Raw genomic sequence first — 576,716 nt, 5'->3', positions numbered from 1 at the left:
CTTTAAAATTTTGTTAGTTCGTTTTTTCTAATATTTCTTTGCGATTTTCTTTTCCTTAGACGAATAATCTTCATTTGCACCACTGCAGCGATTAAACGTTTTAAGTTCGCTGATAATTCATTTTGTACAGCTACATTGTTGGTGCTTTCTGGCATTTTTTTGTTTGTTTCAGTTCGTTTTATTTTTTTTTAATTCGCGCGAGTGCGGTGGAGTAGATCTACCTTTGTGATTTCGTTAATAAATTTTTATGTTCTTGTTTTTGTTTTCCTTTAACTAATCTAAATTTACACTATTATGGCGAATAACTGTCAACTTCCCACATTAGGCATGTTGTACTACATACACAAGGCATTACCATTTTTTCTTTTATTGTGGCTTAGGTACTCAGCAGAGAATGCGTCGCATTAAAACATAAGTTACGTCCAATGTAATCTACGCAACCTTATTCTAATGTTCCACCTAACGGCCCATACGTGACGTCAAGGCAAAAATAACACGAATTATAATTTTTACTGCTTTACGTAAGAAGCACCATTGGCTGAAATCGCGATGAAGTCCATGCCTACTGTTTTGAGAGTTCATAGTAAAGTTGTTATGCTCACTTCAAAGACAGAAATAAGAAACCAAGAATGTGGGCTCGTTTAATCAATGCAATGGCATTTCAAAAATATGGCAGTCCAGCCAATCATAGAGCAGCGCGCTGTGTTATTTACGGAAAGCTGCAGGTGTAGCATAGCCAGTGCCGCATTTGCTTGTATTTTGAGGCCTAAATATTTCTTATTTAGGCCCCGATCTTGAATATTATTTTGCGTCTATCAATGCATGACGCGAAGAACACACTTAGTGCTTGGGGTCGAATTTAATCTGTTTCAACTATTCGGTGATTTTGGGAATCTTATGTATACAGTTAGTTGAAGCAATCCAATTTTACTTATATGTTGACTAAAATGCCTCTTAACGTCAACACAAGCGTTTTCGAACATCGAACAGACGTTCCTCCAATTCGTAGTTTCGATTTCTGCGGCGAGTGAAGTCGAAAAATGTTCAGAATCGTAATCCTGCTGAGCCCAGCGGCGTTGCTGCGGTCGCGTAGTCGCTTGAGTCTTTGTTTGCCAGTGCCGACGAGACTCGATCCGGGATTGGCGAAGGAGACGGAAGTAGGCTACCGGTTGCGTATATACACTTAGTGGCAGACGAGAACGAGAAAGCGAAAGCCTATTTTCGTTCTAAACCCGTTTTTTTAGGTGCCCAATTTCCACTGACAAGATTCACCGACCCGTTGTGAATGTGGCACAGCTGAAATTTCTGCAACACGTGGTAGGACTCATCGCCTAATCGTTAGCCTATCTCGCAGCCGCTGTAATGAATGCGTGGAGCGCCGAGGCAGGCGATACACTAGCTTAGAAAACACTGGCCACTCTCCTGGCTAGCAATCAATCTCGAAAACAACTCTAATTCCAATAGCAGTCACAAGCAAGGTGGAGCACCCGCAAGGAAGCGACAGTGAGAGATGACAGTGGGAGGACTCCGTTTCCCAATTTCACCGTCGTATAAGGTGACATTGTTCATGGACGTCACGAAACCGGAGACTTTGTCACTTACAAGCGCTTTCATTATTACGAAGGCTCGTTATTTCGTTATTATGTCTCGTTGTTCAGTCGACCTTCGCGGAAACTGGCCATCCCCACTTATTCTTCTCAACGCATAAAAGAAAATTGGATATATTGGGGTATCGAACCCGGGTCTTCAGGGTTGGAGCCGAGTGCGTTATCACAGGGTTACGTCAGCACTTTGCCTGTGGCCGAGCAGGTGTTTGAATATAGAGCATGCGCCGCGCCGCTGGTTTACAATACTGCGATGGATGACTAAATGAATTATGGTGTATAAAAGTCAATTAAGGAAGACAAGTGTATTGAGAAGAATGAACGTGCATTTAGAAATAGAAGTGTATGAAGGAATGAAAGTGGATGTCTAAGTTAATTAAGGTGAATCAAGGTTCATGAGTGATTTAAAATGAAGGACTAAGTGATTAAAATAGATGACTCGGCAAATTTAGGTGCTGGAGGCAATGGCAATTGATATCTCGGTGATTTAAGGTGAACGACAAGCGAAATAAGGTAGATGACTTAGCCAATTAGGCCAACAAATTAAGGTGAATATTTAAATAGCTACTTCACAGGGCTAATTAGGTGGAAAAATGGGGATGACAAAGCGAATTCGCGTAGACGTAAAATAAGGGTTGCCGGAAAAAATACACGCCGGAAGAGTTAGAAAGGCATGTCGAATGTGGACGTGAAAATAGCTCCGACAGAGGGAGTGATGTGTACAAGTCCACCAGCGTGTCCAAACAGGAGCTCGCCACTGCGTACCTCTGAGAAGCCACGTCGCTTTTGCCTCAAATTTTGAACAATCACTGGAGCGAATTTTGCGAATGCGATGGCCAGTACATCTTGCAAGTGTTATGGAGTTACGACAGATCTTCAAGTATGCCTTCAAAGTCAACTCGGCTCATTAGAATTTCAAGCTGAGCTATATGCGTGTTATTTCTTCTTTGCGTGGCGCCTTCGAGAAAACTAATTTGTCCTCCGTCCAGCATTCGAAGAATTCGGGTCCATCTACTTCGGCTTAGCGTGGACTGCACTGATTTGAAAATATCGGATGTCGCCAGTGAAGGGCAACGATGCCCGCCGAGTGATCGAATTTGCGACACCCACTGCATGCGTTCGGAGGTTGCAAGGAGCTGCACTTTTTTGACTAAGCGGTGCAGCGCTTGGGGTAGCACGCTTCATGCTTTTCTCCGAGAAGCTGGGTCTGTTTCGCAACTGCTTCGAAGGATTACGTGTGACGAAAACGCGACTGGGTTCTGCAGAGTCGCCGCGTTTTGAAGGCGACCGCTGTGCATGTCCGTATGCGCAGCGCGCTCATGCAGCCGCCAAGGTCGCAAACTAAGGGCGACTTGAAAATAAATGTTGGTGGGAAAGTTGGTTTGGTCTTAGGCTAGACTGGACGTAACTTACACGACACACCGGAGAAAATACGGAGGACAGTTGTAAGTTAATGGAATATAGAGAGCATCTTAAGGGGGCCTCGAAGGAGAAAACGGGAACATACATTCAATTCATTAATCTATATTACCTCGATAAGCCTTACAGTCTGAACTTGTTGACTAAAGGCTCTTTTAGAAAATTCATTCTTCTATCTCTTTGTAACGCGTCTCTAATTGAGTGATTTTTTTTTACTGAACGTGGAATGTATTCGCTAAAAACTCGTCTTCGACCGATCAAAGAACCTCAGATGTGTCACCGTTTCCTCATGTGTGGATATGTTTTAGCGCCTGCATCTAAACTTTCCTCCTCAAAGACGCCAACTGTGTGTCACAACTTGAAACAAATTGCGCTGAATAGTAAAAGTTGTTTTTTGGGGGCACGCAAAAGAAATCGGGAACACAAACAAAAGTCGACTCCGGGAAACTTTCGCCTCTTCCGCTTGCGCCACAGCGCGTGACTCAGGGCGGCGCATGCCGGGGAAAGCTTAGAGATAGAGGAGTTCGAGCGGCGCTTTTGGCAAGATACCCCGTCTACGGGGTAACGCGAGAGCCCGCGGTCAGCCCGCCTGGTCATGAAAAGGGGAATGGCCCTATCATCTGAATTTCTCTCGCAGCTGTACGTAACGTCGAACGAGCCACTGAACAAGGCGGTTGAAACGCGGCCACTGCGTCACTTGGCCGTTTGTGCCGTTTTCACGCAGGCTGATGCTCCGGTGACACCTCGGTTGCGGCTCCAATCTGTGAGCGATCTCCTTCCGTAGTCGAGAGGCAGCGTCAGCAGCTGTAGCAGTGTCCATGGCAGCGGCCGCACTGCGCAAGTTCTTTCGCACCGAGCGCCACCGGCTCAGCGCTGGCGCCAACCATGAGTCGAAGAAGAAAAAGGAAAGCGAGGGCGGAGGCAACCGGCTGCTCAGCCTTTGCACCGGAAAGGCTTCGTCCGGTAAGAGGCTTCCTGGCCGTCGTAGTGCTCAGGGTCTTCAAGCGAGCGCCGGGTTGCGATAGCTTGTGTTCGAGGCACGGTCAACTGAGCGCCCGCTACGCATCGCTGCAGCTGGCGCTCAGCTGAGTAAGCCTACCGTGGTTCGCTTCTTCACCAATGCGCCCAGATTCACTGCGATCGACGGAGAAAATTAGATTCGGCTAATGACGGGTCCAGCGTTCCACAGCGCGGAGTAGAAAGTGGGAAGCTGAGGCGCTGGTCGTGGAAGAATTTTATTTCCTTGTGTGTGTGGAAGAGCTTATATACAATTGTACAATTGTTTTCAATTTCATAATTTATATAACTTACTAATCCCTATGCGAGATTGAAGTATTCATAAATATGGCCGCAACATGCGTAAAGAGTAACACAGAACAGGCCTGCACACTCACTGTTGTCGTGGTGACGGCTGCACATAAAGCAGCGAGCTCAAATCCTAGTCGCAGATGTCAAGTGCATGTAATAGCTTCCAGGTGCTCGAAACCTCTGAGCACGTTAAGAAACCTCATGTTGCTTGATTTTCAGTGTCATCATCGTTGGAAAGATAATTCTCACGATTCGGGGAGCGAATGAGGCATACACAGGTGCCAATTATAGTTATGTTGCAGACGCTTGGTGCTCGTATATGTCCTAAGATTCTTCGCGAGTATGCTTTGCCACAGTGCACGTGAGGGATCAATCGCCGCTTCCAAGGGGTGCCTGGCATCGTCTATATCTTGACTGACGATGCCAGACATACGGTTCGACGAAATGTAGAGGGTTAACCAGCGCGCCCGCACGCACACACTCGGAGAGAGAGGAGTGGGGGGAGGACGATAATCCATGCAGGCGCCGTCGACAAACAAGTGCGAGATGTCGCAGGGGCACGACAGCAAAAGAGAAAGGCAGCGGGCTGAAGCAGAGAAAGACGAATCGAGCGGGCGGCTGGTGTATGCTTTCCGGAGATTGGAATCAAGCGTTGAGACGGCAGCCGTGGAAGTTTCTGGAGGGCGTCTTTGCACATGCTTTAATATGATGCACCTCCGCCCCCGTCCCTTGGTGATGAGAACGGTCAAAAAATGACACTCGGCCCTGCTCACATGATTGGGCAACGAAACATTTAAAATACCATTAAAATGGTATTACGAAATGGACAAATGCATTCTGGATTTGCAATTCGACAATAGTACTCTATTTACGAGCGTATCGACCCGGGAACAGCACAACTAGAGCAAGAAACAAAACACAATTGTTTCTAATTGGCGATATCAAGTCCTGCTGAATTAGCGGACTGACTCTTGGAAGGACTACAGTTTTGTCCATGCAAACAAATTTTTCCGTGCACAGCGGTTTTTGCGAAGCGGCTTAGGAGCGGTGGCTGCATGTTTTATTCCGTCTGCGACTGATCTCGGTTATGCAGTGGTTTGAGCAGTCCGACGTCGTGTAATTTGTTTTGTCACAACGATGACGGCGCGTTGTGACGTATCACCAAGCTCCTCCCTTTCAAGGAGCAAACGGAGAGGCCCAGCACATGATTTGCATATTAGGATGTGGCGCGCAGCCATATCACGAAATGAGAGCATGGCTCTTTGCTTCGTGTAATGCCCCAACCCAGATCGAATTTTGAGATCCGATTTTTCTCATTTGCTCCCTTAGACGCAGCGGTTGGTCGTTAAAGGTGCAGTACTAAGGCAAAACAAACCTGTGGTAGTTTTTAGAGCAGTTGCCTAAGTTGCTTTTGTTTCTAGCTGCTCGTTAACGTTGTTTTTAATTTGAAGTCATAAGTTATACGCGCTGGTTCGCCTTCCGCAAAAAAAAAAAGTGGGGGGGGGGGGGGGGAGGGGGATTGCGGTAAACTGAAGTGTGGTGCAGCTATCCGCATCTTGAGAAGGAAGCTGGGTGCGTATGAACAGCGGTGTGAGCAAACCGAACGATCGCTGACCGTGAGTGCACGCGGCCACGCCATAGAAGCGCGTGCCTATTTTCCGCGCCGCTACCACGACGAAAGGAGAGCCGGGAAGAATGAGTACACGGAGCCCCCCATTTCCACACGAGCCGTGATCGATCACCTAGGGATGATGACAGCGAAGTTCCGTAGCGGCATATGCCCGCAGACATAACAGGCGATACGCGCACTCGTTCTGCATGCACAGCTTGACACGCCGCCAGGACCAATCGCGCTTGCTGGTACAACGAGGATGCGTGATACCCGGCGACACCTCAGAGGCACATTAAATGTCAATTAGTTTTTTAATATCAATGTTACAACCTTCGTAGATTTTCCCGTGTTTTGTTCCACAGCGCAAAAGAGTTTTTGTATTCTTAAAAAGTGACCGAAACACGGAAGGTTTCTCAATTTATCCCTTTTTTTTTTGTTGCCTGTTTTGCGAAGTTTTTCGCCAATCGTAAGGAAGGCAACATCAGCACCCGTCAAAGCTTCTATATTCAATGATTAGATGCGTTGCACGCAGGTTTTCAACGTTAAGGCTATGCGGCTTGCTTCTTACCGAGCTCTGCTTTCATTTGTGACATTACGAGGTGTGGCCGAAAGTAGTCTGAATTTCGAAGGTGCCACCCTAGGGAACGAGTGGCTAACAATGAGGGACGACATTCGGCCTCGTTTCGTCCCTCTTCGTAACGTCCTTGTTCCCTAGGCGTGCGCCTGAGCTCTCAGCTTAAACCACCTGCGAACGGATCTGTACACGCGTTCATTGTGAAACTTGCCCATTTCGCCTCATCCTATAAAAGCGACTGTTACATATAGTGGGCGTTCGGAACATGTCCCAATTTTACAATAAAAAAGGCGATTGCTGGCCCCCTCGTGCGCGCACAACGAGCACTCTTCATGAAAGGTGCACAGGTTGTGAAAGCGCGGTCTTGCAGAGCGCGCTCAGGGCAAGGCGGCCCGGAAGCAGCCGGTCGAAGGGGCCTATCGTCCGGGGAGTCCTCCGGGCGGCGGTGACGCTCCGGAGGCTCGTCCAGCCTCACTTCCGCCGCGCAGTCCCCGGAACCGGGTGGCCCCCTGCTCCCAGCAGGCGGCCGTGCGTGCCCGGCGCCTGATGCGCGAACTGCACGAGATCCAGCGGCAGCAGGCGCGCTCCCAGCCGCCCCCCTTCACGGTGGATCTGGTGGAGGAAAACCTGTACGAGTGGCACGTGCGCCTGTACCAGGTAGGTGTACGCTCGCGCGCGACGGGCGCTGCCGCTCGCGCTCCTCCACCTCCTACGCATCTCTCTCGCGCTCGCAGGTGGACCCGGAGAGCCCCCTGTGGCGCGACATGCAAGAGTCGGGCGTGGCGTGCGTGCAGCTGAGCCTTTCGTTCCCGGAAAACTTCCCCTTCGCTCCCCCATTCGTGCGCGTGCTGTCGCCGCACATCGAGCGTGGCTTCGTCATGGAAGGCGGAGCCATCTGCATGGAACTGCTCACGCCGCGCGGATGGGCCTCTGCCTACACCGTCGAGGCCATACTCGTCCAGGCACGCCCGCTGTTGTGCATGCTCTCCGCAATGGCACCCAGAAAAAGTATCCGATTGAGCTTGTCGTTTCAGGTGGCTCACTGAACCTGAAAGAAGTGCATGAGTACCCAGTTTTCGGATCAGTGATATATATCACAGTCAGGTATTTCGAATTCTAATCGCGCTATTTCGATGCGCATTCACTGGACCAACTCTGTGTTTCCATCTCAGCCGTGGTCCGTAGCTTCAGGTGAGGTATAAGCATCCCTACTTTAAATGGCGGGGAAAATCCCCCCCTCCTTTACAAATAGTTACTGCACGGAGCGGAATTTGGCGAACTTCTGTTTCCTCTTCGCACCTCGACGTGCGTCTAACGTATTCTACGTTTGCTTGAAACAAAGCGCATGCTGCGTTAAAATGCTACGAGGTGCTTTTTAGAGAAAAATAAACGGAACACTGCAAGCTACAGGCGGTATACGAGCGCTCGTATGGCCGGCCGCGGAGTCTCGTCGAATCACCGCCATTGTGCATCTTCAGAACTAGGCTTCTGCCCCGCAGGGTACCAAATCATGTCAACTTTTTTTTGGCCCAAATTGACCTTTGTTTGTTCTACCGACCACTGAACGGCTTGGCGGGCCATTTTTCTGCTTATAAAAAGACAGGAGGGGGGAGAACATCTGCGAATAGTGGGGACGTAATCATTTGCAAGTTTTTAAGTTGCGCATAGTTTAAGTATCTTGCGAAATCTGACAAACTAAGCGAAAAGGTTTTGGAGGTCATATTCAAAGAGCCGTATCAGTTAAAACTTGTTGGACTATAGTTGCAACTCCATAGAATCAAAGCACCATGGTGCTTTCATTCCATCTCTATTTTTTGTTAGGAAGGTACTTGCGAACGTGTGAATAACAGTGCTAGCAACCATAGGAAGCATTTTTAAAGTGCTTCAGTAGAAGTACCTCTGGCTTTATGTCTGATGTGCCTCGCGGGTGCTAAAAAGATCCTTGGGCCACGGGCAGGACTTCGGTTACTTCGCGGAATGCTAGAAGGAAATGAGTGGTGCATTGTGATTAATTTTGCAACGTCAACGCAGAATATCGCATAATTCTACAGAACCGTCGCCTACCTAATTCCGATCTCGGTTGATTCTATTTTGTGGGTTTTGCTTGACATTGATTGTGGAAGGAGGCAGCCTGAGAGAACTGAAGCTGGACATGCATGGTGCCCAGGTGTCCGCCTCACTGTCCAAGGGCCAGGCTCGCATTGCCACCAAGCCCGGCAAGCAGTTCAACAGGAAGCTGGCCGAGTCGTCGTTCCGCAGCCTGGTCAAGACGCACGACAAGTACGGCTGGGTGACGCCTCCGCTGGCGGACGGCTAGAGGGCGCCGCCTCCTGCAGCAGCAGCCCCACCTGCAGCGCCCGCCGCAGGTGAGACGACACCGCCGTGCGCCAGCCAGGCGAAGGCCGCGTGCTTCGTTTACGCGGAGCGCAAAGCGGGGGATACATGAGCGGAGAAGGACGCGATCCGCACGCGTCTTCGCACTCTGGAGACCGGCCCGCGGCGGCCAGGAGCACGCATGCAGGCTACAGGAACGGTTTTGGTGAGGGGGAAAACGCGCCCGGAAACGCGTCGCTCGGATGGACACATGTGCGGAGAGCGACGCGTTCCCGCGAGGAGTTTCTCCTCTCCCAAACCGGTCCTGTAGCTTTCATGAGTGTTCCTGGCCGCCGCGGACCGGTTTCCAGAGTGCGGAGACGCGTGCGGATCGCGTCTCGACTGGCGCCACGCGACAAACGGTCGCCGACTGTAACTTCAGCGTGTACCTGCTAGGGTACCTTATGCTACCTGCCACACCAAGACTACCAACAAAAGCGATACGCGCGCCGGTTCTGCCGCTTGCACGCCACATATGGGAGGCTTGGCATCGGAACATAGCTATCCGCCTTCACGCTTGGAACACGAAAGTCATGAATTAGTATCCCATCTTGACCACGTTTCAAGTCTTGATTCAACATAGAAAATCCAGGGTCCGTCTCTGGTTCCAGCGGAAAACAAACTGAACCTAGTGTCATTCGTCAGGAGCAGACGCTTGCCCATCGCTATATTTACCTTAAAGGGGCCATGCAGACAAAAAAAAGTTTGGTTCATTCAATAGATTGCCTCGTTAGAATCATAATACTTCGCTCAAATGAGCTACATAATGAGGAAGAAAGGGAATGCCCGTGCGACCCACTAGCTCATTTCCTGCCACAAAACCTATGCCATATCCCAGCTGTGCGATTGGCTGAGGCCGGCAAAAGCAAACGCAAATAGGCAGGGCTTATAAGCTTTCCGAAGGAGCTATTTGCGCTTAAATGAAATTCATGTTCTTTTTACAGCAGTAAGAATGGTGGGGTAAACAAAAGTTACGAAAATACACGTAAACATAGAAGTACCGATGCGCACTGAGGTCGATAAAATATGTGGTGTTCACGACATCCACGAGAACAGCGGGGCTATGTGGTAACATATACAGTTAGAGGCTCCGAACAAAAGCATGCCCCCAGGGGCCTTTAGCGTGCGCCATAGGCTCATGTATGTACACAGCGCTGTTCCATTTGCCTCTGTTAGGATGCCAATCAGTTCAACGTCTTGCCCAAGCAGCGTGTATAGCGGTGTTGAGTTGCAGTGGAGTAATCTTGTTACTCACGCACGCAAAGATTTCGCTGGGAACCAAGCATATACCACGTTCAGCATTCAGACATGTACTTCCATCAAATTCTTCCCGTTGCTGAGCATTTGGCTTTTTTCGCTTGTCGCTGACGTAGCATTTCGATGGAACGTACCTTATCAGACAACCCGCGGTAAGCACACAGCGCAAGTACCGTTCCTATTACTTGTATTCACTGGCGAGGCGCGCATGCAGGCAACCGTGTGAGTGCGCCGTCACTGGTTATGTCGGGCTCCGCGGGATGGCGGTACTTGTCCGTGCTAAGCACATGACTGCGTTGCGCGTTACAAACTCTACCTCACCGAACTCAAAGTACTGTCTCAAGTCCACTGTGAGTGCGATTAATAACATCTCTGTTGACACCACCGTTGAGAATCGGGTTTAAACGGACCAGACAACGTACGCCGGAGTTTTTTCTTCTTCGGCGTGCGGGCGTAGTGGACCAAGCGGCGCCATGTTAAGTATTCTAGCCACCTTAGCCATGTCTGTGGCGCATCGGCCATGCCTGTGGCCATTTCCAGTGTTGCCAAGCCAAGAAATTGACAGCTAAACTCAGTAGGGCTCAACCGTATCCTGCCTAAAAATAAAACGTCTCTCTCTCTCTCTCTCTCTCTCTCTCTCTCTCTCTCTCTCTCTCTCTCTCTCTCTCTCTCTCTCTCTCTCTCTCTCTCTCTCTCTCTCTCTCTCTCTCTCTCGGGTGTAGATAGTTCAATGAACGATGTGTGTCCTGAAACGTCGCCAACAGCGTACAACAGTGTAAAACAGTGAACGTGTCTGAAATCGATAGCTTTGAAGCGCACATAATGCATTTATGAGAGCGTCAATAACGTCATTTAGGTTCGTTGCGTACGACTGGGGCGTGCTTCAAGGTTTACTACGCTGTCCTGCACCGCTGGAAAGAACTGCGGGCGGGTATTCAATCTCTGCACCGCATAGCAAACGGCATGTATTTGGGCCCGAGAGTCTTGTAGCTGTAGCATTTTTCATGGGCTCCCAAGGAGCGCCCGAATAACGTAGACCAGTGACGTAGACATATAAAACACTGTGCACAGTGGTGTCTTGAACACATTGGGGCGCGCGCGCGTGCGTGTGTGTGTGTGTGTGTGTGTGTGTGTGTGTGTGTGTGTGTGTGTGTGTGTGTGCACGTGTGTGTGCACGTGTGTGTGTGTGCGTGCGTGCGTGCGTGTATTGGGGGTGGGGGGTAATCTGATTCTTGTTAACGCATGGTTTTTTCTTCCCCTTTTTCAGGTGGATGACGATGGGTGCTAGTCAGACAATGCCAACAAGGGTTCCTTGGCTGTCTTTTTTTTTTACCTTTTTGTCTTTTTTTCCTTTTTGTCTCCTTTTTTTCCCTTTCTCCATTTTTTTCTTCCTTTTCTTTGCATCTGTGTGACTGTTCGACAGACCAGCTGTAACGCGACCTCGCTTTCCTGTGAATGAAGGAAAACAAGCCTTGTTTGTCTCCAACCATTATTGCATTTCTTTTGCGCCCGGAGCGCCTACTGTCTGTCCATTGTGTATCCACTTTACTTTGTATTCACCAATGCAACAAGACACTTCCTCTCGCGGACGCGTTATCAACGCGATGGTGTGGAGTGATAGCCTCTTTCGCCACCGAAGTCGGACGTGACAGTCGCACGAGTGGGTGTCCTTCCTTGGGGTGTGCTGGCTTATAGGACAAGGTTCCGGAGTTCCCCCCACCTTCACTTCCACGCTTCTTGCACTCGTAACTATGGCCGTTGTGGAATACCCAATTCGAGGCGGCCAAGATCCAAAATTCAGATCGAATTGTGCACGCCAGGCTACACCTGGGGGCGGAATTCTGCGTTGTGCCCGTCTCGAAAATGTCCATTTCGCGTCCGTGTGAAGACGTGACGTGTAGTTGCACTTGTGGGGTCTTAAACCTGCCCCATTGCTCAGAAACCAATGCCTCGTTTTGCTTGTCTGACGTCACATGCGTGCCGCCTGCTTTTACCAATCAGAGGTCGCTTGAAGTGGGCACTCTGAAATGGGCATACAAAACTGAGAAATCCGCCCCTGGTTGTGAGGAGCGCCGTAGTAGAGGGTTGCGTGTTAAATTGAGCCCCTTGGGTTCTCTAACGTGCGCCGGAAGCTCGTGCAACAGGATACAAAAGTGAACCGATTGGAATGAAATGAAGGGAGGAGTTTCTCCGGAATGTCGTTTCGGGTTTTGCTTGCTGCCGCGAGAACGAGAGTAGCCTAGCGGATCTTTGGTTGCGCTCAATATTTATACTGTCTCAGCTCTTTGCGAAAAAACTTCGCAGCTCGTCGCGGCGGCCATCCATTTCCACAAGGAGGTTAACGTCGCCGCGCAATACTCCACGTGATAATGAGTAGCCAAGCAGTATTTTTTGTCAGCCGTTCTTAACGCCACCATAGATTTGAGATCCACCTTCCTTGAGACAGCGGATGATTATGTCATCGTTTAAAATTGTCGTTTAGAACACGTATATCGCGAAGAAAACGAAGTGCGAAGTCGCTGTTTTTCAGTGCTGCTTGGATTAGGGCCTCGTGGAGTCCTGACGAAGCGAGCCTTAAACGAGTGGCGGTATAACTGTCGAAGCGGTAATCGTTGAATAATCTAGTGAGCTGCATTTATATTCGTGTCCCGTTCTCTTGACGCCCGAGTATAGACTGGAGCCACCATTCCAGTTCATCCGCAGCTGCATCCTCTCTGCGTGTTTTCCCAAGAGAATACGTGGTAGGCTACGTTTCGAGATACTTTGGGTAGAGCAGGTCGTAATGTGGGAACCTGTTAGTGGACGCCCACTCAATGACAGCGCCAAAACTGCCTCTTAAAACAAGGAATTTGCTGTCCAAAGCAGCGCCACAACTACGTGATGGTGGCTTGAACGGCATGAGTGTGTGCAAGTTTTCTTCTGCATTTGGTGGCCACATCATGAAAGTGCTCGTGCACCAAGAGGGACTACCAGTGAATGTCGGCGTACCTTCCGTTTCAGTGCGTCAGGAGCCCGATTAACAAAGCATTTTTTGTTAGGTGCCACGACGTGAGGCAGTGCTTGGTGAAGACTGATATGCGAGTAGCTAACTTGCTCGCGACCTGGCCGCCACTGGCACTGGCGGCAGCGTCCAGCGGCGCTGCAGGGCATGTACAAAGAGCGAGGCAGCTTGCGCGTCCGGCTGACAGGCGCAGACAAATCAGATCTTCCCAAAATATTAGGGCCAAGCGCAATTTTCGCGGTGTGTGCAAGTAGCTGAACAGCGGTCTCTCTTGCCGCTGCGTGGGTACGACGAAGCTCGGGCCTTCAGACCGACAGTGCCCCTCCCTGACCCCGTGCACGGCACCCTCGTCACTCGCTCGTCTACTGCGCGTGCTGCATGCTCCGCACAGCGACGCACCGTCCTCTGTGCGCTGCTCAAAGGAACTCTCCGCGTAGGCTTGTCGTTCTACTGTGCCATGTACATAAGGGAATGAGTGACTTTACTGTGTCTTACGAATGCTTGAATAAAGGTGGTTTGTTGAATGGCCTCCCTCCTTGCGCTCACCACCGGCCTTGCATGTTCGCCGGGCGGTGACGCGTGCATGTCACACGGACGAAATGCATATCGTGGTAAACGATGTCGCCTTGCCCCGTTACCTTTTCGCCAGCTCGCGTGCAGTTTACTTTGGCGTGGGCGGTGACGCGTGTCACACGGACGAAATACATATCGTGGTAAACGATGTCGCCTTGCCCCGTTACCTTTTCGCCAGCTCGCGTGCAGTTTACTTTGGCGTGCGCGATGGTAGTCAAGCCGACGATTGCTCGCGCCAACATCATCACAGACGTGCTCGCAGTGCAGATAGCGCATTTTCTTGTGGCACCCCTATTGACATTGCATCTGGGCTCCCAAAATCAACTTGCCCGTAGTGAGGACAGAAAAAAAAAACTCACGAAATACAAAACCCTAGGTCTTCGATGCATCCAAAAATCCCGCTAGAATCAACACGTCAGGGCAAAAGTATACGAGGTGTATACAGGTGATTCAGCCAGTCTTCTAACAGTTGCGATTAACAATTTTGTAGCATCTCATATGCATTCCGGTCCTCCGCACACTATAGACGGTGCAGTTGTTCGAGCTCCACAAGGGATCGCGTGTCGGCAACACACGATGCTGATTGATTGATTGTAGGGTTTAACGCACCGACGCAACGCAGGCGATGAGGTGCGCCGTAGTGGAGAGCTCGGGGTTAATTTTGACCACCTGGGGATCTTTAGCGTGCGCCGAAATCTCGAACACACGGGCGTTTTTGCTTTTCACCTCCATCAGAAAAGCGGCTTCCCGGCCGGGAATCGAACCCGCGTCCTCGTGCTCAGCATCACAACGCCTTAGCCACTGAGCCACTGCGGCAGGTGACAACACACGAAGCAACTGATTCAATCCGAGGCTTGGGGCTTCCTTGTTGAGTAAAGAGGCACTTATCATGCTCCTAAGCAGCCCAACATGACGCAATAACAAGGCGTCAGTTATTATCATGGCGGCCGTACTTCGTGCAAAAAAAAGGTTGTAATTACTCACCAGAAATGCGCACATACGCTAGTTGACTACAAATAGGCCCATCGAGATTGTCCGCGGTTTTGGGTGCCGGCGAAGTGCAGAATTTGGTCGCCTAAATGCTGATGTGCCCTTCGCAACTCCTTTTATGCGCCTAAGCAGACTCTCATTCCTGCGCCGTGTGGCTCCCAAGTTGTTGCAGAAATCAGGCAGAAGGAAACCACGAGGGACCCATTCCGGAAGCCGATGTTGGTCAGTATTCGACGTCGGTGACGATGTTGCCGCGTTGCATGTGTAGCCAGCCCGGACAGACTTTCCATTCGGCGATCGCGAAGGTTTGAATTTCCTACTGCTAAAGCCCTACTAATGTGAAATTTCGGGATATTATCCACCATCCTGTCAAGGTACGTAGGCTATATCACTTATGTTCCCCTGCTACCCTGTGGGGCGAAAGAGCATGTTGCCCTGTGGGGCGAAATAGATGATAAAACGTGCACCCTTCCTTTTTTCCATCGCTGCGTCTGTCGCAGTCCCGCAAGGACGTGGATTAGTAGATGCGTCGAATACGTAGGCGTTTCTCCATGGCGATGCACAGTATTGTGTCTCAATAAAAGCGAAACACAGCGAAAACTCGTCAATTCGAACTTGAATTATTGGAATTCATGAATATTCGAACTGCACGGTTTCGTCCGGCCAAGCTCCATAGAAGTCATCATCATTATTAGCCTATCTACGCCCACTGCGGGGCAAAGGCCTCTCTCATAGACCTCCAATTCTCCCGGTCCTGCGCCAACTACGACCAATTTATCCCCGCAAACTTCTTGATCTCATCTACCCATCTAACTTTCTGCCGCCCCCTGCCACGCTTCCACTCTGTTAACCTTAACGACCAACGTTATCTTGCCTTCGCATTACCTACTCTCCCCACACCCATTTCTTCTTCTTAAATGTCCTTAACACGCGTTTCTTCCCTGACCCACTCCGCTCTCTTCTTGTCGCTTAATGACTCACCGCGGTGGCTTAGTGGCTAAGGAGTTGTGCTGGAGCACGAGGGCGCGGGTTCGATTCCCAGCCGCGGCGGCCGCTTTTCTGATGGAGGCGAAAAGCAAAAACGCCCGCGTGTACGAGATTTCAGCGTATGGTTATCAGCGGCAAATACAGCGTAGAGCATATTTAAAATCAATTTTAAAGTGTGCAAAACGCAACCGAGCATCCAGTGGAGGACCTCGCGCAATCTACATTCCCTGCATGTGAAGTAAATAAACAACACCCAAACACATGACGAATTTGTGTTGGCCGCTTCCGCAGTGCCGGCGTTTCTCGCCGGCTCGCCGCTTCGATCGGAGGTCGGAACTTTTGCTCTCGAGCAACGAACGATCCGATCATTGGCGGCGGAGGCGCCAGGATTTCGTTGGCTCATCGGGCAGCTGGCCGCGACTTGAGTTTTACAGCGATTCCAGGCACTCTGTTTTTATTGCTTCTTATTACACTGGACGCGAAAATGCGCCGGGGACACGAAAAGCGCACTGAGCGAGCCGCACGGTCGCTGCGCAGGCGGCGCGCCCACGGCCGCGATTGGCGCAGGCCGGCGCAGGTAGCTCGAGCGATTGCTTGTTACCGCTGCACGAAGTGGGACTCAAGTTCCAAACAAGGCAGCACATACGAGAAAGGAGTAAATGGTGCGATGACGAACTGCATTCAAAATCGTCATCTGCACCGCTTACGAGAGCGGCAATCGAATGTCAACCGCAGTGTCAAGCCTAAAACATCTGTAGGCAGACCTGTAGGCAGACCGGCCGGCGTTCTCCAGCCGCGGCAGCAATTTACACTCGCGGCGCCTGCATCACGTCCACGGTCGCTTTTTAATTAGGCGACTGACGAGAGTACGTAGGGGCATTAGCAGAAACTGCCGCCGAGGCGGAATCGACAGTGCTACGGCAGCTCTGCTCTGTGATATCCATCGGACAGTTACGTGGTCAACTTTGTTTATACCAAATCCACCCTTTCGCGGCAACCGCTGAAACCGAAATTGCGACTGGCCGCATAAAAACGTCTTTAATTAAACAACCGCCGCGCGCTGAAGCAAATGAGGTTTCTGCACGTAATATATAAGTCATTAGCTACATATCGCAACAAAAAAAATTGATTTGATTGATTGTCGGGTTTAACGCGCCGACGCAACGCAGGCGATGAGGGCGCCGTAGTGGAGGGCTCCGGATTAATTTTGACCACCTGGGGATCTTTAACGTGCGCCGAAATCTCGTACACACGGGCGTTTTTGCTTTTCGCCTCCATCAGAAAAGCGGCCGCCGCGGCCGGGAATCGAACCCGCGACCTCGTGCTCAGTAGCGCAACGCCTTAGCCACTGAACCACCGCGGCGGGTAAAAAAAAATAACAAGATGCAAAATTTTTGCGTCAGTGCCCCTTTAATGACCAACGGTTATCTTGCCTTCGCATTACATGCCCTCCCAACCATTCCTTCTTAATTTCTACTAATATGTCCTTAACACGCGTTTGTACCCTGACCCACTCCGCTGTCTTCTTGTCCCTTAATATTACACCTATCCTATTTCGTTCCATTGCTCACTGAGTCGTCCTCAATTTAAGTTCAACCTTTTTAGTGAGCCTCCAAGTTTCTGCCTCGTAGGTGAGTACCTGTAAGATGCAGCTGTCATACACTTTCTACTTCAGGGACAATGGTAGGCTGCCATTCGAGAATGCCTACCGAATGCACTTCCCCCCGTTCTTATCCTTCTATTATCTCTGCCTCATGGTTGGGATCCGGGGTCACCACCTGGCCTAAGTAGATATATTCGCTTACCACTTCCACTGCCTCGCAAACTATCTCGAACCCCTGTGCTCTCCCGAGGTAATTAAGCAATACTTTACTTTTCTGCATATTAATTTTCATGCCCACGATTCTACTCTGCTTATCCTGTGCGGTCATCATGCTTTGCAATTCGTCCCACGAGTTAATTAGCAAGGCAACGTCATCAGCAAATCTGAGGTTACTGAGGAGGTCGCCCACCTGTTCCCAATCCAATGTTCTGAATACATCTTGTAAACATGCTGTGAATAACATTGGATAGATTGTGTCTCCTTGTCTGACGCCCTTCCTTACAGGTATTTTACTGCTGTCCTTATGGAGCACGATGGTCGCTGTGGACCCATTGTAGATATCCTCTAGTAGTCTCACGTAATGCTCGTCTACACCCTGATTCCGCAATGCCTAAATGACTGCTGAGGTTTCGATTGAATCAAAAGCTTTCTCATAATGCAGCTATATATAGGGGTTGAGTATACTCCGCGCATTTCTCTATCACCTGATTGATCGTGTGAATATGATCTATTGTTGAATAGCCTTTACGAAACCCTGCTTGTTCATTAGGTTGACTGAAATCTAAGGTGGCAGAAATTCTGTGAGCGATTACCTTAGTAAGCACCTCCGGCCTGTAATTTTTCAAGTCCTTGATGTCACCCTCCTTATGGATTAGGATGATCGCGTTCTCCCAAGATTCCGGTACACTCACGGTCATTAGGCATTGCGTTACAGGTTTGCCAGTTTTTCTAGTACAATTTGCGCACCATCCTTCAAGAGGGTTGTTGTTATCTGATCCTCACCAGGTGTTCTGCCCCCTTGCATTTCTTTCAAAGCCTTGTTTACTTCTTATGCCGTTACTGGTTGGATGTCTACTTCCTCTGAACTACTTCCTCGTTCGGTATTATCGTGGATGTCGCAGCTACTGTACAGTTCTCTATAGAACTCCTCAGCTACTATAACTATTTTATCCCTATTTGGGATAACATTGCCTTGCTTGTCTTTAGGTGCATACATCTGGTTTTTCCCCATGCCTAGACGCCTCTTCACTGCTTTCAGGCTGCGTCCGTTTTTTACAGCATACTCAATCCTCTCCATATTATACTTCCTTATGTCAGCTATCTTACGCTTAATAGAGAGTTTTAGCATAGCGTTACCGTGTTTACGTTACCGCTTACCGTGTTTGCGGGAGTGGACTGCGCAGCGCGAGAGTTACCGCGAACGACCGGCACAGGCCTCACCGTCGCCAGTGGCTCCGGTAACACGGTAAACGGTAACGCAAACACGGTAACGATATGCTAAAACTGCCTACTGATTAACTTCGAAAGCTCCGCTAGTTCTATTATGTCAGGTGGGGTGGAGATTGTCATGCTTTGCCGTTTCCTTATTAATTTTTTTGTCTAGCCGGCATACCCGGCTGGCATACCCGGCTGGCGACCGTGTCTCTAGAGTATGCCACCGACTAGACGTTGGACGAACTGCACTGCGCAGGCGCGGCATCTACTGAAAATGCCTGTCCTTTCTTTCGTCTCGCCGTTGTATCATTGTCCCCCTTTCACACTTCAGTTGCCCCTGCACTATATTCCAGATACAGGACGCGCCTCGAATCTTGCTGTCTCATTCGTAGCTTTCGGCTTGAAGCGATGACGCATTTCCGCGGATGCTTGATGAGCACGGTTGAAAGCGGACGGCTAGCAGGCACGGGTAAATAATAAAAAATGAGCCTGACAACGCTGTCATGTTAAAAAGAAATAACGGTTTCCAGTTCACGACAGAACGGTTCGGCAATGTCATTGTTGATAGCGGGTGGCCAGTGTCATTTGGGGCTTCACGCACGATAAACTTCACACTCTCCAGCGCGCTTTCCCATTCAGACGAATCAAAGGCTCTCTCCGTGGTCACATGTCGAAACGACTGCGCACCAATATTGCAATGGTATGTTGCTGCTGGTCCAGCTAGCAGGGTGCAAGGCTGCAGGCAAAAGAAATGTCGCACTCTCGGTCGCCTGCGGGAGGTTTAAGCACCGATTTTGCCCTTCCCTCGCTGGGACTATAGAGGGGCAATAGGGCGGCGAGATTGCTGCCCTGCGCGCAGGCCAAGGTTCAAACCCCAAATGTGCCTACTTGTGGTACATCAAAAGTGTTGAAATATTGTCCTGTTGGTTAGAAAGAAAATAACAGTGCGACGGATAGGACACAGGAAGAAAGAGACGCACACTTGGGCTATACAAACCATATGTTTTATTGGTTCGGGGCATCGGCTTCACACAAGCGAAGTGAACCCCATGCAACAAGAAAGAGGGAAAAAGAAGGCGAAGGTGGGTCGGAGAACTAAGTTTCTTGAATGTACAACAGAAGGGGATAGCACAAGAGATGTGCCAATGCAAAATTTTGCACGTCAATTAGACATTCGAGAGATTGTATTCTTTCGAATTGAGAGGTGTGCCCAGCGTTCGGCACTAGTCGTTCTATAGTTCACTGATTTCCACTAGAGTCTTCGTACTATGTCTCTTGTACAGAAAGATCTGCTTGTCACAGGTGGATGGAACGCTCTGTTATGTTTGCGTGCGCATGTGTGTGAGCTTTACGCGCAAGTTTGTTGTAGGTTGGTTTATTATAGGAATGCAGGCAGCATTCCATCTTGGTTGTCATGGTACACGCCCGATGACGCAGTGGTCGGCGCTATTTCTCTGCGGCGTCTCCTTACACGCTTGGCTAGGGACGCTAAAGGGACCATGAAAACAACGCCCTACCTTGTCTTATTTGAAAGAACTAGCCTTTGATAACTCGCTCAACTCCATTACGGCCTCAAAGACGTGTTTTCACAAGAAAAGCGAAAAACTTATCAATTTTCTGCTATACAATATCAGCAGTGACGTAACAAGGAAAGAATGTAAACAGAATTGGCAGTATGTTAACTCCTTGTTAGCATGCAAGCGGTACAATAAAATGGAACGAGAGGTATATACCAATAAATCCCACGGTCCCCTGGCGGTGGCTGTATGTAGTCTTTAGGACGACGTAATGGCTGTGTGAAACAGTTGCGGGTACGTTTTCCTTAATATCTGCCCTAAGTTTTTAAATTTGACTTTAATACTGCACCACGCTTACGGGAAAAAAGCAGTATTTTGAATGAACAAAAATTATGTTTGAGTTTTATGATGAATTTAAACTACAAAACTTTTTTTCGCACTCCGCTAATAATTCAGCTCCGAACCGCGGTTTAGCTGGCGAACCGGTTTGTGAACCGGTTCAGGGCATGATTTAGTTGAACCAGAACTGTTCCGGAACGAAATAAATTTGCCCGAACCCGAACCGTAACCGAACCGCTATTTTTCCCGGTTCGACACACTAGTATATATATAAACACTTTATATTACTATAAATCGTCCCTACTTCATCTGTTTTCTTTAATATCTGGCCTAATTGCTTACTGTTGTTTTTAAAATTGCACAACTTTTACCCGGAAAATACATTATTTTTTAATGCAACAAAACTGTATTTAGTTTTTATGGCTGCTTTAAACTACAAGCATTTTTTTCGCACTTGATTTAACTCACCGAACACACACACACACACACACACACACACACACACACACACACACACACACACACACACACACACACACACACACACACGCGCGCGCGCGCGCGCGCGCACGCATGCACACCCGCACACACACATATGTGTGTGTGTGCGTGTGATGATGATGACGATGTTAGGAATCAAGGCCAAAGAGCGCCAGCGTTATGATGAGGAATATTTGAGGGGGAATATGAAGCAGGGGATATGTAACAGTTTTATATATATAAAATTTCTGTAAACAAAGAACACATTATGAAAATTAATGCAGAGTGCCAAGAAAAACAAATGTCACAATGACATGAATCTTCTACGGGTGCCCCACGCCACCATCTTGCGATAGCAAGGCCAGACCTTTAAGGGCTCAAGCGTGAGATGGGGACGGCTCACGGGTGATACGACACATATAACTCTACATCTGACAGGTACTTAAAAACACGGTTAACAGAAGAAAATGGCTCGTTCGATAAAAATGGTATTGAATGTTGAGGTATCATGCGTGTGTACAATTCTGGGAAGTGGCGCTTTCTTTCTGGTTGAAGTAGTTTGCATTCTACTAACACATGAATGACAGGCGACAACCCTCCACACCTTGAGCGACGTGGCTGTTCCGTACCTCTCAACAGGTATGCATGTGTAGCATAGGTGTGGCAGTCTACAGAGAGTAACCTCCATGATCCTGCTCAGTTTCTCAGAGATCGATTTACCTAATTTGAGTTTTATCATGTGCAATTTGTTTGCTGTCTGCCCATTCCAGTCTGCCGATTCCTGCCTGCTTGCTCATTTCCAGCTATGCCGCAGTGGCCTGGGACCCAACAGATTGTGATTGCAAGTATTTGCTTGTGCGCTGAGCACAGAAGTTTCAGCAGTTTATTAAAGACTGGATTTTTTTGTAACTTTCCTGATGCTAAAGCCTGCACTACAATTTGAGAACCTGTGAATATCACTGACTTTTGGACTTTGCTCTGAATTATATGTTCTACAGCCATGACAAGGCCGTGTGTTTTAGCAGTTAATATAGATATTAGGCAGAGTTTTTGACAAAGAAATGTTTTGACCATGTACAGCACATGATACCGCACTTGTAGACTTTGCGGAATCTGTGCAGAACTCAGACGTTCTGTTCTTGTTCTGTAAAAGCAAGAAATGCTGCATAATTATTTCCCTTGGAACTGCTCTTTTGTCTATCTCCATAAAAGACAAATCAACAGAGATAGGGCAGAGGTCCCACGGAGGAACAAAGTCAGCAAAACTGGTTTTCTGAGCGTCAGTGAAGGATATCCCGAGGACTGTGGCCAGTGCCCTCACATAGAGAAGAAACGACTCAGCCATGGCAGAGCGCTTATCAAAGAGATTGACAGCCTGGTTGCCTAAAGCGCTGTTATTGGGATGTCCAATCAAGGAGGGGACTTTAAGAGCACCAGTCAGCCCAGTGTACTTCTGCTCTGTCTCAAGAGACATTGATTGGCTTCCACATACAGGTTTAAAAAACGGCTTGTGCGGAAAGCGCCAGCAGCCAGACGTATAGCCCAGGTGGTGGACAGAGTCTAATACCTTTAGTGCTATTCTTGCGGCGGACTGATAAACAAGACACCCGTAGTCGATGCGTGAACTCACAAGACTATTAAATAAGGCCAATAGGCACTTCGTGTCAGTCCCCCATGACTGTGTGAGAGGACTTTCAGGATCCTTACTGCATCCAAACATTTCACTTTAAGGCGTCTGAGGTGTGGGATGAACTAAAGTTTGTCATCAAGCACATGTTCATTCTTTACTGCTATGGGGGTTTCATTGGGCTTAATAACTGGAGCTTGACGAATACCACGCTGCCTAGAGAATACCAGACACGTGCGTTTGTCTGGGATGAAACAAAAGCCATTCTCATCTTCACATTTCGTAAGTCTGTTTGCAGCTAGTTGAATTTGCCTCTCACATCGTAAGTCTGTTTGCAGCTAGTTGAATTTGCCTCTCACAGTTAGACATTATGCATGATTTAATGGCAATGTGTACATATACAGTTAAACCTGGATATAACGAAGTTGACAAAAAATCGCAATTTTTCATTACATCCAGGTTTTCGTTACAAGCAGGTTTCGAGTTAAGGCTCGCATGAATGAAGCAGAAGCGAAACCAAAATGCTAGACATCAATGATGGTGAACTCACCCTTAAGGATTTATTTCACATGAAAAACTGCGTGATTTTGCGCCTGCTGCTTTCCCACAAACTTAGTCACTACACGGCACTCAAAGAAGCAAGGTCACTTAACCCCGTATTCACAAACGTAACTAAAGTATCAATTTTGCTGTTTGACACTTTTTGGTGCCTTAACCCGGTTGAAGGACCATTGCCCAAGAATGTGCTGCAAAACAGCTAGAGCAAAGCAGCAAGTTCTGAGGTCGTCGACGTTGTTTTGTAGCTTAACCTGGCCGCAATTGTGGTCCGTGTCGATGGAATCCAGATGCCAACCGTAGATGAGGTGGCCGTCACCGAGGCATCTGTGTAAATATGCTTGTGGTTAGGATAGCAATTCCAAATGCACTCTAGAGTAAAGTGCTTTAGGACTGGAATTGGTAACTTGGATTTACTGCTGATGCCCGGTATTGTGGTGACTATTCGCCAGGGGGAGTACATCCAGGGCGGGAGATGAAGTGGCGCAGGGTACTTCTGACACAAGGGAGGTAGAGTGTCTTGTACCTCTAAGGCCGAACTAGAACTCAAAGGGTGACCAGGAGCCCTTGTCGCCAGCCGCGGATGTGTGCGAAGCTACTCCTTTTTGACCAGTACACTGGGTGGGAAACGGTGGTATACCAAGCGGTGGCATACCAATATGCGGTGGCACCGCCATACCGCAACCACTTGGTATGTCATCGCAATACTGCTAACAAGGCCATATTTGGCGCTTTGTAGCTACAAAACAACACAAATAGTGCAACATGTTTTTGATGTAGCTGATAGAGAGCAACCATTTGTGGAAGTTTGAAAAAAATCTAAGGTGGCCTTTTTTTTTTAATTGGCTTTCAAAATGTACCAAAGAACCAAAGTGCTGGGACTTTTTTCATAGTGAAGCGTCTTGACCACATAAACTAAAATTGGCACAAAGATTGAACAAGGATAGAAGAATATATTAAAAAATTGCAACTATCTAGCTTGTTTAGATTCCGAGCAAAAAAGCCCATTTGGGCAATTTTCAAAATTTTTCCCAATATGGGAATTTTTATTACAAGGGATTCGCTCTGAAAGCCAAATTCAAATACGTTAAATCATTTAAATCATTTAAGAGTATGCAAAGTCTTTACATAAAAATAACTAGGGCGATCGCTGCAGTAGTTTTTGTTTTACAGCAGTAAAAGTTTCCAATTTTCCGCGAGCCGCTCAATGCGCCAGTTACCCGAGCCGGCTTTGGGAATTTTTTTGAGAAAGGGAAAAAATTTTTTCCACAAAAAAAAAAAAAAACGTCACACATGTTTTCCCCTGTGCACAAGGAGCTACAGATAAAATTTCTGTCAAAATTAAAAATGTCGACTGGACACGCCTGTCTGATCTCTCGTGAAAACACCCATATATTTCAGTCCGCAAGGTAAAATCGCGCGCAATATTCAACATTGCAAATCAAGGGCAATTGAGCCTTTATTCCTTTTCGTAGAATATTTATGGCTTAATTTTCATCAATTTATTTATTTTCAGATAATTAATGGCAACAACATTACTACTTAATTGTTTTATAGAAAAATTGAGGAACTCCCTAGGTGGAATTGTCAGATAGCGTGGAAGCATTCTGGCCAGGGGCCCATCTCTGTACAAATATAACTGCGTACGTTTGCCTTAGAGGACGTAAGACCTAGGGTCTTTTATTGAATACCGCATATGGCCCATGTATACTGAGCGAGAGGATCGTGTAAAGCGTTATACGGACAGAACTCCGGGGGGGAGTCACCAAAAATGCTTACGCGTGAAAAACTTCTTAGAGGTAATGTTGTCGAAATAACTGATAAACAGCACGAAATACAACTTCTCGAACTCGTAACATCTGTGCAGAAACTTTAGGCGATCATCATCGTCATCACCATCAGCAGAAGCCTATTTCCGGTCTACTGCAGAACGAAGGCACCTACCGTAGACTTCAAGCCGCTCCTATCCCGTGCTGTCTGAATCCATTCTTTGCAGCCAAGTTACCTGATATCACGCCTCCATCAACTTATCTGTCTTCCCCCTTCTCGGTATCCACTCTGTTACCACGATTGTCCATCAGTTGTAAGTTCTCCGCGTTACATGTCCAGCCTAACCCTATTTCTTTATCTTAATTTGAGCTAGAATATCTTCCATTCGCGAATGCTCCCTAATACAAGTCGCGCGTTTCTTATGTTTAAGCGTTACTGCCATCGTCGTTCTCTCCATGGCTCGTCGGGTTTACAAAAGTTTTCTTTTGATCGCTTAGTAAGTGCCCAAGTTGCTGCCCCAAAAGTCACCACCGAGAGTACGCATTGGTAGTATAGTTTCCTTTTTAGTGACATAGGTAAGCGTACTGGTCAGAACTCCAGGGTGCTTACCGAATGCTCCCCAACCTGTAATTGTAAACCGAAAGTTCCTTCGCCTAAATTTAATTCTCGTGGTTTGGATCGTCATGTTGAGAGCTAGTCCAAGAGAGTTATATTCATCCACATCTTCTAGCACGAGTATTTCTTAGGCTGAAGAGGACGCTTTTTGTCTATTTAACATTGCTTCCGGTTTCGTCATATTTATGTTTAACCGTATGACTGAGATTTCTGAGTACAGTTGCCAGAACATTCTCTGCCGGTTTTTTTCCAGATTCTCTATAACAAGATGATGCCATCCGCAAATCTCAGGTCGGCCTCAATGTCTCCCTTTACTCGTATCCTGGACTTCTCCCAATTACGTTTCCTACTTAACACCTCGACACATACTCTAAATAACTTCTTTGAGTTGGTGTAGTTTTGTCTGAGGCTTTCCCCGATAGGGAACCTAACAAATTTTTTATGAATGATGCAATCGCGCCCTCGTACGTTTGTTGTATATATCCTCCGAGAGTCCTATCTATGTGCGTCTTCTCTACTCACTGAAATCTCAATGCTTCCATCACTTCACCGAAATACAACGCCATTTTATGATCTATACATTCCTTATTATATTCCGTGGATTTCTCCTCACAATTTGGATAGTATGAATGTGATCTATAGTGCTTTGCTCAGATAATTTCCCAGGTAAAACAAACAATAAACAATAGCCGCCCCAAACAAAGGGTTAAAGTAAACGGAGCGAATCAGGTTGATACAGGCCTTCGTAATCAGACGCCTCAGCAATATTCCCTTCCCTGTAACCTAATTCGCACGCAAACGGAACTATCCAAAATCAACTGCATATTACTCAAGGTCTACAAAACAGCCCTACAAGCCCCCAAAGCACTTCCACTGCCAGACTAGAGCAGCTAGAAATCTATAGTACGGCCGAAGATTTAATAGAAGCCCATTTCACTGGCCAATTAAGTAGACTCTCAGCCACAACCACGGGCAGAGAACTACTAAAGAAAGTAACCCTAAGCGCTCCCATATTCACCGAAGATAAACTTATAAGACCCACGAGATGCTCAAGGCGCGACCTCTCCCAAGAAACATGGACTCTACGTCGAACCAGTGAGCGAAGGGAGCAACGGGCGAGGGCGCTGGCCGAGATGTACCCCATCCACCCAGGAACGATGTAGGTAGACGCAGCCAGCTACAGAAGGAACGATGCTTACGTAATAGCCATGAACATCAAGCCCGATACCCTTCCAGTCAATTCGCTGACGATGCGCACTTACCGACCTGCAGTGCATGGCGGAAGAGGAGGAAATCGCCCTAGCCCTCTCACACAGGCCGACCCCCACAATCATAATCTCGGACTCGAAAACGGCCGTTCGAATTTTCGCCCCACGCACTCAAAGCTCACCCGACGCCCCGGTAAAATTGATGTACACTCCAGCCCACACGGGCTTGGGAGGAAACGAGGCAGCAAATAGGGCAGCTTGAGAGCTCGCCGTCCGAGCTGGACCAAGCCCAGACCCTTCCATGGAGCCCTATCAGCTCGAGACAGCCTCCTGACGTACGGCGAACTACCGCCTCTCCCGCCGCCAGCTACCCGGCGCTATACAATGCCGGGGAGAGGCGTCTATATATGCAATTCTATATATGCACATATAGAATTAATTTAATCTACCACACAGTTTACCCCTCCCCTATAACTTCCCCGCGTGCGGAGACGTAGAATACCTGGAACACGTCATGTGGAAACGCCCCAGAGACCCGCTTCCCCAGACATAGTGTCGGAACGAAACGAAAACCGGAAACGAAAAACGAAAAAAAACGATATTTTTGGCTGGAACGAAAACGAAAACGAAACAATATTAATTATTTCGTTCAGGAGCGAAACCGAAAAAATTCGTTTCGGTTTTCGGTTTGAGTGGCAATTTCAGGTATTTCAGGAATCATTTCAATTTCCATTCAGCGAGACGAAAAATTGCGTTGATTCTCTGGCATAAAATCGTATTTCGTCTTTCTGGCACCCACTCTCCTTCGGAAGGCTTGCTGCTAGCTCCCATACTCTCTCCGTTTGTTCCAATAGGCGCAGTGCTGAGCTCCATGCGGAATTGCCACGTTCATCTAGTTTATTAAAATACCTACATTAGCCCTACATTGTTTAGGGGGTGTGATACATGTATAATAAACACTGATAGTCTAAAAGTAGACATTAAAACAATGAGGAAAAATTACAACCTTTGGTGTGTACACCACTACCAGCGCGAACAGCCTTTTGGTGTGTACACCACTGCCGCCGCGAACAGCAGATTAAAGCCGCACTCAATGCAAACAGCTGCACTTGCAGCGAGAGTGCAGCGGAAAACATTTCATAAGCAGCGGAAGCAACAGTTTCGAGCAGGGCAGTATTATCTCTAATAGTTTTTCGAAAAATACGCTTTCAATGCGGATATGCGCCATTAATATTAACCTATTTTCGTGCTGTTATGCATTCGTCTGGATATATATCGGGGGGGGTTGCTGAAGGTACTCATGTTAATCTATTGCTACATATTCTCTTACAATCTCTTTGAAGATTAAAAACAGGAGTTTTACAGTGTTCCATGAGACAGACCATTTTAAACTTTTAACAATAACATCACAACTATATGAGTTCCTCTGAAATTATATTTTTCAATAACATATTAGGCATGACTTCCCCTTTTTTAACGAAATTTCATAATTCTCAATCTTTTCAACAATTTCACAAATCTAAATTTTTTTCGCGCACACACGAACCGTTATGAACCGTTACGAACCATTATTTTTTTCGTTCCGGAGCTGAAACGGAACGGAACTTTTATTTATGGAACGAAACAGAAACCGAAACGAAAAACATTTCGTTCCGACACCCTGTCCCCAGATACCAGACGGCGAGCTCAGACCTGACGACCCAACAGATCATCACGGAGAGAGCAGCCAAGGACACCGGCCTGCCAACGCTACCGGCCACCACGCCACCCTAAGGACCAATTAGTTGGGTTAATAAAGTTTATTTCTCTCTGTCCCTAAATAAAGCCTGTTCCCTCGCTTGTTGGACATCCATGGTGTCACTTATGCTGTCAGTGTCAACTATTACCTCGATAGACAGGGACTGTAATTTTCAAGCTCTATGACGCCACCCTTCTTGAATAAGAATTACGTTATCATTTTCCCAGGCTAATCGCCAGGTTAGTCACGTTACGTCTGAGAGCATTTCAAATTGTAATTACGAATAGCGTCAGTTGAGCATCCCCATGGAGCAATGTGATGATGCACTAGTTTTCTTTGAGGCCTATATTGGCACTTATGTTTATGTGTCTACGCCACTGTATGGGCCCCAGTTAAAATACGAAAGGTGGATCGGTCGCCGATGCTCGATGATCGATGCGATGATTCGATGAAACGACGATTGCTTGCTCGTTGGCCGACGGCACATAGCCGACGACGGTCTACTCGAAGCAAACTCAAAATGTACAATATGTACACTTTATTTACATTACGTATTTACAACTTCCAAGGCTCATGATCGCATACAAGAGGTCAGGCAAGGCCCGCATCGAACGGGGCTCGCCACTCCTCTCCTCTCCTGTTTTCTGTCCCACCGATCCCTCAAAACATCAAACTCCTCGGTTTTACAACTGAAACCCCGCCCACAAAGAGGACGTCACAACTTGGGAGTGAGGATGGCTCATTGATTACACCACACTAGGCCACTGATTGGCCACCAAGCTAGGGGGGTAGATACAAAACACAATACAAAACACAAATACAAAACACAAATATAACAGAAATGAAAACCAACCAACTAAAAGCAGACCCAACTCCGGGAATCGGCTCTCGGGCGGCACGTCTTGGGGTATTGTCATACCGTGCACCCCTATGTTTGTGCTCCCCGCCGCCAGAATTGAAGCGCCTAACAAAGCCTGGTCGCCTACCTATTGACGCATCCCAGCCGCCGAGTCGCCAGGCTCAGATGTGTGACGAACGGCAACTTCGCCCAGTAACTTTGAGCAGTGCAACTGTCATAGACTGAACGTCAGGTGACCAAGGTTTGACCCCTTGACCGACCCTCAGCTCCCGTCCGGTTCGGGGATTCTCGGGGCGGTAAGCGCGGTCGTTGAAATATCAACGGTCCCCCTCCGCCGGCTTCTCAGACGAACGCAAGGAAATCATTCTTCGATTCTTCGAAAGCTTACACCGCTTTCAGCTATTATGGAGTGACCGACGCGCTCGTATGCGTTGTATGCGCCAAACTGTATTTTCAGTCCTTGTCACCGGACTGCTAACTGCGGGAGATACATAATATGCCTCCCTGGATACCTTTCTTTTTCTTTAATTAATGCATATTTCGCGAAAGGAGTGACTACCACAGGTCCTCTCGATCTTCCTCTTTCGTCGAGTACGCAAAACCTCGTGATCGCCGGAGACTAACTCACATCACGTCAGTTGGGGGTTTTAAAACAGACACCTGTGGCTAGCGATTGTTAGACTGGACGTCCACCATAATCTTCTTTGCATGTTACAACACGGGTAGTGCGACAATTGTCCGGAGCCGAATGCGATGAGTCTTGGATTTACCATTTGCAAAGGGCGTACCAGACTCTTCGTGGAACACAGTAGATTGCCCTACAAATAGTGACCACATACCGGTAGTTGTCCATATACCTGTCGCCCCAAGTGCACCGTAACGTGTATTGCGGACGTTGGTAAATTATGAAGTTATGAAAAAGAAATTGCGTTCGGCTAGCATATCTCTCCCGAATGAGCTGAGGAAAACAGAGCTATGAAGGTGACAGCCGCATTGAAAAGCTCACTAAAGAAGTCAGAATTCATTGTAGGTTCAGCCAAGAGAGATTATGTAAGCCCTTGGTGGGATCAGGACTGTTCTAGAGATCATCGGCGTAGGAAGGCGGCGTGGAGGAAGTTTATTCATAATCAGAGTACCGATAATTAGTCACATTTTAAATAATATTCCGCTATTTTCCGCCGAACTTTCTCTACGGGGAAGCAACTGCATCATTCGCATTGTTTCTCGGTGCTTTCAGAAACAAACAAACAAACAAACAAAAAAACCAGGCGTAACCGCATAAACTCTTGCGTAACCGCAAGAGTTTCGATAATCGCAGTAACGATGTTTCAGTCGTGGAACCGTCTGATGAAATCACGAAAAAGTCGCCCAGGACTTACAAATCAGGTTCTCATCAACTTTATCACCCATGGTCGTAGAAAGTGTACCAGTTTTAGACTTCTCACTGCCACGGTGGGAGAAACGGGGGATGTTGTTATGCGGCTACCGGTAGCCTCCCCGAGGCCATATGTGGTTTCTACTCCTGCGATAAAACTTTTGTTTGAGGGACCTCCTGACGATCTGTTGAATATCGTAAATACTTCATCGGGGAAATCATGGATTCTTGCAGATTAGAAAATCGCAAAAATTGTCCCCCTTCTAAAGAACCCCAGCCTAGGTGTTATTCCGGACAATATTCATCCAATTGCACTAACTAGAACCCTAGGAAAATTGATGGAGAGAATTTTATATGGCCGTTTAGTCCAGTTTTTGTCCAGTAAAGATAATCTAAGCCCGCATCAAATTGTCTTCACTCCGGGTTGCTCCACTTGGTCCGCGTATACAGTTTGCGCGCAGAAATAAACAGGTATGCGCACTCGTCACAGTGGATGTTGCTAAAGCGTATGACAGCGTGGAATATAGCGTACTAATATACCCGAGTAATCCTTTCACGGATTAAACAACTTTTAATCGGGCGCAAGTTCTTTTGCTCGAGAAATAGTTTTTGAATCATCGACTCTATATCAGACAAGGGGCGTCCCCAAGGCTCGGTTCTTTGTCCCATCATATTTAATGTACTAATGAGTTCAATTCCGATAAATCAGGAAGTTTGCACTTGTATGTTTACGCGGACGACATAGCTTTTTTCTCTGCTGCTCAGGACATTCATGTCCTTTATCAAATGCTACAGGCCTATTTATTTTCCATCTAAAAGTGGTTAACACACATAAAGTTGAAAATGAATGTCAATAAGTGCGCTGTCATTGTGTTTCCAGTATCCGCTCCGGTTACCCTCTGCCTGACGTATCGGGAGGCGACTATCCCTCAGGTGACATCTTTGAAGTACTTGAGTGCAATCTATGATAATGCAATGGATTGGCGCCCCCGTATAAACCATATCGCTACTAAAGGGGAATGGGTACTTGGACTGTTGCGGAGACTCAGCAATATGAGTTTTGGAATGAGAAGGGACACATTACATTTTATTTACAGGGGGTACATGCGTCCCATTTTAGTTTGGCTGCGCCCTCTTTTCTGATTCACCAGCTTACAAACTCAGCAAGCTTATTATGTTGGAGCATCAGGCACTGAGATTGTGCCTCGGCCTCCCAAGGTGCGTGGCCAATAACACCTTGTATTTGGAGGCCCGCATACCTACGGGGCAGATACTTGGAGGCTCACTAAGAGGGTTCAACTTAAATTGAGGATGACTCAGCGAGCAATGGAACGAAAGATGATAGGTGTAACATTAAGGGACAAGAAGAGAGCGGAGTGGGTCAGGGAACAAACGCGTGTTGAGGACATATTAGTAGAAATTAACAATAAGAAGAAATGGACGGGGGCAGGGCATGCAATGCGAAGGCAAGATAACCGTTGGTCATTAAGGGTAACAGAGTGGATCCCTAGAGAAGGCAAGCGTGGCAGGGGGCGCCAGAAAGTTAGATGGGCAGATGAGATCAATAAGTTTGCGGGGATAAATTGGTCGCAGTTAGCACAGGGCCGGGATAATTGGAGATTAATGGGAGAGGCCTTTGTCCTGAAGTGGGCGTAGTTAGGATGGTGATGATGATTCTGTGCCTGGAGTCTCGGTTTCGGCTGTTAACAGTACCGACGGTTATGAGGGTTTTTGAATCTCCACAGAGCAGATTTTTTTCATTGATGGTTGCTCAGCCGGCACTCTTTTTCAATTCTTGGTGGCCTCGGCACATTCGCCCTCAGTGTACGTGTTTACGCCCAGACGTACATTGCTCTCTCCATTGAGTATCAACATTCCCACAATGCTGACAATGCCCTGTGAGGTCCCTCCTGCGCCGCTAACTTTCTATAACACTTTCCCCAGTAGCGCTAAAATGCTTACGTCGCGATTTTTAACAGGACTATACTGAACGACCACATAGCAAGCTTGAATGATTATGTAATAGTGGCAATAGATGCGTCCCAACGTTATGAGTGGGAATTTTTAGTCCACATCTTAACTGTCAGTCTCGCTGCGTTTACCTGATTTCACACCGATATTTCAAGCCAAATTCCTCCGCAGAACTTAAGTGTAGCTATAATTACTGACGCCCTATCGGTTTGTTCTGCTCTGTAATCATCCGAAAATTTCGCTTTTATTCGTGCATTCATCTTCCCCCTACCTTCACATTTGCGGGAAATCTGCTTCGTATGGGTTCCTGGTCACAAAAGGTTACTGCCTAATGAACAGGCTGACTCGGCGCCATCGTCGGGATGGCCCTCCGGTTGACCTATGCTTTATTCCCTTTATTGTAACAGGAGCAAGGTTTCCTACTTACCAACGCCTAGCAAGAGTGCAGGAAGAGATCGTCACTAATTTTGAAGATTAATTATGTCCATTTAAAACATAATTGGAATTCCCGTTTTTGTGAATATCGTCAATGCGAGGTCACATTACTAGCTTAAGATGTCGAGTCCCCCAACTCAACTTTTTTTGCACCGGGCTGGTCTCGCCTCCTCCTCCACCCGATGTGCTGTCTGCAGTGAACAGGAGACTTTAGAGCACTTCCTTTTGCATTGCCGCGGTTTTTCAATGATGAGGCAACGTCATCTTGCAACGTACGAATTTTGGTACCCTATTTCCATGCCCGTACTACTATCTTTTGGGGCCACATCACTGGGACATTGTCACCAAGGAGTGGTTGCAGCCATTCATGCATATGTTTCCGAGACCTAGGTGCCTGTCCTGTTAGCTTTGATTCTTGCATGTACTTTTTCCGGCCCAAAAAGCTACTTTTTCTATTCCAAAATTTATTTTCAATTTTCAACAAATTATATTTTGTAATAATGCTCTCTTTCTGCATATAAATCGCTAGGTTTATAATTTTTCGGTGCTTTAAGCGGGCGCATTAGCCCTCCTCACGCCCGATTCGTGGCCAATCCCCTACGTGGGTATGTGCGAAGTCACCAGGAACAACAACTTTCAGCTAGCGACACGCACTGCACTGGGCGCCGTTGGACCGAGCAAAAATAGTCGATTGAGGAAACTTCACATAGATACTAAATTGAATACTAAAAAATGGTACAACTGTGAGCCGCCAGAAACAGCAAGCACGCACAACGCCACCCTGTCAGTTGCTCGCTTGCGATAGAGCGAGAGCGCGCAGCACACAAGCACTGAGAGAGGAAGAGGGAGAAAAAAAGGAAATAGAGTGGGGTTATTAATGAACTCCTCAGGGCATTTCATCTGCATTCGACTCAGTCCGGAGGTGGGAAACTTCAAACGGGAATAAAACAGGATTAGAGTGCCTCGATGCACGCGCCCCCGCTTAGAGTGGTGTCAGCTTTTGAAAGGGCAGGTGCCGCCTCGGCGGCCTTGGCGGCAGCGTGGCCGCCATTTTGACTCCTCCGGCCGGGCTCCGGCGCTTGGTGTGCATGTTGTTGCTCACTCGATGCTCGTTCTCCATGCCCTTGTGCTGCGGGCCGCAGGGCAAAAATTATTCTAGGAATGGCTAAAAACTCTAGCACTTGCCCCGGGGATCGAAAAGAAGGCTGGACACCGAAAATCAAGCGCGACAAGCGGCATTCCACCAAAGCCTCATCCATTTGTATTGTAAGTAAACATTTATTATTATTTTTTTTTGAGCGCTAAGCTCTTTCATCAGCCACAAATATTTAGTGCACCATTATTTTTTATCTGGGTGAGTGGGCAAACGCCGGGCAAGCCAAGCGTCGTGGAGCGTACGGGGAATTTGGGGAACGACCGCGCGGTGAGAAAATGTCCCAAATAGGAGGCCGGAGTATTTATTGAATAAAAAAGCACCCGTGTGGGCAATATTTGGCGCAGCTTAAAGGGCCCCGAGTATTCTGATACATTCAAAAGTACTACCGAGGGTTTCAGAGTAGTGTCGTTGCGTGGGAAAGTTTCACCCTGGGTTCGGAACTTATATTTATTCGTGCACGCTTTCCACAACTTCGTCGAAAATTGCATGCCTCTTCCGAAATGAGAACGTTTGGACACAAAACTTATGCTGTTAGTGCGAAAAATGTTCAGCGTTACGATGTCGGGCCGGTTACCGCCGTCTTTGTTCTTGCGAAGCAGTGCTTTTTAAATGACAAGTAAAAACAAGCCCAGGCCTATTGCGCAGTGTTGTGTCATTCTTACTGGATAATTAAATTCTGCCCTAGTAGGAAATCACGACTTTGCTACAAACTTTTCATAGAAATAAATCTGTAACGCCTGCTATAAAGTATCGCCCCAGCGACCTTATCTTTCGTCATGTGATTGTTTTTTATTCGCCAACATTTTCAGTGCAAAGGTTTAACGTATTACCCTAACAGCAGGCAAGGAACGCCCTTTATAAATCTCGCCCCACAAACCTGTTTTTTCGTCAGCTGATTGTTTTTATTCGCATAAATTTTCAGTTCAAAGGTTTAAAGCATTACCACAGCAGGCAAGGTCCATTGCCGCGCTCATTGAAACGGCTCACTGGAAAACGCCCGTGAAATCAGATGATTAAAATTTTCCCGTGGAGATAACCTCTCCAATGAATACATATTTCTCTCTGTATCGCACAGTTCTTGCCGGGGATCATACAGAGCGCATAAATGAGGTTTTGGTTCAATGACAAGGACGTACATTCATGGTTATTTTGCCAGTCTGCTGAAATCCAATTGAAATTTTCTTTGCAGGCTTGCTTTGAACCAAACTACTATGAATGAAACTGCGGGATGGCTGAAAAAGGCTGAAACCGAATGCAGTCATGAAGATAACAGCGAGTCAGCGACAGTCCTCAGCAAGTTCTCCATGTAAGGTTTTATTTGTAAAATTTCTTCTGTAGGCGCAGCATTTGCGTACACGAATAAATCACATGTTCACTGGAATTCCCGGGTTTTGTTTCGTAAAAGTAGAGCGACAGTATGGAGATGTGATGTGTTCAGGCATGCCCGTAAAGTATCTTCTGTAAATGGTCAGGTGGGGGATGGGTATCAATATCAGATAATAATAAGGGAAAAACAGGTGTTTATATTCCACAAAAAATTTAAATATGTGAATAATTTCCGCAAGAATACTAATAAAGTAGTTCACATTTCATCTTACCAGCATATTTACACAGAACTGCCACTCGGCACCTTATTCCTTGGGATGGGGGGGGGGGGGGGGGGGGGGCGGTGAGATTGGGCGCTTCTTTTGCGTGCAAGGCAATTATGCCAGTTTTAGAAAATTATAAATTGTTTGTAAACATTGTTTTTAAACCCTAGCAAGCTCCACAATACTGAAATTTTTACGTTGAGGTACATGTACGGATGCTGGCAGCATGTATATAAGTGCTTTAAACGATGGGTAGCGTGTTTGGAACAACGTTTTTACAAAGAAAATAGGTAAAGGTTTAGACTTATCGAACGTCTGTCGTTTCCCGCCTAAGGAAGATGATTCGTTTTTAATATATCGAAGTCTTCGTCAACCACTGAAGCTTAACACAGGCACAGGCCATTAGCTTACAAGGCATACTTCGTTCCTTTGATAAGCATTGAGGCAACAACAGCACTAAGTGCTGGCTAAGCTTCGCAAAATAGAAAAGCTTGCGAACGTGCGCTTGTTCATGAACGTATCGTGTACCGCAAATGGTCGCGCGCTTCGCATGCTACCCAGCTGACGTGGGAGACGTAATGGCGGATGCCGTAGCAGACGACGCGGCTGTCCTCACCCATAGAGTTTCATGCTAATATCCTCACCCTCAGCGGAGCGCGCGAGCATCAAGGCACCCTAAACAGGATTGGGTAGAAGCGCCGCCTTGCGAAAGCTGGACGAACCGTGTAAATCGTTTCACAGCTGGGGTGGAGGGGGCGCGCGCTCCGTTGTCCACCGGACATTGCTAGCATATTGCTAGGGTGCTAAAGCCACTGGAATCACCAAAGACAGGAGACGCGAGCAATATTGGCAAGTGGAAAAGGACAGGCTGTTGCGCTATTTTTGCCATGCGCGACAGGCAGTCATGATTTTTCTTCCTCCATGCAGGCAGTGCTACATAGGTGGCGTTGACAGCAGCCTCTTCCAAAAAATGCGATTTAAAAACGGTGCTGTGTAAAACTGTAATTTAAAAATATTTACTTTATAATAAATATTTTAAAGCTCAAAAACGTTTTTATTTTATAAAAAGTTAATTAAATATTTATTGTTTTTGTTTTAATTTTATAAAACGAGATTTGGGTAGCGAAGACGGTGAGACGGTGCCTCCGCTCCACCCGTGCTAGGCCTACTGGCAGCGGTTATTTATTTTGTGCCAAGGTGCCAGTGTAGCCCAATAATTTAACAGCACCTCCAGACATGTCTCTAAATCCCCAGTACGACACAATTGGCAAAACTTTCATACAGCAGTACTACGCTATGTTCGACGACCCTGCTTTGCGACCAAATTTGGGGACGCTGTACAATGTAAGCTATCTTTGCTTCAGTTGTGCTGCATGTTAGGCTTTTTTTAGTAAGAGATCTAAGCTATTTTACGAGTCCTAAACATAATTTACCTACCATGTGCTGTAGCAAAAGACTGTGGATCTCTTTTAAAAAAGTACATGCCAACTGTGTTCATATTGAGCGAAATTTCGTACTTGTGGGTGGAGGCGAGCGTGACCCGTTGACAAATGCTACAACTAAAACAAGACGCTAGCGGGTTAGTGAGCTGCAGTGACATTATGATTTACGTTTTCCTTTTTAGGAAGAAAAGTCCCTGATGACATTTGAAGGACAGCAAATTTTCGGGCGGACGAAAATTCTAGAAAAAATACAGGTAAGCAATGCCGGTCGCTCACGATGTGCAGCTAGCTGACTCGGTTTGTTGCTTCGTGTAAATCCCTGCTCGGCAATATATTGTGGCTTTAATACGTGTGCCGCACTCTGGTCTCTCTAAGAGTAAAATTATGTTACATTCTTGCTTGCGCAACAACCACGTGTTTTGGAATTGTACACCCAGAGTGACCGGCTTTCATTTTCTTCCCAAGGGCCTCGGCTTTCAAAAAATATGCCACTCCGTAACCATCAGCGATTGTCAGCCGATGTTCGACGGTGGAATTCTAATATCCGTCTTAGGCCAGCTCAAGGTAAGACCTATTTGAGTGTTGGCTCGTTTTGCCATAGACTCAGTGACCCTCATTATCAGCGTACGAAAGTGCTTGGTGTGGGCGTACCAAGTATGGGTGTCGGCAGCATTTGTGCGAGAAATGCACTTGAGCGCATGAAGTGCAGGTTTCAGCATTTGTGCATGGCCCTTTTTTGGGCCCGTACATTGGCGAAGCTGCGTCTTTTTTGACAGCAGCAGGCGCTTACTGCACGCGGCAGGTTGCTGCAGACTGCGTTTGCTCTCTTCCAGACTGACGACGATCCGGCACACACGTTCAACCAGGTGTTTGTGTTGAAGCCCATCGCAGACAGCTTCTACGTGGAGCACGACGTCTTCCGGCTAGCCCTGCACCACACGGCATGAGGAGCAGGAGGAATAAAAGAGTGGCAGCACGGGGTGTCCATGAGAGGGCTCTGCTGCATGTAACGTGGTTCTCGGTAGCTGCTGCAGAGACATCCCGCCTCTGTTTGCTTTTTAAGAAGTTGTATGCGTGGTTTGTAATAAATGTACATTTTGCTCCTTTTTCACAAGTATCCCAAAGATGCAGGTCACTGCCAGCAGTGTACAGTTGAGGAGCTTGATGTACTCATCATTGCTGTGCTTTGGGTGTCTTGCTGGTGATGACGCAGCTGGCCCTGCCGCCTCCCCAGACACGCTCTGTCGCAGCATGGTCTTTGTAGAGGCAACACACACGTAGCAGTACAAGCCTGTATGTTGCTTCTAGAGAGACTCGGTGATCAGAGGCGAAAGATGTGGTTGCTTGCGTGACCTCCGCCTGTTCACGTGGTCGACTTTAGCGGATAAATCATTGTGTACAGCTCCATAAAATGCATTGTAGTTGGTACTGCCAGGACATATAAAGGTGCGCGAACAGCTTACTGGTAAATGCGTGGCTAATATTTGGTATTGTTTGTTTTTGCGAAGTTAAATCCTAGCCACAGTGAACCCTGTGAGCTAGCGCTGCAATTCAGTTCGCTTGGCTTATTAGGAGTGCTGCTAGGTAAAGTACTAGAAAAAAACTATTGCTTACATATCGGCGAGCGCTGCAACATGGTATAATGCACAAAAGGGCAAATGCTAGACATGGATGTTGAGCATTTGTCCTGTGCACTCTGTCTCCTGTCGTCCAAGTAGATTAGCCAACTTGCTGCTGGCTTTCTAGAAAGCATTGTGAACCCTCTGCTCTAGCACCATATTTTAATGTTTCATACATTATGCTTGTTAATCGGCTCCCCTAAAATCTTGCACAGTACTGCCAGCGTGCAGTGCACTCCAATCCACATCATTGCATAGCAACAAATGTGCAGCTAAAATGAGACCGACTAGCATGGTTTTGATTGAAGGAGCCATGAAAACAAAGCAAAAGTTTGGTTCATTAGAAAAAACTAGCTTTGTCCTAATAACAATGACGGCAATTTTCCCCGAACTTCAAACAAATAATCGAGATAAAGTATGTGAAGCAGTGGAAACTCCCTAGCCACCTTCCGGTCGTTCTATAACGTTGCAGAATCTTGTTTGTGCGAGTGGCAGCCGCCGATCTATGCCACCACCCAGAAACATGACTGGGTGATTGCATAGGGGCCTCTAGATGCGTTTGATTGTATCACTTGAATGCTAAAGTGCAGTTAAAACACTGACATGTTTTTATTACTGACCCGTATTACATCACTTCCATATTTCGTCGCTGTAGTGTGAAATTTGAAACTTTTTAATTTTTTTTTTTTGTTAAGAAAGCATGTTTCATAGCTGGAATGTAGCTGAGTGTTACCAAAGGCTAGTTCTTCTTAATTGAAGGGAGTTGTATTTTGTCTTCATTACTAATACTACTAAATGATTCGGGTGAAAAGGAAAGGAAGTGCACTGGGGATATTATTGAGCCTATCTGTGGGCTCACCTGCATACAACCCAGTGGGGGGGGGGGGGTGCCCCTTTAAAAAAGCGTGTTCCTGACTGGCTGATGCCCATAAAACCTTCCTTATCACTCTGTACGGGTGACTGCGATGCATTTATGATGAAGCGAACCCAAACAATGGGCTGCTTATTAATGCGTTTCAATTTTTTTGAAATTTTCGTAGGTTTCTAGTCATTTTTTTTTTACCTGGCAGGCTGTTGAGTTGTCTGTTATTTAAAATGGCTGTGCAGATGAAGGTTCAGCCTGTGCAGATCACTAGCTAGGGTGATTCTTATATTTTAGAGGTGTTTAGTTGGATACCAGGAAATGTAAAACAAAGCAGGCGATTTTTAGTGGATGGGCAGTAATGTTGATTGTGGCAGTTGCTGAAGTAGTTCCAATCAACTTTGCTTTTGCACTATTTACTGTTGCAGATAAGCACCAAAACAAGAAAAATGGACCTAAACATGCAAAACCATATCAAATAGTGGCACGTGAAGTGCAAGGACTGTGCCACTACTATTTGACCTCAAGGAAACAATCTTTTTTTGTGTTCATGTTTATATCCTCCTTAACATCTCATCTGTGTGCTACTTTGTCTTTACCATAACTAAATTTTTTTTTTTTACACTACTACAGTCTTTACAAGATCCTGCAGATTCAGGGTAGCTTTTTGGTAACTTAGTGAACAGTCTTGGAACATGCCTTGTAGCTAGTATAAGCACCAACACTCAAATGTAATGTTTTCATTGTCACGTTTCATTGTGAATTACTTTGACTGTGACAGTGTTGGCTGTGTATTGCGTAAAAAAAAAAAAAAGGACAGACAAAAATTGTAATGCGAAGTACAATAGAAAGGTGAAGCAGAGGGCAGCGAAGTTTTCTCTCGCGCTTCGTTTTCTTAGGCCCAATTATTTGCTTTTTTCCCCCACTCTAAGACCTCAAAAACTTGTGTTAGCGGCGTCACCTTCAAAGCGGTGCAAAGCTTTATTTGGAGCCTTTCGACATTGCTAGTAAGTGGCAGTCATACATCGTGCAATAGAGTTCCAGACTTACCTGAAAACGTTGGCTTATAATGTAGCGCCTCGGCTAAGCTTAGCCTCCCCCCCCCATTTTTCGTGAATGAGCACTTTTTCAGCAAGTGTACAGATTGCTTCTGGATTTCGCAAGTGCCATATTTAACTTTTCCGATGGTTATTCACTCGCTAGCTCACCTTCCGATTTAACAAAATAATTCGCGAGTCCCGGTGACTCCATTAAATCGAGGTTCAACTTCTATGTGTGCAGCTCATGCCAAAAGGCCTGTTGGTGCCTCTTGGCATAGATTTGTTGCACATGTTCGACCACTGGTTAACATCGTTATACAGCATTTGAAATGCCAAAGCAAAATAAATAGTTGGGAGTCATTTGCTCTATGCGAGGCATGGTGTTACACTTTATATACTGAAACATACGGCTGAGAAATCCACTCGGCTCCATGTGCCACTAGTATTCTGGGCAAGATGCAGACCTTTGTTGCTGGTAAGGCAAAGTGATGGAATTTTCCAGCATAGTGGGGCGCTGCCTTGATAGCATGGAAACCGCTGCTGAGTGCACTAGTGAAGCTGCAGCTGGGAACCACCGATCAAGAGGGTTGAGACAGTGAACCTGTTACACTGATGAGACAGCAATTATAGTGTACAGGCAGAGCTGAGGAGGAAGTTCACCTGCCCTAGTGTTCAAGGGTATGCATCGCCCTGTGACGTCCCTATTCTCAGCTTTTTATTCCACAAAAAGAGAAAGTTGCACGTTTTGATCAATTTCTGGCCAGTCTCTTGTGAGCTGCAGGCAACGTCGAAAAGCAATCGCACAGGTTAGCTGTCCTCTTTTCTGCTTGTATTGCCATTTCGGTGGGTTGTGCTGTTCAACACTTGTGCAATATTGCCGCCTAGCATTGCCTAGTAATTATCCGTTCCAAGCTCTGCTCTTCATGCAAACACGCTAGAAACAGCAATTGTGTGACCAAATGGTTAGAACTCCCGTCTGCAACACACGGGACACTGGTCCGATTTCCACCACTGCTTCGGGGAATTGAAATGACAGGCTTTTCCTGCACATGCAAGGAAAGCTTCTGCAGCCAAAAGTAATGAGAAAGTTAAATTACAAACCCTTCAGTACGACATGCAAGAAAGACTCTTACTAATGCCCTTTTTATTCAGTTTAAAAAATGAAGGAAGCTTGCGTTAATGCGCAAGACTGAAGGGTAGCGAAGCTGTACGCAACTTTCACGACCGTCCTGACAGTTAAAGTCCAGGATTGCAGGTGATCTGCTTCTTCTTCACTACCGCAACGACCTTTCCTCCATCACTGTTGCTATAAGTGTGAGCTTCGTTGATTTTTTGGAAATGATAATCATTGGACATCACCTTGGAGGGGCATCCGCTATGACATGTCTTTCTCATCAGAAGCAAGTGTTGCCACCATTACGGCTAACGCTGGAGTCTTTCTCGTTCCGAGCAAGTGTTGCCACAATTACGGCGAATGCTGGATTTTTTTTTTTTTTTTTTTGCCAATCTTAGCCAATCTGAGGAGGTGTGCTTGGCATTCTATGCTCGGCATTTTCTTGGTATTTCTAACTGCCGATACGAAACAGCTTTGCTGTTAAAAAAAGTGCCGCCTTTTGCCTGGCTGGCTTTTTAGCCACCTTTACTCTTGAACTTAATGATTATTCAGCTTTTTGATGAGGCTTTGTCTAGCGTTGTCTACACAGAATGACAAGTGCTAAATTTCCATCCAGATGGAACGAATCCAAATGAGAGCTTAGCGTTCTGTCCAGATGGAATTGACCTGAAGTGTGTAGAGTTCCATCCAGACGAAAGGAAAACCAGCTGATTACACGCCATCTGCAGTCCTGGAATTTGGTGTAGAGGTTACGCTTCTGCTTATGGTCGTTAAAGTCGTGGGTTCAACTCTCCACCCCCTCCCTTTTTTTTGTGGCCGTGGCTAGCACGTGTAATAGCTGCACTTCACATTTGCCTAACAATTCACTCTGCGAGAGCGGTTGCTCTTGATTTTTACTCAACCAGCCACACTGCTACTGCTCACTAAAGCCAAGGCCGATGTAGCCATCACCAGTTTCGTCTGATCTTTACTAATTAATAGTGATTAATAATCAACAGTGATTCTGGCTTGAGTGGAAACGGTTTGGCCAATTAGGTAAATATTAAGAAAGACTGCTCTCGCTGCTTGTTGTGAAGCGGCTGTGATTGTGGTAGCAGCTTAAGAGTTCCGTTTGACAAAGTGAGAGTTAGTCCACTCATCTGCAATTATTAAGTGATGAATAAGTGACTGGCTAGTCAATGAGCAGAAGCAGTTTGGCCGGTTGGGTAAAAAATCAAGAAAGACTGCTCTCACTGCGAGTGACATTTTCTCTCGATGAAACTTATGTGGCAGGTGCTGTTCCGTCTGGACGGAACGCTAGATGCAGCCTTTTGATATCTCGTTAAACCTAGTCAAACAGCTTTAAAAATACCACTGGTCTGCCATCCAATACTCCTTAAGCTAGACAAAATGTCTTTTTGGAAGAAAGATCAAGAAGTCTTGTAATTGGTTTCATCATCAAACAGAACTCCATTGAGGCTATTTAAAACGGAGAAATTTCAACATATTATTGTTGACAAAAAAGTAGACTTCTCTGTTATCTGCGATATGCAATAAGAAAACTTCATTGCAGTAAACAATTACATGTCTGATTTACTGACACAAGACTGTCAGTACAGTGTTCAGCTGGAGAGGCTTTTACTTCTTTTGTTTCTTCTTTTCAGCTTCTTCTTCCTTCTCCTTTTCAATTTCTTCAACATACTTTTCAATCTCCTTGGCCTCCAGCATCTAGAATGAAACAACCAAGATATAATGAATTGTACAGAACCATAACGCCAGATTTTACAAGGACGGGCTGCATAGTAAAAAGCGAAAAGCAAGTAACCACTGCAAAAAAAGAAAGAAGGGCACACACTCTATTCAATCTAACAACCTATGCGAACAGAAGGAAAACGGGAACTGCCGATACGGTGCACCATTAACCCTTTGCAATCAGGAAATTTCACCGACTTTCCGGCTGTTCTGGTTTTGCCAGTTTCTGGCGCTGCGAAGAAAAATGCAAACTGTGCAAGAAAAACTCACAGAATATTTATTTTTTCTCTCGCATTCTGCTTGCAACTCCTTTACCGATACTTGAGCTGCGTGTGAAACAGCTCGAAGCATTTTCCTGGGTGCAGGCCAGGGTTGTTACTGCATGTTTTTCAGAAAAACACCGCTTCCCCCTGCCTCCTTTTGTTTTTCTATCACTAGAAACAGCATAGTCCTTGCTGCTTTTGCCTGGGAGCTTGTAGATGAAATGGCTTGTCCCATCTAGCCGTTCTTTGCACTACATACGTGCAGATGGGCTCGGCTTTTTGGCTCGAGTCCTCGGATCACCCACCAGCTATCGGATGAGGTGGTAGCGGCACTGCAGGTTTTGCTGCTCTTTCTTGATTCTGCAGCTCGCCATGATTCTGCAGTTGTGTGCGCCTCCAAATAAAACTAACGGCAATGGAAACCTCAATATTCCTTAAAAAAAGCTTTCGCCACCATTTCATTGTCTTTCAACAAAATGCGTAGCTCAAAGAGCAATGATCTGCATGGCGCTGTCTCCGCCGCCGTCGTTGTTGTCTTCTCATTCTTCTGTCAAATCATTGTCATCACCAACTAATGGAGGCACACTATTCTCTTCTTCACTGAAGTCATCATTGCTTTCCCTAAGTGCACCAGTGTAGAACGCACGCAATAAGAAAGCGGCCATGCTTCTCAGCAAACCGCGCGCACGTCAAAAAGCTCTGAAATCCAGAAGGCCTATGCTGAACATTCTGCTGCACCCTAGTGCAAAAAGAAAACTTCAACAAAGTTCACTTATCCCTCAAGAGACAGCGTATCATGTATACAAATAATGCGGGCACATCGCAGTGAGAAGGACCGCGAAATTTAACCTTGAACACCCAAGTCGGGCATACCTCAACAGCAAACTGCTACGGCTGTGTTGTGTTTCCGGGCAGGGCCCAACAATGGACTACTGCAAAGGGTTAATGAATGCTGGTGATGCGCACAGTGCAAATTGAAATCAATCTGCTTCAGTTTCAGCAGCCACTCAAAGTCAATTAAGCTTTGCAGGTTTATGTTAGTGTTGCTCTCCCCAGGATCTTTCACGCCTGTTGCCGTCGACAACAACAACAACAAAAAAAGCACACTCCTCCGTGAAGAGGTCGGGAGGAATGACGGCAAGGTGCACGATGATTAATTCATTGATTGTGGGGTTTAACGTGCCGACGCAACGCAGGCGATGAGGCGCGTCGCAGTGGAGGGCCCCGGATTAATTTCGACCGCCTGAGGATCCGTAACGTGCGCCGAAATCTCGTACACACGGGCGTTCTTGCTTCTCGCCTGGCACAAGATGACCGCGACTCCGCTAATGTGAAAGTGCACGCCTCCTCAATCCAACCCCGTGTTAGTGAAGCGCACGTGGCACGAAAGGGGAGGGGCAGTCGTTCTTCATCTTGAGGAGAAGGGGAATGGCGGTAAAAAGCGGGATAGTCGCTATGATTTGCTAATTGAATTGCTGCCACTCTGCGAACAAATAATGCCACAGAAGCACTTTGTGTATTTCGAGAAACGGGAAACCTTGTTTATTAACATATTTTTAATCAACAAGAATAAACTTCGCAAGCTTCATTTTAAATTTTTATTTGTTAACCTGTATTTTGTGCTAAAACTAAATCTGCAGCAAGTTTGCAAGACTACAAAGCATATTTGCTTCACTTCTCTCTTAGTACTGGATAACATGTTTAAAGGGGCCATGCAAATAAAATGCAAGTTTTTTTATTCAAAAAATTTCATGTTTTATAGTGCCCCCAGAGCTTGTCCGGCAGCAAACGATGCAGTATTTACCAAGAAATTAATCACTTTAGGTTAAAATTTTCATTGTCCCGCCAAATAGCGTTTCCATGACGTCTGTTATGAAGTCATGAGGGCGGGTATGCAAACAAACTTCCAGTGCATCATTAGGCTCTGCAGCCTTGCTTACCGTCAGTTTTGCCAGATGGCGCTACCATAGTCAGCCATGGACCGGTGTCCGCCATTGCTATATTTTTGACCGTATTTGCTTGTGGCTTATTTTTGTTACGGTAAAAAGTAATCGTTTCGTGAAACATGGGGTATGTTCGACAAACAGGGACACGTAAGACAACGTAGCTTACTTATGCCAATCAGCCAGTGTTGTGTAAGACAACTAACTCCAAAGCGGCGAACTGCTGTGCAGCTAAAACAGGCATAGTGTGTCCACTACCAAAAGCAGTGCGCATCGGTACTTCTATTTTTACGTGTATTTTCGTAACTTTCATTGTTTACCCCACCATTCTTACTGCTGTAAAATGAATATGCATTACATTTAAGTGCAACAGTTCCTTCGGCAAGCTTATAAGCCCTGCCTAATTTGCGTTTGCTTTTGCCGGCCTCAGCCAGTCGCACAGCTGGGCATATGACATCGTAGATTCTGTTGCGGGAAATGAGCTAGTGGGTCACATAGCCATTCCCTTTTTTCCTAATCACATACCTTATTTGAGCTAAATGTGCGTTATAAGTGGTGTCAGTAGGATTCTGTTGTTGCAATCTTTCAAATGAACCAAACTTGTGTTTTGTCTGCATGGCCCCTTTAATGGTTACCGTAGAAAAAGGGGAAAACCTAAAAAAACAATACTGCATTTTTTTCCCTCAATACTTAGAACTGGCGATGACACAAAAAGTTATTACTAGGCAATAGTGCAATGCCATAAGCCCCAGTACTAACTTTTTCTTCTTGCATACCTTTCTACACCAACAATGAGAAAGTATTGCGTGCAGATTTCTGCTTGGTTCTTGCGTTTGGGCATAGGTTATTGACACGTATTTTCTCATGGAGACAACTCGGTCAATAGTTGACACTGCCCCAGCAAAGGAGTTGGGCCACTGTTGGCAGCTACCAGAAAGAGAGGCACTTTTTTTTTATTCTGCTTCGTGTATAGATAGGATGTATAAATATGGACTTCAAAACATTAGGCCTCATTATCCAGGTGAGCACTACTTTTCAATAAAGTTCAACTTGCTTCCAAGCAATGTAATCTGGTAGTAGATATGAGACAGTAAACAATGTGCTAAACATATAGAATAAGCTACAAAATGACAGTTCAGTTATGAATTATAGATAAAAAGACAACGGGAGTTGCCTATGACAATGCAGCATAGCAAATAGACGTGTAATGATCCCAATGTAAAGATGGTAGTGAGTTGCGACAACGTAACATAGAAGATCAGTTATTACTTTATGATTTCAATGGGAGGGAGGCTAGTGAGGTTGTGCAACAGTGCATTTTCTGCTGCAGACATTCTCAAGCTTTCCTTGAATGTTTACGCCCAGCTTCCACATCACACTCATGTAGCCTGCCATTTCAACCTCTGTTCAGCCTTCAAACTCTTAACTTTTTCAAGACATGTTCTGCTCTCCTCGCTCCAATTAGGATTCCCAGGGCACAGGCAATCTCCAGTATGCTTCTGCTTAACAAGTTACGGATTGTGCACAGGAGGCAAACAACAATCTGACCGTGGTATGAGCTAGCCAGCACGCGCACAAAGGCCAGCCGCGTGCATCCCGTGGCTCATAAGGGTGCCTCGATGCCAGCGCCGCCGTACAAGGTGGAAACAGCCTTTGAACAGTCCCATGCCGCCGCTATTACGTCAAAGTGCTCACCACGTTATTCCTTTAATTTCCCACAAGGCCCAGCAACGCGAAACAGATAAGATGATTCAAGCTTCATCAGTAAACCGCGTAGCAGTGGTAATTTTAACACGGTTTTGATACAATGACTTTCTGCGGCGGTGAGCGAGTGGCCCAAAATGGCGGCACCAGCGTATAAGTGTCTCCACCCTGCACAACGGACGCGTGAATCGAAGCACCCTGTGGCTCACCTTAATCAGAGCTCGTGCATCACAACAGCTGGCCCCTCTCGCCACCTACCTAATTGGTGACAGTGTTGCCACAGCACAGCAACATCCCCATGACATGGAACAGCACAAAAAGCATCATCTGGCATCGAAAAACCTCCATCAATTACTAAATACTTAGACAAATGTATAGAGCAAAAAAAATTTCTTCATCTGCCTCCGTATTTTTGACAAATCGGTTCCCTTCCCAAGGAGCGTTAAATGTGAGTGGGCTGGGCGAACCATTGTACTTCTGAAAATGTTCCAGCGAAACTTTCTCCACACCCACATTTGAGCGGTATGAAACAATGCGAGACACGACGACTTCACTGCTTCTCTGCAGCAAAGAGCACAACAGCCCAACCGTCCCCAAAAAGAGAGGTAGCCACACGATACCTTGAGTGGCTTGCCGCGCTCCATGACTGCCACTTCCAGGTTGTGGCCCTGGATGACCTCAAGGAGAGCACGTATTGCCAGCTTCACCGCACCTTCGTCAGACTGCATCTTCTCCGCATTGTAGTTCTTCTCGAGGTACTCGCGCACACTCTTGGCGCTCCGGCCGGTTGCATTTGCCTGCCATTAAAGGATTACAAAAAGGGGGCACAAAACCACATTTTGGCCACAGCAATTTGTAGAATACATACGCACAAAAGGTAAGCACAACAAAACCCTGCAAGATCAAAGAGACACAAACAGGAAATACTTTTGAGTCAAGTAAAACTGAAATTAAAAGGGGAAACAAACTCTGTGGTGATGCATTTTTGATGTTGCTCTGAAAAGGCTTCTCAATGGGAGAAATAAGTCGCTCCGGAGTTTCTTCTCCTAGCCCAGGCACCCACAGAGACAGATGCCGCACAGACCCAGCCTATCAAGGAGAGCTGCTCCTACAGACCACATGAGTCAAGGCTGCCTACCACTGCTGCAACGTGAGACTTTTCTGTAGAGGCACTGCAACCTTACGCTGGCAGATCCACATGCTGTGGAGAAATGGCAAATCTGCTTTTCTTTTGCAGAGACCTCCAAAAGTCCACTATTTTAGCTTATTACCGTCACTAAAGAGGAGCCTTGGGCTTTCTTTGTGAACACACTTTTTGAAATTGTTTCCTAAACTGTAGAAACATTCCCTATGTACTCAGCTCAGGGATTGTACTCCCAGCGCAGAGGTACATTATTGTGAGCAGAGAGAACAGTTTGGCAGCCATTGCCTTTGCTCACAAAAGTGACACTAGTCTATAATACATGGAAAAAAAGAGACAGCTAACGAGTTTAATAAGTTAAGTACTGAATTTCATTTCAAAATTTATCCGTACTTTTAGTCACCACATGCCTCTAAACTGCTTTTCAACATATTTCTTAGTTGATAGTAAAGCATAATACAGAAAAATTGGTCAACAAATGTAAGAAAACATGAATTTAATCTCTTTTAGGTTAAAAACACATTTTTAACAACCCACTGCTAATAGAACAATACTTCCCTCACTCGCTTGCAACATTAAAAAAGGCATGAAGACAAAATACAAGTTTGCTTTATTCGAAAGATTAGGTGCTTCATAGTGCCCCCCAACGTTTGACCAGCAGCAAACGATGCTTCATTCACTAATTACACAATTTAAGCCAAGATTTCCATTCTCCCACTATATTGTGTGTTTTGTGACGTCTGCGATGACGTATACAGGGCAGGTATTTGAAATGAATGTTGAGTACGCTGACTAGGGCTGCAGCAGACGACAAAACGTTTCCCGTTGCTTTGTTTACCGCCAGTCCTCTAGATGGCGCCACAATACCGGCATGCTCAGGCCCGCTGTCAAACAGGGTCACGTAAGAAAATGTCGCTTATGCCAATTGGCAAGTGTCGTGTGAGACAACCCCAAAGCGCCGGACTTCTGTGCAGCTGACGAGCACAGTGCACGCAGTACGCACTCGTGCTTCTATGCCATGACATGTTGCACTGAAGTAATACCCGAGTGCAGCATGTCTTTTGGTAGTGGAGCACAAGTTGAGACATTTAGATTCTGGAGAACCTACCACAGCAATACCCTGCTACATATCTGCCAAAACATGCCTCGATACCTTGAAGTACACAACAAATATGAATAGGCGACAAAGTAGTCAGCATAGCAAAATGAAGGCAAGTCTTTCCTCGGACCTAAATATACAGCAAAACCTCATTCGTATGCGGACACTGCAGGGAAAATACTTCCACCATGAAAGCATACTATCTAACACACTTTTAAACAAAGTCATTCAGGTGGGGTACAACAGAGCCTTCATGATGCAAAGCGGAGGTGATGAAACAAACTAGTACATCAGCAGAATTTTCCTGCACACCATTCTTATCCAGCGCACCAACCATGCCATTTCCAAAACATCAATAAATTTTTTATTTGGAGGGGCTCGCGCACTGAAGCTACACCTGAGCTATGAGGCGCGCCGTAGTGGAGGGCTCCGGATTAATTTCGACCACCTGGGGACCTTTAACGGGTGTGGAAATCTCAACACTCGGGCATTTTTTGCCTTTCGCCTCCATCTGGAAAGTGGCCGCCACAGCCGGAAATCGAACCCGCATCCTCAGGCTCGGTAGCACAAGCCTCAGCCACCAGGCCATTGAAGTGGCTATCACTCCCAAGACAAAATTAGCGCAATGACAAAAAAGCAGAGGGAATCGGCGTGTGTTATCACGTACAGTCTGCCTTGGTAGGGCACCACAGGCAAAAGCCACAGCACAGCAGTCCATACACCACCCACCTTCCACTCGTGGTAAACCCCGGATGGGTCAGTCTGAAAAAGTCTGGGGGTGCCATCGAAGTCAAACCCAGCTATAAGTGCAGAGATGCCGAAAGGCCGCCGGCCATTGCTTTGTGTGTACCTCTGAAAAAAATATCAACACCATCCCTTTAAATAAAAATCTATGAACAGCACACATGCACAGAAGCACTGAATTTTTTTTTCTGCACCACTAAGCATGATCACTGAAAGTTATTTGCCCACACATTCATCTGTTATTAACTTGCATATTCTTTTTCAAAAGAAAAAAATACGTTTGCTGAGAAATTTTTTCAGTACACAGAATGCACAAATAAACCGCCTGATCGACCAAGCTGGCAAGTAAGGAAGCCAGCATTTCTAGCACAGAGCTTTTGTTCCCTCTTGGACAACCCGACGTGGGTACATGGCATATGTTGCTAAAGAACTTTGTCTTTTTTTTTTCCAAACTAGATGACCACCTATTCAGCAAAGGCCGACATTTCTCAGCTTCTGGCTACACTTCAGGCAAATTATAAAAACCATGATGAATTTTTCTTACGCATTTTGAACTTCCCAATGATGCAAAACTTTAGTACAAAACCCAGAAATATTATTTTCCTACTGCAAAGGAGTTGTGGCCAAGTGGTTACAGTTTCTGCTTTGAAATACAAGGGGCCTGGGTTCAATACTACAAGCCCATTTCATTTTTTAAAGCTGCACTCAAAATGGCAACACACAAATTTGAAGACATGTTGGGTACCGCCTCTTATGCCTAAAACCAACAAGCAAAAACATCGCAACCAAACCAGACAGCAGTGACATTGCTCAATGATTTGCCACTGTCATCAAAAGTCAAGCCAGTGGCAATGAAATTGACTAGATTTAAATAACACCAGAAATCGCTCCCAGAAACAACACCTTTTTTACATACTGTACGAGTTAGAAAATGCCCTACAAGGCCCACTAAAAGACCCTCTTTACCACTTTCAAGCAATACACAACAAAAAAGTAACCTCTCCATATGAACCTTGTAAGCTAAAGCTATTGCACTCCTTCACCCTTCATTAACGCAATGGAACGTAAACTGGCATAACATAACCTCACGAACAGAAAAAGATCATTTAAAATACCGACAAACTTACCCAAGCTATGAAAATTGTAATTAAAGCTTAAATGTAAAAAATGGAGGAGGCAAGAGCCAAAGCCGAACTACCACCCTCAGTAGCAGGGTGCTAAGACGAAACCTCTAAACCACAACGCAGACGCTGCAGTTTTTCTCAGCCCTGACCTGGAACAGTATTTATTACGGCTGAGACGTCTAAAATTGTCCTGACATACAAGTAAATTTTAGCAGTAACCTTCGCACGAAAATTTCATACAGGGGCGCAAATCCTATTCCACAGTAACGATAAGGGCCATTCAGCTTTTTTGTTTGTTTGTTTACACAGCCATGGGTAGCCAGTTTTGGGGAAGGATGCAAGGTTTGAGCAAAACACTGAAGCCACAATTGATAAACTATAGGGCATCAGTGAATTAAAACACAGCATAAAACCAACACAATCACAATGCCGTGTGTCATCTACTTTTTGTGTACATGTCATACTTGCCCCGTGTTTCAGGAGCCACTACCAAATAGACCGAATAGCCTACTTCTAGGTTCTTCTAATAGTAGGAGACACATAGAAGAAATTGTGCTCCAATGTGCCATTTAACGACTGCATTTTCTTTTCCTGCAGCTGCAGCATCTGCTGCATTTGTTTGGTTCCTTGCTGGACACCACTGCTTTTGATAACAGGACAGTGCCTCAGCTTGACCAGTACTGATCCCCTTTATACCGCAGTCTAAGTAGGCTAGGAACCATACGTAAGCTTGATGATAGAGTGTTCAGAAATCAAGAGCACCATGGGCCTTTTCGGAAGCACGTAGAGCAAATGGAGTGGCCAGCAAGCTACTTGGGAGATGATTCAATTCCAGTGCTGGCATTTCTGCCTCCTATGCAATACATGCCCGCCGCCAGTTACATGCCAGTGCTTTCCTAGTTTTGACATTTTCATGCCAGAGCACCAAGAAACACAAAATGACTTCCAACCTCATGAGTAGGCCACACAGTGTTTACTTTCGTACACAGTGATAATATCCTTTTTACATAGAAGCCTTACATGACACCACCTCTGCAGAGTAAGCAACCATGGTTAGATTTTCAACACGTCAGAACTTCAGTTTGCAAATCACGACACTTGATTCTCTTAAGGGGAGCATGACGGAACCCATGAAGCAATAAATGGAATGTACATCAGTTTGTTTTAGCTGGCAAATGAAACATTGTCTTCATTTGGAAGGAAATTTAACTGAACACAACATGCCAAGTCATGTTATTTTGCGCAATTATGTGCATCATACGAAAAACAATGAGTTCAACTACCTGCAACCTGAGATTAAAACATATACACGGCACACAAAACATCAAAAGCTGGAACAGTTTGCATACCTGTTTTAGCTGAGCAATGTAGCGGGTTATGTATTCCAGTGTGACGGGGTCCTCTACAGTGAGCTTGTGGCTTTGGCATTCCACTCTAGCTCGGTCAATCAGTATTCTTGCGTCAGCAGTGAGCCCTTCACAGAAACGAAACAACAAACGAAGCAAAAACGATGTTTCAATCGACTGGATATTTCACAAGTTGAAATTTACCACACAAGGTCGTTTACCTGCAAATGCCATGACAACATGGTCATCAAGGAGGCAAATCTTCCTTACTGTCCTTTCCTCCTGCAACTTGGCGACGGATTTCTTTTCCACGGCAAGGACAACGATATTCGCACCTTTGATGCCAACCTGGATAATTTCAGGGGAAGAGAAGGAAAAGTACAACTGACCTACCTGGTGCGTACGCGGTGATAGCAGATACTGCTCAGCTCTGCATCTACGCAGTGCATAGAATTTTCGCAAGCTAACAATTTAACCTCGCTCAAATCAGTTTCCCGGCATTTTTTTCCTCCTTCACATCGTTTACAACAGACTCGAATTTGTGTGCATTCTTAAAGTAGACACAGCTGGGGTCTACTTAGTTGCGCTAATATATTTTTCTTCCTCGTGCTAACGATTTCGATTTTGGAAAATCAGCCCCCTTGGATCATTTCGCAGCACTATTTACTGTGAAGCATTAAAAGATCGAACCAAGCCGCTACACAAGGCCCCCAGAACGCTTACCGCTGTAGAGCCTTTCTTTACGGCTTCCTGAGCGTATTCAACTTGAAAGAGGTGCCCATCAGGGGAGAAAACGGTGATTGCCCGGTCATATCGTGCAGTGCCCATGATTTAAACTGTTGTAGCAACTAATGCCGTCAGTTCCCGAGTAAGCAATGACAACACAATTTTTAGCACGCCGAATACAGCACGACGGCTGGCCGCTGGCTTGACAACCGGCCTGAGAGAGAATGCACAACTGGCGGCGCTAGCTACCTACTATTAAATAATGCCCTTTTTAGCTAAATAACTTCAACAGAACCTTTGACTGTCCTAAATAAAATTGTGTGTGGATAAATTTATAGTTTTAGTTTAAAAAGTGAGAGTCCTTTCGTTCTTTCTTTTTACTATTGAACTAATGATTGTACCAGATTTTGACCGGTAAAACTAGGAAAAACCATTATCTATATCAAACCACGGAGAGAAACTTTGCGACTCAAACCAATGGACTTTTCCTACGGAGGACAGAAAAAGAAAAGTGCTGCATCATTGCTCGATGCCGATAACAGCGTGCCAGAATACATCGCACTACTCGCCTGCAGCAACTAGCAAAAACTTACTGCGAATCGAATCAAATATTTCCGAATACGAATATCTTTGCTTTAGTGTGCACAGAGCTTATCAGCGACGAAAAAAGAGCGGGATCTGCACCATGCGGCTTCCTGGTCCTCCAGGTTTTCTCCTGTCCAGTAATTGATACCTCTTGCCCTCAACAATTCATTTTTGCTGATGCGTCTGTAGCTTTGAGTTCGGTCAAACGAAGCAGCATCTTTTCTGCAGTCCATATTTTACTCATCAAGGAAAACGCCCTTTCCTCTGGCGCGTTTGTGTCTGGCAAGCACATGGCGTACTCGACGATAGTCTTGATATCGTTGCAAGGCACGTCATTCGTTATGCTGAAGAAGCACGTCCTCCCACCGTTCCTCGGACGCAGAAGTTTGGTGTGCTGAATGGCAATTGTTGGTACACTGTAACTTTAAGTAAACAGCTCAGACCAAGCAGACCAAGCTAGTTGTCTGCGCTGTTTTCTTGAAGTTCCTCAAACGGTTTCTTTTGGCTCTTCCATTCCTCCAGCTTTTCATTCGTGACACAGGGCTTGATACCCGTCTCCCAGCCGAAAAAAAAAAAAAAAAAGAAAGAAAAACCAACTGGAGGTCCATTTGGACCTGCTGAAAAGCACAATTGGTTCAGTTGAAACCAAATGGTATTCCAATTGGTCCTATTGTCTTTTCGGCAGGCCCAATTAGGGCTCCAATTGTTTGTTTGTTTTTTTTTTTGGCTGGGCTTCCATACTTTCGGCCAAAGGCGGGACAAAACAGCGCCCCACAAGCAGGCTGCCGGGGCAGCAGGACCACAGCCACAAAACCGGCCGGGGCATGCCCCACCTAAATCGGGACACCTGTTAACTTAGGCAGTCAGAGCTCGACTAGTGCTCAATGCACAAAAAAATTAAAGGTAAGAGATTACAAAGGAGATTACAACAATATGGCAAAGCAGAGGAGCAAAAATTTGCCTACCTGCCGCGAAGAAATGCAGGTTCCTCACCCCGCTGTATGTGATTCCAGGCAGCATATTTGGCTCCTCCAGTCATTAAAAAAAGGCAGGCTAGTGGCTGGTATGACCTTACTGCAAATCAACAACACCCCTTGATTCCCTACTCATGCTACTACATTGACAGGAAACTACTTTTCGGGTTATAAATTTCACACTAGTGTTCTACTTCAGTTTACATTCACCAGACTTAGCAGTTGTCTCACGAAAGGCCTACAAGAGCTATAGGCTTTTTTATGCCTGTGCTACATGGCGACTTTCAATCTCGCCCACAAGTGCGCCCGATGTATTTACAAAGGGGCATTCGATAGAAAACTGGTTCAACGGCCTTTGGAAGGCCTTTGAAACAGCCGTGTAGCAGATGTATAAGAAACCTTCAGTGTCATGCAAAAAAACCAACCTGGAGGTTCCCTCTGTGTGGTGAAGCTTAAAAGCTCGCATGTCATGTGGCAGACCAATTATATATTCATAAATATAAAAATTCAAAAACGTCGAAGGGTAAGAATGAACTGCGAATTGAATCAAATAGCATACCCTATTCAAAAAGTGCTTGAGCCTTCAAATATTCGCACACCTCTATTTTTAACTAAACACTAGCTTTTTAACAGGCGGTACACTATCTTCTGTGTCTGAATGTAGAAGTGTGCTCAAAAGATTGATGCATGTGAACCAGTGGGGGGCTGTGATCGCCCACCCCCAAGAATCTCCAAAAGTAGCCCTGCTAAGCCTACAGTATGGGCTGTCCACCCCTCATTGTAAAAGGTATCCACCCCACCAAACCATCACACCCAAGGGGCCACTCTCGATCCATCTCTGAGAGGTGAACGCAAGCTATAGTCCCTTTTTATGGCCAACCCATAGACCAACCAGAGGCAAAAGTCTGAGATTATTAGCACAACTGACAATACCAACGTGGCTGTCAGCTGTTCCGCTCAATAGGCGAGGTATTTTCTACATTTTTTCCTACATGGCAGCACTGCACGGGCCCAGTTGCCTCATTTAGGACTGGCTCAGAAGTTTGTTTGGTGCTCTCTCGGCTCCACGAAGGAAAGGTAACACACTTTACACCTGATCACTTGAAAAATTCAATCACACACAAAAAGAAGGGAAGTGGGGAAGGAAATGCCAGCTTCAAAAATTCCTTAAAAAAAAAAAAGAAACCAGCACCGTTTGTTGTTAACCAAAAGCTGAAGGAGCTATGAAAGATGTAATTATCAGTTAAAACAAAAAGCTATACAGCCTTTGTCATAACTACTCCTTCAACATTTACAAGATGAAGTTCTCACATGCCGAAGCTATACATAGCAAATGGATTGAGCCCAAACTGCTTAGTATGTTGTTATTGCTATAATCAGCTAAAATTGGGATGAGGTCAAGCAGAGTCAAGACAACACACTGCGTTGACACTAGTAACTGTAGCATTATTTTCACGAACTGTGAATATTAAAGGCAGCACGGCGACAAAATAAGTTTAGTGCTTTTGAAAGATTGGCATGTAAGACTAACAGTTATGCCAATTTCAATGCAAACATAAAACAATTAAGCTAGGTAATAAGGAAAACAGATGAAAGTGTAGACTCTCTAGTCACTTATTTGCTGCTCATGCATCACAGGTTAACTAGTTTGCAATTGGCTGTGGCTGACAAAAGCTCTTGTGAAAGAACACGACTCTACGATTGTGGTGGTGCCCCTGGTGTCATTTGATCACACCATTTTAGTGCTAGCATGGAGTTACCATACTAATGACTCCATTTTCGGTACTTCACCAATGATGTAACTTAATGTCGGGCAACAATAATTTGAAACTGTCAATTCTTATCAACTAGTTTGTTTAAACCAACATCCTGCAGGGCTAGAATCAAATTCGGCAAGTTATCAGAGATTAGTTCTTTGAAATAAAACAAGAATGCACATTGTCTTGATGCACAAGGGCTGGCCATGCCTCCACTTGAACCAGTCACAAGTCAAGCAGGCTTTAGAACACTACGACAAGGCTAGAGGTGCACCATAACAAGGGCCTATAGGTGAACTTGGACTACTTGGGTTCTTTGAGTTGAGCAGAGAATTTGCAGACATGGGCTCTTTGTTTTTCCCTTTACAAGGAATATAGTAGTACTGCATGTGTAGTTGCACAGCGAAGCTCGCACGAGGGAAAGCAATGCTTTGCAATTGTATCCAGAGGCTAAATAAACGCTGAAGTACCTCTCAGCATGTCCATCAGATGTCAATGCTCTTTTAAAACATCCATTGTGTTGAACTACAAGAGGCAGCCTTGCAAAAAGAGGCTTAAGTGAATTCAGGCACAAGTTGAATTGTAAACTTGCATAGGTTCTGTGGTTGTAAACGGAATACAAGATAACAAAATCAGATGCGTCGTTTGCCCCCAACTCCGTACGCCTAAAGTACGAGTTTAAGAAAATGTAGTGATGTTGTTAGTGTTAATATACCTTGACTTTTCAAAAGCATTCAATCGTGTCCCCCATCGGCGTCTTATAAATAAACTTTTCTCTCTCAGCATTGACCCATTAATTATAGCTTGGATTAAAAATTTCCTCACCGATAGGGTCCAATTGACTGTTGTGGCGAATCACCAATCAACTCACATGAAGGTAATATCCGGTGTTCCGCAAGGGTCAGTACTTGGGCTCCTTTTATTTCTGATCTTTATTAATGACATTCCAGACAGAATTTCATCAACCATTCGCCTGTACGCAGACTACACACTTTACCGCTGCATTTCAAGTAGCACTGACCAAAATATACTTCAAAATGACTTATCTAACATACAAAAATGGTGTTCATGCTGGCTGATGCAATTAAATATAAACAAATGTAAAGTCATGCAAGTTTCGCACAAGCGCAGTAACTTTTCTTTCCAGTATTCGGTAAACAACAATTTCCTAACCCAGGCTGATTCGTATCGATACCTCCGAGTAGTGATATCAAGCAATCTAACATGGTGTGATCACATACAGCAACTAACCGCCGCCTCAGCTAAATCACTTGGCTATATCAAAAGATCTCTAACCTTCCGTCCCCCCCAAATCCGAAAACTGGCTTATGAAACTTTTACACGTAGTAAATTTGAATACGTGTCGGCTATTTGGAGCCCATACCAAAATTACTTGATAGATTCACTTGAATCAATTCAGAATCGTGCCGCTACATTTATTTCCTCACAGTACAACCCGCACTCAAGTATTACCAGCATTAAACTATCTCTTAACCTCCCCACCCTCGAAATCCACCGAAAAGTTTCTTGACTTTGCCTCTTACACAAAATATATTATAATTTCCCTTCACAACACAGCACAGTCCTCCTCCCTCCTGCCCATTCATCGCATCGCCTGTTTAACTCGTTAAGTTTGCAGTGCCTACATGGGTCAACTAACGCTTTTAACAAATCCTTTTTACCTGCAGCCATAGAAGATTGGAATAACCTACCTAAAACCATAGTCAACGAACGCGACCCCTCAGTGTTCAAGCAGTTAATCACAAATCATTTCAGTTGTTAATCTTTATTTTTATTGTTACAGTTCCTATATGTATATATGTACATATATTTGCTGTGTTGCTGCCATTTCATTATGAATCTGCCTCACTTCTATGCCTGTACCATTGACCATCACCTACTGTGGAATCTTTGTACTTGCTCCCCCCTTATGTAATACCCCGCAAGGGACCCTTAAGGCTACAATAAATGATGATGATGATGATGATAAGCCTCCTGCTAACAGGGACAGGAGGAACTACAAAGAACCGCCCATGGCTTTGATGGGAACCAAACCAGTAAACTTAGGCACAGAAAGAGGTGCTTTGTGACCTTGATGTATACAAAAGAAAGTAGATATCCAAAATCACTCATTAAAAGTGTTTATTATACTGCTTCAAACAGTTAACAAGCATCACATCATAATATTTGGCAAGTATGTACAATTTCCACAAAAGGCAAGCTACTTTTGCATAAAATTAATGCTATCACTTTACTAGTTTGGGGTTAATAAAGAAAAATACGTCATTGGAAACAAGTGATAAATATGAGGAACAGAGATGGAGCCACAGATGACCATCCATGGAGAAAAGTTAGGAGGAGTGCCAGGCATGCAGTAACACTGGTAATGAGTGTTTATTGAATTATACAATGAGGGGGAGGGGGGGTTACGAACCATATACTATATGCACAACATATACAAGACAAGTGGTCTGCTTGCTTTCTTGATTTCTGGTATTTTTGTCCACATCCATAAACAAACTTAGGAACCCCCGCCCCCTTCATAAATAAAGTAATTAATAAAACACAATATTAGTTATAGTTAGCTCCAAATTTTATTTTTGTAGCTCAAGAACATGTTATCATTTACATGGCCTGCATATTATGTACAGTCGAGTTCACTTATAACGATAAACAAACTTAGGAACCCCTGCCCCCCCATTAATAAAGTAATTAATAAAACACAATATTAGTTATAGTTAACTTCAAATTTTATTTTTGTAGCTCAAGAACATGTTATCGTTTACATGGCCTGCATATTATGTACAGTCGAGTCCACTTACGACGATACCGTTTATAACAATATATCGGATATAACTACGGTTCTCCGTTTTCGGAGTTTATTTTTGAGCAAATTCGGAGGGCGTTTTTCGGAGTTTATTTATTTTTGCGAATTCGGAGTTTTTCGGAGCGCCCTTTCAGAGTACACAGAATTCGGAGTTTTTCGGATTATTAGGGTCGCAGAGTATTGATCTTTAAGAACTGCCATGTACAATAATAAAAGAAATCAAACAGCAGTCATTTTTATTGCAGAGTCAATATTTGCAGCATTCGTGGTGACATTCATTTACAACTTGTTGTAGTATATGCAGGCATATTTTCCAATGTTAGTGTCTGTCACCGCAGCACAGTCATCAGCGTACAACTTGATTTTAACAGGAACTTCATTCACAATATCATTAATATAAATGAGACACAAAGCTCTGCTACGTCTTTTTTATTTAGCAACCCGCATATAACAATCATCGGTTATAACGACGGGATTTTCTTGGCACTTGGATATTGTTAAAAGTGGACTAGACTGTATTAATATACAATAATAAATTCAAACCTTGCCATCTGTGACCAAAGATACTAAACTTTCATTATATTGCAAGTGTGAGTAAAGAAACGCAAAAGAAAGGGGAGTGGGAGGCTTGGCAAGATGCTTCAAGATTGATACAGAATAACCTAGAGACAGGTGCACAAAACCATGAGGAATATTTGGTTTCATATAAATGCTGACTGGGCCTTGAATGTGCTTCTTACGAGCTGTTGCCAAGCCTGCGGGAGAAAATTGGGAGAAACACATGATGTTATATTACAGGTAGAACAATCCATGAAATACCACTGCAAGGATGGCACTATGATGATTGGTGGTTGGGAGGCTGGGAACCTGGAACAACCAACTGATTGATTATGGGGTTTAATGCACTGAAGCTACACATGGGCTATGAGGCGCGCCATAGTGGACGGCTCCGGACTAACTTTGACACCTTGGGGATCTTTAATTTGCGCTGAAATCTCGACACCCAGGCATTTTTGCTTTTCGCTGCCATCAGAAAAGCAGCCGCTGCGGCCGGGATAGAACCAGTCTCTACAGCACAACGCCACAGCCACTGGGCCATTGCAGCAGGTACCTGCAACAACCAGTCACGAAGGAGGCCATTTGGTACCCCTTGCCTCTATGTGTTCCTAAGGCTCGGCCCTCTTTCCTTTCCTTAATGTTTCATCACCCATTAAATAATTCATTCTTTGCCACTCGTTGCCCTTGTTGGCCTTGCGCCATTAAACACCAACCATCGTCATCATTATCATTTCCTTGACATTTACTGGGAGGGGGGCATCTGGGAGATTCGGCCAGCAAGCCCAGCAACCCTCTGAGACACTGGGCCGTATTCCGATTCCGTCCTCCACTTCAGCCTTCGGTCGAGGAGATCCTTGAAATCGATTTCTCCATGCATAAGCATTGCGAAGTCCTCCCTTCAGCAGAGTGGAGGGAGCAAATGGAGTGGAGGAGGGACTCAGAATACGGCCCAGTGTTTGCCAGCCTGACTGCCCACCTCAGGCAAACAAGGTGCTGCTTCGCTGATCAAATGCTCATCGGTGCATCACCCAAATTTTATGGCAACCCTCCTTCCCCACAGGTAGAGGTGGCCAGAAGTCTGGAGACAGCTGCAAGAAGTAACTATTAAGGCCAGGCCGGCGATTTGTTAAGTTCATTCTTGATCAGAAAGTAGTCAAATGGTACGTATATAATGTACATAAAATCGCTTTGTCTCCTGCTATCTTGTGTCCGAGACTCAAGATGGCGTTCTTCGGATTGCACACCATATCTCAAACCCACAGTCCCATCTGCACCTTTAAAGAGGTACCAACACCAACTTTTGGGGTTAATATTATTATACAGTTCACTTCCTTTGCACATCACAATACCACGGTTGAAGTATGAATGGCCTGTGAAGCATGGAATACTTTAATTTGATCTTATTCATAGCGCCCACGGGATAGAAATGGCACACAACAAATGGACACCAATGTGACGTCTCTCGCATAAAGCAAAACAAGGTGACATAGCCAAGTGCCTTCGACATATGGCAGGATATCTCCATGCCACTTGACTCACGACAATATGGTGCTGGCAGTGATCACTAGCTGATGCAGGTAGCCAGGCACAGCTGCAGGTGTCATCAATGCTACAAATCAGCTGTGGTGTGCTTTGTTTTTGTGAGGCCAATTCTCACATTTGCAGGCAGCGCGAGTGACCATTGCAGAGTGAAACAAAGCGAGTATTGCGAGCTGCTGTGAAGCGTTCATGCCCCGATAAGATTCGCAAGCAGCGGCACGCAGTCACTTTCAAAGTCAATAGCGCACCCGGCAGACCCTCCTGCACAGTGTGCGCAAGCCTGCAGCTTGGGAAAAACCCACTGCTCCTCGGACCCGGTGTGAGTTGTTCTGTGCATTTCTACTTGACTGGCATTGAAAGTCTCCCATTCCACCTGCAAAACTTTTAAGATTCAATTCGCGCCTATAGAAACAGCTTGGTTGAACGCATCGAAACCAGTGCTTTTCAGACAGAGCTCGAGAGCTGTTACTCTCCCAGTTTGAGTTTTCATGTTGTTGCACCCCAGTGTGCTCTAACGCTGTTATGTACTTTGTCTCACCACAGATCGAACAGTTTTGTTTGGCCTCGCCCACTTTGTCATCCTCTGCCACCTCTGGCACCATGGCTGCAAATTTTTGCAGCAGTGACTGAAATGCACAAGAATATAGGTATTGTTGGGCAAGTTGGGACTCAGTCGTGGAACACATTACAGCGTGAAGGTACATGAAGACTGAGGACAAGGGACAGGTGCTCAACACGGGACACAGCAGCACTTGCGCAGTGTTCGCTCTTAAGGTACGTCCTCACTTGCGGCAGTATCTCACGCCGCGCCGCGTGCTCAGAAACGCCGCCGCTTTTTGAAGGCCTCACTACTGGGAGCGCGCACGTGCAAAAGCGGCAGCAGCGGCTGAGCAAACCGGTCCTGGCCCTCTCCGACGGGGAAGCAGAAAGGAACGGGTCTGAGGCGCGCGCTTGCCGGCTCTTGGCGCCGGCCGTGTCCCCGGGGAGAGCACTGACCTCGCAGCTCACGCGACCCAGGCGCTGATTGGCTGGTTGAGTTTGGCGCAAAGCGCCCTGCCGCAAAAATGGGTTCAAGGGCCATCCTTGCGCGGCAGAGGAATCTTGCCGCGAAAGGGCATTTTGTGGTGCGCATTTTTGCACGTGCAGCAGCGCAGCATTTGCACGTGCAGTGTTGCGCACGTGCTGCGCTGCAAGTGAGGACGTACCTTTAGTCTTCTCTCAAGTGTTTTCACTGCAGTGCTTTTGTGCACACCTGTGCTGTTTGTGGAGGAAGTGGACAGGATAGCTTTTGCATTATACTAGCGTCGCTTGTTGATAACAAAGTGCGATGCTCAGAAAAAGATGTGGCTGCAATAAAAACAACAATGGACTGAGTGCCATTCAAATGCACTGATACTAGCAGCATTGGTTTGATAAAATCTATGCTCGCAGAAGAAGGCCACGGTCATTTGGTATCATACTCAGGCGGCCTGTGCAAATTAGTGAGTGGCACTTGGGAGTCTCAGTACGTACCAAACCTCGGCGTTTATTTTAATAAACGCGGCATAACTAATGCATGAACAGTGCACCGCCGTATTGAAGTACAGTAGACAGTCACACGTAATATTATTTTACAAGGTGAACCGATCTATAATGACTTGCTCTTGCTACTGTTTTATTTTCCAGTACCTGTGAGGCAACATCTACGTGACAGAAAGTGGTACAAGAAACTTGCAACCTACTAGACTGCTGGTGTGATACCAAAAAGTGGCACCAAGAACTGGTACACAAGTGTAAGGCTGAGAATGTGTAACTATTACATGCCATGACAATACAGTTTTAAATTTCTACTTTGCCTCCTGCGTTCCTGTGCAGGGCACAAAAGCCCTCACAACTGAGTTCTTGTATTCAGAAATGCTGATTTTATGATATGGTGTTTTGATATCTAGCTATAAATGACCTATGGTAGTCACAAGTCCTCCCCTCAAAATTTGGGTCAGAATGGTGTACATTAAAAATCCTATTCGGTAATGTGTGCTGCTACAGCTGGTAGCAGAAATTCAGCAAAAAAAAAAAAGTGATTTCTGGCTGGAAAGCGGTGCAGAATCCAGCAGGAAAAAAATCCCTTCTGGCTGGGAAGTGGTGCACATTCCAGCAAGAAAAAAGTCATTTCTGGCTGGGAAGTGGTGCAGGATCCAGCAAGAAAATTCTTGAGTTTTCAAAAATCCACTTTCCAGGTGATCATGACCATCCACAGACTAGCCCGAAGCTATTTTTTCTTGTGTCAGGTATCCACTGGCAGTGCCATCAGCATCGGGGTCTTCTAGACGAGGGCATTTTGCTTTTTTCGCTTCTGCCACTAATGCTGGCTCCCCTTAAATCTTCAGTTGTGTGCAAAGATCACGTGGGGCGTGAAGTAGCAGCTTTGCGCCCCTTGGAACGAGACTGCAACATAGAGGTTGGGTAGGACAGAAATTGAGTCGGCATGACTGTTGGAAGCAGCAACTTGTGCTTCACATCCTGCATTGCCTGCAGTCTGCAGCAAAGTGAAGCGAATGCATGACAGTCCTGGAGCTTGGCTGCCACTAGCTGCCCTTGTCACTCGCTTGTAGAGATAATGTTCCACTGCCAGGCATTTTAGAGGCTTTCTTTGGATGGCAGCTCATGGTAGCACAGTTCCGGGTTTAGTGATGCATTCGACCCCCCCCCCCCCGAAAAATCGAGGTTTCATATGTGCTGACCAGACGACGGCAGGGCAAGTGTCACAGAGTAAAAAGGATACCACCTTCACACTACGCGGTACAAGCATGTGCAAGGTGCTTTCTTCGCCAATAAGCGGCGGCACCACCTCTCATCATGGACGGTGATTCAACTTCTCTCACGCGGGTTCTTTTGTTTGCGACCTTTTTCTTTCAGTTGTGCGAGGGGGACTTGGGCTTGTTCATCTTTTTGTTTGGCAGCTTGTTTCTCGTTTATTCTACTTTCGAGATGTTCATCCGTTCTTGAAAGCTGCACTGCAAGCACGTCTTGCACGTTTTCTCCCTGATATTGTGGTGTCTTCGCTGTCTGTGGAAGCAGTCCGAAGTCCGCTGGGTTTCCTCATAAAAGTGGTTGGCACGTTTTGATTCTTAAAGGCACGGTTTAGCCTTTAGTACATATTTAATGCTTCACGCGAGTCTATTTCCAATGCCCTGGTTTCTGAATTTTTCCCATACCTTTATATCATGTTCCGTACCTCCAGTGTCCATACCAGGATGTCCTCAATAGAATGCATAAAATGTGTGTTCCGCCAGGCGTTAAAACATTTTTCTTTAAATTACACACGGGCACGCTCCCTGTTAAAACTTGGATGAAAGACCAGGGTCAGTTCATAGCTTGGTCAACAGACTGTCGGCTCTGTTCTCGACCAGAGACAATTGATCACTGTTTTGTAGATTGCCGAGATGCTGTCTTTTTCTGGGACATTTTGCCGTGAACGCTCAGAAAAGGCATGGATATTACGTTTTTCTCAGTCCGATTTTTACCATTCAGCTATCCTGGTGAGCCACCCTAATACATGTTTGTGTTGATTGGTTTGTACAGTCTGTGGCAATGTCGCTTATGTAATAGGCATGCTGAGCCACCAAGATCAACAAAGTCATTTCCAAGAAACAGTGGCATTTGTACATAGTGCGTATAATTCGCATGGCCAACCAACCACCTGACTGGTTTCCTCTTTTGAACGCTCATGCGTGCTTTTCCTAACTTTAGCGTATTCTTGTTTGCTTCTACTTTCGAGATGTTCATCCGTTCTTGAAAGCTGCACTGCAAGCACGTCTTGCACGTTTTCTCCCTGATATTGTGGTGTCTTCGGTGTCTGTGGAAGCAGTCCGAAGTCCGCTGGGTTTCCTCATAAAAGTGGTTGGCACGTTTTGATTCTTAAAGGCACGGTTTAGCCTTTAGTACATATTTAATGCTTCACGCGAGTCTATTTCCAATGCCCTGGTTTCTGAATTTTTCCCATACCTTTATATCATGTTCCGTACCTCCAGTGTCCATACCAGGATGTCCTCAAAAGAATGCATAAAATGTGTGTTCCGCCAGGCGTTAAAACATTTTTCTTTAAATTACACACGGGCACGCTCCCTGTTAAAACTTGGATGAAAGACCAGGGTCAGTTCATAGCTTGGTCAACAGACTGTCGGCTCTGTTCTCGACCAGAGACAATTGATCACTGTTTTGTAGATTGCCGAGATGCTGTCTTTTTCTGGGACATTTTGCCGTGAACGCTCAGAAAAGGCATGGATATTACGTTTTTCTCAGTCCGATTTTTACCATTCAGCTATCCTGGTGAGCCACCCTAATACATGTTTGTGTTGATTGGTTTGTACAGTCTGTGGCAATGTCGCTTATGTAATAGGCATGCTGAGCCACCAAGATCAACAAAGTCATTTCCAAGAAACAGTGGCATTTGTACATAGTGCGTATAATTCGCATGGCCAACCAACCACCTGACTGGTTTCCTCTTTTGAACGCTCATGCGTGCTTTTCCTAACTTTAGCGTATTCTTGTTTGCTTGACTATGTATTCCTCATACTGTCACGTCAGAGCGTATCCTCCCATGTAATAATAATAATAATAATAAAAAAAAAGAGACGAATCAGCAGGCCGCACCAAAAGAAGGGAGATCGAGCAGTCAGGCTCACATGCGGACTGTTGCAGCGATGTGGGTCCAAACCCCGTCGAGTGCAGGGGATTTTTTTTTTTAAATCAAAGAATTGAAATCTTTTTAGAACGAATGCACATGCACTATTTTCAATATGCTACACCCAAAAGAAACGGAATGGACAAAATTCACATAATTCACCCCATGAAACGATGCTAAATTCTCAAAATGTAAACTGGGGCACGAATTTTCCACAACAGTTGTGCTTCAATGTTTCCAATCATTTTCTAGAAGTTGGCCGGAAATAAGAGAACAGTGGGAATTGACATCAGACCGGTACCCACCTGCGCTGACCAGTCCAATGTCCCGCCTTAGGTCACTTCAACAGTGCTCTGCTTCATGCACAGAAACCACAGTCCATGCCCAACGCAATACAAAGCCACAACAATTCCTCCTAAGCAAGAGAAAGAGAGAAACCCATAATAGACCATGAGAATAATAAATCTGCGACTTGATTGCAGATTACAGTTGTGAAACCTAAATGCTACGTTATTTACACTGGACAATCGCTAAGCACCTGTCCCTCACCCCTGCTATCAATGGCAGTACTTGGCACACTTTTACAGAGTTACAGATCATAGCTAACTGCAGCTTCACTATAAGATTAAGACTAAAAATACAAAGGGTTTTTTTTTAAAAAAAATTTTATGGTGACATGGCTTATCGCTATGGGGAGGCTTCCATGAAGACGTATCCATGGTATTTTTGTGCAGGCCTTCACACAAAAATCGTCTTTCTCAAATTCACTCCACATTATAAGGAGGAGGCCTCTTCCCAGTGAAGCAAGATTGACAAATATTACAGGCTGTTCATTCTAGCCAAACTGGCTTTCACTGCATCGGGGATGCTGATGAAACTACGAAGGACGCAAAAACAACAGGACTGTTAAATCTTATAATCTTGACTGCACTCCAAATATTCATGTAGTACCAATGTAGAGAACACAACTTTTACTTCAGAAAAAAATACACGGCTATAAAAAATATTTGTGCACAACAAGCTGTACTAGTTGCAATAGTTGTTAAAGTTAAGGACAACACAAATACCCTATGCTTTAGCAAGACGATAGGTTTGTACAGAAGGGCAACATTGCAAAAAAATATGTAGGCAGCCCATCATGACAAAAGTCGTCTGGTGTGACGAGGTAGATTTTAATTCAAATTTCTAAGCAATCACTACATGAGGCAGGACATTAGACAGAACCAGGCTCTGTTGGTGGAAAACATTGGGAGGTCAGGCAAGGCTGTTTGCATTTTGAGAGAGAAAAAACTGTCCCCTCGCACTTATCCTGAGTGTCCATGCTCCTAAGCTGCCTCAATCCTGTTTTAATCATTCTTCACTATTTTCCAGGTTCTTGTTATGTGTTCCCTCACAACCAAACACAAGAAAGAAGCATCACAAAGACTGGTTATATTTGGCAACCACCCTTGGCAATGAAATCACCAATTTTTCTGCCTTCTGCCTTCGATTCCTCTGCCTGCCCCACAGTCATCTTATGTTGAATTCCAATGGCAAATCGCTCGCCCGCGCTTGCCACAATAGGTCGTTTCATCTCCTATATATGTTCTTGCTCCATGCCCTTACCACACAGCCCCAGTTCCACCGCATCTACAAGCACTTTACTCTAGCTGCAGTTAAAGCAAACAGAGTGCAACTAGTTTTTTTTTTTTTTTAATTGGCACACACCCAGGCTTCCTCTGCTACTTTTCCTTGCTAAGGTCACCCACCCCCTTTCCTTCCCATTGCTCATCCCTCTCCCTCTTCAGGTGCACAGCCGCTGCCACAACTGGGGAACAGTAATGGCCGAACTCCGTTGTTCCCTTTAGTTTATACTTTCGCTTTCCTAAAATATCAATAGCTGCACTGGCATTGCAAATCTCCAATCGTGAATGAAAACGTACAATAGGAAGAAATATACATTAGACAAGATAAGCTCTGTGGTTTCTGTGTGTGGCAATGGTCTTTTGTCCCAAAGGCACCCAGAGGAATGTCTGTCGGACATTTATCACAGTTCCTACTGTCTGTTCGTTTCAAAGGCAGCAAGAAAACCCAAACACGACGTTCCTGTGGCATCTTGGTGGCAGCGGGGGGACTGCCACTGCAAAGCAACTTACAGAAATGAAAGGAATAGCTGTCTGGCATTTTCGCTCACTTTGTGCTTTCTAATGTATCCAGTGTGCATGCGCAGCTGAAAACTGACATGACAAAACAATGCTAGATATGCTACCGGGGCCCATCATGTCAGCACTCAACTGGCTGTTTCAAACCTCAGTCGTCGGCTTAATGCATACTGCCTCAAGATGCAATCCTGATTTTTTTCATGCATTGCTTTGGCACATCCTCTCAAGGGAGTCCCCAAACGGCCTGAAATCCCCCCGTCAATCAAAGTCAATGCTATATGAGAAGCGCAGTCTCCTAAGACTTTGAAGCCACGGTGCTTGTCATTAAGGGTTGAAAAAGCCCACCAATCATCGAAGCAGTTGAGCACAATCTTCACAAACCAATCAAGAAGTGTAAAAAATTACTGTGGCTGTTTTAATTATTCTCAAAATTAACCATCTAGAGAGGCTGCATTTTGAATTTATGGGCAAGGCAAAATCTTCTCACAGTGCTTGAGGTCAGTTGAGGCCAGTATAATTCCTACGGAAGATGATTGTCTGGGACAGGCTAGGCTTGAGTCAAATTGTTACGGCCATGCAGAGTATTCTAAAAAGCAAGCTCAAATTAGCCATTCAGTTCATTCACTAAAACTATACCTGGACTACGAGGCTCACCTCAGCAGTGTTTATTTTTGCAACCTGGGGCTCTTGTGCAGCAAACATATGCAAATGTTTGCAGCACAAGACACCCAGGAACACAGACCCATAGCTTGGTTTCAAACCGGCAACATGATGTGTACCAGCACACACGTTTTAGCCTCCACATCACCATTGCAAGCAAATTTGGAATGCAAAAATGCAAAGCATAAGGAGGCACACAGGGCTGACTCTTTTTTTGAGTACTACACAATACCAAAGGTAGATAAAGCTGCCAAATGCGATGCGAATCTCTTTGTCCAGACAGGCTGCCCCTGGAACTTGAACCTGGCAATGTTTAACGCCCAAACTCTGCCAGGTGGGAGCAGCTTTGCTGTCCTGTTGGAGGAGCTTCTCAGTATGAACTGGCACACCAGAGGGCTTAGTGAGAACAGCATAACTGGTGCGGGTTTCTGGTTGTTGAATAGACAGTGGGAGGAGCATGTGTGTCGGCTGCTAAAAAAAAAGAAAGCATGACGTATCGCCGAGTGGAGCCAATGGCTGCACGTATCTCAATTGATTGATTGTGGGGTTTAACGCACCGACACAACGCAGGCGATGAGGCGCGCCGTAGTGGAGGGCTCCGGATTAATTTTGACCACCTGGGGATCTTAATCGTGCGCAGAAATCTCGCACACACGGGCGTTTTTGCTTTTCGCCTCCATCAGAAAAGCGGCCGCCGCGGCCGCACGTATCTCAAAATGAGAAGGGCCTTGTCCTGTTTCTCTAGGTGGTCTTGCACCTGGTCGGTGACTTCACAGCTTCCACAGTGCTTTGGAGGCGCGAGGAGAGAATGAAAGCTCCAGGCCTTATTGCTGGCCCTCTTTAAGGAACGGTAACTCGGCTAATACTTAACGCATTTAAGCCATTTTTGCGGGAGGACGTTCCTTGGATAGGACTCCAGTGATTGCGCACGTAAAATCGCAACCTTTGGAGCCCTGTTTAGGGCCCCTTTAGGGATTAAAGATCAATCAGCCTACACTCGGGTTCACCCGGCAGTACGGTGATGCCTACAAGTTCTTTACCAAAGAGATAGCTAACAGCAAAAACAACGCGCTGAATTTCCAATGACCCAGAGAAGAGGCTGGCGTTAGGAAAAGTTGCTCAACAATTTATCCCATTCAAGGCATCAACCAGCTAATCCACAAAGTATAATAAGCATCTGTACATGGACGTTACAGATGATAAAACTGCCACAGCAAAGGAAGCATTGCATGCTCCCCCCCCCCCCCCCCCCCTTCCTTTTCCACACCACTGCTGCATATGACAATGATTAGAAGAATGGCATAGACAACTGAGTACTTGATTATCTTCAACAGCAGCGCAATTATTTTTATGCTAGGGTCACTTACGCTTGTTCAGGATCAGTGAACACAGCTAACAAACTGAATTACGCAAACAAGACATTCCTACACGTGTATTTTTTCAGAGAGAAGACCTCTCTACTTACCGAGGTACACAAACTGGTAGCCAGAATTGTGCTTCAGAAAAATCGTTGATCCCTGCCAAGCGAGAGAAAAAGAGTGAAGGAAAGGTAACAAATGGGAGGGCGAGACACGCATGTATGCACAAAGAAATTTGTGAAATGCTCCCTGAACTCTGGCACACAACAGGACCGCAGCAGCAGCCTAAAACTGCAAATAATGTTTATTGCAGTTAGGCCACTGCAGATGCATCGGAATTTAAAATGGTATGCAATAAAGAATTCAAGGCGCAAAAATTAAAAGAAAACACTGTTCTCGTAACTTTTTCATTTTGAAAATTCAAACAACCTATCATCTGAAAATAATATCTTGATCAGACAACTAAAACCCTAGTAACTAGGCGTCCCTGAACACCAACTTTTTCCCTTTGAAGTGAATAAGAAGCAAACCATCCAGAATGCAGAATAAGAATGCAACCAGCAGCAGTCATATACACTGCCATGAGAGCTAAATTGGCCATTTAATTTCTTTGGAACGCTTGCAACAGTCGGATGTCAAGGGCAATGCAAAGGCATTCTTGAAATCCCGGCTGGGGTGTTATAACTGCTTTGCATCTGACGCACCGAGCTGAAGCCCCCAGCAGGATTATAGCACTGTAGCACTAAACTGGATTCCAATAAGCTATCACGAGCAACGCCACTGCTGTGCCAACAATGAGACATGACCCCATGCACGTGAACCAAGCACAAGCGCAGGATAGAACTTTTTAGCTAGGAGCTGCCTTTTTGTTGCAATGTACCAACCACGTATCAAGTTTATTATTATGCACTGTTTTTCAAAGGATCATGCTGCTGACACAAAAAAAGAGCTACATGACTCGCACACTGAAACTATAGTTCTTGCACTCTGCGCATACAGATCTTCTGTACGTGCGGATTTGGACTACAAAGTAGTAGTAACTAATAAAATGTTCAAATGTGCCTACTACAAATAACTTATTTTGGCTGAGCTATTTTGCATAGACTGCTATTTTTCCCCCCCAAATTGCTACCACTATTTGTAGAACTGAAAACTATGAATGCACAAAATATAAAGCATGTTTTGTCGATGAGTGCAAATATTGTGAGAAGGCCAACTCAGTTGAAATCCCTGTTTGGTAGACTGCACAGGGCCATTTGAAATTCACCTCCGTCAATTCATGCCTGTCAATTTTACTAGTATTGTAAGTTGTGTACGCGTACACGGCTACTCTTGATTTGTTGAGGCCAACTGCCTTTTATCACACCTAGCAAAACTTCGTTTCTCGTCATAAAGCAGTCTTAAAGTGAGGCCTACATACCATGAAAGCCAGAACCAAAATGAGCACGAGAAGGGCTAGGGTAAACATAAAAGTAGCCTTTTTTTTCATGCTGAGAGTCGATGACCTGAAAAGTAAAAATAGAGCTATACTACCGTGCTTCCAGAAGCGGGCCCAGAGTTAAACATTTACATGAGCCATCTGACCACAGTTAGCACTTTCAAGCTTTTTTTTATGATCACAAGGTTTGCAACACAGCCAAGGCACAAGATCTGCGAAAAGATACGATCAGCCCTATAAGTGTTGGTGAGAACATAAAAAAAGCAAAAGAAAAAGAAACAAGCAAAAATAAATGTAGCACACAGCTAATTTGTAGCTGACATCTGTTCTTTTTATGCCTCCCTGTGCCCCCCCCCCCCCCCCCCGTTCTTTTTTTATTTCTTTTGCAGTATTTCAGTTTTTTTCCCTGGCCCCCTACACATTTATACACTGCATGGTTTCCTTCTTTTTTTTTTTTCCAATCTTTTTTCTGCATTAGTTGCACGTTTTTTTCTGTACATCTCTCTCTCTCTTTTTTTTAGATTCTTTTGCTTAGCCGGCATTGACTAAACATCTGTACCCTTAAGATCTTTTCCCCTGTATTGGTGTACTATGCCGAAAGTTCTTATGCATTTTTGTACGAATTTCATTTAAACAGTACATTCACTTGTGCTACTGCCATGCATATTGAAGACTTTCTTCGCATTTATTTACCAAGGCTTCTCGTCACAGCCTTTTGACTTGGGACCATTGTGTGTAAAACACAACCTCCTGTACTTCCTTTTTTGTGTGCGTTGGAAACAGCGACCGCTGAGCATGGGCAAGTAATTCGTTATCTATAATGCTAGTTACGATCAGGTCAGAAATTCGGTCACAAGCACCTTTTATACTTTCCGAGTTGTGAATACATTTTTACTAATGAATTCATCCTATAGTTATGATACTCACGAGTGGTGCATTTCCTTAAATTTTCACACAACTATGTGCACAAAGGTTCATTATTTTAATAAAGCTGCTCGTTAACTTTTACAGCTTCAGTAACCATGATAAAAATGCTGCAGAAACCACTATGGCGGTTGTATATGATATTGGAAGCATAATGCATGAAGACTTATGCTGTCACCTACAAGAAAAGGCTAGATTTTGTAATGATACCAGATAGCCACATCAAAACTCTTGACACAGCCCCCTATGAATATAACACAAATTTGAAGTAGACACTTCATTCATTCACGCTGTTGATGTTGTAGTCCCCCTGATTGATTGCTAGTACTGGGATTACTGGCATGTGCAAAGTGAAGTATGAGACATTTTTAGAAGAATGTACTTTGATTACCCTAGTAAAGTTGCAGTCGATTATAATGCCATGTGCTGTGGACATTGCATCCATGTTCAGTTCGCCTTTGAAAAAGCATTGACTTATTGCAGATGATGCTTGCACATATTAACATACTTTACTCTCCAATGACTCGCATTTATACAGACGGATCGGCAACACCAGAGTGCACTGCCTCAGGAATTTTTATTCCATCGGCTGTCATATCCATTGTCATATCGGCTTGGGCAACCGACTTAGCCCACCCAGCAGAGCTATATGGGATGAGAGAAGCCATTCGATACATTCTACGCCAGCTGCCAACACACTGGATTCACACTCTGTGATTCAAGGGTAGCTCTTCAAAGCCTACAACGTGCTAGCTGTTTCAGCTTTCACGAACATGTCCAGTGCAAAGTGAAGTATTTTACATCATCTCGCATACGTCACTGGTCATTGTGCAACTCTCCAGTGGCTTCCAGGCCACAGTGGCATCAAGGGAAATGAGAAAGCAGAAGAGGCTGCCTGCAGGGGCCTACAAATGAGAAACAGAAAGAAGACTTCCTTCACAAAACATGATGCCTCAACAATGACTAAGGCACTAGGTCTGACAGAACGGAACTGTTTATGGTCTGTGCCAGAGTACCATCACGGTTTTTTACATGGCATAGACCCATAAATTAGAATGAGGCTGCCAGAACGTCTACCCTGCTGATTGGACATGTTGTTCCACAGGCTTTGTCTCAACGCAGCATTAACAAACTCCTACCTACATCCGATAAGCCCATATTGCGATAATTATGGCTCACCTGAAACTGTAGAATATATACTACTGGAGTGCTCTGCTTATGCCGAATCAAGGTGCTGTTTGCAGCATAAAATTGGTTGCCTCCACCCTGGACCATTAACACTGAGACTGGTAATCAGCCCATGGACCTCTCCATCCGCTCAGCGCAAAGCCCTGTTCGCACTATTAAAGTTTCTCGAGGACATTGGTGTACCTACAACATTGTAGTCGTCCTTCATTGCAAGAAACTTTTAACTCAATGCCCTGAGGCAGGTCTGTATTTTATTTTTATTTTATTGTTATAATTTTTTCTCTACTACAGTCGAACCCGCATATAACAAACTCTGACAGAGTAAATCATACTCTATAGCAAACACTCAATGTTTTTCTGCCGTTATGCATGTAAAATATACGTTCTATAACGAACTAAACATTGGATATATCGAACTCTGAGCCTGCGCGATCAATCACCAAACGTCTGCCAACACGCTTCTGTCCTGGTTACGCCTAGCCTTCAGGCCGCTGCCTTGCCCGACTGCGCTTCTGACAAACCCTGTAGCGGGAGAAATCCGCGTCTATTGCCAGCTGACGAGAACGTTGCTGTGACAGTGAGCCCATTGGTTTCTGAAATTGTTACTGACGTGATGGCGCCTGGTGCCGCTACCGGAAGACGATCACCCTCGCCCAACGTTACGAGAAGCCCTTTCTGCTACCGATGTGCTGCGGCGATACTGCTCCAAAATACAGGAAAGTGGACTGGAGCTCATCTTAATGATGTCACGTGTCGAGAATGTGATTCCCGTCAACCTTGCTAAACGCAGTGTTCAGGCAAACATCACTGCTTACTGCAAATAGGTGTACATTTCTCTGCAATAAATTTCTTCTGGAGTAACTTATTATTTATGGTGAGAGGCATGGTCTTCTTTCATTATCGCGTTTTCCATCAACTGTTTACATTTTTTATAACAAATTTGATACCGAAGTTTGTTATAAGCACGTTCACTTATATCAAATTACTTCGCACAGCGAACAAATCGCGTTGAATTACGCTGTTCATTGTAACCGGGTTTGACTGTACCACTACTTTTCATTACATCCACTGCCTTTTTTTCCCTCTTCTCCTTTCCAATCAGAGTAGCATGTTGGCGAACTCATGTCGGCAAACCTCTCTGCGTTTTCCCTTTTACTAAAGAGTTGTTGCATATCGGAGACACCCAGCGGCTGTGTGATGTTGTTTCCTCTCATGGAGCTCAAGTTCTCTGCCCCCTTTGAAGAAGGTGCAAATGTGAAGGAGTGCATACTGCTGCTCCTCCATGTGCGCATGTCGTGTTTTGTCCTGAGGCTTCACAGATTGCAATACAGGTAGCTAAAGAATGCTTCACATTAAAACTTCAAACCGCACACACAGATTTTTTGGCATTCATAGATTTTTTGTTTGACAGAAATGGTGTAGATGTTGGTCTAACGTTAGGATGGCTACTAAGGCTAAAGAGTAAATGAACAGCTTTACTGCATGAAAAATACTGTTATAGGCTGAGAGGTATAAAAATCTGAAGAAGTGAACCCCTAATGATAGTTTTGTAACTATGGAATAAATTCATAAGTAGAATGCATACACAGCATATGAGGTATACAAAGGATGCCTGTAAATTGGTTTCTGTTTTGGCTATGTCACAACCAGTTTATGTGCACCACGTTTATAAAATTTGAAGCACAAATAAAAAAAATTTTTTTACCATGAACCTTACGATGAGAGGGAGAGATAGAGGGAAAAAAAAAAAAAAAAAAAACATTGCAGAAACTCCCAAGTGGGAATGCCACGCACCAGGGCCTTTTAAAGTCGGCTTCACCACTACACGTAATCGAACCGCTGGGAGGACATTTTTCTGAGGCAACATAGGCGGCATGATATCAAACTAGGGAGGCCCTGGGCCTTTCGTTGGGCAATATGAGCAGCTTTAAATGAAAACATGGAGTGCCTAGGGCCTTTTATTAACGACATTTCTGTATGTGGTGAAAGTGTGGCATGCATATCAAGCATTACAACAGATGGACAGACCGGCTTCCCAGTTGAGTCCACATAGAAATGTTGAGCATTTCAAAATAGCGACTACAAATTTAGCCTAGTACCTTTTGCCACAGTGTCGGCACCGAAAGTGGGACGAAGGGACCGTATCCAGCTGCAAGTGAAAATAAACATACATTCAAACTTATGCTCACAATCACAGCAGTAACGATGCGTCCACTCAGCTACTCTGCAATGATCACAAATTTAAACGATTTGGACCCTATATCAAAACTACGTTTTCCTGTTCCTCCTGTTCTGCACTTGCAGCAAAGCAAAAGTTTTCAAACCGAGAGACAAGTTCACAGTGAAGATTGTGCCGTAGTGCAAAAATGCGCTCTAAAGCAGAAAAGGCTTTTTTCAAGAACCTTATATCAAACTCACACAACACTAAAGCACAAAACAAGCAAAATTTGTGCTGTTTCTTTACTTTTTGCAGTGCCTTTTACAACACCATGTAGTAAACATTCAGCATACAAATGTAGATAACATATATGACCTGAAAGTCTCGCTTTTGCAGATAGCACACTAAGCAGCTCTTCATAAGTGGGTCACTTCTGATAGATGCAACAAATTTCACTGGTTCCTCCAAGTCCCGTTTAACAAGATTTCCTTGGCTGGGATTACGTAACGGGTTACGAAATAGCAACACTTGTGTAAAGAAAGCAAGGGATGACCCCAAATGCACACGCGACTCACCACAGACACGCTGTTACAATGGCAACAAATGAATCTGTAGCAACGACCCCCGTGTGGCTCTGTCATCTCTCCGCTACGCCTGCTTGGCTGCTGTATCTGCACCCTTGCCACAGCTTGTTCTTGAACCTTCAGCTCTGCACCACTGAGACCAAAACAAAAGAACAAGAGCTTAAGCCACGCCTTTGTAACCCATAAGCCATACAACCAAAAGGTTCAAGACAACACGCTATGCCTTGCCTGCTTATACAGCTCTATCTACGACCCGTTATTGAAACATGAAACCGTCGAATGTCCCAACAATGTCCCCACAACATGTCCCAACACTGTCTCCACATCAACCAAGTAAGGCCTCCTTGAGGTGCCAACTGCTATTACCTGTTGTTTTTTTATACATCCCTCAAGTACTACTAAGAAAGCATCCAAGAGAAACTCTTGGCAATCCAGCAGTTAGCCCCAGAGTGTTGTATTAATACGTGAGCTTTGGTGCTGCATTCTTTGTTCGTAAATTCTACCACCGTAAATTCTACCCATCGTCTTTCCCAACAGGCAAGAACGAACATTTCTGACTGGTGCATTCTTTTCCTGTCTGATTGTTTACATTAAGAAGCAGACATGTAGACGTGGATTGGATGTTTTATCCTCACTAAAATTTTGGGCAGTTCTTTAAACATTACTGCATAGCAAGGGGTAGCGTTTGTACAGGTTAAGCACTCTCCCCCCCACACACACCAGAAATTTTAGAAAACACCCCACGGAAGATTATAAACAGCTAGTAAATGCCATTAGTAGGCGATGCCTAATATTTGCTTGATTCACAAGACAGTGTCCAGTGTTACCAATGCTAGTCCAAAACAATAAAGCAAAGCTCTCACTTTTCCCTCACTACTGCTTTCTGTGCTTTTCTTCATTCCTGGTGCAAATCAGTGCTTAAAGCAGGGGTAAAAAACACCACAGTAAGAATTGGTTAAAGGGACCCTGCAACACTCTTCGTGCAGTGCAAGTAAACCTGCGCGACGTTTAGATTAGACTTCCAGGAACACCCGAGCCAAATATTACACGGGCACGTGAAGCGGTAAGCGCGCAAATCGCCGTGAAAGACGCGGAAAAACCAACCGCACTCTTTTCAATTCTCCTCATTATGCACCCCTGGCATGGCCTCTGCAACGTCAATCGGGCCATGGCTGTCCTGGCTGTCCTATTGGCTGTCGCTGGTCAACTTCGCGGCTAAATTCTGGCATTTCCTGTGACGATCAGCCGTCGCCGGCGCTGTGTATGAACCTCTTCTATGCCTGAACCTGTCCACATGCTTTTGCTGTTTCTTTTGTTTTGAGTGCGCACGGAGTTTGAGTGACGAACTAAATATTCCAATTTCAACGAGCCCACTCGACAACAAACGTTTATTGCTCCAAAAACGCCCTACCAGCCTGAGTGCTTGCTTGCGAGCAGGCCACCATGCCTGCTTTTTTGTGGCACCAGACCGGAAATAGCTCCGTCCACGTTGCGGGGAAAAGGACGAAACTCCCCGGCCTGTGACATATCAAGGGCCGCCGAACAGAACGCCGCGCGCCGCCCCCCTCTCCGGGAGAGAGTGCGCAGCTTTCGTCGCGTTGTCCGCGGTTGAGTTGAGAGGGAACATTTATGCGCGATTTTTCATCGTGCGTAGTTTCGGTGATAGTGAACGGATTTTCATAATTCTTGCGGGAGGAGATTGCTGGGGCAATAAACTTTACCCCAAAATACATTCCGAGTAGTCGATGGTAAGTGTTGCAGGGTCCCTTTAAAAGAAAAAAAAAAAGGGGGGCAGAAGTGGCAGTTTTCCACTATATTTGCCTTACCAAGTTCTTAGTATTTTGTAATAACTATGAAAGTGCATGTTTTGTGATGTATGGGGGGGATTAAAAGAAATACGAACAACGGAGCGCACAGCCTCCGGCGCATGCCGCACCGTCTGGCTGCACTGTCAGTAAACTGCGCGCATGCGTAGTTCTTTCAGAGCATTCGAGAGTGTGGCCTACTGTTAGGGGAAATGCTTGATAAAGAAGCGACACTGGTAATTTATTTTGAGGCATATTTTTATGTTCCCTCGCCACAGAGAATCCTGTTATCTACTACATTCGAGAGCCAAGCACGCAGCAAGCTGATTGCAGCTAGCATGATGCCCTTCAACGACCATTCTGCTCAGCGGCGACGTAGCATGAAAAGGCGCCTCAAAATAAACGGTGGGTGTCACTTCTTGATCAAGCATTTCCCATAAATGTAGGCCACAACCTTAAACGCTCTCGAAGAAGTGCGCATGCGTGCAGTTTGCTGACTTTTCAGCCAAATGGTGTAGCATGCATCGGAGGCGGTGTGCTCCATTGTTCGCATTTCTTTTAATCCTTACTGTACAAATTTCTATAAGCACTTGCTTATAACTGCACACACTATAAAATAGGATGATCAAACATTTTGGTGCAAAATTTATGAGCCAGAAATATTTACTTGAATGTCATAAAAAGATTTCAAGTGATAAGCAAATATGCTATGAGTTTGATGTGTGTGTAAACAAAAAAATAATAAAAAAGATGTCCAAAATCTAATTAGATCTAATTATTTACGGCATGGCCATTACACAACATAAGACTTTTATGATGTCACAATCCGTCTCAAAGACATTTAAAACTGAACTGTTTATGCATTGCATGCCGACAAGTTGAAGCCGCATGCAAAAATTAAACGTAGCATTATTAAAGAACAAAACAGCTTTAGCAGAGCAGAGCTCAAGAAGCCACATTGCTATTTTTGCCAGCACTCCTACGGCATGATGCAATTCACTTGCCACTGTATTGTGTTACTTGGGACATGCATACCGTATTTTCGCGCGTATAACCCGCACCAAAATGCGAAAATTTCAGTGGCAAAGTAAAGTAGGGGTGCGGATAATACGCGGAGTTTTTCCTTTAGTGCAGCTTCATGGCAATTCGCGTTGTGCCGTGAAGATGATCTTGTGTACAACAGTGAGGAGCACGGCTCAACTGATAGCTCTAGCGAGAGCAGTGACACTGAGTGAATTGTGACTTTCGTCTTGCAGTCAGTGTATTCTACTCGCTAAATTTATGCTTTTTCTGTCTACATAGTATGTGAATGTGTTGCTTGAGCAGTAGCTTTGGTGCAGCCTTTTCTGTATCAAATGTGCGGGCAATACACGAGTATTTTTTTTTATTTTCCGGCGGGCTGAAAGTGTGGGTGCGGATTATATGCAGGGGCATGTTATACATGTGAAAATACGGTATGTGCCGCATGTGCAATTAGATCAGAATTCGTGCTGCAAGAGCACTCCTTTGTTAGCTGCACATGCAATTGGGGACGCATTTCCCAAATGTTTCATAATGAATAAGCAGCATACATTTCGCAAAGGCAGTTTTAACATCCTCCGTGGAGTTGGCTGTGCTGGCTGCGGGTCGCGATGTAGCAGCTAGTACTGCCATCAGGGGCACCAACAGCAGATATTATTACGTGGTCATCAGGTTGCTTTCTCGTGTCATGTGCCTTCAAACCACACGGGGAGTTCCCGTGGGGGCCACAACTATGCAGTGAGCTAGCAGACGACATAACACGACATCCTGCAGGTAACATAACACACAGGTGGCACCACAGTGTGTCCTCACGGCCAACAGATGTATAGAATGCCCATGTCGAGCTACGCCACAAGGCCCATGCATAAGGCAGCGTATAGTCATGGCAAGATGCAGCACAGTCATGGTAGGCTGCACCGACTTTGCGTCCTTCGCAGCAGTACAGCTACGTGATGCTGGAAGCATTACACAGGGCTTCAGTAAGAAAAGTGTGCCATCTCCTGCTTTTAACAGAGTACTGACACGAAATTTTCGTGTTATGTTTTTTTTCCCACTGTTATGGGTTATATGGGTTTCCACTGTTATCAGCTGAGTAGGGAAAAAAAAAAAAAAAAAAAGAGGCCTTTAGCACAGTCAGTTTCCGGTGCACAAAAGCTGTCAGAGGATGCCAACAACCCAGAAACTGCTGAAGCTCCAGTGCCCGCTCCAGGCCAGATGATGGACGCTATTTACTTGCTCAGGTGCTTTGTTGGGGCTCACGAAAGAAGCGAGCAAGCGTTGAACGCGCTTGCATGCCACAAAAAGTTTGTCCACTCAATGCTAACTAAGCGCATGAAGGCGAAAATCAGAGGCTTTTTTTGCCAGGAAATAAATGCGTCCCCCCAGCACCCTTAGAGTTTTATTGTTATTATTTTGACCGTGGATTTTGAGTGCAGTGCTAAATTACCGGCAGGCGAGCGCCGCGGCCGCAGCAGTTACGATGTCATGGCAGCTGCCGGGATGCACCACTCTCTAGACATCGAATTCATGGAATCAACTGCTTGTAAATTTGCAGTCCCGATTTTACGAAGTTCTCGATTTAACGAAATATTTCATGGTTCCCGGTGGCTTCGTTACATTGGGTATTAACTGTAAGTAGCACCCACAAAATACTGCCGAACTGCCCTTTTCGTCAAATTTGCAAAATTCCACCTTCGGCTTTATACAAAAAGAACTGTGATCGGTGTGCAATGCATAATAAATGTTCTATTTATGATGTGGCTCCTCACATTAGAGAGCAGCTCAAAGATGTGCATGGATTTAACATGACTCTTTGGCAAGCATTCAGACTGTGTGCCTGACATTCCATGAAAGCATTGCAAGGCAGCGCACATGTACAGTCCATAAGAGTCGGCAGAGCGGCATGTGCACTGCGAATTGGCAGCGAGGACTCACCAACCAGGTCTGTCACATGCCACAGTGGTAGCAGTCTTGACGCACTGCAAAAGCTTGTTGCAAGTACACCGCACATATCTTTTCCCTCTTGGAGGGTTACCGAGGGCCTGAAACATACACAAGATTTTCAGGCTTTCATCGCATTGCTTCAGCCTGACAGTACAAAGACAGCATCCAAAGCTATCTACAACTATAGATATACAGGATTCATGCAAAAATATTTAGTCCAGAATATAATAACAACCTCAAGATTTTAAGAGAGCCAGCAATAATCCAAGGATGGTTCGAATCGTCAAGTCTACTAATGTGGCCTATTATTAGTTGCAACTTCCTTTTGTGCAGGGAAGTATAAATTTCCTTTTTACGGCTTTACAAGAAGTGCCATGTTTTGGTTCAGCCCACATTAACACTCTTTGCATCCACTCCAAGTACGTTTAAAGCTAGATTTCCAGTCTGATCTGGTTGATTATGAGATTTAACTCGCCGGCGCTTCACAGGTGATGAAGCATGCCGTAGTGGAGGACTCCAGATTAATTTTGGCCACCTGGGGATCTTTAACGTGTGCTGAAATCTCAAACAAACCGGCGTTTTCGCTTTTTGCCACCATCAGAAAAGCGGCCGCCTGCGTCCTTGGGCTCAGCAGCACAAAGGCTTAGCCACTGAGCCGCCACGGCAGGCACTTCCGGTCTGGCATTAGCTTTAAACGAATCAGCAGCAGACTAAAAATCGAGCACAAAAAAAATTCAGGGACACCTGCACTCATGCGCAAGACTTGAATGGTGGGAATTGCCGGACACATAGTCGTTTCAGTATCATTGTTTATTTGTGCAGTTGTGGTGCTAGCAATCGTCGTCATATGCATCGAAGAGACCGTCGTCTTCTTCAGGGCGAATGGTGGATGCAAAGTCATCCTCAGCACTGTAGACTTCCACCAGCTCTTCGTCATCAAGTCGAGGCGGCGGTGGCGGGATCTGTAAGTCATCTAGGAAAGGAGTGGCACACTCGTAGCCACGTCCATAATGGCCTGTAGAGAATACGGCAGCCGCGGTGACATCTTCCAAGCAGGGTCTTTTGGACGCTTCCGCGCGCAAGGGCTCTTCAACGGTACCAGCGCATGCGCACGGCGACACAAAGACGAACGAACGAGGGGCATACGCCATGACGTGTCTTTCTCGTTCCAAGCAAGTGTTGCCACGATTACAGGTTTTCTTTTTCGCACAGCACGCATTGATGAGCGCTCGGCATTTTCTCATTACTTAGAGTTTTCGCCAGTTCTTTTCATTTTTTATTAAAAAAAAAAAAAAAAAACACTGCGCGTGCTCGGGACGCTCCGCGGTTGCAATAAGGCGTGCATTCACGAGCGCTCGGAATTTTCTTGGTATTTTTTCCTGCAACACCGAACTTGCGGTCCCAAAATGGGGCCCGAAAAATCAGAAAAAATAAAAAATTGCCATGGTATGTAATTCAGCTTTGATTTCAAATTGAGGGGACCACATCTACAAGTGAATGCTGGTGAACTTGAAACACAACAACAAAACCTTTGTCTTATGTGCCACAATTTTATTCTGCGAACACTGTCCTGTATGGGGTAACCAGCTTAATGCGAAGTTGAGCTGGCTGTAATTAGGTGAATCAGCTTTTGCGTAATTTTTGAGGAACACAAGAGGTGGCTAGATGCAAAGAATTCTGAAGGATCTTGAAAGACCTTCCCTAAAAATCAATGCCTTTTCACACCAAATGCTGATACGCTTCTCTTATAGCATTCACCAGGGTTCATATTATTGGAAAATATAAATATTACAATATATATTACAGTTTTACCATATATTACAATATATTGCAAATATATTACAAATATTACAATATATATTACGGAAAATATATTACAGTTTTATGACCAACACTGTTTTGTCTGTTGTTTGATTGAAAATGGCTAATTATCTTTATCTTGGGAACTAATTGACCAACTGAAAAAATAATGGCATATTTGAAATCAGTGGGACAAAAGCAGCAAGACTGACAAGTTTCACAAAGTTTACTCGAAAATTAAAAAGGAGATGTTTTAAGACTAGTGTCCCCCCTTAAGAAACATGAATCCCAGTGAACGTGCAGTAACGCTGTATCGTAAGAAGAGTGACAAGAGCGTCACCAAAGTTCAAAGATGCAAAAGATATCACCCACTGGCATTAACCGACAATGTTTCAACAGCCTGGGCGGACATTAAAGAGGTTTCCTACTGATGATGTGTTCTTCCATGATGAAAAGTCTAGATATTTTAAGTGTATGAGGTCACTAGAATATACAGGGTACAGAATATATACCTGAAGAGTGGCTTTGTTCGGTAACCAAAGCTTCAAGTCCTCTATAATAAGGTTGGCCTATGATTTGAACTCGGCGCTTTTAACCAGGGTAATAAATTATGTCACTACCATCCGTGCCCATGTTGATATAGCCGTCACCACAGGCATGATAATGGATTGCCCAGTGGTTAACATCCTCTTGAAGGATGCTGCAGCCCAGTCACTCTCCACTTCAACAACAGAGCTTCCATCTTTCCAAACTCCCAATGCTTGCATTTCGAAGGAGGAAAAATCCAGCTGTCTTAAAATATTTGCCATTTTGTTTGTTTCTGGACTCAATGTGGCAGCTGTTGACTTTGCAATTTATTACAATGGCCAATGTTACTTGCACCGTTAACTCTGCTCTACTGCACACTGTGGATGGCCCAGTTTTTGGACAGCAACTAATATGAAACACAAACACTGTTTCTAAGGCAGCAGAAGACATGTCGAAGGCAAGAATTACACCCGACAAGTGCCGACAAAAACACGTCAACCATGCTGTCTGCTACAGTCAGCCACCAAAATGAAGACAGCCTTCGAAGCTTAGCGACACGGCCAGCATCACTGCATGGACTCACAGAACAAGTGTAGTACCAAACAAGTGACACCCAATGGATAAAAGTGCATGCCTTGTTAATTAAATGAAGTTAAATAAATTAAATTAACTGTTAAACCACCACGATAAGTGGGTAAAACAGCGTTAACTTATCAAGACAATGTTAGTTATCTTGACCTTACTATTGTATTTTGTAATTAAACCATAAGCTGAACAGCTTGCACAGCAGTCAATTCTTAATTAAGACACGCTGATACTAACAAGTGCAGCAAACAGCTTGGCTCTCCTGGGCCATTTAGTATGGGGTCCTTTGGTGCCTGTGAGGTCCTGGATTCCTCACCTTTCCCCATGTTAATTTTTTTCTGAAGTATTTACAACTGTTTAAGTTCACAGAACATTTTATTTTCGAGCAGTGTAGTGACTGACCTTGCCAGTAGAGACAAAGCACCCCAGAATTTGAAGAGTGGAACTTTGAACTCCAAGTTAGGTGTTTAAAGTGCACAGGAAATGCCCGGTCCATGAGGCACACTGTGCAGGAGTGCTACACATTAATTTAGAACAACTATGAGCTTGCCGGGGACTCCTTTTGGCTAACAAAAGTGAACGGGGACCCCACGGTGAAATATGTTGATGCATGTCCCAATATGAAAAAATTTTCATTGGCAGCTAAATTCACCTATACAATGACTACCACTTTGCCTGGATTTTATGTCAATCAGTGTCATGTCAAACAATCTGCTCTTGCTGGTAAAGTAGCTCAAACTCCTGTTATATGCCTGCCTTTTCTGTCTGACTTCTGTCTGTCTTCTGTCTGAAACACACAGCTGGCGTGTTGGGCAAAAAGCAGACTTTAAAATGCCTGCTAAGTGAACAACTTAATGTACGTGCCATGCAGTGAAAGCGTGCCAAGCAGTGATGCTTTTTTTTTTTTTTGCCGATGGAGAGGTTTTGCAGAGACACATTTATGGGGACATAGTTTTGGGGAGAGCTTTGAGGAGCTCGCGAAATGTCCTCGCACATTTAGACCACTATGAGTTCTTTACCCTTTGTTAAATTTTGCGCACACAACCAGAACAACTGAAATGATCTTTAATGTTAGCCCCATCATTATAGTACTACCACATTTAAACTGCGAGGCTGCATAGACGGTAAATTCTTTTGCCACTAAATAGTGCAGCAAGTGGATTTTTTTTACAGGAAATAACAATGTGCGAGACTGCTTCTGGTCTCTTAAATTAACATTAAATTAACATGTGTGAAAACACACATTTAAGGAACTAACAACTGAAATTTGTCGAGAGTATGAGTTATCTTTAGCCCAAGTGCAAGGGCATCCATTAAAACACCAACACTGAAGTGCTTTAGCTGGCAACATCCCAAAACTCTTTAAAATGTATTTTTTAGCTCCATCAATGTTATGCAGGCTTCTCGGCAGTCAACGTGAATGCTGGCAACCATATGACACTGATTCAAAATGCAACTTGCTCTAATTTGTACACGAAGATTGAAGAACGACTGAATTTAAAACATCATTGAAACTAAAAGAGTACCAACTGGCATACTTGGGATATTTTCATGTGACCTTTTACTCCTGATCCCATACCCATAACATGTCTTCATTTTCAGTCCATAAGGGGCTGTAATAGCCCATGAAGGGAGCAGCTTTTATCGACTAGAAAATAACCAGGTTAAATGCTGTCACTGATATTGATGTTAAAGTGAAGGCACCACAGAAAGCGATCTTCCTGTGAAGTTTCAATTACAACGAGCCTGTTTGAAAAAATTTCGAAGCACCAGAAAGAGGCGTTTGAAATTTGCAGAGTGGTGCTTGTACTTCAGAGCTACTACAGCGACACTTAAAATGCTTATGAAGTAAAAACATTTGAAAATGTGCAGACTACCGGTGGACGTCATTTAAGCCTGTGAAACTTCTGTCCCTCTGACATTTCTACACAAGGGGAATCCCCTAACTGCCTGAGAAATCCAGAATTTGCTGACCAAAGATTCCATAAGACCTCTTCTGACGCAAACCTAGCTTAGTTCCTTAAACGGACCACAAAGACAACGCACAACTTCGCTCAAATCAAAAGGCTGCTCTGTTGGAATAACGGTTATCTTAATTTTAATTAGAACCTCATTAATATAAGTACATAATGAGGAAAACAAAAGAAAGGGTGGTGACTTACATACTACTTCCCCGCACTCAAGATGTGACACCAAGTCTAATTTGCTTGACTGAGACTGATATCAATCATATCGAACAAACATTGAACTAGCCTTGTGGGCTTGCAACTGGGGCACATGGCGTTTCAAATAAAAAAGATTATTATGTGGTGGTAAGGCAATTAACAAGGTGCTGCAGTACAATAACATAGAGAAAATCAGCACGAATCAAAGGCAAACACTGTGGGTGGCTTTATGGGCAAAGTAGACACTGCACCATCCTTTGAGTGGCGCTCACAACAGTGCAACAGCTTTTTAGGCCAACTTTGCAGTGCCAAGTTTGCTGACAAGTTTGCTTCACTGATTTCAGCTTACTTCCGAAATAGTAACAGGAATGTTTAGGAATAGTGTCCCTGAAAAATTAGGCTCGTTGTTCCCCCTATCAAATGTCACGGGGGGCTCAAAATTTGAGTCCTGCAATGCCCTTACACGTACTACTACAGAAAATGTACCAGAAGCTCTTTGAACTGCTCTGTATAAACGATAATACAGTACGTATGTTGATTTGATACAAACGGGTTCGAATGTAGACAACACCTAGCTTTCCTTTTGCACATCATTTTTAAAACAGAGCTTGAAAAACTGCCGAGATAAGATTTTTGTAAACTGGACTTCTTGCTACTTCTTGATCAGTCATCAGTGCTGGTGCAAGCCACGACAACGGGCAGCAATGTTCATTTTCACATAATTTTCTAGCATACTTTATAAATGTAGGTCTGGAGAGTGAAATTTTGGTGTCTACAGACTGGTAATCTACATAATAATGTATTCCTGCATTTACTTGAGCCATTACTACAGGAGAGAAAAGGAAGGCACAACAGTAGAGAATGCCTGAGAGAACAATGTGGAAACAACATTCCAGTCCTGATTCATGTGCCCACTTACTGTAAGTTCACTGCAGCGGGGGCACGTTACTACATAGTCATTGGTCTTCTTGGATATGTCAATGTTGTAGCTGCAAACGTCACAAGCCTTCTCTCTCGGCGGAAAACAATTTGCGGCTTCATAAGACGGGGGTGGTGAGCCATTGCCGGGTGGAGCTGAAACAAAGAGGACGTGCTGCATTACTCAACAGGTTATTGCCCCTGTACAGCTAACACGCTTCTTTTTGTAAGCAAGCTTCATCAACATCTCCTGTGACAAGCTAGAAACTTGTAGCACAATACATGAGTATATGTCTCAAAGTTTGGCGTGCAATATCCTCTACTTTTACCCCAAATTTTTCGTGTTGCTGCTGAAAGTCCACCAAGCAAGCATAGTAACTACTATAGAGAAGTTTATGAATTCAAATTCCATGTTCAACATGCAAAACAGACAACCGGTCTATAAGCTGAGCTGTAACAGGGCTCTGTACTAATTTTTGAAGCCTCACTGCATCACTAACAAGCCCCAGTCACTGCTTTGCTCTCAGTGATATGGACCCTGTGCACGGGCATTTGTGCATTTCCCGTGCCTGAGAAACATAGCTGGTACGACAAGAAATTAAACCCACAATCTCACATATGCCGGCAAAATGCTTTAGCCACTACGCCACCACACCAGGTGCAGCTTGGGCGCTGCCCCGCATCAATCCTAAACAGAGATTTCCAACTGCAAGCAGCAGAGTGAGCAAGAGTTGCTAATAGTGACGATGACTGTAAATGAATGTCTCATAGCAGCTTCTACTTGTCCTCACTAGCAAGGTTCAATCTCCCATTAACAATACAGTAGTGTTCTGTCCATTCCACTGGGGTAGTGTCGTGCTCTTGCACAAAAAATTGAGGAGGAACTGCAACTAGCTACCCAAGCTTATAGTTAAGTTAGAACATACATTGTAAAACATTTTGTGCAGTATTTGAAATTCTTTACTATTGGAATAACCAGTACTAAGCAAGTACTCATGTATGGAAGCAGTCCCAATGTTTATGAATAACTGCTCGCAGTTCCAAAAGTGACAGATGCATATTTCACCCCCATTTCACCCCCAACGGTATCAACTGTATTCATCCCATGACAATTATTTTATTTTACTGCAAAGCTTTCCGTACCTCACTGATGGTGCCCGGCACACAGTAAAACGCGCTACAGGAAAGCCAACTTTACACAAGCACCTCCAGAGAAAAAAATGCTTCCTGTGGCCCGAATCAAACCCGGGTGTCTTGCGTTAAGAAGCCAACGCCTATCCGATTGCACCATTCCGACACGGTCAAAGCAGTTTAGATTTTTAAGCAAAGCTTTCTTTTCCTAATTGATGGCGACCCCGCAGAAAAGCCACCTTTCTGTGACGGTGATGATGATCGTGGGTGAAGTGAAAGATGGTTGAAACGCAAAGCTTCCTCTGGTCAAAATCCAATGTCTTCAAAGTGCAAAGTCAGAGTTCAAAATGCAAATCGTTGCACCCAAAACACACTGCAGGAAAGCCAACTTGCACCATGGGTTTTCACAAAGGCACAGCAAGTGCAGGTGCACAGTCAACACTTTTATACCTGGCCAATCCCCCCGAGTGGGTATGTGCCAACACTTCAGGGATATCGTCAAACCAAGTCCAAACCAAGATGACAACAAATGAATCTCTCACAATATTGGACTTTGATTCGACTTGGTTCGTACCCTCCACCTTCTCTGTTCCCAGATCAGTGGGAGAGAGGAGGCTGACGAGCTCGCGGCTTGAGGACCAGGAAAACCTTGTCAACCGGGCTCGAGCAGCGGCGCTAACCCGTGGCCATATGAAATGAGAAAATGCCCCCAACTTTTCATTTTTTTATATCCGCTACACAGGAGTGAGACAGCCCAAACAAATTTTGGAGCAGTTTTTGGAGCAGCAAAATTTCAAGTCTGGAGCAGAATAACCTTGGTTTGGAGCAGTTCACGACATTGAATGCATTGTATTAGGATTTAAAAAATCAACTTTGTAGCAAAGTTGGTGGAGAAGTAGCCTTTCGAATAAGTTCCAAATACCCGTAACACTGAAACAACCTTTATAGAAAGTGTTTTTAACAGAGTATCACAAACTGCACTACCTTCTTGCAAACTCCTTAAACTGTATTGAGGCTGTATGCATAGACAGCGTAAAATACTATAAAAAATTTCAAATTTAAACATGCTGAAATGGTAAGGTGTTCTTTTACCATTGAATTCTGGAACTATTATTTTTGTAATCCCCTGACTGCACTGCACGAACGAGTGTAGAGCCACAGCAAAAGTTGCACAAAGCGAGGTGGCGGTCGTTGCCCCATTTAAATTGCCGAGGTGCACGTTCACCCGGATCGTAATCTCAGTAATGTTGCTATGTTTAGTCACCTCCCTTTTGGCATTAAATTTCACTTCACATACACCAATTATTACTCGCGTAACCAAACCTATCAGTAGCGCATGCCTGAACACATCGTGGCACTGCAGCGCGCACTGCAACTCTTGCCGTATTGATTGTTCAATTCCCAGGGCTCGCGAGCTCACTGTCGAACACAGCAATAACTGAATGTCTTATAACATCACAATGAGCCCAAAGGTTCACTTCGTGAACCCCGATTGCAGACACACGCGCCGCGTTTCACACTCAAGTACGAGCCATGGCAAAGTCACTGGCACCACGTTGTTTTCAATGGACTCAGTCTTTCAAGGCGTGCTACTTCCCACAATCTGGCACACGTTCTCAACATTATCCCTTTGTTAGAGTCACTGTTCAGTACCACAACAGATCAATGACTAAATGGGAATCCAACTGACCGCGTAACCTAAACCAGGGAAAAGATTGGCGAAGCGCATAGAGCGCTTGAACTACGCAGCAGCCGCTTCCCCCAGTGCCAATGCTTTTTGTTGCATAGCAACACCAACATAGAGGCCATTTCAGCAAACGCAGCCGGAGAGTCAACCATGCTTTAAAACTATCATTTGCTTCATTTCACAGTATTTATTATTCCGTTGTTGTGTGTTTGCAAGTGAGCAACGATAAGAGCAGTAACCGGAGGGAAAAAAGCGAGGGTTCAGTTGACAGTGTTAAGATGATTCCCCCGTCCTCGCAAAAACACCACCAGATCCATTCGATTCAGACGCGATTCCCCGCAGCACCTGCAACAGTGCACAGTGTGTTACACCAAAGCGCTCGATTCGCCGCAGCAGGAATGGTGCCCTGCACCGCGTCCCGCCATTGCTCAAGGTGTAGCCACCTTGCAGAGAACTGCTGCACCAGCTATGGAGGTGCTGTTGGGGCGTTGCGGGTCGGCCGACAGCTACCAACAGTTGCGACGACAGCTTGAAAATGTACATCGAAATTGAAGACACGCGGCCCGAACTTCACATTGTCACTGATGCGTTCGGCACGACCTAGATCGTTGTCAACTTCAAGTTGTACAGGACGACAGGCAAGGATGATTAGCAAACCACTATGCCTACACCTCCCTCGACTGTTAACACGCAGGGACACTGCCGACGGTGCAGCCGTGTTGTGTGGTACCGCAAAACCACACCTGTGCTCTTCACTGGCGCCACAGAAATTTCTCTGCACTGGTGCCACACACTGCTTCTGAATCAAACAGAGCTACCACTTAGGCTGCCATGAAAACCATGTATTCAACACGGGCTTTCTCCTGACCGGAACTGATGTGAGTATCGAAATCCTTGCCTTTCAAGCTGTTTTGAAGCAGTTCGATGCAATTTTTACAATTTTCATGCTTTTGGAGCAGCCAGGAGCAGGCAAACTGCGCAATATGTGCAGCTGTCTCACAACTGGCTAGAAGCATTTTTTGCTCCTCCTCATCCCTACTGTGTGCATCCTCAAAACCCTAGTTTCACTATGCTGAATGAGTGCAGCGGTGTCTACTAAATCAAACATTATTTTGTTGTCCATAACTACAAAGTGCACTGGTTTACCGAATTGCACAGCTCAATTACTTGGCTGACGATGTGAATATAGTCTACCGTCAAGCCACTACCAAAATACAGCCTGTTCTCGAAATTGAAAAATTCTAGATCGTCATTTACTATTTTACAATTGATTGATTTGATTGATTGCAGGGTTTAACGCGCCAACGCATCGCAGGCGATGAGGCACGCCGTAGTGGAGGGCTCCGGATTAATTTTGACCACCTGGGGATCCCTAACGTGCGCCGAAATCTCGTACAAACGGGCGCTTTTGCTTTTCGCCTCCATCAGAAAAGCGGCCGTTGTGGCAGGGAATCAAACCCGCGACCTCGTGCTCAGCAGCGCAACGCCTTAGTCACTGAGCCACCCACGGGTACTATTTTAAAATTATTATGGCAAACTTGTAAGGACAGGGAGCTTGTATTCATCCAGAAAGCAAAGTACTAAGGTGATATAAACATGAATGCGTTTTCAAGACAGTCTTCCATGTGGAAAAATGGGCAAACCAGTTATGCATTTGAAAATTAAAAAAAAGCGCAGTAATGGCAAAAGCTAAACCCAAGCCTTAAGCGCTAACCACATGGAGGGATTTTGCAAGTGATTTGGGGAGCAACGCAACTAGCGACGAACTACTTCTCGCTGCGGACCAAATCACTCATCAAATCGCTCGGTTCTGGGTCCCCAGAAAAAGTCGCTCACCTCCCAGAAGTGGCCTGAGCGACTAGCCAATAGGAGAGCCTTAAGGGGCGCAACTTCCAGCTTAGGGAGAGAACGAGGGGAAGGGGCGAGCGGCAGCACAGTGCATCCTAGAAAAGTACGACCCTCTGCTCACTGAAATACGTTTATTTCCAGTTTTTGTGACAAATGCACACAAAAAAACCTTGCGGCCGTGTGTACTTCGATAATAGTATATGGCGCTGTGCAGCAATCTTAGGGCCGCTCGTCACGTCACTCGCACGATTGCTTTCATGTGGCTGCCTCAGCGAGCGATTGGGACAAGCGATTGCGGTTCCCTGTCGCATCGCGTCGGGAACAAAAATCGCTCCGTGCGTTTAGTGCTTTAAAGGAGTACTGACACGAAATTTTTATGTTACGTTTTTTTCGCTGCTATGCGTGCCTACCAGCCCACTAATCATAGAATGACAGATTAGACGGTCGAGCGCAGCGTAAACATTCATTTACGGCGTCGTTTATTCGTGCCAGTTTCGGTTTCGACAAAAAAACGCCGAGCGGCCGCCATGACAGCACGTATCACATGGCGTCACCATTCTTGCCGTATCGCTGCCTCTCTGGAAGCGCGCGCGAGCGAGCGCACGCGTGCGCCCAGACCGGCCGAGGTCTTCGCCGTCCCCACAGGCCCGGGCAGCATGACGTCAGTCCCAAAACCATGACGTGTACACACGCCCGAGCAGCGCGCGCCAACCACAGCCAGCGCGTCGGCTTCGTCACGGGAGCCCCGACGTCGCCAGTTTGGGGCACGTAGCAGATGATGTCACGTCGGCCCGCTCTGGGCTTTCTTGTGCGGGCGAAGATTAAAATGGATTTTAAATATGTTTCGCTGAACGGTTGCTGTTGAAACTTGCTGGGAGATATCTCCTGATAAAAAGGAAGCGTTTTACATAGTTATCTCAGCTTTGAAATTTCGTGTCAGTACTCCTTTAAACAATCATTGCAGGTCACATGCGCTTGGTGTAACAGAAATTCCATTTTGTCAATACAAAAAATTGTATCTGGGTCAAACCCCAGGCTTTTTTACATTACATATGGCTCGATCACAAAAAAAAATAAAATAAATGAAAGCAGAAAAAAAGTAATCTCCGATGATTGCCATGTGTTGACCAGCCGATCACCTAAAATATGGAGAAGGTATTTTTTGTGCACGAACAACATATGTGATCTTTGCCAGATGCGATACCATTAAATCCCGGCACTTACTGTACAAAATGTGAGCACAAATAAACTAGAGACTCGGCCAAAATGTACCCTCTTTTTTTTTAACAAAACGGTGTACCCGTAACGCTCGTCACTGTACATCTGCCCAATGTTTTTACCAATATCACGGGAGCGTCGGCCGTTCGGTCGATCAGCACCGTATGATGGAGTGATATGGCAAACTCGGCGAGAGTAGCTGCATGCGCACTAAGCAAAGGCCGCTGCTGCTGTCGTCTGCTAGGCTTTTCCAAGAGCAGATGGCAACCCCCGATTTTTGTTATTTGCTCATCACACCGCCTGCTACACTGGAAATTTTTCTTCAAGACCAGCCACGTGGCGCCAACTCAAAACACAGTAATCAGCGTTGCCGAACAAACCTTGCACTGAACGAACATTGCGCTTGTCAATGCTGACTACTCTGTTTTCAATTGGCGCAACGTGCCTGGTCTTAAAGAAAAATTTCGAGTATAGCAGGCAGTGGGTTAAGCAAATAAAAATCGGGGCGGCGGAACAGCCTAGCAGATGACGACAGCAGCGGCCTTTGCTTATGCGCATGCGGCTACTCTCGCCCAGTTTGCTGTATCACTCCATCACGCGGCGCTGATCGACCGAACGGTCGACGCTCCCGTGATATTCGTAAAAAATTGGGCGGGTGCACAGCGCACCACTGTACAGAAATCTGTTCCATCTTTTTTGCTTTTTGCAAGTCTCACCAGTGGCGGTTTACTGCCATAGATTTTGATTGCAGTTGTGACACCTAGAAATGCTGTACTTTGAAGGAGTGGTTAACTACAGTGAACCAAAATAAAATGTTAATCAAATGGGATATAACTTACGACACTGAGCACACGAGCTAGCGCCGTTCCACAGTACTAACAACGTCCGCGAAATCGCCTGCAGTGCTCGTTCGTCCAAGTTCATTCAGTATTTTACGATGTAGTTTAAAAGATAAAAGCGCCGTTTACTGCGAAAAAGAAAATAACCGCGAAAAATTGCGGCAACGGCGACAGCTTGAACTGACGCGGCTGTTTCCGGGCTCGAGTTGCCGACACGGCTTTGCTAAACATGCTGTAGGACCAGTTGGTGCGTGGCAGACTAGAAAGAGCACTAACATCAGCCACAAGAATGAATGTCCTTCCTGTGTGTCTGATTTTAGCGCCTTTGCCTTTAAAAATGTTACCCCTGTCGCCGTAAAACAAAACAAAACAAAACAAAAAGAATGCGGCACAAGAATGGAAAGCTCAGCAAGTCTGTTGGTAGCCGCTCTATTTCAGCGGAAAAGAGCGCGCGCGGACGGAACATAGCCTGTTGGCTTTTCACTTGGTCCGTACGCCTTCTTTTCATTGCGACATGCGACGAGGAGCCGATTCCAAACTAATGAAGCAAGCACTCCCGTTAATGACGGAAGCACTTTCGCGCGAACAGGCCAGCACTACTGCAATAAATTTTGGTTTTTTTTCACGGGGACCACACAGCATTCGTCACACCAGGCGTGATCAGAGCTCACGTGAAAACGGACACTCACTGAAATCGTAACAAAAACAAACAAACTAGTAACATGGGCGAAGGCAGGACACTTTTTCGTTTCGCTGCTTTTCGCGCCGATACGTACCACTCGGGTAGACTGAAGAGTAATTCCCACTAGAACTATGTCCCAGGAGCGGAGCTGCTTCAACGCCTGCCATTTTCAAGTTGCAAATGCGCGACTTGGTACCGTTGGTACGACGCCCGCACGCTTCGTAAGAAAAAGTTATTTTTGAAGGAAGACTTCACGCTCCCGACCATCCACCTTGAACGTTGGTATAAAATGCGTAGTAGACACAGAAACGCTTGTCTCGCGCACAATGTTCGCGTTCAGTTCTATAATTTTGTCTTCGTTGCAGGAAGTAAGTGAATCGACCTCGCAGGTGCGCAGAGTAGAAACAGTAGAAATACACGCTGATGCGACCATGTGCGACTGGGTGCGGCCGGTGCGGCAACCGCCGGCAAAAAACACCAATCGACGCGACGGCAAAATAAACAGCGAGCACTGCTGAAATTTACCTTGACGTAAGCTCTATGACGTAAGCTAGGCTGATGGTGATGCCACTCTTTCTTAGATTACGTGTTGTTGGTTTTGATTTTTAAAATTTTACTGTCATTTCTCGCTAGCTTGACATATTTTATTTCTATTTATTTGTGGTCCTGACTTCCCATTGCATTAACCAAATCGGCAGTTAACGGTTCTGTGTTAACTTCCGATTTCGCTAATTGCAGATTTTATTTCTTCCATGGGGTTGGGACAATTTGTGATTTTACCCGGATTTACTGGCTGAAAAAAAAATAATAAAGGGAATGACCTATACTCCATAGTTTCCTATCCATTCGCTTCTAAGTCACTTTATGCCTTCTTCGCCGCTCGCAAGTGTGGTTGTGTGTTTTCGTCAATCGGGCTTCTCAGGCTGGAGGCACTGGAGGCCTATCCTCCCACTTCCACTACCGCTTGCAACGAACCAACACCAAGGTGGCTTTTAAAGCCACCAACTCGAGAGGCTTAACTAAGGACGCTCTCTCTTTCGCCTCTTGGCGCTGACTTAAACCAACACTTTTATCATGGCTCCACACCATGCATTTACTTTTCCTGCCCATGCACACTCTACCATATGGTGTAGGAATTACACCATACTACCAACACTACGTACCCAATCTATCTCCTGCCTCTCCAGACCCTGCCCCCGGCTACTTAAAGCGTGGTAGTATTTTCTTGGTAGCCCACAGGTAAATTGATTAGGTACCTCTCCCTCACAAGCAATTGACTCAAGCTCCAGCGAAGTGTGATAGTCATGTTAAGTTCGAACGTGAACAAATGAGCGATTTGACTTACTCATAAACAGCTCTAAAAGCGTCCATGGGCCACATGGTACACAGAACATAGCCAACGCAAGTTCAGACGCGACGTCATCCTGAACTTTGCCTGTTTATAGCAGTTCAGAGCTCCTGGGCAGTCCAAAACTAAGTTCTATAAAAGAATATGCTCTGGAGCACTTTTGAGCAGTCCAAAATGACAATAAAGAGGCACGCAATTTCAGCGTGCATTGATCATGTACAGCTGCAGTATAAACTGATTAGCACAGGCAACTACCACAGTGATAAAATCACAAGACACAGCACTGCTGCTCATGAGTCGTGAGCATTTGAGATGTGCTCAAGGGCACTGGACGAGGTAGGCCGCTCGATGAACACATTATGAAACTTCGTTTTTCACATCGATGCACATTTCTACTCACGCCAATTCTTTTGGGGCTAAATAAAAGCACTGTTATAATCAATGAAATTTTGGGGGGCATACCTTGCAATGGTAATGAGCAAAAAGTGGTTTTTATTAGGGAAATGATACAAAAGACGCAACACCATGAAAGGCCGGCAGATGAAAGAAAAAAGTTAGGACTACACAGACGGAAGTAATGTCGAAAATTGGCCACATATCCGTGGCAAAATTAGCCATTCTATGGAATTTTATGCTTTTTGACAGCCGATCTTTTTGCGCCAACTTGCCCTGTTCAACCACTGTCGCAATATTTTCTTCCGCTACAAGACCACATTTTTTGTTGAACTCATGCGGCTGGAAAAAAGATATTACCCTCCATGTTTTTCACTTAGGAGAAGGTAATGTACAGCTGGCTACAGCTTATTACAGGTAGCACTTTTTCTTTGCTATGAATGTTGCCACACTTATTTAGCTGTCAGTCATGTCCACGCCATGTGGGTATTGCCTTGTATCTGTTGCAGGCGAGCAGAGATCAGAAAAAAATTCGTTCTGGCTACTTTGGAAGTGTGGGGGATTTAAAATAACCAGGCACCTCTGCTTCTCTAGCAGGAAATGTAACCACTTGGCCACGCGTCTTTTTGGTATGTGATATTGGCAGATTTTGTATTCCAAGTTTTGTGGCCCGTTCACGACAGGGGAAGAGGAACCAAAATTCATCATGGCTTCTAGATTTTGCCACAACTAGGAAATGGGAACACCTAAAATGCATGCCCCTGCTTCATATGCCCACACACACGAACATCATCAGGCACTGAAAAAGGCGAGGCAAATTCCTTACTAGCACGTCTCAAGGGTCAAGCTGCTTTAAGTCAACACATTCATGAATGCACACAACGCACATGCCCACACTTGGTGTTTTTTACTAGATCTAAAGTGACAACTTTTGAATGTAGTATACGAAACACTGTCCTTGGAGAGCCGTCATAATCACCACATCTGCACGGCAAGAGCTGATCATAAGTCTCGCACCACATTTAAACAGCAGAAAGATCTGGCTGTGCTCCGCACGAATGACTATTTCTCTAATAAGAAAAGAAGAGCAGCCGAGCAGTGAGGATGGCACTATGCATGGCCACAAGCGTGTTCACTTCAAGGGGAGGCAGAGGCGACACTTTGCCGCACACTACCATGTGCCAGTCATAACTGTCTAATGCCCCATTGACAAGGCTGCAAATCTCATTCTCACTATTCTCACCATCTATCTCCATTATGCATGAGCAAACCTTCCCTTTGTGACACGATGTCAAACCGGCATCAATTGTCACCGCGACATCATTTCCACGCAGTATATACAGACGTCTTTCCAGTGCTCCACGTGTCCATTTTCGATATCAGCTTCCCTTCAGTATCTTGAACCACATACACCATTGGAAATTTGGAGTAAGGAGTGCCATATTGTGGTTGGTCCCCCTTGCAACTTTGCATAATTAATACAATCTCTAAAAATCTATTAAAAAATTACATGCAAACATTTTTACTGATGTGGTGGGGTCTGTGCAAGCAGCACAATTTTGGTTGTGTGATGAAATTATGCTGCCAAACTAGAGGCCTCCTCGATTTACCAGTCCTGGACAGTCCGTGGTGAGTCCTAGGATTGCGTTCGGACCAGGAGTGCATAGGAGTGCGGACCAGGAATGCATAGGAAAATAGTGCGCCGGATCCCGTCTTGGACAGTCCGCGGACGATCTGGGACTGATAATCGAGGAGGCCCTGAATATTCTCTTCACCACTCTATCCTCCTGTCCACCTTTACCGAGGGTTCACACACGCACACACACACACACACGAACAGTTTTTTTGGAACAGACACTACTGCTGCTAGCGCAGTGAAGGTGAATCTTTTATGCTACCTAAAAATTCTTGCCTGCCATGCTGTACCATTATCCCCTTGTATGTTGAGGTTTGTACCTGCAGTGGGCCCTCGCTATTTGCAATGTCAAATTATGGGGTTCAACGCTCCGAAGCTACACTTGGTCTATGACCGCGGATCAAATGACAACCTGGGGATCTTTACCATGCGCCAGAATTGACAGTGACATTTTGCTTTTCGCCTGTTATTTACAATGCCAATTTACTTGTTCAAAGGCATACGTGAATGCATTACATTTTGTCGTCTTATCCCCTCCAGAACAAGGCATGCATGCCCAACCGCGTAAAGCAGGCACTACAAAACCGGCTTGTAGCCGTAACGAGGCAGCTGGTGCATTGTTATGCTTGAATGCAGCAGTATGACACAGCACTGGGCGCCTCCTGTAGCCACATTTGCGTAGTGAGTAGATGGCGTGCCTCAAACAGTCATGATAATCATAGTACAGGGCCTTAAGGGACTACTCACCCTATCTGAAATAGAGCCATTGGAGCCATGCACCAAACTTGCAACATCATTTGAAAACAGCACTTAATGCACTCGACTTTTCAGCGTAAAACATAATTAAACATTGCACCATGTTTTTGTTATTTTTATTTCGTTATACATAACACTCGGGCTGAGAAAGGATTCGCAACGTGCAAACGAAGAACCAGACCAAACTTCCATGGGCACCAATAAAGAAGAGTCAAAGCGCTACAGAGTGAAGGATCCTCAGGCAACACACAGTTTTATACTTTGTAAAGAGTCATATGAATATAAAAGGCAGACATACAAAATTGCATAAGTCTCGCAACATTGTGAAAGACATGTCCTCCCACCAAAACAGAAAGCGTCTGCCCAAGAAGCACCAAGGAATATGCACATAACCAATAAGAACACAGTGAGTAAGAGCAGCACGGTGGGCAGTCTTGTACAAGCTGGCTGCCGTGTCGCACAATTCCAATGCAGTTCTCACGACTCATCCAACAGCCTTAAAAACAAACGTAAACTGATGCGACCTCAAGAAAGGCGCTAAGTAGCTACACTGGTACACAGTAATAATGAATTGATGCACTAGATCCATCAAGCGTAGCTGAACAGGCTCAGAACAAGCTCAAACCTACATTACGCAATTAAAGGAAAAAGAAAAGTGAATCAATTTTAGCAGCACACATTAGAAAGTTTAAACAGCAAGGAAAAGAAAAGCTTTAAACAGTGACCGGTAATTTATGGCAAAGTACAAAACGTAAAAAGCACAGTGCATGCATTGGATCATACAGCACGAAGCAAGCATTTCATTTGCTCCCTGCTTTACACAAGTGAAAGCAGACATACACAAAACTACTCATTACGTACGGTAGTAACAAAGTACCTTTACCATTTTTAGGGTTAAAAAAAAAAGTGCCCCATGAATGCGTTCTGTTCTGGAAAAAAAAAAAAAAAAAAGAAAAAAAAAAAAAAAAAGAACAGCAAGTTTTCATCACAATTGAAAGCAGCAATGAAAAATGAAAAAGGCATTGCTTTGTTCGAAACAGGCCCACCTCCAGGGAAATCACAAGAGCTATCACAACACGATCGGGAATGTAATGCGCAGAGGAGGAGGGCTAACACGACAGAAGTGGACACGTATATCAACGCCGACTACCATAAGTGAAACGTCAGCAGCCTGCGTAAGGAACTGCTCTATTAATCAGTCATATTCCACAACCAAAAGCAGCCAAAAATTCTTAAACAAGCAAACAACAGTAGAAATAATTGTCAGTACGACTGCAATAACATTTTTTTAGACGCAATAACAAAGCAAAAGTCTGCAAAATTGCCTTTGCTTAAAAAAAATGGAACACGTCGTGGGCAGCAAGGGCAGAGAATGGCCTACGGCAGATTGCAGCGTCAGACAGCCAAAAAATACAGGAAAAATGTAAGTTTAAACTGCTGTAAATAAGCTGGTAGCTGCAAGGGAATCAAGAGTAGGCCTTCGATAGCCCAATATAACTGTTGCAACATTTAAACTTGCGCAAAACACAAATGCACCAAGAGAAAAAAGTGAAGCCATAAGTGCCACCAATGCGAAGCTGTGCAAGTAAAAATGGCAGCTGAGTAGTACCAGGAAGACGAACAACACAGAGTTTGTTTCTGCTGCTCATCAATGCTGACTACAAAAAAGGATAGTGCGCACTGCTAGTACTGATTCCCACGATTTAAGTAGTCAAAATCGGACAGACAAAAAATGAAGTGTAAAAGGGAAAAAAGGCAGCATGCATAGCACATGCACACAGTAATGCCTCAAACAAAACCCAGAGAAAAGGAAAGAGCTGCTGGCCACTTGTGCAAAAGACGCCGCAAGTGCACAACAGATATCCTTCACATTAATTCCCCATAGAAAAAGTGTAGAAAAGATGTGAGGTAAGCTGTTTAACACACAGTAACAGCTGCAGAGTGGAAATACAAAACAGGAGCACGAGGATGCTAGCAAAAATGGAGAGACTACTGGCACATAATAAGCATGCACACAGACACACACACACGTACGCACATTCAAAAGGCTGAATGCAAGCATAAGTGGATTCCCAGGCCCTACCATTTAATATTGCCTACATCCAGGGGTCTTCCGAGTGCCCCTATGGGCCTGCACTCTGCCGGCATGAGCTCGGGGAAGTTGTGACCCGGGCAGAGAAGTGGCCTATGTACACACAACTATAGTCAAGCTACACTTAAATAATAAGAAAAACCCCAAGAATTCTCGAGCAAATAAACCAGAATTTAGAAATTTTCACCTAAACAAAGCTAGAATAGAATGAAAGGGCAGGCTGTCCTATCACTGAGTCCTTCAGTAAATGCCCTATTGCACTTTTTCGTATTCACAGTAAAAGCCCGCTGAGAGTCCGCTCACAGCAAAAGCTTATTTACAAATCTGTTTCCTGCACTCACAGATCACGAACATGCATCCAGGGTAAAAGAAAAGCAGCATCTGGCAAAGCTCAGGGGCACCTGCTACAGAAACGTCGCAAGCAGGAGAAAAAAAGAATGCTGGCTCGCAAATGCCCAACAAACCCTGCCACCATGAACAGACACTGAGAGACGACAAAGTTTGTTCTCACAGAGATCATGGCAATTGCGCTAGACAAAGCCTCCTCCTGCTCTTCTCCCATCGTAATACCAATGGAGCACAATTGAGCCCTCTACGCCGGCTGCAAGGTCCCACAAGGGGAAAGCGATCACAGCTACTCCTTTGCGCAGCCATTCCTGTATTCCTAGCGTGCCCTTGAGAAAAGAACGGGGGAAGTGGCCAACAGCAATGCGACAGCATTTTTGCCGAACCAAAACATGATCCGACACCACTTGTACGTTGGGGGGGAAAAGCACAGCGCAGACTAACACATCTTGCACAGTACTAAAAGCAAGCACGTTTTGTTCAGCACTTTCAGGTCAGTTTCATGCTGCTCTGAAACGTGGGTGGGCTGTAGATCAAGTAGTTTACAATTTTGGCAGTATGGTAACAATGTTTGTGCAAAAAATACAGCCCAGTTTTTGACACAATGGTATACACAATAGGAAAAAGACAGCTCCATTGAGCTTCCCAAAGATGTTGTGCTTAACAGTAATTCAGAAGTAAACAGCTGACATAGGAGAGCTGCAATGTCAATGGTATGAGTAGGGTTTCTAAACATTCCTATAAAACTAGTAAGCCTTCTGAACCATGAATACACACCACTAATACAAACTTGCAACCACCTACAAGACGGGCGAGGAGAAAAAAAATCACTGGTATTCCACATCCATGACTTTGTGTCGTCTTGAGCGGAGGCACTGGCCCCAGGACCCATTACTCACATACAAACACACACAAAGGGAAAAAAAAAAAAAAAAAAAAACAATGTATGCCCTCTTCCGTAAGTTTCTACAATAGTAGCTCTACACAGCACCTGTCATTGGTGCTGGTCAAGAGAAGTTCCAGTTATGTACAACTTTTCACAAGACACTGCTATGAGAAGGAGTAAATTTAATTAAAGTGGTTTGTTTCACTCCCACTGGCTGCTCTGCAATTCTTCCCTTCATACTGGCAAAGATACGAGCACTGTCAGAAAGGGTGCCTAATAAGCACAGTAAAAAGCAATAAAACTTTTGTAACAATGGTGTCACCTGCAATAGATTACTGGTTCGATAGTAACCATCACTGCAACATGTTAAAAGGGATTCACTACTGATCAGCTCCACAGAACGCAGCAAACATTGCAGGCACTGCCCTTCAACACAGCAAGACACATCAGGCCAATCAGACAAACACCACACAGAACCGAGAGAGGAAAAGACAACTGACACGAGCTGGAAATCATCAGACATCGACGATGTCGTCAGCTGGCGGAGCCGAGGGCGCACTCTCCAACTCGCCATCAGTTTTATCCTTGGCGAGGGCTGAGGATCGCAGGGAGGCGCCCCCAAAGAAGGCTGCTCTGCTGGCAGCGGACGCTGACGACGGTGCGGACGAGGGCCCATCCGAGGAATCCTTGCTGTATATTGCCACTCGTTTCCACGGCGTCCCTTCGGAAGCTGTGAAAACAAAACGTTGAGTCTACAATGTAGCGAGACATTCTTCTCAAAGGCAGGCTCAGTTGGAAGAACACAGAAAATGCCTTTTCCAATGCTGATCAAATGAGGTAAGTGGCTCCAAGACACCTTTTTAGCACCCCATCCCCCTCCCTGCACACTACAAGGGGACACTAAAAATAAAAGGGGGCAATAAAAAGGCACACTGTTTGGAGAGAGAGAGAGAGAATGATCTTTAAGTCGTGAAGTTTCCGTGATGTGGCATTTATATTCAGGTGCAGCCCCTTTGAACAAATTTAGAAACTTAAGAAACAACGTAGTATCTTGCACACAGAAAGTTTGAAACTATCACTAGTTGTACAAAAAATACAGCGCACAACACTAAAACTTTTCTATAATACGCCACCAACCAAAGGTAGCTTCCCATGAGGTTTTGCATAGACCACCACTGACAAGCCCGTCTGACAAACTTACATTTATTGCTGTTGTCCAATGAGTCTGCCTCATCCGGTGTCCGGGCTCTCGTCCTCAAACCTTCATCACCTGAGAATTCCCCTAAAAAGCAATGTGAAATCATTATTCAGAACTCATTCACTGTTTTTTTTTTTTTTTTTTTTTTTTAGATCTTAAAGACTTTTCAGACGGCCAGGATTGGCCAGAGGCGTATTTTACCTGGGGCGACCCATCCTCAAAATGCGACCACAGCCCTCCAGGGGCTCGCTGTAGTACTGCAGCCATTCTGACCAGCTACAAGTGCAAGATTGACACCACAAGCTTGGCCCACCAGTACTGCTGTAACGTGCGCACACTGTGTCTGTCTCTCGTGTATGAAAGTGCCAAGAAACATGGGGCAGCTAGGAACGGTACCAGGACTCTCTTCAGTCAGAAATTGCCCCAATGACGTGACGATTACTGCCGCTGCAGCTCTCCCACCGTACTCCGACTCTTCCCACACAATGTTACGCAAATTTAATAAGCAATACTGAGCCCTTGCGGAGCATTAGGGCAGTTGTAATTGACCTGCAATGAAAGCTCCTTCTATCATTCACACAAGCATTTTTTGCCTCAAAGACTTCCAGTGTGTTAAATTTTGAATAAAACATTACCAAATCCTCCTTTTTTGCTTTCAAATTTACAGTAATTTGAAAGCACTTTTGAGTGATAAAGTACAAGATAAAGAAAATCGAATAAGGAAGAGGTCATTGCTGGGAGAGAGGAGAGGGAAAAAGAGCTGAAACAGGCACAAGCAGCTTTTCGAATTTAAAGCTTTGTTTATTTTCAAACCTAGCCAGCCAAGTGCTGGCAGTGGTAGTATTATTTATAACCAAAAACCAACAGAAGTTAGCTTCAATGCAGAATAGTTTTTCAATTGAAATTTTGGGTGTTTTATGCACTGAAACTATGCCTGAACTATGAGGCACACCAAGTAATGTAGGACTGCGCATTATATTAAAACACGCGAAGATCTTTAACGTGCGCCGAAATCTTGACACGTGGATTTTTGCTTCTTGTCCCCATCAGAAAACGACTGCTGGAGCCAGGATCAAATCCATGTTCTTGCAATCAGCAGCCCAACACGTTGGGCACCCAGCACTGCAGTGGCTCTGTGATTAATTCACTGATTATGAGATTTAATGTGCCAACACTACACAGGCGATGAGGTGCGCCATAGTGGAGGGCTCCGGGTTAATTTTGACTGCCTGGGGATACAGTGCCCTTGATTGGATTATACTAGGTTTATGAAAGGCATGCAGTGATCAATACAGCAGAAAGAAACAAAGAAATTGTCATTTCTGATTGCTCTCAAGAATAGTCAAGCATTTGGCAGACTGGCAGGTGCAATATCTGTAGCGCAGAGAGTGGTGGGCACTAAAGCAGATAGCTGCTAGCTGAACAGAATCTGCCAAAGCACTAGTCCTTTAGGGAGCCCACCAGAGAAGTGCCACGTTGTGAATGACAGCTGAATGAATGAGTCCCTATTGTCTCCTGCGCGATGTGAGTGGCATTGAACATCACCTGACTGTTGCCTCACATTTTGCGGCACTGCTTGGGAGCAGTTTCGGTGCAATACTGCCTTCTGGAGCAGGATGACACAGTACAAGTGGATTGGCGCAGCGTGGTTGCAAATGGCGCAGCACTTCCACCCTTGCCGTTAATTACGCAAAGGTGTTTTGTATTACAAAGAGCAGATTAAGCACAACATTATTGCAGCCACAACTCACTGCAACACTGCACAGGTAATATTCAAGCTTGATTGGACAGATCATATAGGCTCATCATGAACTCACAAGGCACTACGGTGGCCTCACCAACACAGCCTGGAGACATTTCAAAAATTTTTTAGGGACGAGCTGCTTGCCAACAAGAAAGAATCATCAAGATACCCGCCGTGGTGGCTCAATGGCTAAGGTGTTCTGCTGCTGAGCACGCAGACGTGGGTTCCGGCCACGGCGGCCGCTTTTCTGATAGAGGCGAAAAGCAAAAACGCCCGTGTGTTCAAGATTTCGGCACACGCTAAAGATCCCCAGGTGGCCAAAATTAATTTGGAGCCCTTCGCTATGGCGCACCTCATCGCCTATGAAGCGTTGGCACGTTAAACCCCACAATCAATCAAATCAATCAAGGCGAGTCGTGTGCATGGGGCTCTTGTTCTCTTTATACAGGTCCCTCATTGGCCTGCAACAGATAGTGCCCTGATGACCTACCCGAGAGGCGGGACTCCATGGTGCCAACCATTGACTTGGGTCGCGGCTTTGGTGCCACCGGCGGTGGCGGGCGGCCGCCCTTCAGGGCCGTGACGGTCTTGGGTGAGCTACCCGGGGTGCTCAGCTGAGGAGACGAGGGCGTGTTCTCCGCGGGGCTGGTGCAGCTTTTCTCGCGAGGGTAGTAGTCGGTGGGTGACCGCAGGGACTCTGCCAGCCCCGTCGGCTTGAGGCGCACCGAAGGGAAGGGGCCCGCATCCTTGGGGGACTCCACGGGGCCCTTGTCCTCGGACAGCTGCATGGGTGACGGTCAACAAAAGTTTTATCCTCCTCGCTGTCCTACGCAAGACCCATTAATTAAAGTTCACAAAAGAACAAGAATTGGACAGGTGTGATTGAGACCTAACTGGGCATAAATGAACTACTGATAACTGCAAACCAGCCGGACGTGTGTGTGTGTGTCTAAAGTAAGCGCCCCTGTTAGTAGTCAGCGCGATCAGCTGATTTGTGGATGTTTAAAACTCGGACAAAAAGCAGGATTACACTAAGACTCCACAGAGTGCATTTCTAAAACAGTGCATCGTCTGTGGATATATTATCACGCAGCCAAAGACGGCGCAGTTGGAGCGAACTTGTGCTCCCCTAACAACTCAATAAGAATACACAGGCGGCGAAGCAGCAGTCAACAAAGTGACGTGTTCAGTCGAGTGTCGGCGAATCGAATGCCGCGGTATCTGCCCTGCCAGTATTTATCTTTCGGCGTGATTGTTTCTCGAACCATCGAATTACATCAAGAACTGCACTGGAAATCAAAGAAGATTATTCGAGCCTAGCAACGACAGCGCAAAGCACTCTCCCTATCAACCAAGATAACCCATGCGGCATAAAAAGGAAGGACAAAACGCGCGCTTCGCTTAGGACACAGAAAACAGCCGCGCGCGGCCGCATTGCGAAACAAAACACAATGCAGGGTTCATGGCAATATTACGTAATGTACAGTCAAACTCAAGCAGCCAGTTCTCCCCTTACGAGACGTCTTCTCACATAAACTTCTCTCTTCATCCACTTGGCTTCATTCCCATTAAAAATAGGATACTGTAACATACTCGTTTTTTATAATCGTGATGCATTTAGTGATGCTGGAGGGACGGTACAAAGCTCTGCTCTGAAACTACAATATCTTGTCAGAACTTTTTTGGAGTAATTTTTCGAAATTTGTCAGTGATTCGAGAAATCAGCGAAAATTAAAAGTGCTTGCAAAAACCAAGTCGTCTACAGTACCTCTAAAAACTACAAAAATATATTTTAGTGCACACAGAGCTGTTACATCCCCCCCTTCCTAAAGAAAAAAATTGGATCAAGCTGTTGCAACCATCCTGAAACTTCGTACCAAAAGAGCACTAGGGCTAGCAAACATGTAATTTTGCAAAATAGCAGTGTAAGCTACAAATTTCTTTTTTAATCTTTTTTTAAGCTTTGTACCATGGAGTGGCGTGATTCACAACACAGCCTGGTGGGGACTTACACTTCCTTTCGATGAAGCTCCTCCAGAGGTCCGCTTCCCCTGCACTGCTTTCATTTCGGCTAATATCACTGATCCAGGCCCGACACCGAATTTTTCCATTCCAGACATCCTGGAAGTCTCTGTCACTTTCACCTCAGTAACCACCTCTGCAGGGAAGAAGGCAGCACTGGTGTGATAATCAGGGCAAGAACCCCCATACAGTACCAAAATAAAGGTCATTCATGCTATCAAAGTGACTGGGAAGTCTACTGAGTAGTGCAGCATAGCTAATGTAACTAAACAAAATTTTGTCTTACTTTCTGACGCAACTTGTGCACTAAGGTTAAGGTTATTTATGTAGAGAAAAATAAAATGGTCTATGCTAGGTTATAAAAAAACATGCAGTGCGAACAGACACAGATGAAGAAGAGGAGTAACAGCAAGACACTGACTACGGCAAGGAAAAAAAAAAGTATGCAACACTTGATCTTTGGGCTGGTGGCAGCCCATTATGAATTATGAACAACCAAAAGTACGGCACCATGACCTTGTTGGTGTTGTACAGCCTTATTTTTTCTTTTTTCATAATAAGACACCAACATTGGCTGGTGAAACCCAGTCAGCAAGACTAGTGCATGCGCAAGAGGATAAAGAACTAACCTCCATTTTCCCTCTCGTGGACATCGACATCGTGCCTCGATTTGACAGACGACGAGTAGGCAGACATGGAGGTTGACATGACATTGCTAGCAGTGTCCTTTGATTCCTGCTTTGATTTCTGCACAACCACCGACTCCGACGAAGAGGAGGACGCTCGGCTGAACAAGCTGCTGATGCCCTTCATGAAGCTCCGCTTCTCGGTTTCTTTGGTGTCAGAGGGCGACTTTTCCAGGGGTTTTGATTCAGTTATCAGGATGGAGCTGCTCGCAGACGTGCTGCTGTCACTCTTCAAGCTGAGCAAATAGAAATGTACAAATGTACAAGACAAGGGAGGACAGAAAGTTGCCCAGCTTAATTTCAATGCCTAGGAAGTTTACAAAGAGGCAACAAAACGCATCAACTTGATTCTTGTCTGCATTACAGAACAGCATAGCCCTCTCTAGGCCTAAGATTCTAGAGATGTGACCATCCAACAGAAAGAACCTCAAGCCCTCAAGTCGCAAGCACTGTTTCCTTGGTTCCTCACCCAGCGTCTTCCGAATCGGGTGACAGCGTGGGTGTCGAGGTGGACGGGTGGCGTTTGAAGAAGCAGTCCAGCCCCTCAGCGAGCGGCGGCTCCCGGCTCTCGGAGGCCTGCAGGCATGGCCGAGTGGGTGCGTGCGTTTTGGGCCGCTTGGGCCGGGCCTTGCCCAAATGCTCCAGCTTCTCGGATGTGGGAGACAAGTTTGGCAGGCTGTCCGCTGCACGGCCACAAACATTATGGCAACACACAACAGCACGTCTTAGATAGCTTGCAGACAGCAGAACTACAGCAGAACTACACTTATAACGACACCACAGAGGACAATACACCAGCTATAATGAGAAGTCAATTTAGAACTACCAATTGATGCATTGGAATTAAGGAAACATAAACCACTTGTAGCGAGAGTGAATATCAGATACAATGGTCATATTTATTTTGGATGGTGTGTGTAATTAGCAGACTGGGCATGAAATGGCATGCATAGACAAGGCGAGGTATCGTTGCAGTGCAGTGCCACGAGTTTGGCATGAATCACGTCAAACACTGTGTCGCTTCTAACGCTGAGAATCGATTACTACTCGCAGTTCAACTGTCCTGATGCATGTTGCCATTCTTGCTTTGAAGTGCTAGCAGGGTTCAGCGGTACCATGTATAGACCAGATTTTTCGACCTTCTCACGGGGCCACCATTTACCGCCAATCACAGCGCCAGTACGTGGGCATTTCCTGAGAATCTGTGGGAACCTCAGAGACAGCCGCTACTTCCACTGAAGGTGCGATGACGGCTTGATATTCAGGTAACCAGTCTTCGTTCAAATTCGGCAAACATCGGTTCTGTTCACCGTAACCACTATGTACGTACAGTGACTTCAACAATGCAATAGGAGATACACAAAGTGGGCAAGAACTTTACTGTATCCCAGAATTGTCCACAACCACCATACCATGTCACCAGTGGCAGTGTGCAGTCCTGCATACTCCACGCACTGCTCTCGCTGTCATCCCTGTTTCATGATGCCAACTAGCCCCCTCCCCCAAAAAGACCCGCAGCATGTTTGACAAATATAGTAAAAGTGAAATTAATGCAACAGAATGGCCATGTGGGCAAGAAATGCAGGTAAGTAGTGTAAGTAGTGAAAACCCATAAACACCAGCATTCGTGGTGTCACATCTTCCACTTTTTTTCTTCTTCATTCGCCCAATAATTGGGAATAACAAGGGTCCCATTTCCAATGGTGATTTTACACACGCTACACCAGGCCCACCTGTTAAGTGCACCGTACGAGTGGAAGGCCACAGATTAATCTAGACCACCTCAGAGTCTTTAACATGCCCAGACATGTTGTACACAACGCTTTTTTTATTGCCTCCTTAAAAAAACCCAGTACACACTAACAATTGTGTCACAACCTAACAATTGTGGCAGCTAGTGGCAAACCACTACTGGTACTGATGCTACACACGACAAGTGCTGGATGCACAGCAAGTCCAGTAGAGCTGCATTCATTGCTTCAGGCCGTGCTGCTGGCAGCCCCACAGGACGTTTTTTTTTTTTGCAGCTTGTCATTTTTGTTACTTACAATTTTCCTGTTTTTTTTTTTCTCACAGCACTCTTCATGTCTGCAGTTCAATTCAATGTTTCCGCTTGCCATAGGAGGAAGATGCAAACTTCTTAAGCCAATAGCTTCTTTTCAAGCCTCAAACACTCAGTATTAAACCAACCAAGACACCGTGTAATGGCGGGAACATTTGATTGATTGCAGGGTTTAATGCGCCGATGCAACGCAGGCGATGAGGCGTGCCGTAGTGGAGGGCTCCGGATTAGTTGTGACCACCTGGGGATCTTAACGTGCGCCAAAATCTCGTACACACAGGCTTTTTTGCTTTTCGCCTCCATCAGAAAAGCGGCCGCCGCGGCCGGGAATCGAACCTGCGACCTCGTGCTCAGCAGCACAATGCCTTAGAATGGCGGGAACAAAGCGTACAGTACACGTAATTGCACGGCAACCTCATTGGCATAATGTGGTATTTGATGGTGCACAAATCTGGGGTACAATAACGCTTTTGCTCACTTTGTGCACCATTTCTAGTGGCCCAGTACAATGCTAACCAAAACGCACTAGAGAATTTCAAACAAGACCGGGCACCCTCATAGCACGCCATCACCCCAACTTCCGTGACAGTGGCACCTGCCTCCGGTGTTTCCGCATTTACACAACCGAAGCAGGATAATTACTTAATGGTTAACCATGGTTCCTCAGATCTGAGAATAGTTCCCGTGTTATCAATGGGAAGGCACATGTTTTCAAACTGAGGACTGTAAGCCACTTAGTAAGAGAAAAAGGAAGCGTCATTCAAGGCTTGAAACTGTTGCCTATTTATTTGATCCCAACCTTGTTGTTTTGAGGTCTGCAAGTTCTGGTTCATTCTCGTACAACATTCAGGAATACCTGACTTGCCTTTGAAAGAAAACTGTGCTCCCCCAGCAGACTTATGACCCATTATAAAGATTGAACACAGCAGTGGGCCACAACTTCTGATCTGGTACTATTTTGTGGTTGAAAAGGCTGTAAAAATGTCTACAGCCCTGTTTTTATCACCCTGGTGCCACAAAGTATTGGGGTTTTTCCATACTACACCCATGGTGGTCTCACAGAGCAGCTCCCCTCCTGGACAAGACAAGCAGTGCAAACTAGCACTTCCCGGTATGCGCCTGTGCAAAGCACTATCTGCACACAGTCAGTCAATGGCCCCGTCTACGTTGGCACAAATCTTGACACTCATTTTAATTAGAAAATTACAAATTTCATGTGCATTTATTTCTTTTACCCCCGTGCGATGGTTGTGTTTTTTTAAAAGTAGGCCCACATCATGGAGCACATATTCAAATAGATACGAATTCAAATCAGTTTCATTATTACCGAGTTCACTACAAGTGGCTATATTGTATATTAACCGCTTGATTATTAACCCCAGCTTGCCGCTACTTTTCCATGAGAACAAAAACAAACATTTCAAAATTTTCGAATCCTAGACAATTTTTGTGTGCAGTACATTTTTTAGTGCCAGGGGTGAGACAGCTGAATCAGATTTGGGAGCAGTTTTTGGAGCGGCAAAATCTTGATTTTGGAGCAGAAGAACCTTGATTTGGAGCAGAAGAACGACTTTTATTATGTCACCTTAGGAGCCTAAAACAAATCCAAATTTTTGGCAACTCAGGGGGGAAAACTGCACTTTTTAATCGGTTTTGAACATACATAACACTGAAACAGCTTTCAATAAAGTTTTTTCTGCCAGAGTATCACAAGGTATGAACTGCACTACCTTTTTACAAACAACTTTTAAATTCTTAGCCTCTATGCATTGATACAGCCAAGGTGTGTTGAAAATATCGAATTGAAAAACTAAGCAATCTTAAGGCACTTTTATTATCATGCGAATGCCGAAATTATTATTTTTGAAATCCCAGACTCAGCTTTACGCGCAAGTGTAGACTCGCCAAGTCAAAAGTTGCGCAAAACGAGGTGACAGTCGTCGCACCCAACCAGCCTTCCCATTTCAATACCCAAGGTGCACGTTCACTACTATCGTAATTTGAGTAACGTTGATATGTTTAGCCACTTCCCTTTTGGCATTAAATTTCACTTCAGATAGAAGAACCATTATTACTAGCGTGCAATAATAGCCCGTCCCGCTATCGGACACTGCTAGAACATTTTCCTGTGATGTAGCCTGTGCCGCCACTTATCCATTCTTGCTGCTAGCAAGCTTACTGTCAAAGGCAGCAATAACTCGGCGTTTTATAACACCGCAATGCGTCCGAAATTTCACTTCAAGAGCGCATCGCGCCTCACACTCAAGGCTGAAACACGGCGAATTCCTGGGCACCACGTTGTTTTTGATGAACTCCCGTTTTTCTAGTCGCGCAACCCGCCGCAACACATCAAACAACTAAATGTGAACCCAGCCACCCCCAGAACCAAGACCACAATAGAAGTCAGCAAAGAGCACTCTGTCTGAAGTCTGAACCACGAGCATCTGCTTCGCCCGGGGGTCATGTTTTCCAATCTTCGCCACACCAAGATGGCGGGGCCCAGTAATGTCTTTCCGGAGATACGGCGCTCCTAAAATTGCCGTTTTTTCATCACCTTGCACAAGTAGTTTGCCGCCTCAGTACACATAAGTATTTTTTCTACAGGACTTAGCAATGGTTTTCGATGGGAAAACTTTAAGAACTCACAGAATATAACATGTGCAACCCCACATTGCGACTTACAAAAAAAACTATCTCGGGGACAATTTTATGCGGTTTTTTTATTGAATGATCAATCAATTAAACCTTTACAAACAGCACCACCTTAGAGATGCTGGAAAAGTATGCCCCCAGTAAGCATTTTTCCCCACTGAAACTGACGGGAGCGCTGAAAACCTTGGCTCTCGGACCGTTTTGGAGCAGTTCGGCACAATTTTTGAGCTTTTCAAGCTTTTGGAGCAGCCTGGCGCAGGAAATCAAATTTGTATCGAAACTGCGCAATATGCGCAGCTGTCTCACCCCTGCAGTGCATGCATAGTAACTGCAAAAAATTTTCTCCAGTATTTGGAGGCAATTTTCCTATCCCATAAAAATGCAAATGTAAAAAGACCTCACACAAAAACTCAGGACAGCATGACAAACGACCAGTGTATTTTCCAGCCAAAGGACACTAGCCTCTGATCTTTCACTGACAACACGTTGCCAACGTCACTAGTTCATTAGTCCTGCTTAACAGAGAGACACAATCCTACATAGTTTCTTTTTCTGCAACTCATAAGAAATAGCCCGTCAAAACAACTGCTGGACTTTGTCTAAGCTACCAATTTTGAAAACAACTATTTCAGTGCACTACCTTGGCTGCCCCTACAAAGAAAGTAATAAAAAAGGTCAAAGAGATAACTGCACTATGTAATAATTGGTTAATCTCACTTGTAATTTTATCTAACAAAGCCCAGTACAAAATATCATTGCCTTTGCAAGAGTCATCCTGTGCCACTTAACAGCACTGCTAAATATTTCAGTAAAAGCAAATGCAACAAAAAGCAACAAAAAGCAAATGCAGCAAGAACAGTGCATTAAACTCCAGAGGATAGTGGACACAATCATCTAATTGAAGAGGTACCAAATGTCTGTTTCAGCCCGATCCCACTAGACAAGGCAGCTAGAAAATAAATTTACCCGCACTTACCCCAACTTGTCGAACAAAAAAGAAAAAAAGAAAGACCTGGTATTCATGTACAAGTGGACACTTGGTACTTTTTTGCTCTCAACCGGAGGCATGCATGCCTGGTTGACGGGGACCTCAAGAGTTACAGTGACAAAGAAAACACAGCTTGATCTAACCGGAGCCGTTCCGCCCTCATTCGTAACAGCAGATGCACCGAGTTGCCAGTACACACACTGCCCTTCCCCCGACTTACTTTCCGAGCCCTTTGGCAAAAGGTCAGGAATGTCGTCTGCAGCAATTCCTTCCACACTATCTGCAAGGCAGAGTTGAAGATGAATGCACACAGCAACAAACAGCAGCGACAGCACGGACAGCACACATGTAACAGACACAGCGAGTGACCAAGAAGGCCAAACTTGCCCACAACAGACTGCGGCCTCAGTTTTCTGCAGTTTATGCTTTTCCGCTTGATTGGTAGCTTTGGCGTTGCCTGTGGGACAAAAATTGTGCACCATGTGAACAGCTCTGCAACAGCAACACTTCAGACCTGCTGGCCTAAACCAGAAAACAAAATGTCCAGAACAATGTTTGCAAGTCCCAAATGCCATGCCTCACTTATTTTCTACACAAACCGCCATCAAAATACAGAAAAAGAAATTGCTGCGATTATTTTTTCACAAAACAGTGAACTAGTTATTAGCACAGCTTCAGGGCACACAAACAAAAGCTAACTTAGATAAATGAACCATTAATGTTCTCATATGCCAGAAACAGCTTTCAGTTCTACCACCTTGCCCTAGATTACACTCTCTAAAAGGTTAAAAGAAGACCTATGATAGAAACAGCTTCTAGTTCCCCCATCTTGCCCTGGACCACGGAGCAAGATAAACAGGAGCGCCGAGTTCGCTCTCTCCGGCGGGCTCTTAAGGGGGGATGTGGCAAGTAGAACGACTTTTTTATTTATGAACCAAATTTAATCAAATTAATACCAATTATGTAGCTAAGCATTCTAACAACAAAACTGAAATCAGTTTAAAGATACCGTCTATACTTCTGAGTTGGAAGACTAATTACCTGAAACTTGCAATCAGCATAATTAACTAATTAGGCAAGAAGTCAACAACATTTTTATCTCAGCCGGGCCAGGAAGGTCTATTTTGTGCAAGGAAGGTATTGGATTATTGCATTACATCCTTTAGGCATAAAGAAAGAACAAGGAAAGTTTCACCTTTCTTTCGAAATCAGAAATAGTTTCATGTCAAAAAGAAAGTGAAACTTTTGTCCTTCTTTTTGGATAGCTAAAGGAAATAAAGCAATAATCTAATAGCTTCCTTGAAGCACAGAATATACCTTCCTGATCATGCTGACATAAAAATCTTGTTGAGTTCTTGCCTAATTAGTTAATTAATCTTGGAGCGGCTTTGTGAAGGTAATTAGTCTCTTAACTCAAAAAGTATAGAAGTTACCTTTAACCTGATTTAGTTTTTGTTATTAGGTTAGTTAGCTGCATAAAATCTCCAAATTTGAATAAATTTGGTCCACAAATAACAAAAATAGTTTTACTTGCCACGTCCCCCCTTAAAGTCCATCACTCGCGGAGCACAATGTAGATGGCGCAGCGAATTGCGCAGCGCCGGCGTTCCCCGTGTGCCGGCGGGGGCGTTGGCGGAACGCATTCCGTCGGCTTTTGTCGTCTGCTTCGGTGACGGTAGTTTTGGGAACGAGTGCTTCGGGCCTGCTTTTGCGCCGCTTCGCCTTCATTATGCTCCTCTTTCGCACGGCTTGATTAACTTGTTCGACAGCACCTTCTGGGTAACCCGGACCCGGAGGAATTGAGTGGTCGTACGGCAAATACGTTAAGGATTGGTTTGCATGGCGGGAAAACAAAATGTGGAGTACATATAGACATATGGCTGCTATACAAACACTACCTTTTGCGCAGTGCTTGCCGTAAATGTGACTCTGTTTTGTAAATTTGTGAATACCAATTCGGATGTGTTTTAACAGGTTTTACAAAAGGCGAAAGGAGCAACTGGTTTTGATGAATAGCGATTATAAAAGTTCCCGCAGCTTTCTCGCAGTTCTCCAACTTACGTCCAAAACAGAGTGTGCCTAGAACACGGACCGGCACTCACACGCTCATCAGAAAATAACAGAAACGCGATAACATCACCCGCGACTGCCCGCGACGTAGAAATCTGCTCAAGATCAAGGCCCTGACAGTGCGGTCTTTTCACAAGCCTCCATTTCGCGATATTTGAATTCGTCCGGACCCTATATCTCTCTGGTGATGACTCGCCGAAAGAAAAGGTTTAATGTGCCGGAAAAAAAGAAAAACAACGCTGAAAAAAAAAAAAAAAGCCGCCGGGAACCCTGGTAGGCCCAAAATTGCAGCCATACAAATCGCAGCATTTTATTGGGAGTCCGCGGCGTTATCGACGAGATAACACGACCGTAGAGTGACAGTGAACATCAGGCGGTAAGTTCGGCATGAGTTACAATGAAGATTGCGTTTGATATTCTTGGGTGCCTTATCAAGCTGACAGTGTTTTTGTATACTTAATACAACAGGGCAGCCGTCCAATTCAGTCATTGGCACAGAAATGTGTGTATCATTGCCGTTTGCCGATGGAGACTACGGGCGGCCCTTGTAAGCGTTGTTTGTGCGCAGAAGCAGCATAAATAATTAAGCACGCGGTCGGAGAGCGGGCTAACAACAGAGGGTACTTTTTGTGCTGCATCGATTTGTCGTAAGCAGAATCGCGCTAGACTGTATGTTGTGGCGTTCCATATTACTCTTGCTCATTCTTTGGTGCTCTGAAGTCGTCGTCATTCAGTTTCGTCTTACATCTACTGGGTTAGTACAATATGTTTAGCGGGTCTTCATAATGTCAGAATAAACGCTCCCTGATAGGGAATAAGCGATCGCCATGTATGCAGTGGCATGCGATTATCTGCGCCGCCTATTGCGGCCGCGCACCGGTGTTTAAATTCCGCACGTGCACGCATTCCTCCTGCATAGTAGGACAGGCATAAGACAGACGTCGCTGCTAAAGAAAAGACACTTCTGGGGAGAGCGAAGAAGGGAAGAGCAATGTACAGAGGCACAGCGACGAGAGGGCGAACGAAGGAGGAAGAGAGCAAAGGCAAAGCTGGGCGGCCGGCGGCGCGTGGACATTATCGGCCCGAGCAAATGATTTTTTCTGGGCCACAGTCGGCGCTCCTCTTTATATCTTGCTCCGTGCCCTGGACTACACTCTTTGAAAGGTTAAAACATGACCTAACACAGCTGCCCATTTTTATTCGCATGCGAGCATCAGCAGACTGTTTGCTTTGCAAACTGTTACCTAACAGCTACAAAGGAGTCCATTCAAGAATTGTGCATGGAGAATACCATTTCATACTTACTAGGTTCAACCAAGCCAACTGCTGCAGTGTGAAGCAAGAAGCAAGTCAACAAATGAAGCTTTAGAACATCACAACTGCTGAATGCTAGCTTTTTAAGCAAAACAGCTTTCAGAAGCAGTACATAGCACTAAGATGTGTTCAATCACAATGCATCAACATCCCTATTCAAAACTTATTTATCCTAATTTCATGCTGTCTTCACGAAAAATTCAGTGAAAGTAATTACCTAACACAGCGCTACGTTGTTTATAACTTTGCCAATATTTGCTATAAATTGTACGATGCTTTCAATCAGCTGGCAACAGCAATAAATAGTATCTTGATTTTAAGCATGTTCACAGATCATACAGCAACACTACTTTCTGATACTTGAACTATATGACTTATTATATAAAAAAAGAAACTCCTTGAGGATTTAAAAATGAGCCCCCAATAAAATTTGCAGTCATCCTAAGGCACCCAAGACCGTTAATAGCTCAGTCGTTAACAGCTCAGAAGACCTTAAGCAGAAGAAAGCCTGTGCCAGAACTGCCATTTGACTTCACACTGACCTTTTAATTCACAGAAATCGAACAATTCAGCACTACCGCTTTAATAAGAACTCTGTGTAAGCTGGCAAAGATCCTACTGCTGCTAATCAAATGCACTAGCACCCTCACACACCTGCTTCTCACAACAGTTACAACAGTTCCCTGCTTCCTTAACACCAGAGGAAACCAGTTGCGCAGCAGCACGATACACCCCTTCACCCCCCAGCATTACACACTGCCTTGCGAACACAGACCCTGCCACACAAAAAGCAGCAAGCAGAATCAAAAAGCAGAGCCTTAAAGAAGAAAGACAGGAGCAGAGGGAGAAGTTTTATGCAACACCACATGGTCATGGATGCTAATCACGCTGTGGTGGGTTGTCTTTTTTTTTTTTTTTTGAGTCCAAGTTCAGTGGAGGGCAAAGATTTAAAAAACATCGCAAGTAAAAACAGGAAAAGAAACAGAAGGAGAAGAGAAAGAGAGAGAAAGAAAGAAAGCACCTGTGGTCAAGAAGCTCCGCCACCGAAGCGGCCAGACCTGGGCAAATCCCTTTCGTCCACCTTTAAAGACAGAGGTGCATCCATCAAGGGCCTCGCGCTCAACGACGCAGTGAACCCAGAGCTTGCCACCACACAGCACAACACAAGCAGCAGCAGCTAAAGCTCAGCGTTTGCGGGCTGCCTTGGACAAAAAGTGCACCCTTTATCCGCTGAATGTGCTCGGGGTCTGAGAAATGGGGCGAGCCCACTCACCAGTGGCGAGTCAGAGCTCTCACTGACACTATCAGGGTCACAGTGGGTGTCCCCACTGTGGCTGTCTGGCCGCAAACCGCTCCGCAGAACGTCGGGGGTCGAGCTGCGCTGCCGGTTCAACTTGTCCACCTGAACGGAGAAAGTCCCCCCATGCCAGCCCCCCACCAAACACAATGAGTGGCTCGAATCCAAGCCTGTTCCATGTGACGCACCCGCTTGAACAGACATAAAACACAGAGGAGGAGAATGAAAAACTAGCCATCCATTTTTCTTCACAAGACTGCTTTCTGTCCTTCTTCAGTTGTGTTTAATTGAACTGCTCCTCCTCAATGTTGTTTTCATGGCATTTCAAAGTTGCCAGAAACTTATAATTCGGTTACTTTTTCATGGTTTTAAATTCAACCAGGTAGCAGACAGCGCGAAGAAAGCAAAGCGCGGCAGAAACACTAAAGACTGCTTACATGTAGGAATGCAAAGGCCTCGTAGTCCCGCAGGTGAAATGGAGTTTTCGAGCAATGTTTCTACACATATTAACGGCATAGAGAGCCATCCAGGGCTATTTTAGCATGAGCACTTTGCAAGCAAACAGCACTCTCGCTTAGCAGGCGAGTCCGGGAGCTGTCGCGACAGATGGGAACCTGCTACTCCTCCACGTGGCTCTGCTCATGCCCAGGCGTTCCCCAGCAGTGGAGGCATGGGCTCCTTTTCTTTGTGTTTTCTTTCTGAGGCACTGCGCGTGCTTGACGACGTATTTTTACGACTATCTTTTGGTCACAACAATGCCACCACAACTTCTCCTCGTAATAGGGCATACTTTAGGCTTTCACTTTCTTTTGCAATAGATTGCCCCGTTGGCATAAAAATAGCCTATTTAGTGACAGAGATGGGCACCAGTCTTGCTTTGACAGCCTAACCATTTTGATCTCTCAAGTAAAATGGGCAGAGTGTTATGCACATCAAACACCTTGACAACAAATTGGCATCACTTCCCTTCCAAAAGTAAATTGTATACCTGCCAACCTAGCAACATGAAAATTCGGGAGACCGCACTGAGAGGGGGAGGGGGGTTGTTGTTAGTATTTAAGGAATCGCTAGGACTGGGGACGGAAACCAGAAAGGGGCAAGGATGTTTATTGTGAGCTGCTTTGTTCTTGCATCATAAAAAAAAAAAAAAACTCTACTCCTGGTTCTTGTAGCGGAGATTGCCAAAATTCTTTACTTGTGAAGGGACCTTTTCCCTCGCCTTCTTTCGGTACCGTGGCGAGCGCGTCTCACGACCCATCTTTGTAAGCTATAAACAACATTCCAGCAGCATCCAAACGCGCAGTGCTCGTGGTACTATAGCGCTTAGAATATACTTAGCGGTAATCTACAGTATGGTTATAAGGAACTAGAAGTTTGTGGGCGAGTGCTCTTTTAAAGCACAGCAACTGTTACGGCAGAAAAGACTTACGTCCGCACGTGATTGAAAAAAGACCAACCTCTCGCCGTGGTGGCCACTTTTTCGGGAGATTCGATATAGCATTCGTACAATCGGGAGATGTGGTGAAAATTCGGGAATTTGGGAGAGCTGGCAGGTATGAAATTGCCAGTCTTTTGGCAGGGTTCATCCCTCAAATTGGTAAGGGACTGACATCTGATAGCAGGGAAAGGAAGGGAAGGTTGGAGGGCTTACGAGCTAAAAAATGCTTGCATCTGAACTGAACACATTCCAGATGTGTGGACACTGAAATATCATTTACGTTCACTCTGCACTGTCTACTACAATGAACTCTGGAGCATCTACCTCAGCGTCAAATGTGACACATGGTCGCCCTTGTCTCACATTGAGGGTGCAAGGGGGCAGGCATCCACTGCACTAGAACGACCACAAGCTGACCCCACCTGACTGTTACGACGAGAAGATGACACACCAGATATTTATGCCTCTGATGACGAAGACATTGTCACAACAGAAGGTGACAATCACAACAGATTTACCATTACATGGTGGATAGCATAGTTTGAAATGAAATACTACGCTTTCGCATTCCCACACATAAGCAGTCTTAGATGTCTCTCCAAATATTTGGAAGCAGAGCCTGAAGTCTGTCCATCCTACATGTTTTACTTGAATGTATGTAATTTGGGTGAGCATACACTAGGAAATTCATGGCAATTCAGTTCATTTAACCTTCGAGATATTTAGAGGTCTTTTTTTCTCACCCATTAAGTGAACTCCCTTACAAGTATACGAAACAGGAAGGGGAAAAATCAGCATTTGTTTATTATGGGTGACATTGTGTTACCAGCAGGATATGCTGTTCCACTAATCACCTTGAATTTAAGATTTCCCAGCCAGAATTTACAAATGCACATGTACAGTTACATGCAGTAGAGTGTAATCTCACACTGATAGTTCGAGTTCTGGCTTAAAATAATAAGCACGGCAACAACCATCTTTTGGCATTTCCGCAGTCACACTCGCATAGAAATCCTCAGAAGAGGATATGAAAAGGAGCAAAATTCTTCCCCTAAGAAGGCTTACCAAATCCCTGTGACTGCGTGGCAGGCTCTCGATGACTTCGTCCACAATACGGTCAGACACATGAGCAGCTATTGTCAAGTTGATTTCACTGGAAAATAAAATGAAAGGGTGCACAGGTTACTACCCACAAGCAGCTCAACATTTAGAACTGGCAAGGGCAAGAAAGCAGCCAAGTCTCACGACAGTTAGAGAGCTGCCGTGACTAATGAAAGGAAAGCTCCCTCAATACACAGTGAAGTAATCGGGAGATTCTTTCTAGAGGAGATGGTAGACCCTCTTATAGACCCTCCTACCAAAACTGAATAGGCAACAAGGCTGCATTGCGTTTGCTGCATCAGTTGATTAGGTGGAAAGATGATTCAAGCGAGACCTTTTCTGATCATTCTAGCCATTCGCAATATTATTCACTACTTCATAGATACCGCCTGCTCCGCTACATAGGCAGCACCGGTCATGATGTCAATGGAAGAGAATGCGGCCTCATAACCAGGTGCTACATCCCTCCTGGTCCTGATATACCACTGATGACATTCCCCCCCCTCCAAAAAAAAAAACCTGAGTCAGTGACCTTGCAGTCCCTTTGCAGAGGCATTGAGATGGTCTCGAAACCTGCACAGACCTGTAGGGCTAACGTGGCAAATTGGCCGATGTCAATCATGTACACACATTTTCAGAGACGTCTGAATATAAAGTTTTGATGTCGTGCTGACATGAAAAATTTAAACAACAGCAAAACTGATTTGGAATGCTGATCCCAGGCCCAGATGACAGTGGGAGCCTGAAATTTGCTGTGCTGATTCCTGGATAAGTGACCTCAAGCAAGATAAACCTGCTCTTTAAATTTCTATGCAGAAAGATTTTGACCCAATTTTAATTTTTATGCTCTCATTCAAGACTGCACTAATAAAATTTTAGTTGCTAATTATAAACTCCGAACAGTCATAAAAAGGAAGATTTCCATGCCCTGGAAAAGTTACTTGAGAACTGAATAAAAAAAACAGTAAACCTTTGAAGTTTAAAAATGAATGTGCAAAGCAAGAAAGCAAGTTAGAAGCAAAGAAAAAGCATACAAATATGCACCCATAACCCATGGCACCAATATTTTATCTTTGTCAGTCTCTCGTAGTGTGGGCATGTCCACGTGTGCGTAGTATGTAGGCGTGGATGAGATGACAATATCTGGCAAGGGATTCGCCAATTACTGGCAATAGAATGTGCCATGCATGATGAGAGTGCAAGCACAGATCTGGAGCAGCAACGCCAATATTTTTTTGCCATTGCAGTTTCAAGTTGTGTCAAAATTCAAAAGCCAACATAAATCCCCCTCTTCCCCATCTTCTAGATGTTAAAACTATGTAACAGTTGTACAAAGAACCCTGCAATCACACTTTTTCAGCAGAGACTTGCAGCCAAGGGATTATTATTGCCCCTTCAAAAGCCACAAGTTCTGGGTTCAATATTTAGAACTTGCAACCTGGCGAGGGCATTTTATTTTCCAGGTCTGCGCTACAATCGTCCATGTGCGTGCGCACAAAAAAATTTGAAGACCAGTTGAGCATGCTAAAGCCACTTCATGCCTTAAAAACAACATCCAAATTCAATAGGCAGTCTCAGAGATATCACTGGGGCAACTTGATTGATTTGATTGATTGTAGGGTTTAACGCGCCGACGCAACGCAGGCGATGAGGCGCGCCGTAGTGGAGGGCTCCGGATTAATTTTGACCGCCTGGGGATCTTTAACGTGCACCGAAATCTCGTACACACGGGCATTTTTGCTTTTCGCCTCCATCAGAAAAGCGACCGCCGCGGCCGGGAATCGAACCCGCGACCTCGTGCCCAGCAGCGCAACGCCTTAGCCACTGAGCTACCGCGGCGGGTACTGGGGCGACTTGCACAAAAAGCGAAAAAGTACATTTTGAGAAAACAGTTGGAAAAGGTTAAGCACCAACACTTTTGTACAAACTTTTTAACTTTTGCATTAGAAAGGTGAAATCGAGCAGAGACAATGGGCATCAGGTGTACTGCACATTAAGTGATGACCGTGCCAAAAGGCACCATATTCCTCTGGTTGCAAGGTGAAAGGGACCTTTGCAACGACTCATTTCCTTGTCCTCGGGCCGACACATCCCTAGTAGTCCTCTTTTGGCCCCCTGACAACTTCGTGGCACCCAAGCGGACAGAGTCAACACCCTCGAGGTAAGAAAGCTCAGCTACCCACTGTTTCAACATGTGTCTTTTTCTTAAAGGCCAACTGCACTCAAATTTCACCTCGGCCAAATTTATTTTTAATGCGTAGTAAGTACCCCCAAATAAGCTGGGACACAAGTGGAAGCCCCGTGAAACGCCTCGTTAATCAGTCAGAAGCGTTTAAAAAAGCTCCGCCGCAGACCACTCTGCACCTGCCGGCGGATCGCGTAAACAGGCATGACGCGCCTCTGACGTTCCAGCCGACGGTGGCTTTTTCCTCTGGCCAGCCACGCAGCGGGAGAACCGGTCGAGCTCTGCTGCCCTGTGCGCGCGTAGAGCTTGCGCGCAGACATTCTCCCGGACTGGTGACCGTCCGGCCGCTCGCTGGACGGCTGCAACGTCACTGCAATGGCCGCGCTCTCCTCGGTTTCGGTTTCAAAATGGCCGATTTTTGCTGGCCGCTTGCGGCGTCCACGTGCGTATTTCAGCTGTTGTATTTTGCATGTTGCTTTCTTTTTAAGCAGACTATAGGGAAATAGGGTTTTCAAAAAGTCAAAATTTTGAGTGCAGTTGGCCTTCAAATATACAGTCTAATCCCGCTACAACGAAGTCCGCTTCAACGAAATTTCCGCTTCAACGAAATATTTCCAATTTCCCATCAGCTAGCCATAGAAGTCAATGCAACAAAGTCCTCGCCACAACGAACCATTTGTCTGGCTTGCTTTCGCTTCAACGAAATTTTCGATCAATTGGGCTGGGTTTGAACAATTATTTAACAATAAAATAAGCATAGCGCCAGCCATCTGTAACTTTTTAAACATTCAGGACGCTTAGTTTCACTGAAAACATGCGCGGTGCGCCCACACCGCCACCCAAAACAAAACAAAACAAACTCATAGGCGGACGTCATTGTTTGATGGGGATAACGATGTGGCTGGCAGTCTTTACATGAGGCACAGGCCCGGTTCGCCAAGCCGGAGCTACAGCCAATCTGTATCCAATTGAAATCGCACGAATGTGCTCCGCTGCTGGCGCGGCGCCGTCATGTATGCGTTGTGACTCGTGAGCAGCTGTCCTTGCCGTTTTCCTTCTACCATTCTTCATAGCCAAGAGCAAAAATCATGTTTGCGTGTTTGGTCTTGAAGCCAAGTCATCCTATCATAGTCGCGAGCGCGCGGTCATGTTTAATGCAAGCGCGCGCGTCTTGCCTGCCAAGGTCAGTAGCTGCCGTGCCCTGTCAGAGGATAAGATAACGGCACTGCACCTGCCACAAGCGAGAGGGGGGCCTAGCAGCTATCTGCAAGTAATCAGCTCGGTGGGCACGCCTTGTTGTGCAGCAATACGTTTTGCGCCTGCATTTCTTCACCCTCCCCTCCGTAACGTGTTCTTTGCGTGCAGTGAACACAGATAACCATTGGTATGTTTGTTATCCGAATAAATATGACGTTATTGCGCGTCACTCCTTTTTCTAAACATTGTTTTTTTTTTTCTTTTTTTGCTGTCAATGATGCGGAAACATACGGGGCTATTTTTCGGGCCTTTCCGTGGTGTGTTGGGGCGGATTTCGCCTCAGCGAATTTTCGCTTCAACGAAATTTTTCGCGCGTCCCGTCAATTTCGTTGTAGCGGGATTCGACTGTATCTAGGTCATCAGGAATAACAATAAATTTGTCTAGTTTCCATACTAAGGTACCCAGACATAGCTTTTCTAAGAATTTAAAGCAGTGGTATTTGCGGCACAAGTGAAGTTAAGCAGACGGCATACGCTGATCATCCTAATGTGCACTTGTGCAAATTTGCCAGCTATGTATGCTGCGCACTCGTTTCTGTTAAGCATGAAATGACCTAATCTAGCCTATATTTAAAATTTGTGTTTACAGAGACTTGCAGTACAGGTGCTTGCACTGCAGTCCGGGTACGAGGACTCATGAGAACAGCGCTGCACAGCGGGGATTAAGTGCCACGACAAAGCGGGCATAGTCGGCTTGAAGGTGTGCCTGTGAGGTTTTACATCTTGTGATCATTTTTCATGATTGACGTGTATGTTTCGCTGCACACCGAGTTTCCTTCCCAAAACTAAAGTATATTTCTGATCTTTTTATCCCTCACGGAGATCAGGATAACCAGTGTGTAAAAATACATTGATGACATGAATACTGGAACACCTGTAGTTGAGGTCACCAAGTAATATGCATGTTGCCCTTGCACAAAATATACGGTCGTCAGTAAAGCTCAAAGAGCAGCAGGTCACCTTATGAACAATTATATAAACCAAACGGTTAAAACACAAAGTCTCGAGAAATTTCAGGGTAATTGGCAGGTGTGGTCCAAGGAAGACAACTTCACAGCAGATTCCTGTAGAGCTCAGCAACTTAAGCCGATTTAGTTCCCCATTCTGTTTTCTTCACACAGTGCTAGTAAGCCGTGCCCGCCTTCTGCTCCTGGTCATGGCCCTTTAGTTAACTACGCACACTGCTACATGCATACTCTAGGGCTTTGTATGTGGTCCCACTCGGTCAGTTGGAGCAAAACATTGCTCAGCGATTTGTGGACAGCTTTCCCACTAAGCCTTTAGCGGTGGGGAGTTGTGAAGAAACGACGCCACTTGGCTGTGTTTGGGGCAAATTATGAGCCAGCAAGCAACCACTTGGCCGCCCATCATAATCCCAGCCACACGGAGTGCGGCCACAGATACCTGATTCGGTTCAGAATGTCCGTGCCAGCCTGGTCCAGAATAGCTCGCTGTAGCAGTTCTTGCGGGAAGTTCTGCCGACTTCGACAGATGTCCTCGATCTCCTTCCGAACTTTCTGCAAGAGTGGAAATTGAAGCAATGAACCAGCAAGTGAAATAATCATTCCCTCTATACATACAAAATACTACCGGATGCAGAATCGTTACAACAGAAATGCTTAAAAGTCCCATGCAAAAAGTGTTATCTTGCTTCTGTTTTTACGTTCTGACGTTTATTTCAGTTACAGGAGAATCTCGATAAATGGAACATGAAGGGTCCATAAACGTGTTCCATTTTTCAGATGTTCTGTTTACTGAAAGAACACACTTCAATGCTGCCACAGATGCTTCACAAGAGCTGTTTCACCAAGTGAAGATAACCAGACACTATGAATGAACTCAAACACTTTTTATATTTATAAAACAAGCATATAAAACTTGGGTTTTACACACGAAAGCAACACCTAAAACATTAGACATGCTGTAGTTGGAAGAACTTAAAAATTAATTTAGACTGCCTGGGGATAGTTAACGTGGGCTGAAATCTCGACGCACGGGCATTCTTGTTTTTACATGCAAGGTAACATGCAGCAATATTGTGAACCGCAGCTAATCTTGCTCTCACTATCACCATTGCTCCTGTGCACTAAGTTATTTGCATTATCATGTTTTTGATATTGCCAATAGCCAGGAAGGTTCCGATGGCTGACAAAAGCCTTTATTGCAAGGCTTTAAATAAAGCTTTTGATCCTGGTTGTTGTGTGTTCCCCTTAGAGTATCACCTAGCAGTAACAAACAGTCGCCAGAGTTCACAATCTTTTTTTTTTTTTTTTTTGACACGTTCGGGAGTGTCATCGCTGCCTCAATCAAGATATGCACAATCCATCCTTGGTGCCCCAGCTACACTCCAAACCGCGTCCTCACACGGGAGTTGCGAGCCCAGCCAAACGAGAGGTGACCGCCACAGCTATTGGTTGCTGCGTTAAAAAAGACTATACGCATTTGAGGGGGTAAAGGCACATTTGTGGGGAAACTGCAAGGGTGCACGGTGCCACCTACGACTGCCTCTTGTAGTTGAATGGCGCAGATAGCTTCATTACCTTTATGTAACACCAGAATGCCCTTATGAAGCCCCTCCCACCCTCACAACCCCCTTTTCCCCATGGAAAAACCTCTTCGGTGTTTAAAAAGGCTGTCACACTGAGGTAGACCCTTCATAGTTGTCATGGCTGTCATTTCTAATTGATGGTTTTCTTTCATCCTCCACCACCATGCAGTAAGAGCGATGCTAAAGTTGTCCCGGTCGCGAAGTCCTCATTACATACCTCATCGGACATAATTGTAGGACACTGGTCCTCGATGCATTTCAGCATGTTTGAGGCGGTCCCCTGGAATGGGGAGCAATGAGGCAGCGTTTACAAAGGGCAGCAAGTAACAACAGCCAAAGGGCAGCCCACCTTGAGGTAAGCATTCAGGGTCTTCTCCATCTCGTCTACACAGCCCTGCAATTTTATCTCAATCGGGTTGCCCGCCTCTTCCTGCTGGAGGACCACATCGTGAAGCCGGGTCAACAGCTGAGCAAAGAGAACGAGAAGCACTCCTCAGTCTTTGTCTCCGTCAGGGTCTCGGAAATGGCAGTGGGCTGCAAGGCTCCAAAGCAGACACACAAGGAAAAAGTGCATTGGCTACCCTACATCGTTCAAAAGAATGTTGCCCAATTGTGGAACTATTCATAGCAAGGCAAAGGGAATCGGCAAATTTTGCACTAAATGCTCAACATCTCATGTTTCAGCCAAATTTGAACACATTTTGAAATGCCGTTTGCACGCCACTGCTTCTCCTTGCAGTGCCGTTATGATTGCTGCACAGAATGGAGCTGCCAACTACAAAAACACAAGTGACATTAAAGAGAACTGTGCCGTCAGAAGAGTAGTGTTAGATATCAACACAAGACGCCTGCATGTGTTTCTGCAGCAAACATTACGCCCCATTTTTTCCTAAAGCAGAGATGGACTTTTCACTGTAAATGCACTGCAATACACAAACGCATTCCCATCCTTCAGACTAACTGCCTGCTTTTGGGCACCCCACGTTTTTGAATGAGGATCAGGTAATTATAGCAAGCGCAGGTTAGTCTACAGGCACTCCTCCAACTGTGCTTTTCAACAATGCCTCCGTATTAGTACCACGCTCAATTAGCCGCAATGCTCCAGAACCGCAAAGGTAATGTACAGTGAACAGCACACCTGCTTGGCACTGCTCGCATCCTTCAGGTATCCTTCAGCCTTGAGAACTTCCTCGTCACAGGTGACATCTTCAGTAGACGATGCCTGTGCTGTCCTGATCACGTCCTGGAGATGCAGCATCCAGCGGTCCACCATCTGAGGTACAAGGGGGACAGAGAAGAGAGCTCCACACTGCTGCCCAAAAGGAGAAAAGATGAGCTTTGGCTATCACCTGTTGGGTTGAGCTCAGAAGGAAGCCCTGCTGCAGCCTGAATGCTTGGCTATTGCTGTGCTTCTTTGGGGACACATTGCGGTGCAGGAGCTCGGATATCTGAAAAGCACAAGCAGCAAAGCGCAGCTTAAGCAAGTTTGCTGAAACACCTTCCCATCTTGGGTGCAAGGATGAAGGGCTTGAGCAAAAGTCAGTTTCTTTTTTAATAGTAAACACTTTCTTTCTATGTAACTACGAGTGTAATTGCTACAATTACCCGTCTACAAAATTTAGTTGGCCTAGAAGTAATGGAGAATAAAATATTCAAAAGCACTAAAACATTTTTAACTATGACAGCTAAAGGAAACAGTAGCTAAAGGAAACACCAAGCACAAGATGCAAATGAGACATGTGCTAAGGAGTGGTAATCTCAAGACCTTTTCCTGAAGGTCGATTTAAGTGAAGCTCCCTTTTCAATAAACTTGTGCACCACACTCCATTCCTACTTCTCTAAAAAACATGGATGTCTAAACAACTTATCTCATGATATGTAAAGTATTTCAAAATGAAGCAAAAAAAAATGGCTGCAGAATGAAAATTTGGACAGTAATTTCAGTTATAGAAACACAACACTTAGGAAAATGCAAGATAAATGCTTCAAAAATATGTATACAAACATTTCTCATTTACTGGACATTTCCCTTTATGGACATTTTTATTTATTGAAAGAGCCTTCCACTTGAAGGTGTGATTATTTTATACTGCTGCGGTGAAATGATCCGCAACAACACAAACTTTTCTTGAAGTTGGACGTTTTCAAAACTGACAGTGAGAACTACGACGAATTTACAATGGCACAACAGATCACACAGAATTTCGATAACACAGCTTTACAGGCAATAAATAACTAATTTGCATGAAAACCAAACTTCAACACAATATGAGCTCTTTGTGCATTCAAACCTATGTGGCTCATACGGCACGCAAATTAATTCAGTGGGCACCACCAGGTACTACCAATGGTCAACAAAACTCAAATCTTTGTGAACGAGTTCAGCTAATTCCTACTATTAACACGCCGGTAGTGCTCTTGTGGATGTCTAGCAGGAATACACTAGAGGGCATTGCACCAGTACATTGTGGAGATCCTTGTGTCCCTACACCTCACACACACGTTTTGGGCGAGCTGGGAGTCGCCATTTTGGGTGGCCGGCACGTTGTAGGAGTCGTGACCACTTCATGACCCCCCTGTGCAATGTGCCAAACCGGCTTGCCGCGAACGTGTGCGGAGGGCGAGGGGGAAGGAGCACCAGTTCGTTGCCTCCTTTCACGCTGCCCTCTTCTCTCTTCTCCCCCCAAGGCGACGAGCAGCCCGCAGGAGAGATTCGGTCGTAACCAGTCGCAAGGGAAGCCTTCCCCGCTCCCGCGACTGCGATGACAGACATCAAAGTCTGAGTTTCGGCAGCTTGAGTGAGCGAACGGAGCTACTGTCTCCCCACAAGCAATAGTCTTATTGTCTGGTACATGCCTTGTATCTGCCAGGCAATAAAGCCTCACTTGGATAGCCGGAGTCTTCAGATTCCACTGGGGCTAGTGTAGGGCACACAGCACTTCCTCTAGCAAAGCTAGCCGGGGTCCTCTGCTATCCCGTACGTTAGCCCACAACATCAGTACCTATTTTTAACAGTGGAGCTGCTGTTACTGGCCATAATATGTGCAGCGTCATCAGGAAACCCTGGGTCATAGTTACTCCCATTGCTCGACATTGTCCAGGCTTGTGCGTGGCGCTCGCAAAAAAAGAAGGGGGGGGGAAGACTGTTCCTGTGCATCTACGCCTTGAACAAGACAGCTAACACTACAGGCGCCCAGTTCGCGAAGCCGGTTGTCGTCGGTTCCAGCGCGTGCTGACGCATTCAGCTTTGCGAGAAATGTGAAAACTGTGGACAAAACAATCCGGGCCTGCCAGTCATGCATGAGGAAGACGACGATATAGATGGATATGACAATGACTACTCCTGCCATAGTGAAAAGCGACGACGGAACATGTAAATGAACGATTTCAAACCTAATGCAATGCGAGGTGGTGTCCTTCAGTGCTCACACAGAAAGAAATCCTCCAGCTTCGCTATGGTGCCTTGCACAACGTAGTGCAAGCTTTGCCAATTCTTTTTTTTTTTTTTTTTCCCAGTTCCTTCGAAACCTTCATGAACTGGTTCAAACCACTTTTCTCCAGAGCTGAACTTGAGCCTGAACTAACAAGCCATGTACACGAGTGCGAACCTGAATTTGAACTGCACCCAAACATGGAATTGACACCCTGACTGCAGGGCTTTTAACTGAAAGCAGGATGCTTGCCTACATGTTTGAGTCCACGCTGACACACCAGTGACAAGGAATTTAGAACCTTGCTCTGTAATGTCCCACAACCCGCCATACCTTCTTCCAAGCCGCCTCAGTGCGGTCAGGCGCAATTTTCATAGCCAAGGTGATGTCGACGACTGGACAAGGCATGTACCTAAGGGTGAAGTTCCTACAGAACAACAGAAGTGTGGCAGGCACAGATACATCAGTGGACAACTTCTCATATTAATTCCACAGCAAGTAACCCAGTGGCATGAAAGAAGATGCATTCATTTCTGCCTTCTTCCTACGTGACAAAAAGGCCAACTAGGGATCCCAGATACAAGCATCACTTGGTACAGCAAACTTAACAGTGAAAGCATGGCAAAGATCAATTTTGCCGAAAAATTTAGAATTAAACGGGCACGGAAATTTGACACTTCAGGACAAAGAACATCCCAACAAGAAGATGCTAATATTGTAAAAATTAACAATATTAGCACCACATAAAAAAGAAACTTGAAGGCTGCCACACCACTTGGCTGCTTAGCATTGCTTCCGGATTCTTCATGTTTATCTTATATCCAACAATTAGTCTTCTCTGGCAGAATGGCACCACAACAGCATGCCTCCAAATAGGCAAAAATACAAATGTGAATATTTTATTGTTTTTTTCATAACTGATTGAACAGTATCCTTTCAATGCCTAATTCGAAAGAGTTTCAGCATTTGAAAATTTTGCTGACAATAAGGAAGAGGCGTACGCATAATTAGGGTGAGTCCCCTAGAGCCAAGGCAAGTCTGAGCCCCCGTCTCTTTTTTCTTATTTGTTATCGGCCCTGTTCTGATTCACTGCAGGGTCTTGATAGCTAAACATGACCCAAACGAAGTCAAGCACTCAATATGACCAGGTCCCTATAACAACCTATTAAATGACACGTCAGAAACCGGAACTTATTTAGGGCATTACCTTTTATATTTTACTAAGGCAGGAGCAGGTGCTTCCCTCCAAGCTGTCTTATGCATGTTGCCAGCTCAGTATCGCTGTTTACAACCAAGACTCCACTTAGCGGAAAAGGAGCACAGAAAGTGATAACGGGCACAGCATGCATTGTGACTGGCAGATGTGGGAGTGTTTTTGACAACCTGACAACTACGCGCAGACAATCTGCCCGCCAGGTGAAACAAACGACGCATAGGCTGAACCTTACTGGCCAAAAAGGGTGACGAAATCAATGCTTTTGTACCTGCTTGTCTTTTTGGACAGAAAAGACTTCACACATTTTTTGCAATCAATACTCTATACCTCGTGCCAATAAAAAACTATGTTGTCCCGATGAAGTGAACCAAATGTGAAGCTATACTTGTGGGTCGCCATTACCAGGACCAGGTACGTACTTCTCAAGTGCGTAGGCAATATCTTGAAAGCCCTGAGCAGGGGTGGAATTCCGATCCCACAGAATACTCTTCAGCTTGGAGTTGATTTGCAGGGCCTTGGCGAGAGTCTTTGCCCCATTCAGTCCCATGTAGTTTCCACTGAAAAGCCAGAATGAATTGACATGAGAAGGCATCACGGCAGTCAATGTCTGAGTGCACTGAATAGCTTCACCTAAACTCCACTATTTTAAAACTACCAAAGCAACAGTTTGAAAAACTTCTTTTGATACTGAACTATCTTTATTGCCTGACAGATATTTAGTGAAAGAAGCAGGAATTTGAAAAACTTCTTTTGATAATGAACTATCTTTATTGCCTGACAGATATTTAGTGAAAGAAGCAGGAAGTAGGCCTTGATTCCAGCACCTTGAACCTGATTCTTGCAATTGGGCGCAGTCGGAAGGTGACAGTGAATCTCCAGAATAAGTACCGCAAGTTGAAGCATAATGAAATGACATTAAACATCAGCAAGTGTTCCCGCCAAGTTTTTAAACTCCTAGCAGATTCCTCAACCTTGCATTCATATCAAGGAACCTTGTGCTGATCGTAAATGCAAAGCTGGTCATTGAAAACGTTTCCACATTGCACGGGAAGGAACTGTTGCCACCAGTAGTAGAAAAAGACCATATTTCTTCAGGAGGACCATCAAAAATCAAAAGGAGGGCCATCATTAGAAGCTGATTCACTGCAAGAAATGGGACCGACGAGTGCTAACACTTTTTCCAGCATCACAGAGCCACCGTGAAGGACCAGAATTTAGCTCTTACAAGTTTCATAAAGCTAAATACCTCAAAAGTATGGGGAGGCTTTTCTTTTTTTTTTTCCTTTTCATCGGCACAGGTAAGGACAGGTGGTGGGAGAGGCACGGACTGACCGATTACAATCTATATGCTGCAAAGTATGGTAATTCGTGCTAAACTACTGCACCAGGTGCTTGTTTTTTGGGAAGTCAGATTCCTTTTTCAAGCTGAACATAGAGTAACATCCCCACTTTGCAGCTTTAGCCCTCCCTTCCCCAATTTAAGTTTAGAGCTTTCAACTTAGCCTACAGAAAGTTAGCATACTACATATGTATGTACAAAAGAAAGAAGAAAGGAGCAGCAGCACTCACGTGATGTCAATGGATGTGAGGCACTGATTACTGCCCAGTGCATTTATGACCAGGCAGAGCTCTCCTCGAAGCTTCGAGTCTGCCAGTGAAAGGTACTCAAGAGAAGAGTCCTTCTCTTGAATCAGCTGCACAACTGCTTCCATTACGCGAGTTATGTGCCTGAAAATCGAAAAAAAAAAACAGCACATTACAAGAAGGGCTCCCTACAAAAAAATATCACAATACAGTACAAATGTTACCTTTTGTGCTTTCAACACCTCAAAACAATATGCATCGAATTTTAAACACAATATGATTATTTAAAAATCAACTTATGAATTGAGAATATGATACAAGCATACAGAATAATTCAGCTTATATGTATCATAACACAAAGGGTGTATGGAAGTCAACAAATAATTTGGAATGATATAGTGAGCGCTATGTGGATATTGTCTTTGGTAAGTTTACAAGGCCAAAACTACATAGGACGGGTTATAATTATCAATAAATGTATGGCAAAGCCCAAAATATTTGGAAGTGCCTCCATCAAAAAAAAAACCCAATTTTTAAAGGAAGAAAACTATTGGCCGTATTTTGAGTCAGTCATCTACTTCATGTGTTTCCTCAACTCGGCTGAGTGGAGGATGCCACAATGCTTTTACAAGGAAAAATCACTTCCAAGGACCTCTTTGAAAGGAGGTTCAAGTGGAGGAGGGATTCAGAATAATCCAACAAAATGAAAAAAAAAAAAAAAAAAGAAAAGAGGGAGGCAAATCAATGAAAATATGACATGACCAATTTCTGCTATCAGCACTACCAAAACCAACAAGTCCTGCACGACACTTGTGAATTTTATTCTGAGCATACAGAACACAAAAGTGCTTTTCCTTTACTCTTTCCCAGATGAACAATAAAAAAAGAGCTTCACTTCTGTTACCGCAACACATTTATTACTATTGCGATTCCAATGTCACGCAAAATGTGTGTTACCCAGCAAAGTCAGTGTGAAGGCTATGAACATAAGCTACTCTAGGTAAATAATAATTAAAGCTGTTTGACTTCTCAAAAAAAAAAAAAAAAAAAAAAAAAAGGACCCTTCACATACACAGGCAGATCAATGGGCAGTCCAGCTGTGAGAAATGATGTAACCTACTTGCATGCTGACTATGTATACTAGGATTTAGCCCCATTACACGGCTCTACGTGAACAGTAATCTGTGCAGGTCCCTAACCAACAACCGCTGTTGTGGGCTGTGTTGCTAGCTATGCAAAAACAAGTCCAGTTCTGATGGTTTCCAGAACATTCCCTAGATGGTGAATGATGATGCAAACATTTTTTGTACTGGCAGCATTGCCCAATACAAAAAAAAAAAAAAAAAAAAAAAAACATGAAAGATTTACTGCATGCTTTTAATAAACGAACAGTAAGTTAGACGTGTCCACATTAGCATCAGAAACCAAGTTTAGTACAGCTTGTAGCACCAGGTCAGTTTCTCTGCAAAATTTCAGAGTTACCAATTCAAGACTTGCATACACAAAAACGTCATTAAAGGAAGGGTGAAGTAAGCTGCAAATATTGATTAAAGGAAGGGTGAAGTAAGCTGCAAATATTGATTAACTGATTTTGGTGCTTAACCCTTTGCTGTCAATTGTTGGGCCCTGCCCGAAAACACAACACGGCTGTAGCGGTCCGCTGTTGGGGTGCAGGTTAAATTTCGCGGCTTTTCTCACTGCGATGTGCCCGCATTCTTTGTATACATACATGATGCACCATCTCTTGAGGGATAAGGGAACTTTGTCTATAAGTTTTTTTCTTAATGCACTAGGGTGCAGCACAATGTTCAGCCCGGGCCTTCTAGATTCCAGAGCGTTTTAATGTGCATGCTGTTCGCTGAGAAGCATGGCTGCTTTCTCATCACATGCGTTCACTTAGCGAAAGCGATAATGACTTCAGTGAGGAAGACCATGACGGCGGTGGAGACAGCACCGTGTTGATCGTTACTCTGTGGGCTACGCATTTTGTCGCAAGACAATGGAATGGTGGCAAAAGCTTTTTTCCTGGCATCTGGAGGTTTCTTTTGTTAATAGTTTCATTTGGAGGTGCACACAGCTGCAGAATAATGCCAAGAAAGAGCAGCGAAACCTGAAGTATCGCCGTAACCTCATCAGACAGCCGGTGGGTGATCTAAGGGCTCAAGCCAAAAAGTGGGGCCCCTCTGCACGTGAGTAGTGTGAGGAAAGGCCAGATGAGACGAGCCATTCCCCCTACAAGCTCCCAGGCCGAAGCAGCAAGGACTGTGCTGTTTGTAGTTATTGAAAAACAAAAGGAGGCAGGAGGGAAACTTTTTCTGGAAACCCTGAAGTAACAACCGTCACCTGTGCCTGGGAGAATGCTTCAAGTGGCTTCACATGGTGCTCAAATATTGTTAAAGAAGTTGCAAGCAGAATGCAAGAGCACAAATAAATATCCTGTGAAGTTTTCTTGCACGGTGTTTTTCTTCGCGGTGTCAGAAACTGGCAAGATAGTTGCAGACCGGAACGGCCGGAAAGTGGGTAAAAGTTCCGGACTGCAAAAGTTTAACGCGCCGAAGCTACACCTGGGATATGAGGTGCGCAGTAGTGGAAAGCTCCGGGTTAATTTTGACCACTTGGGGACCTTTAACATGCGCTGAAATCTCGACACACGGGCGTGTTCGCTTTTCGCCTCTATCAGAAAAGCAGTTGTGACGGTCGGACGCCGCCACTGGCTGCCGCAAACAACACGTGCTCACACAAAAACGTGCCCCCACGTGGAGAGACCACGTGCGCGGGCAAACACGTGCTGCCACGAGGAAAGACCACGCGCGCGCAGAACATGCGCCCCCCGCATGTTCGGAAATGTTGACCTTGAAGCGCCCGGAAGGCTTGCAGGGCGGCGCGCCCACACGCAGGGCGATGACCGGCCGGTCCTCAGCATTCCCCAACGAGCTCGCCCTTGCCCTCCCTGTACGCAACCCAAGAGGGGTATAAGAAGGCGAGCGAACGAGGCCCCCGAGACTCTCTCCCGACTAGGCACCATCCAGCCAGGCCGAACGAGGAAGCCGCCCGTAGGAGTCATCCGATCGCGTGCTCCCTCCCCAACCCGGGCCGAAATTGCGACGAGGGGACCTCCGGCTTCTGAATCTCCCGAACTTCGTTGACCAGCCAGCCAACGGCATCATCTCGAGACTGCGTCCACGGTCCAGCGGAGTACGGACCACCTGCGCTACCCGGCACGAGAGTTCCGGCACCCCCCCCAACGGCCCAGCGGAGCACGTGCACACCGCAACGCCGCATGTGACAGAGTTCCCGGCTCCATGACCCGGCGCCAGCCGCCCACCTGACCCACCTCTACCGAGTCCCAGCCTCTCAATGGGTGAGCGCACCGGCACCAGCACTAATTATTGTTGATTAAATAGTATACTTGAGCCTGCGTTGTCTCATTTCCCCTCAACTCTGCGTGGACCCACATAGTTGGTAGCGTGACGCCATCTCCCTTTCGGGGAGCGTCACACAGTAAACTGCAGCTGTGATCGAACCAGTGTCCTTGGGCTCAGCAGCGCAACCACGGCAGGTGAGCTGAAAATATTGCCTAACTATGCTTCCAAATTAGGGTTTAAAACCCATTCTGAGTTGTTTTTTTTTTTTGAAGAGGGGGCAATTACGAGCATTTAAAAGTCTGCTCACAAGTCACGATTCCCTTGTATCATTACCCTCCCAATCTGCTCTACCACCAGCTATGACACACTTGCAAGTCCACAGCGTAAATTTAGTGGATTGCTAGAGTGTTTAACCTGTATGACTGACTAGCACATGAGCAAAAACCACAGTCCATATTAATCATGAAATATGTGAAAAACTTAATTCTAAGGGACAGGCAGCATGGATCCCCATTAGAAACTAGTGACATCACCGAGGTATTTGGTGCAGCATCCTCTGAGGGCCCATGCTATTTTCGCTTTTGCCTCCTATTACAGATAAACTAGTGCTCTAGAATTACACTTAATAGTCAATGAATTACACGGCTCAAACTGCAAATAGCAGCCACAAAAGATCTCGACAAATTCCCATTGCTGTCTTTTGGAGGCATCAACTTTTCAAAATGAGAGACTTTCAAACAGCTTTCTATCAGTCAGAGCTCAATAGGTACGGAGAGTATGGCTCTGTCATAGTCTTCTTTGTCACACAGCCTTCTTTGTATTGAGCCCTCAGTAGACTTCCGGGTTAGACTGGCATGATCCTCTGTTTGCTTGCTATCAGTACAGGTGCTGTGGTTCTCGTTCTGACAACTGTTGAATTTTTAAAGAAATAGTCATTTCTTCTGTCTTTCAGTGTAGAGCCACTCAGGTAGTTGTCACATGTGAACACCTCAGCAGAAACTTGCTGTGCAGAGAAGTTTGCAGATATGTACGATCCACCCCCAATGTTGATTGCAGCTTTAACAACAGTTAACCCAGCTACTCTGAGACTAATTTTACCTTCACCCTGGCCCGGAACAAAGCCATTTCAAGCTGAATCACTTCAGTTAGACATAAACAACGACTTCCCCACCTAAAGTATGTCAGGACAGAACGTAAAATGGCGCCAGCTTAAAAAATACAGTGAGTCAGCAATGGTGCGCACACACCGCGGCGGAAATGCACAAGCCAACAGGGCCAGAAAATCACTCAGCTACTAGATGGCGCTGCATATGCAGGTGGCAGTGCCCTTTTTGGAACTGTCTGTGGGCTCAAATCATGTATCTCATACAAACTTGCATAGTAAGAGACGTTAGGTGTACATTATTCACTACTCATACAATCTTGGTTCTGCTCAGTTTTCCTGAATACAAGGTTACAGTAGAACGTGAAGTCAGCACTTGAACAACAGCCATCTCGCAAACTGTGAATACACTTAGCGGCAGCTGGTGCCATTTCACTAACTACAAATTGTTTGCCCACAGCAAGACTCATAAGTAAATTCAGTCGAGACGAGTGTGATGGCTAGATGTAGAGACGAAATGCTGCAAAATATTTATCCTGCAGTAGCATGACACCCAAATACTAATGCCCCCTTACTTTGTCTTCATGTTAGTGAAGTTCCTGCCAATGGAAAGCCGTTTGATAGACTGATTTTTTCCCACAGCTGCCACAATGTTGGCCAAATCTTGGTCAAAATCTGGGGAAAGGAAAAAGGTGCCTGGTGTTAGCAAACAGCAGGCTGACCACACCACACAGTTATCATACTTGCGATGCATGCTAAATGCAAGCAAAAGCAAATGCACGCCAAATAATAAGCAGTTGTCTGCAAAAGGTGACACAGTAAAACAAACTTCTGCACAAAATGGGCATGCACGACCAGTAGTTTAAGATGTTTACCTGAAAAGAAGGCTGGAGTTGATGGCTTCACGCTTAGTCACCACAAACCAACTAATGTCAGGTTTATTTCACAACAAATTGATTTAGATTTTTCCAAACCTCTGCCATTTCTATCCAGCTTAACAAAGCCAAACTACATTTTGCACAGACAGTGATAATAATAACTGTCACATTACCAATATGGAGTAAGGGCTGGATGAAAGCAAACAAAATTCTAACCTAAGCAGTCCAAATTGCCTTAATTGTACATTAACCCTGCAGAAAGCATTTTAAATATACTGAAAATTCATCTATTCTTGCTGCAAGGGTAGCTGCCTAGAAGACACACGGCCCAGAATAATAAGATTTTACGCTATTTTGTAAACAATGCATTCCTTGATGGCCCCTTCATCGTGCCTCATACCCACATTCCACAAGTCCAATTTCTTCCTCTTGAAAATTCAGAAAAAACAAAGCACTAAAACTACCTGTCTAGAAATCATCTTTTAAGTTCAGGCTATGCAGTATGGAAATCAGTTTTCCTAAATGGCAGGCTAAAACTTGGTCCTGCTTGGTCCTCCAGCTTGGTCCTTGCAGGAGTGCAATATGTATTAAATAAATAAATAAATACTGTGTTGTACGAACCTAGCAAAAATGTTAATTGAGAAAAAACCATTTGAAGTTTGAGAATGTTTTTAATTTCAGGGCCTTTTTACTCGACAAAAAGCAGTCCGCTGTGTAAGCTGCAGGTTCTGCATCAACCCAATGCTGCTCGGTGGCTTCCACACAGTTGAAATATGAACTGCCCTTGCTCAAGGTTGGAAAATGCTGGGCATTTTTTCCTGCTTGCTTCCCATTCTGAACAATAAGGGCTAAACCTGAGTCTACAGCATCATGCGGAACTCCGAAACTTGTGAGACAAGTTTCTTTCAAACTCTACTTAACCTTCATTTTGTCGGCCAACTGTGGTTTACACTATATTTTTTTATTACCTTTTTTTCCCCTCCACAGTTTACCACACTGTTCGCAGAACATTAAAGAGCAGAAAAAATTATTTTCATATGAAGGCATTCAAATCGCTCGCTCTAAACATTTTCTTCCTCCATAGCTCCACCTTTAAAACGACATTCACACACCTTTTCAATTGCATGTGAATTGAAAAGGTGTTAAATGGTGCACATAATGACATGCTCAGAATTCAGAAAGTTTCTTCCCTTTCTGGCCCTTCTGCAATGTACTAGCCATTGCATAAAATGCTCACTGCACTGGGTCGTGCAGGTGAGAGTCGGGCGCCGTGGCGGGGACTCACTGTTCTCGCTGATGTCCAAGCTGTACAGGCAGCGGATCCCTGGCAGGCAGGACTCGAGCACCAGCGCACCTTGAGTCTTCAGGTCGTTGCAGCTCAGGTCAAGCCACACCTCGGTGAGGATCTCGTTGCAGGCAAGGCCCAGCAGCATGGCTCTGCGAGAAACAGATCGCGCCAACATGTTGACAAGAGAGTTTGGCAGCGGGCAAAACATTTACAGAAACAAGCATCAGGGGTACAATCATAGGCCTCCATAGATTGGCCACATGCTGCCGCACCATTTCACTGCATCAAGGCATAGAATAGAGGCCACGTTTCGGGAAGTCAGCTCAGCTGCTCAGAGGGATCCAAGCCTCTCACAGGGGGCACGCCAGAGCCGCCACTCACTTGAGTGCCTCCATGGGCATGCGGACGTTGGCCATGTTGAGATGACGCAGAGCAACGGTGCTCGAAAAGAAGGTCTTGAACGAGGGCGGCACCAGCACCTCTTTACTCTTTTTGGAGCTGTAGACATTGCGGGACAGGTTCAGCTCCTCAAGCTTCTGCGTGCAGCCTCGCAGCAGTGCACCAAACACCTGAAAGCAGTGGAACTGGGCCAGTTAGTCGCTGGCCTGGGGAAAAAGCCTGGAGGAGATGGACAGGCCTAGCAATCATTGCATGCTCAATGCATATGAAGAACGAAAAAATTGCAGACTAATTAGTATTGACTGGACTTCCGAGTTAGGGTACAGTTTCTACAAGCATACATATACAAAAGAAAAAAGTTCAAATTGGGGTTGTAAGTGCTAAACCTATGTAAAATATTTGCCTTAACTAAAGAGCAATGGAAAAACCAGCAGACTGGAATCAAATCTGCAACATTGCACTCAAAAACTCTTCCTGCACCATGCTAATAAATTTTCAAATTCACAGGAGCAGAGATCATCAGTTAGTAATTATCTTGAATCACTCATGCAGAACATTGCATCAATCAAAACCCGTGACATTTTGTAGCACTCACACAGTCATAAGCTAAGCAACCAATGGTAACCAAGAGAGAGAAAGAGAAAGAGAGAGAGAGAATGTGTTTATTGAAAAGGAGAAGTCGGACTGAGAAACTGTTCTTGGGCCTGCTACTTCCCACTGGGGCGTGGGTACGGGGGACAAAAAGACAAAGGAATGAATACGGAAGGCATGAAAAATGACAGTGAAATTGACGAATGAACTATGCCCGTGCAGTAAGACAAACGTCTCACATGCAATGGGGTGCCGAATCATGTTATCGCAGTTCACTTTTGAGTACATGATTATCGTCCATATAAAAAAAAATTATGAGACATTATTCCGCAGTCTGTTTTTAGTTTTTGCAACTCGGAGCCGAGAATCCAGAGAGGAGTCAAAGGAATATAAGAAGGACTTTAACAGCTAGGTTTTGCTTCCTGTTGTCAGCCCATGTGGCCAAAATCTTTTATTCGGACAGAGGGCGAGTGTCGAAGTAGTAACGCTGCCTCAAGGTTCTTTCGCTCACTACTGTACCTTGGTCAAACGCTAAGCAAATGTTCGATCCTCTCTGGACAACTACACCGAGGAAAATGTTCTTACAGCACTATTGATAGATTGATGTACGATGAGTGGGGAGTACGAATATGTTTTAAAAATCAAAGCAAATACAAATAATAAAAACCAAGTTCAAATAGCCTGAAATATTTTTCGAATACCAATACTTACTGTTTTTCGTAAAATTAAAGTTTTCAACATCTGCAGATGCAGAAACTGCAACTTTATTGAATACCAAATACCATAAAGCAAAATCATAAACCAACGGTTTAAGGGTATCCCTACCCTCCCAGGTTCACGAACGTGGGGCTAAATCGTGACAATATGCTTTGCGACTGTACAGTTGAGAAACATTCTGAATACCTTTTAAAGAATTTAGGGAGATTCGAATATTCAAATAATAAAAGTGTTGTTTGGATCGAATCGAATACCAAATAATTCAAAATGATATTAGCACACCCCTAGGGCGTAAGTATTTAGTCTGAGCTTGTTTTTCCAGTAACGAGTTTTGAAAATTGAGCAGACTAATGAGCTCCTTTTTCCTTGTTTTCATTGACCTAGTGAACCCCTCTACTACGTTATGCTCACCCAGACTGTCTGCGGACTGCCTGGGTAGCGATCCGGTGTCAAATTTTCTCATACATTCCTACGGGACCTCCAGTCCAAAGGCAGTCAATCCTAGGACAGCCCACGGATTATCCAGGACTGGCAAATCGAGGATGCCACTTGACAGCACCAATGGCAAACCTTTGGCTAATGTGTTTGGTGCTCTGTGTCAAGCATAAGGCATAAAACATGTGACATACTGCTCATGCAGGAACAATGTTGCCAAGATGCCAACATTTGCTTACAGAAGCAATATCAGATATTGGATCTGGCTCTTTTGACCGACTCAAGCCTGCAAATGCTCACTGCCGCTGGTAAGGGGCGCCAGCTACGTAAGGAATAAAGAACGCCCATTACGCACGAACTGTGTGCTAACTGCACATGCAAAACAGAGACACAAAGGGGAAAAAAAAAAGGGCTGCTTACAGTTTCCAGTGCACACTCCGTGCCCGACAAGTCCAAATGGACAAGAGAGTTTGGCTGCGCCAAGTAGTTGTACAGGTTCTGAAACAGCAGCAACACTTGAGTTTTCTCGACTGTGCACTGGAATGAATGGCTCAGCCAAGAAGAGGCAGGAGTGCTCACATTGATGTCGTCCTTGAAGACATTGTCGCTGAGGTTAAGGTACGTAAGGTTGGAGGGCATGGAACGGTTCAAAGAAAGTGCATGAGCAAGAGTGTTGACGCCCTTGGCAGTGATTCCCGTGCGGGCGAGGTTCAGGTAGCTTAGTCCCTTGTGCAGCTTCCCCAGTGGGCCACAAAGCTGACCGACCCCTGGAAGCACAGATCCAATAAGAACGGTTGGGTCGACGCACGGCACGTTGCTGATAGGCACCTTGCGGGCAGACAGTCAGTGCCACCAAAATATACAATTACAAGAGGCACACAAAGCAGCAGCGGAAGAAGCAGCAGCCAGATGCATATCCCAATACATCTTTAAAAGACCAGCATCTCTTCTTTCAATGCCCCTGGTAAGTAAACAGCACAGGCACATCTCCAAAATACCTTGCACAGGACAAAATAATATATTACACAGAGCACACAAAAAATAAGGTCGTGGAACTATCAAACTGCTCATCTTTCAGAATTTAAAGCTTGCATCACCTATCACTGCCACTGAGTCCAGTAAAAAGTAAAATTATATATTTGTATATCTGGATTACAGAATTTAACCAGAAAAACACCCACATTACTCTCGCATAAACCTTTGGGGCGGGAACAGAAGCAGTGCTGCACATTAACTGAGCAAATCGAGACCACTGAATTTGTCTTACTGAACATCAGGGCCGAATGAGTCAGCCAGGCAAAAGCAGTGCATTGCCACACAATGAGACAGTCCATGCAAGTGTGCAACAAGGACACACTAACATGCTCAACTACAAGGCTACTACTGCCATGCTGTGTCTGCCTGGCATTCGAGCGTGCTTTTTATAAAAAAAAAAATGCTTCTGGGACAAACAGAGGACTCAAGCCAAGCATTATTGGTGGACTTCGATAAACAATGAAACCCGCAAGTATTCTGTAACATAAGACTGTTGAAGCTAAAACTGACTCAATACTACTTTTGTACTATTAGTGGCACACAGTAATAAGCCTGTTACAAAAGCCATAGAATAAACACAGGAGGTGACTCACATGTTATAAACCTAGTTAGCTTTCTCAAACTTTTGGCCTGCGAACAATCATTCCTGCTTTTCTATTTTTCCACTGCCCGATAGTTTGATTTTATATTAGCTTTAAATAGTATGCAACAAGGTCTATAACTGGCTTCTTCCTACAAGCACATGCATGCATCAAACTTCCCTTCCTGGGCCTTTTAAGCCAACAACATAATTAACACTCAACATGTTGCCGGCAGTAATGTTGATCTTTCTGGCAAAAGTGACAAGTTTGGAATATTCATGTTCCTACATATTTGGAAAGGAAAGCATGACCCAGGCATAACACAGCCCTACATTCACATTGTCTCATTAATCCTATTAGTTAACTAGAGAACAAGCTAGGAATATGTACTTCATTAGGCCTGCTTCGTTTACTTGTTTTCACCAATTGTAAAATCTAAGCGCAGTCAGAAGCCCGCTGGGAACAGTAAACCTTCATTCTGCTGTGGAAGTAATGAGCCAGAATTGTTTCGGAAAACATACTGTGCACCTGCACCATGCACAGCTGTAAAAGAGGTGACCATGAACCCGTTTCAGATCAACCAATGATGTCCTATAAACCGCAAAACGGTGCTGTGAGGACGGCAGCAAGAGTGGTCTTAAAATTTTGGTCAAGATGTACTCGCAGCTCCGCGAGGCACGCCATTAAAAATGTCTGAATCTTGTCTATTCTACTGCCCAGGAATTTACAGGGAGAAAACATCAGAAGCTAAGCTCAAAATACACATTATTCTTGGAGCCTTGGAGTGGCGTCTCATTTCGGAGTTTACTTTGGGTAAACTCAGAACAGGCTTCCGAGAGTAAATTTATTTTGAGGAAATAAAGGAGTTATTTTTTAATGTGCCACAATACAAGGCTTTCTGTACATAGCACAGAAAATTCATTCCCACTGGGTACAGGGAGCAGGAAAAAAGAATGCCGCTGTTCGTGTAGACTACCCCTTTACACTGCGTGTGCCTTCCATCTCTCCCTACTCATATCACCGATAACGGAAACCAAGAGTAAATCTGGGGCCATTTTCCGGAACCCCTTTCCTCCTACTGCTGAAGTTACATAACAAATGTGCCTACTGAGAGTTCACTACTAGACGGTGATCGTGCCAGGGAAGCATGTTGCCACATGGGCCAGACGCTTAATGCAAGGCTCGCCAGACACGGTCTCCGTCAAAGTAGCTTCCTTTGTGCAGAGGTAGGTAAATGCTTTGCCATTATGGAATGCTTGCTGAAGTGCGAGACACACGAAACGCTGCTCACAGGTTAGCCTCCATGGTGGTGAAACGCAATTTTTGCATTGCAACTATAGTCAAGGCACAGGTTAGCCTCTACATACCTCGTTAACCATTGCCCACAGGAACCCTAATTGCAACACTAACCGCAATACTTCGAACTGATGCCTGCAGCAACAATGAAGCATCCTTGGCAACTCATGGGACAGCTAAATAGCTGACAATACATTCTAGATGCATATTACCATCCCATTACCCAAAAGTTGACTGCATGTTTGCTAGATGGCCTCGGTATTCACGTGTGAATGGCAAAGCTGAAAAAATGACACAGATGGTGAAGCAATTTCTGACAAAAGGAAAGGATCGTTGTCTCCCTCTCAAGGCCTATCTCGGCATCCGAGCGAACGACATCAGCCCCGATGAAATTCTCATGGGCCACAAGAAAAATCGACACAAGAGACCTGTCCTCCCATCATTGAATTGTCGAAAGAGATGGAACGGCCAATTTGGACAACACTTCATAGCCAGATTCACCAAAAGTAGCCTTAAGGCTTCAGCTAATGACAATCAGCAGAGTGGCTTTGTTTTATTTCCGGCCCACAACATTTGTGTGGCAGACATAAGCTCTTACAGCAATGTCACTAGCAGTTCCAGTACCTCCGGGGTCTTACTGGATGAATACTGAAAGGGGAACAGCACACCGCAACCGCAAGTTCTTGGTCAACAGCCAAAGAAAATGTGAAGATCAGCAGATTGTCTTTTTAATCTCTCGTCTTGAGGAACCACCTGAGGACGCTCCAGATCATCCCAGCCACAACCAACAGCCCACCGAGCCACTTAGAAACCATTCTAGCCCAAGCACTACACCCGAATTTACAACCTCAAATAGTGCATTTTGGTCGAAATCAATAATCACCATTTGACAATGGAAATAGGCCACCCAGGTCAGCAGTACAAAGAGTATACGGGCAGGTACTTTCACTGCACCCAGCACACCCTTTTACACCAGTCAGGCCATGTTGAAGCCTCTACCACATTCCTAAACTAGCATACATGAAAAGAAATTTCATGTGGCAGCACCTGCAATGCCACACACAACATGCCACTATGGTCCCTTCCCTCTGCCATTCCACATTGAGTGGTGAGAGTGCATAAGAATTTTTCCCACCTCCTAGTAATACCACAACCATTTACCTGCTTAGTAACACGATTTGTAATTGGCCGCAAGTTTAGAAAAAAAAAAAAATCCCACTTCATTCCTCCAACCTAAAACCCTCCAGAAATAAAGTCTGTTCAGATAAATCAGAACCGCTAAAAAATTTATCAGGGAGTGTTTTTTAAAGTTTTTGTGAGATTTACTCAAAAACGCACCACAATAGCTATAAGCCACCAGCCCTTGGACACTACCTTGTTCCAAACGCTTCAAACAGTTGTACCTCAATACTGATGCCAGAGTCCTTCAATGTTTTTCTGGTCATGAAACTCCCAAGGAGGTAGCACTCCGAGGCTGACATTGATTGTAGGGCAGCCAGGGAAGTGGTCAGAGGGACGCTCAGCAGAGAATGCACGCTCTATGCGGAGTGTACGCTTTTCATGTCGTGTGGCGCTGAAAATTGACTTGACATTTTTTTCACTGGCAAAGAATCTCAAGTGCACGGTCATGCCGTTAACTTGCAGAGTTTCCGGCTTCCGATGTGACTACAGAGGGAACGACGACAAAGCATTGCTATTTCGCTCTTTTTCTGAAACGCTGCGCGTGAGATAGAAGTGTGCCATTCCCCCCAAAAAGTTAGTGAATTTAGCTTTTGTTTACTTCAAGTACGCGGATGTAAAAAAAAAAACATTTTCACACCAGCTTGGCAAATGAGTCGTGAATGGCGAAAAATAGTGCGTCAATGTGTGCACAGACATTGTAGAGAGCATACTCAACAACTGAACTTCTGCTTTAAGGGTCGGATGCACATTGCATTTTTTGGGCACAACAGCAGAAAGAAGTCCACTTTTTAACAAATTTGTTACATGCCGAGGTGCTGCAAGACCTCACCAACATCACATCCGTCACGGAAATTACATCGCCAGAAAAAGTTCCACTGATGCGGCGGCGCTAGGATTCAAGTCCACAATCCCCCTGGCTGCAATGGTAGGTGTGAAACGCTCTGCCAACTGGGCCATGAACTCAGGGCTGTATAGCTCTACGAACGCGCCTTATATCCTTCCCTATAACATTCTCTATTCAGACAGTCTAGCAGAGGTGAAGCGAAGTAGTGCATCGTGATGCTAACGAGCACCGATAGTTGATGCCTCGATAGGGCAGTGTATAGGAGCGTAAGCTGCGGTGTTTATCCACCTCCTATGCTGGAGGTGTGATGGCCCCGTGCACGGTGGAGAAATAACTTATTATTTCTCCACCATGGTCCCATGTAAGAAATTACACCCATCTTCCTGTGAGGGAACCCTGATGTGATGCGACGCATCAGGGGGGAGCGTTTGGACTGACGCTGGTATTGGATTGCATCAGTCCACTCGTTGAAGGGACTTGTCGCTTCCATCACGTCTCCATCGGAAGATCTTGCACGGAGGTATCGTCAAGCAAAGTCAAGTCAAGTGCAAGAGCGAGCACTGGACTGATCCGGCGCCGTGCGCTCCCCCACTTACATTCCCGCTTTTGAAAGGAGAGGAGCCGGGGGGGAGAGTTGCGCGCATGCGCACACATGCACGCACCCAGAGCAGCGAAGCGCACACACGCAGCTGTTGTTATGATAATGAGACGGAGTGAGAGTGTTGCACACAGCTGTCGGAGAGAAGAACGAAGGAGAGTTGCGCATGTGCAGTGAGCGTGCGGACAACGCCGCAACGACGACGCTGGAGGGACATACCCGCGAGCAAGAGATGCATCGCATCTAAAAACTGTTGCATTAAGGCAGAAAGGCAACGATGCCAACTGGCGAACGTTGCTCTCCTGACTACTTTGGTGCGACGAGAGACATGCCAGCAGGAAGCACAACACATTCACACATGTTTGCAATGAATATTCTGGTTATTCTTCATCTTTTTTTTCCCCCTCACGACGCTTTTCAAGCCTCGCCGCTGTACGAGCGACCACAGCCGGATGTGCATTCACGGTTCAAGCTAAGAACTCTGCCTCTCGTGTTCCACAAGCTGAGCTCGTCGCAATGCAAGCATCTGCTGTACACGCCCCGGAGCAGGATCAAAGTGGTCGCACCTTTGCCGAAGCGACCTTCCAGCAGGACATTGCTCGCCAAGCACATCTACAGGACTGCTGCTGACCCGCAAATCCTGCTCCTTTCCCTGTAGCAGACCGTGACTTCACCAAACAATTCGTTGACAACCCGTTCGATTTCGTTCGCACGGTTTGGAAGCACCTGGTGTTTCAATCAGATTTATGCAATGCTCCGGCACGTGTAATCCAGTGTCTAATGTTGATGCGTCTAACAGTACCATACTGAAGAAATATAAATTGCAATGTGCAAGTTCATATCGATGCACAATAAATATTCAACTGCTCCTGTGAAGGCACATTTCACTTTCGTGTTTTACCGATTCCTAAGAAAGAGGATTCAATCACTTTTTTTTTTTTCTGAAGTGTTTCCAACATTCTTTTAATCTAGGAAAGAATAAGGTCTCTAGGACAGCGGTTCGTTCATAAGGCCGAGCGAGTGAAGGCGAAAGCTAAGCCAGTGAGAGGAGATGTGGAGACTTCTTTCTTTTTCAGCATTGCCTTCTCTTTCTGTCTTCATTTCTTTTGGGGGGAAGGGGGGGGGGGGGAGGAGGAGGGTTGTTTTTGGTCAGGCACATTGTCGGACTGTAAAGGGAGCTGGTTAAAACCACCTTATAGTTTTCAGACATTTTTTTTTAATCACTCGGATGACCTTTGTTTCTGGGGATAATAGGCCAGAAATAACTTTGCCAAATAAAAAGGCCTCATCAACATATGACTAACTATGTCAAATATGTTATTATTTTATGCAAAATTAATATGTATAAAAATGTGAATATATTGAATATATAAATGTTTGCAGTGAATGAGTTTGTGAGCACACACATAACGAGCAACTGAGAACTAATAAAAAAAATGCCTCAACTGCCACTCCCATTCTAAACTTGAATTCTACAACCAACTTGTTTCTGATGGCATCAGAAACAAGGAAACTCACGAGAGTAGTCTTCGTTTCATAGTGATCAATATTTCATGACTTTCAGCGGTTCAAAGAAATGCTGCAAGGTCTTCCTTTCGCACCACGCTGATACTATGTCTCTCCTGCTTTTTGCGCGAGCTGGGTTCTAGCAGGTATCAGAAATTAGTTCTGCGTGTCACTTACTATATCCAAATCATGCCGGGTTAAAAAAAATGTCTCAAACTTGCCCCCTATGGCATGCAAGAAGGGAGCATTACGGCCAAGCCATTTAGGCTTTCGACGCACGTGAATTTTCATGAACAGCGCCATTTCCAGAGCTTCGATGGCGTGCTATGAAAGCGATTTAAGGTTGAGGGCTGCGGCTGGGCAAGGCTATGAGGAGCGCAAGCAAGGGTCAGGGAAGCGTTTTAGCAAAGCACTTCTCTGGGCTAGATGGTGGATGTCAAACCTAGTTTAAATTAATTGCGCCGCAAAGGCTGCACAAAACACAGACGGGAATGAGGAAAGACAACACGAATGGGAAAGCGCTTTCCCATTCGTGTTGTATTTTTCCTCAGTCTGCATTTCGTACAGCCTTAGTTATGCAATTAATCTAACCTAAGGTAGGAATTTCAACCATCTTGAGACCCAACTCGCCCTTAAGTCTCCCACGCGTGGGGGACTTCTGAGAAATTTCTCAGAATCAAACGCAGACATCAGACAATTCGAGTGTGCGTTCTGCCTGATACAGATCCCCAGTAGGGCTGCAATTGTAAGACTCCTGCCGGCTTCATTTTGTAGCAGTCTAGAGGGCATAATTACCAACAACACGTTTCTACAGAGAAAGTGTCGCCAATGACGGGTGCAGGTTCTGCCGCGTGGCTGTAAGAAAATGGACCAGCGGCGACCGCTGGATGCCCTCCAATCTGCGGTGACACACCTAACGGTAGCCTTTGTCCCCAAACAAAACTTGGGTGGGAATTTCATGACCATAAAAGCATTGAAGGACTCTGCTAATGTCTTTTACTTGACACACTTGAACATCATTAGCATACATTGCAGGAGAAATGGATTAGAATTTCTGTACATGTGACAAAACCATTCATTATTCAATTTTTTTTTCCATGTGCCAACCTCCTTGCCAAGTGCGCCACACAGAAGAGATGCTTCTGTCATGCATGTGATACGAACTGTCGTGCAACAATAAAATAACAGGTATAACGAGGTATTTTGAAATACCAAGTGAAAGCTGTGCTCTCCACCAGTACAACTTCGCTACCACCTTACTGATGATTCCTCAAGCTCAATTCAACTTCAAACAATAATTTGTTTTTATCTGACCATTCATCACCTCCACCATACATACTTCATGATCCTAAAGGTGCACTTGTGCAAGGAAAGGCTGACATTCTTGCTAGAACCACAAGCAACTCTTTGCAAATGCAGTCAGATCAACTTGTGATTGCAACAAGGCTGGCAATGACAGTCAATTTTCTAGCCTTGAAGTGTCTATAACAGACATGCAATTAAAGCGGACATGCAGACAAGTTTGGTTCATTCGAAAGATTGCCTCGTTAGAATCATACTGACACCACTTTTAACACAAACGTCACTCAAATAAGCTATATAATTAGGAAAAAAGGGAATGGCCATGCGACCCACTAGCTCATTTCCCACAACAGAACCTACGATGTCATATCAGCCAGCTCTGCGATTGGTTGAAGCTGGCAAAAGCAAACGCAAATTAGGGCAGGGCTTATAAGCTTGCCGAACAAGCTATTTGCGCTTAAATTTAGGGCACATTCTTTTTATAGCAGTAGGAATGGTGGGGTAAACAGCGGAAGAAACATAGAAGTACCGATGCGTACTGCTGTTGGTACTACGCGCACTATGCTAGTTTTAGCTGCGGCGCTTTGGGGTTGTCTCGGACAACACTGGCTGAATGGTGTAAGCGATGGTGTCTTACATGGCCATATTTGCAGAGCGAACACAATGTTTCGCGAAACGATTATTTTCTACCTTAACAAAAACAAGCCAGGTACAAATACGGTCAAAAACAAAGCTAAGGCAGAAAAACGGCCTGCCACGGTATGGTAGCTCCATCTAGGTTGACTAACGGTAAACAAGGCTCCATAGCAGCTTGAAGTCCTGTTCTTGTAATGCCATTGCAGGCGTCATGAAAACACATGATTTGGTGGGAGAATCAAAATTTTAACTTAGATTAATTTCTCAGTGAATAAAGCATAGTTTGCTTCCGGACAAGCACTGGGGGCACTATAAAAAACAAAATCTTTCGAATAAAACAAACTTTTATTTTGTCTGCACGGCCCCTTTAAGACAAGCATAATTTAAAAAAAATAAATCAAGACATGGCATTACTAGCCCCCCATTGACACGCATGGCATGAAGTGTGCTAACAATGCTGGTAGCAAGTAACAAGCTGTGCTTTGAGCCGTGCTGTGAACAGCAGTGCAACAAACAAGAGGGAATTCCTTAGTGGAGTCTTTTGCAAAAACTTAGAATTCCCAGTTATTGCGACAGTGTATTGTATTACAGGGCTGAAAATCCACTGAACGAGCACAGCACTTTCCTGCTGCAACCAGGTACGTGAAAGTGAGTGTATGGCTGGCAACTACCCCTTTAGCTTGGTTCTATACAATAACGTAAATGTCACATAACAAGACCTTTGCCCAATAGGTTTTGCGCTTGCTTTACTAATAAAGTTGTTGAAGCGACAAATAAATAAAAGCTACATGAATAGTTTCATTAAACGTCAGGAGGCAGCAGCTGAGTGAAAGCTTATTGAGAACCTGCCAAGAGAATTGGTTGGTTGATTGTAGGGTTTAACGCGCCGATGCAACGCAAAAGCAATGAGGCATGCCGTAGTGGAGGGCTCCGGATTAATTTTGACCACCCGGGGATCTTTAACGTGCGCCAAAACCTCGTACGCACGGGCGGTTTTGCTTTTCACCTCCATCAGAAAAGCGGCCGCTGTAGCCGAGAATCGAACCCGCAACCTCGTGCTCAGCAGCGCAACGCCTTAGCCACTGAGCCACCGCAGCGGGTTGCCAAGAGAATTTCAGACTAGCATCGGCTATGTAATATAACAAAAAGTTAAGATGTGTATCAATAAAAAAATATTAAGCGAAAAAAAATTAAACCAAATGCATTTTAATGCGCACAGTCTATGTTAAACAATATCCAATACATAAGAGGTAACTTCTGCAGCTGTGCATTCAAACGATGCACATGTTCAGGCTGGATAGGCTGGGCAAAATGGATTTCCATTCACCTCTTGCCTGAAGGAGGAACTCTACACGGAAAAAAAACTATTCAGCCAGAATAACACAGAGCAATATGTGCAAGTGTTAAAGGGCTGCCAAAGCATCATGCCAACACATAAAATATGCAATAACAAAACATGCATACACAAGAACTGGAATATCAGACCTTGAGTAATTTTGGCAATGATCCCACACAGACTATTGAGCCCTGTACATGAAGGAACAAGTGCATACAACACATTTGTGCGGCACGAAAGAAGAACGCTGCAGTATTACAGCAACGAAAGCACACTTTGAAACTGCACTCAACCTGTCGTTGAATATAAAGACTATGCTTAATCATTACAAATGACTATTAGAACAGATGCAGTGAAAATAAGATCTGCTAATTTTAGCAAGAGAACTTTCTTTGGTAAAAGAATTTTAAAAATCTCCCATCTCTTCTCTTGCCCCCCCCCCCAAAAAAAAAAAAAAAAAGCAGGTAAAAATCATTACATGTTGCGAAATGCCAGCATGAAGTGTGCTAATCATTTCCTAATCATTGCAAGAGAGAAAATTCAAAACATGTTTTGAAGGAAATAATCACCAGATCTGAGAGGACGCACTTCTAGCACAGCTTATAGAAACACCTGCACTGCAAGTTACAGCCCACAGTACGCACACACTGTCACGTGTACACCAAGGGGGAAAAACATCCTCATACCCTTGTCTTCAATCAAGTTGTTGGAGAGGTCCAACGAGTTCAGAGGAGAGTTGGGGTTGGCAATCAAAGTCATGGAAAGTTTATGCGCAAACTCCCTGAAACAGTTGCAGAAAGTCAGTACCCACAGAAAGTACCAACTTTTCAGCACAACCTGTGGCTGGATCAAGAATGCGATAAAACACGCACCACTTTATGCCAGTGTTATCCAGGTACAGCTCCTCCAGGGAAACAGAACGCTTCATCATCTGGAGTACTTGTTCAAGCGCTTCTGAAGCCTGAAATTCAATCAAGCGCACCAATAAAACTTGCAAATAAAATTACTTTTATTAGCTTGCTCCCAATTAATTCTGATGGAAAAAAAGTGCAAAATCAATGCGTGAATGGTTTTCCTATAGACACGCTTCCGAAGTGGGGGGCCTGCAATGGGATTTGAGATTATTCGCCCATCAAGCCATTACAGTAATACCTCCTTTCACACTTTTTTTTTTTCTATTTCTGAAAGGTCTGGTAGCAATGAAACAGTCTGCCATCCAAGCAAGCACAAGTGCTGAAGCTGGCTTTCTTAAGCTTTATGAGAGCAGCACAAATCATTCAAAAGCACAAAAGATGGCACTCAGTTAATGTAAGATCGATGTCTGGTTTCTCTGAAAAATATGCACATGTCAACATCACCACCACCTCTCACTTCATATCACTTTTAAATATTTCAAAAAACAATAATAATCGAAAAAACACTACGGGAAAATCTGACAGGCTGAATCTATTTTTAAGGCTTCTCAGTCTTCGTTTAAAGTCGACTGCATGCATGTGTCCACAACCACATACAACAAAAGCACAACAGGAGGACCATCGCACCTTGAGCTGTATATTTTTTCTATTTTTTTACGTGGGGTGCTACTGCTGCAAACCAACAACATATTATTTAGGGCTTTTAGAAAGCTTTAATTTTAAAGCCTTCAAAACTTTGAAGAAATGCAAGGTTATTGTAAGCAACAGCAAGTACGACTTCTAAGCGCTAATCATTAAAGGGACCCTGCAACACTCTTTGAGCAGTGCAAGTAAATCTGCGCGACGTTTAGATTACACTGCCAGGAATACCTGAGCCAAATATTACACGTGCACGTGAAGCGGTGAGCGCGCAAATCGATGTGAAAGACGTGAAAAAACCAACCGTGCGCTCTTCTGTTCTCCTCATTATGCACCCCTGGCATGGCCTAAGCGACATCACTAAGGCCATGGCTGTCCGATCGGCTGTCACTGGTCAACTTCGCGGCTAATTTCTCCCATTTCTGCTGTCGTCAGCGCTGTGTACGAGCCTCTTCTATGCCTGAACCTGTAGGCACAGTTTTGCCGTTTCTTTTGTGTTTTGAGTGCGTGCATAGTTTGAGTGATGAGCTCAATACTTCCCTTTCAACAGGAACACTCGACAACAAATGTTTATTGCTTCAAAAACGCCCTACCCGCCCGAGCGCATGCTTGCGAGCAGGTACCCATGCCTGCTTTTTTGTGGCACCAGACCGGAAATAGGCCCCTCCATGTTGCGGAGAAAAGGAGAAAACTCCCCGGCCTGTGATATATCGAAGGCCGCTGAAGAGAACGCCGTGAGCCGCCCCCCTCTCCGGGAGAGAGCGCGCAGCTTTCGTCGCGTTGGCCGTGGTCGAGTTGAGAGGGAACGATTATGTGCGATTTCTCATCGCACGTAGTTTCGGTGATAGTGAACAGATTTTCATAATTCTTGCGGGAGGATATTGCTGGGATAATAGACTTTACCCCAAAATACATTTCTAGTACTCGATGGTAAGTGTTGCAGGGTCCCTTTAAAGTAACCACAGAATTGGGCTCATTTCTAACAAACTCGTAGCATTTTGCTGTAAATCAAATATTCCCCCTCAAATCCCAGTTTACACTGTTACTTATCTTAACGGGCAGTAAACTGCTGCTGGTGCAAAAACACTGGCACTTGCAATGCTCTGATCTGCTCTTGTGCAACGGTACTGGCTACATACAAACTGTGGTCCAGCGGCATATGCTGAAACTGATTGGTTGATTGTAGGGTTTTAACGCGCCAACGCAACGCAGGCGATGAGGTGCGCCGTAGTGGAGGGCTTCGGATTTTAATTTTGACCACCTGAGGATCTTTAACGTGCGCCGCTTTCGCCTCCATCAAAAAAGCGGCCGCCGCGGCCGGGAATCGAACCCGCGACCTTGTGCTCAGTAGCATAACGCCTTAGCCACTGAGCCACCGCAGCGGGTCATATGCTGAAACCACTCTGTCGCTCTATCACATGGGATGAGAAGCCGCTTGCTTGCTTTAGACACCCTACTCTACCTCATTCATAAAATGCACAAACATATATTTCTTGAACACTTTAGTTGCAAATCCCTATGTCAACCATTAATGAGTTTCTCAGCATTAAATACAACCATTACAACCATTAAATACATAAGTACAAGTAATGGGTAGGCAAAAAAATTTGCAATTTGCAACCCAGTTTCATTACAAAATAAAATTAACTTGAGGCAGATGACACACCAAACACGTTGAAATTTAAGAAAATACAGAATTAGTCTGCATTAAAAACATTTCTATTAATTACACACTGCATGCCAAACCAGTGGCCATATGACATTTGGCTGATGCTTTTAATAACAAGTGGAAAGATGGAAGCTCGGCTTACAGCCTCTGACAGCTAACTGTAATGTTGCACTGTCTTCAGAGTACAGACAGACACACACTATGCTTACCAGTGAACACCCCTCTCAAAGCCACCTAATGCAGTCGGCAACAGCTGAAACCCATGCCTCATTTTTAAACATTAGCCTTGGGAACCAGCAGCTTCAGGAAAATACTCCAGGGTGGAATAAGTTACTGCCATCGACAATGTGACATCCACCAAATATGCAGCCGTATTATGGCTACAAGGGAAAGCTATACAGCACTTCAGGTGAATGTCAAATTTTCCTTTGCGGAAACCAGCAGTTGTAGCTTGAAAACTTTACTCACCAGCTTTACATTGCTTGCTCTGAACTTTGTGAACCAGGCATTGTAACAAAGTGCAGATATGATTGGCACCAGGTCCCTGGGAAAAAATAACACGGAGGAAACTATGGAAAGATGTTTAAAATGAAAACCCAACCCACAAAATTTCCAAGTCAAATGTATGTGATTATGTGCCATTACCTATCACAAAAAAATATTTCATATGGGCCACAAAAGGACTAGAGCATTACTTATAAAACGAGAACGAAAAGGAAAAAAAAAAAAAAAAACAACGCTTTCCTGACCAAGAAATTGGGGTCTAAAAACGCATTTCATTATAGAGGTTTCCATAGAATTATTCATACTTTTAATAAAACAATTTACTGGATAGACGATGTGCTGACCTCTTTGTACATTGAAGTCAATAGTATAGAGAGGGCACAGTAACCAACAATTAAGATTTATTTCCAATACAATGGGCTTTAATCAGGTATTACAAAGTACATCTGTGGTGCACTTGATTGGTGCATCTCTTGCACAGCTCAGCTAATTGTCTACACGAGCTATTTATTGCAACACACTTATGCCCCCTGCCCCAACCATTACACCGCCCCGTTTGACTGACAAACCTTTCCACATGTTAAAAGAATGCCTGTGTAGAACTGGGAATGAAAGCTGGAAACCTGCAGCTCTTATGGGGGCCCAAATTATGTGTACAGTAGGGTCAGTTTTAACAACTTCGCTCTAGAGAAAAAAAATGGTTATAATTAAGCAATCTCAACTTCCCACAATTAGAGTCTTGGCTTATGCAGTCCTAGCATACCAAATGCTACGTGAATTTGGCGAGCCACGTTTTGATTCATGTAGCCCTTGTTATGAACAGTCTCACCTAGCAACTGTGGGAATATAACCTGCTTGCAAAAAAAAAAAAAAAAATTGTGCTAAGCTTAGCACAGACAGACAGACAGACAGACAGACAAAAAACTATTGCATCCTAGACTATTGCAAACTAACTATTGCAAAAACTAGTAATCCTAGACGTCGGCCAAGAGCCCTTGGGCTCTAGCAGCGTCTTCGGCCCGCTGAACGGTCCAGACTTGATCCGCTGGGTTGGAGCTGAGCAATACGGTCTCCCATTGCTCTACACTAGCGATGTTGCGAGCCAACGTTGTAGCCTGTGGACAGGCCCACAGCACGTGGGCTATGTCTGCCCTGTCATTACACCGGTGGCACTTGTCAGAATATCGCCCGGGGTAACAGTGACTATACGCAACCGGGTTGGGATACGAGTTTGTTTGCAGAAGTCGCCAAGCCACGGATTGCCATGTACTGAGGGTAGGATGAGCCGGCGGGAAGCGGGTCTGCTCTAGCCTGTAGTGACTGTAACTGTAGTGACTTGTGTAATTTATAATGGCAGATTTCGAGTCACCACATATTTGATTTTTGCGGAGGCTGTCATTGCAAGGGCGATGACTGCCTCTTCGCCCACCTCCGGTTCGCTCGTGAGGACTGACCCGGAGCTGATGGAATTGCCCTGGTGATTGACTATTGCAAGGGCCACCTGAAACCTTACCGAGCATAGCTAGTATGAACCGTTTGAGCCCAGTAAGTGTATACATCAATAATATCAATTCCTAGTTTGTGTGCACATATATTTTTATGAGTGCCTGTGTAGGGCGCTTCCATCATAACCAGGGTGTCGAACCAGAATTTTTTCGGGTTCGGTTCAGATTCAGGTTCAAACCTTTTGGGTTCGGTTCCGGAGCACCATTCCGTTCAGGTTCGAACCAGTTCAAACAGGTCCGGATAAAAAAACAGGAGTGTCTTTTGTGTCTTACTATTTTAGTGCTGTGCTTTCGTTTCTCTGTCACGTCGGTATAAAAACAAATTCATAATGTAGATCTCTTGGTGCAAATGTGACTTGGTCGTTAACTGTACAATCCACAGCAAAATGTTATCCATGGGAGGTCAACGATTACAACCCTAAATGAAGCGAGAGTTTGCAGGGACACTTAAGGCTCCTTATGTGCGTGAACGGGAAAGCATTACTCTATATGGCCACAAGTTTTTTTTGTAATTATTCAGTTTAGTTCATTTTATATAATTTATTTTAATTTTATACTTCGCTCATAAATTCGGAGTTCCACACTCCTGAATTGCTTTCGTGAGGAAAGAAAGAAAAAAAGGCTGACGATTAAGATACTCCCTAATGCGAAATTTGAGCGCAGCGCAAACTGCAGTCTTCTCGGCAAGGGCACATAGCTACTGCATCTCAGGAAGAGATTGCGTCATCAGTTAACGCACCAGGGCACGCGATATACTATGGCATTAACTCGTAGTGCATCGCCACCAGGGAGCTCGTCTCGCGTGACCTCGGTATACCGCCCTCTCCCTCACAATTTTACCATACTTTTATTCTCCGCTTTCCTGCTCGCTTCGGTGGCCTCTTCGTTCTCTTGGTTACAACGGGGCAGACGCCGAAGGACGACACGAAACCAAGGGAGAGGGCGCTTAAGAGCTGCGCACTAAAACATGGCGCTCCTGCCGCGGTGCCGCGTTGTGATCTACTCCCCTTGCTTACCAGTGAGGGGCTGCACCTCGTCTCAAATAATGCCTCATTGTGCGAAAATACATATGCGTGCCCGGGCATGTGTGTAGATTTCGAATGGTGTAGATTCCGGATGGTACCAAAATAGATGGCGGGCGGGCAGGCTCTCTGCTGCCCAGAGAGCCTGCTCGCTTGCCGTAAACTACCTGTCCCTGCCCGTCTGCCTGCCTGCCTGCCAGTCAGAAAGTTCCAATGAAGATGCGTGATTCGAAGACGAGGGCAGGGGAGGGGGGCGCAAAGCCACACCACGGCGACACTGGGTGGTACCAAAAAACGATGGTGGATGGAGAGAGAGAATAAACTTCTTTATTAGCAAAAAAAAAAAAGTGGAGTGGTGACCTCATTTCAGGACCCCATTCGTGGTGCCAGCTGCAACAGCCCTTTAAACCAATCGAAGAAGCTGGTCTTCCGGACTGGAACTGGACAACACGCTCTCCCACTGCTCATAAGACGGATGAGGAATTCTCCTGACAACCCCCCACCATATGGTAGAGCGTGCCAGGTTCGCTACAAAACTGACACAGAGTGGAGTACTGGGTCGGATACATTAGGCACAATTTCGTCAAGTGGGAAAACGTATTCGTTTGAAGCAGCATAAGTATTCTCTCCTGGGCTTTCGTTAAGGACTCGTGGGCTGGGGGGTAAATCCTGCCCTCAAGCCTGTAATGCTGACTGATCTCGTGGTAGGTGAGCAGTGGGCTCGCAGCCTCTATCCCTCATGGTGCCCGGTGGGATAGCTCTCGGGTAGTATTATGGGCGGTGTTGTTGCCTTGGAGAATCGAATGGGCTGGAGTCCAGAGTATTTTGACTCGTCGGTGAAGCGGACGTTGAAGAATGTTTAAGGCGCATTTGGATATTCTTCCATGGAGGTAATTTCGGCATGCCTGTTGCGAATCTGTTATCACTGTATCTGCGGTCGTCTGAGAGATGGCCAGGGCAATGGATAGGTCGTCTGGTTGGTGGACGGACGGGGAATGGGCGGCCTGCAGGGAGGCTCCCCATTGCCAGAAGATTCAGGCTAGGATCCGCTGACCTTATTATAGATTAAGTGCTTCCTAACTCGCTGGTCTCAATTCACTGTTATCGGTGGTGCCCATTCCAATACTACTCCAGTAATATCTGGCATCCCTCAGGGCTCAGTTCTCGGTCCGCTCCTCTTTTTAATCTATGTATATGACCTTCCTTCCGGCATTTCATCAATGCTTGGTCTTTTTGTGGACGACTGCGTCATCTACCGTCGTATATCAACTACCAAAGATCAACTAATATTACAGCAAGACTTACACATCATTGATAACTGGTGCACTCAGTGGATGATGAGGCCGAATATTTCTAAGTGCAAGTTCATGCCTGCCTCACGAAAACACTGATCTATCCGTACTCGATAAACGCAATGTTATCGCAAGTCAAATCATACCGATACCTGGGTGCTGTAATAACAAGCAGACTAACCTGGACCGAGCATATTACAAAACTAGCTGCCGATGCCTCAAAAACTCTTGGCTATTTCAGAAGGCCATTGTCATTATCACCTGCAATACTTCGGAAAATGGCATTTTAAACTTTTGTTCATAATAAAATGGAATACGCATCTGCAATTTGGAGCCCTCATCAGATATACCTAATGAGCATTTTGAATCCGTCCAAAATTGTCCCGCCAGATTCATCTCCTCAAATTACGCCAAACGTGCTAGCATCAGTCAAATAAAATCGTCTCCCTGTTTTGTCAGCTCGATGCAAAATTGGACGTCTGTCTTTTTCACAAACTATACTACAACTTTCCTTACCTACATGGCTCACTTTTACGTCTGCCATTCCGATGATCTCGTCGCTTATTTAATTCAATGAGTATTCAGCATCTGTTTGGGTCTACTAACGCTTTTAACAAATCATTTCTGTCTATGGTCATTGAAGAGTGGAACGCATTGACAGATGCTATTTTCAGTGAACAAGTTGCTTTTAAATTCTGAGATTTATTGCTAGCCACCCTTGACTCTTAATCGCTGCTTTTCTTTTTTTGTCGTTTGTTCACTTCCGCCTGTATTTTTTGGATTGCAAATTGACTGTTAAACATTTCGTTTCACATGCTCTGGGGTTCTCTTTGTTATTTGTTGCTACCTGCATGTTTTGGTAATTCAGAAACTGTAACCATGAACTGCATTTTGACTGCCATTTGCACTTTGATTGTTCCCGCCCCCCTTTTGTAATGCCCCGAGAGGGGCCCTTAAGGGTAAATAAATGATGATGAAGAAGTAAACATTGAATGTAAGAGAAAAAATACTCACCGCCCTTCTAAATGATCAAAGTCTAACAATGACAGCTCTTTTGTGTCATGAGACAAATAAATAGTGTCGACATCCTGGAAAAAAAAAAAGAAACATGTTTAGCAGGCAGAAAAGCTACTCAATAACATGGGCATTCTTGGTGAAAATAAAAGGGACAGCCAAACACAGGAACCATGTGTAAACAACCACCCCTGAGGCTTTAGAAGAGAGTGCAGCACACTCTACAAGGGCAATGAAGAAAAAAAATACATGAAAAAACATAGCAGCACTTGTTGTTGGGCACTATCATGTCTCATAATTATAACAGCCAAATACAAAGCCCAAATTCAAGATGGGCACAACAGTTGAAAACGGGAGGAGACCGCAGGATGGATGAGCAAACGTTACATCGTCTTCATCTGTCATACTCGTTTAGTGTTTGCACTTTGCTTTGGGTCTTAATTTTTAAAAAAATCAGTGTGCAAAAAGATACCTCTCATGCGCACGCATGCACACACATAAGCACATGCACACCATGAACAACTTTTCATTCATTGAGCAGCAGGAAATAAGGAAAGAAGGCCAACTATGCTTGTTTTCATCGATGCCTTCTAGGATCCACTTGCAATACTCCGTGAACTGCTTTGCTCCACAATTGAATCATGCTATAAAGCACCACTTAAGTTAATAGTAAGGCTGAAAGTGCAGAGCAAAGTGGTGGTGGGCAACAGATGTGAAGGTGGAACTGGCCAGGCAGCCAGTATGACCCTACTGAAGCAGACATATGTACAGAAAGTGAGGAAATGAGACAAACCTGTATGTTATGCACAGGTAGTGCCCCAACCTTGGAGGGTAGTAACAATTATACGTATTCATGAAGTTCTCCTCTATGAAGTTACACTATACCCTGCATTTTTATGGTTTTAAAAAATGGAGACATGAGGACATTTTTCTAAACGTATTTCCAATCATTTAAACTAAAATATATATATTAACTTTCACCTTGGCCAAATTTATTCTTCTGAATGTGCTGTAGGTACCACTAAGGTAACAGGGTCATAACAGGTAGGTCTCTGAAACACCTACTTCATAAATTACAAGCATATAAAATAGCTCTGTAAACTTGCTGGCACAGCACGCAAACAGCTATGTAGTGGAAGTGACATTCCAGCCTACTAAGACACTGGAATTTCACTTTTGAAATGGCCGATTTTTGCTAGCCACTTGCAACATGCTTGCACGTACGCATGCGTGTGTGTGTATGTATGTGTAAGTGCTTATATACATAAGTACCTACACATACACCACTTCGTACTTTCAAGTATATAATTTGCATCAGGGCCAACGAAAAGCTAAAAAAAAAAAATTGAAGAAAACACCCCTATTTTATTCATACAAATGGCAGGGCAAACTATTTCAATCTTCATGAAACTGGCATCTCACACTAGCATCACATTTTCTCACATAATAAACTCGCCATCAGTCATCAAACTCTTACTTATTTTGTGATACCCGCATGGCGCCCACAACTTTTGATTGCTAGCAAAAAGCCATGCTTTTCAGTACACCCATCGAGCAGATTAGATGTACACAGCCACCAGCTCAAGAAACAAAAAAGCCTTTTCCCCACTCCTTTTGGGCGCAGTATCCGTTATCAGAGTGCCTTCAATGCTCCCTGCTTTGGTCCAGCAATGGCTGACCTTTTAACGGTAAGAGTGAGGCATAGATAATGCTGAGTACAGAGTAGCGCGACAGAACCGCCCTTTTCGTAATGGTTTTTGTATGTTTACTACAATGGTATTTTTTCCGCAAGGACAGCGAGTCACAGCATTTTGCTTGACATCATTCAGTGGCAATGCTACGAAATGTGCACAGATGGTAGAAAACTCAGCCCGTTAGAGTGAAAGGCCAGATGCAAGGTCAAAGGCGTGGGGAAAAATACATTAACAGAAGGCAGGCCCCCAACATCAATATCAGCAACATGGTGATGCAATGCTGGAAGCACTGCACACTGTTTCACCAGGGAATGAAGGACGACTGCACGTAAAACCACGGTGAAAGGAAAGAAGAAATAAAAAAGAAGCGTCCCAATGTTCTAGCTGCATAATACACCAAAGGTCACTGAACACTGCAGTCCAACATGTCCTGCACTGCTTGAGTCCACAGTTTACCCCAAAATTTCCGTATTTCATCCCTCCATCGTGTTATTGGCCTTCCCCTTCTAGACCCGCCTCTCGGTATTCACTCTGTTGCCCTAATTGTTCACCGGTTGTTGGTTCGTCTCACCACATGGCCAGCCCAAGTGCATTTCTTCTTCTTTATTTGAACAATGATACCTTCTACTCCAGTTTGTTCTCTGATCCAGGTAGCTCGTTCCCTGTCCCTGAGTGTTACTCTTAACATTATTCGTTTCACTGCCCATTCAGCCAACCTAAGTTTGCTTTCTAGTTGTTCAGTAAGGTGCCAAGTTTCAGCTCCATATGTCATCACCGGCAGTATGCACTGGTTGTAGATTTTTCTTTCGAGTGACAGGGGCAGCTCACTTTTCATTATTTGGGAGTGCTTGCCGAGTGCAACCCAACCCATACCTATTCTGCGCCGGATTTCTCCCTCAAGGTTGGGGTCAGCGCTAACGATAGTAATAGTGATAGATATATGCCAGATTATAACATAGGATAAAAGAGAATGCAATGGAAAGTGTGATCGCACTGACATCACAGCGTGGCATGTAGTGTCCTAACGTTGTCCCCTGTGGGGACGTTAGGACACTACTTAACAGTCCCACCTAACTGCTGCAATTTGCGATACTGGTGCAAGTTACATGCTGCAAAACATGGTACACACACGTGCAGGCAATCACATAGATATGCAGAGCAGAACTCTGGTGATGTGTCTTTCAGGGAACCATGAAAAAAATGCACAACCCATGAAAATGTATTATCTAAGCATAGAAAATTTTGTGCAGCAGGACCAAGTTTTCACCAAGGAACTGCCAGGAAGCAACATTTACAAAAAGCAATTCACACAATTTGAGCCAATCAAAACTAAAAATAGTGAATTTTGGTGCAAACTGATGAAAATGGTGAATTCATAGTTATTTAAGGTGGTGAGAGTTACTTTGCCCTATTGTTTTTATACTCTGCATAATTACAAAATTAGTTAAACTAGAATAGGCAACTTTTTAACAAGTTAATCTGGCAGAAAATTTTATACTAGAAAATTGAGCATCCAAAAATATGCCGTATTTTTGCGAAAATGAGTATGCGGCATTTTTGAGAGAATTCCTCAAACAGATAACAATTTATGACACTTGAATGAAACGTTAAAAAATATTGGCACACCAATATTTTGAGGTTGCACACACCCACTGGTCAGAACAATGGCTGCACGTGTGACACAGCATGGAAATTCACTCTGCTAGTTGTCCATTTCAATTTGGTATGATTTCTTGAAAGCACTAAAAAAAAAAACTTCTAGACAAGCAAAATTTAAAAGTAAATGCTGCATTTGGCGTTCCTCTTGACACCCTATAAGTCTTAAGTTTCGTACTTTCAGCTGGACTCAGTCGTTAAGAGGTTAGTCATTTTAATTAACTAATCAAATTATAAAAAGAGGGTGATATAGTTCAAAATACCATGGATGAACATTATTTACTTTGCTGTTGGAAAACGCATGTTTGACTTCAGTTTCTGGTTCAAGATGCACAGAATGTGAGTGCACAGACAACACACACACGCTTAAGAATAAAGAAATGCTAGAGGCTGTCTATATATTATACCCCTGTCACACGGGCACTTTCAATCGCGATTGAAGTGAATCGCGATCGAGTTTTCGAGCGCGCTCGGCGCACTGCCGCTGCTACACAGCACGTTTCAATCGCGATCGAGAAGTTGCACCAGTTGCACTCGTGTACACCAGATGGCGCTAACAATGTACTTTATTTTTTATTTATTTTGTTTGTATTTTTGGCAGGGTGATTGTACAGTGGCGTTGCGACTAAGGCCGCTGTGCAACGCCACCCCATTACAAAGTGGAAGCCGCTAAACATCACCATCATCATCATCATCGCCCGGCGTCTGGTAACTTTTCGCAGTCGTACGTATACGTAACTATGTAAATGTTACCGCACGCTTATTTCGGTAAAGTTATTCAACACAACTTGTGGCGTTAGTTGAAATTGTCACCTTCTGTGCCATTACTGAGTGGGGACGAGAGTATCGCCGCTTTCGTTCGATCGCGCTTGAGAAAACAGGATTGAGTTCGAGCGGGATCGAGCTCGATCGCGATTGAAACCAGAGCGCTTTGATGTAGGCAGTTGTGAAACTCCACCTCACAAAACGGCCCGCACCTGGACCCCCCTGCTTTGGATCGTGCGTATGGTGGCGCCACTGTGGCCGCCACACGCACTATCCAAAAAACAAGCTAGTTATTCAAACTGAAAATTTAACGTTAAATTTTGTTTTAAAGTGCATAATTCTTTATTTTTGTGCTTTCATAAGGTATTCATTGCTATATTAACTTCGGTTTTTAGGTTACGATTGTTTCTGCGCCCGCGCAACTGCTTTGACCGGGCACTCCGGCACAACATAGGTCCAACCTGAAGTGCTAAATTTGCAGTTATCGTTTGGCCTACAGCACATTGTATGCCAAAACTAATCCAGTAGCCGATCAAGCGGCTTTAAATGATCATTTTCAGCTTGCATAAAGCTGTAGAGGCGACTTATAATTTCTTTTTTTGCCGCCAGAAGACCGAAGAGGACGTGCAGCAAACAGTGTGTAAGCGACGGTTGACCCCACGGTCGCATTTATTTTTACTACTCTTGCTTCGTATGTATATAAAACACTTGCATAGTTGAACACATTGGGCTCCTATGGCATAACAAATTTACGTAAGCACTCAAATACCATTTTTTGCCCAGGTCATCGGGCGGCGAAGCAAGTTGTATAGTTTATTTTGACACCAACAAATGGCACCACTGTAAAGCAAGATCCAAAACAGTGGCCCAATCGTGGGGCCACTTTTTGAAGCATGGGGCCTATGGGGAGTTTCGCAACTCCTATATCAAGTAACTCTGATTGAAACTGCCGTGTAGCAGCGCCCGATCCGAATTGAGCTCGATCGGGATCAACTCAATCGCGATTGAAAGTGCCCATGTGACAGGGGTATTATGAACAGGTTTGACTGCTTCTACCAAGGATCACTACTGCAATAAACAGGTGTCAGACTACCATAGCACACGAGAACATCTCAATAAAATTGGCAAGCAGAGGTACTACACAGTGCCACACTGAAACTGTGCAGACTAACCAGATGAACTGCAGAAATTTTACAAACACATTAAATTGACGTGTTCATCAAAAAGCCACTGAGAGCTCAAACCAACTTGAATCTGTTACTGTGTCTCACTGCACAACAAACTTTATGTGGATGACATGGCACAACAGTCAAAGCAACAAGAATGCCAGCAGGGGAATAAAGCACTGCACAAGCTTGCTAGAATCGTAGCCTTACCCATGCCACATCTTCTCTGAAAGGGAGCCCATGGAAGTCGCACATGCAAATGTACTGAGCTGAGAAGTTTCCACATGGACCAGGGTCTGAGGCTTCGGCCGACTGGTTGAACTCGATCATTGGCTGAAGTCTCACAGCTGGCACTGCTTCCACTCGTCTGATTATCAACCTTGACGGTAGGAATCACATCGCCCATTAATGACACGCAGAATGCTTTCCCTGTTCTTGGAAACAAAGCAGCACCTTTTACAGGATGAAAATTAAAGGCTTTTTATGATGCACCATTTTGGCATTTTTATAAAGAAATTGTAATACCACATGCGAGCGTTAGCCACAACTACTCGGCCCAGTTTAGGCCCATACCCTTACGAGGGATTTGAAAATCTACTCTTTTGGCGACAACATTTGGCATGATACATTCTCCAGGGTTCGTACAGGCTTCAAAAGCAAAAATTCAAGGGTTTTCAAGGACTTTCAAGGACCAGAAAACAAATTTTCAAGGTCCCCGTCTAATGTTTTATCAGGGATTATTTTATAACTTTTTCAACACAATGCAAAAGTTTTTTATTGCACGATGCCGAAGCACATTAGTGCACATTTAGATAGGCGCTAACGGGTTCGTGAATGCTCCCCCAGCTCTATTTTTTATTTCATGGTTGGTAGTTAAGGGTTTTTCTTTTTTCTTGGTGTTTTGCTCAGGCTGTTTGATTTCAAAAGTTCGTTAATGTTGCCTGCATCTCCTGTTTTGTCAGCAAAGTATCAGTTGAAATTAAATCCGCAAGTGTTGCTGCAAGGCAGGATGAACAATGTGCACGTCCACGATTTGCACGTAAAAGCAAATGCAGATGGAGCGTATGAGGCACAGCAAACATGCAAGGAGCGAGCGTCCACAGACTAGATGGAAGATGCAAGATAGAGAACAGAAGCTGGCTTTCACTGGATTGTACAGTGACATGGATTGGATTGACAAGTGCCTGCTCCCAATGTTGCCTCGTTATAAAAAAAATTCACCAAACTTGTCATTTCACGCAATACATTTAATCTTGATTGTTACAATGTTTCTTTACATTTGTTAGCACCTAAAATCCACGACAAACACTTTAAATTCTTGTGAAAAGACAGGGCCATTGATTCTCTCCGGAAAAATCAAGGGTTTTCAAGGACCATTTAAAAATTCCAGGACTTTCCAGGCCTTGAAATTGACACTTCTAAATTAAAGGGTTTTCAAGGTTTTCAAGGACCTGTGCGAACCCTGACTCTCCTACCAACGAGCATGAGAAACAATTCTGCCGGGGCAGCAAATCCCAAGATAAACTGCTGGTCAGCACAGGCTGCTTGCTAAAGAGACAAGCAGCAGGGGAGGTGCTTCTCCCTTCGTCAGCTACCTGGGCACTACAATACTAGAACCTCGCTTTTTATCCCCTTCCCAAGATGTTTCCATAACTGCTGTCAGGTGGCAGTAAAACCAAAGTTCACTGACTACAGTGAATGTTTCTCTTGCAAAATATTGAAAAAAAAACGAAAAATTGTAGCATTCTTGCCTATTTCTAATGCAGACAGGAGTGCTTGCTATATTTCCATTTATATTAGGCTACAAGTACATTAGACACGTACCTCAAACTATACACATATAGTTTGAGGTATCTGAAGAGCCTGACGTTAAGTGCAGAGCACTTTAGAGGTTCGTGTTGTCGTCGTAGCTCGCTGTAACGGTCGATGCCAAACAACTGCCGGAATCAGGCGGTACCGTGAGATAACAGACCCAAGTAGAGCCCAGCGTTCCATCGTAGGGAATCCCGCAAAGGCTTCGAAAACCAAGCGGTTTAAATAGTCATGACCGTTTGAAACTCCTAAAACGCTGGCGCTTGTCATACATTTTGTTGTTTAGTGGAGAAAACAAACAAAAAAAAAACTGCAGGTAGATTTGACGCAAAATATACGTAATTATCCGGCAGCAGCTCTGTTCATTTAGTTCGGAACGCTCGTTGGGTTGGTTTTTGCGATAGTAAGCCAAAAAAAAAAAAAGTGGCAGTGCAACGCCGCCACGTGCAGGAGGAAAAGCATGCACAAAACGAACAGAACTCTCACTGGCGCTGTTTCAGGCAGGGGGCGCACGAACACTATGGAGGCAGGAAATTTGAATTGCTTTGGGTGGTAGCAGTGAGCAGATAACAGCACTACAGCCCATTATGGCGAATCACTCTCTCTGCACTTTCGTCAGCTCCCACATTAAATGGAACGGCTTCAATTTTTTAGTTTACTTGCAACAATTTTTTATAAAAACCAATTAAAAACATCCCTTAGCACCTTTGTTCCAGTTGCATGCAGATGCTAGAATCCGGGGTGCTGGCAACTGTTTATTCCCTCAGACCCCACACACACAGCTAAACAGTCCCATATTAAACACGCGCTCAGACGAAGCAAGCATTGCTCACATGCTAATGTTTATCTTTTTAAGTTACCTTTCGAAAGAGCTACATTTTTTTTTTAAACAAGAGACTGACATGTAATCACTTTTATAATGCTTGCCATTAAAATTCATTTCCCCGAAAAATCAAAACCACAGTGTCATTACTATTGGCAATTTTCAATTGAGTTTTTCGAAAAAAAAAAAAAGGACCCGCATCTACAATTATTTTTAGGAACTTTTTAAATTATATCAGTATCACCTAAAAAGCAGACACACACATACAACAAACTACTCGTGCAAAGTAAATTCTGTGAAACTTGTCAGACTTGCTGCTTTTTTCCCACTTATTTCGAATATGCCATTATTTTTTTAGTCACATTAGTTCCCAAGATAATTAGAGATAATTAGCCATTTTTGGTGGAACAGTAGACAAAACAGTGTTGGTCATAAAATTGTAATGTTTGCATTTTCCTATACTGTGAACCCTGGTTAATGCAATAATCGAAGTGGTTTTTTGACGCATCGCTTGGAATTAATTTTAGGGGCGAAGCCCCTTAGGGGTTGGGGCTGTTGGTGTCTCTTGTTGTAGTAATCATAGTCTCATGTAGTCACTGTACTAAAACACAGGGACAGTCGTTTACGCCTCGCGCTAGAACATTTCGTGCTTCAAAGACACGGGACTTGTACAGCAATGCTGTATACGTCTACCCCCCAACGTTTCATCTCCGTTGGCAAAAACGCCAAGGCGCCAAGAATACACTTATACACTGCATTCTTCGCCCCTCCCCAGGTTTCACGTTAGCGGAGACGGCCCAGTATTTTTTGACAGCTTATTAAGCCTTGGTGGCACCCATGGAAAGGAAAATTTTGAACACTCATTTCAAACACCGAAGTTTAATAAGCTGCAAAAATTTTATGACTAACACTGTTTTGTCTACTGTTCCACCAAAAATGGCAAATTATGGCAAACAAATTGAACAACTGGAAAAATAATGGCATATTTGAAATAAGTGGGGAAAAAGCAGCAAGTCCGACGTTTCACAGAGTTTACTGGAAAACTGAAAGAAGTTCTTTCAAGACAAGTGTGCCCCCCTTAAACACAGGTCTAAGTCGCTAATTTTGCAAAAGCAAAGCTCGTAGTAATTTACTGCAGGTACTAAGGAGAGCATTAACTCTTTTGTGACCGCAGGAAAATTGACCGCTTTTAAGGGGTCCAAGAAAACATTTTTTTTTTCTGATAAAAAAATTGGTTAGGCACTATACAGGAACACAAAATGCAGATTATTTAACGGCCGTTCCAAAACCGCCAGTTTTTTCAATGACTTCTTGCATCATAGTTGCGAAAAAAATTAAAATAAGAGTTGTGCATAACAAACCACTGGTAGTAGAAAAAAATTAGAATATGCATTTTGCAGGGAAACCTTTCAAAAAACACGCCCTAGAAAAAATGTCGACTTGCGCGAAAATGTGTCAGATATAACAAAAATGTTAGCACGCGTGGTGCTCGTGCCATGCGGTGAAGCCCAACCACCATTACAAAATGTGCAATTTCGGGTGGTTCCCTGGAAGAAATCTGGTTGTTTGACATTATCAGAGGCAACAATTTGCCCCCACAACGTAGAAACATCCTGTCAATGGCTGACTTCACATTTACGGCCTGCGCAGTATTTGGGACAAGCACACGATGCTAAAAAACATGCATGAAGTTGAAAACGGAACTCCGTGGTTGATGCTTGTTGGGGTTCACGGTCAGTTATCTCTCAAAACATAAAGTTGCACTTTATTGTCATCTTCTGACTCGCTATTGTAGCCTTGCTTGCAGGAATGAGGTGCGATGCACTAGAATCGTGCCCTGCGAACTTTGGCTGAGTAGCTGTTGTGTGATAAAAAAGATCAGCACTACACACCTCCTCCGTTGAAGCACCACCTAACATTTTTGAAATCAAACAGTACAAAACTTCTTGGAAACTCCACCTGAATAGACAGTTCAACTAAGGAGCAACTCTAGACCTTCGGATACACCCTCGTATAGAAACGAAACTGACAGGCGAACAACCGGCGTTGTGCAAGACCGGTTTGAAGCACTCTCCTCGTCGGAACAGATATCTGGCGACTAGGTGTTATCTTTTGACTTGCATCGGAAGTTCTTATCACAGAAATCGGGCAAGGGTTGGGTGAAATCAGGAGCAGCATGCTTTGTTCGAGGATCAGGCACACACACTCAAGGCGCCATGGCAAGTAGGCTTGAATTTGGGAAACTGCGTAGTAGCACCAGATATGAATTTTAGTATGCAGAAAAGAAACCGAAACTGTTGTAAACTGTTCGCAAATGGTCCTGTGGAAATGAGAACTACAGCAAAACTTGGAACAACATGCGCAACGGCAATAAAACTGCCTAAAATCATAAAGTACCTTTGCAAACAGGCATTGCTTGACATTTTCAGCCGATTTCAAGGATTATTACTGTCAGAGAGCAAACCTGACGAAAATCGTTTGCCGATTCACCTTTCGTGCCCTGATCACCAAAACCAAATGCTGATGCAGAGTAATTATGAGTCACATGCATTCTTCGTAGGTAGCAGTGACGTGCGACGACCACGCCTTTTTTTCCACACCCAGGTGATACAAACGCGTGTCAAAAATCATGTTTTTGTTGCAAAAATAAAAACAAAACTGATTTTGAAAGGGCGTTTCCGGAATTAACTCTAAATAGCTTTACTTGCTAACACCTGGAACACTAGGAAAAGGGGCTCCCAAGGTGTCGTTCAAATTGAACGATTTCAAATAGGCGCGGTCATGAAAGAGTTAAACAGCACTGACACCCTAATGACTGACCTTTTTGGGATATCGAAAAATTTTCACAGTCTGAAAACCGACATGTTTGCATTCAGTAGCCACAACAAACAACTATTCTCAAACCTGGCATTACCATGACCAGTATCCTACCATTTAACTCACTCTACAGCTCTTAAGTTGAAGATGCAGTTTACTCTTTCGTGACCACGCCTATTCAAAATAGTTCAATTTGAACGATATCTCGGGGAGCCCCTTTTCATAGTGTTCCTGGCATTGCTGGAACAACTAAAGCTATTTCAAGTTAGCTCAGAAAATGCCCTTTCAAAATCAGTTTTGTTTTCATTTTTGCGACAAAAACGTGATTTTTGGCACGCGTTTGCATCACATGGGTGTGGAAAAGGGGCGTGATCATCCCTCGTCACTGCTGCCAACGAAAAATGCGTGCCAGTCATAATTACTTTGCATCAGCATTTGGTTTTTTTAACAGGGCACGAATGGTGAATCACCAAACGATTTTTCAATCGTCAGGTTTGCACTCTGCCAGAAATAATCCCTGAAATCGGCTGAAAATGTCAGGCAGTGCCTGTTTGCAAAGGTACTTTATGATTTTGGGCAGTTTTATTGCCTTTGCACACGTTCTTCCAAGTTGTGTTGTAGTTCTCATTTCCACAGGACCATTTGCGAACAGTTTACAACAGTTTCGGTTTCCTTTCTGCATACCGAAATTCATATTTGGCGCTACTATGCAGTTTCCCAACTTCAAGCCTACTTGCCATGGCGCAGTGAGTGTGTGCGACTGATCCTCGAACAATGCATGCTGCTCCTGATTTCACCCAACCCTAACCAGATTTCTGCGATAAGAACTTCCGATGCAAGTCAAAAGATAACGCCCAGTCACCAGATATCTGTTCCGACGAGGCGAGCACTTAAAACTGGCCTTACACACTGCCAGCTGTTCGCTTACCAGTTTCATTTCCATACGAGGATATCTCCCAGGGTCTAGTGTTGCTTCTTAGTTGAACTAGCCATTCGGACGGAGTCTCCAATAAGTTTTGTACTGTTTCATTTGAAAAATGTTAGGTGGCGCTGCATTGGAGGAGGCGTGTAGTGCTGATCTTGTTTATCACACAACAGCTACTCAGCCAAAGTTTGCAGGGCACGATTCTAGTGCATCGCACCTCATTCCTGCAAGCAAGGCTACAATAACGAGTCAGAAGATGATAATAAAGCGCAACTTTATGTTTTGAGAGATAACTGACAGTGAACGTCAACAAGCATCAACCACGGAGCTCCGTTTTCAACTCCATGCATGTTTTTCCGCATCGCGTGCTTGTCCCAAATACTGCGCAGGCCGTAAATGCGAAGTCAGCCATTGACAAGATGTTTTTACGTTATGTGGGGGCAAATTGGTGCCTCTGATAATGTCAAACAACCACATTTCTTCCAGGGAACCACCCGAAATTGCACATTTTGAAATGGTGGTTGGGCTTCACCGCATGGCACGAGCACCACGCGTACTAACATTTTTTTTTGTCTGACAAACTGTTCCACGCCAGTCGACATTTTTTCTAGGGCATGTTTTTGAAATGTTTCCCTACAAAATGCATATTCTAATTTTTTTTCTACTACTGGTGGTTTGTTATACATATCCTTTTTTAACATTTTCTTTGACAAATTTGAAAAAAGTTCGATTTTGATATTTTTTTTCGCAGCTATGATGTATGAAAACATTAAAAAAACACTGGTGTTAGTGGAAAGGCCATTAAATAATCTGTTTTTGTGTTCCTGTAATTAGTGCCTAACCACCTTTTTTAGCAGAAAAAGATGTTTCCATGGACCCCTAAAAATCGTTTAATTTTCTTGCACTCACAAAAGAGTTAAAGTCTGCAAGAACTTGTTGCCTAAGCCTATACCCTGCCGCAAAACGCCACAAAAATAGGTGCAAACCAAAATGTGCAAGCAAGTGCCTAAAGTTTTGCCATTCACAAGAATCATTGGTGTCTACGTTGTCTGATTGGCTGGCAAACTTAGAATGAATTAACCATGTCCCTTCAGGGAGAACATACTATTACGTTTTTTAGGTTTCAGCACTTGTGTCACACAAAAGGTCAACTTACCTAGCTCATTGAATTTTCATAAGTTTTAACTTGTTTCCAGAAATAAAACCATTCAGAGGTCACAGTGATTTCCCTTTAGAAAAGTGTTGCCAAACTTCTCAACAAGACACAAAATTTCACGTTACATGCATTCAAGTATGAGCTCCAATATTTTAGCTCTAGAAATTGTGCTTGCCATTCCCAGAGAGTGAGTGGCCCCTGAAATGGCCGTATGCTGACCATCTACCCTTCACTGCCTTAGGCTAAGGAAAAGTGCAGTAACAAGCAAAACAACTTACTCCAAAGGCACTTGTGGAAAAATGCTTTTTACAGCAGTTCCTAGCTGGATGATCATGTGGTCTACGTCGTTGGACTCGGGATCAACTGAATAGAATGTGTACACCTTGCCGTCTATGGTCAGGCAGAGCTGCGAGAACGGCGGCAAAGTTTCACAACCAGCCCAGCCTAACGCATAGTAAATGCAATGCAATGTAAATGACAGAAAACGAACACTTTACTATGGATCTCTAACAAAGGTGTGTTTTATAACAGCAATACCCGAATAGCACCTTGTGGATCATGTGTGATCTGAAGAGGCACTCCCGAAGTGCCCCTTCTTTTGTGCCCACAATGACTACATGCAAAAAGCCAGTAAGGAGCACATACAGCGCCTTCTTACACGGACAAACTCGTTCAATACACCTAAAGCAGGAAGAGAAAGAAGGCCTTTGCCCTTTTCGTGACTATGCGGTGTTTGCTAGACATTGGTAAAGATGCAAGAAGGTAACTTCAACATGAAACTTGCATCCTGTGGCTTGTTAGGTGACTAAACCACTATACCAGTGTGTACAATGAAGCAGCTGTACAAAAAAGCCCTAAAGGCAAAAGGAGCACACAGGCCACTCCCATCAACCCTCGCTCTCTCCATGCAGGGAGTCAACTTCCACAACAAGCCTGATCACTTCTGTGGTACAGAAAATCGCAAGAAAACATTTAACATACTACCAATAAGCACATCATGTTTCCAATAAGCACATCTCACCTGGTTTGGCTTTTTGCTTTCTACAGTTTGAACCTCTAAGTAGTGAAACGAGTGCTCAATCTAGGGGGAAGGGGGGGGGGAGGAGCGAAAAATTAATACGTTACACAATGCAACAGCAGTAGTTATCGTTCTCTGAAGATGCGAACTGCCAAACTGAGTTAACTGCACTTACCTTGGTAGGTACTTTGGCAGTGAGGATGAAAAACCTACATGAAGAAAATGCCTGAAAATAAATTAAAAGCAAGTGAATTTAAGTCCTATTTCTAACGTCAAAAAATGCAGTGTCTAGAGTTACGTCCGACGGAATCCAAAATTGAAAACTAGAGTTACGTCTGATGTAACTTTGCGCCAGTTTCTAGAGTTACGTCCGACGTAACCTAAAACTGAAAACTTAAGTTACGTCCGACGAAACTTTAGGCCAATGTTTTGAGTTACGTCTGGCATAACGGAAAGCACAATAAAAAATTTACAGCTAACGGCACCAAACCTCGTGACGCTCTGTGTGTAATCTATACGCAACATTGTTGAAATGGTCGCCTGTACAATACACAACGTCAAATTCGAAAACACAAATGTTGCTGCTTTACGGCCAAACTGGTTCGGAATGAGTAAATCATAGGTAACATGTTCAACAGCACAGGCTCCTCGATGGTCGAGTGGTCAGGAACGTGATATAAGCGCCCACACCCCTGCAGCGATGTGGGTTCGAATCCCAGCTGGGTTGATGGAGTTTTTTCTTTAATTAAAGGATTACTAGTCTTTAATTAAAGGTGTAATAGTCCACGCACACTTCTTTCCATATCCAACACATGCAAGCAAAGGAGGAGACGAGAATTAACAAAAGTGAACCTCGTGCCATGGGCGCAGTGCCAGTTTGTAGCGTCTGCAGTTAGTGCTGAGAACGAATTTACATGGGTCAAGTGTCTTTTAACAAATGTAATTAATAGGGCTGGGCGTCGGTTAATATTTAACCCGATTAATCGGCTGGCTTCATGCATCGATTATTCGGTTGCGTTGGTTTGGAATAAAAAATGACCAAAAATAATTATGTAGTAGCAGAAATAAGATCAATATGCTCATACGCTTGTTCACACACATTTCAGATGAGGTAAGTAGGTCATCACCATGGCGCATGAGGTAAGCGAGACGCTTATCAGCTCATTCGTCACTCACACTTTTCTAGAATCAGGAACATCAGCACCCATTGTGAGTGCAAATGGCGCCGATTAATCACACTTTGCTTACTATAGAAATAGTTTATACAATGGCAAAAAGGTATATATAATTGCCCACTCGTTTTTTGTACCGCGTATAAGAGTTGCCGATGAAATATTATTGAGAGTAGTTATTTTTCCGTCTGCCTTGGCTATAAGTTTTCGGTTTTAATCACTACCACCTTTTCGCATACTGGCGTCATTTTCTGTTTTGCTGTAAGGCGGGTCGGGTCATTCAACACGAATATGATACTTGACATGCTTGCGTACAATTTCAACATGGCATGTTTCTTCCTGTTGCTCGCAAGCTTAAGAAGGTTAAAACAATCAGGACTAAAGCATTAATTGATTAACGGGAAGATTAATTGATTTCATTTCATTTTCCTTCATAAGAGTAGTACCACTGCAGCTAGTGAAGTAACTGACCCTGGTTGTTCTGCACCAGAGCTGTGTACATATTACATTTGAACTAATGGCGCCATTCCATGAGTGAATACGACCTACAGTGCACGTGCACCAACTGGCCAGTCATTGCATAGGGGAGCAGATTTGGTGGTCTTGTTTGCCCACAGGATGATGTTTTAATAAGCACGCACTACTACTACACAGTAGCACAGGCACAAGGAGAATAAGTGGAGAAGGGGGATGGCTGCAAAAAATCCTTCCTGATACAAGGGGGGGTGGGTACAAAAAAATCCTTCCTGATACAAAGATTTTTGCAAGCAAGCATATGCATATACACCTTGCCAACAAATAAGAGCTCTATCCTTCACCCACTATTCAGTTTAAATAGAATCCTACCTCCACCAGCATACTGTAGGCCACAAATTTATTAAACTTCACAGTTAAAATGTTAATAATATATCCCCACTGAGCAACAGAACATGCACACTTGCGCAAGCATTTTTGATTAGAATAGTGTAACAGTTCAAGTAAAATATCAGTACAATAATCAAACATGTCAAGAACCATGAACAACGTCAGGCAAGATCGTCACAGTAGTTTTCTTTTTTTATTCCTACAGACTACTGAAATCGGGCAATTTTTTTTTTTGCCCTAAGCTATGGACTAGCATTCCTTTAGCGGACCTCCAGGGGTACGCACTCAGAAGTGGCCACGGAAGATCAGCAAGCACCAGAACATTCAGTCATGACAGTATTTACCAGGACTCTGTTCTCTGTTTTGTCCTGCTTTGTCTCCAAGCGCACCATGCACTTGAAGGAAACCTTGGCACTGCGGTCCAGCACATGTCTTATGCTGTCTGCAAGTGAACAAACAATAAAAAACACTCTTACTCCACCAACCCTTCTGTTCATGAAAGTGCAAACCTAGCAAAAGTCAAAACAGCACGTGCTTTTTTTCAGTGAGGGCAGCTGTAGGGGCCTATCCAGGCCTGCAATTTCAGTTTGCAATGTGCAACCCTTAATTGTAGCCTGATTGAGACTGGGCTTTTTTGGCTGTCTTGAACAGACTCCATCGTGTTAACAGGGAGCAAGCGAATGTATTCAACCCCCTCAACAGTGTACATTGTGGACACCTGCAGAAGCACAGCACAAGTGGGCGGCCGGCGAAAGAGGCAGTCTGCACTTAGGAAGGCAAGGGGGAGTGGAAATCCCACGGTGGGCCCCGCCCAAGGCAAGACTGCACGCTCACATGTTCTCTCACAGCAATGCGGACGACTTGGCACTAAAAAGAAGTCCCCTAATTAGAACAGGGCGTCCCACATTCCCCAAAAGTGCCCTTTTCAAGAGCAGAGGGTGGTGCACACCCACAAAGAAGATTAGAATGTTAGCTCAACATTATTTTTCCCACAAAATTTCCCACTACAGTCATTTTGCCTTTCATATCATCCTAATCGAGCATTTATTTTGCTGGTGGTAAGAAGCTGGATACGCAGGTTTACATGATCTGGAGTGAAAATGCAGTTGCTCGGGTCTGCATTGCACACCCACCTGCCACAGCAATCAGGTGTGTTACATAATCAAAAATTAACTTTTCAGGTTGCTTTGTTACTTTTCTTTTTTTTGACCAAAGCTCGAAACACTGGCAACTGCATTCTTGAATTAATACCCATAGCAATGGCAACCTCTGCACTCCCCAAGTTTTCTGAGCATGGTGGGAATTTTTATATTTCATCAACTTTATTCTCAGCATGCCAACAGGGAGACCTCCAGGTTGATCTGTGTACACAGGGCTTCCGGGTCAGCCCTGTTAGGAGATGCGTGCTTCGAAAGTATTATGGCTACTTTGGCTAAGGATATTTCAGTGTGACACACACTATAGCGTTCCTACATTGGGACAAAACCCTTACTACGCCATCATGGCTTGGCAAGATTCGTAATAAAGACGTAGAGCATTATTTTTAGGAGACTGACATACTTCAATGTTCACGAGGCAGCGATACCCGTTATCCCTTCATTATCATTTTCTGCACAAACAAATAGCATCTGTTATAGCAAAAGGCACACTTGTACTCCTCACCGATTTAGGCCAACCTGCCTTTACACTAAAGCGTCCCTTTAAGCAGTATCCATTAAAGAGTATCACAAGTTTACACCCTCTATGCATTATATCAGAAGATCTCCATGTGCACCAGAATTCGTACGTGCAAATTGGGCAAGTTCATTGCAGTACACACATTTACATCAAAAACACAGTTAGCGCTGTTTCTTAATCCAAGTGAGTTCCTTTGTGACTTTAAATTTACACGTAAAAAATTCGTCAAATGGGGGCAAAAATTCCTACAACGAAACGGATGACGACAGGGATATGCAAGCGAAGCAACGAAGCGCTCCGCCGTTTCAAAGAGAAGTACACTGAAGTCTCATCGGTTGGGCCGCAAATTCCGCGTCATGTCACGCCTCAGCGCACAGGACAACTTCCTCCACACTCGCTTTAGGCAGGAGCATCGAATCATCACCCTGCGCAAATATTTCCGACCAAGCGGACTTTAAAAACCACTGTACAGAAACCGAAAACTATGAAGTCTGCGCTTTGGGAGGGCGTACGATTCCTCTTGCAGGTTTCATTTAGCCCCATTTTTATGTCTCCCCGCAGCCGCCACTAGGCTGCTAAATGTCAAGATGATCCACAGAAGTGGGCACTGCGGAATCGCAACAACCACTACAGATAGGCGACGTCCGCAACTACCAAAAGTAACAATAGGGAGTTTTAGTATAGCGGAAAGCACCACTTTAGCGCGCCGATAGCGTTAGCGGGCACGCTAACCGTAGCATAACGAGGCGCTATCCGTTCGCGATTGCGGCCCGCAAAACGTTAACGCTACAGCTAAAACGCTATACTAAAACTCTCTAATTAAGATCCGCAAACCCCCCGAGGGACGAACGAGATAGCATCTCGCTTTGCGCACCGCAGTGACTACTTTCAATGCCCTCATTAAGGTAGCTGTCACTTGAATCAGTATTTGTGTTTTCCTAGAGTGGCCACAACCCACGGAGTATTCTAATTCGCGTTGCGACAAGAGGAGCAACCGCGAGTTCGGACGGCTAGGAAAGCGTGTCACCAGACGAGGGGGGGGAGGGAGCACTTTGATAACAATATACACTCGGCAAACAACGTCAGTGCTAAGTAGATACCGAACATAGACAGGACCATGTGAGTGAATTAATGATGCTTTAGGACCACTGGAGACCATCCTAAGACAATTGTGCATCAACTAGCAGAAGATTTTGCTATGAAGTACACACACGATGCACTGCAAGGGATAAAAAAAGAAAACAAAATAAAGAACAGAATCTGCGCGTAAAACGCTATTTTGCCCAATCTGCAATAAACTGCAGCTCACTGAGCTCGTCAAGGGACTTAGAAGAGTTCTTATATTCTCAAAAACTAAACAAACGCATCAAGGAACCCTTGGAGATGACAGGTAGCTAATCGCCGATGCGTTCGAAAGAGAACACCTACCGCTCAATTCCTTCGTGATAGCGTTCTTCGTGGACATTATTCCTCTTCAGATTTCTCTGTCGTCAGATACATCCGTAAAATCACGCTACCTCTGTTCAACCGCAAGAGCATAACCGCAAGAAAACGAATATTTACTCAAGAAATTCCCGTACACAACCTCACTCTGCCATTCCCACTTTTGGGCTCAGCAGCACTTACTGCGGGTGGGCTGCGGGACTGTTTTCTTCTTGTTGTTTTGGTAAATAATTTTGTTCCAAATTACATTTTTTAAGCACACAAAAGCTAAGATATATTAATTAGTAAATAAATAAAACATTTACTGCTGCTTAATTACTTTACACTTAACAATATTTTATTTCCCGCCTCGCTGCGTTACACTCCCTGCCCTGCCCTGCCCAACTGATTTTGATTTCCATATGAACGTGATCGTATGACCTCTCGGAACGTTGAGCGCCTGGGCGTCACTGGCATCACCCCCGGAAAATCTTTTGGCCTGGGCAGGCCTTGCTTCGTGAACTGGTCCGTGCGAATGAATCGCGCGTGAGATGGCTGTTAACCTGAGCCGGAGGGTGAAGCTCAATACTTTGTTCGCAATTGCTACCGGCACTTGGCGCAGAGGGTTCCGAGGTTAGTAAGCAGCAAGTGTTTCGTGTGCCCAGTGTATCCAAATAACATTTGTCATTTCAGTTGAGCAACGGTTTTTTTATGCAAAACCATTCGTACACCAGCACACTAGTACCGACTGCATTTGGACACAAAGTGCCTTAATTATGGAAGAAGAGGCGTCTGGTGATCCGGTTGTGCGAGTTGTGGAACTTTTGAATTTACGGAAGTATACTGAAGTGAAAACCGTTCTGTGTGATGCCGCTCCGAACATCATTTTTACTCATGGATGGGACCTCGTTTTGCCTATCGTGTCTGCAATGGAACAAGAGATAGTTGAAAAGTCTCAAGTGAACTTTTCCTTGTGCAAAGACCTGCTTGGGGTGATAGTGGCTCGAAGCAACCCTAGAGAAGTTAGTGTCTCTTTGCTGGAAAATATTCGGCTGGCTAAATCCGATGCCGTGTTCTGCGCCATGGTGGAGTGCTTCCCGACACTGCTGCAAAATATTTCGGGAGAGAAGGCCAAGTTGCTGGAATGGGTTTTAGATTGTCTGTATGGCCACGTAAAGCAGCTGTTGCGTGCCCTGTCCAAAAACCCAGGGAAGCGAAAGGCGTCCGACGACTGCAGTGAGGAAGAAGACGGAAGTATTGGCTGCCGCTTGAGTGCCGTGGCCGGCTTCTTTACGGCGCTCAACGACCAAGTCCTTAAAAAGGAACCCCGGACAGCCGAATACGGCGAAAACGCAGTTGTATTGAGATGCCTGATGATGTTTCTTGGTCAGATTGCCGTGTTGGATCTCCGAAGTCGTGCTGGCACTACAGTTCCGAGGGATGCTCGGCTCTCAGCCGAAGAACTTGTGAGAAACATCAGTAAACGGTTTGGAGACCTGATGAAACTGTCCATTTCAAAGAACGCAGCTTGGGAAGGCCATGAGAAGATCGCAGGCGAAGATGGTGACCGAGATGTGCCAGAGCCAATGTCGCCCGCCTGCCGGGCTGTTCTAGCCTGGATGGTGCTTGCGGAAGGTGTGGAGCCGGACAGTGTGCCATGCGTTTACTCCAGCCGCTACATGTTTGAGCAGAACCTTGAGAACATCACGTTTCTCTTGTCCCACAGTTCAGATCATGCCGTTGCCAAAGGGGTTGCCCTGTGTTCAAATCTGGTGTCTCGGCTTTGCTTGGAAGAATACTGTTCCTCCGATCTAGATAATATTGATTTGACTGGCCTTCCGTGCCATTTGGGCAGGGCAGTGGTCTACTGCAGTTTGGACGAAGTCCGAAAAGGAGCTCTGACTGCTTTAGTTGCCTACATGAAATGCTTCCAGTGTGAAGCAAGGCACACCCTGTATTGCCGAATGCTGCAAGTTGAGAAACATTCTGGGTTGCGAGGTTTTGTAGTGGACCTCTACCGCCAGGACTTGTACGCAACTCTAAAAGGGGGCATTCGAGATGACCCGCATATGGGAGCCAATTTAGAAAGTTTTCTCGAAATTGCTACCTCTGACTTGTTATCGCAGGAGAAGATAAACATTCTCGATTACAGTGATTGTGTCTTGGCAGTGCTGAACTTGGTGTGGTATTTTACTTCTGCCATGTCGCACCAGGGGCAAATTTTTGGAATGACAAACCCGTCGGTGTTTGCTGTTGCAAGAGCCTACACAGAAAAGGTCAGGAAGTTCGTGGACCACACAAGGGCCTACTACACAGCTGAACTGGAAGACAACAAAAAGACTGCCAAAGGTGGCGCCAAGCAGAGGGAAGACAGTTTGTTTCCTAGTTTGCCTCCGGAACAGGAAGCCGAATTTCTTAAAACTGCATTGACCAGACTGGACCTTATTGAAAGTGTGTTGGTGCTGGCAGAGGACGGTGTCGCTCAGTGGGCAAACAAGTAACATTGGCATTAAATCATCTTGCTCTCACTCAACCGGACTTGTGGCCATTCCTAAATGCTTAATGCGTTCATGTTTGAGTCTTGTGTAGTGCACTGGGACATGGAATTTTCGGCAAAAAAGAAAAAAACAAGCTTGTAAAACAATTCAAGTTGAAGCATACCCAGGCTGCATTGCTTTTTTGCCTCCTTTCCATTCACAGCTGACCGCTTCAAACATGCATCAGTGACAGACACGTCAGTAGATGGAGGCACACTGGGCAGCATTGGGGATATTTCTGGACCAGCCGGTGGTGATATCAAAAGCAGCATTCTCAAGTCTTCTCTCGATTTTATCCCTCAACATGGCTGGACATGGAAATCCATAGCATCTGGTAATGTATATTGCTTGGGCTGCTGTGGCAGTGTATTTTCGTGTGTGATTGCAAGAACTTTTTTTTTGTTGAATTCCACTCCAAGGTGCAAGCTCCTTGGGCTTCTCAAGTGTTGCACACGGTCTCTTTCCTGGAGGAAGTCTTGACCTGATCACGTACTTCTACCTGTCTTTGAATGATGAGCTGGAGCAGCAGCTTGCAAGTAGCCAACAAAGGAGTGACCGGAGGTTTGGACCCTCACTTGTTACACTAATAGCAATTTTTTTGGCTTCAATACAGCTTTAAATGTTGGTTCTTTTCCAAACAGAGCCATAGCCAAAGGCCAGGCAGCGTTTATTCAAGACGCCGTGTGGAAAAGAATTTTATTGCTAGAGCCCTACAAGGACACCTGGACCCAGGTATATACAATTTCTCTTGTGCGAGTAATTGTAGGCTGATGTAAGAGGGGGACATTATATATTTACCCATATTTTTTTGCCTCGCAACAGGCACTTGGGATCATGGCTTTGCCTCAGAATGTCCCAGTTGCGCTCTCCAACCTGGGTGACCTCCTGAATGTTATCTGGTATTACGCTGGAGACATGTCAACAGATGTAAGTGTGTTTGACAGATTGTTGACACATGCCCAACAAATCAGGGGGAGGGGGGTTCTTCGAAGAGGAGGGTAAAAAAAGAAGTACTGATCAGCCGGGGAAAAAAGCATGACTGGTTGTAATTTTTTGCAGATGAGCTGGTATTCGAAGAGAGCCGTTCTAGCTGGGCTCTACCAAAGTGCTGAGCTTGTATTTCTGCAAGATACTTCCCCTGATTATGCTCAGACCCAGGAGTTTCTGAACAGGCGCATGAAGGAACTCGGTGTCGTTGGCAGCTGCCTAGAGCAGGTGCGCTTGCATTGCATGTTGTTTAACAAGGTCTCCTAGCCTGGTCTAGACATTCATGCAGCTTTCATTACTGCTAGGTGAACCAAGCTGCTGGCACTGCAAGAGATGTGGCCGAACTGGGATTTGCAACGGTAAGGTTCGGCACTGTTTGGTAGCCTGTATTGTTTCTGTCTATACACAGTCTATGATGTGCAAACCCTGCTCAGTGGGCTGAATCATACTTTTTTTCTAGTGCATGGAAACCTTTCAACAGACATAAAGTGGGAGGTAGAGTAGTGGCCCAGAATTAGATTGTCGCTATATTTTTATATCAGATTGGTTGGTGCATTTGTTAAACTATGCATTAAACTTTGCCTTGCAATCAGCACAACCTTTGTTTTATTTATTAGCAGTGCTTGAATATAAGCAATTTCTGGTCTTTATGAAACAGTCTGTGGTGCAACATTCATTAAAATAACCATTTTTTTTCTTTTTGCAAAGTATTGACCCATAATTTAATTTTTTTCCACAGCTGAAGAATGTCCTAGGAATCAACACTCGCTAGCAAGCATTTTTCACAACACAATTTCAGTGAACCAAGGTAACTCAGCGCCACAAATAAATTTATATAGTCTGTAACCATATACCATGACCATGATGTTCACTTTTGCTGCGTTCCATGACACTGCAAATTCTTGTGATATGACTTGTGTGGGCAGAAAGGGAAACCTTCCTACCAACAGACTGGTGCTTATTCAAGGGAGGAGGTGGGGGGGAATGTGACCAACATTGATTTCTAACGCCCGAACTTAGTGCCCCAGACCACAGTCTTTGAAAGCTCCAAGGGCTGCAAGACCATGTAGCAGTATTCCTGCTTTTATTTGGGCAACATTTATAGATTTTTTAGGGTGCATTTAGTGACGCTTTCCAGAACCATGGCATCAGGGTTCTCCCCACAGTGGGCAGCAGTGGAAATGCCACCCACTGCTCTGCTTCATGCCCACTGCCTTCAGCAGGCCACCCACCACACTGACTGACCCATTTGAAATGCCGCCTGAGGAACTAAAAACGGCCACTGTGCGAAAACAAAGACCAGCGGCAGGGGGTCGCACCTCTCGCCTTTTGGTTACGTCAGTGAAAAAGAGTCTGAATAAGTGGCTTTGAAGTCTCAGATTGCTAGCTGCGTGCAAACTTTGGAGTCAATGCTTGTATTTGTTGCTTATTTTGTTAAAGGGCTTCCACTTTTCACCATTCTGCGGCACCACCATACCCGCTACTTGTTCAGAGGTGTTCAATTTTTGCGACGATAATTCGAAATTCAATTTTTTTTTCTCAAAATGTGTGGGGACCACGTAAGTCCCCGTGCCGGCCGCGCGGCGCCATTAGGGCTAGCTGCCCCGCGCCGCCGACACAGAGATGCCGCCGCGGCAACAAAGTGCACGCGAGCACTCTTCGCGCGGGCGGCACGCTGGTCCCGATGACGGCCACACTGGGCCATTAGGGCTAACTGCTCGGTTGGCTTGGCGCCCCCGACACGGGGAAGCTGCCTCGGCGGTAAAGCCGTGCGAGAGCGCGCGCCCTCGCGCATGCGCAGCGCGCGCTTCCCTATCGGCGATCACAGCGCACAGAGTGCGGGCCCCCTAGCAGTTGGCTTCCCCGCCAGCACCGTCCTCCCCTTCTGGAGACCCTTCTCTCCTACCGAGGTTACGTTGGAAGCAGGACTACTCTGCTTAGGGCTTTTCCTGCGAAGTCTGCAACCGCGCAGGTCGGACAAAGGAGCTGATGTTCCTCGACTCCGGGACGAGGCAAGTCTCCCCTCAGGAGACAAGCCGAGTCGGCGGCCCCGGACGGCTTACCGAGCTCGTGGGGGACTCCCTCCCCCGCCCAAGCTCGGGACAGCCTGTCCAGTGCATGTTCCATCTTATGACCGATCGTGCAATAAAGCCTGGTTTGTCAACATCGCCTGGCGCCTAGCGCACCATTGGCACCTCCCGGTGAGTTGAACGAACCCTCAGCGGCGTTCTTGTGTTCTAGCTTGCTAGTCGGGTAATAGGGTCCATTTGTAGCCGCGACCCCCACAAATGTTCAAAATGTTCTTAAAATGTCCTTCTCCCAAAAATTCCTGGGGAGAACCCTGCGCAGCAGCACTTGCAGAGCATTGGATACAGGACATAGTTGCAATTGCTCCATGCTCTGACAGACATTATTGTGCTGTCGTTTGAGGGTTGTCTCTCTCTCTCTCCATTCTCTCGTACAGCTCATTTTGACGCATGTATTATTAGATACGATAATTAATGGCGTCTCAGATTGATCAACAAAGAGCTTTTTGAAATTAGGGTTTTCATGCTGAAACTGCTTCTCTGGTCTGCGAAGACGTGCCATAGTGGAGGCCTCAGATTTAATAATTTAGTCCGCCTAGCGAAGTGCCTTTTGTACTACCCAAGCATGGGCATACACAATGCACCATACATCAATGTGGCTTAGGAATGCACTTTTGTTTGTAGGAGCACACAAAAGCAGGTTGTGACTGGTGCGTGTTAGGTATTCGACTATAAAACACTGAGATAACAGGTGCAATTCTGATTCAGCTTCAATGAAACCAAGATATTCGACTACAAAACACCGAGATAACAGGTGCAATTCTGATTCAGCTTCAATGCAACCAAGATATTCTGTATCTCAAGGTGAAATGCTGGAGTGAAAAAGCTGTACAAAAAAAATTGCCGCAGTTTGCACTAGTGGTGCAAGGCTGGAGAAACAGCAGAGCTAATGCTCGACCTAGCTTGTTCCCACGCTGACGGCGGATCCGAGGAGAGAGAGAGCAGCCGGAACACAGCAGTGCAAAGCCGTTTTGGGCGATACTGTAAAAGCAAAGACTATTAAAGTATGTATACAGTGTTTTATTCAGTAGCAATCGTCGCCGGCCCTTTCGTCGTCATCTTCCAACGGCACAGCCGCTTAGGGCAAATCCTCTTGTCGCGCGTCCTCGCCTCGGTAAACCTCCACTTCTTTGTCAGCTGGCCCGGTGGCCGTCTTCGTGTGTGGATTGTGATGGGATGGCTTGACAGATTCTTGAATTCGCAGCGCACACAACAAACAAGGACAATAGGGAGAGTGAGACACACAGCGCTTGTCTCGCTCTCCCTATCGTCCTTGTTTGTTGTGTGCACTGTGAATTCAAGAATATGGAACACCATAGCCCAAGGATCAACGTTGACAGATTCGTCATCTTTGGCCCAATGGACCCATGGCGCGCCGGTTGCAACATGACGATGAAGGCGGGAGCTCCTCACGTGGCGCAAGCCCATGCGCAAGGTTGGACGATGCTGGGGGGTGCTCCTCAAAGCGCACCCTCACGTGCGTTTCGTTTTTTGTGTGTGTGTGTGTGTGTGTGTGTGTGTGCTAAAGCCACTGCGCAAAGGTCGTGTTGAAAGCCTTGTGCTTTTTTTTTTCTCTCAAATGCCAACGGCCCTAGCTCGAGCTGCCGCCATGCTGTTAAAAACAGTGCAGCCGGTGTTAGTAAGTTGCTATACTCGGTTACAACTTAAGAACGGCACCGAAGTTGCCGCTGTGCCTCATCACCGCAGCCGGATATCACTCCGCGCAGCACAAGTAGCGCGTTACTGGGAATATTTTGAACATGGCACGAGCCGTTTTTGTATCTTTTTGGACCTAATATGCTTATAAACTACTGCAGCGACGGCAAACAAACTACGTGAGAAAAGGCCGACGATATTACGCATTCGTGGCAGTGTCCTTTCGAAACGCGCGCGCCCGTTGACATCCGGATCCGTCGCTTAGGCGGAGTGATACCGTACATGAGCTGGTGCCGTTCTAAACCTGTTCCCGAGTATAGCAGTGGGAATCATCATGGGTTGCAGGTGGGGCAAGTTGGTTTTGCATAATGCTGCTGCTGCTGCTGAGTGAAATATTGAACAACAACAAAAAGCCCTGCCATGAATACCAAGTCCTTGTTAGTACAGCGCAAGCACATAGTATCTGGAATCAGTCTTGAATACGTGCAGCAGTGTAGTCTACCATCAAACCAATCGTCATTCACTCTAGCCATGGATTTCTAACCATTGTTTTGCTGGCTATAAATTTTCCTCAACAAATCAGTTAATCGTTCTAGCCAACAAACTCGTTAGGCTCAACACAAATGAATTTTAGTTGAGTAAGTGACGATGTGGGCAGTAAAGGGGCCATGCAGACAAAATACAAGTTTGTTTTATACAAAAGATTGGGTTTTTATAGTGCCCCCTGCGCTTGTCTGGCCAGCAAACGACACTTTGTTCACCGAGGAATTAATCAATGCAAGTTAAAATGTTGATTCTCCTGCCAATTGTGTGTTTATCGTGATGTCTGTGCTGACGTAACCAGGACAGGTCTTCAAGGGAACGTTAGTGCGCTGCTTATCTGCAGTGGACTGCGGTATTGTGCCTTGTTTACCGTCAGTCCTCCTAGGTGGTGCCACCATACTGTGCAGGACTGCTGTCCGTATTTGCTTTGTTTCTCACCGTATTTGCACCTGGCTTGTTTTTGTTACAGAAGGTTGTAATCGTTTCATGAAGGTATGCTCAACAATCGGTCATGTCGCTTACGCCAATTGGCCAGTTTTGTGTGAGACAACCCCAAAGTGTCGGGCTGCTGTGCAGCCATAACAAGCATACTGCGCTCAGTACCAACAACACGACACACTGGTACTTCTATGTTTACGTGTACTTTCGTAACTTCTATTGTTTACCCCACCATTCTTACTGCTATAATATCAATGTGCATTACATTCAAGCGGAAATAGCTTGTTCTGCAAGCTTATGAGCCCTGCCTAACTTGCATTTCCTTTTGCGGGCCTCAGCCAATCACACAGCTGTACATATTATGTCATAGGTTCTAGTGCGGGAGATGAGCTAGTGAGTCGCTTGGCCATTCCCTTTTTTCCTAATTATATTGCTTATTTGAACAAAGTTTATGGTAAAAATGGTGGTAGTATGATTCTAGTGAAGCGATCTTTAGAATGAACCAAACTTGTGTTTCATCTGCACGGCCCCGCTAGCGCCACGTCCGCCCAGTTGCCGTTTGAGCTAGTGGGCTGCTCGCCACTGTATTCCGAGTTTTGGCACCGCACTTGCTTTCCTTCATTCGATAGATTGCCTTGTTAGAGTCATCTGACACCACTTTTAACATAAACGTCGCTCAAATAAGCTGTTAATTAGAAAAAAGGGAATGGCCACGCGACCCACTAGCTCATTTCCCACAACAGAACCTATGTCATACAAGCCAGCTCTGTGATTGGCTGAGGCCGGCAAAAGCAAACGCAAATTAGGCAGAGCTTATACGCTTGCCAAACGAGCTATTTGTGCTTAAATTTAGGGCACATTCTTTTTAGAGTAGTAAGAATGGTGGGATAAACAGTGGAAGTTACGAAAGTACACGTAAGCATAGAAGTACCGATGCTTACTGCTGTTTGGTACTGTGCGCACTATGCTTGTTTTAGCTGCACAGCACTGCGGTGCTTTGGGGTTGTCTCACACGATACTGGCCGATTGGCGTAAGCGACAGTGCCTACATGACCGTATTTGTCAAGCGAACACCATGTTTCACGAAACGATTATTTTTCTACCTGAATAAAAACAAGCCAGGTACAAATACAGTCAAAAACAAAGCAAAGGCAGAAAATGGCCCGCCGCAGTATGGTGACGTCATCTAGGTTGACTAATAGTTAACAAGGCTCCCCTGCACACCAAGTTTAGCCTGAACATCTGTTCTTGTGATGTCATTGCAGACGTTGTGAAAACACGATTTGGCGGGAGAATCAAAATTTTAACATGAATTGCTAAATTTCTCAGTGAACAAAGCATCCTTTGCTTCCGTAGAAGCGCTGGGGGCACTATAAAACACGAAACCTTTCGAATAAAAGAAACTTGTATTTTATCTGCATGGCCGCTTTAAACTCTGAAAACATAGCAACATCATAGCAGAATGAATAAATTAGACATGGGACCCTCAAAAAGTTGTGCAAATGTTTTTTGATTTATTGATTGTAGGGCTTACTGCGCCGACGCAACGCAGGCAATGAGGCGCACTGTAGTGGAGGGTTCCGGATTATTTTTGACCGCCTGGGGATTTTTAACGTGCGCCGAAATCTCGAACACACGGGCGTTTTTGCTTTTCGCCTCCATCAGAAAAGTGGCCGTGCCGCAGCCAGAAATCGAACCCACATCCCCGTGGTCAGCAGCACTACGCCTTAGCCACTGAGCCACCGCGGCGGGTCTAAATGTTTTTTGAATATGACTACAAGTTGCATAGATCTCACATAACCTAATGAAAGTAGTGAGAGTCGTTTTCCACATTCCGCACTTTTGGGCACGTGCAAGATCTGTGCAGTTCACTTTGTTGGCTGTGAAATGAAATGGTTGGCATGTCACCTGAGGCTTTGGCATGTGGACTCCTTATGCATGTTTAATTAAATAAACAAATTGAAATTGTAAACAAGCATTTGTAGCATTTTATAGAGAACAGCCTATACTTGAGGCCTTAATTTAAGTGATTACTGTATGTACTCGAATCAGGCCAAATTTTTTTTTTGTTTTAAAGCCGATCACGAAAGTTGGGGGTCGGCTTTGATTCGAGGATGTAGCTTTCCTGCCACGGCTAGACACTCAACGCCATCTCGCAGCCACAGGCTTGCAGATTCGCAGGCTCCATTTTGCTTGTTTGAACGTTGTGAAACCAGCTCTCAGCATTCCGCGCTTGCTTGCGTTCGTCGCCGCGTGACCTCAATAAGCGCCCGTGTTCACAGCACAATAGCGCCCTCCAAGCGGTGCCACTACACCGTGGCATTTAAGTGGAAGGTAGTCTTGGAGGCCGAGAGAACTTGAAACCTCCAAGCACAGCGCAACTTTGCCATGGATGAGAACGTCTTCTGATGGCAGAAGCAGTGGAATGAACTTTTCAACTGCGCTGCCAAGCGAATGGCCTTCACAGGACCCAAGAAAGGCCGACACCGCGAGGTGGAGAAGGAAGTCGATGACTTTATCTGGCAGCAAAGACAGTAAAATTCCCGCGACAACGGAGATGTTGCAGGTGAAGGCAAGGGAGGAGTCGCGCAGACTCAGTTCAAGGCCAGCAGGGGCTGGGTCACTCACTTTATGAAGCGGTTTGAGTTCAGCCTGCGATGGCGGACGTCTGTCTGCCAAAAGCTACCCCCTGACCTCGAGGAGAAGCTAGTCGCATTCCAGGGCTTTGTCATCAAGAAGTGGGTGGAAAGAGTAGCGACTGGGCCAGATCGGTAACTCCCATAAGACCCCGGCCTGTGGCCTACGCTGTGAATGACAGGGGTGCAAAAGTGAAAGTCAAAACTGCAGGCTGCGAGAAGCAGCACACCACTGTGATGTTGTGTTGCTCGGCCAATGGGAAAAAGCTGTCGCCGTACATTATTTTTAGGAGGAAGACTCTTCTAGCCGGGAAAGTTTTCGCTAAGAACGTCGTCGTACGAGCCTACGAGAATGGTTGGATGAGTGGTGCTCTCATCAAAGATTGGTTCAAAACTGTTTGGCAGCGCCGTGCCGGTGCTCTGCTGTTTAAGGAGTCCCTCCTGGTTCTGGACTCTTACTGCGGCCACTTGACAGATGCCGTTAAGTCCATGCTTTTGGAGGGCGGTAATACCCGGCGGCATGACGAGCCAGCTACAACCGCTCGACATGGCCATCAACAAGCCATGTAAGGACATGCTGCAGAAGCATTACAACGACTGACTGACGCTGCAAGATTACCATCTGACACTGACCAGGTGCATCAAGCGTGCTTCACTCAGCCAACTGGCGAGCTGGGTTGTCGTGGCATGGGACGCAATTCTGGCCGAGGTAATTGTGCGGGCCTTCCGTAAGTGCAGAATTTCGAACGCACTGTACGGAAGTGAGGACAGTGTGCTGTGGGAAAAGGACAGCGATGTCGACAACGAGTGAGCATTGAACATGCTACAACAAGCGCCGCAAGCCTAATAAAGTGCATGTTCTAGTTTCAGTCCAGTGCCTTTTTTCATTCGGCTTGCATTCGAGGCAAGCTTTTTTTTTATTTTCTGACCATCTGGATTTCGGGGGTCGGCCTAGAATCGAGGCCGCCCTAGAATTGAGTAAATACGGTAAGCGTCCATGCATCGTACAAAAATTGTTGTCGTTCGGTACAGAAAATGATTGCCGCTGTAAAAAGTAAAAAAAAAAAAAAAAAAAAAATGTCAAAGTGTGTGCCAAAGTGCACATTTAAATTAATTTCGATAAAGTATATCAATTCGTTTGAAAACAGAGGTAGGTAGTACATTGAAGTTTGTTTGGAAACCAAACCCAGGTCTCCAGAGTAGGAGCCCAGTGCGTTACCACGATGCTACACCAGCATGTTTTCTGCGATGGAGAAAGAGTCTAGTGTGCGCAGCGCTGTCGTGATATTGCGTGACAGATATGCAAGTGGCAGCACATTCCAGATTCGGGAAGAGGGCTCTGATTAAGAGCGTGAACTCTCCCGCCTTCTCAACATGCTTGCAGCGCATGTGTGAGCCTGTGTGGTGGATCCTAAAGCGTCTACTTCAGCGGCACCTGCGAAATGCTTTCGCACTGCCACACATAAGCAGTCTTAACTGTCTCACTGAAATTTTCTGGTGTAATTTACAACTGAATGCTTTCCCTAACTTCCATTTACTGAAATGTCACTCGAGAACTTTCTTGAGGTCATTTGAAGCTTGTCTAGTCAAGTTTAACTGTGCAAATGTGTGCTATGTATAGTATTAAGAAACTTCCACTTGACCGCACGGGACAACAATAGTCCAAATGTCAGTTTTATTTCAGATTTCAGAGGCACGTGGTGAAACATCAAGGTCTGTAGTCAGTATATGTACAATAGTTGTCACAATGCCAACAGTGGATAAAGTAAGTTGGCTTTCCTAGTGGCATTGTTGAAGTATACACCCCTTGCTCCAAAAGACATTCAGTACAAGCTCTCGGGTATGCATTCTGGCCCATTCTGAATGGAATGGAGTGACAAACATTTGACTGCAGCACGTCCGCACTGGTGTGAACAATGCATAGCACGGTTTATACCCCTGCTACACTAGCGTCTGAATGTCATTTGAACAAAATTTCATTTGACTCAAATGCAAAATTGTGCTGCTCCACTGGGTTTTAAAATGCAATTCGGCTCAAATGACATTCGAGCCAAATGAGCAGCCAGAGGGACATTTGGGGCTCTCGAATTGGGACTCTCGCGCACAGCATTCCCAGTCAGCGTAAACAAATGCATTACTGGCGTACTTTAAATAAATATTCTTAATTGTGGAACTTTGTTTACTTCTGGTTCACTTAAATCATGAGATCAAGAGGTAAAAATTCCATACTTTCAGCACCAGTGCGAGCAAGCGACAAACCAGAGTGGCCGGACAGCACAAGAAAACCTCGATTGCGATTCAAAATTAAGCAAAAACCGTGTCAAAGCTTACATTATTTATAATTTGATATCATTTTAATGCTAAAGACTGCTGCTAAATTTGATTGTTGCATTATTGTGTAAAAAGATAACTTGACAGCAGCAGTGCCACGCAGCACAACCAGTGATCGTTAAAGCTTTCAAATGCCATCAAAACTGTAGTGGAGCACAGCGGATTCTGAATGGCATTCAAAGCCCCCTATTTGAGTCGAATGACATTCGGTTTGAGTGACATTCGGACGGCAGTGTAGCTGGGTAGAGATGTTGACAACTCATCTCCTCTCTAGGCACTAGAATAGCATGGAACAAAAAAGGAAAGAAATTTAGGGGAAGCTAATTAGTAATTAGTTCTTCATGCTGTGTTTTTTGAGCAGGAAAAAAATAAAAAAAGCACACGCTGACAATTCCCAGGCTGTCGCGTTGCTGTCTTCTACAGTGCATGGGTAGCAGTGCCACTGAGTTTCAGAGTGCCCTTGTGCGAGCCTGTTTGACCTTTGAGGCAAAATAACTTTTTACTTGTAGTGTTGAGGTGTAGGGAAAAAGTGAATATACAAAGGAAATCATATCTAGTCACCCGATGGAAAATGACACTTCTATGAAACACTGCTGAAATCTCTCAAACAGCCTGGTGCAGCCTGCACGTTTACTTTTTATTGAGCAAAATCACCCGAGATGGATTGGCTTAGCACTATGTATGCTCAAAAGCCTAATACAAATAATTTTCAGCTAGCAAATTTTCACTTGAGATTACCCATGAAGCATGAAGATTACCCATGAAGCCATTGTACGTGCAAAAATATTGGCTGACCAGCAACGCCTCATCACTGTCGCATAACTCTTTACAAAACCTTGTCTCGCACTTGGCAGCCCTGCAGGGCACACAGTGGCAAGTCTTTCCTATCACAAATGTGCTCTAAACGCACAACACTGCAGGCATGAAAACATGGTATGCGAGTCTGAAAAGAAAAAGCTTAAAGGGACACTAAAGTGAATTTTTTGAAATCTTATTCGTGGCTGCATTGTGCAGTTTAACTCTCGCAATATACTATTTAAACAAGATTTTCAAGCCTTAGTTTGTGGAAAAACATGAAACTGCCTCCACTGCATTTCACACTGACATTTCAGCCATCAAATGTTCCCATTATGGTTAATACTGACGTTTTGCTTGTTCACACACAAGTTGTGCAGGGCAAAAATGCTAGCAATCTGCTCAGTTTAGCTGTACAGATTTGCTAGCGTATTGCCATGGCCGATGACAGGAGATCGGTGCAGAGGATGGTGGGAGGGAAACGACACTTTTGAACACATGAGCTCTGTCGCCAAAAAATGAGCACAATTAGGCCGTAAAACCAAGTACATGGCATACACATCTACACTTTACTCTGGTAAGGTAATTGAGCAATTTTCTCTATTGACTTCAGTGTCCCTTAAAAGCATGCATGAAATTTTGCCTTTAAGTAGGTAGTGCAAGTTCATCTGCTCATTTTATCACGAGGAAGTATGTGTCACAAAGCAGTCTATAATACATCGCGCCACCTGCAGTGCACAATAATTTTACACACACGTCCGCACTCTCTCAACATTCATTGATTGCTTGCAGCGGCCATCACATACTACGTGCCACTGTTCTGGGCACAAGAAGCGGGTATCACTTGTGGGTGCCACATCACCGGCTAGCTCAAAAGCATGGTAGCAGTGGTTTTAGTGCAGAGTGTACCCTGGCTATGTCCACTGGCAGCCCTACATGGCCAGCTGTATTACTCCACTGGCTCATGACAAGCAGTATTGTTATCCTGCTGGAACAGCACTCGAGGTCCATCCTGCTTAAAAATGATGGAGCTCAGGTGTGGTACACAATATTAGACTTTTTGTGCAGACCTCCTGCCCACAAGTGTACGCATGACCATTTTTTCCACCTTCTGGTGGATTATTACAAATTACCCGATGCTCAAGGCATCTCGTAAAATGTGCTTTAAAACCACACTAATTCTGCCTTTACAGCTGTATTGGCTGTATCACAAGGCACTCGTATGTTTTGTACAAGACAGAAGTGCAAGAGGGGCGTTACAACAGAAAAAAGTTGTAAGCACTTAGGAATTTAATCTTTTGCTCTCCTAAACTCCCTTTTACTCCCCCTTCACCAGTTCCCTAATACTTCTGACACTCTTGACAAACCAAAATTGTCTTTTGACGTTAGGCATTGGAGGCACTCGCCATTTAGCGCTAAACATTTTTTTTTTTTTTTTTCAAGCCATAAACCAACACGCAACGTTTTAGCATGTACAACTAAATCGTGTTAATCTGAATCCATGGGTATTGTCGCTGAAATATTTTGTCACAATATTGGCTTAAGCCACAGTGTATTTGTTTTTAAACTTTCAATTTGGCGACAGCTGTACTGGAGTGCGTGTCTGTTTCAGGTGTTTTTTTTTAAATGGGGGGCCTTGAACAATGACTGCACGTAATAATACCAGAGCTGCATGTGCCCTCACACCTGCAATTAAAGGCTAATAAAATTTGGCTTGGTAGTATTCTGTATTGCCTAGAGTGCACACTTTAATCCAGCTGCAAAAGCTGCGCTTATGAAGTGCTTAGATTTCTCTTTTCACACTTTTCTGGCAAGAAAAACATCTTTATTTGTCCACAAATATCCACTGCAGCAGAGCTCGGAATGCAATCGATGAGCACGCAGGCTCATTTGATTGTTGCCGCAAGTTCAAAATGGCTTCACTCGGTTCTTTTGCTTGGAAAATCTAATTCACACACTTACGTGTGATGGGCAGAGACCATGAGTGTCAGTTTGTGCTTTTCTTATGCTCACAACAATAAAAATGAAGAACCCTGCTTTTCACATGTCCCTGAACCTGCTTGTTAACGAGAACTGCTGCTTCATTTTATGGTTTCATGCAGCAAAAAGAAGAAAAAACTGGTCAATCACCCAAACAGGTGCACCACAGCCAGTAAAAAATGCCCTCTATTGTAGGTCAAGAAAAAAAGGAGCAGATGCATGCTACAACTGTGGCTATGAACAATGTTTTCAAACAAATCAGTTTGGTAACAATAAGTCGAATACACATTATTTTTTTTATGGGAGCAAACCAAAACTAACATGATATGGCTCACCACAAGTTATCTATACGGTATATGTCTTAATACAGCCACATAGTTGCATCGTTATAGATAAGGAGTGAGCCTGATGATTAAACCAATGTAAGGTAAGTCATGCTTATATTGTTTTCAATAAAACTTTCTCAAGCTCCACAAACAGCAATGCATTTTGACAAACAAAAACGCTGATGGGAATTCAAAACATGAACAAAGCAAGTACACCTCATTTATTAAGAACAGATTAAGTGCTTTCATACCAGCAAACATTTTTTGGCCACAGGCCACATTCTTGACAAATTACTTTTCTTTTGCTTTCAATCATGGGAAAGTTGTGGGCGAACCCACATCTACAACTGTAGCTGCTACTTTAAGTGCAGCCTGCTTCTGGCTACAGCTGTTGAGCACCAACTGGAAATAAAAAAAACTTATTCTGGAATATAACTTTGTTATCCACTAGACACGTACCTGGAGAATGCAGGTGTACTGGGTAATTTTGAATTGTGCTAGGTGTTAGTACAAAAGGACGAGTCAACCTTTTGTCGTAACACCTAGCACAATTGAAGGTGATAGATTACCAACTATCATCATCCGTTTGAGTTGTACTAGGTAATGGCTGTCCACTTTTCTAATATTCTTCCAAATCCACTCGCAAACCTACGCATAGTGTAGTGATCAAGAAATGTTAAGCTTGTGGTTTTATCGTCCTTCCCAGGCTAAGAATTTAAAATAAATCAGAGCAGCCATTTCATAATGCACCTTGTTAGTGGGACCACACTGGCCACTTTAACATTTGCAATATGCATTGCACGCGAACATTGCACAACTGTATCACAATGAAGCATATGAGATTACATGCAGAATGGATAGGGACATGCATGAGCGATGCTTGCACCATCAAATGGGCGGACGAGGGAAATGTGAAAAATGTCTGCCTTGCACCGTTTCCATTCTGGCGCAGAGCAGGAGCAATATTGCATCTGTTACAAAACTGCACTTGAAGCACATTGAAATTCTTGGGGAGTAAAATGTGATGATATGGTGTAATCACAGAGGCCCCTCTCTCCGTAAAGGATATTACAATAATAGCATTACAATAACAAGAAAAGCAGCAAACGAAATAAGTGTATTTTAAGGTCACCGCTTATCATCTCTAAGACAACAAAGATTCATTCTTGCACCTTCGCTATACAGGTGCACCACATATAACGAAGTATGGAGAAACAGTCATGCTCAAATGCAGTGCCTGTAGGAGCAATGTTGGGCTTCAGAACACAGAGGAACTGGTGGTGTCTAGTGGTACGATGCTCTGATTCAACAAGCAAAAGCACAGAGGCATCGAAGTGCTATGCATTCGCAAAAGTGCAGCAGCGTTCATGGCTGAAAGAAATTGAAGGGGCATATACGTAATGTTACAGGAGTTTCCATGCCAGCTGTACATGCAGGGGGTTATGGAAAAGTGAATGCTTCGATAATCGCTTGGAGTACCACCACTAGGTAGCGGGCAAAGAAATTGTATTGTATGGCGATGCAACAGAACGGCAGGGATAACACAGTGGGGCTCTTCAATTTACAACCTCGGACTCACTGCGGATAGTCCACGGGTAGTCCGAGGATTCCCCGAAGCCATAGGGATACATGGAAAAATCGAAGGCCGGTCTACTTCTCTGGGAGTCCGCGAAATGAAAATGAATGAACAAAACTGACATTACAGAAGTGCACCTGATTTCGTATTTCTCTGTTGTTTTCCTTTTTTTCTGTCGCCACTTATGGAGTTCACAGAGTCAGTTTACCTTGTGTGAAACAAGAAAATTTTGTGCTTCAGGATAAACTTGCCAGAACACACTTCTCGCTTTAGTACATAGCTTTTTTACTCGCATCATGGCATGGTGCAACATGGTATGGCATAACAACTTAATAACACGGCATGTTAGTAACGTTTGTGGTACAGCAATTTCCTGATGAAGCTAGACTTGGCCGTCATTTTAATGCAATGCCTGACTGAGTGCTTCACAAGAACATTAGGTTGAAACCTGGTCAGATGCCGTAAAATACCTAAACGATGACCTGCATGCCCAGGTATTGTGCGCGATTGCCATGAAATCCTGCGTGGTTGTCTTTATCCTCGCATAAAGTGGGTGTTGATGTTCCACTAAGACTCATGCCAGTGTCTCTGTGTGGCCAGTGCCAGATTATGATTTGCAGAGGCCGTATGATGGTGTGGTAAAGATAGATTTGGAAAGCACTCTGATCAGGCTTCATGATTTTGGTTGAAGCAAAACCTATTTGAAAAATATTTTTAAAAAGAGCGCTCACATTTTCTTTTGCAGGCTGCACTTGTCGCAGATTGTGGTTATTATACAATATGAAGTGAATTTCTTGACGCTTGGTGAACCTAAAGAATGCTTTAGTTGCCATAACTGTTTGGCCAATACCTGAAACTAAGTACTACTGCACAGAGTAAATTTACAGGCACACCCTCTCATGGTCAATTGCTGAAAATTATAAGGTCACATACTCAGTAGCACGTGGGGTGAAGTTGATCAATGGTAATTTTTTGTCCAGTAATCTGTTTTCATTCGTTTGCAACTATTTGCCCAAAGACACTTCTTGCCTGTGCACCTGCTATAATTGTTCTATAAACAAAGGCCTAAATACACCTTTAGGAATTATAAAGCCCTACGATAAAAAGGAGCACTGCTGTAGATGACATTCCACCAAAAGGCTCTTTTGTCATCAAATGATGTTCCAAGCCTGGGAAACAGAGTTACAAGAATTTGCACAGCAGCAAATGTTCTCGCATAGCAGCGAGCTGCTTCAGGGCACATTACAGCGATAACAGTTGTGTCTTTCCAATATTTGACACTAAGTTTCAGTTCCGGAACTGTTATCTGGTTTAATACCAAGGAGTAAGTACACAGGTGCTCGTGTTCAGTAACCTCTTCATTAATTACGATAATTTTTTAACTATTTTATGCATGAAAAACAAAAATTACAGAATGTTTCAAAACATGAAGCACCAGTTTTGTTATATCTAATAAAAAATTCAGTAGATCCTGCTACTAAACTGCTTGTAGTAAACAATTAAGCTTGTAGACCAAATTTGGAATGCTACATTTTGAAATAGCATCTGGATATGAGGCTTGCCACCGTGAAAGGTTTCAGGTTAATTTGTACTAGCTGTGGCTCATTATTGTAAAAATAAACAAATCTTGGTACGTGGGCATCTACATAATGCACAGCCATCCCAATACTACATCCACCTTGGGCAAGAATTGCACCCATGATGTCATCGTGCACATTCAGTGTACCTTCGAACGGCTACACGTCACCAATAGGTACTTTGCATAAAGGTGCTGTACAATTTAGTCATTCTTAATGTTACTGCAGTACTACAGTGTCTTTAAATAGCATCCCCTGCAGCTGCACTGTAAAGGTGCACCCTCAGACCCCACTCAAGTTTGTTTTCATCAGTCATAGTTCACCTTTTTCCTAAGACAACATCCTTTGAACCCAATGGCTGCCAAACAAGGACATCCCTGTACTGTTATCTCGATAATTCGTTAAGTGCAACTGCATTTATTTGGGCAACCCCTTCTGTAACAATTGAATCTGCACTGGCAAGTATAAAGAGAGGCCTGTTTGAGCGTGTGCGCAGACAATGTCGGGAAGAAATAAAAAAGTGAAAGGAGAGGGTAGTGAAACTGTTTCGGCTGATCCCGAGATCCAAATCACTCTTTACTGATTGTGCAAGGCATGTTCATCAGGCCACTGAGCCACCGACACAAGCTTAAATATCTAAAAGGTGGGCGCGCCGCGCCACCCTCGATTGATTATGGGCAGACAGCTGTTGCCAGTAGAGACAACTGCCAACTATGTTCCGATTCATTGAAAATCCAAACAAGGCTAGTCCATATGGGCAAAATTGAGGAATTATGGAGTAGTGGTGGCAAGTTCAAACAAACTGGTCCCTCCATGGCATTATGGGAACAGTTACAAGAACGGCACACGAAAGACAAAGCAAAAGGTTAGTCGCACGTCTGTTGCCCATAAAACTTGTTTGTTGCAACTTTGTTCTAAGTCTAAACCTTCCGATATGAACAAGTTCTGTGCTTCCTATCGATATTCCACTCGCTCTATGGTTTCAAACTTGTGGGAAAACAAAACAATTTCGAGTAAATGTGGGTAAGATTGAGGCATTATAGAGTAGTGACAGGGAAACTACACAGTGCTCACAATTGCTGGTTAATTTGTAAGCACAACCAGTCACTTTTTTTTAAACAAAGACCAGCAGGTGAGTCAGCACCTTATCATAGGCGGAAAGCTGCAAAACCAGAGCAGGTTTGTTGCAGAACAATTGCACTAAGGCAAGCGTCGGCCGCTAGGCAGCTACCGCAAGCACGACACAGCCCCTTCCATTGAGCCGTGACTGAATTCACGTACAACGGGTTTGCTGCTTCCTTTACTTGCTTTTTGAGGTAACATAGGTGTGAGTATGCATTACATTATGTTCGTGCACACGTGCTACGGCGACTAACAGTAAAAATTTCATATCTCAATTACCGATGATGTGAAGTGCAAGTTCTATTTTTCGCCCTTTTAAGCTCAAAGACACAGCAGATTGTGGAAAAAGGTTGATATTCTGCGTGTACTATCACTGTCCATTTTCAGAATTTAACAAATACAGCTGAATCACAGCAGAAGCTGTATTAAGCTTATGGAAATAGCATAGTAGCCGACTCTCACCGATTTTGCGCTTTGAACCGAGATAAGGCACTAGCGCACTTCATGGTCAATACCCACACGATACTGTTCAACAAGTAATCGGCTGTACCTTGGAATTGCTTAGGAGTGCGGCGAAATTCTTTTTTTTTAAATTAACTGCGATATGGTTTATCTGCTAGGCCATCGTGATCAAGATAAAAAATTCCTAACCTATTTTACCAGTTTGCATGTATGCTCTTAGTGAAATATGCTCTGATTATCTGAAATCTGAATAGTGCAGCAAAGAAGAAACGTTTTTTTTTTCTTTTTTTTCATTCTTTCAGGGTACTTGCCAGGGCAAACGCAATGGGGCACTATCTCAACATACTGCCATTCAACAAGTTTTACAGGCCAGTGAACAAAATGGACAGTTTCGATCTTTACTGCACACACTCTGTACCTGTCAAGGCACCAAAGTGACCGACCGTACTTGAGTCATACATTATAGTTAACCAGCATGTAATGACGAAGAACAGCCATCCCAATCATGTGCATGCGCCATTCACTAACGGTATCGTGCGTGAAACTTGCAGCTTCATAGTACAAGCAGTAAATGACGCTTCAATGTAACAAGGATAGACTCTATCACGTACAGCGATCAAAGTTTCGCTAAATAAACTAGCAGGTGCAAGCACTTATGGCGCAATGGAACAGCAAGCAATGGTCGCACTCAGGATGGTGGTACTAGAAAAAATAAACTGCAACATAAAAACACTTTGTTTTTCTGTACTAACACGTGTGCCACTATTTTGTAAAAAACTGAAAAACTGGGGTTTCTTTCATGTTTAGCAAGATATAACTGTAATGGCAATTCTAGAAAAATGATGCCACGATTGCAGGACACAGATGGACAGGCCTTTTTCAAAGTTCTTGCTATAAAAAATTTGTATATGATGTTATCTTTGGATACATTTTGTGTGAAAGCTCAATGCACCTTTCAAGCACACACAGATGCCATTTCTGTTGGTGCAGAAACAAGGTAAGCCACACAAGCATGGGATATGTTGCATTCAAGGGGTTTTATGCTGTCATCAGTTTGTAACTACATTCCTTAAAAGGCATTCCACAACTTCTTATCCATCTTTGAACAGTAACATTTAAAGTAACAGTTATGACTCTAGGCAGTGTAACAGAACTGGCAGTATTCACACAAACAGTTTACAGGCCCCAGTACCATCCATAAAATGACTACATTGAGCTGAACAAGTCACTCCACCATGGCACAATGTGCTGCCAGAGACTGGCACCTTACGTGAGCACAAAGCAACTGCCCTCCGGCAGCACAGACCCCCTTCAGTAGTGACCCTCTTCCAGGTACCCCTTGATGCGCGATGGAAGAGGGAGTCTTTGGATATGGTCGAAGCGTGTGTACTGCCGGATCACGAAACGACAGAGGTACTGCAAGGAGCGGACGTGCGTGAGCCGAGACACGGGCTTGATGAGGCGAACCGGGAAGGAGGGGACGCCCGGCGTGCGCCCCCGCGAATAGCAGAACACGCCCGACTGAGAGTAGTTCATGGACTCCTGGATAAGGTCAACAATGCAGGCACGGCCCTCAGGTCCAGACTGGGCATAGAAGCTGAAGAGACCGTTACAGTGCTCGATTCTTGTGTGCAACGTTTTGCCGTAAGACTTGAACGTGAGACTCAAGAGGTATCTGTCATCAGAGCTGTCTCGCACCAGAAAGGCGCCATCAGGTTGGTCTGCTAGCTTCTCTTCGGCTTCGCCCCGAGTGATTGGTCCCCAGTACCAGCCGTGCTTAGACAACTTGAACAGCTCCTCGCTGAGGCTGCTGATCCGTGGGTCCTCCCGGCCATCTGGCTCCGCCACGAGCCCCGGCGACGCCGCAAGCTGCCTCGGAGGGAACGCCACAGACGAGCACGCTCTGCTGGATGCGCCAACGTCGCCAGCCGAGCTCGCGGGCTCCGCTGCGTCGTCCGTGCGTTTGCTTCGGCCGTCCTGTGGCGAAACTGCACCGGTGTGGCCGCTCGCTTGATGTGCCAAACATCGGTTATGACTGGTCGCAGAGAGTACCTTTGCGGGGGCTTGATCAGAAGCGCATGACGTTCGCTGCAGCTCGGTCTCCCCTTGTGCAGGATTCATGGGAACTTGCAGTCCATCAGGCTCCGACGAGGTCACAAATGACGGCGGTGGCAAGTCTCGCCGGGGCGTTTCGGAGCCCCCGTCCGCACCGCTACATTCACTTACTCGACTCGAACCAACACGGGCGCTAACGTAGTTGTCGTTGGCGTCATTGCGTGAAGCCTCAGGTGAATCAGGCGCAGCCAACGACGAAGATCCAGCGCAGCACACGTTCACCTTTCGACTGTTCGCCTCGGGATGAGCTGACGACTCGGTGCATTTTCCCGTGGAGTTTAGCGCCCCAAGCTTTGTCTTGCGCCTGCGCCAATGTTCGCGCAGCGATTTGAAGAAGTTAGATTTCGTCCTGGGCCGCGCTGACCTACCAGCAGTTGACAGCCTTTGGCAGTTTTCGGAATCATCTTCAGTTTTTTCCCGTGCCGTGTCGCCATTTGCATTGGCCTGTCCCCTTGCAGCACTGTCCGACCGACTTTTACGGCGTAGCAGCATTTCTTCTCATTCTAAGGAGGCTAAACTTAGCCAGTTACATATGCGATAAACCAGCAGAAGCAGGGTCTTGACGTCCTCAGCATCAACTTCTCCCCGCCCATTCTGCCATTAGGATTGACGACGATCCAGTGGATCTTGCCGCACTTGCATCTTGCATTTCCAACGTTCCAAGGCGCTGGTGGCGCTGTTTTCACGCATGTTTCACGCCGACTTGCAAAACGACCACTTGTTTTTACTCATTGCAAGGATGGTAACAAGCGCCATCTACCTAACGCGCGCGATGAGGGGAGAGCAGTTTCGGCAGCGCTTGAACTCTGATGTCATAATGTCACGTGACAGCAAGTAGTGACGTCATTGTGTTGGTTTTTTCGGCGGGACGCCGGGACGCGGCATAGATGGCATAGAGTTTCTTACAATATAACTATGGGACGCGGGACGAAAACCATGGATGACGAAAACATGCGAGGACGACGCCATAGCCTCCTGTATTACCAGGCATACAGAAAAATTTCTTTCTCTGGACGAGGACTCGAGGATTCCTCAGGCCGCGCCGAATGGTCGCCGGACCTAAGTTGCAAGCGAATCTGCGGAGCTTGGCGTGCTCGCGTTTCCGTCCAAGCGCCCCTTGTTCGCTCGTTCGCAGTGCAATTGATAACTGTTGGCTACCTTTTTTTGCGCGAAAGGCCTCGGTCAATGTTTCTTCAAGGTGGGAACAGTTCAAGTATAGTGCCTGGAATATTATATTCTAGGCACTATGCAGCAGTTGGGTTGTGCTGGGTTCATCCTTTGAAGTTGTACGATGTTGTGCCTGTCGGTACGGGTATTCGTCTTTTCTAGCACTCCCCCTTTCCCACGGTTCGTGGGTCAAAATTGTGGGAGCTAAAATGTGCACAAACCTCAAGGGGACTGCAAAATTCATTCTTTTTTGTCACTGCCAGATGTGGTGGTGCAAAGAGGTTGCCCCGCAAGAGAGCTTTTTGATTAGTATAGTTTGCAGAACACCAAAGCTGTGCAAAAAAGCTGGACGCCAAAAATGGCATACAGCGGTCTTAAAGGAGCCATGAAGAGAAAATACAACTTCGTGTAATTTGAAAGAACTAGGATTCAGTATCTCACTCAGCTCCATTACAGCCACAAAAGATGTTTTTTAACGAAAAAAAAGCAAGAAGTATTTAAAAACTTTCAAATTTTGCGCCACAGTGACGTGTTATGAGCAAGAATGACGTCATACGGGCCTACAATAAAACATAATTTTCAGTGCGTTAACTGCACGTTTGCATTCAAGTGATGCGTTCAAATGGAACTAGAGGCCCCATTACAGACGTCCAGTCATGTGTCGTCGCGACAGGTCAGTTAGGCGGCCGCCAATCGCACAAACAAGGTTCCGTGACGTCATAGAAAAGTTGCGGGAAATTGGCTAGGGGGTCGCGACTGCTCCACACGTTTTTTTCCATATCTCCGTTATTTGTTCGAAGATTGCGATGGTATTGGTATCATTGTTATCGGGACTAAGCCGTCTTTCTAATAAACCCAACTTGTATTTTGTCTTCATGGCTCCTTTAACGTCAGCAGCTAATTACCTTGAAGTTGTTTCATGTGCAAAAAACCCATGCACTCCGAGGCATGCCAGGCAATCACCAACTTCAACAGATACAGGCATATGACAAGCATGAGAAAGTTGCATAACTTAGTGAAATATAACGTCTTTTGTGGCTTTCGAAAGTTCACAAACAGTGTTTGGCGTGTTCAGAAATACATGCTTGAAGATGGCGTTTAATTTTCCCTTGTTCCACTATATTTTTGTGTGTGTGGTATGAATCAACATGTCTCACAGTGCACAAACATTCTTTCCTGGAGCTGGGAATCCAACATGGCTGGTGGAGTTCTGCTAGCAGGAGAATGCGTAGAAAATATTTGTACTGGCTAGATGAAAAGCTGACAGCCAGCAAGTGCTGCAAGTACACTCAGCCAGGCCATAGTAAATTGTGTCACATTTTAGAGTACAAGAGAATTGCACAAACGAAGGTTTTGATAGTAAAAGTCACTACTGTGGAAGAGAATGGAGAAAAATGTGCTCATATGACAGAAGTAAGGCTGAAGGTAGCTTGTGAAGGGATATTGACACGAGGGTGAAATCTCCTCTATACCTCTGCTCTCTGTGTACCAAGTTAAACGCTTTTCAGCCAGCTAAGCTATGCATGTCCCCGAAAGAAGAAAGAGCCTGTGCTGTGGCTGCAGAAAGGGACGTCACCTTGCCGGGGAATGTCTAACTTTAGTGATGTTCTGTTTGCATGCAAGCAGGCCGTAATATGTGGAAAGCCAGGGGATGCAATACAATCATTTTACCGTAAGTGGTTGTGTTACATTGGTGTCGTAAAGTTCGTTTCACTGTTGGCGTGACTGCAAACCTAACAGATGATGCCCCCTTCCCCACCCCTTTTGTTTGTCTGATGCGCAATTTAGTGACTGGAAAATTCAATGAACTAACCTGATGGCTTTGCCATGCATGCACAGTTCGTAGCATACGACCATGTATTGTGCAGCCCGCATAGCTCTTATGTATCATGGCATGCTGACCAACCGATAGTACGTTTTGATGATGCCCACAAAGGCAAAGATTGTGAAAGCATACATTCGTGTGAAACAAGTGTACCAACTGCAGCGCCTCTAAGCTATGTATTATTTAGTTATACAGAAGTGCTGTGTAATGAATGTGCATACAATTGCATAATTTTTATTTGAAAAAAAAAGTATTATGTCAGCTCGTGGAATACAGCCAGCCAGTGTGTTTGCCAGTGACACAAAGCAACGCCAATCTTTACTGGCACATACAAAGTAGTCACAGCGAAATTTACAGTATTTTATCAAAGTATCAGTTTGATCTACCTTGATTGGACAGAATTTTGGCACCTGTACTTTGGCGGCATCATGTGGCATCAGTTTTTTCTTTCACCATTCAACATGATCCAGGATCCTGTTTGGGATGAGAAGACTACCCATAGGATCCAGACTAGCACTTTCCCTTACCTCACTTGGCTACTCCACAAATGTCGAACACAATACCCTGCAGAATTTCTCTCAACCAGGCACTCATGTGTCCATATCAATATCGGGTGTGCTCACAACACAGCTGTCCTCCTCTTCCCCTCCCCCTCCGCTATCTGCGAGTAAACCTGATAACCAGCGCTAACCTGGACGCCAGCAAATACTGGTCTCCTGGGCAGAGACCGCCAAGTCATCACCGGACCTCCTGGGCTGAGAAACCACATCACTTCTTAACTACATAAAGTTCTTCACTATTAGTTCTACTGTTCATCTCATTCCACGTTTAAGCGTATATTTTAGCTTTATAAAAAAAGAAATTCCGGCACTGTTACACATTACCTAAACACAAACAATAATTTTCAGTGACCAGCACACTAATCTTCTTTTCCTCCCCTGCGCTTTGATTTTTCGCTTGAAAAGTGCATCCCTTTGATCTTGAGTGGAAGCCATGGGTTGTGACTGCTATGTTTTGTGTCTGTCCTTGCCATAGAGACAGCTTTTGCTGACTAAGCATACCACACAGATGGGCCTATCCAGGTACACTGTCACATCCAAAGGGCATCCCAGGCCCTTTTAGGTAGAAAACAACAGCTCACCTGAAAATAGGGGGTTGTAGACATGTACAACAACCTTGTCACAACAACTAACCTTCGATCTACAGTGATTTTAGCATAATAAGACATAAGTACTAGTAAAACAAAAACAAGGACAAGAGAATACCACTGGTTATGCTAAATTTTCTATGGTTTACCGCCTTAACCGTGATTTCAGTCATGACTCGACTGTGTGATTTATACATTTGCCTTGTCAGAACTGTAACCTGGTGTCCCTTTCGATTACATTAAAATTAAACACTTTTTCTAATAATCCTCAGTGCTAATGAATGCTTGCATTAGTATAAAATTTTTGTGCGGAGGTGTAAAACCTGGTGTCTATCAAGCGACTCTTTTCGAATTCCCCAACTCTTGAGATTTTCCTTGCCCACGTAAGCAAAATCTTTCTGAACAAAATACCAACAAATGCATTTTAAAATAGATACAGCCCTATTTCAGGGAGAATTCCGGCTATTGAAGTCCTGTGACAGGACAAGCGTACATACTACAAGAAACATGTGCTTTTGGTGCTTGAGAGGATCTAGATTGTTAGGTGCAGAGTACCTTAGGACCGCACAATGTCCGTCCTCGTCCGTGCGCATAGCATTTACAATCGCAAAAAATCACAGGCACCGGCAGGATTCGAGCCTGTGTCTGGTAGACCAGACAGAGTTAGTGTCAGTCGTCGTCTTACCCATTGGGCTATGACCATTTTTTTTTCGTTATTGCCATCCTTTGACACACCACAAACAAAATACACTGCTAAAAATGCTAGCCAGCACATGACTAACAGAGTAACGGCTAAAATTGTTTCATGTTAATGTTTCAAACACGGGCAACCATTCCGGAGGCTCGGGCTGAGCCCTCCACACGTCAATAATCAGACGAACAGACTCAGAAAAGTACTCTTTGGACCGTTTGGCATCGACGGCGTATGGCCATGCACGATTTCCAAATGCCGTGACGAGGTCACATGGAACCCCATCCTCGCATTGAATGGGTAGAAACCTGATCCCGTAGGCATCCAGGGGAAAGTCCTTGTTTAGTGCGCGTTGGAGCACTTCCCAAAAGAAGACCCCATCCCAACACTCCAAGAAAACATGTTCAACCGTCTCGGGTTTTTTGCATGGGTAACACTCAACCCCCCATGGAATGTACTATAGACCTTTCTCTTTTTGCCAGGTTTTTACTGGAAGGATGCCCAGGTGAAGTTTAAAAAAGAACGTTTTAACCCATGGCGGCACTGCCATTCTCTTTATTCGTTTAAGTACGTCCTGTCCAGGCCCTGCACGCTACATGGATCTGTACATCAGCACCGGCAAAACAATATCAGCAAGGTCATGGTACAGTCTTTTGCGCGTCATCCTTGACAAGTGTTCCAGTGTGAAGCGGGCCCGTAAAAACTTTGTTGCCAGTACCACCTCATGAAAATATCCTCTGGGTGCACCAAAAGTTAAAAAAGCACAAGAAACAACAAAATCAGGTAGCGCCCTAGCTAGCCTCATCTCACACAGTGCGCAAGAAAGGGTCATTCACGTCACGCAGAGATTGACAACTTGTCGCAAAAACAAATGCGAGAGAGAAAGACCCCCCGACGCGCACCCACCGGAACAAGTTCGTGCGGCTCGTTAGTTCCCACGCGGACTCCCATATAAACACTGCAAACACATGATGCAGAGCCTGTACGGTCTTATGCGAACAGTGAAGTACCTGAAGAACGTTTGTTCATAAAAAACATGTTGCACACTGAGGCCCTGGTAAACATTGAAAGGCCAGTGCCTTTCCATTTCTCGCAGTTCAACAGCCTGCAGGCTTGTGCCAATAAGGATCACTATCAACATAATTTTCCAACGGCACTCCCAAATACTTCGCTGGCATCGTCTGCCGGCTGATTCACTACCATGAGTTACTACCCGAGAGTCAAACGGCTTACTTCCTCGCCTGTAACGGTGCGGACCTCCCAATGTCCGTCCGCGTACGTCCGTATGCACACCACCATCAAGGAAAATCAAGCGAAATTTGATTTGAGCTGTGAGTTGCAGTTTCATTTAGGGAATAATCAAGGTGCAACTCACGGCTCAATTGGTCGGGGCGCAAATCGGATGTCACTCGGGGCGCAATAACTTGGATGTCCTTTCGAGTCCCCGTATTCCGCACCCTCGCCATCATCCACAGAGTGGAGATGCTGCCATTTTTTTAATGTTGTGTTGTACTTTAATAAGTAATTTTAACTTTCTTTATTAAATTAATTAAAGAAGACTGGATAATACCACTATTTCTTTTCTCTATATAGTATATATCAACAGACTGATTTTTTTACTTTCTCCGACGTTTCAACACTCAGAGCACAAGGTGTCTGCTGCTGGGTATGACTAATGATGTTATCAAATCTTGAGACACTAATGATGAAAAGGAACCTGGGCTACCGAGGGTATTGCTGCGTTCTTTATGTTTGGGTTGTGTTGTGAAATAAATGATGCTCCAAAATACTAAACGAACTACCATAACGTAAGTTGAAATCGTGGGGTCAGTTTATGTCAGCATCGTTTTAATGCGTGCAAAGAATATGTTTTCTATTTTAGCAATCAAACGAGGCTCCTTTGCACAGCGTTGGTGTCATGCTGAAAAGCCAACACGAAAGCAGCTCTTTCAAAACATCAAACTTGGCGCCATTCAGTGACGTCACCAAGAACTGTCATGTGACATTGTGACGTCTAGTTTTAAACTGCCGAAAATGGTGGAATGAAACTTCGGGCGGAATTTTTTTTTACTTACACTAGTGCAAGCAATGCTGAGTTGCAGATGTATTACCATTCTAGTACCAATGGATGAGGTCATAGAAGTTCAGACGGTTCAGACATGAAAAAAAAGCCGTACTTTGCATATGGTCTCTTTTGTATGGAGTACGCAGGAGTACGCACGAACCCTCGGAGAGCTAAATAACCTAACTTTCTAATAAAGTTTTCTACTACTACTAGTAGGAGAATCATAGGCTTGTTCGGTGCATTCGTAGTAGGTATGTGTCTGTAGTAGCGAGGAGAATCAGGTGGTCGGGCAAGTACGCGAGTAGCAACGTTGGCGAGAAGTGATCGCGAGGACGGTGGGAAGCATACTGAAGAGCAGTTTCTCAAAAAAGTACGTGCGCGGCGATGTAGCGTACAGCATGACAACGGTATCTTCTGTTTTTCTACAGTTAACGAGAAAAAAAATAATTAAAGACATAGCAGACCTCTTCTTGCACTCGTAAAAAAAAAAAAAAAAGGGGGCGCGCAACAAATAGAAAGCTTTTTTTTTTTTTTAGTTATTTATAGAGGAGGCGGGAGAAGCAAGCATCGTTCGCTCCGGACTTTCGCTTCCAAGTTCCACACAGTTATAACTGTTATAACGTGTACACACGGTGTATACTTCCACTACAGTGATTCTGGTTAATCAGTGAGCGTTTGCGGTTTGGCCAGTTGCATAAAAATTCAGACAGACCGCCTTCAGTGAGTTGTGAGAACAGTCAGTACTACTCCGTGTTCAGTACTTCTACCCAAGCATTCTTCCTCCATGTACCCAGTACCCAAGTGACAGAACCGCCAACCGCCAACGTTCGGAGGGGCAAGGAGGACGCAGGGGATTTAAATCGTTAAATGCCTGAAGGCCAGCGCGGGTGTTGGCCAGAGGGCGCTACCATAGCACAAGATCACGTGACGCGTTGTATTCTTTATTTTTTGCTGCCTTGCCAGTCTTTTCCCGCCAAATTTTCGCGCTCTCGAGTGGTCGGCGGCAGCGGCTAGCAGAACGTGCGGTCCCTCATTGTCGTGGTAAGTGGCATCCAAACTAGCGGCATTTATTCTATTTAGTTCGAGAAGGTGCCTTATTCTACCGAATATCGTTTCAGTGTCTTGGTGTGTCATGCATGCTTTATAAAATGTTCTGTTTGCATGAACGGAAAGAACAAAGGAGAGCGCCATGCAGCCAGATTGCGGCAGCGCTTGTGTTTTCACGTCGTGAATCTGGTTTTTGCCAATTTCCGATTTCAGTGAAGCAGAAGACTAGTGATGTCGTCACCAAGAACCCCTCGAAGGAGCACGAGAAGCACGAGTCGGGAACCTCGCACACGTATGTTGCTTTGAGATCGCACGATTAGCTCACACGGAGACCTTCTCGACGTTTCATGCGGTTTAAGCGCTTTGCATGCTTTTCTACACTCGTAGCAATCTTGTAAGAACGTATATGATTACTGCCACCTTACCCACTTGCCTGGGAGTGAAATCCGGAGACGAGGCCGTCTCCAGGCTTCATTTACCTTCTACGGACGAAGGGTTTCGATGGCCTTGTGTGCAAAAGTGGTTCCCGCTATTGATCCGACTCAGTAGTAATCGCAAAAATTTTAATGAAACTCGCCTTTAAAATTCTGATTTTTCTTCTTTCGCAGCTTCTACAAGCTCGAGGAACACCCGTGAGTAGCATTTCTATTTTATTTTTATTTTATCAATGTTTATTTAAATAACTTCAATAAACTTGTGATTTCATTCCATGTGCATTTCAAACATGTGCATTTCATTCCAAATTTTCTTAGGCTTGTGTCTTGTAGCTACAGGAACGTTAAAAAAATGCTTTTTTTTTCTTTGCAGCATCGAGGAGAAATACACGTAAGTAATGCCTGCATCTCGTTTGCCGTTTTTCTAAAAAGGCTCATTCGGAGAGCGAGTGCGAGATGAGATCACAGTAGGCTACACTGACATGCAGCACCTTTGTCACCTCCCATACCGGTGCCACTGTGTCGCAGTCTAGTGTCCCGCAAGTCCCCTATCGGGACCTGAAACAGCTTGTGTGAAAGAATGTTGGCATGAACGGAGTGAGAACAAACTGCACATAATCAAACCTCGAAGAAAAGTGGGGATTGACTGACGTGTCCACATGCATCACATGCATACTGGCTGTAGGCCACATGCACCATGCATCCACGTCTTAGACTGAACGCCGCCACCTATGGGTGATTAATGCAAAGAACAGTTTACGTTCCTTAGCCTAGGTGAAAGCCATGTTATGCTCCTTGAATATACCACTTTTCATTTCACATTTATTTCAAGTTGTCTACATGCAGTTTTATTTCTAATTGCTAACCATGTTTGGCCCACTGTCTGTCCCCTAAGTAGTTGGGGCAGTAGGGAGTTGCCATGTGTGTCGGAACCTCACTGTTTTGCCAGGGCAAGTTATGTGCTGTGATGCCTTCGTGCTCACCACCATTCCCATATTCCAGCCATCATGACCGCTTACAGAGACCATAAAGACTACATACACTCACGTTTTGTTGCAAAAACGAGCCTCTGATAATTTCCTCATCTCCATTATAGTGTGACTTTGTTGTTAGAATTTTTAGTTCAAATTTGCATGATTGCTATCCTGACTTGGCAACCTTTGGAGTGATTCAAACTTTTATTTCGCCTTCATGGTTTCTTTAAGACAGGGAGCCCTGTGCACCTGCAAATATAAGTTGCTACATCATTCTTATCAAATTGCATTTAAGTGCGGTCACTTTGGGCAAGCTTTAAACGAGAAGTTTTTGTATTTAAGTTGCTTAAGAAATCAGTGCCTGAAAAAAAGTATTTGTTGGGCCTTGAATTGTCAATTGACTCCATGCCTATAAGGTTTTAAATTGCCATGGAAAGCGTAGCGTATTGGGCATTACTAATGAATGCAAATTTTTCAGTTAAAAAAATTAATTCAATATTATTTCTTGAAAATCTACTAGGGAAGTTATTGATCGATTAATGCTTTAGTTGCAGTTAATTTTTTTCTAATTGACTGATGTCATGTGAGCAACATGAACCAAGAGTGCCATGTTGAAATTCTGCACTAGCATGCCAAGGATCATACTTGTATTTACACAACCGGCTTTACGTTGACAACAGGGAGCAATGCAAGCATGCTCACAGATTACGTTGAGAAAAACCAGCAGATGATAGCCAAGACAGACCGGAAAATGGCCATTTTAATGCAAATACAAGGCATAAAAATTGGTGAACAGGCGCTCGCACCACTTTGATGTTGGATAGACTAACTGACGTAAGTAAACTGTGATTGATCAGTGCTTCCTCCAATTAAGGGGAGCACATCGATGAGTGGCGACATTCCTGATTCGAGAAATAGTATGAATGACAACATACATGGTGATAAGCATCCCGGCCGCATCAGCGCCATGATATGATCAGCTTACCTCATCTGGAAGTCTGTGAACTGGCCTAGAAGCATATTTATGCCCGAAAAATGTTAACAAACTTCTTTGCCAGCAGAGCAGTGCAAACTCTCTATAAATGCCTGGAATTACTCAAAATTGAACGTGCCAGTAACGTGATAGTACAAAGACCCATCAAAAGCGAAATTTTTCTTTACTTTTTTTATCCCGATTCAACGCATTCGATTAATCAATCAACCAACTAAAGCCTGTCAATCAATTGGGTTAGATTTTTTAACCGACGCCCAGCACAAGTCCTCAAAAAAATCTTCCGTGTAATATTACAGTCCCGTTGTAAATATTTACCAAGCTGTGGCACACCAGGGTGCTTGCAATGACCACTTGGCCTACATTTTAACTCTTTCACTACCGCACCTATCAAAATCGATCAATTTGATCGATACGTCCGGGAGCGCCTTTTCATAGCGTTCCAGGCGTTTCTTGAACAAGTAAAGCTGTTCGGAGTTAGATCAGAAAATGGCCTTTCAAAATCAGTTTTGTTTTCATTTTTGCAACGGAAAAGTGATTTTTGACACGCTTTTGAATCACCTGGGTGTGGAAAAGGGGCGTGGTCATCGCGCGTCACGGCTACCAACGAAGAATGCGTGCAACTCGTAATTACTCTGCACCAGCGCTTGTTTTTTGCTATCAGGGCGTGAATGGGGAACTAGCAAACGATTTTCAATCGTCAGGTTCGCGCTCTGACAGTAATAATCCCAGAAATCGGCTAAAAATGTCAAGCAGTGCCTGGTTGCAAAGCTACTTTATGATTTTAGGCAGTTTTATTGCCTTTGCGCAAGTTGTTCTAAGTATTGTGGTAGGTCTACTTACCCCAGGACCATTCGCAAACAGTTTACAACAGTTTCGGTTTCGTTTCTGCATCGCGAAATTCATATTTAGCGCTACTACGCAGTTACCCAACTTCAAGGCTACCTGCCATGGCGCCTGAAGCGTCCGCGACTGATCCACGAACAAAGCACGGCGCTCCTGATTTCCCCCCACCCTAACCCGATTTCTGCGATAAGAACTTCAGATGCAAGTTAAAAGGTCACACCCAGTCGCCAGATATCTGTTCCGCTGAGGACAGCGCTTCAAACCGGCCTTACACTGCCAGCTGTTCGCCTTCCAGTTTCGTTTCCATGCGAGGGTATATCCGGGTGTCTAATGTTGCTGCTTAGTTGAACTGTCTATTCGGACGGAGTCTCTGATAAGTTTTTTTACTGTTTCATTTGAAAAATGTTAGGTGGTGCTGCAATAGAGGAGGCTCGTTGTGCTGATATTTTTCAGCGCGCAACTGCTACTCGGCCAAATATCGCAGGGCACGATTCTAGCTCATCGTACCTCATTTTTGCGAGCAAGGCTACAATTGCGAGTAAGAAGATGATAATAAAGCTCAGCTTTATGTTTTGAGAGATAACTGACCGTGAACGACAACAAGCATCAGCCACGGTGTTCCGTTTTCAACTTCATGCATGTTTTTTTCCGCATCGCGTGCTTGTCCCAAATATTGTGCTCGCTGTAAATGCAAAGTCAGCCATTGACAAGATGTTTTTACGTTATGTGGGGGCAAATTGGTGCCTCTGATAACGTCAAACCGCCAGATTTATTCCAGGGCACCACCCGAAATTGCACATTTTGAATTAGAGGTTGAGCTTCACCGCATGACACGAGCACCGTGCGTGCTAACATTTTTTTTAGGGTGTGTTTTTGAAATGTTTCCCTACAAAATGCATATTCTAATTTTTTTCTACTACCGGTGGTTTGATATACACAACTCCTTTTTTATCATTTTTTTCGACAACTTGACAAAAATTTTGATTTTGATAATTTTTTTTCACAACTATGATATATGAAAACCTTTAAAAAACTGCTGTTATTGGAAAGGCCGTTAAATAATCTGCATTTTGTGCTCCTGCAATTAGTGCCTAACCAATTTTTTAGCAGGAAAAAAAGTTTTCTTGGACCCCTAAAAATTGGTCAATTTTCTGCGGTAGCAAAAGAGTTAAACTGCTTTTCTTGTTTTCTCAAATCCAGCTTTTGTTCCTTCGGGCCAGTTGTTGCCACCACTAACTACCGGTCAGATTTGCATGTAACACTTGTTGGCATAAGTACAGAGCAGTCTACTTTATTTGACCAAAGCATGGCTGCCTTATAGCTATATAACTAATTTCATATGGTCAGTTTTTGCAAAGGGAAATTTAAAAGGGCCATGAGGACAATGTACAACTGTGTTTAATTTGGAAGAACTAGCCTTTGGGAACTCGTTTAGCTCCATTACAGCACGGAAGGAGTTTTTGAACTTAAAAAAAATGCTAGAAATATTGAAAAAAGTTCAAATTTCGTGCTACAGTGACAGAATGTGGGCAGGAAGGGTATATTAAGGGCAAGCAATAAAATTTTGTTGTAAGTGTGTTAACTGCATGTCAAACGGAACTATAACCCTCCCCACAATCACCCAGTCATGTTTCTTGGAGGTGGCTTAGGTCAGCAGCCACCAATTGCGCAAACAAGATTTGGTGACGTAACATAGAAATCGCTGGGAAGTGGCTGGTGAATCGCCACTGGTTCATCGGTTTTCTTTAATATCTCGATTATATTTTTGAAGTTTATGACAATTGATATCGTTGTTTTTGGTACAAAGCAGTATTTTAGTGTACCAACCTTGTATTTTGTTTTTATGGTCCCTTTAGCACCTGTGGTTAGTTCTACTCTCTGATCCTTACAGAACTCGTGCTTTATAAGGCAAACCAGTGTTTAGTGCATTGATTATAAATAAAATTGGATGGAATGATGTGACACATCAAACTTGCGCTACATAAATGATGCGATATCGTGATACTACCGAAATCAAAGAAGTGCCATGATTTGGGCATGCAGATGATATGCAGTCAATGTTTTTATTAGTTGAGCTTGAACAGAAGGGAGCCTAGGAGTGAGTGTAATCAGTGTGGCAGTGGGATAAAGGCTGCCTCTACCAGGGCACTTCTGAGGTGACAGAGACTGCTGTCAGCAACCTGAAGGTACATTGAACTGGAAAGCGTCTTGCTGGTTGATTTTGCAAAAGTGGCGTTTATTTGTCAAAAGTGAAATTAGATGTCGAACATGTTACGCTACTTCAAGTTGACTCAGTAAAACTTGCTGTTGAGCTATTGGTTCATTTTTACTCAAAAGAAGTTAGCGAGGATAACGCACAGAGAAGAGATGGACCAAACTGGCACTGAGACAGTGCTCATTGGAAGTGACCGCTCCTGTATGTTTCTTATCTATGGGTTTTATTTTTCATGCCAACTTAATTTGTTTACTTCTGGGTATCCTCAAACACCAGCTTTGTGCAGTATTTTTGCAAAAAATGTGTGTAATGGCAACTTGAGCTCTCTTTTTGTATGTGTGCAATGCTGTGTGGTTAATTTGTTTCCTCTCCCCCCCCCCCCCCCCCCCTGCTTTTCCTTTTTATATTAGCAGCTCGAAGCACACGGGGCACGCGTAAGTGTTCATTCTGTTGTTTTTCAACGTCTTAGTATCCCCAATGCCTCCCTCAGTCCATAATGTGCAGTTTAACATAGCATTATGTTGCATCAACTGAGCCATGGTGGAAAATTGATGTCTGCGTGTGTTAATTGTGTGTCAAACAATGCGTTGTGTTTTCTGGAAGAGAGAAAAGTCTCATGGCCTTGCTGTCTGTGATGGATAGCCTTTGACAGTGTGGATCAAGTGCAAAAAATGTTGCCGTTTGTTGCTTGATGGTTGATCGGGTTTCTTGGTGCCTCATGCTCATGAGTGTGATCTCCTGGCTTTGAAAATTCTCTTTACTTGGGGGTAAAATTACTTGGGGGTAAAATCTAAAGTCCAGCTTAGTTAATGAGTTGTATCAGATGTGTTGACTCTGATGCAACTTACTGAAGGCCATTTATAACCTAAATACACCATGTACTTCGTACATTAATGCAGAGAAAAGGCATCAATTTGCGTTTAAATGTGTCCAGACCTCTACCGAGGTGCATAACAACATAGAAATCCAGTAAATGTTGTAGAGGTTTGCGAACTTTTAACTGCCCATTACTTCGGTATTAGTGTTTAGTTTTTTTTTTTTTTTTTTCTTTCCGAGTTTCCAGCACATGTTTGCCTTCAATATATTTGATTTGTTTTAAACATGTGTGAGACGTGTGTCCTACTGGCTTCACTGCAAGGAACACTTTTTTTTTTTTAGAGGCGGGGGCAATGCACTGTAGCTATCCAAAAAGCTTAATGTGGGCAATTGAACCGAGAACAGATTTTTTTTTTTTTTTTCGCACACATTCTAATATCCAAATGTTTCATTATTTCAGATAGCAGAAGTAGTTACAATTTTCACTTTTTTTTGCACCCACTAAAAAGAAGTGTGAAAAAATAGGCAGTGATGATTGATGCCCTCAGTTTTGAGTGCCCAGGCTCCTTTGCAATCAATATTGATTTGTCATCAGCAGTATTAGTGCCTGATATTTGAGCTGAAGTTAAAAACTATGGAAGAAAGAAAAGAAAGGAGCAGCCACCTCCTAAATTTGCTGCTTCATTAGAGTTGTCTTGTGGGCAGGTTATGCAAGTAAATGTGATAGTTTCAGTGAACGGCGAAAATAAACCATTGCCAGTCTCCCACCGCAAGAACTTGCCTGTTGCTCAACTTCTGGTTCAAGATTTAAGCCTGTTTCATGCTGCAATGAGTACATTTCAGTCGGGGTCTCATGACCCCTTCCCCCTTCTAGCCAGCCATGGGTGGCTCCGAATTTTACATAGCTGGGTGACACGTACTGAAACAGACTGAGTTTGAGTTCTGCTTGGAAATTTTCAGGCGCAGGTATACTAAAAATGTCATTTGTTAAGAGACAGATAAAAGTGAAACAAAAAAAAATATTTTAAAGGGACTGGCTTATGTAAAATCACAACTTCAGCCTACCTTCTCTGGGAACGTCCTCTGTCAAGTCGGGTGTCCCTTTCTTTGAAACTGTGCCTACCAACAAGCGTAGCTGTACTTGATACTGTTTTCAATTAATGGTGAAACTTTTCAGCCTGGTCGTATACATTAAACCATGGAAGATTGCCTATTTTTTGTCTTGGCAGTAGAAGTGCTGTGGTCAAGTTAAGCAAGATAGCTTACCTTGCATGGGCATTGGAAACATACATGAATTCCCCAGTACTTTGATAGGTAATTGTTGCGGCCATGACCGTTATTGTCCCCGATAAAGCTCTTGTGGATTTTGAAAATCTGCCGTCATAAATTTATTATTTTTTTTACCTTAACTGCTAAATACAAAGGAACATACAGTACTGCAACCAGAAAGAACATTCGAAAGTTGCATGCACTGAAGTTTTAGTGACCACTGCTGTGTATTAAGCAAAGGCTACAATTTTTCCGATGCCTGTTTCTAGCATCACGTCGGCAGAGAGATGCTGCTGCTAGTGATGGAATCGCTCCTCTTCCATCGTCTTCCGTTGATGGAATCAACGAGGTGCCTCCGTCAAGTCCATACCAGAGAAATCTTCCAGGTAACCTGTTAGAAATAATTTCTATATACCATATTTACTCGCGTCATAAGCCCACTTTTTCTTTTCCAAAAAATTTGGCATGAATTTGGGGGAAGGTTTCTATGCAGGAAAAAGTTGCAATAGATTTTTAAAAATTGAAATTTTATACAATAAAGATGCCAAGAGAAGCGCGTCAAACCCTTTCCTTTCCAGTAAAACATGTGGGTAATTGTGTAATCAAAATTCTTTTTTATGCTCAAGTTCATGCATGTGTGGGAAAATGCGCAGTTGTATGCTGGGAATTGTTTCTTGGCTTACACTGGTATACACATTGCTGATATGTTTAAGTCAGGGGTGGAAGTAATGCGTGAGTAGCCCTTTATAGGCAATAGACCTATAGGTCTATTGCCTATAGGTAGACCTAAAACTGAAAAAAATGGGTTTGGGATGAATCGTACTTCTCAAAATAGATGGGGGCTTTTTTTGTCATTCCCAGTTTATGTAGCAAAACTGTTTTAAAACTCTGAAGTACAGGACGCAAAACTGCGCACTAGTATGCTGCACGTTATCAACTCCACTATCAATTCTTGCTTATTTGATTACACTTGGCTGATAGATGAACAGGATTAGATGAAGCGTGATTGTGACAAGGTGCACGATTAAAAACTGATCAAGAAAACAATTGGGGTGATAACATTGACAGGCTATTGGCACACAACTATGTGGTAAGCAACAAAAAGGAAAATGTTGCATTTTCACTCCTGCTCTTTTTACCCCCATCACTGTCTGTTATGCTACACCCTCCACACTATATATCTGGACAAGCATGAACAAGAAAGAAGAGTTCAAAATATGTTACATGCCCGTTTCTTTTTCTTAGTGGCAAACTAGCATGTTTTTTAAGCTACTTGCCGAAATGTTCATTATTATTGAAAGAATGAAGTTTGGGAGGAAACTAGTTGAAGCTGAAGACGAGGCCTTTGTTGCTGTTGTGCTAACCGGTATCGCGGAAGTTTGGGGTAGCTACCATATTTTCGCGCGTATAACTCGCCCCTGCATATAACCCGCACCCCCACTTTCCGTTGAATAAAAAAAAATAGATCCCCGCGTATTGCCCGCATATTTATAAATAAGAGGATGGACCAAATCTACTCAAGCAACGTTACTTATTTGCTTATGCAAAAGAACTTGCCTAGCTGACTGCGTAACTAGATGACTTGCTGCATACATTTTCTTGGAAAAGCAAAAACGCTCGTTATACGGGCTCACGTTATACGTGTGAAAATACGGTAAGGTTCGTGTCCCTTTGAGATCATTGTTTTGGTTCAAAGTTGTCCACGGAGCCCTGCACTAACTTGATTGATTGTAGGGTTTAACGCGCCAACGCAACGCAGGCGATGAGGCACGCCATAGTGGAGGGCTCCGGATTAATTTTGACCACCTGGGGATCTTTAACGTGCGCCGAAATCTCAAACCCGCGTCCTCGTGCGCAGTCCCTGCACTAACTTAATTCCCCAGTCAATTTGAGCTGATGTAGGTGTCAAGTTTCCTTGTAGAGAATGATGGAGGCGAAAAGCAAAACCACCTGTGTGTTCAAGATTTTAGCGCTTGTTAAATGTTACAAATCCCCAGGTAATCAAAATTAATCCGGAGCCTTCCACTTTGGCGCGCCTCATCGCCTGTGTAGCGTCGGCGCATTAAACCCTACAATCAATCAATCGATTCCTTGTAGAGAACAAGAAAGAGATAGCAGTGTAAAGTAGGGGGTTAACCTAGTCATAATTAAATCAGTCAGTTGCCATGAATTTTATGTATCACACATAGACCACTTGGCTAACTTTACTCATTTCCACATACAGTTGAACCCCTTTATAAGAGACACGTACCGGGGAGCAGTTTCTGTCTCTTATACGAGATGTCTCTTATAAGCAGGGTACCATGTTTTCACTTACTAATCAGACCCTAGTTCAGTGTGGGCACCGTATGACTAAAATAAACTCAAGGGAACGCTACAGCATGTTTCAAAAGATTCATTCTAATTAATGTTTGGCCCCAAAATTTATGAAACTTTGTTTGCTTAATGACTGTATTTACAGTTTTTTACAACCGATTCTACAAGCTTTTTTTCCTTTCCTTGCTTGTGGAAGATGAATCGTAGATATTGAGTTGACAAGCCTGATGAATAGCCAGAGCGCACAGCTTCTTCCGCTGTGTGCTCAGGCTATTCATTACGCTTGCAGGACTCAGCACCTGCAGTGCTTCTTGATTGGGAGCTACGCGAGTGGGAGAGCCCGCATGTGCAGTCGCGCTCCAATGGATGGCAGTAAGCTTCAACCACTTCAGTAAGTTGCATTTCCATTGGCAGGGCTTCTCATCGTCATCTCATAGCTGACTGAACCACTGTGTGTTTGCTGAAGTTATACTAAATAGCAACTGCAGGTGTCTGTCGTCCACCTGTGTTTCCACAATGTTACAAGCGAGATTATTGATTAAACTTCAAGGATGACTTGTCCCTTATAACCAATCTTCTACATCCAATGTCTGTTATAAGAGAGGTCTATTTAATGGGAAAGATAGGGCAGCCAACCATGTGGGTGAATAGTGTCTCTTATACCCATTTGTCTCTTACATCAGTGTCTCTTATAAGGAGGTTCAACTGTAGTTACATTTTTTTTTTTTTTAACGTGACAACATCCCTTAGATACCCCCACTGGCTTCGACCTGGATTTCTGGCTGTCTGACCTTGAAACAGTCATCTCACACGTCGCTTGAATGAAGTGTACAAGTACGCAGTGTGATTGTTGATGTAATCATGCGACTTGATGCCTGGAATACAAGAAAAACTCCCTGCTGCCACCCCCCCCCACCCCCCTCAACAACTGTGTCACGAAATAAACTCCTTTTCTGTTGATTGGTGTTGAACACATCATGGGCACGTGATCACTGACATCATATTTGCGCATCTCTGCATCTGCTCTGGTATATATCTGGTATCAAACATCTGCTCTGGTATATATAAAACCCGTTCTCCGAGCGCAACATCACATGGGCTGTTGCAAAATGCCTATTCCCAAGGAAGGAGCAACCCAATGTTACACAATGCTGTTTAAAGTTATTTCAAACAGTGTTAAAGAAGTGCATATCGTAGAAAATTGCTGCCAAATTTTAATTTGGTTCTTCCATGCTTCCTTCATGGTTCTTCCTTTGGTTCTTCACATGCTTCCTTTTTTTTTTTTTTTTTTTTTTGTCCATAACAGATTTGTTTTTAGTAATTGGTTCCTCCTGAACATACCGAAGCAACTTTCTGATGTTATCATTTTCAACAGCCTTTACAGAGCTTGACTTGAGCTCCCCTCTACACTACGGGACACCAAGCTCCGCCACTGGCGGCACTCCACGGTCCAATACGTGAGTGCATGTTTATGCCGGCGTTTCCTACCTGGTTTTCTTGTCATTGCCTTTTTTAAAGTGGGATCGTTTTCAATGTCCTCTCAGTTGGCTCAAATTTTATGTGCCAGCTTGTTTGCTTCGCACATCATCTGCAGGTGGGAGGGACCTACCACACAGAGGTAGTAGCGTCTGTAGCTTTCAGTGATTACATTATTGGTGGTCCATGTAAGGGGCTAATCCTTATGGCTAAAATCCTCCTTATTGAGACGGGTTGTAATCATAATTTAAAAAGACTGTTGTCCGTGCAATGTGGCAAAGCATGGACAGTGGAAACATCACAGATCAAAGTGGCAAGACCCAAAACATAATACAGTTAACTCTTGATAATTCAGTCTCCTAATTAGAATTTTTGGTTAATGAGAAGTGATGTGCTGGTCCTGGAAGCTTTACATACAATCCGATGGAAGAAATTGCTCATAAATTCAAAGCTAAAACCCTTATATTGGTTAATTGCAAGTTTTTTTGAAGAAAAAGCTTCAAGAAGGCCTTCATTTTTCAATGAAATTCAAATTTTTCTAGCGCAAAAGCAGCGCCTTGTTTTGAACTGATGTTGGCGCGATCCGCACTGAGGCAGCACGTAGTTATAAAGCAGCAGACCAGTTCAGACCCGCGCCAGCGTACACACCTCTCTCCTTTGAGGTCCTCGGCCTTTGTTGCACACAGCGCGGTGTGAAGTTTTTTTCTGGTGGATGCTTCAGACTTCGATTTTAGCGTACGACAACCCATGTCGTACACTCGACTTGGTGATGAAGGTCGAGATTCTGAACAAAACCAAGAAGGGAAACGTGTTAAAAAGCACAAGAACCGTGCTGTACTTGTGCTTTTTGTTTAATTGGAAGTTTGGTAAATTTGAAAAGTTTTCGATCCTTGTGGGCTTGACACGAATGAGAGTCGGCTGTACAACAGTATGAACAACCAAGCAGTACAGAACGTGCAAATTAAGGATGCTTCTCTTAGCACTTGCCTTCTTGTTTCGTGTCCATAGCTTTAGCGCTTGTTGACGCATATGCCATTGCACTATGCATGCGGGACCCAGCTGTTCCCAGTCACAGAAGGTGCAGCAGGTGTAGCACAAAGGAGGAACGGGAGTGAACAAGCAGCTCGGCACCTCAACGACAGCTTTGCTGCCACTCCACCATCACAGAGTGGATTGGCCCCAAACTATTTTCTTTTGTTTTAATATGTTGTGCATGGGCCATGTTTTTTCTCCCATTGTTTCTCCTTTTAAGTTGTCATATTATTTTTTTCTCTCTCTCTCTTTTAGGAGGGGAACCCCAATCAGGCACAGGACTGATATTCGAAATGACCGACGTATGCGTCAGGTTGCCCTTGGTACCAATGATGGGGTAAAGAAGCTTTATGCCATTATTAATCTGCATACAGGTTCATTAATCATAACTTTCTTAGACCGTGGAAGAACTATTTCAGTGCAGAGGCTCTGCTATATAACACTTCTGTTTGTTTAGGCTGAATTTCCTTTTACAAGATATGTCTACTTATTGCTAAAGCGTCGGTACCCTGCAGTCGGGCTTGCTTAATTGGTTAGTTTGCACTGCTTGAAAATTTACCTCAAGCTGTTGTCGAATTTGCTAATTGGACTGAGTATAAGTGACTGCTGCAAGCCAAAGACGATAAGCCACTGGAGCTGCTTTCTTGCGTGGTGTTTCAGACTACTTTATTAGCTTGTAGAAACCTGCATAATTGCAATAGTGTTTCAAAGTTGCAGCAAACTTATGAGTGAGAAATGCAGCTTGCTGACGCTTTGGACGTTGATGAATGAATTTAAGTGTGAATGTATAAGCAGTTTGGACATATTTTTGCTGGTGATAAAATGTTTAACTACGCCTGTGTGTAATAACCTTGTGACCGTAGAATGCATTTACATTACAAATATCGAGATTGAATGATACAGAGCAGTGTTGGTACCTATTAATCAAAGCAATATTTTTGTGTGGACGGCAAACGGATCCTTTTTGCGCTTTGCTCTGATCTTGTTAGCAGCATTCAGGGGTGGAAATGCTGCGCCAATCTGCTGCGAAAGGCGATACAGTCAAACCTTGCTATAACAAAACCGCCGAAGAAAACTAAAAAATTCGTTTTTGCGGGAACTTCGTTGCCGCGAAAATAACAAAGGACAGTAAAATCGGCTACAAGCCGAAAATTTATTTCCGAGAGTGTTATATATATTACTTTGCGAGCCTTGCCTTGCAGCAACTTCACAGCTCAGTTCTCACACTACAATAAGTGCTTTACTGCTAGTCGTCGTGCACGCTTAAGAATGACAGGATCGTGTCAAACGCATCCAAAACATACCGCAGGTTCGCCTTCTTTGCACCTTTTTCTCCTTGGACCTCAGCACTGCATGTCCGAGCATGCAAACAAAGTTCAGCTTCTTTTGTTGACGAACTTTTCCAGAGAGTGCACCTTGTTACAATGCTGTTCACAGAACTAAGTGAGCACCGCTTTGTTGACGTCCAGAAAGGCCACAGTCGTCAATGTTTTGTTTTGCGCATGTGCGCCATTAAAGAGTGGCAGCCTTGCTTTTCAAATGGTGTAACGAGCTTCCGACAGTTCTAAACTCGTTGGCGCTATCCTCTTTTCCTCCAATTGGGCCACTGACTTGGACTTGTAGCGATAAAAACTTGCGCTTTTAGGCTGGCGTATAGCGGTAGCGAGCTAGCGTAGCCCAAGCTACACTCTACCACAGCCAAAGCCACGCGGCTGCGCTGTGAGTCACCATGTGTCGCCCCCTGGTGGTGTCGCTGCGAGGCGGCCGTGGGGGCAACCTCCACGGTTGCCTGCTGCATAGTCTTTTTGTAAAAAAACATGTCGGCAGCCATGCGAGCGTGCTTTGGCAAAAATTTCTGCACTTCAAAACAATGAAAACAATGCATTTGAGCACTTTTTTGAACACTGTTAGCCTCAAATCGGTAGGTAAAATGCTGAGCGGACTTGCAGCAAATTTCGTGAATGCAGAATCGCTTTCCAAAAACATTTCGTTGCCGTGAGATATGAAATACATGGACGTCTATGGATGTACACCGGGGATTCGAAAATATTTTGTTGCCGCGGGAATTTTGCACTCATGAGGTTTCATTATCAAGGTTTGACTGTATTGCACCAAAACTGCTCCCAAGCGGTGCCGCAAAATGTGAGGCCACTGTGAGACGATTTTCAATTCCAGTCGCATTGCTCAGGGAGCGGTAGGAACTCGTTCGTTCAGCCATAATTCTCGACGTGCGCGCTCCAGAGGACTCCCTGAAGGACTAATGCTCCGAGCCACTCGTCAGTAAACTTGGTGTGTGGGCAATGCGTAAACTTTGCCGCTAAATGCAGCTTCACTGCACAGTGCGCTACGCTGTGGTGCATGCGTCGGCACCAGCTGTCATTGCAGTCTTCCTGCTTAGTGTCAAAAGCAGAAAGTAAAATGTTTTACAGTTCTGTCAGACCCTCGCATTTTATCTTATCGCAAGTGCTCTTGCTGCTCCAAAGGTTAAATGCCGTTGTGCCATGCCGGGTAGAACAGGCTGAGGTAACCGGCGCGGGCGGCCCTGACACAAACGAGAGGTGAGGTTCCGTTAAGCTAGCAAGTATCTGCAAGTAATCAGCTTGCAAGGGGTGTCTAGCCGTACAGCACTGCTTTTATTTGGGGTGGGAGCAGGGCCGTACGCAGAGGGGGGGGTTTGGGGGTTCAAACCCATCCCGAAATCTTTTCCAGGCAGCACGTAAACAATACTTACTCTTGCTTTCAGCAAAACTACCCCCTTCCCAAAATTCATAACCCCCCCACCCCCGAAAAAAATTTCTGGGTACGGCCCTGGGCGGGAGGATGGGGGAAAAGGTGCGTCCCCCCATCTTCCCAGCAATAAGCCCGCTGTCTCCGCTGGAAAAAAAAAATAAGCACTGGTGCGCTGGTTATTTTGGTAAACAACACATTTGCCGGGTATTTTCTGCTAGATAGAATCGTATTACTTAGTCAATAGTGCGCATAATACGCTATGGCACTTTTCTCTCTTTTGTTTTGTGAATGTGAACATTTATTTAAATTTTTCTAGAGTCTAGTCAGGTTTAGTTTAAATAATCTCTTGTTTCCTCTTAGTTCTTTGGCCTCTTAAATTCTTCCTATCTCGGTTTCTTTTTTGTCTTCCCATTTGCCTAGAGTTACATTAGGTGTAGAATGGAGGTAAACGTTTAATATTAGGTGCAAGAGAAAATTTCATCTATCTCTGGTTTTCTCTTGGTTGTTCCGCATCGCTTTAATTATGTTGTAATAGCAGGAGCATTTCTTTTTCACTTCTCGAAGTCTAGTCAGGTGTAGCTATTCAAAGCCTTGCTTATCTCTAGTTTTTTGTGTTATTGCTGTGTCGGCCGTGATGCTTTAATTCTGGGAACATATGCTTTTATAACTTGATGAAAAAATGCCAGCATCTCCACTCCATGGATGATGGCGAGGGTGCGGAGTATGGGGATTCGAAATGACATCCAAGTTGCGCCCCGAGCGACATCATTTGCGCCCCGACCATCATTCGATTTTAGCCGTGAGTTTCACCTTGATTATTTCCTCAATGAAAGGGGAACTCGCGGCTCAAATCAAATTTTGCTTGATTTTCGCTTGGTGGTGTGCGCACGGATGGATGTGGACGGACATTGGGAGGTCCTAAGGTACTCCGCACCGTTACAGGTGAGGGAGTAAGCCGTTTGACTCTCGGGTGCTAACTCACGGTCGTAGCCCAATGGGTAAGACGACTGACACTCTGTCTGGCCTACCAGACACAGGCTCGAATCCTGCCGGTGCCTGTGTGATTTTTTGCAATTGTAAATGCTATGCGCACAGACGCAGACGGACATTTTGCGGTCCTAAGGTACTCCGCACCTAAAATTGGTCGGCTCAGTGTTTATTGAATGATGAGTAAAGCAGTAGCAGTAGTAGTAGAAAACATTTATTAGAGCAACAGCAAAAGGGACAAGGGCGGTGGTGAAGCGTCCCTAGTCCAGGATGCCTTTTGACTGGGCCGACTCGATGGTCCGATAATGTTGAGTAAAAGCCATTTGAATTTTTGTTTCTTATGTTTACCAGAAATTAAAATTAGCAAATAAATAATGTTTGTCTTTCGAAATCTGCTCCCAAACAAACTTGCACTGCTCCAAAATTCGCCTTTCGGTTCTCCAAGGCTGCTCCAAAAATCCACTTTTACTGCTTCAAAGCTACTCCAAAAGGCTCAAGCCCGCTTCCACCCCTGTGCATTGATATTATTATTTTTGGTGTGTAGTAGTAAAGATGCTGAGTATGCAGGCATAGTTTCTGTTATGTGTGGATTACTTTGTGTGGTGAAGTGCTTGTGTGAATCCATAGCCCTGCTTTGATTCTGTGTACATCAGAGCACAGGTGTTTTTGTGCAAGTGTTGCTTGCAATGTATTGCTATCAACCTTTACAGCTATGCAACTTTTAGTCCTCCGTTTTGCAGGACGTGGGCGAACAGACTGGAGGAGTGGCCACTAGTGACTCTGGTACAGGCCCCCAGCTTGTCATCTGGGGCACAGATGTGGTGGTGAGCCACTGCAAAGAGAAGTTCAAGCAGTTCTTGCGCACCTTCACTGAGACCGATCTTGCCACTGACGAGCTCATGGAGGGCGTCGATCCAGTGCAGCCGCTGTACTTACAGAAGCTGGAGGAGGTGGGTCAGATTTCAATGTCTTCTGAAGTATTTTATGGGCACGAAAGACATGCAAATGAGCAAATGTGAGACATCTTTTTCCCTCTCTTCCTCTGCTTCTTTTTTCCAATAGCTTTACATGCTGGAGGAGCCGTTCCTCAATGTCAACTGTCAGCACATAGCTATGTTTGATGCTGACCTGTACCGCCAGCTGAAGTGCTATCCTCAGGAAGTGATCCCCACCTTTGATATGGCCACCAACGAAACATTCTTCGAGAAGTACCCCGAGGCCCAACTGCCGCATCAGATTCAAGTGCGCCCATTCAACTCGGACAAGACTCAGAGCATGAGGGCCCTTAACCCAGAAGGTACGGGGGGCGCTGTCTTCTCTGTCTATTTGGTTGCTTATGTTGAATTCCAATGGCAGACCAGGAGTGCTCGCCAAGCTCCGCCGCAGAGCACGGTGCACCTTCGAAAAGCAGGTGCTCCAAAACTGCCTTTGGTACGCACGCGCTCCTGCCAGAGCAAATGCCGAAGCAGGATGGGAATAGGAGTTTCCCGGCAGCCTTTCCTTCGGGCCCTTCCAAAAACGTCTGCCTCCCTGCAAGCGTTTTCTTGGCGGGTCTCAACTAAAGTCTCTGCATCGGCAAAAAAAAGCCAATGAAAGAACTTTAGTAGCCTCAACGGCGTCCAATGGCGCCCATGATGAAAGTTTTGTCGGCCGCATGCGTAAAAAGAAGGGAAAAAAAAAACGCCATGTCCCGCACGTCATGTCCACATCATTTACACGTCATGTCCCGCATTCATAGTTAGAGCAGGCTCCTTGCCCCTTGATTGCGAGTTTCAGCTGTTGCATTCAGCTGTCGGCAATTGGAAAAGGGGAGTAGGGCAGAAGCAGACAGTCGCGACGTCACGAAAGAAGGCAAGGCCCCCTACGAGTTATGTTCACCGCTACCAATTTTGGGTGAGCAACTTTTCTTGCTCTGTGGAGTGATCTCGTCTGCGACGACGCTCTCGATCTGCCATTGGAACAGGATTTGGTTGCTCCTGATCTGCCATTGCAGCGTGTCTGCTCCAGACGGAGCAAAAAAATTTCTCCGAAAGGGCTCCGGACCTGCCTTTGGAATTCAACATTAATTGCACATTTGAAGGTGAAGTTGTGTTCGTGTTCTGCTGAAACGTGGATTTATAGGCCCTTTCATTTTGCAAAGGATCTGTTCTGCCTGCTACATTTATTGCGCTCTGTGGTGGTTGTGTTTTTCCCCCAGATATTGACCAACTGGTCACAATCAGTGGAATGATTATCCGCACCTCAAACCTGATCCCCGAGATGCGGGAGGCCTTCTTTCGTTGCACTGCCTGTGCCTTCGTTGAAGCTGTGGAAATCGACCGTGGTCGGATTGCCGAGCCCGTGACCTGCCGCCACTGCTCGGCCAAGTACAGTTGCACCCTAATACATAACCGCTCACAGTTTTCAGACAAGCAGATGGTCAAGCTCCAGGAAGCTCCAGGTGTGAACTTCTTTCCTTCTGCCTTTTTTCATCCTCCTTCCTGCCGTGTGGGTGCCTAATTCAGCTAGGGCGCTTCCGATGCCTGGGACTAGATTCTTGTGATGCAAGCTCCAGAAATGATTGTGCGTGCAAGTGCCTTCTCCCGTCATTGTTGCAAACTTTGAAGACAAGTGTAACAAGGCATAACGAAGGGAATAGCGTGTTTGTTACTGGGGGCCTTATGCAAAGCTTACATTCTGTTCATTTTGTGTAATGGCTGAGCATGTGTTTATTGGGAAAACGGTTAGGCTACTTTGCATTAGAAGTGTGCTGTAGCGGGTACATTTACGTAATAGTGGCGAAAAAGATGCTTTTGAATGTGAGGCAGATTGACATCTCAAAATGTACTGCTACACACAAAACCAGAATGCATTGACCGTGAGAAGAAAAAAAAGGAGAGAATGGAAGTGCATGGGGGTTCAACTTGCTGGCGAGTGCATGGAGGTAAAACTGCACAAAGAACATTACACTGAGGCACAGGCTGTTCCGTTAAGTTGCTCCATGAAAATGAAGTCACATTCAAAATGCTTGAAAGTCATTTGACCAAATAAGAGGTTCTGTACTTACAAAGTATTTACTTATAGATATGGGTTCTTGCTCAGTGAAGCGGTTTACATAACAGTGACATCCAGCTGAATTCAGCCCTATGGCTAGCAGGGAAAGCTATGCAGTTTTCTCAGAAAGCATGTACAGTTCAAGAAAAATTTGTCCAGGTTGGTGTTTGAATCTGGAAGAGTTAGCCATGAGGCTAGCCACGAGTCGCTTCAGAGGAAATTAATTGACTCGAATCAAGGAACTCATAATAGTTGACCAGTTTTTGGGAAGCCTCCAATGTGGAGTAAGTTTTGGTAAAGGAAAGGTCTGGGCAAGCGCGCCAGACCAGCCCGACCGGTTGTAGCCGCACGCGACGTCAGTCCCAAAAACTGTGACGTGATGCGCAAGGCGGAAAAGAAAGCTTACGCCAACAGCACCGTGGCCGCCCTGATATGTCACGGGAGCCCTGACATCGGCCATTTGGGTTGAAGTGCGGATGACATCATGAGCTTACTCGATGGCGCGGATGAGTTTTCTCGTGCGCGCAAGGATTAAAATTTATTTAAAATATGTGCTACTGAACGGTTACGGTTTAAACTTCCAAGGGGTTGTCTCCATATAAAAGGGTTTTTACGTAGTTATCTGAGCTTTGAAATTTGGTGTCAGTACTTCTTTATTAGGTAACTGCCCTAATTTTGATTTTATATGATCTCTTCAGAGGACATGCCTGCTGGCCAGACACCCCACACAGCGCTGATCTATGCCCATAATGACTTGGTTGATGCTGTTCAGCCTGGGGATAGGTATGTATTTGAAAGTAGTATAAAGACATATAACATCCTGAAACTTGGCCATGTGCCTCAGAAGACAGCAATGCAGATGGTGCATCATCAGAATTCACAGCTACTCGGCGCTACTTATTTATCTTACTGTGGACTAGCAGGGCTGTACTTCGCAGCTAGCGACCTAGTGTCGCGTTTGCAAAAAAACATTCTTTACCCTCGTGACCACAATATTGAATGCAATGAAACAAATGGGAAGGGCGTGCCTACAGGGCACAGAGCACGGCTTTCAAGATTTTGCATTAGTGTTGCTAGTGTTCGCAAGAATTGTTCCCCAAATACTGTAGGGATTTCAGTTATGTTGAAATCTTTTCCTTGACAGCACGTCAGCAGTGGAATAATTTAACATCAGCTTTGCATCAGCCGAATGCAGCAATGGAGGTGAATTTTTGTTTCCTCATTGGTATGATGGGAAGGCTGAGCCAAAGGTAAACTGCTCTGAAAAAAAGGCCTCGGCACCTGAGTGCACTAGCAATGGAGTACTGTGCGGCATGTTTACTTGGTTGCACCGCTGCAACATGTGCAGGCGTAACACGCATACAACTAGAATATTGCAATGTTCTTTCATTTTCAAGGATCACAGTGACTGGCATTTACCGAGCAGCTGCAGTCAGGGTGAATCCCAGGCAACGAAGCGTGAAGGCTGTGTACAAAACCCACATTGATGCTGTGCATTTTCGCAAGCTCGACAACAAGCGACTTTATGAAGACTCCGAAGATGCGTAAGTGCTTCTATGTCCCATTGTCAATATGTCGGTCTTTTTTCTTTTATCTACGAAACTTCACTGGCACGATTTTGGATAGCCCAAATAATTATAATTAGCAATTGTTCTAACACAGTGCATACTTGCTTTGTGGCAGGAACGAGCCAGTCCTCCTTTCCCTCGCTCACACGTCTATGGCGGGCCTGTTCAGTGCATCGCATGGGGTCACAAAGAGGTCACGATTCACGTGACGCGCCGGCTTCCCATTAATGGCGTCTCCCAGCATGCCAAAACATGTGCAGACGAGGCGTAGGAAAACTAGGGTCCCCACAAGGTTTAGTGAAATTGTGGGCAAGCAGCGTGGAACCTTTAGGTGTAGACAATTATTCCATGTCAGCTACTGCATTTTGCATACATCACCAGTGAGCTAATGTGTCACTTTCTGTGTTGCCATTTCTTTTTTTATGAGATTACAGAGATAGGGATTTTTTTACTATCTCACGACCCCTCATCTTTACAAGTGGCCTGGGACGTGGCCAGTTTTATTTTGCATGACTTATGTCTGGCATTATTGTTGTGCTCTCTGTCACCTGCAAGGTGCAGCATACAAAGATTTCCATCTTCAACATTATTTCTCAAAGCGTATTATTGAGGGTCTTTTTTTCATTCTCACCCCCTTCCCCCCCCCTCTTCTAATGGAGGAGCCTGACTTTGAACAGATAAAACTACTCAAGGATAATCTGTTGTCTTGGCTTTAGACTCAACAAGGTTTCACACGTGTTACATGAATTTTTACAATTTGAGCCTTTTATGCTTATGCATATTTTGCGTCATTTGACGTGAATAACTAAGAGCCAGCCCTGAGGAGTTTGCCCACTAGAACTGTTTTCTGATGTAACTGCTAACTGAGAAATGAAAGGTGCATTTTTTGCCTCCTATCCTCATAAAAATTGAAGCAGGCGTATTACTGTGCATACCCACCGCGGTGGCGCTCAGTGGCTAAGGTGTTGCGCTGCTGAGCACAAGGTCGCCGGTTCGATTACCGGCCGCGGCGGTTGCTTTTCTGATGGAGGCGAAAAGCAGAAACGCCCGTGTGTGCGAGATTTCGGCGCATGCTAAAGATCCCCAGGTGGTCAAAATTAATCCGGAGCCCTCCACTATGGTGCGCCTCATCGCCTGCGTTGTGTCGGCGCGTTAAACCCTACAATCAATCAATATTACTGTGCAACTTGGTGAAGTTACTTTTAGGGCCTGTTGAGCTGCCATTGGTGACACCGTATTCTCTGTGACATGAACTGTTTCGGAATCTTCGGGACTTTAATATGAGTATTACATTTTTGATGTCACCATGAGAGAGGAAGTATGAAGAATTGCGTTATGATCCTGACCTCAGTTTGCGTAGTCAGTTTGCATGGTTGCTGTGTTTTAATTTTATCATGCTAGCATTATTCAGTTCAAATTTTCTCTGACCCAGCAGCCCCGATACCAGTGGTAATGTGGGTGCTTTGTTTTGCAGCAAAGACTGCCACTTCACTCCTGAGAGAATTGAGCAGCTGAAGCGCTTGTCCCAGCTCCCGGACATCTACGAACGCCTTGCACGCGCATTGGGTAAGGTATTCTTCTCCTGCCCCTTGTCGTGCATGCAGTGCTCATCGCTATTTGTGGCTGGTGCAGCGCCCAGCATATACGAGAACGAAGACATCAAGAAGGGCATCCTGCTGCAGCTGTTTGGAGGCACCAGGAAGGACTTTGCCGACTCCGGTCGGGGGAAGTTCAGGTACGCTTGGCCCTAGTGCTTGGCATCTCCACTGGGCTGTGACTGTGTGGATGTAGAGCATCGTAGGTTGTGTTCTTGTGTTGTATAATCCAAAAAAAGGCCAAATTGCATGCTAGCCGACGACGTCCTGTCACATCGGCTTTTAAAGGAGCCATGAAGAGAAAATGCAAGTTGGTTTTATTCGAAAGATTTCGTGTTTTATAGTGCCCCCAGCGCTTGTCCGGATACAAACGGTGCTTTATTCACTGAGAAATTAAACACTTTCGGTTAAAATTTTGATTTTCCCGCTCAATCGTGCGTTTTCGTGGTCCCCAAATGACATCACAGGAACCGACCGCTCTGCAGCCTAGAGTACCTTCATTCACGCATCCGCCGTACAGGGTAGAGACACGTATACGCTGGCGCCGCCATTTTCGGTTGCTCGCTCGCCGCCGAAGCAAGTCATTGTGTCAAAACTGCGCTAAAATTATCGCCGCAACGCGGTTTACTGAAGAAGTTTGAATCATATTGTCTGTTTCGCGTTGCTAGGTCTCGTGGGAAACGAAAAGAATAACGCGTTGAGCCCGTTGGCCCAATTGCGGCGGCACGGGACCGTTCAAAGGTTGTCTCCACCCTGTACAGCGGTGTTGGTTTGTTCCCGCGTTTCTTAACGTTCCGTAACCTAGATGGCGCCACCATACCGTGGCAAGCGTTTGGTATGTTTTTGCCCGCATTTAAACCTGGCTTGTTTTTGTTCTGGGAGAAAATATTCGTTCCCTGAAACAGTGCTCGCTCAACAAATGGGGTCACGTAAGACACCGTTGCTTGCGTCAATTGGCCAGTGTCGTCCGAGACAACCCCAAGCCCCGTAGTGCTGTGCAGCTAAACCAAGCATGCTGTGCGCAGTACGAACAGCAGAACGCATCAGTACTTCTATGTTTACATGTGCTTTCGTAACTTCCACTGTTTGTCCCATCATTCTTATTGCTTTGTAAAGAATGTGCCCTAAATTTAAGCGCAAATCGCTCGTTCGTCTAGTTTGTAAGCTCTACCTAATTTGCGTCTGCTTCTGCCAGCCTCCGCCAATCGCAGAGCTTAGCTCATGTGACATCATAGGTTCTGTTGCAGGAAATGAGCTGGTGGGTCGCATGACCATTCCCGTTTTTCCTAATTATGTAGCTTATTTGAGCGAAGTTTACGTTAAAAGTGGTGTCAGTATGATTCTAACGAGACAATCTTTTGAATGAACCAAACTTGTGTTTTCTCTTCATGGCTCCTTTAAGGCCACTGGTTTGGTGCATTTAGTTGGCATCAAGTGGTAGTGGCCCATGGAAGAACAGTCATAGTCATCGCTTCGCTTGCTGTTCTTGTTTACAGTGGCTCTCGTATATGGCGAGTGTCCCTTAGTTTGGCAACTGGCATTAGCCATTTCCACCTAGAATAAAGCACGAAAAAAAAGCTTCTTGCCACTACTGAGAATCGAACATTGGTCTCCACAATCGCCACTCGGGTGCACTTGGCCATGGGGACATCAAATAACGTCTTGCACCTTGTGCACAAAAAATAATGCAAAAGAAGTAGCAACATGAACGTGTGTGCGCACACTTGCCACGGTCAACTAGGCTGAGCTCTGTTGTCAGTGTGGGAAAGGCCTATATATTCGGTAGACTGCCCTTGCTGAGGGTGCTTCGTTCAGCATTGCAGGAGCAAAACAAACTCGCTCGTGCAGGAGCAGCTGAGCTGCATCAGCAGGAACCCGTGATGTGTGTTCATGCACTGCTCTTGATGTGTGCTGGCCTGGGCATGGTGTTGTGCCTCACTAGACTCAAGCTGGGGCACCTTTAGAGGTCTGCTTAGCTATTTTTGATTTCGTTTGCTGTTCTATGCAGAATGGACGTCGCTGCACTAGCCTACGTTTGCATTCTCTCCGTTGTGTAACAACATTCTTTCCTCTGTGCAGGTCTGAGATCAACATCCTGCTCTGTGGTGACCCAGGCACGAGCAAGTCGCAGCTGCTGCAGTATGTGTACAACCTGGTGCCTCGAGGCCAGTACACCTCAGGCAAGGGCTCCAGTGCGGTCGGCCTGACGGCTTACGTCACCAAGGACCCAGAGACTCGCCAACTGGTTTTGCAAACGTATGCGCCATCCTCCTTGCGTGCCACCACAAAGAGTTGCTTGTCTCGTACCAAACCAGAGTTCAAGTGAATGCCTGCTCAAGCATTTATGTGATATAAAGTACACCAGAAAAATGCTCTGTTCAGTGTTGTCACGGTACGATGGGATATTCCTTATATTGCATCTATTGCATTGCATTTTCAGGCAACCAGTCAATGTCAGGATGCGCAGAACTTTGAACAGTTCAGACCGCTCTCGCAATATCTACGCTTGCATTTAACGAAAATTCTGAAAGCGTGCACTTCCTGAAGATAGCTAGTGTGCTGCCGAGGAGCGCACATGTGTAAGTCTGCACATAGTGGCAACCAAGCTCTTTGCAGAGGGAGCAGTAGAGACACATTTGTTAACCTGTGGGCGTTAGTGCCCGAGCACTCGGGCAGACTCCATAAGGACTGGCACGTTGTATACTCGTCACAATTTCTTGCTGAGGGGGGGGCTTCGGACAACTTATAGAACTTAAAGCAGGCATCTGCAAGTAATCAGCTCTGTAGATGATGCTTGCCGTACAGCAATGCTTCCTCCTTTTTTCCCCCTTTTTTCCCCACATAAACAGTATGTCTACGCATGACTAAAAAAAAAATGTTGATAAACAGTGGTATGTTCAATTATTTGGATAAACACAGCATGGTTGCTTTTTTTTTTTTTTTTTTTCCTAATGTAAATAGATTTAATAGAAGCCTGCACTATGTGGTCAGCAGCGCGGGTAATACGCTAATGTTTCTCTTTTTACTGCATTTCGCAAACAAACATTTGTTTCTAATTTTTCTGAAGTGAGCCAGGTTTAGTATGCAATGCGTGTGCGTGCATGTGTGTGTGCACAATCGCACTAACCCCGCATTGGCAGCAAGATGCAGGCAAGACATGTTTTGCCTGCATCTTGAAACTGTCTTGCCTGTATCTGAGGCTTGGAAATACTTGTGACCTGGCTGTTCAATTTTTTGTGACATCCATGTCATTTTGATGCAGGGGTGCTTTGGTCCTGAGTGACAATGGAATTTGCTGTATCGATGAGTTTGACAAGATGAGTGACTCCACAAGGTCAATTCTGCACGAAGTCATGGTGAGCTTTCAGTTTTTTCCTTGGTGACTCCACATCTGAAAGCAAGCAAAGCTTAAAGGAGTTTGATTTACACGAAAGAATTTGCGTTTTAGAGTGCCCCCAGCGCTTGTCTGGCAGCAAATGATGCCGTATTCACTGAGAAATTAATCAATTTGGGTTAAAATTATGATTCCTCCGCCAAATCGTGTGTTTTCGTAATGTCAGCAATGAAGTCGTAAAGCGCGTGTATTCAAGCGAACTTCCACTGCGTCATTCCGGTTTGCGACCTTGATTGCCGTCAGCCCTCCCAGATGGCACTACTACAGTCATCCACGAACCGTTGTCGGCCGTTGCTTTGTTTTTTTGAGCGTATTTGCACCTGGCTTGTTTTTGTTACTGTGAAAGGGATCGTTTCGTGAAACATGGGGTATCCTCGACAAACAGGGTCGCATAAGACAATGCCGCTTACGCCAATCAGCCAGTGTCGTGTAAAACAACTTCAAAGCTGCGAAGTGCTGTGCAGCTAAAACAAGCATAGTGGGCCCAGTACCAACAGCAGTGAGCATTGGTACTTCTATGCTTACGTGCGTTTTCGTAACTTTCATTGTTTACTGCACCATTCTTACTGCTGTAAAATGAACATGCATTACACTTAAGCGCAAGTAGTTCGTTTGGAAAGCCTATAAGCCGTGCCTAATTTGCGTTTGCTTTTTCCTTCCTCAGCCAATCACATAGTTGGGCTCATATGACATCATAGGTTCTGTTGCGGGAAATGAGCTAGTGGGTCATGACCATTCCGTTTTTTCCTAATTATGTAGCTTATTTGAGCGAAGTGTGCGTTAAAAGTGGTGTCAGTATGATTCTATCAAGGCAGTCTTTCGAACGGACCGAACTTGTATTTTGTCCTCATGGCTCCTTTAAATGGACATGTCTGAAGCACCCTTCACGGATGCTGTAAGGCACAAACGGTCCCACACAATTACCTCCTGCAAGAATTTTCTTAATAGGGCATTCCATGCTAAGCATCCAGGCATGGTGGTTGGCCACCTCCTATTCCAATTTTGCTTTAAAAATTTATTGGTGAATATTTCACACTACAAAAAAATATTTTGCTAATGAGAACCTTTGTGCAATGCTTGTAGACTCGTTCCAGTGGTGGCATTTTGTTTGTGGCACACGTGTTTACTGGTTTGGTGGCACCAGTGGCAAGGAACCATTTCAAACACCCATTTCAAATACCAAAGTTTAATGAGCTGTGAAATTAGTTCCAACCAATGCCTCAAAAAATCACTTCAATTGTTGCATTCACCAGGGCAATAGTACTGGAAAATACAAAGATTACAGTTTTATGACCAACACTGTTGTCTATTGTTCCACCAAAAATGGCTAATTATGTTGGGAACTAATTGAACAACTGGAAAAATAATGGCATATTTGTAATCAGTGGGCAAGAACAGCAACTGTCAAGTTTCGCATAGTTTACTTGAAAATTTGGCCACACTTGCTAAACTCATTCAGGTAGTGCAGCACTTGCCTCTTTGATTTTCGAGTGCACAATGCTGTGCCTGCGCTTTTCTCGTCGATTCACCGACGGCAGAGAGAGTGCAGGATGGGTTTCTGCTTTCCCTGCGCTTCCCGGAGAGAGAGGAGGTGCAGAAGCAGACGAAAAAACTGCAGGGCCAGTTCTGCAGTGGTGGCACCTGCGTTGAGCTAATCGTGAAATCGTGCAGAAAGTGGAGGCTAAATCAAAGAGGCCTAAGGTTCGTGTTTTGCACCGCACTGCAGCTATACTGTAAAGCCAGACCCACAAAAGACAGGCATACATTTGATGCTTAGGCCACGTTAGCTGCAAGAGCGAATTTTTCGACAATATGTTGTGTTACCCGCATCCTTCCACTTAATTACTTTTGTGCACTGTGAAAGGACCTGCAGCACACCCGTTATTTTAGAACTGTTTCACACTGGTTAATCCATAGTACTGTTCTTTACATGCTGTTTTTGCCTCCCCGTCAGGTAGTCAGTGAGATTTCCTATAATGACTTTTTATTTTTTGCCCCTCCTTAGGAGCAACAAACCCTGTCCATTGCTAAGGCAGGAATTATCTGTCAGCTGAATGCCCGTACTTCAGTTTTGGCTGCTGCCAATCCTGTGGAATCTCAGTGGAACACCAACAAGACCATCATTGAGAACATTCAGCTGCCCCACACTTTGCTGTCCAGGTGAGCTTTTATCCCTTGAGGGTGGAATTTAAAAAAAAAAAACTTTCCCGGGTGGTCAAATTACTTTATTGCAGATTTCAAGTGTAAAGTTGGGAATAAAATAAATTTTAAAAAAGTCAGGAACAGTAAACAAGGAAAGCAAGAATACTTCGTGAGCGTTCGTAATAAACAAGCTAAGAGAAGCGCCAAAATAGATAGAAATCTGCCCCATACTTTTTTTTAAGTGCATCCTTAGGCGATCCTTAGACACAGGTTGCCGTGCGTTGCTGTTGTTGCAATATTGTTTTGAAATGCTGTTATTCAGGATATTCTTGCGCAGCTTTTGCTTTGCTCACCAAAATCTGCTGACTTTCTTATGCAGACGTTTAGCCTCTATTAGAAAGTGTAAACGAGGTTTTCTGTGTTTGATTTCTTGATTCATCTTTAACTTGTTTCATTTGGATTCTAGGTTCGACCTTATCTTCCTCATGTTGGATCCCCAAGACCCTCGCTATGACCGAAGGCTTGCTCGGCACCTTGTTTCTCTGTACTACAAAAAGAAGGAGGAAGTGGAAGAAGAGCAGATGGCAAGTTTATTTTAACTTGTTTTTACATGTGCAAAAAGTTAAAGCTCCACACATGGCTTGTGCACCCCCTCCCCCCCCCCCCCCTCCCGTTTCTCTCTCTCTTCAAATGATATATCGCGTGTTATGGCAAAGGAAGTGATTACAACGTCCTCGTGACAATAAAATACTCGCAGATTAGTTATAATACTTCCTCCAGGACCACCAATGCCTGCCCTCGATCGAGCGGTGTTTTTCTTACTCACCTTTGTCTGCATTCATCTGTGCAGGAGCTTGGGCTGATGAAGGATTACATCGCCTATGCACGCACCTATGTCCATCCGCAAATGAGTGAAGAGGCTGGTCAGGCGCTCATCGAGGCATACGTGGAGATGCGGCGAGCTGGCAGTGGCCGTGGCCAAGTGTCTGCCTACCCTCGCCAGCTCGAGTCTCTGATTCGGCTCTCGGAGGCACACGCCAAAGTCCGCTTCTCCAGCGTCGTCGAGTTGGTGGATGTTGAAGAAGCCAAGAGGCAAGTCTCCATAGTCTGCTCCGTGTGGCAGCTAGCTTCTGGTATCTAGCTTGAACAATGTTGGTAGTGTTTCATGCCTGCCGTTTTACAGATGTTGCAACGTCATTTTACATGCCCCTTGAACTCTTTGCATGCTTGCACCAAGCATTCTTCAATATTTTATTACAAGTTTTGCTCAGCTGGCTCGCTTGTGCAGTGGTTTATGGTCCCCAGCTTATGAGCCGATGATCACTAAACTGCAGCAGTGCCAAAGCAATTAGTCCCAAAAGTGGCACAGTGGATGACAACAGCGACTCGCACAACCTTCAAACTGAATACCGAAAGACCACAGTGCTCTTCTTCAAAGATTAGCAATGATGTTTCTCTTGTTCTACAGCTCGAGGCAAAGCCAAACCAAAAACGACGAGATGAGCATTTTGGAATGCAAGTCGAGAGTTCTGTGACCCTGTCGCCTCCTGGTGTGCTCAGTTTTGCTTTGTGCTATTAGACGTGCGCCTACACCAATCAACTTCCCCAACTGTTTGCCATATTTATTGTCCCCGCCTAACAGTGACCAACTTAACTCTGACTGCAGGCTGCACCGGGAAGCGCTCAAGCAATCGGCCACGGACCCAGCGTCTGGGAAGATTGACATCTCCATTCTCACAACTGGAATCAGCGCCACATCCCGCCAAAGACGCGCCCAGATGGCATCTGCACTGCGAAAAATGCTTGAAACAAGGACCAAAGCTCAGAGCCTGAACTACAACAAGGTCTTTGCTGATTTCAAGGAGCAGTCTGATGTGGTGAGTGAAGTAGTAGAGGTTGATTCTTCATGATGGGTACAGCGCAAACAAAACTCGGATAGGAAAAGACACTGGACGGAGCGCTACTCCTGCAGCTCATTTACAGCTCGTTAAGCATCGGTGGCACCAGTAGCAAGGAACCATTTTGGAGTGCCCATTTCAAACACTGGAGTTTAATGAGCTGTAAAATTAGTTCCAAGCAATGCATAAAAAAACCAATTCCCTTATTGCACTTACCAGTATTTATAGTATAAGAAAATAAGAGATTACAGTTTTATGGCAAACACTGCTTTGTCTATTGTTCCTCCAAAAATGGCTAATTATCTCTAATTATCTTGGTAACTAATTGACCAACTGAAAAAATAATGCCATATTTGAAATCAGTGGGGAAAAAAGCAGCAAGACAGACGAGTTTCACAGAGTTTATTTAATAGTTAAAGAAATTTGTTTTAGGAGCAGTGTCCCCCCTTAAAGCTTTCACACATGCCTAGCCAAAGCATTCATGGTATTTGGTCTATACTTCACGCTCCTGTTATTCACCAAATGCTATGTTTCAATTCAAATGGGGTGACTGCCCCAGAAGATGAGACATAATTTAATTTGAAATAGAGCCAGTACAATTCTAGATGGCCCCTTTCAGATAAGATGGAACAAAGCATGGCTGGTCGACCTCTTCAATTCGCTTGAAATTTTTTTACCTCATTCCCGCATGTATGTAATGTGCGCATTCACAAATATTTTCGGCTGAAAAAAGTTTGGCCGACTGAACAAAAATTTGGAACCCACCCGCGTGGACCCCGGCCGCTACCTGCCCATGCGCCGCGGCCAAGTTTAGCAACGTCTACCAAAAAATATACTAATCAGGCGGGGATGGTAATTTTTATGCGTAATCTACGCCTGTTGTGCAATTTGCCCCCAAAATATCGTTGGCTAGAAAAACACATTTTTTGTAATAAATTTCCAAATCTTGCTCAGAGCGCAATTTGTTCTGTACTTTGCGGGCCAGTATTATCGTAAGTAATGGAGCTAGAGCGTTCAAATTTGAGTGAGGGCTGCTCCTGGCAAGCAAAAATAAAGGCCGTAAATATCGTGTCTATGCACACTACGGTTAAAAAGTAAATGGCGCATAAGTGTGAAGAAAAAACTAAAACTCTCCGAGTTCAGGGGCTTATTAAAAAAAAAAACGCTTCTTCGATTTTTCTGAAATTCTCCCCAGATGTTAACCTGTGAATGTACTTCAATGATCATTAAAAACATGTTGCATCATTTTGTTCCTGACGCGCCTACAGCGCGAGAAAAAAGCCGTCGGCCAGGCCTTCACAAGATCCTGAAACACGAAACAGTGAGAGCAACTTCCAGTGAATGTGCAGAAATTTGATAATTTCTTTGTACCAAAGGCAAACGATTAATTATTGATAGTATTACAGAGAATTCAGAAGTGAAACTAAAATTTTTATGTGAATTTTGGAACGAAAATAGACAATCTGCGCACCGCTAAACGTGTACTCTTCGAAGAAAAAATGGAGGAACTCCAGATTCACGCGCATTTAAAAAAAACGCTTCTTCGAGTTTAATGAAGCTTTCCACAGATATTTGCTTGTGTGAGCCCTAGAAATATCGTGCGTCATTCTAAGCACAGCGCGGATACAGTCGTGCGGTGGCGAAACCGCTGCAATGTATGGTGGTAAAACGCGCAATTTGAAGGTCTTTGGGTCTATTTTTATAGCTTCCTCTAGATTTCCCCAACCGCGATCACTCTTTGTCTTGCATTATTAATGCCCTTTTTTTGTGCGCAATGCTGCCGTGATGCGCTATATTTGGTTCATAAGATCAGCTATTTGACAAGGTGCACGCAGTCTTGTTTTCTAACTCGCCTGGACGTAACTTTCGTTCACCTGAAATCAAAGGTTCAACGGAAGCCCGTCCGGTCGGCAGCACACATGGCAAGTATTAAAAACGGACATTGGCCACACACGACCCCGGCAGGGTAACGTCTCCAGGTAGCGCGCCCCTCTTCGGTCCTTCTCCGGACACACTGGTTCAATTACCGAATTAGCGACCTAACAGGAAGGCAAACGCCCTTGAGCCCGGTGGGGTCCGGGACGACACATGTGGGATCTTCATTTTTTTGTTTGAGTCGAGTATTTTTTGGGCTTTTTCAACCGTATGCGGGGGCGGGGACTTGGCTGACAGAAAGAGCGAAAGAGGGGACTGGAAGAAAAGGGGCTGCATGGGTTAGAACGGTTACAAGTTTTCAGTTCTGACACACTGGGAGAGTGCCTTGCGCTGCCTCCCCGCTATTTGACTACGGTCGCATTTTAATCTTCATTTTATCACTTTTTATTATTCCTTTTAAGTATTCTGATTTTATTATTCTTTTTGTATATATTTAGCTTGTTACTCAGTCTCTTTTGTGTTTAATCTTGTTCGTTATTTTCCTGCTCCATGGCTGCGAAGACTAGCTTTCATCGAGTGCATTGTACGGACTATCTCGACAAGCATCGACGGAGGATACCGCAGAAACGAAACTTTCGCAGTGTTAAAGACCTGGACATCAGCGCCCTGAAACGCCTTTTGGGCCCAGACAACTTCAAGAAAGTGAGTGAAGATGATTACTTGTGTCAGCACTGCTTCATGCAGTTTACTAAAGAAATTTCTCTGCAAACGTCTGAGCCTGACGCCGACATTTTTGTGACTGCCGAGGAAGCTGTGGAGCACCTAAACCTTGGCGTACTTCTTCCTGAAGTGTCTCCACTGAAACCGCCAAGTGCAGTGAGAAAACGGGACAGACCAGCTTATGCCAAACGAAAGCAAAAGGAATTGGAGCAAGCTGTGACCAAAAAAAGTGCGCTCGAGCCTGGACGCCGCATATAACACGCAGACTGCATCTGGCTCAACAGAGAAAAAGTGCATCCCCTGCGCCGAGTTCAACCACAACTTTCGACAAGCTTTTGTAACTGCTACATCCTCCAGGGAGCGTTGCCAGCTGCTCACGTTGCTGCCGTCATCCCTCAAGAAGAAGGAAGTACAAAAGATCATTCCGGAAGCTTCTATGTACCTGATCAACAAGTCCCGGAAGTTGAGGGAAAAGCACAGCGTATGGTATCAGCCGGACCCGTACATGAGGCAAAGGGTGAGTCAGGACTGCATATCCACGGCGTGTGAATACTTCACGAAAGATGAGCTGGAGTGTTCGAGACAAAGTCCGAATAAGAAAGACGTCATCTCGGTTGTGCGTGACGGAGAAAAAAACTCTTGTCACGAAACGCTTCATGACACGATCAATTCGAGAAGCGTTCCGCATTTACGAGGAACGAAATCCTGACTCAAGCATTGGGCTAACAAAGTTTTACTCGTTGCGGCCTCGTTGGTTAAAATGTAGTCATCAGCAAGAAGTTTGTGTCTGTGTCTACTGCGCCAACTATGAACTCTATGTTGGCGCTGTGGAAAACGCTAGCAACTAAAAAATAGATGCCAGTGGATTGATCGCTGCATTCCTCTGCACTCAGGCAACAGACCACTGCTTCTTAGGGGAGTGCGACAAGTGCCCAAAAGGAGAGTCTCTGACGCTCGAAACACTAAATATCCCCGAAGAAGAAGACATTGTGGTTGCCACGTGGGAGTCCGCCGACCTTGTGAAGAAGACCCTTGACCCTTCAGCATTCCTGAGGGGACTCCGACTATCACTGGCTGCATGGATCGTGCACAATCACATCCGAAAGACCCAGGGAGCTGCCATCCACAATAAAAAGAAATGCGAACAGCGAGGAAGCGTGGTGTTTCACTTTGATTTTGCCGAAAATTGGACTGTCATCCTTCCCGACGAGGTACAAAGCTACCACTAGCATAAAACCCAAGTATCGATATTCACTTGTGTGGTGACGACCCGAAAAAACAGTCATAGTTTTGTGGTTGCAAGCGATGACGTCTGCCATGACTCTGCGCATGCCTGCTTGGCTTTAGAAAAAATCAGGCTGTGGGTAGATGACAATCTCCCACTGTACTCCAAGGTGACTTATTTGAGTGACGGAGCTGCCAGTCACTTTAAAAACAGGTACCAGCTTCATGAGTTGCGAAAGAGCGACGTGCCTGAAACGCAATGGATATTCTCCGCAACAGGGCACGGAAAAAATGCCTGCGACGGAGTTGGGGGAATCGTCAAACACCAGGCGACACTTTACAACCGAAGAGAACCACTAAGAAATGCGATTCAGACGGCAAAAGACATGGTAACTGTGTTGTCTGAGAAGATCAAGGGTGTTCACTTCATATACCTCGAGGGGAACGAAGTTTCCAGCTATCGCGAAACAAAAAAGGAAGAATGGTGAACAGTGCGTGCTATTCCCGGCATACAGTCCTGGCACTTGTGGCGTTTAAGGAAGTCATCGGAAGCAGATATATGCGAACTATACGCAGCGCGGACTGTTTGTGCCCCTTTGAGAAAACTGTGAACATTGATGCAGCAAGCAACGTGTAAATAAACAGCTAGTAGCTGCACGGTATTAATGGGGTGCCGATGGAACGCTGTCATGCCAAACGTTGACTTCGTTAATGTCACTTGGCTATTCTATTCTCCTTATCTCAGAAGATATTCTGCCCTTTCTACAAAATAAATAAAGGAAATCTGCAGAAAGTCACAATCGTCGTTTTATGTCTCGGCTCTTTGTGACGAGCATGCTTGGCAAGGCCCTTTTGCTTTTCAATGATCAAAATGATGCGAGTTTTTTTAATGGCTCACGCAAGTGAATTAGGAGGAAAATATCTGTGGAAAGCTTCATAAAACTCGAAGAAGCGTTTTTTTTTTAAATGCGCGTGAATCTGGAGTTCCTCCGTTTTTTCTTCGAAGAGTACACGTTTAGCGGTGCGCAGATTGTCTATTTTCGTTCCAAAATTCACATAAAAATTTTAGTTTCGCTTCTGAATTCTCTGTAATACTATCAATAATTAATCGTTTGCCTTTGGTACAAAGAAATTATCAAATTTCTGCACATTCACTGGAAGTTGCTCTCACTGTTTCGTGTTTCAGGATCTTGTGAAGGCCTGGCCGACGGCTTTTTTCTCGCGCTGTAGGCGCGTCAGGAACAAAATGATGCAACATGTTTTTAATGATCATTGAAGTACATTCACAGGTTAACATCTGGGGAGAATTTCAGAAAAATCGAAGAAGCGTTTTTTTTTTAATAAGCCCCTGAACTCGGAGAGTTTTAGTTTTTTCTTCACACTTATGCGCCATTTACTTTTTAACCGTAGTGTGCATAGACACGATATTTACGGCCTTTATTTTTGCTTGCCAGGAGCAGCCCTCACTCAAATTTGAACGCTCTAGCTCCATTACTTACGATAATACTGGCCCGCAAAGTACAGAACAAATTGCGCTCTGAGCAAGATTTGGAAATTTATTACAAAAAATGTGTGTTTTTCTAGCCAACGATATTTTGGGGGCAAATTGCACACCAGGCGTAGATTACGCATAAAAATTACCATCCCCGCCTGATTAGTATATTTTTTGGTAGACGTCGCTAAACTTGGCCGCGGCGCATGGGCAGGTAGCGGCCGGGGTCCACGCGGGTGGGTTCCAAATTTTTGTTCAGTCGGCCAAACTTTTTTCAGCCGAAAATATTTGTGAATGCGCACATTACATACATGCGGGAATGAGGTAAAAAAATTTCAAGCGAATTGAAGAGGTCGACCAGCCATGCTTTGTTCCATCTTATCTGAAAGGGGCCAGATGGCAGCCAGTTAGCTTGTCGCACTAGGCGTCACTCGTCAGCTGTCGTTGCGACCAGGGGTATGTTGTAGGAACTTGTAGGACTGTTCAACCGGATTGAATTGAATTATTGCTTGTTGGGTTGGCATCTAGCAACCATGGGAGTAATTGCTCTTTCAACATTGTGTACATAGACTCTAGGTACTATTAATTAAGTTAGAGAGTGGCATTGAACTTTGTCTGCCCTGACACGTTTAATTATAGCATTCTCTCTCTTTTTTTTTTTAAATCTTAAATCTTGTTGCAGATGATCACAAGGGAGATGTTCGAGGATACCCTCCGAGACCTGCAGGATGACGGTTTCCTGGTGGTAGTTGGGAGGACCTCCATTAAGCTTTGCTAAAATGCTATCATTTCTCTGGGGTACAGGTCCACAGAGTATGTGCACTTTTTTTCCACTTGCCCCTGTGTTGATGCAGCCATTAGCACCCTCACCAGAATAACCATGTTTGAGCTGTACACAACTATGTACTATATATTTCAATATGCCTTGTATACGCAGTTCATTAAAGGTTTTGTAATCTTAACTGCAGCTGCACTCTTGCTTGTGTTGTAAGAATGATTGTTTTCTGGCAATCCTGCTGTCTCATGTTTGAGAAAGTGTTTACTTTTTTTTTATCCTAGTCACCGTCATCTGAAACCAGTTAGCTGCACTAAAAAATTGATGTAGGTTCTGTACTAGACAAATGGCTAAACTGTGATAGACTGGTATTCGCACTATTTATTCCCACACTGCAGCCACCTGTGCTCGGCAAACATGCCATACGAGCGATGACTTCAGCGGATCCATTGTTCACGGAGACGGACAAAAGAGGCAGCAGATAGTGGGGTTGAAGATCACGGGTAGTGCTTGTTGCATGCAGTGGTGGAACTGCTGTTTCGGTTGCTCCAAGCTACGCCAAGAGGGTCATCCTGCTCTAGGCTGCTCCAAAAGCGTGTTAATTTGAATAATTGCTCCATGTCTGCTACAAACCAGTCGCTAGGTAATGGTGGTTTCTTCTGGGAACGAAAACAAAATTTAATGCAATAGTGCCATTTTCTGTGAGGTGATACAGCTTCTGCTATTTTTCCACTAATGTTCGCGGACTCGCTGATTGCCAAGAACTTCTAGTGCGACAGAAAGGTTTCTTACATGGTATCTGACGCATTGTGCCTTTATTTCAAGGACATTGTAGTCCAGGTGTCGAATACACCCGGAGTCTTTTTTTGCAATCCAAATTGACGAGACACCATTTCCAGAAGAGCGCTGCTAACAGCTTGATGTGCTCGTGAGATACTGTTCTGAGTAACAAAAAGAGTTGTTGAACATTTGCAATGATTCCACCTGGGATCAGCAAGTGCTGTGAAGGAAGCAGTACAAGACTTTCCAAGACCCAACGTGTTGTGTTTTTACAGTGGCGGGCCTTATGTAATGAAGAGCCTAAAAAGTCTGCTGAAAAAAAAACGTGTCAGCCCTGCCCTTCCCGATATAGGGGAGTGTTCGTTGCACAACGTGCACAATGCCTTTGGGAATGCACTAGCTGCATTGGGCAGTAATGTAAAAGCGGCACTTGTGGACACTTATTGCTTCTTCAAGAACTATGCAGCACAAAGAGAGCGTCTGAAAGCCAGCCAGAATGCCCTCAACCTACCTGAGAATGTATCTCTTTGACACGTGAGCTTGTGTTGTCTGACACTTGGCCCAGCTCTTGACTGGCTCATTCAACACTGCCAGCAGTGAAAGAGGTGGTGCTGTCCAGTCGAAATGCTCGTGGAGGTGTGTTTTATAACCGCCTGAATCTATCTCTCACAGATTAAGCTTTTCTGTCCAAGGCATTTTTATTGTGCAACTGTACTGATTTGTTTGTCGGGTTTCTGACCCTGTTCCAAAAAAACAGAGCCACTGCTACACAGACTTTTCTGAGATGGAAATTTTGATCAAGAAGGTCCTTGGACGTTTTTTTTTTTTTTTTTTTTGCGCAAAGAAGTCTACTAGGAAAAGTCCGGAGAACTTCGTGAAATTGATCTACCATCCAACTGGAAGGAGCACGTTGAAATCGTCGCAGATACCGAAGCTGCCCTCGCTGAGTGGGCACCACATGAAATGAAATGGTTCCAAGTAGGAGCAAGGAGCTTCCACCTAAAGGCCGCTGGATACCTGCTCTCCAGGCTTCCACTTCGAAAATCTGTGCTGAGGGACCTTCTTGGCTGCATCAGCAAGCCTTTTAAGTGTCGAAGGCTCTGCTGCATCCATGAGGAACTTGGCCAAACGCTTCTCCAATAATTGCACCTCACCAGGTGTCCTCTTTGATGGATGAATTCAGCCTTGTTACAGCAGAAAACATTTGACTATAGCCCTTTTGATCAGCTGGACAAGTTCTGGCAAAAGATCTTTGAGCTAAGTCTAGGGGATTGGCCTTTAAGGTACCCATTACTGGGAGCTCTTGTAAAAGTTCTGTTAGGCCTCTCGCATGGAAATGCAGATGTAGAGAGAGGCTTCAGTGAAACTAGGCGTATGCTTCGGGACCGAACTAGTTCCTCCATTTCAAGTGTCAACGGCCTTCGGTCTATAATGTCTTCCTCGGAAAGATTTGGCCGCAATGCAGCAGCAGGGCCCCCGAGTGGAGAGCTCGTGAGAGCTGTGAAGGGCTCTCGGAAACGCCAGATGCAGTGACTTGAAGGCCAAGCATTGGAAGAACCACGCGAAAAGAAATCAAAGCCAGGTGATTCCAGTGCTACAAGCTAGGCTGGCAAACTGCAAGAATTGCGGGCCGAAATTGATTTAGTTATGATGTTGAGCAATGCTGATCTCATCTCGAGAAGCATGAGCAAAAAATGTTCCACTGATGTGCAAGTGTCCAGAGTCTTCTGAAAGAGGGCAAGAGGAAGCTCTTGGAAGCTTTGTCAAGCTTGCACTCTTTGCAGACAAAGATGTCCTAAACCTATAATGCAGATAATTAGGCTTGCATTTTGCTTGTACAGTGTTTGTTCTCTTGGAACTGGTGTTTCGTGCTTGAAATATTTTTTTGGAAAAACCAGCTAAAAGCTTCTAGTGCTTTTATGGTCTGTGTGGTTCTCTTTTCTTTCTGCAGTCTTATTGCATGGTGAGGGATTGCATGGCTCTGAGTAGTAGTCCTTACAAGACAATTAAAGTGGTCCAAAACAACCTGCTCCAAAAACTGGAAAGTTTGCTCCAAATCCTCATTTTTGGTGCTCCAAGCATTGCTCCAAGTAGCCAATCGTGTTGCACCACTGTGCATGGGTGATCAATATAATGTGCACAAACTATCCATACACAGAGATATTTAATAGCACTGCAGAGGTAGCTGATTGAAATACTGGCCATTGAAATACTGAGGTTGTAGCATGTGTGGGTGCTACTGCGGCTCGGCGATTGCGGGGCAGACTAGGCTTGTAGAACATCTGCGCAGGGCACATGTATAGGTTAAAAAGGCCTTTCTTGTCCTTCGGCTTCCTGTGAAACTGCCACTGGTGGCTCTATAGTCTCGGTGTGCAAACCAGCTCCAAGCAAGGGCACTGCCTTCGCAAGAAAGAGAACCTGTCAGACAATTGGAATGGACATTCATTCTATGTGTGCAACAGCATGCTTGAGGGAAAGCCAACCATGAAGTAGCATTTTGCATAACTTCTATGTGGGAGAGCTTGCTAAAGGGGGTTCGTGGCAATATCGTAATCCCCTCAAAATGTGGAGATGCAGGTCACCACTCTTAATGACAAATGAGCCTTTAGATGCTGCAAACCACTAGAGGACCGAATGCACCATTGGCAGTACCCACACCATCATAGTGACATGCAAATAATGTTTTTTTATTTGACTAATTGTACCTGCCCTAGTGGCTCAGTGGCTGACGTGCTGCTGAGCATGAGCTTGTGGGTTCGAACCTGGCTTCGGCAGCTGTTTTTCTGGTGGAGGTGAAAAACAAGACTGCGTCGAGATGTCGGTGCACGTTAGATATAAATTCATGGCTAGCGCAACATTATGGTGCTCCTTAGCCCTGTCGTAGCTTTGTCCACAGAGTAGCTCCAGTGTGTAAAATCCGAAAGTTGAATGTGAATGGTTGAGAAAAATGTAACCAGCAGCAGCCATGAATACTGAAAGTTAATTCAAATGGCCATTTATTTTTATGATTACGAGGTTGCTCGAGAACTGGTTCTTCAACGGTTCTTCCATAGGGACCGCTTCTGGACCTACCGATCGGTACTCAATCAATACCGAATGTCCAGAGCTCGCTTCCCACCACCCAACCCCTCCCTCTCCCGCTGCCATGCTGTAGTATGGTGCCAACTTCAAACATCCACATTTCCCACGCATGCACAATGGCACTCCCGCTTGCTATCGGAGCGGAGCGGATTGTGAAAGACAGTCAGCTAAAACTCGCTAATGTCCCCTGTGTCACCAATACATAGACCTACCACATGTGATTTGGTCCTGTGAAGAAAAACCAAACAAACTCTGAAAAAGCACCCCATTTCATTACAAATTACGAACGAGGAGCAGTGGGAGGCCGCGCTGCTCAGCACAGACCCTATGACCCAGGCCTCACTAGCCCAGGTGGCCGAAGACGCCGCAGAAATCTGTATGAATCCTGCTGTCACCGGAAGGACACTGAAGTTGACCTGAAAACGGTCCCACCTGTGGCAGCAATAAAGTTTTATCTGATCTGATCGGCGTGTGCAACAGTAGATAACTTCATTGACAAAAGCAACTGATGCTTCAAGCAGTAGGCTAAGGTGGAATTTTTTAGTAGCAACTACCAGTTGGATTCTAATGCACATCACCATCACTGCATATCATTTGTAACTGTGCCAGAAAAGTGATGACCACATGCAAGTGCACCAAGCATGAGCTCAACAAAGCAACTTCCAGTTCAAGGTTCCTTAGTAACCATGACACCAACCGTGGCGCAGTTTTTAGTGTGAGAGCATTAACTTAAGTGGCTCCTTGAGTGAGAAAGCTTGCGTCCCTGAAATTCGAGAGAAGTTCTCACTGGCTGCACTGTAAACCAAAGGAAAAGCGCACAGGTCTCGGAAATATCTATAATCGGCAAGAGGTTGCCATGGGGTTAAGCAGTGGCCTTGGAACTGAAACATAAACTCCTGCTGCTTCGCCCAGCTTCGTAGCAATTGCCCGTGATTTCTGTTGTCCTTTTTTTTTTTTTTTTTTGTTCATGCGTACCAAAGGTGTATATTTAACCTCCATTTTAGCTGATGGCATTAGCTTGCATGCCACGTGTTCAAACTTGCCTGTAAGAAATGCACTCCTTGTATAGGTTATTGAAATTTCGGGGTTTATTTCCCCCGTTTGCACATTTAACATCACCCTTTTCCATAAAAAAAATGCAGCCTATTTTTTATGTGCACCCATAGCACAGATTGCCAGAGAGCAGCTATCAGTGCACAAAGGGTGCTGAATGCAGCCTAACTATTTTTTATGTGCACCCATAGCACAGATTGCCAGAGAGCAACTATCAGTGCACAAAGGGTGCTGGCTCACCTCTTTGGGAAACAGTCTGATCTTTGCTCCACAAAATTAAGCTGGTGATGGAGATAAAATAGCTCTGGTCAGCGGAAACTCCAGCCACAGTAATAGATAAAGTTACTGCCTGGAATATGAATGGAACAGACACACTTACAAAAACATTAAATGTATACAGGGAGCCCTTGGCACTCCTGGACAAATCACTCGCGCCAATTTAACGGACACTCTCTGAACCCTAGACTCACAGGAAGGTACTAGCCACCCTGTCAGCAAAATAAAGGAGCTCACAGGCTACGGCCAAAAAAGGCCTACATTACCAGATACAGTTGGTCTCTAGACATGAAGGGGTTCAAGGTGACTATTAGGCCCACAGAATCTTCCGGAAGCAATCTTCCAGAAGTCCTCACTCGGAGCAAGGTTGTGTACAAATACGGACACAGAGGACAAAGCTACATTGGTGAAGGCCGAGTGGAAGGTCGTTTCACTAAACAAAGTGCGTGGAATATGATGTTTTTGTTGCTGTAACATGCATGTTACTTAAAAATTGTATCCAAGTGCTGGTCACGTCATGCACAATTTACTTGCTTGAGTCACCCTTTTGAGATTACTCTACAGCGTAAGGTTCCTAACAGGTACAGCAGTGCACCCTCCTGATGCAGGGAGTGTACAAAATGGGTGCATGCCTGCAAGTGGCACGTGATATTGGGAAGGCTACGCGTGGAAGGGCGTGCTGGGGATAAGGCCGCCCAATCTCCCAGACTGCAGCAAGACCTCCTCCCAGTGAGTGAGCCCGCTGGGGAGGTCAGTTCCATGTGGTGGAAGTAGAGCACGCATGATGCGGAGGCTTTCCTTTTCCACAAGCAGTATTTCTAGGGTGGACTTGAAAAGAAGTGGGCAGTAAGCATATCCCGGTGAATCCACAAAATATGGACAGGGTAAGGGTACAAGTCCAGAACAGTGTGCATGCATGGTTCCTTGTAAATGCAATGCTTTGCTCCAGTAACGAATGCCAATGCAAGTGCCTGGAGACTGTCCTGAATGGCAGTGAGTTCCACCAATAGGCTTGCTAGAGGGCAGAGGGTCTCGTAGGTGTCGCTGTGGTTCAGGGTTTGGTGGGAGGAGCATGTCAAGGCCATAGTTATGAAGTAGTCGTATGCCCCAGCGTCCACAAAAGCCTTCACACCTTGGGGTTGCATCACAGATGCCTAGTTAAGAACATCAAGGAGCTAATGGCTGGAGTTTCGCTTGCATGGCACCAACTCACCTTTGAATGTTCAAAGGTTAGGCTTGCTGCGCCGAAGGGGGGAGCATCGAAGGAGGTCACAGGTATGCAGTCACCAGGCACCAGGCTTCATTAAAACGCTAGCTTGAGCATACAGTGGTTTCCACTGGAGTCATAAATAGCACGCACTAATTGTGAATGACAGCACTGAAGAGAAAGGATAACGAAAAGAACAGATGCCTGTTAAAAATTCGTTAATTATAAACACATCATTAAACCGAACTTTGACACAGCAGCAGACAGCAACGTGCACTGCTGTCTGCAATGACCACACATTTTGCTACTTGCCCAGATCACTTCAAAAAGCTGCTGCAAAGTTTGCTGAAGTACCACCACTCGGTATTTCTGTCAATTAAGAAAGCGTCTTGCATGTGTGAGCACGCCAACAAGCTAACACGTTTACAGATAAGGCAGGGTATGTTACGAATGTCTCGGCGGCAGGCCCCTTCTGATTTCGCAGGGCTTCTCACATGGTATCCAGACTTGTGCTCCTTACAGTGTGTGACGGCACCTCAGAGAGACGCAGAAAAATGGCCTACCTTGTGACTGGATAATGAACTGGGATGATAACAGGGCGCCTGCAGTGAACGGGCAATGTTCAATAGTGTGATATGAATCTCCTTGGCACAGAGTATTCCTACAACTTCTCCCACCCTGCCTCAATTTTGCCGACAAGTCTCACACAGCGGCGACTAATACTTGAGAGCTCAAGATATTGTCAGCTTTATTGCGATTATATATACGGATTGAGCTTCAGCACCTCATTGCCTGCTTATCAAACTATATTATTATATTCATATTTTAAAGCTTTTTTAAGAACTGTCCTCCAAACTTCTGGTGCTCCACATAGGATGTAATCTGCCTGCAGTATTCACTGAGGCACTCCTCTAGCCTGTTTTGTGGGAAGGAGTGGGTTAAGAGGGCACACTGGACTTTCAATTTTTCAAGTTCAATTTTTAGCTGATTTCAAATATTCAATTAGTTTTGATGTGAGGTAATTAGTTCCCGAGTTAAAAATCTTTTTTGATTTTTCTTGAGAGCAATAGAAAACTATACAACAAAAAATTACCAGCAAGGCATGATACCAGAAGTTGTGGCAAATGAAATGTGGGAAGCAGTTTTTTTTGTTTTAACCTTTTTTTGTTTGTTTTGTTTTTGTATTAACTTCAATCATATACAATCACATACAAGTTTACATCAATTCTAACGTCTAGGTTTGAAGTAAACTTGCTAACTAATTACTGAAGCACAAAAGGCTAAATCTGCTTCCCTAAAGCTTCACAGTGCAGAAGAAATGATCTGGAACGAAAATTTCCTCTCGAAAATTTCCTATTGCTGCGATACCACTCATGGCAAAGAAGTTAGTCATGGAAGAAGGGGGTACTATGGAAAGATTTTTTAGGGGGTGAAGCCCCTTAGGGGCTGGGGCTGTTGGCGTCTCCTGTAGTCGTCGTCTAATCGTCATTCGTCTCGTGTAGTCATGGTACTAAAACTCCAGGAAACTCGTTTACGCCTTGCGCTAGAATGACACTCGTTTACGCCTCGCACTAGAGAACTTAGTGGTTCAAGGACGAGAGACTTTTACAGCAAAGCTGTATACCTCTACCCCCCTACGGCTTCATCTTCACTGGCAAAAACACCAAGGCACCAAGAATACACTTATACACTGCATGCTTCGCCCATCACAAGGTTTCACATTAGTGGAGATTGCCTGGGATTTTTAACACGAACGTTTTATGTCGGGGCCCACCAAGATCTAATTGACGTTATATCCGTCACAGAAATGACATTGCCAGAAAAACTTGGATTGATGTGGCTGCGCCGGGGGGATTTGAGCCATGAACTCCCGCCGCAATGGGAGGTACGAAACGCGCTCCCGACCCAAACAGACTGTGAACAGACTGTGAACGCTATGAAGAGACGCGTGAATAGGACAACGAACGGGCCTTATATCCTTCCTTCCAGGTGGTGCTGTCATCTAGGAGAGGCAAAGCGAAGTAGTGCATCATGATGCTAATGAGCGCTGACAGTTGGTGCCTCGATGCCAACGCCTACGTGTACGGGGGACGCGCAGCGTAAGCTGCGGAGAAGCCGACTTGCGGATGTCGCGCTCGTGACACGGTCCACTGCTTCTTTCGCTGCAGTGTACCGTGTGTTCATCAAACGATTTGCTGACAACCCATTTGGTTTGGTTCGCACGGACAGTTTGCGAGTGCCTCTGGTTTCAATTGGATTTACGCAATGCCCCGGCACGTGCAATCCTGCGTCTAACGTTAATGCATATAACGGTGCCACACTGACGAAATATAAATAGCGATGTCCAAGTTCATATCGATGCACAATAAATATTCAGCTGCTCCTGTGAAGGCACTTTTCACTTTCATGTTTTACCGGTTCTTATGGAAGAGGGAACCACTTTTGTTGAAATCGGACCTCAGTGGCTTTTATAAGTACCTGGTACTGTTCCAAGTACAGAATTTTTAGAAAAAAAACTGTTGAAATATTTAAAAGAAAAGTGATACCTAAAAAAAAATTTTGGGGGCAATTTTTCTGTCCCAAAGACCCATGTGCTGCGATATACCGTGCCCTTGCGGTGCGGCGGAAAACGTTGAAACTTGCTATGCTGCACGTGAAAACAGTTGGGGTCTCATGAAAAACACTGGCATTGCTGGAGATCGAACCTACGTTCCAAACCCACGATTCTAGCCCTAGGCTACCGAGGCAAACATCAGTGCTCTTTTAGCAGTTGTCAAAAGAATAGGAGGAGTGTTCAAAGTGAAGCAGTAGATGGCGCTGGGTGTGCACAGGAAATGCTGGACTTGTGCCCACCAGGGAATGGGATCTTGCGTGCATCCCATTGATGGAGCTTCATTGTCACCTACCCTAGAATGTGCATTGCTTATTAAGTTAAGCCAGAACTTAACTGGAAGAGAAAAAGGCGACTGGTTCGGTCAGCTGTGTTGCTATTCTAATAATTCACAAACTTGTGATCGTTGCAACAAAGCCATGCAAGGTGATAGGCTGATGATATATTTTTTTGCTAAAATTACTTTTGTACTTTTTGCGACGTCAACAAATAGGGGCACTACAGGTTTGCCTGGCACCAGTCATTTGCACCCGACTTGATTATTCTCATTCTGAAGGGACATCTTCCACCTTTCATAGCACTAGTCCAAATATTTCACAAGTACAGAGCCTTATAAAGTGCTTCTGGTCCACGGAGCTAAGGAAGTTCTCTTGCAGCACAAAGCGTGGAGATGCTATCAGGGCAATAGATCATTAATAGTGTTTAAAAACATGCAAGTGCTCATACGTAGCACTTCCTCTTACTTGTGCATTATTATACTTTTTGAAAATTTTAGAATGAGCACTCTGTGAGAGCCAGCTTTAAAAAAAATCGTTCAGAGGGCACGACGGCCAGCTAAGGCAGTTTCCGGGGCATTTTTCATACACCAGCTGACTCACCGCTACTCATCTATAAAAAAAAGCGGGCATTACACCCAGTGAAAATTAGCTATAAAGCTAGAATGTTTACACAGCGCAGATTTGCCATCTCAAGCTTTTTCGATAGTTTTCAAAAACATGGCGATATTTTCTCCCAGGTATTCCTTCTGGTGCGCGCAAGCTGCAACGCAAGGCAACAATTCAGAAGGCCAAGGTTAGATATATACTTGGCTTGCATTGAAGCTGCAAGAGTGGATTTTTGTACAAGGGACAGATATTGAGGATATCATTGAAATGGGTTTTCCATTTTCCAACAGTTAGCTACATTAGTCCTCTGCAGTTACGCAAATATTTGCATTGAACAACTCTTCTCCCTGTACCAGATCAAGTTGCAGACCTATATATTGCATGGGCTTGAGAATACTATTCTCAGCCCTCCAATAAAGTTAAAAACAGTTAAGGGCACAACTAGCTGAAGTTACACCAGAGCCATGAGTAGCGTTGTAGTGGATAGCTATGGATTTAGGCCACCCAAGAGTTCTGAATGGAATACTGACACCAAATTTTTACGTTCCCTTTTAATTGAATTTAATGCCTTAATGGCCTGGCAAATTCAAAAAGAGGTCTTTGAATACTTGAGCGCATGTATCAGTCTCAGTTTCCATCACTCCCAGCCCGGGGGCGGCGCATATGACCACTTATGACCTCACCGTTTTGTGCAGACATCAAAACACTGCGGAGGCCGTTGGAGGCATTGTTTTGACAGCCCTGCTGCCAGAGCTGAGCTGCTTGAAGGCATTTAGACCCAACATCACAGCGGATATCTGATGACCGCTTTCAACAAAAGTCCTGATGGAGACTTCTATTGCAACTCTAGGCTATATTATCGGCTCCTTTGCTGCATGTGGAACCTTGTTTTTGGCAAGAGTGCCTTTCTGAGGAGCAGTTATGCCTCTAGCTGTAGCTACAGGCATCAGTTCGTAAAAGCACCAGCGCTTAGTTGGCGCTCGCCAGGCTGCGTATGTGAAGTGACTTCAAGAGTTTCTGCTGAACGTTGGAGGCACATGGCTAGGTTACCTTCATTTCCCTACCAGAGTGATGTCACGATGCCCATTTGCTGCGTGCCACTCCACATGCCATTCCATCGGCGCAACAAATGAGATCAAACTAAAGTATGTTCCACGCGTCGTAGCCAGTTCATATTTCAGCCAGGGTATTCTGCTGCATAAAGGAAGCAACTGTGTAATAATATTAACCTCCAAAATTGGTTTCAGTACCCCTCTAATAACGTGTGTCTTCACCTCTAGCGGAAACATCTATAGTGGTTAATTGATCGATTGATTCGCGCCGACGCAATGCAGGCGATGAGGCACACCAAGGTGGAAGGCTCCGGATCAATTTTGACCACCTGGGGATCTTTACCGTGCGCCAAAATCTCGTACACATGGGCGTTTTTGCTGTTCGCTTCAATCAGAAAAGCGGCCGCCATGGCCGGGAATCGAACCAGTGTCCTTGCAGCGGTTGCAGCTACTGTGCTAACTTTGTGTGGTAACAATGAACACATTGAACAATGAACACAAGATTCTACACCAGTGCTGCAGCTTTTTTGGTGCATAAGCTTTAATAGCACAAATTACATATACACAACTCAGTCCTTTTCATTTCACTCATTCGGCAGAATTGCAAGAAGTATGTACTCTGCTATTTACATTACAATGGGTAGGAAGGTACTAGGTGAACACAACAGTGCTACATCTATGACAATGCTTCAGCTCCGAAGCAATGAGGGGTAAAAAAAAAAGAAGGGGAGGGAGGAGAAAACGATCCAGATGGCAACAGGGAAGGACATGGTACTGTGAACGCTGCAACAACTGCAGCACTTAAACTGGAGCGAACAGAAGAACCAAATGGAGGATCGAGGATGAAAATGCTGGAGACACAAGGAGGGAGAAACAGAAGAGCCAAAGGGGTTCATCCATCACTGGTGGCCACTCCATTCACAACAGGGCATTTGTGGTTGCAGAATCTGGGAAGAGTGTGTGGTAGCTCATGACTGGGACATATGCAGCTGTGATAATCCGACCTGAAATGAAAGAGAAGAAATAATGAATCACATTTACAAGCAACAGCATTCCGATCACATTTGAAGGCTTTTTCTACAAAAAAATAATCCTCACTATAATTTAGGTCCTTAAAATGATGAACAAGATCTTTGTATTGCAATTTCCAAAATGTCCTCAAGTCTGCAAATATCAGAACCATTGCCCGTGTTTGGTCATCCAATTTACACCATTTTCCAAATCCAGTCCCAAAGATAGACTATAACCTAGGGTTCTGTGTTTTCAGCAAGCACCAATAACCGTAAAATTAACTACTGAGGCTGTTTTCTCGAAACCAGTAACTGAAAAGCCGTGCAAATAGATAGCTTTTGCCAACCTTGAGCACTGCAGACCTCTTTCAGTAATAAAAATAACTGTCATAGAGTCCATTTCATAAAGTTTGAAATGATTTTTTTTTTTGCTTTTTGCATTTTGGGCAGCTCTGGAGCAGCCACAGTTCAAAGAATGGCAGATCTAGTTAAAATATTCTCTTGATCTACATGCCATGTCAAACGCACACGTGAGTGAGCATGTTCTGACCTGCATTTCTTGAGAAGCCTGCCCCTCTGGCAGACAAAGCATCGCAATGCGCAAGTCGTTTGTGTTAATATTTTTTTAAAGAATCAAGTTGATTAATTACAGTAGAACCTCGTTGATACCTTAAAAAAAAAAAAAAGCACGCGAGGGAGAAACGTTCTATCCACGATAAAGTATGATCTGCCGCAGTAAAAAAAAGATACCGAGATGAACATGAGCATTTATTGGCCTTTTTCACTTGTACATGTCTGTCAACGTCTGCTGGAGCATGCTGCCGCCCTTCAAGAGCAAGAGCTCCTTTTGCTAAATATTGCAGTGTTGTCCGCGCAGGGATTGTCCTTTGCAGGAAAGCAACTCCGCACCACTTCTAAGCAGACTACGGCCTGAGTATATGTGGTCACCAGAGGCGCCTCTTCCTGCACGTCGTCGCCGCTATCTTTCTCGGAGGCTTCGTCCAGCACCGCTGCTGCTTCATGGCGTGATCCCGCCATAATTTCTTCCAACATTAGCGTTCCGTACGTTGGGATGTCGTTATACAGAAGGCAGCCGCATTACCAAGACACTCCGGCTAGCCCGACCGCCGCTTGTCGCCTGCTTATTGCACCGCACGCACTGAGGCTTGGTCCGCAGGCACGTCAGCACATCTTTTGTTCACCGTAAAACCTATCACCCGGTCGTAGCTGGCTAAAATTTTTTTAAATTTTGAATGTACTTACCGGGGGAAAAAACACCGTAATGCTATGCAGCATTTTTAGTGTTCACAATTGAAAGCATAGCAACCGGGAAATCGTATGAACCGGGAACGTATCAACAGGGTTGCACCGTATTTGCATGCTTTCAACAGTTAGAATTTTGTGAGCATTTAAAATTCAGCCTTTTTTTTTTCACTGCAATTTATGACTATCTGAACACATCTAGAGCTGCTTTGTCAACAGCTCGGGATTGGGCGACTTGGTTCGTACTGACTAACTATCAGCTTGACATAAAAACCCCGGACAGTTAAAAAGAAGACAGGGACTTAATTAATGCTGTGTGTTTTAATACTGCTACAGTTCTAACTTCTGTGAATTCCTCAAGCTGTTGTCCCAATCTAACTGCATGTCACCAGCCACAACGTAAACAAATGTGGCAAGAATTGTTAACGCCTTTAACGGCCAACTGCAGCAAAATTTCCCCTTGGCCAAAATTACCGTATTTTCGCGCATATAATCCGCAACTCCACTTTCAGCTCGCCGAGAAAAAAAAAAAAAAAAAAAACTCGCGGATTGCCCACAAATTTTATTGCCCACAAAGGCTTCACCAAAGCTACTGCTCAAGCAACACATCACATAATATGTAGACAGAAAAGGCCTATATTTAGAAAGTAGAATACACTGACTGCAAGGCTAAAGTTGCAATTCACTCAGTGTTCTACCTTGCGTTCTACACTCAGCTATCACTTGAGCCGCAGTCCTCACTGTTGTACACAAGGTCTCCTTCACGGCACAATGTGCATTGCCGTGAAGCTGCACTAAAGGAAAAACCAAGCATATTACCCGCACCCCTACTTTGACACTGAAATATTCGCATTATTGGAGCGGGTTATACGCGTGAAAATACGGTTTTTTGAATGAGTAGTAGGTGCCTAAAAATCAGTGTGTTGAACCAGAAAAAGTACTGGTTCAGTTGTGGTTTGCATTCGGGTACATGCATTTCGTTCCAGTTCAGTTACATTTCAACGAAATCACACACCGAACCGTTCACTAGCTCGCACGTTTTCAGAGTTGTGAAGCGCGAATTACCAGCTAAGTGCGAAAAAAAGCTTTGTAATTTAGCCACCATAAACCTTAAATGCAATTTTTTTGCATTTAAAACAATACTTTTTTCCCAATAAACATGCTGCAATATTAAGGTCAACTTTAAACAATTAGGCCACACGTTAAGGAAAATGTACCAGCCACTTTTTCACCCAGCTCTTATGTCGTCCTATGGACTACATAAAGCCACTGCCAAGAGACACTGGGATCTAGTGGTGCCTCTTTTTCGTTTTATTGTGCTACTTGCATACCAACAAGCTAATTCTGTTTTAAATATTACTTGATTACGCCCCTGCTGACGCTGTGTGACCGAAAATTTGAGCGTTTTTCGGTGTTTCGTATTTTTCTGGTAAAAACGTCCTTGAAGCCATAACTGAGTTGAGCGAGTTACCAAAGGCTAGTTCGTTCAAATAAAGGAACGTTGCGCTTTGTTTTCATGGTCCATTTAGCAGCAGAAAAGTAGTGCTGACTACGACCTGCGGCACATTCGTGCTATCACATCAACCAAGAGGGAATGCTGCCTGCATCCCTATACCAAAACAATCTACAAAAGGCTTCCACATGAGATCACACGCACACACACACACACACAACAGGGTGTTCCATCCACCTGTGAATAGCACCTTTTCCTGCACAATAGACTATAGTACGAATGATTCTTGTGGCAATCAGAAAACTCGAACGTCTATTTCCCAATGCTGGCATCCCCCTCAATTAGAAAGAATACTATCTCTTGAATTTTGAATTGACTCACGAATTTTGCATTGGCACGTGTCTTTTGTTATTCCCATTTTGTGTTTTAGAAACCTATCTCTGCGGCCCTCTTCGCTTCCCCCCCCCCCCCCCCCCCTCTTTCTTGCTGCATGTGGTTTGCCTCACTTTCTGTCTCTGTCCCGTCTGTCGTGCTGCTGCTTTCATTCGTACGATTACATACCAACCAGCCAAAATTTCAACACTTTTGAGGTGCTACACGAAGGCACATTTAGGGTTTGAACTGTGGCCAGTGCGCACTGCACAGGTGGCAAAGAGAACCCACCTGCAAACCAGCGGCCATGCAGGGCGTTGACGGAGGCCACTGCCGAGGCTATAGTTGGGCACTTGACGTACACATGTCCCTCGGGTGACGCCCGATCCACATAGACATGCAGGGCCCCACCATGCTTGCGGCACTCCTCCATCACGTCTCGTCGAATCTCCTCATCCCAGGAAGGATTCGTCTCCGTCAGGGGGTCAAACATGTTGGACAGCAGGAAACATTGGGTGGCTATGGTGGGCGCTGCCGCCGCCGCCACTGCTGCTACGGCCGTGGCCTGTGGCTGCCCCGGCAACCCCAAGGGGTTCATCTGGAGGGCGTTCACAGCAGCCTGGGGGATCTGGAAACCCGTGCCTACGACAAGACAGCACACCACAACCAAATAAATCGCAAGTCAGTGACACTGGCTCAAGCACCTGAGCTCAGTGACAGCAAAAACAGGCGCACAACTTGGTAAGCACAGCCACATTCACCATTCTCTCTTTCTTTCGCACAAAGTATGTCTCAACATATGCAGAAAATTTCCCCTGAAGTGCATTTAGTACAATGAAGAGCCAGGTGCATTTAGTACAATGAAGAGCCAGTAGCAGCGGCGGCCAAAGCACCAAGTCGCTCTCCGACAGTTGCCTCTGGAACCCTTGCACCGAATCTGTACCTCTCCCAATGGTTTCGAAAAATACCACAGCTGCAAGCATTCGGGAGACACTGGCTTGGCAGTGTGTCATGGTTACGGTGGCCATATTCTGCATGCAAGGACAGCCTGAATGCTACTAATCAACCTACAATCATGTGCTGCAAAAAAAAGAGATTGAAATTTTGAGAAAGTTGGTAGAGCTTGTAAAATAAAGCCCATGGACCTAATAGATAGATGTAACTTTATTAGGCAAGACTCTGCCGAAGTTGAAGACTCGGCCAATCCAACGCGACCAAGATGGCGACACCCGGTGCCGTCGTTCCGGAGATACAGCGGCGCAAAAATTGCCGTATTTTCGTCATTTTGCTGAAATATTTTGTCACCTATGCTGACATAAATATTTTTCTTTGGCACTTCGCGATCATTTCCGATGGAGAAAATTTGTAAACGCATAGAATATAAGACGTGTAATCTGAATATGTGACTTCCGAAAAAACGATTTTTTGGTCACTTTTCGCCATCTGATCCTCACGTCCCCCCCTTAAGGGGGGACGTGGCTTTCAAAATCAACTTTTTTATTTCTTTGTGGATTTTGATGAAAATTGGCACAGCAACTGGAAATGCTTCTGTGATAACACCATAAAAATTTGAAGTTAATATTTTGATAACTTTTTTATGTATGAAATTTTCTTTCTGTTCCGCTTGTACCGAGCTTGAGCGGCTTATAAAACACGATAGAAAACTTGTTCGAAGTGCTTTGCATTCCCAAATGAATGGACGAGGTCGTGACAGTTATAGAATTTTTTTTTTACAACACAATGTTTTTTAGTTTTCATTTTTTTAGAGGTTAATGTGCAACAGGCATGTCAACTGTGAACGATTATTTGAATAAAAAAATCACAAAAAACAAATCTGGAAAACTAAAAGTGTCACGACCTGAACAGTTCATCAAGGAATGTAATGCAAGAAACGGAATCAAAATAGACCCAGCGGTCACGAAGAAATCCCTGGGACAAGCGACACAGGTGGCAAAAAAAACTGTTTTGAGAAAACGGCTTCCGAAGTTGCAACATAGGTTTCACATATCAAAAGTCGTCACGGTTGTAGCCTTTCATGTCTTTTTGAGCATGGGGCTTCTGGAAGGCCTTGCCTTGAAATTGGAGTGCCTTTTCAGCCTTTCTCTTTCCAGAAAACATCATTTTCAGCTCCTCCGTGAAGAGTACATACCCCCCTTTGCAAACCAAACAGAGGGGAGATGGGTTTCAATGGGCTTTCAATGCGAAGTAGGTTAGTTGGTTGGCTGTATCGCACTGGACAACCTCCTTTTGCAGTGTTGTCACCATGGCAACAAGTTAAGCATTTTTTTAACTTAAATTTGAACATTTTTAGCTTTTTTTTTATGTTTTTCTTGCCTGGCACAGCAACTTAGTACTCATAGTGCAGGTGTTCATTGCCAAAAGTTTGCATACCACAAGGTTGAAAATGAGCTACTTTGAAGCTTGGTAGAGTATTCTGCATAACTCCCAACTTCAATGCAAGAGCATATTTTTTTTACTACTTTTGACATTCAAGGCATCCAATATTTCTCGCAGCACAGCTAGTATGCCCTGAGCAATGGTATCAATAATTTCCCTAAAAAAATCACTGTTAAATGCTGCCACAGTAACGTACATTTTTAACGCAGAGAGCATATTTTTATTCCTATATTACTAACTCAAAACCTGTTTGCATGAAAATTACAAGTGCACGGGAAACGTTGCGCAAGAAAGGCGATATGGCTCGCGCGCATCGCAGCGCACGCTTACCGCGACATATCGAGCTTTGATTATACCTGATATGGCTGGTCAGGTCGCTTTTAAGATTAAAACTAACGTCGCAGGCATTAATTACAACTACTGGCGTTCAATCGTAACCGGTTGCCCAGTCATGTGATGCTCCAATGCGCGTCGGCTATGCCGTGCGCGCCGCAGCGTTTGACGCGTCGACCGTTTCTTTCTCAAGGCTAGCGAGCCCACAGTCAAAACACAGCAATAACTAAGCGTGTAAACATCGCAAATCCGACTAAAAGTTCACTTCACGAACCGCTATCGCAAGCGCGCACACCGCGTCACCCTCCGGGGTCTGGCGACGGTAGAGTCACGCGCACCACGAAACGTTCGATGACCTCCGCCTTTCGAGCCCCACAACTTCCCGTAATCTGGCTCGTTATCTCTGGCATTCCCATCGCGATAACGTCCGTGTTGAATACCACAGATTGAACAGAAACTCGGCCGAGCGAAGCGGCGAAAATGAACTCAATCCGCTCGCTACGCAGCTCAGGCGGCCGCCATCTTGCGTTGCGCCCGCGACATCCAATCAGGAGGGTCGCTGTTCTGTGCCCCGACCGGAGGACCAATAGCGCTTCAGCATCTATTTCTAGCTTCGTTTGTGCGTCGTTTCTTTTCTGCCGTTTGTGCGTTTGTGAATGAACGAAGATAAAAGAGACGAGCGGAACGGGAAAGACGATCGCTCGGCCGATCTAACCATATCAAAATGGCCGCGCCCGGTGGCACCGTTGCGGAGATAGAGCGCTCCGAAAATTGCCGTTTTTTCGCCCTTTTGCGCTGATAGTTTGTCACCGCGCCTGACAAAAGTATTTTTTTATGCCACTTTGCGACGCTTTTCAGCGTAAAAACTTTGCAGACGCACAGAATAGGAAACATAGAAGCCGAATATGTGGGTTTCAAAAAAACGATGTTTTGGTCATTTTTCCGAAGTTGAAAGCCGCGTCCCCCCTTAATTAAAAGAGTACTGATTTTTAAGTTTGCTGAAGTATGCATGAACCCATATAACCCAGTCTTTTTAGGAGAAAATGTTTCACTTTCAAACATTTGCATCCTTTACTGGTGGAGTCCATTAAGTGAAAATCCTGCTCCTCGAGTGCCAACATTCCAGTCCTCACCTTCGGCCAGCTTGGCCATGAGCTGCAGGCGGCCCGTGGCACCCAGGTCAATGCCGCTGCGGTCCAGCTCCTCGCTGTCCAGGAAGCTGGGTGCCTGGGACACGTCGGTGCGCTCAGTCACGTGGCCCACCTTCATTGGCCGGCCGGCCAGCTCGAAGCCGTTCAGCTGCTCCAGGGCCTTCTTGGCGTCCTCCGAGTCGTGAAACGTGATGAAGCCATAGCCCTTGGACCGATTCGTCTCCATGTCCTTGATCAGCTCGATCTTGTCGATCTTGCCAAAAGGCTCGAAGATGCCCTTCAGCATGTCCTCCGTGATGTTGAAGTGGAGGGAGCCCACGTAGAGCCGCATGGGGCCCACATTTCCCCGCTGCAGAGTGCTGCTGCTGGTGCTGGCGTTCTGGGCGGCCGCACGGTTCCTCTCTGCCTGCGTCGGCTGCACCACGATGGGGATGCCAAACAGCTTCTGGCCGTTCAGCCCCATGGCCTGCAGCGGAGAGTGGAACACACGAGTGAAACACTCATGGACAGCAGTTATCAGATAAGCTTCAGGCAGGACTATTTCGCGATCCCTCGGGAGTTCGATATATCCGGGTTCAACTGTATTTATACTGCCCAATGGCAGACTCCATACAGGGGGATTACTGCTTACTCGAACTGGTTATGGTTCACTAAATTCATCTATCTTTTTTATACTCAGTCACAAGTTAACAACAGCAGTAGAGGCACTGAAAGGAAGTTCCGAGAGAATGTTGGTTCAGCAAGAGAGAAAAAAGTGCAGCGCTGTGCCACCTTGTACTGCTATCTCTGCCCGCTGCTGTATGAGCAGCTGGTATAAGCATCAATGAAACCGGGCCACCAGTAGATAAAGTGGCAGAACACCACACAAAGGAAGCAGAACTATGTGCTGTATGAATGCGTTTGTCAATTCGTATATGCATAACCACTTTCAACCCAACTATAACCTTGTTAAACTGAGAATAATTGAGAATCATTGAGGCGCAGCACTCCACTCTTGCGTTAATCTAACGTTAACAATGGGAAACGGCGCTGTTTTTTCCTCTTTGCTGCTGATCTAAGTGCGGCCGTATCTCGCAAGTGTCACACAGAACTTTGTCAAGAACAGCCTTGGAACACCCCACATGTGCTTCGTATCGTTTGTGTCTTTACCGATTGCAACCATTTTAAATGCACACCAATGTATCATCAAGGATACTGCTGCACGTTTTTAGAAGTTTTTGGCCACTTTAATTATACGCACAACTTTTGCAGCCATGCTAATGTAACTTTTTTATTCTGCTGTCCTGCTTTGCTAGGGATAGTGCTGAGCAGATCCTTCATTCACGAATGTTTGAAGAAACAGGCAGGAGCCCTATGGCTCAGGTTCTGCTTTGCTGCAAGCTTCGCTGCACAAGTGGCCCCAAATGTGCTTGACATCGTACACAAGCTACCTAGGAAGGAGCACTCACCAAGGGCACTGAGTCCACATCTTGAAACTCGACATATGCGATACCCTTTGACCTTCGGGTCTTGTTATCCATGATCAGCCGCACATCACGCACCTGTACACGGCAATGCACAGAGCATGATGTGAACAAATAGAACTATTAGGCATGAAATGCTTTCAAAGGCAGCCTTTGAAATCGTGCGCCATTATCCTCATTAGCAGCATGAAACTTCTAAGAGAAAAATCACAGAATGAAATCACTCGGTTAGTTGGGAAGCAGGCGGTGATGAAGAATGAATAATGAGATACCGTAAAGTTCCGAGCGAACGAAAACCCCCGAAACATCGCCCACCCTCCTTTAGGGGTGAAATATTCAATTTACTAAAAGACCCCAAAGATCGCCCACCCCGAAAAACCATGGCTTTAGCACCGTAGAGTGAACAAAAAAAAAACGCCAATCATCTGTTCATGCGTTGATGCGGTCACTTATTTGTCCTTTTCGCACTTGAGCCGAAAGTTAGCCCACCTTGTATTTTTTCTTCATATCTCCACAGCTTTGGTTGGCGGTGCGGCCACTTTTTTCTAGTTTTTTTCCCACCTGACCAGAAAGATCGCCCATCCCGTATTTTTCACTTGATATCTCTCTACTTTGGGTGGGCGTTCTTTCGGAACTTTACAGTAAGTTCATTCTTCATTCGGGCCCCTTCATAATCAGCTACACTTGTACTATCTGCAAATGAACAGCCAGATGGTAGCTTTTCGTGACATTTCATGCACCCGGCAGCCGTCTCATGAGCAATGCTCAAGAACACACACATAAATACGGCATGAAAGACAAATTACTGGAAGGATTTAAGGGAAAAATTGTGAACCAGAATACACGTACTTATATGAAACAATATATTGTAAGTAGCAAAATGTGGGGAGCAGAACTACACATGCACACTTCTGCCAGATTTCCGCTGATACACATTACAACGAAGACAGTGAACTCCCCATTAGATTGCTTTACCACCAAAGCCTTCTGATAAAGCACTAGAATTTGTCACAGTTCAGCCTTGTGGCTTTCAGTGTATAATGATATGGCAAAGAAAGCAAATAAGTTCAGGCATTCGTCAATTACACAGAATAAAAACCTGGTCAACCATCATCACACTTCTATGTAATGCAAATCTTGAGTGCAGCTTCAGACGCCGCACTTGCATGAACAATATTTGTGGGAGTCGCTCGCTTCAGTAGAAGGCAGTGGGCTGGAGTGGAGGCGGAGGGGGGGGGGGGGGGGGGGGGAATATATTTGATAGTTATTTTAAAAAAATATGAAGAATGTGAAGAATGTTGCCCTTGTGCTTCCTCCGCTTTTCGCCTCACTCCCCCAATGCTCTCTTCTCTCCCCTGCTTTCTTGAGCTACCACCATGCCATCTTCCTTCCCTATCACCGTACTTTATCCTCCGCTGCCCTCTGTGCTCACTCTATTACACTAGCAGCTCAACCCCCAAACGGCCAAATTGCAAAAACCCATCACATTTGTGTAAATTTGAGTATGCAAGTTTTATATGTTAAATGTTTGCATGCGGCTGTGGTGTTGTGCAAGAAAACCACCATAAACGCATGTGCCATGTGGTGAAGCCAGAAGGCTGCATGTCTCATTGTAACGGAGACCACCTTTCACATTTTATTCATACCTGACCTATTTGAGAAATTTGAATACTTTAAATACTTAAAAACAGTAAAGTTGTCTGAGAGTTCAATCAAACAGCAAAACGTAACACGCAAAGTGTCCAAATATTTTCACACCGTTCATCACTTTCTCCGACACCCTTCTTCCCCCCTATTAGGCCAAAGAGCCATTCCACAACAAAGACTTTTCATTCATTCATTCATCACAATGCTTTTGGTCACAGTCTGCACAGCATATCTAGCACTGGTTGCCCTATGTTCTAGTGGCAGATAACAATATGACACCTCTCATTTGTATTAAAATTTGTATTGCTTAACTTGTTCAGCGTCCTAGCCCACACCAGTGAAGTATGCACACCAACTAACCTTGCCAACTGCTGAAAAGAACTCTTCCAAGTCCCGTGCACGAATGCGCTGCGACAGCTGCATGCAAAACACTGTTCGCATGTCCCTCTCTTCGGGTGTGATGTCATCCAGGCCCCTAAAACGCACAAGGCAGGGAAACACAGGTTACCAGGTAACGGAAAATGGACGCTCAAGCAGTTATAAAAAAGAAAAACCAGGAGAAAAAGGACATCACTAATCAGAACATCAGAATTTCATTTTTGTGATCAGGGAACACATTGACAATGGGAATGCATTCTGATAGCAAAATAAGTGAATCGTCCAAAAATATCTATACGTACCCGTAGGTGTTTCTTTTCAAATGTTTTACTGGCGCTATGCAAACTGCTGGAAGTCCTGTGGTAGCTCCAGATACTATAAACTCAATTTTCAATAAAATGACAGCTGTTCTGACATCTATGCAGCAAAAAATTGTTTTGCCACTACTACGCAGTTACAAAACTGTCAGCACGTTCACCAAGTTGCCTTGATTGCATGCTAATGCTCCTTAAAAAACCCACAAACAATGTGCATTGGATTTCTGCAGTAAGAGATCTAGTTGCAAGTGAGGAGATTAAAGCCAGCTACCCGACATAATTTCAGACAGCAACATCATACCAAACAGTATTAAGCGTCCATCAGCTGTACGTTGGCAAGTTTTGTTTGATACTCCGCTCCTGTGGACATTTCCAGGGCCCACTGGTGGCTTTAGAACAACTGTTTATTCTCATGAAGTTTGCAACGGCTCTGCTGCAGCTCATTTGGGGAAAACCTAAGCAGCACAGCCACGCAAAGCAAATGGCTTGACAACTCCTCGGTAAAAGGGAATTACATCGATTTATAGCGTGTCTGCATCCGTTTTCTGCTATAAGGGATCTAACTGCAAGCCAGAAGATGACAGTGAATCGCAAAGTATTAGTTGTGACAACAAAAGAATACACCAACTCAAAACAGCAGCCAGTTTCTCCCGTAACTTTCCTTAACACTGGTTTCATGTCCTTGCCTGCTCGCCTGGAAACACTGCACTGGTCCCAAATGCAATATTCCTCAGCGACAGGGTTTTTACGATGCGTGAAGAGTTGATGGAAGCAGTAGTAGAAAAACATCCGCTTTTCCCAAGAAGATTATCCAAGAATGCGCAGACAAATAAAATCACCTAATGGTGAGGGAACCACGAATGCGAATATTTATATTTGTATCTGAAAAGTTTTATGCACAGTACTACTTTTTCTCAGAAGCACTGTCTAAAACATGTTACCTGAAAACGCAAATACCGAAGTTCTTTTACCATGATCTGCTTTACAAATTCAAATTTTCTACAAATTGTTTCAAATCTCCGTAAGAATTTTCAACTTGTCACTTTTTACCACCATCGATAAGAAGGGCATTGAATTGCCTGTATTTTAGAATGTTTTTGCCCACATTTTCAGAAATTTGACCGATTATTACTGTCAGAACATAAATATGAAAATTTATGATGCATGTTCCAATTCACCATTGGTGCCCCGATAGAAAAAACACGACCTGCTCATCGCAGCCGGTGACAATGGGAGGCGCTATGCCGAAAAATTGCCCTGTAGGGACACAGCCAAACACGGCAGCTTCGCTTTGCTCAAAGGCATACTAAAAAATGCCGATTGCACCGATGACTACCTATACTACCACCCAGCAACCAGAATTCGCGGTTAAGTCTGGAATTATTTATTAGGGATGCAAATGTCAAAGTACACAAGCAAACCACATTGCTACCATTTCCACCTGCTCGACTGGCATTTTTTTTTTTTTTCGAGCATTTTTGTTCATTTAAACATGCGGAAACATTGTGGACTATATTGTGGACCACCTTAACCGGGTCATTCTGTGCGTGGAAGCGCCACAATTGTAGGAGCTCCGTCAGGGTGGCTTAGAAGCTCAAGAAATGGCAAACTTGGGTATGGCAGCCGTCCCCAGTCAATGCTTGCGGTGAGAACGACCGTTAATCGTCGGGATATCTTTTTGAGTCACTGCCGTCGTACCGAAGCGATCGAAACCTGGTGAAAACAAATTGCCTTTACTGTGCGCCTTCCGGACTTGCTTAGCTATACGCAACAAATAAAATCGCATACAATATGTTCATCTAAGGTATGATGCAAACGTATTGCATCTTTCGGCATATTCTTTCGCGAAAGCGTTTTCTTCTTTTTTGGCTAGGTTTGTTGCTGAGCCTCCTGCCTAAGTCAACTACAGTCGAGTCCACTTATAACCATATCCAAGTGCCATGAAAATCCCATCGTCATAACCAATAATTGTCACAAGCGGGTTGCAAAATAAAAAGACGGAACACAGCTCAAAATATTTATTCACATGCAAGCAAGGTCGTACTACTACTAATATGCAGAAAAGAAGCCACAGTCGGTGGGACTTGTTTGCTTCACACAAAAGTGGCGCACGTCTTTTTCAAGAGCATCTATAAGTGCTTCACTTAGCTGAGCGAAAGCGGCAAAAAGGTCCTTGGCAAAAACGAAGTCCCTGAGGGACTGTATCATGCGTTGGGCCTCCTGCGAAGACACTACCTGAGTAGGCTGCGCAACCGTGTCGTCAGAGTCGTCACTGTCACCGCTGTACGTAGCATGTACCCGCACACAATCGCATTTTCAGTGAGGCACTCAGACGACTCAAAAACGCGGTCCTGACGTCCCTTACACAGAAATATGGAGGCAGCTGAAAGGCACCCATTCAAGCAGCACGCACATGACCCAAGCGCGAACGCACCAGTGAGCGAGCGGGCAAGTGGGCGCAGGGGTTTGGAAGGAAAACTGCCCCCCACCTCCCCTCGCTTCCTTGTAAGCGGCGCAGTCGACTCATTTTCTGAGGGGTGGACGGGATGCATTGCGGTGCATGCCATCGGCGCGGACAGCTGGCAGCAGCTCCCGGACAGCTGGCAGCAGCCTTGGGCCTCCCTACCTACACCTCCAACACACGCCTTCTCCAGCTCGGCCTCCACAACAACCTCACCGAAATCTTGGAAGCCCAACACACTTCCCACCTGCACCAACTTTCCCTCACACCGGCCCGGCCCGTCGATGGAGACTTCAGCTTATCGGACGCATGGCCCCGGCCACCCCACACCCGCCCTAACATATTCCCCTTTCCATTCGTTAATGCACCCACGTCCCTCCTGACCCCAAGCATATGCACCCCTTGTACAAGCGCGGCCGCCGCAACGCTCGTGTCTAATTCCTCGACAAACACTACAGCATGGATCCGAACACCCGCAATACCGACATCGCTCAGACCTCCACCTGCCACAGCACTACCATCGCAGTCCTCACCAACGAGGGCCGCCTCCCCACCTCTTACCGCCACCATCCCCACGTTCACCACAGAGTCTCTCGCCATCGCCCACGCTTCCCTGACCCACTGCCACCAACCCTACCTAACCATCACAGACTCGCGACATGCCTGCCGCCTCAACCAAGCTGCCCTCACCGCGCCACCAGACATTAACCTCCTATAATGCCTCCCTGAAGATATTGACCTCTCCATTGTTTGGACCTCCCGCCTCTCCGGGAATGAGGCGGCCCACCCCACAGCCCGCGCACTCTATACCCGGGCACTTCCCTCACCTAGACCAAGCAACTTCCCTACCCCCGACCCCTGACACCTCTCAACCCCCCGTACAACTCCATCCTCTCCCACTACACCAACTCCAGATGGCAATACCCCCCCCCCCCCCCCCCCCCCCCTTCCCTCACCACCCAACAAGCCTACATCCTCCGCCGACTACAGACTGAAACCTACTACAGTCTACGCCCGTTACAACGGACCACCTGAATCCGGAAAAAAACGTCCGCTGTAGCCGAAGTATGCAGTATCCGACGGGGGGGGGGCTATGAGCCCTACAGTGGGTACTTTGACCGATATTGCATGCATAGTACATACACTTTGTTCTTTCTACACGTCTGCAGCACCTCTGCACAGTGTTTCCGCGAGGGAAAAGAATCGCGTAAACACCGTTTCCAAAACTTAGCACGGGCACTTCGAAAAGGCCTAGCGCATGTGGTTAAGCCTGTAAAGACGCAAGATGAGCTGAGCAAATGACGCAAGAATATAACTAGGCGCAATTATAAACCAGCTAAAAAACATCAGTCGTGCCCATCAGCATTAGCTAGGCTCTTTTAAATCCCCTCACGACGAGGCAGGTTTTCCCGAAACCGTTCGTCAAACAAATCGGATCGCTGCCTGACGTTCCCTCAAGGAGGATTCCACCATTTTAGCGATTTTATTCTGGTCATTGAAACAGATGTAATGAAATAATCTGACGGTCAGCTGTAAAATCGAAAGTTAGACCAGTTGGACTGCGCACGGTTACCGGCAGATTACACACAATGGATGGGGAACAACCCCTACTTGAGGCATTTCTTACCTTTTTTCACCGAACGGAACGGGAACGATGCATGCGTGGGAATAATAAAAGCCGAACTTCACTGAACCCGAGTTTTTTATTACATAAAAAAACTGACGAGGGCAGACTCGCCGCCGAGTGCACCACTTCGAGTATTCGATTGCCCTGTTTTCAATCTCACCGGAGTCGCGTTTATCGGCAGCGGCCTTGTTCTTGACGGTACAGCGGACACTGTGCTTAGACAGGCCTGTAGTTCTGGCGATGTCAGCCTGTTTTTCCTCGTGTTCAACAGCGTAATTACGCTTAATTTATCAAACAGTGAAATCAGCTACCCTGCCGCTCATGCCGCTGGTCACAAAAAAAAAAAGACACTGGCTTGGCTTGGCTGCGCCAACGACCCGGCTGCCAGCAATGTTGCCAGACATAATAGTTTTCTTGCCAAAATAAACGAAAAAGCACACCGGGCACCGGCCCCGCGGAAGTCCGCTATAAACGTTCAGTCGAAACAATTTTCGCCTAAAACTTAGTCTGTTGTAGCCGATAGCCTGCTCTAGCCGGGTCCGTTGTGAGCGGAGTGGACTCCATTTAAAATGCATGGGTACCAGACAAACCAACAGAAATGGTCTGTTGTAACCGAAAGTCTGTTGTTGCCGGATCCGCTGTAACGAGCGTAGACTGTACAACCACATCATTCTATCCCACATTTCCTCTTCTCTCTTTTCACCCACCTGCCCACATTGTCCCATCTCTCTCAATATCTACCACCTTGTCTTCTACTGCCCCCAACACCCACATCCCCCCCCCCCCCCCCCCCTTCCCCTCAGCAATCAATGGCAGTCCAAGCTGGAGCACCAGGTCGCCCTGGTGCGGCGCGCACTGGAGGCAGCCCACCCAGACAAGAGGCCTCCTGGACTTGGGAATCTAACCACACTTTTCTACTCCTTCCCCCTTAAGCTCAATAAACGTTTTACTTTCATCCAAATAAGCAATAACAAATTCAGCACGCGGGATAGGCACACATGGGCAGGTCGCTAATCTATAACGCCGGTCGTGGAAAAAAAAACTAGCGCCAATACATTGAAATTACAAACTCAGTACGCCTATTTCTCGAAAGCATGCACGATGGCAATGCCCAATTTTTGCGCTCAGGCGATACAAATTTGAATAAGAAATAAAGTTTTTGTCACATATTTGTAAACAAATCCAATCTGCAAGCGCATTTCCTGATCTAACCGCCAGATGGCTTTTCTTGGAAACATTCTAAGTACAATAAAAATGGGCTCTGAAACTTTCGAGCAACATAATCAATTTTAAATAAGTGCAGAAACAAGATTTATTCAGCTGAGCTGCAGATAGCTCCCATATGTCCCAGGAGGGCTAAACAGTTACTCTCTCTCTCCTTTTAACCTCAATTGTGTAGACACAGATGAGAATTTGAGGGAGCCCTTATTTTATTTTGCAGTATTTTTAATCAGCTGTCCGCCTACCGCTATGATAATATAGATTTTACCATAGCCTATAAGTGTTTCGGTTAATAAAAAAATTCCGCAAACTGAACTATCAAAATATGAACTACTTTCTGATTTCCTTTGAATTTGATATTACGAGGCAGATTGTTTATTTACAGTGTGCCAAATGCATGCACCAATGGTCTGAGAGTTCTTGAAACTTAGAGAGGCAATAAAAAGAGTACAACTTCACTCCAATCGAACGACTGTCTCGTCAGATTAACTATAGTGCCAGTTTTGATATGAACTTCAATCAAATAATTTATACAATAAGGAAAATAGAAGAAAAGTTGGCAACTCACCAGCTATACCTGCATTTAAGAGAGAACATTTATGTTTCTTAATCTATGAACTTAAGATTTACATATTCAGTTTATTTGTGTAGTGTGTAGTGATTTATTGCCTAAGCAGCCCAAGTTTAAATTTACTGAACATGTTATGCCAGTAACCTGCACCCAAATTTTTTACACTGTACACACTATAAGTTGGAACACTTTAAATGAGGAATTTTAGCATTGTAACTCACCAGCTATACCTGCAGTTAAGAGAGAACATTTATGTTTTTAACCTATGAACTTAAGATTTACATATTCAAATTGTTTTGCACCCTGAGAACCACATGTGTAGTGAGTTATTGCCTAAGCAGCCCAAGTTTAAATTTACTTCACATGTTATGCCAGTCACCTGCACCCAAATTTTTTACAATGAACACACTATAAGTTGAATACTTTTAAATCAAATTTTAGCATTATTACAGCCAGGGCCATAGCCAGAGGGAGGGGTTTGGGGGTTCGAACCCCTCCTGAAATCTTTTCCAGGCAGCACACAAGCAATACTTACTGTTGCTTTCGACAAAACTACCCCCGTCCCAAAACACATAACCCCCCCCCCCCCCGAAAAAAAATTATGGCTACAGCCCCGGTTACAGCAAAAGCTAAAACGTCAAATATTTGGTCAGAAAGTACTGCTATTTATAAACAAACAAAATCTTGCATAAACAACAGCAAATGCTATACTCTTGTAGTTTTATTGTTCAGCCTACAAGCTTTGGAATGCAGCAAAAAGTATGTGAATCTGACCAGTAGATACCAAGGTATTTGGCCTTCAGTGTTACTCACTGCAAAATTACATTTTTGCACTCTGCAAACTGAATGAATAAAACTTTAGTGACGATTCGGGGGGCTCGGAAGACTAGCTGGGCAAGAGGGAACGGAAAGGGAGTGGGATGGCAAACTACATTTTTGCTTTCTGCACTAGTACTAGGGTGGAGAGTTACATCAATACTTTTTGCAGCAACATTTTAACTGAACAGCATGCACACGTTAATTAAGAAGTCGTTTACGTTAACTCAGCCTTCTTTGGTTAATATTCATTTCCTGGGAGTTGCGTGCGTGAATGCAAGGTGGATGAGGGCACACAGATTTTTGTCTCAAAAGCACAGTCTTCCATGACGATCACACAACATGACGGACACGAACTGAATGCCATCGGGAAAAAATGTAGTGCAACAGCCTGATATTTATATCAAAGGCACCAGTAGAACAGGGGAGTAAATGAACAGAAATTAAATGTTTTGTAATATGAATCTCTGCTACCGCATTATACTTACAAATAAAGTAAATGAGCAATGCATCTGTGATATCACATTGCAAGCCAAGGCCAAATTAGGAGAGAGGGACAAACCTTCGTCGGGGGGACATGGAACGGCGCCTCCGCCTCTCTCGGCTCCGACTCCTGAAACAAAGCCACTTGTGTTGGCTAACCCTTTCTTTGTTCAGGCCATGATTAGCTAATCTAGTAGTGCTGCCCATGACATTTTTTTTTACCACTCAACAAGTTGCTGTTATTGTCTCCTAAAGGACCTACCACCCGTAATAGGGTGACAGCTGTTAGCAAACCGTCAGTTCACAAACAACCCCCTTTTATTTTCAAATGTAATTCTGAAGCAAATAAATCAACAGAAACTTCTGTGTGCACATCAAACCATTTTTATAAGCTGAACAACCTTCTGTGGTATTGCGTGAAATTTTAAAGCGAGAGCCTTAAATGACCCACTGACTGAAAAAATAAGCACCTGGCATCTGTAACAAAAAAACCGCTCCTTCCTAAAGTGTTCCATTGCACAAGGCGTTCTATAGCCCTTGGCATTCTGTGGCACGAGCTTGAGCAAAAAATACGGCACCCGGAATCGGCTTCCGTATAGGGGAACAAAAAGAAAAAAAGAGGAAGGACTAGAGGCGTTCCATACCACAAGGCATTCTTCAACAGTGCAAACTAGAACTCGGGAGAAGTGAGTAGTGGTTACCCACGCCAGTGCACCACCGATGAAGGAAGCGGAAGCAACAGTAAAATTCACCATCGTCGTCAACTTCCCCATTACACGGCAACAGGAACAAGCAGCAGCGCAAGGTATAGGAGGCAGATTGAAGCCATTTGAATATGTTCAGGTGGATTGCAAAGCAAAGCTTCTCAAATGACAAGATTACAAAGCCCTTCGACAACACGTGGCGGAAGCAAGGCATCTCAGGCGTTCAACTGGACATTCGTGCTTTCGCTTTCCCATATCCGTGCGCGAGTGTCCCGATTTTTTTTTTTTTTAATGTACGACATTTTTCTCTAATCTTGCAAGGAATTATTCTTGCGAAGAACATTGTTCAGTAACCTCCCCCCACATAGTTGCTCCACAGCCGACAGGGTGGCCTGTTCCACCAAGGCCATGGGCAGTCTTACGATCAAGACATCGCTCTTGCTGCTACCAGTCGTCTGTTGGCGCTGATTCAGCACCAGCAAGGAAACATTGCCACTCGTTTGGTTGCCACAGCTGCTGTGCGGTGGTACCGGCATGCTGATGTGGGGTTGATTGGCTGCATCAGCATTTTAACAAGCCCGCAGGTCTCATTGAAGTGCACTGGCGACACTGGCCGTGTGTGCTGGCATATCCTTGATTCAGCACTATAGCGTTCCCCATTTTTTTTACTATCAGGTTTAACACGCTGACGCAACGCAGGCGATGAGGCGCGTTGTAGTGGAGGGCTACAGATTAATTTTGACCACCTGGGGATCTTTAACATGCCCTAAAATCTCAAACACACGGGCATTTTCACTTTTCGCCTATATCAGAAAAGCAGCCGCCACGGCTGGGAAACCAACCCGCGTCCTTGGGCTCAGCAGCACAACGCCAACTATAGCATTCCCACTGTTCTCGTACCGGCGAACCTCATTGCACTGCCATATGAGTGGCGGCCATGTGGTTAACGTGCCAGTAGTGTGGTGGTCTACGCTGGAAAGGCAGGTTATGTCACCGTAAGAATCCCGGGGACATCCTCCAACGTCAACTGAAGTGAAGAGCTAATGGTGAAACCCACGAGCATGGCAGTGGAACAAAAGAACAGACAGAAAACCTTGGAAGGCAACTGTCTTGTTGTTTAGCAACAATTGCATTTTTCTTTAAATGAAAAAAAGACCACCCTGTTTTACAGCTAACTGTAAGTTGGACTCAACATCTCTCATCTTATGCAAAAGTGGGAGTTTCGGAGAGGAAAGCTACATTTTTCAAAAAGAAAAACTGATATACAGGTGAAAATCGCCCGAAGGACTAACAATTGTCAGGTATTTCCCAGTGACTGGAGAAAAAACACCCACCTGCTACGAGGCCTCGGGGGCAGAGGGGGCCCTCGTCGACGGCCAGGACTGCGCGAACGGCGCCGCCTCCGTTCCCGGGAGCGGGACCTGGAGCGGCGCTTGTCCCTGCCACGGCTCCGGCTCCTGTGGCGTCCATGGCCACGGCTCCTGCTGCGGCTCCGGCTGCGTCTCTTCTTGCTGCCACTGCTGCTCCCGCTGGACGCAACAAACGATACACTTTAGCAGCGGGTGTCTCGGTCACGTGCATCGCCTTGCAACAATACGCCTGCTCCCAAAGTAAGCTGCAACCTGTTGGCTGTTGCCCCTGAACATACACTATGCAATCTTCGAAGTGGCTACAGCAAAAGCAATCCAAGAGCGTACCACACTTTTGAAGAAGCAAGGCTCTGTTTATGGCCTGGCCCGTTGACACTGGACGCTGAGCCAAAGCAGGAAATCGCAGGACCTTCCTGGGAGCTTTTTGTTTACACTGTGGCCTGTAAGCAGCAATGCCATTTCAGCCGTAACTACATTCATATACGAACACAGTAAGGCTCAGGCTAACCTACGACTTCCCACTATGTAGCTAAAATCTTTCCAAGTCTGCACGTGCATTCTTTACCCATGTAAACGTTTTGAGTTGTATGATGCGATAAACTCAACCTCTTCAGTTATCTGAAATTTACCTTTCTGTTGCGGACTCGGTGCTTGCACCAGGATTGTTTTACCAAAGCCAATTCTTGTATCACCATAGAGTACAAATTTGGACACGATTGACACCTATATTATATGCAACACCCGTGCAGAGAAATTTCTTTGCACCCTTAAGCAATTCACTGCTAAAACCAGTATGCAGCTAGGCGCAACAACAGATTATGGACTGCCAGAACAGGGAACTGCTGGGCTACAGACTACAACTGCTTGAGCTGTTTGCAGACGCTGCGCTTTGCCCATTCATAGTTATGTACTTAAACATACTAGTACTTACAGGCATACCCCAGTGACAATTGAAAGAACTTGGGCACACAAACAAGGCTTTCTATGGAGCAAACCAATGTGCTTAGTTTTTATTTTTTAATAGACAGCACTTGATGTACAAGCAAAAACATCTATTGACTGCCACCCATTTCAAGGGCAAGAAAATGCTTGCTATGTGCGGTAGAAACTGGGTTATCGCAACCAGCTAGTCACAAACCTTGAACTTGATATCACTAATTTGATCATTTGTATTACGATTGCATAGAAGCCTACAGACGCACTAGTTTAAGAGCAGAACATGCTTGAAAGGAGCCTTTGTAAATAAGCCAGGATTTATACATACTTGTTTTTGAGTAACAAACTACGCTGCGAATCACTGCATTGAGTTCCCCAACACTTGCACTGCAAATGCTGCATGCCGCAAGATTTCGACAAGTTTACTTGGGGACAACTGAAGAACGTAACTACATTCAAATGACCTTTTATCACGTTTAGGTAAATGACAATATACAGTCCCAATCGAAATGCAGCACAAGAAGAGACTTCAAGTTTGACACACTCGGGTTCTTTCTCCACTGATTGGCTAATGAGACCCAGATTACGCGACTGGCTCAGGAACGAATAAAAAATTCACAGAAATCAACGGCTGTAGTAGCACAGAGCTCAAGCACATCGCGGAGCCATTGCCCAAGGCAAATGAGCCACTCACTGCCGGTTCTCTTTGTCTGCCGAGCCTTTTGTTCCTTCCTGGGAGGAGCCTGCTTGCTGAAGGCTGCCTGCACCATTCACCTCCTCCTGTTGAGATTTTGAGCGCGGAGAGGATCAAAAAAGCAGCCCCAAGACACCCGTGGAATCCGCCAGGCCAGAGGTCAGGGTCGTGTACGTTGGTCAACAGCGAAGGGGAAGGGATGGAGGAAAAAAGGGGGGGAGAGAAAAAATGAGCAAGGACCGGCTTACAGGGGGAAACAGAAAGGCGCATCCCGCCACCAGAGGAGGGTGTTGGGACACGCCTACAATCTGATGGCCGAGGGCAAGCGATCCCTCTCTGAGGGCCACGTTGTGAAAGACGAGGAAGAGAAGGGCAAGATCGGCAAAGAGAATCGTTACAAGGGTTAATCCCCGACCGTAACCAACTTGCAGCGTCACCACTCAGCTCAGCCCTGCATCAGATGTTCAAGAATGGTCAAACATGGTGCTCAAACATGGTGCAACGATGCAAGCGTCACAGATTCAATGAGAGACACTGCAACTTGAGTGTTACCTGATACATCGTCCTGGAGTACCTGAAAGAGACGGGACCACACACTCCATGCCACCGTGTCCATTCACAAGCATTCACGCACCACACCTACTGGTTTACAGCCACAAGCAGTTAGGCAGAGCTTCTTGGTATAAAGGGCCCTGATTACCAATGAAACAGTATTGGGCTACGCCTAAACTGGAATGGCCAAGGGAAATCGTGCAACTTCAGAAGAAGAGAATTTGCTTTTCAAACCCTTCACACCATACAGAGCAGGCACTCTTGTGCTTACACTAGATGACCATAACCTAGTTCACACAGCTTTTCCCTCTTCTTAAAGAGAATTAGGCATCGTGGAATTATAAAGCATTTCAGAAAGCTGCCTACACGCTACCATAATGTAAGTAAATGCACAGTTTCAATCAGTTGCAGTGCAAATAACAACAAATGCACAGCATCAGCATACCAGAATGCAGGTGCAGTTTAAGCTACATATTCTGCAGTGCAGAGTGCACATTGCACAGTTCGTTTCTCCAGGACTTTTATGAAACACCACTGGCTACACAGGTTCTCTGGCAACAGCTGCACTGCAAGTGTCAAGCTTTTCCCTAAGTGACATGCCCTCTCATACATTGGTAAACGAAACTGGTCTGCACAACAGCCACAAACTTGTAGCACAGGGGAGAGCCTATTTAACAGCAAGCAAAAAGCAGCCACACGTCACCCGTACATTTTCCACGCACACTTACACGGAAGAGAAAACACATGGGTTCTTCAAACGACCTAGAGGAAAAAAAAAAAAAAGGCTCCAGGGGAGAGAAAGTAGCCGCGAGTGTCTCTGTTCACGCATGTTTTCATTTTGTTTTGCGAGAAATCAGCCTCCAAGGAAAATGGCTTCGCTGAAGAGTTTCAAACGTGGGGGAGGGGCGGCAGCCATCTTTTCCCAGCCATCCCTGAGACAAGAGGAATGGTACACCATTTCAGAAGCGAGATCCTGGTCGATGTCGGCTGCAAAATGCGCGCTCCTTACAATGTCTCAGAATGATGCTTCTTTTAAACTGACCAAAAAATGCCACCTAGCAGCACTTAAGAAAAAAAAAAAATCAGATGAGGCATGTCCACTAAAGGACTGCGCTATGATTATTTTCATCATTATCTGGCATAAGCATTAAAAGCTGATGCTACTACATTTAACAGATAAGACAATGTTAAAACATACTAAGCACTTTTACTCTAAAAAAAGCTATAAAATGCTATTACAGAAAAGGAAAAGAAAAAAAAGGAAGTAAAAAAGGGAAAGAAAACAGGTCAAGTGATGATGCCCTTCAGAGGTTACTACCTTCTTCCAGTGTCCCAATGGTAGCTAGGGAAGAAGTGCTGGTGTCTAGTGTGGGGGGTCTATAAGACACAAAGTGGACACATTATGTAGAGGTGGCGCCCCAGGACTAATGTCAACAAAATGCAAACATTCTTTAGAGATAAATTATCCTCAACAAACAAAAGGTGCAGCACATTCAGCAAGGATTAAGAATGTTGACAAGAAAGGTCATTCACAATAAATGAATAATCTTTAAAATGCTTCTTTTACAAATATGCTTTGGCTGCACAATAACCAAACTTTACCAAGACTTCTCTTACAGTTTACAGAAGTTCAAAATGATTAATTTCTTCTCATTTCCATTCGTTAGCTCAGCAATGCTACATGCACACGTTTTTACTAGGAACAGACAACACAAAATCTACAAGTCAACAGCAGTACAATGCACAGAAGTAAAAAAATCACCTTTCGGTAGGGTGCCTCCAGCAAGGCCTCCACGTCAAGGTCATCTGCCATACCTCCTGCAACGAGACACAAACAGTGGTTTTGGAATAAGAAATCACGCCAAATTTTCATGCCAGTACTAGGCATTTCAGAACTTTAACCATTACATACAACAAAACAATGACATGAGCCACCTTTGAGGACCTTTGGCTCCAACACAGCTATTCTCGCAGCCAGCTGATCATTTTCACTCAGAGGTGCTAGGCTTGTGCTTCTGCACAGCAGAAGCCTCATCCCATACCCCTTCAGGACGGCTCACAGGAAGCAAACACAGCACCAGGTTGTTCAGGCTCTCTCTTTTGGCAACATCGGTGCACACTGGTCTTTGCACCGTCATCCACACCTTCCGTCAGGCTCTCAGTTTAGAGGCAAAGCAGTAACTTGGGAACATGGAAACTTGAAAATTACAATTTTATATCCTGAACAAAACAGGTTTTGTTGCTGCTAAGCCATTTACAACACAAATGTGATACCTCGGCTAGTGTGCCATTTGACACAAACATTTTGCACCCGCTGAAATTGGGGATTGAATACAGGACTTTGCCCGAGGCAATTCCAGTAACTACTTCACTGTACATGCTAGGCAGACGGTTATGGGAGATTGATAACACATTTTTTCCAGTCTCTGACAGCATGCAGCCTACCAAGACAGTGCTCACAAGTTGTAACAGTTGCTTTGTGAATTTGCCTCAACTTTTTTTAGAGGGGGATATCATGGCAAGTTCGGGCCGATAATTTTTCACTCGGCAATCTTTGCCTTTGATTTTAAAAACAGCCTAATCCAAAATAGTCATAAGTGACCGGAATTAAACTTACTTCAACTGAGACTGGCACAGTGGTGGCAGAAGAAAAGCATTTTCGTGCTGCATTTAATCAAAGCACAATGTGAGCAAACTAGTCTACCAAAAGCTTAAAAAAAATTGCATGCAGTGAAAACTATTTCAAATCAAGAACAAAAGCACTGTGACTCATGTGCAGATTTTGGCACTTATAAGGTCCTCCAGGTGGTCTAAATTAGTAGCCTGCCAAAATGCCACAATAGCCCAGGTCCAGCTGCAGCATGAAAAACGTTAACTTGAGTAACAATAGAACTAACTTGTTAATTTGGCCTTGTATGCACTAAAATTTCATTGAACTATGCAGAAAATCTAAATGAATAACTTCTTTAGTTACTAAATTCATGGTTGCAGTAATCAATTAATCCCAACGCCTACAAGATGGACATAATCTGAATTTGGTAGAGCAACAGACAACCGCCAAGGCCAGAGTGGAACAAGCAACCGCTGGTTCACATGGTCCTCATTCGTGTGTTTTGAACAATTCCGGGGTTGTTTTTGGGGAGTGGCTGCCTGCGCACAAACAAGCCCCTGTGGCGAAATAAGGGCTCCTCGAAAAAGTGGCTGGTGAACCCACCACCACTTCATCTGTTTTCCTTATTAAGTACATTAATTGTTTGAAGTTTACACTAATTGGCACCCTTGTTATTGGAACAAAAGCAGTCTTTTGACTGAACCAAACTCTTCACAGTCCCTTGAACATAAACAAGCGAAAATAGGGTTCTTTTTTATGCAAACTTGCAGATTGTTCAAAGAAGCACCAAATGTGGCCATTTTCAATTTTTTTTATCTCTATGTTAAAGCAAAGATTAAAAATTTGGACACTAGATGGGTTGAGATGTCTCAACCTTACCCCTGTGTGCAGAATTACACATTGATTGATTTGATTGATTGATTCTGGGGTTTAACGCGCCGACGCAACGCAGGCGATGAGGCGCGCCGTAGTGGAGGGCTCCGGATTCATTTTGACCACCTGGGGATCTTTATCGTGCGCCGAAATCTCGTACAGACGGGCTTTTGCTTTTCGCCTCCATCAGAAAAGCGGCCGCCGCGGCCGGGAATCGAACCCGCGACCTCGTGCTCAGCAGCGCAACACACATTGACAGTCACTGTTTCTTTTGATATCATCGACTGTACAACTTGGCAACAGAAATACAAGCTCACTTGACCCAAATTTTAACCAAATTACTCACACCCTTAAAACAAAAATATATTGTTTCAGCATGTAAAGGGGCCTGAAGGCAAAATACCCCTTTGGCTCATTCAAAAGACTAGTGCCAATAACAATGATACAATATTATCACAAACTTCAAAACAAATAATCAAGATATTAGAGAAAACATACGAGGCACAGGAGAATTCCCAACCACTTTCCAGTGATGTCTCTGCGACATCACAGAACCTTGTTTGTGCGATTGACAGCCGCTGACCTATGCCACCACAAAAAACATGATTGGATCCACTAGTTCTGTTCGATCACATCACTTGAAAGCTAATGTGCAGTTAACACTGAGAACTGTTTTTAGTGCTGGCCAATATTACATCACTGTAGCACTTGCATTTTTTAGGTTAAAAAAAAGTATTTCGTGGCTGGGATGGGGCTGAGTGAGTTACCAAAGGCTGGTTTTTTTAAACTGAATAACGCTGTTTTATGTATTCATGGCCACTTTCAAGCATTTAGGTATGGTTACCAGTCATTTCATTGCAAAGTTAGTTAGTTGAATCTTTTATTTGAAAGGAAGGCCATAGCCAATGAGGGGGTGGTTGGGGTTGGGATGGGAAGGGGGGTATATAGAATATGATCTTAGTTCGCACTTCGCACTTCACAGTTCACACTTGGTTCACACTCAGCTCACATTTCACACTTAATTCACATTTCAAACTTATTCACACTTCACAGTTTTTGAGTCAGTGTGACGGGTTAGGCGTCGCCCTGCTAGACGACTCGCGCCAGACCACTCTTAATTGCGAAGCTAGCAAGCTCCGAAAGAAGCTCACCGCGGTCTATGTTGTCTGATATATCAGGGAAGGTAAAGAAAATTTCACTCTACCAATTCTAAGGGGCAGCTCACACAGGCGGACCACTGTTGATACAAGAGAATGCCGTTACGATACATTCAGGCAGGGGCACGATAAACCTCTCCCTGTTTGTAAACACCGCAATGCCACAAAACGCACGTGCCTGACTGCGGCACCTACTGGCGGCTGCGAAATGAGGCGATGGTTGGCAGAATGCGCACCAACAGCCACACCGTGGGGTTCCCCCCCCCCCCCCAAAAAAAAACGATCTGCCATCACTTGCTGCCTACAATATGTGAACGGTGGGAGTGCAGCTAATGTCGTCAAACCTCCATGAGGCGTTTACCTGGACCTACAACCTCCACAACACTCCTGCATACCATACAGTCAACTGGCGCACATACTACTGGATAATAGCAACAGCCTGAAAAACATTCTGAAGGTTGGCGCTCTCGTGACGCGTTCCATGAATGTTTTGCAGGCTGCTTAGTGTTGGCTTGAAACCAAAGCCGGACTAATTTTTCTCTTAGGGGCCCGTCCATGCAGGGGCTGCACACCTACAGCGAAAAGACTGCCACCACTGCTGGCAGTCTTCCATCTCATCCTTAGCTGTGCAACACCTGAATAATGGTAGGAGGTGCATATTAAACATTTCAAATGTTCAGCTCAGCCACAGTCTGAACTGATCAATGTTAATGCCCATAAGTGGCACCAAACACCATCTAAAATAGTCGGCGACTCCAACAGCCCATCAGCAACTGTATAAACAAGCTGTATCAAATAACGCCCCCAGCGACAGCAGGGCACATTAAATGCAGTCTTTCACGCTTGTCCACGGGGGATTAAAAGAAATGCCAATGGAGCACACCAGGTCGCCATGCTAGCTGCACCAGCCTCCTGCGTGCATGACCCCAGAATATAGTAGTACGCTGGCACGGAGCTCGCTTGCCCGAGGAAGGAAGGAAAATTTCAATACAGAAAGTTCCCTGTTCATTTGAATGGCTTTGGATATACAGCTTTTCTTTCATCAGCAGCATAGGCTAGACCAACATGCCCAGTGAGTGCTCACTCAGGCACTGCCTTCACTAAACAGAAGTGTGATGAATGTCTAATTTAACCTAACATGTTCCCTCTAATGGTTTTTAGAATATTCAACAAGTTTCTTCTTGGCCGTACCCAACCAAAGGTGTATCCAGACTGCTCTTTACGGCGATCAGGTTATTGGCCAAGATGGAAAGGGGGTGTTACACGACCTCTGGGTTTCATGGTGTTAATTCTCAGCCGGGTGGAGGGGCCATCGAACTCTCAATAGGCAAAAAATTATTACCCATTGCACTCTGTTAAGGTGAATGCTCATCGAAGATCTGGTGATACAGAATTTCAAACGAAGGTACAATCTCTTGATGAAGGGCGTGCTGCGACTAGCCGTCTTTCCCTCGGCAGAATTACAAAGTACTAAGGCATCTCGGATTAGCTGCTTGAGCAGCTTTTAACTTGTTCAGGCCAGTTGCACACCTGCTACAGGCTGTGCTTCCGTAGTTCTTTTGCACTGCGTGAATGAATAAATTCAGGATTGTCACCTTATTCATTTTTTTACTCTAAATGCACACCAGCCTCGGGAGCACAAGCACGCGGCAAGCTTATTGTAGCTCACACGATGCAATTCAACCTCCATCAAGCTCAGTGGCGACAGAGCGTAAAAAGTGACCTGTGCCTCAAAATAAATGACCTGCGTTGCTTCTTGATCAAGCATTTCCTCTAGGAGTAAACCACACTCTCAAACACTCTGGAAGAACTGCACATGCCTGCAGTTTAGCGACTTTGCTGCCAGACGGTGCTGCATGCATCAGAGGTTCGTATCGTGCGACAGCAGTTATTACTGGCTCAAATTCATCCGCGTTGAAATGCGCGGAAATGAAAATTCTCAATGAAGTGTAATTTGAAAGTATAAAAGATATCCATGATTTGCAAAACCTTCTTGCCTGAGCAAAAAGGTTTCGCAATTTAATAAAAATTCACGGCGTCCACGTACGATATTGTCTGCACTAAATAGCCCGCTCTAGCAGGTATTGTCAGCTAGAACTGTCAGGAATTCATGTGACCAGCACTTCAAAGTACGAACAAAGCCTTTTGCGTCACGTTAACGACGAACGCGGCCCACGTAATGGAACGTTACACGCGCTAGCTGCGCCGCCTTTGCTGTGGAAAGCTGCGCAAAATTAAAAGACGCTAAGGAAATGCACATCTTAGGCTCAATTCCATTAGGTTAGTTTTTGCGATTTTTCAAAGAAAGAAAATCAGCCATCTCATAATAGACGTTCACAATAATGACCGACGTCGCAAATCAGGTGTCGTGCCTGCACATGCTGTATTACTTTGAATCAATGGTGCCGCTCGATCTTGCACAAAGTAACTTCGCAATCAATGAACTAATTCCCTAGAAGCAAACCCAGAAACAACACCTAAAAAGTTTGTACATACAGGAGGCAGCGTTCGCTAATTAAAACGCCACTGGTGAATCACATCACAACCGGTCATTTTCACCTAAAAGACATACGAACACACAAGCATAGTTTGACACAAGCATTAAATGTAGATTATTTTCCATACCTCCCAAATAAGATTGTTCTAGGAAAATGGGCAGGAAAGTAGCAATGTGCAAAACACGGCGACTGCAGCAACTCTCCAACAACCAAACAAAATGGCGACGGCCAGCAACACCGACGGGGTCTCAAAATGTGCCGGAAGGGAGCTAAAGCTGCTGGCTGCAAGGCTACGGCCACTACGGCTACGCGTTGCAACCCTCGCAACGCTTGAGACCACAACACCCAGAATCATTTTCGTATCACAGGCACGCTTATTTCTCACCTCACAGACAAAAAAAAATAAAGGAAAGAAATTTAATTTTGTTAAAAATGTATTCTTTTCCTTAAAGTGGTAAGCGTAAGGTGCTTTATTTGCCTGCAACAATAAAAACAAATTAGCCAGTTTAAAATATTTGTTTTTACAGAAAAATCGTTGTTTTTATCTACTGTGCTCGTCGCAAAGTTATAGATGATTTTTGTGCTAAATAAAATGTTCATTGGTGAGCATCGCATTGTCTTTCTTTACCAGCGTTCTAAAAACGACCACCGTTGGCATTTAATTCCGGGCAGAACTGACTTGCTTTTCGGTGTCGTTTTGTGATGCAATATCAGGAAAGTTCTTATTTAGCTCTCGCTTGGTGCTGCTTCGGTTCTGTTTTTGTAAGTGATTGTCAGTATTTTGTGTAAATCATTTACGTATGCAAAATTTTTGATACGGTGCTGCAGTAGTGAGTGTTGCCGCTTTAAAATTGCACCTGATATACACGTGCAAAACATTGTAAATAGAAGTTACTCATGCTGCCAGGAATGTCATTGTACTGCGCAGGTTTTCAGCCCTGTCATTATTTGCCTTACCTATATTCTTCGTAAGTGTAAGACGCTAGGCTGATGTTTAGAGTATTACCATTGGTATTGTATCTAAATATTTGAGGGCTAACCCCATGAGGCACTGTTTGTTTTTCTTTTCGGCGTGGTTGGGGATAGTTGTAAACAAACATTCCCACGAACCTACTCTGGTGGCGAAAATGCAGGAATAGTTAGTGAAGTGTGTTAAGGGAGCAAGCTGCATGGGTTCCGCGGTTATCCATATGTTGATTCAATACAACATTCCAGGTTTGTCAACGCCTTGGCCGACGGTTCGCGGAAGTCGTCTGTGCTTCTCACTTCGTCTGACGTGAAGTGCAGCGGTGAACTCGGCCCGCCATAGCCTTGGCATCCAAGCTCTGAGCAAGAAGTGAGGGGATTCTTCTTTTAATCTTGCAGCGGCCGTGACAAGCAATACGACAGATTTTAGAACTGTCGCGATGTCTTTGCTGGTTATAGTTGTCAAGCAACGTGGATAGAGGGGCTGATGTTTACGCCGTGCCTTTTCGTTGTTGCTATTGTAATAGTAGCCTAAGAAGTGTGCCGTCGGTAAAAACGATGTAAAATTGCAGAGATGAGGTCAGATGTCATGGGAATAGGTAGCGGAAGCTTGAAAAACGATCGTGTGCCGCAAGCGGTCCTCGATAAGTGAATATCGGCCGCAGACGTTTGCGCCGCGATATTTTCCACTTCAAGCCTCCATGTAGCGGGGTCAACGCACCTCTATTTCCATTGAAATAATGGTTCATAAAGGCACCCCGTGGAAATTTTCGATCTACTGCGTCTGAAGTTTCGTCATCGGAATTTTTTCGTCCAGTGCTTTAGATGCGACGGTGTTGCTCATTCTGAAATTGTCCGCTCAACAGGACCACACGAAATAAAGCCTTTAATCCCGAAATTATTTCCTGAACAAGTGTACAAATTGTCCAAATTTTTCATATTTTTCCGTTTCAGTCTGCTTCCTTAAGTTGAATTGCTCTCGTGGAAAATGATTATTCTTATGAACACAAAAATTAAAACATAAGAAAATTTGAGGGGCCAGTTTTCACAAGACAATGCTGCTTACGGCTTCAAGTATGCTGAACAACAACGACGTAATGGGTACCAGAATGTTTCTTGGTCATAGTGCAAGCAGTATTGCAGGATTGGAAGGCAAGCTGTTCAGTATGGAGATATGCTCTGAAGCACCGTGTTCCTTTGAGACCTACTTTGCACTCTGCGTTTTCGGTTTTGGCATGGCCAGAGTCCATTGTGCAAAGCGAGCTTGCATAGAATGTGCTTTCGGCAAGTCCATAGTCTTCGTTGTGAAAACCATTCCCACTTCTTTTGGAGAAAGTGCGTTTCTGGGCAGAGTTGCTCTAACCAGCATTTTTCGTGTGGGATGCCATCTTTAAACTTTTGATGTCACAAACCGAATGGTATGTGATTTTAGCTAGTCCTTGTCCAGTATTCTTTGATTATGCATGCATTGTTTATGATGTTGATAGCTGCTGTGCAAATATGGGATAGCTTTGTAATGCATTCGGCCCTAACAGTAAGGTGTCAAAAATGTCAAAGGTAGCCTCTTTTTGCTTGCTCCTTTCTTGCAATGTTAAGGTTCTGCTGCAATAATGGGTACTATGGCACTTGCAAAGGTGCTGCGATCGTTATGTATTTGATTCCGTCCTGTGCACTTTGGGGAATCAGCTTGTTATGCTGCTACTTGAGAGTGTAATGCACTTCACTGCAGCTCTGCTGTGCTTGAAATGTACGCTGGAGTAGCATGAGCAGGTTGTGTTGCCATTCATGTGCTGTGGTGGGACTTGGAACAGGCACTTAATAATAGATGGACTCCATTCAGAATGGGCCTCCCCAATCATCAGTCCCGCGCTTGATTTTTCCATGGGACTTCCGGTCCAAAGGCAGTCCTCGTACTGCCCCTCCAGGACTGGTAAATTGAGGAGGCCCAGTATTGCCCAGGAGCTGCTGCCGAGCGTCCTCGCTGTTTAGTGTGGGCAACAAATGGTACAAATGTGGATTCCACTGCTGCCAATGGGGCGGCTGTTGTGGACGTCACCTGTGGCTTGGTTGCAGCTGCAAGCTATTGACAGGCCAGCGCGTATGTGACGTAGTTGATGCCAAGCCGCTCTCTTTGCCCCCCTTTCCCCCCAGGAGCACCCCCTGTGGCCCCGGCAGGCAGTGCCCGAGGGCCGCATGCCATGTAAGAGGGACCCCGAGTGGTGGGCAGCATTGATGGCACCGCGCAAGCAACCCAGCGGCAACAGCAGCGACAGCAACAGCAGCAGCAGCACAATGGGGCGGGGCAAGCGCTCGGCACTGCTCGACAAGGACAGCGAGGAGTACCGCATCCACCGGGCACGCAACAACCTGGCCGTCAAGAAGTCGCGCACCAAGTCCAAGCAGCGCGCCCAGGAGACCCAGCAGAAGGTGGCCCAGCTGCGTGCTGAGAACGAGGCACTCGTGGCCAAGATCAAGATCCTCAACAAGGAGCTCAGCTTCCTCAAGGACCTGTTCCTGGCCCATGCGGGCGCCACCGCCGGCAGCCGGGGCAGCGGGGCCCCCGGCTGCACCGGCCTCGAGGGCGTCGACCTGAGCTTCCTCAACGAGGACGACCCCTCCTCCGAGGGCAAAGGCGTTGTCTCCAAAAATGTGGGCTCTTAGTGGGGCTCTGCTGCACGGCCCATGGCACGTTTCAGGGGGCCTCCTCCCTCTGCCCGACTCTGTGTTTGATGTTGCAATGTATGCCACCGTCGGTAAAAGCTGTTGGTCATGTACGGCCCTAGGCTCCGTGTAGGGCTTTCGTTTTATGTATTTTTTTTTTTCTCATCTGTGCGAGGAAAGGAGAAATCTTTTGTCATCTTTTATTCCTTGAAGCCCAATTACCAACTAAGTGAATAGTTTCAAACATGTTGTTTATCATTTTTAGGCAACTATTGGGGCTAAAAAATATTGAAGTCATTTAGCTACTAGCATTTTCATTTGGTGCTGGGTATTACGACTCAATTTCTCAGAAAGTAACATTGCTATTTATTCCTCATTAAGAGCAAATCTTTTTATGCAAATTCTTTGCAACTTGCCCTCATATGTACAAGTTCACCTGTGACGAATATGACAAAGAAATGCTGGCCATCAAAACTGCATCATCAAGGCACCTAAATAAAAAGCCATTGATGTATATAGTAACCTAAAACAATACAATGCCTTGTTTTTAGTGCTCGAGAGCTGTCCTTAAATTACCCATTCAGTGACTGAACATGATAATCGCTTACCTGCTGCAAATGTAGGTAGAATTTTTAAATTTTTTTCTTACTTGTAGCAAAGATTTTGGTTAAGAAAAAAAACATTAGGTAATATAAATTCACTTCTTCGAGGCTACCTCAGCTGTGGTGCAGATACTGCTTTGGGGCATAAAACTGCTAATTTGTCTACCAACATTCGTCCCTCTTATTTTCCTGTCCAGGGCACTTTTGAGAAGTTCCTGCTGGGCAGCCCAAGACTGCTCTTGCAGCAGAAAATCAATGGGCAAATAAACTAAAGAGCTGCTTTGGCGCACTTCTGAGCAGTCCAGAATGACAGATAAAGAGAGGCCAGCTATCAGCTTGCTTGAAAGTAAGCTACACCAAGAAAAACCTTTGTGCAGAAGATTTCGTCTCTCGTTGCACATGAGCTGGCTCACTTGATTCCCATATCGAATTCTGACCTTGCATTGGTGCATTGTCTGTTGTAATCGTGCACAAAAGCAGTCTGTGGTTGGTTTCTGCTTTGTTTTGTCGTGTAATTTATGGCTGATATTTGCTGATAGAAGAATCATGTGACTGTGCGCAGGTGTGAATTGTTTGAGCGCGGCTATAATTTTCTTCCATCTTCAAGATGTTGTGTGTAGTACTAAAATTGCTAGGAGCTTGTTGACTATAATTGTTTTTAGCTGCTGTTTTCTGCATTGAAATCATATTGAGAGCAACTCTCACTTAAATAGGGTGTTGTTGATGCATGTCATTTGGCAGTTACATTTGGTGGTGTGTTTTGTTTTGAGAGGAGAAGCACAGGCAGTGCCTGCAGTTTTTGTTTTTGTTTCCTGCTCTTGTGTTGGTTGGGCTTCGTGGAATGTTGTTTGGCTTTCCTTGTTCATTAGAGCTGAACTTCGTATTTCTGTCACTGTCTTCTATTTCATTCCACCTTCGCTTACATTGTGGAGGTAAATCGCCAGGTGAGAACTGTTTTCATTAACTTGGAAATTGGCTGTAGTCAAGTTTGAGACAAAACTGAAGCGTGTACTTTGTGGTTGAAGCGTATTTATATCCGCAATTATTAGCTATGCAAGTACTGAGTTTATGCTGGTGGTTCTTATGTTTGGGGGCCACTTTGGTAAAGAAAAAAATGTACTTCCACAATACTGTCAACTCACCTGTACCGGTTTTCTAGGGATGCCAGAATTACAAGAGTTCTTCTATTATATCATTTGTACTCAAGAATGGCTGCTTTGATGGTGGTGTTTTGCGTGTCATTGTTTGTGATGTCAAGCTTTGTTTTTTGCTGCCTGCATTCTGCAGTTCTTTTGTTTGCCACCATGCAAGGTATACTACTGTGGCACGTTGTAAGCTGCTAAAACATGATGTAGCTATGTTCCTGGTGCAATTTTATGCTCTTATACCTCCCACTAGTTGTAACACACAACTTTGCTTTTTAGATTGCACCTTTTGCCTGCTGCCTGCATAAGAAAAAGGCAGTGAGCCACGTAACACACATAGTTGTCACTTTTTATTTCTGATTACGTGTATTAAATGTTTTCTTTATAAATACATATAGACATTCCACACAAATGCCTCGGCCATGAAGCAGTGCTGGAAATTTTCCCATTTACCCTGCCCAATGGGAGCCTTTATGTGTAATGTACACAGAACTGAAATGTGATGACATCACAAGTTTGAGCACCCTTTTCAGTTCTCTTGTATGCTTTAAAGGTCTTCAGAGCATTGATGCTTTGCGTTTGGCTTTGGTAAAGATTGTCCGAGCAGTTGGGACACCTTTCCAGTCTTTTGTGTGTACTGTATTTATTTGCTGCAATACGAACATGTTCAGTCACCTGGGGTCTTTAGCCAAAGTGTAGTCTTGTTGCGTTGTTTAAATTTTAGTTGCTGTAGTACCGAGAAAAAAAGTGTAGCAGTTTTACCAGTGTGGTTTACTGGAAAGTGATAAGTGTATATGTCTACCTGGCAATATTCTTTTTAAGAAGCCATTAAAGTATACAAAACTTGCAGCTGTCCGATGTCTTCAAGTGTCAGTGCTACATCTCCATCTGCTATTTCTTACAAAAATAAAGAATAATTTTTCTGTTTTATCTGCTTATTCAAAGATTTTTGCTTATTGACTTGAAGTGTAGCCTTTCTTATGTTTGCTAGTCCTTTTTTTGGTTTGGCTAAAATTAGCTTAGATATTTGTTCGTAACCACTGCTCTCTTTCAGTAACATTGGCTCAGAGTCGAGTGGAACAAGATGAGTGTAGGCAGTCTTTTACTTTTTTTCCTAGGGTTCAGCTTGAGCGATTAAAAACAACAGAAAAAAAAGAAAGCTCAGCCCTCGGCGTTCAGAGGCCTTGGCCAGGAGACGTCGCAATTAGTATAAAGACTTTTCTTTCGGCTTATATTTTTAGCTTCAAAACCTGTGCCGCGGTGAGAACGAAAATCAAAACTGAGCCGGATGCGAGGGGTGTTTTGGGCGTCGTTATCCGTGTCATCGCAGGTAGTGCAGCCTGGATGGCCAGCGAAATGCCACGTTTCGGGGTTATTTTTTCCGCAGCGCTCGCTTTGCGTGGGGGTTTGGCCGGTGCGGCATGCGCTCTCGTTTCTGACGCTCCGGAGCGGCCCATTTGCGCCCGCCCGTGGTGGGCTGCCAGTTTTACCCAGAATGCCCTGCGCGCGGTAGTCCCCCACCCATCCTCCGCAAGCCACTTCCTCGGTGGATAACACCCATGCCTGTTTCGGAAGATGGACAGCAGGTTTTTCGGTGGTGACTAAACGGACCCGGCCCAATGGATAGTTGCTTGGAGATGTACCTGGAATAACTCTGCTGCAGTGGTTTGCTTCCTATTGTGCGGTAATCTTTGGAACCAACGGCGGAGTGCAAGACGTTGTTAGGCCTAATGTCATGGGCTGTTTTGGAGGCTCGAGCTCAAAAAGCGACGCCGAAGAGGATAAACGCCGGAAGGAAGCCAATAAGAAAATCGAGAAACAGATTCAAAAGGACAAACAGATTTATAGAGCAACACACCGGCTGTTATTACTAGGTTGGTACGCTTTCTTGAACCGTTATGTTAGTGGAAATGGTTGATGGTTGAAAAAAAAAAAAAGAAAAACGTTTTCGGATATCACCGCCGGCACGGGTGGTCTCCGGCGACTGCCTTAACCGGGGTTTGAGGCTCAGAATTACAGCCGCAAACTTGAGAAACATTCCCGTGGTATCGCGGGACTGGTTCTATTCGCTATGAGATCACTCTCCTCTTCGTCACATTTTTGCTCGTGGAAGGAAATTCGGCAAGCTACCTGTACCTCCAAGAGGCGAATGTGATATCGGACTCGACTTTTCCGAATTAGCTAAGCCTAACTTCAAGTGTTCATGTTCCTGTGAATCAAGATTACATGAACAGTACTGTGCCGGGAAATGTTTTGGTAATAAGCCGAACCGTGTTTCCTTGTGCTCGAGACTTCCGAGTGCGGCACGGCCATAAGCGTTTTGAAATCAGACCGCAGCGTTCTCCCCAGTGTAGCGATTCAGTTCTTGTAAAAAAAAAAAGTTCAGTTTTATGAATTCAAACTCAAGTGTGCCGCAAAAAAGCGGTGCGTTTATTCTAATCGAAACACAAGGCTATAAATGTTGCACCAGATGGAAACCAGAATCGGCGCGCAATGGTTCGAATTACGATTGAGAGCCGCAAACATTGCCGCTACAGTTGTGTACCTGCTGCCTTAAGGTAGCTATTTTTTACTGCCACTTTTAGTTGATAACCTGGTGATTTCGTGCTATGATGTGTTATTCTCCTCTTTTTATCCCTCGAGGGGAAGATTGTGGAATGTAATTTTTGTGACTAATTGTCTCACATTTGTTTAACAATGTAATAAGTGCTGTTTTAAACCTTAAGCGAGGCTTTCCTTTTCTGGGCTGCATGTTAGCGCTGCATCATATTCAGCGCTAACATGTTTTTCTTTTCTTTCTTTCAAACTCTTTTTTGTTTGCATTTAAAGGAACCACACCACCACTTTTTTGCCAAGTTTCACGTACGCTGCTTCACGAGTTCCAATAAAATCTCCAGGGTCTTGCAAGTGCTTCTATAGCACCTACTAAAATACCTATGGGTGGTGCGTAGCCTTGTAGTGCCAACGTTTTTTGGGGTGCGGGTCTACGCGGTCGTTTTTCTGGTTGCACACTTTGTCAAAACTTTCAGCACATTTTGCAGTGTGCATAAATGTACATTCGTAAATATCCGTCATTTCGGCCCGAGTATGGCTACAGAGTTGCTAGAAACGTGATCAGTTTGGGGACTACTGGGCTTATAAGGGGAAAAAAGACTTGTCTAATCCCTCTAAATAGGTACATGCCATTAGCATTGACACAGCTACTGTTTTTTTTTTTTCACTGCACTTAATTTAGCAAGTGCAAAACCGAATGTGCTACTACAGTATTTTCATAAAAAGCCTCGAAAGTAGTGTTTTGATCAAATTACCTTAAAATCTACAATATACTGAAATAGCAAACCTTGTGTAATGTTTTGCAGGACATTATAGTGGGCAGTTCATCAAAATAAAAATTTTCTTGCTATATAGGTGCACACAGACGGCATCCTTGTGGCAGATAGCTTGCAGCAGATGTGTGCAAAATGAGCTTTGAGGTCTGTGTAGTGCTCGTGAGCGGCAGAGTGACAAGGTGGCATGAGACCTGTTCCGTGTCTTCTCTGAAGCGTGTCTGAACAAATGGGAGTCTGCCCTTGGAAGCCTTTTGGTTGCCACCTTCCATTTGAAGCTGCCAGCCCCATTGATTGCAGCTTGCAGAGAGCTGGTGTTGCAAAATACTGTTAGTTTCAGCTTGTGAGGTAGCAATCTGTGTGTGTGTTTGTTTTTATAAAATGCTTCAAAAATTGACCGGTTTGTTGAGGCCTACAGGCAGCTTGCAGGCAGATCCGTTTCAACCACTTTGTTGCATTAACGAGCTGCCAGATATAAAATTATTTTGCGAAATGCTCAGAACTTCTGTGACCTTTGTATTGTGTATGAACCCAATGTTGTGCGTTTGCCTGAAGTGCTTCACTTGTGTGCAAAAGTGTTCTTGTGTGTCACTGACCAGCCTGCTGTTTTTCTTGCCCATTGCAGGTGCTGGTGAATCTGGGAAGAGTACAATAGTGAAGCAGATGAGAATACTCCATGTCAATGGTTTTAGTGAGGAGTGAGCTTTTTTTTCTTTCTCTTTTTCCCCTTCCCCTCCTTTTCTAGTTCATTGGCCTCTGGTGTTATGTCCCAATCTAGGACCAATTCAAAGATGCTTGCATTACTTTCCTTCTTTTTTTTTTTAATGTTATCTTTGAAAGCACAAATTACTCGATGCTGCGTCCCGGGGTATGGCCAGGTGTACAAGTTACCATTGCGGTTTTTGAAAGTGTCGTGTTATGACTTCATTGCAGTGTGAAACTTCAAGTTAAAAAAAAAAAAAAAAGTCCTGACTATTCCTTTTGAGCATCTTTGAGGAGCTACTATTCACTCTATTTTCATTGCTTGATTAAAAAGTATGCGGGAGAGATGGTTAACTCCAGGAGACTTCTAAGAAGTGCTGATCCGAGGAAGAAAGAAACATGTTTTCTGTGCTACTGTCTGGCAGTATTGAATAAAGAGTGTGTTTATTAAATGTTCTGTGGCCAGAGGTTTCCTGCAATTGCCAGTCAGTTTCTTTTTTGTGCATGTGAATTGATATTGTTTTTTGTAAACTGATTAAATCCTAGGGAAAATGAGTTTGCACATAAGTAAAGGGGGTATGGACTTTCGTAGGGGCAGTTGAAGCTGCCGATATATTGGAATACGAAGTGCTATTGCTGTGTTTCAGTTGGCGACAGGTAGTTTGAAATCCAGCACCTGTGTTTGTGTTGCAACAAGCTGATGCCCGAGGAAGCAGCAGAGTAGAGCCCTGCGTCTGCTGCTTTCTCGCATCGTTGGCCAGCATAAGCTGTATTTATGAATACATTGCCTTTGGGTGCAGTTTTCTGCATTGCTTTTGCTGAATTTGGTGACTGGACGAGGCGTACTCTTCGTTCTCGTCTTAAAGAATGGGTCCGGTTTCAGGGAGAAGAAACAAAAAATAGAAGATATAAAAAAGAACATACGAGATGCAATCCTGGTAAGCAGACCAAGTTTATATTCTTTCTGCATTGGAAACATTCCTGCTGCACCTGACACCCTTTTGTGTGGTTTTATCCAGACTATCACAGGTGCCATGAGCACGCTTGTACCACCAGTACAGCTGGAGAAGTCCGAAAATCAGTGGCGGGTGGACTACATCCAGGATGTAGCCAGTTCACCAGACTTTGACTACCCTGCGGTAAGCTTTGGTCAGGTTTGCTCGCTTGGGTTGATCTGAAGCTGAGCTGTGTTTGTAGCACACACAAAAAAAAAAAATCACTTATTTCGACACTCTGAAAGGTCCTAGCAAACACACATACATTTCTGTGTCAGAAAAGCCTGTTATTTCAAATGTAGGGAGTCAAGTGTGTTGCCTTATTTGCACACCATGCAAAGCAGCTTTACAAAGCACTATACAGTCGAGACTAAGGAAACCTGATCTTGTGGATTTCCTGATCTAACAAACTAATTCAGATTCCCCCGCAGTTGCTTATACGTCTCGATGCTTTTATGAACTTAAACTAACAATGTAGATTCAGCGCCATTCCCAGTTTAACGAAGGATTTCGAGAAACGACACATTTAAAAAAGAAACAATTTTGTATATGTTTTGTCAGAATGCCGCAAAGAATAAGGGAAAAAAAAAAAAAAACGAGGCCTATTGTTTCGTTTTTGTGGGGCTCTACGAGATAAACTTGGCAGTCCCATGGCTACAGACCACAGCATCCCGGCTAGCACGCTTTCCACAATCTTGAAGGGAAAGGATGCCATCATCTATGCCGCATCGGCTGGAATTGCGTCCCCCCCCCCCCAAAAAAAAAGGAATCTCAAGACCACCCTGCACGAGAAGTTAGAGGAAGCCCTGTTTACGTGGTTCAAGAATACGAGAGCCAAGAATGTACTGCCCAGAGGGGGGAGTGGTGCAACGAAAAGTGATGCTTCGTGCATTTGCTGGGGAGCAACGACTCAGGGCAAGCCCTAGCTGGCTTTTAGCACATTGCTAAATTATCGACAGACGCGCGCCGCGGCCGCCGCAATAACGATGTCATGGTAGCTGCTGGGATGAACCTGCCTTTAGATGTCAAATTTATGGAATCAACTGCTTGTGAAATGACAGTCTCGATTTTATGAAGTTCTCAATTTGACAAAATAATTTGAGATTCCCGGTGATTTTGTTAAGGTCGGTTTTAACTGTATTGGGAACTCGGAAAGATTCTGCGAATGGCTCCACCACTTGGAAGTTTTAAAGCCATTTAATTTTACCTCCTTTGGTCATGGAGCTTTTGTTTTTAGAACGACGCCGGAGCAGCTTTTCATCATATCAGCGCTGCTGACAGCATGCTCAGTGAGTCGCACCAGCGGTGAAATATAACTGTTCCAAGCATTAAAAGGGATTTAAGTAGTTCGTTTTGCAGCCATTCATTGATTCAGCCTTCTGGACAATGCAACCAACTTGTTGCAGTTGCATGAAGGTTGAATTAGTGGGAGTCAGCTGTATGGGTAGAAAAACTTGCACCAACATTCTCCTAAGTGAGACGTGGGAAGTACAGGACAGCCGATTATGCCGCTGGACAAAATTAAAACTCTTGTTGCTGAATGAGCTTAAGAGGTGGCCTTGCGAACCTGTCCCCCTGAGGGCATAAACAAGAAATGCTGCTCATGAAGTAGAATGGCTGTGCTTCTCTGCTTATGGGCACTGATTTGAGGGATTCAGACCATCCAGGCATTCATCCTTGGGCACAATGTGTCCTTCATAAATAGTTTCTTTGAACTGGAGATGTTGAACAGCAGGAGGATAAAATGATCGTGACATACACAGAATGCCAACGTGCTGCACAATCTCAAGGAGATAGAAATGAAGGAACAGTCAGAAACTGGGTTCAATTCAGTTAATGTTATTGGTATGCTTTTTTTTTTCTTGATCAGCATGTAGCAGCTAGTCCCCCTACGTTTCCAAGAATCATATCACCATCCCACAAACCTTCTGTAAAAAAAGAAAAAATGCATATATATGTACCATCATGAGCAAAAGTTAACGGTCCACAAAATCGGCAATTATGGGTTATTTCTCTGCCGCACAGCAGCCCGGGGTATTATGTGCGGTATTTTTGCAATACATCTCGCATGCATACCACAGTTTGTGGGTGGCTACCAGAAGAGAAATAACCTAAAAATGCCATTTTCGTGGTCCATAAACTTTTGCTCATGGCTGTACATACATTTCACGCAATATAAATTATGCAGGTTGCTCGGAAATGGGGTTTCATGACACCCTGTGCAAAACCCTCATGACTTTCTTTTTCTGCTAACTCTTGATTGATTGATAAATTGTAATGTCATTCCCTTTATATCGGAGGTGATGGTAAATCGTAATGGAATCCTTTTTGTATCGGGGGTGAGGATGTGTGTTGTCTCACCATGAGCCACGCTGCACAGACAATCTTGGTAGCTTCTCCACGCAGCGGGCACTATGTTGAGTGTGCTTTCTTTGCATAGCACCAAAGCTGTGCAAGGAAGCCAGCCTCAGGAAATGTGCATACAACCTGGTGGATAGGCAACTCTAGCCACAAAAGCAAATTGTTTCAGCAGTGTCACGTCCCAACTTCCCTTCCTCACCCCTTTGCCCTGGGGTCTCTCTCGCCCATAATTTACGCCGCTTTTATCATTCTGATGACAAGGTTTTAGATTAGGGATTTAGATTACCGGTTTCCAGTTTTAAGTGTGTAAGAGGAGAGGGGCCAGAAGGTTTTAGATCATGAATGGACCTATGGTAGTCGCCATGCTTGACCAGACCCTTGTCTACACCGTCTTTTTTAAAAACACTGACATCTCCTGGCAGTGGCACTGCGTAGGCCCTAGCTTGTAATCCGCCTGCCTTTAGGTGCCCATACATGGAACTGGGCTGTATGGGGTCAAGCATTGTAACACTGGTGCAGCTGTTGTCCATCCTACTATACTCGGTGACAACTTAAGAACGGCACCGGAAGTTGCCGCTGTGTCTTATCACCGCAGCCGGATGTTTCTCCGCGCGGCGCAAGTAGGGCATTACTGGGAATATTTTGAACATGTCGTGAGCCGTTCCCGTGATTTTTTGGACTTAATATGCTTAGAAACGACTCCAGTGACGACAAACAAATTGCGTGAGACAAGGCAGACGATATCACGCATTCATAGCAAACCCCTTTCAAAACGCGCGCGCACTGACGTCACGGGTCCGGCGCTTTGGCGGAGCGATACACTACATGAGGTGGTGCCGTTCTTGAGTTGTAACCGAGTATACTACTGGACACCTTCTTCAGTCATTACATCATATTGTGTACGGTGTTAGCAACTGGCATTGACAACTGGCATTGACATGCTTTTTCATTTATTGGGCTCCTTTGAATAATGCTCATGAGTAGTGTCTTGAAATGCTTACATGATGAATTGTGTGATTGACAGGAGTTCTACGAGCACACAGAGATCCTCTGGAAAGACAAAGGAGTCCAGGCTGCCTTCGAACGCTCAAACGAGTATCAGCTGATCGACTGTGCTAAGTAGTATGTGCCTTTCCTGCCATCCCTGCCTTTTTCTCAGTGCATGCACGCATGTCTAATGAAATTTTCCCTCTGAGGGACTTAGTAACAATTTTAAGTCTCGTCAGTTTGGCTGCACTGGCGGAACTGACTGGGACTGCGCAGTGCACACTCCTCTCGATTTGCGAGCGCAGCATGCGGCACTTTCTTCTTGATTTGCCTGTGGGGCAGGCAAGTAGAGCGCATGAATTCGTGGCTTCCTTGCACTTTTGTAGGAGGCAGCACAGAGGCAGAATAGAAAATACAAGGCTCGTTCTGCACAGTGATGTTGTTGGCAGTGAACCGCTGTGAAATAGTTTAGTAATGAAAAACCAATCTGAAGAGGCTGTGGTTTTTTTGTGGACTTTGATTACAAATGGAGTGTTGCAAATTGAGTTGTATAATGAAGCACATGTCTAGCTGCTTTTATCAAGGGCACATTTGTAATTTTATTTTTATTTTTATAGTGACAGAAATCTTGAGCTAAACAGCTTTAGGTTTTCTTAATTTGTGTAAAACAGCTTTTTCAAAATTTCGCATGTCAGTTAAGGCACAACACAGTCTGGAAGATTCGTGTTGCGTATAAGCAGCACCTTTAGCTTCTACGTTGCCTTAAAAATTAGCGCTGGGAAAGCTTTAATAAAGCTTGGCCTGATTCTAGACGTAAGGGAACAGCAGGGAAGGTGCAGGGTGACAATGGGATTAGCAATCTGTCATCTTGCCTGGCACAGAGGCTAATGAGTGTGCTTTTGCTGCAGCTGTGCATAACTTCAAATCAGCTGTGCAGCGTTTCTCCCTTCTTTCTTTGTGTTTTCATGCATGGTTTGTGGTACATTGGGTTACATCTAACCATGCACGGGGAATGAATTCAGTCTTCACACAGTGCTTGTTTACGAACCCCCCCGTGCCCTTCACCACAACTAATGCGGTCCACCAATGTTTTCTTTTGTGTGTGTGTGCAAGGCAGGGATTAACTCTATTGTGCTGGTATATTAGTAGACTGTTCCAACAAAGACGTCCCAAGTTTTGTTGCAACTTTTAGTTTTGCCCTTAGCTTTTTTTTTCCCCCTTCATAACGCAGCTGCGTATTGTTCTTTAGCAGTTACAGCCTTTGTGAGGTACGGTAAATAATTGAAGAGGAGAAATGATCCTTGTGTAGCACGCAAATTGAAGGGCCTAAGGCCTGTGGGTAGAGATGACCACCATGCAAGCGCGAAATGTGTCCTCATCTATTAACAACCCTCTAGCAAATCCAAGAAATCCATCATGATGGAACCTCGTTAAACTGCACCTATTGAGGAGCCCCCAATAAAAAACTATGTGCAAGGTGTAGCTTGGAGGAGAGTGTAGCTTGGAGTTGTAGCTTGGAGGAGAGTGTAGTTTGATAAAGCTAGATCTCTTTAAATGTTTTCCTAAGGGACCAGTAAAATCAGCTGACCAAAAACAGGTCAACTTACCGGCAGTTGGAGGAAGATGCCAAGGCGTGCTGCGCTTATACGACCGAAGTAAGGCAACATACCCAAATTGAATTGCACAGGTGTTTTTGAGAAGCTATAAAACACCCAGAAAAAAGCAAAAAATTACATGGGAGAGCCACGGGTGAGAAACGATAGTTTATTAGGACTAAGACTCGGGATTCGGGAATGTCTTAGATAACATGATGTGTGTGTCCCCCGAACACAATCATATTGCTTTGAAGGTGGTTAGTTCTGCCAGGAAGGAGAGCACGAGGCTAAATGCAGTAATACGGTCTCTTTGAGCAAGAGCTCGGGTTTACTGAGGCATACACTGATGCACGCATTTACTCATCTAACGTACACCTTTCTACAAAACAGTAGAATTATGTGCACTGTGCTCTGGGTCCAAGGGTTCAGCTACTAGCCAAAGGCCAGTTGTTTCAAATTCGGCAAGGTTGTATTTTGTCTCCGTGGCCCTTTTAAATCCTTCTGGTTCTCTTGTAATAGATCTTTTACAGATATTCATGGTAGTATGCAAGTTTCTGTTACCTTTTAATTTAATTAGTCAGCCTTCACCAGTTTGTTAGTGGTCATAAACATTGGCACTTTCATCATTCCTACCCTGACAGGGTGTGGTATGTTTCATTGGAAGGGAAGTATTTGCTGCCTGTGCCCACTAATTTATTTATGGGCATCAGTCAACTTCGTCCTTATGTAAGGCTGTGCGAAAAGCACCCAGTTGTTCAATCAATGCTCATTTGTGCTGCTTGAGACGTGACAATAGTGAGCGTAGTCTGGCCACAACAAACATTTCGTGGCCACTCTTGTCAATTCTCAAGTTCTGGCCTTGGTGTATATTGGTACTAAACTGAGTTGTCCTATACTACATTTTGCAGAAGTGGCAAAAATAATTAGCAGTTGCCATTTGCCATGCATGTGCACTTGGTGTTGCTAACAGGCTGAATTCAGAGCACCTTCCACACCTTGTTTTTATGACGGCCGTTCAGTAAAAATTACACTCCGTTTTTGTGGCTTTTTCACAGCTTACTTATGCACCCCTCTTCTGGGTAAAGGGACTTAGTTGAACTTTTGTTTGTGGCTGCACTGTGTAGTCTAACCCATGAACCCATGTAATCCTTACAGGAGATCTATACCCTTAGTTTGTCTGTAATGTGTGGTAGTTTGTCTGTATGTGCGGAAGAAGAGAGAACACCATGTGATCTTAGTGGACTGCAGTGTGTGGGCCAGTCTGTAGTTGGTGCATGCGTACATCATTGGTTTGCATGTGCAAAGCAGCACGCGAGTTCAGTGAGCAACAAAACGCCATGCAAGCCCCGGGCCTGCAAATTAACCGCGACACTGATTCTAGCTGCGAGTCAGGCACTAAAACATGGTCATGCGTTATTTGCAAAGTTGTTGTGAATGAGTTGCGAACTAAACTGGTTATGTTTTGGCAGGCTAGATATCGATTTTTGATTGGGGAAAATTTAGTATAGCAAAGAGAAGTGCCAATTGTATTAACTTTCAGTTTATAGAGGTTTAGCATCAGCTTAGTTAATAGATTTGAGATGGCAACTTTTATAGAAAATTAAGTTAAGGCCTCAAACAATGCTCTCTCTCTCTCCTTCTCCCTATCCCTCTTCACTGACATGGATGTTGGAGTTTTCATTCGTTGGCAAAAAAGATTCTGACATTGTTTTGTTTTTCTTGATATGCAAGTGCATGTACAAGGTGATACATTCTTAGCAGCAGTAATTTTATTGCGCAGCATGTCAGTGGTTGGGCAGCACCTAAAGCTGTTGCAGTAGCTGAAGCTGACCTGCACGGCAGGCAAAATAGGCTATTCGTTTTTAAATTTGAACTAATAAGGGGGACTAATTTCTTTGGGTCTTTCATGTTTTCCTTAATATGTAAAACTTGAGAAACCCTGGAACTTATTTTTCGCCCCACTGCTCTTTGACTAACCAAGCCTGTGTCCCGCTCGGAGAAACAGCCAGGTGACAGTAGTGTTTGTTCTTACAGTTAGAATTTTTATCAAGCTGTTATAAATTTGGTTGTCACTTGTGCTATTAAAGCTAGTTTAGTTAGGGCAGGTTCCATTAATCACCTGTTGAGTTGTCAATCAACCATCTATGGAAAGGTGCAAAAAATACTAATTCTGTTGAAATGTTGACCTTTTTTTTTCTTTTTTTTTTTTCCTGTCAGATTGATCAGGTCATAATATATGGGTATATGCACCGGAAATACAAAATCCCCCCCCCCCCCCCCTTTTTTTTTTTTTTGTAGTGTGTATGGGTGGATTCAGAAACTGAAATTGCTGCTCCTTGCTAAGCTAATATAAATGAAGGTCCCTCTATAAGGTAGGGGAAGCTTTCTTTGCCATGTTAGGAAATGTGCAGAAATGGCTGAAAGGGTGAGGTTTGGTTAAAGAGTTAGGCTTCAGTACCTCACTCAGCTTAATTCCGGCCACGAAAGACGTTTTTTAACCATTAAAAATGCAAGAAATACTTAAGAACTTTCAAATTTCGCGCCACAGTGACGTGATATCGGCGCGAGTGACGTCATATGGGCCAGCACTAAAAACATAATTTTCAGTGGGTTAGGTGCACGTTAGCATTCGAGTGATTCGATCAAACGGAACTAGCGGCCCCACTACAATCGTCCAGTCGTGTCCTGGCGATTGATTAGTTCGGCCGCCGTCAATCGCCGAGACAAGATTCTGTGACGTCATAGAAAAGTTGCTGGAAACTGGCTAGCTAGTCGCCACAGCTCCACACGTTTTCTTTAATATCTCCATTATTTTTGGAAGTTTGCGATGAAATCGGTATCATTTTTATCAGAACAAATCAGCCTTTCTAATAAACGAAACTTGTATTTTATCTTCAGGGCTCCTTTAAGAAGGCAGTGCTGAAGGAATGGAAAATGTCTACTCAGTCCTCATGTGTATCCATCTTCCATGCCTTGCATTGCACTGTCATGTAGAATGCAAAATATTTTTTTCTAAATTGAAATAATTTCTGGAGCAGTTGCTGCCATTGGTGGGGTGTTCACAGCAAGAGAAGTGGGCAAATTATCTCAAACAAATCTTATGTAGCAAAATTTTGGGCCCATTCATTTGTTGTAGAAATGAAATGGGATTGATGGCTTTTCTTTTTTTTAATGGGAAACGTTCGTGGGCTTCTCCAGCTATTGCGTGCTCTGCCGTGTAGGCTGTCAGATGACTCTCTTAAAATCCTCCATGCTCATTGGCTGGATGGCCTTAACACTGATTGGTCATAAGTCTCAGCGCCAGGCCACATTGAAAGGCAGGAGAATGGATCCGCTACACACACGACTATCACAACTGAAACTGAAGAACTGCCGCCCTAGGATCACTTCTCAATTGTGTGGGGCAGTGCCGTGAGATGTTGAGTAACCTGGATGAATGTAAATAACTACAGAAATTTTTCTGCAGTTTTCTGGACAGAGTTGCAACAATTAAGCAGCCAGACTATACTCCAAACGAGCAGGTAAGTTTTTTTTATGGATGTGATTGTTGGTGAGTTATTAACACTTTTAATGCTTTTGTTCTCTTTGTAGGACATTTTGCGGTGCCGTGTGTTAACCTCAGGAATTTTTGAGACAAAATTTCAAGTAGACAAGGTCAACTTCCAGTAAGTTTGCTCATAATTTTGTTCCCAGTATTGTGTTTATGGCAATAGTGTTCTGAGGTTGTACGTTTGAACACAAGCACTGTAATAGCTACATGTAGTGTTGACACACACTACTGAAAATTGACTGTAAATGCGTTTTTTCAAGGCTTGCGCGCTTGTTTGATTTTGCTGTTGGTGGTGTGCTGCAGTTCTAAAAAAACATTGTGAGCCGACTCATAAATTACTGTGTTCACCTGAAGCTATGCAGCTCTAACTTGTTAGAATCAAAGATAGTTCAGAGGACACTAATGCTACATTCCTTTCGTTTTGTCATGAACCAACCAGCCCTCAGCATATTTTAGCATATTTTATTGGGAAAGTGGGTTTTAAAAGTGGTGGTGTATTTTAGCACATCGTAGCACTTCACCATTGTGACTTGGGATGCTTCAGATTAAAATCTGCTTCAATAATCTGGAATAAAATGTGGTCTAGCTGTCATAAAGTGCAAAACACTTGTGTAGCTGACCACTTGTGTAGTTATGCACCAACTGGCCTGCCTACAATTTGTATTGCAGTCATAAAGTGCTCCTCCTGACAGAAAAGCCTCACCCTTGCTCAGGTATTCTTGGCAGGCATCTTTCCCTGGTAAAAAGTGAATCTCTGGGGTGCCACTTGTTAACTGCGAGCGTGTGCGAGCTGCAGTTAGACGACATGTTTGCGCAAACAAAGGTGTGATGGGCCACTTAGCCAGTTCGGGGGGAAAAATGACAGACGGAGGAAGCGTTTGCTGGGCAGACTGTTCATCTCTGTCCAACAATGGAGGGGGGAGGGGGACATTTTGTCTGCTCTCTCTCTCTCTCCCCCCCCTTCCTGTACATGAAAAATATTATATAATACATAATTTCATCGTACCCCTGTGCTGCATGGCCAGTTTCAGTCCTAATTGCCCAAGCACAATTTCTTTTTAATGCGTATTCCTTTCATGTGGATGGATTTGCTGCAAAGTTCAAGGACTTAATGTGCATATAGCTAACAACCGCTCACAAGGCTCGAGGCTAGGTGTTGTGAAGGGAATCGAAGGTGGCTGAAAGTGTGCTTGTTGTGTCACGCAGCATGTTTGACGTGGGTGGACAGAGGGACGAGAGGCGCAAGTGGATCCAGTGTTTCAACGATGTGACAGCCATCATCTTTGTAACCGCCTGCAGCAGCTATAATATGGTGCTTCGAGAGGATCCCAATCAGAACCGGTTGAGGGAGTCTCTTGATCTATTCAAGAGCATCTGGAACAACAGGTGGGGATGCCTCATTTCAGCCCACTGTCATTTCTGTTGCATCGAGGTTTGCTTGTGCAGGAGTACTGAAGGGTGCTTGTGTTGCTGCTGCAGCTTTTTTTGTTTAACTAGTTATGTGCACCATCTGGTATTGGGGGGCTCGACCCAATGGGAAAAAAAAAATATATATATATATCAAAAATTTCTGGAAGATTCGAAAAATACTGATAGTTATATATAAGAAATGTGATGCTGAAAGAAATTTGGAATTTTTTTTTTTTAGGTAAATATTTTTCTCAGAATTCCTAAGGACTTTAAAGGTACCACTAGCCTGGAAAAATCCAACCTTATGCCAATTCACAGGAAGGGCAGTGTCAAAGAACCTACATGAACGAACACTAATGTGTAAAAGCAAGGTGGCCTACATTGATAGATTACAGTGTTGTAGGTATAATTACACCACGTAGCGGCACTTTTTAATTATTGCAAAAAACACCAAATAGAGGAGAACAGGCATTTAATGCTCCGTACACTTTTCTGCACGATGATTTGTGGCGTCAAAAATTGTGAATGGCGAAGCCAAATTGCCCGAGCTTGCCTGAGTGGTTTTCTAAAAGATAGCAAGTGAGGGGCATCTAAACGCCAAATAAATGAATATGGCAACTTCTTCCCAGTGCATGTTCTGGTAGGACACAAACCTCAGCTAGTAGACTTCTAGAATAGGCTGCCTCCCTACCACTAGTGGTAGGCTTTGTTTCAGGTTCGATTTCAGTGAAATGCTTCGCCTTGGGGAGCAAGTGCAGTCAAAATGTGCATGCGGATGAGTGCAATTGTGCCTACTTACTGCAGCGCTAATGTATGCAACAGATGGTAGTCTTCTTGGCACAATTTTTGTATTGCGGCATCCACTGTGGGCTAACGTATGAGTTAGCAGAGAACGCTGGCTAGCTTCGCTAGAGAAAGTGCTACTTGCCATACACTAGCCCCAGCGGAATCTGAAGACTCACACACGGGTTTGGGTACTCACATGCATAGACAAACTCCGGCAATCCAAAGTGAGGCTTTATTGCCTGGTCTGGCATATACCAGACGACACGACTATCGCTTGCGGGGAGACAGTGGCTCCATTCACTCGCTCAAGCTGTGGAACTCGGACCTCGATATCCGCCATCACAGCCGCAGGAGTGGGGGAGGCATCCCTTGCGGCCGGTCAGGACAGAATCTCTTAGCAGAGTCCCGGGGAACCAACTGGGTTCGCCGTCATCGGGGCATTCGGAATAGGCACTACCGAGCCAACTGATTCCGACCAAATCGCCCAGTTGACTCCCGGTGGAGTGCTCGCGCATCGCACAGGTCGGCTACAGGAGAGGGGAGGTCTTGCCCTGGTCGGGGAGAGGGTGGCGCGAAGGAAGGCGACAAGCTGGTTCTCCTTCCCCCGCGCCCTCGCACACGCATTCGTGGCAAGCCAGTTCAGCACGTTGCATGGGGTCGCGAAGAGGTCACGACTCACGTGATGCGCCGGCTGCCCAAAATGGCGGCTCCCAGCGTGCCAAAACGTGCAGGCAAGGCGTAGGGAAACAAGGGTCCCCACACCACGCAAAGCCAATAAAAGGGCCCTGGCGCACTTTGCACTCTGTGTGATAAGCTCTTTAATATCAATGAAATGTGGAAGGAAAACAGAAGAGAGAACTTCCAGCTTTAATGATGTATTTCTTGGAAAACAAAGCATCATTGGCCCTCCAACAAAAGCCAAGGGAGCTATATTTAAGTTAAAAAGTTGCTCAGCCTTTGCTGTCTCCTTCAGAATAAACACTTTCAATAGCATTTGTAGATTATGAAAAAGCCTTTGATTCAGCAAAAACCGCTGCGAAGTTGGAAGCATTGAGAAATCAGGGGGTAGAGGAGACATGCATAGGGCACTTGGAACATGGGAGCGTTTATAATGAACATTATAGTCGTTCTAAGAGTGGAATTTCCCCATTACAATGGGGGTCAGGCAATGTGGCACCACCTTTCCAGCATCTTTTACAGCCTGTTGCGAACGGCTATTAGGAAGGTTAAAGGGACACTGAAGTGAATTTGTCAAGCTCCCGTTTTTGCTTGCACTGCGTAGACTGGCTCAAATTAGCACACTTTTCATCGTTTATCCGGTTGACAAATCGGTGATTATTTTACAAAGCGGGAAAGAAGAAAAACTGCCATGCGCGGTTTGCGGCGGCCGCACCAACTAAGCTGTGACGTTGGGAGGAGGGGGCACCGTGATTGGACGATGCCCAAGGTGAACAACCAAACAAGTTTCGGTTTCGGTTTCGGTTCTGTAAAACACAACCGGTGGCGTTGTTGGATGGGCATTCTCAATAACTCAGTAATCATCGTACCGCGCTTCTGCCATATTGTCAGCTGTAAAATTCATAAGATAAGCCTCCCAGGACGGCTTGGAATCCTAGCATTCACTAGCCGAGGCCTACGCAGTGCATGAATGCCCTCCGCGTACCCGCAGACGCCCAAATGCCATGCGCTTCTCCCCCATATTTGGAGCTTGCCTCACTCATGCCTGTATCGTAAAAAGCGTGTTCGCACCAGGCCAAGGGTCTGTTGATTCTGGCCTGTGCCCACTGCCCGCAAGCAGTCGGTGCTTATGGCAACAGCACGCCAACGAGAACTGGCTAGCGCACCAGTGCCAGCCTGCGCGCGTTTTGTGAACTAGTTCGTGGAGCCATGAACGTTGCGGCCCAAAAAAAGGTGCACTCAGTATAGAAAACATCGGGGGAAAACGAAAAAGTTAACTTGTAAAAAAAAAAAAAAAAAAAGAAGGTACCAGCGGGGATTCGAACTCCCGACTTGCAAAACACTTGCGGTGACATACCTAGCGCTCCATACCACTCGGCCACGAGGTGAGCTCGGCTGACCCTGGAAATATAAGGTATATATTGTGTAACCAATTTACACTTTTATTTAGTTTTGGCATTTCAAGCAGCTTAGGTGACTATTTGTTGTTTTGCGCTCGTGCAGTAAGCATCCCCCAAGTTTCCACAATATCTCATGTCTAGCAATTGCATTTTTTAGACGGAAAAGCGTTCGCAGATGCGTAGTCGTGCTGCTGACCGCTGTGCTTGTTCGCCCAGCGCAAAAAAGTGCTTCCCGCACCATAGTTTTACGCTGTACGGTAAAAATATCAGTTGGTTTGATTTCCTTAGTACCTATTGACTTCGCTGACTCTTCTCCCGCCTTCAAGAGGGGCGTACCAGTCAGCGAAGCGTCGCATGTGCGCTTGTGCAGCGACCTTGACTTGGAGCTAGATACAGTGTACAAACTAACCAAGTAAAGAAAGGCAGATTCTTCCATTCACAAACGTGTCCTGGCTTCGTTTCAACTGAGCGAACGAATTGCGACGACCCGTCGGCGGCCGGTGGACGAAACGCTGGGCCAACTGACTCTGTCTGAAGGCCGGGGAGCCGTGCAGTAGCGCAGCCAATTGCGAGCTCGGCTCCTCGCGACGTCACATGAAAACGCCGCAGAAAATGGGCGAGCGTAAAGAGAGGAGGACAGCATTTTCGAATTAGTTTTTCTACTAAATAAAATCGCGTAAACGCGCCCAGAGTGGTCGAAACATGGCCTGGGGACTCCGGACTACAATTTGCGCTAGTAATCCCGCAATGTTTACATATCACTTCAGTGTCCCTTTAAGAGAAGTCAGGCATACAAGTAAATGGAGAATATTTGAACTACGAAATATTTCTAGATGTCATCATCTTGTTTAGTAAGTCGGGAGATGGCCTGCAAAAAACACCTCAGTGACTCCGCTCCAACAGCTTAGTTGTAAGGTTAAAGAGGAGTATGAAAAATTTGGAATTAATGTTACTCGGACATGCAGGAAGCATCCCCTTTAGTCCAGGTAATGAAATGGTAGAAGAGGTGGATGAATACAACTATCTTTGACCAGTTGTCAGGGCTGATTGAAACAAGAAACCCAGGGTCTATTCGATTCAGCCTGCACCTCTTGAACCAGTTCACAGCGGTGCAAAGTGGGTTCCGCCATTGGCGGAACCAGCCCTGCACTTTTGTCGTCTGCTTTTGCACCTCCTCGGCAGGGAGTGCAGGCAGAGGCGTGAACTCGTCCTGCACCCGTCGGCACCACCGGTGAATCGAACGGCGCGGTTCAGGTGCCGCGAGCTGCACCACTGAAACGAACGGCGAAGTGCTGCACCGCCTGAACTGGTTCACGTGGTGCAGGTGAAACGAATAGACCCCCAGTGTAGGATCTGTTATGGGCTGGGGTCAGGTTTCGGCAAGCTATAAAGTAATGAGTAAGCTATCCCTATTACAAAAAAAAAAAGTAAAAAGTATGCAGCCAGTGCACACTCTGCGCGATTTATGCAGGGGTGGAACAGTCATGCCATTTGCGCCATTGAGCGCCAAACTTGTTTACCGCGCCATCCTGCGCCGCCCCGCCCCTATTGCGCCAAAATTGTTTATCCGCACCACCCTGCGGCGCAGAGCCCGAATTTAGCTGCGAGATACGAGACCGCCATGATGCCTCATGCTCGAAAACATAACTGAAACATCTTTTTTGAGTGGTTATGGTTTCGGTTTCATCAAGGATGTATGAGCGGCTATGGAAGTTGGCTTTCGCTTGGCTGCAAAGCTGCAGGCACTACGCGCCTTCTCCGCCTTCACTTTAGATTTATTCGGGTTGCATTTGCACTTTGTTTTTAGTCAGTGCCGGCCGCTGTGCCATAATCAATAAAAAAATGACCAAAAGTGAGTGCACTGTTTTTTTGTCACATCGCAAACAGATAGAAAACAATAATATTCGCATGAAAGGTTGTAGTTTATTGGAGGTGAACTTCAATTTAGTCGACCATTTTTGATGAGTGCAGCTGCACATATTTTTGAACAAACAGGGTCTCGGACACTTTGCCCTCACTTGTTCATTCGGTTTACCTTTCATGTGAGGTAATTGCTCATTTTTTCCTGTAAACTTTGGGGCTAGCTTTGCTTATGTGGAGGATGGTCCATCATTAATTGTATTCTCGCGTGCTGTCGTTATGTAGTACGTTCATCGACTCTCGCAAATCTATGACGGGCGAAGACAAAGCTATGTTCTGCTTTGCACGCACTGGAACCGCTGTTCGATAGAAAAAATGCAAGCAAACACCTTGTTTTATGAGTGCACCGTGAGTTTAGGGTGCCTCAATTCACGCTTGTCCACCGTACATGGTGGAGGCACGTATGCGTTGATGTCGCCGTTTTGGGTCACTCGCTTGCCACCGCAGAAAGTCACTGCAGCAAAACCGCGCTATATGTCTCGCTGCAACGTGGTTTACTTGGGAAGTTTGAATCATGCTATCTGTTTCGCGTTGCTAGGTCTTGTAGGAAGCGAAAACAACCATGCGTTGAGCACTTCTACGTAATTGAGGCGGCACGGGACCGTTCAAAGGGTGTCTCCAACCTGTTCGGCAGCGCTGGCATAGAGGCCTTCTACGTGCGTTCGCTTAACTCTGCCGTCTACCAGACTTGAAGCAAGGCCTGTTATCTGATCCCTTTCGACTCTGCACGTTATCACCCTTTGAACGGTGATAATGTGGCACATTCGTTGGGGCTGAGTTATAACTCCGCATATAGTAAATTTCCATATATAGTAAAACAACTGCATTCCTGGTTCAGAGTAGGGTCTAGTGCACAGTGGAATGCCTGATATAGTAGATAAGATAGGGGTTGTGTAATTAAATTTGTCTGATATGTGATGTTGTATTTATCTTTTCTGCTTGGGCCTAATTCTGGCCTACAGTATTGTCTAAATAAAAAAATAAAAAAAAATAAATGTACTAATTCAATTAGCAGGGGCTAGCACAGGCCACTGTGCCAGCCGCCTGCCAGACGGCCTTTTTGGCTGCTCGAAACCTGCTCCAAAAGGTCTTTCTGGCTGCTCCGAGCCTGCTACAAAAGGCCATTTTTCCTGCTCCCAAAACTGCTCCCAAACCCATGTACCCTGTTCCACCCCTGTTTATGTGACAGAAGACTCGCCAAACACCTCTAAAGGAAACCTGGGTCAGCCCATTGAGCTACGAAAAGAATAATGATGGTAGCATTGCTTAGTGATAAAAAATGAATGCCTTGGATTAGGGAGCAAACTCGAATTGGAGGATTGAGCGCCACCATTGGCTGTGCCGTCGTCTCGTGGCAGGATAGGTGCACCACAGACGCCTGCTAGACGGGCGTTCGCCGTGGCAGACAGTATTATCCAGCAGGCTGAATTTTGCCGTATTGACTACTGGATCCATTTATTGATGCGAAAGAGGAAAAGGGCATGAAGCTTCTCTAGTGCAAGCATGTTGTCAACGCGTCTGAGCTATGCACGACGCACAGAATTGCACTGTCAAAGCCGTTGAGCAAACTTAAACCTCGTAAACAACGAGTATTATGCTGTGGCAATTCAGGTTTTTAACCATGTTTATTCATAGAACTTTGGCGCTGTTTACTTGTACACGCTAGTGCAACTGCTTGTAGCACGGGCCCGTCGGTCATTAAAAACTGGGCAAAAAGGAAGCATTAACGCATGCTGCTTCTCCTGCACTTGTGGACCAATCACACTTACTTCAGAAAAAAAAAGGACTTTCTTACTGTAGGAGGGTTTGTAACTGGGCTAGTTGGTTCATTGCATGAAGTTGAACAGCGCAGGGACGGGACTTTCTTACGTTTGCTGAAACTGGCTTAAAGCAAATTAACAGTTGAGATCAATGAGATCCTGAGGGAGAAAGACGTTTGCTGTGTTTACTACAAATGGAAGTAACCTTGAAAGAGGAGGGAACTGTATATGTTTCATGCTACTGTATCCGCCGCATGCACAGACTACTAAAATGCCATCAGCACGTATTTATTACCATTCCTGTGTTTGTTCAGGTGTGTGCACTAGAGCTGTGCTTGCTATTTGCTTAGCGTGTTGCCCATAGGCAAAACAAAGGGCGATCAGTGGACGCCAGACAGGTGGCAAGTTCTGTGATCGTACGCTCCTTTCTTCTATTGCATGCATAATTTTGAGCTGTGACTTCGTTGGACTTATTGCTGATCACCAAGTAGTTCTCATCAAATTAAAAACCTTGGTAGCCGTAGCGAGTGATGAAAAAACATGGCACGTTCAAAAAATCATTGCAATGCATCTATATTTAGAGCACAAAAAAAAAAAAAGCACATGAGGAAACAGTTTCAAAAAAATATAATACACACTCGTCAACGTGTAGGTCTTAATCTCTATTATAAAGTTTTTTGTGGCAGGGAGTGACAAAACGCCACAACGGCTAGAAAAGATCACCACGGTGTGCGAGAAAAGAAGGCGACATTAATATTCGTAGTCGCCAAAAAATGCTCTCTCATTCCCCCTGCTTGGAATGGCTGACCAGATTACTACAAGACACGAAAAGGATTACCTGATAAACAGCAAATACATGAAACAGACCGGCAGTCTATAGCCAGACCTATCCGAGGCGTTTTTCAGCAGGTCGGTAGGAAAATTGCAGGTGCATATGAAGGAGATCTTGGATCCGTCAATGGTTTACCGCCAACATAGTGAGCATTGAATATCCTTACTCTTCGCGTGGCTTAGAATTTGGTTCCATCAGAACAGTGTTAAAAAATTGTCCACGTATCTGCTCACTTCGTTACAAATGTTGTCTAAGGGCGATAGTCTGTCTCCCGCCCCTGCCATGTAAATCCATTCAGTTTTTACCCGCCGCGGTGGCTCAGTGGCTAAGGCGTGCTGCTGAGCATGAGGTCGCGGGTTCGATTCCCGGTCGCGGCGGCCGCTTTTCTGACAAAGGCGAAAAGCAAAAATGCCCGTGTGTACGAGATTTCGGCGCACGTTAAAGATCCCCTGCAGGTGGTCAAAATTAATCCGGAGCCCTCCGCTATGGCGCGCCTTATCGCCTGCGTTGCATCGGCGTGTTAAATCCTACCATCAATCAATCAGTTAAATCCATTCAAGTTTACCGCATTCCAGTGCTCCACGCTAAGCCCCTTCTTCTTGCACGCTCCGTGTGCTGTCTACAGGAATCTTTGGTTACTGTTGAACTTCATGGAATGCCACCAGGAGGGCTGGTGTCGCAGGCTACTTTTTTTTTTTTTTTTTTTCATTTTTTATTGCAAAAATCAAGCGGCCATGTATTTTTAATTTCAAGAACACTGCAAATATCACTTATGTATTGATTTTTCGTGTCAAATATGTGTAATATTTTCTTTTTGCTCAACAATGTTTGATGAGTATGAACATTGCCACTAGATTGGGAAGTTTAGAAATACTGTGCCTAAATAATTGTTTCGTTCAACAACTCTATTAACTTTGGCTGGGCGGCTGAATTGAGGGACAGACATACCTACAAACAAATTTTTGCGTTAAGTAGCCCAAGAAACACTATCGTCTTTAAAAAACTATTCATACTTGTCTTCTGCACACGGACATACCGTATTTACACGATTGTAGGTCGACCCTTTTTTTCAAATTTGACAATCCAATGTTGGGGGGTCGACTTAGAATCGAAGTCGAACCGTCTACCGCTAGTAGCGGCAAGAGAAACGAGAAATCGGGGGTGCTACGAGGTGGGGACAGCTTTGCACCCTCGTTCCCGTGGTTATGGTCTACAGTGTGAACCGCATGGGGCGTTTTCTGCTCGCGGAAATGTGCCGCGCTGACGCTGCCGCGAATTTCACCCGCATGCTGCGCGCTACGCGATCGGCGGCGGCAACATGGCGGCGCCACCAGCCGCGAAGAGGTGCGCGTAGCTCCAGCGACCGCTTTTAACCGCTCTTTAAGATATCACTGAAGGCACAAACGAAGACGTTTGTGCATGAAAGGAGCTGATAATGTGGTCCAAAACGGCGTTAGGGACAGCGCCAATCAAATATCCGCCACCGTGGTAAGCCTAAACATCGGCGGCGCCAGCCGGCTAAGGCAAGTCGTCAGGCTGCTCCCACTGCCGCGCTTGTCACGCGTCATACCGAGGTAGAACGGTAGAACTTCAAAGCAGCAGAAGCTGCCGCGCGCGCGGAAGCGTCGACGCTGGCGTGAGAAAGTTGCCCGCGCAATGCCGACGCGATGGTGGGAGGTTAGTAAATCGCGCGCGGCCGCTTCCATCAGTCGCCATGTTGTTTGTTTTGTTATCGCGTGGCTGTGGCCGCTGCCGCTTGCTTCGATGGTTGACATCTCACCGCGGGTGTGCTCTTCCCGGGTGTGCTCTTCCGGGTGCTTTTACAAAAGCTTTTCTTTTTTAACATCTACCACGCATACCGCGAGCGCACGGCTCTTGTGGGAGCATCGATCATTGATGGTAGGGTAGAAACGCCGTGTGGGTTGACGGTAGAGCTTCTCTTTGTGATACGATTTTCTAGGCGGCGCTTGCATTTTTTTTTTTTTTTGAGAGATGCAATTTTGTGGGGGTCGACCTACATTCGAGTCGACTTACAATCGTGTAAATACGGTACAACGAAATGTAAACAACCACGTCCTTCACATGACACTCGTGTATCCATTGTGTTCGCTGGTCATGAAGGGATGGCTGTGGTAAAACTCGAAAGGACTTCGTTTCCAGGGGATAATTAGAGGAAGCATTTACACGGTTCACATCATAACACTTTTTGTGTACGTCACAAAGTTGTCATCCCTCTGTAACTTCCCAAGTGTTCTCCGCTTGACTACCTGCCATGTAGTTCGGGAAGTACCCACGAGACAGTGCAACTGTCCTGTTGCACAGTCCCTATAGTATTTTGGACTACCATAGGACCTTGACCAATTCGCACAACAACAATAAAGCCGTTTGAAACTAGCTGTTGATGTAACTTTTCTTGCAAAGGGAGAGGAAGCTATGTCTGTGGCAAATATTACTCAAAAGGCTCAAGAGGCTCAAAAACTTGGGGAAGGTTTGGGAATATGTGCTTCTATCGGGAATAAAATAACAAATTTTATTGAAAGGGACCGAACGCTGCAATAAAGCTGGATCTAGTAACAGTGAGCTCTGTTGGTGAGACTTGGGGAGAATGTGTTCTACTGATATTGCACCCTTCTGCTCATTGACCACTTCCCCTTGTTTTTTCGTGTTCCCCAGAAGGCAGCTTCAGCAAGGTGGCACAAAACTTGGCGACACTTCTAATTTCCATGAATGTCTGTTTGTCTCCAATGCCATTACCGAGGCATCCATTTCTGCTAGTGAGGATGCGTGCACTTCAGCTTTACATTCACTTGTCAGAAAGACGAAGGCTGAACAGTGACCACACGACACAAAGAGCATCGGTCTTCTTTTTTGCACAAGTGAATGTGCAGCATGGAATACCAACTTGGGAGAGGGGTACGGTAGCTTCATGCTGCGCCGCGGTCCGCCAGTGCTGGCACAGCAACAAATGGGAAACGCTGCAAGTTTGGGGCCTGAATTAGGCTCGTGAAAGGGGCTATGAAGGCAAAATATAAGTTTGGTTCATTAGAAAGACTGTTTTGTCCCAATAACAATGATACAGTGGAACCCCGATGATACGACTTTCAAGGGACCGCGCGACTGTCTCATGACTGGGGTACGGGTAAATGCCGGCCTGGTAGACTGTCTCACACACCAGGTGGGCTAAGAACTTATTTTAACTACGATATTTAGCACATTCCCGTGTAATTTGCGAACTTTCAGCTAAAATCTCAAGTTCCTAGGAACAAGAAATGCCTATTCTGTGCCCCCCTTCCCTCTACGGTGTCTGCGCTAGCCTCCCAGCCCTGCACCTTCTGCGTGAGATCAGCTGGGAAGGCCGATGCGGCCGTGCAAATTGAGAGGGGAGAAGGCGAGGGTGTGAAACTGCCAAGGCCATGCGAAACAAACGAGAGGAAGAGCCGGCAACGGTAGAAGGGCGGGAAAGAAAGGAACGGAGTGATACCGCGGCTTTGAAAGGAAGTAGAGGGGGTAGAGAGCGTCGTGAAAGGACTAAACTTGGATCGAGCGGGTGAGGAAAGCGGTGCTTGATCATCACCGTGGGGTTGCATTGTATGTGTTTTTACGTTCGTCGGCTCAATGGGAGCTTCAAATTCACGGTCCAGCGGCGACTTGGACTTCGATTTCTCGTGGTTGATGCATTGGCGTTCTGCTTCCATGCGGGGCCACCAAAGGTTAACTCCCGCCCGCCAGTACCCGCCTGCTTGCTTGTGCAAGTGGTCTGGCCCTCCTGCATACCTTTGCACATGAAGCAGTGTCAAACGGGGGTTAAGAATAAACGAAGGTTGGGACGAGGCAGTGAAGCAGTGTACAAGATGGGAAAAATGCCGGTTTATCCCCGCCAGTGTCCATCGCATGAAGCAGCGGACTTTAATGCAGTGTTTCTGTGGGGAGTTTGCTGGGACTGCGGTGATCCACTGTAAGACCGGGGGACATATCATCGAGGTTCCACTGTATGAATTTTATCGCAAACTTCAAACAAAATAATGGAGATATTAAAGAAAACATGTGAAGCATTGGCCCTATCCACTTTCCAGCAACTTTTCTATGATGTCACAGAAGCTTGTTTGTGTGACAGGCAGCTGCCAAACTAACCCATCACTAAGACGTGACTGGACGATCATAGTGGGGCCTCTAGACCCGTTTGATCGCTTCACTTGAATGCTAATTGGCAGTTAACACCCTAAAAATTGTTTTTAGTGCTGGCCAATATGACAACACTCCTGCCCATAGACATCACTGCAGCACGAAATTTGAAAGTTTCTCAATACTTTTTGCGTGTTTCTGTTAAAAAAACATCTTTTGTGGCTGGAGTAGAGCTGAGTGAGGTATTGAAGCCTAGTTCTTTGAAATTATACAGAGTTGTATTTTGTCTTTAAGGCCCTTTTAAGAGCAGTGCAAAAGCAGTGAACTGTGCATTATGTAGACAGTTTTATGTTTAGAAATATGGGAAGAGTGGTGACAAGTGTGCTGAAAGTAAGAAGCACCCACTGGCCATGATTGAAGCCAAGACCCCCTCTGTCGACTCATTTTTGATGTCACCGGCCAGCAAGCCGCCTGCTGCCATCGAGATCAATGCTTGCCAGGGGCATCAAATTCTGCAGAACCTCCCAACTATGGCTGTAAAGCAAACAGGGAGAGTAGCTGCCAGAACTCACTGGGGCCAAGTGCTAAAAAAAAAACAAAAACAAACACTAGCAAGTTTGCAGGGCCGAATTTAGCGTATTTTTAACCTGTACAACCTAAGCAAGAATAAATAAAACGTTGAAAGCAACCATGAAATGGGGGAATGAAGACTGAGACAGCACAACTACATGTTGGGAACCAGTGTGCCATCATAATGGTAGTTGTTGCATTGACCGCAAGTGGTGATTTTTTTTTTTTTTTTTTTGTCACTTGTTACAGATAATTGAGGCTCTGAACTTTCATATAGTGGTCAAGTAATGGATTACACGAGTAAAATGTACTGTGCAGCGACAAATAAAACTTATCAATGTTCCTTAAGAAGGCACACTGGTCCCCCTCTCTCTCTCTCTCTCTCTCTCTCTCTCTCTATATATATATATATATATATATATATATATATATATATATATATATATATATATATATATATATATATATATATATATATATACATCCAGAGGCGAAATATCGGCTACGAGAAACGCCATAGCGGTGGGCTATGGATTCATTTCATTTACGAACTGGATTTATTCCATACATAAGTCACTTTGATGGATAAGACGCACCAACAAAAATTTCAGAAAAAAAAAATGCGACTTATACACCAGAAAATACGGTACTCCTGCTGACCAATTATAAATAATGCTAATTAAAAAATTATTCAAACTTTAAATGCAAAATTTGTTTCTCTTATTGCAAGGTTTAAACATTCAGCTTCATGCTGCAAAAGAAGTGATCTTTCTAGCTGCACTACATGCCGGGAAGTACCTCAAGAATTTCCTACTGCTACGATACTGCTTGTGGCAAAGAAGGGAAAAATTACGAAAAAATTCCTATTTTTTCGTCGAAATCAGGCCTGTACGGCTTTTAAAAGTGCCTAGTACTCCTCAAGTACAGGTTTTCTTTTTTTTTTTTTTTTTTTTTTTTCCATTCTAGTCGAAAAAGTGTGCAATCCAAGAGAAAAGTGGTACTTAAAAAATGATTTTTGGGCAATTTTTCGGTCTCAGACTCATGTGGCCCTGTACAAGTAAATCCACACCGTGGACCAAATCACTGCACTGAATTGCAGTCTGCACATCACATGAGAATACGTTACTAGTCTGTGTGGGCCGCTGTCGGACTGCGACCCTCATGGTTCAACAATTTGCAGAGGCTGTTCTCACTCTGGATTTGGTGGCAGGCCACAGTAGCAAGCAGTGCAGTCTGAAAACAGCTGCGTCGTGTGGGTGGGGCCTGATTACTTGTGCCAATACGAAGAAGCGCACCTGCTGTGGCGGTTTGAAAACGTTTCAAGTATCTGGCCTCTCCAGCCAGGAGGAAGCTTAGGCATACCTTCACAGCATATATCTAATCGCCGCTTTTACTAGCAGCTTAGATTACTCTCTCAAGCGCGATTTTAAACCGCATAATCTTTTTTCATCCACGTGCAACTTCTTTCTCGCCAAGAATTCTAGAATTCTGTCGAGTGGTCAAGAGCTATAGCTACGTTCGCCATATTGTCGTGTCGCCCTTGTGTGCGTGCCCATGGCTACATGAACACACCTGTCATGCAGGCTGCAAGGGGCTGATAAAGGACCATGTAGACAAAACACAAGTTTGGTTCATTTGAAAGATTGCCTCGTTAGAGTCATACTGGCACCACTTTTAACGTAAACTTCGCTCAAATAAGCTATATAATTAGGAAAAAAGAGAATGGCCATGCAACCCACTGGCTCATTTCCCGCAACAGAACTTATGATGTCATATGCCCGGCTGTGCGATTGGCTGAGGCCGGGGAAAGTAAATGCAAATTATACCCCTGCTACACTGGGGTCCAAATGTCATTTGAACCAAATGTCATTTGACTCAAATGGGTTGCTTCAAATGCCATTCAGAATCCGCCGTGCTACACTACAATTTCGATGGCATTTGAAAGCTTTCACAACTGTTCGCTTGGCTGTAGTGGCGCTGTTGTTTTCGTACACTAATACAACAATCAAACTTAGGAGCAGTCCGAGGCAGTAAAATGATATCAAATTAGAAGAGACACCAGTTTTGACTCTAAATATGGCTGTGTTGCGTTGTTTTTGTTGGTGTTTTTTGCAACTGACCCACTGGTTTTGAGAGTATGAAAATTAAATATGTTGATTTCATATTTTAAGTAAATAAACAGTGAACAAAGTTTCACAAACAATATTTTGTTTGTTTTACGTACGGAAGTATTATATTTTTTATTGCCGATCGAAGACGCTGCGTCCGAGAGTGCTGGAAATGGCATTTGAAATCTTAAATGTCTCTCGGTGCTCATTTGGCTCAAATGTCATTTGAGCCAAATGGCATTTAAAAACCTAGTGTAGCAGCACAACTTGGCATTTGAGCCAAATGACATTTGGTTCAAATGACATTTAGACCCCAGTGTAGCAGGGGTATTAGGCAGTGCTTATGCAGTTAGTGCGGCACTTTGCCAGCTGACACTGCCTAACACAGCCGTCGGACACGTTGAGCTTGTCTGAGCCGACACTGGCCAGCTATTGCTCGTGACCGCTCGAGAGAATTCTAGAACGCTTGGCGAAAACGAAGTTGCACGTGCATGAAAAACGATAATTCGGTTTAAAATTGCGCTTGAGAGAGTAATCTGTGCTGTTAGTTAAAGCGGCGATTAGATATATGCTGTGAAGGTAAGAGCTATTTGCGCTTATATTTAGGGCACATTCTTTTTATAGCAGTAAGAATTGTGGGGTGAACAATTAAAGGTACGAATGAACACGTAAACACCGAAGCAGTTAGTGCGGCACTTTGCCAGCTGACACTGCCTAACACAGCCGTCGGACGCGGACGCGTTGAGCTTGTCTGAGCCAACACTGACCAACTGACATAAGTGGCGCGGTCACTTACATGACCATGTTTGTCAAGTCATAGCTTACATTTTAGAAAACGATTAGTATGAACCCTAATAGAAATATGGCAGGTATAGAAGTCCGGCCAGAAGCAAAGTGTGAACACTTGGCGCTTCAGTGGTATTGTAGCGCCATCTATGAAAGTGGGCGATAAACAAGATGACCAAACGGGTGTCTGTGAGATGGGAGCAGCCCTGTTTACCAGGCTATCTTTCGTGTTAAGGCCCTGCTCTGGATGCGTCATTGTCGACGTCACGAAGACACAGGATTTAGCGGGAGAATTAAAATTTTGGCTGAAAATGTTTAATTTTTCAGGCAACAAAACAACATTTGCTGCCGGATAAGCGTTGAGGGCACTATAAAACGCTAAATCTTTTGAATAAAACAAACTTGTAATTTGTCTGCATGGCCCCTCTAAGGGCTGTACTATCGGCGTCAAATGAAACGCGAACACGACAATATGAACCAGAATGGGCAAAATTGAAAAATACTGTTTTTAGAGTTCATATAATGGCTTGCTATTGGTATGTTTAGAAATCATCTTTTACCAACTTTGTTTTTGTAACTAAGCCGCGCGTCATTTTGGCTTGCATGGAAAGAAATCGCGCTATTTGTGGGCTCAGGTTCATATTTTCGTGTTCGCGTTTCATTTGACGCCGATAGTACATCTGCTACTGGGGCCGACATGTTACGCTGCCATAAAATTTGTGGGTTCAGTCCTGGCAGAGGGGGAGCGGCTTGTTGACAAAAGTTAAATTCATCCCCTGCCCCCTCATTTCTTGAGGCTTTAAGGGAATGCCGAAACATTGTGGTGGCGATGCCCAGTGGCCAGCTGAGGTGGTGTTCTCTTTTAAGCCAGTCTGTGCAAGGTGGGAGTCATGAGCCTTGTGGTGTGCATGCACAGGCAGTTCTTAAACTTGCTCCCTCTGCATTAGCTGGAAGGGGTCAAAGTGATGTGCTGCCCTTCGCTCTAATGTCTCTTGCAGCTCGTGTTTGCTGTGGTGTGTTGGTTGTACTGCAGGGATGTCCTGTAGTCTTCAAGCATGTAGGGGGCAATTTCTTGTTCGCCTCCAGGCACTGGAAACTTTCTCTCATAGTTTGTTGCTAATGTTGGTTCCAGCTGGCAGAATGGTGGTGCACTGGCTTTACAACGGTGTTCATTGTCTTACAGAACTGTGCTCTGTACTGGGCTAGAGGAAATGCGCACCATTTTAGTAGCCACAATGGAAGTGCTATGTCGTCGTTGGGGGCACGGAAGCTTTCCCGTGTTTCGCATTATAATCACGAAATTTCTAAGTCTGTGTGGAGCTCTGCATGGAAGAAATTTTCGCTTGCTGTTTCGTGAGAACACTGGTGTTGGAATGTGTAGTGATGAAAGGCCTGGCCGAGAGGGGGTGCCTGCATGGGTGAATTGTCAGTTTTCCGCGTGTGTTCGTGCAACCAGTGGAACAGTTCGGGGGGGCTTTGGGGAAGCTGTTTCTTTCTCACAACTCTCTTCCTCTGCTCTTTGTTTGTCATTGCCAGGTGGTTACGAACGATATCTGTGATCCTCTTCCTTAACAAGCAGGACTTGCTAGCGGAAAAAATCAAGGCTGGCAAGTCTAGGTTAGAAGAGTATTTTCAAGAATTTGCACACTACCAAACTCCCTCGGATGGTGAGTGGTTTTCTTCGCCTCTCTCTTCCTGCCTCTTCTTCCCCATTAACCCTTGTTTCGTATTGAACTGTTCCCTCAGTTGTTGCATGCCATGTTGACAGTGCAGATATTGAATTGTGTAGAGGCGGGGAGACAGTTTCTTGTGCTCATTTGGCACTCGTTCAATTCAATAGTCAACAGTCTAAATGTGAGCTCTCTTAGAAAGATGTGTGGCACTGTGTATTTTCTCACAGGTTGTGGCTGTTTTATGTTAAAAGTGAGCAGCTGCTTTTGTCAACTTCAGCCTGTTTTGTGCACACATTGCAAAAGAAAGTTGCGTGAAGAGAAAACTTTTAAGACTTTTCTTGTAAGTTATGCTGCCAGTAAGCTGATGCACAAAGATCGGCTTAATCCTGAGGCAATAAAGTCGCAGTGGATAGCATACACTATGCTAGTGTTAGCAGGTACCGTGACCCAACTGCACATGCGTGAGCTCATTCTGTATGCTAACCCAGCGGTTTGCTAGCATGCTAGCATAGTACCGTGGTGGTGTCATGGCCGCCAGATGGGCTGGTCTGCACCGTTTGCCGTTTCAACGGCAGCACGCCAATTAGGGCGTCACTTAATGGGTGGAAAGGAAGGCAAGCAGCAGGCGCATTGCCTGGTAAAAAAAAAAAAAAATGGGATGATTGAACTTGAGGCGTACAAACAAAAATGCCCTAGGATGTATTAGAACTGACGACCTCCAAATCAGAAAGTGGGCATTTTTGTTGGACTGAAAAACACAGCATACGAAGCTAGCTAGACGATAGATATGTTTTTATTTGTTCAGTTTTCATTGTATTTTAAAATCCTCGCAGGGATACTGTTTGTTCCTCGCGCTTAGCTTTACATATGAGCCCCATCTTGCTAATGCTAAAAGCAATGTAGCCAGGCCACGTTCATTTGACCAAATAAAAGCTATCATACATGCCCAATTTTTGCCAATGCAAGCCATGGTAGCGACAAATGGAATGAGATGGCCACGAAAATGCAATTTTTTTGTGTAATGACTTTCGAGCAGAAATGGCTTGGTTGAATTAGTGTGAAAGCAGCCAATTGCTGGGAGAGAAAAGAAAATGCGATTTTTGGGGGGGGGGGCAACAAAAGAGGACTCGTGGGCATCATCTGATGATCCAGGCTCAAGAGCTAGCCTTTTTTATGTTTTTTTTAATCGCATTGCCACTAGATTAAAAAGATACTGAGGAATTGTTGTACCATGCTCTGCACAACTAGGACGTGTTTTTTATATCGCAAGTTCATACGAAAAAGTGGTAAACTTTGTTGCTGTGTTTGCAGTCTACAGCAGTTTGGGTCGTGCTCGTGTTCGATTGAGCTATCTAGATTGCACGGGGCTCACTCGTCGCAACCTCATTTTCTTCATACAATATCTGGTTCACAATCAACTTGAGTAGGCGCAAGCCAGGCGCACGTCCTTCAAACAATTTGAGGACCTGTGCTTCCAAGGGCTTTCAAAACGGCCGCTCACTGGCCAGTACATGCCACGCATGGAAGGCTCACGCTTAGCTGAAACGTTTTCCACCCTGACCGCTGGAAGAAATGGCATGCCCGGGCACACGTGCACAGTCGGTCGCGGTACCTGCTAACGCTAGCATAGCGTACACTAACCGCTATGCTAAAGCACTCTAATATATAATACAGAATGCACACGTGCCATATGTGATCTCATCAGGGAGAAGCATGAATTATTAGGTTCTGTGAGCCACGCTTAATGCAATTTTATTCCCGTGAAAAGACACTGAAAAATTTTTCATATCGACACTGAAAAGTCGGAAAACAACAGTATCAGGTTACTCTTCTGCAGCTTTGCTGAACATTAAGCTAGCCTGAGCTTACCAAAACTGCTTGGTGATTTTGCAGGATTACATTCATATGCATGTTAACTTCTGACCACCCTAACTGCCTGTCCCTAACCTGCATGAGCATCCAGTGGTGGTTCTGGTTCCTATGAAGATTTTATTAATCCTTTGCTGTTTAAGAGTCTGAAATCGCGTCAGTTACTGCAAGGCAACCTGTGTATGATTTTTGCAGTAGCCTGTACTTCCACTTTAGCCGTTGTGATCTGTTGTCATATGACATTTTGCTACTTAGTACGTTATCTGGTTAGTTGAGTGGCTGGTTGTGGACATTTTTCTTAGTCCCAACTACCCTTACCTTAATAAACCCGCACTTGTTCATGGCTGTTTAAGACTTCATGAGCGGTAACTTCCTCACCTTTAGAGCCACAGTGCTTACATGGCTTGTCAGCAGTCGTGGGTCTCAGTTACTCAGAATTTTCCTGGAGCCGTAAACTTATTTACTCTCTTTACAGTTGCCTGTTTGTTGGGTTTTCTTTTCTCAATAAAGCTGTTGCCTGCAATGAATCTAGGCAGGCCACACTCAATAATTAAGCACAGCAGTGACCACATTGTCTCAGTGCATAAGAAAAAAAAAAAGCACTGCTTGCTGCAGCTGCTACAGTAATTGACACTGCAAAGACAGGTTTCTGCGTCTCTTGCCCGTACAATACTAATTGTCCCTGGTTGGGATTTCCACGTACCAAAACTTGCCCACCTGCTGCCATGGCGGGGCATTGTGCTGCTATGCGTGCCAGGTGACCAGTTTGGTTTCCAACTGTAGAGTCTGTCTGTCTAAAGGAAAGGGGGCCAACTACGAATGCAACCTTCGAGGAGTCCGACTTAATCTGTAGCCCTTCAGTACAGGCTTGGCCATTGGTCTACTTAATGCATAGGCTGCAACAAAAGCATTCCCCCTCCCCTTGGTTGGTTTCAGTACATGCAGCGGTAGTTTTGTGGGCCGTGGGGCCAGCAATTTGAGATCGTGCTTATTTCTGCATTGTTGTGTGTGGTGGCTGGCTGTACATGTGTTGCGCTTCTTTTCCACCGCAGCATGTCAGGAAGGCACTGTTCTTTTGTTGAGCATCAGCAATTGCACCCTATGAACAGGCGTGCCTAACAGATCTGTGTGCTAGGAGCAGAATCTCAGTGTTGGGTGGGAAGCATTGCATTGTTCTAGATATAGTGGGACCGATGACCAGATCTGGCTGCTTACTGGAAAAGGGCTTTGTTGTACTGACCCCTGGGGCAGTAGTGAGAAATACTGAAGCTTCAGTATATGGTATGAACAGCTACTGTAGCTGCAAAACAAGTGGTGTTTGCACAGTGTTAGCATATCAGTCTAATACCTGTGACACACGGCAACGCTAGATCTCCTTTCAACTAAACCCCTTTTGCCACGTAGACATTTTGTGGAAAGGAGTGGCGCTCCTGGCACACAGCAACCCCCGATCTCCTTTATGTAGTTCCCGTAACTGACACACCATTAAAGTGGTGCTAGCAGTTCTGTGGAAAAAGCAAGCACAATAACAAAAATAAAGTGTGGCTAATAGGTCTTCTTCATTATTTTAGAGAGAAACCGTGCGTTTTATTGTTGTTTAGAAAAATAAATGGGTAATTTAACATATTTGTATTAAACAGCAACAATGGAGTGCTTTTTTAGCCTATGTTCTGTGCCTAATCTGGCAACAGTGGGCAGATGTTTATAAATACATTACGATTGGGCTTGTTTAGTGCAATTTAATTTCATTGCAGTTTAAAAAATTTATGAAAGTATTATGAATTCGCATTTGGTCCCACTAAGTTCTGAGAAGCTTATGATTTGCAAGTGCCTGCTTACAAGGCTGTGCCGCTAGCTGCTCCTTTTCATTCGGGAAAGGAGATAGGCGAACACCCCTTACGGGAAATGCCCGCTGCGGTGAAGGAGATTCTCCTTTGTCGTGTGTCATCGAGGCAAACGCCGTTTCGGTAGCAGTCCTTCTCTGCAAAGGCCTTTTAGGCGCCCGTGTGTCAGGGGTATTAATTTTTTACTGTAAATGTAACTTTTTTTCTTCCATCGATGTGTTTCACCTGACGTGCCCCTTGCTAGACATTGCCATGTAACTGATGTGCACACTCTGTAAAGGTTGCACTGTGTGCACATTGGTTCTAATTTCCTGAATAAAAATGATTTTTAGTCGGGGCTTGTATGTGTTGCGACTAGCTCGCCTCCTGCCCCTCTAATTGTTAAACTGTGCAATTTTGTTAACTCGCCCAGGTTACTGGCAGACGGCACAAAAGCAGCCGCCATTTTAAAATGTGGGCACAAATGGGAGGGATGAAACCTACAGGGTGTGTAACCCTTTCACTGCATTTTTTTTATTTATTTTTTAATGGCTGGTTCTCACTCCCTGCGGGTTTTTTTTTTTCCCATGTTTTTTTTTCCTTTCATGGAAATTTTATGGTAGTAATATACTACGAAGCTTTGCAGGGTACATAAACCATTTATTTAGGATTATCTTATCCAATAAAAAGTTTACCGAATGCACACAAAGTACTATTCAACTAATTAACAAAATAATTACCTGATAATTAGTATGTCCATGTGTTTGGAAAACTTTGTTTTGTGATATTCTTCAAAACAACGCACCACACAAACCAGCCACCGACAGCTCAAACGCAGATAGCGGCATTCCCTTTGGAGCTTTGGTCGCATCTGACTCGCCACAGCTGTGCTGCTGAGATGAGATGAAGAAGCACGCATGAAGAAACATGCTTCATCTGTTGTCTAAAATTTACCCGACAAGTTCTATGCATTTGTGACCCCTCAAAAGTTCTATGCATTGTGACGCCCGCAATATTTTCTGTTGCACAATTTTTGGGGGAAATGGCAGGGAGTGCGTTGAAGAGGCCACACAGGTATACTCGGGAATGGCAGGGGCTGTGCAGTGAAAGGGTTAAAGGCAGTGAAAAAATCAATGTTGCCAGCCTGTACCGCACTTTTTCTTTCTACCATTTACCTTCTGCTACTGGGTAAGGAACGCAGGAAGAGTTACGTCCCTCCTGTCTTCCAAATTCTACCATGGTTGTCTAGCATGGTAGCTATGCATCTGGTGAGAGCCCAACAAGTTGCATGATCCAAAATGGGCAGATTTCTGTTTTTTTATATTTGTAAGAATAATTTTGTTTTTAAAACAGTGGCACATTGTAAATGAACAAATGAGGGACTGTTAGGAGATACCTTGATTTATATGATGCATTCACTGTTGCCGTAAAAACATTACACTGCTGCACTTGGCACTACTGACCCTTTAAGCGAAGGCAGCGGATTTGTTTTTTGTGCAGGTGGCAGTAGGCGGGTAAATGTGCTTGTTTTGCTTGCTTGCTTTTCTGACACCTGTCAAGTGCATAGCAGCTGGGTGCTGGTTTTGCCTGCTTGCATTTCTTAGACAGTGCTTCTTTTTCTCTCTCTCTCTCTCCTTCCCTTTCCTGCCCGCTTCTTCTCTTTCTTTGGCGTGCCTCACCAAGAACCACGGTTAAATCCATTTCAACCTGGAACTCCACACAGTGAGCAGAAAGAAGCCTTCTTGCCTTTTCCCGTGTGATTTTAAGGGCGATTTCTGATAACACCGAACAAAACGTGGCTGGTCAACCTCTCCAATTTGTTTGAAATTTCTTTTATCATTCCCTGATTATTCTAGTGTGGAGATTCAGCACTATTTTCCCAGGAAAAATTTTTCTGTAACCGTAAAAAATTTTGGAACACGACAAGGTGGACCCCCAATGCTACATGCCCGTGTGCCTCAGCCAACTTTAGCAATGTCTAGGTACGAAAATATTTGAGGAGCAATTCGCAAATTTTATGCCCTATTTATGCCTGGTGTACATTTATCTAAAAAAGTTTTGCTGCTGTCAAAAATATATATTTTTTTTTCACAATAAAATGCCAAATTCGGCTCAGTGTGCAACTTTGTTCAAACTTTAAACCTAGATCACAATTTTGAAGAAAATGCTGAAAGATGCAAATTTCAGGAGCTAATATAAAAAAACACATCTCTGATTTTCCTCAGATTCTCCCCAGATGTAGGCATTTACATGTACTTTCATTATCAAAAACTTGTTGCATATTTTGTTCCTGGAGCGTGCACAGCGTGAGAAATGCGCCCTGTCCGCGCAGCTCTCTACGACGTACCGTAATGATAGCGACTTCCCTCAGATTTGTATAAATTATGTATGTTTTCATAAAAGACAAATTATTCTTTTAAGGTTACAATAAGTGAGAAAGTAACAAAAAAAAGTGGCAGTTTTAATGTCCCCGTTGGCACCATAACAGCCAATCTGCGCCCAATTTAAAGTCTATGGAAAGGGAGGGGGGGAGGGGAGAAACGACAAAACTCTTAGATTCAACTGGATATTTAAAAACCCTTTCATTTTTTGTGAAACTCTCCCAAGATATTGAGTGCTAAATTCACTTTGGTTAGAAGTAGAAACACATTGAATCAAAACGATACTGGAGTGTAATGTACAGCGCGCCCCATTCCTATAAAGGCAGCACCGTAGGAACGTACTCTGGAAATGCGCGCAGACGTTAACAAAAGGGAACGATGTTCTTCAGGTTCAGTTTTTAGAGCTTCCTTTAGACTTCTTAAAGCACTGGCACTCTTCCTTTTGTTATGCTATTTTTTCTTACTGAGCTAATCCATATCGCCAACACACTGGATCCGTGCACACCGCAATTTCAAATGTGCTGTGCTAAAAGTTTGCAGGAAAAACAAATTTTTATTATCGCGGAAGAACGAACCGCGTGATGCTCGCCTGTTTTGCATTCGCATCTGGTCCCAGAAAAGCGTTCTCAAGCTGCCCAATGCATCGCATCAATTGTTGGTCACCACCGCTGCATTCTACCTGTTTGCGAAACAGGCGCAGTGTCTTTGTTCTTTCTGTCGTAGGCACCTCTTGGGGCTCCTTTTCATCACCATGATCAGCTGCATCCTCCACAGCTCTCACAATGATGTAGGTGTCGGACAGCATTTGGGTAATAGGAACATCAGCCTCGTAGAGCGTAACTTTGCCGTTCACGATCTCGTTCAGCGTGCAGTGGGAACTAAGCGTTCGAACGGAGACCTTATCAGCTGTCTATAGTGGTCTTTGTGTTGTGTCTTTTCTGTCAGCATTTCGATATATCCGCAGGCCCCAGAAAAAAACGTTTCGTGATAAAGGGGGCCTATGGGAGGTAAATGCATGGCAAAAAAAAATTTTTGACTTGAAGGGACACTGAAGTCAAAACTGAAGTTGGTCTATATAGATAGACTGGCGTCCTCAGAAAACAAATATACCAGTCTCTGGGGCAGTACCTTTTTAATAGTCTCGTAAATAATCAAAACATGAATCTATCAGTCACCCAGCAGAGATGACGTAAACGGCGACTGAGTGGATGTGCCAAGAGTCACGTGAGAAACAGAACGAGAAGCGCGCACACAAGCTTTCAAAGAAATGCATAAAATCTTTCTTTGCACTTTAACTTTCATAAGTAATAAACGATTGTAAATGCACAGGTATAATTCAAGCCATGCCAACATTTTCAAGCTTCCAAGCCATGGCGCCGGTGGCGGTTGCGATCATTGTTGCAGGTTCGGCATAAGTCACATGCCTGTTACCTCCAACTGTGCGTATACCAAGGTTGCGCTGTGTAAGCACATCTGTCGAGCCGTGATCATGAGTATCTTTTTTCAGTTTTCGGATGAAAGTGCACGCGTGCCTGCGTAGTAATAGCACACGTACTGCCATTCAGGTGCTCGTACACCGGAGTACCTAGGCTCGTTTTCACACTAGGCATTGGGCACGGTTACAAGTGTAACTAACAGATAGCGCCACGCATCAAGCCGAGTGCATCGAAGTGAGTAAAACCAGAATATTCATAACGAGACTGTAAAACGTAGAGCGCCTTTGACGTCGTTCTTGCTGCGGTTGTGCTGTCCTCTAGACGTTTTGTGGGTAAAGTAAAAGGCCGCGCGGCACATTCCCATTGTTTAACCACCATCGCACGTCCCATGCAAGGTTGACGCACACAGAGCGGCAGCCTGCGGATGTATAGGCCGGGCAAGTTGCTTTGTCGTACGCACCGAGTGCGCGACTAGCGGCTCCTGCGGGCGCGATGATTCGCTTGGTAGGTTTTAGTTTTCCTGCTGACCAAAGCGCTGTCCCGCTCGCTTCCGGCCTCCGTTTACGTCACGCCAAATGTCATGAAATGGTGCAGGGGATGAAATGCGTTTCTCAGTTGGTAATTTCTCAGTAATTAAAGGGACAGACAACCGATTTTTGTCGCATATATATTCTCTAGCTCATATGAAAGCCAGCGTTTTATATAGCCCGATAACCACAAGCAATTTCTGAACAAATTGGCGGAAATAATTTTAATTTGGCAGCAAACTTCCTGAAATCGGAAGGGTGGCAGTTCGTAGTGTCAAAACTTGACACTACAATGTGTCCCTGTCACGTGACCTGCAAACCTAGCAGCTACTGTAACTGCTGAAACGTTTATTTACGCATTGAAAATCTTTTAACACAAGTATTTGTACAAGGTTAAATTGTATATGTATTTCTAAACATTATTTTGAAATTTTTAAAGACACGCCGCCCGCCGTCGCTGGTTGGCTCTCAGTGTGGCTAGAATCAACCCATGCCCAGAATCAACGGCAGCGTTCAGTAAACAGACCCAGTGAAGGAGCTTTGACGATTCTGCCTGAGTCGGGGGCGTTTGTTCTGCCAAAATATTTGATTTCAGTTTCCAAATACACCAACGGCAGCTTAAAAAAAAAAATGTTGTGCCCGGAGAGAATCGAACTTCCCACCTCCACTACGTGAAGCCAGATTGTACCTGTCGTCTATCCCAACAGATGGCGCATTCGTGCAAAATAGACCGTTGCATTAAAAAAACTCATAGAGGAACAGGAAAGCCTGTGATTCTAATTTTTTTCTAGCTGGGGACAAGTTTTAAAATATCATTTTCATTTTGCAAACAGACAAAAGTATGTTGCCGAGCTACTCTATGTCATGGTTGCCAGCATTAGTTTTAGGAGGGACACATACGGCCCGTAGATCTAAAAATCAGCAAAACCGTTTCTCGTCAAGGTGCTTTAAAGGGACCCTGCAACACTCTTTGAGCAGTGCAAGTAAACCTGCGCAATGTTTAGATTACACTGCCAGGAATACCCGAGCCAAATATTACACGTGCACGTGAAGCGGTGAGCGCAGAAATCGCTGTGAAAGACGCGGAAAAACCAACCGCGCTCTCTTCAGTTCTCCTCATTATGCACCCCTGGCATGGCCTAAGCGACGTCACTGAGGCCATGGCTGTCCGATCGGCTATCACTGGTCAACTTCGCGGCTAATTTCTCCCATTTCCACTGTCGTCAGCGCTGCGTACGAGCCTCATCTATGCTTGAACCTGTAGGCACAGTTTTGCCGTTTCTTTTGTGTTTTGAGTGCGTGCATAGTTTGAGTGATGAGCTCAATACTTCCCTTTCAACGGGACCACTAGACTAAAACGTTTATTGCTTCAGAAACGGCCTACCCGCCCGAGCGCACGCTTGCGAGCAGGTACCCATGCCTGCTTTTTTGTGGCACCGGACCGGAAATAGGCCCCTCCACGTTGCGGAGAAAAGGAGAAAACTCCCCGGCCTGTGATATATCGACGGCCGCCAAAGAGAACGCCGCGAGCCACCCCCCTCTCCGGGAGAGAGCGCGCAGCTTTTGTCGCGTTTGCCGCGGTTGAGTTGAGAGGGAACGATTATGCGCGATTTCTCATTGCGCGTAGTTTCGGTGATAGTGAACGGATTTTCATAATTCTTGCGGGAGGATATTGCTGGGACAATAGTAGACTTTACTCCAAAATACATTTCTAGTACTCGATGGTAAGTGTTGCAGGGTCCCTTTAAGTGATGCCCTTTCATTTGGCATAGAGAATATATACTCGACAAAAATCGGTTGTCTGTCCCTTTAAAGCATCTTTCGCCCACGAATAAACGCTGAGGGCCACAGGGCAGTTGAACTTCGTCTGAGCCCAACTTGCTAGTTGCCTTTAGTGTCCCTTTAACCGACATTTCGAGATATCTGAGTTTGAATCAATGAGGGATTACTGTACATGTAAAGGCTCACATCTAAAAAGAGATTGAGAAAATTCTTTTTTTTTTTTTACGCTTTTGCAATTTGTGTGTTTCAGTTCTTTTCTTCAAAGTTGCGTGCCCGTTGCATCTTAGCTGTACAGTGTACATTTATAATATTTGATGAGTTTGTTAAAAGACCCGCAAGGAGCACACGGGAGTAAAATTTGAAGACTGTAACTTAAGTACTTTTAGCCTCCAAGTTCAAACAAAATTGCGCTTTGAGCCGAATTTTACATTTTATTGTGAAAAATTTGTATCCTTGGCAGCAGCAAAACTTTTTTCAGATAAATGTACACCAAGTGCAAATTGTGCATAAAATTTATGAATTGACCCTCAAATGTTTTCGTAGCTAGACGTTGCTAAAGTTGGCCGAGGCGCACCTGCATGTAGCAGCGGGGGTCCACCTTGTCGTGTTCCGAGATTTTTTGCAGTTAGACAAAATTTTTCCCGGGGAAAATTTTCAAACAAATTGAAGAGGTCGACCAGCCACCCTTTGTTCAATCTTATCTGAAATCACCCTTAGTGTTCCGGCTTGTGAGGTATGATCTCATCAAAGATGCTGCTTCCAAGTCTTGCAGCACTACCGTTTATGTCTATAGACGTCAACAATGTATTAAGCATATCCTGAAGGATTGACTGCACCTTCTAATTTATTTCAAATTTGAGGATATCTGTATTGAAAAAAAGATGGTGTTTATTATAATTATCACTGTGAGGTATGAAAAGATGGAATATTTGGTTTCATCATTCATTGTAGGGTAGGGAAATAACTATGGCATGAGGATCAGTGCTGATGCAGGTCAGAATATCTTGTGGACACTAGCTGCTTACAGCATTCAAACTGCAATATTTTGATTGTTCTGGTTGTCCAACGGAGTGTTTGAATTGGCAGAATGATGTGCTGTGATTGCATACATACCACTCGTGGCAGCAGCAGTTTTGTTAATGCAGGGAATTCCAAACGCAATGAAAACTGGTGTTGCTGCCCCATGCATTTTCCCGCACTATGCTTGGGTGGAACGCTACAGATTGGGAATGGTGATATGGGCTTGGGTGGAATTTGTACAGGCATTCTTTCAAGAAAAATTGTAGAAAAGAAGCCGCAAGCAGAAGTATATGTGGGAACTTCTGTGAAGCACGCTTTTTAAACGACACACTTACCGCTTTTAGTGCTATATTAGGCAGGTTCTGTTACCACCATTGGCAGTAAGCTTTGTTTGAATTTAGATTTTGGTCAAACGTTTTTCAAGTATTTATGCGGGTGAACACGAGAGCTTTTGATCCTTTTTACTGCTGGTGTCTGCGTGTATGACAACCAGCAGCAGTCTAATTACTGGCTCAATTGGCTGTGCAACTGTTCTGACCGTCAGCATCACTAGTCACCATGCTGGGGCAACATCGAGGCATTTTCTACACATTACCCCTGGTGGCAACACCACCCTGGCTCAGCCAAAGAAACCGCCAAGCCTGGCATCATTGTACAACACTTAGATGGCTATTCCATCAATCCAGTTCAAACTGGATGCCAAAAACAGTAAATCAGTCAGTCACGCTTAGTTTGTAGGCGGTCCCTCTGAACATTTTGTGGCGTTGCCTTTTACGTAGTAGAAAAATTGAAAGAAAATGGGAAAGAAATGTCAGCTTCACTTTTTTTCTGCACAAACAAAGCATCCTTTGTTTGTAAACAAAAGACCAAAGAGCTTTGAAAGACAAGTGATTTTTCAGTTGGAACGAAACATCTATCACTTATTAATGTCCTTTTAGGGGCCTGTGAAGACAAAATATGTCTGGTTCATTAAAAAGACTGTTGTCCCGATAACAATAATACCAATTTGATTGCACACTTCGAAAAAATGATAAAGATATTAAAGAAAACGTGAAATAGTAGCAACTCTCTGACCACTTTCCAGCAACTTTTCTGTGACGTCACAGAATCTTGTTTGTGCAATTGACGACCACCAAACTAACCCATCACTAAGACATACGACTGGATGGTTGTAGTGAGTGAGGCCTCTGGTTCCATAGTGCAAATTTAAAGCGCAACAAATTTAGACTGAAGACGAACAACACAAGGACAAGCGCTCCTTGTGGCGTTCGAACCCTCGAACCCTCACGTTGTTAAGTTATATCTCTGGTTCCATTTGTTCGTATCACTTAAATGCTAATGTGCAGCAACACACTGAAAATTGTTTTTAGTGCTGGCTTATCTGTAGGGTTCTTTGTTTTCAGGTTTTATTATTTTTTTTTAAATCAAGGAGTAAAAATTTGGTGCTATTTTTCAAACTAATAATTGGGGAGAAATCTGGTTTTTTTGTAAAACCATTTCGAAATTCGTGTTTTTCGGGTTAAATCTACAGATGTACTGAGTAATACCCCGAGTCTATTTTATCAAAAGGGGTCACGAGCTTTGCAACTCTTAACGTGTTAAAATTGGTGTTTGTTTCAAACTGGTAATCGGTGGACATCAGGGTTTTCTAACAAATACTGTCCGAGAAATGAAACATTTTGTTCACAAAAAGCTGGTCATCAATTTTTTACACATCTTTGTTTACACACATTATCATCTGTATGTGCAACGTGTTGGTCTCCCTTCGAGACCTGTCCGATCGTTGAACGTATCTCAGCTGGGAGGAGGTTCTTCCATCATAGCTAGGCACGACAGTGTCAGAGCAGCACTGGCCCGTCTGGCGTAACGAGCGGTAGAGTGTTTGTGGGGCTTACTTCCAGCAAATATACTGGTTGAGAACAGCGGACCGTCGGTGCGTGATTGTGCAGATCGCTGCAGTGAAAAGGTCTGTTTGGGGAGAAATCGTATTGAAGCCGATTCTCCTGAAACATGTTCGGGGTCCTGGAACATGTTGTCCTGGAACTGACTACCCTACCCAAATGACGTCAGTCTTGCCCATAGCACGTCGCTGTGGTGCGAAATTTGAAGGTTTTTCATTATACTTCTTCTGATCTTTTTTTTTTCTTTTTCCTCCCTTCCTTGTTTAAAAAAATTTTTTTTTGGCTGGAATGGAGCTGAGGGAGGTACTAGTTCTTTCTAAACAAAGTTGTATTTTGCCTCCATAGCCCAAGATGATTGACACCGAATGCAAAATAAGCCATTTTCAATCCACATTGCTTGCTATATTCGCTAGCCAGTTCCTGCCAAGCTCACTTTGATACGTTGTGTAATATCTTAGGAGAGCAGTATTTTTTCAGTGTTTTAATTAAACCATTTTTAGAAATAAGCCAAACTACTCTTCAAAATGGGCACTTTTATTATTATTTTTCTTAAGGTGTGGTGGTAGTATTCCCCCAAAAGCCTGCAGACGAACACATTTGTCTTTTCAGCAACATGTGTGCAAAAAGTAGTAATACTTGTGTTGCCCCAGAAAAGTAGAAAGGTACAAACAAGCATTTCTGGCTTTGCAGCAGGGTGTGTGCAAACGGTCTGTTGCACAAGTTCTTTCGTTGCACAGTGAACAAGTGCTGGTGCTGGAGCAAATGCCAATTAAGTGAAAAATCTTGCTGTAAGACCGGTTATAGGCTGACATTTTGTAACATCACTGGTCTAACTGGTAGCCATCAGAGGAAGTTCTAACAGTTCCAAATTTTATGGGCCCCCATTGCCTCGTAAAGGCACTCCAGACAATTTAAACAAAATTTGCGACAGCCAAAGCAAATCAATTTCTATTCTGACCACCAGCCTAACAGATGTCAACAGCTGGTGGCGGACCATGAAGGGAACATACAAGTTTGTTTTATTCGAAAGATTTGATGGTTTATAGTGCCCCCAGCGCCTGTCCGGCAGTAAACGATGCTTTATTTACTGAGAAATAAACAATTTAGGCCAAAATTTTAATTCTCCCACTAAATTGTGTTTCATGACATCAGCGATGACGCCTCTAAGGCAGGTACTTGAAACGATTGTTATTATGGTGACTAGGGCTGCAGCGAATGGCCAAACGTGTTTTGTTCTCTCATTCACCGTTCGTCCTCCTGGATGGCACTATGATACTACTGCACAGGACCGCTGTTCGCATTCGCTTTGTTTTTGACCAAATTTGTGCATGGCTTATTTTTGTTACGGTTGGTAGTAATGGTTTCGTGAAACATTGGGTATGATTGACAAACAGGCTCCTGTTGGACAATGTCGCTTATGCCTACTGGCCAGTGTCATGTGGGACAAGCCCAACACACAGGACTGCCGTGCGGCTATGGCCAGCATAGTGTGCACAGTACGCCCTGGTGTTTCTATGTTCACTTGACAGACTAACACAGGAGTCGACAAAGTGTCTGGGCTGATTCAGTCAAGTGACACGCGGGCACTTAATGGAGTTCTGCGTCACTTTATTCATATAGTCTCTTGTCCAACACAGGCAAAACACTTTATTTACATACAACTGCAAGAAAATAACGCTTTTTAACATAGCTCTTATCCCCCTAGCTACAGCCCTCCACACTATCCCACACCTCCGCAGCACTCTCTATGCAGACGACATAACTCTCTGGGTTCCTTCAGGCAGTGACGCACACATCGAGGAAACCTTACAGGCAGGTCTTGCTACCACCCTGCAATGCATCCAACCCCTCACGCTCAACTGCTCCCCCACCAAGTCAGCCCTACTCGTCCTTCTGCCACACAAAACTGCCCCCCCACCTAAAATCTGCTTATATACACACAACACACCTATCCCCCAAACCACCCATCTCCGTATTCTAAGGCTCCACATCACCTCCACTCGCTCCCCTCACGTAGCACTCACTCACATCAAACAATACGTAGCCCAAACCTCTCACCTTATCCGCCGGGTGGCAAACCGCCAACACGGCATGGGAGAGACCGACCGCATACGTCTTCTCCAAAGCTTTCTAATCAGCCGATTGACCTACCACCTTCCTTTCACCCCTCTCACACAAACCCAGCACAAACAACTCAACGGCCTTATACGCAAAGCCTACCGCCATGCGTTGCTTTTACCTCCCCATGCCTCTACCACGTGCCTTACAGCTATGGGACTCCACAACACTACACAAGAACTCATCGAAGCGCAGCGCTTCTCCCAAATCCTCCGTCTCTCCCGCTCCTCTACTGGACACCACATCCTAGCCTCCCTCAATATCAACCCAATTCAAACTCCCTCCCCCCCAATGCTTATACCCCCACACATACAACGCTTACTCCGCATCAAACCCCTTCCTCGAAACATGGACCCTCTCCACCATGCAGGCCGCCGTATGGCACGTGCCAAGCGCCACACCATCTCCCACCCACCCTCCCCCACTACCATCTATGTGGACGCGGCTCAATACCCGAACAATCAGGCTTACGCCATTTCTATGCACGGTCCTCCCCACCCCACAACCATGTCTGTCCTCACCCCCTCTCCTACGGTGGCAGAGGAAGTTGCCATTGCCCTCGCCATAGTTCAACAGCCCCAACCCACCACCGTCCTCTCCGACTCCCAGCATGCCCTCTCAAACTACCTTAAGGGACGTATCTCGCCACAAGCTCTCCGTATCATCCTCCGACACCCTCCCCAGGATCCTGTGGAGCTGCTGTGGACTCCGGCCCACACTGGCTTAGGAGGCAATGAGGCAGTACATTCACATGCTCGAGAACTCGTTACCCGGGCTCCTGCTTCTTTTGCTCCTAACCACAGCATCCCCATCCCCCTGTACACATACACCGACATTACACTGCACCACAGACTGAACCGTCGAACCCTCCCACCCCCCCACAGCTCCCTATCACCAGAGGAGGCCCGCATGTGGCGCATCATCCAAGCGCACACGTTCCCTCACCGAACGATCCTGCAGCACTCCCACCCCCACCTGTTTCCCTCACCTCGCTGCCCGCACTGTGGTGCACTGGACACGCACTTTCATTCCCTCTGCCAGTGCCCCAAGAATCCCTACCCACCCCTCCCCACCCCGCAGGCCTGGGAGCAGGCCATGCGGAGCTCCGAGGTTTCGGACCAGGTGCTAGTCGCCTCCCGAGGCCTCCAGGTCGCTGCGGCCCTGTGGGCAGCCGCCACCGCCCCATAAGGGGGAGCTCTTTAAATAAATGTTATTTCTCTCTCTCTCTCCGTTCATATCTTCCATCGTTTACCCCACCATTGTTACTGCTATTAAAAGGATGTGTACTAAACTTTAGTGCAAATAGCTGGTTCTGCAAGATTACAATCCCAGTTTAATTAGCATTGGATTTTGTCGGTCTCAGCCAATTACAGTGAGCTGCCCATAATACGTCATAAGTTCAGCGCAGAAAAGTAGTTCCTAAAGCACCTTATCCGCCGGGTGGCAAACCGCCAACACGGCATGGGAGAGACCGACCGCATACGTCTTCTCCAAAGCTTTCTAATCAGCCGATTGACCTACCACCTTCCTTTCACGCCTCTCACACAAACCCAGCACAAACAACTCAACGGCCTTATACGCAAAGCCTACTGCCATAGTGGCTGGTTTTTTGCCAGTAACGTAGGTCATGTGAAATTGGTAGCACATGTTTAATGCCAAACTTTTGAATGCATGGAGGCATCATGTCCAAGTCGGCATTTCCAAATAGTGTCGCCAGTGAGTGGTGATAGTTTCTATTGTGAAGTTTGTATTACGTATGTGTTGGTCAGGGCAGTGTACTATGGACTTTCACAGTCTGCTGCATCGAGGTAGTTTGCTTCCATTTTGCAGGGGTGAAGGTGCCAGTTGTGAACGGCTAGCCGAACGAATGACGTCCATCTTTATTGGTCATCACAGTGTATGGAAACCATGGCATGTAGTGCCCTCTACGTCTCTTCCCTGAGATGTGCTCATAAACGAAACAAAACACATCACAAGTCAGTTTCTCTTGGAGTTTTGACTTGACACCCACACCTTGCAACTCTCACTCCGCGACAACCGGAGACTCACGGTATCACTGTCACCATGGTGCCCATTACAGTGCTCCACTCTTCGTGCTCTTTGTGGTTTTCACTCTGAACTGGCTTCATAGTTAGATGTGAATAGCACACTAGATGAATCCTAGTACGCATGAGCACTGCAGTGGGTGTTTCCACGGTGTACAGTTTGGGGATTGGAGACTGGGCTGAGAACACACACCTTAGCCTTGATATCTCAAACCCACAAGGCTGCTATTATCCGAGACGCACCCTCTACACCAAATCTGAAGACTGAGCATGGCGTCTAATCAGCCGGTTTTGCTTTTGTCTGGATGGAACTGTACAAATTTCACGCCGGCTCCGTCTGGATGGAACGCTAGCCACAGCCTTTTAAAATAGTAATTTCAGCATTTCAGTCATAATAAAAACACCTTACGAATGCAGCATTTTTTAATTCGGTATCTTTAACTACTCTCATTATACAGCCTCAACGAAATTTACGAAGTTTGTAAGAAGGTAGTTCAGTTTGTACCCCTTAGTAGTCTGTTCAAAAATCTTTCTGCAAAGGCTGTTTCAGTGTAGTTTGTACTACGCACTGATTAAAAGTGTACTTTTTCCTCGAGTTGCTACAAATTTATTTTTAGGCTCGTAATAAGATTAAAAATTAAATGTCATTAACTGCTTTAAATTAAGGTTCTTCTGCTCCAAAATCGAAATTTTGCTGCTCCGAAAACTGCTCCCTAATCTGTTTCAGCTGTCTCACCCCTGTTGACAGTTACTTCTTTGGAGCCCTATAACGTGTTTCCATAGTGGCTGGTTTTTTGCCAGTAACGTAGATCATGTGAAATTGGTAGCACATGTTTAATGCCAAACTTTTGAATGCATGGAGGCATCATGTCCAAGTCGGCATTTCCAAATAGTGTCGCCAGTGAGTGGTGATAGTTTCTATTGTGAAGTTTGTATTACGTATGTGTTGGTCAGGGCAGTGTACTACCCATGCTGTTACCAGTGCCTGTTTCTCTTTTGACTGTCATGTAGTGCTGCTCCGCTTCGATTAGCAACCATGACACAAGTGGTACTGTGCGTTGCTTTCCTGGTGGCTGTTCCTGCAAAAGAACCATTACTTAGTGGTGTTACTATCAGGCTGACACTTCACAATTATAAAGTGAATTACAATTACAAGCCTTTACCTGACTTAAGGTTGGCTCTTGAAGCAGTCTCCATTGCCATGCATTTCGTTTGCCTAGCCAGGCACAAATAGAGGCAGTTACCTGCGAAAGGTTGGGCAGGAAGCTGTAAATATTATTAGCCTTGCCGAGGAAGCACCAACATCGGCTGCATCCTTGTGGGTGGACTCCAGTTGTGCAGTGCTGCGAGTTCCACGGGACGTGGCAGGATACAGAAACACTAATCTGCCTTGACCGAAGCAGCATTTTGACTTGTTGAGTTTAATGCCGGGTCTCCTCAGTCATTCAGCAACATATGCAAGCCTGTTGTCATGCTCTTCTCCTTCCTTGTCGAAGACCAGGATGTTGTCTATCATGTCGACTCTGTTTGGTTGACTGCCAAGAATCCAGGCCATTTCTCGCCGAAAAATCTGCAGTGCAGGAGTGAGGCTGAAAGGTAGACAACAGCAACAGTAGCGGCCAAATGGAGAACTTTATGTGGTATATGCTTTGCATTCTTGGGACAGTTGCACTTGGAGAAATGCTGCTGTTACATCCAGTGTCGCGAACACTTTCACATCACCAAGTTGGTGAGAGCACCCATTTGTTAGGTCCACGCATATTTTGTAGCTGCCCGACACCATGGTGTCTGCCGTGTACTGCGCCTCATGAGGTCTTGTTCTTCCTTCTGGTGTAGCTCCTGCTTTACCGGGCTGTACAAAAGAAAAGGAATTCTGCCAGTTGCAGTGAGGGCAAATGGCTTGGCATTTAGCTTGATTCGATTGGTGTGTTCCTTCCCTGTGGTACCAAGCCCTGCGAAGATATCCTGGCCTAGGTCTGCGTCACTTTCAGAGCTGACTAGCCTTTCACTGCACACTGCGGCCCAATGCGAGGATTGTAGAGTGGCCTAGCAGAGTGGGCTGCGAAGGCGTGACGTAGACTGAAAGGACGCATTGTGGCACATGAATTGGTTGGATACTTTCAAAGGATGATTTCCTGGAATAGTTAGATGGCCCTCGGGTTTTTCAGGGTGAGACTGTATTTCTAGAAAAGTGCTTGTGGCAACGCTAACTTCTGCTCCTGGCCCGACCTTGAGCTCGAGTGGGACACTGTTCACGAGACACAAATGTGGCTTTTTCATCGTGGCAGTTATTTAAAGCATTCACCACGATGGCATGTGACTGTCATTGTTTAGCTAAGAAAACTGCTTCAAAGTGCCCTTTTATTTTCCAAAAGTTATTAGCGGCTCTCTGGGCCGGGCGAAATTCCTGCTGATCCACTTCTCGTCTGCAGAGGTGACACGATTGGTGCACCCTGGACGTGTCCCTTGATCCTGGCGCTTGATTACATGGCTGCCTTGGCACTGGCTTGTGCTTTGCTGCATCGATGGAGACTGGTGCAGATAAATGGTTTGCTCGTTCTCGCTTTTTTTGTTCGACATCTTCGTGCAGCCAACGCATCCAGGAGTGCTTTGTCTTGCGACAAGTCGGGAGTGCAGCAGAGTTGTTCCGATAACCTGCCATCCAACGAACCATTGATAAATTGATCTTTATTGATGCTGCCCTCTACACATGCTGAGCCGTAGTTGCGGTCTTTAACAGTGTTTCACTATGCAGAATAGAAGGCATCCATGCTTTCGTCTGCTTGCTGCATCCACTAGTGAAAATGATAACTCTCAAGAACTTGTTTAGCAGACGCATGAAATATCAAGTGAACTTTCTTCACAGTGTGTTGTAGAACTGAACTTTTTTGGCCGACAAGTTAGAATATGCTAGCACGCACCGAGCTCAAGCACCGATGCAGTAAAGGAGTGGTTGTACCTGAACTTTGTCTGCAGCTCAGTGCTGTGCTGTAGCGCAGACATAGTCCTCCAACTGCTCAGTCCAGGTAGCACTTGGGTCAGTGAAGGCGAAGCTTTGGGCCGGGTGCAGGCCAGGGAGCCCAGCAAATGGGGCGAGCAACCAGTGGTAGTGGTGGCCGTAATCAGCAATCCCACTTCTGACACCATGTAGGGGGAAAATTGCTGACGGCCGCCGGTTGCACACACACAAGGGACTTGGGGCGAGCAAGTGACGCCCACATTTGTTGCTTGTCGTCACGGCGTATAGCGCCTTCTACACATTTGGAGGGAAATCGCCCATATTGATGTCTTTTGTTGACCTTCATTGACGGAGTTCTCTTTTGTTGTGATTAGAAAAATACTGTTATGTAACAAGGCCAGAGCTGTGGCTTGTATAACAGCCGTGAAAGGGAACATCCCATTCACCTGTGTCTTTGCCCGTGTGATCAATTCTGCTCAATGGGGCTAACATTGATAACATCACAAGCGAAGGGAGAATATTTTTTAACAATGAATTAACCATTATTATATTATCCCTGTTTTGTTACATTGCAAATTTCAGTGATGTTATGGTTAGTGAAAAGGATGCAGGTCAGAACATCTAGATAGTCGTTACGGTCATGAAAGGCTGTTGGCAGCTGAGCCCATTGAAGTAAGGAGGGGATATTGCCACAATTTGATTGCTGTACTTAAAAGGGCACATGGGTCTTTGATCAGAAACATTATTTTTACAGATGATGAAAATTTGTGGACCTGTGTAGTTTTTTATTCTGATTGTAGGTATAAAATTTGTTTTTCTGTAAAACAACTATATTCAAATTTATTTGGATTTTTATATTTGATCTTTTGACAGCTTTTGTAAAAAAAAAATTGCTGGAGGGATGCAGCTGAACCAGGTATCAGTGAACTGTGCACAAATCAAGGAGTGCAATAAGACTAACAGTATATATCTGGTCTGTAGCAGAAGTTACGGCCGTTTAAACTTGAGTTTGAAAGGTAAAACCGGTTTTTCTGGTTCTCCGTTCAAGCTCAAATGTCAAACTGTCGTAACATAGAATGATCCTGTTAGTCTTATCGCACTCCTTATTTTACCCGCCACGGTGGCTCAGTGGCTAAGGCATTGTGCTGCTGAGCACAAGGTCGCGGGTTTGATTCCCAGCCGGTGCGGCCGCTTTTCTGAGGGAGGCAAAAAGCGAAAACGCCCGTGTGTACGAGATTTCGGCGCACATTAAAGATCTCCAGGTGGTAAAAATTAATCCAGAGCTCTCCACTACGGCACGTCTCTTCGCCTGCGTTGCGTCGGCGCATTAAACCCTACAGTCAATCAAATCACTCCTTGATTTGAGCACAGTTCACTGGAACCTTGTTCAGCTGCATCTCTCCAGCAGTTTTTTTACGAAAGCTGTCTGAAGATGATATATAAAAATCCAAGTAAATTTGAATATAATCATTTTTCACAAACAAATTTTGTATCTATAAACGGTATGGAAAACTACATGTGTCCTCCAATTTTCGTCACCATAACTGTAAAAATAAACTTTCTTGGTTTAAGACCAGTGTGGTTGAAATCTGAAAACTACCCTGAGGTCAGCATTCTGCCCAAATTGCTGTGGTATGCGAAGCAGTGAGCTGCAGTGGAATGGGAAGCGGCTGCAGTCATTCAAGTGATGCTGGGCCACCTCATTTACCTTCCTAATGTGGCTGTAGGACAATTTCACGGTTTTTGTTCTGTAACAACAGATGAGTTGTTTGTGCCAGCAGTCTTATCTGCTATCTGCCTACCATTTGCATTTTGCAGTCTTGGTTTACGCTTGATTACGCACCAAATAATGGAAACAATGAGTTTTACGTGGGCCTTTTATTATTAGCATCCAGTTGCATTGAGTCTAATTCTTGGGGGCATTTTGGTGCACCCTCAGTGCTAACCACTCTTATCTCAAACTTGGTCACAAGACCAGTAGCTGATTTTTCTGGTAACTAAATGTTAAACGAAGACAACCATGTGTCATATTTTTAGTGAATGTGATCATTAACACACAAAGGGTTGCGGGATCACTCCCAGTTGGCTTGCAAATGCAGATCAGAATTAGGCACAACAAACTGCATGTCACAAGTTTTCAAGCTTTAAATGACGCTTTCGTACAACATTGACGCTTTAAAAAACTGAAAATGGTACATGCTATTTTTTATTGTTAACATTAATACAAAAAGTAATAACCTTTGATATTAGTGACTTCACTTCGAAGAACACAAAGCAACATTGGAAGAACCATGTTTTAAATGGAACTAAGCCGCCTTCCTGCATTTCCTTGTTTCTCATCATTGAAATGTCGCTCACCGCATTTTCTGGCAAATTGTGGCCTTCCTCAGGAGCACCAAATTACTGGGTACTTGTGCAGAGGGTCTGACCAAAGATCACCAGGCCTGAAACCACCAGTTGCATCCCAAATTGGCATGCCCACAACATTGCCTGTACTAGAGCAAAATGATAGAAAGAAGAATCTTATGTTTGGGGAGCAGCGACTAAGAAAGTGATTTTGCAGTTATAGTTGGCGATTTCGTCTTTCATAAAGACTTCCAGGATTTTATTAGCATACTTGTGCGCACCACAACACCATGATTCCACTGTTGAGCTCTCAGGTTGCCTCACTGAGTGAGAGAGCAATGTAAAAAAATGGAAATGGTAGGATTCCACTGTGTGGGAGAAGCAGTAGCCAGGTTGTCACCCGTGGGATTCCCAAGCAGTGCATGGGCTATCTCGCGATAGCATGGGAATTTCCCTCGATTCTTTGATGAATGGCTGTTGCACAATTCAAGGGCCCTGCACAATTCAAGGGGACAGCATTTGCCCAGAATTCTGTTGCTGTGTGTGAAGGCAGACACAACAAAGGGTTTGCAACACCTTTCTGTCTCTCCCTTCCCCCCCCCCCCCAGCTGTTATTGAAACAGGAGAAGACCCTGAAGTCATTCGAGCAAAGTACTTCATCAGAGATGAATTCCTGGTAAGTGTGCCCTTACAAACTTCTTCTTTGCTTGGGTGCTGTCAGTGAGAAGAGAAGTGTTGGAAGCGCTCATTGTGCTGGCGACAACTGACAAAGAAAAATTATTTGCAAGGGCGGTATGTGGGCACAGACTTTGGCCACACAGGAAATGAGAGCACACACGCACCTGCGCGTAGTATGGGTCCGTCTAATGCGGATGAGAATTTGGGCTCTAGCACCCAGCCTCACGTGGTGCGGCTGTGCAGAGCTTCGCGGCAAGCTACGGAGGCAGGAGCAATAATTTAAAAAATACTGGACCACAGGGAGCTAGAAGTGAGAATTTTCACCTAGTGGTGCAAAAAATATTAGTCCCCATGCTTTGGCGGCACCCTTGTGCTGTCATGCCCAAGTTTGCCCCCATATACAGCCCCTGCTGGGCTGTATCGCCTCTCTAACTTGTGTGGACCTGCATAATACACCTCTGTCGTCCGTCATCAGTAGTGGGATCCCACTGTGCTCCTTGGGGGGGAGGAGCAGGGTGCCCTCTGTGTCCTGCACTCCCCTCTGGGGCGTGCAGGACACAGCCCCACTCGTCGTTCAGGAATGGGGTGAAATTCAGTTTCTCAAGAAGATCGTGGTCGTGTTACCGAGTAGCAGGATTAAGTGGCCCCGGCCCCCATAGAGCGTCGATCCTTCCCTGCCAGCTGGTACTTTTTGTTGTAGAAAAAAATAATTTGTGCTCAAAGGAGCACAGAAGAGGTGCAAAAGCTGTCACTTAATCAGGTAGAAGGTTGACGTTTAGCGCATGATTTGGGTTTTCTTGGCCAGTTCTTGCTTGGGTTGCCCAATGAAGAATGGGTTCCAAGTTTTGTTTGTTCACGATGCTCCTTGCACTTCTTGGTGACGTCCGCAAACTAATTGCAACCTGTATACAAATATTATAGAACAAACAGAGAGATTGAGTGCACCAACCGCTGCATATCGTGTGAAAGCTGCATATATTCCTGCTTGTAAAGCATAGTCTGCAGCGGGTATGAGCAACTCTGTGGGCATGCTTACTCTGTGGTAGGCTTACGCCCACAGGATTCAGAGTGCACATGCAGATTTCTTGTCAACCCTCTTAGGGCTTGCGTTCAAAGAAATTGATTGATTCATTGTTTGGTGCATGCCCTAAGCAGTGTGCATGCATGTGCTACTCTGTGGGCATGTATCGCATTGCTGGAACAACAGCAGCAACTATCGCGTATGTGGTGGCTTTGACTTAATGTCACGCTTTGAGGTCTCACGACATCGACCCCGGTACCTACATTTTGACGTGTGATGGGTATGTCTTCCTAGCAACATTCCATTTGAAGATAGTACAAGCAGGAACTTTCTGTACACACCTAGCACCATCTACTGGTTCGCTTGGAACACTCCTTCTATTCTTTAAAACAACTGCCACGGCAATTCTCAGTAGCCTGAAAGTAGAGTTGCGTGCTTTGGAGTGAAAGGCCTGAAAAAGAGAACTGAAAACGTGTGATTTTTTTTTTCTTTTTTTTGTACTGCAAAATGTTTTCTTAGCTCAAATCTATGTATTCTTTTCATAAATAAGGTTGGTTTGTTACCTTTAAGGTTGATGTAGGGTTGGCGGTGTCATATCAACACATTGAAATAACATTCTGAATCGCACCAGAAGTACCACAGTTGTACCTATCTTGAATGGAATGATGCATTTGTCAATGGGTACAGGTTGACGGCATTAAACCTCAAAGCGTGACATTAGGCCTAATGTCTATTGTTTGGACTTCATGTTAGGCAGTAACCTTTAAGTTGATCTTTGCGACGACAACGTGCAATGCAACATTGTGCTCATTGTATGTCGAGCTGTGGTACAATGTTATACGTCAAAGCGTAGAGTTAGGCCTAACGTCATGCCACTGCATATCCCCTGCCACCCTCTCTTTCTGCTGCGCATTAACTATTGCACAAACAGTTTTTTACATGAAACAAGTTGGCCGTCTTCTAAAGAATCATCTTAACCAAGTTGCCATGGCCACAAGAATTGCTTAACTATAGCCGTTACTGAAGTAATTTGGCCAAGGTTAGTGGCATCGTGTGGTGGCCCATTTTGTTCTGGAAGTGTGACCGCACGTGGCAGTGTGGCGCCCTGGAAAGGAACTCTGGCCCGAGCCAGTTCTCGGGTGTGCGGTGAAGCCCGTGGGCAGTGTGTGACGGCCTGCCCGTTGGGTTGTTGTCTCTGTGCAGCGCATCAGCACGGCCAGTGGAGACGGCAAGCACTACTGCTACCCGCACTTCACCTGTGCCGTGGACACGGAGAACATCCGCCGCGTATTCAACGACTGCCGAGACATCATCCAAAGGATGCACCTCCGCCAGTACGAGCTCTTGTGATGTGCGCTTGGCCCCCCCCTTCTGTTTTTCTCCTCTAGTCTTTTCTTCTTTCTCTCCTCCTCCTCCTCGTACGGAACAGTCAAAAAGCCCTACATTTTACTGTGTTGCGTGCATGCGGGTGAGTGAGTGAGCGAGCGAGTGCTGAATAAGGAGGAAAGTGTTCTGGTGCAGCCCTGTCTGTTTTTGTGTGCGCTGTTGTGCTTTGTTGCAGCCCTGCCACCTCAGCCGGACACCTGTGCTGCCGCCGCTGCTGCTGCTGCTGCTGCTGCTGCAGTGCTCCCCCTCCCCCCACCCCACTCCTCCCGGTGTGGCACCTGGGCGTGTCTGGCGTGCACTGCCACCCACTGCGTTAGTCTTGGCGCCAGACCGTTTACACACCCCCTGGGTTCGGTGGAGTGTCTTAATCACTGCCTGTGTTGGGCATATCGCCGCTGGGACTGCGCACTCCTTGGGGGACGGTTTTCTTGGCCAAATTGCTTACCCACTAACAGTCTGGTGTCGTTCCCTCCTGTGCTGGGAATCGCTCTTGGTTGCACTCTGTTGTGCTGCTGAAATACTGTTTGCTGCCAAACTTTTTTTTTTTTTAGCTTCTCTTTTTTTGTGTGTGTGTGTTTATTTGTGTGTTTGTTTTTCCTACGTGAGACCTGCTTTGTGTTTGGGCATTGCAATGTTTGAGGATAGAATAGAAGGGGCAAACTTGCTGTCTGTTTTTTTTTTTTTTTTTTCCTTTTGTGTGTGTGTTTTTGTTGTAAGTAGGCATCTTCAGCATGATGGTTGTGTGTTTTTCGCGATTTTTAGTGCTATTTTTAAATTATTGAGGTGTTTTTAGCGTTGGTTAGAGGCAAAGAGCTGCGGGCCTGACGGAGGGCAAAGGAAGGAGCACGCAATTAGATCGGCCAAACACAAGAGCTCCCAGGAGTGAATCCTCCCCAAGTGGGCATTACTGTACATTGTCGTTTGCAGTTGCACCATCGCTAGTGGTTTATGTGTTCTCCGGACAGACATCTCACCACATTTCAGTTTGGGCATTTGGCAGCTTTTGCTCACAAGCATTACAGTGCCTTGCTTTTTATTGTTTGGAAGGCCTCATTTAGTTTCTGACGCTTTAGCCCACACTTTGGTTTTCTTCCTCCCCTTTTGTTGTTGACGGTGTGCCGATTCTTGCCACCCTTTGGAGCCTCGCCCCAGTGTGGCTGCTGAGCGAAGGCTTGTGACGACTCTCGAGTATTACTGTGTGCCCCGGCGTTTGGCGAGCACAGAGTGGTTGGCAGTGGCCGGGGGCACCAGCAGTGCGGAACTCTGGACGGCCTGGACGCAATACTGTGCCTGCTGCCGCCGGTTGCGCTCCCTCGTTTGCAAGTTTTCACACGCCCAGCGAAACAGTCCTTGTCTCTGGATTTTTTTCCATTTTGGGAGGAGCTGTCTTCAGCATTTTTGGTGCACTACAGCCAGAGCGCTATGCCGAGTTTTTGTTTGAGAGAAAATGTTAGATTAGTGTGCATAGGTTTAGTCTTGAAGAGCTTAGAAAATATCTGAAGGTTCGTTAGCACTTTCTTAAGGTATTGTTTTCCTGTACACACACACACACACGCAATGATGGGACATCATTTTAGGCATCCGTGAGTTTGAGCAATGTGGCTACACCTTCTTCCCTCCTACCCAAGGACAAAGCCCGTACTATTGCAGTTGTTGAACCAACCATGCTACACTGCTGGCCACCGTGCTGCACCCTTTTGAAAGTTGCTTCCATTTTGCTCATATGTAGTGCTTCCATTTGCTTCTCTGGCCATAGAACCAACTGCTTTGTTAGGCGTTCATTTCTCCCGCTTCTCTCCCTCCACACCAGTGATCAGTGTGCATTTCTGCAACTGTGTATATAATATTAATAATAATAATAATAACGTCGTGGTGGCTCGCAGCTCTAGTGAGTGGACGAGGCCCCATAGAACATCCCACGATGCGCTTCAGGAAGACAAGGTGGAGGGTGGCTTCTAGGCACACAGCAGGTAGTCAAACCCATCCTGGTGGTTTTTTGTACTTCCACGGAGTGTAACAGTGGAGGGGGAAGAAGGGAAAGCAGTGCTGTGTCACGACCAGTTGTGACGGGCCCACCCGCCTCCCCTCCCTTTCTTACCTTTTTCCCCTCGTGTGCAGCGTGTGGCTTGTCATTCGCTCATCGTCATGACTGATGGGCTGAAATGCAAACTGCTGGCAGGAGGAGGAATTGGTGTGCGGTGGCTGCAATTGCTAGTGCGCTGCACAAGGTTGCATGTCTTCCCGTGTGGGACGAGCAGCCACACGAGCCCCCCCCCTCCCGGTTATTCCCTGAGCGGGTGCCCTTGCCCCAGTACATGCATCCAGATCTAGGCAAAATCATTGTCCGTCCCTGGACTCACTGGGCATGGTGTGCAATTTCGACCCCTCTCTCCCCCACCCCCTTTTTTTTAACTAGGACAAATACGTGCGCATGTGAATGTGTGTGTGCAAGGGAGGGCGGGGGAGGCGCTGAATAGGATGGCGCTCTGTGGTTTATTTGCATTGTGTCTCAACCCGTACCTTCATCTGCATTTTTTTTTTTTTTTCTGTGCGGCATTTTTTCTCCACTCCGTATCTTGTACAGATCCAGACGACTTTTAGAATAAAAAAAATGCAGGGGGGAAAATGCAAAAAAAAAAAAGAGACAAAAAAACAGGTGGTGTTTCCGTACCCAAGTAGGCTCAACTGTTGGATTTTGTTCTTTTTGTATTCTAAGAAAGAAAGACATTGTGTTTGTTGTGTAACTTTTGCGCACTTGTCTGTTTTTACTTGACGATAAACCTGAACACAAAAGGTGGTTGCGAGTCTGTCTCCTGAGCACGTAGTGCAGTGGCCCAAATGCTTCCCAGGTGTACTTCGTGCACAAAAGGCTGGCCGACTGGCAGACGCCGTAACCAGTGAACGGCACAAAGGTTTGGCGGCCCAACGGCAGTGCCACCGCGAGCCAGCATGTGCACAGTGCCGGCGTTTTCCTGCTTTGCGCAGGCATTGCAGTGCACATGGCATGGCTGCCGAACTCTTCGAGCCTCCCAAATTTGGGGCCAGCATTTCAATTGTGTGAATGTCGCTGACAGTTGTCTAGCAATAGATTCTTCTGAATTTTTGTAGAAAAAGGCACGCCCCCGTAACAACTTTGTCACTCCATCAAGGGGTCATCTCCGTGGTTATGCGAATAAATGCGGTTGTTTCAGTGCACCTCACTAGTAAGCATTGCCATTCCCCCGCCATTCTAATTTTTTACCATTTGTCTCCTTCGGTAAGTTTAAGTCCATTTCTTGCGAGGCTGAGCACAACAACCAAAAAATCACACAGTACCTCCTCCTGTTGTCCCTTGTACCCAAGTGGCGGTCTCCAAAACTTCAATTCGGCTAGGTAGCACACTGCCGACAATGCAGCTAACACGTGTGGAAGCTACCATGGGTGCTGAGGTGGCAGCAAGGCCCTGGCAAGGCGGTGATCTGACCTACCCCTTGCCACTTGTGCCAAGCTTGCTGTAACAACTGCTTGCACTTGATCACCAAGAGGTTGCGGCAGCTGGTCTCGGAGCCACTAAATAAGCTGTGGCTTTTATTTCGTGGCTCTTGGCATGGCTGGAAAAAAAAAAAGATCGCCGCAAGGTCCAATGCTGCCCTAGTGAGGGATCTGTGGCCTATGTCTAAATTCGAATGAAGTAGGTTCCACTCGCTTGGTTCATGGAGTGTGGAAATTTCCACAATAATTTGGGGCATTGCCAAAGCAGATTGGGATGCCAGTAATGACCGTTGCATAAGTTGCACCGGGGCGTGATGTGCGCAAATGGTGACGCTCGTCCTGTGTGCTTGTCTCATTTTAATAAGCCAATAGGGTAGCAAGGGCCGTGTGTCGAGAGAGTAAGCCCTAGAACAGGCAGTGCACTGTATTGGCAGGAAGGGGTGCCCCTGCAGTGCCACCACTGCTTGGAAAACTAATGCTATGAACTATTTGAGCTGTTTCAAGCAAACCAACCCTTAAGAGAAACTGGTCTTGATTGCTGTAGAGAGCTTGTACTGAGATGTTCTCCTTTTGACAGGACAAGAGTGCCTTAGCCTAGCATGTGCTTGAGTTCAGCATATTTCTCGCTGCAGTGTAATCTTTTTTTCCCCCGAGAGTTGGACTGGAAGTGCTTGAGTATGCTTTGATAAGATATGACAGGTGATAGTGAGTCAATGAAAATATAAAAAAAGCGTCTTATCTGCTTGCTTCATTGCAAATTATATCTAAATGCCTGGCCCTCTCTTCGCCATGTAGCCTGATACTCCCAATCTTTTGCTAGATGTAGGGCTGCTGCGGTGCTGCGGAGATATTTATTGGCAAGTTCTGCATCACTTCATCTCGCAGTTGGTCATTTTTGTATATTGGTGGAAGGGGCATTAATAACAATGTTTGCCCGTATGCGCTTGTTGGCACTGCCCTCTGCATCATTTTGTGAGCTCGCATCATTGAAAAAAGTCAAATAAGGGCATGGTTTTTGAGTCTCCACTGGTTAGTGAAATGGTATGCCCAAATGAAAGTGTTTGTTCATTTTGATTTTGTGTTGTAAGGTCAAAGAAGTAACCAGTATTTCTAGCTGAAAGTGGTCAAGCGGTGGCATTGTAGTTTAGAGGTGACATCCTCATTTGTGCAACTCGGATGCGAGACCTTTTTGAAGCGAAGCTTTCAGCCTCACTAATGTCTTCTGTAGTCCACCCAGAATGCACTGCAGGAAAACCCAACTTTCTCTGATGACGATGATAGTGGGTGAAGTGAAGAAAAATTAAAATGGAGTGAAAATGGTTTGTGGGTGGAACCGAACCTGGGTCCCTCGCGTTATAAAGCCGTGTAACCAATTGTGCCATTCTGGCACCGTCAAAGCAGTTTGGATTTGGAGAGGGGTGCATGGACGTGCAAAATTACAAAATGCACCCCTTTGTCTAACGATGACGATGACGATGGCTGAATGCTGGGGAAAGCCATGGAGTGCCCGTGTCGGTTAAGCACTAGGGAGTACTATCGCAGTGTAGTAAACCGTTCCAGTAAGAAATACCTTATGTGTATGGTAAGGTGATGTGATGTGGGTCCTCTTCTGGGTGGGTTCATTCGGTGTTGGACTTGATTTTGGAGAGTTTTGTGTTCCCCTACCGTCGTTTCAACAGAGGGGTAGTTGATTTTCTTAGCGTTCTTGCCCACACAGCATGGAACGTTGAAACATTCGGGCCTCGTGAGAAACTGGTTGACAGTTACACAATGCTCCACGTCCTGCTCCCCTTGAGTTTTTATATCCAGGACTGAACATGGACCTCCAGCTGTGTTACTGAGATGTTGAAGCTGTTACTTGATAAGCGTTCAGAATTGTTTTATTTAAGCAATAGAAAATGAAAAACGTTCCGTAAAATTTATGTGAATTTTGAAGCAACATTTTGTTCCGTCCCCTTGTGTGCACGAGAGAAAGGGCGAATGTGTGCATTGCCGCATACCGAGAGGGGGGGGGGGTGCAGTTTTGTCCATGTCCAGTCCGTTTCAAAGTAGTCATGTCTCACTAATATGGACGCCTCCATTCCCCAGAAAAATAATCCATAATGTGAGTTCTCTATAATAATGAATCAAGGTCAAAAACGCAAGCATTAAGGAACACATGCTGAAGGCTTCTCACTTTTTAAAGGGCGAATTTCCTTTTTGAGCTGAGAAGAAAGCTTTGTTCATTTACGCTTAATAGCAGCCATAGTCTCTACCAAACTGACCAGAGAGGCGTACAGCCTTGCCTTTCATGCGCATCAAATATTGGCCCAAACTATTGTCATCCTCTTATCTTGTCCCGATCCTCAGGACTTGTCTTTCTGACGTATTCCACACCTGGCAATCATGTTTGACAGGAAAAGGGTACCACCCTGTCGTCACTACCCTAGAGTGTTGTTTGCCGATACGAATGTTCCCAATCTAATTCGATGGTACTGGAAGGAAGAGCGTTCCGAGATAAATGCATGGTTCGGCCAACAGTGAATTTCTGGGCCTCTTGGAATCACTAGCCATTTTTTCTATTTTTGCGTTGTGGACCTGTGTCCATAATAACGAGACAAAAATGCCTGTATTTATCCGTTTCGTCCCCCAAAATAGCCGGCCACAGTCCATACTGCAGGTTTTTCTATATTAACGGGGCAGAATTGCATGGTGGGAGACTGGTTGCCGAAAATATCGTTCATATTAACGGGGTCCATATTAACGAGACATGACTATCTGTTCAAGCAAGCAAGCAAGCCCTGATTTCCTGAAAGCAGGCAGTCAGCTGTGATGAAGCGCAAGCAAAGCGAGGCGCCAGTTTTTGCATAGGTACATCATTTGTCAGGGGCCTTGCAGAAGTAGCTATGTCGCAACTGTGAAATGCACGTGAGATAGACATATTTTAAACGGACAAGCTCAGAATTCCGCCCCTGTTGGGCACAAGCTAGGGGCCAGATCCTGTAGAACCTCCTCTCTTCTTTCTGCTCGAGCTTTGGCAGAAGTTTTAGGTGGAAGGAAGAATTTACAGAATCTGACCTCTGGTGATTTTAACTTGTCTTGAAACTACTGCCAAGCAGTCTGCATGGTTGATTCCAAGTTTGGGAAGTCTTGTTCGAAAGTGTTAAGTGGTTCATAGCCATCGGGGGAGATTGGCTGGCACAAGTGAAGACTACTGCACTCCTGTGGTAATTGGTGGGCAGATAAGAACCTAAATATAAAAAGGGGTGCTGTTACACAATTCGAACCCAGATCACCCACTAAAGCATGCCCTTCCAGATGATGAGCCCACAAAGGAAAAGTGATTTATTGATTGTGGGGTTTAACGCGCCGACGCAACGCAGGCGATGAGGCGCGCCGTAGTGGAGGGCTCCGGATTAATTTTGACCACCTGGGGATCTTTAACGGGCGCCGAAATCTCGTACAGACGGGCGTTTTTGCTTTTCACCTCCATCAGAAAAGCGGCCGCCGTGGCCTGGAATCGAACCCGCGACCTCGTGCTCAGCACACAAAGGAAAAGTGACAGTGGTTCTTGTCGAAAATGGTTGTCGTGCAGGTGTGGTTTAGAAAAAAGTTTTTCATTAGCCAACACGTTCGAAGTGTTGAAGCCTTGATGGGAAAAGGAAGGCTGCCTGATCTGTTTGGAAAGTGGCCTGCCAAGGGTATCTGGCATTGCATAACCACCAAGGACAAGACGCCTGGAAACCTGTCCCAAACGGCCGTATTATTTTGCTGAATTGCAGCAACCTGCTGCGGTAATGACCGTTCCCCTGAACTCGTGCGACGCATTGCGCTTCCCCTCATCGCCTCAAGTTATGTGGGCGAAAGCCGCGCCTATATATAGCCTCGTGGGCCGTGGGAATGATCGTAGCGCCTAAGCCGCGTTATGTAGTTACCTGCAAAATATACAGTGCAGGTAAGCGAGGGCGATAAACGTGCAAACTGAACTAGCACCGCTATAAGCGCCGGCTGCGCTCGGGACCGTCGGAGCTTCCGGCCTCGTCAACGTGCGCGTTTCTTCTCCGGCGGCCCTGACTGGTGCGGCTCCCTGGGCGCGTGTTCGGAGCCGCGTGGCACCGCACGTTATGCGGAGCCCGGACCATGAATCCGTCGTCACGGCGGCATAGACCTGCTCTTCCAGAAGAAAGCGCATTGCGGACGATGCAGGACGTTGCGCGGCCGTCTTGTTTCCGCCTGGAAGCGCCAGCTCTGGCCACAGAACAGGGAGGATTTTCTCTGGCCACCAAGCACTGGACCGCCGCGGCGAATCGGCGCGCCTCCGTGTCGCGCCCTCAGAGAAAACTAAGAAAAAATGCGCAAGAGTGAAGCCCCTGGGAACACTGAGATCTGACCGAAAGGCGTGTGCTTATAGCGCGACAAGAGCAGTGGCGATAAATACTCCCATGAAAATATGGGGCCGGTGTGATACTGCGTGCAGAACATAATCCCAGCCTGTCAGTTAGTGTGAGCAGCTGATTTCGGGGCACATCCTGGGAGTTGAGCGAGCATATTGCGAAAAAAAAAAAGGCACACCCATTCAAGCACTAGCTGAGTCGTAAATCCGAAATATTAGTGCTTCATCGAAATTGGCGCTGCGAGTAATGCTTTTTGATAGCATCCTCGATTAACCGCACCGGTGCACACCGGGGCACACCGGTGCGCCTTTTCATCCTCGATAAACCGCACCGGTGTGCACCGTCCGTCCTCTCCGTCCTCGATAAACCGGGGTGCACCGTCGCGGGGCAATTTTTGGTTGCACCGCCGCGCACCGAGAGAGTCGACGGTGCGCCGGCGTGCAGTCCCGAGATGCATCGCGGACGATGCCGGCGAAGGAGCTTCCTCCGCCGTCTGCTGCAGCGACATGACATGACATGACAAAGACTTTATTAAATCGCCTGCAGTAGGCACCCCGTTGCCGGGATACCTAGACGCGGCCTAACGTCGGTCCTGTCTGGACCCTCTACTCGTCAGCGTCCTCGCTACTCGCCCCCAGGCTAGTCGCCGTTACCCCGAGGGGTGGCTGACGCCTCGCAGCTTTCACTCGGTCGCTGTCTTTGGAGGGCCTCCAGGATCTGCTGGACGGCCAGGAGTTGGTCTTCCTTGTTATAGCTCCGCGCCGCGTCTTGAAGCCACGGCGGGATCACAGTCTCTGTTTCCGCTTCTGCTGGTCTTGCTGCACAATCCCACAGGATGTGGATCATAGTGGCCCGAGCCCTGCGGCACACCTTACACGTGTCGTCCGGATACTGTTCTGGGTATATGTGCTTCATTATGACCGGAGTCAGTAACGAGCCCGTTTGCAGCTGTCTAAATAACGCCGCCTGCTCCCTGGTAAGATCAGGGTGCGGCGGTGCCATTACTCGTCTGTTCATGCGATAATACTTTGTAATTTCGTGGAACGTGCCCATCCTATCTTTAGTTTCCGCCCACAGCTCTGCAGACAGGCTCGTTTCTACTGCGCGGCCAGATAATTCTCGCGCAACAGAGTTCGCCGTCTCGTTGTGGTTGTCCGCAAGTTTAGACACATCTGTCCCCACGTGGGCGGGGAACCACTTCACTGTTACTTTTCTGCCCGTAAAATTCAACGCGGTGAGCACCCGCACTGCTCCACGACACAGCCTGCCCTTGGCAAAGTTCCTCACGGCTCCCTTTGAGTCACAGAGGACTGTCTTGGTGTTTGGGTCCGCGATGGCCAAGGCTATGGCCACCTCTTCGGCGCTCTGCGCCTCACATGTTTTAACACTCGTTGCAGAGACTGTCTCTCCGGTTACGGCGTCGATCACCACTGCAGTGAAGGCTTCCCGGTTACGGTACTCCGCTGCGTCGACGTATCGGGTGCCAGGTGCGTTGGCGTGTTGCTCGATCATGGCTTTGGCTCTCGCCTTTCTCCTCTCCCCGTTGTGGATAGGGTCCATGTTCCTGGGGAGGGGTTGCACCCGCGTCCCGCTCCTGATGTTAGCCGGTATGTCCTCTTGTCTGTTGAGTGGTCTACCGCTCGTTCCGGGCTCGAGTCCTAGCTTGGCTAAGATGGCTCGACCGGTCTTCGATCCCTTGAGCCTCTCCATCTGGGCGGCTCGCTGGGCTTCGCTGATTTCCTCGAGCGTGTTGTGCACGCCGAGGTCCATGAGCTTCTCGGTGCTTGCGCTGTCGGGAAGACCGAGTGCTGCTCTGTATGCTTTGCGTATAGCTGCATTTAAACGACTGCTTTCCGCCGCTTTCCAGTTGTGGTAGGAAGCGACATACGTTATATGGCTAACGGAAAACGATTGGATCAGCCGTATCAGACTGTCCTCCCGCATGCCGGCTTTCTTGTTGGCCACCCGCTTTATGAGGCGAGTGGCCGCTGTGACTTTAGTTAGGAGTCGGTGGACCGTCTCCCCGTTGGTGCGATTCTTTTCGATTTGAAAGCCCAGCACTCGGATCTTCCTGACCTCAGGAATCTCTTGTCCGTTGCATGTCCGTACCACTATTCGGTTGTTGACCGTGTTGTCCTCGCTCGTCTTTAATTTCCATCTGGGTGGAACCACCAGGAGCTCCGATTTGCTTGGCGAGCAGATAAGCCCCGTTCCTTTCAGCTGGTCTTCGATGGTATCGACTGCTTGCTGTAGTGTTGACTCGATATGTCCGTCGCTGCCGCCTGGAACCCATAGCGTTATATCATCGGCGTATATGGTGTGCCGTACGCCCGCTAGCGACTCAAGGCGGCGAGCAACCCCAATCATGACGAGGTTGAAGAGCAACGGCGAGATAACCGAGCCCTGTGGGGTCCCGACGCTGCCGAGCTTCTTCTCCTCGAGGGTTTCGTCACCTGCTTGGATCTTTGTCGTGCGCCCCGTTAGGAAGTCCCTAACGTAGTCGTACGTCCGGGCTCCCATGTTCAGGGCGCAGACTTGTGCTAGAATTGCCGAGTGCTTCAATTTATCGAAGGCACTTTGCAAGTCCAGCCCCAGTATTGCCTTGTTGTCCTTGGTCCTGGTCTCGTCGTCCAGGATCTCCGCCTTTAGTTGCAGCATCGCGTCCTGCGTGCTCAGCTTGTTCCTGAATCCGATCATGGAGTCGGGATACAGGTCATTGTCCTCGAGGTATTCCTGCCATCTGTTCATCAGAACATGCTCCAGCACTTTGCCGACGCACGAAGTCAGAGATATGGGACGGAGGTTCTCGATACCCGGCGGCTTTCCTGGCTTTGGTATCAGGATAGTCTTGGCTGTCTTCCAGGTCTGGGGTAGCTTGCCCTCCCTCCAACACTTGTTGAAGAGAGCCGTCAAGCTTGCGATCGCAGCCTCGTTGAGATGCTTGAGTGCCTTGTTCGTAACATTGTCTGGACCGGCTGCGGATCGGCAGTTCAGCTCGTGTACCGCCGTCCGTACCTCCCATATCTCGATGTCTCTGTCCAGGTTCTCGTTCACCATGCCCCAGTAGTCTGGATGCGTTTCCTCTGGGTGTTCCGGTAGATACTTGTCGTTGATTCGTTTGTGCATCTCCTCCTTTCCCAGTTCCCGTAACGCCTTGTTTAGGGTCTTGTTCAGACTGTCTCTCTGGTAAGACTTCGTCTTTGTTTCGTCCAGTAGGTGACGGAGCATGGCCCACGTCTTTCCTACGTGTAATTGGCCGTCGGCTGCGCTGCACATCTCGTTCCACTGCTGTCGGCAGAGCGACCGGCAGTGTTTCTCGATGGCGTGATTTAGCTCGGCCACCTTCTTTCGTAGTCTCCGGTTGGTGCGTTGTTTCTGCCATCTCTTGTGGATGGAGGTCTTTGCCTCCAGCATGTGCGCTAGGTGGCTGTCCATCTTTACGATTTCCACATCCGTTTCAATTTCCTTGGTTGCTGCTGTGACGTTTTCCATGATCTTGTTAGACCACTCGTTCACGTCCTGTATCTCTTCCTCTTCGCTCGGTAATAGGGTTCTGTAGAGGTCCCAGTCTGTGAGCTTGTGGATGCGCTTCTCGTCCGATTTTCCTTTAAGCGGTATCGTCACCTCGATTATTAAGTGGTCGCTGCCTAGGTTGTGACCGGTGTTGATCCAAGATGGGGTTCGACCGCCTTGTGGTATTCTAACGAAGGTAAGGTCTGGCGTGGTGTCTCGGCACGTTGAATTGCCGATCCGCGTGGGGTACGTTGGGTCTGTTATGAGTGTAAGTCCCTCTTCCGTAGCATCGGTTAGAAGACTGTTTCCCTTGGCGTTGTTTGTGATGTAGCCCCATGCTTGGTTGTGTGCGTTGAAGTCCCCACATATGATTAGGTTGTCGTCCCTGCCAGCAGTTCTGCAAGCCTTATGGAGGAGTGCCTTGAATTTCTGCCTGCGGTGGCTCGGGCTGCTGTAGATGTTCATGATGAAGGTGCTCTGTTTCCGCTTCTGTCCGGTGATAACTTCTATCATCGTGTGTTCAATTAGTGATTTCTTTAGTCCTTCCCTTTCCTCGTACTTCAGTCCCTTCCTCACCAGGGCGCACACGCCGCGTCCCTTGCCGTTGGCAACTCGGCTGGGCGGGCTGGCGTAGGTCTTGTACCCTGGGAGGTGGGTCTCCTCTACGAGGGTCTCCTGAATCAGAATGATGTGGGGCTTCCTGGTTGAGTGTCGAATGTGCTGTTGTAGGACTGCCTTCTTACTTGCGAAACCGTGGCAGTTCCATTGCCAGACCACGAGACTGTTAGCGTTTACTGTGCTGGTTGTGCTGCGGTCCATGTTGGGTTGCTCATGTTTAACTCTTCTCTGAGTTGTTGTAATGCTGCCGCCATGTTCTGTTGCACGGCCGCTGCTACACACTGTTGTACTGCTGCCGCCACGCTCTGCTGCACTGCTGCCGCCACGCTCTGCTGTACAGCTGCTGCTATGTTCTCTTGCATCGATTCCGTTTGGCTTTGAAGCGCTTGTTCCAGTCTTGCGAACCGTGCTGCTTGTTGAGCCTCGTTCTGTGTCATGCGTGTTGTTATCTTCTCTATACTGTCTTCCGTTCTGTCCATTCTGTCGGCGAGCTTGCGTTCCTTGAGGAGCTCGAGAGCTCTCCTCTTTGGCGCTGGCTCTGAGGTTGGTGATGGTTTCCCCGCTGCCTCGCTGTTGTCTGCGGTCGCTGGAGCCGCTTGCAGTATCTGTGGCACTTGCTGTTGTTGGCTAATGCTCTTCTTCATTAATTCTATGGTCTCTGTTAGCTTCCGTTCCAAATTTTCAATGGTTTTGCGCTGTTGCGCGTTCTCCCTGGTTAGCCTCTCCACTGTTTCCTGTAATGCCCTGTATGCTCCGATTTCCACGCCTTGTCCGATCTTCCCGCTGGCCGGGGTGTTCGGTCCTCTCGACGTGCTTGGCTGTGGCTCTGCTTTCCTCTTCCCGTTGTCTTGGGCTATTTGGCTCCAGCTGACTCTGTCTTTCGACTTGGATCGTCCCCTGCTCACGTCCCGGCTAATGCTGCCGCTTGCTAACCTTTCCGCTTTACGGCTTAGCGAGCGGGGCGCTCGTTCCTGGCTTTTAGCTCTTCCGTTGTTCCACAGTGCTGGGAAGCTACTTGGCGCGAGATTTTCCTGTTCTTGCCTACGTCTTTCCTCCTCAGCCTCCTTTCTTGCCCATCTCCTTTTGGTGACCACGTACGGCGTCTTGTACTTGTTCTTGCATGGCTTGCTTCCGGTCGGGTGCATGCCGTTGCATAGCTTACACCTCGGTTTGCAAACCTCCGCGTGTCCTTCTTTCGGATTCTTCATTCCGCAGTCGAAACACACTCGTACATTTGGAGTTGGGCATACGTCTCTTCTGTGGCCAACTTCTCCGCAGATTGTGCAGAAATCAAAGTGTTTGCGATACAGACTGCATTTCATTACACCCGATCCGTAGAACACCACGTTCGGTACCTTGTCGCCTTCGAAGGTGACGATGACCGTGGTTGTAGTTCCAATTCGTCTAGCGCCCGTTACTGTTGGATTCTTTTCCGTTATGATCCTTTCCATTATGTCTTCTTGCGTGTGTTGTATTGGTACTCCTCGGATTACTCCTTTCGTCATGCTATCGGGGGCCGTTGCGTATGCCCCTACCTCGTGTGTCTGTCCTCCGATCATGATCTCTTTAATTGTAGAGTACTTGCATTCTCTAGAAGAGTCCGGGGTACTCACAATTACGATGTTTTGCTCGTTGTTGGGCAGAAAGGTGTCTTTCGCCAGTTCTTCTTTGGTGATGCCGGCCGCTGCTGCGATCGCCTCTTCGATGATCGCGATGGGCGTCTTCGCAATGCACAGTCCGCCTCGCGGGCGCACGACCACTTTGTTGTCCTCCTTCGGCAACACGTTGGGCATCCTTGCTGCCATCGTTGCCGCTGCTGCTGCTTTCCTTGCGAATGTCTTCGTGTCCGACCGCGTCTGGGGCGAGGATCCCTGCGCTCGTTCCTCCTTGGGCTTTTTATTGCGGCTGACTACCTTCCAGCCCACCTTTTCCAAGTAATCCTCTGTCGTCACTTCCTCTCCGGTAACCTCCATGCACATCCGGCCCGATTCGTCTACGATCGGGATCGATGACTCCTCGGGCGACGAGGCCGTTTCCATCGCATCAACCATGCTTGCGCTCCTCGGTGGCAGTTGGACGCTGGGGAGCCAGCACGTGCACGTGGCGTTCGGCCACGGCGGGCTCCGGTGCACGCGCAAGTGGCTGCTATGCTCGCTCGTGAGTTCTATTGACAGTTCTATATGTTCATGGCAGGCCACGCTTCAGAAATTCAAATCGTCGTAAATATTCTTGCAGTCCACTCACCGACTTGAGAATAGGTTTGTTCGACGCCGCTTGCAGCGAGGAATCGGGAGGGGCCCAGTAATCCACTGGATGGCAGATTTGGCTGAAGATTGGGCGAAATTTAACGGGAGCCCACGCACCGCATGTCAACACGACTCGGCCACCTGGTGGAGCACGGCGCATCGCCGCACTCGTGTCAAGGCGGACGGAGTTGTGTATTGTTGCTGACAAGGATGGCGTGCTTGTGAATTCATCGGGCAACGATGCGACAGTCTCCTAACGGGCGGTAACAACGGCCAGTGATTGTAAATGAGGACGCGAACTTTGTGTACTTCAAAGCCGGCTGCATGCATTGCCAGAAAGTTGGGGATTGACATTCGTTTCGTTCGATCGAATTATCATGAACTGTTACCGGAGTGCCTAGACGATGAAGACCTACTTGTTTTGCTGTAACGGAAGGGCGGAACAAAACAGGCACTCGCATTATGGCTCAAACGAAGATTAGAAGCAGCTTGTATGTAGCTGTTTAGTGGAAGCGGTGGCGGTACGTTGTTCCGCATGTGTGACGGATTTAAGTTGTGCGTACATATAATCATTGGCCTTCAATAAATACCACTTTCAAATAGCGCTGTGTCTCATTACAGTGCTGTATTGTTACTTGTGAACGTTTTTATGAGTTGATTTCTTAGATTAAGAGATGGCGCCTGGGTAGAACCGCCCCGTTTGTCCTCGATCAACGCTCCGTGCCGGTACGCACCGTCGTGGGGCACTGCGCACCGCGCCGGTTTTGGGGGCAACACCGGTGCGTGTTTATCGAGGACGCTATGAGTTTCGCTGTGTGGCCCGTGCGGTGTGAACGGCCGATTTTCGCAACTGCCGAGCTTGCGGCCATGCTTGCGGCCGCCAACGTTGACACTTGACTCCATCGCAGTACTATCGTACTAATTTTTTCTTTCTCTATGCTATCAGTACCATAGAGAAAGAAATATGTCAGTACTATGTTTGAGTGGCGCCCCCTGGCTCTGACGTCGGCTGTCGTCCGCTGAGGCGCCGCTGTCGTCTGCTACACTCCGCTTGTGAGGGGCAGCAGTGCCTGTGCTCGAAATCGCCCGCCTTGACGCGTTAGTGCATCAAAAAGCGTATTTTCGTAATTCAGTCATTTTTGCAAGCTTCTGACACATATGAATAATTTCAAGCTGTATCCCCCACAAGTTTGCAACACACGAGGAGAGAAAGAAAACTTTCTTAACCCGTCCTTTCGCGAGGTTCAGCGCACAGATAAGCATTCAAAATGCGTTGACTTTCCTACAATATTTTTGAGCTGCTTTAATGACGATTCAACAGTCTAGTGCTACGTACACGCGCATCGCACCGCAGGAAATAGAGCGGCTGTCTTTCTTTTTTTTTTCGTTGTTGACTTGTATCAAATGAGTGTTTTTTTTTTCTGTGCCTAACGTATTACTTTTAATATAATTATTAATAACCGTCACAAACGTCTTATTAGTATGTGATGTAATTAGTGTGTAATACCCTCCGCCGGAGGGTCTATAGGGTTATTTTGAAATAAATAAATAAATTACTAGGTTTGGGGATGTTTGGGAGGCTCACAAAGATCGTGAGGATACTTTCTTCAGGCTGTATGCATGGCATACATTCCCTTCTTCGCAAATTGGCTTCCGTTATGGCTACTTGCAAGAAAGTGCATATCCGCAGCGTGCGTTGTTTATTCACATGCAAATACAATGAGAAGGTTTTTGCTACGCCACCACGATCGCGCCCCAGGCAGCGTTGTCCAGAGTACCCGAAGGCGGCTTTTATTCTCCGAATTTTTATCGTAACCATTGTTATCATAACGAACTGACTCTCAACCCGAACAATTATGACATGATTACGGCTTGATATACTCGCTAACGACGCAATAAATAGTACACGTGCATATATTACAAGAATCGAAACCGATGAATATTTCCAAGGAGCTCTCTTCAACTTAACTCTTTCGGTCGTAAAGAACAAACCCGGGATGGCGATCTATGCATTGGAAAAAAAAATACTCTTACTCATTTGTCCTGGACTGAGAACCCGGACCGCTCATCAGCTCGATTTTACTGATTTTACTATTAAATACAGTGTTCTCTTCCTCCCGCCCTTCCTCCTCCTCCTCCTCTTCTTGAGTGCAGTTTTCCTATAACGCAAATCTGAACACTGAGAAGACATGGCTATGAGGAATGTACTGAAATATCCCTCCAGGTCTGAATAAACATAGTGTTACTGTATCTTTACCGTAGATGTGACTCGTTTTGCTCAATAAACCTCCATACTGGTTAGAAGCGTGATATAAAACCAGCACGCGCCTACACACACAGTGGGTTATTCGGAACTCAACCACAGTTCTTGCAGCCCCGTAATGCATGTCGGCATACTTCCATGCCATGACAACGTAAAGTGATGTGATACTTTCGAGCGTTTGGCAAGGTTGCGAAAACTCTTACCTTACATACGATTACCGGGATTCGTAAAAGCCGACAGCACTGAAGGCCTGGTATTTGTTTTGGCCTTGCAATTTCGCTGTTGTCGGTTATTAGCAGCTGGCTGTTCCCTTTGTTTGGAAGATTGCTTAATACAGAAGCTGACCCCTAGCTCCGACTCTTCGCGCTCCGCACAGGACCGGCTTCGCAAGGAATGCGGCGACGCCGGCAATGTTTCTTCCGTAGCGGTATGCAAAACTGCACTTTAACTCACGTTTTGAGCTAGTGTATGCGATTTTATGTCTATTATTATGATAAAAAATTACGCACATGCCAAATCTTTTGCGGACAAGCGTCAGACGTCAACCGAGCGCAAAGAAATGGCAGGTAGAGTGAGCTCGAGTGAAGCAGACGACAAATGCGTGAATCCCTAAGCCGACGTCACGGAGGCGCGCTTCGCAGCGCCACCCGTGGTCGTGCTCACCGCCAATAGTGCCGCGCATGGCGGCCTGCGCATGGCGGCCTGCGCAGATCTGCGCTATGGATCGGCGCAGCAAATGGCAGGTTTGGGCCGAAGCCGTTTTGCTGCTACAGACGCCGAATTTTTTTCTCAGTTAAAACCCTGTCCGGACTCCCAACCAATACACCTGCAGCGCATCTTACACCGCCGTCGAGAGAGAGAGAGAGAGAGAGAGAGAGAGAGAGAGAGAGAGAGAGAGAGAGAGAGAGAGAGAGAGAGAGAGAGAGAGAGAGAGAGAGAGAGAGAAAAAACTTTAATGAATACTGAAGAGTTTAGCCCCACAAACGGCGGGGCTTGCTACTTCAGATGGGGGTGAACATAGTGAGGTGAAAAAAAGAAAAGAAGAGGGGAAGAAGTGCGCACCAACAATGAATAAGAGGGAGAATAAAATAAAATCAGTTCGGAAGGTAGAACAAATTTACAGCACTAGGAGAAAAAATCTGAGGATCCCAAGTTTAAAGAACATCGGTTAGTCCCGTGTCAGACAGAAAAGTTAAGAGAGCCTTTGTCCCTCGCGCCGCGTCAGCGTGATTTTGCCACGGACCAAGAAAGTGACGCAGCTCTGAAGAGTGTCCTCGTAGCAGACGCACTAGAGTTCTTTTAGCTGTTTCGCGTTGAGTTGTATGCTGCGGGCAGTAACACAAGACATGATGTATGTCGTCTCTCACAGAGCACAATGGCGAGTCCGCCCAGCCTATCTTAAAAATCAAACTACCAGTGAAGGCAACGTTCAGGCGTAGTCGGTGAAGGACACCCTCAGTTTTCTTTTGCAGACCTCGCGGAAACGAAATTGCACTGAGGGTCAATCGCGTGCAGAAGCAAGGGTATCTCAAGAGGGTCCTGCCAAGCTGATAACTGCAGTTTCCATCCAAGCGCATTCACAGCCGTACTTCCGTCTTGTCTGGAATACGGGATTCCAATAGACACAAGCAGATTGTGCGCCTCTTTCGCTGCTGCGTCAGAGATGACGTTCCCCTGGGTCTAAAAGAGCAATGACTTCGCATTAAAACACTATTTGTAACCTACCTTCATTACACTTCCAAGAAAAGATTTCCCCGTGATCTCGGAAACCCACCGAGATGGCTCAGTTGCTGGGGCGATCGGGGCTGCTAAGCTCGAGGACGTGCGCGTTCGGTACCCCCCCCCCCCCTCCCCCCCGGCCACCATTGGAGGCGAAAAATGAAAACTCGTCGAGATTTGGATCACGTTAAATATCTCCAAGTGGCCATCCGTAAGCCACCCTCGTGGCCCTGGTGTATTTCGGCGCGTAAAATTTAGCGGGATTTCCGTTTTTTTAGCATGTGCCGGAAGAACTGTAGAAAAGCTTAAAAAAAGTGATTTCACCGCAAGGGGCAGTGCTCGGGCGAAGGGAGCGCCGGTTGCTTATTCTAAGTTGAGATTAAATTTCGTCCAGCCAGCCACCACTTCAGCTCACTAACGCACGTTGAGATGACATCGTTAAAACGCTGTTCATGCTCGACGAGCGCGGCGCAAAGTACCGATATCGTTCGGAGTACTTGGTCCTTCCGTTCTCTGAGACTACTGGTAAACGATAAACGCGATACGCTGCAGAACCCCGAGGTGGAGCCACGCAAACCGGAACCGATCCTCCTCTGTGCATCCTGTACAGCTGCAGCGCCCATCGGCTCTACATCGGCAACGATAGCCGTCACAAAAATTGACTAGCCCATCTGCTGCGCTTCCCTCGTCGCACCCTCCTCCGAAGAGGCCGAGGAAGTGTCCATAGCGATAGCCCTTACTCAACCAGGCTATTAGACTACCATCACGGACTCCCAGACAGCATACAGCAACTACAGAAAAGGGTGGGTGTCTATCGCAGCGACCCGCATTCTCCAAAAGACTGACCCTCCAAATCCCAAAACCGAGCTTATATGGGTCCCAGCGCACTCTGAAGTCGAGGGCAATGAATTCGCCCATCAACAGGCCCGCGAAGGTATACCCTCCGGGCACGGGAAACTGCACAACAACCCATCACCAGCTACCACGAACTACTCCGCCACTACAGGGGGGGTAGGGCACGTTTCCCCCCGCCTCATCACTCCCTTACTCGACAAGCACAATGCATCTATCGCCAAATTCAAGCCGGGTCATTTCCAAAAAATTTACCCCGCGCGATACAAGGAATGCCCTTTCTGCAAACGACTCGGCACCCACGCCGTTCCCCCTCCCCTCCCCCCGACCAGCAACGCCTTACTTGAACGATGGGAGACTTTGCGGCTCATCCGTGCCCTGGAGGACCAGACCCCACTGATCGCCAGGGGCCTGGAGGCACGAACAGCATATGGAGCCCGTGAAGAGAGCCCCACTCCATCTGGCGCCTAGCGGCGCCAGCACTTTTAGCTCGATGAAGTCTATTCTCTCTCTCCCCATTTGGGACATAGGGCGGCAGCCCTTGTGCCTAAGCATGGCCACTGATCCAGCCCCTTTCGGTAGTTCCGAAGTAGCCACAGCGCTGGGTAGAGGGGCACAGTAGCAAACGACGCGCTTGGAGCGCCCCCGCGTGCAGGGCCATCATCCACCGACGCCTCTGGGCCAACGCCTTTTCTTGTTCGTGTGACATTCTTTCCATCTACAACAAGCTTGATTGATGGGCTTCACCCACGAAAGGCGCGATTTCGCGTGGGAAAAGACGAGACCACTAGCTTTGGCTATGGTCGCTAGAGCCTAGAACCATACTTTGGCTATCACTAAATAAAGAGTACTGGTCATTTTTTTTTTGTCACAAGCTACGCTATACACCGTTTACAGAGCGGCGGCCTGAGCGCAGCCGTGTTGGATGGTGTGACGTCACTCGCCATTGCTGGCCTTCAAAGAACGCGTTTCTCGCCGTGGCCTTCCATGGGGCCGGGCGACATAGGAGAGCACCGGAGCAGCTCTAAGGGCGAATTGTGCAATTATTTTCGAGTGTCGCTGTTCATGGACATTATCGGACGACTAGATATTGTGTGCCAACCTTCAGAGACTACTACGTCCCGGAAAGTGGCCCATAAAGCTTCTTAAAGCGTCGTTCTGACTGGCGCCCACGCCTGAGCTCCTGTTCACGCGTTTCACAGTTGTATGGCGGCATTTCTTTTTCTGTTTATACGTACACAGCAACCAAGTACAACAGGTTTCAGCAACCCGCGGGACGCGGGGAAGTATTATGCGGCCCCGGCACGACGTGAGAACCCCCCCCCCCCCCACTTCCCTTGTAACTTCCTATCTGAAGGCTGTCATCGCAATTTTAACCTCAAATGGGGTTAGACAGGAACAAAGCAAGATCGCTTCCAGTTGGCATTGCCACCCATCTTAACACTTAGCCAGATAACGTCCTCACATGGTTTTCTTTGCAGCGGTAAAAAGAAAGGCCCTTGTGTCAGAAGTGCCCTGCGCCAATTCATTTCCCGCCCTGGATCATTTCCCGCCCTGGCGAATTATCACCACAATACCGGCATCAGCAGCACATCCAAATTGCCGACTCCAGCCCTAAAGTACAGCACACTTGGAACTGCTACCCTAGCCACAGGCATATTTATACACAGATGCCTCGGTGACGGCCACCTCATCTATGGTGACAATCTAGGTTCCATCAACGCGGACCACAATTGCGGCCATGTAAAGCCATAGAACAACGTCGACTATCTCAGAACTTGCTGCTTTGCGCTCTGCTTTGCAGCACATTTGGGGCAAGAAGCTTTTGTGCACGATTTTCACCGATTCATGAGCGGCGCTTCAACAACTGACCTCATTTCCGCGGGAACAACTGGCCACGAAATGCAAACTCTGCACACACAGGCTACCAGCTTGCTGCACGACGTCGTATACGCTGCCTGATCTTCGCGCGCATGGGTCGTCGCTCCCACAGTGCGCTGTCGTGCTTATCACGGAAACCTGGGTCGACGCGAGCGTTGCCGACAGCGAACTATTTAACACGGCTGATTACATTGTTTCCTGAAGGGACAGGGGCGGTCGTGGTGGTGATTTTTGGCTGCTTTCCCGTTGTCAGGGCGCGTGTTTCGTCGCACCGACCTCGAGCATAGAGAACTTGAGGCGATGTTCTTGGAGCTGTGCATCCCTCGTGGAGTTGTTTTGGAGTGCTGCGTCTACAGCCCACCCTCTTCGCGGGAAGCGTCTTAGCCCTCATTCACACAGCCGTCACCTTCTCCGTCCCGGCACCGTCACGTCAAGAAACCGCGACAGAGACGTAAACGAGTAGCGTTCGTACTGGAGCTCTCCGTCAGATTACGGGGTTGTCTGCCTAGTGATCAGTTTAGCCTAGAATTGAGCGTTTTTAATCTGAAAAGTAAAGAAAATGGTTTGTGCTCACTTTTCGCTAAATTTAGCCGTAAAAATTTGTTTTCTGATTAGCTGGTTTAGCGCGGGGCATGGTCCCGTCACGTTGACGTGACGGCAAAATACAAGACAAAATACAAGTTTGTTTTATCCGAAAGGTTTCGTGTTTTATAGCGTCCCCAGCGCTTGTGCGGCAGCAAATGATGCCGGATTCATTGAGAAATTAATCAATTCAGGTTAAAATTTTGATTCTCCCGCCAAATCGTGTGCTTTGGTGACGTCTACAATGAAGTCATAACGGCGCGTATTCAAACAAACTTCCACTGCGCCATTCGGCTCTGCCGCCTTGCTTGCCGTCAAACCTCCCAGATGGCGCTAGCATAGTCAGCACTCCGCCGTTGCTTTGTTTTTGACAGTATTTACGCCTGGCTTGTTTTTGTTACGGTAGAAAGTAATCGCTTCGTGAAACATGGAATATGCTTGACAAACAGGGTCACGTAAGGCAACGTCGCTTACGCGAATGGGCCAGCGTCGTATAAGACAACTCCAAAGCGTCGGAATGCTGCGCAGCTAAAACAAGCATAGTTAGCCCACTGCCATCAGCAGTGAGCATCGGTACTTCTATGTTCACGTGTATTTTCGTAACTTTTGTTGTTTGCCGCATTCTTACTGCTGTAAAATGGATAATTATTACATTCAGGAGCAAATAGCTCGTTCGGCAAGCTTATAAGCTCTGCCTAAATAGCGTTTGCTTTTGCCGGCTTCAGCCAATCGCACAGCTGGGCTCATATGACTTCATAGGTTCTGTTGCGGGAAGAGAGCTAGTGTATGGTCCCTAGGGACCATAGCTAGTGGGTCGCATGGCCATTCCATTTTTTTCTTATATGGCTTGTTTGAGCGAAGAGTAGGTTAAAAGTGGTATCAGGCAACCTTTCGAATTAACCAAACTTGTGTTTTCTCTTCATGGCTCCTTTAATGCACACGCGACTGGGTCGGCCACGAAGACCCCATCCCACGTGACCAGTCAGACGACCTCTTGCTGGATATTGTCGTCAGCCTGGCTCACACAGGCTTGCCGGTCTCCAAAGTACAAGAGACATTAAGAAGCAACTAGCTTCCTGGACCTAGCTGTTCGTGGATGAACTCACGAGAGTTACGTCCTGCGAAACCACTAAGGGGCTGGACCAGCAGCGGGCACCTACTCCGCCATACTCCGCCGCGAAAGGGCACCACTCCCGCGCATTTCGAAGTTCGCACAGACTACCACGGCCAGGGGCGTAGACAGGGGGGGGGGAGGGTCACACCGGGACCGTGCCCCCCCCTCCCCAAAAAAAATGTTGCGTGCCAGGCTGGGGTGCGGTTCAGGTAGCCTGAAGAACCGCCTGAAGTCGCCTGCAAGTGCGGAACCTGCAGTTTTAAGGACATTCTTGTTCATATGAAGTTGAAAACAAGGGCTACGTCAACATCTGATCCCTGTGCCCGCTCCAGATGCTGTACATGCCAATATGTACAGCCCGGCTACATTTCGCGCCGGATACACCGAGCTGCGCCGGGAACCTGCCGCGAGCCGATCGAGGCAGTCCCGCTGTTTCGCTGGCGGAACAGCATGGCCGGGAAATGGCGGAGCAGCAGGAAAAGCCTCATATAGGCATACATGTGGTCTGGGCTTTAGCATGTCATTCCTTGTCTTTACGCTGGTACAAAGTGTAATAACATCACAGAACATGTCACTCTATTTTGTTCAGTCAACTATCAATTCTCGATATGTTTATTTTCTACCACATCACATTTCATTGACTATTGCGGTTCCTTAATTTCTGCTGTATGAAAAGCATTGCTCTGCCCATCTTGCATTTCCGCCACATCAACAAAACTGTACAATTGTCTTTATTGCAGAGCTTTGTCTTTTTGTCACTATTCAATTGCTTCCTTGACCTTCCTCTTGGTTATAATCAGCATTCCGTATTTGCTTAACCGAATTTTTTATGAAGTCATGTCTGTTCGATTTAACGGCTAGAAATAGAATGAAATTTAAGAAACGTGCAACAAGCTCAAAATTCAGCAGCAGTGCACTAAGGTTTTCCGCTAAGCGTAAGTTTACTATTCACGTTACTACCACAAAAAGTAACAAAAAGGCGATTACTTAAGGACGAAGACGCACGTTTGCTAGCTTCACCGCCATAATATACGAATGTGCCACACGTACAGTCCAGTGTGATTCGAAGGTTATCGCGGGAAAGCTACTCAGTTCAGGATACGGGGAGCGGCTCGCAATCACGAAGTGGCGTCCACTCGCTGACCATATCGTGACGTCGCCCGCCTTCGCCTATCTGTGCCGTGTATTTGACGGGTCGTTGTCTGGAACCTTTCTCTCGCTCCAGGTGCGCGTGAAAGCCGCACTGACCAGCCTGAACCAATGCGCGCAAGGATATCCAAGCATACAATACCATGTCCCTAGTTCCTGCAGCCATCCGGGGGTTCCTCTCTGTCCCGGTGGGCTGCAGCGCAAGCCTGTGCCCCGAGACAGAGATGAATCCCGAGCGCTGTGTCGCCAGTATGCGCGCCTTCTGTCGGCGAGGGCCCCCTGGTTTCACTCTCACGCTTTGCCATGCACATTGTTCTGTGTGTTTTGTAGCTCGTCGATGTTCATATTATTTCTGTGTCTTCCTTGTGTCTCCCCTCTTTCTGTACCTTGTCAATGTTGCTATGTAACATGTTCTTTCTTTCTTTCTTTCTTTCTTTCTTTCTTTCTTTCTTTCTTTCTTTCTTTCTTCCATAGCTGTAAGTGTTTACTACGTAATCCCGCTTCTTCCACCCACCCAGTGGCGGGCTAGCAGGCGTACTAGCCGTGTCTCTGTAGCAGTGCACTGGGTGGCCACACTCTTTGTGGAAGCAGTACTATGGCTATGACGAGTATACACAGGAACACACGTTGTATTGAGCACGGTAAAGTTGCTTTACTCAAAGTGTTAGCGGTTCTCAATGCTTTTATACCTTTCCTTAAAGAGATAATCGCAAGAGTCGGTGAGCTGCTTCAAAAAAGTAAAAATATTAGACTTAATTTTAGTCTTATACAGATGAACCTTACACACATTCCCAAGTGAGGGAAAAAATATGCAATTTTTAAATTGCAAAGCGGAGCAATTTTTTGTTTTTGCTTTTATACTGAATTTAAGCCATTTTTTATGCTTAGTGATAATTTGAAACGTCCACGGGCGGATCCCCCTAGGACATACGAAAATGTATATCCCTTGTACAGCCGTTGCTAGATGTGCAGTATGCGTCCACAAATGTGCTTCTAAATATGGACGTGCAGTGGACGTACAGTGGCCATCGGCTGTTATTCAGATGTACCACGGACGTCCCTAATTGCTTGTTAGGTGCCGATTGTTTATGGCGTCAAGCGTTAATTTTGAAGCTGCCATTTTTCTAAGTATATTCTGTGTGATTGCACCTCAGTTGTGATCTTTTGCCTTTGCACAAAAAGACCAAATATATTCAAATCTTAAGGTAGTAGCAATATCCCGCGGGAATTAAGCGTGGCTGACGGGGCTCCATTCTCGCGTTGTACGCATGCAAGGTGCTATTACTTCTAACGAAAGTATATTTAGCCGCCAACATCTTAGGAGAGTATCACAAAAATTGAAAGAGGGACGTTTTCGATATGGGGCTGAACCAAAGAGCTGTGTCGTTTTTTTTCCCCTTAAAGGGAAGGTGAAGCGGTTTTAGAATTAAAAGAAAAGTTGACTAGCACCAAGTACACATTGAATAGTTCATGTGTACGAAATATTTTCGCAATACATGCAATAGAAGCGGCGCAATGAGCAAACAAAAGTGGCCCGATGCCCCGCCCCCATCTCGCCGCACGATGCCGGAAGACCGAAGAGCGCGGGCGAAAACCGGCTGAAAAACGTCATACCTGGACTTCCGGCCGTATCGGCCGCCTCGGCCATGCTCTTTTAGCCGTGTTTCCTTGTGAATGATACTTGTTGTTGTTGTGGTTGATAGCAATCATTTGTACAATTTTCGTGTTCAAAAAGTATGCACGAACGCCAAACGAGGCATACGTTATCACGCCGTATTCCTAAACAGAATAATGCCACGCCGGGATGCTTGATAACATACGGAAGCGACAGTCGAGGTGGCTGTGCTTGATGACAGAGAATATACTACACTACGTTAAATACTTTTTAAACCGCTCCAATGCGGTTTTTTTTATGCGACGGACGTGAATGTTCACATTAGATTCTAGATTTAGGAAGGATGGGGAATACTGCTGTACTTTGGCCGGGGATGTTTCGTTCCATTCCAGAAACCAAGTCACATTTGTTCAGAAATACTTGTTTCGTTAAACGCGTCGGTTTTCTTTCCCTATGGGCTCAGGACAGTGTTCAAAAAAACAATTTTTTGGCGAAACTAAAACAAGGGGCCAATCCTGATAGTTCTCTCCCGGCTAAGAGGTAAACAGTATTCCTACAAAGTAAAAGAACCAAGACAACCAGATTACTTATTTTGCAAGTATACATGTCACGATAAGGTGATGTTTGTCTGGAATTAAAAAAAAAAACACCACTCCGAACCACCACCGTGCCATAATTTGTGTTGACAGCGGGAGCCTAATTTTTTGCCCAAGATTCCGTGTGGCTGCATATTTGTTGTCACTGAACCTCAAGTGTGCTCCAGTGATAGTCGGTGATATATATAATGATGATGCTAAAAAAATTAGGAGCGAAGAGTAAATATACGATGTCCGATGTCCGATATACGAGTAAATATGTCCGACTAGCGCGGTAAATGCTTAAATCTAGAAATGCTGAAACAGGCCAACGATTCATTATCACAAACGTTTGGGGATTGTTACCTAAAGTAACGTAACTACAACGTAACTGCCTTGTCCGACTGGTCTGTTAATTATAACGAGGTGGCCGTAATATTGTAGCAGAATGCGCAACGCACAAGCGAAAATCAAGCCCTACTACAGCCAATAATTCTGAGCAGGCACTAGTATGATGCAGTGTTTCCAGAATAAATGCATGTGAAGCAGTAAGACGCCACTCATCGAAGTGCAGGTAGCGATCGGGGAGGCGCCTTAGCGCCGCTGCCCAAATGGCGCGCGCGTGTGGGTCTATGTACGGGGATGAGTAACGGGGCTGGGGTGGGCGACAACGAACAAAGGAAATGCGGAAGCAGAGTCTGCTTGTTGGTTTATGCGTGTACCGGCAAGATGTGTCTCGCATATACGTTAACAGCGCATGAACGCTATTTTTTCGCGCAGTGCACGTACGTGCTTTTGGCTGGTAGATTGTTTATAAAATACCCATTAATCTTCGGCATAAATGGTTTTGTGTATAATAAGAAACAGTTAAGGCAGTACCTAATAAGGTATAAAATCCCCCTATGCTGGTTGATTGATGATTGATTGATTGTAGGGTTTAACGCGCCGACGCAACGCAGACGATGAGGCGCGCCGTAGTGGAGGGCTCCGGATTAATTTTGACCACCTGGGGATCTTTAACGTGCGCCGAAATCCCGTACACACGGGCGTTTTTGCTTTTAGCCCCCTATGCTGGTTGCCTAACCCAAAAATATTTTGATGGAACCCACTAGTCGACTCACAGTCACTGCTTTGGGGTTCTCTGTCGTGTAAAGCAAATTTAAGCTCCAAGATAATTGAACCAACAGCACGGGAAATTATAAAACAAACTTCCAGTCATGTGCGAAAATTAAACTTGTGGTCTCTCTACCTCACAATATGCATAACCCTGGCATTGCACAAGGCAGGCATTCATGCACACTGCGAGGAACCACCGTGGGTTCGAGCTGGTTGAGCACGCTCACGATACTGAAACGCCGTCGCGCCAACATAACACCGCCTCTGTTGGGCAGGTGGAGAAAGGGGCGACAAAGGAATATGCCCAGGGTACGGAGGGAAGACGTTTATTTTACACTGACGTTCTAATCACATATTTTACAGTCCCAATTACATAATTTACAGTACAAATACGTACTTCCCGTTAGGTGAAAGGGGCGATGGGGCGCCACGCGCAAGTGCACGCGTTTCGTCGGCGCAGAGCCAGTGGGCTCTTCTGTCAGGGCGAATTCCGGGGTGCGCGCACGTTGTGCGCGCGCGCATCGCCGTGCTGGCCAGATCGGCTCGCAGCAGCGAGGGAGACGGGGCCCATTCGCTCACAGGCGCGTACTGCACGGCGTGATCGTCGAGTGGTAGGTACGGCCTTACTATATGCAAGCGTAGGGGCGACAGGAGCAGCCTTAGGCACGGGCCGCAGCCGGGAGGGCTGGTGGGCTTTCGCCGGCGCCACAGAGTTGCAGCCGGCTGGTAAAGAAAGCGTCACATACCTTCGGCCAACGCCTTCGGCGTCCTGGAAGCGTCTCCCCCGAACGGACCCCCGCGCAGGGCGCGCGTTCGCGTACCCGGCGAGAGTCGGGTTCGGGCATCGTTCAAACAGACCAATGAGGTGAGGTTAGCTCCGCTACCAGGGCGGAGCGCCCGCTGCGTGACAGTGTTTTATCGCCGCAACGGTCTCTGCAGGCTTCACCTCACGCAAGAGTTTGAGAGACGGCTCGGCTCTACACAGCGGCGCCAAGACGAGCCGGAATATCGGAGGGGAGAAGGGAAAAGCGCCGCGTAATGGCACAAACCCAGTGATCGCGCAATGGCCTGGGCGTCAGGATCCCCACAAACTGCAAGCTAAATTGCCGCAAAGGCAACCGTGCGATCGTTCGCAATGCATCCGACAACCCGCGCTGCCGAAGGGTGTCCTCCTCTGACGTCATGACGGGCCCAACCAATCAGGGTCGTCAAAAGACGAAAAGCGCGCGTCTTTCAAACGGGGCCGCGCTTTTTGCAAGATAAATGCCACTTGGACTCATGTACGATAAATTTCAATGTGATATTCGGAATCAGCGCGCAAGAAACTATATAACTGTTAATCTAACTCAATTTTTTTGGAAAGCGCTTCAGCTTCCCTTTAACTATACATTTAGCGAGAGAGAGAGAGAGAGAGAGAGAGAGAGAGAGAGAGAGAGAGAGAGAGAGAGAGAGAGAGAGAGAGAGAGAGAGAGAGAGAGAGAGAGAGAGAGAGAGAGAGAGAAGGTTCTCCCACAGCTCAGGGGTGGGAAGAGGAGATGGGAGAGGAGAAAGTTTGAGATTGTGCTCAAACTGTACTATAATATGAAGTAGAATTCCGGGTTGTGAATAGAACTGGCATTCACCAGAGTATTGACTTGGAAACATACGATGCATATGGTTATGGTGCCAACGTGGACATTAACAATGCTATCTTTTCTGTTCCATTGTGAGTTATTGTATCCGTGCAGGGATCACTCGCCTTTTATACATAGTATGCACTGCCGTTTGGCCGCACGGGGCCGCTGCGGTGCTGCGAGGCCGATCTCCACGTTTGTGGTGTTTGTGGTGTTGCGCGCGCATTCACGATGGTCAACTGCGCTGTGTACGGTTGCTCTAACCATTCGAAAAATGGTCGGAACGACGTGCGCCAAATTGGGTTTTTTTCAATTCCGAAGCATAAGCTTAACGAGTGCCCGAAAACTGCGGAACTTTCATTGAAGCGCAGAGCCCTGTGGCTGCAGCGCATTCACAGGGCTGACCTCGACGTTTCAGCGAACCACTACCGTATCTGCGGCGACCACTTTTTAACAGGTGAGAGAAGCGTCGTAGAACTTTTCAGTGGACAGGTGTGACACCTTCGCAAGGTCCTTCATGTCAATTGTTTTGAAATTTAATTTTAGGGCGACCGCTCTACATCATGGACGAAACTAATCCTGACTGGGCACCTAGCGTGAACTTGGGCCACAGATCGTCGACAGTTGCGGTAGAAACCGCGAGTGACAGGTGCGGAAAAGCCTTGTTCATTGTTAAAGAATCACAGAGCAGTGTGCACACTATGAACTAATAAACCGTACGTTTTTTTGTTATCCATCTCGGCTATCGGGCGGCAGTCTAAACTGACTGTGAGGTGGCAGCCACGCATTTTCCCTGTCCGTGCAGGAGCGATTGTCTCTACGGGTCACGACGGCCTCCAAGTAAAACAACGCTGCCCCAACATGAGAGCAGACTTCTCCACATCCAGCCATGCAAGTGCAGTGCGCGTAGACGACTTCGCCGTCCGGCTTTTGCAACTGCCAAGCCGTCAGCAACTTTTCACAGAACGACTGTGAATGCCGGACCTGGGTGTAAAAGAAGAAAAAGAAAAAAGAGGAGCGACATGCCTAGTTATTCGCGAGCTTTTAATTAGCCTAAATTATAAGCACATGCAGTGTTTACATGCATTTTCTCACCTTTGTGACAACGACAACGTTGCTATCGCCGATAACTTTCACCTTCGGCGGATGAACAAAGCCACTCGTCAGGTAGTTATGCGACTCTAACGATTTGTAGCTTTTTAGTTGCTCCCGCGTAATGAAACTTGTCGAGTGGATTAAGTAGTCACTGATGTCAGCGCGGTCGACGCTTGGAAACTTCCACACATCATCAGGCGCGTAGCCAGGATTTTTGTTCGGGGGGGGCTAAGGTTGTTCTCGACCCCCCCCCCCTTCCCCCCCCCCCTTCCCCCCTCCCTCCCTCCCTCCCTCCCTCCCTCCCTCCTCCTCCCCCTCCCCCCCCCCACACCGAAAGAAAAAAAAGCGCGGCAGTTTGCAAGCGCCCTTAAAGGCTATGAAGATAAAATACATGTTGGGTTCATTAAAAAGACTGTCGTTCATTACAAGGACTGTCTTGTCCCAATAACAACGATACCAGTTCTATCTCAAACTAATCAAAGGAATAATCGACATAATAAACTAAACATTGTTGGGCGTTCTGCTGCTGAGACGCGGGTTCGATTCCCGGCCGCGGCGGCCGCTTTTCAGATGGAGGCGAAAAGTAAAAACGCCCGTAGGTACAAGATTTCGGCGCACGTTAAAGATCCCCAGGTGGTCAAAATTAATCAGGAGCCCCTCCACTACGGCGCGTTAAATCCTACAATCCATCAATCAGTCAATTAAACATTTGAAGCAGTGGCGAATCCCCGCCCACTTCCCGGCGGCGATTTCACTATGCCATCACAGGATTTTGTATATGATTTGCCCAACGACCTAAGTCACCGCCAAGGATCCACATATGATGCCGCGATTGTAGAGGGGCCTCTATTGATCCTATCATTTGAATTCTAACGTGCAGTTAACATACTCATAACTACGTTATAGTGCTGGGCTATGTACATCACTCCTGCCCATATTACTTCACTGCAGCGCACGATTTGAAAATTTATGACATTTGTTGCATTGCTACGGTTGAAAAAACGTCTGTGATTGGAATGGAGCTGACAAAGCTACCAAAGGCTAGTGCTATTAAATTGAACTAGGTTGTATTTTGTCTTCAAATAGGCCCTTTAAGGTTCTCTCATGATATTGGTGTTGATTGTGATTGTATTTGTGCCAGGTGAAGTTGTAAACTGGGCGAAAATCCGCAGACCCCGTGGTGCAAATCTGCGCCCGCGATACGGGACGTACATTGCACGCACGGGCACATTGTGCAGGCATTGCACTAAATGGTCACAGTTTCACGTGATTGCTTGCTTTATTTCAACATGTGCAGTATGGTATCTGTGACATCCGCAATAAAATTACGTAGGCCGTAAAAATGAGATCCTTTTATTTAGTTGATGTTTAAATGCCGAAATTGTTTTAGATGCAGAGCATCTGATTCACTCGCCTTGTCCCTCCGGCGTCGTCGTCGTTGTTGTCGTCGGCGTTGTCCACCCCTCTGCCATTCTCCTCGCCGCGCGAGCTGCGCTCTCCGCCGCTCTCCGCCGCTCACCCCATCTTCTCTCCGATAACGAACACTCTCTCGCGAGGGGCATTGGATTGGATTTGATTGGATTGTATTGGATTGGCTTGGCTTGGCTTGGATTCGGTTGGATTGGATTTGGATTGGATTGGATTAAAGTGGATTGTGTTGGATTGCGTTGCGTCATAGCCGCGGCACGTTGCGTCATAGCCGCGGCAGACGCGCTGGGGCCGGCGCATGTGCAGTACTCTCTCTTCCGCGGTTTCCTCTCCTTCGGGCGCGCTGCCGTTCTCCGGCGAAGCAACATCCACGCTTGGCTCAAACACCTAGAGTCCACGCCGCTTTACAAGTACGCCAACGTCGTCATCGACTGGGACCAGCTTACGCAGTCCCCTCAACGTTATGAGCGCTATAAAACGCGTTCCCTTCGCCGCTCCGCCTATGCGTCGCATCTACACAGGGGTTCCCGCGAGGGGAGGTGGGAGTTTTAAGTGCGAATGCACTTTATAAGCGATCCCAAACCATCCACCGCCGGCGGCGGCGGCGGCGGCGTCGGCGTCCGCAGTGCTCCTCTATATTTAAAAAAAAAACAGCATCCGGCGCCAGGTTTCGATCCGAGGACTTTGCGGCCGCAGCGCGACGCTCTACCGACCAAGACACGGACGCTTTTTTTTTTCTTTATTGCACATTGAACAAACAGTCCCTACAATGTCTACAATGCTGTTCTAAAACGCATCAGTGTCGGTTTAAAACCCGCTCACCGAACTTCGGTTGGCGAAAACTATTATAAACATCGAAAGAAGACAATTCCTCCAAAATGGGTAGCCACGTAAGCTCCGGGCACTGCATATTAATGACTTCCTTCAGCATACTGACATTCTGAGCAAAGTACTTGCTGACAGTCTTCGCCACGGACGCGACTGATATCAGTGTTAGTGACGCGCCTTATATCTTTAACGCATTCAAACTACGTCGTCAGCGGCGTGCGTTGGCGACTCGGCGGCGTTATAGCGGCTTGATAACTGCGTGCACGGTGTACACGTGATACTACAAACCCGATGGAAGAGATGGAAGAGAAGGCTGCAGGGGCCGAGCGCAAGCGCCGCAAGCGGGCCGACAACCGTGCATTCGCACTTTCACATTCTCCCCCTCGGGGAAATGCGGGGGAATTTTTTTGCTTATAAGCCTTCTGCGCCCGTACAGAATCTTCCAGTGTAAGGCCAATGAAGCAAAGTTTGTGCAGAATACACCGGGTGTATGCACTTACGTTATACGTAGCGCAGGTTTTATCTTAGGAAAAAACGACAGGCTATCAATTATGCATACAAGAAGCGTTACACAGACATCACGCGCGAGAACTGCGCTGTTAACGGCGAAAATTACACGAACATGGTAGGATGAGCCCTCACGCAAAGCGGAATAATTCAGCCATCGGTACTGTCAAGCCATGTCAGTTGAAATTTCGGCTTCTGTTTTGATTCTGTGACGCAGTCCACCTCATAGCTTCTAACGACGCCAGGAAGATATGAGAAGCTGGTGCTTTGTAACATCACCAATCCGGTTAACGTTTCGGTACGCCCAAATGTCGACTCTGCTGTAAAAAGCTCGGCCTTGGTGTTCTGAAATAATTGCATTATTCTCTGTCAAGTTTTCAATGCTTCGTGCGTAAATGCCTACAGTCTGCCTGAAGTAGTGTACTATTGAGTAACTTTTGTGGGGCGGCAATCCCCTTTAGGTGTATACCACTCCTGGATGAGGTAGAGCAAATCACTGCAAAGTTCACTATTCAATGAAATAATGAACTTTAAACTTATCAAGAACGCAAAGACGGCGTAGTTTGACCATACTCTTGCGGTTAGGCATGCAAGTTGAGCAAAACCTTGCTGCATTTGGAATTTTGTCGTGAGATCTCAGGAAAGAATCATAATGAGGTCCTGAGGTTTCAAACATTAATGAAAGGACATACTGTTTAGTGGACGCGTGCGCTGCCATTGTTGAGCCGAGCACACACTGGCGGTTTTAAAGGTAAACGATAAAACAGCATTGGAGGACGCACAGGATTTTTGCGGTTTTCGTTAGCGACTCGGCAAATGGAAATATATTATTATGTTGGGACGCTCCTTGGTCCACCAGAAAACAGGGTGCAGTGGGAAGCTGAACATGACCTTCAGGCTTGGGTCGATGCTCGATATGAGTCAGCATTTTGTTGCCCGCAGCCCGCCCCGCGTACATAAATGCCATAGACTACCGTATGTCAGCATGAAACGGGCAGTAATGGTACAGTTAAGGTGGTACTGCGACCGTGATGTTCAAATTGAAGCATGGTTTCAGGCTACGGCACAATACATTGTCAAAAAATTGCAAAGTTGTTTACAGTGATAGTTCTTCGGTCATTTTGCTCGAAATTTACTTGATGCGATATTTTAGTACGTATAATAGTGGTGGATCCAGGCAAAATCACTTCAGCGCGCACCCGTATGTGGGGCGGGGGGCGGAAGTGTACTGGTGTTTCTTGAGAGGTCCTGTGGTCTGTAGCCTTTTTTTTTTAATTACGACATTTGTTCATCATGTCAAATCGATTGAGCATTGAAAGAACTATACTCTTGAGCCCACAAAACTTCAAAAAAAAAAAAAGTCCAGAAAGAGCTGAAGAAAAATTCTACTAGAAAGGCATGGTGGTTTTTTCGCCAGCAGTACGAAGGCCCTTCACTTGCGCACTCTGCTATGATGATTTTAAAATGGGGTGTAGCAGTGAATGCGCGCGTCGGTATGAAACGCGGCAACAAAAGTTCCGATAACGGGCACACCATGCGACAGCGGCTACCTCACATTGCGTTGTGTGAATGTAGATGAAGCAAACTACTAAAGCTGCAGCGAACACAAATATATTTTTAACTCTTCATGTACTTCATGGACAGCGGTAACTCTTAATGAACTTAACGCTGTCCGGATACGCTTTGAGTAACCCTCGTCAACTTTGTGCATCATAGGATAGTTGAGCATTTATATGAGTAGAATTTACGTTTTCCCTCTTTCAAAGGTACCTACCCGGTTCATAGCTGGTGCTCCTTTCAACAACCAATTCAAACGCAAAAATTGCATTAGAAATAAAAGGAGATATAATTTTTTTTGGCTCGCAGACATAAAGGTACTGTGACGTCGTGTAAATATTACGAAGTAATTATTTAAATATTAAAATATACAGTGATAACGCAAGGCAGTGATCACGCAAGGATAAATCAGGGGTCAAAGGAAGAAAATGACTTACAATTGCGGCCTCTTTTGTGTGTTGCATGGCACTTCGAGTGTGAGCTTCCCGAAGCCAGGGCGCTTCTGCCCTTGCACTGTTCTCTCATGTCGGCGTTGTTGTGACTCAGGCCCCTGAATATACACAGCTCTGGGCAGCCGCCACCCAGGCAAAAAGCGGCCGTGGACGCAATGGAGGGGCTTTAGTTGTGACCGAGGTCGAAGATGGCCATCGGGTATTGGTTACTGTCGCGACCGCCGTCTGCCCGTGGTAGGGCTGGTGACTGTCGCGCCTTCGCGCTTACAATAAAGCCGCACCGGATTCGCCGAACCAATGCGATACGCTGCTGCCGCATTCATGTAAACCCGCTTTGGGGGCAGCGCGCCCTTTTTGTCAAGTGGGTGTTCCCCAGTTTCCTAGGTTAGCGAAAAATACCACCGAACGAATCTGCCTAATCGCGGAGGAGAAAATGTCTGTTTGGAACACCGCTTTCAGGAGAGGACATGCAGTGCGCGCAAGCTGAGACCATACAAATATCCCACGCCAACACCCTCCCGGGCTCCAAAGAAACGTGAAAAGGAATGAAGGGGTGACGTGCAGAAGAGGGGCATACTTTGCTGTACGCCTTACCCACAAAGACCCTCTGCACCCCCCCCCCCCCCCCCCCGACAGTCATCCAGCTAAAGCAGGCGTTTCGCCCAATAAGCAGAACCATCGTTTTCTTTAGAACCACCACCGCTTACACGTGGTTCTGCTTACGCATACAAAGATCGTCTTTTCCCTTTTGGGCCTTCATCGTGCCAGTCACCCATCAATGTCCGGCGGTCCCTCTTTTTTTGCGCACTCCATGCTTCCCCGGCCATACCGTGACGAGTCAATCTACTCTGCTGAGAACGACTCAGCCGGGCAATTATTCTCTGTGTGGCGACATGCCACACACAAAGGGACACAACGCACGCCTTTGGCGTCCCGTGGGCTGAGCTTACCCGAAGGCGCCATCGCTTTTGGAGCTCCACCCCTCCGCAATTATCCTGACCTGGGCGCTTCGTTTTGTGTAAGCACCAATGCGTCAGGACAGGCATTCAGTCGTGAATGTTTTTAATAGTAGCACGTCCGAAGGTTATGCCCCTTTGTTCACAGGCGACGTACCAGGCATAACAGGCAGCACGGCGCTGGCCGGGAAAATTTCGGGGGGGGCTTGAGCCCGGTTAGCCCCCCCCTGGCTACGCCACTGCACATCATCAGTCAGCTCATCGTCGCGTAGAGCCAGGGGGTCCACGCCACCGCAACGAGGGACTTTAGTAAAGTACCTGTCCCGGTCGATGCCCGAAAGGCACTGAGCGTATTCGCTTAGCCTCATCGTTTGCTGCACATGCAGAAACACTCACAAAGTAACTTGCGGTAACTACAAACAAACCACGGCATATGCTCCTCCAACGCGTACGTACTACATCGCACGCGCAACCGGCTCCGCAGAAAACCAACACCACAAACGTGGAGATCGGCCTCGCAGCACCGCAGCGGCCCCGTGCGGCCAAATGGCAGTGCATACTATGTATACAAAACATATATAATTTATACAAATATGAGAGAAGTCGCTATCACTACAGTACGTCGTGGAGAGCCGGGCTGATAGGGCTCCTCTCTACCGCTGTACGCGCTCCAGGAACAACATTATGCAACATGTTTTTGGTGATCATACAGGTACATGTAAAGGCCTACATCTGGGGACAATTTCAGAGAAATCTAAGGTGCGTTTTTTTATATTAGCGTCTGTTTTTCTTTAGTTCTTTTTTGAAACTTGAGTGCCCGTTGCATTCTAACCGTATTCTATACAATTATAATATTCAATGTGTTTGTGTGTTGCCCACAGCATGATGTCGAGCGGACTGCAATGCTCTCAGCGATTCGAAAGCTGGCAGCCCCACACAGCACTCTGGACCACATCGTCTTTCCAAGGGGACATTGGATGCTGCGAAGAGACGTGTCACGCCTTGTCCTAAGCTTCCTTGAGGAGACGGAGCTGGCAAACTTGTAGTAAAAGGACACTACCTTTGGCTAATTAGGAGGAGCTTGGGCGGAGCCATTGCCGGCATATCCAGCCAGGCTAACACCGCCTGATCCCACAACAACAACCACCACCACCACCACCACCACCATTCAGAAATGTAAGGAGCACACTAGTGTGAAATTTTAAGGTTGTGACTTGAGTACTTTTCGTAATATTTAAGGCTCAAAGATGTAAAAAAATGGTCTCTGAGCTGAATTTGACTATTTAGGGTGAAAAATGTATATTCTTGTTAGCAACAAAAATTTCTTTAGAGAAATGTACAGCAAGCGGAAATTGAGCATAAAATTTACAAATTGCCCGTTATGAATATTTTTGTGCATAGACGTCACTAAATTTGACCGAGACGCACGGGCAGGTAGCGGCGGGGGTCCACGTTGTCTCGTTCCAATTTTTTTTACCGTTACGCAAAAAAAATTCAGGGAAAATATTGGTGAATCTGGAAATTATAATAGTAAGGGAATTCTATAAAAATTTTCAAGGAAATTGAAGAGGTCGACCAGGCACCCTTTGTTTTATCTTATCTGAATGCACCCAAGATACATGCATGCGGGTGAACGCGAGACCACTAAAACATGTATAAGTAACAGCCTGTAGCAAACGCAGATATTGTTAGCGCAGTCGACTTGAAGCGTGACGAGTGTAAACTTATTTCATCAACTGCACATGCATCTGCGACACCTGCTCCCTGGTGGCAGCACGTACTGGGCCTTCCTGTGAACCTTAGCTACGGTGCTTCGCTGGATTACGGTGGCTAGCCACCATATCCTGGTTACCGAATTTGTCTGTGCGCCGCCACTATAGGATGGCGTTAAGAAAAGCTTTTCTGACCGGCTGCGACGGAAGTGAAAGCCGATGAAAACAGCATGGAGGAAAGATGGAAACAGGCTTTCAGGAAGATGGCGGCGATCGAGTAAAGTTCATCTCGGCTCGCTCTGGGGCCTGGGCGCTTTGTGGCGTTCTCTGAAACGTCACGAAAATATGGAAGGAAAACGGTAGGGATAAATGCCAGCTTTAGGAATTTATTTCTTAGGAAACGAGGCATTGTCGGGCGTTGAACAAAAGCCGAAAGAGCTACAAAACGCGTGATTTTTAAACAAAAAGTGTCCCTTTAGTGTCCCTTTAAGGTGTTCGGGTTCTAGTCGGGGGTTGCATTAATCCATGTTGCCCTCGCCGACCGGTCCGCGAGCCATTTCCAGTGATTCGGATGCTTGTTGAGCAAAGTGGCCTCCCATGGTGCCGAAACGCACATTTGAAGCATTTGAAGTGGTTCAAATATCCCTCTTGCATCACCTTCTTTTGCTAGCATCTAGATGGCGCCACCTAAACCTACAACTTCTTTTTCTTTATTGCTTGCGCGTCGCATTTGGAGTATTTTTACTACATATTTGATTATATTACAATAATTATTTACAATTTCTTATATGGCATATATTTTGAAACGCAGATGCAAGGAGAAAATTTTGCGAACACTTGATTTCAGCTCGACAGGTGCCGACACTGTCTCGTGTGTCATTCAATAGTGTGTGTGACGTCGATCTTAGCAGCTGCAGTAAAAATGCCATTTGTGCTTACTATTGCTGCAATTGCTACGTGTGTGCTGAGTGTGGCGAATTTTGGAGCATTCGCCGAAGACGACAGCAGCCACCGTACTTGTTCTGCAAATACAGTGGCTACTGGACGTGACATGTCATCGGGTGAGAATTGGAAGGATGCCTGTTCCATCTACGATTTCGATGCTGAGGACATCACTGGCACGAACGTCTCCTTGAGGAAATACGCTGGCCACGTCGTGATGATAGTGAACGTTGCCTCTCGTTGTGGTTTCACCGACAGTAACTACCGGCAATTGCAGGAACTGCATGACAAGTACGCTTCACACGACCCACCTCTTAGCATCCTGGCGTTCCCTTGCAATCAGTTCGGAAGTCAGGAACCCGGGAGCAACGCGGAAATCGCGGGCTTCTGCAAATCGACGTATAATGTCAAGTTTGACATGTTCGGCAAGGTAGCTGTGAATGGAGACGGCGCGCACCCTCTTTGGAAGTTCTTGAAAGAGCGGCAAGGCGGCACCTTGGGCGACAGCATCAAGTGGAACTTCACGAAGTTCCTTGTGAACAGGAATGGACAACCCGTTGGGAGATATGCACCAACGACAGAGCCTAATGCGATCGAAGAAGACATCAAGAAACTCCTCGCTGGTGCTTCGCGTCTTTGAGCTGCCATTCGAACAAAAGACTGCTGGTGCTCATTGCACCCTTTTTCCTACTTAATCTATCGAAGTAAATTGCTTATTTTGATTTGTTTTGGTGAATTTGTTTGTCGTATATCGCATGCGTACTGCAGAATTAATTAAACTTGTGCACATTTTTGAAATGCCATGCTCGAAAAGGGAACCAAATTAATGCTTAACCCTCAACGTTTCTTAGTCAATTAAGGAGTGTTGTGAGGAAACTTTGCTACGTTTTTCTCGCTGATATAGGTGCCTATCGTTCCGATATAATAACAATATATGGCCGATGGTAGTGTAAAAAATTACACAATGTGTCAGTGGCGCAGCCAAAAGGAAACAAAGCCTGCACCCAAACAATATCTTAGTCATTATAAAGCCGAAGGATTTAGTTGTTGCGTCCACTATAATATCTACATAGAAATGCCAGTGCAAACCGGACGCCGACGACTATTATTTCGTAAAAAATGCCAATTCGCGCACAGAATTACGAAAAAGAAAAGCCGTCTCGTTTTTATAGCAAATGCTATTTTTTGTCAACCAACTCACACTTTTGTTATTTTAGTTTTTACATTTGAACATATCGATGTGGGGTGCAAATACCATGGGCAAAAATAAAGGAGGGGAGGGGCCGAAAGAAGAGGTGGGGCAGCCCTCAGAAATTTTCGGAGGATGGTCTGACACCGGAACCTTTCCTGCGTGGCCGGAACACCCTTCTTGGCTACGCCCCTGCAGTATGGTGTATCCTGCCCAGAGTGTTTTTTAGTCGTGTCAGTTCCAACAACGAAAGCCCCAGGGTTTCCAGGGCTGCCTCTACGACGAGACACATCAGAGCCTGGAGGAAAGATTGATTGTTTGATTGATTGTGGGGGTTTAACGCGCCGACGCAACGCAGGCGATGAGGCGCGCCGTAGTGGAGGGCTCCGGATTAATTTTGACCACCTGGGGATCTTTAACGTGCGCCGAAATCTCGCACACACGGGCGTTTTTGCTTTTCGCCTCCATCAGAAAAGCGGCCGCCGCGGCCGGGAATCGAACCCGCGACCTCGTGCTCAGCAGCGCAACGCCTTAGCCACTGAGCCACCGCGGCGGGTCTGGAGGAAAGAGTACTTTCCTGGAGGAAAGGATATTTTCCTGTGTTTTGGAGACGTCACTGATTGGTTTGGGTGGGCAGGGACACAGGAAGCAAACTGCATAGCTATAACAGCTTCGAAATATTGTGTCTGTGCTCCTTTAAAAGTGCAGGCGGGACTGCAGGGTGGCTAAACTCCCGATTTCACTTTTTTTTAATGCAAAAGTATAAAAAGTCTCATTGAGCGAACGAGTCGGCGATGCTTGTAGCTTGTACAACGCGCCTAAATTCCCACTGGCTGCTACGCGTCAGCGACGAAACGGAGCGCGCGCTCCGTTTCGTTGCCTACGTTTAGGCAACGCCTGCGTAGTGCTTTCTTGGGACGCCTTAGCCTGAGCATGCCCAGAGCCATGTGGGTATGCGGCCTTCCGTCGGCTGCTCCCCTCGATAAAAGCGCTGGCGTAGCCGGTTTTGTTTCAGCACGCGCCGCGCCGGCCTTCACACTACGCCCGCCACTGCAGCTCCTGCACAGAACAGGGCTCCTGTCACCCAGAGGCGCAGCGGTCACTTGCGAGCCGGGGCGTCTGCGCTGCGGCGTTCAATTAAACGCCCCTGCTTTCGCATTCACCATTCATAGAAAGTGCTAAGGGGTCATCTGAGTTTCTAATGCAACAGCTGGAGCATCACTGGGTGACTTATTAAATATCTGACGTTCCCGCTGTGATCGAACGCCGTGCACTGTTCACCGGCGCAAGTGATCCCGCGGATTCTCATGCCACTTGTCACGTTGGAGCGGGGTGGGATGTTCCTTGCGCCACGACACAAAACTCGGGCAGTGGAAGTTTTGACATTGGCGCCATCTGCTTTTAAAGCGGGCAGTGAAACATCGACCAGTTTTTTTGTTTTTTTCGTAATATCACTTTTTCGCCAATTGGCCTTTGCTTCCTCGTATGGTTCAGGAGCCATCTTAGGAAATTATGAAGCACGCACCCACGAATCACGTAGGCTCCATTTTGCGCCGGGTACAGGACACGCCCACTCTGGGGTACTGGCAACACTGCCTCTCCGACACCTCCAAACATGGAGGAAAAAAAAGCTTAGGAGAGGCCCTGACGTCACACCCAGCGCAGCCGGAAACGCCATTTCTGTAAGTCGAATGGCGGACCATTGGCCCTCCATGCCATTGGCGGACTCTTTTTGCCTCTCTCTCTCGGTGCACCTTCTCCGCCTCCTCCGTCCTGTATCGCCTCTCTTGTCGTCTGCATCTGCCAGCGCCGAGCCGGCGGAAATCAGCTGATAGGCAGGTAGAAGGCCGTTTTGCAGCGCGTGACCGTGAACCTAAACGCGCGGTTACACTGTTACACGTCTTCAGTGTGGCCGCAGCAGGTTTGCGAAGCGGCTCGCTCTAACAATGCCGCAATGCTCGGTGCCAGGCTGCAAGTCGCGATCGGTACCCAAGGAATTGGGCGTCAATTTCCACCGGTTAGTGCATCATTCCGCTGACAAGTATTGCTGTACATTGGTGTGCATTCATCCTTTGTTTGCAATCGCCACCGTTTATAGGTTCCCAAGCGATGGCGAACGCTGCAAACAGTGGGCGAACGCCGTGCGGCTACCGGACTGGAAAGTGCCCAAGTTTGCGTTGCAGTTTCACTGGCAATCCCAGAGATGACTAGTCAATTAAACGGCCGTTCTATATATATAGATAAGCAGTACTTCATGCAGATTTCACGCTAAAAAATTGTGGAATGTTTTTACCGTTGTTCGCGTGCCTTCGATAGAATTTTTTGCGCAGGAGGAGGAGGAGGAGGAGGAGGCAAAAACGTTTTATTGAGTAAAAAAAAATGAGAGGGTGGGTGGCGACAATAAACTTTTTTTCGCCAAGTTTCAACTTGTCTCAGTGTCAATAAATTCAAGGTGATATCAGTTGAAAACGTTCATACACTAACCTCGCAGTATGAAGCGTTGAAAAGCGAAATCCAGAGCGAGACCACAAAAAGATCCAGATTCCAGATCCAGCACTCTTCCAGTCAACAGACGGACACCTACTAAGGTAATAGGACGATGGAATTATATCAACTGGGAATCTACCTTGTAACAGCTGCAAAAGCACTGCCGCGCATTGCCGGCCTAGCAAACTATATATTGCAGCGGCGATAACCAAAAAATTGAGTTGCGAATCGTTCGGTTGCAAGTCGCCTACGTACTGCACACCGTGTATCACTTCCCGAAAATCTACCTGACGGGTGTCCGCGCGTACGACGGGACGGCGCGTTCACGATATCTGCACTTCAATAGGCGCGTCGTGATCGCGACCGGAGCAATAGCTTGACGCGGTACAAGGTGCACTTGCGAGTAGAAATTAAATGACATATTCACATCGGCGCAGCTGTCGCAACTCGCAGCATCCTTTTCGAGTTCCGCAAGACCACAGCGCAGCAAAGCGAAGCAGCAATCTTCGCAATCGGACGACAAGGCAGGTGCTGCCTTTCCTCCATGACTGGCGAACGGCGGGCGGGCTGTTGCTAGGACGCCGTTGCTAACGCGACTTCCAATGGCCGCCGAAAACACGTGACTTCCTCCACACTTTTGCCAATGCGCGGGGATAGCTGGGGGCCTCTCCTAAGCTTTTCTTTCCTCCATGCCTCCAAAGGTCTGCTTATCTTTAAATTAGGCACATAAAGCACTACGCGGCAACAGTGCACGGTTTTAAACACGTGCCATTTTAAGGTGCGAGGCAGGATAGGATGTACGGGCTCGGTAATTCACCTTTCGTTTTTTTGTTTGCGGTCCTCGGAGAGGCATTTACAGTTTCGAGTTCCAGCCCTCTTACAGGAGCAACTGCGACGCATGCGGGGTCGTTTTTTGGGCCTGTTATAAGGTGTCGACAACCCCCCAGTCAGGCAGTTTCGGGCCCATTTCCTCCCCCTTCCCCCACCCCAAGAACCTCAGGGCAAAGCGGGGAGACATGGACACACGTGAATTTTCACTGAAAGCAAAAGGATACCACCGCTCATTATCACGTCTACATGTCCTCCGAAACTGATCTTCAGCTAAGCTCATCGCGTGAGGGTAAAGGGAAATGATCGATTTGAGGAGGAGAAGAATAAACATTTATTGAGCGTAAGTGCTGATGGCAGGGCACTCTGGAGGGCATTCGTATTCCGGGATACCCAGGCTGCGACTTGCCGTCCAGGCCCTCTTGACCAGTTCTTGCTGGTGTCCAAGGTCCGGATCGACCAGACGAGCCATCCACTGCTCAAAAGTTGGGAAGGGGATTGGGGGTAGGTTTGGAGTTTGTTGGCACTCCCATACCTGGTGGTACAGGGTGCCCGGCGTCGGACAGAAATTGCAAAGGGAGGTATACTGAGTCGGGTAGATGGAATGGAGGAGGGTGCTGTGGGGATAAGAATTCGTCTGCAATTACCGAAGAGTGGTGGCTTCTTCTCTGGTTAACCGAGGATGAGGTGGTGGGAATTTTCTTCTGCCGAGCCTATAATGTTCCAGGACGTCTGAATAGCGGAGAAAGAACACCATGTTCAGAGTGCCCACAGTTTTACGCGCACGGAAAGATTCGATATGTAACCGACAAAGTATACTTCTGTAAAATCTGCGCGCAAAGCACTTAATTCGGTTTCAGTCCATCGCAGATGTTCTTCAGAAAGATGCGGGGTCGTATTCACAAAGGACGCTAGTTACGTCCTCAAAAATTAAGGATACCGGGCCTTCTGTTAGGCTTTCTGTGCCTTTACGCCGGTCCCCCAGGCAACTTGTATCTTTCTTGTTGTCTGAAATAAATTTCTACATTCTGCACATAACAAAGGCTGCACACCCTAAGCCGCATTAAAGTAATTTTGTAAATCCGGTTGCTGATCTTCGCTTTTTTACAATTAAGGCTCCAATCTTCACAAAAAAGGCAAATCAAGCATTCAGGTGCAGCAGAAACCGTTGCGATTGTTCCAGTGGCACGGGAGGAGGGGGGGGGGGGGGGAGTTGGAGAGGGTGCTTATGCGTATAAATTTTGGCGAGGGAAGGAGCTTCTTCGTCTTCTCGTGTCGTTTTCCCTTTCGTTGCGTCATCCTCTTCTTTTCGCGCAAGAGAGAATAAACGTTTATTTAAATCAACAGGGGGGATTGTACTGAAGCTTGAAGGAGGCGTCCTCAGTCCAGGATGCCTTGAGCGCGGGCAGCATCGACAGCCCTTTGAGCCAGCCGAAGCTGGTCGTCCAGGCCGGTGCTTGCCAAGGCGCTCTCCCAAAGCTCGACAGTAGAAAGTTGCAGATTGGGGGGAATCAGTGGGGATGGTCACACCCTCCGACCATATGGCGTAGCGTTCCGGGTTCTCCGCAAAATTGGCAAAGCGGGGAGTTAAAAAGGTGGAGCCGGATAGGATGGGGGAATGAATTCGTCTGGAGAGCACGTAAATGACGTTCGTGCTCTCGGGGTAGATATTTGTGTGTGTGTGTGTGTGTGTGTGTGCGTGTGTGTGTGTGTGGTGGGGGAGGGGCGAGTGTCTGCTGCGACAGCCTGCGTGAACTCGGCGTAAGAGGTCAAGGGCTGCATGCACTCGGGTTCGCCAACGCTGCTCTCGGCGCCCGCTCGGTGGGTCAATTCTCGAGCGATGGCGTCCGCCGCCTCGTTTCCAGGGATATCGTGATGTGCCGGAGCCCATACAATCCTGACTAGCCTCTTCGGGGGCTGCTGCTGGATGATGCGGAGCGTTGTTGTGTGCAGGCGTCCCCTAGCGAAATTCCGACAAGCCTGCTGCGAGTCAATAGTGACAATGATCGCTGCATTAGTTTGTACGACGCCGTGACGGCGAGGGCGATGGCCATTTCCCCCGCCTGTGTAGTATTGTCGCCGGCAAGAGAGAGGCTGCAACGGTACTTGTTTTCAACGATTACGGTGGATACCGTTGCGGTCCTACCCGGATAAGACGCCGCGTCCGTATACGCCGGTGTTGGTTGATTGCCATAGATCTTGTATATGGCTTTTGCTCTGGCTTCGGGGTGCACGGGGTGCATATTACGGGGCAGGGGGTATACTGTGATGTTATTACGGACTTCGTGCGGTAGGTTTCCCGTGAGTGCAGGCGGGTGGTCGAGCGGAGCCGAGAGCCTCAGGCGTGAAAGGCTCGCCTTCCCTCTTTGGTTGGTGAGCTTTTTAAAACCAGTACGCACCATACCTACTTGAATCTTTATCGACGTCTATTCTTCGAAAACAGTTAGATAAGAGTGAAACATAGAAGGAAGGAAGCACTACTCTCTCTAGAATACGGGTTGCGAAACATTTTTTTAGAAGGGGAGGGGGAGGGGGGAGTTCTGGAAATAAGAAAAGGCAAAGAAAGATCTGGAACGAAGTACGGGTGACATCGCATGTGCCAGAGAAGTTCGTGCTAACCGACGGCATGCGAGCCAAGTAAGTGCTTCACCTGTCGAATGGATTTTCTTCGCATTCAGTTTCCTTTGAAACGGGCGGTCATGAAAACTCTGTCCTAGCTTTCTATATATATAAAATCACACATAAAAAACCAAGGAAGCACACCCCGAAAACACGTCCCCTCTTGTGTGGCTTTCGCAACAGCATGATAGCAAGTCGATGGAATTGCGAACAAATCGTGCCCGTCGTTTTCTCACGAGGCACTGAGGATTCATGTGAGCTCAAGTCGTCAAAATCTAGTTACTTTCATCGCCCGAAGCAAGAACAAAGCCCACGGCTTCGCCGTAACGCAGTAGAGAGTCATTACACGCTGGAACAGCCTGCAATGTTTTACCAGGTTTTATTAACGGTTCCAAACTTCCGATTTCTTTTCAGCGCCCTCAAGTCAGCGTACTGATTGCCCTTTTTCGGCCGCTCCCCCGAGTGCGTCAATAGAATTTTACCGCGTCATACAATGGCGCAGAGAGCGGGTAATTTGAAATTAGTCCCTTTAAACACTAGTTCCTGGGTGATGGCAACGACGTTCACGGTCGATTAAAACTGTAGAGAGGTATCACTGCCAAATGTTTCGAATAAAGCAAACTTATCGATTGTCTCCAGGGTTCCTTTTACGCTTGTACAAAAAGTGAGCACTCTAAAGCCAGTCTAACCTCACAGACGTCTGTGGGCAATATGGACCGAAGAAATAAATGAATAATATACAATACTTCTTGCCAAAGAAACACTTTAATTGAAGTGGTGCTATACAAAGAGGGTCGAAATTATTTTTGGCTAACCACATTTCCTTATAACCATGTTTGACGATCGCTGTGATTCTCAAGTTTTCCAAATGAAATTTAAGGTACCAAAACGTTGGTATGTTAGTAACGTATTCTAGCTGCATGTATATACAGAAAAAAAATGGAAAGAACGTTGTAATTTGGGAAAAGGTCACTTGTGGGGTGAATGAATTGCTCATGGGCAGTGTATCGAATGGCTCTATATGCTGTAAAATGTGTATTCCTGTTATGTTTGTAGCTCTTGTAGTGCATACTACGATACTGCAATAATGAATAAGTGAAGCTACTAATGCATTGCATAATAGTATATTAACTTCGGTTCAGATCAGATTAAGTCGACTTCAGTGCCGGCAATCGCGGCATTCTTGTAGGTCTCTTCGGCGCCTTCGGTCACCTGGATATATGCTAGTCAACGGCCAACAGCATCGAAGGCACTTGTGCGGCTCCGACGTGGAGGTCCTCTAGAACTCTCACACTTCCTTGGACCCTGGCGAAATCGTGATGAGGCAGTGCTGGGAACAAAAACTCTGCTTACTTTTCTTGCGGAAACAGGGCTAGAAGAGGCTCTGCGAACCCTCTGAGCATGTACACTTTATGTATGTGTGCATCCCCCCTCCCCCTCCCCTTTCTTTTTTCCCTTATTCTCTCTCTCTATTTTCCCCTGTCACCTCACTGTATTCACCCTCACCTGGAGTAGCAAGCCAACGTTAGTGGGGCTGACCTCTTCATATTTCATTAAAGGTTCTCTCTCTCTCTCTCTCTCTCTCTCTCTCTCTCTCTCTCTCTCTCTCTCTATATATATATATATATATATATATATATATATATATATATATATATATATATATATATATATATATATATATATATATATATATATATATATATATATATATATATATATATATATAAACCCCCGCTTTAAAGTCGAGAGAGAAGCCGCTGTGGGGATAGCGTAATTGGTTAACGCACCGCACCGGTTATGCGGAGATGTGGGTTCGAGTCCCGCTCCCGGAAAACGGCGGATTTTTTCTCGACTTATATTTTCGCTTATTTATCAATGAATCAAAGAAACGTGACAAGCACACGTCATTCGGCCCTATTATATATTTCGAAAAAAGCCGAATAGCACTGGCAATGACGACTGCAACCTTGATATGTATCTTTACCGAGTCCCTCGTCCCGTATCTCTCTGTTCTGCTACATGCATTACGAGGCACTGGCTCCAGCAGTTCGGATATGCCAATTGCTAACCCCGACCTCCGACCACGTTCTACGTGGCGGCCGCTGGGAAAGAAGACGTTCTACGTCTCCCGCGGTAGTCGAGGGGCGGCGCTAGTTGACCGGCCTCAGAGCTCTTGTAAATATAAACCCCCGCTTTAAAGTCGAGAGAGAAGCCGCTGTGGGGATAGCGTAATTGGTTAACGCACCGCACCGGTTATGCGGAGATGTGGGTTCGAGTCCCGCTCCCGGGAAACGGCGGATTTTTTCTCGACTTATATTTTCGCTTATTTATCAATGAATCAAAGAAACGTGACAAGCACACGTCATTCGGCCCTATTATATATTTCGAAAAAAGCCGAATAGCACTGGCAATGACGACTGCAACCTTGATATATATATATATATATATACAGAAAGAAATGCCGGCAGTCTACAACGCCAAAGAAGGCATAGGGGAATGGTTAGACTATTTTTTACCGTTAGTGACGTTACATTATTTTTTTTATTAATTACGTGAGAAAGAAAGAAAAACACGCGCCCAGAGTGGGGACCGAACCCACGCCTTTCCTCTGGGCGCGTGGTTTTCTTTCTTTCTTTCTCACGTAATTAATAAAAAAAATAATGTAACGTCACTAACGGTAAAAAATAGTCTAACCATTCCCCTATCCCTTCTTTGGCATTGTAGACTGCCGGCATTTCTTTCTGTATTTCCTAACGAGCCCCTCATTTACAAGCCCTATATATATATATATATATATATATATATATATATATATATATATATATATATATATATATATATCGGTCACCTGGGCTAGCGAAGTGTGGCTGTGCTGAGCAGCGTTGCCTTCCACTGCTCCTCGTTCGTAATTTGGAATGAAATGGGGTGCTCTTTAAGAGTTTGTTGGGGTTTATCTTCGCAATATCAAACCACATGTAATAGGGGACATTGGTTAGAGTGCAGCTCGGGATAGTAGAGTGATAGGAGGGGCAGCGTTTGGAAAGGTGGATGTTTGAAGTTGGCGCCATACTACAGCGGGGCGGCAGGCGAGGGAGGGGTTGGGTGGTTGAAAGCGAGCTCTGGACAGTCGGTAGTGACCAAGCGCTGATCGGTAAGTCGTGAAGCGGTCGGTCTCTATGGAAGAACCGTCCTTGATTAAAAAAAAAACCGTTTCTCAATCGTGGACTGATACCAACTGCCAATGAAACCGAAACAAAGGTACTCTTCCGGTTCATTTCATGTTAAAGTTCTTAACTCTCCCAGAGATTTTGCGGATTCAACAAACCCGTTTTGTTCTGAGTCGAGGTAAACCTATAGTTGGTCTTCACATCTTCAATAAATCAATTGGTCTTGAACGAATAAATAAATTCATCTTGATGAATAAATAAATTGGTCTTGATGTTTTTTTTTGTATACTATTTGTGCTTTTGTTGTATTCGTGAAGAATCAGTACTCGTCCAATCGATTACTAAATATTTTAATACCTGGTTTATTTGGGCCGACACCTAGTTTGTATAGCATGATTAAATGAAATCCATTTGAACCGCTTTGCTATGTATAGGTATAACAGACTAGTAGGAATTAAACAAAGCATTCTAAAAGAAACCAGAACAGCCTCATTGTTTGTAAAAACAAGTTTCTCAAGAATTCAGGAATACATTCACTTTCTCACGCCGGCGCAATGCGGCTGAAAAGAATGTAGTTTCAATGCAGATCCGTCACATATCGGCTTCTGAGGCGGGACGGGTCGTAAGGCTCTTTCCGGAAGACCCTTTCCTTGCCCATGTTGTCTTCGCGCATTTGTCACCACCTGTAGCTTGGAAGAAACGCTGGTTGACCGTTGCCGGCACCCTTTGATGCCAAGGGAATTGAGTCGCCACTCGGCCAGTGTCGATTTACAGGGTCGACAACGCAAAAAAGAAATGCCCAAAATGACCGCGGCGGACGCCAGTTTCATTTTGGCTGTAGCATATATCAGGTGACTGCAATGCTTTCCGTGAGACGCCGCGGCAAAACGGATTTCCTTCGGCCACGCCTAAAACACAGGCGCGCCTTCCTCTTTGGTGGCTGACTAAACGAGCTGCTGCATGCGAGGCCGTCTTTTGCGTATTCCGCTCCATGCGTGAGTAGGTCTAACGTAGCCAGGATTTTATTTCCGGCCGGGGAAGGTGATTCCTCATCGTAGACGCATGTAGGATCAAGCCTGACATTTTGGTAAGAGTTGGTGGGAGGAGTCCGGCATTTATTACTAATAACTTCGGCACGTAAAAACCCAATCCGTAATGTTGCCCACGGCATGCCTAGGTGGGTTATTGAATACCCATTTGGTTCCACCACTGGCCGGAGGATACGCAGGGAGTCCGGTCGCTGCCCAACAAGTTGCCTATTGAATCGAGAAGCTCACGATACGCACGTACAGTAAAAGCTCGTTAATTCGAACTCGAAGGGGACCATAAGATTGTTCGAATGAAGCGAAGTTCGAATTAGCGGGCGGGCGCTAGAATGAATGGAAATCGCGACACACTTCGCAGGCAGAACACAAAGAAGCCACCTTTGGACTCATTATCGCGAATCAGGCGCTACTACACGTTTTTGGCAGGTGATTTCTCAAGTAATGTTTCGTAAATAATAATGGCACGCGCTGGAGAACCCGCGGCGTCCTCTGTAGACACGAAATAAGCTGTTGCAATAGCGTAGCGCGCGCGCCACGCTGTTGTTTTTCTGTTTTGTTTTAAATATCTTGTAAATTTGGTTTGGTTTTGATTTGAAACACATTGTCATCAATCATGGGCCGACTTCTCCTGCCAGAAGCGATGGAAACCAAGGGATCACAGTTCGAATTAACCGTTCTGGATACCGACGCGTTCGAATTATCGGGAGTTTTCCCCCATTGAAATATACAGGGCTGTGCCGGGACCAGGGCGTGAGTTTGAATTAACGAGAAATTCGAATTAACCGAGTTAGAATTAACGAGCTTTTACTGTATACTTGCATAAAGGCTTTCCTCTCTCGCTCAGTGAGAGGCGCCTGCTTAGCACGGGATCGCGAGTTTGATTCCCTGCCTACGCCCCTGTTGCGACGTTCGGTCAGTGCTCACTAACAAGGAAATGAACTCAGTTCTTTCGGATAGGAAGGAATCAAGTTGACAGACAAATATAGTCACCAGCCACTAGTTATTGTGGGCTGTGCTCGTGACGTGGCTACTGCGTGAACCGAGTGATCGGTTCGCAACGAGCCACGTTGGTCAATCGTGTCAGAGAGAAATAAACGTTTCTTTTCTAGGAAGACTAGCTAGGAGTTGGTCCCTGCCGATCCGAGGTGGTGGGTCTCCTCAGTCATGGAAACAAAACAAAAAATTGAATCCCATTGAAAAAAATTTAGCGGGCGGGATACGATTGTTTGTAATTCATCAGATTATTTTTGTCGGCTTATGATCAGTTTCTTTTTGTTGATATTTTTGTTAGCCTATTTATTCTTTTCCGCGGTTACGGTCACGGCCAAAGTGAACGAGCAGAGCGACCAGAGCAGCAGACGACATCGAAGTTATCCTCTTGCGGCACGCGAGGGCGCCACCGACTCGGAGGCGCTGAGAGGAGCGCGGGTACTCCGGGGAACGGGCCTGGCGCCGCGCGCGCACGTTGCGCGCGCCTGTCATCAGCGCTTCACAATACGCGGAGTAGCAGCCCCGGCGTAATGTAACAGTGCGGCAGCGGTGGGAGAAAGCCGGCACTGCGCCACTCGAGGGCGACAGGCCACAAACCGCGCTGTGCTGCGCTTTCTCGACCTTTGAGGGCCGCTCCCGGGGGAGCGAGATTTTACTACAGCCAACACTGCTCGTGCTCTAGGAAATGCTGACGTAACCGAAGTCATCAGTATTGTCCCGTGCTCTTGAAGTCGGAAATGAAATGATCTTTGTTGTTGGGGGGTCCCAAAATGCCCTAAAGCGTACACTACAGCTCTAAAGCTAAGCTACTTTCTCCCGCAGCCCCCGCTTTAGCGAGGGGATTGTAGAACTCCCCCCGAAATAAAATCCTGGCTACGCCACTGACTTGAGTAGGATCCTGGTCTTTCATATAGACCGGTCCTAGTTACAAACACGTTTAAGCAGAAATTGGTTCATTACCACCACAAAGCGCCGAAGCCAAACGAAAGAATAAAGATGTGGATATTTACTTCGCCCTCATTCAGTCGTGAACCAGCGCTAGTTATAACTGACCGTGTAACTAGCTCCCGCAATAGAACCCTTGCTCAATTTAGTTTCTCTTGCCTCGCTTTCAGATATAATAAATTGGCGCGGCCTATGGAATAACGAATTAACGGGAATTGAGTGAAAGTAAAAAAAAAAGCGATGTGTGCCATAACGCGGTTCGTTCCAGCGTGAATTGTGTCAGGGCAATTCTCTCATTGTTTTGTCACGCAAATAAAGCATTAAATAATAATGAGCAGAGAAGCTAGAATTTTACACCTAAAAATGGGTGACTGCGACGGGAAAGTTCCATCACCGAAATAAAAAAAAAAATAAAGTTAAACGCTGCCTAATCACACTGGACTTCCAGTTGTAAATGTGACACTATTAACACCTTTTCTGTTAGCATAGCGTATTCTTTGCCCGCTGACCCAGTTTAGCAATTACTTGGAGCTTCCACTTTATTTCTTGTTGTACATGGGCCGAGTACTTTTTCATAAGTGGTTCATTTATTCAAACACCGCATGCGGCGTTCGTTTCGAATTTAAAGGCGCCGTCGCTGTCCAGCCACGGGACTTACTGGGCTTTTATAGTTGTACCGTACCGGAAAAGATGGTTCGAGGAAAACTGCATTTCGAAATTACTGTTAAATTGCCGCGCTGTCTCTTCGGAGCTTATCGCAGTGATGGTCGCAAGAGTGTTCGCAGTACACGCGCCCAGGTGTCCCAAACGGGAGGGCGATCCCGAGGTTCGTAGCGCGGGGGTTCGGAGCGGAAGGGTGGTGAACCTCGGCGCGGCGAGCTCCTCTTTCTTCCCAGGCCGAGACCTTGGGCGCTTTTAGCCGCCCGGTCTTGGCCAGGGCCCAGCGGCGCTGTCTCCAAGCGGCCTCACGTGGCCGATCGATGCGGGGGCTTCCCTTCCGCGGGCTAATTGAGCAGGGCAATCCTTCGGCGCCAGCACGTGCTCCGGAATGTTAGGGAAAGTTGGAAAAGGCGAGCCACGAGAGAAGCCCTCCTCGCCGCCGGGAGAGGCGGCCCCGCCCCGAGGAGCGTCACGCGCGCGTCAGAGGAGCGCCCTGTCCCGGCCAATGGGAGCGCCGCAAAGTGACGACACCGCGGCGGTGCACTCCGGTCGCCGTGCGCGCCGCGAAAAAGTGCGGCTCACTATAAATGCAGCGCGTGGCCTGCGCTGGGCGAACCGTTTCATACGGCTAGGTCGCGAACGCCAGCTAACCTTGAGTGTTCTGTGCGGAGAGTGCGGACTTGTGCGCGCGGCAAATTCGAGGACCGAGCGCATCGTCGGGTGCGCGCCCGGCGAGGGCAGTGTGTGGAGTGGTCACTGGCCAGCGCCCCCCGGGTCACGACGGCTTCTCCGCTGCGGAAAAGCTTTGACTTTGAGCACTGCGTGCAACTGTCGCCATGTTACGCATCGTCCGGCATGGACTCGCCCCATCTGTATGAGTCGGCGAGCAGCGAGGACCTGAAGCATCCGTCGCGACAGCCGCCGCCGCTGGTGCTGAGCGCTGCGCCGGGCGCGCGGCCGCAGCTTGGCGCCTTCGACTTGGGCTCGGACGGCTGCGTGCCGGACCTGGCCGAACTGAACACGCCCGAGTTGTCGTTCGACCTGCAGGGCTTCATCGCCGACTCGTCTTCTTCGGCGCACTCGTCGAGCAGCCTCGAGGAAACGCTGTTCACGGACCTGCTGACCGAGCAGCAGAAGCGCTACGGTGGCCAGGCCTTCTCCATGCCCCACCAGGGCGGGCCCCTGAACGAGCACCGGTACGGCGCTGAGGCGGGGCTCGGCATCAAGCAAGAACCGCTGGATCAGGCCGAGTACTCGAGCTGCCGCGAGCAGCCCTACGGCCGCGGCCTGCTCGCCTTCCCGGGCCTGCACGGCGGGGCCCCCGCGGCGGCGCCCACCCTGCGGCCCGTGGCCGTCTTCTCGTCGGGCCAGCCGCATGGGCTCGCGCCGCCCCAGGGCCCGCTGGGCCTGCCGCCCCCGCCCCCGCACGCCCAGCCGCAGGGCGCCCAGCTGCACGGCGGCCTCGGCGTTCCCCCGACGCACCACAACGGCGGCGGGCCCCTGCGGCCGCTGGGCGCGCCGGCCAAGCCCCAGCCGCACCGCAGCTCGGCAGGCAAGAAGCTGCTCGACAAGGGATCCGACGAGTACCGGCGGAGGCGCGAGCGGAACAACATCGCGGTGCGCAAGTCTCGCGAGAAGGCCAAGCAGCGCTCGCGCGACACCGAGCGCAAGGTGTCCGAGCTGAACCGCGAGAACGACTCTCTGCGCAAGAAGGTGGAGCTGCTCACCAAGGAGCTGGCCGTGCTCAAGTCGCTGCTCACCAACGTGGGCGTGCCGCCGGAGAACGTCGACTCCGAGATCGCGCGCTCGCTCCAGGGCTACTAGGCGGCGCCCCCCGCGGCGGGCCGCCCCGTGTCTAGTCAGCTGTACAAAGGGGCCCCCGGGCCTGGACTCGCCGGCGCCGGCTCGCGGCGGACCCCCAGTGCGTACCCACCCCTCCCCCCTCATTCAGACTGCCGTCTTGCGTTGAGTACTGTTGCACCGTTTATTTTTTTAAGAAAAATCAATATTAAAGTCCATTTTCCGTTCATCGAAGCGCTGGCCCCCGTGTGTGTGTCACTCGCCCGCCGCTCGGAGCCCCGGCCTCAGGGCATACGAGCGGCGGCGGCGTGCGCCAGACACGACGCCTGCTGGCGCGCGCCAGCTGCGACTCGCGGCAGCTGCGCCTGTTCCCAGTGGACTTGTCGCTGTGTCTTGCGGAGGACTCGCGGAGGAGGAACCTGTCACCCACCCCAGCGGGCCACCCACACCCCCTGCACGTGGGGTTGTTGGGGGCCTGTTGGTGTGGTGCAGGGAGTTCTTCCTCCGCCGTCTGAAGCAAGGCAACGCGTGGTCAAACAAGTGTTTGCATCTTGACGGACGCGGCGCAGTGAAAGGCTCCCAGACGTGCTCAGTATGCTGCAGACGAACTGGTTGCCGTTCCCGTTGCTGGTCGGTCTGCGTCTTGACAGGGCTGGGAAGGGCTCCTTCATACCCATTGCCTAGCTAGGGGTCCAGGTAGATGTGGTCGCACACGAAGCTGTGGCGAGTCGCGCCAAAATGACCGAAATTCGGCATCTGTGGCAGTGAAGAAAATTGGCACCTCTCGTCGGGATAGCTAGCAGGCATCAATTGCAAAGCATGTGGGGCATTGATTTATTCTGCCTAGCGCTACAATGGCGCGCGCTAAGGTTTAACGTTGCTTATCTGCTCCCAGCAAAGCTCACTAAAAGACCTTTTTCCCCTTAATCGGGCGTTTACCAAGGTAGCATAGTGGTAGTGTCCGCAGGGGCCTCTGTTACAGATTAGCTATTTTGTTTGCTTTGCTTGCAATTGCAATAGATTATGGCGTGAGAGTTGCGCTTCCGTAAGTTCAACCAAAATTCGCGCGCCAGTACTTTGGTTAACTGCTATTAATGTAGGCTTTCGTCAGTTCCACAACCCTGGGATCCCCTGAAGTCTCGAGTGAGTGGTTGTCATTCTCGACGAGTGTTCCGTGAAACCGTGGCACCGGAAAGGAATCGTAGTGAGCCCTGAGAAGCCAGGTAAGTAGGAAGGCGTGGTGAGGAGCAACGCACATGTGGGCCCAATGTGAAGGCCGCCGCTTATCGCGCGGGGTCAGCGCAGGGCAGCAGCGTTGCCCGAGCGACGGCGTCCCCGACGCTGCCCATGGCAACGGCGCAGCTGTCCCCGAGGATACACTGTTTCAGTGACTAGCAGTGCTGCGATCGCTTCTCGGGCTCCCGCTGCCCCATCGATCCGCACGCATCCTCTTCCGCGGACGGCCGCGGGCTGGCGTCACCAGCGCGCCCCAGGGGCTGCAGCCCGCTGCTCGGCGGCGCACGTGGTCTCCAGCCCCCGGTCTTCGACTCTGCGCACCTCTTAGCTCGGCTGGAGGGACAGTTACCTGCACTCTGGGCGGATCACTTGTTCCACCCCAATGCACTAGATTGTCCCATCCGTGCAGTCAACTGCGAAATTTCGACGAATGACGACGCCGATATTATGATTTGTCTCGAAACTTTGCTGTGGCATCGCGCAATGCAAGCTTGACGTGCTGCATTGCGCAGTGCTCCAGCGCAGACCACGATCGTGAGTCAAACGGCGTGCCCGTTGCTGTCATGCGTCCAATTGGCTTTGTTGGTGGCGTTGATCACTGGAGTGGAGCTGAACTACAGGATTGCATTGGAGTGCAGCGTCCTCTGGCTGGGGGGCCCCTGTCAGTTTTCTCGCACGGGTAAAGCAGCTTGCAATAAGGGTCCCGGCGTCGCTATGACCCGAATAACAAGGTGGGATGGGGTTGAGGCTCCTGCGAGGTGCTTCGTCCTCGAGAGTTGCGGATCAATCGAGGCTAGCCGGGGGTTCTTTAACGCTACAGGGGCGTGTTGCTGCTTTTTGAATACACCAGAAAAACGGTCGCCGCGGCCGAGAATCGAGCCCACCACCTCGCGTTCAGCAGCGGTCCGCCTTAGCCGCTAAGTTATGCTATGAGGTTTTAAAAGGGGGGAAGGGGGGGGGGGGGTAGATGGCTGAAAAGGGCCCGAGACCGCATGTGTGTAGAACGTATTGGTCCTATTCACGGTGTGCAAGAGACGAACTGTCGGGCACATTCCCCAGAAGTAAAAAAGCAACTGGTGCAGGATAGTGCTCGCGAGCATTGACACGAGAAGGTCTTTTTCGGCAGGGAACCTCATTTCTGACTGCCTTTTATCCGGTGGCAAGATAGTTATTGTGTGCGCCGATAACAACACCGCCTTGCTGAGGCCTCCTTTTCTGAATGGAAGATACTCCTCTGCGTGGTCGTTTTTCTGCTAGGGCTTATTTTGCCCCTTCAAGCAGTACATTACACGTGTCGAAGTATACGCACAAGGAGTATGCTATTACGTCGAGCTTTGGCAGCCGCCTTCATAGGCAATCTCGCGTATTGAAAACGAGCCAGACCACCTGGCCCGACACTCGTACAGCAGTAAAGCCAAGGTTGAACGTCCCGACTGTGGCACGCGTCGGAGGTGCACACCGCGTCCCACGATAAGAAATGTGGGGCAATTATGATGATCGCCACTCACGAAGTAATGTTTTGGCTCAGATGCACGTTCACACGGAAGAGAGAGCTATGGTCTCTCGCACGCTGTCACGAACGAAGGAGAGATAGCTCTATTAAATGTTTCGGGTCCGAGTCGTGGCAATTGGCGACTGAAGCGGACAACTTTTCAGAGAGAGAGAGAGAGGTAAAATTTATTTCTAGTGAGGCAGGCGCGCCAGGTACTCCTGGTGCCTAGCGGTGGTGAGGAGCTCGGGTGATGAACTCTCGATCATCTCAAGCCACGTCGTGGGAGTCTTGGGTAAGAGGCGCGGGGGTAAAAAGGGGCATGTGGCGTGGTACAGCCGGGCAGCTTGGTAGCGGATATACTATATGGGATAGATGTAGTGGAGGGCGTGTCTTCCGGGGAGGAAATGGGTTTGTCGCAATAATCTGGCTAGGGGTGGAGGGAGAGATGTGTGTGTGTGTGTGGGGGGGAGGGGGGGGAGGGTAGTTCTAGCCGCTGCAGGTGTGTGGTGACGTCGTTATAGGTAAGCAAAGGTTCGTGGGTGTTTCGTGCCCCCTGCTGTGGAACGTCTACGCCTGGTGCTCGGTAAATGAGTGCTTGAGCAGCCAGGTGCAGACTTTTCGGAGGTCCGAGGTGAAGTGCGATCAAGAGAAAACTGTGTGAGACAGCGGTAAGGTGCGGTCCCGTATGCGCTGCTTACGAGGAAACGGCGGTGATTGAAGCCGCGATGAGAGAGAAAGTGTTTATTAAAATGGAAATATTTACAAGGCGAAGCTTTGCCTCTCGACAGAGGGCAAAGGTCTCGCCGGGGGAAAAAGTGGTTTAAAAAAAAAAAAAAGGGCAATGGAAAATTAAATAACAGGCTATAAAAGGCTATGCACAGACTATCGCTTAACGCTGCCCCGTTTCGAAGAATATTCTCTAGCGCTGTGCCCCTCTCCTTGCCTCGCTCTTCTGCGAAATTATTCTGCACAAGATGCTGAAAACTGCCACGCTCCGCGCCCCAGCGGGGCAGGGGAGCAGCAATGTGGCGCAGCCCGCTTTACAGCTGCACTCGTGAGAGCGCGGGGCGTAACTCCCACGCGGGCCGCGGAACGGAAAGAGCGCAGAGGCAGGGATGGAGCCTGGGATGGCCCAAAAGTCGTCCAAGGACTCCGCTGTAAACCAAACCCGCTCCCTTCCCTGCGATCGCCGCGTGTATCGGGTTTCGGCAAGCACTCGCCCCGCTCGAAAAGTCGAGCAGCGAGGCTGTGGCGGTCGTCATGGCTCGATCATCTTACATCGACGAGAGCCTCGCCTGCAAAGAGCACTGCATCAGGTCACCACTTTGGGGCCTGTAAGATGTGCACGCATGTTTTGCTGGAGGATAAGTGCTGGTACCTGAAACAGATCGACCCCCCCCCCCCCCCCCCCTTCGTCAAACGAGCTTCTTCTCAGCAAACCGACATAGTTCTAACAAGTTTTGTGAAAATGTTTACCGTCTGTTTCCATCTGTTTAATTGTGGAAGATTTTCTCGACCAGTAATCGACCCTCTTCTGTGTCTCCGGGCCCGTTTCGGATGCCGCGGGATCTTACATTCCACCCTCGGGCAGTTCAAAAATAGAAATTTCCAGCCACGTTATCCATATGGAAGATGCAAAGTGGATAACAGGGGCCCCGTATTTCGTGAATTATCGAACCGAGCAATTTCTCAGCATTTCTATAAAATCCGCAACGCCATTTAGCGACCTTTTGTACTGTTTCCGACAAGGGATGCTTTACCTGCATGTTTTGTGAGAAATAATGCATCCATATTTCACAAAACTATACGTTTCACAGCTTATTTTCGTTTTCTTTCTTCCATTTATTCATTCATTTATTTATTTTAGGTGCGAAGCATCTCATGGTCGGGGCTATGTCCCTCCCTTGTTGTTGTTGTTGCGCCGTCCACACCCCCACTGAGCATGCTCGGCTTGCTGAACGCCCGGTGGTGTCTTGCCCTTTAATGGCTCCTGGAGCGACAGTGTTGCCGGTGTCTTCCTGGGCCGGCACGAGACGAGCACGCTTCACGCGCCTTCGACGTTTCATCGTCGTCGGCAGCGGCGTGCGTCGGCGAGTCTCGGCGGGCCGTGATTACAAGCAGCCCGCAACCATCCGGGGAACGTGCATCGACCTCATCTTCAGCAACTTTAGGGTTCATCCACTACAACAGCCCTTGACTTAACATTTCACAGACCATAAGGCGGTCACAATCAAAGCGGAACGCAAACCACAGCTCGACGTCACCTACGTTGAACATGATGATGATAATGCTTAAATAAAGACAAACTCATACCACGTACAACGTCTCTCTTTCTCTCTCTTTAATGCCTCTCCACTCTAACACCCCCCACCCACCTCCAATAAAATTACACCATGCATCTTCCCGTAGGGGAACCCTGAGTAGTATGCGAAACAGCCATGGGGTCAACGCAATTTCCCATTTCGTAGTTCAGGTAAGTGAAAAGTGTGGTAGTTACAATGGAAACCAAAGGGTAAATATAACAGTAGCTACGTACCTCAACCTCACGGAAACGACGAACTTAAAACTAATGCGCACTTGAATCGACCCCATGCCTGCTTCGCATACTACTCAGGGTTCCCCTACGGGAAGATGGTGTAATTTTTATTTATTTAGCGCACTTAGCCACATCGCTAACCCAAAATTTCAATGAGCGGTATTCACGCATGGAACAGGAAAGAAAAAATGCGTTGGTCCTGCCATCATTTGTTCCGGTTACTTTCCAGATTCTCGCTTTTTATAAGCTCATGTCGGTGGCGCAAGTGCCTCATACTGAGTACAAGGTAAAGTGCTAGATAATTTACAAAAAAAGGGTACTTTTTTTTAATGCGCATATGCAAACGGAGAGAACTGTGAAGAACGAGAGACACAAGATTTTTATTCTAACGGAATTGAATGGCCAGGGCATGCATCGTGCGGCCTGGAACAAGAATATATGTGCGTATAGAGAACTTTGATGCGTGATTTATTTCTGAATCGTGCCAATTAGTTATTGGACGACTACGGTGGAGTCCGGGCAAGAAGATGGAGGTGCGTCACTATAGTGAAGAAGGCGGTGGTTGGTTGATCCAACACAAATGTTACGTGTGTCGCAAGTTGGGATCGTAGCGTCACAGAGGGGTTTTATGATGGTGTGTGAGCGAGCTTCGCCGTGAGTAGGGGCTTTGGAGGAGGGGGGGATGTCAGGGGGGAGGCAGTGTAGCGATCGAGTTACTCGAGGACAGGACCAGTGTGTGTGGTGGATGTGGGAGTGACCGCCGCATACCTGACAGAAAGGCCTAATCGGTGTGGGGTATCGGAATTGAAGGGCCGGGGGGGATCTGCCCAGTGAGTGACCTGCGCTCTGCAGTTTCTACGTTCGGACACGTGCTTCATACGTCCAAAGTTGGTGTGCCATGTGACGCTGTTCCTCCCTCCTCGCACTTGAGGAAAATGGAATCTCTCCGCCCTGCGACTGCAGTGAAGTTGGCTGTTGTCCTCGCTGGGCAGGAGGCAGAGCTTGTTCGGATTTGAACAGTAGAGTGAACCAGTGGCGCGATCTCCCCGCAGAGAGGCCCCGACCATTCGAACCAAGACACCGCGGAAAGCAGAGCTATGCTACGGGAAGATTGCTTTGCGGCGTGGCGTGTTGATTAAAATGTGTTCCGGTCACTCCTTGGACTACAGCTTGCTGCTTCGTTTACGTTTCATTTGCGGCAGGTGGCACACGATTTCTTTCGAAATACTGCACAGGAGCCTGTGCGGCAATTCGCATGGCACGAAAAGAAACAGATAGTTCGTGTTTCGAGCCGTGCAAAACCTTTCAGGCCACCTGCAGATGGCCGATTTGTTAAATGTCTTATACAACCGCAGGACTCCAATGCGAAAAACTTAAGACCACGAATACCTAAAAACAAATCAAAAGTAATGACATTACATCTGCCCATAGCTTTATTTTTAACTGCCACCGAGATCGCAGTTGTGTGGGGTGCGCCTGTTTTAAGCAGACCCCTGCTCAAACCTCCATGGCTTTTTTTTTTTTTCTAAATTTACTCCCCGCCTCTCCAGTCATCCACGGAGGAGTCCAATTGTCTGAGACAACTACTATGCATATATGAAAGTAATTCATACACGGGTAGTGTGGAAGAGTCATTGTACCTCTGTCGGCTCCATTAGTTCTGTGGGAAACATATTGGATTCAACCACCAAGAAGGACGACAGCATGCTTACGCTGTACCAATCTAATTCCGTTCTCCTGATTTTGCCTTGGGATGGAGAGCGCAACCGCCCTCGCCACAGGCATACCCCAGGTTCTGCACGCTACTTGCACCCAAAGTGTGATCCACAGTTCCCGCGACGCCTTAGTGGAACAAGCAGTCATATTACACCGAGTGTGTTTGCGCTGTTTGTGCAAGCTTGCACAAGCTTTCACAGGTTGTGTGAAATAAATCTATCATTTTGCTTCGCGTGCGGTTCAGTAAATAGAGTTGGAGATTGTACCCCTTGCAAGTCTCGTTAAGAATAACGCACCATGTTTTTATGTTAGTCCTTCCTCCTTTCACTCTGTTTTCCAGTAATGAACAAGTGAAAAAGAACGTCTACGGCGCACCGCGTGCGCTCTCATACCCCCGCGCGGTACGGATCTCCCTGGCGGGTGTCTCGTCAAGATGAGGTTCTGCTCAGACGTCTTCGCCTGGGAGTCGCCCTCACGCTGACTGTGACGAGGTCCTGGCCACCTCAATACCATGCCGCGTTTTAACTCCACAAGCCCCTTTTGCCCCGCTCCTGCTGACCAGGCTACAGCAGAGCATTTGGTGCGGAGTTGTCCTGCCCTGCGAAGCCTACGCGCTGTGCACATCGCCACCTGCGGCCCGCGCCCCGGACGGACGTCCGCGAGATTTCATGGCGTGGATACAAGGTCCACATCATGGCCCCCTGCTTCGATTCCTTCGGGAACCCGGAGTGCATCTGTTTATTTAATTTTTCCTTGTGCTGAATAGCAAACCTCCGCAATAATAATAATAAAAAAAAAAACAACCAACTGGCCCAGTTCTTCGGTTTGACGAATTGTTCATCCCCTGTTTTGCGTTAGCGCCTTTCGCCGGCTGTAACCCCGGCCCTCTGCTGCATGGCGTGTACCCCACACTGTGCTCCGCTACTTGCAATTTCTTCCTCCAACGTGGAACACTGTACGGTATGGGGGTGTCAGCGAGCCCTTTCCCCCAATCCTCACCCAACCCACGGGCAGTGGACGCGCCAGCTGGCCAGCACCGACCCGTCCAACGTAGCCTGATGGAGAGCGCCTGGGCAGCCAGCGCGTACCAGGGCTTCCAGGACTAGAGGCGATCCTCTAGTATAAGGCGCATTTGCAGTTGTAACGAATTCAAATGTTAAACAATAAAACGCCAACTTAACGGGTCCATGCTCGCGAGTCGTCCGCCTCATGCTTTTTTACGTCATTTCGTTTCCATAAGGTGTTTTTTAAACCAATGTCTCCCGATTTTCTTATCACGCATCCGGGTTGCGTGACTGGAGTTCCGGGAAGCCACTTTTCGCGAAAGCTGCCAAATATGCGCATTATACAAGGGCTCTACGCATCTTGTTTTGTGTGTTTGTGTGTGTGTGGAAGTGATTTACGCCACATTAAGGCAAATTAACCTAATAAACAAAGATACGTAGATGCAAAATAATTGATATTTTGGTTCCGTAGCTTAAGGACAACCATTGCCGGTGTAGTGAATTTTGGTAATTAAGTGGGGCATCATTTTATAACATTAAACGAGCTCATTTCGCTCGTTCCCGCTAAGTACACCTGAACGCCTTTTTTTTTGTTCTTTTGAGCTTGAAGATTGGCTTTTTCGCTGTCAGTAGAACGGTACGAGTGCTATCTCCACTCCTGTACTGCGTAAATGGTGCTTGCAGAAATTTTGAAGCTCTGATTAGATTTTTATGACAGTCGTAGTTGAGTACTTTGTTATTTTAGAATAGCTGGTATTTTATTGTTGCCGTATTGAAGTCGAGCAGTTAGGAGAACGAATACGCGTACACCCCAAAATGCAGAATGTGTGAGGCCGAAAAGGCCGACCTAGCCCACATCCTATGCGAATGCCCTGACAACATAAAGCCGAATGGCATCTCTCTAACCAGACAGAATGGGAGACTGCGGTGACCAGCTCCGAGCCTGAGACCCAAATTCAGGCCGTGGACTGGGCTTTGGAAGTCGCCATGAAGCAAGGTCTTCTGGCCAGCTCACGGAGTCAAGAAGAAGCCCGTAATTAATCTGACAACTCAATGATTGTTGACCAAATAAAGTTGTTCTCCTGCTCGCAGAGCACACAAAACGTTTCAGCAATTAGTCTCCAAAACAAGTGAGACGCTCCGAAATGCTGGGCATATGCCCCTAATGTAATATCAACTGTAACTGCTAGGTGCCCACTCGCAAAATTCTTAAACGAACACTTCGCGGTTCCAATCGGTATTGTATTAAAACATTTCTGCCGACGACTATCTATCTCAAAATAAACAGGAGTGGTTTCAGAATATCGGTACTTGCTTGCGGAATTCTCATGTTGCGCTTGCTTGTCGAACTTTCTTCGATTTCTTTTTAAAATTTTTTCGCAAGATAAACGTTCATTTCCCCTCCTCCTTTCATTTCAAATTGTAATAGGGCACGAATAGGAACGTGGGTCAGACAAGCGCATTGAGGCATGCCGGGCCGTGTTGCCTCGGCGTCCTGCTGACGCCACGCGCTGATATACAGCGCCCGAAGGAGACTCCGGGGTTGTCGAGCGTCTGAAGTTCCCGGATGCGGATCAGCCGGCGGCGACGCAGACCGTCAAAGGAGAAAAACTGTTGTCGCTCATGGCTTTGTTCTTTATCGATGGTGACCCTGAGCGTAACGATGTAGTTAGCTTGTGACAAACGTTGGGCGGTGGTAGAAGACCATTGCTCACTAGAGTTTCCACGTGCAAAGATATCACGCTTTCATGAGGGGAGGCGCCGTGAAGAATCGTGGTGGGCACATACGCAGCCTGTGCACACAATTAAAACTGCTCGAAAAATGGAGCGAGTGCCGGTTTCCTTTCACTTTATAATAAGTTGATTTCAGAAGTATCAGGGTTCCTGTTCAATTCAAATGAAAGTGATACATAAAAAAGATACGCAGACTGTGTGAGAACGAAACGCGCATACAGTCAAACCAGGTTATAGTGAACTGCAATATGCGCCACGATTAGTTCGATATATCCAATAGTTCGAAATAGCCGAACCCGCCTATAACGAGTTTTTTGTTACGAGTTCGTAATACGCGGGACCCCTACCCTCCACCCCTCCTCCTGCCATCCCCGCATGCAGAAACGAACATAATAAAGTATGCCATTACCACACACAAAACTGTCTATTTATTACAAGCAATAAAGCTGCTTTTCGCTGCAACTGCCTACTTTCCCAAAAAGGGGTTATTCTTGTTTTCACTTTCGTTTTGGCGGCGTCAACTAGCACAGCATTCTCTACATAAGACATCATTTACATCAGTTGCAGTCCGTGACCTTCAATATCAAAGCAATATTGGTAGAGCACATCGACTGGCGAAAGCGCTTCATTAAGTATCGGACGGCTTTCACTCGCGACATCCTCCGCCTCTTGGGTGCCTCCAGCAGCGCCAGCAGCCATGACATCGGCGGTGGTGTCGGGGTCCGAGGAGCTCACAGTGAAGGCAACGCCGTCGTCGACACTCACGGAATCCTCGAAGGGCACTCCTTTCATCACAACATCGGGAACGTTGGCGAGCTCTTCTCACAGTTCATAGATGCTTCCATCTTGGTGGTCCGGACTCGCTGGCTGGGAGGCTTTAATCGTGAGTCAGGCGCGTCGGAAACCGTTACGGAAAGTGCCGGGGGTCACGTTGCTTCATGGGCGGCTCAACATCTCCATCGCAGCCAATCAACATCTCAATCGCCGCTCCGAGACCATGCATTTTGATGGCAATTCTAGGCGTGCCGAGTTCGATATATCAGATGTGAACTTCGTTATAAGGAATATGTTTCGCGTGTATTTTCGTGACTGATCTTTTTTTGTTCGATATATAGCACATTTCGCTCTATCCGGGTTCTTTATAATCGGGTTTGACTGTAATTATTTTCTGCGGTCAATATATGTTCAATCGTTGTCAGCCGTGGATGAATTAGCATAAAAGAAACAGAGCAATAAAAACCAATTTTGTCAACGCTGGGCGGGTCCGCGGCTGGCCGCGTGTGTGCGCGCGCGCGCGTGCGATAGTGTCTCGGTCTGCAAATTCTTTCCAACTATGGGCCTTCGTCCGCTGCTGACCAAGAACCAAGAGAGAGAGAGAGAGAGAGAGAGAGAGAGAGAGAGAGAGAGAGAGAGAGAGAGAGAGAGAGAGAGATAGATAGATAGATAGAGAGATAGAGAGAGAGAGAGAGAGAGAGAGAGAGAGAGAGAGAGAGAGAGAGAGAGAGAGAGAGAGAGAGAGAGAGAGAGAGAGAGAGAGAGAGAGAGAGAGAGAGAGAGAGAGAGAGAAGGCTCTTTATTAGAAGAGAAAGCCGAGATGTTTTCCGGAATTTTGGCACCGACATGCTACTCGGCGGGGGGGAAGGGGGAAAGGGGAGAGAAAAGGCCCGATAGATTACAGGGCAGAAGAAGGAGGAAGAAAGAGAAGAAATAAAAGAAGCGAGAAAAATAACAAAAAATGAACGTTCAGTTAGTGTCAGTAGTGTAATTAAAAAGTATCCTTTCTAAACTTTAAATCACTACTTCAATCACGCCAATCTCGTCCAGATAATTGAACAAAGCAGCCAGTACTTTGCGTTGAGCTGGTGGAGAGGGCCATGGACCAAGAAGTTCTTTCAAGGTCATTGGTCCTGGGCTGAGGTGCCCTAGTTTGTGGTGCGCAGCACTCCTGCTCCACGGTTTCCAGCAATCAGCACTTGTCGCAGTAAGGGTTTGTGGTGGCACCAGGTCGAAAAAGGTATGACTTCGCGACATAGTCGATGATACATCTCCAACGTAGTCGATGATACATCTCTAATCAGCGCGTAAGTACCTCTGATAGCTTAATCCTGAGTTCAAGTTCAATGCAGCGTGGAAAGGCATGGTGGTGCTTTGGAAGGGACCAGAGACGATGCCGTTCCGTTAAAACAAGCGCCTTCGTCATAGTTGTGGCATCACACTTAGTGAAGAATGTCTTCCTCACATTACGCATTTCCAGGCCCCTGCTAGAAGCTTCATCCGCCTTCTCATTTCCTAGAACACCAGAGTGACCGGGCAGCCACTGAAACGCTATATGGTGTCCAGCATCGTTGGCAGGTTGGGGATACAGGTATGTGATGCCACGAGAGTCATGTTCTAATGGGGACGCAGTCGCTGCATTGCAGGCTTTGGAGAGCTGCCTTAGAGTACGTGAAAATGGCCCATTGCCTCGGCCGCTGGCGTAAAATGTAGCGTATAGCTTCCTTGATGGCGTGAAGCTCGGCTGTCATAGATGTCGCCCGCTCGAGGTGATACGAGAACGTCTGGCCAGTAGAGGTAATAAAGATTTCGGAGGAACTGTGCTCAGGTGTGTCTGTAAAGATGTGGTTTGCGTCAGAGTACAACCGGCTAATATGGTGAAGTGTTAATTGTAAGAGTCCACTTTGCATGCTTTTTTTGGAGTCGATTCCGGGGATGCGGCATCTGATGTGTAGGGGCTAAAGGGTCCAGGCCGGAAAACTAGATGACAATACTTTTGGTGCCTGGGAAGGAACAGAAGGAACAGAAAGATTTAATGTCCCGAGTGTTTGCCCGAAACTCGAGTTACCATTTTCAACCATGCGTGTTAATGTATAGCTTTTTGCGTGCAGCCGTTGTCGTAGATTTATGCGCACAGTTTCCTGACCAGGATCCAACAATAACATGGTTGCACTGTGTTATTGAAACTTAAAAGATAGAGACAAGAAATCCTGCGTGCATGTCGGCGGGAGAGCTACATTTTTATTCCCCAGCGAGGGTGGATATGCATGCCTCGCCTCGTGATCTCGTGCAGGCGGGACACGCAGAGTGTGTCCGCAGGGGATGTGGGCGTTTCTTGAGGCCGGACATCCACAGCACGGGAAGTTAAGTTATCATGCGTAGGCGGTTGCTGAACTCCAGTTAGTCGAGTGCAATAACGTCGAGTGAGAAACATTGCCTAACTACGAAAGGAAATGCAGACGCGTAAGCTTTGCACGAGACAAGTTCCTTGGTTAAAAAACGTCAACACTCGTTGCTCTAGGGGCCGAGCGGGCCTGTAAAGTGGCCACGTGTACAACTGCGTGTGTGTTTTGTTTCTCTGCATATAGTAGACTCGCAGCTGTAGTGGGCCCCGAGTCAGTGCCGTAGTGGAGGGCTCCGCATTAATATTGACCACCTGGGGATATTTACCGTCGAGCCACAAGCTAGTGCAGGTTCTGGTGTTATTGTTTGACGTGTTGCGTAGACAGCTGGCAGTGACCATGGCAAAGCGATACTTCCCCCTGCCTGTCGTCAGATCCTTGTTATTGGCAATAGCACTCAAGCATCCGCACTAGCTGGATGTGCGCACATCGATGACTCAAGAAAGCCAAAGTGAGCTTTCCTGTTTCGCTGCCTTTTGACACTCGTTGCTTGAGCGTTTGGTGCGTCCACACTTGGACCGGATATCGGAAGGCCCCGAAAACCTTTAGTCGCGCCGGTATACGGGCCCGGCTGAAGACTGTAACAGCGCTGACGTCATGCTAAATCCCTGTCGCGATCTTTGTAGAACTGGCTTTCACACTGCCGATGCGAGGATGTAAAAAGGCCGAAAGGGCATAATGTTCGAATGAGCTCTGCGCCACGTCGGGTTCGGTACACAGTGGAACAGCCTTCTTGCACGCCAAACTCCTAATACCAGATGATGCTCTCCGTGCGGCTGCAATAGCATTCACAGACATTCTGTACGGCCCGCAGTGGTTTGCGAGAAGGGTCTGGCGTGAAAGAATCGGGGCAAAGCAGTTCATAGGGACAGTGGCATCGTACCGATCAATTTGAAAAGTGCGCAAAAATAAGAAGCGAGGAAGAAACACCCTTGAGCCCTTTTCCTTCGCCTCTTTTGCGCGCTCTTCTGAAAATAATGCATCGCCAGATCGAACAAACACCTAGTATCTTGTCTCAACTTACCCCTCCATCTATAGAGCCCAAACGAGAACTAATTTTTAGGGCACGCATGTGTCTGATTCCCACCGCTCACTTGTGAAAAGGCCATCCGCTCCTTTTTTTTTCTCCGGTTTGTGGATGGAGGAGATGGAAACAGCAGGGCACCATTCGCCTCCTCCTCCTGCATGCGCTGTGCCCACCTGCATTTTGTGTGAAGTTGCGAAGGGGTAAGTCTGTTCCCTTCAACTCGGTTGCAATAACCGCGAAACTTAGATCGGGAAGGGCGGTATTTGTGCCAGTGATTTCGCATAGAGAGTAACTTGTATGATTCAAATTTGGTCTGCGTACAAAATCTGGATCATACAAGAAACTCTCAATGATCTAGCATGAGAAAACTCATCACTATGCTGCGTGTGCCCCTCAGCATGGTGGGAAACATGGTCCACTTTCACCTGGTCATAGGATGCATTCCTGGCTCCAAGCTAAAATGCGTCCTGCGCGCGTCTTGCGTATCGTAATGGTAATCAACAGCAGCGGAATTGACAAAGAATGCTGACGATGACAATGACGATGGGTTGTGACGCTTCTTGCGTGCGTACGTCACCACGCATTGTCACGACAGCGGGGATTTTAACGCCCCCAATTTTCTCTCGCAGCGTGGTGAAATGGGACGGGAGATTCAAAGCATTGTCTTCGAACATTAAAACACGTCAGGATACGACCCGCCAGGAACATGCTTAGGCGAACGAACCACCCACAAGCATTGATAGCCAGGCGTTTACGCACGCACACGTACTTACACACGCGCGCGCAACCGCGAACACAGTGTGTCAGTTGTTTGAAGGTGAACGTATGCAAATTCCTACGACCACAGTGAGACAGCGGAATAGCGGGAAATACGCAGAATGTGGTCCATGTCAGGAGAAAACGCATCCAGGAACATTGCGCCACAATGTCGCCGAGTTCTTCTATCTTCCTGCCTCAATAAATTTTGCAAGCGGCCCTGCGCAATTTTTGAATGACGGACGCGCAGTCTTCTGGGGTTTTTCGGATGCGATACTATATAGGAAAGTAATACTCGAGTCCTTCCCACGGGTCTATAAAGCCCAACAGTGCACGTTCCGCGCGGCTAGGAGATGGTCCGCCCCTAAAATAACCCGGCGACGCATTTCTGGCCGGGTGAAGTCAAAAGGTCTGCACGCATGGCGCGGGGTCCAGGAACAATCAAGGCCGTCAACTCCGGATTCAACGGACAGCCGGGCGCGATAAGGGCTTGAGCCAAGCTTGTAACGGCACTAGGTTGAACGGCCCAGCTGCCCTTGGGTGCGGCCCTTGGTCGCGAGCCAGGAGCCGGCGCGTCACTGCAGCCTGCTTCGCGGAAGCGCTGCCGGGGGCCAAAGGCACCACGATCGTGGAGGCCCAACCCCGCGGCCTCGCTCACAGCAGGTGCCCCGGTCAACATTCCGCGTAGTTAAGGGCTCTTTGTTTGAATGTTTACTATGAGTCTACCTTATTGGCTACCCAGCTTGCAAGGTTTTGAAACAGAACAAAATCGAAAACCGAACGTAGGGGTTGTTTTAAAAACGATATATTAGGGGCGAAGCCCCTTAGGGACTCGACGTGTCGGCGTCTCATGTCGTCGTCGTTTCATGTAGTCACGGTACCAAAACACCGGGACACTCGTTTACGCCTCGTGCTAGAACACTTCGTGCTTCAAAGACACGAGACTTGCAGCAAAGCTACCTCTACCCCCCAATGGTTTCATCTCCGTCGGCAAAACCCCAAGGCGCCAATAGTACACTTATGCACTGCATGCTTCGCTCCTCCTCATGTTTCCGTTATAGTGGAGATGACCCGGGATTTCGTTTTAGGGCTTAAAAGGTAATATCTTGAAACATTTTTTTGGTGGAACACAAAAGCTGGCCCTCTAAGAAGGTGCAAGAGAAGAAACGATGGAACAAAACACGAGACTCCTTCACAATCCCCGTTTTTATCGCCCATCCTCGACCATACTTGCAGCAGCAGTAGGTGCACCGACTGAACAGTTCGGACCTTGCGTCACAACAAGAATCCGTCGTTCAAGCCCCGGATGCTAGCCAGGACCTGCAGGGTATCCCGCACGAAGGACGCCCCCAACAGGGCTGCCTTTTCCATCTAGCACCAGACTTGCACGTCTAGATAAAACGTTTACTCACGCTCTCTCTCTCTCGCTCTTCTAAGCCTCCTGAGGAACTGAGTCTATTAGCTTTCACCTGGACAACTACGATCACAGTGATGTCAAAACGGCTGTAGGAAAGGCGAGGGTTACCAAATCAACAGGTGCGACATGTCCAGACGCAGGGTTGCCCTCAGCAGGACGGGGCGGGATCACACGTGAAGCGCCGCGACTTGCTGTGTGTATAAACGAGGCAGAAGAATTTCGAAGGTTTCAACTCACGGGTAGGAAGAAAGAAAAAAAAATTTCAACTGTTTTCAGGAAAAAAAGATAATTTTAAACAATGACAAAAAGAAAAAAGAAAAATGGCGCTTACTTATATGCCATCTAAATTTACCGGCTGTGGGCTTGCTTCTACAGCTCAATTACATCGAACTCCTGGATGGTTTAGTTGGTTTCACAAGGGAAGCACTCGCGGAGAAATTTTGTGTAGCAGACCATGAAGTATCCGTGTTTAGGCGCTTAGTTGGGTGATCTTTTTTTTTGTATTCTTTATAGGCTGGGAATTTTAAATATTTTTTCTTGGCCGACAAATAACCCTAAATAAATAAATAAATAAATAAATAAATAAATAAATAAATAAATAAATAAATAAATAAATAAATAAATAAATAAATAAATAAATAAATAAATAAATAAATAAATAATCCATGCATGTTAACAAGAACAGTGGTCTCTCATTTGAGTCCTGTTCCGATTAAGAATGAAACAGCGCTGAAAACGACGAACAGAGAGAATAGGAGAATTGTCAGTTATCGACGGAAGCTCGGTGGGAGCCCGAAAAACACTACTGCAGCTGTCAACGTGGAGATAAAGTGTTCTGGTTGTATCTAAGTAAATGCGATACCATCTGAGACAAAATGCATGCCTTCAAAAATTGAAAAACTGCTTGCTGACTACGGCCGCACTACCCTGCCGCCGTTTTGTCGCTGTCACAATTGACGTAAAAGTGGCACCAAATGTTCACCTGGTGCCATTAAATATCTCGGCGAAAACAATGTGATTTATTTTGTTGAGTGAGCTCGATTCCGGGTCATGCACAGGAGCCACAAACGAGCCTCGTGTGAGTGCTGGCACTGCTGGGCTAGCCTCAAGGTAAGTCGCTCACTCTTGAAGTTGAAGCCTGTAGACACACGCTTCAAAAGGAAAGAAGGCAGTTGCTTTGTGGTTCGGCGTAAAGGGAATACATATATACAGCCCTCTTGATGGTGCAGCAACCTTCAATGGTAACTGTCTGTGGAAATGATAACGTAAACGTGCTGAAGATGGCTCCAGCGTCAAATACAAGCAAGTCTGCCATACATCGAGTGGCCTGGGCTGTATACGTTCAACGTGAGTGGCACTGACGTTGTTTTTGTTTTAGCTGGTTGCAATGTGTGCCGTCTTCCTCGTCGACGTCCAAGGAGGCCGTTTCCCTCGAGGGCATCGCACATAATCCCCGTGATTCCAGCTACTCCCGAGTGAGGTCCCGAGTGCAAGGAGCGTGAGTGCGATGTAGCGCTCCGCCCGTGACTCACGCGTTCTGCTGTGACAGCGCAGAGCAAGTGCGAAGCCACGGGCCCGCACTGCGCAGTTCTCAGGGTGGTGCTCCTTCGAAGAAGGGGCCCGCGTTGAACGTGGGACGCACGCCAAGCACGCCAGCAAAACAACGCGGCGACTGACCGCGCTCCAACTGCCGCCGTTACCGCGGGCTCCGTGCCCTCGCCCGCGGCAACTGCGGACGCCGCCCCCACACAATGCCCGCTCAGGCCCGCTGGGGGTTCGAGGCCCTTCCAGCACGCCCCTGCTCCGAGGTTCCTGGCGCCACGTTCTTCGGCAGTACCAACTCGCTGTTCGGTCCCTGACTACTCCAAGTGGGAACGCTTTTACGCATGGTCCACCCAGGCAATAAGGCTCGCTGGAGCGCAGTGACACGGACTAATTTTGACCACGCGAGGTTGTATTACGTGCGCCAGAATGTAATAGAGGAAGTATTTTTTTTAACAGCAAAACTGTTTAGCTCTAGCCCCTGTAAGCATCTCCCGCATGCGTTCCCCAGCGGAGCTAGGCGAGCCTGGAAATGTCCGCGAGCAGACCACGTCTGTATGTAGGAAACCTGGTAGGGAGAGAGGGTGCGGCGCGGCAGCAGTAGAGGCGCGGGAGAGGGTGGATAGAGTGTGCGTGGAAAGGTGGCGCAGCCTCTACCATCACCACTCACGTGGTGGGGTCAACATTTATTGCACTCATTGGGTGGTGGAAGAGCAGCCTCGATGAGTGTGGTCCTCAGTTCAGGACTCCAATGGCGGACGCTATCCGGCGTGCCCGCTCGACCAGCCTTTGCTGGTCTTGCGGGGCAGTGCTGGACAGAGCCGCCTCCCAAGAGAAGAGTGTGGGGACGAGTACAGAGATGAGCCCGTCTGACCACTCACGTGGAAACTGCCGGCCGCCAAGACGTAGCAGGTTCATGCGCTCCTTTGGACTGTGACCCCGGTCAATCGTGTTTTGCTTCGTGAATGTATGCAACCCAGTGAAACCGAAGCAACTTCGCTGGATAATCCGCCACCATGTTAACTGGTTCAGCCAACACATCTCCCCCCCCCCCCCACCTTTAATTAGTAAAACAGCCGCAATGGCCCGGAAGTCAAAGCAGCGAACCTCGTGTGGTTACGCCAAAAGTCGCAGCTGTCACATGACAGTCAGAAATGCACGAACATGACACAGACAAGGATTAAAAGCCAAATGTGTCGGCTGTGCTACCCATGTGAAGCATTTGCTTGCAACAGTGGAAGTATGACCGACACAACCCCGTTCCTTTTGTCGGAGTACATTTCTCCACTTCTCCCTCCTTTGAGTGACGTCAGGAGTGGCATAAACGCGACCTCTCACATGCTGCGCACCAAGGGGGGGGGGCGGTCACAAAGGCTCCCAGCCACGCGCACGCGCACACACACGCGTGCGCGTGTGTGTGCGCGTGTGTGCACACACATGCGTGTAAAGATGCAACGTGCGTGTGTGTGTGCACACACATGCGTGTAAAGATGCAACGACATAACGATATGACGAGATGCAAATGCTATTTCACCACTTGGACAATCAGCGCGTCTGTATACCGTAGAGGCTGTTGCTCCTGGTAGATTGCGATGAACGCAGCCCAAGGGTCCCAGCAGATGTGACAGCAAGTCCCAAACTAGAGGCGTCTTTTTAAGGCGCTAGGTGGATTTAACAGTACCCACCACAGATTCAATTGCTTGCGCGTGCCGGCGTGGACACTCCTAGAGAAACAAAAAACAAAACCCACTTTTAAGCTGCGGGGCTCTATCGAAGCCAGGCACCCCGGGTTGAAAGGCGAGATTTATAACCACTGGGCCACAAATTCTTTAGACGATAAGGTTTCGCGAACTGTTATGAACTCCCGGAGGCGGAAAAAGAATGCACCGTGGTCGGTATGATTTGTCTCGACTGGAGCCAGCAACCGCAAAAGTACGGGCCGATTCAAAAAAGGCCGGGTGTCACGCGCTCTTAATTGATTGATTGACTTTAGGGTTTAACGCGCCGACGCAGCGCAGGCGATGAGGCGCGCCGTGGTGGAGGGCTCCGGATTAATTTTGACCACCTGGAGATCTTTAACGTGCGCCGAAATCTCGTACACACGGGCGTTTTTGCTTTTCACCTCCATCAGAAACACGGCCGCCGCGGCCGGGAATCGAACCCGCGACATCCTGCTCAGCAGCACGCGCTCTTAAGAGAACTGTCTCCAAGCTCATGCCTACACACGGACATACTCACGCGGAAATTGGCAAAGAATGCTTGGGCCAATGCTATCACGTCTGCTGGGCAGAAAACTGGCCACCTTGCCTGTATACACACCAATCCGCGGCACAGAACCATGTGGGGGATTGTCCCCGAATAGCACCTGCGCGCGCGCCGTGCTTGGATTGCCGCCTCGTACGCATGCTAGAGTCCTTGCTTCCAGGCAGGCTGCGTCAAAGGGCTCATCTTCGTGGAGTACGTCTTTCCTATTCCGTCCTATTAAAAATATGCGCTCGAACGATCCTGTCATTTTCACATTTTATGCACTCGATGGTATTGTCAGTAAAGGGTCAACTGCTTTTCTCATTGTTTTTGAGATTGCCATTCGCAGAAGGACATCATCATCGTCGTAGTAGTAGTCATCATCATTATAGTCGTAACACGTAAAGCTGACGTATCATTTCGTGTCCGTTAGCGGGAGCACATTGCACGGAAAATCGGAGCTGTCGTATTATGGCTTTGTTAATGCGTATGCCAGTCTATAGGAGCTCTGATTCCTCCGCCACGCCGAACAGACGCATTTTCCGTACGGCAACACTAGCCCTTCGGGCAATCTACTTCCGCCTATCCGAAACAATCATTGCTGTGCGATGCGTGCTTGTATACAGGAACAAATCTGCGTGTTTTTTTGCCTTGTGAGCGTGGGTTACTTGGAGACGGCGAGCTGACACCACTTTGTGTGGCTAATCATCGGTACTCCGAAGAAGAGTATACACGATACATAATGCTGGAACAGAACCTGCGGTCTAAAGAAGGCCAGCGTGCACTCCATGCGAACACGAGCTTCGTTAAAAGGAGGGTGGAGTGAAGCTGTCGAATTTCTATTTGCAGCTGCAGTTGTTCAGTGCAGCTCACTCAAAATTTTATTTCACCATAATGTTCAGAGCCCAAGTTTTCTCCGAAAGCTGGGAAAAATAAAAAAAAGGTGAGAAAACACCGATGCCCCTTTCCAACCGTGACGCTTACACATGGCCTCGCATAGACTTGCAATGTGATTTGAGAAAGTGTTGCAAATTGTCACATTACCTTATTCTCTACTCATGTAAGATGTACGCCGCTGGTAATCTGCCTTCCCATGGTCTTCCCGGCGGATGGTCGAATCCGACGAATCGGGTGAGAACACAGACAAAACCAAAACGGTACCTCTGAACGAGTCTTTTCAAGCGACAAAATACGTGTAAAGTGGTTGAAAAAAAAAAATTGAAACATGCGGTGCAAGCCGTTGTTTGAGCTGATACAGTGATTAGACAATGCGTCCCCTTTCAATATCATTTTGCCTCGCTACGCCGTATCGAAAGGCGCCTTTGTCTCTGCCTCGGCGAAGGGCTCGGAGGCCGAGAATCTGGCCGCTTGGCAAGCGGACAAGAAAAGCTCCCGTCTGTAAGCAGAGGAGAAACAGCGCAGCGGCTTCGCTGAACAACCAGGTTTTTGCCCCGCCGTCGCAAATAGCGCGAATGAAGAACCGATCTCATAAAGAATGGCTATTTTTGAAGAGAAGCCGCAGTGAAGGAGTGCATTGTTTGCCTTCTGAAGCATACTGCGGGCGAATTTTGCGACCTTGGGAGAGATGAAGAGTGTAATGGGGAGTATCAGAGTACGAAAACGAGAACAAAAGTCGTAGTACGGCTGAACACGGCACTGAGGATAGCAAAGTAGGCTCAGCCACAGCGCGGATGGCGAATGAGTTGTTGATAGGCGGCCCAGGGGCTTGCAGCGTGGCTTGCCGAGGTGCTTTGTGCTGTTTGGAGCTCAGGTCGGCCTTCCGAACAGGCCACCCTTCGCACTTCTTTCCAGGAGTAGAAAGACATGCGTTTAAGTCTAAGCTACACGGGAATGCTGTCTGCATTGTGGCGGGCGTTTTACGAGTAAGTGAACTTTTTAAGCCCTTCTTTTCCGCCGCTCCAATATGTTATAGTGCGGATGTGTGCGGACTGGGCGAACGAACTGCCGACATGCAACACCGACGCTGTTGCAATTTACCTCGACCGCCTTTCCTCTCGTATTCAAAGCGGTCACCTACGTCGGAATAAGAGGTAATTTGTAAATTTCAGCTCAGTATACACAATTCGGAATCTGGCGTTACGGTCGTGTCTGTAGTATATATACTGGAATGGAGTCCCCTCGCAGGTTTATGGCGAGCTCAACCCGTCATGTGAAAATGACCGTTTCATGATATGCGAAGGGCTTAGCATATCTCACGAAGCTTTTGGCGCCATTTGAGGGGCACATGGCAAGAGACGCGAATTTCTCGCTTTTTTTGCTACAGCTCACGCCAGGCGAACATGCCTAATTATTGTTACCTACGTACTTTGATGGTTGCCGAGCTTACGACACGGTAACATGATAGCATCAGTGCCACAAAGGCAAGCGCGTTTTCTTTTTTTTTTTTTTTTTTTTGCGACGGGCGGTGATGCAACAGGGACGCTCATGCAGACTTCATGACCCATTCATCAAGAGAGGAAGAAAAAAAAAACTGGCGCCACTTGCTTGAACATGTGTTTAACTGCCTTTTTGCATTTAAAAAAAAAGTAATTTCGTCTCCTGCAACAAGTCACGAGTTTGCAAAAAAAAAAAAAAACAGCTTCCACACTTGCAAACATAAGGAAAAAAGTGTATAATTAGGGTACATATCGTGACCTGTGTATTTGTTGTGGAGTACTCGTAAAGGTGGCTCAACTCTCGCATAGGATACTCCACGCCATGGTCACTCTCGCTTTAGGGTGGTATCGCCTTATATATATATATATATATATATATATATATATATATATATATATATATATATATATATAAATGTAGCGAATCGGAATAGGAAATGAGGGGCTCGTTGAAAATAATACAGAAATAAGAATTGGCAGTCAAGAAGACCTCGGAAAGCAAAGGGGAGGATGTAGTAGCTCAAGATAAAGAATTTGGAAAATAAGAAAGTGGATAAAAAATTCCCGCCAGGTGGGATCCGAACCCACGACCTTCAGAATACCGGTCTGGTGCGATAACCACTACGCTACCGGCGGGGCTACTTTAGCCTCCACTTTCTGGGGTATTTATGTTCAGGTGTTTTTGTTTCCTGCGCTTGGGGGTGGTAGCCAGCGCCACTCGGACTACTCGGGGTGAAGGGGACCTTCTTTTTAACCCCCGGGCCGTGACTCGAGCGTCTACGACATGTCGAGAGTGGTCGACCAGCGTTGAACCCTCTTAAGCTCCCTATGGCACCAAGACTGCCAGAACAGAGGCCCTCGCTATGCATGTAGCGAATCAGAATAGGAAATGAGGGGCTCGTTGAAAATAAGACGGAAATAAGAATTGGCAGTCAAGATGACCTCGGAAAGCAAAGGGGAGGATGTAGTAGCTCAAGATAAAGAATTTGGAAAATAAGAAAGTGGAGAAAAAATGCCCGCCCGGTGGGATCCGAACCCACGATCTACCACGGCTACCACCCCCAAGCGCAGGAAACAAAAACACCTGAACATAAATACCCCAGAAAGTGGAGGCTAAAGTAGCCCCGCCGGTAGCGTAGTGGTTATCGCACCAGACCGGTATTCTGGAGGTCGGGGGTTCGGATCCCACCTGGCGGGCATTGTTTCTCCACTTTCTTATTTTCCAAATTCTTTATCTTGAGCTACTACATCCTCCCCTTTGCTTTCCGAGGTCTTCTTGACTGCCAATTCTTATTTCTGTCTTTTATATATATATATATATATATATATATATGTATATATATATATATATATATATATATATATATATATATATATATATATATATATATATATATATATATATAAATATATATATATATTCGCGGAGCCGCGCTGACAGAATCGCGGTACCACAAGTTGCAACAGATCCGGTCCGCATAAATGTGGGGGCACATTAAAGTGCTCAGTGCGTGTTTTCTCTCTCTCCACGGCGGCGGGCTTGTTCGACGTCGTGGGCACCCGTGTCGGGTGAAGTGGTCTTGTAGTTGCTACGCGTTGGCTGCTCTTATCCAGCGGGGCGGCGGTAATGAGACACCATTGCAGAGTTTACGGAACGAGACATTTGGTAAAAAAAAGAACGAGAACAGGGTACCTAGCATGGATTTCAACCGGCATTGTTGTGCAGTCAGCCAAGATGGTGGCAGAGCAACAGTGCTCGCACGGCCTCTGTGTTTCTGCGCTTTTACGTGCGCACCGACGAAGGCCAAATTTCGCGCTTGCGCAATGACAAGTGCGAGCAGACAGGTAGCAAACTTGAAGTCGAGAGACGGCCAAGGGAAGCTAAGAGAGAGCCAATCCGCCATATCCGCTCGGCAATTCAGTATTAATGTTTTCGTGTTCATTACGTCACAAGGAGTGCCGTTCCCTACAATCTTTTATTGGTCTCCTTTTACCAATTAATGCTTCTTTATTTCCGACGGAGGAAGTGTCACACTGGGTATATAGGTGTGCGTTGTGTGTGGCGTCAGGTGTGCAAGCGGCGAGTGGTGAAGCGCACTGCGAACATGGTGGTGAACATAATCGCAATGGTGTGTTCAACAACGCTTTATAAGAAACCAGTGCCCTTGCTCAGAATACTGAGTAACTGGCCGCATCAAACCACGAAACAGACCTTCCCCAGTCCTCACACATCTTTGACCAAAAGCCAAGAAATCACACTCAGACAAATTCAAGGAGGTACTTTTCCCCACCCCATCCGTATGCATTTATACACAGTACTCCGATAAGTGTAAATTCTGCCCCGAACCAGGAACTCTGACACACATATTTTTCGACTGCACAAAAAACTCGGACCTTCGGCCCCTGAACCCGTCCCCTTCCCCTGAGCAGTGGGAGATACTGCTGTCCAGCTGTCGACCTGAGGACCAGCTCCTGCTTGTGACCAGGGCTTCGGCAGCCTGGACAGCACATGGGCTCCTGGATTGAGGAACCACTCTCGCATTATTGCGCAATAAAGTTCTCTCTCTCTCTCTCTCTCTCTCTCTCTCTCTCTCTCTCTCTCTCTCTCTCTCTCTCTCTCTCTATCTCTCTATCTATCTATCTATCTATCTATCTATCTATCTATCTATCTATCTATCTATCTATCTATCCCTTTCTCAGAATACTGACGCAGAGGAAAAGTGATGATGATAATGAGGGGACACATCAAGGAGAAAGGGTGATGATGATAATAGGCTGACACGCTCGGCCATCGGGAATTAATTATTGTTTATTCGTTGCAGCATAATAAGCGGTGGTTTCCACGTAATGTTTTTTTTTTATATTGCTGAACCCACACATAATAAGATGCTTTAAATAAAAAAAGAACAGCCCTTGACCCTCTCCATTCATGCGCCAGTGAAAGCGGGGAAGCAGCTCCTCCATTATTTGCTGGCATGCTTGTAAAGCACCAGTCACGACGTAAGTTGAACCGCGCGGAATATTTGCTGCGTTCAGTTCACATGCCTAAAATTGTGTACACCGGTCAATGTTTAACTTCGACCTCTGTAATTTTTGGCGCAAATATCAAATATGTTGAATACCGCGTCATTTATTGCTTTGCCTACAGGAAAATAATAAATCTGTGCAAGCGTTTAGGAAACCACGTATGTGCGCAACGGCGGGCGTGTTCGCGATTAGCAAGCCGTGGCTGGTGTTCGCTTACGAGGCCGGTAACATGAGCGGAGAAAACCCAGAACGAGAACGAACGCCCAACTCTTGGCGGCCCCGCCTGCCTGGCCCGTATATATCAACATACGGAAAACTAAAACACGAATATGTGAACCGGAACACACAAAATTGATGATGGGTTTTGGTTCACGGGAAGTCGAACAATGGCGTCTAGCTGGCCATTTACGAAATTTGGTGATCCTCACAATGAACAGGGCCAGGATCATTTTGTTTTCTTCACTTTACTAAATTCGAAGGTACGCATTGTGTCCGCGTCTCCCTTGTTTACGGTCATATGGGTCGGACGCAGCACAGTACCCCGACAAAGTAGCCACTGATCTACGCGCAGCAAGTGACTCATGGTCGGTGCGACAAGCCAGGAAGTGATCAGAGAGAAAGTGGGAATGAGTGCGCGAGTGACTGGGTGATTTATCCCCCGTAAGCCTGACGATGCAGAGGTGACTCGGGTGCCGCTTCGGGGGCGCTCCAAGGTGGCCGGAGAAGGAGGCTGGCTGTCCGGCGGTGGGACGCGCTCGGCTAGCTCACCAGGTTACCTGATTGTGCAGCACGCGGCAACGCTCGCTTCCACGAGGCGAGGGGAAGGAGTGAAAGTTAAATTGCTCAGAACCGAGTCCGCTAACAGAAATCGGCGAGGAGGGGCGCCCGGCGCGCGACCCTGATCGCCAGCCAAGCGTCGGACGGCGCGCCCGGCGATGACACCAGGCGCCGGAAGAGGCCTGGCCCTGCCTTGGCCGCCAGGCGGAACTCCGCTCCTTGCAAGGGAGACGCGCATACACTGCACAGAGTCGACCGGTGCTGGCTCCGATTCGAGCTCTGATTTAGAGCGCCGCCGACTTAGAGCCGTATGGCCGCCAGGATTGCAGAGAGGCCTCCCGCGGCCAATATAAATCAAACTTCAAAGAACAGAATGGCTCCCAGAAGGGCTGAAAGCTGAACATTAGCAGAGAAGTAGCTGGATTGCACATCTGAAGCGAAGCTCCCGAGTATTCGTACTGTGTACAGAACACCATGGCAGGGAAGCATGCATGTTGTTGAGTTAAAAAACAAAAAATAACAATTTATAACTGTGGCTATGGGCACTTATATTGGTCCCCTCTCCACTGGCTCTCTTTCAGTCACGTGGTATACAAGCGAAGCGGCCAGTAGCGTCGCCATTTCTCGGCGGTCGCCGACTCAGACGCGGAGGGCCAACCGCAGGAACCGGCCGCCTGCATGTCGGTGCACGCTGTGTTCTTTCACGTCTATGTTTATACCGCCGGACATGCAGAAAGGGGCTCAAGGAAGCGGTGTTTTGAAGGAAGCAAGTAAGGAAACAGGCGTTTTGATGTGTACATCAGCGCAACGTCTACCTCAAATTTCAGTAATTCCATCCATTACTAACATGCAGTATTCATATTTAAGCCACGTGATATCGCTTTAGGCACCCTTGTGGGTGCAAGGATACTCAGTGCTTTTTAGTTAAATTGTGGTGAAAACGTCGATCATGGCAATTCAGTCTGCGCTTATTATTTATGAACCTGTGCTATACCGATACACCACTCAGGGTCTGGAGAACGCTCCTTCTCCCTCACAGTGCGGGCCTTCCGAGAGGTAAATAATAACGTGGGAAATTCATTGAACGAGGGAACTTGGGATGTGTGAAAAATGACACCTTCACGGCTAGGGCGCCTGAATATCATGCTTCAAATCGTATCCGCTTCCCGTTCAGCGGAGTACTTTATGTGAGCCGTTACACGCTGGATGGCGACCATGGGCATTGGCTTCGATTACGAATAGTTAAGGGCCGGTTGTCTCCTTTTTTTCTGCCTTTAACGAAGGGTCTGTCTACTGAAGCCGGTTTTCTCGGTTGCACGCGCATAGGTGCTGGTTCTGACGGGGATAAGTGTAGAGGCACGTTTCGCCTTCTTAGTTCGTATTAGCGGCATGTGCGAGGTTGGTAAAAGAGCATTGCCCTATAGTCAAGGCCGCAAGATGCCTGCGATAACTAGCTTCGCCCGTGTTAGCACGCTTAACACGAGGGGCATTCTCGTTGCAAGTGGAATACATTTTTAGAGAAGAAACTTTTTCTTTCATGTTGGTGCGACGCTAAAAAGAACAGGTACGCGGTTACGTCAAGTAGGTGATCACATGAACTCCCGCACGCAGACGTTCCAGAATCGATGGGGCGTCGTAGCCCATAAAGTGTTTAAAAGCGAGTAGGAAATCTTTAGTAGCGCTGTGGAAGTTGCTCACAAGCGGCTGGGCAGCCGTCAGAGAAGGCCAAAAAGTAACGCAAACAGGCAAACCCGACACATGTGTATTCAGATAAAACAGACGGATGGCACCATCAGCAGCGGAGACAGCGGCAAGGGAGTAATTTGAAGCGAATTCAGCGAGCCGCCTGAAAACCAGCCGTCGGAGGTTGGACATGCCTCTCTCTTTGTCTGCGGCCCAGCAAAGCCGCGGCCCTCTTGGGCGGGCGCGCCCTCGAGAAGTGCGCTCGTCGCCGGCCGTCCGGCGTGCGAGCCGATAGCTCGGCCGTGCCCGTTCGGACCGCGCTCATGCGCACCGACGCTCACCGGCTGTGAGCGCAGCCCCTTTCTCGAGTGTGCGGTGCCCAATGCAAGCGCTCCTCGAGAACGGCCCGCGGGAAGCCGTCCCCGTTAGACCCATTTGCGCAAGAGGTGGCTCAAAGGCGCTTCTCCTCCCGAGAGAGGATGGTAGCGGGACCGTGCTCTCCGCCTGGTCGGAACCCCTTTGGTCCCCACGCGTGGGTCAAACGTGGCTTCCCGACGCGTACGTACCGGCGCCTTGTTATGTTAAACCTTCGATATATAGCCTCGAAGGGGTGGCCGTCGGTGCGCTTTCTTTCCCCCCGTTTTCAGTGAGTCACCGCGCAGGCCGCGGCGTACATATTTGGCGGTCTTTGTCCTGGCCAGCTGAGGTATTAAAGGGTTCCCCTTGAGGGAAAGCTGTCCCTCTCAGGTGCAGTCCCCGCTTTGTGCCGTCACGCGGCGCGCCCCTTGCGCAACAAGAGTTAAGACGTCTCCGAGGCTGCGCCCATCGGAGCCGAGACAAAGGGCTGGCTGCCGAGGGCGCTCTCGGCGGCAGAGCAGAAACAACGCTGACGACGAATATCAAAGGCGTAAACTCCGGCCTTCGGTCAGCCTAATTACGTACGTGTACAGGTCGTAACAACAACAGAACCAATCGCGAGAGAATCCTGAAAGAAAAGAAAAAACAACAAGAAAAGCTTGCAGTTACGAAAGCATTCGTCCTGCCAATGGCAAGCTGTGCAGCTGTTTTTCGGAGTGGCTCAACGAGTAGGCTGCTTCCAACCGCACATCTCCAGCATGCGCCCGACGATCAAGCAGCCGATCTGCTTAGCAGCCTCGGATGTAGGCAGCGCATTCTGTCCAGAGCGATACAAAATGCCAGAAGAGCCATGTCTGCAGTCTCGCTTGTGGCGGTCTCGTTTCCTCTGACGGAGTTGCACTCGCTTTGCGAAGGCTCCCGCCGCAGATAAGCGTACTTTTCCGCCTGGCCGGGGAAGTCCACTCGACAGAAAGCTGATAGGCGCTGGCGAGCAAACGGTGCGTCCACGTCACACGCGAAAGTGTCTCGTTTGTTTGAAAAGCACAATAATCCCCGCGTTTTCTTTCCGCGCCTACTGGCAGACGTTGGTTAGACTCATGTACAAAGCCTCCATTTCCATCAGTTCTGTACTTGCCTTTAAAAGCATCGTATCGGCAGTAGTGTGGACAACTTGTGGTTCTGCCAGGAGCAAATCTTGTTAGTGGACGACCCGTTAGTTCTGTATCTCAAATCGTACTAACTTTCAAAAGCGCGCAGTAGGCTATAGATCACGCTGTGAAATTCTTCCTGGGTGGGCCATTCGGCGAATTTCGAGCACCATTATCAAGATTCGAAAGACTGTCATGTCAGGCTACCAATCCTGCCAATTTTAACCAAGGGCCCTATTCTCGACTGCACAAATTGCCGGCAATTCGCCCATGTTTTTTTGCGTAAGCACGACGTAAGCAATCAGTGACGTGCTGCACCTACATCTATGACGACATGCAGTGTAATTTGACGAGTCACTCATAAAGATCGCTACCAAGGTATCAAATATTGTACAAGAAAGATATAAAAAGCACTTGGCATATACTATAAAAATTAAGACGGTAGCTGAGGCTGACAAGAAAAACACATTTCTGTAGGTCAAATTTGGCGTCAACACCACAAGGCGATCGAGTAACGTTGATCCAAAAGCGAGCGAAAGGCGGATGTCGAGCTAAAGAACATCACACATTTTTTTTTACCGTATCTATTTATTTCTCTCAATCGCTTTTAGTAACATAGCTGGGGTCTCTGCTTCAATGCAAGCTTTGTTGCGTTATCACCTTCCCTGTCGCCACCGCCGCCACGCCATCGTCTGCTGCTATGTTACAAGTTTATGGCGTGATCACAGAAAAAGACGGCCGCGACCATCGCTTCTATGACACAAAAGAGCAGCGAAGCGCTACGCCTGATAACCGCGGAGCGCACCGTTGTCGCCGATTCACTCATTCGTCAAGCTCGACTTCAATCAGCGCTGTAATGAACCAAATAGTCACTTTTCTTTGTTATTTTTCTCTTGAGTTCGATCATGTGACCCAACAGCTTACTAGGACGAGTGTGGACAAATGCCATGCATTGGGTTCTCTTTGTCATGGAGAGGCTTGCACTGCCCTCTTATGTTGCGGTTACGCCAAAAAAATAATTTTTATTTTATTGCCAAACATAAAAGCAAAATACTGCACGTTATTTGTATGCTCCATGATAGCTGACTTGGAAGCAGTTGAAACTAAAATTTGTTTCGGTAGGAAACATGCTTTAAGCAGCGCGCATGCGAAACTGCTCCTGCTGCAAATTGCCGCACATTTCGCGGCGCCGTAAGCCGGGGCAATTTTTTGCCCTATTTTGCTTGTATTTTGCGACAAACATAGCCGCCATTTTTGCGACAAAAACAGCCGCGACAAAAACAGCCGACCCGGCATTACGTCACTTTTACGCAGGCTGAAGTTGCCAGTTCATGACATAATCGTTCCCGCCAACTGTTTAAATTACGTCACGCCTTCTCAGCCAATCACAGAGGGGGTGTGTATTACAAGCAGTATTGGGCCTCCTCGATTATCAGTCCCAGATCGTCCGCGGACTGCCCGAGACGCGATCCGGTGCTCGATTTTCCCATGTATTCCTAGGGGGCTTGCAGTCCGAACGCAGTCCTCGGACTGCCCGCGGACCGTCCAGGACTGGTAAATCGAGGATGCCCATTGTTGTTGAATAGCAAAGACAGGCTTACGTTGTCATGTCCGCTGCATTTAGTCTGGTTTTTCATTGCCGGCCAAGAGTTATGCGCCTTTAGTAACGAGAAAGAAGGCAAACTTCAGAACTGGTGTCCGTAAACGACATGAAACGTCAAAATGACGACAGCACACACAACCGCTTTGTCAACCGGAAGCACGTGACCAAATTTGAAAGCCAATCAGAAAAGACTTTCGGCAAATTACCAGAATTGCCGGCAATTTGTGCAGTCGCCCCAAAACTACAAGCCAGCCACCCAGATAATAAGAAAAACGGGTCTCGCAGCGCCCTTATGACGCCGCAGGGCGGCCGCCAGTCTGTGCGGACGGCCGCCGACAGAAGCCACGGACAACAAACATGGCTGCACCATTTGAGTGGTGCCTCTGGTTCAGTTTCATCGCACCGCTAGAATGCTATCTTGGGGCTAACCAACCGATTACTCGCTTTCTGTTACCTCCCCAATGGCGTCCCGGCTGACGTTGTGTAGCGCAAAATTTGAACGTTTTTTAATGATTGTGGTGATAACAACGTCTTTCAAGGCAGCAGTGGAATTTAGCGAGGCTGTTTTTTTTATGAAACCTCTACTCACTACAACATTTTAAGTGAATGAGTTAACTCACATTTCGCCCTCTTATTTCCACAAGCAGACCATTTCGCTATCCGTGGTCCTCTCATTTCTACGGAACTCTACCATCGAATATAAGTGATAAGAATGTGATTTTAGTACGCGCGTAACTTACAAACCAGTGGCCAGCTCGGCCGCCTACGCTATTTTCCTTCCATTACAATTACCACAAATTGGCACGCAGACCCAATGAGTTGTGCGCACCAATAAGAATGGAACGGTGACTTTGCATGTGCGGATATTTGTGGAACCTAGCTTTCGAATCTTCATCTGCTTTCCATGAGGCACGTGGAAACCGTCACTGGTGCTGGAGCTGGCAACGTGTCGTCGTGTCGTGCGTGCTTTCTTTCTGCCGTACGGGGGCGAATATCGGCGGCGGCCGGCGCGCTGGCTGCCCTGTCGGTCGCTGGGTCGGCCGGAAAGCGGAACGCCCCACATGGAGCCGCGCCGCCGATCGGGGTCGCCGTCTTCAGAGCCGCGGCGACCCGGCCGCGCGCCACCGCGCGCTTTCATTGCCACCGCAGCGATGCACACCCAATCTGCATGGAAGGGCCTATCTCCGCTTTCGCTTTAAGCACGCGACGACAGCGCGTTCACCAGTCGCATTACCTGGACGTATTGAAACGCAAGTCGCTACTCAATCGTTAAAATTCTACTATTCCAACATTGTGTACCTAGTAGTAAAACTGTAGTCCCTAATAATTTGGCTAGTCTGCCGTCCGGGCCAGTTTACATTACAATGGTGTGTCGCCGCAGCGATGAAAAACGCGCGAAAAACGGCACACCGGTCGACCTCTGTGCACCTCACAGCGCACTCACCACGTTTGGTATTGAGGCATTATTAGGAATCAAATTGCTGTACTAATAAATTTTTATTAAAAGTGAGTTGTTTGCTCACTTTTCCTCACCCGAATGATTTTTATAGCAATTAAAAGTGAAAAATTAGCGTCGTCTGCTTGCACGCCGGTTTTAGCTGAGGTCGCCTGCACTCTGTGGTAAGCAGACGATCAGAGACATAAACAGGACTGTGCACAGTTTAAAAATTCCGAAATAAATTTATTCAGACCCGAAAAAGGATGCAAAGAAATGATAATGCCAGGAAAAGCTATCAAAACAACAATTTAAATTTTGGAGGGCCAGTATACTGAGTGGGCGCTGCAGTCGACCGGCGTGCTGTCTGCCCGAGGATTTCATCACCCAAAGGACCTCTCTGGAGGCCTTGGGTGGCAGACTAGCCAAATTTCCAGGGACTATAGTAAACCTTTCCCCCCTTCCCTCTTCCCTCCCCCTCTCTGAGCTGCGGGAGAACCTGACGATCAGCGGTCAACTGGACGTCCAGCTTCTTTTGGCGTCCAGAGCGAAGATCGCCCAGTCATCCTATAGATCCTTGGACTAGAGGACCACTCACAAAACAGCTCAATAAACGTTTCTACCACCACTACTACCACAACCACCCGCGTCGAGTTCGCAACTATTTAAACTGCTAGTGTACATCTCAGGCAGTACGTGCACCAGTCCCAACGTTATGCTTAAGATACGTGATTCGTGGAAATCCTTTTCTGTAACCGTGCTTTCTAATGCTGTGGTTTCGAATTAAGTTTCGAATGTACCGCACATAGGGCCCTGTGATTCAGCAGCGTAATCTCGTGGGGAAAAAAGCGTTGCTATCTTCTTATGGAAAAGCCATTCCCGATTTTTTTTCCCTCGAAACTTCCAAGCCAGTCAAAAGTAAAGATATGTCGTGTAAGGCTATTTCAGACTACCGACGCAAAAGCCGTATCGTTATATATGTGGACGTAAAAAAACGGCATGCCACGCAGTTCGGTTGGCTGAGACGTGAAATGATGTCATTCTTTAAAGTTATTACGACAGTTGCGGCAACAGTATGAACCTGGCCTAATGCTCATTGTAACGTTCTGTGCGTATGTTGCGTGGTTCTGAGAAGAACTTCAAAGCGATGGCTCCCTTCATGCCGCCGCGAAAAGGTCGACGGAGTCTCCAGTGTAGTTATCCGGCGCATGCAGTCAGGAGACATTTTCCTTCAGAGGGCGCGCGGAATGTTGCAGTGTAAGACAAACATATTATCGCGGCAACTGCCGCATGCTCGATGCATGCGTTAGGTGGGAAAGTGTGCTTTAGAAACGTGAGGTCGTTTCTGAATGCCAGGAGTATACATGGCGAGTGCCGGTGGGAGGTCGCAGAACTGTGTAACCAGAAGGGCGGACGAGAGCGCAACATGAATCAATGTTTGTCAAAAGTGGGGAGCCTCACACAGCGTAGAACACACGTGCCTAACCGGATACAGCGTGCCTTGCTCCGTATAGGGGGGCCCGTTTGACTGGTTTATTGATTGCTAGTGTTATTCCCTTTGAAGCGGGGTAATGACGTGACATCTTACTAAGAAAAAACTAATATATCTATGTTTTGATACTCTTCGTTTAATACTAGCGATGCTCTGAGGGCAGGCAATCGTGCAACCAAGGCCTAGGGGCCTTACGTGCAACAGGGCTGCGGCGCCGTCTCGTGGGTGCCTCCCGAACTACACGGCAGGATGTTGAGCAGAGAACGCTGGGGTAGTTGTTACGCAGAGACAGTGACTTCAGGCCGTGCTCGTGAAGTGTTACGTTGTGAACAGTGCACATACTTGCTCTAATTATCCTCTGGAAAGTTGAAACGAAGCTCTTTCGATTTTCAGCTCGGCCTTCTCTTCATGGCCAGCCAAAACGACTGATACGCAGTGTGCGTTGCGTGAAGGGCGTGTTTTTTTTTTTTAATTTCGTTGCATTTCCGTGTGCGGAAGACGAGTGTCAGTGTTTTTTTACATAGTACCGATGAAGCGGAATGGTAGCCGTCGAAGACGATAAGAATATGCAGTGCTCATTTCACAGGTGGTAGACCAATCGGCGGACCCAAGATCTCCGTCATACGCTCCTACGATTTCCCCACCAACCTACCGCAAAACGCCAGGGATAGCTGGATACAGGGACTCCGGTTATAAAGTGCCAGTCTGTCTCCACTTTTTGCTGTCGATCAGGTAATCCTTTTCGTGTTTTCGAATCTTGTGAGCGATTTCGAGAAGGGGAAATGACAGGGCATTTTCTTGACGACTACGAATGTTGCCTTCTCTCGTACACCAAGGAGAATTTTTCGAGCCACCGCAGCTTTCTGTCACTCCATGCTGCCAATGGATTTATAATAAGAGCAAGATCTGGGTGTTGATCAGTGCGCATTTTCGGCGCTTCCTATTCCCCGCTTCTGTCGAGGTTTCCCAACGTTGCTCTTGATAATCAAGCAGCGTCCACAGCGGGTGTCGGGACAAGATAAACGGAACGGGTTGTTCGCCCGAATTGGGAAGACGGTTGTCTAACACCGAATGTGCCCACTGTTTGTTCAATGGTAAAAGCAGTTGACACAGATGACAGAGATATGAACCTTCATCACATATGGTTAGTGGGTCTGGAGCGTGCGGAAAATTTGTCTGTACGCACCTCCACCTCAACATTATTTATCTCGATATCCCCTCCGCGATGGCCTATAGTTGTAAAGGCAAAAAGATAAGAAAGCTGTTATCTCACTGTTGCTTGTGCTTGGGACAGTTCGGAAGCGCTGTTATATTGTCGCATTTTGTTGCCGCTGTGGTAGCTGTGTTATTTCCGCAACTTTACGTGTTTCCGGAAAACGCATGAGGTTAAAATGAGGAAAGGTCATATAAGCGATGACAAAATAACGACGCAAAAAAAAAATAATGTCACGGGACCATCAAGGTATGCTTCGCATATAAAACTTTGGTCTGGATCCGCCGCTGTCATGGGCGATACCGAGTGGGACCCCACTTTACAATGGCCCAAGGCGGCTATACAAGAGGCACATAGGCTACCTGTAAGAGAAACCACTGTAAACTACAGATAATCGCTGGGAGCTCCTAAAACATATTCTTCCTTGGATTAACGGGGTGGGGTGGGGGATCAGACAATGTAGAGAGCGGACTGAGAATGTCAATGCCTAAATGCTATCAAATCATTAAGATCATGGTAAAGTTAGTGGGGGGAGTAAAGGGGTTCCAAGAAGAAATAATTCCAGGTTGCCTGCCCGTGTACCTGCGCACGAAGGTACTTTATGAATCGTTATTGTCGTTTTCTGGCACTCGATAAGTCATCGCTGCACTGTTACGCCAAATGTGGCATTTTACAGATGCCCAACAGAAGGTGAGCCCCGAAATGCCAAGCAAAAAAAAAACGTATATATATATATATATATATATATATATATATATATATATATATATATATATATATATATATATATATATATATATATATATATATATATATATATATATATATATATATATAACACAGAAATAAGGGTTGGCAGCCAAGAAAGCCTCGGAATGCAAAGGGGAGGTTGTGGTAGGTCATTGAAACAGATAAAGAATTTGGAAAGAAAGAAAGAAAGCGGAGAAAAAATGCCCGCCAGGTGGGATCCGAACCCACGGCAGTCTTGGTGCCATAGGGAGCTTAAGAGGGTTTAACGCTGGTTGACCACTCTCGACATGTCGTAGACACTCGAGTCACGGCGCGGGGATTAAAAGAAGGTCCCCTTCACCCCGAGAAGTCAGAGTGGCGCTGGCTACCACCCCCAAGCACAGGAAAAAATTACATTGACAGAAATACCCCAGAAAGCGGGGGGGGGGGGTTGGGGGGGGGGGAATCGCCCCGCCGGTAGCGTAGTGGTTATCGCACCAGACCGGTATTCTGGAGGTCGTGGGTTCGGATCCCACCTGGCGGGCATTTTTTCTCCGCCTTCTTTCTTTCTTTCCAAATTTTTTATCTGTTTCAATGACCTACCACAACCTCCCCTTTGCTTTCCGAGGTTTTCTTGGCTGCCAACCCTTATTTCTGTGTTATTTCTACGAGCCCCTCATTTCCTATTCTGATTCGCTATATATATATATATATATATATATATATATATATATATATATATATATATATATATATATATATATATATATATATATATATATATATATATATATATATATATATATGCTTCCGCGCGAACTCGGTGAGTGATACGCAAACCAGACGAAATGCAACTGACAGCTGTAACAAATAAATTTATAATTAATAATGGTAAATAAACAAACACGGATGAGACCGATGACTCTCCCCACCGTGAGCAGCACGTGGTTGGGCATGCTCGTCATTCGACCGCAGCGGTGCTGGTGCGCTCGCAGGACGGCGTCGCGTCGCTGGCGCGGAGCCCGTGCTCAGCGGGCGGCACGCGGCTCCCAGCAGCCAAGTGGCCGACCCACATCCGAGGGATGCCGTCGAAGTGGGTTAGCGCGAGACGCGCCTCCTCGGCGGCTTCCGCCGCTTTCTCCCTCGGCGACTCTCCCTTGGCTTCCCACTTTCGGTTTCCGACGTTCCGCTCCGCGGGCTGCCGCCGCCGCCGCACGCACATCGAGGAGCGCGCCTTTTCCGCCGCCGCCGCAAACGGGCCACTAGCACCGCCTTCAGCCAAAGGGTTAACCGCCGCCACTGCCGGAGAACAAACAAGCGCGCGCGCCACTTCGCCTCATTTCCGCGCACATTCAGGGACGATATCTTTGCCCGTCTTTGGCCCCCGCTCTGCTCTGCAGGTTCCTCGTAATTGGCAGCACACCTCACGATGCAGGGATCGCCGTCTTCATCACACGCCAACGAGCCTGTACAGCTCCAAGATGGCGCTAATCGCAGGAGAAATGCGTTGCTGGACGTTGCTGAAGGCATGCCGCCAGGGCCGAACGCAACAATGGCCGGCGTACACTACCTGTCGGACTCTGATGTTCGGTAATAAAGCAAGGGGTGGGGGTTGGGGGGGTTTAAAAGTCTGTCAGCACACTCTGGCAATCCGAAAGCAGTTCCACATGCAGTCGCTTTGAGGGCACCCGTGGAGCTCGAGTGGGCTCATTATTTGATCAGCAGCAGGCTCCGCATCTATGTGACGCGGCTACTGATGAGTGGGTTCAAATTTCTCGTTTCAAACTCCTGGGTTGAGATGTGTGAAACGAGGAATATCTTTCGAAAGTCACTGCATGCGATGCCTTGTATGGGGATACCGTTCCAGATGCGTGCTCTCCCCTTCGTCTTACCGCTGACCCCTTCCGTGTTGAGGCTTTCCGCTCTGAGCTCTTCGTCGGCGGTGTCCTACCACCCTTTCGATAATGCGCCTCTTATTGTCCTTTTCTCGACTTCACCTTGCTCACCTACGCAGTGATCGAAACATCTTCATCGCCCGCAGAGAGAGCAGGTGTTGTTCTCTTCCGCCAGTTCTGCTACTCAGCCTCCTTCCTATTTAATGAAGTTGCCCATGTTTAGTGGGTTGACACGAACGTGAAAAGCCTGATACGCACGTGCACTTGATGCGGTAGCACTGACATACCTCTCACAGTTTGCGGGTGCTTCTCTGCACGTCACGCCAAATCCGCGGTGCCCCTCTAGCATGACTACGGGCGTGAAACGATCTCATCACAGACTTGGAAAGAGTTTTCTGGCTTGACACCCTTCGTGATGCCAACCCTTCTCATTTATCAGCAGTTGGGAGTGGCCACCGCATTAAGTTGTATTACCAAAGCTCCGAGAGGGGTTTGAACTTTCTGTAACAAGACCTTTTTTCGATATTTGTTCTTGCATACTGGTCTGGATTAAGCGTAGTATTTTTGCTGCATATATCCTAACATCATCTTATCTGTTATGTTTCACTGGAGCTGCAGGTCAGTCCCTTTTTTCATGCTGGCTTCTCCAGTTCAGAAAAAAAAGAGACTAATTTCTGTCTCCCTAAACGCATGGTATTTCACTTGTAAGTCATATGAATAACAAAAAAAAAAAAAATGGTCACGTTGTACTTCGTGCGTTGGACCATTCGCTTGGTTTAGGGTTATGTTTCACCACCAAGAGGGCGACTGCTAACAAGATCAAAACCGGGAAAAAAAAAAAAAAAAAACGGAATGGTTGAATGTACTCGTACACAGCCACCACTCTGACACGCCGCATTCATAAACGTTACACGTGAAGCTTAAATGTCTTCTCATACTCATTTTATGCAAAAGGCATTATAAACTCTTCACGATGTCCCGAGCGGAATAAGCAAGGGCTTTCTCCTTGCTGATTTTTATCTTTCTTTTAGACGCTGAGATTAATTTGTCAATTGAGGACAAAACGGCGGTTATATCGACGCAAGCCATGTGTGATCGATGACTACAGTTTCATAGCCAACAATTTTTATTTGCAAGTAACGAAAACAGCTGGAAAAAGGTAAAGTCGCGCGATGTATGTTCTTGTCTTCCCGTGACCTTGCTTTTCGCTCTACGCACCGTACTAGTTAAGCACTTAACCAGCTGTTGAACATAGCTTTCCTTCTGCGATAGGAAAGGCCTGTTTAATGAAGTTTCAAGTAAATGAAAAACCTAAAACCATACTGTATCGTACGAGGAGATCATATACAAAAAGGTGAATGGGAAACAGGCAAACTACGTATGTCATGTCTACTTTTCTTGTGTACGCGCTGGCTTTCTTTCTTCTTTGCTGTACAGCCTGTTTTAAAGCAAGAAACGACTGAGCCGCCAGGAAGCTTTTCTTAAATAAGGAACTGTTTGCTGTGAGTACCGCGTCTCAAATACAGTAGACTCTCGATAAATGGAACTTCAGGGGATCGAAAAAATTAGTTCCATTTAACAGGAGTTCCGTTTACTGAGAGAGAAGTGCAAAAGGGCAAACTTACCTGCGTACAAACTCTTAAAGGCATTTCATCGAACTCTAAGCACCTGAATGTGAATGTAACTGATAGCTGAGAGCTGACAGCTGATAGAAAGCAAGAAAACTGCAAGATGTTTAGGCACAAACTTCACAAAGTTTATTTGGCAACAATTAGTCACTGTGCCCTAAAAATGCATTAAAATGCATCAAAGAGCCGCTTTCGAAGTCAAGAATGATGTCCTTTCTTTTGTAACGTAAGCGCATGGTGTGCACGCCTCAGGCCTCGACTTCGCGAGTGCTCACAAGCCACCGAATTCAGAAGACGGCAATGTGGTAATGAAGCACGAATAACACCGCGATGGCACGAACGAGGTGAGAGGAGCTAAGCCCTGTTACCTCGGCGACTTTAATCGAGACCGAACGACTAGAACAAGAACTGTGATGTTGCGTTCGTCGTGCTAACACACGTGACTATTAACGAGACGAGCCTTACGAGGCCAACGAGGATAAAAAAAGAAAACAGAAACTAAACAGCCGAAACCGGAAAAAGCTGAAGCTATTGGCCATGGGTCTGACGAGAAGTTCAATTTTCGGTTCCGTTTACACGGAGAGGCGGAAATTTTAGTTGCGATTACCGAAAGTTTTTTTTACCTTATCTGAATACGAAACCAACCAAATTACTGGCTAAAGTTCCGTTTAAGCGGCAATTCGGCGATTTCCGTTTATCGAGATTCTACTGTACTAACTCTGCATGGTTTCTCTTCCTGGTCCCGTTTTTAACTGCATGAAATCATTATTTTGCTGTTCAAAACTTGGGCAAACGATATCTTCGATGACTAGATCAAAATCGCTTTATAAGACAATCAAACAAATGTAGTGTAATAGCATATCCCTCTTCCTTTTTTATGACATTTCTAAAATATGAAGCGTTGCTCATGGATATGCCGCGCGCGGAATGGCGGAACGCGTAGGTCCACCGTAGCCTCTATCCGTACGTTTTACGCTCGCGTGATGCGATCCGCATCGAAAGCAGCCGCGTGAGTGGCAAGCGAATAGCGCCCAAGGATCACGCACACACACACACACGCGCCCCTCGTTCCATGCGTGTATACACAAGCGGCACATTGCTCGCGCAGCATGGCCCCCTTCTAACCACACGCGTGGGCCCTCCAAGGTCACTCGGATAAGGTGCTGCGGGCTAGGTGGGCACTGCTCGTCGCATCACCGTTTCCGTTTGCTGCAAAGCAACAAAGGGCTTCTTTTCTAATTGATTGATTCATTGTAGGGTTTACCGCGCCGATGCAACGCAGGTGATGAGGCGCGCCGTAGTGGAGGGCTCCGGATTAATTTTGACCACACGGGCGTACACACGTACGCACGGGCGTTTTTGCTTTTCGCCTCCGTCAGAAAAGCGGCCGCCACAGCCAGGAATCGAACCCGCGACCTCGTGCTCAGCAGCGCAACGCCTCAGCCACTGAGCCAGCGCGGCGGGTGGCTTCTTTTCTAGCTGGACGATCCTAGAGGACAACAAAATTAATGAACAAAGATTACTGACACCATTGCAAGCTTGGCTAACGCCATTTTCCAGCAACCTGTCTCGGGAGTACCAGAAGGGCCCGATAACTGCTTAATGCAGTAAGTTTTGTTTCGATGAAATTTTCGGAAGTTCAGCAAACCTTCGTTGGGCTGTTTTTGTGTTAATTATTGATTTATTTAAGGTTTTCCGGTGTATTGATTAAAATCGGAGCGTTTTAAGCCGGAGATAAACTAGCGAAAGCCCGCAAACGTATACACGCAAACGATAGATACTTGGCCAGCACGCTCCCTTAGTTTTCTCGGACGAAGCGAACAACAGTAACAACAAAAATAGCGGGTGGCCCCGCGGTCCATGGCAAGTTCAGCATGTAACCGCGAGCTATCTTTTGCTTACATGAGATAAGGACCAGCACACACGCAGCGCTCCTGGAAAATGACGATGTCAAATGATTACACGAACAAAAGGTAGATATAACGGACGTGGATAACATCCGACTCCTTTGACGCCTGCGCATGACTGCTAGGTCAAGCGTTTGCCAGAGAGATTGGCCCAAGTTGCAGTTAAGTGGCGAAAACTGTTGCAGTTAAAAAAGAAATGTCAATCTGCAGCTGTCGTCTCGCCAACCAACAAAACGGTTGGGCTAGCGGCTTATGAACCAGTCCATTAAAAAAAAAAAAAAACACCGTGATAGCTATACTACAAGAGTCTTCTGCAAATATATTCGTCGCCAATAAAGGAAGCAGCGGCTAGAGATTTGATCAGCTCAGCGGATATGCATTTTCTGCTCCGTTGGCGGAAGAAACTATCGCGAAACCTTGTTAGCACGTACTACCGCCTATACGCCGTTTTAAACAATGAGATGAAGCGTAGTCGTGTCAAACCACGAACCAGTATTCCCAACGCTACTTTTGGCTGCTTTCAGCCGTTCTATTGTTCTTTACGCGGTTGTCTGTCTTTTCGCCAGGTACAGCTTAACGGTCGTGCACTGTTTCGGCAGCGATGGCAGCCAAGGTGCTTTGCATACGCCTCTTTCGCCGCGTTCACGTTCAGTGGTCGAGTGGCGAGCGATTTGCAGGACTTCAATAATCTCTACTCACGTGAATACAGCGAAATTGCTAGTACTTCGGTGGTGGCTTCATTTAATTAACTTCTGTCGATGCGAACATTTGTCTTGTTACGCCGCCGGGAATTCTGAACTTGTATTCGATGTATACACAATAGAACACTTTCGAAACATTTCGCCTGGTTTTTTGTTTCTTTTTTCAGGTTACTGTGAAGAGTTTATGTTCGGAGCTGGACGACGCTTCCAAAATGCAGCGCCCTCATCTGATTGATTGATTGTCAGGTTTAACGCGCCGACGCAACGCAGATGATGAGGCGCGCCGCAGTGGAGGGCTCCGGATTAATTTTGACCACATAGGGATCTTTAACGTGCGCCGAAATCTTGTACACACCTGCGTTTTCGCTCTTCGCCTCCATGCCCTCATCTTCCCCGCGCCTGGTTTGGCTGCCCCACTGCTCAAGTGTATACTGACCGGTACGCGCGTCACAGCATGGCGTATTTTTACGCCCGGTATAGCCTAACCTCGCGCGCGAAAGAAATTTTATTGAAAGCTGAAGAGAGACAGCCCCACTAACGGTAGGGCTTGCTACTACTCCAGATGAGGGTGAATACAGTGAGATGAAAGAGAAAAAGAAAAAATAGAAAGGGGGGTGGGGAACAAGCAAGAGTAAAACATCACAATATCTATCTGGATACAGATGGCGATATGCTCGATGTTACGTCTGTTTCAAATATCGCCCCACAAAACAAGATGTACACATATTTACAACCTGTATGTTCCTGATGGGGAGATGTACAATATGTAGAACCTATACGTTCAGAGGGTTCACAGGAGCTCTTCCAGCCCTGATTCTGCAAGAAAAGCAAACAGAGCTTTTGCCACTAGCACTGCTTCGCTATGAGTCCAAAACACACTGTGAGGGACATTCTTTGAGCACTGAATTGAGCACATTCACAGAGCAGGTACTGGAGGGTTTCTCGCACATCACAGTGTGGGCAGAGTGGCGACGTAGCTCGTTTCATCTTAAAGAGGAAGTTGCGCGTGTATGCGACATTCAACCGCATGCGATGTAGAATTGCTTCTACCTGCTTCAAGAGTCCTGGTGGCATTTTGAATTTGCAGTTTGGATGAATGGAAGATAGCGGCGCGTAATGACGTGATGCGTCATCCCAGGTTGCACGCTGCATGTTCCATGCCACGCTAGATGCAAGGACAGATGGATGTTTCCTGGATAATGGTATGGATATTGCCGATGCACGATGGTTTTGCGTAACAGATGCAGCAATGTCCACCTTCATATTGCCAGTTATCCCACAATGGGCTGGAATCCACTGAACTTCTATGGGATGGTGCGCTTGTGGAGCTTGGAGATGAGATCGTGTATGTCAGAAACAAGCTGGTCTTTTGGAAAATAGGCTAGACATTGAAGGGCAGCCCTTGAGTCTGCGAAGACAGCCTGCTCTCGTGCGGGCTGCTTGATGATGTGAGTGAAAGCCCTCTCGGAGCTGCAAGTTCGCTAGCCGTAGTTGACGTTTTGTGACTGAGCTTTTGTCACTGATGGTGGTGCGTGATGACGGTATCCACACACCGATAGTGGATGATGTTGATGACATCAACCCATCAATGTACGCATGAGTGTGGTCTTTGTATATCCGCGAAATGTAGTCCAGAGCGAATAACTTCAGTGCGGTAGCCGGAACATGCTCCTTCCTCGTGATGCCGGGGACAGTAGACGAGGCTGGTATGGGCAGGAACACCCAGGGTGGGTGCTCAGGAGGAGGCTCTTGATAGGCCTTCGGAAGAAATTCACGCACTTCTTTGGCCCAGCTTGTCGCTAAAGGATGGCCCCGCTGTCTTGCTACAATCCACAGACGCACACGAAGCAATTCCTGCATGCTTAGAGCGAGTGGTGAGAGCTGCCTGCATTCTGTCAGCGTTCCGATGGTAGAGGTTGCCTTTGGAACGCCAATGCAGACCCGCAGGATTTGTGCGTGCATGCTGTCTAGCGCTTTGGCAGTTTCTTTTGATAGAGGGACCAAAGCAGGGATGCTGTAACACATCTGGCCAACGCAACGCGCTTCGTATAGCCGGAGAAGAGTTGACTGAACAACCGCCGGGGTTGGTGGAGAGCATGCGGAATATGCAGAGGAATGAAGTAATCTTGTCCTTGAGGTGGCGAACATGGGGCGACCAGGTGAGATTACTATCAAATGGTACTCCCAATAACTTGTTGGTCGGGACGTATTGAACTGCGGTCCTTCCAACAGTGAGGCCGTAGCGCGTAAGGTCACGCTTTGTAAAGGCTATCGCAGCACATTTGTCCCCTGAAATCACTAAACCTCGAGCTTCCAGAACTGCCGCAATGGAGTCAATTGCTCGCTGCAGTCTTGACCGTAACACTCGCCTATTGAGGCCAGAACTTCATATGCAAATGTCGTCCGCGTACAGAGAGATTTCTACCGACTGTGGCACGCATTTCTCCAGGGCTACTATGACAATGTTAAAGAGTGTAGGGCTCAGCTTCCTACCATGGGGAACACCTCGGGTCACCTTGTGTAGCAATGAGTCGCCGCTGTCCGTAGACATGTACACATACCTATCGGAAAGATAGTCCGATAGCCATGAGTACATGCGGCCCCTGAGGCCTAAAGACTCCAGCGCCGAGCGGATGGCTTCATGCTCGACGCAGTCGTACGCTGACTTGATGTCGAGGAACACGGCAACAGTAATGTTCCGCCGACACTTTGCTTGTCTTATGCTATTCGCAAGGGCGATGACGTTGTCGAGGCTGCTACCACCCTTGCGGAAGCCAGACATCTGTGCCGAGTATATATTTCGGATGGTCAAATCCTACTCCAAGCGGAACAGCACCATCTTTTCCATCAGTTTCCCAACACAACTCAGGAGCGCGATAGGTCGGTAGGACTCGATGGCGGTGGGAACTTTACCTGGCTTTAGGACTGGGACAAGGCGAGCGTGTTTCCACCTTGGCTCTAGACGGCCAGTTTCCCACGAAAGATTGAAGGTGTGCAGAAGGCAACATTTTCCTTTTTCACCTAGATCCGAGAGGGTTCCGTAGGTGATGTCATCCGGGCTTGGGCAGTTGTGTTTCTTGATAGAAGCCTGTACAGCGAGCAACTCTGCCATGGAGAATGACTCGTACAATGGGGACACCGGGCCGGAGAATGCTTCGCTGGGGGGAAAGTATGGCTGGAGAAGAGCTGCTGGCGCTGCAGTAATTATTCTGCAGAAGGCGTCAGCGACTTGGAGGTCACTGGTGTTCGTGCTCAGTGAGATGGATTTGAACGGGTGCAGTTGAGTCTGTAGAGTCCACAAATTTCGGAGCAGGTGCCATATTCTGGAGAGCGGCTTCCTGGGGTCCAGCTTGGAGCAGAAGTATTCCCCCTCACGCTTGGCGAGCTTGTTCATATGCCTCCGAATCGCCTTCTGAGCTCGCCTTGAAGCTCGGATATCTTCAGGCGCTTGTGACCGGCGCGATCGTCTTTCTGCTCTTCGTCGCACTGCACGAAGCCTCTCATACTCCGAGTCGGCGGCGGTGTATCTATGCGGAAGCCTCAGTACTTTGCTGCTTGGCTTTCGAGCTCTTGACATCGTGTCCACAAAGGCTTCATATATGAGCTCACCGAGTCCACGGCTTCCTCCACCATAGTTTTAAATGTCGCCCAGTCAGAGGAGCGAATCACACGCTGTGGGCGAGAGCCCGGGAGACCATTTACTGCAATGTAAGTCGGTGCATGATCGCTACCATGCAGTTCAATGTACACTGCCCAGCTCGTCCTAGGGAGGAATTGCGACGAAACAAACGTGACGTCGAGGGCGCTTGACATCTTTCCCCGGTAGAAGGTGGGCTCTCCATAGTTTACAACGCGCATACCGTGCCGGTGGGCGATGTTCAGAAGGTTCCATCCTTTAACCGTCGTTTTCCTGCTTTTTGCATTGTAGTTTTTGCATTGTATCGGTGTTTCTACGTAGTCATACACGCGATAGCGCGTGTAACCGATGACTAGGTGTTCTGGTACTATTTCTGTGGCGAACACAATCTGTACATTCTCTGATGATTTTCCCAGTCTACGGGCGGATTAGACAGGCGCTCTAACTCGTAAAGCACTAAGTATTTCATGGTTAGAGAGATCCTTAGCTACTCCCCTGATCACGCCCACTCCGCAATTGCTCGGTCACGGTTCATACGCCTGGACTTTCACGCCAGCCAGCATCGGAGGAGACCTTCAGAAGTCGTTCTGTGGCAGCAGCGTTGCGAGTGTCAATGGCGAGCAGGTTCAGGCGATAATTTGGACGTACTTGTAGCACGCCATCTGGAGCCAGAGTTAGATCTAATCCTTCCTTGACAGCAATGGGACTGTATCGAGTGATCTCCTTCGAGGAGTCGACAGGTTTAATCACCACAACGACACCATGTCTCAGGGGACTTGCGATTGTGCTGACATCAAGGGTAGACACGCTTATAGCCACGGCAGCGCTTTCCAGGTGTCACAGGTTCAAATGGCTTTCACTTCTCAGGTGAAAGAACGGTTTCATTGCCGTAAATGATCGTTGCATATGATGAGTCGGAAAAATCTGACATGTCGTGTTCGTCATCTGGAAGCTGTTATTCGTATGATATCACCATCGGACTCACTTGACCCGGCGGAAGTTGACGACCCGTAGGGCCCAAGATCAGAACTTGGGTGACCGGTAGCTTGCGGTGGGCCTGACGAGGCTACGAATATCGAGGCGGCCGGAGTTTCCGGCTCCATGACAGGGCCTGGCGGTTGATCAGGCGGTTGACCGATGCACGGCGTGGAGGGCGATAAGCCCGGGGCCGCGCCCGTCGCGGGAAGCATATCTGACGCTTAAAACACTAGGTAACCAGAAATCTGACTCAACTAAAACCCAGCAAGAAGAAAATTAACACAGTAAGAGACGGCGAAGGAGGCTGTAGTTAGTCCCCTATGTATATCCTGTGTTGGGTTCCCAACATAGCCCGTTTCACCCACAATCTCGCTCTCTCCACCCCCCCCCCTCCGTAACCCAACTCCTTATGGCGTTAGCTTTTAGGACCAAGGAGCCAAGCGTTAGCATTTGCATTTCATTGAAGGCGTTGAAAGAGCAGCAGCAACTTCATGCATGCCATCAAAATTTTACTAACATGCTACTGAGTCACATTTTTGTAGCAGCTTAGCTGTTTATTTTTAATTAAAGCGTATTGTTCAAGAGAGTGAATTGCTGGGTTAGTTGGTTCATATTGTTCAGAAAAGGGGAAACCAGCGAGCAGAACGCAGGACAAGAAGAGGAGGCACACACAGCGGTGTTGTGTGTGTGCCTCCTCTTCTTGTCCTGCGTTCTGCTCGCTGGTTTCCCCTTTTCTGAACAAAACGTATTGTATGCAGTCAATGTTTTCACTCGCACGGTCACACCATACCTTAAAGCTTTGGTGGTGGTCATTGGACTAGGGCGCTCCAATCCTGCTTTTGAGTAACTTTGAGTAATAAAATATCCCTATGAAATAGCGGAGTTATAAGACCTAAAAACCGCTCCGTGATCAACGCTGTCCAATTTGCTATTTCAGGCCAGTTAAAAGCTTCTTGAGCGGGCCTAATAGCACCTAACCACAAATGAATACGACCCTTACGACATTTGCAATGCCGTTGTTAAGTACCAACTGTAAAGCGAAAATTGTGCCGTTCCTTATTTCGTCACGACGTTCTGGTGCGGACACCACAAAGCACGTTCTAGGCTACACTTATAGGTTTGAGAACGGAGCTTGCTTCCAGTGACGGCGGAAACGTGGCGTTGATCAAACAGCAAGGAAAGGTTGTTTCCCGCATTCCTTAGCCACAGTCGGGTCGAAGCCCCGAGGTGCCAGCGCATGCAGGACCCGGGGAGAGCATGCTCTCCACCGCGATCTCGGAGCCCGGGCTCACTGCCTGCGTCGTGCCGGTGCGTGGCGAGTGGCTGTGCAGCGCGTGCGGGAGGGGGTCGGTCGGAATGCGCCACGAGGAAGAGGGCTAACCCCGTTCGGCGAGCGGCTAGTCCTACTTCCGACGGCCCCGTCTCCGTGCGTCACCTCTCGCTGGGCCCGAGTGTCACGGCATCGCGAATGAAAGGATCCGCGCCCCTCACCTGGGTCACCTGCACAGCTGTCGCCGCCACCGCCGCAACGCGCCCGGCCGCGCGCTAATTGCCCCCGGCCTGTCAGCCGCAGCGGCGGTGGCCTTTTTGGGGTCCACTTGAGCGCTCTATAGGAGACATTGGAGATAGTTATCCTCCTCCATCTTATTGTTGGTATTACTCATTATTAGCTAGTACTGGTATAGCAGTAGTGGCAACAGTAGTCGTAAGGGTAATACTATTAGTATTGGGGGAGGGGAGGGGGGGGCGGCGCTTAGATCAGTTGCACAGTGAAAAATAAAGCTGAGGAGGGTCTTGAGTGGCAGAGGCGAGTCGAGGCCTTTCCCGAAGGGGCAATACTCGTTCGTGAATTGTCGCGGGGAGACCCCACAGCCTTAGGCCTTTTCAATTGTCTAAGAGTCACGCATGTAATTCGCTATACATGCGGTCCCCCAAACATTTGTAAGTACCTCCTCTTTCTTGTAACTTTTAACATAAATTGCGTAGCTTAAATGTACGAATAAAAGAGATTATTGCGGCCTTATGAGGGAAGGAGGGGGCGGGGGATGTACAGGGCCGGTAAAGACAAGAAATATATATCTTTATAAAAAAAACAATGGCAGCGGGCCATTGATTTTTTGGCCGGGTACGCATTAACGAGGTCAAACCTCGTTAATGCGTACCCGGCCACTTAATGTCTATTTGCCGTTTAAACGTGGTTGCGAAGATTCCCCCACCCAGCCCATGCATTGAACTCCATGTATTGGCTGCCCGCTAAAGCCGCAGCCGCTCATTGCCCATCAAACCGTTAGTGCGTACTATTTTCTTCCTTCTTCTGCACACACAGGCACAACTTCGGCAAAATCTCATGTGCGCAGACGTTCAATGCTCGAGCTGCGACGCCCGGACGACAGTCGCCAGCGATAATGACGTTAAAACATGGCCACTATGACGTATTTCTTGCTCGTACAGCTGTTGCCGATTGCAGCGCACAAAAGCATCGCCTTCGAGATCCGCTTTCGGTAAGGCCACCACGGCGGCAAGTGAAAACAGATTTTTTGCTGCCTACCCGAAAACAAAGCCTGTCTGAGTGTGTGTGTGTGAGAGCAACGTGCCGTAGTTCTTTTCCGGCCGGTAAGTAGCCGCTAAACTAGCATTGACATCGTAAACTAGCATTGACATCGTTTAGTGCGTATACCTAAGCGTCGTTCCCGGCCGACTACGTGTTAACTGGCTTTGACTGTATATCGTTGCAAACAAAATGCATTCGGCGGACAGGCATGGTAAATACCCCCCCCCCCCCCCCCCCACCTTTTTTTTTTTTTTTTTTACTTTGAATTGGGGAATTTACGTGCCGAAGCTGACCTGCGCTATAAGGTGCGCCATGGTGGACGGCTCCGGGTTAATTTCGGCTCCCCTGGGGATCTTTAAACGTGCGCCGATGAGATCGACACGCGGGCGTTTTCGCGTTTCGTCTATTTCAGAAAAATGGCTGCCGCGTCCCGGATCGAACACACGTCCCTGGATCGATCCCGTGTTATTGGGCATAGTAGCACAACGACTTATATAGCCTCTGAGCCACAGCGGCGGGTCTAAATAAAGTGCCTTCTCAATGCCTGTAGGGCAGGAGGAAAAGGGGAGGGGGAGGTGTTGTTCTGTCTATAAGTACACACGCATAACATTTTTAATTTGAGTGCTGATAGTCCTGATTAAAGTCTTCTAGTAGGAACGGCATCGCATGAAGGTAATTTGCGCGCTCATTGTCGATCGCGCCCCATGATCGCTAGGCATACAATGACTAGGCACGGTAGAATATCCTCGTATTCACTGAATACTTCTCAGTTGCAGAAGGGGAATTGATTCATCCGCAGTTACTTGTGTCCTTACAACATTCTGTGCACATACAGAACACGGTAATGGAGGTAACCAAATGAGCGATAAATAATAGTGTTTCGGAGAACCACCCGCCGCGGTGGCTCGGTGGCTAAGGCGTTGCGTTGCTGAGCACAAGGTCGCGGGATCGATTCCAGGCCGCGGCGGCCGCTTTTCTGATGGAGGCGAAAAGCAAAAACACTAGTGCGTACGAAATTCCGGCGCACGTTAAAGATCCCTAGGTGGTGGTCGAAATTAATCCGGAGCCCTCCACTACGGCGCGCCTCATCGCCTGCGTTGCGTCGGCGCGTTAAAGCCTACAATCAATCAATCAATCAATCAATCAATCAATCAATCAATCAATCAATCAATCAATCAATCAATCAATCAATCAATCAATCAATCAATCAATCAATCAATCAATCAATCAATCAGTTTCGGAGACCCGCACGGACACGTGATGAAATGCCAAGCTCCACGAAAGCCCGGGGACTGCGCGAGCTGCTTAGAAGACACCGGCGCTGCTGGATTCCGTGAAAATCTTGCCAAGAATCAAACGAACTTGCTCCTGGACGTCGGAGCTTACTGTTAACAGGCGTGATAGCATTTCGCCTCAGTGCGCTAGGTGGAGCAGCTGGTGTGCAGGTGGCTGACTCAGTGAAGGAAAAGAAACATGCAAGCATGCCACATGACTGATTTCATACACTGCCACATTTGTTCGTACGCCTATTTCCTGCTTTTTTTCTAGCCACTCTTTTATCGGAGGGAGGAGGTAGGGAACACCAGTTGGAATGTAATCCGTGTGAAAAGCTTCCCGTTGCGATAAAAGCCATTAAAAGAACACTTGGACATCCACGAGATTGATCCCCGCACGGGGCACCTTGAGTATTCATGGTGACGGTGTTGGCGACACCGCGGACCCCGAGCCCCCAACATAAACTGTAACCTACCGTGGTGATGTGTTTAAAGGTGAAGGGTAGAAGCCTCAAACGGTGGCCGTCGGAGCCCAGGTCAAGCTCCGGCGGATGGGCTCCCTGTCTGTTTACCAGGCAGGGAGCTCCGGGACCTCTCAGGCTATCAGGGTAAGGTTTGAGAAGAAAGTACCCCCGTCCCCTGCTTTTTTCTATGCTGTATGGAAAATTCAAAACCCCCCTCCAAACGTGATCGGTCCCTGAAAAGGGGCCGCACCGAAGTATCTTTCCCTCCACTTTCAAGCAGTAGCTTCCCAAAGCCAGACAAATACTCTCGTTTCCTTGTTATCGAATCTCTTGACTCAGCCCGCCCTCTTGCTTCACAATCAGTATTTTTGATTACAAAATACCTTGATGGAATAATTGGGAAAACCTACAATGCCAAAAAACAACGCACAGGTGAAGTCCTTGTTGAAGTAAAAAACCAACAGCAGGCAACCACACTTCTTGGTCAGACGAAAATGGTCGATCTGGACATCAGGGTCACACCCCACCGCAGCCTGAATAGCTCGCAGGGTGTGATCTCTGAGGCAGATCTTCTTAACGAGACAGATGCCGACATTCTTGAAGGTCTAAAGGATCAGGGTGTCACAGCCGTGCGCCGCATCACGATGCGTAGAGATAATAAGATAATCCCCACGAAACATATTATCCTGACCTTCAACTGCTCCTCACTTCCTGACCATATCAACGCAGGGTTCATCCGATGCTCCATTCGTCCTTACATTCCAAACCCGCGCCGCTGCTTTAAGTGCCAGCGGTTCGGGCACGGAACCAACTCCTGCCGTGGTCGTCTGACCTGCGCAAAGTGCGCTCAGCATGATCATCCTTCTGATAATTGTCCATCGTCAACCCTCACCTGCGCCAACTGCCAGGGATCCCATGCCGCCTACTCTCGAACGTGCGAGAAGTTTAAGCAGGAGAAGGCGATCATTAATGTGAAGGTAAATGAGAACATCACCGTCCCAGAGGCGCGGAAGAGGTTCGCCTCTTTCCCTCTGGGGAGGTACGCCGACGCAGCTCGCCGGGGGGCGGAGCGGCGTCTGGTTTCCACAGGGACCCAGTTCAGCGAGTCTGACCTGGTCCCTCCGCCGCCCCCCTCTGGGTTGCCTCTGGCAGCCCAACCCGCCACCACGCCGCTTGCTGAGGCAGCAGCGGTTGTGGTGGCGACCTCTTCCGTCGGGACCGGTGCCGCTCCCGCCTCTGTCTCCCCGTCCTCCAGTGCGTTGGAGGGTACCGAGGTGATGGACACCATGGGCCCCGCACCGGTTCCCACCGCCACCGCACCGCCCGTGCCACCTCTGGCGCCCCGGACGCCCTCGGCGGTGGCGGCTCAAACGAAGGGCTCCCGAGGGGGGGCCAAGTCCGGGGGGCCCGGTCCGTCGGGCACCCCTCGGACATCCGACGACGACATGGATGTCGGGCCGTTCCTGCCTGCAACGCAGCGCAAGGAACGCATCCCGACGCCAAAGCCTCCCGACAAGCCAAAAAAGGCGAGAGTCACAGCCCCGAAAGACGACACATAAACAAACAAACACACACACTCCAGTAGCTCTCACACTAAATAATGGGAAGAGAAAACATAATTCAATGGAACTGTAGAGGTCTTCTTAAAAATCTTGACGATGTATACGAACTACTGCATGCTAATCAGCCAAGTGTAATGTGTGTTCAGGAAACACATTTGAATTCCAAGCACACAAATTTCTTGAATAGTTACATGGTCTTCAGAAAGGACAGGGATGGCTGCACACACTCTTCTGGCGGTGTGGCCATAATTGCCCGGAAATCCTTAGCCTGCCACCCTGTCACTCTGAACACTGTCCTCGAGGCTGTAGCAATCCGTACGATAATATTTAATAGGTTGATAACGGTATGCTCCATTTACATTCCTCCTGATTTTGCACTTCTGAGCTCTGATTTCGAGGCACTGGTTGACCAGCTGCCCGAACCATACATACTAACAGGCGACCTTAACGCGCACAACTCTCTTTGGGGCTCTTCCAGAACGGATGCCCGAGGTCGCCTGTTGGAGAAGTTTCTTACATCCTCCGGAGCATGCCTTTTCAACAAAAAACAGCCTACATATCATAACTTAGGACACAATACATACTCTCATCTTGACTTGGCTATTGGTTCCGCAGTTCTCTTTCCATGTCTTGAGTGGGGTGTGGGCACGGACCCATATGGTAGTGACCACTTCCCCACTTCATTAACGTATATAGGTATAGGCCCGAGCAGTCCATCTTCCCATAACAGGTTTAATGAATCCAAAGCAAACTGGAGTACATTCACAGAAACATCTAAACTACACCACACAACCATAAAACACCTACACGTGGAGGAAGCCGCCCAACTCGTCACGGCGCACATCCTCGACGCCGCCGAAAAGTCCATTCCCCAGGCCTCCAGTGGGTCCCGCAGCCCAGGGAGGCCCTGGTGGAACGAGGACTGCAGGCGGGTGCGAGAGGCCCAGAACAAGGCGTGGGGTGTCCTTCGCCGGTACCCCACGTCAGATAACCTCATTTCTTTTAAACGGGCAAAGGCTTTTGGAAAGCGAGTGCGTCGTGAGGCGAAAAGGGAGAGCTGGCGCACCTTCCTCACTTCCATCAACTCATACACTGACACACATAAAGTCTGGACACGAATACGAAAACTAAAAGGACAACAGACACACAGCCTGCCCCTGGTTAGTACAACAGGGGACACACTGGGAGACCAGGCTAACACACTTGCACAACACTTCGAACACGTGTCCAGTTCAGCACACTACACAAACACTTTCATGAAACACAAAACATCTGTAGAAAAGGAGTCCCTGCGTGATAACAACAAGTCGCACACTTCTTACAATTCTCCTTTTTCACTTCATGAGCTGAAGGTTGCTCTGAGCACATGTAAGCCTTCAGCTCCAGGTGCAGACAAAATCACATACACCATGATACAACACCTACACCCAGACACTCTTGAAACACTCCTACATCTATACAACAACATATGGCTTTCGGGGCACATTCCTCGTTCTTGGAGGGAGGCCATAGTAGTGGCTTTCCTGAAGGAAGGAAAGGACCCTTCCTCTCCCGCTAGCTACCGGCCCATCGCCCTCACAAGCTGCCTGTGCAAGCTCCTCGAGAAGATGATAAACAGGAGACTCGTGTACTTCTTAGAGTACAACGGTCTTCTCGAGAGCTGCCAGGCGGGCTTTAGGGTGGGGCGATCTACGAACGATCAACTCGTTGCGTTAGAGTCGTATATTAAAGATGCTTTCCTGCATAAGCAGTACTGTATGACAGTATTCTTTGATCTTGAAAAGGCGTACGACACTGCTTGGCGGTACGGCATCCTCAGCGATTTGAAGTCCTTTGGCATGTCGGGTAACATGATGAATACGCTTGTTAGTTACCTGTCTGAAAGAACGTTTCGCGTGCGAGTTGGAGCTGCACTCTCTAGGGTTCATGTGCAGGAAAACGGCGTGCCGCAGGGTGGTGTTTTGAGTTGCACTTTGTTTATTGTAAAAATGAATTCTCTTCAGAAGGCACTGCCACCATCGATCTCCTGGTCAATCTATGTAGACGATATTCAACTGTCCTTCAAATCGTGTAACTTGTCTATCTGCGAGCGCCAAGTGCAGCTTGGTGTGAACAAGCTAGCCGTCTGGGCAGATCGCAACGGTTTTAAATTTAATCCAGGAAAGTGCACTTGTGTTCTGTTTTCTAAGAGGCGTGGCATGCGGCCGGATCCAGACATTCGACTCCACGGTGCCTCTATTCCTGTCAAAAAGGAACACAAGTTTTTAGGTATAATCTTTGACGAAAAGCTCACATTCATCCCACACATAAAACAACTAAAACATAAATGCTTAAAAACAATGAATATCTTGAAGGTTCTGTCGCACATCTCTTTTGGTGCTGACAAACAACTTCTTTTACGTGTTTTTACCAGCCTAATAGGTTCACGACTGGACTATGGTAGCGTTGTCTATGGGTCAGCCACTAAAACATCCCTCAGAATGCTGGACCCTGTCCTTCATCTAGGGCTCCGCTTGGCGTGTGGCGCCTTCCGAACTAGTCCGGTCGAAAGCCTGTATGTAGAGTGCAACACATGGAACCTTCAACGTCAACGAGCATACACAGACCTCCTTTATGCCTTTAAAATTTCATCCATGCCACACTATCCTTTTAAATCAGTTTTTCATGATACATCCATGACTGTACTCCTTTTAAATCGACCATCGTTCTCTGCGCCCTTCTCTTACAGAGTTAGAGAGGAAGCGTCAGAGCTTGCTGTCTCCTTTTTAGACACCATCCAAAGTTCTGTAACAGATTTCATAGCACCATGGCATCTCCGCCCTGTGTCATGCGACACATCTTTCACACATGTTGATAAAAACCGAGCTCCCACATGTGCAATTCAGCAGCACTTCTTGTATTTGCAGGAGAAGTATCATTATTCTGAATTTTATACGGATGCCTCTAAGACTTCCACCTCTGTGTCCTGCGCGGCGCATGGGCCCGGCCTTAGTGTCACTAGAACTCTGAATAGTCATACTAGTATCTTTACGGCAGAGGCTTACGGTGTACTTCTTGTTGTCAATCATATACTTCAAAGCCACATCCCACAATCCATTATCTATACAGATTCCCTCAGTGTTGTGCGGGCACTGTCGTCAACAGTGCCTTCGAAAAACCACGTTATCAATCTGATCATCAAGGATATTATGTCGGTGTATGTCCACAAATTTGAACTAGTCCTTTGCTGGGTCCCTGGCCACAGTGGTATAGCCGGGAACGAAGCAGCGGATCGAATGGCTGCTGCTGCTACACTCTCGAATGCAGTAGACATAACCACATTACCCTACACTGACGTGAAACCACACATCAGACAACAACTTCGCAAAACATGGCAAACACACTGGAGTGAACAGACAGACAACAAGTTACACGTAATAAAACCACACTTGGGACCATACACCACCGACACACGCAATAGATACACTGAAGTCGCCTTGGCCAGATTACGGATAGGGCATACTCATGCAACACACTCGCACCTTCTCACTGGGTCTCCAAGACCTCTGTGCAGTAGGTGCGGAGAGGCCCTATCCGTGATGCACATCCTCGTACAATGTAAGGCACTCGACACTACACGACGCAAACACTTCCCTCAACTACACACACGACATATTCCACCACACCCGTCACACTTCTTAGGAGACGAAGCCCTGTTTTCAATCCAACGCGTTTTCGAGTTTCTCACCGACGTAAAATTTTTACATCTCATTTCTTATCATGCGTGTTGACAACCTGGCCCTTTACACCAGTCATCTTCATTACGCTGTGTTTTACTTTGTTTATTTTTACTAAAGTGTTCTTTTACTTCCATGTCAGTTTCATGTAATCACTTTTGTTTGGCGCTCTTTGCCCTTAGTCGGCCTTGCGCCATTAAACTCTAAACATCATCATCATCCACGAGATTGATGTTACCGACGACGTAAATGGTTGCCCATTTCTTGGAACGGCCTGTTTGGTCTCACATTTTGACCGTTTAGTGGTTTTGGTTGATTTGTGTTCCTGGCAGTATAATTTGGCTAGTTGCCGCTGTTACTCCTCATAGAAATTTCTGCGGTCACGTGGATTAAATGCGGTCATATTCGCGTGCATTCATTTAGCTCGCCCTCGCAACGCCAAATCCCTTCCCGTTGGGTCGCCCAAGTCACAGCAGCGGAGGCGACAGGGAGATCACAGCCCGAAAAAGAGCTTGGCATGACGATTTGGCACCATGGCACGCCTGTTAGGGGACGGTACCGACCGGCAGAGTACACCATTCCGCTAGGAAAGGCGCGAATAGCGGATTAAGGTGCAATGTCAGAATGAGCACACTAGTATTGGGATAAGCAGGGAAACTTCTCGAGATAAGTCAATAAAAATAAAATGGCCCCTTGGGCAGGTGGTCTGGGATTAGACAATCCCCCACGTTTACCAAATTCAAGATATGGAGTTTTTCGCTTACTAACATTGGAATTGTCCAAACCGAAGCTACACCTGGCCTATGGGACGCATCGGAGGACTGCGGAGCAATGTAGAATGCTTGGGGTCTTTACCGGGCGCCAGAATGTCCACACACGGCCGGGGCCGGAGCAGTTATCGAAGTTCCCTTATTGTTCCCGCGCGCTCACGCACACGCACGAACGCACGAACGTGCACACACACACACACACACACACACACACACACACACACACACACACACGCGCGCGCGCGCGCGCACGCACGCACGCACGCACACACGCACACACACGCACGCACGCACGCACGCACGCACGCACACACGCACACACACACACACACACACACACACACACACACACACACACACACACACACACACACACACACACACACACACTGACGTGCGAGGGATGAGTGATCGAGGTCACTAACTCTGCCTAGCATCACATAACGCCAACAGGTAATTATAGTTATTTCGCAAGCTGCGCATCAACCTGCCATATCCGGCTTAGATGTCTGCTCTCAACACGACAATCAGGCTTTTTGCAGTTTTCCGGGGGGAAATGAACAAAACAATTGGAAGGTCATGCAAGGACGACTCAGAATCCCGAAGCTTATTTGAAATATTGAATTGATCCCTTTGTTATGTCTTTATTTTTTGTGTGTGTGGTTTTTCGTACTTTTTATTCCTCTAATGTTTTCTATTTATCTTTTTGTTAAGATCCGCACCCCCCCCCCTTCCCCCCCCCGTAATAATACCCTGCGTACGCCAATGGGATATATATCGAATAGTATTACAAATACCGCCTCCTCAATCTGAGGCCAAGAATCGAATATGTGACCTCCTGCGTAGTAGCTGTATACATAGTGTGCATCATTAGGCTGGCCTGTACGCTACTTCGTCGAACAGATGTCGCAGGTGATTGTTGCGGATCTATTCCGCGGCTTATGCGTATGACGACATTTTCGCCATGGTCAGGCAGATACTTGATCCCATTTTGTGGTGAAACAGCTGTCCCGTGACTCGAGAGTTTTGCAATGGCGTCATCATAGATGGTCTTCGTGTTCCTAAAAGCGGATTTGCATGCACTGCTTAGACGCCATTCAATAGCGCCCTTATGAAACATCGCCCAGGTCGGAAGGTCAGTCGCCGGCGGTCATTCGCTCGGCAGAGCCAGTTACCCGACGAGGCCACCGAGAAGGGCAATAAGAAGGCCGTGCATTCCCGGCGGCACCGCACACCATCCGTGGGTGTACCGCGTTGATTGCGCTGTATTCAGAGCAAAATCAATCAAACAGGTGCAACATACTACTAGCTGGAACTGATTGATTGATTGATTGTAGGGTTTAACGCGCCGACGCAACGCAGGCGATGAGGCGCGCCGTAGTGGAGAGCTCCGGTTAAATTTTGACCACCTGGGGATCTTTAACGTGCGCCGAAATCTCGTACACACGGGCATTTTTGCTTTTCGCCTCCGTCAGAAAAGCGACCGCCGCGGCCGGGAATCGAACCCGCGACCTCGTGTTCAGCAGCGCAACGCCTTAGACTAGCTGGAACTACTAGCTTATTCCCGATAAGAGCAGGCTGTGCGTCGTAAGGGTTGCACTACATAGCCGTAACTCGAGGGCGCGTCCAGCGACAAGGGCATCGTGGAGAGACAGCATGTGGCGCGGAACGGAGTCCTGGCCAGCGGCGGTGACAACAGCGCTTCCTGGTCGCGCGCCGTGCGTCGCGGGGGCAGCGGGCCGCGCGCCGGAACCACGCCGTCTTCTCGGAGGCATTTGGAAACAAACGGTAATTCCATTCGAGGCCAAGGTTGCCGCGGGCCTTGGGCGCCTGCTTCCCACCGACTTGGCCCCCGCCGAAGCGATTAACCGGGCCGCCAACTGACGTCGTCGGCGCTGCTGCGTTGTTTAGCGAACGCGCGGAAACGCGGTTCCTGTACGTGGCACCGTGGGTCGGCGCCCCTTTTTTAGCCGACGCCGCTTCCCTTCTCTCCCGGTGCCTGCCTCGAGCCTCTCCCAACCGCGCATGCCGCTCTGGCCAAGGTAGGAATTCGTTATAACGAAACAGCAACGGAGGTGAAAAATGCATTGGGTATATGGTATTTGTCATCAACAAGTAGAGGTGCGGAGGTTGGCGCGAACAAATACTGTGCGCGGGACGATCGCACAGACAACGCGCTAAAATAAAATAAAACAAAATAAAATAAAATAAAATAAAATAAAATAAAATAAAATAAAATAAAATAAAATAAAATAAAATAAATCATGAATACCAATAAAACGCGGTAGTATTGGCAAGCTTGACCGCATTTCAGACATTTGTGCGTTTATTTATATTTCACCCTGGACTGCGCACATAAAGAGTGCAGGACATGGACAACTTACTAGATAAAGTTATACCTGGGTCCATAATCTATTTGCTTAAAAAATGGTGCTTGGTTGGATTCACTTCTTTCTGTCCCACATTTCCACGTTTTTGTTATTGAGTGCTTAATTGTACATCTGGCCACCTGACCGTTGAAAACGTATACGCCCTGCTAGAGCAGTACGGCTGAAGGCGTTTACAGCGACTTTGCAGGAGCACTTGTCGCACGTTGCACGCCGGTTGCTCATGCTGAGCGCTGCGCTGATTGAAGACCCGAATTTGTTGGAACGGTAACTGTCACGCGCGAAGAACTAAACCAAAATGAGACTGTCACTCAGGAAATGCCTGCTGTTATTTTTTCAAGAACCGACCCCCAGTTTAGAAGTGGAAATAACTAGGCACGTGTTTTTTTTTTTAATATACTTTGCAGTGCGTTATTTTTAGACGCGAAGCGCACCTTAGAACAACCGCATGTTTTAGACGCTTGTTTCACGGCCCGTATTTTTCTACCTCACTTTTCTACACCCGTATTCAGGTCATGGGTTCTGCCTCAGCATTTAAAACGGTGGCGTTCAAGGGTCTCAGTAATTCCTGTAAATGGCGTAACATTAAAACTTCGAATTAGCTTTAAAACATTGGTTTTAAAACATCACGATTCTTCAGAATGCAGGTTTCATTGTTTCTTTCAGCGTAATAATTTAGCGTAAAGAATACGGTGGTTTCGATAGCTGTTCCTGAAACTTCACACTTGTAAAATACAACTTCTCGACCAATGTTCTCCAATTCCGGGATTTCCGGAGAGGCTCATATGTTTGGGGAAGCTGCCTGATGAGTATTACGGCGCTTCAGACATCCGCTACCCTACCACAACATGTTTGTCCAAGGGGAGCAGACACCTAAAATGGTCCATAACTTTCGTAGTGAGCCTACACCAAAAAACAGCGCGCAAAAACTTCCATAACGGTTACTGCATTATAAAGTCCCTTACCCGCAGTATGAAAGTTTCTCCCACGCTGGGCGGTTCCACGCGAGGGGATGAACGCCGGTGTCCTGTACCTGCTCACATATAGAGCAGGGGTCCAGTGCTTAGCACACTCGCTTTACTTGAAGCGAGGTCAATAAATGATCACGCCGAGTGCGTGCGATAATTTGCGTGATTCAGTAATGCTTTGTTTATCTTGGAAAGTAATTTTGTTTTGTTTTTTCGTATTGTAATAATAACTTGTTTAAGCACTCCACCCCCGCTATCATGTATGTTTCACCGTGTCTTCGTGTAGACGCATAGCTGCAAAGGATGCGTTGACCACATATAGTTCATAGCAGTGAAACCTTGTCTGTGCCGAGGTCATTTTCTATGTTTCGCCGTTTTATACATACACAAATATAAGCACAAATTGCCAGAAAATTGGCAGCACTCTCTGGGAATCAACAAATAGTTCATAATGCGGGGGTATTCGTGTGCATAGTGGAATGTAAAATGGACGAAATGGGTATGCTTTGAATGGGTGTGAGATCAGAAGAAGAATATATACGACAACCCGCTCCCCGTTTCATTTAATTCCACTTATGTACTACCAATGCCATTCAGGCGTTACAGAGAGGAGGAGGGCAATGAAGGAAAATAAAACATAGCGAGGCGGGGAAAAAAATTCGGACCTGATCCAGAGTGCGGTCCGCGTCCTTCCGCTCCTGATTAAAAGCGCCTAACGTGTTCAGACTGAAAATATTGGCGGGTGAAGGGAGGTCTTTTTGAAATACTTTAAGAATACTTTGAAGTATATTGCACTTTGGGTTACTTTAAGGTATCCGTCCATCCTGGTGTAGTATTCGGGCAGCAGTTCCCAGCAGCTGCAGAGCACCAGACCAAGGCGGTGGTCAAGCCAGCGACACATCAGACTGTGCTAAGAATACCTGGTTACGGACAGGCCGCCATGGAACTTCAACCTGCCAACGCTTATTTATAGGACTCTGTCCGGACACAAAGGAGGGAACGGCGCACATTTTGACGAAGGACGGACAGAAACACACACCACGAGCGCTTGTTGTGTGTGTTTCTGGTACTTCGTCAAAATGTGCGCCGTTCCCTCCTTTGTATCTGACCACCAACTATAGCCTAACATGATACCCTTTCGGATATCTTAGTTGTGCGACTAGAGGGTCTTGAGGGCGTTAAATGGCAAATCATATAATTAGTCGACGTTAAAAGAAGAGGTGACAGCTTTAGGGTGTTTAAAAGCGGGCATATTCTGTGCTATCGAGGACCGCAAGAAAAGAGGGAGCTCGGCGTGGAGCGCTTATCCACAAAGAGGTCGCAAGTAATTTCCAGGAATTTTATCAGTAACAAGGTTGCGGCCGTTCTGATCGAACTAAATTGGAGGTATAAGTTAAGGGTAACCAAATCCTATGCCTAACCTCTAGAAGAAAGGACCAGTCTGTTGACAGCTTCTAAGAGGATGTAGATTCGGCAACTAATAAGGTTAACGTTCAGTATGTTGTAGGGATCGGAGACGAGAGAACGCGGTAGGCGAATGCGATGTGGAAAGCTTTGCAATGGGTGGTCGGAATAGCTAAGGTAGTCGGAATAGCCAATCCAGTACTCCAATACACTGGTTGAATTCGCAGAGAAATAACTATCTTGAACAGGGTGTCAGTGCTGACCCAAGCCATACCCAAACCAGTCATGCAGTCGATTTTAGGCTTGGGTGCATTCGGTAAGCACCCTATCCCTAACGCCTATAGTACCCACCTAACCTACTAGTAGTGGAAGGAGCAGCTGACCAGCTCCTACCTAGCTTTCCAGCGGTGAGGACCAGGGCAGCCAGTGCAGGGCTACCTCGACTGGGGGCCCCTTCACCTCGTGCGGGCGCTCCAACATCAACGCTCGCTCACTCTCATCACCCTACCATTCATCACATCCAAGCCATGGTAAACCTACTGTGCAGGAACGGAACCCAGGTACGCGTCGCCTGGATTCCGGGGCATGTGACCCAGGAGGTCGGTAATCAAGCTGCTCATAATTCAGCGCGGGAGAGCCTTCAGTCTACTCCTCCCTTGACTACTGCCGGTCTTGCACCTTGTCCAGGCATACATCCGTGCCTCCAAATGAATCATGCTAGCCATTCTTGTCGAAACCGGCTCGCCGTAAAGACTCCTTACGGTTACCTGTTGGTGTCCCACACTACCCCTCTCCGCAGAAGTATTTGTGTAAATGCTACCCTTACACAAGCCACACTGCAGAAATGGTTCCACTCACACTGTTAGTTATCTCCATACTGCATGCCATTGCCACCAAAATGTTTTCTGAGACCTCAAACACTTAACTTGGCACTGTGCGGGTTTCGCATCTTTTCGTGATTCTTTGTTACGTGCTCTGCCCCTTAACTCGTCCGCTGACGTCCCCGATTGCGAAGACCCTAATTTCCTACATGCTGTAGGTGTTTTCTTTTTCAATTAATAGTAGTCTCTCAAGGGAGGTGTGAGATGGGGTCTACACTCCGCCTCCCGAAACATGACGCGTCATCTCCAATGAGCCCTAATCATGACTGGTTGATCACCTCCTCCTCCTCTTCCCTTCTTCCCTTTCCCCAACTACGGCAACGTGGCCTCCCCCATCTCAATGAATGTTATTCAATCTCTCTCCCTCTCTCAAGCTCTGTCAATAAAAAGAAAAGTATACAACCTACGTGTACTCCCTCCCGATGATAACTTATGTAGCAGAAACTCAGCCACTTCCTAAAAACATCAAAAGAAAATTTACGTGAACCATTATGAGTAGAATGATGCTTAGTGATAGGAAACGAGCTCCTTGGATTGAGGAGAAAACGCGGGCAGAAGACGCTCTAGCTGAAATTAAGAGAAGAAATTGTGGTTGGGCCGGGCTTTTAATGGTGCACCGGTGTACCATCACGGCAACAGAGTGGCTTTCTAGAGACGGGGCTAGGAGTGAGGGAAGGCACATAACTCAACGGAGGGACGAAAAAAGAAAATCCCGCTCAAAGAAGGGATTCGGACAACGCGGGAAAGAAACTGTTGGAAGTCTATGGAAGGTGCCTTCATCTTGCAGTCGATGTAAATAGGCTGACGATGATAATTTGTAATGGTGCATTGTTTAGGCAACTTTTTCGAGTCGGCGAAATTTTCGAGAAATTGGTCGACTAGTGTTCAGGTGCAGTAACTGCAGCTATAAGTTGGCGGAAATTAGCAGTTTAAACTAACGTGGAAAGCACTGCAGTATTTTCTTACGCAGTGCCACTTTCTAACGTGGCCGTCACATTGCCACATAATTGATCATTTAATTATAATCAGCTAAAAAATTATAACCAAACGACTGAGTCGTCTGAACGAACCATCCTCAGTGCTCGCTAAAACGTGTGCCGTAATTCAGCTCGTTTTGTTTCCTCATGACGCAACCTGCTGACTGAAGCGTCTGTGTGAGCACTGCAATGAGGAAGTTCCTGTCTGTGCGATGTCGCAAAGCTTCGAACAGCACCTGTTGCGGTCCTGGATACGTTATGCTTTTTTTGAAAACCATACTTGTATGTGTTTTATATACTTCTGGTCCGTGGAGTCTGTAAATGCCGCTTTAATCTGCAGCAATCAAAAACGGCAACCAAAAAGATCTCTGCCCAGGATGAAAGGCTTCCTCGCAAGCGTTCCCGAGGGGGGAGGCCGGGCCCAGCGCGTGGCTTCCGGCCGGCCGCGAGCGAAGACTTCTCACTCGCTTTTCAAGGGCGACCTGCAAGCCGATACCGGGAGAGGAGAAAAACAATGAAGCGAACTACAGCCGCGGCAACAGCCGTGACAGCCGAAAATTGTTGCTTCCGCCATTGGCCCCGTGCACAATTACAGCGACACTGGAGAACGGCTTCGGGAGCTGCGGGTAGAAACAAAGAGGCGATAAAACGCGAGAGGCGGCCGGAGGAAGCGAGAACGTAACGGGGGGCCCAGTGCCGATGGAAAGTGTGCGCCGATTGTCGAGTGACAAGGACGGCTGCCTTGCCGAGACGAACACCCCGACCGGACAAAGCGCAACCAAGCGAGAACAGTCCCCCTCGGTGTGTGCTTCAAACGGCACGGATAGTCGTGTCCGGATCGCTACGGCCAGGCCCATTTTAGTTTCAGCCCGCGTTTCAAACGTTTTCTTTTTCTTTGTCCCCCGCTTCGAGCGTACGTGAATTGAAGAAACAACGCCTCGCGCTGCCCTTTTCGCTACGTGACGCGCTGCAACCCAACTCTCGGCTACGACGCCTCAAGGCCGCCGGTGACCTTTTAAATAAGAGCTGCCTGCGAGCGCCACTCGCCGCCTCAGTTACTGCATCCGCTTAGCAGGGAAGCACGGTATACAATCCGCGCGGGGGCAACGAAAATGCGTGCACGGAGTCGCTGTTAGGCGCTAGGCGGCCCTCACGTCAAGACTGTGTGCGAGCCGTTCAGTAGCGGCGCATCTGCACGTGCGCGACCGTCGTGCCCGAAGACTGCACCTGAGCATTCCGTTTCATTCCGTCCGCCCGTGCGATTCTTGTTGCGAACTGTACCTCGATTAGCTCCCACTCAGCCACAAAAGGGTCCGCACGCTTGGTTGTCCCGTGTTTGTCGTGAACGAAACCAGTTCATGATGAGGCTCTCTCTTTTTTTTTTTTTTTTTGGCGTTCGCTTTTTCAGGCCGTGCTTTTGGCGGGCTGGTGTGAAAGAGCACATCTTGTGAGCTTTGTTATGCGAACGTGTAGTTCCAGGTTTGGGGACTGCGTATGCTGAAAAGGTTGTTGTGGAGACTACGTTTAGCACCGCCTCCCTAGCCAGAAAAGAGCAAGAAAGGTGCACATTGGTTTCCTATCAAATGATGGTCCAGTGCTCTGAGCCATCACTTGATTGAATTGGAGGACCGTAAGAGGCAGCGATGGTCTTCCCGCTCCCCACTGCTATGGAGAGGGAGGAACGAATGGCAGAAGCGCTATTCCCGTTGTTCCCCACGCCTCACCAGCACGAGTAGAGAATTGAGGAGCAACAATTTTTGGAGGGGTTGTGTGTTTGCACCGACAATGGCCGCGAAGGATTCCATCCGAGGTAGCATTAACAGCATCGCTCTAAAGCCTGTTTTGCTCCAAAACAGCAGTGAGAAGGCTGGAGGAATGCGAAACAGTTAAGGTATTTCGGGTATTGCTAACTGCAGCGCGAAGGAGACAAGTGGCGAATGAGAAACACTAAATCTTCACTAAGTCGTCACTTGCCTTCTTCGCGCTGTAGTTAACAATAAACGTGTACCTGCTCTCCAGACTCTCAGTATCTGGATTTGTTTCTTGTACGTGCGACTCTTCACCGGTGTCCTCCACGGGCGGGAGACTATTTTCTGCTACCAATCGCCCGGTGTCTCCTAAACATGCAATTTTCGAGAGTTTGCCGAAAAAAAAAAAGATACTCAACACGAGGAGAATTCCTGTCCCTTGCGTGGGAGGCAACAGTGCGGGTCGGGCCATCCCGGGTTGGCAATACACGAGGACCTTAAAGCGCGGCGTGTGTTCTCCCGTACCGTTTTTGTTCCTGCTTGCGCTGTGAGCTCGTCAGGTGGAAAGCACGTGACTCAAGAAGGGACCGAAGGTGCGGGATCAATTGGGAGCAAAATGATAGGAATAAGAACGGGGGAGGGGACCTTGCGGAGTGAGGGTCGACGCTGGGGAAGAAGCCTGCTGAGCAGAACACCACGGTGGGGACGTCCGGTTCCACCTTTGAAATGTCGCAAATGAAGTGAGATAACGTTTTTTTTTTTTCTTTTTCAGGCATAGCAAGTAGTGGGGAAATATTTAAAAAATAAATGGGTTGTGCCTATCAAGAACCGTCCCCAATGGAAGTGGTTCCAGTGTTAATTATTAGGGGAACCAGACACACAGCATAGTGCAAGTGCACCAGTGCGGCGACTGGCCGAAAGGGGTGCGGGAGAGCGACAGGCACCCCGGCGGGTGCGTGAGAGCCCGCCTGACCCGTATGACCGTGGGCCCCGCGGCAGCAGCGGCCGGCGCATTGCACGCGTCCTTGCGGCGCCGCTGGAGGCGACACGGGCTCTGTAACGACGCTGGCGATACGCCGGTCATTTGCAGCCAGCCTTATCGAGCCCTGATGGACACGCGCCGCCTTGGACTCCTCGGCGCTCGTTTTCTCCGTGCCGCTCCTTCTCCCTCCTTTTGGGAAAATGCGCCGAGCGTGAGCTTGACGGGCCCTTTAACTGTCCGACACGGCTCGCCGAGCGTAGAGAAACTTTGGGGGCCACCGTGAGTGGAGAAAAATTCGCAGATAGCATTCACGACGTCTTTACCAGCTTTTCGTGAGCAGCCTGTAGCGCTGAGGTCGCGCGAGAAACGAAGTTTCAAACGATATCTTTTTTGGCTAAGGAGCCATGGCAGTGTCTACCTCTTAGCTTCAACATATAAGTCATTAAGAACGGGCAAAATCGCGGCTCTTGATGCCGGTATCATGATGCGCTTTTTTATAAAGCAGCGCAGCGGATTGGGAAACATGCACTTCAATTGGGAAAAGCGGCTAGCATTTAGAATGCACCTGTTTGTTGCTTAGCCCCACTGGAAAGGAGCCAGATCGACAACAGCAACGTCCGAAAAATTCGAAATTATAATTTCCGTGCTTGGATGCAAACAACTCATCATTAGAGGGTGGATTACACGTTTGAGCATTGAAGGGTCAACTTGAAGGGTCAAGAAACCCAGCATGGAAGGGTGGTGAACTTAGTGGTGGAGAACTATCTCGTGACTGAATCTATTTGAATTTATTGTCGTCTGTCTGAATAACAGGCAAGCTAGCTAATTATACTTAAATTATTTTGTCGGGAAATAGATTTTGCAGCAGTTTACGAATGCAAAATATTTGGTGCTTCACTTATTTAATATCTATCCAAGAAATCGCCCTGTCTCAACTTCACCACTGCACGCCAGAAGGACCAATCACGGCGATAAGCTGTGGGAATTTGGCCAGTGGCGAGGCGCAGGTTTCAATCTGACCTAGTTAATTTTCCCGCGCAAGGACATCACACAAAGCGTACAGTCGGTAAAACGCTTGTCTATAACAGCGATTTCAACTTCAACCAGCTACTACCGAAAACTGCCGAAACATACTCGTTCCAAACATGTCGGAGGCAAAAGCGAAGGGCTAAGACTTCAGAATTCCGCAGTCGTTTTATTCAAATCCCGCTCCGTCGGGGCAGGATAGGGCTGAGAGTACGAAAGCTGTGTTATAGACAAGCCTTTTACCGGCTATACATGGCGCACATGCTGTTTCGTGTTGCGCTATACCACTTTCAGTCGTATCGTATGCTGGGCCTTCTGAAAATACTGAATTTTCCCACTTTGCCGCACCGATTTCTGATTCTGGAGCGTCAAGGGACGCCGACCTACGGGCAATTGCTTGGGGTGATCCGGCTCTGCTCTGCGGACGTTACGAGGCAAACGAATTATTAAAGGGACCTTGCAACACTTTTTCCAACTTTCTTTTTGAAATCTTAGATGCTTGCAGAACGTAGTCACTCAACACACTTAGTACTTAGATTAGGGGGTCGCGAAGTACCTCAGCCAAAAATTACTGCTTTATGCCCATCAGATAACTTGTAAACTCGCTCAAAAGATTTTTCTCTCTTTTCCGGCCTTGACGTTCTTCGACGGCCCGAATTACGTCACTGAGGCCATGCAGCGGCTATTGGCCGGTTTTCCTTCAGTTGCAGCAATGCATGCTTTTCGATAGCAACTTAAAAAAAGGCCACAAAAACAAAGCGGAAATGGAATGCGTATTTGTGGCAACGAGCAAATCACGCAGTGCCGCTTCGTGCTGGCGATAACTGTAGCTTTCACAGCGGTTCCAGACACGACGGAAACAGTGAAAGCGCTTATCGAAAGTGTTCCAGGGTCCCTTTACTACTTAGTAGACTCTGAGAAATCGCCGCAGGTAGGCTTTCCCACGACGCTCCTGAACGACCAATCAGCGTGCCCAATTTGTGCGAATTTGGCGAGTGACGAGGTTTAGCATGGAATTAGAGTAAAAAATGGCATCTGTACTGCGACAACAGTGCACGTGTATGCCTTACCCTATTGTGCAGCGCAGATTCTGTTTTTTACTCTAATCGCCAGCTGGACCTCGTCATTCGCCAAATTCGCACAAATTGGGCACGCTGATTGGTCGTTCAGGAGCGTCGTGCTGAAGCCCACCTGCGGCGATTTCTTAGAGTGTACAGTCGGCAAAACGCTCGTCTTTAACACAGTTTTGTGTACTTCCGGCCTTCCGCGGAACTGACTTGAAATAATTTAGAGAAAATCAGTGCACCATTTTGAAGTGTACACCGACCCTTCAGTCCCCAACACGTTTGAAGAGTATCCGTCAGCCCTGTCCAGATATAGTCAGTCGGAAGTAGAAATCTCTGTTATAGACGTGCGTTTCACCCATTGTACGTGCTCACGTAAAAGGCGCAAATTTTTATTCGTTTGCACGTCACTCAATGCATTCAATAAAAACTAAAGATTGGTTGGTTGACTGTGGAGGGTTAAAAGTGCATGAGATTTTGCACCATGAAAAAAAAAGGGGGTGGGGGAGATCCTTTGGTCTGCTTCTGCACAATGCACCTGCAGGACCAGTGCACCTGCAGGACCAAACCTGCAGAAGGAGTGAGGTAAGCCAGGGACGAGGCCATGATTACGATTTGACAAAAATAAAATAAAACGCCCTGGTCTGCGCTACGCCATTGCGCAACGCAAGCACGATGCTCTGCATCGGGGTATGTCGCAGCGCAGACCACGCTTTTTAACAGCGGAGCTGTTCTAGGACTGGCCCTGGCGACAGTGTTTGCCGTTATCGTGTCACGCTCTCTCCGGAGCAGGTTTCTCCGCCCCCCAAAAAACTGGTTCCCAGTATATCAGATAAACATAAACAAAAAATGAAGGAAGCTCACACTAACGCGTAAGACTTGACGGTAGTGAAGCTGTACGCGACCTTCACCACCATCAAGAAGGTTTAAATCCACGATTGCAGCCGATTTGCTTCTTCGCTGCCGCAACGACCTGATGCTTTGCTCCATCATTGTTGCTAAGTGTAAGCTTCCTTAATTTTTTTGGAGGGATAAGCATTGCACATCACCTTGGAGGGGCGTACGCTATGACGTGTCATTCTCGTTCCGAGCAAGTGTTGCCACGATTATGGCAAACGCTGGAGGTTTTTTTTTTTTTTTTTTTTTTTGGAAGGGGGGGGGGGGGGGGGGGCAATGACCAATCTGCCTAAGTGGGTATGCTTGACTTGACAAATGTGCACCGGGGACACTGGGTGGTCACCGCGAGGCACGCTCACACGACCGCTCGGCATTTTCTTGGTTGTTTTAATTGCCGGGTGGTTGCCGCAATCTTGGCCAATCATGGCTTGACAAACGGGTGCAAGGGACGCTGGGCGGTGGCCGCGAGGCACGCACGCACGAGCGCTGGACATTTTCTTGGTTTTTTTAACTGCCGAGCGGTAGCCGCAATCTTGGCCAGTCTCCTTAAGTGGGTATGCTTGGCTTGATCAAACGTGCGCAGGGGACGCTGGGTGGTCGTCACGAGGTGCGCACAAATGAGAGCTGGGCATTTTCTTGGTTTTGTTAACTGCCTGGCGGTCGCCGCGAGGCCCGCGCTCACGTGCGCGCACTCGGCGATTTCTGGTATTTTTAACTGCGGGCACGAAAAATTACGATTTGCTAAACAGCTTCGCTGTTACAACAAAGGTCCTTGGGCCTTCATATTTATACAAGACGGCTAATATTGCCCGTGAAAATAATGTCTTCCACGCAATTCATTTGTGTTTGGAGGTGAAGCACACTGTAAGAAGGTCGGTGTAAGCTTGGTTTTTGTAAGCTGGCTTTTTCACATTGCCTGTTGCGCAGTGAAGCATGGGTATCAACGGAGGGAGTATGATTACTGAACACGGCTCTAACTCTTGTGTTATCGAAAATATCGTGAAGCAAATTACACGAGAATTAGCCGCTAAGACGACTCTACCGTTACGTACAAAAGTTTCGCTGGTCATCCTTGTTCACAGAGGAGAAGGGCACTAAATTTTTCACTCAACCCTTATGTCGGGCTTCTTTCACTTTAGACTTGCTTCATGGTCCTCATGGATTGGCTGCCTGTGGGCTTCGGGGCGAAGCAGACCCACATAAATGTTTTGGTGCATACAGAAGCTAAGAAACTAAGAAAAACTAAGGGCGTAAAATTACGCGAGCATCAGCGTCCATGCAATATGAACCTTCTTCTGTAATTAATTCTTCGGGATGATAAAGATGAAGTTGACGAAGTGTGATGAAACAGTCCTTTGTAGCTGTGCGGCTGCAGAACAAGTTTTCTTTCTGAAGGTGGCTTGTTGGTTGTCCTTCTATAGCACTTCGATTAGTGGCCGTGATAGTGTTTTAATACGCAAGCATTAAATGGCTCATTGAGCAGAAAGCCACCGTCTGGTACCGGAAGCGAAACCGCTCTTAAAGTGGACGACGACCCAACGAGAATAAAGAAGTATACATAGTTAAAAAAAATATTGGGAAAATTCTGGACCGGATGGGGATCGAAACTAGGGTTATCGGAGTGCGAGTCGAGCGCGCATACCCGACACTCATATACAGGGTGTTTCAGGGAAGAGTTTAATTTTAAAAAAAGGGCTTTCGGAGGCAAAATTGTTTTTCTTGAGCGAAGGAATCACGGGTGTTTCGGTGTCGGGACACCACCATAAATTTTGAGGGTTGCATTTCTCCCCACTCCCTCCCGTTCAGCCTTTCTTTCACCCATGAAATTTACATGCGTAAATGTAAAAATTAAAATGAGGGTGCTGATTTAGTAAAACAGAAAATGGCTAAGACATTGTATGACCACAGGCTCTCTTTCTTTTTTCTTTATTTTTTCGGCGAGATATAATACCCCCGAAAAATATTTCTGGCTACGCCACTGCTGCGCGACACCCCAGTCGTCGCGTGCCATCACTTCCTGCGTTCGAAACGGTGCTCAACCGCTTTTGCACCACCGGAGTGGTACATCCTCAAAGAAGAAGACGTTGCCATATCCTTAGCGAAGAATCTGAGACCGGCGTCTTAGCCTATGTCAACCGGAAGCCACAGGCGAGCGCAAGGTAAATCGCTGATGCATGCCAAAGCAATGTTGCTTCAGTTTGGAGTGTGTATCACTATTACCTATCTCTACATCAGGGACTCATGGACAGCGACTTCCAGCGGAGGCTAGACTTCTGAAATTGGTATCTCATCCAGTGTAACTAAGATGAAACTTTTCTGTATAATGTGTTTTGGGCCGACGAGGCGCAGTTCAACAGAGTACGCGCACTACTGGTCAGTAGGAAATTCGCGCTGGCTGCGAGAGCACAGGCATCAATGGCAATGGTCCGTAAACTGTGGTGTGAAATTTTTTGCGGCCGTATCGTTGGGCCAGGCTTTTTTGAAGGAAACATGACAGGCAAGTGCTACACACACTGCATTCTAAAGGAAGTGGTTGCGGACTTCGCATCGGAACTTGCGCTCAGCGCTGTGCGTTTGGTGTGGTGGAGCGCCCCCCCACCAAACGCACAATACGATGGAGCGCCCCCACCTTCGTCTTCTCGTACTGTTTGTTTTCTTGATGCGAACTTTCCTTAGCAGTGGATCTGTCGCGGTGGGCCCATTCCATGGCCGCCGAGGTCGCCAGATTTGACAACATCGGACTTTTTCCTTTGGGTGCATGTAAAAAGTGAAGTGTATCAAGCTCAATGAGAGAATCACCACAGCGCTGGCCAACGTCCCACAGGACGCGATTGTGCGTTCTGTACGTTCAGTGAAAGATCGTACGCAGTTATGTATTGGTATACAAGGCCAACATCCTGAGCATTTGCTGTTAGGTACTCAGCGTTCTTCCTGAAATTAAGGAGTTTCATAACTGCACCACAGAGTTTGTCTGGCTGCGATTTGCGAAATCGGCACCGACATTTACGAGTGCAAAAACCATAAAAAACTTTACAAAAGTCGCCTCGGTGGTATCACAACGAAAAAGAAATTCACGTATCTCCAAGAAGTGTATCATGACGAATGGGCGAAGCACTGGAGATCGTTCTTACCGTAAATCACCAGAGGCATTGCCCACTCGCGCATGTAAATGAGTGACAACGCGTGTGTACAGTATATACAATTCCAATCCAATCAAATCCGATACAATTCAATTTAATCCAATCCAATCCAATCCAATCCATTTCAATCCAATCCAATCCAATCCAATCCAATCCAATCCAATCCAATCCAATCCAATCCAATCCAATCCAATCCAATCCAATGCTTCTCGCGCATGCGCAACACTGTGTACACGGACGCCAAGCCCCGGACAAAGCGAGGTCCTAAGGTGCTTCGCCCCTAAAACGCTTTCGCATCGGGCAATGCATTCGCGGGGTCACCCGTAGCGGCAGCACTCCGCACTCGTGATGACAAGTCACATTTGGGCGGGCGAGGCGGTTCTAGCAGATGACGAACGCGACATCACTTGCCTCTGTTCGAGCTGCAGAAAAAAAATAAAGCCGTTCCACTCATTAAAAGCCGTTCCACGCCGTTCCAAATTAAATTAAAGCCGTTAGCCGCTCATTGCTACCACCCCTCACGCTCTTCGCCTCCATGTCTCACTCCTCTTTTGATGAATTGAACTGAGGTTCGTCCAACGCATTCAATTTCCCCTCCTTTGGAGTTCTCGGGTGCCCCCTGCCCGGAACAGCACGAACGGGAGTTCTGTTCTTTTAAGTGCAGAGCACCTTAGGGGCTCGCCTTGTCGTTGTAGCTCGCTCGCTGGACCCAAGTAGAGTCACACGGCGTTACCCAGAGTCTTCGAATGACAAGCGGTTTATATAGTCATAAGCGTTCGAAATTCGTGAACCGCTGGCGCTTGTCATGCATCTCCCCGTTGTTTAGCGCAAAGAAAACTGTAGGTACATTTGAGGCAAAATATGCGTAATTAACCGGCAGGGCCCGCGTTCATTTAGTTAGGAACGCTCGTTGGGTTGGTTTTTGCGACAGTAAGCGAAAAAAAAAACAAAGTGGCAGCGAAGCGCCGGCACGGGCGGGAGGAAAAGCAAGCACAAAAGGAACAGAACTCCCGCTGGCGCAGTTTCAGGCAGGAGGCGCGCGAGCAGTGAGAAGGCGGGAAATTTGAAATGCATTGGGTGGCAGTAGTGAGCGGATAACGGCGCTACAGCCCATTATGGCGAATCACTGCTCTGCGCGTCCGACAGCTTTCACACTAAGTGGAACGGCTTTAATTTTTTTTTGTGCTTGCTTTCATCTTGCCTTACTGCGCCATTCTGAACCCGTCTTTTTTTTTTTCTTCCGCGTCCACTTTTTTCGTTTACTATTCTAAAAACCAACCCAACGACCATTCTTAATTAATTGAAGCATGGACTGCCGGTTAAGTACGCATAATTTGCCTCAAATGTATACGTAGTTTTCTTTGCGCTAGCGAGGACATGCATGACCAGTGCGAGTGATTCCAGGAGTTTCGAATCTTGTTTAAGTATCCTGTTAACTGTTGGCCGGAAGGCTGAATCCGGGGACAAGCGGGTATCTTTTCCAAGCTCCTGTTTGGGTGCGTGACGCCACGGGGCTCTGTTCGGGTCCGTTACATTGCGTGACTGCGGCGGCTAGATACCGTGACAGCGGGATAGCTGCGACGACAGGCCGGGCCCCTAAAGTGCTCTGCACTTAAAAGGGCGGAGCTCCGAGTGACAGCAGCGCGTGGGCGTGGCTTTGCGGCTCTCAGAAGCCGCACGGAGCCTGTTGCGCGCACCTGGAGAGCTGAGGTTCTGAACGCTGTAGCTCTGCACGCAATTACAATTTCGCAAATCTGACAATCAATACCGGATGGAATCATGATCTACTAAATTTTTCTCTTTGCCATCAAACACCCAGATAGAGTAATTATAAAGTAATTAACAATTTCTAGTTAATTATTCTCCTATATAGCACTTGGAATCCGTTTCATAGAGCCCGCCACGGCTTTTGATCCCTTCGTGCAATAAAAACAATTTTACCCCCGAAAGCATACTTCTTTAATTATTTAAAGTCTTCCATGAAACACCTTGAGTAAAGGCTCCATGGCCCTATAAGTGCACATAGTGAATGCGTTGAGGCCCTGGACAACCGGCATACATGCAGCTTGACGTACAATGAGTTTGACGCTGCTTGCCACGTCGTTTGGCCCAACGTTAATGTAGCCACACGTGAAGGCTAAACATAAGCGTAACAACAGAAAACGTTAAATTCTGTACTCTCCTTTATCCTTTTCTCAATCCTTGTTTGTAAAACCCACTCCCCTCTTCAATTTCTTTGGCCTTGAGGGTACAATAAATAAATAAATAAATAAATAAATAAATAAATAAATAAATAAATAAATAAATAAATAAATAAATAAATAAATAAATAAATAAATAAATAAATAAATAAATAAATAAATAAATAAATAAATAAAAACCCCACTCAGGTGGATGGCCAGTGACGATGACAGCTGTTGTCGAAAGCTCACGGCCGATTCACCAAATCCAGTTGGCTGTGATATCAAATAATGCTTCCGAATTCACGACTCATAACAAGTATTGCGGTATGCTTGAAGTTTTTGCTTGCTTGCACTTGTTTTCCGGGACACAAACCGCGTCACCATGATGATGTGGAGATCAAAGGTCAAGGACAGTTTTATAGCGACTCTTTAAAAGAAGTTCACCGAGTGACTCCATGAATATATAGCGAACTAATGGAGAAAATTGTCTTCGGCAGGTGTACTGGGCCTAGCTTCTAAATAAGACGAATATTTGTGCTAAAAATAATGAGAAACAGTATTTTCTTCCCCGAGATTTATCTGTGAAATGGCGAAGATTAGCGCGAGAGTAACGTGAACAGGAGTTCGAAAAGCTGCAAAGAGGAAATAAGTGTCATCACCACGTGCTCCTGTACCCGAAGAAAAAAAAAAAAAAAGAACTAGTTGGTGGAGACACGTATTCATACATTAGCGCTGACCTCGTTTGTCTCGGTTATGATGATTTTAGATTGGTGTTATCTACCGGTATGAAAAGAGCGTGCGCTGAAATCCGAGCAACCAACAGTGCACCGACTGTCACAGGTGCCGCTGTTTCCGTAATCAATGCGCGCTGACCCTTGCCGCTCTCCCAAGAAAGTTACGACACCGCTGCCCCAATTTTCGTTCTGTACGGCGACTGCGGAACGTGTAAAGCCGTTTTCAGCTTGCACGGCTCTGTTTTGGCCGCCATGTAAATATGCTGTAAACACCTCGTTCGCAGTACGTGCTCGCCAGTAAGATGTGGAATAAAGGGGCGCCAAACTACCTGGCCAAACTACCAAATGACTTGCGTTCGGTTCCACTGTTTTTACAAAAACTTTCTTCTGGCCCTGTAGTTTCTTTTGCTCATAGTTGGCAATTACATTTTCTTTTGCTCCTCGCCAGTAACTAAGGAAGCTGAAATTAGAGAGGGTTCGAGAGAGGGGTGGTCATGAGCCTGGCAGGCTGTATGGCTGCATCAGATGGGGATAACGGAGATGGGAAGTTCACACGCACACGTACACAGAAAACGACGGACGGACGGAAGGACGGACGGAAGGACGGACGGACGGACGGACAGACAGACAGACAGACAGACAGACAGACAGACAGACAGACAGACAGACAGACAGACAGACAGACAGACAGACAGACAGACAGACAGACAGACAGACACAATATCTATAGGGACCTCATAAGACATGCAAGCAGCCTGTGAATAGCACAACAGCGCCTACTCCACGGTCCAGACAGAGGGGGCTTGAATAAACGCCGCCCATAAGTGAGTACCAGGCTCGTTCCAAGCCGCCTTCCCGTTTGCCCTCGTTTCAGTTGGCCATGCACATGTAAGGCCTCGAAAACCTCCTCTTCGATCAAAAGTGCGAGTGTATTCAACGCATGCGGCCGGAACACGCGTCGCCCTAAGAGGTACCGAAGTGCGCTGTTTATATATATATATATATATACCCGCCTACTACGCCCTATTACTATTGCCTCGAACGATGTCCAATTCTCCCTTCTGCCGCCCCGATTATCGGAACACTAAAAAAATTTGGCTCCAATCCACGCTTTAAAGCAAAGCAAAGTGTCGTTTAAAGCAAAGCTTTAAACGACACCCACAGCAATTGCCCATGCGACGTCACTTGAATTCACACACGTGGCTCTAGAAAGAGTGAAACCAGAGATTATGCCAACCGTTACTGGAATTCACGAGGTGGCGTCCCGAACGCAGCAGCGTCGGCCACGGCTGGGCTGGAGCGGCGGACGCCGCCGCTGTAGCCCGGCCGCGCGTAGGCAGAAAGAAAACGGAGAGGAGCGTTTTTCGAAGGGTGAAACAGCGGAACCTAGCTAGCTCGGGGCTACACCACCGCGCGACACAAGCGCAGACACCAAAACAATTTGACATGTAAGCTTAGTGATTCCCATTTATACCGATTTCAACTAATTGTGAAAAAGCTGGGGAAACTTTTATATTCGCTATTTACAGAACCAGTTGCTCCTTTCGCCTTTTTAATACCCCTTAAAACACATCCGAATTGGTATTCACCCATTTAGAAAGCGAAGTCCCATTTGTGGCAAGCAGTGCGCAGAAGGTAGCGTTTCTCTAGCGGCCAGATGCCTGTATGTGGTCTCTACATTTTGTTTTCCCGCCCAGCAAACCAATTATTAACGTATCTTTGCCGTACGACCGCCTAATTCCGTCGGGTCCGGGTTACCCAGGAGGTGCTGTCGAACAAGTTAATCAAGCCGTGTGAAAGAAGCGCGCAATGGACGCGAAGCAGCGCCAAAACAGGCCCAAAACAACCGTCGCTAAAGCAGACGGCAAAGCAGTCCCGCCGACGCGCCCGCCTGTGTGAGCAGGCACCTGCGCGCGGGGAACGCTCGGTAACCATTCGCCGCGCCATCTACACTGCGCTTCGTGAGTCAAAACCGCCCTCCTCCTGCTCAGCCGCGTTGGGAGTTTCTTGTCGCGCACGGCACGAAGGAACCCGTTGGCTGGTAGAGGTATAAAGCTTTTCTCTAAAACTAATTTCCTGAAGATTACGCCGCACAACCTTCTCACTTTAGTGCTACTTAGAACCGAAATCATCTTGCCTTGATGGGTCTCTAGCGGGTGCGCACAGGATGTTCCTTTAAAGCATGTTTCCAAACTGATTCTTTACACTGCCGTAGTACTTCTTCGCTGCAATGCACCAATGACCAATCTCTTCGGCTAATAGAACAAATTTACTCCGCCCCCCCCCCCCCCACCCGCGTTCTTTTTTTCATAAGTCGTACGCTAGCTGCAATCATTGGTGCGCTCTGCCTAAGATTGTAATGATATTCTCCAGTTCAAGACAGGTCTACAGTTGTCCTTTAGAGTGTACCGTGGGACGTTTTGCATTTCTTGCATTTCTTGCATTGAGACGTAGCTGGCTCCATAATATTGTTCTGTATCCAGTGAACCTTGCTTTGTTTCGTTGCATAGCGACAACCGGCACTGAAGGCTCTGCTTTTCTCGCAGTTCGTAGGCCGGTGAGTTGCGGAAGCGGTAGCGGAAATAATCTTACGAATGTGAATTTCCAAACAATCCAGCACCAGAGGTCATATTTTCAATTTTTTTTTTCGATATTGAATTTGAGTATATATTTTTAATTCAACATTATCACCTAAAGGATCGCACAACACCCATCCCCCTCTTATTAAAAAGGGGGAAAAGTTAAGTTCGCTGTCTCTATTTCGCCTCATTGAAAATTTGATTAGTGTACTTGTCCCAGTATTCTGGTCTGTTCCGCTAGAGATTAGAGTGGCTGTATGGCAGTAAACGACTGCAAATCAGATGTGCTATCTCCTGCTGGCGCGACGCCTTTTTACTAATCGCTCTTCAGCGATTTCATTACATTGTGCTGCTCACGAGCAACGATAGACCGGCGCGACTGAATTCTGTCAATATGCAGGCTTGGCGAAAGGCTGCGGTAGCACAAACTAAGTTCTCTTGCTCAAAATATCTATTCTGAATTTAAGCCAGGTGAACAGGATTTTATAGGTTCATCGAAGTTGACGTGCAGACATATATTCCCTTTTTTTTATTATTCACTTGGACAAGATCGTCGCCCGTGAAACGTATTTCGCCACTTATTCCATACTACGATTGCTCGTAATTCCGCGGACACGCACTCGCTGCTGTGCTGGTCATGTTCGAGTAGCAATTGCTACTACGCGAAACAAGCAGGGATCTTCATTATGCTCGCTAGCTTGAATGGGGTTGAATAAAAATGTGTCCTTAAGCAGATTACAAAGCAAAAACAAACAGACAATGAAGTGATATGGGACTTGCCAACCCGAGAGCCTTTTGAATTTGCCAGTCCAAGATAGCCCGCGGTCACCCGGAAGAATCCTTTCTGACATGAAGTGCCTTATCCAAACGATAAAAACGACCAACGCCTGATTTTATACGGGCTGCAGGGGAAACTGCTCATAATTATGGGCCGGTAATTGAAAAGGAACCATGGTATTCGTTTATTCTGTTTTGCAGGCGCCATGTTTTTAGAGTGTTCACGCTTTTATTGCTGATAACTGTTGCGTACTTCATAGTGATAGTTTGTGATAACTTCGTTCAAAAAAAGTTGTATCAATTTGGCTCACCTGTAAGGAGCTCATATGGGGAGCGGTGACCCATTTCAGGCGTGGAAAGCGTGTAACGGAAGTGTCGTCTGAGTAGGAGAAAATTCCACCTAGTGGCGAGGCCGCTTCGCCGCCAATTAAGGGTAGCGCTGCTTTTTAGCTGTATCGAGGTCCCTTACGCACCTGCATGCCCAGAAAAAATACCTTTCGTATACGTGTCTAAATGCAAATACGTCCTATCCCTGCGATGTTCTAGTCATGCTGGAATAGGAAAGAAATTTCCCCGGGAAATTCGCCCAGTGGGCAAAAAGCCCCGGAAGATGCTGCCCTACAAAAAATGGCGCCAAAGGGTGCTGAGAGGAACACATTGAGTTTGTTTTTTTGCTGCGAATTTTATATCGCCTTGCTTTCACTCGCACTGGAACATATGTGCTTTGGTCATGGTTACGTTTCACTGCAAGCGCATATGACTTACAGTGCCGCCATGAAGGGGCCCAAGCAGCAGCAGTAGTAGTAGTAGTAGTAGTGGTAGTGGTAGTGGTAGTAGTAGTAGTTGTAGTAGAATTTATTCGACAGGCTGACGCGAGGTCTATGTATAGTTATGTCAGGAAAAGTGGGCACGGGCTATGTGTGGCTCATTATGAAAGCCTCGCAGACGAATTCGATACAGCGATCTGAGTGTCTCTTTTGCGTCGGTTCGCGCCTGTATGATGTACCCTGTATTCGCGCAAGCGACGAGTTCACTGTATACCGTATTCCTGCTGATGTTTGCCTGCTCGTACTCACGTGCGCCATACTGCTAAGAGATGAGAGTTGCAGCTTCCAAATGCTAGGTGTAGGAAAGCAAGCCGTGACCCCTAGCGACAGAAAATATATATACCTTGTGAAGGCTCTCTTTTTTTAGGGGCGAAGCTCCTTAAGTCATGGGTCTGTCCATCCCTTGTGTCTCGTGGTACGTGACCGCCGCATGCTTTCGGAGATGTCGCAAAGTGGGCCGCGTTGCACGCGCAAGAACCGGCTGCAACCAGCAGCGCAAACTCGGCACCGGGAGCGCGAGCTTGTCTGTGTTCGCCAACGGAGGCGCGAGCGCACGTGCACTGCGAGGGGGAGATCACGCAAGAGATCACGCCACGAACGCAGGCAGTCGTTCTCGGAGATCGAACGAGACGCAAGGACCTTTGCTCGTTTCCTCTCGTCTTGTTCGGGCACAAGTTCGCCCTAAATAAAAGTTCTTTCTTTACCGTTGTGTCCCATCCTACGTGACAAATTGTGGTGGAGGTGCGGGGTAGTCCTCGATGGCGCGGGGTCTTTCACCAGGTCTGGGCCTGGGAGCATTGACTCCGAAAATAAAAGTGGATTTGTACAATGTACGCCCACAGTCTTACGTCTTTCTTAATGATGTAATGGGCGAACTTTCACGGGAGAGTTACGGTTACCGATGATCTCCCCCTCTCGAGCTTCGCCCCACTTATCATCATTCATTCCGTGGATATGGCGTGATTTTTTTTTTTTTTTGTGGCTGTGAAGGGAGTAATTTTTTTAGTGGTTAGAATGCGCTAGTGACCAGGAGCTTTTGTAATACAGTCCCAAAATATAAGGACATTTTCCAAGACTGTGCCTTTGGTGGATAGCAGTACTAGAAGATTTTTTTTTCGTGTGAATAAATTTTAAATGGTTAAGTTTCACGTGCAAACCTCCTCTCGGCTATCAAACTTGCCGTGCTGTGTATCTGTGGTAAGGTAGGTGGATAGCTGGCAAAGAGAGGTTACTTTCTCGCATTTGGCACATGCATCCAGAGCGGATGCTGCTGGGATCGAGCTCAGCAGCTGAGCACCTCAGTCGACGCGGTCATGCAGTGCGTTTCCATCACTAAACCACCAGTTAAAGAGAATGCCCTTTCAGGCTACTTAGCAAAGCGAGAGATTTGCCCATTTTTTATTCATTGGGGTAAAACTTTTCGTTGGTCTACACATAGCCACAGCTCACCCGAATGGCCAATCGCTGCGTCCAACGAAGGAAATCCACCCATTAACGCGGCAAGGCAGACAACTTGGCTCCATAGAATACGCGCTGTGACTTTACTCAAATGCAAAAGGTATACTGCTCCCATACGGGATGCCACAGCGCTGGCCGCATGTTTCGAGTCAAACTGCTTGCTGCGCCTCGTTAAGGTGGACATTAAGGTGCGTTGGGGTGAAGCAGACTCCGGAAATTTTACAGAGTGTATTTTAGCATGGCAGTGGTATTGCAGCTGGTGGATGATGATTAAAGGGTACTAGGTTTGAGGAGACATTAAATCTAGAAACAGGAAGTAAACTGGATGACATGCTCACAGGAGTCCACTTTTTTCACTTTTTTCCTGTGCAGTTTGAAACTGAGTGAGGGAACCGAATGCGGTGATATCGCGCGGTTGATATTGCGCTTGTTTTCTACATGTTGTCGCTCTTTGGTGCATTGGTGCGAGGGAAATGCTGTTTTGGCACCAGCTTGAAAAGTGCAGGTGCGCAACTACTGCGTGCTCGTTGCGTGGAGGGTACTAAAAAAATAAAAACAAAGAAGAATATGTCGGGCGGGCCCTTGGGTAGACGTAAACACGGGCCTTTCTCCGCTGGCTCTCGCCGGCGGCCTGCACGCAGCCGTGATCCCGTTGACGGCGGCGGCGGCGGCCGTGCCGAGGCGACCGTGCCCCAGCGAAAGCGGCGGCGCTGCCCGGGGCGGCCGGCGGGGAAGCAGCGTCGGAAGAAAGCGGGCCGGCAACCCACTTCCTGTGCCACGGAGTCAAGGACGGGCAGGCCTGGAGAAGCAGGCGCAGCAGCAAGAAAGGCCCGATGACACATTTCTCGGCCGGGCCTCGCGCTTTGTTCCGCTTACCGGCGGCGTCTGTCTCTCCGTCCGCTCGTGCGTTTTGTCGGCGCAGAAACAAAAACTCGGACGCTCGTGCTGGCACGCCGAGGAGGCCGGCCATTTCCCCGGCCCGAAACGTCCCCTGATCCGCCGCTCCTCGGGATGCGCGACGCCGAAGGACGCGCGCTTGCCTCACCGGCGGCCGCCGCTTCGACACGACGGACAGCGCGTCAAAGCACTCAGCGTGCGACCTGCTCCTCGCGCCGGCTACTGACCGCGCCGCTGCAGGGTTCATGGGCGGAACACATTGTGCCCGTTCACTCACGCCCGAGGAGCGCATCGCAAAGCGATTGTCGCTCTTCGGCTTCACCGACTGCACTGCGGACTCGGCCGCGGACTCGTTGAGCAGCGCTCTTTAAGGTCCGCCTGGCGCCGAACCAGAGGTTGGGAGTTTCGATTTCATCAATAAACAAATCAAATAATAGACCAGGAGCGAACAGGTACGCAGAATATTACACTTTAAAAAGTGTCATGTGTAAAACTTCGCCCGCAAGTATGAACAACGAAGCGCTGCGTTCTGCCTTTTGAGGCCCAGCGACCCTGCCTAAATGTCCTCGATTGGCAGAACGCACACTGGTATGCACAGTCAGCCTCGTATAAATACTGAATTCCCGTGCCCTGCGTCCTTTTCTCTGGTTCTTTTTATGCACAGTATGAACCAACTTGTCCAGAATTTTGCTCTCTTGAACTATCAATGCATTTCTCCTCAATGCGCTTCCGTGATGAACAGTCTAACACACTGAGCCGCCTTGCTTCTCGTACTTGGCATACGGAACAGATGCGAGAGAGTTTGTTATTTTTATTTCATTCATACTAACAGCGGCCAGGAACACAAAAATAAAAACAACAAGCCAAGAGCTGTAGGTTCTGTTCTACACGCGAGTCGACTAGTACATGAGACAATCCAACGTTAATAACTGAGAACGCCAGCAATTACGGTTTTCACAAAAAGTTATGCATTAGAAAAGTTATGCATCAGGTTAGAAACGTTTATCCTAGTTTATAAACATCATGGGATAAATATGTCATTGATACGCGCCATGACCAAAGAAGAGAATTATCTAAAGGTTTTGACGAAAGCACAGGTGGTCAAGACCTGTTACGCTTATGGTTGTATGATTTTTGACATTTTGTATTTCTGGAAATTTCCGAATCTCACACTCACGGCAGAGCTGCGGGCCTTAATTGCCGCAACTCACTTTAACAACCAGTCACTGCGACTATACGCACGAATTAAGCGAGCGGTGGTGCCCGGCATTCAATATAGTCCGGAAATATGACCTGTGCTGCGACATTACGGAATACGAGCGTGCGCTCTGTGTTGTGCGATGCGACAGTCCATCGAAATTTTTCTTATGGTCAGCCTCATGAGTTTGTTCTGTTGTCGCGGGCCGTGGTTAGCTAAGTGAGTTGTGGCGAAGCCAAAGCAGTGTAACGAGTTCAAAGACATGTACAAGTCAGCCTTTGAATTTGCAAAAACCTTTTAATCGTTATGTGGAGTGGGGAAAATGCTGTAGTTATTATGTTGAATAATTCATACAATTTTGTTACTATCAGTGAATGTTAGTATCAAAGAAGCAGCAGTTACTTAAGTGCAGGGTATAGACTAGTAACGATAACATTTAGGTTCCATGCCTATTGGCAGGACCTACGTACCGTTCGGGGGGTAGTAAAGTTCGTAAGGAGTTAGTAAGTACAACCCGTTGCTACCTTTTTACTAGTATTTTTGTTAAGAGTGTTGGGCTCAACCGCCCAACGCCTTAGCCACTGAGCCGTCACGGCAGCTGTATCCGCATGACGGGCTCAAAAAAAAAAAAAGACGTTTGTGTACGTTTAAATGGGCCTCAAACTGAACTGAGCTTCCTGGACATTTTCTTTATTTCGTGTTGAAAGTGAGACGGAGGATTTGCCACATTTACAGCGCCCATTTACATCGCGCTTATATAACGGCCCGTGCACGCGCCGTTGAATTCGTGTCGCGATAGCGGTCCCCCGCCCGCGGACGTTGTGCTTCAATGTTCAACGAGAGCGGCCTGCAGACACCGCCTCCTCGACACGGATTCGACGACGCGAAGGCGGCGTTGTGTAAGTGCGCTGAAGACGAGTGCCGCAGTAAGCGTGTCAAAAGCTTTGCATCTGGTAAGCATCTGGTAATCACACTCACGCCTATAAATTTAGAACTTAACAATGAGCCCCGTTCAGTATAAGCGTGCACAAGATTGCTTTTACACGCTTTACGCATGGGCGCCACTCACGCCTCGTGAATTTCGAACGTGAAAACGCACCACGCTTACAATAAACGTCAAAAGTCTCGCTCGCTGAGCGTCAAGTTTACGGCTACGCGGGAATTATCCGCAATATAGTTTGTAAGTATACAAGGCTACTAAATACTAAAATTTAAGATTGTTTTCATTCACTGTTTTTTTGGGGCTTCATGTTTACTTTGCAAAATTGGAAGCCGTCGATAAACAAAGTTTGTTTAATTATTTTAAACAATTCTGAACGCGACTTATAGCTTTATGTAATTGTCGCCAAGGGTTACCTTCAAACGCTAAGTCGTATATTGGAACTCCGATCACCGACATCAGATCTACAAAGGTAATTTATTTCAGGCGGGAAATTTAATACATTGAAATCGTTAACTCACACTGTAAGGCAGTCACGTGGATGACCATCACGACAGTGCACTTGACTGACCAATCCGCGCAGCCAGCAACAAATTTCGGCGAATGACGACGACGAGCACACAATTTGAAAAGTTCGGTGCTCGCCGTGGCACCACGCAATGCAGTCTTGACGTTCTGCATTGCGCGGTGCCGCAGCACAGGTCATATCCGTGAGTCAAACGGCATGCACGTTGCTGTCATGGGTCGAATCTGCTTTGTCGGTGACATGTATCGGTCACTCAAGCGCACTGTCGTGAACTGAGCCGCGGAATTGCCTTAGAGTGTATATAAGTGGCTTGTTTTATCAGCTTATATGATAATCAAAGTGTCAAACCGGAAGCGCACCCAAACCGAAAACTCGAATCGAACCGTTATTTTTGCCGTAACTGAACCCAAAGCACTCTGAACTCGAAAGGGAACTGACCTGACAAAAAAAAAAAATCGGTTACCGGTTCGCGACAAAGCGGTTCGTCCAGGCCCCCCTAATTGGGCGAAACATGCAGCGCTGAAGTAGACGAACCATGCAGAGAGGCAGACAAGCAGGGCGCTGGCCCGTTTTTTCTAACGTTCGTCTCGTCTGCCTTCTTGTTGTTTCGCTCGCTTTAACCCTGCTTCGTTTTCGGAGATGCAAATTTACCGACCAGTCCAGCTTGCAGTTCTGCTATACTCTCATTGGCGAGCCGGCATGCTGTCGTAGGGGAGATAAAGACCCCCCACCCCTAAAAGACTTCTGTCTTAACTGCTAGCGCTACACTCTAAGACGTCCGCTTAGGGAGTCTTCACCACAATGCTCCAGAATGACCAATCGGAGTGACCAAGTGTGCAAAGTGGCCCAGCATCCAATTTAAATAAGAAAGGGGCCCTGCACAGTGACATTGCACAATACAAAGTGCCTTGCACGCCTTGAGTGTTGTCCCTGCGCGCATTCACTTCTTTTTTAGTCAAATCATACGTCGGGCTTCGTCATTCGCCGAATTCGCACAGTAGGCCACTTCAGTTGGCCATTCTGAGGCGCTGTGGTGAATATGACGTACGGGAACTTCTTAGAGTGTAATTTACCTGTCTTCAGTTGATGATTACTTAGTAAGATAGGATAGGAATAACTTTATTAAAATGCCGGCAACCGACGGTTTAACGCGTCGTGCGTTGTTCAAGCGTCGACCCGGGGTTATGTCCTACTAGGCACTACCCCAGTTCGGCCAGTTTATTTCGATGGATTCTGCATTTCATTGGATTCTGCCGTTGCGCTTTGCGCTGTAAGGCCGGGATCAGACTGTTGCCGCAACTGTCGTAATATCTTTAAAGAATGACGTCATTTCACTTCTCAGCCAACCGAACTGCGTGACACGCCGTTTTTTTTTTTTACGTCCATAGCTCACGATATGGCTGTTGTGTCGGTAGTCTGAACATAGCCTAATGCATGCATTACAGCGAAAAAAACAACGACAGGTCAATACATAGACGTATTCACACGCACGCACTGATCGCGGCGATGGCTGTCTCAAAACAAGCAGAGCCCCTGAGCATCATTCGCATGTTGTGTACCCGGGTTTCCCGCGTAGTCATTCGCCGTGCCCTTTCTTGCCTGTTTCCGTCGTTTCATCCGTATACCTGGCGGTCACTTGTCGCGGGAATGACAGCGTCCGCGTTCACACCGCAATGTAATGCGGGTCAACGCAACGAGGACTCGTTGATATCACTTAACGAGGACTCGTTACGTTAATATCACTTTCCTGTACTAGTCTTGTCGGGTTCCTGAGAGGTCGGAGTTCTGAGCGAGAACGCCGGGGATGTCGCTTTTCCACTACTCCCATCTTACTTCTTGACTTTCACTGGCTCCCGTTACTGGTGCAGAAACAAGCCCGTTTCCGCCACTGGGGCGTTCACGTGCAGAAGTGGAGCGACGCAGGCCGGTGAGCGCAAGTGCCGGCAGGTATTCGATTCCACGGTCACAATTAGTGCTGCGCCTTCGCCGAGCTTCATTGCATCAGCGCGCGGCGTGATTCATGGCGGAGGCCCGGGGGGTACGCTGGCGCGCCCGTGGCACAATGAGCCCAGCTGAACAATATCGGAGCTCAGACACTTAACACTCGGTGGCCAGAGAAAGAGGGAGGCCCGCAAGTGGCGCAACCTGTGCCTTTCTCGACGGCGCGCGTGGCTCGCGGGACGCCGCGTGGTGCGTTTAAACCGGCGCCACAAAGGGCCGCCCCGCCTTCTCCGCCCCGTAAATACTCCCAGCTGGGCCTCGCGAAACTTTGTGCCGATGGTTCGAGCCGTGTGCCACGGCCCTAGCCGCACCTTGTGCTCTTCGCCTTTTGACGCCCTTCGACAGCTTCCACGGCTCCCCCTGCACGGGCGCACCATGAGCCACAGGTGCGCCACTAGCGAGCCTCCGCGAGCCGTGTACTTATACCCATATGTGCCCGTACCACATCCAAATGGTCTGTCACACGATTCGGCCATGCAAACCGATTCAGTGCACGTAACGCATTATGGTGTCTCGCATGTCATTCACCTTGAGGCACAACAAAAACAACGGGTAGCAATGAGATCCGGAAAAAAATGTACAGTGGTCTTGTCTTCTGCTTTGTTCATCGTTGCTTGCGTTGTTTACGTGGGAACCCGGCGTGACACTTTATCCTCTTTCTACAGACAAAATTCCTTTACTAGCCCTTCTATGGCCAACGCAGGGTTTAGCTGCATGTTTTCCCCTTTTAAGTAGGCACCAAGAGTATGTTTCTTTGATTTTATTCATTGGTTCAAGTATTTATCGACAAAAATCAGTCTAGTTACATTCCTGTGGCAGCAGCAGCAATATCATCATCAACAACAACAGCAAAACATCAGGGTGTGCGGAAAAGGCAATTATTTGAGTATTATCGATTGTCCGCTCTGCATCTAGTGGCGCATATACATTAAACGTACCGTGCAGCTGAAAGTTATCTTTTCTTTGGAGCTCCTTATTTGATACCGGGGCTCCTCTGAATATGACTGAATATTTGATATAGTACTGTTTACCAAGTACATTGGGAAAGAATGTTGGCGGCACACAGCCATGGCGCAGTGCCTAAGGCGTTTTCCTTTCACGCATGGGGTCATTGGTTTGATTCCGGGCCATTGATGTTGTAGTGCTGATTCAGGCAAAATATATACATAATAAACAAATATGGGACATTTCTGCCCCCGGCGCAAGGTGATCTAAACGAATCCGTTGCCTTCCAGTGTACAACTTGCCCAGTGGGAGCCCGGAGTGGCTCTGGTGTGTCGAACCCTAAACTGAACGTTAAAAACATTACAGCATGGACTGAACAAGAGCGTGTAAGTTTTCCTTTATCGGTTGTCTCAATCCGCGTAATTTATTCCTACCTCGCGCTTCTAAATTTCAAGGCCTTGTTTTAACTTTGAAGCTTACAACAACAGCGGTAGCAATTATAATAATAATGGTAACAACAACAACAAAAACAAGACAAGATCTGTACCTGGCTCTCTTCGTTGTCTCTGAAGAAAAACGTCGAAATTTCTTTTCGGATCAAGATGCTCCTATCCACGTGTGTCTGCAAACAAGTTTCCTGGCAGTTACACCACAATTTTACCGCTTTCGTATACCCACGAAACGGCAGGAGTCACGCTGCGACAAGACGCAGCTCAAACGCTGCGCCCGAAATCTTGAGGTGGGTGGGCGCACGCGCGGACCTGTGCGCAGAGTACAACCGCAACCGCAGCGCTTACGTCCAGCTTCCATATCCGCGCCGGCAGCGGCGTGTAAGCTAGGGAGCAGGTGGTTGTCCGCAAAACAACTCAACTCGGTCCGTCCAGAGTGGTGCCGGCCCATTTCTTTCTTGGGGCCCAGATGTGCGGTCACGCTCTCACGAAGGCCTAAAACGCCCTTGTTCTCGCCCATTGAGCGCGCTGGGGTCATTTCAAAGAACTCGCTTCGAGCCTCTTCGCTCGCCTCGCAGAGGTGCGCGACAACGTGGAAAGGAGGAGGGGCTCGGACATGGGAACCGAACTCGTCTTTCACGTCGACCGAGCCTCGTTCCCTTGCGACGTCCCCGCTTTCCGGCCCTCCCCTGCTCTAGTTGTTTTTACGCATCCGCGGGATCCTCGCTGGAAACGCACTGCCCTTCATCAATTCGCTCTCATTCAGCGGCCGAACAGCTCCATTATCCGCTCCCTGGCCCGTTTCGCTCCGTAACTTGGCTCGATCTTTGAAAGGAAAGCGAAAAAAAAAAAACATTTACAGGCGCACGCATGCGCGTATTACGCATGTGTGTGCGTGCGTTCGCTGCCTCTGCTCGTGCAAAAGCAAAGATCGCTAGCCAAGAAATATGGCCGAAGAAAAGGAAGGCAGCGGGCACACTACGCCGGTGTCCCTTGCCACCGTCTCTCTTCGGAGCGTCCATAAACCTCAGGAACCCTTCCAGGCACGGCAGCGCTGCCGGCCCAAAAGTAGCGTACACGCGCACTCTCAAAAAAAGAAAAGCGGCAAAGGCGCGCACAATGGAAGGAAGAGGCTAAACAGTGCTTATGGGGGGGACCATCGTGTTTGCCGAGAGCATTCGCACGATCTTGTGAGACCTGGAGGGGGAAGAAAGGGGCTGCCTTTCATTCACCGGCGCCGAGGAGGGAGTTTCACGCTCGCTCGCGTACACCCCGTGCTTCGGCCGGGACGAGCGCCTTTTGAAGAGCGCCAGTCGCCGCCGCGTTCGACTCGGCCGGCCCCCGCTGTCCACTTAGGCACCTTCCTCTCCCGGAATGTAGAGGAAAAAGGAACAGTTAGGTAAGCAGGCCCAACAATGGTCGGCTTTGCGGGAACAGGGGAGGCGCGGAGGTGTTTAAAAGGCGCCATTGTTACAGCGCCTGCGGGGTGGGGGTGTTTGATAAGCGCACACAAGTAGCACCCATGCACGCCACGCACACAATGAAAGCAAATTTTCGCCATTAAAAGCGAAGCCAGATTGCAAAATAGCAACGGGGTGGGAAGCTGCGAGGTCGCGCTGTGCTCTTGTGCGCGGACGCGAAACAGATACTGCCGGGCTCGCACTAGTCGAGCCTGCTAGATGCTCTACGTCTGCGACGATGGTGAAGGCTATCCGCTGGTGTAGTGCATTTCTGAAGCTATTGCTCCCTACCCGTCGGCGTCATTTCGATGGTGAAAAAGTCACGACGCGAACGGGTACAGTCCTCACTGACTCACGATTATTCCGGAACTCAAGAAAGGTGGCTGACGTTACCCGCTTGTATCGTTTAAGCCAGGGGTCGGCAGCCCTTTCAAAAGATGGAGGGCCGAGTTACATGAAGACGACACGGTGGAGGGCCGGACGTCAATTCGGATGGGGGGAAGTAGGGGAGGGGGGGGGGGGGAGGGGCTTTGCAGGCAAAGAGAAAAAGTTCAGCGAATTGACAATAATTGACAAATCTGTCGAAGTGTGAAGATGGGGGACAATGTCAACTGGAAGCGATCAATTCTCTGTTCTTATCTCCTGTGTAACCCCAGTTGAGGTAAAAACTGGCGCGGCGGCCTGCAAATAGGAAGGGGAAGGGGGAGTGGGGGTTCTGACGACGTTTCTGGGGGCCGCGCAATACTGCCCCGCGGGCCGCATGCGGCGCTCAGGCTGCCGACCCCTGGTCTAAGCACAACTTGACCCATCGCGAAGCTCACTGCCAACTTGCCTTACCTGTGTTCAGCTACTGCTTCAGCGGATGCTGGAACTGAAATGAGCTTGAAACAAAGCCCGCTACGCATAACTGACAGCCACGCGTTTTCTTCTAGCCAGCCCGCGGTAGCCGACACCGCGCACCCTGAAGAACATGGCACAAAGCTGCGAGCTGCGAGTTGAGGCCCGCCATTACTGAGAAGACGTCGACCGACCTGGTTGTTTCAGAAGCAGCCAATAGGTGTTTTTTATAGTAATTCGTCCCTGGTCCAGCTTTACACAGCAGTGCAATGACCCGCGTGCGTAATTTCTTGGGTTTTATTTATGCTGCTGTCTCCGGAACGTCTTTCGATGTTAGCTATTTTGTAGCCAGCACAAATTCGGTGACTGTGCGTGTGTGTGTGTGTGTGCGCGCGCACGAGAGAGAGAGAGAGAGAGAGAGAGAGAGAGAGAGAGAGAGAGAGAGAGAGAGAGAGAGAGAGAGAGAGAGAGAGAGAGAGACCGCGTGAGGTAAGCGGTGGGGACAAACCGATAGAAGAAACATCGTCCCAGGAGAACGTATTGAACGAAGTTGCTCAACTTGAGAGCAGTGCGTTCCCGTTTGTTTTGCCGAAGCACGGCACGACGCGCGCATCCCTTGCGACCAAGTGCGCGGGTGGGCCTTAATTTCACCCGCTGGGGCCGCGCTCCTGCCAGTGCGCCCGCGGGCCCGGCGGCGGCAGCTCCTCGGCGGAAGGAAGAGCGCGTGAGGGCGAAGGTCGACTTTCGCTCGCGGCAACCGCCGTAGAAGGGCACCCGCGGCCTGCTGCTCTACCGGTTCCGCGGCGTGGCGGAGCAGACGCGCTTCCTTCCGCGGATGCGGCGGCGTATGGGGCCACTGCTGGCACGGTGCGCAATGCATCGGCGACGCGCACACTGGCACCGCATCGCGAATTTGCACTGGCCGGCCAACCTTGCGTCGCGCTCAAACCGGTTCTTTTTTTGCAGCGCGGAAGTGAAATGCGTCCGAAACCTAAAACGCTCCAGATGAATTACCAGTGACGTCAGCCGCGTGACGTCGTTGGAGGTGACGTCACGCGCCTGCTACGCGAACGTGAGCTGGGCGTCCGGCTATCCTGTTTACGTCGTGGCGAGAATCACCTGGCCCGTTCCGCGCTCAGGCCCGCTGGCAGCCTCCCGTCGCGCGCTGACACATGGTCACTCCGGCACTGGGCTTCGGGTACGTCACGCGGCAACCACCCCAAGTAGCCCGCGACGTCGCTGCCTCGCCCTTTTCGAACTAACATAATGCAGCGCCAGGTACTTTTCGAAATCTGCAGTTCTAGAAGGCTTCTAATGCAGCGCACAATTCGCGATGTTCAAGCTGGCTCTTAGATACACAGCGGGAAACAAAAAGCGAACGAATGATGGAAAGTCACGCAGGCAAGAAAAGCTGTTCATGGACGGGCAGAGGCCCGGTTAAGTTGCAACCGATTCTTTGACGACGGTTCTAGAGGATGAAGGAACGTATCTCAGTGTTTGTTTCTAAACGGCTTCTGAACGTATTACTAATGCGTGGCATTACCGGGCTAGGAATCTCTGGTTTTGGGAGTGTTCGACCAAATTTTCATTCGTGCTTATCGCGCTGCATTGTTTTTGGGGCCCGAAAAACCACTACTGTCACCTATAAGGGCGCGTGAAGGCGAAGTTGATTCACGCAAGATCTTTCCAAGCAGTAGTCTGACCGCTGATGGATGTCAACATAGCTTAGTGGCCCAGGGCACACTAAGGCAAGGGATCAACCGGGCCTCGTGTTCCTTTAATTGAGCACTCGCATTGGATTCTGTGTGACGAAAATAGTATAGAAAGATCGGTCGAGGTGGTCATGACGTCAGACATGTAGCTGTGCGAAAAAGAAAAAAAAAATTCGTTACCCAATCAGGATGGCCTAAATAACCAAAAGACCACACGCAATAAGCTCAACAACAAAACAAACCTTGAAAAGACGCTGTCTGAGTTAAAAGCAGCATTAAAAACATAACCTTTGAAAGTAGAACAACAAAAACAAAAAAAAATTACACCATCTTCCCGTAGGGGAACCCTGAGTAGTATGCGAAGCAGCCATGGGGTCGACTGAAGTTCCGATTAGTTTTCACTTCGTCGTTTCCGTTGACGTTCAGCTTCGCGTGCCTTCGTTGTATCAGTAGCTTCTTGACGTAGTTTGAATGAGTGAAGGACATAAGGCGCGTTCGTGGCACATACTCCCGTCTCGGTTTGTAGCGCAGTTGGAAGAGCGCCACGTACCTCCCGTTGCGGCCAGAGAGTCGGGGGATCGAAACCGGGCGCCGCCTGACTATTTCTTTTTATAGTGGACTGCGCTGACGTCAGCCCAAACGCTGACGGGGCTGAAGAGACGCGCATGCGCAGTAGAGTGCGGACGGTGGACAACGACAACGAGGGAGGGAGGGAAACAGCCCCGATCATGAGATGCTTCGCAACTAAAAGAGAGCCTCGTGCTGTCGCGAGCGGCAACAAACACAACGAAAATGAAACAACGAAACTTGTCTCAACCGAGAGGAACGTCCGGCTGATTTAAACCGGGCATATCCGCTCAACTCCTCCCGGTCCAACTATGAGTTGTACCCGCTATATAACACTTTCCCAAAATAGAGTTTCGGCTTAAATTTTCTTTTCATTCGTGCTGCCGACCCCAGGGGGCTTTTTGTAACACTACACATGGTGTCTCTGTCAGGCCTCCTGTGAACAGACATTACCCTTAAAAATCCATCACATATGGTTCTAACCGAACCGAGCGAATAAGGGAGAAGATAACGGGTTGCGAATTTATCGAAATACGGTTAAATCTCGATATAACGAATCCCGTGGGACCACCGAAAATCGTTCCTTATTTTGAAATAACATTGTAATGAAAAACTGGTGGTTATAAGCCAGTGCTCAAACCTAGGAATGAAAATAACGTACGTTAGAAGTAGCGAGAGAGAGAATAAACGGTAAATAAATCAAGGAAATGCTTCAGAGAGGCGTACTCATTCCAGAATGTCTTGAGCTCGGGCCGCGTCAACAGCCCTTTCGATCAAGCGCAGCTTATCTTCGAGGCCGGAGCTGGCCAAGGCCCTCGGGTTCAGACAGGCAAATTGTCAAATAAAAATGTTGCGCTCACTTGAAAGATACTTTATTTGAAGAAATCAGTTATTTTCTTCTCGCGCGTGCAGCACGCACGACCGATTAGGAATGCCTCTAAATATTCTACCTTGCACGTCATTGCACGAGCAATGAAAGTGCGGAATTTGTTAATGTGCACTAAAACGTCAATTTTGTGGTGGTTGTTGTTGCGCCTTTAGCTATGGCACATACCTAATCAGGGGATCGGCCAATCAACAGAAGACAGTGAAAATAAATGGAATTCTTATTTATTACGAGGCGCTTAGAAAATATAATTGAGACCGGTTAGAAAGAGTTTTGGATCCATAAACGACAGAAAAAAACAAGACAACTGAAAATTCAAGGCGAGAGCAACCAATCCCAATCATAAAGTGAATCTATTGGAATTTTCAATTAGGCGCAGGAGGGTAGAGCATACATCCCGGCGGCAGAAGCCCGTTCCAGAAGCCCCGAATGATAGCAGAGCCGGCACTGACAGGGATATACCCAGACTGTGAAGCGGCACCTCAAGGAACTGATGTCTGAGATGTGAAAAACGTCTACATGTCAAAAGGTAGTGGTCGACAGACTCGTCATCGTTACAATAGCTGCACAGAGCTGTTGGCGCCAGACGAGACCTGTGTAAGTACCTATTTAACTGGGATATCCGACAACGTATAGGGCCGTAATAATAACCTCTAAGTTGCGCGAAGAGCACCATTGAGATTTCCACGAGAATTTTAGGTGCTTAAAATCTCTTAAAGGCAATAAAACTGACTCTTGCTGTTCTCGAAGTTTCGACAACCTACGGTACCATAGCAGCGGTTATTAAAGGTGTCGGTTCAACGGCTTCTACAACAGGCCCAGAGAGTGCGATCCTTGCTAGAGAGTCTGCGGCCTCGTTGAATGTGAGCCCCGCATGTCCAGGAACCCAAAGAAGGTGAATTTCAGTGAGATGAGGTGGCAGGAAAGACCGAAACGTCTGCAGAAGGGCAATATCTTTAAGGGAACAAAGGGCTAACCATCAGAAAAAGAATCTGAAATTATGATTGGAGATATAATCGATGCACCCAGCTTTCGTAGGGCCGAGACAATTGCCAGGAATTAATATTCGGCGCGATTTCATCTTCCTCTGTGTTCGGTGAACCACAGTCCTCTTCCTTCGCGTGATCATCGCCACTAAAGATGATGACTGCTCTCGCTTCTTCTTTGCTTTGTCGCTAGCTGCATTCATCTTTAGATCTCGCACGAACTTCGCAGCAAAATTACCCACAACACAGGAATACCTGCCCGCACATGTGATTAGCGTGAAGAACGACCGACCGTCCACCGTCACTCAACACAACGAGAGAGAAAAGAGGCAAACGCGGCTAGGCCTGCTAGGCTATACTGCACATCAAACCCCAGCTTTGTGGTGGCGCTAGCTGTTGGCACTCGACATGGGGATGATGATAGCTGCTGCAGACAGGAAATACACATAGAAACGGGGGTTTCTGTTTCATGCGAGAGTTGTGACGCTGTTACTTTTAGCCGAATTCGTAATAACGATGTTCCTCCGTTATAATGGGGGAAATAAATTGCGTGCGTTATTCCGAAATAGGCGCCACATTGAAATTCGTAGTTCTGAAATATTTTACATTGAAAATGTACGCAATCCAATCTGGCGGAGATTCTTAAAATATTCGTAAATTTGAGAAATTCGTTAATGTGGGGTAGTAAGGAGACTTGACTTATAACTATTTCGCACCTGCCGTTAGAGGTACCTCACAGCCGCGAATGGTGGTTCGATCCATGCCTCTTTTTCCCAACGTAAGAATTCATGTTAAAGGTGTCACTGGCACGACAAGAAGCAAAAAAAGTGGGCCAAACCATTTGTATGGTTGCGGACAGGGATTTATACACAAACCCCCAACGTCTACCCCCCCCCCCCCCCCCCAGGAGGATTCGACCCGTACCGTCAAAAAGGATTTTACAACCACGAGCACCACGCCCAAGGATTTAAACCCCCCCCCCCCAACAAACCCCCCAGGAGAATTTCTACCCCCTCCCCCCCCAAAAAAAAATCAAAATTCTGGATAAACCTCTGTTTGGGGATTACCCAGCGATGCTGTTCCGGTTTTTGGGGTGCGCACTCTATGAAACCATACATTAACATGCATAGTTGCAGACGTAATTCACCCGCACACATCTATACACATCTATTTTGTAGATATTAGGATCACTGCTTTGTCATGCATGTGATACACTGTCAGAATCTCAGTGTTGACGCAAGACACATTCTTGGCGAACGTCAAATCCAAGCACAAACCATCGAAGGTCGTGTATTTGGACGTGCCCCTGTAACACATGAACCCAAATTCATCGGCAACGCATCCGAGAAGCCATGGACATTTTGCAGTTTTGATACATCCACGTTGATATCACTCACGACCATGGTCGTAGTGCAATACGAGAAGTGGACGCGCACAACGCGTTTTCTCCCCATTTTGCAGTGCACTGCATCTGCGGTGTACTGGCGTGGACGGCCACCTCTCTCTACTGCCGACTTTAAGGGCGTGCTATGTAACTCCTTGTGCCATGGAACGCCTCGTGCTATGAAACCTTTTATCTCCCTAGTACGATTTTTGTTCGCGGATATTTCCCGGCACGGGTGCCCCCCCCCGCCTCCCCTTGGAAACGTATGCGTGGCACGCATACAAGGGCTACCGGTAAACAGCTTCGCTGTAAAAATCTAAACTTGTATGCCTAGCTAAGGCAGGATATTTTGTTCCAGTTTCCTTTGGCTCCGAGTAACGAAGAGACTGTCGCGAACCGCCGCTTTGCGGTACCTGTTTGCTCGTGCGCGGTGTGCAGTTTGAATCCTGGCCCAAGGCTCGCTCATGCGACCTCTGAATTTTCTTCCAGCCGGACACAACGAGCTTGTTCGAACGGCCTGTCGGGCTTGCTGGAAGTCACAGAATACAGAGGACGCGTCGGACCCTTATCTGCTGCTGGACAGACCGCAGCAATGCGACGAAGTTGGTGCACCTATGGTTCTCGACCGATCTTTTTGGCGAGCGTTCCGCCAGGCTCTCTGGCATTCCTCGGCCTGAGAGAGGGGCGAAGCGTTTGCAGGGGCTCGGGTTCGCCCCGGACTCGTCGCGGACCCGTGGTGCATATGCGGGGGCGCTTCGCTTACCAAGCCGGGGCCCGGGCCCCCCGCTTCGACGGCCGGCGCCGATCGAGGCCTGCTCAGCATTCAAGAGGAACGGGGCCCCGTTTCCTGGCGGCGGAACAGGAGGTCAAGCGGCGGCCGCCCGGCAGCGGCGAGCGGCCGAGTCATGACCGGGTCGTCCCGAAGCCATTGTCCTTTCCGGGCGCCGAAGCCTTGGCACACTTTTCCCTCGACGCGCGGGCTTTCGCCCGTTCTCAATAGGGGGCCCCAGATACGGCCGAGATACCTGCGGCCGGCTCGGCGCCCGGGCCCCGAAAGGCCCTCGGCTGTGGCGCCTGGCCCCGAAACAGCCGGCCGCTGGGTGGGGCCCCCGCGCTGGCGCAACGCGTGGCGGCGGCCCCCGCGGCGGCCACTTTCACCGGACCACGCTAACTAGCCAAGAGGCACCGCGGGAAACAACGCCGCCTCCTGGCCACTGAACTTGGTTACACGCAACGCCTGGCACAGCAACATTTTCGCAGGCACCCCTTGCCCATACCGGAACCATCTACGACTACGTCTCTACGGGGGCTCTGGAACCACCTACCACTGCGTCTCTACGGGTGCTCACAGCATTCTTTCAACGCGGAAAGCAAATTTTCGTCACTCATAAGTTGAAAAAAAAAAAAAAAAAAAAGATCGCGTGGGAGGCCGCATGATTTCACGGCCTTTCAAAACAAAAGGAGCGCGGACGTGACATTTGCGCCGATTTTAAAATAACAAGTCGTCAAGCTCTTCTTCTCCTTGTGGCAGAATGTGGCGCTTATGAACATCCTCTTTCCTTGGACTTTTCTGACACTGCTGTATAAGCGCGTATCGACAGCTCTTTTTGAATTGCTTTCCACGAAGTATCCGTGGCTCGCACTGGGTAATTTCAGGTCAGATCGAACAAAGTGGGGCTGGTCGACCCCTTAAATTTGCTGGAAACTTTTTTCCATCATTCCCTGATTATTCCAATGTCGAGATTAAGCAATATTTCTCCCTTCTCCCGGGCCGTTACAGCCCGCCGTTACAGCCCGTGCGCCTCAGCCAACTTTAGCGACGTCCAGCTACGAAAATATTCATGAGGAGCAATTCGTAAATTTTATGCACAATGTACGCCTGGTGTACATTTACCTAAAAGAGTTTTGCTTCTGTCAAGAATATACATTTTTCGCTACACAATGTGAAATTCGGCTCAGAGCGCAATTTTGCGTGAACTTTGAGCCTAAATATCACAAAAATACCTTCAGTTAAAACCTTCACATTTTAGTTACGTGCGCTCCTTGCAGTCCTTAATAAACGCATCCAATGTTATACTTGGTATACTTTACAGTAACGGTGCAACGAGCACGCAATTTTGAAGAAAAAACTGAAGAACACGAATTTTAGGAGCCAATATAAAAAAAAAACATCTTCCATTTATCTCAACTTCTCCCCAGATGTAGGCGTTGACATGTACTTGCATTATCATTAAAAACTTGTTGCATCATTTTGTTCCTGGAGCGCGTACAGCGCGAGAGATGAGCCCTATCCGTCAGGCTCTCCACGACGCACTGCAGTGATAGCGTCATCCCTCAGATTTTATAACATATATGTTTAGTATAAAAAGCAAATGATTCATTTACGAATAGCATAAATGAGAATGTAATAGAAAAAATTGCATTCCATGTTAGCACCATAACAACCAATCTGCACCCAATTTAAAGTCTATGGATTGGGGGGAAAATACAAAACTTCTAGGTTCAGCCCCATATTTAAAAAAAGCGCTCATTTAATTCTTGTGAAACTCTCCCAACATGCTGACCTTTGACATCCTTTGGTTCGAAAAGAAACCCCTTGCATCATATCGATGCTAAAGTGTGTACAGCGCCCCATTCCTATAACGGCAGCACCGCTGGATCGTACTCTGGAAATGCGCGCAGTTTGTAACAAAAGGGAACGACATTCTTCTACATTCCACAGGTTCAATTTTTAGAGCTTCCTCTGGATTTCTTAAAGAGCTGACACTTTTCCTTTTGGTGTGCCATTTTGCCTTACCGAGGTAATCCATATCGCCAACACACTGGATCTGTGCACTCCGCAATTCTGAATGTGCTGTATTCGCTCTCTAAAATCAAATATTTCACAATAGGAGAAGTTGCACACATTTTTGCTTTTTATATTGCCCGGAATACCGTGTGCTTGCCTTTACGTAGCGACCCCTATTTTGCTTACTCGCACGCACGCACAATCAATCGGGAGGCGCTCAAAGTGATTCGGGACTGCGAATCGGGCGGCGTGGGAATGCTTCACAAATGATAGGCTGCAGTTCTCAACGCAAGGTCATAAAAAAACACCATCTGGATTGTACGTGAAACGTGTGACGAAACACTTCATGAAAAAGTCAATTAGGGAAGAATTCCGCGTATATAAGCAAAGCTACCTTTACTACAGCACTGGGCTAACCAAGTTTAATGTCTTACTCCTTGCAACCTGGATGAGTCGAATGTAATTAACAGCAAGAAATGTGCTACTGCGCGTACATTGCCAACTATGCAGCACGTTTATGTTGCATACACGGAAGATACCAGGAACATAACTATACAGGCCAGTGAATTGAACTATGCATTCATTTCCAGCGCGCCACCAAATAATGCTACCGGGAGCGGGGGTAGAAAAGTACACAAATGACGAGTCTCTCATGCTCGAAAGACTTAAGAAACTCTAAATACCTATATGGCTAGCCACTTTTCTTTTGTACAAAAGGCCAAATATCACAGATGACATGAAATCAGACGGAATACAGCAGAAAAATGGCAGTTTCAAAGTTAACGTTTGACGCTATGAACAATCGTCACCCTAGCGAAGTTGTAGACACTGTGTAGCACCATTCTAGCTAAAGAATTCCATATATGTTAAGGACGTAGCTATAATACTATTTACTGTCCCAGGACCCCGCGAGGAGCATGGCTGAGAGGGCTCCATTCTCGCGCTGAACACACTCGGTTATCGATATGATGCAAGGTGTTTCTACTTCTAACCAAAGTGAATTTAGCGGCACACATGTTGGGAAAGGTTCACAAAAAATATAAAGAGCCCTTTTTTTTAATAATGGTGCTGAACCGAAGAGCTTTGTCGTTTTTTTCCCGCTATCCATAGACTTTAAATTGGGTGCAGATTGGTTGTTATGTGGCAACGTGGACCTTAAAAACTCAATTCTTTCTGTTACATTCCCACTTATTTTATCCGTAAAGAGATCATTGGCATTTTATACAAAACATACATGTTATACAAATCTGTGGGAAGTCGCTATCCCTACAGTACGTCGTGGACAGCTTGACGGATAGGGGTCCTGTCTCGCGCTGTACGCGCTCCAGGAACAAAATAATGCAACATGTTTTTTGGTGGTAATGCAAGTAGATGTAAAGGCCTACAATTGGGAAGAATTTGAGAAAAATCGAAGATTTGTTTTTTTTATAATAGCTCCTGAAATTTGTTTTTCAGTTTTCTTTTTTCAAACTTGCGTGCCCGTTGCTTCTTAACCGTACAACATACAATTACAATATTCTGTATGTTTATTTAGTATTGTAAGGAGCACACGTGAGTAAAACTTGAAGGTTGTAACTTGTCTACTTTTTGTAATAATTAGGCTCAAAGTTCAAGCAAAATTACGCTCTGAGCTGGATTTGACATTTTATTACGAAACATTTATATTTTTGACGGCACCAAAACTTCTTTAGATAAATGTACACGACTCATAAATTGTGCATAAAATTTACAAATTGCCCCTCATAAATATTTTCGTAGCTAGACGTCGCTAAAGTTGGCCGAGGCGCACGGGCATGTAGCGGCGGGGGTCCACCTTTTCGCGTTCCAAAATGTTTTGCAGTTGGACAAAATTTTTCATAGAAAAAATATTGCTGAAAATCGACATTGATAATCAGGAAATGTCGTTCATTTTCAAGAAAATTGAAGAGGTCGACCAGCCACACATTGTTCGTTCGATCTCATCTGAAATCACCCTGCTGTTGCATATGCCTAGGCGTGCGTGACCATAATACCATTGTTTTACAGCAAAGCTGTAAATAGCTAGGATCCAGCAGATCGTCTCCGGTCCCAGAGCGATGTAGACAGGAATCGCTAGCGAGCGTCGCGCCACGTTGCGGAGCCCGCTCGAATCTCCGGAATCGTAAAAGTGTGCGCCACACCCCTGGGGCATAGAAAAAATCATACAAAATAAAAAGGTCCTAGGGCCTTCATAGAGCATGCGCCGTGATTACCATACCCGCACTATAACAAATTTCTACCCACGATTCCTGAGTGTTTTATAGGGTAAGCTACACTGACCGAGGTTGAGCAGTTTCGCGTGTGCCGTGAAGGGCCGTTCTGCGCAATCGCGAGGGGCATTGGATTGGATTCGATTCGATTGGCTTGCATTGGCTTCTCTTGGCTTGGCTTGGATTGAATTGGATTAGGATTGGATTGGAATTTAGTGGATTGTGTTGGATTGTGTTGCGCCATAGCCGCGGCAGACGCACTGGCGCCGGCGCGTGCCCAGGTGTGCGCCTCAATTGCGCAGGAGCCAAGTCTGACACTGCGTCAGAGCCGCTTGATAGCCGTTTCACGTGGCTCGTGAAGAGCCGTGCTGAGCATGCGCGAGTAGCAGTGACTGGACAGGACTGGACTTTCAGTTAATAACCAGGAACAATGCTAAACCGCAAATCACAAACAAACGCGTTTCTCTTCGTGAACCCCTTGGACTACGACCCAGTCAAACTTCACGTTCAGGATCGGCACCGCAGCTTTGCTGGCCATCCCTCTTCACAGGGTGGAAGGGCTCTGAATTTTTTTGTGCAAAAATCCAAGCAGTTCTTCCAATTACTAGTGCAGATCACCATGCCATGCCACCAGACCAGAAAATGGGCGTTGTTCGTTGAATCCCGGACCTATCGCATCATTCATTGTCTGTGTAATGCCTGCCCGATCCCAAGCTCTCACGAAGTACATTCTGCAATTTCTTTTGGATTCTATCCATGGTCAAACGAAAAGGCTAGCCTCCGTGTAAGCTTCCTCTTGTTCTTGCTCTTCTTCTTCTTCTTCTTCTTCTTCTTATTGTTATTATTATTATTATTAATATTCTTAGTAGTAGCAGTAGTAGTAGTAGTAATAGTAGTAGTAGTAGTAGTAGTGGTAATTTTATTCCTGCTCTTGTTGTCATTATTGCTATGGGACAGCCTAACAATGCAGCGGCACAAGAAGGAGTTCCTTGTGGCTGGCTCAACGTTGATCATGAGAAGTTACTCCGGATACAACTTTCAGCGAACCGAGCCACGTGTAATGGCGGCCGAGCAGCATGTTCAAGAGAGGGCCGTTTGGGCATTTCCGCTTAATCCAGCACTCCCTGTGGCTCCTGACTAGGACGGCAGTGGCCATTCCGCCATCGCAGCAGGGGGAATAAATACTCCGGAAGAAAAAAAAAACTACAAAGCAGTGTGCCCTCCTCTTGATTACGTCCTGCGTTGCTATGGCGCACCGCCGTCGGCCGGCCAACACGCGGTCACGGGTTTGAATTCCTTCCGCCACGGCAGCCGTACGGAATGTAGGCGAAATAACAACGCTATCGTGTTTACTCCAGACTCGCTGCATGTTAATAAACCCAGGCAGTCGAGGTGTTTCGAGCACCTGAACTTCACAAGACGCGTAGGAAGAAGGGAACGAGCAGAAGAAATTGCCCTATGATCATTTTTTATCTAGTGCAAGGTTTGCACCACTGCATTCTACGAAGTCCCCGTAGGCCGCCTTCACCACAGCGCCCCAGAATGATCAACTGAAGTGACCAAGTGTGCAAATTCTGCGAATGACGAAGCCCAACGCATGATTTGACTAAAAAAAAAATTGCCCCCATCTCCCCGCGAGGGAACCCTGGTGTGATGCGGCGCATCTGGGGGTTCAATTGGCGTTTCCATTGGGTTGATTCTCTACATCGCGTGAAACGTATTGTGAACGCGTAGGATGCCTTCCATCACATACGGATGTTCTCATACGCGGACGATGGGGGCAATTTTACATTTTCATGCACATGCATACGCGAACCGCCGCGGAGCGATACCCGCTTTATATTCAAAGCGCTTGAAGGAGAGGAGACCGCGGGAGAGAGTCGCGCATGCGCGCACATGCTCACCGAAGCAGCTGTTAACGCAGCGTTAACGCAGCGAAGCGCGCGCCAACCAAGCGCGCCAGCTGTCGTCATGCTAATGCGCCGGAGTGAGAGCGTTGCGCACAGCTGTGGGAGAGACGAACGGATGAGAGTCGCGCATGCGCAGGTGGCGTGCGGACGGACGCCGGCGACGCAGGAGGGACATGCCTCAGAGCAAGAGATGCGCCGCATCTAAAAGTGCATGTGCGCAGGGACAACACGCAAGCCGTGAATGACGTTTTTCACTGCGCAATGTCCCTGCACAGATGCCCCTTTTCACTCAGATTGAATTCTCGGCCTCGTCATTCGCCGAATTTGCACACTTGCTCACTTCAGTTGATCATTCTGGGGCGCTGTGGTGAAGGCGGCCTACGGGGACTTCTATGAGTGTATACCTTGAAAAGGTCGAGCTTTGGTACGCGCGGCCCAATGTTGTCTTGGTGGAGGCGAAATTCGCTCGAGCGCGCAGCAGATCGGATCACCGGCCAACTATAGGGGAATCTCTTTTGATGCGTCTTAAACCAAACAAAAGAAGATAAAGAGCTGGGCTGAATCGCATACCGGGGGGTTGTGTTTCCCGTCGTTCACGCGTGAGATGGCGAGACCAGCGGGCTTCGCTTCGTGGCACGCGCACAGTGACGGTAGAAAACAAACGCCGAACCGCACACCGAAACTAATCGCTCGGCGCGAACGAAAACACAAGTCAAAGCGCACAATTCAGAGGATCAGGTCGATTCGATATGTTTGCTCCTACGCCGGAGCGCACGCGTGGTATGCCGAACTGGCGCTCGCAATGTTACATGAACCTGGACTCGAAAGCCGTAGTGAGTGTCTTCGTATCGACTGTCGTTTCCAGGTACCGTCATTGGTCGGCTGACGTGTGACCATCCGCCAGTCATCGGACCGACCCACCATCTCGGATGAGCACTGGCTGCAGCGTTAAAACACATAAAAATAAAACAAGCAAAAAAAGTAAGCTCCACAGTATAGTCTCGTGACTCTTGTTTTGGCTGTTTTTAAAAGAAGCACAAATCGGGGTTTTCAAAGCCGAAGCGCAACTGGGCTAGGAGAGGCGCGCCGTAGTGGAGGGTTTTAAATTGAATTGTTTTAAATTGAATTGTGGATTAACGGGCGCCGAAACCTTCACACACGGGGTTTTCGCTTATCGCCACCATCGAAAATTCAGCCGTCGCGGCCAAAACAAACCCTGGACCCCGTGCACACTAGCGCAATTCCTTGGCCACCGAGACACGGCAGCGGGTGTCAGTTTGGGTTTTATAACATGGCTATAAATCTAGAGAAGTGTTTTATTTAATGTTTCAAGCCAATTTCCCCTGTTAGCAATTGTAGCTAGGAAGGCACAAAGCACTGGCCATTTTTCCTTCTTTACAACAGTTTTTCATATTTTACACTTTACTTTATACAAAGCCGGGTGTTTAAATCCTCAGACATTTACACAGTGAAATAACGGTGCACAGCAGCCGCTTAAACGGAACTGCGGCTGAAAAGTATTGAGAGTTTCTTAGTTTTGGGATCACGGGCTTGGAATAATTTAGAATTTTCAATCGTCCTTCGTTCTATGAGGCAATTGATGTTTCTCCTTTCTATGGGTTATGCTATTGCTCCGTGGTTCAGACTACCGACGCAAAAGCCATATCGTGGGACGTGAAAAAAACGGCGTGTCACGCAGTTCAGTTGGCTGAGACGTGAAATGACGTCATTCTTTAAACATGGTACGACAGTTGCGGCAGCAGTCTGCACCTGACATTACGCTCGCTCGAATAGCTCTCTTTCTGTCTCTGTTCCTTCGTGATAATATTTTTTAACTCGCCGTGCATGTCACTTCCCGAGAATTAGATAAATATCGCAATTAAGGTTGAGTGCGCGTTTTCTAAATTAATCGCGACTCCTGGCCCTCGTGTAGCTTCGGCGCGCAAAACCCATGGTAGGAGAGAACTCAAATTCTTAAAGCCTTTTTTACGCAACAACAAAGGGCTCCCTTATCGATGACAAGTTAACCCGTCACCAGTACACCCGTCACCGCTATCCGTCGCCGTCACCGTCACCCGCCACCGCTACGCAGGCGCTGAGGTGCGCCGCAGAGGAGGGTTCTGGATTAATTTTGACCACCTGGGGATCTTTAACGTGCGCCGAAATCTCAAACACACGGACGTTTTTGCTTTTCGCCTCCATCAGAAAAGCGGCCGCCGCGGCCGGGATCGAATCGAACCCGCATCCTTAGGCTCAGCAGTAGAACGTCTTAGCCACTGAGCCACAGCGGCGGGTCCCACTTGCGTATACGTGTGAATGAAAAGTGAATGGGGACCGTCGCCTGAAATGTCTGAAGAGATGATTTCTCGCGCGAGATTTGTGGCCACGCACACGTCACACATCCACACGGGAGGTTGACCGAAGGCAGCATACCCGATATCTGTAATGACAGAGCCAGACCCACGTGCGCCCAAAGAGCATATGTCCATTCTCAAACGACATCACGACTGCAAAGAATTTAAGTAACAACCGGTCAAACAGCGGCCTAGCAATGCGTAGCTTGGTGCAAGAAAACGGCTAATTTGGTCCAAGGGAATGGGCTTTCGCAGATATTTTGTTGTTGGCGCAACCAAACCGTGTCTTTTCTTTCTTTCTTTCTTTTTTTCTTTCTTTTTTGCCCGCGCACGTTCCCCTCTGTCGCCAGCAAAAGAGCGACGTTTGGGTCTTGCTGCGGAACAAGGTTGCGAAAATTTTCGTTTGCCTTTGATTTCGCCATGTGACTTTCACGAAACTACAGCACAAAGAAAGTGGCCTCGTAAGTTTTACCTCACTTGTGCACTTGTTTAATCCCACCCTACACGCGCACTTTATTTGTGAAAGCGCAAATTCGTAATCGTCTTTCGCTTTCCATGAACTGACGGGTACGCTAGTTTACATTTGACCCCCCAAAACCCTGTACGTGCTGCTTGTATCCGAGGAACGGTGATCCATAGAGGCATCGGAGCTTATTAAGAGCCCGCTGGTTCCCTTCTCGTCTTGTGCACTCAGCGGTATACTATGCGACCCTCCATTCAAGCGTTGCTTTCGTGCGCCGGCGTGTGTGCGCAAATTCCGCTCCCAGTTTTGGAGGGCATTCACTACGTGGGAACAAAAAGCCGTACTTTTTTTTTTTTTCCGCCGTCGCTCGTGATTTCTCATCTTGCGCGCAGCCGCTGTGCGCGGGGGCGCCGGGGCGCACGGAGGAGGCGCAGCGTGATCGCGCGTGCACAAAACACCGCGCACGAGGGGGATTGGAAAGCAGGGTTGCGCCATCACAAGGGTCGAGCGGAAGCCTCTATGGGTGCTCATCGGAGGCTCGCGCCGACAGGCCGTAGGGAAGACGTCGAAAAATGAATCGGAAGCCCGGAGGCCTTTCCCAACGCAACCTGGGCCGGTCAGCCATCCATCTCGAATCCATTAGGCAGGAAATCAAGCGGCCGTAGACGCCGAAAAGCAGGGCCTGCCATCTGCCAGCGCCGGCGGCTTACGTCGGCCCCTTGCGACACTCGGGGAACAAAGGCCGCCAGGCATCAATTAGGGGGCCGCCCTGCTTGGAGCCCGCTGCTCCAGGAGCCGCCGCCGGACGTCGCGCTGCACGGGCCCGTCCTGCAGCGTGCACTGCTCGCGGATCCTCGGCGAAACCAACTTCGCGCCCACAAGAGCGCTCCTCGCTCAGGTAACCCACCTACAGAAATCAGGCTACGACGTATCCTACAAGGGCAGAGAGCGGGAAGCCTAAGAACGTTCGCTCAGCTCGTCCCTTTTTTTCCCCTTCTGAAGGGCTTAAGCTTCCCTTTAGCTTAGACGAATTTTCGCCAGTGTATCGCTCAAGCACTTTTTTTTTTGTTTTCACCCTCCATCACCACCACTTTGAGAAAAACTGGTGAAGGCAAGTTTAACTGCAAGGGCTGGGAAAACGTCTCGAAGCACGAAAAGGGTCCGGCTCCGGACATTGCAACATGACGACGCGGTGCACAGCTCTAGTGTACGACGCTGCGTACTTAGGCTCCTTCGTTGTAGGATAAAAACGAAGTTGATAAAAATTCAAGTTTATGCCAGCCAATTAATTTGTTGCCGGAAACTGTTCGTCCACGACGCAGCTGTGGTAACAAAATCGGGCTGTATGTCGAACCGAATTTATTCTATCAGATGTGCTCTATACATAAAGCCTATACCAAAGGTCTACTTGTAGTAGGCGCAGTGGACAGCGGGTGTTGTTTTCTCAGAACGCAATGAGCCGGGTGGCTTGTGCCACGTAGTGAACGACGGAGGGGGCAAAGCGGTGTGCAAAAAACACGCCACCCGCTACGTGGAATGCATTGTCGGTGTGTTCTATGAAATCATATTGTCATACTGCTGGTCTTACATTAGCCAAACAGGACGTTGCATCAATGGTTTAAGAGAACGCGCTTGCTGCTTGAAGGCCGGCACAGCGGTAACCTTGCTGTTCATTGTTCGAGGTGTAGCAGTTGCTCACCGGCTTTTTATGAAATCTCCCGTGAGGTGATGCCGCGAACAAGTGCACGAGAGATGTTTTGAGCCTTCACAATCTACCAAAAATAAATAGAACGGGTCAGCTCCCCATCCCTGGATTTGTTGGAAAGGGGGATAAACTTCAGGCAAGCACCTTTCCCCATCCAACTTGGCTACATTGCACGCAGTTCCCTGCCACGTGTAAATTCTGCCCTCATGCATGTGCCTTCATCCATATGATCTTGGGATGCGCATATATCCTCTCCTCATTTAATCTCCGAGGAGCTGTGGGAGACCTCACCACTAGCGCCGACTTCGATGCCCAGCAACTCCGGGGCTGAGACAGCACGGGTCGACACATAGCCTCCTGGAATGAGAACCACTCCCACAACACCAGGCCCAAATCACTAAAGTTCTTCAACAACAACATATATAGTGTGCATTTAAACCATTTTTTAGGGGCGAAGCACCTTCAGGCCGAGGCTTGTCCGTCCGGCGTCCGGCGTCCGGCGTCCGTGTGCCGAGCACACGGCACAGCACCGTGTAAATCGGAACATCTGTGAACAAAAGGGTCACAAAAGGCTAACAAGAACAAAATAAAAGGTTCACAAAAGGTTAGAGAGAGAGAGAGAGAGAGAGAGAGAGAGAGAGAGAGAGAGAGAGAGAGAGAGAGAGAGAGAGAGAGAGAGAGAGAGAGAGAGAGAGAGAGAGAGAGAGAGAGAGAGAGCTCCTGGAGAGAGAGAGCTCCTGGAGAGCCGTTCTGCACATGCGCGAGGAGCATTGGATTGGTTTGAATTCAATTGGATTTGGATTGAATTGAAATGGATTGGATTGGATTTAATTGAATTGTATTGTATTGGATTGGGTTGGAAGTCGTTTCAGCAGCAGTAAGCACTCTGACGGGTGATTTACGGTAAGAACGATCCCCAGTGCTCCGCGCACTCGTCATGATTCCCTTCGTGGAGATTTCTGAATTTTTTTTATCCGTAATTAACTTATTAACTTTCAGTTGGCGGACAGCGCTGCGGGCTGTATGCCTCGTGCTTCTCCTTCCTGGCTGTGGGCTGTTATCCATTTATTATGTACCAACCGATTCACGTTAACTCTATTTGTATTGGCTTTAATAAAATCGTATTTACAAAATCGTACACAAGTAGTTTCAATTGGTGAACATTCATCGGATTCTCGGTCATTGTATGCGGGCGTTCCTCAGGGGAGTATTCTTGGACCCCTTCTATTTAACTTTTTCATCAATGATATTACTACAATTAGCCAAGCTCCGCAGTACGTCATATATGCAGATGATGCAACACTTTTATTTTCCAGCTCTAATTGCCAAACGCTTGGATCTGAGATAAACAAAACATTGTTAAAGCTGCATGGTTGGAGCGTAGTTAATTCCTTGGAAATTAACACTAAAAAAACCAAAGTTGTTCTCTTTTCCCCTAGGCATTCAAGCGCATTCCTAAATGCAAATATTACTCTTGGCAATGAAACTATAGAAGTAGTGGATTCCGTAAAAACACTCGGTGTACTATTCAACAAAAATATGTCTTGGAACGACCATGTAAACAATGTAATTACGCGCATATCCAAAATTGTTGGAATACTAGCTAAATTTAAGTATTTTTTGCCACCTGCTGTTAAACTGCATATCTATAACTCGTTGTTTATGTCTCAACTAAATTACTGCTTTCTTGTGTGGGGAAACACAACCAAAACAAACCTAAACCGAATGCAAGTGTTACAAAAAAAAAAGCAATACGACATATCGCTGGCGTAGAGCATAATGCACATACTAAAAACCTATTCAACAAACTCAATTTGATATCAGTTCACAATCTTTATAACTTCAACCTAGCAAAATCATACCAATCTCATTTACATCATCATGACACTTTCATAACCTCAATTGCGAACCTACTAGCAAAAGAATACAAATACCCAACGTGTTCACAAGAGATATGCACTGTACCATTTTCGCGTACTACCTTTGGAAACAACATGATTCGACACACTTTGCCTTCCTTGTTAAACCACCTTGTCGCCAATGAGATTACCACTGAGCATGCAAACAGCATTGTATTAAAAATTTTTTTCGTTACAGCGGAATAATTTCTAAAAACTTTGTATAATGATGCCGCAAAAACAATTTTCTCTGGAAAGATGTACTTTTGTGATGCCCGTTGCTGTCTGTAACCGGGGCTCGGACTTTGTCAAGTGAATTAATTTCACTTTTTTCTGAGCCCCCCGCTTGTCGGAAATAAAGTTTTATCTTATCTATCTTATTTTACGGTAGTGGGCAGTTTAAGGGTAACAACTAACAAATAAATTTTCGTTGCGGCGGCTTGAATGAGATCTTCACCTACGTTTGGAAAAACTGTCAAAAGACAAGTACAGATATCAGCGTAAATTATAAGAGGCCTTCACGCCAGCCAACAGTAAATGCCCCACTGACGTAACCAACAATTACAACTTAAAGCGGCTCTCACCCGTAGAATTGTGAAGGCAACGACTAGCCTAAAGCAGCTCTCGAGCCTAAAGCGACTCCAGTGTTGTGGCGCGTTGGAAAACCTTGTGGTCGCGCCGTTACCAGTTCATTGTTCACAGTGAACATCACTTGTACAAAGCCTTTTTACGTGTCCATATGTAGTTGTGCTGCTGATTTTTATTTTCTAATTTATTAAAACGAAACTAGAACTTACAAAATACGAGGAAAAACAATTCACCCGCGCTTCGAAGCATCAGAATTCGCGCGTGAATATTACGCCATCATTACAAAAAGATATCCAGAAACGAAAGAGTATGCATGCCGAGAAAGTAGATCGGTCGCTACCGCTGGCGGCTCGCTTTCATCCAAGCCAAGGGTTCACCCAGAATTTCGATTTTTTTTTTTTGGGGGGGGGGGGGGGGGTAAATTCCTTAGCGGGGGTGCTCGTGGTTGTGCAATCTTTGTTTTTTTTTTTTTGGGGGGGGGGAGTGTCGAAATTGTCGTGGGGGAGTGTTGGGGGGATTCTGGGAGAGCGTGTATAAATCCCTGATCCAAGCCTTCCATACCTTTCACCGCATCCATGGCTGTCAAGGCCCCGCATCTGCCCCATGTTCTCTGTTTCACCAGATCCCATACCCTTACTGGGACGGCACACTTTCCCTTATCCGTCTCATCGCTTTATTTCCTCTTCCGTCCCTTCCTAGAAGCCTCTGACTGCACCCTGCGACCGTTCGCGCCCTGCGACCAAGTCACTCGGAGCCGCAAGGCCATCGAGGTTCTCTTCCTGAATATGGAACTGCCAGCACCCTGATGCCATGTGACAACAGAAACCGTAGAGGCTCTTCATAATAAAGTTTTTTTTCTCTCTTTCTGTTCATGCCACCAGCGTTGCCCCTGCCGGTTTCTTGGAATGTCGTGGCCGTGCCCTGTCTCGCAAAAAATAGTGCTCTGGGCTTGTTGACCTGTGGAACGGTTATTTGTTTTGCATTGAAGAATGCATAAACCCTTCTACACGCCAAATTGAGAAGGATTATTGTGACAATATTGAACGTTCCTGATTCCTTCCGCTGCATTAAAGCCCACGAGACACACTAAAAAAATCTCGAGGGAGAGATTTTATGCAATTCGTCGTAATGGTAACACGGAAGCCGCGCACAACGAATCAACGCGGATTGCCCAGAACGTAGCGCACTAAAAAGAAGTGCTTCACTGTGTCACGCCAGTGTGTAAAGACATAGCTGTCGACAACGTATAAATAGGGCGGATTTCCTTTTCAGCGTAACCCCGAGAATTCTTACGCAATCATGTGGGGATTGTAGAGGCGTTAATTAAGAAATCAGTGGCATTTTTAGTTTCCATCCCGCTTTCGGGAGTCATACGCAACCGGCTATAACCTCTCGAGCGTGCAACGCGGCGTTGTTCCTTCGTGCCTCGCTTCTAAGGCCAGTGAAGTCGAACGTTAGAGGAAGTTCATATCGGCCATGAACAGTGCGCTTTCCGGGGGAATGCCTACTCCGATCAGGCGTCACTCACAGACCTAAATTCAAGAAGTGGGCGGGTGTCAGCCGGCTGGACATGTTCCCTATGAGGTATTTCCTGTCCTAGCTCTTGTTACTACGCTGGGAAATTTAAAGACAGATAACGTAAGCATTGCTGGACCAATACATAAACGCGCGGGCAGATTCGTGAAGGTGCATACGAAGCATCCTGTTAAAAAATTGTGTGAGGAAAATGAACATCAGGGTGACTAAGCGTCATTGGGCAGCACCGTGCCGCCCAAAAGCAGAAGTACGGCAGTAAAATCACCCGGAGAAAGTGGACGGCGTGCACGGCTCAGCCACTTGGCCCAGTCCTGGACGTAAACATTGCGCAGCGCGAGCGCTGCGAGTGTAAAGGGGACGGCGCACGGGTGCCCCGTGCCCGGACTCTGGCGTTCCACTTTCTCCCCTCGGAGGATGATACCGCGGGGCGGCTGGCCGAGGGCACAAGCAGGCGGGCCCGAATGGGGTTAGGCTGCGGCGTGCCGGCGAGCAGGGCTGCAAGTCGGCCGGCAGCGGCGGGCCGCCGCCGATGGCCCGGACGGCCTTGACTCGGCCCGCTCCTCGACGAGCGTCACAGTTCCCCCGGCGTCGCTACTTCCTTCCTCCGATCACGACCAGATACTTGATCGCTCCAGGCAGCGGAAAAACGCCGCCTCCGCCGGCGAACATCTCGGCTGGAGCCGCGGCCACGGGCGCGAATGCGCGCACAGTGTAGATGATCCCAACTCCGGGACCCGGAAGCGAAGAAAGTTGCATGTTCGCAAAGGGTATTTGGTGCTTTCTTGTCCCAGCTTTGCCGTTTTCGCCATGTTTAGGCTCCTACGACAGCGAAACTACTATAGCCGAGCCGAGGTACTACATCGCGCGTTTGGGTGAGAAAGCGCTTTCGGTAGCAGATTAGTAACAGCAGCCCTTGTAGCCTACGAAGAAGCCGCTCGGGGTGCTGATGCAGCGGCTCACTGGGTGGACGAAGAAGACGACGGACGGTCGCCTAGCGGGGCTGTCGCCAGCTCGTCATTCGTTGACTGTCTCAGCGTCTACGCTACAATTTAGAGTATTAGTGCAACTATCTTCACCTCGTCTACATTTTTGCCTCCCTACTCGGCTAATTGAAGACAAACGATTGCGATTTTTTTCCCATACCCGGAGAACCTGTGGGTCCGATGCACCGTAACATACAAGAAGGACCAATCATTGAGACCAAAAGTTCAGTCACGATGCCCATCATACAGCTAGACACGAAAAACGCAGTCTGAGATGATACATTATCCGAAATGGGCACGTCGTTTTGCATTGCGTGATAAAGGAAAGAGAGAAAGATCAAAGGAAAGAGGACGCGGAAAGAAATAAAAAGGAAAGAGACAAACAAAGTTAGTTACATTCTTTGCATACAGTTTTACGATCTGGGCCCCTAGTCAGCAAGTTAGTTAAAGTACCCAGATAGGTAAGCTAAGTAGTACTCCGCCTTTGACAGGCATGGTAGTTCGGACGCTGTTTCCGACTCTAATCTTAATAAGAAGACGTGTAAAGGAAGCCTGGATACGTGCTCGTCTTATCACCTAGACCAGATTCAATCTGAGGCAGCCATGCTTAACCGAAATCTAGGACATGGCTCTACGTTCCTCCACTGGAAGCGCATGACTCTTAGCTCAGGCGGAAGACATCAGCTTCATACTTTGACCTTGGATCGACCATTGTCCCAACTGGGGTCCAGCTCTCAGCGACCCGCTTGGCCGCTGCAATCGTGTGATGCGAGAAATTCGCCAGCTCCTCTCTAAGGGCACAGATCACACATTTGGGAGCTGCGGACACACGACGCCGTGTTAAATTCGGTGGTCCTCTAAACGCTGCTCACCGAGGTTCGGCGGGGCTGCTGACGGGGGCCCACTCATGGCTTGACTCCAATAACTTCCCCATCCTCGCATAGTACGTGTGGTTCGTCCTTCGAAGCAGTCATCAGTTTTCCATCCGTGGAGCACTCCACGCTTTCTCCACAGCTCCCTCTCTATATAACGTAGTGCTAAACGGAGGTCTCCTGCACAAACAGGCAGAGAGCCAGCGACCTGGAAAGCCTTCAGGGGTGCTTGATTGTCTTCACAGGTGGATCTGTGCTCCCAGACCAAGGTACAGTAGCCAAAGCATGTGTTCCCCTGTCATCACTGAAGCAAGTTAGTGCCGTCTATCCTTCACCAGTAGCCCCACGATAGCTGAGATCGCCCGCCTGGTTGGCCGACCTCGTTTCAGACTTTACCTGTCATCCAAAACAGCATGGTGTCCTTCCTGATGGACTCTATGGGTGACCTCGAACTCCAGCCACCCCATATTGCGGTATTGCTGTCGAGGTCATGGCTGCCGAACTAGAAAGCCTCATACACATGCCATGGCTTGCGAACCACTCGCGCATCACGGGAATTTAGTAGGCAGGCCTCCTGGCAAAGTCAGCAGATTTTCCATTTACTGTACCCAGCGTGGACATCAGCCCCGCGGACGTAGCACGACACCTCATCCAGAGTCACTTTACAGCAATCCACCCCGCCACTCGCGACTCTCCAGCCAAAGGACCTCACTTAATAACACCATGCAGTTTACCCTGCTCGTGTGGACTCCTTCGACTGCGTATCGTTTGCACCGCTGTGCTGATCGACCACACATCAGGCTTGGCGCATCGCTATCTTCAGTGTGGCCCAACTACCCCGAAAACGAGATGATCAGCCATGCACTGTGCGAGTGCTGCCCACGCCTGGCTGGATCTGCAACGATTTACCGAGAGATCGGCCTGTCAACTAACAATGACTTGGACCTCTTGTTCCAGGCCTGCCATCTTTCACCTTGCAAAGGTGCACTTCCAGGAATATCCTGAGGTTCATTGACAACACCAGACGGTCACAGCAGCGTTTATGCCCTCTGTACTCTCTGTGCTAGATATCTTATTCTCCGTGCTGCAGAAGCGGGCCTCAACGAAAGGGGTTTCGTTCTGCCAAAAAACCGGTTAAGAGCCCGAATTAGTTCCACGAACAGCTTTCTTGCTGGACACATATGCACTACCACTTTTGCAGGTACACGGAGGGAGAAGAAAACAGGCTTTGTTCTTTGCTCTCCATTCTCTTCCTTCTCTGTCCCTTCCGCCTTAACCGAACAAGTGTTGATTAAAGAGACGGTGAGGATGACATATTTATGGTTTTATTTCTAAGTGCAAGCATTTGTTGTCTTGCTCAACTCTATTTCGGCCCTGAAGGACGTTGTTTTCACCACGCTCACGCACAAGAAAACGAGATTACAAATATTAAAAAGCCCCGAAATTTCCCTTAGGGAAGATATCGAAGCAGAGTAATCAGTTAGTAACTTCAATAACAATAACGAAACTTATCTTTAAATACGTGAGCGCATGTTAAATAGTTAACTATAAAGTAATTAAAATCGTCAGTTTCGGTTTCTATTGCTTTGGGCCCGGAAGGCGCGTAGAACAAAAGGCCTGCCACTACGTCACTGTTTTGACGCGAACGTCAGAGCCCTGCGCTCGCGTTGTTTTGACAGCCGCGCCACTGGAGTTCTGCCCGGCACAAAAATTGCATGCACATGCGACCATGGGCCAGCAGACAAAGTGGACATTACGTAATACCCACCAGGCACGCATGGCTCAGCAAACTGAACGCTGTCGACAAGCTTGCATGTTTGTCGAGGTTGCGCCTAACATATATGTGAATTTGACATCCGGCAGAATTTTTCATTGGAAGGACAGAAATTTCTGTCAGTCCCCGCGCGACCACAACAGCAGCAACAAACAAAAAATGCCTTCGCCAAAGTAAGTAGCTCCCATTTTTTCTTATTTTAGTCAACCGTGCATTGTAATTATACATTGCATCCTTTTGGATGCTTGGAGTCATTGACTTCATTGATTCATCAAATTTATTGGGCATTTCTGTCCCTAATCTTTCGCTTGGGCCCAAGCAGGAGAATTCTCATCTCTAAACATTTGAACACACACACACATGCACAAGCGCCCCCCTCCCACCGCAGGCATAATAAAAACAATATCGTCATAAGCAACCAAGAATGAGAGTTGTAAACTATATCAGTTTCTCCGCTGCTTGCTCTTACTTGTACAGCGCTGTTGACTAACCGTGCCAGCCCACACGGATACAGAACTTCCAGTTTCAACAATCGGAGAGCGGCCTACATTACGGAAACGGCAGCGCTTCAGGTGAAACCTGTGCCCCGCGTCTACATTTTGAGCGGGCAGGTGAGCGGGCCAGTGTCCAGAGCCCGGCCCCGTAGACGGCGGCCGCGGGCGGTGCCCGGGCTCCACAGATGCCCGAGGAGCACGCCGCTGTGGGCCGGGATGCCATGGGGCCTCGCGAAAGGGGGCTGCTCCGGGTATACAAGAAAGCGGGGGCGACTGGAGCGGTGTTCGGCGAAATACTTTTCCTTCTCGAAACTGGCGCGGGAAGCAAGAGAAAAGAGGCAAGAGCAGCGATGGCAACGGCAATGAGAGGCGCGGGATAGACAACGCGATGCCGGAACCGAGAAAAATACCCACAGCCGCTGTGTGCGCGGAGAAGAGATGCGTCCCCTTCCTGGAAACAAGAGCAGTTTGGCGCGTCGTCCAAGGCGGAAGACGCGGGTAGCGAAGCGCCCCTGCGCTCAAGGCACGCTCTTTATTCACCGGGGCCCGGCGCGTTTTTCATCGGCCCCCGTCTTTTTCTGGCGCGTATCTTCTTCGTTAGGCCATGCGCCGGCGCCATCCAGGAGGACCATCTCCTCCGCGCTCGCCTCCGGGGGCCGGAACAGGCACGTGAAGGGCAGGCGCGGGTGCATCGATGACTTGCCGAGAATCACTCCGGTTGCACACTGATCCCCTGCACCTTCGCCGCGCACCTTGTGTCACGTCGTTATAACTTAGCTAAAAACACACGGTGTTCATCCGCTTCCTTTGCGTGCTGGAACGCGTATGCGGCGTAGAGCAAAGCGAGCGCCGGTGTGGGATCAATTTGATTATATCGTTTGAGTTTTAAGGAGCAAAACAGCTCGACCTCACGCTACCTTCTACTCTAGACTACTCCTTCGCTGAGAAGGTAGGGCTGCTGCTGGCAGAGCCCACCACGTGTGTGGGCCTCGAACTAGATCGAATTGGCCCTGAGCTACGGAACTTAAGTAGCTCAGTTGACTACCGAGTGCCGCCAATGGCCGCGCGCTCGGGCGGACGACGAACTCGGTTGTTCGCATTTTAAAAGTGGCCGTGCGCCGTGGTACTACTCTAGCAGCTTCTTCCTGGTGTGACATGCTCCTGTGGCTGTTCACAATTCAAACTAAAATAAAAGTATACCGAGAAAGGAAAGAAGGTGTCCGGGAGCTCTGCTGAGTTTAATTAAGGAGGACGCGTGACCTTTCTAAAAAGTTTCACCCCCTTTGTCTGCCTCAAAAGCCCCGCGGGTCTGCTTCCCCGCTAAGGGCCTGAATGACCAATCATTGCGATCGAAGGAGCAAAGCAGGCCAATGACCTACAGCATATAATTCGACTCGTGTAATGTGGTCGACGTTGTGACATTGCGCGATGTCGAGCGTTTTGCTTTGCGGGGTGGCCAGTGATTGCCCACACACCTACTTAAGGGTGTGTAGCGCCCCCCCCCCCCCCCCCACCTCTACCTAGTTTTTCGGGACCCCCCCCCTTGAATCTCTAAATTTTACTCATGTCAATTCTTGTATTAAACGTCTGAGAAGTTTGGTCAAGCCCCAATAAAAGGACGGGTGAAATACCAGGTTTAAAATTGGCAATTTGTCGAGGCGAAGGGCTACGGAAGCTAATCCTGGCGTTTTATAAATTGCGAGCGTCAAAAGACAATCGGTGCCCGCTTTATAAGTGCTGCATAATTCGTGTACTCCCTAAACATTGTTAAAAAAGCTTAAATCTCGTCATTGGCCCTGGCAACAAGCGTGAAAATGTCCTAAAAAATAGGTGTTTTTTTTTCAGATCACATAGAAAATACCGCCTCCTAGGTTCATATAGAGCAAAAGAGAAACATACGTCACGGGGATGAGTGTTTGGTTAATAGACGTCTATTATTTAACTAGTGGACTAAAAAAGAAACAGTTTTTATAGCCCCCCGCCGCCCCTCCACCCAGCCATTGAGATTCGATGCCTGAGGAAACCCGTGAGGGGGGGGGGGGGGCACAGCGCAGATATTTTTTTCAGAATTTGTCCCCTGTACGCACAAACAGGTCGTTCAGGTGCATTGCAGCGAAGCAAACGAGAGAGTTTTCTTGAAGTGAGGGTAGAAAATGGTCATGAAACTTGTTAGCAATGGGCCGTTAGTGTTAAAGCGGCAAAAATAAAAACTGCTCTTCACCGCTCACGCAGAACGATTTCAGACCTAGATAATGTTCTGCGTCGGACCATTTCTATCGCAGCAACCAGCCCCATGACTTGAGAACTGTTCTTTAAAACGCTGTGTAGATTTAACAAGTGAAAAGAGAAAGAGACTGCGGAGTTTTGCAGGAACAGCAGGTCGTGCTATCGTGTGGACGGGTGACTTCTAAAATGACTGACCTTGGCCGCGCTCACTCAGTTGAGGCGGACATACATTCCTGATTACGATGGCCCCCTAGGCGAACTGTTCGATATAAAAACAACGACTGCTGCCAGCTGGTGGTGTCCGTGAGGAGCAACTTTGGGCGCTGCAGTGGTGCCAGTGTGGAAGCGGATCCAGGGCGGTCGTTTCTGTTTTGCCTCCCTGCCCACGTGTGCTGAGTTCCCATAAGCAGCTAATTAACCATCTAACCAACACCCATCTGTTGCGGGCGCACGCCTGCGGATGGGCGCTTCGTGCGCTCAGACACCCCTCGCTAGAAGGAAAAGACGCGCGTCCGCGCGGTAATTAAACCGGGGCCACTTGTGGGAGGAAGGTTTTTTCAATGGGCCGCAGACGAGAACGCGAGTCCGGCCCCGAGATGTTATCACGTACTCGAGGAGGCGGGCAATTCGATTAGCCCGGGTTACGAGGTGCGAAGCTGGCGGCTTCCCATCGACGGGGTGGTCCCGGTGCCTTCGCGGGCTTCGCCTCTGCATCCGACACATGTGGCGCCCGGGCAGGCCTCGCACACCCCCTGCCCCCGTAGCCTATCGCGCCTCCGGGGTGCAGACAGCTCAGCTCACCACGTGGTGCAGCGTGACCGCTGCCTCGCGCCCTGAGGACCGCTCCGTATACTACTCGGCCGTCGCCATGCACTTACTTTGGGCTTCCCCGCGAGGGGCGAGCGCTTCCGGGCACAGCAATGACAAATAACAACGCGTCATCGAGAGAAGTTGAGAGCTTGCGCTTTGAATGCCTGACGAATAGGGCGCAGAACACTGAGCGTGCTTCCTCCGAAGAACCTGCATCCGAAATGACAGAAAATTGCGTGGTATCCCTGACAATCAACACGCGTTGATCATTCTTTGTACTCGTGAATTTAGGTAAGCTCGTTTCACCCTTTTTTATACAGCTGTCGGCTGTTTGAAGCGAGATCACCAAGGACTCCTAAGCTCCAAAATACTTTTTTTTTTTCATATTATGCTGCGAAACACAGTGTTCACTGGTACATAAACATACACGTTGATTTACTTTGTGAAAATTGACCTGTAGGTGGCACGGGCGAAAGTGGGGAGGCAAAACATTAATTTTATTCAGCAAACATTCATCGAAAGAGGGGACTCCTTTGTTTTCGCGAGGTTAGCGCCTGCACAGAAATTACGATGTCTAACATCGATAGCTGCTATTACGCACACCGTTACACCACCTCTGAAGGATCATACAGCGTTAACAAGTTTTGTTGGAGTATACGTTCAAGAAAGCGGCAGAACGGGCACAGCTACTTTAAGCGTACGAGACAGTAAGGGCCAAGAACTTATACATTGTTGACTATCAACTGTCTCTCTCCCCAGTATTTTTCTGACGCAGTAACGTCATTGCAGCCAAAACTCTACATGGAGCACGTCTCCGTATTTCGAAGTGGTTGGTTACCACAAAACTTCAGCGTAATGTGGCACCGCTGCGATGCTCTCGTCATACACCGATTTTCCGGCCGACGGATTTTATTGGTGTCTTTCTGCGCGCTGCGCACTCGAGAGCAGTATCTGACGGTGTGTGTTTTTTTTAAACAGCGAAGCTCTGTAGCAAATTGCAATTTTTCGTGTCTGCAGTTACAAATACCAAGTAATTGCCGAGCGCGCGCGCTTGAGCACGGGCCTCGCGGCGAGCGCCTAGCAGTTCACAAAACCGAGAAAATGCGTAGCGTTCGTGCGTGCTAGCCTCGCGACGAGCGCCCAGCGTCCCAGGCGCACGTTTTTCAAACCAAACATACCCACTTAAGCATATTGGCCAAGATTAGCAAAAAAAAAAAAAAAAAGAAACAGAACTGCAGCGTTCGCCGTTATTGTGGCAACACTTGCTCCGGACGAGAAGGGCACCTCATAGTATAGGCCCCTCCAAGGTGATGTCCAATGATTATCACTTGCAAAAAAGTGAAGGAAGCTAACACTTATAGCAACAGTGTTGAAGTACATGTCGTTGCGGCAGCGAAGGAGAGAGAGAGAGAGAGAAAACATTTTATTGAGCATCTCCTTAGGTCAGAGGATACTCGTGGCCGCTGGCGAAGGAGAAGCAAATCGGCTCCAAAACGTCGTGACGGTCGTGAAAGTTGCGTACAGCTTCGCTACATTCAAGTCTTGCGCGTTAGTGTGAGCTTCCTTCATTTTTTTATACCCGGCGGATTTATTCATATCGTCTACAACAGCGGATTTGATAGTGTCTTGTGGAACGTGGAGCCCACGGCCGCCTGAAATGAAGGGAAAGGATAGGCGTACTTGATGGTATACCTCTACTCTGGCGGACTCTGGTGGCGTCTTTGGGGGCCTCGCCCAGTTGGAGTGTGTAGAAGTGACGCCCAGACGGATTTAGGGGTGGCTTTGGTGGTGTCCTTCGGCACGTTGTACGCTTTCTGGGCGTGTGGGACCCTGAGCAGCGGTAGTCGCGTCGGCGACTGCTAGTATACTGTAAGAAAGCGAGGCGATGTCCCCCTCCAACATTTTTCCCTTCACTCCTGGGAATGGGTGGAGGAGCAGAAAGAGCTTCGGTAGAACGTATATCACAAATCGCGTTACAGGCTGTGCGGCCTCCCTCCCTCCCTCTTTCTCTCGTCTTCCGTAGCACTGATCGCACCTTTATGTTACCTTTTTTTAATTTTAATGCGCTGGTTCATCGCACATTCTGGCGCACTCAATCAGGCGAACCCCTACGTGGATATGTGTCATGGGAGAACACACACACGGCGCATGCGTGAGCGCGAGGTGCGAAGCCAGGTCCCACAGACCACCCGCCCACCTCTGCACTTAACGTCTTTATACGTAATGCTGCGCATAATTTCAGGAGGAAGGGGTCAGGCGCTTTAGCTGCGGTGCGAGACAAGGTATTGGCCTGATCAAAGGGGGAGGCGGATCTGCAACGAGAGGAGCGAACTAGAGCGATGCGCTGATGTTTCGCGCAAGGGCCTACGGAGCAGCGCGACATCGCCAAAGATTGAGAACGTGAGTCGATAAAAGGAGGACCTGTCGCACATTTTATCGCATTTCTGCATTCTGACGTAGTGCGTTGCAAAGCAAGACGCGGCGAAGATTTTTTTTAAAGTGCAGAGCACTTTAGCGGCTCGCCTTGTCGTTGTAGCTCACTCGCTGGACCCAAGTAGAGCCACACGGAGTTCCGTCGTAGCGGCTGTCGTCGCGGCGTAGCGCAGAGGCTTCGAAAGCCAAGCGGTTTATATAGTCATAAGCGTTCAAAACTCGTGAACCGCTGGCGCTTGTCATACATCTCCCCGTTGTTTAGCGCAAAAAAAAAAAAAAACAAAAAAACTGTAGGTACATTTGAGGCAAAATATACGTAATTAACCGGCGACGCCCGCTTTAATTTAGTTAGGAAGGCTTGTTGGGTTGGTTTTTACGAAAGTAAGCGAAAAAAGTGGCAGTGCAACGCCGGCACGTGCGGGAGGAAAAGCAAGCACAAAAAGAAGAGAACTCCCACTGGTGCAGTTTGAGGCAGGGGGCGCGCGAGCACTGCGAAGGCGGGAAATTTGAATTGCATTGGATGGTATCAGTGAGCGGATAACGGCGCTACAGCCCATTATGGCGAATCACTGCTCTGCACTTCCGACAGCTTTCACATTGAGTGGAACGGCTTTATTATTATTTTTTTGTTGTTATAGCATAAATGCTTTCCTGCGACGGTATACACACTTCCCAGGAATCTGAGGCGGATAAAAAAAAAACAGCGTCAAAAAATCTGTGCAGAAAAAAAAAAATCAGATAAGAAAAACTTACCGATGTTCGCTACGGTATGCTTCGCATATAGAAAAAAAACCTCAGAAAAATAATACCTCAATTTTTAGGCGAATTGCGACAATGAAAGTTTCGGGGTCTAACCTATTCTATTCACTGATTGTGAGAGAATAAAAACTACAGGGAACCTATAGACAAGGCTTTTTCTTACGATGTGAGATTGCGCGAGCATCACTTCTCGTTTGTTTATGTCGCCGTGTTTAGGATTGTTGAGCTTTGTGCTAACGAGCTGAGTGCTGATGAGTTCAATTTTGACGACTGTATACGATGTCACGAAGCACGCAAGACGACAAACCGGCCATATGTCGACGATCACCCGTTTTCCTTCACCCTTTTTCTGGTGCATCTTCTTCTTTTCTCTATTACTATGACTAAGAACCGGGGCCAAGCACCCTTTTACGGCCTATATTCTGGCTTAACGTTAGCAAGCCTTAACGTTGAGCCTAATTAATGACGTGCCAAGCAACGTAAAACTTGATGCCACAAGCTGCAGGTGCCGATTGACGATGTTAAGCTTCAAAGCGTGACGTTAAGCCTAACGTCGGGCCATTGCGTATACCCTCGTCTTCCCTCCCTCTGCTGCTCCAGTAGTTAGCTGGCTACACCATTATATGAGCCAAGTAGAGATGGAACAAATTATGGAAGTTTGGCTGCAAGTGCTTAAGATCCAGATCATGTACACCTTCAGTAAGCTGAGCCATGGTTGGTCATCACTTGCGGAAGTCGTGTCGGTTAGGAGACAAGGCTTTAGTATCAGCCGAAACCTTCAGGCATGGACGTGCAGGCATTTTAATTCAGCGGCCATGACAAGCGGTAACAGTGGATGTCTGTAGACCGTGCAACCACCACCACATCCCCATCCCCGGGCCTGCATGGGGGAGCTTCCTTTGCTCGCAGCTCGTGTCCTGTTGGCCCTGGCGCTTGTGGTGCGAATCTTTGGGGCCGCCGCGCTCGGCGGTTAGCGGGCGCGCGCCCGCGGACGCGGCTCAGCGCTCCGTTCAGCTCGGCGGCGGCCAGCGAGCGACAGGTGGCGGGCCGTACAGCGGCGGCGACCAAGCGGTGCGTGACTCTCCGTCGACCGCGCGATCTTATCGTGCCGCCTCTGGAAAACCGCGTTTTGGGTTCCGTTTCGTCGGAAGCGGGGCAAAAAAGGGCCGCTCGAAATTCGATTATGCAAGGAGCACGCTGTCACGGTTGCAGCTATCGCGCGGGAATGGATAGCAGCGAAAGCTTAATGAATCCGCTAATGCCGGCACGCCCGGAACGATTTATTACGCGAGTTCGTGGTTCAAGTGGCATACTGGGCACGTAACGCGGGCCGACGGCGTTTTTCGTTGTTCCTCGGGCATGCTCCCTAAGGTGTTAATTTTGGTGCTACGCTCAAAAGGGAATCACGACGCGGAGCGAAAATGGCCCACCCCGGGCCGCTCCTGTCGCGGGGCAAAATAATTCGTGCTCGGAGCTAATACCACCGGGATATTTGACCTTTCTCTCATATCTGCTATCGTCTCAATCTAACACGAAACTACGAGGCGAATCCTGCTGTGATGCTGCTCTATAGCCCGGCGGTGTGGCACGTTGTGAAGTGCGAAAAGAGATGCGCTATCAAAGAGCGGTAGATACAAAGGAAATGCTTATAGGTAAAAGTAGCGGTTCTGCACTTAATAAATGACTCTGTGGTGGCAGCAAAAGTGCCTCATGGAGAAACTTACTTTTCCATAAGTAGCAGATATTGTGCGCATATAAAAAGCTAGGCTGCTGGGCGTCAAACTCACGGTTCGGCACCTGGAATATACGGGACTATTCGATAGCTTTTATAACTATCGCCGCCGGGTCAAAAACAGAAAGAAGCAAATCAAGGGCGGGGAGGTTAGTCAGAATTGAGCGAAGTTATTTTGTCTGGGGCACAGAAGCAACGGTGCGAAAAGAGACGGAGGAGGAAATACACGATAAATTTACTGCATGTACACAAGAGTAGCGGGCGATATGCTACTGGGGCCACTACGAGGTGATTGCATAGTTAAGCTAGCCTCGAGGCGAAAAACCTCATTGTTACTTCTCCACGCGGGAGAGCTATGCGTATCATGCAGACACCCTTCGATTTCTGTATAATTGTGGCACGATATATTGATTGCACAACACTGGAAAGTGCAGCTGGTGGATCCCGGTCCTCAACCCTCTCCAGTAGTGTCCCTTTCTGAGGGCCTCAGAATTCGGCAGTACCATTATGCTACTGTATGTTCGGCGTCCTCTAGGCCGGATTTAGCGAACTGCTTGAACGATGTCTTCCAGACACCTCCCTCCCGAGGGCTCTGTTCTTTCGTAAAAAATTGTATGCTTGACGGTTTTGTCAGTTATATTTTTTCCCGAATGGCTGGTATTGGCATATTTACTAATATCTGACAGAAAATCAGCGCTTTTTAATTAATGTCGATGTCACGTTGCCACGTGTACCTTTTAATCTATAGAGTAAAGAAACACGATATTTAAAATTGGTCGTGAAGAGACTTAAAAAAATGTGTTGTATGGGTATTTATAACTGTGGAACCTTGATGAACAAACTATGCATAGCCGTTTAGTTGCACTATATCGGCAAAAAGGTTAAAAAAAATACAGCTGCGGCTTTACCGTAACTGCATTCATACAAATTCATATACATTCATGCCCATCATTCTTAATGCCGCCACTACTACCACAAGCTCAATCGATGTCGCCGAAGAAATAGCCATTGCTCTGGCCGTGCACTTCCCGCCCTGAACCAGTCACTATCCTCACCGATTTGCAGACAGCCTGCCGAAACTACCAGATTGGCCGAATTTCTTCATCAGCCCTACTCATCCCCAAAAGCTGCCCAACGACCCCTGACATCCGCATCGTCTGCGCTCCTGGACACGCCGCTATCCATGGCAATGAAGCGGCTCACGCCGCGGCTCCCGATCTGATACACCGAGCCATTGCTCATGGTGGCCAATGTTTACTCCCTCAAGATAAACCCCATCCACTGAGTGGCTACACGGAGATTCTAGCCCAATACAGGCAAACTCGCCCTCGCCTCCCACCACCACACTGGCGCCTCTCCAGAGAGGAAGCTACAACTTGGTGGCGGCTCCAGACGAATACCTACCTACATCCCACCCGCCTCCACCTCACCTTCCCCACCCAACACCCTTCCCTCTGCGCTCACTGTCCCCAGCCTGGTCACCCTATACCATATAGTATGGGAGTGCCAACATACTCCGGACTTGCCTCCACTTCCCAACCCCACCTACGAGCAGTGGAGGGCTTTCCTGACCAGCCCAAACCCGGATACCCAACTCAAACTGGGGACCCGAGCAAGGACAGCCAGCCGAAGTCAAGACATCCCGGACTAGGGATGCCTTCCACGAGGCGAGGCCCATTCATCAGCCTCTGCTGGATAAATCAAAAATCTCTCTCTCTCTCTCTCTCTTTCTTTCTCTCTCTCTCTCTCTCTCTCTCTCTCTCTCTCTCTCTCTCTCTCTCTCTCTCTCTCTCTCTCTCTCTCTCTCTCTCTCTCTCTCTCTCTCTCTCTCTCTCTCTCTCTCTCTCTCTCTTCTTACAGAATCAAACTTCCTGAAGCACTTTTCAACCGGCATGTCAAGAAGCGCGCTAAACCGATTACATTTGGCACTTTCAGCCATACAAGCACGGAAAGGAGGCTGTATACGGGCTCAGATCTCACATTCGGTCAAGTCCATAACTGTGAGGCATTGGACGTAAAAATTTGTGTGTTGTAATGTCATGTTGTATGTTGTAAAAAGTTGCAAGAATTGAATTTGAAGAATAAACGGAACTTAGATGACTGCATGCTCATAGCTCCCTATATTTCGCTATTACAGAATGTTGAGCTCATTGCGTTTCTGCCCAAAGCAATGGCGCATAAAAAAGTCTCGGACTACGTGGGAAATCGTACCAAATAACTATTAATAAAATATCGGCCAAACGCTAAGAATTGTCCTTGCTTTCCACGGTCCAGCTGTCAAAGACGTGGTCCATTAATAAAATCACTGATTCAGTGCTACCTCATGACAAATAATGTGGACGAACTACGTGAATTCTTCACAGCGGTGAAAGCTTGCTCACAGAAGGAGGGAGGTGAAGATTGTAAAAACTGTCAATGGAAAGGCGGCCATTTGGGTCGCTTTTCTTTCATGATAAGTGTGTCTTCGTTCATGTGCCTTTCATGCTTAGTCATTTCTAGGCGCTGAGTGTAGCTAATGTACAGAAAAAATATCAAGGCGATGCATAGACACACGGATGCTGAACCTGTCGGGTATTTCTTGTTTTTCTGTATGTTTTCTTTGCCCAGGGCTGAATACCGACTAGGTGTACCCGATGGACGCGCACAGTGCAGTGGCAACTTTTCTGTCCCGTTGTTTCATGTATGATCTACGTACGGATTGAATGGGCATATTTCCCGTCTTACAGCGTGTACAAAGTTCTCTTTGGCCGCTTGGTGAGCTACAAGATATGAAAAAAACATCGGCCTAGCCTACTCAGATCCATAGCAATGTCGTGTCTGTCACACCGCTATAAACTGCATCGCCGATTTCGATGCTCTTTAAGAGCTGGAGTCACAGGGCATTACGGTGAGATATGAGCAAATGATAGCATACCAGGTAGGCCACCCTGTAGTGTATCGAAGCTTGTTAGTGAATACGGCCTCAAGGGAATGCGAATCCCACCCACCAGACACTGGTCTATATAGCATCTGCAATTACGGTTGTAGGGAGACAGCAGAGGACAATGGGTCGAAGGGACTGTTGGACAGCTAATTTTGAACACGTGTAGTATATTTTCTCCGTACTCGTGCTGTTGGCGCGTGTGCGTTGTTGCTAGACATTGGCATGATGCTGTATGCAGATCGACGGCACCGCCGTTCGGGTCGCCGGTCCTCCGGTTTCTCTGCAAAGCGTCGCCTCCCTCCGGTGAAGCAGTAGCTGCAGTGCACCACATTACTCGAAATGGCGATGGGGATTTTGTTCTTACTTGTAAAAATCTACTGAAACCCGAAAGCGAGCATGCGCCAAAGTTATGGTGCAAGGGGGGAGAGGGGGGTTGTTCCATCCAACAGAAATTGAATGGGGCGGCTCTATGCGGTCGTAGGAGCTGCCCACTGCTCCTGCGTACTCGACGCGGATCGTGTTCGTAATTCTCTGCTGATCTGTTGAGCTTCCTGTCCTGGATTACAGATAATCTACAGGGCATTTATTCTGGGGAACTGAAATTCAGACATACTCCTTTGTACAGCTCTGGTGGCACCTGACGCACCTTTTTGTTCGCTGTGTTCACCCGCCTCTCTCAACACAGTGCACTCTGAATAAACGGAACCTGAAAGAACCGGCAACAGCTGTTCCATTTATCGGGAGTTCCGTTCCTTCAGCGCTCTTTTATCAAATAACGGTAATCAGATTTATGACTGAAAATAACAGCCACAAAACTGCTGCCTTTCATACACACTCACAGGCATTGGAACTTATGCCATTGTCAATCATGAGTGGCAAAAAAAGGAGTGAATCTTTCGATGTTTTTGCTCTAGCGTCCCCCTTTATTACGGGAAAATTTATTTATTTCAGCTTGGTTGCACAGAAATATTTCTGAACCTTCCTCTTAGAAGAAAACTTTTGAGCTCTGGCAGCGCCGAGCCTGCCCGTTGAGCTCACATTCACGGCTGTCATGTTCCGTTTATCGGAAGAATTGCTGCATGGCACAAATGAAAAACCGAACTCCGATGCAGTTATTATGTTCAAGCTATTTGCGTTTACTGAGATTCTACTGTACCAGCCACGTTCAGGCAAATTATTACCAAGACCAACAGTAGTGGCGCATTGGCTAAGCCGTCGCGCTAATCATGGTGTCGCGAACTTCATTTCGTGCTGTAGCTTCATGGAGGTCAAAAAACGGCAACGCCCGATGTACAGTCGGTAAAACGCTTGTCTATAACAGCGACTTCAACTTCAACCGGCTGCAACCGAAAACTGCCGAAACATACTCGTTCCAAACATGTCGGAGGCAAAAGCGAAGGGCTAAGACTTCAGAATTCCTCAGTAGTTTTATTCAAATCCCGCTCCGGCGGGGCAGGATAGGGCTGAGAGTGCGAAAGCTGTGTTATAGACAAGCCTTTTACCGGCTGTACTACATTTCATTGCATCTTATGAAGAATCAAGGTAGTGGTTTAAATAAATCGGTAGCCAACCCCTACAGCACGCCCAGTCTTCGGGTCCCAGCAGTCTTCGGGTCCCAGCAGCATGGTTCGAGGCTTTGAACCATATACCCTTTTTCATGACTTGATATCAGTCACTGGCTTCGTATCGTATGCCGGTGTCAAGAGTGCGAATTCCAAACGCCGGTATAGCGTGGTGCTGCCGTCGTATTTTGCGCACTGTGCATCGGTCCCGCGTGCGCGTTACTGTCACCTCGCGGGTGTTATGAGGATGTCATTTTCTGTGCGGCACCGTTTGCCTCAAACTGCTATAAGACACTCAAGCCGCTTCCAGCGGCCCCGTAAGGGGTCTGGTTGCATGTGCTTGGGTATGTGAAGCGCACACCATAATGCTGTGTCCACCTATGGTCTATCTGCACTCGAGCAGCTGGTTTGTTGCGGGTAGCAATTGTGACGCACACAGTCAAATAATTTGCCACAACCCTACGCAGGTTGAAAGCTTGGCTCCTGACGCCCTGCTACACGAGAACCCTCTAGGCCTAACCAAAAGTTGTACCAAGAATTCTTATTTATTTTTGAATATAAAGACTCCGTTTCGGGGACAGGAAAGCCCTACATGTACCAAGGCTGGCCAGAAGCTTTATGGGACGAGGTGTACCCCGGAGGCGGATGTCCCTGCGCATTTCCCTATTCAGAGCCACCGCACGCGTGCGCTCACAACTTCTTCATCATGGCGATGACAGTGTACGCGCTCGGGGCCCTTGGGAGAGCGCCCTTCCCAGCAGAGCGTTCAGCGCGAGCGAAGACGGAGATCAGTCGTCGGCGTGCATCCGGCAGGCATCCTTCGCTGCGTGGCCGCAAGGTTGCCCCGGGCGCGTTGTAACCGGAGCCGGCCGGTTGACAGCGTGGTTGTGTGCAGACCCGAGCGCAGTGCCGTGGCGGCGGCCGCCAGCGAGGAGAGGAATTATTTCCGCGTCCCCAGGAAATCCGCCATTAAGTCAGCAGTCCGACAGCGGTGTGCGAGTCGGTGGCATCGACGCGCTCAGAAGTGCACGCTTTGTGCGGCTCGACGCCAGCCAAGGCCAGGCTCGAACGCCGTAGACCCGCAGGCGCCCGACGGCACGCGCCAGCGACCGCGGCTTGCACGGCCGCGGTCGCGCACAGAGTTCTGCCCGGCGCGGGAAAAACAGCTGCGCACAACCAGGCTACTGGCAGTGCGTAGTGTTCCCAAAGAAAGGCCCTGCAAACCTGCTCGGGTCTCGCCTCTCTCCGAACGCGGCATGAATGGTTCGCTGATGCTTTTCAAGGAGAAGAAAAAAAAAAAAGAGGGTTTTAATTTTGCGGTTTCTTTTCGTTCTGTTTCAGTCGCGTTGACGTCACTTATAAACGTATCTGTCGGCACGCTATGTGTGTATATATACAGAAGGAGCTGTGTGTAAATATAGAAGTGACAGATATTACGACACAAGCGCACAGATGAAGAAAAGTCACAAACGAAATCAACGCAGCGGTGGTCTTGTTTTATTTTACTTTTTCATTTGGTTCATCTGAAGAACTGATTTATGAGCCCACATAGTATAAAAGTGGGCCGAGAGTATCAGGAAGGTGTTTCTTGAGGCAAAGTCAAAACTGCAAAGCAAAACTTCTTGACAAATACGATGCCTAGCTTTTTGCAAAATAACCCGACGAAATTTTGGCGCGTCGTGAACCCTACGGAAGATTCTCGAATAACGTTAATTGACGCAAACGGCGAACCAATGCTCGATAATGAGTGTGCTAGCGCGCTGAACAAAGTATTTTCAGATGCTTTCTCTTCCAGTTCCACTTCTTCTTTACCCAACTTTAAGGGTCGGGCCTACGTAGCGATGTACCCTCTGCAAATTGACCCAAATGGAATAATTAAGATTATTGACTCACTTAAAACTAGTTCTTCCGCTGGCGTTGATGGTATTAATTCAAAATTCCTTAAAAGTACCAAACACAACTGTTCTATTATCCTAGCTAAACTTTTTCAGCAATCACTAGAACAAAGTAATATCCCTGATGATTGGGAAATAGGCAAAGTGGTACCTGTCTTTAAATCTGGAGATAAACAGTCCCCTGTCAATTACAGGCCAATATCTATCACTAGCATACCGTGTAAAATCTTTGAACATATAATTTATTCTCATGTTGCCAACTTTCTTGAATCTAATTCATTTTTTGACCCCGCACAGCACGGCTTTCGAAAGTCTTTTTCATGTGAAACCCAGTTAATTTTATTTACTAACAAGCTTCACTGTATTCTGGACAACCGTTCCTTTGCCGACTGCATTTTTTTTGATTTCGCAAAAGCGTTTGATAAAGTACCGCACCAGTTACTTCTTCACAAACTAAGAAATATAGGTCTCGCCACCGGCATAATCAAATGGATTGAGTGCTTCCTCGTGCATCGCCAGCAATTTGTCATAGCCAATGACACCATTTCATCTTTAAGCCCGGTTATTTCAGGTGTACCCCAGGGCACCGTTCTGGGTCCACTACTGTTTCTCATCTACATCAATGATTTGCCTGAGTGTGTTTCATCATCAGTGCATTTATTCGCTGACGATTGTGTCATTTTTAGGAAGATTGATAACGATAATGACATATGCACACTTCAGTCCGACATCAATTCCATATCCCATTGGTGCAGTACATGGCAAATGACATTAAATACTAATAAATGCAAATCAATGCGAATTTCCCGTATCGCTACTAACCCGCACCCGTACTTACTTAATGGGAAAATCCTCGAAGCTGTTACTTCATATAAATACTTGGGCGTTCATATCACTGCTGACCTATCTTGGAATCTTCATATTGACTATATCACTAATAAAGCCAATCGAATGCTTGGCTATGTAAGACGTAATTTTCATTCCGCTCCTTCTTCTGTAAAACTGCTCCTTTTCCAATCCCTTGTCCGTTCACAACTTGACTATGCTTCATCTATATGGGACCCATCTACTGAAGTACTGATTAACCAGCTAGAAATGATTCAGAATAACGCCGCACGATTTATTCTTTCTAACTACCAGCGAGCAGCCAGTGTCTCCAGAATGAAAACTAACTTGAATCTCCCATCTCTGACGTCACGACGAAAAATTGCACGTTTGTGCTTATTCCATAAAATATATTCACACGGCATGCTTCACAACGCACTACTTAGTCCCCCTTCATTCGTATCTTCTCGTTTAGACCATGCTTACAAAGTTGGTATTCCTACTTGCAACACTAAAACCTTTTCTCACTCTTTCATTCCACGTACCTCTAGGGACTGGAATCATCTTCCTTCTGATGTCGCTACGATTAGCAACCCAGACTTGTTTCATTCCGCTGTGTGCAACATCATCACCTAGATTTGTCTATTGTCTGTAGCGATACAATGGTTCCTGCCAATCCCACTTGTTTTGCTGTTTTGCTTCTATTGTTTTTATTTTTTTATGAGTCTTGCCAGGAACGCCAGAACTGACACGAAATTGCAACTGACCTCCTGTATTACTCCTTACAACATGTATACCTTAGCTACGTTTCTCACGTTGTAAAAGAATGATTACAACCTTATTTACTGTTTTACGTTTGTTTTAGAGGTGATCTGTACTCGCAATGTGTTCGTTGTACTGCATTTTTCTTATTTCTTGTTATGTAATCACCCACTCCCCTCTTCAATGCAATTGCCTTGAGGGTATTCCAAATAAATAAATAAATAAAAAAAAAGTATTTCATTGAAGCTCTGTACACCTGCCGTTACCGGCCGGTCGAACGTGGAGCTAAATTGCTGTTCCTAATATGACGGTCGTGCTGCGCAGTCCTTAGCGGGACGGCACAGTGTTTATAATGACAATTATGTTTACGACGGGATGCAATTTGCGATATAATTATTAGGCTTTCTGATAGATTCCGCACCGATGATCGGCGACAGGCCCTGACAAATTCATAGTTCGAAAGAATTTGTGAGAGCACGAATAATAAAAAAGTGATGACAGGTGGCGTGTGTTCATACACACGCACCACGCCTGCTCCACATGCATGTACACAAACTCCTCCATCCATTCATAAGCAACACTACTTGCGGATAGAAAGACATTGTCCCCCTATATATATTACCGTCCTTAATGAGGAAGAGGAGGAATTCCCACTCATAATGATGACGACGGTGACGATGCGCACGGACGCACGGACGAATTTTCGCTTGGATGAAGGCACACTTCGCATTCTATCGCGCAGATGTCACATAGACGGATACTTCGCCACACTACCTTACTCCGACTCCGAGAAGACGAAGGAATCTGGTATGATTCCTGCAGGGTAAGCACGGAGGAGGTCATAGTGTCCCTATAATACGATAGGAACATGCCCTACGTTGAAACCCAATTCACTGCAGACCTCGGCACCGTCTTATAAAATAGGTGAACGGGGACTAGTTATAGTAGCTTATAAGTGTAACCATTTCGTTAGACTATAGAAACATTTGGTGCTATAACGAACGTTCCAGCCAGTCAGGAAAATGCCTCGCATACATAACTGCATAATTTACTTATAGGCTAAGCCAAACAACTGTTGCTGAAATGCGCATCGGTGTTTAAACCTTTTTGTATAACAAAATGACTAGTGGTTGGCCGGCTGATTCCTGGGGACGCACGCTGCAGTGGTTGTCTTTAGCGAACGTTAACAAGAGAGGCTGCGGATATTTGCAGGCGTCCATTTTATTCTCTAGTAAATCTTGTCTTAGCTTAACCAGCTTGAATAACACTTTAAGAACTCGAGAAAGTTACTCTCTTTATTCGCAAAAGAAGTTTGTCCTCTCCTTGTAAGGGTTCTCTCCCTTAATCGCAGATTAACACGCTGCTCAATGAAGCGTCCCCCAGCGAAGTTAGCGAACCGGTTTACGTTCACGCTGCAGGAGTACTTTCCGAGGCACGAGGAAAACTATAGCCCCGTACAGGTAACAGGCGGCCGCATGGGTGCCGATTTTACCATCACGCCATTCTGCACGTTTTGCCATTGGGCGTTTCCACGATGCACATGGCCGGCACGTGGGCGCTACCCGCGCTTGATTGCAGTGTTGCGCTCCGGAGGAAAGTTTAGCAAAAGCTGTCAAGCGGGGAGAGAGCACCTCTGTTGACGGAAATTTTACAGAAGTTCCTTGGACGCGTTATGATCGTTTAATTGCCCGACTTGGTCAGCCTATAGCTTTCAGGGCTGCAGGTTAAGTAAATGTCAAGTGTTGACGTCAAACTTCTGCGGCGCAGCTTGCTACTCAAAGCGTTAGATCCAATAGCCACCTTTATTGTTCTCTAGTTCATCTAATCTAGAATAAACTTTGTTTATTTTATTTTTCAGCAGACGGTGTTACAATGCTTGCTGACGGGGCAGGAGCTAAAGGCATTGAGTGCCTGACGAGGGCTCCTGACCCTCTGGAGTTCACAACAGAGGACACGTTTCAATCAAATATGCGTGCTTAGCAATAACATATTAAACTGGTCGAAGTACCCTGCTCCTCTCGGCGCGGTGCCTCTTTTGAGCCAAATTCCTGTTCATATAATATCTTACAAATAAGCTCTGAGTCATGGAAGACCAAGTGACACTGGCTCGCGTTCGTAGCCCTTGCAAGTCGCGTGACTCAGGCAATATCGCCGCCACCTGCGCCCGCCGCAGGGCAATAAAGGGGAAGAAGAGACGGAAGTTCACACGCCCCCTTCGCATTCTCGCTGTTGCACTGCCTACACTCTTGTAGGTTACGTTTAGGGGCACAACTTTTATTTTGACTCGCGGAAGCTCGTGGCGTTCTCGTCCTTCCAGTTTGCTGTCAAAGCATGGTTGGGCGCCTGCAGCGATTGGAGCTTGAATGGAGCAGGTACAGCCAGCATGAAGTGTACACCCCGAACGCACAAGTATGAGTGCACGAAGTTTCGCAATTCGGTTCCACGTGAGTCCAGCAGTGATTGAAGTGCGGTAGTCACATTTCGTACGTGTACTCCATATTGTCCCCATACACCGGATCATTACAGTTTCTGGTGGCCTCATGTTAATTTTTCATGTTCACGTCTAATTCAATTCTGGCTGCACGTGCATATATAAAGGGCCAAATGATTTCTAACATCCTGTCATTATTTTTGTATGTTGAACAATGGGAGCTCGGATCGTACTTTTCATTCTTCCCTCAATACAGGCGTACGAAAGCCAAGTCCTATTGCATGGCAACTGATGTAAAAAAAAAAATCACCACAGCGTTCAACTTCAGTTAAACACCAAACATTGAGCTTGCCCGCACGTTGAAAGGTGCTACAATTTCTGGGAACCAAAGCTCTATTTGCTTTAGGGAGGCGGGAAAAATAAATAATCGGAACCAACTCGAAATCCTGTGACACGATAGTACTTTTTGTGAGGCGTTATGGATAGTGGCTACGTCTAGTACAAAGTAACAATCACTGCAGCTTTGCTGAGCAGGAGATGACAGGAGCCCACTAAAGGATCTGATACTTTATGGCAGTTCTTGCTAAGTAGGTTACAACTTTAAAGAAAGTTAGACCGCCATAACCTAAACGTTGTGCGGGTACGGCAGCTTTTAGAGCTCCCTTACGGGGGCTGATGAACTCAGCTGTCATAATTCGGCAGACTGTACAGTAGCGGCCGCCGTGTTCAGCTATGTAGGCAGATAAAACTTGAGGTGAAGCGTAAGCAAACTCCTGCAGTCATCATGAACAGGCGCCACAACTGAGGCGCCGCAACGTGCGCGCCTGGGAGGGCCGTCCTCGGAGGGTAGGCGGCGGGCTGCTGCAGTGTGGGGCGACACCGCGGGCGCCTCGAGGCACGGTGAAGGTGGTTGTTGCGGGTGCGCTCTTGACTTCACGGGGCACTGTGAGCAAGGCCCCCTTTGAAGAGCAGCACGAAGGTCAATGAAACGCGGTTTCACAAGCGCTTCGCCCTGGGGCTCGATCAATGGCCTAAGCAGCGTGCACGTGCAGCCAGCCCTGCTCCCGATTTCGATGCACGGAACGGTGCCATTAAAGCGACGGAAGCAGCTGGTGGCAGGGGCCAGCGGTCGCCTCTTAGGAAGAGAGGTAGGTACCTGCCGGGGACGCCTTCTGTCCCCGCTGTCATTAGAAAGGAGAATCTCGGCCATCGCGAGAAATCACGCGATACACCCGGCTTCCTTCCGCTCCGTGGGTGCACGAGGCTGCGCGTGTGCCTGCCCTGCCTGTGTTAGCCACTGTTCGGGACGGATGGTCGCACGTTTGTCCGTGTGTACGCTGAGGGTGCCATTGGATTTCTGCCATTACAAAAGGCCGCATAGGTTTCGCTTTCTACTGCGATTTTTCGGTCTCTGGCCATCGAAAGAATGGCTGCAGTTGGGAATTCTGCTGCGGGAGACTCTTGAGGGCCACTTGCTTCGCACCATTGTTGATGCCCCTTAGCTGCACCTCTTACTGGCCGATGCGCCCGAGCAGGAGCGCGCAACAAGGAGGGCCGAACTGCGGGAGAAACAGTTTGAAAAACAAAACTTTCAGGGAATGAAGCCAGGAAACATTCACTTGCGTACGAATAGGGGAAATACGATATTTAGACAGTACCGCTAACTTCGCCGCAGAGGCAGAGTGGCTAAGGCGTTGTGCTGCTGAGCCCAAGCATGCGGGTTCGACACCACGACTATGTTTCCCTGGGGGCGAAAAACGAAAAGGCCGTGTGCCGAGATTTTGGCATATGTTCAAAATCCCCAAGTGGACCAAATTAGTCCATAGTCCTCCACTACTGCATGATGCAAGCCTCATAGCGCAGGTGTAGCTTCGGCACGTAAGGCCCCCACAATTTGAATAGTATTTAGAATGTAACGCTACTCCAAACAAAAAAACCTGTACAGGATGACAGCAACGTGTTGTGATAACCAGGCATGCGACGCCACCATTAGAAATCTATTCGAGCCTTCTCGATACTTTCGGTAGGCCCGTTGCGAATGCGCTCACTAATACAGTTCTGTGGTTCAGCTGCCCCACAGTATGCTCGATGAACCAATCCGTGCAGCTAATAACGAAATTTCGGCGAATGGCGATGTAGCGCATGTGTACCATTTGGCTCAAGAAGTTCGGTCCGCGCTGTGAGATCCCGCACGCAAGCATGACGTCGTCCATTGCGCAGTGCCACAGCACCGATCCCATTTTGGAGTCAAATGGCACACACGTTGCTGTCATTCACCAAATTTGCTACGTTGGTGGCATGGATTCGTCCCTGGAAAGCATTGGTGTAAAATTGAACCACGGGATTAAGTTGGAGTGCAGCGAAGAATGACGGCGATATCGAAGAGAGCGCGATGAGGACAGTGGAGGAAGGTACGGCGGAAGCTTGACAAGGAAATAGAAACAAGAGAGTATGGAAAAAGAGTGAGGAGGACGGCGGAATGCCGCAAGAAATGCGCTCCTCCTTTCAACGCTTTGTAAGGAACTGCGCTGCGTGACGAACCAAATGAACTGTGTTGTATGATCGAGTACGTTGTATTGGCACGCGATATGCCAACAGGAATAGATTTCTGTATATATGTAAGCTTGACATTCCGTGTTTGTTTTGCGTATTATATTAGCCCATTGCCCTTATATGATCGTGGTCATTGGTCATCCATTTCTAGAACTAATGTGTTTACTTCTAGTGTGCGGCTTTCAAATTCAGTCTTTGCTTGCTTTCACTGGATCTATCGTACCGTTAGGCTTTCTGTGAGCACTGGGATGGGCACAATTATACGAACGCTAAAGTACACCGTTGTGAAAGCTTTCTAGTTGGAAGGGTCGTCCACTAAACTATCGAATCTAAGCTTAGCTTGAACATGCATGCGTTACCGTGGCGACTCTCTGGTGGACGCCCCATTCACATCGTCCCAAGGTTCCGCTGTCTTGTCTCGTCCAGCTACGGTAATACTTCGCAAGAGGACTCACTGAGCCGTGCCCGAGCGACGCCTGTAACCGTCGAGTCGGGAACAGCGCTGGGAGGAAGCGACGGGCGCTATTTGAGAAGGCCGGACGGAAAAGCCATTTAAAATAGGCCACTTCTGTTTGTTACGAAAGCTCGAAACCCGAGTGGACAGGATCTGCAATTGGCTGACAAGTGTCAGTGGCGTTCAGTTGTGCAAGCAGGCTAGTGGGCGTCCGCCATTCTCTACTTCCAGTGTTTTTATGTGTACCGTCGGCTGAAAGTAATCCGCTCTTGTAAGCACGCCAGTTGTATAGTGCGACAGAACTGGCGAGCTGAAAGACCGCCGATGCATGCCTAGATAAGTAATTGACTGACTCTTCTTTATTACGCCTTTCATGGTAATTTACTTGCGTTTTGGTGCACTGCAACACCGTTCAATCATTAGGCAGAGACTCATGCATGGGTATCGCTGCATTCAGCGGACGCATGCGTTATTGCGTAACGCCTACGTATCAGTCGTAGTATGATTGACGCAGGTGGATGGCACATAGAAAGAGAAGCGAAAAAATGGTAACGATTGGTATAAAGACGACAAAACTAGGCCCTTGATGAAAGAACAAATGCATGCGAAAAAAAATGCATGTACATACATTAATTTAAACAAGTGAATAACCAGGTTGATTGCTTGAAAGCGTAATAGGAATTACTGACCGACCGTCTTATATTCTTCCTTCACTTGCGATGTTGCATAGCGCGTCTTTTGTGGTTTCGTACGTTTCAGTTCAATTTCCAAAACACTGGGTATTTCCATACTCTGCTAGGAAAAACTAGACGATCAAGGCTAAGCTACTGTGAAATACCCTAGCAAAGCGGCTTTGTTTTGAATGTTGCAAATAAAGGGCGTTAGCTGCACTATTTTCTAATGCTTTAAACTTTATCGTTATTGTGTGCGCGCTTGTTTGTGCGTGCGTGTGTGCATGCGTGCGTGTGTGCATCCGTGCGTGTGTGCATGCGTGCGTGCGCGCGCGTGTTTGTCTCAACGTCTCAATGCCATTAAACTGGGCAATCGCATTGAGAGGTTGGAATTGGGGATGGATTTGGGTTGGATTTGGGTTGGATTTGGGGATGGGGACTCGGGGAACGGGATTGGGGAATGAGATCACTGAGGGATGGGGACTGGGGAAATGGGATTGTGGTGTGGGGAGAGGGGATAGGATTGGAGGAGGAGGATAGCATTTGCTATTAAAACCAAACCGCTGAATTCGGTTCAGCGGCTGAAGAAACCGACGATTCAAGCTAGAAAGCCGTCATTGTTACAGATCCTTTGAATCACATGAGATTTATTACCTATTTTTTAGATACTTGTCCATCTCTTTTAAATACAAATGATCCCTGCAGTAGGGGTATGGTGTTTGTACGTATAACGTTGAATAAATTAGTGAGTATGGCTGAAACAGGACGTTTACACGGGGATCGAAAATGTACGGATTCTATTTTGTACAGTAGTGCTCAGTATGACCTACAACGGTCATTGGTATTCAGGCTAGAACAACGTAGTAATCGTGCGTCTTGCCATGAAAGTTGGTACCAAATTTGATGCATTACGATGTTATCCCCTTAATGCTCACTTAGCATTGATTCCAAATGAAGCTTGAATTAAGCTGTGTATACTAGCCACAGATGTAGGCCGCACTGAGCGCGATTGTACATCAATGGGCTTCGATGCCTGCGTGTTGTGACAGGACAATAAAAGTACTATTATAAGCATGGTGTGTAGGCGAAACGATTCGCCCCCTCCCATATCTTGCGTTTCCTTGTGTATTTTATTTTAGTGTCAGTGCTGTGTTTATATTTCGGACCTCTGTTTCCCCTTACGTCGAGCTGGCGAACGTGCTCCCACGGTCGCCTCGTTGCTCGCCGTCCCGTGTGCTGTGTTTATGGCCTACGGAGCGGCGCTAAGACATCCTACACCGGCGGCTAAGTGGTCTGGCACCGGGGCTCGAGACGGACTGTGCCCGGCAGTCGAGCGTTGAGCGTCAGCGAGTGTGCGTGTGTGGTGAGAGATCTGAGCGGATCGCGAGAAAGCGTATATGAGCGAAAAGAACGGCGCCGCCCAGGCGCATTTGTCAGTTTTGTACTAACCCAGGACAATAATTAAACAGTTTGTTTTTGCCTTCTCCTATAAATTGTACGGAAGCTATTATTCGACCATTCTTCGACCATTCTTCAAGCAAGAAAACGACCTGAGCGAAAGTTAATTCAAGAAAGTTAACAGGTGGGAGGAGGGCAGAATACCTACATCCATTTAGAATTTATGCAGAACGTTATCCGAACGTTTTTCACGCATTCTAGCGAACTCACTTAAAGCTTAGCGAAACAGAGTGCGTTCCAGAGAACATGCTGGGCTTGCTACTTCAGATGGTTGGTGAACATGTAATGAAGGTTAAATGCTAAAACGAATAGTTATAATAAAAAGAAAGGAAAAAATAAACAGAAACCATGAGACGAACACACGCACAGACAAACAGAAAAAAGAGGCAGTCATAAGCTGGTGTTTAGTCCAGAGTCTCTAAGGAAGCTCACAAGAGCTCTAAAATCCCGCACCGCGCTGTCTTTGCTGTTCCGGGGGCCTAAAAAGTCCTGCACGCCGAGATTTCTTGCCCGTAGTGAGCTTCGCGCCGTCATTCGCGCTGAGGAGACGGACCAGCACGGAACAGGTGTTCAGTGTCCTCTCGTACTCCGCAAAGGGGACGCAGAGGTGATGTCACCAGTCCGATTTTGTAAAGAAACCTCTCGGTATAGACTACTTTGCGGCGCAGGTGATGTATAACACAGTCGGGATAAACCGTGTGGTATACGAAACGTGCACTGCGGGTCGACGGCGTAAAGGGGGGCGTACTGCACGTCCGGGTTCCGCCAGTGCTGCAATTGCATGCGCCATCCGAGAGCGGTAACTAATCCGTTGACGTCCTCCTTGGATAAAGGGAGTTGGGCTGTCGAGCTCGCAGAATGGCCCTCGCGCGTGAGCTGGTCAGAAATTACACTGCCCGTGATGCCACAGTGTCCGGGCAACCATTGAAACAAAATAGTGTGTCCTTTTCGCAGTGCCTCTGAGTGTTTTGTGTTGATTTCGTGAATCAGCTGGCCTTGATGACTTCCTCGATTTAGAAGCGTTTGTGGATCTTGACTGATAATTAGCGACAGTATACGAGCATGTATTAGAAAACATTTTAGTTCGGTTCAGGGGCGCAGAGATAACAGGTGGATTTGCGTTCTAATTCCTCTCCGACCATCTTCTTTGTCACAATGTGTTGCGTATGCCTACTGCGTCTACTATTAGTTTCAGTTTCGTAGTAGGAGTAGTATTAGACGTAAGAGGGCTAATGAAAAGTCGCTATGCGCTTAGGAAGGATCAGTCGGGAGTAGCCTGTTTTTATGCCAGCGACGTCCTGACTTCTTGTCTATCATACGCATATCAGACGGTTTTGAGTGGTCGTCCTCTTCTGTGGGCTGAAAAAAAGGTATAAGATGTAAAAGTGAACAACCTATTGTTCACCTACACCCCGTTCAGACGCATTGGATTATCTATTTTTTCTGGTTGCTTAATACGCCACTGCTGCAGTGAAAATACCAAACGGCACTCGTGAAACACCAGCAGCTCCTTTACAAATCACCGGGTTGGCGGCACGTAAATAAGTACCATTTTTCACTTGTAAGCGCAGATTGCATTGCCACATATAAGGCGCACAATGTTGCTTACAGACAACTCCAGAATATTATTTTCAAAAAACAGACCTTTGCGCGCAGCTTTAAGCAATCCATCTTCGGCACGATACAATGCCAACCTGATCGTGCACAGAAATGCACTCACGCCGTATTTAGGGCACTCTACGGCTCCATAGAGGTAGTCGCCATTCTCAAAGAAGTGCTCACACCTCTGGAAATGCCGGTTTGAGCGGCACGTGCCCTTTCTGCAGGCGTAGGTGGCTGTACTGCCACTGGGTTCGAGTAATACATCTTACGAATGAATCTGCATTTTTTTTTTTTCAATCTTCTTTGCAAGTTGTTCACAAAAACGCTCAAAAATGGCTTTTTCGTGGTGGGCATATGTGTTTTCGGCTGCGCACTCTGTGCTTCAAGTTGGGTGTGGCAGCCTGCTTACGACACAAATTGGGGCCTCTGCGTACGGGACAACATTACAAACAAACAGGCAAGCAAGCGTAAAAGCGCGAGATGTGTCTTTCCGGCGGGGCCAACATCAGTCTCGCCTGAGCCAGTCCTCGCAGCGAAAGTTGCCCGAGCTCGGTCTGCCTGTCCACATGTCTGCTGCGGGGCGTGCTTGTCGCCGAGTACGAGAAGCACGCGTGCTACGGGACCGATCGTGAAAGAGCGCCGCGTTTCCAGCCGTGCCTGTCACGATGGCGGCGCGTGCCGGTCACTGTCACTGGGCCTCCGACGGGGCAGGCCGCTGTCCCGAGCAGCTTCCACACTTTCCGACCTGCTTCCGATGGCACACAAAGGAGCCGCTACTCTTTCGCCGCGCCGGTCACGACAGCCGCGCCTTGAGCGTGGCGCGCAGTCGCACCGCGGGCCACCCTCGGCGGCCCAAGAGGGCTGCGCGACGGCGCGCTTTTCGACCAACCCTCGAACTTGTGTGCATATGCACAGCCTATGTCGAAAGCTTCTGGGCCATACCAAGAGTTATTGGACCACAAAAAGAACAAGCTCCCCCTCCCCCCTTCCCGAGTTTTTATGCCGCGAAGCTGCGGGAAGCATCTTTCTTTCTTCGTCTCATAAAATATGTCGTTCTCACTTGGACGTTAAAAGCTTTGGTTGGAGTTTTTCGTGTTCTCAGAAACTTTTGGCGTGACGTAGAAAATTTTGGCAAAGACTGTACCAAACTGAACTGTTCCGCGGGCCCGCTTCGCCACAATGCGGGCGAGTGGTCAATCGCTGCGTCCACAGGAGCAAAACTGACGAACAACTATGCCCGGCAATCGAAATATGTGATATCACGCAATGCATGCTTGTATCGCGTAATGACACAGTGCAGACGGCGTTTTTCCTTTGAGTCAAATCACCTACTGGGATTGCCGTCGGTCTGCTTCATTCGTTTAATCACGATGATCAGCCACCTTTGGGCTGCACTGCGATGAAGCAGATCAACGGGCGTTTTCAAGAGTGCACGCGGTTGTTCAGAAGCCACGGGGCCTGCGTGCACCTGTGTCGAGCACATGCTCTACCGTTGGTGTAACCCGGCGTTCAGCTCGTCCCATTACGCGCTCATGAGAAACAGTTAAACTGAGGTTGAGAGAGCCGATTTCCTGCGCGGGCACATCGAATGACGGCACCGCAGGGCGATTCTAGCCACCACGCGGCATATATGCACTTCAAATACGGCGTTCTCCAAGGCATATTCACGCCGAGGCGTGCAGCAGGGGCGTAGCCAGAAAGGGGGTGGGGGTGGAGGGGCTGCTTCAGTGTCAGAACACCCCCAAAAATTTTCTGAGCAGTGCATTCCCTCTTCTGTCCCTTCCGCATTTCTGTCTTTATCCCCACCACGCTGTTCACACTCCGCATCGAAGTATTGGTATGTAAAAACAAAATAAGAAGATTAAATAAGAAAATAAAAATTAAATCATGTTTGCGCGCAGGCTATCTTTCCTTCTAGGGTTTTTCTTTCTTTCTTTTTTTTTTTTTGCCGGCGGTGTATAACAGCCCCCCAAAATATTTCTGGCTACGTCACTAGCGTACAGGTCCTCTTGTGCGAAGCAGCTGGCAGGAGCGGTTTTACATGTGGTGTCAGGAGGCGATAGAGTATGCGGTGCGCACCGGATCTGAAGATAGCGCATATAGAACGAGCGTTGCACCGTTTCCGCGCAAAACGGATAAAAACAGCTCACCGGAGGCGGCGGTGGCTGCCACCGCGAACAGCGCGCTGAACAGTGACGGGCAGGCGAGGGTGCAGTGCCAAAACTCTCCGAGTGCGCGCAGCCGCACAGAACGCACGAGCTTGTGCCGCTTGAACGCCAAGCGGGCTCGAGTCCTGCCAGGGACCACCAGCAGTCGGGAACGAGCGGTACGGTGTTACTCGATCCGGAAGCACTGCGCTGATTTTTTGGGTGCAATGAATGACGTCTTTTGATTCGCATTATGTGTAGTACGCGAGCGAACTGCGCTCAATTTATGCAATGCGTGTAAGGGGGGAGCACGGTCTGACTAATACCGCTCCTTGCGCACGGCTTGCCTGTAATCTAGGCTGACGTCTCTCGCTCTATACTCCACCATCAGTACATACGCATAAACGCCGCACATCGAGTCCAAGAGAGAGGCTCAAAAACTGTGGTTGATTCCTCTGGGATAGGAATCGGTAAAACACGAAAGTGAAACGTGCAGCGAACTCTGCAGCTGAGCATGATTTGCAGGTCGGCGGCTGTCTTGTGCGCGTGCTTGGCGAGCGATGTTTTGCTGGCGGGTCGCTTCTGCAAAGGTGCACTGGCGTCATTTCCGTGACGGATATGACATCACTGAAATCTTGGTGAATCTCAGCATAGAACACTTTCGTGTTAAAATATAAAACTTGAAAACGAACAGCCGTAACTATAACATACTCTTAAGTACTAAAGGTGGCTTCCCCGCAAGAAGAACCTGTGTGCTGGGGTGCACCCTTTACAGGCCGCTTGCTTCGTTGTACTGGCGTCATTTCCGTGATGGATATTACGTCACGGAAATCTTTGCGTATCCGGGAATAAAACACATTCGTGTTAAAAAGGAGCCGCACTGAAGACAGAGGGAATCGGTAAGGATGGCGGGGGTCGTGCAAGGCCGCTGGTTGTAATGATATGAATTATTTCTCGAGGAGCTCGTCCTGTGGCAGAGAATTTTTGAAGTTGAGTTGCGAAATGCGCTTCTATGCTGCCGCCCGAATTCTTAATTTTCATGCAGGGCAACGTTTATGGTGACAGGTCACCCGGTCACTTAGCGTTGAAGGTGCCATGGGTTTACGGGAAAGCGAGATTGCGTGATGACGCTGCCATTTACAAATCAAGTGCCGAAGGAAAAGAAGGGTCCCTTAAAGACTAGCTAATCTGTAATCCGCAGAGTGGATAGGGTACCTACCGTACATAACTGGCGAATTCCAAGCCTGGATAGAAAGGTGGAGAGTTATTGTCAGGAAGAGCCTCCGGCCGTAAAACTCACGCCCAGCAATTACAGATGTAATCGCGTCCTACATGTTGTACCCGAGATCTGGAGTACTGCCAGGTCCGGTAAAAATGACATCAGATGCCAGTGACGCTAAACTAAATAGATGGAATTGTACTAAGAAGGCTCCCTGGGACACAAACAGCGCCCCCTTCACCAGAACATGATCTGGCCCCCTTGGTGTAATGTTCGAATAAAACCTCCAAATGATCGAGAAATGCTTTTGCGAATGAATGAATGAATGAAAGCCGTAATGCCGGCGACGCCAAGCCAGTATTGTTGATTCTGAGCACGAGGACGCGGGTTCGATTCCCGGCCGCGGCCGTCGCTTTTCTGATGGAGACGAAAAGCAACAACACCCGCGTGTACGAGATTTCGGCGCACGTAAGATATCCCCAGGTGGTCAAAATTAATCCGGGGCCCTCTACTACGGCGCGCCTCATCGCCTGCGTTGCGTCGACGCGTTAAACCACACAATCAATCGATCAACTATTGTTGATTGTCTACTTGTAATGTATGCGATACGCCTGGATGCAAGGTGGTCGCGTGAAGACGATGAGATGATTCATTGAGCGCGCTTCCGCAGCTACTTTAGAACGAAGAAATGTCCATTCCGTGAATTAACTCGCTTAGAAAAATGAAATAAGAACTTCATGACTAATGCTGGCAATTATTTTACACACTCAGCCATCCTTGGATCCAAATCGATTCAAAACAACGCACCTCAGTGGTCAATCATTGCAACCGAAGGGGCGTCTTGACAAAAAAAAAATTGGCCGCGTATCTGCTCCTTTCGTTGCAAATGTCGTGAAAAGACGATAGTCTTTGTAGACAGTTGCCAAGGAAATGCCCCCCTTTGCTTTCCCGCTCACCTCTCATGCTGTTCCTGTGCCGTCGCACTCATTCCAATGTAAACACACTAAAGGTTTGCGCAAGGCGATTTGAATTTACCGCGTTCCACTGCTACAAGCCGGGTTCCTCGATGCCAGCGCTGAAGTACGGCGGAGACGCGCGTGAATGGAGGCGGCCGACTACAAGGTTTATAGAGCCGCGTGGCCGTGCTCCACGTGCGTTCCAAGCAGAACGTGGAACCTAGCTAGTGGAACCTTTCGTTGCGGTTGCCGCGTGATTTTTCATATGCCGCCAGGAGGCGGCGGTTTTTTGCAGTAAATGTAGAATATCATTTGCTGTCGAAAAACCAAGCATCCATGAATTTTTTAATAAAGGAACACTGTAAATATCCTTTGTGTATTAATTTCCTGTCTTATATTTGCGTAATGTCTTGTTCTTGTTCAACAAAGTTGACAAGTATGAACCTATAAACCGGGCTCACACGTTTACATGTGGCTGTGACTATCTAAGACTATTGCGCAATATCAGTTTTACTTTGGCCGGGTGGCTGAATCGAGTCACAGACAGACAGACGGACAGACAGACAGACAGACAGACAGACATACAGACAGAACAAAATTTCTGGGTTTAAGTAGCCCAAGAAAGACTATCGTCTTTAAAAAAAAAAAACTTGTGTCAGTTCAACGAGCCACGGAAAGAATAATGTCAGGAGGGACGCTTAGCGGGAGCAGATGAATGTCTAGGATTACGGAAGAACTCGGGAGGAAGACATCATGGACCGGACTGAACATACAGTGCGAAGAACTATCGACTTGGGTAACAGAGTAGCTAGAAGTAGGGCAAGACAGTTAACTCGGTGAAGAGAGGAAATAAAGAAATTTAGGGGCAAAGAATGGGTTGAAACAACGCATGATAGGAGTGTGTGAAAATCTGTGGGACAGGCCTTGAATATAAGCAGGTGATAAGGACGCATATTTTTAAGCCATGGTCGCTAATACACCAATTTATATTTATATTTAAGTATAAATAGGCTTATATTTTTATATGGTTAAGCCAATAGATATAACGAAGTTGACAAAAAATCGCGATTTTTGTTACATGCAGGTTTCAAGACAAGGCTCGCGTGAAGGAAGAGAAACGAAATCAAAATGCTGGAATTCAGTGGCGGTGAACTCGGTTTTAAAGGATTTATTTCACAGTGAAAAACTGCGTGATTTGTGCCTGAGGCTTTCCCACGAACATAGTCACTACGCGGCACTCCAAAAAGCAAAGTCACTTACCCCCATATTCACAAACGTAACTTACGTATCACGTTTGCCTTTTGACACTTTCGGTGCCTTAGCCATTTTACAGGACCAAATATATGCTGAAAGGGCGCCGTTTCGCGTAATTGATGCTCTTTGCCGCACTGAAAGTTGATGAGAGGTGTGCTAGCTAGGATACTATGTACCGGGTGACGACGTCCTTCTTTCTCGCCGGCACAGACGGCATTTACAATGGACCTTTTTCCAGTACCGGTCCCTCTGGCGGCCACCACGGCGAACTAAAAATGGCAGTAAGGCACTCCCCCAACATTGTTAAGCTTTCGGAGAACTCGTGCACAAAATATCCTGGAACTGCAGTCTCCCGCACTCACCCGTCACCCCTACCTTTCACATGAATGTCATGAAAGCAGGCGCACGTTCCGTGACTAATCTGCAGTGTCCGAAGCGCCCCTTTTCTGTTTTTTTTTTTTCATTTTCGTTACCCCCTCTCTGGCAGCCATGTGATGGCAGCGTGGTCAGCCTCAAACGTCTTTGCCCTTTTTCTTAGAAAGCCATTATTGTGTGCACGTACGAACCCACGACGAGGTGGCTAAAGAGAGAGAGAAAAAAGAAAACCTAAGCAGAGAACTGAGGGGCGCCCTTTTGTTTATTTTGCCCGAGGCGCCTGCCAAGAATGGCGGACCGGCAGCCCGCGCATGCGCAGATCCCTACTGGAAAAAGGTCCATTGCCAACTTGTCTTAAAAAACAGAACTTCTCGTTTTCTGGCAGCAGAACTCATCACCAACGAACCGGCACCAGGGATAGCAGTGGAGACGCACAACTACATGCACGCCGACAAGCAGGCCTAGCACCTAATCGACACCGCACGTACTTCACACTAAAAACGAAGGGTAGTTTGCGGTGCGGGTGAAATTCGCTAAAATAGTGAGCTCCTTCAGCCTATTTCGGAAGGAGCAGAAGTCAGGCTGCCCACAGCACCTTTTCGTTGACTCTTGATCAGATGTCAGGAGAAACCGCACAATCGACGTGTGCGCACCGCTTATCGGGTGTTAGCACGGCGCCTGAATGGAGCTCATTCGCGTAGAGGATGGTTCCTGGCTGTTCGGCCATTATGCCTCCTCTATGTCCGCGCCCGTAGCAGACAATAGAGCCCCTGGAACAAACGAACGATAAAGCCGAGACAATGAACGCAAGCGAGCGTGAAAATCACTGGCGCGTCACTGCTACAGTGAGCCAGGAAATGTAGGAGCGAGCGAGCTGCTTCATTTCTTTTTATTTTTTTTTGGCACCACTAGATTTGCGTAGGTCCAAGGAGCACCAAGGTCACTACTTTTCATGGATTCCCTACCTGAAAGGCTTTGTTTGGAATGATCATTTGTATTGACGGGTTCGCAGGCTATAGTCGTTATTAATTTCGCTCGCTTCTTTGTCATTTGCTCGTTCGAGTTCAGTTGTGATTGTGATACTCACGGAGCCCTAGAGACCGTCGATGTAGTGGGAGAAAATAACATAACATAACGTAACAAAATTTTATTACATAAGGTGGACACGTCGGTCAACATGGGGAATGAAGGAAGGGGGGGGGTTAAAGGTTACATTCCGTGGTCGACGCCTGAGGAGAAAATAAAATTGCGAATGTGCAGATAAGCGATGAAAAAGCTTTTCCCATAGAAACGGGTCGTATAATTTTTTTTTATGGACTCGAGAAATCAGATTGCGTACAAAAACGTGAACAAGCATCCGCCTCAGAGATTTTAGGGAAGGAATTCGTTCGCCTTGGCCCCCAGTGTGACCCCCGCACGAAGGTGGCGAGTACCCCGTGCAGCGCTTGGGCTTTGCTCCTCGCTCTATGATGACCTGCAGAACGCATGTCAGCTTTGTAAACAGAAATACGTTGCGCACTTGAGTGCAAGTACTGGGAGGTCCCAACTTCTTGACGACTACGCCTTACGTTTAAGCTCCGAAAGTGTTTACTCCTAGTGAGGTCCACTTCGACAACGCACAATTCAAGCTTCTCCCTACAAGTTTCACGGCTTGTTGCAAGGGAAGGAGTCGGATTGCAATTCAGCATGGCTTGTAGATTCCGCCGAAACTGGAAACTACAACACTAAAAGCAAAAAGCAAACAAGTATTAGGACACTTAAGCCCTTCTTATGATATAGCGATTGCGACGGCGTTGGTCTCCAGCTGCGAACGGATAGGACGATATTGTGGCCGCCGTCAAAGCATTCTGAATCTCCGATGGTGACTGCTCGGCCACTGGGTGAGGCAATGGGTGTGAGGCCGAAAATTGTCACGGGCGTGCTGAAATCACTTGTCCTCGTACCATCACCATCCTTTTCTATCTGGCCGACTTCTCTCCGTTACTATGACTGCTGAGAGCTTTGCTGTTGCTTTGAGCTTTACTACGACTGTGAACAATACCGAAAAGTGTGGAGGGACTCGATCAGAGAAGGCAGGAAGCGACATCTGTAAGCGGGTGCTGGAGGCGACGGCCCGTCACGTCGCTCGACTTGCGTGGATCTGTGTAATAGGCTTTTTCCCGACAACCGGCTCAGCAGGAAAATGAAAATCTGTGCCTTGGATAGAGAGGATTACCTCAACTGTGTCTCCACAAGCTTCCACGAAAAGGGAGAGCCAACACAACCATCTGTCGCCGGTCGATTGATGAGTCGCCGCAGAGAGCACAGTGCCGTATCGAGAATTTTCCTCTTCAGAGTGCACGAATGTCTCGGGTGCAACATGAAGGCCGGCTCAACATGTGTGTAATCGATCACGCACACATTCATTCCTGCACCGCTACTCGGCGTTCCCGAATCCCCAGTGCGCAAAAGGCGCGACCTTCGTCCGTGCTGTCCACGCTGTCTCCCCCGGGCGCCTCGCGCAGGAAGTAGACCACCACGCCGGCCGCTTAAGTCGCGCAGCCATGCGTCGAGTGCAAATTGACTGCGCTGGCGCCCGCTGGATGGCTTGGCGTCCCGTTGTTCACTAAGTGAGGAAAATAGAGTGACGCCTGCACCTGTGTCGAGGGGACATTTCGCTGTTGAAAACAATGGGCGGCAAATATCACTTTGTACACTCTGAGGCGTCCCGTTATCTATTCGAGGCGGTGGAAAAAATGCCAACATTCCACTAGGTTTATCTGACTCCTGTTTTCCTAATGCGCATGATAACTGAACGATAAAGGCACAAGTCTGGTTGCATTTTATAATTGTTCAACGGGTTGTATTGTGTAATTGATAGCCTGTAGCATCAGCCTGGATTATGTTTGTGTGCCATGGGAAACAGAAAAGACAGCGCGCTTCTATGATGAGAGTTGCGAAGTGCATATCGCACTACGGTTTTTCTGTGTACTAAAGACAAATAAAAAATTGTACGGCTCGTTGAGGAGAAAGGAGTATGCTAAAAGTTACTAACGCACAGACAAATTGGTGCTTCAACAACTTTTTTTTTATGCTACCCGCCGCGGTGGCTCAGTGGCTAAACCTACAATAAATCAATCAATCAATCAAATTTTTGGGTTGATTTTAAGTGCTTATAAACTGTTGACTATAAATTGATTATAAGTGCTGAAATGCAAGCAACTTTATTCTGCCCAAAAAACCGCGCGAAGCACTGCCGGTGCGACCAAGACCAACACTTCGGGGAGTAAAACTAAATTTGATTCTGAATTTAGCAGTTGTGTTTCACCCACCTTCCGCTACACTTCCGTGGGTCTTTCTCTGAAGGTATTAGTTGCTGGGCTTTCGAAAGGCAGCCAGCGCTCACCACCACTCGTGACGCTAGAGAGCACGTCCATCTGCTGTAGTTGTGCACGGGTCTCCTCAGAGCGCACGCATTTGGTGAGTCGCTGGCAGTCGGCGTGGGCGCCCTTCGGCCGGGGCGGGGAGGAGTAGGGCTGCGACCCGAGTCCGGCCCGCGGTCGGCGGGGCAGAGGGCAGGACGGCGGTGGCGGTGGCGGCGGCTGCGGCGACCTGGCCGCAGCATTCCGGAGCGGTCGGCCGGTCCTTGTCCCCTGCCCCATACAGGTTGGGGCCCCGTTAGGGGTGCAGACGCCCCGCCAAGCCCTGCGCTCCAGCGGGTCCGAGAAGACGCCCTTCCCCGATCCAATGCGGCGGTTCGGGGAAATTCTCCGCCGCGGGTTGTTGGCCTCTTCCTCCTTCGGCCGGGCCCCACCACCGGGTCCGGCCTCCAGAATTAACCGACTCGCCTGGCGGAACTTGGTCCCGTCCGTGTCGTAGCTGTCCCGCGCGTAAATCAGCCCGCTTGGGCAACCGCGCTCAGTGGCCCTCGCGTGCGCTCCAGACCTCCGGCGGCCACTGGTCGCGAGCCCCGCGGATGATGGAAATGGATGCGGGTGCGGATGAGGCACGCTTGCGCTAAGCTCGTCTCCGGGCCAGGTCACACGTGCTGGGCACGCGTACAGTTGCCGAAAACGCGTTGTTTCTAGGAATACAATAGGCACAGAAGTTAAGGACGGCAAATATCCAGAGGAAAATTCATGCCAACTTGGCCGCCATCGAGAGAAACGTTATAAACCTGGAAATGGTAATGGCTAATAAAATCTTTGTTCCGATAAGACAAGCATGCCTCTTTTATTAAAGTTAGAACCCCCACCCTCTCCCGGCGCACTTTGTTCAGTCGACATTTATTATTAATTTCAACAGCAGATATGTTCGCCATTATTCTTGATTCAGATACGATTGATTGATTGTAGGGTTTAACGCGCCGACGCAACGTAGGCGATGAGGCGCGCCGTAGTGGAGGGCTCCGGATTAATTTTGACCACCCGGGGATCTTTAACGTGCGCCGAAATCTCGTACACACGGGCGTTTTTGCTTTTCGCCTCCATCAGAATAGCGGCCGCCGCGGCCGGGAATCGAACCCGCGACCTCGTGCTCAGCTTGATTCGGATACGGCCCATACTACTATAAAAATAAACTGCACGTAACATATTTAGTACCTACGGAGTATTTAAACGAGTGAGACGCATAGTATTTCCAGCGTGCACCGGCTTGTCGAAAAGTGCCGCGGATGCCATCAGCTGAGCGACAAGCGAGGTTGTTTTGCCAGCCAGAAAAAAAGAGCGATGCGACGAGCAGCAGTGACAAGTATACGTAGGTAAAAGGCTAAGCTTGTTGCTATTCCTCTCTATATATGCAGTTCGCATATTTCACCCCTATTCTGACTCCTTGTGCGACTGCTCACGCATATCATCACGTATCGTAATTACCCAGTTGGGGGACCAGTGAACAGCATTGTTGATATTGAGGCGTCGACGGCTGTAACGACAGAGTGTGCCTGTATTGGTGCAAAGGAAAGGCCGCAATTTCGCCCTGGGCTTGCTTTTCCACAGATGGCACGTCTCACCCTGCATTTTACTGAAGGAACTGTGGTTTAGTTCTTAAAAAAAAATAGCGGAATAAACGTGGTTCATGCGCGCAGCATCAAGAGCTATGTCGCGGCTGAAACTTCTGCAGGAAACCCCGCCGCAGTAGACATTAGCCATCCTTTTACAGAGCCCCTCCCGGCCGAGTGTCGTGCACCGGCCGCGTCAGTCAGTGCCCTGAGCAGGTGTAACGCAGGGCAAGTGCACCGGAGATCAGTGCACGGATTATGGCGGCACTTCCGAGTCCCCAAAAGGGGGGCCTCCTCCGAGCGTAGCCGGGAGGAGGCGCGAGAGGGCCGATTAGGAACCGGCAAGAAGAGCGGGGCCAAGAGGGCGGAAGCCGACCCATCCTTGCCGGGCCTGCTCTGCCTGTTCCGGCAACACAAACAGCCACACGGGAGGAGAAGAGCCACGTGGCCGCGGGCAGCTGCGCCACCAGCGTCACGTGCACGGCGCCGGAGGAAACTGTAGCATCCGCACCTGGGCATCCATCCTCCGTGTGCGCTCGCTCGCTGCACGCGGACGCCGCAGAGGTGCGCGGGAGCGCTTCGCCACCAAACCATGTCTGCCTCACTGGGCCGCCTCATGACCCTCTACGGGCTCCGTGTTCAAGGGACTCGGGCTCCACGATATTTTGAAGGAGCAAGGGAACCACGACCATCAGTGACGGATGGCATAACATTCACTCAGACAGGACGCAAGGAGTTACATCTAATTGAGCTCCTAATGTGAAGGTAATAAGCGCCATTTCTTGCTGTTGTTTAAATAGGGGATCGCGGTGGATCGCTTCACTGTCATTTATTTGTTTATTTTCTGCACGCAAGCTGACCTTCGCGACCTCGTTTGGAACTGCTCAAGCTCCGCTCAGTATCTAACTTCCATCCTATCCAACACGCAGCCAAAACGCCCACACACAAAAAATTACACTTCATTCGAGACGAAGACTTGTTACATTCCATAGAACTTCATTCTATTAAGAGTGGCCTTACACGAGCAGTGTAATTGAGGTCGGCAATGGCCCCACGTTTTCCATGAATGTCGAAAAGTCAAAAGTTCCCAACCCTCTACCCCCCTCCCCCATTCCCCCTCCGTTCACACACTCGGACTCTGTCCTTCCTTCGCAAAGGGGTTAAAAATAACAACTATGTTCTAAAGGCATAAGTTGTTGACTCTGTCCAAAAGATATAGCCAACATTGCTCAATAGGACAAAAAAAGAAAAAAGAGGTGTGGGTCGGCTGCCGTTACATGTGGTACGTACTCGATGCCTTGTGCTTACAGCGTGTAAAATTGATGTGAAGTACGACAAACCATGGCGCTCCTGTGAATATATGCTACAAACGAATAATATAACGTCTTGTGAGGAGCTCAAAGGCAGCACCTATACTCCAGCAACAAATAACCTAGAATTTTATACAGAAGTAGGGTGTTGTGTGGGCGCCACACAACGTTTCGTTTTTGTTTTCTTTATGACCGTATATTTTTCTTTGTATTGAACGTTTCGTTTTTGTTTTCTTTATGACCGTATATTTTTCTTTGTATTGAAGCAAAGTTTTGGATTTCAGAATTTAACGTTAAGACATACTATGACATTAAATAATAAATGATCGGTTTAAAACAATGGCCTAGAGAAACACACGAGACAGGTGTTCGCATCCTTTGTTCTATAGCTCTGTTTTATTTTTTGGTATTATGTGACTAACTCACACAATAGGACGTTTTATTGAGTTATTCTTGTAGTGCAGTGGGCCATGGGCCATTTTGTATTTTCTCCATCTGTTTCTGTCGTCCTTTTTGTGGCGCTCTTTTATACTTTCACATCACGAGCCAACTCTTCTCAATTCGCACGTTTTATCGAGCATACGGTGAGCCCGCACCACAACCGGTGTTAGCCGTTATCTGTCAATGAGGTACTTCAATAATTGGGAAATGTACAACTGGGTTCGCTGCGGTTCGTTACGGCCTTGCAGGCAACTGAAGACGCTGATTCCATCTGCCACGTTGACCAAGCAGCTTAATGGCAATAAGAAACTCGCCACAATTCACGCATTTCATCTGGTTGCTTCTAGGTTGATTAAATTCAAAAGCAAGCTTGGCGCTCAGACAGCGAGAGAGTGCTCACATGGGTGCACTTGCAACGCCACTCACGTGCGAGCCTGAATGAGTGAGTGCGACGAGACGTGAGGGCGTCGGCAAGGGGAGCACGCCAGACGGCCAGCAAAGGCCCTTTCGGGCAAGTCCCGCAAAACGGGACTAATTTTTTCAAAGTTTCGCTCGTGCGCAGAGTTCAACCGGGGCCGACAGAAGAGCGAGTCAGAGCGGCGCAGCCACCCAAGAGAAGTCGCAGGGAACGTGGCCGGCAGGAACTGCCGGGTCCCGAGTCCGCTTGGCGAGGTGCGCCCTTGGCGGCAGGCCGCCCTCGCGCGCTGGAACGGACGGTCGGTGCAAGGGCCCACACGGACTGGCGGAAGGCTCCTCCCGGGAACGCGGAGCAGTATGGGCGAGCGACGAAGGGAGCGCGGGTCGCGCGAACGACAGCCAAGATCGGCGCCTTCGGACGACGGGGCCGCCGGTGACCGTGGGGCGGCTTGGCGCGCGCGCAACGGGTGCAACGCGTGCTCGCGGACGCAGGGAAAGGCGCGCGTGCCACGGCGGGCAGTGCCGAACGGAAGTCTCGATCGAGGCCTGTTGCAGGCAGGCCGCCCTGCGGAAGCGCGCTTCTTGGCAGACCCGCGAGAGGCCTTGCGCCCAGATTGCATGCTGCCGCGCCAGTCAGCGCGACGCCGGCGGATTGTGGTTCGCCGCGATAGCGTTGGCTGCGCAGGAGGAGGCCCTCAAGGACAGCGCTGACAGCAGCTGCGAAATGGCGCTCCCGAACGCCGCTTACGCGCCGCCCCTGCTGCTGCTGCTGCTGGCAGCGCCTGCACACACCGGCCCGGGGACGAGCACTTTCCGAACGACGAGCCGCGAACGCTGCTGGTGCGCGGGCATGGCGGGAACCGGCTTCGAAGACCGTAGGAGATGGCTGGCTGCGGAGGCCTCCATTTAGACGTGCACCGCTGCCGGGCACTTACATAAGGGGATGCGAATAAACAGCGCAATTCTTTTTCACAGCGTCTGCTATAATGTGCGGGGTTGCTTCATCCCCGATGTGCGGCATTTCGCAGAATCGGGATGCATGGCCCTGTTGGATATGCCCCAGTGCAAATACATACATACATATATGATTCCCGGCCACGGCGGCCGCTTTTCTGATGGAGGCGAAAAGCAAAAACGCCCGTGTGTACGATATTTCGGCGCACGTTAAAGATCCCCAGGTGGTCAAAATTAATCCGGAGCCCTCCACTACGGCGCGCCTCATCGCCTGCGTTGCGTCGGCGCGTTAAACCCTACAACCAATCAATCAATTAATCAACATACATACATACATAGCGCATTCCCACATAGTTAAAGGGACCCTGCAACACTTTTGATAAGCGCTTTCACTCTTTCCTTCGCGTCTGGAACCACTACGAAAGCTATACTTATCGCCAGCGCAGAGCGGCACTGCGGGATTTGCTCGTCGCACCAGATACGCCTTCCATTTCTGCTTTGATTATGTGGCTTTATTTTTAAAGTTGCTATCGAAAAGTGTTCATCGCTGCAACTGAAAGAAAACCGGCCAACAGCCGCTACATGGCCTTAGTGACGTAATTCGAGCTGTCGAAGAACGTCAACACCGGGAGAGAGAGAAGAACCTTTTGAGCGAGTTTGCAAGTTATCTGATGGGCATAGGGCAGTAATTTTTGCCTGATGTACTTTGCGGCCCCCTAATCTATGTACTGGGTGTGTTGGGTGACTACGTTCTGCAAGCATTTAAGATTTCAAAAAAAGTTGAAAAAAGTGTTGCAGGTTCCGTTTAAAGTAGGAAGACTTGATAAAATAGCTAATAAATTTCGATAACATACATGAATCAATCGGTCGATCTACCAATACATTTAACAGCACACTTCACCGCCTCCTCTCATATCTGAATGCAAAATTTCCTACAAAGCTTTGTATAGCCTTATTGTCTGCCTATCCGTGACAGACGATAAGGCTATAAACAGCTTTATGGGAAATTTTGGATTGGCATATTAAAGGAGTGGTGTCAAATTCAAATTCATTTATTTTTCACTATCGAAAACACAGAGAAGGGGAACGCGCACAAAAAGCCATTTAGGCTTTGCGAGGTCGGCGCCTCCTTTACATGGCAAACAAGCAATGCCTACCAGCATATTGCAATGCGGGCAAAAGCAATAAACGATCATGTATATCAGGCAAGAACTTTTCACAGCTTGTAAGTACAGTCGTTCACTGATGGACATAAACGAAAATAATGTTTGTCATATATCTCCCTTTAACTTGTCCTCGCGAAAAAGAAATATACAGGGAAGTGAACATAGATGCGCAAGAAAATAAGATGCAGTCAAATCAAAGGAGAAACAACGCCTTAATCTAGTCGCGTAAAACATGCAGGAATAGACGACATTCAGTTCATTACTTCTCAAATAAGTATATTGATAACCGGGTATACCACAATTTCGGTACACAAAAAAGGTGTGTGGAGATTGAGGAATAAAATATTTAGTCTACAAAATGTTTGATTGCAAATATATTTGCCTACTAACAGGTAATCATTGCTGTTGTTTGTGGTTGGCGGGAGAAGAAAGGGAAAGGAAAGGTACTGGGGATATTTTGAGCTCGGCAGGGAGCTCACCTGCATACAACCCAGTGCAGGGGCAGGGGAGTAGAGGGGGAGTGACAGGATAAAGGGGAGAGAGACAGAGGGAGAGAGAGAGAGAGAAAGGCACAAAGAGTCCTAGAGTCAGTCAGTCAGTCCTAGAAAGAGAGTCCGGGCACATCAGTTCGGGCACTGCACTCCGGGCTGCAGCCGCTGCGTGAGGCCGGTCGTCTCCAGGTAATGGGGCAGATGGGCGAAGACATCTCGTTGGGTTGCCGCAGGCCCCTTCGGGAACAGAAGGTCCTCCATGCGGGCGCTGGGAAGGCCTCGACGCTGGAGCGCTCGGTGGAGCTCTCCTCTCGGGCCCGCGTGGCGGGGGCAGAAGCAGAGTAGGTGCTCCAGCGTCTCTGGTTCCGGACAGTTCACACATGTTGGGGAGTCCTTGCGCCTGTGTCGGTGCAGGCGCTCCGCCAAATTGCAGCAGTCCAGCCGCATGCGGAGAAGCAGGCAGCGGGCATCCCTGCTGATGCGTGCAGGCAGCGGCTGTGGCGCCAGGCCACTAACAAAGCGAGGGTCGGGGTGCATCGCCTGCACCATGACGGCCAGGGCGGTGCGGGCCTCGTCGAACGCGGTGACGTCTTGGGAGACTGGCGTGCCCTCCTGGTGGGCCTCCCTAGCTCGGGCGTCGGCGTCCTCATTGCCCCGGATGCCACTGTGGCCCGGCAGCCAGTGGAGCCGCAGGTCGCAGCCTCGGGAGGCCACAGTGTGCAGCTTGGCTGCAAGGGAGCGCTCCGGGTAGCCGCTGCTGTTGGTGGGCTGGTTGGCCGCGTGGAGCCGCAGCAGGACAGTCCTGGAGTGAGGATGACCGCCCCGGGGTGGTTCTGGGGCCCCCTCTCGAGGAGGAGGTCGGAGGCCAGGTGCAGCGCTGCGAGCTCCGCCCGTGCGGAAGAAGTGGGGAAAGGCAGGCGGCAGCTCCGGCTGGCTCTTAGCTCCGGCACCACTCACGCAGCCGCCCCCTCGCACGTGCTGTGCTTGACGGAGTCGTCCGTGAATAGATAGAGGTAGCTGCTCAGCTCGTCCTGGAGCAGGGCGGCCGCCTCGTGGCGGATGGCCTGGGGCGGTGTGGTCCGCTTGTTGCGGACCCCGCGGAGGGTCATGGTGATCTGCAGGGCCTCCCCGGCGTCTGGTGGTGGTGGCTCCAGGCGGGGTCGGTTCGGCATCTCGATCCCCTCCTCGAAGATAGTGAGCAGCGCTCCCATGTGCAAGTTGTGCCGGCTACGGAACCTCTGCAGGAGCGCAGCCCCGTCGCGTGTGGTCATCAGGCGCTGGATGTGCCGCAGCCCCGTCTGCAAGGCCCGCATCTCGATGGGCCAGGTGCCCGCCTCGGTGTAAGTGCCCACCACCGGGGACGTGGAGGGGAGGCCCAGGCAGAGGCGGATGGCGCGGCGCTGGTCGATCTCCAACTCCTGCCAGCGTCGAGGTCCCAGGTAGGCGAGTGGAAGAGCGTACAACACAGCCGTGGAGACCATGCCGTGAAACACGCGCTGCGCCACTTGGTGTGAGCACCCATTGCCTCGAGCCAGGAGCTTCCGCACCCCTTAGAGCACCCGTGCGCTGCGTGCCCGGAGGGCTTTGACGGCCGGCAGCCATGTGAGTGGGCAGTCGATGAGCAGCCTCAGGTCAGCCGCCAGAGAAGAGACCGTCCACTGAGTGTGATGAGCGGTGTTGCCCGTGGAACCCTGCATCCTCCCGGGTGTAGCATAAGGGCCTGAGTTTTGGCCTCCGACAGATGCAGGCCACGGCTCTCGAGGAAGACTGCAACTGCTCCCAGAGCCTCCTGGAGGCACGCCTTGACTGTGTGGCAGTCTTTGGTGGGGCCATGGGTACAGAGTGCCACGTCATCAGCGTGCAGTGCCACCTCTATCGTGTATCGCAAGCCTTGAGGGATGCAGTCGGGGAGAGGAGCCAGCACCAAGTTGAATAGGATCGGGCTCAGCACGCTCCCCTGGGGCACCCCGAAGCGGACGCCTCGAGGACTGCTGGTCACCCGGCCGACCCTCACCCGCAGTGTCTGGTCACGCAGGAATGCCCGGATGTAGCCTCCGAGGCGCCCCACAACGCCCATGCCATCCAGGGCATCCAGGATGGCTCCGTTGGCGATCGTGTCGAATGCCGACCTCATATCCAGCAGGAGCAGGAAGGCCACGTCGTTGTCGTTGCGGGTCTGTTCCAGGATGGAGATAACGTCCCCCAGGGAGCCAGCCGTGCAGCGGTGCCGCCTGAAGCCGCTTTGCTGCTCCCGGAAGACACCGCTGTGGTCCGGGATCCACTCAAGACGGGCCGGGGCTGCACTCTCCATGACCTTTCCAGCAGCCGACGTCAGGGACACGGTTCGGTAGAACTCTGGCTCTGTTGGGGGCTTGCCGACCTTGAGAATTGGCGAGATGAGCCCCACGAGCCAGGGTGGCAGGAGGACACCAGTCTGCCAGACCCGATTAAACAGTCTCAGAAGCGGCTCCTGCTGAGTACGTCCAGGTTCCGCAGCATCTGGTACGTCACCCCGTCGATACCAGGAGCACTCCGCCACTTCGGGCAGCGATTCAGGGCGGCTTGCAGCTCACGAAGTGTGATGTCTGTGGAGAAGAGGGACACCACTCTCTGATCGTGTGGGGCGGCTGGTGCCGCGTCCTGTGAGGCTGCAGGAACTGGAGGCGGGGTTTGAGTGGAACTGGCAAACTGGTCGGCGAACAGCTCCACCAAGGCATCTTCGGTGATGCCCAGGGATATGGCGACCGCGAGCAGACGACGCCGGCTGGTGGTGGTAGGCCCCAGCAGAGCCTTAAAGATACGCCAGGCTCTGCCCGGGTCCCTCCGAGAGTCCATGGATGAACACAGCGACGTCGACGCTGCCGTGCCCGTCGGCGGCATTGGGCGTCCGCCCGCCGGTACTCCGTCCAGTCCTCTGGGCGATTGCTTCGCATAGCCTTTCTCTGTAGCTGGTTGCGGCGGGCCCGAAGCCGAAGCAGCTCCATGTCCGGGAGCGGAGTGCGGAGAGGTACCTCTCCCTGTATACCGTTGCCTTGTCGGCGTTCCGCACGATGGCTGCGAGGAAGTCGACTTCCGGGTCCTCAGTGCATTTGGTCATTTCCTTGCGGAAGTCGACCCAGCTAGTGACTGCGTAAGCTCTTGTGTCGGCTTGCTTGCGGTGGTTCCCGGGGGTGAGCAGTATGGGGTAGTGGTCAGAACCCCACGTGTTGGCGGCGGTTTCCCAGGAATAGGCGCACCGCTGCGTCACCAGGGTTAGGTTCATGCATGACTGCTGGACCGTGCCACGACGACGACAAGGGCGGACGAAAGTAGGGCTGCCGGTGTTGGCCACGTGCAGTCCACGGGAAGTGCTGGCGTCCAACAGCTCCCGTCTTCTTCGGGTGGCTCGCTGACTCCCCCACGCCGGGTAATGGGCGTTGAAGTCACCGCACACTACAGCGTCCGGGCCCAGGTTTGCACGCAGCCGTTACAGCGCCACGGGATCTCATGGTTTCTGCCGCCGGATGTAGACCCTGGCCACGGTGATGTCCGTTGTCCTCATGCGCATGCCGTCACGGCGGCACACTCTATGGGGCCGTCAGAAACTGGGGCCAGGTCAACAGGATCGCTGTTGAGGGTGGCCCGAACATAGACCGCCGCCCGCGACTTTCCCGGTGGGTCGGTGGCGTCGTGCAAGACCTCAGGCGGCAGCTGGTGGCGCTGAGATGACACACGTAGCCCGGCAGGCGTGGGGTGTCGCCGTAGATGTACACCTCCTGCAGTGCCAGAACGTCGAAGGACTCCCGCAGCAGGTGTTCAATTAGTTCTGCGCTGCGGCGGACCAGGCCGTTGCAGTTCTACTGCAGGATGCGTGGCCGCTGGCCTTTCCCACAGGGTCTGCTAGCCATGGTGGAGGTGGGAGGGGGTTTCAGGAGGGCCAGGGCGTCTGTGGCCATCACCTGTGCAGGGCCATCGGAGAGCAGTCGGCCCACCAAGCTGTGTGCCAGGGCCATGAGGACGGGCATCAGTTACTTTGGGCCGGGGGCTGCAAGCGGAACGACTGGGACTGCGGGCGGGGCGGGCTGCTGGCCAGTGGGGCGCCTGGCTGCTTCCCGCTGTGCTGCAGACCTGGGCTGCTGTCGTCCCTGGGGGGCAGTCTGCTGCGTCTGTGGGCCAAGCCGTGACTGCCGCCGGGTGCTGCTCCGCCTGACCATTTCGGCGTAGCTGGGCTGCGCCGGTCGAACTGACGCCTCGACCTCCGTACGTGGCACTGGCTCCCGCGCCTGGGCCATGGCTGAGGCCACACGGCGCTCCTGCTGCCAGCGTGGGCAACGGGGGTCCATCATACTGTGGCGGCCACTACAGTTGGAACAGCGGGCAACAACTGCGGTGCACTGTTGTGAGTTGTGTTCTCCCCCACAACGCGCACACCTCGCGGTACCCTTGCAGCTGGCCGTCACATGGTCGAGTCTCCCACATCGGCCGCACTGGATAGGTCTGGGGCGGCAGGATCTCACGGGAAGCAGCAGCTTGTATACAGCGACGAAGGTGGGTGGGACCGGTCCCGCAAACTGCACCACCACTGCACCACCGCGCTGCCGGGACACCTCACCTACAGGCACATCAGAGTTAATGTCGGCCAATATCTCGTCCGACGTGAGTTGCGGGTCCGCGCCGAAGATCAGGCCACGACTTGTGCCGCGTTCGACGGGTGGGTAGGCTCCTACGGGAATACCGCATATTTCCTCTGTTGCCAGCAGAGAAGAGAGGCACTCAGTAATCTCGGCATCGGCGGCAACAACGTTTAAGCAAGTGTTCATTCTCACTTGGGGGACACCGGCGACAGCGGCCAATTCACGGGCGACTGCCTCCCTCGATACCGCAAGGAAGGAGGCAGAGCGGTCAGTGGGGCGGATCAGGCAGGTGCCGACAGTAGGCTGGTGTATCGGTCGCCTGGCAGAAAGCTTCCGCGCTTTGCGGCGATGTGCCTTGGAGATCTGTTGCGTCCCCTGGCCCTCCACGTCATCCGAAGAAGGTCCGGCGTTAGATCGCCCTTCTGAGGGGACCCCTGTGGCCGCAAAATACATTGGTGTGACTACGCACTGCGCCGTATCACCATCTTCTTCCTCGGCCAGAAGAGCGGATGCGGCCGCCGCTCTGTCACGCAGCTCAGCGGCCCGCTGCGCAAAGCGCACGAGCTCGTTGGCGAGCGCGGCCCCACTCGGCGAGGTAGCGGGGGCACCATCCGACGAGGCAGCAGGGCCGCAGGGCGCTGAGCAAACTTCCCCGCAGCAGCTGCCATCGCGACCGGTCCAGTGGAGGTAGCAAGGGGCCGGTAATGCGCAGGGGAGCTCACGTGGGAGCGTGACTTGGCCTTTCGTGTCTTGCCAATCTGCGCAGCCTGGCACGTTGTCACCCCTTTCGCAGCATCACTGGTCTGGTTGCGGCACTTGGGGGTGGCGACGCGCGCAGTGCCCGCCGTCTCTGGGTCCACTGTCGAAATGTCACCAGGTCTATCCTCGGCGTACTCTCGCTCGTCGCCCGAACCGTCGGCGGGGTCTCGGCAGCATTTTTTTGGCGGCGCTGAGTCCATGCTGACCACCTGGTCGTCTGCGTCGGCGTCGGGAGGGCTGTGCTGCGTTTCAACGCCTTCACAGTGGTCGTCAGACGTAACCAGGAAAGGCATGGCGGTCGACGATACAGCGACAAGAGGGAGAGGTCTCCTGTCGCGAGCTTGAAGCAGCTCAGTGGCGCGAGCATGGCTGGCCACAATATCGCTGCACCCGGCTAAGAGTAGTTCTAGGCTGCGTGCACAGTCGATGCTGCTGGTCTGGCGGTGTCGCGCCACTAGACGGCGTACCTCAGCTGGCACGAATGTCGTTGTTATCGGCAGAGAGAGAGTAAACTTTATTAAAGAAAAAGAGTCAAGTGGTCGGTTTCCTCAGTCCAGGACCCCGTTGGAGCGTCCAGCCGTCTCAGCCCGGTGAACCAGCCGAAGCTGTTCTTCGGCGGTCGAGCTGGCCAGTTCTCCTTCCCACTGCTCAACCGAGGGGTTAGAAATCGCGAAAACTGAGGTGTTGAGCTGGCACTCCCACACCATGTGGTATAGAGTGCAGGGTGCTTTGCAGAATCGACACTGCGGGTGGTATTGCGTAGGCCTGATGAAGTGCAGCTTGGTAGGATGGGGAAAGGTGTTTGTTTGCAGGAGACGCCAGTAGCGCTCCTCTTTCTTGCTGAGAGAGGGGTGTGCAGGGGGAAGCGTTAGCCGGGCTAGCCTGTAGTATTGCGTCACCTCCTGGAATGATGTCAAGGGGATGGCCGTCTCTAGCCAACTCTCTCGCGGCGCTCGGCTGGTCAGACCTCGAGCAGTCTCGGCAGGCTGCCTTGAGGCAGGCTGTGGCTGGGCGAGCTTGCTCCTTGCGTGGGCATTCCGGTGCAGCGAAGATGAGCTTTTTCGGTGGCACGAGGGTTTCTTCGGGGGCGAGAGCGCGTGCTTCGGCTGGAGATGCATCGGTGGCACGTGGCGACAGCGGTGACAGCGCCATTGCCATGGCACCGCATTCGAACTCCTAGGTTAGGCTTGGCGAGTCCCGGGCATGAGTACGCCTTCGGAGGCGTGGTTCCCAACGTGTATGCGGTCAAATGCGAGAAATGATGGATCAGAATGATCCTGGAGACTTGCCGAATAGAGTAGACCGGGTGGTTCAGGTCACAGGGCCACTGGCTTGGAGCGATGAGCATAGATTCCAGAGCTCGACGTTGCGCCGTCTTTCAAGCGACGCCTCCTAGCGGGAATCTAGCAGTGTTAGGGAAAGAGGAAACTGACACGAGGGAATCTGGCGACCATAGTTAGTGTTCGAGCAATTTTTCGTTGCTCCTTTAAACGTAAGTCGCGCACCTTTTCTTCGCTGCAAGCTCGGATAAGCTGATTAGAAATGCATGATTGTACTTAGAAGTTTTCTGTCGTTTTAGCTGCAGGTCCCATTGTAAAATTTGTGTACTGAACGTTGAGGAAGAGCGCAGTATCCGTGGCTCTGCTGATGACGTCCTTTCTAGAACTTTCTCTTCATCTATTCCAACGATGCTGATAGTTCTGCCCCTCTACTCGCCTTCTTATCCTTTTCCGTCACACTGAACAAGTTTGAGAGTGAAAAAGGCTCCGTGTTAACGTCAACGGAAGCATTGGCTGGGATTTTGTTATAATTATTTTTCTCGTCGGACCTCACCCCAGATAGAACAAATCGAATTCTATGTGTAAAAGCCCTTACTTTGGTAATTTATTTAAGAATGCTTTCTCTTGGTCGGTCTAAGTCTCTTTCCGAAATAGAACAACCCCAGGAACGATTTCTAGTTTGTTGACCCAAGTTTAAGAGTGGTCTGATCTCGAATGCCTTGTTGTTTTGGCCGAAACAAAACGGTACTCGTTCTTGTAGTGTTTATTAGCCGCTGCACACCATGCATATTTTTAATTTAGGAAGTAATTTCGCTCTGTTCGATAACTTTGAAATGTTCTTATCAGTTAATAAAAGGGTGTAATCTGACTAAATTGTAAACGTTAAGTTGCGGTAAATATTTGCGATACCGTTATTATAGAGATTAAATAAAAATGGTCCAAGACTGCCCCCTTGTGGTCAGCCAAAGTTCGTAAGTTTTTGCTTTATTATTTAAGAATTACTACCAGCTTGGATGCCGGACTAGACGCAGGGGGGAGTGCGAAAATGAGCGAACCACGACTCGCGGCTGTCCGGACTATTTAGGAAGGACACTCACAACAGCATTTCCCGCTTTAATAAACGTTTCTCTCCCCCTCCTCCTCAATCAGCAATAACTTTACACCTTTCTGGATAGCAGCCAATTGATAATAGCAAAACTGAGCGAATAAATCCGATAATTTGACAAGCACAACGGAAGTCAAGTACACCATAAATAAAGACTTCTTTGAAAGGTACACCGGGGGTTTCTGATAAGTGCGCGCCAAGGGTCCCCCATGGGTGCTCTCAATTATTCTGTAGCCCTCCACTACGGCACGCCTCGTAGCCCAGGTGCAGCTTCTTCGCGCGAGACCTCCGAAATGTATTTTTAAATTGACACCATGTAGGAACGCACTTCGCCTCGAGATGTCATCCTTTCGCATACGGCGCGCTTGCGCTCCGAGGCTCTCGAACTGGCGTTCCGGCGCTCCGCTGCTGATGTCACGCTCCCCCACTACGCGGGCGCGCTTCGGTGGTTTCGCCCGTCACACGATACGATGCGCTTGAACCTCCTATGCTTACGCATCAAAGCATAAAAACTGGCCCAAGAACAGTGTTTTTAACGAGAACCGTTCTTAGGCTACTCGCCCAGCACTTTCGTAGTACGCAGTGCGCAGCGGCTCGCCCTCCGGTGGTTGAGAGTATATAAAAAGGTATTGCGAATACGACGAGGACTTTTAAAGTCTGCTTCACTGCTATACGCAAATGCATAGCTAGGAAGGCTCCTTTGTTTTTCAGACGTCACACAAGCAGTTTGATACCAAAGTAGGAAGGCCGAAGGCCCTTATATAACATGCCTCCAAGGCCCCATGAATCATTACGGAGCGCGAAGGTCGGTTTCACTACTATACGTGAATGCATTTGTTGGGGAGGCATTTTTTATGGGCAATATAAGAGGCCTTTTTTTAAAATATGAAGGCCTCAGGGAGTTTTATTCCATACCTCCATAAACCCCACGTATCCCTATAGGGAGACATACACCAATCCCCTTTAAAGTCGAATTCAGTACTACGCACAGATGCATTGCTGGGAAGAGAGTTTTTCCAAAACTAATGCAAGGAGCATGATTTAAAAGTACGAAGGCCCTGGGGCCTCATACTCACAACTTTCATAAAATCCCACGTCCCTTAAGGGAAACATGCACTGAGCCCTTTTAAGGCCGACTTCACTGCTATGCATAAATGCATTACTGGGGAGCCAGTTTTTCTGGAGACGAACAAGGAGTCTGATACAAAAGTATGAAGGCCCTGGGGCCTCAATAAATGCTATCCATGAAACCCCATGCACCCTTGTAGAGCTCCGTACACCGAGCCCCTTTAAAGCTAGCTTCCCTACTATAAACGAATGCATTGCTCAGAAGTCATTTTTCAGGCACATTATAAGCGCTCTTGCATGAAAGTATGAAAGCCCTAGCGCATTTAATTACAAGAATTTTCGGTTGCGGCGAAAGCGTGGCACGTCAGGTGGTATACAGACTTGCAGACGGGGTTCTTTGTTCAGTGCTCATAGAAATACTCAAACATTTAAAAACATTTGCTCTGCCTAGCTCGCTGCGAAACATAAAGTTCTTGATCATCAAGTGAGCACGCTATCCGCTGGGTCACGGAAGCGGAGTATCTTGTGTGTGCAAAGCGTTGAAGCGAACGGCTGCGCGTCGCGCGTTGGTGTAGACGCCGCGGCCTCTAGGGACGCACTACGCGCGGCGGATGAGCGCGTAATTTGAAATCTCTTCGATTAAAGGGGCGTGCCGCTGCTGTATAGAGCGTCTTTGCTGGGTGATGTCTGCGCGTCGCGGGTTGGTAAGGTCGTCACGGTTGCTATGACGCCCTGCATGCCGGGGCTGATGGCCCAATTTGCTTTGATAGTACTGTGTTGGATTGGAGTTTATCGCCAAGCGGCCACGCTATCCGCTGCGCTACAAGAGCGGCCAATCTCCCTGCGTGGCATCAAGGACATGGTGGATTCCTCCTCCGTAGGTATGCGCCAAAGCAACATGGCGCTTGCAAATCATAGCTCAAGAGGCTGCGGCAAGGAAGAAGAAGAAAGCGCGGGAAGAATGCTTCGATACAGAGGTGCCGAGGAATCACCATACCGCAACAACCGGGAATCGCCCCGGTTCGTTTGGGCCATATGTGCTGTCGTGGTTGCCGTGTATTGCATATGTTTTACGTATCCCTACACAAATGCCTGGAGGCAATATGCTCTAAACTTTGTTCGACGCCCCGAAAGCAGTGGGCGTCGCAGGTGTGAAACTACTGTTACTTAACGAGTGAAATGATTGATTCTTACTTGTTGTGAGGGACGATATCGGAAATACGATTTTAGGAGGGCCAAAAATGTTTCTCGGAACCCACACCACTCACGCTTCGTTATTAATGAGGGCAGGTGAATAAATGCTGCCAAAGGGTTTCAACAATCAACAAGTACGTATGCATCACAGGTACGCAACTTTCTTTCGAAAGATTCGAATGTGTATTACTTTCGAGCGAGTGCAGCAGTTCCGGCAGAGCACCCGCTGTTTTGAAAGAGCAGCAGACACATCGAGTATGGGTATCAGTTGTATGCTTCTTCCGGAAGCAGATGTACCGGCTGTCATGTTAGGCGGCCACTACAGACTACCATCGGCCGTCGCGAACCCGCAGCACGGGCTCCCCACTCCGGGGCGCCGACCTTCTTCGGGTCCCATTCGTGCCGCTGAATGGTCAGCTGGGTGTCCAGGGAGATTTGCTGTAAAGGCGATCCGAGCCTTACGCGCAAGTAGTCGTGAATTTGCGTCGTTACGGCCACCGTGAATAACGCGGCACTCGCGTGCTTCAACTACGTTTCAGCGCAGTTGACAGCAGCGCCAAGCATGCAGCACGGGAACAGAATTAGGAATCTCCATCCCAGCTGTTTGTAACATAGCATCTGGAATACCGCACCTTAAACTAAACTGCATGGCCGGTTACGTATAAACAGCAGTGCGCGATCAATATGATGTGCTCTACCCGCGGGCCCTAATCTCAGCGTTTACTTCCCACTTTGCCCGCCGGCATAACGAAAACGTAAGCCTGGTGATAGCAAGAGGTTAAGGTGAAGAAACAGATTAAAACAAAAAAGCGGTGTGCAATGGTGAACTCTCATGGCTCATCGAAGTCCAAACCACGCTTCGAAACAATTTGTAAACGTTCCAATGGGCTCGAGCAGTTGCATACATTCGTTTGTTAACTTAATGGCTAAAACTTTTTCTGCTAAAGCACGAAGGGCGGCTGCAGCTCGGGTGTGGAAACATCGCCAAGCAAGCACTCACTTGAGGTCGGATGGTCAGCCGTCATAAACGTTGTTGAAGACTGTTTCCTTTTTATTGTTGGATTTGTTTGATTTAATGGGTGTTTCACCTGAAAAGGCTTCATACTTGCCAAGACGTAGAAGCAAGCAATTAAAGTACTATGGTAGTCATGCCATGATGATGCGCTAAACTGACTCACGTGCGTTTCACTAGCATGAATATGCACCCGGCGCAGATACGCGGATTTACACACTCGCGGCAACGTTACACCGAAGCTTCACTGCGATCCCAGGAATTCACACTGATGTAAATTAGTGTCTCGAGGCTGTTATTTAGGCTTGGCTTGCTTGTATAGGCACTCGGTAAGTAAATAAGCGAGTGCAAAAAAGAAGAAATGCAATTAAAATTACTTCTAAACTACTAGCACAAGCTGTGTGGTTAGTTGCTTGATAAGGAATGGCCGCTATTTTTTTTTTCCAGCAAACAAACAAAAAGGACGCGAGAAAAAGTTGTACCCGCATTACAAAACGTTCTCGCGAGGACAGCGCGCTATTCGCTGACGTTTGGAGAGGCAGTAGTACGTGTGCTGCGGCCGTCCAGGATGCTTGGAAGCCGCTCGGTAAACAGGGGCCCGCGGCAGGCAAGCTGCTACGCCGCGCGAGTCGTTCAACCTGGAGTCAGGTGACCGCGAGGCTGCGCATCGAACGGAAGTGCCAGCGGCACGCGCCCGTGAAAGCTATCGCCGGGCCGAGGCAGCGCACAGCCTCGTTTGGAGGCCGGGGAAGCCCTCGGTGCGTCGTAGCGAGTCACGCGATACGAGACAAACAAGGTGTCACGCCCGGGGCCCAAAGTGCGCAGTCGCCGGCCACGAGACAACAAGCAGCCGCCTGGGCAGAATCTGCGCACGGATGCCTCGGGCGGAGGGATAGCACCCGACGTCATTATGACGTCGCAAGATCACGGCCTCCCGATTAGACGCAGGAAGCGAGCGAGATTCGTCTGGTGTAGCGGCCCGAACGAAGGTCCTTGGACCGCTTCCCGGAGGCCTCGTTGCGTAAAGCGGCTTCCCCACCGTGCGAGGGGCCCGTGGCCCGCCAGTGCCGCCGCGACCACCGGCACCCGGCGACGGGCCGGGCCTGCTGTTGTCCGAGCGGTGGCATACGCAGCAGCGGCACGAGAGGCAGCTGCGCGCCGCCGAACGCCGCAGCTGCTCGCCGCCGGCCGCAAATAGCGGCCGCGCCGCCGCTGTTTACCGCCTCGGTCCGGGGCGCGAGCCCCGATGGCCCGCTGACCGAGCCGGCCAGCGACCCCGCGATCCAAAACAAGGCCTTCACCCTCCGCGAGCAGTACGGGCGAGAGCTTGTCAAAACAAAGCCGGTCTCGCTCGCCGAGCCCAAACAATGTCGCAAGTCGCAGTGTTGCAATTACGCGCAGAAATGAACTGCGCGCGACGGGGGCAAGAGCGTCGGAAACCGAAAGAAAAGTTCCTGTTTTTACGCGCGGCTGCTGCTGCCTGCTCTCGCCGTCCTGTTTGCGCGGCCCGGCGGACTCGGCGCAGCCGCCAGAACGGGCGCGCGCTTTGCCGGCTCCTTCCCCGTTATTTCGGTCCGCTCTCTCCTGCCGCGGCGGTCCTCGACGTCCGAATAGTGAAAGAAAAGGGCGCAGGAAGCGGAGGAGAGAAAGCGCTGGACGTTGTTTACTTGCAGCCGCCTCCGGAGTCCTTGAAGTGCCTGAGAAGCATGATGGTCGATACGATAACGAGGTGCCAGTGGTCACGGCACACAAAGGAGCGAAAGAGAACAAAAACACTCCACCTTAAATTCCCCGTCGACACCACCCGAAGTGTACAATGAGCGATTGGAAGTGATACGCGACCAGTAAACCAGAAGGCTCTACTACGTGTTACCTGAAAATAAACAGGCAAAAGTAAGCATGCTCCTTTCCGGCAATGTTCAGGCCTCGGGGTGTATTTGTGGAGTCACTGCTCCACTCAGGAATGTTTAAAAACCCACATGGTAACATAGAAACATGATGCGTTTGTCCATTTCACGTTTAATTTATGTTGCTCACCGTCAGGCCTGTGTGTCTGGCTTCGTAAGTAGAAACTCGAAAGGGGACAATCGAGGGTGCTTGGAACAGGGCAGCGCTATTTAATATTATTATAAGCGCTATTTAAAAATCGTCCTCCTGTACGAATAAAATCTCTCCCTCTTTCCCTCTCTATCTCACTGTTTATATATTACAGTCTAGTCCACTTATAACAATATCCAAGTGCCAAGAAAATCCCATCGTTATAACCGATAATTGTTATAAGCGGGTTGCGAAATAAAAAGACGGAAGAGAGCTCAAAACATTTCATTCGCATGCCAGCAAGGTCGTACTACTACTAATTTCCGCAAAAGAAGCAACAGTCGGTTTCCTTTGCCGCGTGGGAAGCTATCGCAAATCTTTTCCGATATCATCTATAGCTGCTTCACCTAGCTGAGGTAAATGTCTTTGGTGGAAACAAAGTCTCCGAGGGACTGTGTCACGCACTGGGCCTCCTACGAAGACACTTCCTGAGTAGGCTGCGCAACCGCGTCATCAGAGTCGTCACTGTTGCAATTTCTGTGCACAATATAACCGGATTCAATCGTTATATCCGATGTCGTGGCACTGGAGCATTGTAATAAGCGGTTTATTTTAACATTGAAAGAATACAAACGTTGACAGTGCCATAGCTGTTCATCGTTATATCCGATATATTGTTATAAACGGTATCGTTATAAGTGGACTCGACTGTATATATATATATATATATATATATATATATATATATATATATATATATATATATATATATATATATATATATATATATATAGACAGAAGTAAGAGTTGGCAGTCAAGAAAACCTCGGAAAGCAAAGGGGAGGATGTGGTAGGTCATTGAAACAGATAAAGAATTTGGAAAGAAAAGAAAGAAAGTGGAGAAAAAATGCCCGCCAGGTGGCATCCGAACCCAGGACCTCCAGAATACCGGTCTGGTGCGATTCTGGAGGTCGTGGGTTCGGATGGGGAAAAGGGAAAAATAGCCCCGCCGGTAGCGTAGTGGTTATCGCACCAGACCGGTATTCTGGAGGTCGTGGGTTCGGATCCCACCTGGCGGGCATTTTTTGTTCACTTTCTTTCCAAATTCTTTATCTGTTTCAATGACCTACCATATCCTTTCCGAGATTTTCTTGGCTGCCAACCCTTCCTTATTTCTGTCTTATATATATATATATATATATATATATATATATATATATATATATATATATATATATATATCTATATATATATATTTCAGTGTGTCGAACCCAAGAAAATACCTGTTAAGTTACGGTTCTGGTTCAGGCGAAATCCTTTCGTTCTGGTTCAGTTCCGGTTCGACAAAATCACATACCGAACCGGTTCGCGAACCGGTTCGATGAGTTGAATTTGAAATTAGAAAAAAAAACATTCAGTAGTTTAAAACAACAGTTAAATCAAAATACAAACAAAAATTCAAAATGCTGCTGTTCCCCAAGGGCAGTGGCGCAATTCCAAAGCAAAATTTTAAACAATTGCGAGATATTAGAAAAACAGATGAAGTGGTGACGATTTACCACCTACTTTCTCGCCCAGACTTTATGTTGTCCTAGCGACTATTCATAAAGCCACCGCCAAGAGATATGACGGTGGAATATATTTTCTGCCCTTTCCTTTTCTTGTTGAAATCGCAATCGTCGCTATGGAATCGCCCATCACGCTCACCTTGAAGCCTTAAATTTAGGCCTGCGTATTGGCGCGTTCAAATGCCAGCGCTTAATACCAATGGCGCACATTTTAAATATTTGTAACAAAACAGAAAAAAACCTACAGCAGGCACATAAATACTACCAATGAATGAGATTATTTGGCCACTCTGAATAATTTGTTAGCTGTCACCTTATCGAATGGGTTAGCCACACTTTTGTTAAAAGTAAGCTTTAGTTAACGCCCAGTCACTGCATTATTTCTCTGTCCACTGCAATTCCTGTTGCGATAGCTATACCGGATGTGTGCATTACAATTAGTATGTCATCGTACCGCTTGACCACCGGCCATCATTCCGTGTGCTACATTGCGGAATCTTATAATAGATTATGCGGTTACAAAATGAAAGGGACATTAAACGCGCTGAGCATGATATGGGACTTTTTTTGGTAGACGCTCTTTAATTAGTCCACAGCAGTACTCGCCTCCGGAGCGAGTAGCAGTAGAAGTAATGTAGTGAGTTGAGCAGTCAGTACAAGTTCACCCTCGAAAAAAAGCAGATCTGAAAGAGACAAAACTGCAGAACAAGCAGAAATATGATCGCTGGGCGAATGGGACAGGGTGAGGTACCGGTCTGCCTTTCTGCACGTGTCATCTGCTTTATTACTGTTTCTGCTTCCAAGACAAGGTCGAGGGCCGCAGTTTCTTGCCAAGGGATTAAGTGCGCACCTTAACAGTTTTCCCTGATATATCCGTTGTTATTTGTATCTGTAAAAAATGGAACTTGTCTACTGTACTGCCCTCAAAAGCTGACCACGGAACTCACTTCCTTTGAATTGATGACACGTTTGGTTGTTGAAAGGCAGGGCAAAGAAAAGTACACAGCAATTTCCACGTTTTGGTGCTTTTTTTTACTTATTCGGTTTTACTTACTTTTTGCGTAATATTTTAAAATAACGTGATTCTTCTTTTCTTTTTTTGTTGTTTTCCATTTAAACGCTTTTTTTTTTTTTAACTGGCTCGTTTGACGCCCCGTGCTATATCTCTGCTCCGAGGCGCAGCTTATGTTTCAGGCCGGCAGACTTATTTTAACCAGCTGGTGATATTAAACGTGGATCAAAATCTCGATACACGGACATTCTCAATTTCCATTTACTTCAGAAAAACGGTCGTGGGGAAGGTAGATCGAGGCCACTTGTGGTCAGCAGCAAACGGCTTAGCCACTGAGCAGCTCCTGCGGTCACACTTGTCAATTATAAACAATTTGGAGGTGTCGGAACTTTTAAACAAATTACTAAATGCAAAAAGTTTGCA

The 576,716-nt window shown here is 46.9% G+C and overlaps 13 protein-coding genes and 2 pseudogenes across 27 annotated transcripts in view; 10 read left to right on the top strand and 5 right to left on the bottom strand.

Annotated features, from left to right (window-relative positions):
- Positions 1-13,672, top strand: part of LOC144155429 (ubiquitin-conjugating enzyme E2Q-like protein 1) — a 78,742-nt gene extending 65,070 nt beyond the window's left edge. For 3 of the 4 annotated variants that reach the window (XM_077686845.1, XM_077686841.1, XM_077686842.1), the window contains 5 exons: positions 3,748-3,986; positions 6,888-7,174; positions 7,252-7,479; positions 8,685-8,883; positions 11,415-13,672. In XM_077686845.1, coding sequence (XP_077542971.1) covers positions 3,842-3,986; positions 6,888-7,174; positions 7,252-7,479; positions 8,685-8,834 — 810 coding nt within the window. In that variant the 5' untranslated portion in view covers positions 3,748-3,841 and the 3' untranslated portion in view covers positions 8,835-8,883; positions 11,415-13,672. Of the gene's footprint in view, positions 1-3,511; positions 3,663-3,747; positions 3,987-6,887; positions 7,175-7,251; positions 7,480-8,684; positions 8,884-11,414 lie in introns of those variants that run through there. The other variant, XM_077686843.1, reaches the window with a different exon arrangement.
- Positions 13,673-37,087: 23,415 nt separating this feature from the next.
- LOC144155428 (putative nuclear transport factor 2) lies at positions 37,088-38,589 on the top strand. Its single transcript, XM_077686840.1, has 4 exons — positions 37,088-37,313; positions 37,594-37,665; positions 37,877-37,975; positions 38,245-38,589. The coding sequence occupies exons 1-4, from the start codon at positions 37,206-37,208 to the stop codon at positions 38,356-38,358; spliced, it is 393 nt and encodes a 130-aa protein (XP_077542966.1). The 5' UTR covers positions 37,088-37,205; the 3' UTR covers positions 38,359-38,589.
- A 5,003-nt stretch (positions 38,590-43,592) lies between these two features.
- Prosalpha4 (proteasome alpha4 subunit) lies at positions 43,593-54,080 on the bottom strand. Its single transcript, XM_077686839.1, has 6 exons — positions 53,865-54,080; positions 53,363-53,489; positions 53,145-53,269; positions 50,657-50,779; positions 48,308-48,484; positions 43,593-43,753 (listed from the first exon to the last, which is right to left on the bottom strand). The coding sequence occupies exons 1-6, from the start codon at positions 53,967-53,969 to the stop codon at positions 43,664-43,666; spliced, it is 747 nt and encodes a 248-aa protein (XP_077542965.1). The 5' UTR covers positions 53,970-54,080; the 3' UTR covers positions 43,593-43,663.
- Positions 54,081-59,308: 5,228 nt separating this feature from the next.
- LOC144155425 (type I phosphatidylinositol 4,5-bisphosphate 4-phosphatase-B-like) lies at positions 59,309-95,899 on the bottom strand. Of its 4 annotated transcripts, none has more exons than XM_077686835.1 (9): positions 95,486-95,899; positions 87,988-88,142; positions 81,982-82,088; positions 77,213-77,354; positions 76,579-76,628; positions 72,350-72,434; positions 71,037-71,088; positions 67,076-67,185; positions 59,309-60,765 (listed from the first exon to the last, which is right to left on the bottom strand). In XM_077686835.1, exons 1-8 carry the CDS (start codon positions 95,556-95,558, stop codon positions 67,103-67,105), a joined length of 747 nt encoding a protein of 248 aa, XP_077542961.1. In that variant the 5' UTR covers positions 95,559-95,899; the 3' UTR covers positions 59,309-60,765; positions 67,076-67,102. The 4 variants fall into 4 exon arrangements, with proteins under 4 accessions (XP_077542961.1, XP_077542963.1, XP_077542964.1 ...); XM_077686837.1 differs by lacking the exon at positions 59,309-60,765 and adding an exon at positions 60,772-61,121; XM_077686838.1 differs by lacking the exon at positions 59,309-60,765 and adding an exon at positions 61,135-63,454.
- A 3,725-nt stretch (positions 95,900-99,624) lies between these two features.
- On the bottom strand, positions 99,625-180,478 carry Lrr (capping protein regulator and myosin 1 linker 1 leucine rich repeat protein). 2 transcript variants are annotated; one of them, XM_077686833.1, is made up of 33 exons: positions 180,264-180,478; positions 177,503-177,600; positions 175,298-175,348; positions 175,126-175,185; positions 174,383-174,510; positions 166,782-166,950; positions 161,291-161,364; positions 156,422-156,497; positions 153,604-153,692; positions 153,418-153,512; positions 152,881-152,922; positions 142,995-143,182; positions 142,836-142,913; positions 140,655-140,842; positions 140,271-140,422; positions 138,683-138,782; positions 133,626-133,784; positions 132,476-132,613; positions 131,174-131,267; positions 128,759-128,857; positions 128,548-128,682; positions 127,759-127,875; positions 127,627-127,689; positions 126,266-126,378; positions 121,384-121,471; positions 118,857-118,985; positions 114,587-114,656; positions 108,967-109,180; positions 108,441-108,733; positions 107,802-107,947; positions 106,280-106,571; positions 104,049-104,129; positions 99,625-103,577 (listed from the first exon to the last, which is right to left on the bottom strand). In XM_077686833.1, the coding sequence occupies exons 1-33, from the start codon at positions 180,298-180,300 to the stop codon at positions 103,363-103,365; spliced, it is 4,071 nt and encodes a 1,356-aa protein (XP_077542959.1). In that variant the 5' UTR covers positions 180,301-180,478; the 3' UTR covers positions 99,625-103,362. The 2 variants fall into 2 exon arrangements, with proteins under 2 accessions (XP_077542959.1, XP_077542960.1); XM_077686834.1 differs by lacking the exon at positions 152,881-152,922.
- A 164-nt stretch (positions 180,479-180,642) lies between these two features.
- On the top strand, positions 180,643-184,632 carry Coq9 (ubiquinone biosynthesis protein COQ9, mitochondrial). The gene is made up of 8 exons (XM_077686832.1): positions 180,643-180,890; positions 182,958-183,128; positions 183,214-183,355; positions 183,436-183,526; positions 183,617-183,721; positions 183,854-184,009; positions 184,087-184,140; positions 184,521-184,632. The coding sequence occupies exons 1-8, from the start codon at positions 180,809-180,811 to the stop codon at positions 184,551-184,553; spliced, it is 834 nt and encodes a 277-aa protein (XP_077542958.1). The 5' UTR covers positions 180,643-180,808; the 3' UTR covers positions 184,554-184,632.
- LOC144155422 (glomulin) lies at positions 180,889-182,790 on the top strand. The gene has a single exon (XM_077686830.1). The coding sequence runs from the start codon at positions 181,034-181,036 to the stop codon at positions 182,756-182,758; it is 1,725 nt and encodes a 574-aa protein (XP_077542956.1). The 5' UTR covers positions 180,889-181,033; the 3' UTR covers positions 182,759-182,790.
- Positions 184,633-196,773: 12,141 nt separating the features above from the next.
- On the bottom strand, positions 196,774-204,145 carry LOC144155421 (uncharacterized). The gene has a single exon (XM_077686829.1). The coding sequence runs from the start codon at positions 203,915-203,917 to the stop codon at positions 202,622-202,624; it is 1,296 nt and encodes a 431-aa protein (XP_077542955.1). The 5' UTR covers positions 203,918-204,145; the 3' UTR covers positions 196,774-202,621.
- Positions 204,146-211,194: 7,049 nt separating this feature from the next.
- On the top strand, positions 211,195-247,356 carry Dpa (disc proliferation abnormal). 3 transcript variants are annotated; one of them, XM_077686826.1, is made up of 22 exons: positions 211,195-211,361; positions 211,581-211,659; positions 211,976-211,999; positions 212,175-212,192; positions 217,238-217,261; positions 219,182-219,298; positions 222,604-222,685; positions 223,992-224,073; positions 228,179-228,403; positions 228,516-228,750; positions 229,651-229,893; positions 231,185-231,269; positions 231,884-232,030; positions 233,529-233,620; positions 233,687-233,789; positions 235,729-235,905; positions 236,912-237,005; positions 239,049-239,203; positions 239,652-239,769; positions 240,036-240,277; positions 240,852-241,062; positions 247,077-247,356. In XM_077686826.1, the coding sequence occupies exons 2-22, from the start codon at positions 211,599-211,601 to the stop codon at positions 247,170-247,172; spliced, it is 2,631 nt and encodes an 876-aa protein (XP_077542952.1). In that variant the 5' UTR covers positions 211,195-211,361; positions 211,581-211,598; the 3' UTR covers positions 247,173-247,356. The 3 variants fall into 3 exon arrangements, with proteins under 3 accessions (XP_077542952.1, XP_077542953.1, XP_077542954.1); XM_077686827.1 differs by having other exon boundaries at positions 211,196-211,361; positions 217,241-217,261; XM_077686828.1 differs by having other exon boundaries at positions 211,197-211,361; positions 228,194-228,403.
- Positions 243,508-246,042, top strand: LOC144137151 (uncharacterized; annotated as a pseudogene).
- An 11,271-nt stretch (positions 247,357-258,627) lies between the features above and the next one.
- On the bottom strand, positions 258,628-288,759 carry Caper (RNA-binding protein 39-like protein Caper). 4 transcript variants are annotated; one of them, XM_077686819.1, is made up of 12 exons: positions 288,599-288,757; positions 283,095-283,150; positions 282,651-282,709; positions 282,061-282,264; positions 280,781-280,866; positions 279,115-279,309; positions 277,156-277,206; positions 269,563-269,677; positions 267,541-267,633; positions 266,075-266,558; positions 262,503-262,853; positions 258,628-259,117 (listed from the first exon to the last, which is right to left on the bottom strand). In XM_077686819.1, exons 4-12 carry the CDS (start codon positions 282,076-282,078, stop codon positions 259,032-259,034), a joined length of 1,479 nt encoding a protein of 492 aa, XP_077542945.1. In that variant the 5' UTR covers positions 282,079-282,264; positions 282,651-282,709; positions 283,095-283,150; positions 288,599-288,757; the 3' UTR covers positions 258,628-259,031. The 4 variants fall into 4 exon arrangements, with proteins under 4 accessions (XP_077542945.1, XP_077542946.1, XP_077542944.1 ...); XM_077686820.1 differs by lacking the exon at positions 282,651-282,709; XM_077686818.1 differs by lacking the exons at positions 282,061-282,264; positions 282,651-282,709.
- Positions 288,760-289,099: 340 nt separating this feature from the next.
- Positions 289,100-294,775, top strand: LOC144155418 (CCAAT/enhancer-binding protein gamma-like). Of its 2 annotated transcripts, none has more exons than XM_077686824.1 (3): positions 289,100-289,233; positions 289,687-289,807; positions 291,589-294,775. In XM_077686824.1, exon 3 carries the CDS (start codon positions 291,631-291,633, stop codon positions 292,096-292,098), a length of 468 nt encoding a protein of 155 aa, XP_077542950.1. In that variant the 5' UTR covers positions 289,100-289,233; positions 289,687-289,807; positions 291,589-291,630; the 3' UTR covers positions 292,099-294,775. The 2 variants fall into 2 exon arrangements, with proteins under 2 accessions (XP_077542950.1, XP_077542951.1); XM_077686825.1 differs by lacking the exon at positions 289,100-289,233 and adding an exon at positions 289,290-289,439.
- Positions 294,776-295,307: 532 nt separating this feature from the next.
- On the top strand, positions 295,308-353,495 carry Galphas (G protein alpha s subunit). Of its 2 annotated transcripts, XM_077686822.1 has the most exons (12): positions 295,308-295,719; positions 297,797-297,869; positions 298,757-298,811; positions 298,893-299,012; positions 302,254-302,351; positions 307,278-307,332; positions 307,403-307,476; positions 308,568-308,747; positions 325,270-325,400; positions 330,782-330,820; positions 348,222-348,289; positions 350,516-353,495. In XM_077686822.1, exons 1-12 carry the CDS (start codon positions 295,581-295,583, stop codon positions 350,660-350,662), a joined length of 1,179 nt encoding a protein of 392 aa, XP_077542948.1. In that variant the 5' UTR covers positions 295,308-295,580; the 3' UTR covers positions 350,663-353,495. The 2 variants fall into 2 exon arrangements, with proteins under 2 accessions (XP_077542948.1, XP_077542949.1); XM_077686823.1 differs by lacking the exon at positions 330,782-330,820 and having other exon boundaries at positions 295,314-295,719.
- Positions 353,496-388,797: 35,302 nt separating this feature from the next.
- LOC144155415 (glutathione peroxidase pseudogene) lies at positions 388,798-389,602 on the top strand (annotated as a pseudogene).
- Positions 389,603-403,413: 13,811 nt separating this feature from the next.
- On the top strand, positions 403,414-404,843 carry LOC144155414 (uncharacterized). The gene has a single exon (XM_077686817.1). The coding sequence runs from the start codon at positions 403,665-403,667 to the stop codon at positions 404,631-404,633; it is 969 nt and encodes a 322-aa protein (XP_077542943.1). The 5' UTR covers positions 403,414-403,664; the 3' UTR covers positions 404,634-404,843.
- The last annotated feature ends 171,873 nt before the right edge of the window (positions 404,844-576,716 follow it).

Source organism: Haemaphysalis longicornis, unplaced genomic scaffold, assembly GCF_048455015.1.
Source record: "Haemaphysalis longicornis isolate Haplotype H1 unplaced genomic scaffold, Haemaphysalis longicornis Haplotype H1 scaffold_1, whole genome shotgun sequence".
NCBI classification, from domain to species: Eukaryota; Metazoa; Arthropoda; class Arachnida; order Ixodida; family Ixodidae; genus Haemaphysalis; species Haemaphysalis longicornis.
Note: the sequence above shows the minus strand (reverse complement) of the source record. Positions and strands in the feature narration are given on the sequence as shown.

Excerpts from the sequence above, each read along its gene's own strand:
- LOC144155428 (XM_077686840.1), top strand. The coding sequence starts at position 37,206 with ATGTCTCTAAATCCCCAGTACGACACAATTGGCAAAACTTTCATACAG. Across the intron at positions 37,666-37,876 it reads AAATTCTAGAAAAAATACAG|GGCCTCGGCTTTCAAAAAAT; the intron begins GTAAGCAATGCC and ends TTTCTTCCCAAG. Across the intron at positions 37,976-38,244 it reads CCGTCTTAGGCCAGCTCAAG|ACTGACGACGATCCGGCACA; the intron begins GTAAGACCTATT and ends GCTCTCTTCCAG.
- Prosalpha4 (XM_077686839.1), bottom strand. The coding sequence starts at position 53,969 with ATGGGCACTGCACGATATGACCGGGCAATCACCGTTTTCTCCCCTGAT. Across the intron at positions 53,490-53,864 it reads TAAAGAAAGGCTCTACAGCG|GTTGGCATCAAAGGTGCGAA; the intron begins GTAAGCGTTCTG and ends GAAATTATCCAG. Across the intron at positions 48,485-50,656 it reads GGGTTTACCACGAGTGGAAG|GCAAATGCAACCGGCCGGAG; the intron begins GTGGGTGGTGTA and ends CTTTAATGGCAG.
- LOC144155425 (XM_077686835.1), bottom strand. The coding sequence starts at position 95,558 with ATGGCAGGCGTTGAAGCAGCTCCGCTCCTGGGACATAGTTCTAGTGGG. Across the intron at positions 88,143-95,485 it reads CTCTTCAGTCTACCCGAGTG|CTCCACCCGGCAATGGCTCA; the intron begins GTACGTATCGGC and ends TCTTTGTTTCAG. Across the intron at positions 82,089-87,987 it reads CCCGCTGCAGTGAACTTACA|GCCCTCGGTAACCCTCCAAG; the intron begins GTAAGTGGGCAC and ends TGTATGTTTCAG.
- Lrr (XM_077686833.1), bottom strand. The coding sequence starts at position 180,300 with ATGTCCACGAAGAACGCTATCACGAAGGAATTGAGCG. Across the intron at positions 153,693-156,421 it reads GAGCAAGCAATGTAAAGCTG|GCTTCAGAAGCGCTTGAACA; the intron begins GTGAGTAAAGTT and ends ATTGAATTTCAG. Across the intron at positions 140,423-140,654 it reads ATGCCCATGGAGGCACTCAA|AGCCATGCTGCTGGGCCTTG; the intron begins GTGAGTGGCGGC and ends TGTTTCTCGCAG.
- Coq9 (XM_077686832.1), top strand. The coding sequence starts at position 180,809 with ATGGCTGTTAACCTGAGCCGGAGGGTGAAGCTCAATACTTTGTTCGCA. Across the intron at positions 183,129-183,213 it reads ATGGAAATCCATAGCATCTG|GTGCAAGCTCCTTGGGCTTC; the intron begins GTAATGTATATT and ends TTCCACTCCAAG. Across the intron at positions 183,722-183,853 it reads CTGGAGACATGTCAACAGAT|ATGAGCTGGTATTCGAAGAG; the intron begins GTAAGTGTGTTT and ends AATTTTTTGCAG.
- LOC144155422 (XM_077686830.1), top strand. The coding sequence starts at position 181,034 with ATGGAAGAAGAGGCGTCTGGTGATCCGGTTGTGCGAGTTGTGGAACTT.
- LOC144155421 (XM_077686829.1), bottom strand. The coding sequence starts at position 203,917 with ATGCTGCTACGCCGTAAAAGTCGGTCGGACAGTGCTGCAAGGGGACAG.
- Dpa (XM_077686826.1), top strand. The coding sequence starts at position 211,599 with ATGTCGTCACCAAGAACCCCTCGAAGGAGCACGAGAAGCACGAGTCGG. Across the intron at positions 217,262-219,181 it reads TCGAAGCACACGGGGCACGC|CATCACGTCGGCAGAGAGAT; the intron begins GTAAGTGTTCAT and ends GCCTGTTTCTAG. Across the intron at positions 239,204-239,651 it reads CCCCACACTTTGCTGTCCAG|GTTCGACCTTATCTTCCTCA; the intron begins GTGAGCTTTTAT and ends TTTGGATTCTAG.
- Caper (XM_077686818.1), bottom strand. The coding sequence starts at position 283,145 with ATGGCAGATGACCTTGACGTGGAGGCCTTGCTGGAGGCACCCTACCGA. Across the intron at positions 267,634-269,562 it reads TCTTTTCAGCAGTTGGCAAG|GTGCGTGATGTGCGGCTGAT; the intron begins GTTAGTTGGTGT and ends TGCCGTGTACAG. Across the intron at positions 259,118-262,502 it reads GCATGGCCGCTGGTTTGCAG|GTCGGATTATCACAGCTGCA; the intron begins GTGGGTTCTCTT and ends CTTTCATTTCAG.
- LOC144155418 (XM_077686824.1), top strand. The coding sequence starts at position 291,631 with ATGCCATGTAAGAGGGACCCCGAGTGGTGGGCAGCATTGATGGCACCG.
- Galphas (XM_077686822.1), top strand. The coding sequence starts at position 295,581 with ATGGGCTGTTTTGGAGGCTCGAGCTCAAAAAGCGACGCCGAAGAGGAT. Across the intron at positions 325,401-330,781 it reads CTACCAAACTCCCTCGGATG|AACCACGGTTAAATCCATTT; the intron begins GTGAGTGGTTTT and ends TGCCTCACCAAG. Across the intron at positions 330,821-348,221 it reads TCAACCTGGAACTCCACACA|CTGTTATTGAAACAGGAGAA; the intron begins GTGAGCAGAAAG and ends CCCCCCCCCCAG.
- LOC144155414 (XM_077686817.1), top strand. The coding sequence starts at position 403,665 with ATGGACTCGCCCCATCTGTATGAGTCGGCGAGCAGCGAGGACCTGAAG.